At 41.1% G+C, this 488644-nt stretch overlaps 7 protein-coding genes and 1 non-coding gene across 14 annotated transcripts; 3 read left to right on the top strand and 5 right to left on the bottom strand.

Annotated features, from left to right (window-relative positions):
* The first annotated feature begins 8285 nt into the window (after positions 1 to 8285).
* Positions 8286 to 33801, top strand: slc7a10a (solute carrier family 7 member 10a). The gene is made up of 11 exons (XM_035158301.2): positions 8286 to 8529; positions 15686 to 15890; positions 18618 to 18769; positions 27505 to 27630; positions 28306 to 28459; positions 28694 to 28817; positions 29124 to 29227; positions 29371 to 29467; positions 29611 to 29760; positions 31700 to 31877; positions 31969 to 33801. Exons 1-11 carry the CDS (start codon positions 8418 to 8420, stop codon positions 32067 to 32069), a joined length of 1503 nt encoding a protein of 500 aa, XP_035014192.1. The 5' UTR covers positions 8286 to 8417; the 3' UTR covers positions 32070 to 33801.
* Positions 33802 to 33923: 122 nt separating this feature from the next.
* lrp3 (low density lipoprotein receptor-related protein 3) lies at positions 33924 to 47906 on the bottom strand. The gene is made up of 7 exons (XM_035158282.2): positions 47674 to 47906; positions 42471 to 42609; positions 42181 to 42386; positions 40338 to 40954; positions 39600 to 40072; positions 39128 to 39260; positions 33924 to 38238 (listed from the first exon to the last, which is right to left on the bottom strand). Exons 1-7 carry the CDS (start codon positions 47732 to 47734, stop codon positions 37369 to 37371), a joined length of 2499 nt encoding a protein of 832 aa, XP_035014173.2. The 5' UTR covers positions 47735 to 47906; the 3' UTR covers positions 33924 to 37368.
* Positions 47907 to 50795: 2889 nt separating this feature from the next.
* Positions 50796 to 50869, bottom strand: trnat-agu. The gene has a single exon. It is a non-coding gene; the product is annotated as a tRNA-Thr (tRNA).
* Positions 50870 to 53478: 2609 nt separating this feature from the next.
* Positions 53479 to 69496, bottom strand: dnaja2a (DnaJ heat shock protein family (Hsp40) member A2a). The gene is made up of 9 exons (XM_035158156.2): positions 69283 to 69496; positions 67393 to 67452; positions 64419 to 64645; positions 63202 to 63282; positions 62952 to 63085; positions 62662 to 62858; positions 57406 to 57550; positions 56029 to 56156; positions 53479 to 54661 (listed from the first exon to the last, which is right to left on the bottom strand). The coding sequence occupies exons 1-9, from the start codon at positions 69358 to 69360 to the stop codon at positions 54473 to 54475; spliced, it is 1239 nt and encodes a 412-aa protein (XP_035014047.1). The 5' UTR covers positions 69361 to 69496; the 3' UTR covers positions 53479 to 54472.
* Positions 69497 to 72180: 2684 nt separating this feature from the next.
* On the bottom strand, positions 72181 to 95486 carry LOC118115533 (neuropilin and tolloid-like protein 2). Its single transcript, XM_035166784.2, has 10 exons — positions 94968 to 95486; positions 89035 to 89091; positions 88629 to 88772; positions 86319 to 86567; positions 85240 to 85287; positions 84581 to 84708; positions 80457 to 80685; positions 75935 to 76048; positions 75641 to 75771; positions 72181 to 74666 (listed from the first exon to the last, which is right to left on the bottom strand). Exons 1-10 carry the CDS (start codon positions 94975 to 94977, stop codon positions 73935 to 73937), a joined length of 1842 nt encoding a protein of 613 aa, XP_035022675.1. The 5' UTR covers positions 94978 to 95486; the 3' UTR covers positions 72181 to 73934.
* On the bottom strand, positions 78814 to 257025 carry itfg1 (integrin alpha FG-GAP repeat containing 1). Of its 2 annotated transcripts, XR_007032953.1 has the most exons (19): positions 256678 to 257025; positions 256279 to 256363; positions 255919 to 256052; positions 254967 to 255021; positions 254192 to 254269; positions 253993 to 254087; positions 225153 to 225202; positions 216681 to 216762; positions 203705 to 203799; positions 190762 to 190913; positions 166012 to 166162; positions 164344 to 164452; positions 141568 to 141611; positions 139824 to 139902; positions 118616 to 118740; positions 107466 to 107548; positions 106511 to 106628; positions 97691 to 97832; positions 78814 to 78900 (listed from the first exon to the last, which is right to left on the bottom strand). XR_007032953.1 is itself a non-coding variant. In XM_035166993.2 (18 exons), exons 1-18 carry the CDS (start codon positions 256853 to 256855, stop codon positions 97773 to 97775), a joined length of 1773 nt encoding a protein of 590 aa, XP_035022884.1. In that variant the 5' UTR covers positions 256856 to 257025; the 3' UTR covers positions 96775 to 97772. The 2 variants fall into 2 exon arrangements, 1 of the variants encoding a protein (XP_035022884.1); XM_035166993.2 differs by lacking the exon at positions 78814 to 78900 and having other exon boundaries at positions 96775 to 97832.
* A 359-nt stretch (positions 257026 to 257384) lies between these two features.
* phkb (phosphorylase kinase, beta) lies at positions 257385 to 363156 on the top strand. 5 transcript variants are annotated; one of them, XM_035151478.2, is made up of 32 exons: positions 257393 to 257474; positions 258929 to 259038; positions 260301 to 260387; positions 276277 to 276415; positions 279820 to 279919; positions 284114 to 284221; positions 285490 to 285570; positions 289076 to 289191; positions 294497 to 294560; positions 298217 to 298312; positions 300494 to 300691; positions 305535 to 305592; positions 306804 to 306881; positions 309015 to 309173; positions 309642 to 309736; positions 331127 to 331182; positions 331789 to 331882; positions 342826 to 342909; positions 343838 to 343942; positions 344600 to 344682; positions 345275 to 345365; positions 349248 to 349306; positions 349661 to 349823; positions 350898 to 350979; positions 351204 to 351261; positions 351653 to 351743; positions 355635 to 355840; positions 356874 to 357008; positions 357368 to 357497; positions 358319 to 358426; positions 358752 to 358892; positions 359932 to 363156. In XM_035151478.2, exons 2-32 carry the CDS (start codon positions 258984 to 258986, stop codon positions 360112 to 360114), a joined length of 3303 nt encoding a protein of 1100 aa, XP_035007369.2. In that variant the 5' UTR covers positions 257393 to 257474; positions 258929 to 258983; the 3' UTR covers positions 360115 to 363156. The 5 variants fall into 5 exon arrangements, with proteins under 5 accessions (XP_035007385.2, XP_035007363.2, XP_035007376.2 ...); XM_035151494.2 differs by lacking the exons at positions 258929 to 259038; positions 351653 to 351743 and adding an exon at positions 354240 to 354330 and having other exon boundaries at positions 257385 to 257474; positions 359977 to 363156; XM_035151472.2 differs by lacking the exons at positions 258929 to 259038; positions 351653 to 351743 and adding an exon at positions 354240 to 354330 and having other exon boundaries at positions 257385 to 257474.
* Positions 363157 to 408914: 45758 nt separating this feature from the next.
* On the top strand, positions 408915 to 467427 carry adamts18 (ADAM metallopeptidase with thrombospondin type 1 motif, 18). 2 transcript variants are annotated; one of them, XM_035160512.2, is made up of 24 exons: positions 408915 to 409294; positions 409549 to 409630; positions 410976 to 411289; positions 424586 to 424853; positions 426082 to 426296; positions 426871 to 426954; positions 427048 to 427207; positions 428995 to 429100; positions 429961 to 430098; positions 430194 to 430347; positions 431859 to 431954; positions 433652 to 433800; positions 439973 to 440145; positions 441133 to 441263; positions 443316 to 443439; positions 443715 to 443959; positions 452302 to 452422; positions 455193 to 455319; positions 461025 to 461229; positions 463045 to 463239; positions 464698 to 464768; positions 464951 to 465116; positions 465974 to 466169; positions 466539 to 467427. In XM_035160512.2, the coding sequence occupies exons 1-24, from the start codon at positions 409193 to 409195 to the stop codon at positions 466652 to 466654; spliced, it is 3738 nt and encodes a 1245-aa protein (XP_035016403.2). In that variant the 5' UTR covers positions 408915 to 409192; the 3' UTR covers positions 466655 to 467427. The 2 variants fall into 2 exon arrangements, with proteins under 2 accessions (XP_035016403.2, XP_035016405.2); XM_035160514.2 differs by lacking the exons at positions 408915 to 409294; positions 409549 to 409630 and having other exon boundaries at positions 411150 to 411289; positions 424586 to 424857.
* Positions 467428 to 488644: the final 21217 nt, after the last annotated feature.

Genomic DNA, 488644 nt, shown 5'->3' with positions numbered 1-488644 from the left:
GTGACCTTTCTGCATATGAAGTATAGACAAAGGTTTTTAGAGCGGAAACATGTTTATTTTTAATCTCATTTGACATCTGTGTGGCTGAACAATTTCCTGTCTCCTTTTTTCTCTGGAACCTTGTTTAAAAAGATTTTCATTTAAAAAGTAATATTGGACAAGAACTAGTGTGTGTTTCATGTCAGCCCAAAGCAGGTAAACTTGAGGCATTACATTCACATATATACAAATTGTTTTAAGGGTGTAAGATCAAGTTGTAATTGACCATTCACTTTACTTGGGTGTTTCTCACAGTACAGAGCTGGAAAGAAGTTAAGACCCTGTCGAACCAGTCAAGCTGGTTATGTTGGTGAGCAGCTCACACTTAAACTTGGCATTAATCCACTTCAGGCAGCTGACACATTGTCTTTCCTGTCTTCAGTTTCAGTCTACAATGTTGTTTGGCTTAGAACAGCCAAAGAAAAGCAAGTATGTATCATCATTTGTCAGCAAAATGTTTGATAGTCAGCATCTTACCGCTTCTTGTTCAAGGTCAGAAAAGAGACTAGCAACACTTGTTTGTATGTTTTTTTTATTAATATATTTGACATATGAACCTGGCAATATCAACATGATAGTTTGAAAAATAGAAGGAAGTGGCTAAGTAATCACTAGCATCCTTGCTGCAATCATCATTACAGAGGTCTGGACTTTGGTTTCATAAAAAACATTGCAAAAGACAGTTTAAAGAGTGCAGGAGCTTCAGAATCTGTGACTATGACGCCTCTTGTGGTTGCTAATCATGCCAAGGTCCAGTAGTACAATTGTTCATTAATGGGCTGACTGAAAATGTATTGTCGACATATTTAATGGGTGATAAATAATTTACGTTGTCATAGAAATGGAGGATGGTTGTTGTAATAAATAATGTCAACCACTAGGTGGAGGTAGAGGTTAATACTGTTTCCTGTTTCTGATTGTTTTTTAAACATTTAACCATAACGCCACTGTACTCGAACCAACATTTATTAAGACATTTGTTTGATAGGTCGACTTACCTTCTAGATTATCTGTGTGGAATAAATCATCACTATATTTACAATCATCCTTTCCCTTGACAAAAAGCCAATTCCATTTCTGATTCTGATTCGTTTTTTGGACAGTTTTTAGTTTCCAATTCCAGTAATGAATGAAATAAACAATAATAACTGTCCTAACTCTGTGATGTGACTTTATGTTTGTAACATTTACAGACCCTATGTAGAGAGTATGACGCTGCCAAAGACCGGTTTTGTTGCTATGGCAGGTGCAACAGGAAACAACAAGGATGACCAAGTTTCACTCACGTGTCAGGAAACCCCCCTGAAAAATACCAGCCACACCAATGAAATAAAACAACTGCAATTGCTACAATTTGGCATTATAGATATATATAACAGCATATATTTTTATTATAAATATGGTTATTATTATTAACTTTATTTATATAGTATAACAATGTTACAAAGTTCTTGGAAAGAAGAAAAAAAGGCAGTCGACTAAAAGGACATTGGCCACATAAGAGATAAAGCAATAAAAATGAATAAAACCCAAATAAAACAAATAGAAAAGCTATCAGTGAGAAGAAGCTTTTAAGACAAGTGGACAAAATCCAATTTGTAGTAGATCATCATTTTGATAAGCAGACTTCTGTTTGGTTTATAGCTCACTCATGCACAAGTGTAGTGCTGAAAATGTGTAGTCAATACAGGTAATGTTATTTACCTTACTTAGTAAACATAAAAACTCTACGGGGTCCCAGGAAGCTATGGCCCTGTAGCAGCATGTATTCAGGATGAACGTACACCTAAATGTAATGCAGCCTCAATGAGCTGTAATTAAATTATTTTCTGCTATGACATGTCAGCTGTAAAATTATGAATAGAAGCAAATATTGATGTTCTCTCAGGTTGTGAATGTTTAAACTCAATTGAACTCACTGGATCTTGTAATGCTGTACTAACATAAGGCCTTAAAGTCTGATGAGCTTCCGAGTGCAGCCACTATCACAGCAAATGTTCCTCTTTATCGTTTTTATGACAATATGTCCAGTCAAAGACATTATGGATTGACATGTAAAGTTAATGTCTGAACTACATATGCTTTTAATGTGAGTTAACCCATCAGGTCCTGGCAGTATAAATTCTTCTTATTAAAAACACATTTCCCACTCAATGTTATAGTGTTTTGCTACTGAAAATGTACAAGTTGACTTTCTTCACCAACATGGCTGCATGGTCTACATTTTAGAGTTGAGGAGATGATTTTGCTCATGCAAACAATAAAAATTAAAAGGTAGTCAAGTTTGATATCAATGATCAGCTATCAACACCATCATTCTAAAAAAAAAATATGATTGTTGGCTTTCAGAAACAGATGTTAGTTCAATCATATACAAGTCCCTGCCTGTTACAGAGAGCAGTGAACTCAGCATACTTTGCTTTTCCGCTCATTTCTCTTCTCCTCACAACGCAACACAAAGCCGTTTGTAAGTGAACTGCTTCCCGGCTGCTTTTCTGAAGGCAGAGGGGGTATGGCGGTGAACAACAGGCACCGGCGTTCAACCCCCGACCCAACAGGAAGTGCTCTGGGGTTGCTATGCAGCTCTGCTCCACAACCGCAAGAACTCTGGGTTCCCTGTTAACAAATGATGTGTGGTGAGGGCAGTATGGCAAACCATTTGAACAGGCACTCCAGAAGCTCTACAGTAAGAATAGATCAATGCTGGGATGAAAGAGAGAATGAGAGGGAGTGATAGTTTGTCCTTGGCTGCAAAGTGGTGTTGGGTTCACGGCCTCATCTCCTTCCTTTCTCTTAGCGTCCCCTTTTCGTCATTCCAACCCCTTTGTTTCTTTCTGTCTCTCTCTACCTGCCTTTGTCCCTCATTTCCTTTCTCCTACCTTTCCTCCCTCAATGACTCTGTTTTCTTCATCCCTTGCTTGTCTTTCATCTCCTTCCCTCATTTGACCCCCTTTCCATTCCTTACAATCTCCTGTATCCCTTTCCATCATTGTTTTTTGTTGTTTTTCTTTCTCGACCTTTCTGTTCTTAAAACTTGGTACACACTAATCAGTTTATCTGCCAGCTATACACATTTTTCAGCGAATTACAAGCATCTCAGTACATGATATAACCAGGCCAGAGTACAATAGAAACTAATAAAATGTAACCTTTCTACACCGTATTACCTATCTGCAGATTTAAATATGGATTTATTTAGAATTTTATAATAGTGATTATGGACAAATACTGTTGCGTAGAGACTTAATATACTGACACAAAACAGAACAGCTCAAAGCATTTGAAGTCAAGACTGAATCCATGGATAATGACAAAGAAGGAAAATGTGTTGGAGCCTGCAGCACCATGATAATATTATCAAGGAGAATAGAGACCCAGAAACGTTTGGATACTTTGGGGTGGATGTGCAGAGCAATTTAGAAGAATCAGGGGGATGCCCTGCCCTTTAAACCAAAATGACTGAAGGTCCATCCACCTTACCTATCACAGGGGGTGACAACGGCCATCCCCTTGTTAAAGATTAACAGAGCACCTACTGGTTATAATGGTTAAAATGGTTTATATAACATAAATGCCACACTAGGGTAAATAATTGCTAATGACTTCTGATTATTATTATATTCTGTGTACTCAAATCATTAATTTGTTGACCAGTGATGGTGAGGACAGTTGAGGTTTGCCAGATGTGTCTCCCATGTGAAGCAGTCCAAGATAAATGGAGTAAATTGTCTGGTGGACAATAGGTAACCCGAATGGACAAGTTGAACATAATTAAGTATTATTTTGAACTGAGTGTCACGTTTCATAGCCTCTCAGTTATCTGTCATATTCCAGCTGCCCACCAGATGTCCCCAGACTTTCTTCCTGTTTCCATTTCCACCTGTTTACCTGTTTTCCTCTGTGTGCGTGTGTGGGTGTGTTGCCGGTGCTGCTGCCACCACCTAAACACTGACATATGCAATTATACTTAAGGATCTTACATTTAGCATAGTAACAAACATGATGTGTCTGTATTGAGAATGACTCTACTGTAGATGCTTTCTTCTGACATCATCTTAAAACGTGAGAGAGGTGTTAACAACTCCATTAAAATGATCTTATTTTACATCCTGTATTTGTATCTTCTATTTGTCTTTTGAACTGCATGACAATCTCTCAAAGTACTGGTCAGACTAAAAATGTAATCTCGTCTGCTCAACAACCTTACAGGCTCTGGGCTGGATTTGTGCCATAAGTGAGCTGAGAGTAAATTTACAGGTTCAGCATCTTGCCCAAGAACACTTAAGCGGGACGAGCGCTCTCCAAGCCACACCCCCCTCATGCTTTCAATTTGAGCCAAATGTGCACACTGTTGTATCGTGCAGGCCTGGTTCTCTGGTAGTTTCTGGTGGTTTCCTGGTTGCTGGTTAGAGCTCTGTGTTGCTTCATATGAGTTTACTCAGTTTGTATCGCGAACAGGTTAGTGTAAAATGTGCAGGATTAACCAGAAGAACGATATGCTGAGTTGCTCTTATTGTTAATATTAAACCCTACACGGTCAATGTCAGATCAAAAAAGAAGAGTGAGCAGAAAAGATCTGCACACTTTAGTTGTACGAATTGTACTTGAATAGGTTTTCCTTCACTGTTTGATAAAGTTCACCACAACTGATGGAAGTGCTAGATGCACAAGTTGTTAGCTGCATGAAGATAAGACTTAAAGGTGGTACAGATCTTATTAACTCATTATCAGTTATTGATTGTAGAAATTTAGGTGGTGTGGGTTTTCCTCAGGTGAGATCAACAATATAACTTCAATCGCCATCTTTCTCTGTCTCTGAGGCAAGACGAAGCTTCATATCAACTCACAAATCATTTTGTTAATTCCTAGCCGCAGTCTCCAAACTCCTTTTGTCATTATTCTCAACTCATTTTTTTCTGCTGCTCAGCCATCTGTTCTGCCTGCCCTCTTGGTCCTCCTCTTCCATTGCCCTCCTCACATACTCCTCTTCTTCCTTCTACCAAAGTTGTTGGATGCTGTGATGTCTTTGTTTACAACACAACTCCTCCCATTCCACCACAGTATTTTGGCTGTTCCCCTCTACATCTCCTCTTCCTCGCCCCCTCCCTTCATCACACTGAAGCCAATGTTTCAGCTTGCCTTCCTGTCGCCAACAAAGCAACTCCTCTCTTTGTTGGGGCCTCTTTTTGGACAGGGAGGCCAGCCTCCAAGTTAATTGTGCATTCGTTAGCAATCGCCTCCCGCAACTTGACACCTTAACTCTTTAAGCTGTAGATGAAGTGGTGTGGGTGTGTTTGTGTTTCTGGCTGTAGACACATTACTAGAAGAGAAACTGGAAGGAGGTGGTTTCTTTACATTCCCCACCAGGTTTTATCTGCCATTCTGCAAAATTAAAACTAGAAAGCTTTCAGTTAAATATATGGTAAACTGGTAAGACTTCATGCACCTAATTCAAACTAAGATTCTAACCCAATAGTTGTTGAGACTTTTGACGCAAAACCACAAATGTCAACCTCATGGTGGCGCGAGAGAAAAAGTCAAGGCATCCCCAAAGTCATTAAGGGCAATTTCACACCTAAAAGGGTTCATGTCTTTGTGACAATATTTACATTTGATCCAACCAACCAACTAACTTTAGGTGCAGTACTCAACATTTTTACAATTTTAATGTACCGAATGATTGTCCTCCATCGTCCAACCATTATATCGTCGGAGGCGAAGAGTGCAAGCATTCCTGTCAGTCTGACCACCTCCGTTTCTGGAGAGACCAGCAAGTCCTTCCCTCCTTTTCTTCTTTTATTGTTTAATGTTGTCTCAACCTCCTGCATTTGTTCTCAAAGTCCAAATTATTTAAAATTATCACAAAAAATCTGCATATTGTTTTTCCACACTGACCAGAACTTAAAATATCTGACCATTTTGCTGCTGTGTCTACAACAGTTTCTCCCTCACTACAATATCACGATTATTTTAAACTTTTATCTCAATTACGATTAATGAACAATTATTTTATGCCTGTTTCAATTAGTTATTTTATTATTTAAAACGGGATGATTGTTAACTGAGACTGGTCATGGGCTTGTAGTGGCAGGACCTCGATACTGCTGCTCCATCCCCGATCACTACTGCGCAGACTCTGACTCCAAATGGTTGACAATACAATACTTGTCTGAGTTTCTGTGTGTGCCTGTGTCTGTGTGTGAGCACATGTTCACTGGCATAATAAAAAAAACAGGAAGTCATCATTGAAAACAAATACACTGCAGAGTATATAATTACACCCTTGACTTATTGGTATGAGGAAGAAAGCTGAGCAAAGACCTGATAACAACCCCTGGGCTGCGCACAAAGCAAGAGACTAGACTGCTAAATTAAAAAAAGTGAAGTGCCTGAAACCTGTTTATTGTCACAATCACTAGTTTCAAATCCTGTTAGCATCATGTTTATTTTGGATGCTATGGTCCCACTTGGGGAAAAATAGACGATAAAGCATTGAATGCATTGTGGCATGGATACTGTGTGATTGACAGCAAAAACCCTCCAATGGGTTCAAGTTGCAGGTGAAGGTGGGGGAGTCGTCAGGCTCCACCCCTAACTCCTCCAAATATGGTTACTGCTGGTTTCAAAGAACAAAGATGACGCTGGACAAAATGCAAAACTCAAGTGATGGTTTAAAAGTAAATGGGTGATGTCATGGTAGGTTGCCACTTGATATTGACATTGCCACTCAAAAATTAGATTCACCGATCAACCTAATCTGGATGTGTTTGGACTGTGGGAGGAAGCCAGAGCATGGTAAATGGTAAATGGGCTCTTTCTAGATTAAAAAGTTAAAAGAAAATTGATCTTACCACAAAAAATGTAACTTTGCAATGCAATTAAAGACACCATAACAATTTTTTACGTCAAACTAACAAACCTGAATCCACATTCAGTGCTCACACTCTCGTTGTCATCAGTCTTGTCTTGGAAATGCAGTCCTTGGTTGTCCATTGTGGTATCATCAAGTGGCAGTGTAAATCTGTAAATGAATCCCCTACTCATTAGAGCCCCTAAAACCTTCGGGCAAACTGTTCCAGGTTTTAGGGAATTAGAATTTGTATTTACAAGTGCAGAGAATAGCAAGGGTTTATATATATATATAGAGAGAGAGAGAGAGAGAGAGAGAGAGAGAGAGAGAGAGAGAGAGAGAGAGAGAGAGAGAGAGAGAGCAGTTTGGTGTACAAGAAGCATATGGGTTGGAGATCCCAGCCAAAAAGATTGAAAGAAAAGGATCTCCAACCCGACAAATAAGAAAAATAATTAACAAAATGAACAAATCCCAACACCCTTAAACCATGCTGGGAGAAGAAGAATCTGAACTCAGGACAGAACTGGGAGAACAGCTCCCAGTGAAGTAGTGTATTTGGCTGTTAGGCTACTAAGCTCTCCATGCCCCTCAGCCCTCCACTTCTCTGACTGGATTTCATGATGGATTTCAGGTGCTGCTCTACTCCTGAAGAGAAACAGGTAGAAAAGAGAGTGAGGGCACCAGAGAGAGGGAGAGAGCAAAAACACATGCCCATGATCATGCACATGCTGAGTTGCATGTAACAGTTACGTACAGAGTAATCGAAAAAGAAGAAAGATCTGCCTTCTGAAAAAGGGCCATGTCCCCTCCTGCGAATTACACCCCTGCTTATTAGTACATTTTAGCATTCTGATGTATTTAGCTCAAAGCACAGCTTGGTTTCTATCTATTCCAACTAGCTCACACAGCCTATAAATCATGTATGCCACATAATCTGAGTGATAAGTAATGTAATATTATGTTCTTGGCGACTAACATCTAAAATCTACAGTACTGAATGAACTGGTCTGTGTGGAACAGTACTCTGTCGACCCCCACTTCAAAAGAATGAGCAGAGGCTCAGATTACAGCAGCACACAATGAAAACACACTCGACTGAATCCTGTCTGTACACATTTAGAACGGGAGAAGGAGGACCAATCCGTTGATTTTTAAATGTGTGTTTAAAGTTCAGCTGGTTGAGTTAAAAAAACAAAAATCATAATATTGAATATTTATATTTCAGATATATTTCTATTTGTGTAAAATATAAAAAGTGGTTGAATAAACATCTGTTGCCTAAAAGGGACAACGTTCACTGCACCTTGGTAAAATACATTACATCTACACAACTAGTGTCGAGTGAGTAGTTCATCAGTTTACCTGACGCCAGGTAGCAGCTCGAGTGGAGCGTCGTGCGCATGCGCATGTCCTCCTCCGTTCATCAGTACGATGTTGTAGGGTCGACCCAGAGAGCGGAGCCTGGTTCAGTGTACAGTATCTGGACCGGACCGAGGCGGGCAGAAGGCACATTTGCAAGGCGGAGGAGATGGAGGACAACGAGAACGAGACAGAGAAGAGGGATAAAAACTCGTCCAAGAGCGACAGAGTGACTCTGAAGAAAGAAATTGGACTTTTGAGCGCTTGCGCTATTATCATCGGTGAGTGTCTGACAGCCTTTGTGTGCAGTAGAGCTGTTGGTGCAGAGCGGGTGGATACAGTGAGGGAGAAGTTAACAGAGACGCGTGTCTGAGGGGAAAGAACTACTGTAACGTGGCGGATGTGCAGCTGTTGCTTTGTAGTTGAAGTTACAATGTATTGGCACAAAACAAGTCTTCCTCAGCGGGTTCAGGTTTAGTTCTGGTCCTGAGCTACTGTTAGGACACCGAGTGGATGTCCCTGCGGTGTCCCTGTGTAGTTTCTGAATGATACGTGGAATTATGGCACTTAATCCGCCAAAATACGCACCGAGGGTCGATTTTACGCACGGATGCTCCTCCTCTGATGTCTGGATCCAGTCCTGACTCCTGGCTGCTGTTCATATGTGGAAATGGTTGCATCATTCGGTGATATTCTGAAAATGGGCATGCTTACGTGGCTGGATCTTCCTACGTTCAGCTTGAAACGCAAAAAGCAGATCCTCCGTGTGGTTCTGTGCCAGAGCTGAGTTAACGCTCGAACTTTGTCAGGGTTAGGGGTTCGATTTCCCGAGTAGTCTCACCGGATAGAGCAAGGATAATGCTGTTCCATGCAGTGACAAGCTATGACCAGCCTATACCATAAATTTACTTTTACTGCAAAACAGTCAATGTAAAAAATGTCTGTTTGAAGCAGGAAGTTGTAAACTGTGCAAAATATCTGGAGGGAACTGGACGTATTGAACGATGCCACAACAGTATTCATTGTAAACAACTTCAGCTACAGCAGTAAATCTACCGGTTATTCTTTGTGTTATTATAATGTGATATTGATTCAGAGGCCTCCTTAAAGCAGCAGCTGATAAGCGGTCTGGGTCTGGATGCATACAATATCTAGCTTCTATTTCTGGAGGCAGGGGGAGGACACGCTACTGACTTAATGAAAGGACATGAAGGCTGTCATGAAGTTATTTTAGTCTGTTCTTGGGTTAAAATACTTTATCTCACTTCTTTGTTATTGTACAGCAGGGATTGTTAACCGCACCTTGTAGAGTAGGGTAACACTGCTGTTCAGAAATCAGCATTGTGCCCTTTAACCTTTGTTATCTTATTTACATTAATACATTGTCTGAAAATTCTCCAAAACCACAGTTAGATTAAGACCTTGATTAATTTTTGCACGATGGAAATAACCCCAAATGTTCCAACACTGCTGTCTTGAATGTGCCTGGGGGCTTTCTTCATTCTCAGGGTTTTATTGTACATCTTGAGTTAATTATACTGGCCTAACTTTCACTGCAGGCACGATTGGACAAAAATAGTCACGAGACACATGTAGTTGAAAGACAACGTATTGTATATAAAAATATACAGCTGGCCCTAACTTAAATAACAGTTGCATGATTGACACAGTAAATGGTGAATAAAAGGCACTTATATGGTGCTTTAGTCCTAACAGCCATTTAAAGCACTTTACACAATGAGTTCACCCATACATACGCATTCTATATCGCTTCTCTATCACATCCCATCCATGCACTGCCTTATATTAACTGCTCAACAGGCTGCATCTGCAGCACGTGAGTTAATTCAGTTGAAGTCCTACTGATTGTGAATGTTTGAATTGCCGTTTCGTCATTGGGGATGCATTTGGAAGACTGAATGAATGAGAGAGTGGATGAAGAGATAGCCTCGCACCCTGACATCCCTCACAATAGCTCTTAACTCTGAACTTACAACTTATCTTGAAATGTGAGCTCATGTTTTTGACTTGAGGTGGTCATTCATCAGCCTTAAAGATTGGTCACACAACAGAGCCAGCAGAGTCATAAGACTGACTTTAATTGTATGCCTTTGGTGCAAGCTTGGTATCATGAGGCATTAGGAATGTGCCACTTAAAACGTACAGTATTCCCATGACTTCAATAAGTCTCCGCTGTGCCTCTGCAGATAGCCACCGAATGATAAGATTGTAAACCAAGAGTAGGCGCACTTCTCCAAATCAAAGGGATAGCACAACAAACCAAGATAAATAGAATATGAAGCCAGATTATGGACATTATAGACTGTAGAACTGGTGGATTCCACAGTAGTTTTCTTTTTGTTTTAATGTATGAATATAAAAACAAAACAGGTTCATTATTACAAGTAACAAACACCTTACATGAGATCTCAGTAGGTACAACATAAAGCACAATCTGTTACATTCAGAGAGATTTACAAAGGAAAAGGCAACAGGGTCAATGTAACATTATCATTTTATCTTAATGCCTATTGTGCTTTGATAGAAACTGTAGATGTACAATTCTTTTGCTCCACTCTCAACGTACAGGACACCCACAGTCAGAGAGCTTCAATGGTTATGAAGTCTAGTTGGTCTATTTTATGATTGCAACAGTGAAATGAATGATCAAATCACTCAGCTTAATATTGACCACTTGCCAAGACTTCTCTGAAATGGAGTCACATGTGTTCGGCTAGTGCACACCAACAACTTGAGTGATGCAACCAGAGACGGCCTACACACAGCCTCACTCTGGTAAGGTGGAATGGTGAAGTTGAAGTGTATGATTTCAGAGGACTTGAAGCATGACAGATTCAAAACTGTTCATCCTAACTAAAGCTTGGCAAGCTGAATCACCAATGTGCAAATAGAAGTAAGGGTGAGCCACTAACAGGCAGGTAGATTAACCAGTTCAAGTGAGTATATGTAAATCCTAAATCCAAAAAACAGACTTGCAGGCAAAACAGGCAAAAAAGGTTGGAAACCTACGGCTGGAATAAACAACACACAATCTAGCAGGGAATGAGTGTAAATACAAAGAGCTGATCAGAGAATAAGGAATAGGTGAGTAGGTGGGTGGGGAAGAGTCAGGTGTCTTTTTAGGAAAGTCAGTGCTACTGAAGGGCAGTGGCAGTGTCTGAAATGGCAGGAGAGTTATTCTGTGTCTCAAATTGGTTTCTGTACACTGTGTACTCTCTGGCATAGTGTGTATATTCCAACAGCGAAGCGTTCCAAATCAATCACAGCCACTATGCACCCACCGGAAATAATGACTGTGTATATATATATATACAGAGAATAGTGGTTATTGGATAATGAGTGAATTTTCATTTTTCTTTGAACTATCCCTTTAAACCACCACCTGACCTCTTCACTCGGCTGCCATTTTCACATATTTGAAAATATGTTGGTGGTCCTTCCCTTCCACAACGTATATGGCTACTGTTGAGAATGAGAAGCATCTTTTTGAGCGTTTTGAGTCCACATCCAGGTACTTATAGTGCACTGCAATGTTGGCATACTTGTCAGTGTGAACATACTTTTGTCTAGCACATTTCACACTTTGGTTTTTAAGTTTTAAAGCCAGTCTCTGTTTTTCATCTTGCTTGTCTTGTTATATCCTTTTAGTGTTTTATCATTTTAAGTGTTTTTAGGGCAGGTGCAATATTCAACTCACTTTTATTCTGCATTATTATTCTGGGTCTTGCGTGATATGTCCTTGTGTACAGTTTGTTGTTGTTGTTGTTTGTTGTACAATGTAGTCTTCTGCAGCTGCTGTAGCACTTTGGCCCAAGACAAATTTCCCTATGGGACAATAAAGTATATTTATTTTTTTCCAAAAAATAGTGGAAGTGCATGAATGGAGAACTGGTAGATTAGGTAAAGAACAAATGAATGCGTGAATTAAGTGTGACATAATGGTAAATATATCAGATCTGTGAAGAGGAAAAAAGTTACTGCACCTATTACCATACGTTTCTGTAGTTTAGTTTTACTTTCGCACAGAGGGCTGATTGGGTGATTTTTTACCCTTCTCCATGAACATTACCTCGCCAGTGCAGGGAGGCTGAGAGGGTCAGTAGGACTCTGACTCATGCTTTCAGCTATGATGCCAAACTTTATGACATAACAAACACAACACAGGCATTATGTAACTGCTCTGCATCTCACCACGGCCTCCACAATCAAATCTGACAGTGATAAATGCACTGTTCAGACCCCCTCTCTTGCTCTGCATCATTAGAAAGCACTCAGAGCTGTTCTGACAGGGAGTGTGCCCCACTGGGTTTTAAAATCCACTTAAGCTGTTATATTGGACGGATATATATTTAATTTTTTGTTTGGCCCCTTTTGTCCTAATGTCCGGCAACGAGGGGAAAAACATGCAAGACTGTGCAAAACATTTTTTGCTTGGACAGCTGCTAATGTGTTAGTTTTTGTTTCATCTTTTTTTCCCCTCAAGATGGTGTTGAAAAATGAGAGCCAGGATGGATTAGAGTGCATGACATGGCCACTTATTAGTCTGTCTCTTAGCCAACTGAGCCATCACGGAACATCTCTTTACACCAGATTGGGGGACAGCTGAGCAGGGACCTAGTGAGTCATGTTTCCACCATGTCACAAGGCCTAATTGGCTTGACCAGCTCCATTTAAAAATATGTCTACTGTCATAACAGACCATACATAATTTATATGCGTTGTTATACAAGTAGCTTAACAAGTTCAAATGTACTGATTTCCTTCAATGATGACTGTATTTACTAAAGCCAGATTTGTGTGGCTGTGGCTAAGGAGGAGAGCGGGTCGTCCACCTTCCAGAAGGAAAGCGGTTCGATCCCTGTCTCCCCCATTCTGCGTGCTGAAGTGTCAAGTGTCGGTGGGCAAGATCCTGAACCCCAAATTGCCCCTGACGTTTGTGCTGGCAGTGTATGATAGATGTATTTAATAGAGAAAGTGCTCCACATTAATGCACTGTGTGTGTGTGTGTGTGTGTGTGTGTGTGTGTGTGTGTGTGTGTGTGTGTGTGTGTGTGTGTGTGTGTGTGTGTGTGTGTGTGTGTGTGTGTGTGTGTGTGTGTGCGTGCTTTGAATGGGTATCAACACTAGAAATACTGATATCTTTGTTACTTTTGCCATAATGAAACTTATTTTACAGAAGAAAAAATGTTTATTTACTTAATTCAAGTTCTATATTTTGGTTGTTAAGTATTATTCATATTATTATTAGTTATTCATCATAAAGTTTATGTTCAAACTATAAAATATCAAGCCCATACATTCCTGTCATAAGGGATTGAATACATTATCGAAGTAATCATTGCCATGTGTTGAGTATTTACATCATAGGTCACTTTTCACTTCTCCCCTTCCTCACTTTCTAATCAAGTATTTTTTTTTCTTTCTATTTAAATTGTTGTAAAGGCATAGTTCTCTTCAGTGAAGATTAAACGTGTAACGGAACGTTATACAAAACGTAAAACAATCAGCTAATAGCGCTCTGTACTGTCTATTTTTATTATGATTATACTGAATGTATTTTATATGAAAACAATCTGACGACAGAATGGAAATAGTTAAACAAGAAGTCCTGCAGTCGACTGTTTTGCTATAATGAAACACTGAGGGGACAGACCAGAGCTTCAGTCTACTCAGACTAGGCTGTGCATCAGATGATGTTTGACAAAACATCTTTACATTCAACCCTTTACTCCTTATGGTTGTTTAAGCCTTGTTCTTTCTATTGTTGTTCCTCTTGCACCCTATATTAGAAAAAGGAATTAAGAGAGATTGCACTTGATTTAGATATATGAAGACGTTTCATCTCTCATCAAGAGGCTTTTTCAGTTCTGACTGACCAGTGGGGAGTACCAGCTATTTAACTTCTATCAATGTCAGTGATGTCACTGTTCATCAATGCTACTGGCTGTTGCAACAACAGGTATAGTCAGTGGAGTCACCTGAGAGCAGGTGTAAACAACTGCTGTTTTGTGAGTCACAGAGGGTCAGGTTTGAATGGTTGTTAAATCTCCTGGGAAGAAGGTGTGCTTTGTAGGCGGGGGGATAGGGATAGTCTCTTTACTCCAGTTTCAAACCACCTGCCCTCTCTATGCAAGATATGTTAATGTTGTTGCAGCAGTGGCATTTTTCCTTCATGTGTAAGTAAACTTTGTCTTAACCTGAGGGCTTGACCCTCCGGTGTTGAGCCATGTATTTTTGTAATGGATGTTAAGTTTCACTGATACATAAGTGTCTGCATTCCTCACTGTCCTATGTAGACTAGATGGCTTTTCTGGGTGTGAAGTGTGTGAGGTGTGTGTTTTGCGGACAAAATGAAATCAATGGCCTTAACCACAACCCCTGAAACTTCCCACCAGTCAGTCAGAACTAAAAGACTGAGGGTGGTGCTCAAGACATCCTCAAGTTTCTACAACACAACTAAATCAAGCTGCTCTCAATTCTACTATTCTTGGATTACAATGACCTTGGTAACAGAGAGTCTTCACAAAAACCTCTTACCTTACTTACTGATGTGTATCTAAATATGTTACCTGTTCTGCTGTTACATTTAGTGTTTGTGACTGTCAGCCATATATTTAGTTTATCAAATATAATAAAACCCAAACTGTTGAAACCAGTCTCACACAACGCAGACATATATTGTTGATTTAAGGTGTTGTTTTAATGAAGTCACTAAATTAAACAAAAGCCAGCTGAAATTAATCCTTAGAGACCTATTTTAAATGGCTGGGATGTTTTAATAAGCCTTTTGGGATTTCTTGGCTGTTTTGTTTTTTCTTTGTACAACCAAGTTTTAGTTTTCATCCTTTTCATCCTCGAAATGGTCGATTGAAAAGCCTCAGATATAACAAGGGATTTTTTAACTCAGTTAGAAACATAAGTCTGAGAGAGCAAATGTTATCTAAAGGAATAGTTAATCCCAAAATGAAAATTCACTCATTATCTACTCACCCCTATGCCGATGGACGGGTGGGTGAGGTGTTTTAGTCCACAAAACACTTCTGAAGTCTCAGTGGTAAACTTTGTTAGAGCCGAATCCGATAGAATTGAAGTAAATAATGAGTCACTCCTAAGACGTAATAAAACAGAAAACCATAACATGTCTCCATACTGCTCCTGTGGTGTCATCCAAGTGTCCGCAAGCCACGACATTCATATTTGACTCGAAACAAGGTCATTTACACCATGTTTTATGCCTAAATGTCTTCGGACGAGGTGCATTTAAAGTGCATTTTCACTTTAAAACAGATACTGAGTAGATAATGAGTAAATTTCCATTTCTGGCTGAACTATACCTTTAACGTTCCAAGTGTGGTAGCATTTTGTGTAACCTCGGGCACACTTTGTAAATAATGTTAATCTTTGCTTTTCTACTCAGGGAACATCATTGGCTCTGGTATATTCATCTCACCTAAAGGAGTGTTGGAACATGCCGGCTCAGTGGGGTTGTCACTCATCGTCTGGGTTTGTGGAGGGGGGATCTGTGCCCTTGGGTCCATGTGCTATGCTGAGCTGGGTGTCACCATCCCGAAGTCTGGAGGAGACTATTCATATGTGACAGAGATCTTTGGAGGGCTTGTTGGGTAAGCACTGTTGTTTTCTTTTTCTTTAAAGGGGACATAGCATGCAAATTCCACTTTGTTAGTGCTTCTACAGGTTAATGTGGGTATCTGGCATGTCTACCAACCCAAAAACTCTGGGGAAAAAACACTCGCGCGTTTTGTTATAGTTCCTCTAAGTCAGAAACGTCATGCTTGAGCGACTCGATTGCGCTTCCTGGGTTTTGTGTCGTAACAAGGAACTGGAAGTCTCCTACATGGTCTTGCCCCCCCCCGTCCCCCCGTCCCCCCACACTCGTTACTTCCGGGTTTACACCGGAGGCAGCGAGGCTGCGAGGCAGCGCAGCGCCGTTCCCAAGCACGCAGCCGGGCTGTTCACACGGGACGAGCATTTCTCCGCTGGTCAGCCCGCGATTCACTCACATGTGGCATTTGTCTGGATCGTTGGGACTGGGAGGCTGCAGCAGCTGCTCGGGCGCGACCGCCGCTCTCCCGTGCGTGAGCTGGAATTTGTGTCAGCGCCACACAGCCAGCAGTGTGGAAGACTTCCGCAGTGTTCAGCGCTACTGTAACCCCGAACCCCAACATTCAACGGGTACAACAACAAGCGGAGAAAGCAGAATCGCGGGCTGACCTTATATATACAGTCTATGGGGCTGACCAGCGGAGAAATGCACGTCCCGTGTGAACAGCCGGCTGCGCGCTGGAGAATGGCGCTGCGCTGCTCGCAGTGGTCTTCCACACTGCCAGCTGTGTGGAAGACTTCCGCAGTGTTCAGCTCTACTGTACGCCGGGTTACAGTAGTTACGCCGGGTACACCGGACGCGAAGCGCAGCTGCGAGGCAGCGCAGTGCCGTTCTCAGCCGCGCAGCCGCCTGGCTGTTCACAGGGACGTGCATTTCTCCGCTGGTCAGCCCCATAGACTGTATATATAAGGTCAGCCCGCGATTCTGCTTTCTCCGCTTGTTGTTGTACCCGTTGAATGTCGGGGTTCGGGTAAATGATGGTCTTCATAGCCCCCCACCTCTCTTTCTCTCTCTGTCTGTCTGCTTGTGTGCTTGTAGTGGATGGGCAGAGGGGGACATTTAATTATGTGATTGGGAAAATTAAAACTCCAGGACAACAAGGGGAATACAAAGTATGGGATGCATATTTGATAATTTATATCATATAAAATATGTAATTTATATCGTTTAAAATCATGGGGGGAGAGGGGGGAGGGGGGAGCTGGCTCATTAGCATTTAAAGGAACAGGCACTCAAAACAGGTCGCTCTGTGGAGGGCTGTTTTATACAGGGTAAAAAGGGTGCTGTTTTATATGATCCTTGTGGTATTTTGACCAAAGTATGTTACAGACATTTCATTAAGACCCCAAGGAACCATATCAACTTGTGGTAAAATGGGCATGCTATGTCCCCTTTAAACGAATAAGTTTAATGTTGGCTTTTTTAAGTCTCTAGAAGTTGAGCTAACATGTTACGGACATGCTTCAACAGTCCAGGGTCCATAAATTTGAGGTTTGGTTTAATAGGACAGCAACTAATCACCTCTGAAGGTCTTGTGACTTTCATGTTGACATGTGACATGTCAGCTGATCATAGTGTTATTACAAATCTGCTAAGGTCAAGCATGTCCAGCACCATGCATGCCTGTGGAGGAGCCTCTTTGGTCCTCTGTGCCCTTGTCTAGCTCACTCATTTGCACGTGCACAATAAGGCCACCTATAAACCTGGCAAGCAACAGCCACCACAACAGATCAAAAATAACCTCACCATGTACGGAGGCTTGAGTCCCATGCAGCAACCGCAGGTTCGGTTCTTACCCAGAACGTTTGCTGCATGTCCTCCGCACTCTCTTTCCCCTGTTCAAGCTTAAATTCCTCTCTCCTATCAATAAAGGAATCAGTTTTAAATGCTCAAGTTTAATTATACCCCTAAATGTAGCAAAACAAATAAATATTTAATATTAGCTCTGGATTATCCATAACTATATTCCACAAAAGGGGCATTTCATTTTATTCCGGTTTGCTTAGTAACTGGCTAGGGACCACAGATAAAATTAGCCCATACAGCTAACATTGGCTCATTTACAGTATTTTGTCTGTTGATTAATGAGCAATATTCCAATTAAATAAATAAACAAAATGAGAAAAAGAAGAAGGCAATCTGACAAAAATCCACAGGAAAGCTCAACAGTTGCAGAGTCATTCACAGCAAGGTGAGGCATACATTCTGGTTCCTACAGTTTCCACCAGCTAAAGAGTGCCAGTGTCTCCTCATGTCACTTCTCCAATAACTAATGCAAGGATACGCTTAAGCAAGTCAGCAAGGCCTGATTGCTGCAATGCTGTACAGAAATGAAAAGCAGGAAACTGTGGTTGTAATGACAGGGCTCAGTCCAAGTGTGTGTGAAATCAGGATGTAGGGGACAGGGAGGCCTCTTTCCTTGTCACATTAACAGTCGACACACAACACCTTGTAGCTGCATCTTCTCCTTATAAATCTTTATGTATAAAATATCGCATCACCTCTGCCAAGAAGGTTATGTTTTTAATTTCCATTTGTCTGTTAATTAGCAGGATATCTCAAAAACTGCTGACCAATTTCCATGAAATTGTGTGGAGGGATAGGGCACAACCCAAGGAAGAACCCATAGAATTTTGCAGCCAATCAAGATAAATGTGCCGATCCAGGATCATTTTTTTCACTTTAACATGAGATAGGGCATTAACCTTGTCTCTTTGTCTTGCAGCTTCCTGTTGTTATGGAGTGCTGTCCTCATCATGTATCCGACCACACTGGCTGTCATCGCACTCACCTTCTCCAATTACGTCTTGCAGCCAGCCTTCCAGGACTGCCTGCCTCCATACATCGCCACCAGACTCCTCGCCACCATCTGTATCTGTGAGTCACAAACAAAACGTCTTTTAGTCCAGATGAGTTTGAGTCATAATTCATTAGTTATTTTGTTTAGTCTATGAAGTTTTGTGTTTTTATTATATTTTCCTCAGATATTCGATTGATGAAGCTCCAGTCTATGTACGTGGCACTAATTTCTTAATGTTCAGTCATTGTAACTTATACTAATCAAATAGTTATTCTGTCGATCCTAAACAAACAAACAAACTTAAAACACATGGAGTCCAATGCAGAAGAGGGTATTTCCATGGCACAGGCTAAGAAATACTGGATGCTTCTTTGCATTAAATGTTAAGTCAGATGCCACAGAGTGATTTTTCGATACAGAATTGTTTGCTCCAATTACAACAAACATTGGCAGGATTCTTTCATTGTGGGGCTATAGAAAGGTATTCAGTCATTTTGTGACATTAACATATTACCGAATGCACTTTAAATTCTATGCAACATTACATATTACATGTTAAATCTCACTTAAGTAGCATTTTCAGCCTTTCCCAAACAAAAAACTAAGTATGCACTGCAAGGCATTATTCCACTACAAAAAATAGCCCAGTCTGAACTGCTAATCTGCCTTTTACAGTCCCATACAAAATGTCTCCAAAATAAAATGTGTGCAAGAGATGTTCCATTAAAGTAAAAGGAATATATATATCTACATTAAGCTGTCCAACAACAAAATAAATGATAAACTCAGCTTAGGGGTATTCAATTAAAATTCAAAGAGGTCCAGTTAGAGAGAATTTCCTCAAGCAAAGGATCTGAAACACCATAATGTCTAACTTCAATATGATTCAGTGCCATTTATTTTAAAGTAGCCTAGTAGTTGTATCAACGTCTGTATGAAGTCAAAAACTGACTGTCAAACTAAATAAAGAAAGTACAATTCAAAATATTTCAACAATGTTTATTATTTATTTTCACTTCGAACTGGAGGGTACTGTCATAATAAAATAAGAATGAATATTTTTTTTTCTTTTCTTGTTTCAAGTAAAATAAGGTTTGCATTTAAAAACAAAATAAAGAGCTTTTGAAATAGGCATCTTAAAATAAAGTGCTTAATTTTTAGAATATATAAAGCCATTAATATTCTTAATATATAACTACATTACACATAAACAATCTCAACAAATATTAACAAACAGCTTTAACTTTCCTCTTTGTTCCCACTTTCTCTGGTTCAGTGGATGAAAGTAAACTGTACTGTGTGCTGCCAGGATTTACTAACGTGAAGACAAAAAAATGCATTTTTGTTTGCATTTGATTGAAGAAATACTTATTTAAATAAGTGCTCAGCAAACAAGCGAGACAATCCTGTTCCCAACTGGCTCTATAGATATAAATCAAAGAGAAGGGTAAATTAAACTGTACAGGACAAGTCCAGCTACTTTCTTGTCATGGCTTGAATATATTACGAGGCTGTATGCTGACGGCCGCTATTGTCATTTGAGAATTACTCAACAAACGTTGTGCTCAATTTCAGTCTCTGATCAACACCTTCCCTTGAAATGTTGGAGAACAGCATTATGTACCAAAATAGCTAATGGCAAAAGCAGTCTGTGCACGTATGTGGGCGACATGCCAGCCAGTTTGGTCTTGTTTGCTCTGGATGCATAAAGGTATGGACAGGAAAGCCTTAGCAATCTGTGCATGAGAGTGTGTGCATGTGTCAGGCTAGCTTTAGCATTAACAGAGCACACCTCCACTATTTTTAGCGACAGAATGTTACAACTGCTGCTTAGTTAGGCCAGTCGCCCCCTCTGTGAGTTTGATTGTGTTGTACCAGTTTGTGTGTGTGACTGCACACGTGTGTGCCCGTGTGTCAGTATCAGAGTCAGACTACATAATGGTGCCAGCCTTTGAGGACGCCGCTAATGAGAGGGTGTGTCTACGCCATTGTGCATTGTTTCAGAGTGGTTTTCGTGATGCTCCTGTCACTGAGCACCATGGAAACAGGATATGGGCAGGACACCTTGCAAATCAAAGATGGGGACTCCAATTGGCCAGATGACATGCTGGTTGCCTGTTTGGTATATCCCTATTGGCTGCTTGGTACCACCCCCCATCCTCCTCTCTGGACCACAGCATCACACTTCAGAGCGACAGGGACTCAGGGACATTGTAGTCAGCTGTCTGTAGTTGAATGAGCTTCTGTATGCATGTCTGAAGCTTTATCAGCAACTTGAGCATCAGAAGTGTCAGATTCTGATCAGATGGAGAGGATACTTCTGTGAGCACCACAAGAATCATGGATGATAAGAGAAATATATGTTAAAATGTCTTTCCAAACTGTTGCTCCAACATCCTAAAACATCAAAAGTTGGTGTAGGTGAGACGTGTCACTCCTCTATAAGCTGCTGGTGAAGATAATAGACTGTTAGTTAGCTCTCCATGCTATCATTGCACATGTGGGGATGATTGTTATAATCGCCACCTTCAGCAATTACTTAGAGCAGAGGATGGATTTCTATTTTCATTCAAAAGTCACACATTCTTTTAGCCTTAGGTTTACAGCTCTGGATGCAATGAGACACTTTGCATATGTGCTTATCTTAAATGCTTCAAACATAAACCATACACCATCTTCTGACAAATAGATAAGGAATAACGTATTTTATAACATACTACTTATGACTTATACTGATACAGATACACAATCAGGGAATCGCAATTAGCCTTAACTAAGAAGAGAAAGAAAATGCACATTTCTCCATTTATATACAAAAATACTGACATTCCCATAGTGTCAGTGCCGTACTGGATAACCAGCCTCTGCGAGGGAAAATCCAGTACATAGCATACACAGCCCCATTAACAGCTGACTTGCTATAACCTCTACTTTTAACAACATCAGACTGCAACTAAAAAGACATTTATATAGTTGTATAACATTCTTGAGTGTTATGTTGTTTCAGAAAGTATTATGTGCTTACTGAGATCAGTGTTACGTGACTTTAGGAAAGAAATGTCTCGGCTTTCAAGTATAAATTGTCAACACTTCTCAGCTCTGTGTTGACAGATTTTCTGAAACACTCAGGGAGATTAAGTGGATTAAATGTTAACTGCACTGCTGAGTCTTACTGAGGCCCCTGTAGAGTCAACTGAGATTTTCCCAGCTAAGGGTCTATGAATGTGAGTCAGCCTAGATCACAAACAAGACAGCACTCCACACACCAGCTATGGACACTATAATGTATAGTCTCAGTGATCCATGCATCGATTACACATCCCAACTCACTTATTCTAAGGAGAAACAACAGTATCAGCTTCTGCTGTTCATTCCAGCACAGCATGGTGCCAATTTTAGTCACCACATGTGTGTCTGCCACATCAGTTCGCTGGTGCAGCAGAGGAAGAAAGAGAAGGAATAATATGTTTCAGCCGACCAGATGTTACATTCCACAAAAACAAGCCTAAGAAATTATACCATTATTCAAATAAATATTCAAACTGCCCTTTCCATTTCATTTTAATTTGTTGAATAAAAATCCTGATGATTCAGAGCAATCATTCGAACCTAATTTGAATTTCAATCATTTGTATTCTAGTTATGGCAGAGTTGTAGAGACAGAGAGTGGCATGCAACAAAGGTCACAGCTGTTCATGAACAGGGCAGGTTGTGGTTCTTGGTTGGTACTGTAACCCTGAGACCCATGTGACCCACACTGGAAAGTATTTTCAGTTGTAATCTGGATAACAAAATATGGATCACGTCTGTGTTTACGCATCTCTTCTCTCGTGACGTCTTTCCAGCAGTTCATGCATGTTGTGATGAACGTGCATATGGACCCCTACGTCTGTATTTACACATCTCTTGTCACGTGAAGTCTTTTCAGCCAATCATGCTTCTGATGATGAATGTGCCGGTGTGAGTGGTGTCAGCAGCACTCACTCAGTCAGTAGTACAGAATTGTACTGTCTCATGTTTCAAAATTAGAGCCTTGTGCCTTGAAAAGCATAGTAAATCGCTTCGGAATCATCGGTATTGAGCCTCCCATCCCTACTCTGGTCACTAACGATAAGTTTCCCCATACTTAAATTTTTCCCATCTGGCAACACTGATTCTAATGCATTAAACATAAATGAAGGGAAAAGGTGATTATATCTCCAACATGAAAATGAATGAAAAATTAAAAAAAATACATAGCATCTTCTCTGTTGAAGACACAAAGACAATAAAATGTAAATGCAGCACAGTAACAAAAAACTGCCATCTAAAAGGAAAGAACAATGTCCCTGTGGTTTCTGACTTTAACAAAAACATGTCTACACACAACTCAGTGAGAACTACACAAGAGAAAAAGAACTCCTGTCCTGTCATCCAGGAATTCTCAAAATATTTTGGCTGTTGCAGCAAGCTGATACAAGTGTAGTTGTTGCCCCAGAGCAAAACTGTGCAAAACCACAAATGAACTCACAGGTCAACAGACAATCAAGTTCACATATTAACATGTGACACAACTATGTGTTGTCTCATATGTCAGTGGGTCTGTGCAGACCTCTTAGCTTTGGGAGTTCACATGTACAAAGATGAACAGTAATGACTTGATGCAGCTTTCCTTTTATACACTACTACTCTGCATAGCTAACTGTACTATGCCGTCATCGTCAGTATGTCTCTATGTGTATTTCACCCAAACGAAATTCTGTGTATGTAGAGTAGTCTGCAGGGATTCTGGGGTCAGATATCTTATGGTCGGCCGACAGGATTGGGAGGTTATTGCTAGTTCAGTGATTCCAGTGACCAGGAGGAGGCGTTCCTGAGGTTGAGGCCCCCTGATAAATCTGCAGAGTTTGGATCAGAATCCATTAAAAGTTAAAGCAGTAATAAGTTTAGTATTCTAGTGCTGAGGCAGCCTTCAATAGAAGTTGTGACAGCAGGACACAGATTTACCTGCGCTGTCACTTTCAAAGACAGCTGGCACCTCCTTCCTGTCAGGGTTAACACAGAGGGAAGCTGGGGGAGATGGGGGGTGTTTCACTGAAACACAGGAACGGAAATGCGTGTAACACCCCAAGGGTAATTGACTATAAAACACTGTGGTGTTGTGGGCAGGAGAAAGCTCTGCCCAGTGCCACGAAATCCTCCTGCCAAAAATTCACGTGTGTATGTGAGTGTGTCCGTGCCAGCGGAAGCAGTTTGTTCGGATTTCTGTGGTAGGAGGGCAACCTTGCCTCGTTGATGGATGACATGGTTGATAACACCCCTGCCCATATATGCCCATATACATGCGCACACACACTGCTGTGCTACTCTTGCAGGAGACTGCGCTTGTGAGTAAAACCAAACAGAAATGAGACGCCAGGAGAGAAGGTAAGAAGTACAGTTTAAATAAGATATAGAGGAGAGAAACAAGACAAAAGATCAAGATGAAGAGATCAGAGACAAGGGACGGGGCAAAGAACGACGAGAGTCTCGACAATCTTAGTGACCCACACAATTCAATCCTTATCTCTAGCTCTTGTTTTGAAGTGCCACACTATTCTGAGTTAATGTGAAACACAGGCAATGATCACTAAGTGGATAAAGGCCAAGGTAGGGGTGTTCACAAACTATATGAGCTTCATAAGGCACATTCAGCTATTTCCAGTTGATATAGTACATAATAACAGTGGGTATAGATTAATGTCCTTTTTTCATAAATACCAATCATTACCACTGAGTGGCCAAGCTAACCAAAAGGTCACTGTCTCTGGGTGATGAACTTGTAAATACCGGTGACAGTGATTACTCCGGACATATACAAGAAAAGATGTGTACTGGCTTAATAAATTAACGTTTACACTAGATTTGGTTTTGGGCAGCCTTACTTTTGTTGAGTACTGGGGGGGTGTGAAGTTTCCCATTATTTCCATAGAAAATAAAATAGACGCTGGCACCTAAATTTAATGTTAAACTGAGGCTAGATAATTAGTTTGTATACATGTACAGAGTTGGGTTGGCTGTTGGTTTTTCAAATCAAATTGAATAAACTTAATTGTCCTGTAGGGAAATTTGTCTTGGGCCAAAGTTTTGTTGGACTGGTTTGATTTTATCTTAACCGGTTTCATCGATACTCATTGTTATGACAAGGTTTGGCTAATTAAAAAGTCACCACATCAGCAGACCAATGATGTGCCAATGATGTTAAAGCTCTAAATCCAACTTGTATTATTTTCAGTGTTGTAGTGCTCAAGTCCAAGAGTTGTGACTCGACTTAAGTACAGGTGACTGGGACTTGAGCATTGACTGCTTTCAGACAGAGGTTGAAGACCAGACTTTTGTGTTAGTTTTGGACATAACACTTTGGCATAAGATATTGATCGTCATGTGAATAGTGTAATTATTCAATTTCATTCAAGGGCATGGACGTATCGATTCAGATGCACAACATCAAACGCTAAAGAGACTGGCTGAAGAGATGCCCGATTTGCGTGCCTTGCTGTCACATATTCCATCAAATTAGAGTCTTTAAGGGCCTAAATCTTTGACTCGGGAAGAAACTGGTCAGAAAGATAACAAACTGCATGTCTGAAAGGGTCTTATAATATAATTCTAATAATGTCTTTCAGACTCAAATGTGTGGTACAGTGGTTACAGAAGAATACACTTATATAATATAATAATAAAACTATGCAAAAGTTTTCAAAATTCATCTCTGTGCTGGCCCAACTCATACACATCACTGGGTTTACCTGGGAAGCCGGCTCTTGAGTTTTAGGCAGCTGGAGGACCACTTGTATCCACTCTGTTTGGTTCAATATGAATTCTGCTCTTGAACAACTATGAAATATCTTCGTGGTAAAATTATCATTTTACCATCATTATCAACAAAGCTAGTTAGCCATGCTACTTCCAGCTGCCCCATTTAGCACATGGTCTTCTTCTTCCTTTTAGTTTAACAGTTGATATATACATGTATATAACAGTTGGATTACTGCCATCTACTGGCAAGTGAGTGGTGCTTCTCCATTTGTGTATTCTGTGTGACAAAAAATGTGCAGAAAATAGAAAAAGCAGTCTCTAAAGACTGCACATTTACTGATACAAATCGCTGTACGTTTGTTTGTGGATTGTCTCTTAAGAAATACAAGTAATGTGACATTTTACGTGTCACCAAGGATCCACAGGAGATTCACAAATATATTGAGTTGTGAATAATGAAATACCTGTCGTTATAGAGGCACAGATGCAGATATATAGATACAAATCACTGCATTTATTTTTGCATTATGTTTTGTCAGTCTGAGGGAGCAATTTGGGGAGCAGGGGCATACATGATGACTTCCTACAACATACACACACTCTCTATGCAAAGAGGAAACAGAGGGTAGGAAGTGCTCAATTCCTTCTGTCTGTTTGTCAGGAAAGATGTTCTTTTTCTTCTACTTCTTTGTGCTGACAGAAGAGGAATGTAGAGGATGTGAGAAAACATAGTAACCTTAGGGTTAGGGTAAAGGCATCACATGACTGTCACAGTCCCATGTACAATACGAATGAGTTTATATACAGCAGACAATCATACTGGTATATGGAGATTGATTGGCACTTTGAGTGCATGGTCCACTTCAGTCATTACTCTCTTAATAACAGATAATTGGGCAATCCTGATACATTGTCTCTTTAGAGATTTTTAAACAAAGGATGATAATTATCTTAATATAAGGCATAGTGAAGTTTTGCGTTTGATTTACTTCCTGTTTTGCATATCAACGTGTCTGTCCATTAACCAGCCCTTGTGGACTTCTGAGGCCTTGCAGAAAAACATCTAAGTTACTATGAATTTCATTCAATGATTCTGATATTAGCTGACCACTTTTATTTTTCAGTTAAAAATCTTCATCCTTCACTGTAAATGAAATTACACAAACAAGTTAACATACTAACTTTTCTAATGACAGTACAAAGAAAGCGTACAGCAACTGACCTTAGATAAAGTCAGAGGTGCTGACACCAATCTAGTGTATTTGAGACTGCAAGTTAAATCAAAAGCCTAATCCTGCTATAATATTCGTAATTATATTTTCATCAGTGTTTATTCACATGAATTGTTGTGATTTTTTTACATACCCCCATAGTATAAATTGTTATCCAGGTGCATACGAGGGCGTACTGTGGGCATGTTCACTGGGCATCACAATTACTCTCTCCCTCTCCTACAATTTCACTGAATCTTGAAGCATTATCCTTGTGTTTCAACACGTAAAATAGCTTAGAGGGCTGCACAGACCCACAGATACATGAGACTTACATGTTAGGTTACAGAAGTTACAAGTGGTTTTCTAGTTTTTATATAATACACTTAGCAAGTATAAAACACATGCCCTCTTTGTACTGAAACTAACGTTGGTGGTTAAATAAAATCTCTTGTGTCCTGCACAAAATGTCACCAAGATTGACTTGAGTTTTTCCCACATCCCTCACTTTCTTTTCCTGTCTATACGTATGTATGTCTTACACAGTCTACATTCAGCATGTTGAGATCTTAAGATTTCCGATTTTTTTAAATCATAGCCAGTAATACACAGAGGCAGTATTGTGGGCCTGAGCTCTCCACTCGTCAGAGCAACTGATGCTATGAACACAGAACTAGTGACACTGAAGTTAGACTTCAGCTGGTGAATATCAAACTTCAACACATCCAGCTGGTGAAAAACCCTGCTGCTTTTCCCATGAGGTTCAGGTCTTATTTTATAAAAGTGTATTTATTTCTTCTCTTTGTGTATTTGTGTGTGCACAGTGTTCCTGACCTGGGTGAACTGCTCGAGTGTACGCTGGGCAACCAGGATCCAGGATGTTTTCACCGTAGCAAAACTGCTCGCGCTGGCACTCATCATAGTGGTGGGACTCGTCCAAATCTGTAGAGGTACACACACACACACACACACACACACACACACACACACACACACACACACACACACACACACACACACACACACACACACACACACACACACACACACACACTCACACACACACACACACACATTGTGGTTTTGGTTTGAATATTATTCATAGCAAGATAAAATAAATAGAACTTAGTACTTACCTTACAATTTTGGTACTCTCAATAAACCCCAAAAATCTTTAAAACAGTGATATTCTGTCAGAGTGGGTAGCCTGGATCCTGGGGATGGTGTGTTTGTTGTTGTTGTTGTTTGCTCTTTTTTTGTTTCTTGGTGATTTTATAATGTATGTGTATTTGTTGATCAATAGTGTCATAACCTTTTTTAATAATTTTGAATATTACAGCTACAGGCAGTAATAACGTGACCAGGCGCGGGTTTTACAATTCCATCAAGAAAGGGGAAAATGTGATTTGATAATTTTTCACTGTAAATGTGGATAAAGCCATGCTGTACAGCCACCTGTTGAATCAGTTAAAAAGTGGTGTTAAATATTAATACTCAATAATTGTGAAGCCAATAATCTGTGAATTATATTTTTTTACTCTTCTATTAGAAACATATGAGCCACACAAGGTCATGACATCATTACTGTTTCAACTTCTGCCTATTTTCATCTCGCCTGTCTCCAGGTCACTATGATGCCCTGCACCCCAGTGTGGCCTTTGAGTTTCGTCAGGACCCCTCAGTGGGACAGATTGCTCTGGCCTTCCTCCAGGCCTCCTTTGCCTACAGCGGCTGGAATTTCCTCAATTATGTCACAGAGGAGGTTGTGGAGCCACGCAAGTACGGCGCACACACACACACAAAGAATGTTCATATCTCTTCAGTATTTTATATAAGCTAGTATACAATAGACACCTATGTCTATACTGTGGAACATAATATATAATAGAACTATAATAGTCATTTTAATTCAATTATTTTCTTGTTTATACTTTTATATAATGTCTTGTTTAATGCCCTGTAAAGCCTACACAAAGCTTACTTACAGTATATCATTATTTTTCTCACTATCAGAAACCTGCCTCGTGCCATCTACATTTCAATCCCACTGGTGACCCTGGTGTACACTTTGACCAACATTGCCTACTTCTCCTCCATGTCCCCTGAGGAGCTGCTGGCCTCCAATGCTGTGGCAGTGGTGAGCATGTTTACGCAGAGCTTATATCAGTTTATTTACTGTTAAACAAGACTGGCAGTTGTCTGGAAATATAATCACTGAAACTGCGAAGCCTCTTGAAGCTGAAATTCATTGCATGAGACAGCGCCTCAAGCCATTTATTCAATCAGTAAATCAGCCAATACAATTATTTATTTATGTCCCAGAGGGAAATTTGGTGACACAGTCATATGAGGTGAAATGAATCATGAATCATGAATCAAATTAATAGATCAAACGATCTGTAGAATTCAATGATATAATACATTAATCACTGTGTTGTTCCAGACATTCGGGGAAAAGCTGCTGGGGATGTTTTCCTGGGTGATGCCAATCTCGGTAGCACTGTCCACCTTTGGAGGAATCAACGGATACCTGTTCACCTCCTCCAGGTAGAACACACATACACACGTTGGCTTCTTCAAATAAACTACATGCCAAATAGTTTGAATGACCTTATGTGCTCGAAATAACACCTAGAATGGCTCTCAGTAGAGCACATACCTCCTCTTAACACAAATGGGTCTATTTTTAGATTGTGCTTCTCAGGGGCAAGAGAGGGTCACCTGCCCTATCTGCTGGCCATGATCCACCTAAAGAACTGCACTCCCATCCCCGCCCTGCTGGTCTGTGTAAGTACTGTACTGCCAGGTTTGTCTATTGTTTCAAAAGCAAAAGGGAAAAGAGAGTCCCCATTAATATAGTGCTAATTTTAATGATTTTTAAATTGGTTTAATATATTCTTGATCCTTGTGCCTGTGTTCATGTCCCACAGTGCGCTGCCACAATATTCATCCTGTGTATTGGAGAGACACACAACCTGATCAACTATGTGTCCTTTATCAACTATCTGTCCTATGGGGTAACCATCGCCGGCCTCCTCTACCTTCGCAAGAAGAGACCCAACCTGGTCAGACCCATCAAGGTACACTAACCCATGACACACATAACCATGATGACACAAACAAGATGTAACTTAAGACGTTTTCAGACAAGAATCCCAGAAAAGGTTCGGGAAACTGTGTCTGGACATTTTTAAGAGATTGGGTAGAGCCATGCAGGAGGCAGGACATAATATATGAATTCCACTGCGGACATCCCATTTTTGTTTAAAGCACTCTCAAATCTCGTTGTCTTTCCAATTTGACATTTGACAAATGTCTGGAGTAATGAACTCAGACTTTTGCATTCTTACAAAAAGGCCCCTCTGGAAAATTGCAGGAAAATTTCCAGAGTTCAGTTTATTTTACCTGTAAGAAATAACACACTCTACAGTTTACTTCAAAGTAACTGAAACACCAAAACTCAGCCCAAACTAATGCTTGAATATCAACTTTTCAAATCATTGTCTGTAATTGTACGACCTGGGCCACATATTTATGCATTGATCATTACTGATAAGTGGCTGTAGTAGTTCAAAATATATTAAACAGCATGAACATTTTACAGCTGCATAAATAACGTTAAACTTACCTTCCCTTCAATTTCCTACTGACTTATTTTCTTTACTTTCAACATCAAAAGGTCTATGTGGATTGTGATTGTTGTGGCCACATCTAGAAAATCCATGAGAGTAACGTTAACATGATGGGGTTTCTGGTGTACGGGTTAACCATGTAACTAGCAGGTGAAGTAGCTGGAGCCAACAAACGTTAATTAGCTAACTAATGTATTGACATGTCCATACAAACTGTGTTTTCAGTGTCATGTTCAGTCAGGCGTTTTAAACCATTAGCCTCGATTAGAAAACAACTCATTGATATTTTGAGCTTGTGACCTCAGCTGAGCAGCGGCGTGTCCCGTCAGCGTGTGGCAACAAACTGAGTGTTATCTCAGCTGCCATAGTGGAGACTGACAGCTGTTATCACTGTGAGTTATAACATTTATGTCAGACATAGCTTTAATTTGTCATTTACTTTTGGCAAATGACAACAGTGGCGGTGGGGAATATTAGAGCGCCCCCTAATGTCTCAAAGGGAAACTACATGATTTGTTTGTGTATGGTATTCTGACAGAGGCAGAATAACACATACATTATTTTTCAAAATAATAAACATATGAAGTTATGAATGATTTTGTCCTATGTATTTATTTTTAAAGGTCCAGTGTATAAGATTTAGGTGAGAGGGATTTATTGGCAGAAATTTAATACAAAATAATCATTGTGATGTTTTTACTTGTGTATAATCATCTAAATTGTACAAATTGTTGTTTCCCTGACCCTAGAATGGACTCTTTATATTTAAATACTTTATATCAGGAGCGGTTCCTCTCTACAGAGGCCGCCATGTTTTTTAGTAGTCCAAACTGGATAAACTAAACAGCTTTTGAGTTTTTATGACATCTGAAGGCTACCACAGGTTCTCTTTCATATTTGAAAGGGAAGGGTGAGGTGAGGGGTATTCAGCTGCAACATGCAACTTCACCACTAGATGTCACTAACTTCTACACACTGAACCTTTAAAATTCTATTATATCCTGGCTCCTCATTTCTTTTCGCAGGCCAATGTGTCCTCGGGCAAGACATTAAACCCCAAATTGCCCGTGACGGCTGTGCCAGCAGTGTGTGAGTGATGTGTGATAGAGAAAGTACTGCACATAGATCCATGCACTGTGTGACTGTGTGTGGGACCAATAAAGGAATCTTGAATCTTGAATCTTGAATCTTGAATGGCAAAACTGAAACGTTAAACAATGCTCATCAAGACTAGAAAATGTATATATAAATACAGACGATTTACCAATATGAAAAAGTATGAGTTTCCAAATGTGTAATTTATATCAAATGTTTAATAATCTGGAAATGGATGGAATGAATCAGTGACTGGAGTGAAATCCTGTGTTTCTGATTTTGTTATGTGCAGGTGAACATGTTGATCCCCATCACCTACCTGATTTTCTGGGCTGTGCTGCTGGGCTTTAGTCTCTACTCTGAGCCGGTGGTGTGTGGCCTGGGCATGGTCATCATGCTGACCGGAGTCCCTGTGTACTTTGTGGGTGTTCACTGGAGGAACAAACCCAAATGGATCTACAGGGTAGTCGGTAAGTTGCTGTGACACTGTAGAGTACATATTGAGATTATATTAAGTTGCTCCGGCTTTTTAAAACACCTACTGTTGGGTTTGTTTTGCAGAAAAATTCACGTATGTGGGCCAGAAGGTGTGTTACGTGGTGTTTCCTCAGGAAGACCCTACAGAGACTGAACCCCTCACTTCCTCCAAAGCCACGGACTGAGCACCGCATTGAACCAGGAACTCCCTTTTTATTTTAGCAGCTGTACTTACAGTTTTTGCGTTACAATTTTTCATTTTGTTTGATCAGTTTTTGAATGCTGAAGGGATGGTTTTACCTATGTTCATCCATGGGTGCAGCCTTAAAGGGTCTACAATGAATCCTCCCCTATAAAAGAAGTGGATGGTTTAATTAGGACATTAGCACGTTAAGCCCCAAAGCTAGGGTGTGTGTTTTTTAATTTGTCTGTTTGGTAGTACTGTCCTTCCATTCCCCTCACCAGTACGCCAGGGTTTCTCTTTCATACAGATTATCATCTTGTCTTCTCCCTTCTACTCACTGAAGGAGCTTCCATCTGCTTCACTTCCAAGGTCTTTTACTTTTGTTACTTAAACTAAATCTAATGTGCCTTATGAAACGTGTGTGTTGGAACCCTGCGTTGGTTTGTGTGGGTATTTGGACAGCATCGTAACTTTTATGAGGTAAATATATGCAAGCAGTTTCTGCCCTTAGCAATGTTTCCATATTACTGCTGCTATCTTCAACTCTGTTACACTAATTACTCACATGATGTCTACTGCTTGTCAACTGTGGATGAGTATTTTTCTGATCTTAAACTGCCTGGCAACAATACCTGGCCATGCTTTTTCTTTAAATCTCTCTCTCCCACTTTCTTATACTATCATTCATTTCTCATGAGATATACTTTTTCACCTCTCCGTTCTTATAAGAGATGTACACAGTGACGCTCATCTTTCCCAGCCATATCTAAATGACAGGGGAGTTTGTGGCTTTAGCCTGAGGAACGGCTAACGCTCTCAGAAATGAATAAGCTGCATTGTTGCGACCCATGATGACAGACTGTTCTTCTGTCTTTTTAATCTTCAGCAGTCTCTTCTGTCTCTTGAGTCGAGCACAACAAGCCTTTGTTGAAACTTTGGTGCTTTGGAAATGTCCTCATCTCCGGGAATGCCACTGTGAAAGAAGCTTGAACTGCCAAGACAATTATTAGATTTCACATATTTCATCTGACGTGATGATACAGTACTTACCACCTACGTGTTGTTGGATCACATTAGCAGAATCAGCATTCACAGATAGGTGGAGGGCTGGCGGTGGACCCTGGCCCAGTGACTTTTTTTTAGATCAACTTACTGTGATACCATTGACATAATATGGTAGAATTAACTACAGTCCCACTGAGCTTCTTTCTGTTGTCCTGTCCCAATTTAAAAATGAAGTTCACTCCAAATGATTTGGGTCAAATTAATCTAATTTTTGAAGTTATGATACCTTTGCCTGTGGTCCTGAAGATATTAATAATCTTTCATAGCTCTTGTCTAAGGTCTTTATGTTGTTCATAGAACAGAAAATATTAAGTTTGGGCCTTTTTAACATGATGTAAACCAGCTGGTTGGTACCTGGATTAAACCTTTTTTTTCAGGACAAAGTGACTGGGATTTCCCCTCTCCATCAAACCCATGGACGCACACTTAAGAAAACATGTCTGTCTGTAATGTCCAGGTGCTGCTAGCTCAGTCGAGATCTGTAAATACTAAAGAAGGAAAAAAAACTGTTACAAATGGTCCTGGAACTCCTGACAAGATCATTCCTCAGACATGTTTTACATTTACATACTGCACAATTGATGGGTATACCTCTGTTTTGTAAAAGTGTAAAGTTGAACAAGAATAACAATGTAATTGCATATTAAAACAACAACTTCTGAGATGCATCACTGTTTTGGGGGGTAGGAGATTGGTTTGTGCAAAATTGACTACTCACTAAAAGTACTGTTAAATTACTGACAAGATAAAAATGATATCCTTGTGTATTTTGTACAAATTTTACAAATGATGACCAGCATGAACTTTATTAATTGCAGGCACAGGAAAACAATGATAAATCAACAAGAAAGCTCTCATGTATCATTACAGGGATTTGATCAGCAAATCTCACAATGTCATGGTGGTATTTTCTCTTTCAGCAGAAAATATACAAATATAGATTTAAAAATGAGAAAAATGCTTCTATACAAACACGGTATTTGTTGACTTCGGCGTTTGACGCGTAAGAAGCTTCAAAACCATACAGCAAGGAAAAGGGATGTCACTATCAGACCATCACATCCACCGATGGCCTTGATCCAGTGTATTTACCTGCATATTCATACCTGACAGATAAAACATCAACTTAGCCACAATTGCACTTATCACATAAAACTAATTAAAACAGAAAAATGTCGCAATCCACATTACTAATTATTAAACACTCCTATCAAAATCATCGAGAGTCTTGCAAATTATCACTTAAATAATCATGTAAATACACTGAGTTAAGGTCACTGGAGGAAACATTTTCGTTTCACTAAGTCTCCTCTCATAATAATCCCAGAGTCAAGATTCCTGATGCAGTATAGTGCCCTGTAGATCATCAATGTCATGTCACACACAGTCAAATCTAATCTCTTCAAACATGTAAACCACAGCTGTGATCCGTGAAATGATCATTAAAATGGCAAGGGGAAACCATTAAGGCATTTGGAACATGTCTTTACATTACAAAGCAAGGGCGGACAGCAGCTAACTATTTCAATTTAAGTCAAATATGTACTTGCAGGCTTTGAATTTAAACAATAAGGCAATGCAGAATTAAATTAAGCACAGAATGCATGAAACTAGGAATGAGTAAAGAGATTGGGATTTCTCCATAAAGTAGCTCAAAGAAAGGGAACGGAATCAGAGCAAGTCCTTAGGCAGAAGTTATGGGAATATGGGGTATGAAGACATCTCTAATGGCACATAATATGTAGCAGCCGTTCACGATAAATTTTCTATAAATGGTACGTTCAGCTCACTTGAATGAAAAACAGCAGGATAGACAAGTGTATTTAGTACCGAAACCTGACACTGCAGCTAAACATCAGCCAGTTCTCTCTTCAGTATTAATGTCCTGCAGTAAAAGAAGGAGAAACTCACTGATTTCAACAAAAACGAAACAGGACATTCTGTTAAGTCCAACAGTGATTAACAAAAAAGGTTAGCAGTGGATGGAGCGGCTTCACAAAAAGCCTCACAGGTTTAATCTAGTTCAAGTTCAAGTTCATCAAGGCAGAAAGAGTTGTATAAAGACTAGTATAGGTCTCCACTGGAGGCTGAAAAAATAGAGGTCTTTGTTTTTATGTCTTGTGAAAATTCCACAGCATTGATAAGATTTCCACTGAAATAAACCAGCATTCAAGACATGTGCAGCGTTCCAGTGTGCAGTCAGCCGTGCTGCAGACGGACCGCTGGGAAGGAAAGGACTCTACCAGTCATTATTCTGACATGGTTACTCTGTTCCTAAAATTTCCTGGATATCCACGTAAACTCGTAAATCAGAGCTCACAGGCAGATTCCCTCGAGTGATGAAAGGCTGGAGAGGAGAGAGGTTGGGTTTGATTCAAAGAGGAGGAGCTGAGCAGAGGAACAGACTCCACTGTAACTGGACTCACAATCCAGTTTACATCCAGGTTTGGCTGTTTTAAAGATGGTGTATAAAGATTGGAAATCCAAACACCACTTCCAAAAAACTTAACAAATAGAGGTTTGTTGAAAGTTAAGTGAAGAAGACAAGCAATGAAAACATACATGTTGAACAAATACTGACAAAGGTTTGGCATGGTTAAACTGCTTGTTGAATAGTTTGAAATTCTTTGAAACTATGATTATTAATTCTTGTCTCATGCTTATTTCATATCTCTACTATCCCATAAATCTCTGTCTGTCTGTCTGTCTGTCTGTCTGTCTGTCTGTATTTGGCTCACATATCTAAAGAACCATTCATATTATCAGCACCACTCATGGCATGTGTATTGTTAAGGGCCCAACAAAGTGCAGTGTCGGATTTGGTGTAATCTGGACAAGCGATATGTTGAATATTAATAGAAATTGAATTATCAACTAGAGCTCAAGTGACATTGTCGACCACGAAAAACAGCACGTTCGCGACTACTGAGTCTAAAGTTCATCATCACTGAACTCTGAATAAACAGTTGAAAAGCTCTTTGTGCAGCAGCTGTGTCGTGCCTCCGTGGTTCTGTGGACAGGTCTTAACTTGCCCGGGTTTTTGACCCTTTATCCAGTTTTTGTGCTAAGCTAACCTGAGCTAAACAATTATATGAAGCCATATATTAAAATACGCTGTATCAATTGTGTCATCTCCTCAAATGAATATTTTCCAAAATGTCAAACATTTGCTTTTGAGTGGTTGCATTTAGGTGACTAGTCTGGTGATTTTCTATATTTTTCTTCTTGTCAACAAACCCCAATGTAAACACCAAAACCAACAAAGTACTGTTTGTGTTGTGGCTAATTAGTCTGGGCCACAGAACTCCATTATCCCAAATAGTTTTGGGACAAATTCATTAAAAAAACACATCTCTGGCATCTGCTCTCATCACCATAAATGTGCACACTGTAGTTAATTTTGTCTCAGTGCTAAATTCACCACCCTGCTGCAGCAAATACACACTAGTTCACCAAATGTGCATAAATGCACAGCTGAAAATAGTCCCCAACAGACACTATTTACTCCTGTTTGGGTTATGTAACACCAAAACTTTACCGCCATGGTATTTTAGAAAGTTATTCAGCCTCAATAAAAAGATGGACACAGTAAAGTACATTCACAGGGAGGTGAATTGGAAAAGTATTGACAGATGGACAAAATCATCGTTGGTTTGGGCATTTTCACACAATTAGTTGACAATATCAAAAATATAAAATAATGCCAGCTTCATCCTTCAATGTGAAATGTCATATAATGATAATTATAACACCACCTCACACAATAAATTGGGGATAAGACAGGGTAGAGGCAATCGCTCAATTGTTTTTTATGGTTCACAGTATATAGCGGTGTATAATGGCTCTGGGTAACGACGAAAAGGCTGCTTTGGCGAACATGTAGCCAATATTGTATTGGTACTGGTGTCCAGAACTGAGTGTAATTTACTATAACAGTAAGTTAGGTTCAACAGTGAAGTCTGAATGCAGTTGCCTGCCCAATGAGATCTACAGCACAGACCAATAGCACTATCAGCACTGCATGTGGGTAGTTTCCTTTTGCTCTGTCAAATTTCAAGCATTTTAAGTGTATAATGGACATGAGTTGGTTAATTTACATTGGGTGTGATGCTATACCTCCTCCATGTGTCGGGCTAAGGTATGAGTCTGATCTCTGGATCTGGCGGGGACACATTTCAAGGACACTTTAGCAGAACAGATATTATCAACACCAGGTGGAGAGTTAACTAAACTTTTCAAGATGGCGTTGTCTTCCTCCCTGAGTCTCCTTCCTCATCACTAAGGGTCCTGCTGAACCTGCAGACACTGCTCTTGCTCTCCCTCCTCTCATCCCTGCTTCGTCTGTCCCCGATAGATACTTCCACTGTAAAGTGGCTGTCACTGTCCTCTGCTTTCACATAAGAGGACAATGGCCCAGTGGGTGAAGTCACACCTGGACCCAGTGGGTGGGATTGGGATGTTGGTGTCTGGGAGCTGCTGGGAAACACAGAGGGGGAGATGGGGGACAAAGGGCCTAGAGGGGAGTAACGTCTCAAGGAAACTCCTTTAAGGTTAACTGCGAGCTCCAGAACAAGTTTCCTAGAAGCCCTGGGACGGCAGAGGGGCACAGAGGCTTCCTGTGGGGAGGGATGATGTCTGCTGGCGGCTGAAGAGTCACTCTGAGGCTCACAATGTGGAGTCATGTCTCCTTCCCCACAGACAGGTGATGGCTCCTCGTCCTCTGGACTGTCCGCTGACTGCGAGGAGAGAGGTGAGGCAGGGCTCTCTGGTGAGAAGGGCTGCAGGTCCATGGTGGCTGAGTAGGTGGAGCCTGACATACCCACCACATCAACCTCATCCCCGAGCTGGTCCCTGGCCTGAGGCCCCTGCTCCACCACAGTTCTGTAGCTGTGGAGCCCCAGTATGATCTGTGTGGGTCCAGGGGGATCTAGCAGTAGGGCTTGGCCTCGGGATCTCCCTCCACTGTGAAACAGACGACTCCACATATGCCCGAATCGTCTTCGAGAGGAGGAGGAGGAGGAGGAGGAGGAGGAAGTGGAGCGCCGTCCTGAATGACGTCTGATCTGTCTGCGCATCGCCAAACGCAGGTTCTGTAAGATGGAGGCCTGCAGGAGGAAGAGGGTAGACAGAGGAAGACACAGAGAAACAATGAATCAGATAACCAGCAACTTAGAGCCATATGCTTGTGCTGGTGCAAAGCTACAGCTAAACACAGCACAATGTAATTCCTGTCTATTTTTGTCCTCTTGCACTCCTGGTTCCAAAGCAAGCTGAGGCTGTGTGGGCAGTTTTGAAGTTTATACAGTGAGAGCCTTTAGAGTAGTGAAGCCTGACCTCCACTAAAGCTGTTGGCACATTTTTATTTAAAGCTCAAAGTTAAATCCAAAACCATTTCCTCTGGATAACATCAATTTATTTTCTTGCTGCATAAAGAGCATGATTCTACGGCTCCATTTGGACATCTCACACTTAAAGCAGTAGTAGCTCTACAGCACATGGAAGTGTATTCATGTGACTGAGTTCAACCTCATTAATTGCCTGAAGGAATAGTTTAGATTTCTAGGAAAATTTCTCGTCATATCAATCTTCTCATTTAACTCTTGGCAAGAATGTGAGTAAGAGCATTTACCAAAATCTTAAACTCTTACTTTGAATAATAAACCTTAATTTACAATAGTAGATCTACAATATCAGATAGAGTCAATGTATCTCATATAGATAGTAGATAGATGCCATTTAACTACTATAAATAGTGGATGGATGCCATTTATCTTCCATAAATGGCACATCATATCATATCTTATAAATTACAACAGTTTTTCTGTCAGTTTAGGCCCATTGGTTATGCAGAGAGAGGAATTTGAGTGTGAGGGTCAGGCTTCCACTACAGCCGCTGGTTACCAAAACTGCAAAAATTGGTTTGTCACAGCTGGGTGCTCATATCCAGAGTCACTAGAAAACACACAAGTGTATGATTATGTATGGTTGCACCACCTGGGTGGGGTTATATACTGGGAAATCCTCCACAGGAGGGATGAGACCCTGGGCAATCAGCTGACCATAAGAGGGAGGGGCCTCTCTCTGAACAAACTCTGCCTCCATGCGAGTCATCTGAGTCTCAAAAGCTCTACAGAGGAGAGAGAGAAACAAGGAGGGCACAGCAGGTCAGTAAAAGAGCTTGGGAAGGAAACATGTCTGATAAATCAATTATCTTATTTTGAAAAACAGTAATTTCATCCCTGTAGAGTTTGCAGCATCTACACCATCAACAGCAATAAAACACAATAACAGACTGAGTGACAGTTTACCTTTGAACAGCACTTGTCATAGGAGACAAGGTTTTTTGTGTTTTACTATGATGACATATAAATTCAGGCACAAGGCAATAAATTAATCCAGAAGGAGAAAAACAAGTATGTCAACAGTAATAAAAACTGAATGAAGGACAGAGGTGTTGTGTCCTCACCTGTACTCTCTGTTCCTGAGTGAGTGGAGTTTGAGGGCACAGCCGAGGGCAATGACCAGCAGCAGGCTACACACCAGACTACCGATCAGAGCGGCAGTGATGACTTTCCTGGGTACTGCAGCCAGGCAGTCCCTCTCGTCGCTCCCGTCTAAGCAGTCCTCCTGGCCGTCACACCGCCATGTCTCAAAGATACACAGGTTAGTCCCACAGTGGAAGTTTCCGGGTTGGCAGTCGTAGCAGTTCTTCTCATCCGACCCATCGGGACACCTCTTCTGGTTGTTGCAGCGCTCCGAGGCCGGGTAGCACACTCCAGTGCCGCCCTCACAGGGAAACTCCCCATCTGGGCACGTTGGGCAGGCCTCCTCGTCGCGGCCGGACGGGCAGTGCCAGTAGCCATCGCAGCGCTGGCGTTCAGAGTAGCAGCCCTGATCGCTGCCACAGGGATGCTCGCCAGGAAAACAGTAACCTTTGACCTGGGAGTGGGGAGGAGAAATGCATCACCGTCTAGACACCAAGAAGATGAGACCACTTGACTGAGTGTTTTCTCTACATCTACAGAGCAGTTACTTTCTCTATCGGCCATTCAGATAAGTATTGATTCCTTAAGATAGTTGGAAAAAAGAGATAAAGGTTAAAAGCTTGAGCAGAAGGAGCTTCAAGGAGTTTCAAAACATTAAGTTATGAGGGATGGAGGGACATTTGTCAAAAACAGGATATAATATCACCAGATTGCTCTACCTGGTATGTGGCGTTGAAGCCGTGTCCAGGGCTGTGAGGCTGGGCCATGTACAGTACACTCATCTGACCCCGGCTCGACTCCAGCAGAGCCAGGCGCCTGTTGTTATGATACGACAACACCTGTAAGAGACGCTCCGCCTGCTGCAGCAGGCCGTCGTAAACGTGCAGTGAATCTCTGGGCCCGAGCTGCAGGTCCAGCTGCAGCACGATGGGTTTGGGGTCCTGGGTGTCCAGCAGCCAGGAGCATCTCAGCTCTGTCACGGCGCTGTGATTAGGCCGGAAAAAATCAGGGGAGGCAAAGGAGCCATAGAAGTTCCCCAGACGTTTCCCACAGGTGGTGTCGGGGCAACCAAGCTCATCAGTTCCGTCAGGGCAGTCCCGGGCTCCGTTGCAGCGCAGGGCGGCAGGCAGACACCGGGTGGACTGGACCTCGGTGCACGGTAGGGAGCCAAAGGGGCAGAGGCCAGGCTGGGCTTCAGTGGGGGGAGGGGAGCAGCTGCGTTCATCGGTGGCATCGCCGCATTCATCCTGACCGTTGCACTTCCAGGAGTGAGGAAGACACTTCCCGTTCCCACAGAGGAATTCATCTGGCTGACAGCTGCTCTGACCCAGGTGACCTACAGAGGAAAGAAATGAACAGACTGGAACCTAAAACTATCACTCAAGACAAAGAACTGACATTAACGTATGAGCCAGCATTAAACTGAGTGCAGCAACACTCTCAGATTAAATGTATTCGCCCAAACAGCACTTCATCAGATGCAAAGGGTTTAACACATCAATACAAAAAAAGCAGCCAAAGACGCATGGACAAACACAACACACTTCAAGACTCATCATTAATAATATACTGTAAGGCTTAACACTGCCTAATGAGTTTAGATTAACAGTTTTCAGTCTGGCAGCTAACACCCACTAATTTGAATGCTCTTTGTCTGGATTACTGTAAACCCTGATCCACTGTCCAGGGCCTCAAACTGTAATTTACTGAGAGACACCGAAGGTCACTATAAAATTCCTGAAAACAAGCAGCTATCATTGATGATTCGATATTAAAAAGAAATAGAAAAAAAACATGAAAAAAATTGTAATTATACAGTCAAGATCAAGATTACCCTAACCCGTATCACCCTGTGGCCTGGAGTATTTAGTTTTAGGGTGAGGGTGGGACCGGCTGACAGTGTCACACTGGTCCATGCCCCCAGTTGTAGCTGAAGGTCGACAGAGCTCCATCAGCTCATGGTGGCTCCAAACTGACGCAGATACTCTCACATTGTGACCAGAGCCAAGAGCCCAACAATGTCTAATGACAAGAAAACACATTTCTATAGGAATAAAAACACTGCTGTGGTGGGACTGAGATGGTATTATTATTTAAATAATGTGGCAAATTACTGCATGTAGACATGAAACTAAGCCAAAATACTCAAAGCTCTGTTTTTTCCCCCAAACATTACAATGTAATGTACTTTTATATTGTGAGATGTGAATTATTTTGGTGGATATTCATTTAATAGATTACCATATTATTTCCAGGTTTATGTTTGAGAATTTAGATAATTCAGTTATAAGTAATTATGATATGGTCGTGCACCTTACATGCATGTAATGTGAGTGATAATTAAGTGTAAGAGCCGTTTCAATACATGTCCTCGTTTGGTAAAATATCTTATCATGACATGTTTTATTTGTACAATAATCAATATTTTTCAAAAATGGACTATACTTAATTATGTTTCTTATTTATAATTCAGATGATTTACATTTTGTGCCTCATAAATCTAGACATTTAAATTCACTCTGGTTACAGATTCCTCAAAAGATGACATCAATATCCTCTCACCTCGGATGTAAGAGAGACGGAAGCCCTGAGCTTGCCCAGAGCTGTTGGCCTGAGAGTGGAAGTAGAGCCACACACGCCCCCTGGTGGAAATGACGGGTGGAGGTAGCATGGAGCCGCACAGCCTGGATTCCCCATGCCACATGGGAGTCACCATGAGCCAGTCTCCAGAGCAATTTCCAGACTCCGCCAAGTCAAAGTTACGGAAACTGGAGGAGAGAGTTTATCATTTCAGGTGCTCACACAGAGACAGAACTCATGTGACCGCTGTGTATTTGAGAAGTGACCTTTACCTGATGGTAATGACCTCTCCCTGACCTCCCTGGATATGCCAGCTGCAGTTGACTCCAGCGGGGTAGTTTAAAGGCCACGAGGGGCTGTAGATCACACCCCTCCGCTCCGTGTGGACCTCCGCCTGCTCACTGCAGCCTGCTGGATGACAAAGACACCGGGGGGGAGAGACGGGGATAAACAGATCAGTGAGGTCCATCTCTGCAATCCTTCTGTACATGCTTAATGCCACGGATGAAACACTGACCTGGAAGAAGTGTTATTATTTCTTCATGAATAAGTGAGATCTCACTATGCTGCTTCACATACTGGCATTCTTTTTTTATTTTCTTATTCAGCACAAATCAAAATGAGATAAAAGGCTGAATTTCAATGGCTCTACTAAAGGAGTAGATGTGATATTAGACTTTCCCAGCCTGATTGTTGCACCCAAGCTCTTTCTGTGTTAGCGCAGGAGTGAATGTATTTATATTCGGGATGGGCATAATTAATCGACGATCGATTAATTGATCATTAAGAATTTCGTCGATGACATTATTTTTTCATCGATAAAACTAATGCATGTTCTGTTGCGTAGTGTGAGTCTTGAAGGAATGCAATGGATTTCGCTATGTGGCAGCAATTAAACATTTTACCACACGGGGCAATGTTTGAAAAAAACGCCACAGGCCTACTCAGTTACCTGCGAGTTTCCGTGTATTTCAAAAGTAAACATGAAGAGGTCACGGCGAAGTGTAGCGTGGGACCATTTTGATTTAAAAAATGACTTAGTTCACTGCCAACACTGCGAAGCTGTGTATAAGTACAACTCGGCCAAGACTCAAATGATGTACCACCTGAACAACGCACATCCGACCCTGGTTCGTGGCGGTGCATCCTGCTCTCGGTCTCAACCTAGCATCAACTCGGTGTTAGCACGAAGGAGCTGCGATGCACAAGAGCAGGAAAATTACCCAACGGATCTGCAAGTTCATCGAGATGGATATGCTACCCTTAAGTATTGTTGAGGGCGAAGGTTTTCGACAACTGATAAACTTATTGAACCGGCATATCACATTCCGTCACGACGTACCATCACCAGACTGGTAGAAACGCACTACGAAGAACGGAAGCAGGAGCTGTTAAAAGAATTGAGCACAGCTGAAAGAGTTGCTCTAGTTATTGTTTAACATGATTGTTTTTTATATTATTATTATTATTATTTTATTTTGGGTCAGTTGTGTTTATGAGCACCGGCTTCTAGCTGTCGGCTCCGCTGCTTAAGAGTACAGCAGCGCATATTTGCAAGTGTAACCATTGAACGGATCCCGTTTAACTGCCACTAGAGTTGTTCATCTTGTAATAAAGATCTCAGGAAACACGCTGTGTTTTTTCTATTTTCACTGCATTTTAATATAGCCTATAAATAGTGAATTTTAATATAAAAATATTAATGATTAATCGAAAATCGATCGTTAATTCTCCCGACGATCGATTAAGACATTTTAATCGAATGCCCATCCCTAATTTATATATATATAATTTTTTTTATTTTTTAGGTAAAATAGTTGGGCTCTATGTTTTTTGGCAAACGCTACTCAAAGCAAGAGAAACTAATGACGTTGAAACTATATTCAGCTGCGGATTGACACACATTTGCTGTGCTAGTGAGTAGCATGATGTTGCATGTGTTGAAGGTAATGAAGGAATATGTCACCAAGTGCATCAGTCGGGATCAGTGATGTGTTATTAATAGTCTCTGGACAACAATGGAGCGCTGTGACTCACACAAGAATAAGATGTATCATGAGGCTGCTCAGAGAAGACTTGTTACCAGGATCAATTTAGTGATTTCGATACAAAGTGTCAGTAACAGTAACAGTCAATCACAGTCATTTTTTTACTATTGCTTGTTTCTTTTATCCTTTTCTTTTGCAGTTACTTTTACATTATGTTTTATTATTTCACCTGTTGTCTTTGATTTAAATGATAATTTCTCTGATGCTTTGTATTCTTGTCCTCCTTATTTTAGCACTTTGTAAAGGCTGTTTTGAAAAGTGCTACATAAATAAAGTTATTATTATTATTACAAATCTCATCTGTAAATCTGCAAACTTTCGCCAACAAAACTTTTTAACGTAACCACGACAAATCATTGCCATCTTGAATTTTTAAGAGGGAACAAATACAGAACCTTCACAAGAGAGCTGTGAAAGGTTCTGCATTTGTTCCTTTATTCATGATGAACTTAGAGTTATGCATGCTCAGCAGGATCCATACTGCTACTGCCAGAACGTGCACACACACACACAACTCACTCAGTCATTTTGTCTCTTTTTTTCTCTGATCGATGCCAAAACCTAAATACAATCACTACGACAAGACAAACGACCTTATTGCCTTTCAGCAGAGCTTTGTGCTGATCACACGGGAGCCAAAACCGACGCAGCAGCCGTCAAACTGGCAGCCACGGCAACAGCATCGCCTGCTGCCATCGCACCATCGCCCCAGGGTAACACACAGTGTGGGGTGGCCAAGAGGAGCAGCAGGAATAAGGCCTGTGCAGAGTGCAAGCAATGAATCCTATTGTTTTCTAGTAAGTGAGGATATCAGGATGAGGTTTGGTTTTGATAAGAGAAAGTCTTAAAGCCAGAGGAAGAACTTAAATCGTGATGTAAGCGTAACATAATTAGGAGGGATTTCATTCTCGTTCTTGTGCTGAGAGCTCATCTCATTACTGCGTAACGCCACAGTAAGAGAGACACTCTTAATTAACCAGAACCATAACGACAGGACATTAGCTGAACGGCTCCACCATGATTATCCCACACCAGCACACAGCAGCAGGCCTGCTCTCTCTTCTGCTGAGTGTGTGTTTGTTTCAGGCTTTCCTGATGAATCAGTGCAGTCAGCAGAGTGAAACAGGAGCGGAGGTGGGGTGGAGGAATCCTTAAGAACTCAGTGATGGATATCGACGACCCAGACCAAGTAAGTACAGCTGCACAATGTTGCAATCTGGTGCAATGACTCTTGGGTTTTTGATTGTGGGGGGTTGAACATCCCTTTTGACGGATTCTCGTGACAGCAGGTCTACTGCACCACATCTTTTATGATCGACAATAAATCTAAACAACAGTGTGGCTGCTAATGCTGTTTCTTCTGCCTTGACACTCACGGTCAAAATAAGCTGATGGTGGCATGAAATCTTCAGGATCTTCTAGAAAGTTTAATTCCCTGGTTTTCAGTCTCCTTTTGTGTTTGGGTTGATTAAGCTGCTGTTTTAATTTCTACCAACATTTGAACAAATTAATTTCATCATCAACAGCAACAGATGTTCAAAGAGAAATCATCTGCACCAGTTTAACCCACAGTAGTCTCAACAGACCAGAATGCACTGCAGCTACAAGATATTTTATTTTTAATCCAGACACAAATTAAAATACTTGTGTGCAAAGCTCTTTTGTAAGGTGTAATATGCCAAACTTGTTATTTTTAATGCATAATATTTTATAAGCTCTTCATGTTTTTAAGTGACATCATTAATTCAATTTAATTTAAAGCAGTTATATAAACACTGAGGGTTAAATTAAGTCTGAGCAATAAAACAATATCAATAATTATCACAGAATATCAATAGCAATTTAACATAGGTTCAATATCTATATATCGATTATTGCCCAGCCCCATAGGTTAAATATTACAATATTTCCCTCTGGAATGCAGTGGAGTCGAGGTATAAAGTAACAGAAACTCACGTAAAGTACAAGAACCTGAGACTTGCAGAGTGCAATGATACTGTTGAGGAGAGAAAACCTGCAGGAGGATTCAGGTTTATTACCGTAATAAGTGCTATAACTTTTCATTGTTGTTGTTTTCAAAAACTACATTTAATTCTGTGTGTCTGTAGTGAAATAAAGAGACACTATCATCACTATGATGAATATCAGGTTTTCTGCTCTCTCAGCGACAGAAGACTGAAAGAAAGACTAAAGATGAACTGTGTGTGTGTGTGTGTAACGAGAGAGAAGAAAAGAGACGTAAATATTCTTCATAGTCAAACAAGTCACAACATGATGTGGTGGATTTTTCAGGAAACCTTCCCTCTTCACATACACCGTTTGTACTTCAGTCTTTGTGAGGACACTCGGTGACATGATGAATTATTGCTTGACCACAACCGTACAAGCGATAATCTGACCCCATACCTAACCTTAACCTGAACCTTATACTAACCCTTACCTTAACGTAACCCTAGCCTGAACATAACCCTGAACCTAATACTAACCGCATTCTAACATAAACCTAACCCTAACCTGAACCTTATACTAAACCTAACCCTAAACATACTACCAACCTGAACCTAGTCCTAACCTAACACTACCCTGAACCTAACCCTAACCTAAACCGCATTCTAACATAAACCTAACCCTAACCTGAACCTTATACTAAACCTAACCCTAAACATACTACCAACCTGAACCTAGTCCTAACCTAACACTACCCTGAACCTAACCCAAACCTAAAGCTCATTCTAACCTGAACCCTAAAACCAAGTCTTAACCCTCAATCAGCCCTTTAAAGATGTTTCAAAAATTAAGGACTGGCCAAACTGTCCAAAAGGTCTAATTGTCAAACTGGTCTTCACAACTTGTTGCCATGAAAACTCACACAGACAGACACACACACACACACCTTTAAAAACACTTTGATAATAGAAAGAGGGGAGGGGAGGGGTGGAGGGAGAGATTGAGTGGCTGCAGAGAAGCAGTGATGTAATGCTGATAGCAGCATCACATTTGTGGAAGAGCATCCATGTTTCCACACACAGCCTGATCATTTAGCCACCACAGATCGATAGCCCCACAGGTCTGAGCAGGATGATACCCTCATCTTCTCACTCCGTCCCATCGCCACAGTGGAAACAGGGCTGTCTCACACCTCTTCATCACAGGGACACGGGACAAAGCAGCGGGCTAAAGGACAGGCTGGTATCACTGACACAGTGGACTGCTGAGACAGGCTGGTATCAGAAGCTTTGTGAAGTACGTGCTCCTCAGTGGGGATCCAGATGCGAACAAACACCAAGGGACACAACATCTGTTCAATGACTGTACCCGAAGCACCAGGAGCGAGCCCTGCTGTGTTTCCACCAGGGTACAGGGACGTGCACACATCTCCATGTCAACATCTCAGCAGAGAGGATGCATTGTTTTCTCTCTCTCTCACCTGCACAGGGCAGAGCGGAGCGGAACCACATCAGCCCGAGCAGCAGCTGCCTCACTCCCATGGTCCTGCGGGGACGGCCGCTGTTATCCGGAGCACAGGTCCAGCGGTTTGCTCCACATCTGTGTCCTCCAGCACAACATCTGTCTTCATCTCACACACACACACACACCGCACACACCGACGGTTCCTCACTGGGAAAAGCCCATTGTGTCCTTTGCAGAAGCAGCCGAGACACCGGAGTTAAGTTAGCGGAGGCATGTCACGCGACTTCCGGTTAATGTCTTCAAAATAAAAGCTACCAAACCAAGAAAGTGCATATAAGGACACTCGTTGTTAACCCGTATTCAGGTGTTATAAAGTTTATTTTCAGTTTGGAGTATTGGGTCTGTGTGATCTACCAGGACAACACACACAATAAATACTCAAAGAAGGGCTGCAGTTATATGACTTCTAAGAAGTATAGGTATATAATATTCTATTAAAGTGAATGTAATGTATATTTTTCTGACTGATCAACAAAAACACTTGGGAGCCATCAGACTGCACAAGGCCACAGCACCCACAGTCTAACACGAAAAATCCATAAGCCAAGAAACACATATTGTATATTGCAAAGAATTTGAACATTGTACTCACGCGTTTATCTTGATATTGCACATATAGAAAAGAAGCCATGTATATAGTAATTATAATACACTTTATTTAAATAGTACCTGTCATACAAGAAATGCAGCTCAAAGTGATTTACATACAATATAGATACAAATAAAAACATGTTAATGAAAAATAAAAACATGTTAAAATGTAATTAATATAAGAGAACAGATTTTAAGTAATATAAAAACACGTTAAAAGGACATTTAAAAGAAGAGAAAAAATAAATTAAAAAAATTGAATTAAAAAAAGGCATAAAAACAGAAAAGAAAGAAAGTGATACAAATTATAAAAGCGCAGGAGTGCCAGCAAGTGCAAGATCTAGTTAAAGGCTGAAGTAAAGAGAAATAGTATCTCTAGTATTGTTTAGAGTATTTCTATCCTTATTTTATTCATTCTAGATTATGTTTCTATTCATATTTTTTATTACTTACTACATTTTCCCCTTGTGCTTCTACTTCCTTGTGCTGGTATGTCAGTTTTGAATGTCTTTTGCGGTGATCAATAAAGGAACATGTTATCTCAATTTATCTTATCTAATCTTAACTATCTTATCCAATCCACTTCATTCATCTGGCCAGATACGTAATCACTATGAACATTCTTTTTGTAAGGAAACAGAGAGGAAAAGAGATTATAATTTTAAAACACAGCAGCATCAAAATAAAGCATCAAAAAACATAGGTGTATGTAAATTAAAGGTGAAAACAGACAAGAGGAAATGAAACAGAAGACTACACTGATGCAGTGTGTATTTCAAACTTTAAAAGTAGCATTATGACATATAAAATATGGTCAGAGATGACTGCAGTCAACGGATGGGTCTACACTTTAAAAGTTAAACGTCTCAAAACACTGGTGCATGGTGCAATGGTGGTGTAGTGTTCTCAGACTGAAGCTCTTATTTTGAAGAGAAAGCTGTCCAACTTCCCCTCTGCCTGTGATCTAGTCTGTGATCTCCTTGCCGCATCTCCCAGGACAGAGCTGACACATTCTTCTTTGTTTATCTGTCTGGTTCTGTCCTCACTGAAGGACTGAATGACACCAGCAGTCGTGTATACGCTGCAGACGTTGCTCTGATGTATGTTTCTCTCCACAAGCTGAGGTTACTTGTTAAAATGAAGAGTTCTTGGGAGGAAGGTTCCTCAGGATTGCCCTCATCCTCCATTGTAGGCTGACGATTTATTGTCTCAGTGCCGCCTCCGTGTGGTCAGATGGATGCACTGCAATTCTCTGACTAAGTCAATGTGCAGAGCATTTGCACAGAAGCTCCTCGGTGGAAGAGCAGGCAGGTTGTGTTTTAAAGAAGAAGAGGAGGCAGGTTGTGTTTTAAAGAAGAAGAGGAGGCAGGTTGTGTTTTAAAGAAGAGGAGGCAGGTTGTGTTTTAAAGAAGAGGAGGCAGGTTGTGTTTTAAAGAAGAGGAGGAAGGTTGTGTTTAAAGAAGAAGAGGAGGAGGCAGTTGGTGTTTTAAAGAAGAAGAGGAGGAGGCAGTTTGTGTTTTAAAGAAGAGGAGGAAGGATGTGTTTTAAAGAAGAAGAGGAGGCAGTTTGTGTTTTAAAGAAGAGGAGGCAGGTTGTGTTTTAAAGAAGAAGAAGAGGAGGCAGGTTGTGTTTTAAAGAAGAGGAAGAAGGTTGTGTTTTAAAGAAGAAGAGGAGGCAGGTTGTGTTTTAAAGAAGAGGAAGAAGGTTGTGTTTTAAAGAAGAAGAGGAGGCAGGTTGTGTTTTAAAGAAGAGGAGGTCGGTTGTGTTTTAAAGAAGAGGAGGCAGGTTGTGTATTAAAGAAGAAGAGGAGGCAGGTTGTGTTTTGAAGAAGAAGAGGAGGCAGGTTGTGTTTTAAAGAAGAGGAGATCGGTTGTGTTTTAAAGAAGAGGAGGCAGGTTGTGTTTTAAAGAAGAAGAGGAGGCAGGTTGTGTTTTGAAGAAGAGGAGGCAGGTTGTGTATTAAAGAAGAAGAGGAGGCAGGTTGTGTATTAAAGAAGAAGAGGAGGCAGGTTGTGTTTTGAAGAAGAAGAGGAGGCAGGTTGTGTTTTGAAGAAGAGGAGGCAGGTTGTGTTTTGAAGAAGAAGAGGAGGCAGGTTGTGTTTTGAAGAAGAGGAGGCAGGTTGTGTATTAAAGAAGAAGAGGAGGCAGGTTGTGTATTAAAGAAGAAGAGGAGGCAGGTTGTGTTTTGAAGAAGAAGAGGAGGCAGGTTGTGTTTTGAAGAAGAGGAGGCAGGTTGTGTTTTAAAGAAGAAGAGGAGGCAGGTTGTGTTTTAAAGAAGAAGAGGAGGCAGGTTGTGTTTTAAAGAAGAAGAGGAGGCAGGTTGTGTTTTAAAGAAGAAGAGGAGGCAGGTTGTGTTTTAAAGAAGAAGAGGACTGTTGCTTGAACTATAAAGAAAAAGAACACTCCACTGGTAACACAGCTGGCAGAACCTTTGTAACTGTATATACAGTCTGTGGGTAGAACACAGTAGAGGAGTAACAGCGGTAAAAGGCACCGCTGGGATTTGAACCCAGGATCTCCTGTTTACTAGACAGGCGCTTTAACCAACTAAGCCACGGCACCGTTGATGACGCAAGAAAAAAAATCTTTATATATTATTCAAGCACTCAATCTGTGACGTCATGATATTTTTTACTTCTTTCTTTTCTGCACAACATTCGAAGACTCACGTTTCCATGGAGAGTAAAAGTCCCGATTTAATGAGAAGCTGCAGGACTGTTAAACTAGAACAGTTTGACTCTACTGGAGGAATCATACAGGTCATTTAACAGGAGTTTACATGTTGTTGGTTCAGCCTCTTTCCGTCTCACTTTGAAAAAACACCAAAGCTGCTCATTTCTCCTGCGCTCCTATCTATTCACTTCATAAAGTGTGTGATATGGTCATGCCAAAGGTCAAAGTGCATCATAGGCTCGTTACCTCCGCCTCTGTCGAGGAAATAGTGCCACTCTTCTGAGCCATCCACAGCAGCCGCATGGCCGATCACCTCCAACTGTTGCGCGTCTCCACGTGGTGTTACGGTAAAGGTGTTGGCTACGGAGCCTCTGAAGTCCCAAAAGATGTTTTTTTATCTTGTGCTTTTGTATTTTGTCAGCACAGGATATTATGTTCAGGGTCTCCGTGGGATGAACAAGAGGGAGGTGAAAATGATTTGTCACCTCTAGAGAATTTCCTTTTTAAAAATGATTTTTAAATTTTAAAAAGAGAACGTTATGAGTGCCATAATGAAAAATCTTCTGAAACTTGACACAGAGATGTGGGGGTCACCATGAACAAGAGGGACGTCAAGATTCTTTATCACCTCATGAGAATTGTTTCTTTAAATATTTAATAAGAGCAAGTTATGAAAGCCATAATACAAATCGGGATAATTTCCCTTTTAAGTTTTTTCAAAATGTCTACAGGAAATTATCTGAAACTTGATTCACAGACACATTTTTTTTGCATATAAGACAAGATGTTGCTCTATATCAACATGATATAGGACAACCATCTGCATGATAGAAACCCACAAGATGTTGTCCTATATCACAGTTACGCTGGTTAAGGTCAGAGTGAATTGTTATGGAGAAGCTGTCTCTCAGTAGTCTGACTGATTATATAAGTTTGTCATGGTTTATTTAGTCATAATATCAGGTGCTTCAAATTACTTTTTATAAAGTAAATATGATTTAATGAAGCATCCTCCACTAACACACACACCCACACACACACACTGCTTTTGTTAGGACTGGCTCTTCTGGACAGAGGCTTCAGATGTACCTGGCGTCTGCTTCAGGGGGTTAAGGCCCCTACTGTTCATTTCACCATCCACATCTGTTCTAGTGGTTCTTCAGTCCTTGGAACGCGTTTTCCCTGGTGTTACTGTCAGCTGGTATTGCCACATCTATCTCTACTGCCATCCTCTGTTCTTTGTCCACCACCACTTTGATTGGTTGGTTAGCCAGAAGTCCCACAGGATTTTAGCTCTGTTGACCTCAGCCACCTTCATTGGTATGTTTTATTGGGACTTGGGTACCTCTAATCCATGCTTAGCACAGATGTTCCTAAACTATCCCAGCCACTTGGTTATGCCTCTCAGTGTACGCTGTCCCAGCCTGCATCTTACACCCTGCTACCATGTGCTGGACTGTTTCAGAGGCATCTTTGCACAGCCTGCACCTTTGGTCTTGGCTGCTGTGGTAGACCCTGGCCTCTATGGATCTTGTGCTTGGGGCCTGTTCTTGTGCTGCCAGGATTAGGGCCCTAAGCTGTCTGTCAGACCAGCCTTTTCCAGCCACTGGTAGGATTTCTTGATATCAGCCATATATATATATATATATCTCTACATACATATTTCATCCATGGTATATATTGGTGGTTTATCTTGTCACTTTGTCAAACATGAATACAACCAAAAGCTCAGGCTCTCCGAGCACTGAACTGTTTGCTCTGAACTCCTAAAGGCTCTGTGCTGATCTTGAGCTGCGTTTGTTTCCTAACAGTTTTAGTGCCATTGATTTCCCTCCTGGCACCGGAACTTGCCGTCTACCCATTTAAATTATTTCTTTTTTGAAGGTTTAAACTAAATGTTTGCAAATCCAACACGGAGCTGATCAGTGTACTCTTGCCCGAAAACTGTGGACATTTAAACCAAACTAGTTACCTGCATGACAGAAACCCACAAATGAACATAAGTTTTAATGCATTGTTTACATATGCATATTTACAGCATAAAAAGAAAAAACTGACTTCAACTGCCATGAGTATGTAGTTCTTACCAGAATGAGGTCTTGCATCGAGAATGAGGTGTGACCTCACTCAGGTTTATAGACAATGGATGATGGAAAACTTTTCAGGTTCTGAGACATATCTAAAATAAATATTGAGGCATTTTAAGCGAGTTGGATTTGCTTTCAGAAGTTACTGGATTACTTCACAATTAATGTTGACATCTGTGGATTACCCTCCCCCCACTAATTCACCATGTCTGGCAAGAAAAAAGTTTTTTTTTTCCATTAGTGTTTTCAGGCTACATCTGCCACAAAACCAATTCTGCTCATCCCTACTGCGCTTGAGTGATGGCAACAGTGTCAAAAGTTCATCTGCTAGATAAAACCACAAGGGGGGGACATTTTTTCATTTTAGGATTATTGATCAGAATGCAGAAATAGTATGATGCACACAAAGTACATATTTCAACAATTTATTCAACAACTTCATAGACGTTTTCTTAAGTGTGCTGCATTATCTGACTGATGTTTTGATTTGAAGTGCAGATACCAAAGCTTTTTACATGCACATGGTCTCAGCACAGATACAGGCTATAGAGGCTTTTGTCATTTCACTTGTCATTTTTAAAAATCACACAACTTTGATTACAGCAGCTGAAGAAGCTTACCAACAATTCAAGGATATACACAATAACCAATCTTTTGTTTGAATTAAAATATAATGAAAAAAAAGAAAAAAACTAAAAACCTATAAAGAAAATAAAGCTGTAAAAATCTGAAACAAATCCTACGAATGGCGCCGAGTGAAGTCCATGAATACATGAGTCCGAGGATCTGCAAGTCACATTTGCTCAGCTGCTTTGTCTGTGTATGCACATTTGTTAGTTCTTAAATTAATTATTGTAAATACTATGAAAACAAAATGCAAGTCACACACTCGGCAAACAAGAAACATTCCTTTCTTTGACTGATCTGGAGTTCGCATGTTCACAGGGGAATGGATTCAACGGGGATGAAAGAGGAATAGAAAGGTGGAGGGGTTGGGGGGGGGGTTGTTGTTGCTGCCTCTAACACCAGATCACTTTCACACACAGGGCACGGTGTTCACTGGGGCAACCACTTGTTTTGTTACATCTAGTTATTATCTGATGTTTATCTGAAGTTTAAGTTTAAAGTCTCTGCGTCTCGTTTTCAGGTGCAGTGTAATGAGTCGGTGGTTGCCCCAGTGAGTTCCTCACACACAGATCAAATAAATGCAAACACACAGTCAACAACAATAATAATCAACAATTCCAGGTGCCACGTTTCAATGTAATGTCTGATCTGTGCCTGAGGATCTGTCAAGCCTTTTTCCTCCTGGTTTACTTTGCAACTCGTACATTTTCTCCCATAGTAGAATGTGGGTCATACGTGTGTGTGTGTGTGTACGAGAGAGAGAGGGGGGGGTATGAGATTACTGGTGGGCACACTGAACCCCCGGCCCGTGGTGTCCGCCCTCTTCGTCTGAGCTATCATTGTAGGCCTCTCTGCGGTTGCCTGATGACGAGCTCTGGCTGACGTCGTAATCCTGCAGGTCGACCTCCTCTGCGTCTCCGGTGATGATGGGCGGCTCGGACCGTGAGGGCAACATATCCTCCAGCTCCTACACACGAAGAACAGTCATCATGATGCAAAAATCAACTCTACTAAGAGCACAACATCTTCAGGAAGAATAGGTAGTACAGTGTGAATAGTGTACACGCGTGTACATTGCACACAGTATTAGTGAATGCAGTTATTAAAGAGCTGTGACCACTTAGTATTGGATCTCACTCCACTGCTCTGTGTGTGTCTACGTGTCAGCGTGAGCGATAGAGGGGAAGAGAGCCGGCCGAGTCAGGAGGGGTTGAATCAAAGAATGAATGTGTGCAGCTATAAAGAAAGATTTAACTAATTTAAGAAAAGTACCGTATAGGAATTTGTGATCAGTGTTGATAATGTGGCAGAATAAGCTGAGTCTGTGTTAGCGATAGAGAGTGAGAAGTGGGCTAGCAGAGTCTGGATGACTGAATTAATACATTTATATATATATATAATTTAATGAAATATATTATATATGCCAGTTCGTAGGTTCATTTATACAGTTGAATGAGTGAGGTGACAGACCATTATATCAGAAAAACAAAATAACAAATCGCCAAAATCATTACTTTCAGTATTGTTAGATCAACATACAATTTTTTTCTCAATTGAATTATTTGGCCTAAAGAATTTCAGAAAATTGCAAAAATGGTCCTTCACACATTTAAAGAGCCAAATGTCTCATTGTGTCCTACCCAGTCAGAGGAGTCCAACACCCAACGAAATGCTGTTTGCTATCAAAGACTAAATGAAGAAAGTTGGAACCGCTGTATTGTTGTCATTTACTCAAATCAAATACATAATTAAGTATTAAAAGACTTGATTCATTTGTTGATTTAATAACTGTTGCAGTCTGTCCGTCTGTACATATGTGTGAACAGGACAAGGGCTTTAAAATGGGAGGAAGTGGAAACAGTAGGTTTCAGGCACTAAGCTCTCTTTCCCCACTTCATTCAAAGGCTGTAATTTACAGAACTAGTCTGTGTACATTCTGTCGGCCATTTCCTCTCAGAGGCTCGAAGGCTAAAGGACAATTTTCCAGACTTCAAACAGTACATTTAAATTGTGAGATGAGAGTAGCAAGTCTCACAGGATACGTGACAAACTAGTATAGTGTTAATTAGTAATTAGGAGATTTTATAGACCAAAAGAAAACTTAAACAAGGTCTTAAATCTATTTGTGGCTCTAAATTTATGTTTGATATTATTTGTACGTCCAAGCTTGTAATGTGACTTTGTAACATGACTAATATACATCACTATTAGTATACAAATACTGGTAGATGTATGAGGTTTTAGCTCTCGTCAATAGCTGTTCTGAATGTTTGCATCTTCACAATGGAAAACCAATCACCGACAGTTATCAACGAAAGGAGTAATAAGTCGTACCACAAGCTTTTCAGGGCTGATCCAGTTGTTGTCAGGGAACTGGACATCAAACTTGATATACAGATCTCCCTTCTCAAAGGGGTTTCGGTACTGGGGCATACCCTCTCCTCGCACCACCCTGACAGAGGCTGGAAAAGAAAAACATTTCATTTGATTTAATTTCATATTTTCTATAGACAATTTTAATCATGCAGGATAATGTTATATTGTTCATTTCACAACAAATCCATGATGTTTATGGTGTATAGGTATGTATTAATGCACCAAATGGACAGTAGTAGCCTCAGGGTGTAAGAGGAAGGTGTTTCGTAACTTTTCTTTCTAGAGCTCACTGAGGATGTTGCTGACCCCAGTCTCAACTCATTTATCAAGTACTGTCTTGTGTCCTTGACTTGGGCACCCACGTCCGAGTCCATTATATAAAAGCTGCCTCCTTGCTGTGTTCAGCTCTCAGTTGGAACTCTAAACACATCACATTAAGACAGTCATCTTTTTCTCTGTCCCAGCTCTCCACCCAGACTAACCCTCACCCCAAAGACCTCCACAGTGTGGAAATCTTATAACGACAGTCAGCCCAGTGAAGGTCGTGGCTGTGCGGCAGCAAAACTGAGAGCCTTCAGTGGTGCTGATGTAGCCAAATACACAACAGCTGTTGTCATTAACTTGGATTTATGTTGATTTGTCAGACGCCACAGTTACTATAAAATAGGTTTTATAACACTACAGCACAGCAGCTTGGGAATGACCGCTGGGTAACACGCCGTGTTTATAGCCCGTGTTTGAATCACTAAAAAACATTTTAGGTGACCACAGAGAGCAGGACAACATTAGACATAGGTCTTATGGGCTTAGGAGTAACCTGGTGTATGTATGTGTGTGTGTGTGTGTGTGTATATATAACCTGGGCAGGGGTTGTGTGGCAGCAGTTAAGATGACAACTTTCTGTCATCTTATTCTGTAATCACACATTTTTGACGTTGGTATTGGTATAAAAGCTTCTGTGACTCACAATCCTAAAACAGCCTGTCAGCAGTGATGACTCTGTCTTTGAGTAAAGCTTGCACTTCTAACCAATCAGAGCGGGCCATAGTCAGGGGTGGGAGGTTGCAGTGATCAATCAATACACAAACATGCCTCTCTACTCCTGTTGCAGGCTACCAGTGAGCGCAGGCTGCTGGAAAATGGTCCCTCTAGCTAACTCCAGGCTAACACCGTGTCATGGTTGAGAGTGAAAGTGTTTAAGAGCAGGGAGAGGGAGGGGTGCGGGCAGCATTGATTGACATTGATCACTTTATCTATGGTAATAAAATTTGCCCAATAAACATGTACCCATGTCACATACAAATTAAATCCTAAATAAAGTAAAAAGAGTCTTACCAGGTTCAATGACTTTGCCAGCAGGATACTTCACAACGATCTGTCTGCCGTCTAAGTGCTTCAGCATGAACTGGAAACCGCACAGCGCCTCCACCAGGCCGATCTTATGGTTCATGAACAGGTCATTGCCATCTCGCCTGTATGTCTGAGGAGGGGGGAGAGAGAGAAAAAGATGGTTTTATAACATGGTTGATGAACTTTTTAATGACTAAGTGACCAAACCTCAGTGATAAGACATTTTTCAGTCGATCACAAAAAACAGATTAACACTAAATGCAACAGACTTTACACAATCAGCATCTGCTGGTGAAAAGGCAGAATCCCAAACATTGGTGCCAGGAGGGCAGAGGCCGGGGACAAGGAGACTTTGACCCTCACTTCTGGGTTTTGTGGTATTTAAGAGGCAACGTCTAAGCCAGTTATTCGGGAGTGATGGGCACAATCATTACTTTGGAAAATACAGCATGAATGTATTTATTTAAATTTATTCTTTTTCGAACCTTATTTACATATTTAAAAGACTTAAGTGGTTATGGTCCTCAAGATTGAAAAATAAAATGGTCTGTATCACCAGGAGTCAGCAAGCTACTTTTGAGTCTGCACCCACTTGACCATAATTGTATTTCTCATTAGCCGTTTTCAGACACGACCTGTGGGTAAAATCCGGAGAATTGGCTACAGAGTTTACCCAGAGTTTGCCTTTCACATATGCACAACACAGCAGGAGGTTCTCTGCACAGACGTGTTCACAACAGCAACAAATCCTCTGCGTTATTCAGACGAGATGTGGAGCAGCCGGGTGCAGCAGACATTGGCAGGAAGTGAAGTATTAACTCTGCTGCAGAGACACCGGTGTCAGCTCTTTTCACCACAAACTCTCTTGACATCTTCGTCGGTGTCTTCTACATGTATGACACTGCTTTTTCACAGAGATAGATTTGTTTTTTGAATTTTTGCATCTCTTGCGTGTTAGACGCGTCATCCCCCGCTGGATTCACTGTGAGCAAGTGAATCCAGCGGGGGATCTCCTGCTGTGTTCTCACATCGACTTCTCCTGGATTTCTACAGGCATTATACTAGGAGGCTGGGCAGAGAAAGTCAGCAGAGATTGCAGAGCGTCTCACTCGGACATTTGTGTTCACACATGCGCCTCCTCCGGAGAAAATACGGAGGAACTGCAGACTTCAGTGCATGTCTGAACGCAGCTATGCTAGGCCTTTCGTGATCACTGGAACTATTTTTATCTGGAAAAAGATGATGATGAGAAGAGGGACTGCATTTCTTATGTTTTGATTCCACAAAAATGTGAAGCTAGGCAGAGACTAAAAGCAAGCAGGCGTGATAAGGTTGACTGGCCTATTACGTCATCCAGCTTGGGATTGGGAATTAAAAACTGACTCAAATTGAAACTTATTTTGCAAGCAAAAACATTTACTTAACTTATTCTCCTTGGTTACTGAATGCACCAAGACTAATACGACACCTGGCTGTTTTTTTACATTTATTGTATTGATTATAGGCTTGGCACAATATCATCCTGCATAATGACCCTTTAGATTCAATGCTCTCTGTATTCATGTTCCCAGCTCAGGAAACTATTTTGCCTCCAGCATCCACTAACATATGATAGTGGATCATATGTTATATATGTCATATTCTTTGGGACAAAGAAGCAGGGGCATTACTGTAGCCCAGCCTTCTGTTCCAGGTCAGCCAAAATCACTTTTGTGGGACGTAAGATTCAGCTGATACATGATAGACGCACATTAAAAATACATTATGTAACCAATATTATCAGCTCCTTGCAGTAGAAAACTCTGCCTAGAGACATCAGGTGCAACATTTTATTATTGTCCCCTTTTTCTTCTTAAATTATTAAAGACACACATGTGTTTTGTTTACTTTTTACTTCAGCCCCATTACTGTTGATAATTGGAATCTGCTTTAACCTCGCTAATGTGCTGGTTAGTGAATCAACCACTGATAAAACCCCACACTTAATGCGCTGGAAGGTTTAAGTACCAATTTCATTAAAATGTTCACAAACCAGTATGTAAAGACTGTGTTTGGAATGGGGCGTGGCACAGGTCTAAGACAAGTTAGTCAAGATGCATTGATGTTGCTGACATCAGATCAGAGGTGAACATCTTAACATCTAAGCTATTGTTTGAAACAGATGGAGAAAAAAAAGCTTGATTTCTTGTTTGTTCTAAATCAGATTTTGTTTTACGGCTAATATGTTGTTGTACATCGGTTCACTAGAGACTTTCTTTGGCGGGTGCTCAATGACTTCTGTACTGTGCAAACTTTAAGCTTCATACCAAATCATTTATGTATCAGTGAACGTCTGGTTCAACGTCAGTAACAACATAATGTTAATTCTTGGAAGTTGTTCTTTCTCACAAAACTAAATTTTGCTGCGATCTTGTAATTTCATCTTGATTCTAAAAGAATCTCTTTGACGAGTCTTGAGGATTCAGTTATACCAGATAAATACCAATGTGTAAAACTGTGTACAGACATTATGGGCTAAATAGTAAACACATGACTCTGTTATTAAACTGGAGATGAAGGATTAATGTTATCTAGCAAACCTGAAATGACTTAAAGATGACACGTCTGTTTTCTTGTAGGTCTACATGAGCAAAACTGTTGAGCAAAAATATAAAAAGTCCTCTACCACCTGCAAGGGCATCATTATTATGCATATTAGGGTTGCCGCAGTAGTCAGAGTTACTGGTGTTAAAAGGTTCAGACACACTGTGGGCATAATTTATCCACAAGCCCCTGAGCCTATTTCATTTTCACAGATAGCACCATTTGGTTTATGTTTGTGAATCAGCGGCAGGGCCAACGATTATCAAATAAAAAATATAATTTGTAAAAGCGAATGTGACACTCAAAGTCAAATGGTTGCCTCACTGCAGCAGCAGACGAGTCACATCGCAGAATAGTCTTATTAGACAAGAGCGTTGACTGACAGAGCGGAGGATTTGAATTTAGAGAGAAGAAACAAAAGCAGTTGATAACATTTCAGATTTAAACTGAATTCCCAGAGGGAACATGATAACATTGATAAAACTTGATCCAGTGACGGTGGCAGCGTCTTAAGGTAACACTATAAATCGATCTAATCCAATCAGCCATGTCAGAGACATGGCTATTCATATTTACGGCATCTGTTCAATGCACGATATTTGGCTTCTCAGTTCAGCAGAGGAGCTTCTACTGCCAGCACTATGGTTTTACATCGGGTTTGCCTTGAAAATGGCCATAAATGTTACTACTGTATTTCCTTGAATGAAAGTACTCCTATGTACTCAAATAAACACCATTACTGTGTGTGCGTGTATGTATATCACACACACACACACACACACACACACACACACACACACACACACACACACACACACACACACACACACACACACACACACACACACACACACACACACAAAGCATTTATGTTTGTGACATTCGACAGATAAATATTAAAACGCAATTTTCACTGTTTATTCTGCTGTGAATCGTGAGTAATGTTTATCTGTCGAGTATGTCAAAAATATACATCTTTGCAACACTTCCTGTACCAGTTTTAAAATAAAAGCACTCCAGCATTTCTGCTGAGTGAATCCACTAATATGTCTTAACAAGGCTTTGATTGTTATCGCAAGAGCGGAAGATGCACCTTGCATTTAGTTGAGCTCATTACCCGACTTCTATTCAAGGAAATACAGTAGATATACCAGCATGTCTGCTGCAGAACCGCAGCAGACATGCTGCCAGTGTGAACAACAGACAACTGCCAAGCATTAAGGGGATCAACAGTGAAGGCTTTCGAGATCGACCTGTTGGTTACCTCTGTTCAAGATAATCTGATCCTACAGACGAGAGCTTTGACACCACCAGCTGAACCTGACTACTCAAAATAATTGATCATGTAACTCTGTCAAACTTTAAAGCACAAATTTTTCTAACTTGCACAAGGAAAACTTGTACAAAATTATTCTACATAACACTTATTAGTAACTCCTTGCATGGCGTTAAGGACTCATTATAGCTACTTCTACAATACATCTTGCAGGAAAGAAACAAAACTAATCAATAATCCCCAATATGTTGGTATACAGCAGTGCACTGGACCATTGTACAGTTATCCATTCTCTAACTCTGCAGATAAAAGAACGATCAATTGATCCAGGGAGATATGGAATTTAGCCATTGGGCAAAAGACAAGGCAGGAAACTCAATGGGAAGTTCAGCTTTGTGCTGCATTGCTCGATGTGAGTTTCCCTGAGCTAGTCTGCATGCATGATGTGTGCAGACTGAAAACACTTGAAGCTTTTCCTCTGTCTGCTTCTCTGTGTTTAAGAATATATCCCCTTACCAGGAGAGATCTACAATTCCCCACCGAGTTTACTTTGTCTAAAAGACCAGGAGTTTTTATTTCTCTTCTAATTTTTTCTGGCAATCACACAAAATGCCCAAAACCTCCCAAAAAATACTTTCAAAACTGCTACTTTAGAATAAGTGTTAGTGATCAGGTGACTCCTCTTAGGAGAGATACCACTCATTTAAGTTTTTCTTAAGGATATTTATGACACTGCTTAATAATTCAATACACGAAGCCTGTTGAAAATGGATCAAAAGGACAACACACAGAAAAAGAAGAAGGAGAACAGAGGCTAGTGTTTGAGATCGCAAGCTGTTTGAAAGTGACTTTTACTGTGAGGAAGCTGTGGGAACTGTTGAGCTATATTCTAGATATATATATTCTAGATTCATTTTGACAAATTCTTTTGTCATATTCGGAGAAGAAAGCCTTTAAAGATAGGCAAAAAAGACCTTCAATAATCCCATTAAACTCCTATACAGCCCTTCAAAGTAGATATACAGAAGTTGTCTGATGTCAGAGGCACCAAAACTTAAAATAGATGTTTCCACATGTGGTGCATTTTATGCGTAAAGAAAACTTCACCAACACATGGAAACTGCAGCCTGCAAATCATTGTATGCTATGAAGAAAAAAAAAAGGAAAGTTGTGTCTGGGTAAGGCAAGTTTGCTTAGAACTACGGTCACCTTTATATGGGCAGAGAAGAATTCGTAACTGACAAATAAAACCATGATATCAGCAAAAATCAGCAAAATTGTGTCCCAATTAATAATATAATGACACACACAGAGAGCTCTGGTGATACAGAGGGCAGGGTAAGATGAATATGTTGACAGTATTGGGAGACCGGCCCACCTACCTCATGCTCTTTTTCCTGCAGGACAAGGACAATATCCCCGGGCTCGACGCCAGGAGCCTGGTCAGCTTCCCCTCCGAACGTTATCTTCTGGCTGTGCTTCATGCCTTTGTCCACGTGTACCTCTAGAATCTTCACCTCTTTCACAACTTTCTTGCCCTCGCATTTTTTACAGCGGTCCTTCTCACTGATAACTTCACCTGGGTTGGTTAGAGAAAACAAAAGTGAAGCAGGTCAAGACCTGATGATACATATGAGATTTTTGATTGTGGTTTGATTACTGGGCCCCTTACCTTCGCCATTACAATCAGTGCACACAGACTGCATCTGTTGGACCATCCCTGGGGCCAGCTGTCTGATCATGATGCGCATCCCACGCCCCCTACATGTTGTACATTTTTGTACAGCACCCGTCTTTCCTCCCTGCCTGCATCAACACAGAGATTAAACTGAGAAACAGTAACAGGATTAACACAGCAATAGACTATACAATGAAGCAGACATCAGTGGGGACTAGAGCACCACAATATTTATACAACTTACCCATTACAGGTGCTACACAGAACATTCTTGCTGAGTTGTAGTTTAGTTGTTTTCCCATTGTAAACGTCCTCCAGTGTCACCCTGTAGTAAAGTGCCACAAGATAGTTGAAGCACAACGTTAGCTTGTATTGAAATTAAAAGAGGTTTTAATTAATTCTGAATACAAAATATACAAGTACAAACATATCACTCAAGTAGGGCTGGGCGATATTCTATATATCACGATATAAATCAAATCAGCTGCACTGAGGCGCATTACTCAGCGCAGGTCAATAAGGGAATCTGCTCCTCTGATGTTTTCTAATCACTCACACTCTTTATAAAAACCTGCTGAAATTATATTTATGTTTCTGGATAAACAAGTCTTTGCTTCTTCTGCAACAATGAAGTAAAATCACACGCTGCGTCACAATTTGCGGGAAGAACTTCTGTCTGCAGGAGTGTGTCTGTTCGTCTCTGTCCCTTACACACAAACTGATAAGCAAATGCATTCAGTTATTAATTGATGGTGTTGGATCATGACTATGGATCTTTCCCATCACTTTAACCCTGATGTCCTGACTGTGCGTCACATTAAGTCTTGTGTTGTGTAGCAGGTTTAAACGTGTCTCATAAACTCTAAAGTGACTCAAACAAACACAAAGTAAACATCAGTCCTGTACGTGTCCTAATAACTTGTGATCAGTGATGGTGTTTATTGTTAAAGTGTAAAGTGATCGCAGGTCAGAGGGGGAGTGAGGAGGAAGCAGACTCCAACAGAGACTCTGACACAGGACTACCGGACCTTAAATGAGCGTCTGTCCTGAAGAAGCGCTGGTTACAATTATTCAGCGGTGGAAAACCACTAAAACAACAAACGTAGCGGAAAACATGAATCCATTACGTTCTGTCACTGTATCGATGCAGAGTCGTCCACCTCTCTGCAGGAGCACAAACATGAGCACGTGTGCTGCTGCTGCTCCTACACTCTGTTCGTCAACCTAACCTGATGTGGGTGTAACTCTATTCCAGCCACATGATTGGTTCAGCGCGGTGCTATTCTCATCATCATTGGCTGTTCATCTAGTCTGTCAAAACATGGTTGGGATGAGTTCTTCAACATTATATCAGCCATGTCTTATATTTCTATAGAGGAAATGTTATATCACGATAATTATCCTTATCGTTTTATGGCCCAGCCCTACACGCAAGTAGTTTGTGTCAAAGCTAAGTCTTACTTGAGTGGATGGACCATGTCCTCTCCTCTCCTCCGGCCTCCATTCCTAGAGCGATTCCCCTGACCCATGAAGCCAAAGAGTCCACCGCCAAAGATGTGGGAGAAGATGTCGTCCATTCCTGGGCCACCCCCGCCTCCTTCCCGCAAGCCTTGTTCTCCATAGCGATCATAAAGTTCCTTCTTTTCAGGGTTGGTCAACACCTCATAGGCGAAACTGATTTCTTTAAACTATGATTAGAGAGGACAGAAAACAAAATCAACAACAAAAAAAACAAGTTTCAATTTGAGAACAGTAGAACTGCAGAACAAATGAACAGCAGGTTGAGGCACCCAAAACAGCGGAACATAGAGGAACAGAAAACTCTATGATAGCTGAATGGCTTAAAAACAATTTGTCACATCACATTCACATGATAACAAGAGCCATCATCCATTTTTTGAAAAACACTGAGGACCTTAAAGCTCCTTTACACCAAAAGTAGTTGGTATTTACAGGTCTTTTAACGTGTGTCTCCAGGCATGACCTGCGGGTAAAATCTGGAGAATTGGCTACGGAGATTACCTTTATCACATGCATATTGCAGCAGTCATTCAACTCTGCTGTAAAAGCAACAAGATTCTGGGCAAAGAATGCTTTAAGTTGCTGTATGGTTACAGAAGGGTCATTAAACAACCTGCCACCCAATATCCCATATAACCCTTATAATGTCCAGTAGAAACCAATTTGACAAGCTCATAATTATTATCATTATACAGAATAAGGTTTTTGAAAACAGCACAGTACAAAGTATTATGCTGTTAAACCTGAAAATTAAAAAGTAACTTAAATAATTCAAGTGGATGCCAAAAATAAACTAGGACATTACTGCATATTTCAGTCAGCACCTCTAACATTATCTCAAGAAAAACTCAACATGAGTCCATCTCATTGATATTAAAAAGGATGAAAACACACATTATCTGCTTAAATGTGAGTGTTTTCCCTGTTACAAATAACCACCTGCAGGCTTAATGCTCTGAAGCTGCCATTTCCTGTAGCTTACACTGTGATCCCCTGCTGAGAAAACGGCGCTCTGCCATGGGGAAAAAGATGAGATGAAAGAGAGCCCTTAATGTTCAACGTTTCCACTAATATTCCACAGATACTACATTAGAAGCTAATGACAATATCGTGTAGAGCGGTGGGAGGTCCGTGATGATACTGTAGGGGGGCTCAGGAAAATCTGCTGCATGGTTAAAAACAAATTAAATAATGGCAAAATGTATTACTAGGGCATTGGCCTAGTTACAAAAGAAAACTTCAACTAAAAAGGTGAGTAATTTAAGAGCATTATCTGCATTAAAGACATTTATTAGAAAATTACATTAAAGCTGGGCTCAGACGACCAGACGTTCGATAGATTTTACACTGATTCAGCCCCCCTGAAATTCCCATAAAATCAAGAGGGCCGCCCTGACAACTATCATACATGTTTGATAATTAAGAGTTTAAATGGGGATGATTACATCAGCATGAATCCAAGCAAAACCACACCAGCCAATGAGAAAGACAGAGAGATTTGAGCAGCCGATGTTGCTGCCAAGAAACAGTTAACTTCTAGCCTTTTTCCGACATGAAGTCGGTAAAATGTCTGGATATTCTCTGGAGTCTGCCTTTCACATATGAAGAACACAGAAGGAGATTCTACAAAAGAACAAAAGAAACATTTCCAAAGCTTTCAGGTGAGGGATGGTGCAGCAGGCAGAGGCCCCCACTCGCTTGCAGTGAATCCCCTGAATAATCTGCTGCTTTATTCTCACTTTGGCTCACTCGAATAGGGGGGTGGCAGGAGAAACTCCTGAGATAGTCCGCAGCAGGTCTGAAGCAGGCCGTGTGTAGCTTCTGGGGTAAACATTTTCCTCAATGTTTGTCATTTCTATTAGGTTTTCAAACCCACTGTAGTCTGAGCTCAGCTTAAGGCTTCAAATGCACCAAATATCAGACATTTTATCTGTGGCAGCAGTTATTAATTATTGGGTTATTTATGAATAACACCAAAGTATTTTTATAAAGACTACATGGCCAACTCTTCAAATCAATATCATTAGGATTCACCCGAGGAGTAAGCTGAAGTTAAAAAATTGCCCACGATCATCTAAAGCATAGGTCACCAATTGGAGGACCGCGGACCGGACCCAGACGCCATTCTATACGACCCAGACCTTTAATTATATTTTGACGGAACGTTTCCATTTTATCCTGCGCAATTTTTCGCTCATTTACGGTAGTCATATTTTAACCAGCGCAGCTTTTCTGTCTTTACGGTAGTAAATCCTGGCAGCACATGGTAGAGTTTACTTCACTGAACAAGAGTTAAGTAGGTAACAAAGAGAAAAGGATTGTTAAAGCTGTTTAGTTAATATTTGTTGAGATTGTTCATATGTGAAATGTAGGTAAGAAACTGAAACAGAAACTAAATCTTTTTTTCCCTTCTAAAACTAAGCACTGTATTATATTTTAAGATGCCGTTTTCAAATTCTCTCTAACTGGACCTCTTTGAACTATAATTGAATACGCCTGATCTACAGTGTGGGAGTTTTTAGTCAGAGCACGGTTTTCATTTATTTTGTTGTTGGACAGATTAATGTAGATTGATATATTCCTTTTACTTGAATGGAACATTAGCAGTTCAGACTGGGCTAGTTTTTGTTGTGGAATAATAATGACGTGAAGTGCATTCTTTGTTTTTTGTCATAATTGTTTTATTCAGGAGAAGATGATTATATAAATATAAGTTATAAGTTTTTACATTTTATTTTTTTATTCATTATTAAATTAATCGAGTACAAAAAAATGATCGTTAGATTAATCAGAAAGGAAAATAAATTGATAGGTGCAGCCCTATCAGAGACACTGATTTTAGTCACTCTCAGAAAAAAAAACCTCTACACATCCACTCTCTATAAAGGTCATCAGTGAATCACTAATATCTTACCTTGTCACCAGAATTTGGGTTCTTGTCAGGGTGGTATTCTTTGGCCAGTTTCCTGTATGCCTGTAGGAGCAGCCAAGAGATGAAACTTGATTAGCTAATAGGCTGATCGTTACAGACATGTACTGTTTACTGGAATCACACATGACTCAAACACACGTGAAGGGATCTTATCTGCTCTTTACGCAATCACATGTCAATCTGACTAAACCAGATGTGGTGCTGGTGTTCCAGTTTAACAGGTGATATTTGTTCTCTTTGTTCCAGATGTTGTCTGTCGGTTGCAGATTCGTCATTTTCATAAAAAGGGCCTGTGTCTGAAGTGCGGTGATATACCAAAGGTCTTGTTGAAATAAACATCAACAAAAACACATCACAAGTTAATATAATATGTCGCTGTCAACATCACCTTCCAACAACATAACCACATGGGTAAACTCTGTCAGCTGTATAACACTTGATATTGTTTAAGGAAGCCCATGTTATCTGGGGATAGTCCGAGCACAGATTAAAAACTACATAATTCATAACTTGCCTCACAAACTGATGCTCATCGTAGACCCCAGGAGTTATGAAGAATACACACACATGGTCAGCTCAACGCAAAGTTCTACAATGATCACAGATGATCTGTCTGAACTGTGTCGAGTGTGTTGTCAACATGACACGTGTGACGATCGAAATCTGGAAACTAACTAAAGGTCTTCATTGTTGAACAACGTGTTGTGTATTTCTTCTCTTCTGTCAGAAGACTAGATGCTTTGTTGGAACTGTGTCAGTCGAAGGAGTAACTTTGACACCTCTGGCTGAGTGTATTCACTGATGGTGTATTTCATGTTAAAACGGTGTGTGGTCGTGTTGCATAGTTTGCTGTATGTGTCCCCCTGTGAGGTGCCTATGATGACTAATCTACAGCAGGTTAACTATGGCAGCTGTTTATTCGCCATCGCTTTCTGTAACGTGCGTATGCTAATTAGCATCTCTAGCTAGGATGAGACGCAGGTGACGAACAGATAAAACTGTCGAATGTGACAGGTTGGCTGAACCATCAGGTATAGTTGAGTCAGAGTAAGGTAACAGCACGTGTGAACTGAATACTGACACTACACCGTGTCACATCAGAGCCATGACTAAAGTAGATCACAACCTGCTGCTTCAATTGACACGCCGTGTGCCGCCAGCTAGCTGATGCTAGCAAAGCTTGAACTTGACATTAACAATCTCATCAACAGCTAATCTCTTAATAACAAGAGCTGGTTCGACAACTGTGGAGGTGAAAACAATCTTTAAGCTTCACTAAAGTGATACCAGTAAAACAGAGACAATGTCAAAAAGCCCACATTAGTGTTAAACCGACTTTGGGTGTCGCTGATCCAACTATCTGCGATCTGGAGATTATCTCACCTCAGCTTCCTGTGTCGTTGTTCAATAGTTACAGTGCAGATGTGTTGCTAGTTAGTTAGCTGTAACTAGTCTCTAGCTGTTTGGACACACTAGCTAACTAACTTACTACACCTGCAACCTTCGACAGGCTTAGCTAGCTCCATGACAACCACCTGGGCTAAAGCTAACATGGGGTCAACCGATGGTTTCCTACAAGTCACGTTAACTCAATTTCGGTTCCGGATGACGTTTCTCACGTAAACGGAACTGTTTAAAACTGACAGACTGGTCGAGCAGAACATTGAGAATATCACAGGTCCACTGAACCCATGGTGGTTACACGTTAGAGCCGTCACATGATCCCCCAGGCCAGCTAGCTCAGCTCTCGGCTAACGTTAGCTAGCTGCGTATAGCAACGCATTTCCTGATCGCAGCAGAGTGACAAGTCGAAACTCTGAACAGACATTGAACGATCAAACACAGTTTATTCGGCCTCTGCCATGCGTTTACCTTCTTCAGTTCATTCTCAGACGACGACGGGGACACTCCCAGAATGTCGTAGAGTTTGGTATCGACTACATTCGCCATGGTGTCGCTGTGGATGTTGCTTCAGCGGGGAGGTGATGGACAAAGAGACGGAGCCGGTGGAAAATGTTTTTGCTCGCCTCGTGTGTCGGTTTCCGGGAAGCGAGACGCTCAGTGTGTCCGCTGCTGCCTCCAGGCTGCAGGCATGTTGAACACACACACACTCACCCACCGACCCATACATTATTGAAATAACAACATATACTGATTAACTTCATAGTGCATCATATAAGTCAAGTGCACTCAATTAAATAATCTTTACACCGTTTAATGACATCAGGTAACATGTACCAGTACAGCTCATAACCTCCATATGCTTGGCTGACATTTCACTGATAGTTGTATGGCTGCAAGGTTATATTGGTTTGTTTAATGCATGCTATTATGTTTCATTATAAAAAAAAACGAGGAATATATAGGTGTGTGTGTGGTCCAGGTTTTACTCATGTTGTGGGGACCTAAATGTGTTTACACATTATGGGGCGTTATCTTCCTTTATAGGAACCAAAAGCCAGATCCCATAGCGTAAATCATTACATTTTATGTTTTAATTTTAGGTTAGGCAACTAGTAACTAAGGTTTAGGTTAATTACCAGGAAATCAATGTAAGTCAATTCAATGTCCTCTGAAAGATATATAAATAAAATGACATATATATCAAAACAAGCTGCAGAGGTGTGTGAGGAGCATTAGCTACTGACATGGATTTCAGTTTGGTAGAGTTGACAAAGGGATGTGCAACAGAGTTAAACCAGTTTTTAGAACAGGTTAGAGTCACCAGTGCCACCACAGGCCTGGGGGCCTTCTCGCTCCCCCTTCATTGAGTACTTAAAAAGTAACACAATACTGGTTGAACTGTAGTGGAGAAGTCTCAATGACCGCAGGCCTGCAGCTATAATGTCACATGTCATGAAGACCCTTGAGAGGCTGGTTCCACAGCACCTCAGGGCCATGGACTCACTGTTGGTTGAGTAGCAGAACGACATTGTTGTGGAGGATGTCATCACCTACCTGCTCTACATAGCTTACATAGACCTGAAGAAGCCTGCACAGTGAGCATAATGTGCAGCTACAGGAAAGGACAGAGCAGGCAGTTCTTACTGAGGATGTTCGGGTCCTTTAATGTGTGCACTGGGCTGCTGCAGATGTTCCACCAGTCTGCAGAGGCCGGTGTTATCTTCTTTGCTGCTGTGTGCTACAGTGGAAGCACCGGGACTTATGGATGGTGCCAACATACCTGGCGAGCTGGAGAGGAAGGCAGGCTCTGTGGCGGGATTGGAGCAGGACAGTGTGGAGACTGTGACAGAAAAGAGGATCAGCTGAAAGCTGTCACAGACAACCACTCTCATCCTCCCTACGCCGAGCTGAGGGGCTCAGGGGCACGTTCAGCCACACACTCAACCAGACACGTGCCTCAAATGTCTTGGGGAGCTCTTTCATTCCATCAGCCATCAGACTGCATAACGCCACAGCACCCAGTATCTCCTACCTGCACTCACTGAGACTTACATTGCATAGACACATCTATAAACATATACATCTATTTACTGTAACTATTATTCCTATTTTATCTTATTAATATTATTATTATTATATAAATTGACTCAGTATACATTTTAATGCGACGCTAATTAAATGTCTCATTACATTCAGACATTTTAAAATCAAGCACTACGGAGATTTGCAATAATTTACCACAGGGCTACATGGAGGCTTAATAAGAAATAATTGTAATTTTGAATTCAAGTAAAGGATTCAGTAACCTATAAGTAAAATTTAAAAGATATGACTCAACTTTAGCTGGCCGTAATTACAATTAAGTATATTTTTAAACGTCACAATATACAATACTTAAACGATACGTTTTAACATACAAAATATCAGTTGTTACAATTGAGCTATTTTTATAATCTTTTGCTGATGCTCTGTTGAAATAAAAGTGTTAAATTATATTATTTGAATCATAAAAGGTCAGATGTTATTTAAAACATTTACAAAGAAAGTTGTCTATCCTTAAAACGTGAAAGTTTATCTTCATGTGTCATTCTGACAAGTAAAAATGTATTTACAGTACAGATGTCATTAACTCAGTTGGTGTAGATCGATGCTTCCTGCACAGAAAGCTGCTCAGCCCCTCCTGTAGGTTTTTTTCATCGGCAGATAAATAGAGGAGTCTGTCTGCAGGTGGAGCTGCACTCATTTGTTTCCTCTGAATGATGTTTATATCGTTCCCTGTGATGTTGGAGCGACCCTTAAGGGATTATAGTTGTAAAAATACACAACATGGATAAGGCTTTAATTCCACCTAAATCCTTATTGTGTACTTTCCAGCTAATTCCATGAACTGTAGAATTCAACAATAAGATAGTTTTCTGTGAGCTACTTACTGAGCACAGTGTGTGATGTGTATATTCAATGATCCATTTTCAATGACAGTTATTTTTAGTAATTCCAGCAGCTCAGCGGTGTCTGTCTGTCACCACAGCATCATATATTGATAATCATCACACATCTATGACCTGAAGGCTCGTGGACCTACAGGCATCTGGCCACATCTGTGTCACAGAGGAGCATGTCACCAGAGCACAATGCATGTGGCCATGAGTATCTGACATTTCAAAAGGATGCCACGAGCATTCGACAAACAAATGCATCATGACAGCAGAGGGAAAGTGGAATCTGCGTGTGAGCAGGAGTGAGTGAATAGATGCAGAAAATGCTGCAAAGATTTACCAAACATTTTCTTAAAGAATCAAGAGGATCTGCTGTATCTGTAGGGTTTCGTTGTAGCAGATCTGATCATATCGCAACAAATGGATTCAATCACCTTGAAATCCTTTTTATTTTGACGAGGTTCACACACAAATAAATCATTACATGGCAAAAAGAAGTTAATAAAACTCAAAAACTCAAGGCAACTTACTGCACTGGATTTTTTAATTTTTAATACAACTCAAATTCCAGTTTTTTTTAGAAAAGTCTTGCCAACGATTAATTTTTTGTTCAGATAATTTATCTTTAATAAGAGGCATTGTCATCTGTCTATTCCATTCACGTGAACGTGATATCTCAAGACGGCCTGAGGGAATTTCTTTCACTTTTGACCAGTTGTCATTTCGACTAAGATTTTCAGATTAAGTGATTATGTTTCAGTAGTCAAAGGTCACAGTGACCTTATATGAAGCTAGAAAAAAAGTATGTAGAAATATGTACACAGAAACTGCACTGGTCGGCGGAGGCATACAACCGCAGTGTGGTTACTCTAGTTAGCTAAAGCACCTTGTATGAATGTTTCTTGTCAATCCACATGTCACGATATGTATCTTACCTGAACGTGACATCTCCAGCTCCTTCTTGGTTAAAATGAACAGAACAGCTCAACCCATGGGAGGTGAGTAAGCTCTTGTTTAATTCAACAGAATGAAATTATACAACCAGTGGTTAAAATAATAAATGAGTCCCACATAGGCTACATGTCTGTCTCTGGAGGGAAACAGGTTGTGCTTGTTTTAAACACCCGGTTCATGGGGAAATTGAGAAATCACATTATGTCTTGATAAGGTGGAAGAGACGGGGGTCTGAGAGTGGGATGGTTGCTATTTTCGATTCAGTCCAGGCCTCACAACCAAGCATAATTAATAAACGATTACTTATTGCCTGAATGCCCATATGCTATAAAGCTCACAGAGCAGAAATAGTCTTTTCTTCAATTCTATTTCTTACCAAAATAAGAGTCTCTTCATGTGCTCTTCCTGAGGAGAGACTGGATGGAGCGTACCTTCTGTGTATGTGTGAGGTAAGCATGAAAACTACATAATTATTATTGTAATATCACATCTTCATCGGGTTTCTGATCAGCATCAAACTCATCATCATCATCAACACCACACCATGGATTAAGTCATTTTCATTAAAAATCATCTGAGCAACATTTGAAAAAAGATTAAAGAGTTAAAAGCCAAACATCATCATGAGGCTGGATATATACTGGATCTAATAGTACATTACACTGACAAAAATAAAGACTCAAATAAATTATTAGAAGACGCACTATATATCATATATATCTGTGCATGGCAGGTGAATACATGTAAAAAGTCAGTCTCTCCATCTCTCTCTCTCCCAGTATCTGAGCGGTTTCCTGGTCTTTTAGGCGACCGAGCAGAGAGAAGTCTGGATCTGCATGCGACAACATTCTCCTGTACGTCTCTGATGGAGGGAGAGATTGAATAATTAGAAGACTAGAGAAGAAAGCAGATGTCTCCACACTTCCTGCATGTGAAATCCTTAAATTTTGTGAAGAAGTAAACAACTTGTTTCCTCAGGGTTTCTCTTCTTCTGGTGCCTCATTTCTTGTCTCTCATTCTTCTCAAATCTCCACATGTGACTGTGTGGAGAGGATCCTCCAGTGTTACCCACAGTACTGTTGAATGCAGCTTGGATAGAAATAATAGAAGAAGAACCAGGAGCGATCAGTTTAGGATTATTGTGACTCTTTTCTTTGCTATTTCATCTTGATGAGTGAAAACAAAGATCTGCCTGCGTTCTCTTCCTGCTTCTCTTCCCCCTCTCTCCATCTAGAAGTCCATGGAAATGGAGCGCTGTTGTGGATCAACTATGGTGGTGCTGTTACGAGCGCTGTTGCCACGGACACTGAGGGTTCCACAGGCTCCCGCCATCCCACCACCGATACCTCCAGCAATGCCACTTGGCCCTGCCATGCCCACTCCACCCGGCATACCCATTCCTCCAGCCATCGCCAATCCTCCTGTTATCCCCACTGGCCCTCCAATTCCTCCTCCTGCTATTCCTGATGGGCCTCCCATTGCTCCTCCACCTGCGGCTCCTCCTCCCACTCCTCCGCCACCGCGGCCGTAGATCTCACATGGGATCTCCTCAGTGACGCGGTCCTCAATGACCTGCTGGTCGCAGTCGTGAGTCTGTGAGTGCTGCTTGTAGCCGTAGCAGCTCTTCTTGTAGCTGGCCGTGGAGTTGAAAGTCTTCATGGGCGGTGGCTTGGAGAAGTCGTTGTGGTAGGACAGCTCCATAGAGCTCAGGGTGGTGCGACTGTGCTTCATACTGCCGCCACCAGTGGCCATTGAGGCTTGTGAGCCACAGTGATGCTCGTGGACACAGCGGGACATGGTGGAGGAGCGCCGCAGCTTGTGGAAGCTGTCCAGCTCCTCAGACAGGTCAGCAAGGTCTGAGGAGATCTCCTTGTCCCGTAGAGAGAAGAGCTCGTAGTGCGGAGGGTCAAACACCTCTTGGAATCCAGCTTTGTTGAAAACACCGGGTCGACGTGCTACAACCTGGAAAAGAACCATTAAATTAAGTGATTAGGAGACCACACTGATACCAAGACAACAGATGTAAGAACACTGATGACTCTCCTATGAGTAATACACGAGAACACTTTTGTTTATGAGAGATTTCTGTACTGCATTTTTGTCTATAGTGCTCATACTGGATCTAAGTCAGTTAGGCTCAGCTCAAAAAAAAAAGGTAGAATCTGTGCACTGCTCATAATTTAGCAATGATTGTATTATATTCTGATGAAGGTTTGGAGGTTGTTGCTTATGTTGCCAGATCACCGTCAATCATATCTTATTAGTTATGAATATTTTTACATTATAAAAATGACCAATGTTGTCCATACTTTAGATTTTAAAATGTTGGTGCTTCAGTTATCATATTGTAGTTTCCATCAGAATGCACCGTAACTGTGATGTTAGTTTGTAGGTCCTAAAATAATTTTCATACAGTTGCAGGGTGAGAATATTTCCACGCATCAAAACCATCTGTTCAGAGCCCAAAACCTCGAGATCCTTTAGAACATTTTGCATAATGTTTCACAGTCATAGATGGAGAAATGTTATTTCATAGGAGTCAGAGACAATAATGTATTTAAAAACAACAGATTCAATAGACCAGGTATAAAAACTCTTTCTGGTTAAGGAGTGCCATGGGGTAATTTTAGGAAATCTCAAACTGAAGTACAAATAGATGAAGCAGGTTAATAGAACGTTATTAAACTTGAAAGAAAACTGGAACCAAACAATTCCTGTGCTATGCTATGCTATTCTTTTCTTTTCTTTTCTTTTCTTTTTGTGATGGTCAGTAATGGTGTAAAATCCAAGGGATTTCTTTTTTTCTCTGTCTTCATAGCTACATGTGGCCCCATCTGGTCTGGAATCCCACAATCCCTTTCAATTAAGTACCTCTACCTTTCGGGCTTGGTATGTTTTTCTGCCAATCAACGTGTCAGTCACAAAGGACGAGTTACCTTTTTTCTTGGCTGTTTCATTTGGACCAGGATGGAGATAATGAGAAGAACCAGAACGATGCCCGACGAGACACCAATGACAGTGCCATGGGTCTTAGTGATCTGATGGAAAAGCCCCTTTGATCGCTTCTCTGCAGAGGACAAGAGAGCAAGACGAGAGAATAAGAAAACAAAATAAAGTCATGGAAAATAGAAAATGTATACGTATGAGAAGGAAAAAATAAATCCAACCTAAAATACAAATTAACCACAATAAAGTAAACAAGCGATGATTGACAGAAAGAGGATAATCACCTTTGCAGTGGTTTTCATCCCATGGGTAGACACAGTTCTGAACCCCATTGCACACCAGAGAGTTGTTAATACACATGTTGCTATGGCAAAAAAACGTATTGCCCGAACACGGGGCTGCAGGCGAAAGAGACAGAGAAAACAGCATTTGTCAAAAAACGCAGAAAAGCAACAGCTTTCAGTGCAGAGTAAAAGATGACGACACTGAGATAAGGACCAGAAGCTACTCTGATAATAACAGCAAAACAATAACACAGATAAGAGAACCATTTGGCTGCAGAAATCTGTAGTTGCGTGTAATAAAAGAGAAAACGTTCTATTATGTCCTGAAAGCTCAGGTCTAATGGAAACAGATCACACAAGGCCACACATCACCATTTCCTGCAGAAACAACATGTGACATCAGGGACTAATGAAGGCAGGAGATGGCAGCTTCACTGAGCTGCAGCCTTCACGTCAAGGGAGTTTGAGAGAGGGGGGAGAGGGGGAGAGCAGTTGGGTGTGTGGATCATTTTACAATAGGGACAGGAGGAGAGGGGCAATAAAGAAAAAGAAGACAGGGGGTTGGGGGGTAAGGTAGAAATGGCTCTGGACCATCAGGGTGTGCAGATGGTCAGGCAGGTGCCGTGAGAGACCCAACATTAAAGTGAGTGTTAGTGTATGAAGGCTGAGATGGCAGAGACAGAGATGAGCAGTAATTGAAGCTGGCTGCTGGGCTCAGGAGATCGATGCACCGCCAGTCAGAGGAGAGAGCGAGGCTGAGGGATGAGGCTGATACCTGGGTCCTGCTGTAGATTTGGAGCCACAGTAAAAGCTATGGGAAGTCTGGATTTAATGTGTGGCCACAGATGGGTGAACTGGACATTGGTTGAAAAGCAGTGGCATCATATTGTGCTGCAGGTCCAGAGGGAGTCAAACCGAGGCTTGTGTAACAGACAGGCATTCAATTTACAACTGAGCGTTTAACACGGTGTTGACGTTTTTGATATAGTGGAGGACAACCAATCTCTCACAGACCTTCCATAATTGAGCTGAGCAATCAACTAAGCACGCAGTCAGCCATATTAATTAGTTTGAACTGAACGTTAATTTACCTTCCGTACACTGCAAATTAAGAAATTATGCTTTACAACCAGGCATGTTTGTGCAACTAATTAGATTTGATGCCTGTCAACTTCCAAACCTTTATTAGACCTAAAACTATACGATGTCTAAGACAAGTGGCAAATTTAATCTGAAACCAGCCATTAGATGGAGCAACACAGTTGTATCACCACAAACTCTCTTGACATCTCCATGTATTCTATGTGTGTGTCACCACTTTTTCACAAATTTAAAATGTGCTTCTTGATCAAAAAAATGTGTGTATTTGCTAAAAGTAGTGTTAGGCAGAAGGACATTCAGTTTGCAATTTACAAAAGTGAAACATCTGACCAGTTCACATTAGAAGCTACTATTTAAAGCTAATTAAAAAATTATCTTAATGGTTTTATAAGTGAAGATGTCGACAAAAACTCCATTAACTAAGTTATTGTCCCGACTTGAATTGGAGTTCGCCTGAATTCGTCCTCATTTAATACAATTTGAGATTTATGATTTGTATTTTTCCTTTGTTTCCTCTCATCTATTGAATCAAGATGAATCAAGTGAGCTTCATTTATATACAAAACCTTTACCTGATTATAAACAAAGAACATAGATGCAGGAGGAGGTTTGAACTGAGCCTATAAACCTCGATGTTTGAGTAAAAAAGACATCGTATTCTTGATTTCTTTTCCTTTGCAGTGTTGACAAAGAGCATCAAATGCCTGTACAGTGCCCCCTTGCTTCCACCACGAGTATACCATATAGCAGAAACAGTACAGATCAATTTCACAGTAAAGGACGACCCGCCATTTACATAAAATTTAATAAAATAAAACCATGGAAATCTGAAGTGTTCCCATGTCTCAGTCCTATTATCAATTCTACCCAAATTATGTTCATATGTTCAAATCTTAACAATTTCATTGATCCATTCCTTTGCTATGGGACATCCAGGATTTGTCCAGTTGGTCAATATGAGTATTGCAGCCGTGATAAAACCAACTTTTTAAAACTGAATTTGCTGGCCAGTGTGTCAGGTTTTATTGTTTTGTCACGAAGGAGACAAAATTGTGCGTGTAATGGTGGAGCTGTCTCAATATCTCAGACATCTCACACCAGAATGAGTGAACCAAGGTACCCAGCTGACTTTTACTCTTCCAACGTTCCATTTCATGAAGTCTAATTGGGTCCAGTAATATCTGTGTATTATATCATTTTGGATACATTTCTCTCTAGCTCCTCATATGTTTCTTCTCATGTTTGCTATAATATCTGACCACATTTTACTATAAGGTACTCCTGCCTTTTTTTGTTCTTGTAACATTGAACCTATTTCTCTTATGATATATACAAGTCTACAAACTATCCTTTCCCAGCCCCCTTGACAAAAATGTTCCTTGTCTCTTCTTTAGCAGAGGCAGACACACTCTGAATCTTTATCACAACTGAAACAGATTGTGGTTTGCTCCACCAGCTTCACTCTGATATGTGGTCCACTGTGTTGAGAACTCTGAGTCCGCATGCTTCTCCTGCCTCAGGGTTAAATAACTTTGACATAGGGACATGTATGTACAGTATGTGTGTGTGTGTGTGTGTTGAAGATCTGTGTGTGTATGCGTTGTGTGAGCAACCCTTCCCATCTCCCAATCAGCCTGTAGACGAGGTCAATCCCTAGACACTGTGATCACTTCAACACTGATTATACATCTCCCGCCTTCAAAATATAGTTTCTCAGAAGGTGTCAACGACGCCTCGCCCTCTTACCCCCACACAAGCTCACAACTCACATCTGAATGTATGCGCTGTGTGTGTGTGTGTGTGTGTGTGTGTGTGTGTGTGTGTGTGTGTGTGTGTGTGTGTGTGTGTGTGTGTGTGTGTGTGTGCACGCGCAGGAGTGAGAGTGCATGTGTGGATTCAGGAAAGTCTTAATATGTCTGGTTTACATTTCAGCGGGGGCTCTGTCAGAAGATTAGAGCACATTAAGGATGATGGAGTGTGAAAGGCAAAACTCATCTTGTTCTCCGAGTGACAAAGATTAATGGTTGTCTCTGACCTCCGAGTAAACTGTGAGCTGGTGGCTGACTCTCACCAAATAAAGTTTGGGAGTCATTCACTTCAGACTTCTCTAAGATGAACTGTGTGATCAGAATTAATGAGCATCCAAATGGTCTGAAGGATTCTCAGAGTAAAAAAAACCCCCCGTCCTTGCTGAATTTAAAACGCCATTAAGTGCTGACTGAAATGGTTATGGCTTTGCTGATGAAAACAACATACGCATTCACCCAGGGTTTCAGAAGAGCGCAAGAGAATGGGGCAATTAATATCTCCCTCTTTTCAGGCATTTAATGAAAATATAATGGTGCAACAACAGACATTTCTGTCTCCTTATGTACAACCTCATTTGTTTTAAATTCCCTCCTCCTTTAAAAATTAAGCCTAATGTATAATTATTCCCAGGATATCAATTAAACCCAATTAGCTTCTCTTTCAACCAAAATAGAGAAATACTTTTTTTTGGACTATAAATATTTTATAATAAAAAAACATATTAATCTGGTACATCTAAGAATTATTTATGGGAAAAAACATGAATAATTGTTTGAGCTTCTTCCCTGAAATGACCCTTCAGTGTTTGTTAGTAGCTACTGATGCAGACAGAATGTGGAACCTCATACAACAACTGTTTTTCTGTGTGTGGGTAATGTGGTGACTGGTTTTGGGTGTTATAATGAAGTGATAATACATGCTCCTTCTGTAGTCTATGATAGAGAGCAGTGGTTATCAACTATTCAAAAAAGTAGTTAGCTAGTGGATTAATCACAAGGGCCACATTTTGTCTAATCCCTGTCAATGTGTGATAAATAGAAAGGGCGTTAAAATAATTCTCTGATTGTCGTCTCCCTCCCTCGACTCTGTTGGTGCTCCTCCTTGTTAACTTTGCTGCTGCTAGCGTTAGCACTAAGCCGGTGTAGCTTTACATGGTTATGGGTAGTGCTGGCCTGGTATTGTTGGTGAACAATAGGGCAGTCTTAAATTTTGTAACTTTTTAGTCAAGCATCTGAATCTCGTCATATGGCCATATTTCTTCTGGCTCTTACTACACGTGTGCTGATTTAGTCCCCACACTGCAGTGTTAAAGTCACACATGTCAACTGCTTGTCACTAACAGCAGCGCCCCCTGGTGCATATCTGCTGTAGATGCCCCTGCCACTGCTTAATTACTGTACCATGCTAAACCCACAGATGAACGACTCGTCTACAACTATTCACAGTGTCAACTAATGGCTTTGATAGTCGACTAGTCGAGTAGTCTGTGACACACTGCTACACAGTTATAGGAGGCAAATGAAGCTGGAACAGAGTTTTGTCTTTCACTGATACAGTTACAGTGTTTGGATAAATAAGGCAGAACTCCAGGACCAAGATGACTGGTACTCACGGTCAACAAAGGAAGTAAAGAGCATGCGGAACCGGCTGAGTCGACTCTTCTCATCGGCCCACATTCGCACGACTCCCACGCCGTTATCCAACATCACGTCATTGGCCACGGTGCTACAGAACTTGGCCTTGAGATTCTCGATGGCACTGCTGCCGTCGTACACAGCCACAAAGTTCTTCTTGCACTCATTGGAGTGTTCCATCTGGTACTCCATGAAGCGCAGGTAGATCTGCAGACAAGGTGAGAGATGGAAATCAGTGTGGAGGCTAACAAATGTGCCAACGCCACTGCGATCTTTAGTCTCACCTCACAGCTGTCTGAACATAATCAGCAGCTGTGCGCTTATGAGGGCAAATACATGAAAAATATGCTTTAATTGAATCAAGTAGAAGAGAGTCCCTGGAGTGCACTGGGATAGGAACAGGTTGCACAGTTTAGAAGATGGATAGAAGATGCTCCGACAGACAAATCAAATAACAACCAAGTAAATCGAATCTAATTTGCGATGCAAGCATGCATTATTCACATACTGATGGCTGGCTACTTAATTAAACTTTGAAAATATCTGACATGAGTACTCCTTGCTCTATCTCTCTCACCGTGTCTCTTAGCTGTGTCTCAATTCAGAGAATACCACAGGGACTGAAGAGCAGTGAACTGAACAGTGGAACGGTGAACGCCGCAGTGAAATACCAGCAGGAAATTCAGGCCTGTTTCATGATGTTGAAATGTTCACATGATACACAAAAGTTCCTTATTTCTAAGATGTGATGATAACAATCCAACCACAACTGCTTAGTAAATCAGTCTGATGGCGTGATTAGATGCTACTTTAGGGATGATGGGGATTTCTTGATGTGACGGTTTAACAGTTCACTGCAACCAATTTCTCAGTCACTGAATATATCATTTTTCTCAGCAAACATCTTAACTCGTCAGCAAGTGTAAAAAAAACACTGGCGTGACTAATAACATTAACTGGCTCATCTAAATGGAAGGCATCATTAATAATGTTAATAATTACAACACATTATGGTGGGTGATGGTGTGGCAAAAAGATGAAGAAGTGCAAGAGAGGACAGCATTTCCTTCTGTTCTCTGTTGCCATAAAAGTAGATATATCTTATAAACAAGGAGTCAAACTGTCCTGACCAACATTTACATCTTGTAAAACAACCACTGAATAAATAAAGCATTTAATGTGTCTAGTGTGTGTGCTTTAAAAAGATTATATTCATCATTATGCTTTTATAATATACAATCACCTGAAATGATAAATTGTTGTGTTTGTGTTAGATTAGAATGAGCCCTTCATATCGACACTGGGATCAGGACCTCTTCCACAGAGCCCTATACCATCATGTTTCTATACTAGCCCAGAAAACCAAGCACTGGCTCTAGAGGGGCGATTCTAGGATCAGTCTTTTAAGGGTGCTCAGCCCCTATATGAGAATGTGACATGCATATATGTGTACTCCCTTCTCCCACTGATTTCAGTAGACCTGGCTCTTTCTACCAGCTGTAACACATTGCTGTGTGAAATAAGTCGTTTTAGCAGTTTTTTGACCAAATACCCGGTAAGCAAAGCAGAACGCCACATTTTTCCGAGAGGAGTATGGCAGCCATTTAAAGCTCTGGAACCAGTTTTGTTGGAAGCTCTTTTTTGGGTACCAAACTGGTCATGCTCAAGCACCCCTAAATATGCTAAACTCATCTATGCCTGAAGGCCACTTAAATTTCTCCTTCATGCTTGTGAAAGGAGGAGTGAGGGGAGGGGTATGCAGCAGCCTTGCTTTTGTTCATATTCTAATAGATCTAAATATCTTCTGTGAAAAGCCCCAATAAATCGTGTCAGTAACTTACATGAACACCACCGTGACCTGGCTGCACCGCAGTGTCATGAGTTAGCCTCAGATGAAATGCGCACATTAAGCACACAGGCACCTGTAACCATGCAGCAGTTAAGTAGCTGCTCTCATGTTGCTGCTGGATGTGCTGCTCTGTACCTTCTGCTCCGCCGAGCTAATTTCTGGTTAGGCAACTCAGTGCTGCTGCTAAATTCAGATCCTCTTAACGGCTGCCTCACACTGCACATGTCGGACCAGTGAAATATCTGTGGGCGACGAATCTGTGTCTGTGTGGGAGGAGTGTGTATGTGTGTGTGTGCGTGTGTTAGTCATGCACTAATGTTCACATGTGTGTGCATAAAATATTACTTTGTATACAAATGTGTAATTGCTTACAGAACTGTATGTGACAGTGTATTATGTAATTTGTGAACGAATGTGTGCATCTGCTCTTTTATACTTCATTAGATGTGCGTGTGTGTGCGTGTGTGTGTTTGTGTGACTATATTATGGCCAGTGAATAGCATATCAGTGTGCTGATGACTCATTTAGTCATGAGGGAGAAACACAGCAGCTATGAATTGAGGCTAGCCCGGCTATGGTTATCATTTCAGTGGGATTTCAGATGTCCTCTCATAAACATCATAAATTATGAGAACACATCAGTAGGCTTTCACTCTGGTCTTTTTAAATCAAATTGATTTGTCTGTGTTGCTTTTCCCCCATGCTGCGCCTTTCTGTGTATTCACACTGCTCACAACCTTCATGTCTTGAATTACAATCAAAACAATAGGAGAGGATTTGTTCCCAGTGACTGGAGCGCACAATGATACTACAGTACATGCACTCACTCAAAATGGTTGAATGAGGAAAACCACTCCAGGCTTTTATAAATCTACATCCACTTGACTGATTGTTTACTTAATTAATTACCTTTGGAACAGAACAGATCTAAATGTGACTTCACATTTAATTAAACAGTTAGAAAACAATGTAAGATGATACTAATGTTGAGAAAAGAAACTTTCCCATTTATTATCGTCATTACAGTCCACACAGACAGTCAGACCTTATAGTTTCAGCTGCAGTTGTGTGTGTACCTGAACGTGGCATGTAACGTAGATCTCTATCTTCCGTGAGAAACTGTCTTTTATTCTTCGGGGCACGGCGAATGCAGGTGAATGTTGTGGGTCAAAGTTCACCAGAGATGAAATCCATATGAAGCCAGGCTGCGCATTTGCCTCGCCACAGAGAGTGAATGCTTTATTCTCTTCCTGGCTCTCACAGATTGGAAGTGCTAGTGAAGCCTTTGCCTTTCTGTTCCATTCACCACTGCTACATTCGAGCCTTCATTTCTCAGGGATGGAAGGACGTAATTGTCAGCCACATTTGAAGAAGCCTTCGAAGTGGGACAGTCTGACTGTGCTCTTTGTGTATCTGTCACTTGGAATCTGTGCACGACAGCAATGTCTGTGTGTGTGCGCGTGCATCCCTGCTGACGCCATAGATTGAACTAATTATGTGGGAAACACTGGAAAAATGTGAAGTGCAGGAACAACTTTAGTGACAGATGATGGGAACATATTGAAAGTACAGAGGGTGAGTTTAGAGTTGACTCCACAATTATTAAGAATTTCTGAGCGGTTGGTCTTCATTATATTTAGAGCATCATCCACTTGATGAGAAATTTCTAAATCATTTTCTCGCCATTTTCCTTTTTTGGATAACCTTTTATGTATCTGTTCTGAGATAGACTACAGAGTGCATGAGTCGCTAGTGAGAGATTTTGTATCACTTGTTGTGACGTTTACCCTGATAACAATAATAAGAAGACATTAGGGCTTTGACCAAACAGATTTCTGAGCTGGTTGTGAACAAAGCCATTCAGCTCTTACAAAGCACTGAGGAGGATGCACCAACTTCATGGATACTGAAATATAACTAAACATAACTGAGAACAATGGTACTGATGAGTCAAATGTAAAATAAAAAAATCCAACATTGTTCAGTCTTTCAGTGGAGCCAATGTCAGTGGCTTTAACAAATATCTCCTAGAGAGATGAATAACTGTCCTTGAGTGCTTTAACAGTGAGAAGTCATGATGTTTAGAGATTTTTTTTATCACAACTACATGTAATAAATAAAGTCCTGTATATTTTTTGTCAAAATAAAACCAAAGACCAGACCTACAGACCTTAGCTTTATTGAAATGGATTGTTGTGAACGTATATAGCAAACATGAGCCACAACATCTGTACACTGTTCTCTCATACTGACCTTGGACTGAGGGGGAGCCCTGATGGTCCAGATACAGTCCAGAGCATCACCAGGCTTCACTCGTTCTTCCTCTTCCACCTGACTGGAGCGAATAATCCCATCCCATCCGCCAATTTCAAACTGACAGTCTGGAGGAAGACAGAAGAAATGTGAAGGAGAGGAAAGAAGAAAAAGGTGTTTGACAGAGGGAGGGGTCACACAGAGGTACACGAGTTGCAAAAAAGAAGAAAGAAAAGGAGAAAACAGAGAAACAGAGTGAGGAGCAGAAAATAAAGAGGAAAAGGTGTAGGGTGAGGCGAGGAGCATGACAAACAGGGAGAGATGAAGGATTTTATTCAGAGAAGTAAAGAATTTAGGGTGGAGCTGTAGTGAGCGCAGCAGATTAGGATAAAAAGACAACAAGAAGACAGAGGAACAATGGCAGCAAGACAGGGAGAGAATCGCAGGATAAAAGAGGTGTGTGTTCTTTCATGTGTTTAAATGTGTGCACATGCGTGTTTGTGTGTCCTTTCATTTCATGTAAAATTGTGCTTGTCAAGGTACATTTGTGTATTCAGCATTCACGTCAGAGACAAAGATTGCCTCCGGTAAGCTTCCAAACACAGAGGAGCTCTTCAAAGAGGATCGAAGACAAACCAATGAAATACTGAAGAGCTTACCTGGTATGGGGTTTAGCAGTCCACCCACGTGCAGATGGAAATCAGGGTCTGAAATGATAAGATTTGGAGGCACATCACTCTCAATCCACACGGCAGAAATGCGTAAGCAGAGAACACAAGATAAGATCCTATTAAGGGAGGACAGATAAAGCTGAAAAGGGTCTGTTTGAAGCTAATGTCTGTACATGATGGGAGATGCTGATTTCTAGGTATATTGGGTTCAGACTCAAGGCGTTGAACATGTGGTTGCTGAAAAGCAAGAAAAGGGGAAGGGAAGAGGCCTAAGATGTTTGAAATATTGAAAACTGCATGGGTGATCAGTAGATGTCCAGCCTGCTGATAGTCTCTCTTTTTAATTGCCTTTCAGACCTGGTATTAACATCCGTCCTGAGTGATCCAATCATATGTGGTCAGCAAGAAGTACACGTCTGAACACACCCAAAGGCTCCTTGAATGTGTAATGAGATCTGATTTAAAATAACACATTCAGAGGTGGCCTTGGACGCATTTGGCCATCTTGTTTTCACTGAGAGAACGCAAATACATCCTGGGCCACATGTGAAGGACCGCCTCCTCAGCTTACGTCCTCTGACCTGCAACATTTTCACAGCAAACGATTCTCAGTTGATTTGTTTGTGACCATCACCACAAAATCAACACGATGATAAGACACATTTCTAAAATTAGTGACACTTTCTTCATAGCAGATCTGCACGAGATTCATGACTCCTCTCTCTCAACCTCTCTCTCTCTCTCTCACTCCTGCCAACACACGCACACAGGCAAACTGTAAACTCTGGGTAGAAAAAAAACACGATTTGGTCTTCACAAACTTTATTTATTTGCATGCCAGTGGTGGCCATAGGAGACACGTTCAGGACGCATTATAATGACAGTTGGGAACGCAAGTCTGTAACGCTGTCACTTGTGATCTGATCTCTCAGGACAGATGTTAATAGCAGGTCTGAACAGGGACTTGATAGCCAGATGCAGTTCAAAACCTTTGATATGTAAAGAAATAAGTGTAAAAAGTCACAGGGTGTAGTGGAGTTGAATTAAAACAGCTTGGGTGTAAATACCTGCAATGAAGGTGTACTTGATGCGGAAGCCAAGACCCTCCAGCTCCTCGTCACTGGTGAACTTGATCCACATGAAACGTCCCGTTGACGTGACCAGGCCTGGGTTCTTTCCACCACAAAAGCGATCAATCAGCGGTGAGAACCCAAACGGCCCATCACGGATTTCTATGTGATCAAAGCGGCACTCAAACGAGGGCTCAATGTAGTAATTCTTATCGAAAGCCAGCTGAATCCTTTGTCTAGGGAGAGCTTGGGTGAACAATGGAGAGAGGAGAAAGAAAGAATAACAGTGGGGGGGGGGGGAGATAAGGATAATATTAAATGTTGTTTTTACAGGACAAAGAAAAATCAACATGGAATTCTAAAGCAGAGAATAAATGGTAGAGTCAGATGTGAGTTCATGGTGTTGAAGTTGACCACTGTAGGTTGTTGCTGCTAACTTTGTACGTCAGTAAGTTGGCTCAGACCTCTGTGCAGGCTACTATCATATAGGCACATAAAGCCTTATTCAGCCAATGAATATGCAGCATGGCATCTAGTCAGGTCATATCTGACTCTTCCTGAATGTTAGTATTCCTTACAGCTTCATTCAAATATGAAGGGATATATTTATAGAAAGAGCCACAATGATCGAGCAACATTTATTAACACGGAGGAGAATTGTTTCATAGTAACTGTGGTAAAAACCATTATGAGCAAATTTCTAATTGCAAAAGCATGAAAGAACAAAGTCAGCTAAAATCTCACTATGATGGTCTCTTAAACATGAGCAAGAAGGTGCATATTCTCATTTGCAAGCATGCGTCACGTCATGCACAGGACACACACACACACACACACGCACAGAGGAAGTATTTGTCAAGGGCAAGTAGAGCCTTAGGAGATGAATCATACTAAATAAAGATGCTGGTGATGGGGAGGCTGTGAATCATGGTGAAGCCAAACATGCCCCATTAGAGAATAAAAAGAGCGAGTTCAAGGGTGGAACCCTAACCCCTATGTTACAGCGTGTAACTGCAGTAAAATAATACAGAAGAATCTCTTCTCTCTGTGTGACTCTGTGTCTCACTTCTTGTCTTTGAATTTGTTATCCCTCTCTGCTTGAATGAGCAGCTTGTACTCCTGCACTTCCTGCTCTGTCTATCCCTTCCCTGGTGTGTTGAGTCTCATTCTCTGTGTAACTTTCAATCTCACTCAATCTGTCACACACACACGCACACACACACACGCGCACACACGCACACGCGCACACACGCATGCACGTCACAGCTTGATAGAGAAAGCGCATCAAGTATAATCACTCGATCTATTGAGATGATGAACTGGGGGACATGACACAATCAATGATCATCACTAACCACAAATCATGATTACAAAGCATTCTGATTAGCACTTTCGCCAAACGTGAGCGTCTCTCGGTTGCTATAAGAGGCAGAGCAAAAGGCTCAGCACTGCAGCTCGGATATGAATATGACTAAGGCCATTCAAGAACGAATGATAGCAAATGATAGGTTCCATCTGTTGCCAGACCGACTGTGGCGCACCACTGCACGCACCCCACTGGGCTGACTGTGACAGTCACTCCTTATTCTTCAGAGACGGACCTGGGCTTGCTTTGTCCACAGGGGGAGCCCTTGAGCCATGTGTAAAATATATTACCCACCATGGCAATGAAGAATCCCAGGCACACATCTCATCTGCATGACAGAGAGTGCTTTACCCTCATGGACAGACAGGTCATCAGTTTATTATGAAAACAAATCAACCAATGTCCCAGACCTCTCCTCCTATAGCTGCTAATGATGCTTTTCATTATGCTTCCAGTGCAGCAGGTCACTAATTTACTGATGGATGTGATTATTGGTGATAAACGCTTAAGTGATGACAAGGATTTTTGCAATTCAGAGTATTCAAATCTAAGTCGTGTGGCAGATGTTCCATCTCTTTTTATGTTTCATTCAATAGCGGAGTCTTCTGGCACACCCTGCCAATAGAGATGAACACAGCACCAGCCCGATGAGGCCATAAGTCAGGGATAAGCACAATGCGCTACTTTCCATCATTTTCAAAAGGGCTTTAACTGTGAGGTGAAAAAAAATTCAGGATGGCTCATTCAGAAAATGTCAGGCTTGTTGCCCTCCAGAAGATAGAAGACAAAAATCAGATAGGGGCAAGGTTATATAAAACAATGTCAGTCAGACTAATGACATTCACTGAAAGAGGCATTGCGCTGAGAGGCAGGAAACCATGTCAGCTGCTCTGCTACCAAGCAGATAATGAAGTGATCAGAGGGAAAAGAGACAGTTTTACCTTCCAGGATGTAGACACACTCCTTGTTGGGTGGGTAGGTGTTGGGGTAGTTTGGCGACGTGAACACCCCGCCATTGATGTTACGCACCCACGTGCCACAGTCATTCTGGTTGGGGCTCTGGGCACCATGTTCGCTCTGGGCATCTGAAAGCAGAAAGGAGAACAGACAGACAGATTGATTATTGAGTTGGGGGATGAATGAGGTAGAGTTGAAGGAGGGTTGAAAAAAAAGGACAAAAAAACAGATACGGAATAAAGAGGCAGGAAAGAAAGGACAGAATTGAGAACGGAGCCATTTTGTCTTATTATACAAGTGAAGACGACTCCTCCTAATTTCAGACCAGTCAGAGTCAGTTTGGGTGAAACAACATTAACAGAAGACAAACGTACTCGAGCTGGAGCTTACCTTTAGCTCTCTGTGCCAGAGCGAAACCCTCTTCTATTAGGAAGAAGAGTACCCACGCTGTAAAGAAGAGATATTACACATTAGCTACAGGTGACATAAAACACACTTTAAATCTTCATGTTCAACTTATTCAGCAGCCACAGAATGTGTAACCATATGCAGTATTGATTTCAGCAGACCGTGACGAATAGTGAGCACAATATACATATCGATTCAGTTTAAAGTAAATCTCTGAGAAAGGAGGAGAGCTGTGAGAGAAAAGATAATCGTATAATGTAGTATGTAGTAGTATTGTAAATGTCATCATATCACTGCCAATAGAAATCATTCACGAATGAGCAGTAGTGAAAAACATCCTGTGTTTAGTGATGGATCATCTTGAAAAAGACAAATGAATAAGACTGAAGGTATTGAACATTGAACATTGAACATTAGGCAGTTGCAGAGGCTGAAGTTCACATTTCTAACTGTGGACCAGCGGGTTGAGAAAGTAAAACCTTGAGGTCCCTGAGAGGCAATTTGCTTTGCAGGCAATAGTCCAACACAATTACAATACATTACATTACATACACGGCACAGATCCATCAAACGGTCACTATCTCCAAGGATCACGATAGGCACAGTTCTAATTTATTTAAAAAAACATTAGCAGAAGGAACAAAGAACAGTCTGTATCTGTCAGTGCTCCCATTAGGTCCTCAGCCATGATGGGAGCTTCAACATTTAATAGATGCCATGGGTCCAAGACAATTGTCTGTGCCTTTGCCTAAGCGATGGCCCTCACTTCAAACAGATGCTAAAGATCATGAGAGACAGCACCAGAAATCTTATGGCACAGCTGGACAATTGTCACCAGTTTGTTCCTGTTTTTACAGTGAAGACTCTCAAACCAGCAAACCACAGGGAAAGAAAGGAGAGACCCAATAAAAGAAGACTAAAACATTTTCATCAATGTCAACTGTTGTCATGTAATTAAATGTATCATATGGTTCAGTGATACTAATCTAACTATTGATATTCACCAATCTTCTACTTGTTATCGACTATATGTCAACTCCCTGACACACAGCATTAATGAACTGCTCTCATCCATTGGTTACATTCTGGCTGCATTGCTCAGTTCTCAATGTACTGAACTATGGCTGCAAATGATTGTTTTCCAGACTGACTTCCAGATGAACTGATTATTGGTTTCTAAATTCTCAATAAAGAAGCTGGAACCATTGCATCTGCGAAAAAACTAACAATCCACTCATCGTCATCGTTTGTCTCAGCTTATCAGTTTTATCTTCAACATTAAAACAAAGTGATGGTCGTGTTGTTGGTTGTAAAACATCATATAAATTGTATAGAATTTAAGTGGTTTAGGGAAGAACCGTAAACGTCAGTAGCAGGGATGGTAAAGTAAAAGTATAAGAGCCTAATATAACAGTGAAATAATATATGTGCAGCCGTTGCTGGGGAATTTACACCTTCACTTGCCATAATAGGTAGGTGACGGTTAACAGGAGTCACTAGTAGGTCATTAAAGACATACAAGACTCTCACCCACTAATCTGCAGCCTCTGGGCACAATAAACATAAAGCTTGAGTATAAAAAACAGGATTACAGGCTCCGAGGATTATACAGCGCTGATGAGGAGACAGGCATTTGGGCTGAACATGACTACAGACAATAGGTGAAATATGTTGTATTACAATGATATCTGCACCAAGGGTGAGCATGTTACAGCTTCTACCACTGGCTCGCTCTGATAAGCTGCTGTAGACCTGATCCCCACTGAGTTCATAATAGGTTGGCCCACTCACAGCAAATTAGAGAGCGAGCGTGAGCCTGGCACATTGCATAATGGCACCCAGGAAGGAAGGAAGGAAGGAAGGAAGGATGGGAGGCTGAGAGGCTGAGAGAGAGGGAGAGAGAAGGAGAGTGCAAAAGAGGAGGGGGTTCTAATGAAGAAGAATGCATGGTTAACATAAGCAGTGAACACAAGGGCACCAGTGGACCGGCACATTTAAATGGACTCATTTTGAAATACACACAATCACCCCCACCCCACACCCCCCAGGATCCTCATTACTTCTGTCTCCAGTATCGTAGGTGGAAGTGTGAACCACCGCGGGAACGTTTACAGAGCAGACCTCCAAAATAACAGGTGGAAGATCTAAGTTTCCACTGAAGCTCTTGTAAAAGCCCGTCGCTAAAGCTGCAGAAAGAGGGAACTAGAGCTGGGCAATAAAAGAATATAAATAAATATATCATTTAATTTTCATCAATAGCAATATAACAAAAGTCCATGTAATGCTAATGCACAGTGAGAAGGTATAACACATACTGATCTACCTGAGATTTGTTAAAAGTTTGACTGTTTATCAAGTGTCTGTTATACTCTGCTCATAAAGAAGAGCCTTTACCCCGGAGCACAAATCATAAAAGAGATACAAATAACCTGACATTTGTCATAACAATTATCAATATCCACTGATATGAATATTTTTATCTTCATACAATATTTGGCAATATCGTCCAGCCCCAGCAGGAACACTGCAAACAAGCTATACCGCAAGCAAAATGGGATCTAATCATCTTTTCACCAGGGCCTGTGGTTGGAAATGTTAACAAATCTCAATCTGTAAAAGTTATGAACACCTGTGCTGCACTCAAAATATATCAATGATGTTCTGCTCACAGCTACAGAGCTAACAGTAAACAAGGAATGACTTAAATCTGCACCTGACTGAATCAGAAATTGTGCATGGATGTTGGACATATAATTGGCCCCTGCGTATAAACTGTGGCCCCGAGTTAGAAAAGTCCTACATCCACCACTGCACAAACTGAGGAGTTGCAACCATTGTCAGGTAAAACCAAGAGAAGATCTTGTGAACATTCATAAATGGATATAGATAACAAACAGTAACAGGCACAACACTACAAAGCATCTCAATAAACACATTCTCTCACAAACTGCATCACTCATACTCTTTATTATCTTAATCCTCACACTTTGCCAAATCCACATACTCTAGTTTAGGTTAGGTCTGCAGGACACCTCCTAAAAAAGACATCGTCTAATCCCACTTAGAGGTTTCATGTAATGCCGGCTCCTCTTAAATAAGGACAGGAACAATTACTGCGGGTAGCTAGGTCATGTCATTTGACATCTTTTCTGACGCCCGGGCCACACTGGCTGCTGTTCAGCCACCGTTCTGCAGCGGAGCTACTCCTGCCAGAGCTGCTTGTACATAGGCCATAAACAATATCATTTTTACTGTGATGTCATACGTCAACATTTGGTTTTCATCCTTGACGAGTGGTTTGACATGAAAAGGTTTTTTTTTACCTGTTGTGCGTCAGTCACGTGGTGTGTGTGAGTGTGTGAGAGAGAAGAAGACCCAGCGAGAGAGAGAGACTACTGCCCATCACCCGAAGTTCTTTACACTAACTTTTAATTAGCCTTTGTGAGGTTTCTGGTAGAACTACTGTATTTCCTTGTATAAAAGTAGTCCTGTTTACTCAAATAAATACCAGTACTAGACAGTATGCATCTTCCTCTCCAGCAAAAATTTGACAATAAAAACCTTTTAATAAATTGATCCAGTCAACAGAAATGCTGGTGTGCTTTTATTTTGAAAAGAGTAGGCTACAGTTAGTGCTGCAAACATTTATGTTCTTGACAAAGATCATTTTCTCTGGATATTCTGCTGTGAACCGCATGCAAAAACGGAAAAAATCGCGAAACCTTGAATCTCTAGAAGAGCAACGCGGCTGAAGCGCGGCTGAAGCGCGGCTGAAGCGCGGCTGAAGCGCGGCTGAAGCGCGGCTGAAGCGCGGCTGAAGCGCGGCTGAAGCGCGGCTGAAGCGCGGCTGCTCTAATCTGTTAACAAGGGCGCACGGAAATGAAAAGCAAGGCTTTCTGCAGCCGGTGTGCCCCAGCTATAGTAAACAGGCTTAATGTAAAGAGGATAAGCAGTTGACTGCAGTTAAACAAAGCCTGCACATATTTACCTGTATATAACACGGCCTACACATATTTACCTGTATATAATATCTGTATATAACACAGCCTACACATATTTACCTGTATATAATATCTGTATATAACACAGCCTACACATATTTACCTGTATATAATACCTGCATATAACACCTGTATATAACACAGACTACACATATTTACCTGTATATAATACCTGTATATAATACCTGTATATAACACAGCCTACACATATTTACCTGTTTATAATACCTGTATAAAACACAGCCTACACATATTTACCTGTATATAATACCTGTATATAACACAGCCTACATATATTTACCTGTATATAATACCTGTATATAATACAGCATACACATAATTACATGTATATAAAACCTGTATATAATATCTGTATAACGTAGCCTAGACATTTTTACCTGTATATAATATCTGTAAAGCACAGCCTACACATATTTACCTGTGTATAATACCTATATATATAACACAGCCTACACATTTTTACCTGTATATAATACCTGTATATAATACAGCCTACACATAATTACATGTATATAAAACCTGTATATAATATCTGTATAACGTAGCCTACACATTTTTACCTGTATATAATATCTGTATAACGTAGCCTACACATTTTTACCTGTATATAATATCTGTAAAGCACAGCCTACACATATTTATCTGTACATACACACAGCCTACACATATCTACCTGTATATAATACCTGTATATAACACAGCCTACACATATCTACCTGTATATAATACCTGCATATAATACCTGTATATAATACCTGTATATAATACCTGTATATAATACCTGTATATAATACCTGTATATAACACAGCCTCTACCCTACAGCTACATGAACTCTTCCATGAAAGCAGCACGAGCTGTCGCACAGCAGCTGCGGCGCGTGCCTCAGGTGTTGATGGCGCGGACACGGGCTGGAGCCGTGCGCGTGCAGCAGCGTATCGCGCGCAGCACAGCGGACACGCGCTGATTGGACAGATTCATGGAGACGTGATGGCTGCTGTGAGTAATGTGAAGTAACACGAGCTGAGTTGAGTTTTATTCACAGAATCAACTGTTTTATGTGATTTCAAATCAAAATGTGGCACCGGAAATCCTCCATATTCTTCTTCCTTCTGTCTCCACAAAGTTTTCTGTAGAGAAGGTCGGGAACACGTCTCCCTGGAGGTTTATCGGCCCATGTGTGGGTTTCAGATCATGTTTGACCTTAAGTGTCCATTAGAGCCATGAATCTCAGTTTAATGGACAGAGACGCTCAAACCTGCTGCTGCACAAACCTCTGCTTCCTCTGCTGCTGCCTTTTCACACTAGAACAGTAAATATTCACAAATCATTTCTAATTGGTCCACACATGAAACATCTATGATCAAGGGAAGTCAGTTTCAGTTTCTTTCCCCTCACAGTGACTGGATGTGGTTCAAACCCAACCGGTCTGCCTTTCTGCTCAATGAGAGGCTCAGCAGAGGCTGCCACTGAAGAGGTGCATTATAGAACACTGGTTAATGTCGATGTCAGTGGAGGCAAGAGAAAATTAAGATTTTCCATAAAAAGTCACAAGAACGCAGGTCGATGCTACAGAGAACGCAAGTAGACATTGATCAGAGGACACTTTGCATATCATTACCTGTAGATCGTCATTTCTGTCTCAGTTTAACAGAAATACATAAAAACGAGGACTTTGTTTTACCATTCACGCCTTAATGTTTGATGCGTGTTCGAATCTGAATGAGCTGCAGATGAAATATCCACCGCACAAACAGGAGGAAATGCATAAAGAACTGATGGATGAATGTATGACTCCAAGCTTTAATAAGAATAATAAATAATGAACTGTGGGCTCTTCCAGCCCAAAGCGCCGGACCCTGACGCGCACCACACGGCTCCTTCTTGTCACTCACCTCTGAGCATCTCCTCTCCCGGTGTGAATCCAACCCCAGCAGCCGCTTCTTTCTCTCTAAAAACAACCTCCTCCTCTGTCCATTTCAGGGAGCGCTTCACTAAATCCAACTTTTCTGCGCCAACAGTAAATCCATTAGGCAGAGCCACGCTCCAGAGGACAGCAGCGGCACCAGAGGCACTCCACGGTCCGCGGCTCAGTTCGCGTTGAGGCTGGAAGATAAACGCTGCTGCAGTGCCTTTTAGCCAGGCATCACCACTTCACACACAGGGACCACAGCGGAGGTGGAGACATGTGGAGACGGACTGATCCTGACGCGCTCTAGGAGAGGTAGGTATCCAGAGAACGCATATGGACGCAGGGTGGATGGAGACAGAGAGATGTGGTAGGACTACGGAGAAGAGGAGGAGGAGAGAAGGAGGAGAAAGAGGAGGAGAGCGTCTGATCTCCGTCTGTGACCAAACTCACAAACACTCCTGAACCAGCCTCATTTAAGCCGTGGGCGCTGCTGACATCAGTGAGTGGCTGTCAAGGCAGACACACTGAGGACATCCCTGTTCCGGTTCTCTCTTTCAAAATAAAACAGTACCAATGAACTCATAGCGCGTCAAATTACAATAAGTAAAACAAAGGAGGAGAAAGGAACACATGACACTAGTGGTTTTTGCTATTTGCATTGTTTGGGGATTTATTCTGGATATGTGCAGTAGCTTTGTTATGTTTTTAGACAGAGTGAACAACACATATACTTCGATCATTAAGTGCACTGCAGATTGTGTAAAATACTGTTCGTACTTTTGTCCAATGGCTCCACTTAATTACAGATATCTTGCAGATCAATAATAATGTAACCTTTCAAGTTAGCAGTAACGTATTTGTTCTCAAAGAAACTAAAGTGAAACTCTATTGACAGAAGCTGTTCTATCAGTGTATCCCCCAAACCATGAGGATGTATGTCTAATGTTATCTGGACATCAGTCTCATTCTAAATTTGCCTTAAGGGCACATTAGAAACTAGAATCCACTTAGTTATGAATAATCAAATGCACATTTTAAATCTTAGTTTTACAATTATATTTAGTTTTAATTATATTTGTATGTAATTGTTTGTAATAATTATATTTAGTTTTAAATATAATTGTAGGGTTTAGGGACACAACTCTACTGTGCATCTCAGCAGTAGTGTGGTATTTGTTTCCATGCTTTTATTTTTAGGCTATATTGCCTCGTTTCCGGTTCTGTGTGTGCCTCCTCTGTGCAGCTTAACATAAGATGTAGTGCTCCACCCCCTCATTGCTTTAAGTCTCTCTCTCTCTCTCTCTTTCCCAGCAAACTCTCACATGCACACAGCTATGACTATCAGAAGTGCATGTTAGTGTAACATGTATGATCGCCCATGATTTGCATCAGTTGTGATCTGTTTGAGAAAATCTCTCTCATTGGCCATAAAGGGAACGTCAACACCCTCCTTGTATTAATTAGCAGGGTGGCTCCTGGGATGCTGGGACCAGAGGGTTTCTCAAAGGGGGCTCCAGGGGTCTCTTAGAAAAATAAAAGGCAGTTTAATTTCTGCACGGCTTCACTCACTTCAAATTTAGTTAACGAGAGCGTGTAGAGATGATTATTTTGGGTGTAAATTCCCCTCTAGCTTCCCTGCTACAAAACAAACAATGTTCTTAGAAATGAGTTCCAGCGGGGGATTTCTTACAAGTGGTAAATTATGGGTTCGGGACCTAATGCGTCTAATGTGTTTAATACAAGAGCAACAATAAGATGTCTAATAAAGCACAAACTGAACCAACACAAAGTCGATTGAAACAGGACAAATCTTTATTATCAACCTAAGTAAGTCAACACATTTAGTAGCTTCAACATTCAGCTGCAAATAAAATCCACAAAACAAAATAAATTACAAACAGCCATTGTTAATCAGTAGTTAAAAAAGTGCAAATCACATGGAAAGGCATGAGCTCATTCTTGTAAAATAAATACAAATGTACAGCAGATTAACTTTCAGATGGACAACAAGATGAAACAAGCTGGAGGGACAGTTGTAAGAGTTGTCACTGAGCCTCAGTGCAGTAGCATTAGACATTTGCAGGATGATATACAGAAGCTTTTTGGCACTCCCATGATGCACTGTGATACAGTCAAGAGTGAGAAAGATGAATTTTCTCTCAGCAAACCTGACGGCCATTCACCATTTTTGGTGAGATTGGTGGCAGAAAAAAGCACTCGTCCGTTTTTGTTCACATTGCCCCAGTTGCTGCTGCAGTCGCGAGGCGCAGATCGATATCACAGAATTCCGTTCACTTTCATTTCCCAGGTTATAAAATGAAGGATTCCTTAACAACAGCTCAGTCAAATGGAAACAGGAGGCGAATCAACAGGACAAAGACAATAGACAGTAACACACAACTGGGTTTCAAGTAACATTGCTCATAACTCGTTGGGCAATTCAACAGAAATCTGTCATTTTGTCAAAATAGTCCAAGAAACCCCTGCTTTACACTTGTGTGTGATCTCCATTAGGATTTCTCTTGTGTTTCCATGGCCTTGTTGCAGCTTCTGTACTTCTAACACTGGAATGAATAAATTAAGTGGAGCATGTATTTTTTACATCTGACTCGAGGACTGAAAAATATCAAAAAGAAACGTTTTGGTGCAAATGAGGAACAATTTATTGGCCCTTGAAATGAGCCTGTGCGAAAATGTGTGTTTCCGTGTGTGTGTGTGTGTGTGTGTGAGAAGGAGGGTGGCAGCCGGGCGGAGGAGTGCAGGAGAGGATGTTCTCCCATGATGCACTTCACATGGCATCGAAATGGAAACGGTGGGCTTCCTGTCTCTTCTCTCGGTCATCTGCTTTCTGATCACACAAAGGGGGAGAGAGAGAAATGCATTTAGTTTATACAAGTTCAATCTCTTTTCAAAATCCTTCAACTTGGTCTGAAGAGAAACACAGGATTTTTAAAATTTCATTTATAATAAGGAGATGTAGTATGTGCTTGTATGTTTTTGCAATGATTAATATTGTCAACAATTACAATGACGTTGAACTGGAAGTTTAACATTAAACTAAAACTTCCATCTAATCAACTACAACAAATTATTCTGCACGTTTCTTTTAAACAAAAATTATTAATAACTAATAATAAATGGGAGAAAGACAAACAGAACATATTCAGACATAACCAACCATTTGTAAAGCCACACACTATAAAAGATTATCTGCCCAACAATGAATCTTCTTCAGAGGTCAATTTAGCTGCTTGACCTTTTACACATTTAATGAGCAGCATCTTGCATTGCTCCAGTAACGTCTCAGCAGATAATGTTAGTTAATATGTTCACAGAAAGTAAACAAAGGGAACAGATTTATGAGCTGAATTTATCCACAACCTCATTGAAAATGAAACGAGTGGGGCAACAAAGCACCAGGGGCAACTGATAAGAACACATTCATTAAAAGATGCTTTACCCTGCTTAACCTTAGGTGGCGTGAGGGAGCTGTAGCCAATCCCAGCTGCTAATGGCCGGAAGGCGGGCACACCCTCAGCTGCTCAACAGTCAATCACAGAGATGATGCAGGCAGACATTGCTCACATTCACACCTACACACTATGTAGTCACTAGTTCCTCTGACCGGGAACACCCAGAGGAAACCTACCCGGGTACAAGGAGAACATGGACGGTTCAAACCCAGAAACCCTTCCAAACACGAAGTACAGTTAAAATAATGACAAGTGAGCAGGAATGATAGCACGTGTGGCTCAGTTTGGGAATGACACCTGCAAATACGAACAAAGGAGACCTTTTTTAATATTTAGCCTGTTATTACTGCAGAGAAGAACCATTGACTCTTTATAAAGATGAAAAACTTGACGGTTCAAAGTGTCTCAATAACCACCTGGTGGTTGACTGCAATACAAGTCATAAATCCTGCCTCCTCCATGTTAGTGTATAGAACATGAACCAAAAGAAAAAGTCTAATTCTTAAAGAAGGTTTCTTCTCTTAACTGCAAATTTCTGGTTTCTAGTTTTAATGCTATAAGCTGCTATACAGCTGAGAGTGTCTAACGATTGGTCGAGCATGTGTATCATCGGGATCTTGCTACCGACGCTCCTCCCCCTGATCACCACTGCAAAGACTCTGGCTCAACATGAACAAGATGGCAGCTTTCGTATCCCCGACGTGTTGTCCATCTTATTTACAGTCTATGGTGGGAACCTATTGATCACTGATATTAACAGGTCATCACTGCTTTTGTCGCTAACTTTTGGGAGTTGACCCCAACACCCGTAATCGCAGGAACTATATAGATCAAAGATGGTAATAGGTGCAGAAAATAGAAATGCAAAACATGTCTTTAAAGTGTCTCTACTTTTTCATTAATTAACAATAATCAGATGACTAACATATGACTACAAGTTTTATATATTTTCAGCAGACAATACGATTATCAGATGTAAATCAGGTGTATGAGCAAGTGTGTCAACTGTACTAAAGCCCAAGCTGAGATAACAGAAAAGGTTGGGACATACAAGCTGCAATATTTCCATCAGTGCTCTTTTCAGCCACATCATTGGATTCTACAGTCACGACCTCACTGAATGTGTGCAGATTATTTAAACAGCTAAAGTGGTAAAGCCAGTTTTGTGAGGCCAGGCCTACTGTAATATCCACTGATTAAACATGGTCACACTGTTTAATTTAATGGACCCACTGGTAGATTAGTGTATTTAGGTCTCATTTGCCTGTTCAACAACAACTAAGTAATTAAAAATGAAAAAGGCACAGGGGAAAGCGAGCAAAGCATAAATGTATGGTGGAGATGGTTGCTAACCATAGCTTCAGTCATTGTTGTGTTTTTACATGACAAGAGGTCATATTATTCTGACTAATGTCAGAAAGAGACAGGAGGGGACGGGGCTAGCTGGTTAGCATGCTAACTTCAGTAGAAACAAAGAAGTGATAGAGGCAAAACAAGAGAAAACATTGGCGTTACTTTCCTCCTCTTGGTGAACAGAAGAATCAAGTTTAATTATGAACAAAAAAACTAGTCGGGACTGTCGCAAACTTTTATTTGAAATGTAAACATTTGTTCGAACGTGAAAGCATCCGACTGTCTCAAGTAGTTTGCGCTGTCCAGCAGATGGCGCTCACAGCCAGCTTGACTTATTCCATCCCCTCTTGAGTCAGTTAAGTAAGCGAGTAATATTACATGGTTTTGAAATGAAAATGGAGGATGCTAGCAAGCAAAGCCAACACCAAAGTTACGAACAAAAGCAGGGGTTGTGGACCGAGTAGAGCAACAGCAAGTGTTCAACCTCAAGTAGGGTGGGGGGTGAATATATGACCAAATTGCTTGTCAAGTTAGATGGAACTTGATCTTTGGAAAAAGTGACAAGCGACAACAAGAGAACATAAGTAACTAGTATTCAGCAAGACTTTTTTTGTTTTAAATATTTTTTCAGGCATTTTGCTTCTCTGTCTCAGCCACATCTGTCCAACAGTGATCACATGTTCCATCTTCTTTCGGTTGCCATGTTTTTTTGTGTCTTCTTTGTTCCACGGGCAGTTTGTGGTCACTGATCCTGGACCTGAACCTTCCACTTTCTATCTCTGACATCTAAAACGATTTTCTGACAATCCATAATTTGGCTTTGAGCGTCTTTTTATAGGGTTTCAAATAGGTTTCTTTACATTCTTTACAAAATGTGGTTTATGCCGATTGCTGCTGTGTTGTTGTGAGACTGGTCAGGGGACAGTTTGTTCAGCTCTGGGGTTTGGGGGCTTTGCACTGGAGGGTGTCTGTTGGGGCTTGATGTAAAATGCTTAAAATATGTGAGCGCTTTCTTTTTGAATGTTAATAATCAGTAGTTATCTGCCTATCTGCTCCACAGGCATTCGTTGGTGTATGTAGAGATTCTGTTGGGAGTTTAACCCAGCAGGTAAAGTTGTGATGACTGAGTGAATTTGTAGATAATCAAAATATTTATCTAGTTTCATTTAGAGCTCTATTAGTGTATCCACTGCTTTGTTGAAACTTCTGCTGTTACGAATACAGCAGTGTAGATGTGGCTCATACTGTGTACAAGGGACTGATTATTTTCTGACATGAGAGGCATTTGGAAAAAATAAATGAATATTTATTTCTTCATATCTTCATGATCTTTCTTTCTCTCTCTCTCTCCCTCTCTCACTCACGCATGCACACAAACACACACAGTCCTTGTAAACATGAAAAGGCCATGTCAGGATACGTGTATAAAAAGGGCTCATATATTGTATTTATAGGCAAAAGGCTGTTATCATCATGTGGGCATGGAGACGGACAGACAGGTGTGATGACTGGAGGCAGCCGTGCCCAGCTAAGCTGAGAACAAGCTGACAGACTGCAGCATAGACCGCCACACCCCCCACAACATCTCCTCCCCGAGGGTCCCGCTCACGTCACATGCTCCTAATATTCCTGCTGTGGTGAGGAAACATTTGAGACAACAGCCGCAATTTTTCATTCTTTGGGCTCTTTGAATCTTTGAAGTGACAGCCGACATTGCCCTCTATAGACTGAGAACATTTCATGAACCGAGGGCCTGCGAAAGACATTCTGTAATTTCAGAGTACAGAGTCTGTACATCCCCACAGCGCACAGATGATCTACAGTTGTTTCTGAACACAAGGAGAGAGCAGTTGTGGGGGCTGTGTGAACATTTGCAACAAAGGTACCAATAGTCACAAATAAAGGCACAGTCAGTGATTCTGATCCCATACACTGTGTGATAATCAAAGAAAGTCTAAAACCTTTTGTGATGGTCCACCAGCCGACCGATGCAATCGCCCACTAGGATTTGTCCCTGTGGTCATGGTGGCCAGTCACACAACAATGAAGAGACCTCAGACAGTTTAAAGGCATAAAGATATGGATGCTGTCATGTTTCAGATTTATAGTTCTTTTGTCATTTCGTGATTATAGCACAGAGTAATTACTTGGATTGCTGCATATCACAAAATGCTATGAATGGTAATGTTAGGTTCCATGTTAGCTGGGCTACACACCTAATGCCTAACTAACTTTCTGGACATTGTGATGTTAGTTTGATTACATTTTTATGGGGCCAATAATATAGCAATATATTTGTTTTTGTGTGTGTGTGTATGGAGAGTGGCGTAACTGTATCTCAATCTGTGTGCGTAATCAGATCTGTAAATGTGCATGCTGATATCTCCAAATGCTCACAGGAATCTACAGATTTGTCTACATATTCACAGATCTATGCACTTCTATACATTTGATTCTATATGTCATCTTCAGTTTTAGACGCACTGTTCTACAGACACATTTGACTTAGCACTCCAAAAGTATTGTGATATAAACTACATTTTTTTCAAAAGTAAACTTTCAGGAATTTCGTAAAAAATAAGCTATGTACAATTCCTCCTATACATCACTCAAGACCCACTACATGTGTAGGCCATGTATTTAGCTGTATCTATATATTTCTGTATCTTCATATTTAAGTAAGAGCCTACTCTAGAAGATCATTTTACTTTCTTTGTAGTCCTTCGTAGTTACAACTGTGAGTTAAAATATTCATCTGCAGAGTAACCTGTAACTTGTCAAGTTCCTCATCATGTACTCAAGTGCAATATTTGAGTAAAGGCATCAGTGAGTAAGTTAATACGCAAAAGATGTATTTAACATGGAACACCACTTTAAAATTTCATAATGATTTAATTCCTGAGATCATTATGGCTCAGAAAAGGACGGACATTGTTTTAATGGCGGCACAGTGTAATGAGGTTTGATGGGGCCCGGGATGAAAGGGCTGAAGCACATTATCATACTTTTTTAGAGGTCACCGTTTGACAGCACTTCAGCACTAAATTACATAAAAAAAGACTCCTCATGTATCATCTGGACTGGTGACAGTGCTGTCTACCATGTATTTACACTAGATAACTTATATGAGATTAGTGATGAATTGAGGACAGAGAGAAGCAGGTATCAGTTTAATCAATTTAACGATTCACTAAAAAACACAGTTTGGTTCAGGCCTTGTTTTTTTGTATGAGCAAAACAACCTTATTGTTTCCACACTGCTGACTTGAATGTGAGGGTCTGCAATCTCTGGTTTATTAACCATCTTCAGCTAATTAATCGGAAACTTTTAGCTTGTAGCTGTGACTGGACCAAATGGGATGTGTATTGTTAAGAACCAAATGAAGTGCATTGGCAACCAGCATCTCCCCAGGCCAAGTAAACAGCCCATTCCAAACAGGCAGGTTTACAACAGGCACTGCACTATAGTGAGTTCCTCAGTTTTATACACTTAAGTCTAAACATTAAAGTAAGATCCTGTTTTTGAATGAAAATGACTGAACCCAGTCTCAGTGCAGCTGACAGACTTTGAGATGACGGTGCCGTTTAAAGGACGGCCAATCCTTCCCTGATGTTGACTAATGTGCTGCCTGCACAAGATGGCCAGCAACAAATTTACTGCATTTTTTAACCCATCAGTTAGGTTCCAGTTACCAGCATATTATAATGATTCATGATGTTCTTTACTTTGGATAAATAATCCACTGGGCTGTGCTGTGGTTGGAGCCTGATCTAATTGACTATCCAGGGAATGCTAGAAAATTGTCATCTTGCAGCCAGATTCATCATTAAGCTGGAGAGACATTGATTTGTGTCAATCAGAAGGGTTCAATGACGCAGTGGTGCGCCTGTGTCTGGAAACAGGTGGAAAGTGAGTCATGCTGGAGTCTCAATGGGATCTAATGTCAAATCATTAAGTCTGGCCTTCATGAGGATGATACATCTCAGGTGAGGAGAATACATTCTGCATCATAACATAGTTTTGTTATTTATTTTAACCTTTCCTTTCCTGTCCCGCCACATCCGTCCCATCCCGCCATGGGAGTGGTGTAAAAGCTGCGGTTAGCTGTAGTTGTTAGGCAGGGCAGCACGTGCTTCTGCCCTCTACGCGACTTTGTTATTAAAGGAGCAAATACCAGAGGCGGCAGCGCAAACACACAGAAATGCCAAATGTCACTCAGCGGTTTGCCCTGACCTTACTGGACGCCCTGCCGTAGAAGAGGTGGGAGAAGATGAGATACGAGGGAGGACGTTAGCGACGGGTTAACAGGATTCACCCTCAATCTTGATTCTCTGGATGGTGCAGGAGGTCACACCACATTATCCTGACAGTACCGATGGATGTCTATTAAAGCAACAATACTCCAAATGTATTGCGTTAACAAAAAGTGTCAGTCTGAACACAGTCCTGTAGCATATTACCTCTGGTAATCCAAACCAGGTAGGGACAATACTGCTGGAATGTAGGGGGCAGAGAGACACTGTTGCATGGTTTTATACACAACAACCTTAGATAATGTAATTATGTTTTTAAAATCTTGAGGCACATAAAATAAAAATGAATATTGTGCTTTAGCTGGTATGCAAACTAATTCAATGTGAGTGGAAGGCCTCCATTGCTCCTTCTGTGAATTCCTGGTTTAACCACCTGGGTCAGAGGGCAGCATTGGAAAAGCTTTCTATCAGACTGAATAAAGTAGACCTTGGGCAACTTGGACACTCGGGCTCTGATGTTTGACTCATCTGTAAACTCTTATTATGTATCATTGTAAAGCTGTCTATCTGTTTAATGTGTAAATGTATATATGAATAATATACATGTATATTTATTTTTACTATTTTGGTTCTGATAGCCTCCCTCTCTGTCATTAAATAAAAGTTTACTATATTTAGTGCATTATTAGAGTGAATCTATAAATCCAACATCTAAACAAGGTTTGGGCAGGTATGAAGCTCTGCTGGTACCTATATTTCTGTTTTGCAGGAGCTGCAAACATAATAATAAAAAGCTAGAGATGACTTTGCATCTTACTTTGTAAAATCACTTTAGATAGATTCTGCATGTGAATTTAAAGAATCCGAGGCAAGTGATATGATTTGGAGGATGGAAACCTTTTGTTTTCCGTTTCCAATCACGTTGGAGCAGGCTTTGGTTGCCCGCAGGTAAACAGTCCTAGTACAGAACAAAGGAGGTGGAACACCTTGACTGAAATCTATCGGCTATCAGCTTTTTTAAATGATCTACATTCATATGTAGATAGCTGTTAATAGACATTAGCCAAAGTGCCATCTAGAGCTAAACACCATAAAACACCTTGTTTGTGTTTTTTGGGGAGAAACATTTGACTCGTGTGATAAAAGGAACTACTTGGACTGTAAAGGATGTACGGAAGACAGAGTCTTGGCCCTGATATAAATAGTCGACACTAAAAGCCTCCAAATATTGGCTGTTGCCTCCAGAGGCTAATTCGTTGTCAGATAATAGCTGATTGGCTGCTAACTAGAGTGAATTTTCGACAAATATGACAGTGGTTTTTTTCTGAATTTCAATGTAAATGTTTAAAATTTTACCCAAAAACTTAATGTCTTCAGAAATGAAATGTTGTAAATAGTTAAAATGGGTAATCTATGCACACTACAGTGATCACATGTGAACATGCCAGATTTCATCTCAAGTGAAGTCTAATGCCAGCCCATACGAGTTAACAGCTTTTTTATTTTCACTTTCCTTTTATTTCCCCTCATTACCCTCAAAAGGCTCCACACAGCCTTCAACCCCCCGCACTCTTCTCTCCTCCCATCCACCTGAGCCGACCCGTCTATATCTAGACGCTGGGTACAGGCACCAGCCATGTTCTTTTAGGTGCAGAGTTGGTTTAGATGAAGCTGATGCTCACGGTTGTTTCCCAGAAAGAGGACAATTAGAGTGCTTCTGTGTGTGTAACATGCCGTCCTGCACGTACACACACACACACACACACACACACACACACACACACACACACACACACACACACACACTAGCACAGCAGATGGCTTGGAGAAGATGGCAGTGACTTGCTGCACCACTCAGCCCAGCAGTCAGCATTACCACAGTGCAAAAAAAGACAATCCAAAGATGAAAAAAATAGTTAATGTTTCGAGAATCAGAGGTAACTAATGTTTGTGTCTCTGTGTCTTCCACCACGCTATGTCAGGGTACATTTTGCCGCGACTGCACCGTGTTACTCAAACAACAACTGGACCAGGAGAAGCCGTAGCACAGAACACGCGTGAAAACCTGTACAGGCTCCCTGTGGGGTGCATTTATGGCTGTAGTGAGCAGCAGATCTGCCATGCTGAAAGGACAGAAGCAGGCAATTACTGCTGAACGTCGTTCCCGGTTGTGGCCAGGGGAGAGTGAGACTGATAGACGGAGAAAGGAAAAGAGAGAGAGAGAAAGCATGTATGTGTGTCTCAATGGGAGGCTAGAGGAATACAGGATGGGGACAGTGAGACCCATCTGCTGCTTGTTGTTACCAATCTGCTCTCTCACTCCCACTTACACACGCACACACACATACACTCACACTCACACACACACAATCACTTCGAAGCAGTAAATCATCAGGAAGAGGCCAGCATTAACTACACCTCTCTGTGTGTGCGTATGTGTCCTAACCTTCTCTTTCCAATGCAGGATGCCAATAATGACGAGGATGAAGACGCACACTCCGATCAGTGCGATGGCCGTCATCAGCACACTGTTGCTAGGAGTCAGGTACAGTTTAGCGCTCCAACTAAAGAAAGAGAGAGTGTGAAAAAAAACAAGTTTCATCATAGTTTTTTGTGGCAGGAAAAAACAATGTATTTACCAAATGGTACGCACTAGCAGAGACAATATCCAAATTAAGATAAAATAAATGAATGAACATCTTCACTTCACAGTTAAACAAAAGCTGGGCTCCATTGCTGATTCCCGGGAACAGTGATTCCAGCAATTAAGCTACTTTGATATGTTAAATATATCATACTACAATCTGCCAAATGATAGTGTATGTAGGACGAATACCAATGTACCAGTTTTTTATTTGGTTGGATCTCATTTCACTCGTGGTGTGTATGTGGGCGCGTGTGTGTGTGTGATGGCAAGTCTGGCAAGCTTGGTGAGTACACAAGTGCTATGTGGATCTGGAAGAGGGAGCACAGGCATGTGTGTGTGTGTGTTCGTCTGTGTTGAATAGCCATCTGGAGCTCCTCCTGGGGTTTGGGCTACATGTGAACAATGATAACATGAGAATACATGGTATGTGATGAGAGAGTGTGATAGTGTGGCAGTGTGTGTGTGTGTGTGTGTGTGTGTGTGTGTGTGTGTGTGTGTGTGTGTGCGAGAGTGGATAGGGGAGAGAATTATTTTCCAGCTCACATTTGGGCAACGGTTTTGTAACGATACACAGAGAGTAAATCTGTATTGAGCTCAGGTAACATTAACTTCAATATGTGGTTAAGTGGTATCACATGAGTGGCAAAAAGCATAAATGGGTCCGCCTGGAATAAATTGACTCTGCTGTGAACAAGGAAAATGGGCACATGTATGGTTCATTTGTACTGTGTAATATCTTCGAGTGTGTGTGTACCTGCGGGGCTGGTCGTGTGGGAAGGGGATGACAATGAGCTGAGAGTTGGGAATGATGGCCGTCCACTCCTGCATCCTTAGGTCCTGGAGAGATCGAGAACATACATAAACTCAGTGTGCACATATTTTGTGATAGAATATAGTAACAATACAAGCAATCGTGTGCAGATTTCCATAAGAAACACACACACAGACACACTAACAATATGTATGTTAAGTCCTCTGGGGCGGAGTAATAGAGTCCCATGGTTTTTTCTAAGCTACCGTGAAGTGGCTATTTAAAGCTGTAGGTGTATGACACGGACAACCTGCTACTTGAAATAAATGAATGTTGCTTTGGGGAGCAGCTATGTTCCCCTGACGTGTGTGTGTGAGCTGTGGTGTGTATATCTGCATGTGTGATGAAGTATTTCTGTGGCTGCGAGTGAGAGCTCAGCGTCCTGCAGAACAAGTCGTTATCTCAGTCTTCAAATACAAACTCTGAGGTGACTCAGGGTAATTACTGTCACAACAATTTCTTTCAAGCTGTCCAGTAATGACTAACTTGATTCTCATCCATCAGAATGATATTGAGTGACATGTAATCCAGTTGATTGTATTATTTAATAAGACTGGAGGAAAAAAACTAACAAGGAACCGTTGCACAAAATCACATCTGAGGAAACAGGTGTAAATCGAGATATTCTGAGAATTGATAAAATGAAAATGAAACACAGCGACCAAGATAATAGAACTGCAGGATCTATGCTATTTGCGGAAAACTATATATGTTTGTGGCTCACATATTTCAATAACCGTTCATCTTATCATCTTTACACTTGGCATGTGTATTGTTAACGAACCAAGGAAAAGCAGTGTCGAACTTGTGATATGATTAATATTAATAAACCTTGAATACAGAGGAGACCAAACTCTGCAGCAGCAGCTAGGTAGTTTTACAGGACAACAGCCCATTCAGGGTGCTGCGTACTGAGTGGAGCTGAACTTTGAATAAACTGGTGAACAGCTCTTTGTGCAGCAGCAGTGGTGCAGCTTCAGGGTTCTGTAGACTGAGTCCAACAACCGGTCTTTACTTACTGTGCCTCAATCACTGCAGGTCACTTTTACAGTTTCACAAAGAAAATTGCAACCAGCATCACCACAGGCCAAGTAAACAGCCCATTCCAAACAGGCAGGTTTAGAATGGTCCCTGCACTATAACAAACTCATGAAACATAATACGCATGTCACATTTGCCTGCACCTACTCAACACTGTCCTAACATTGGTTTTGGTTTTTACATGGTGTCCTTTGTGTTTGTGCTCTCTGGTTTACATCCTTTGTTTACTTCACAGTCCTCTTTCTTCTGTCCACTTCTTCTTTTATTGTTATTAATTAATCAATTAGAGACAGATCCATGAAAAGGGCACAATCATTGTGGTCAAGGGAAGAATCCTCTGGACGATGTTATTGCCCCCTCTATTTACAAAGAAACAGACCTAAACTGTGAAGTTTTTGAGCGTGCACAAAAATTAGGATGTGCAGCTGGTCTGGACCCAATGTCCACCTCTGTCAATCCAGAGCTGCTTAAGGTATAATGTAATTGCACATGTTGGCTATGACTGTTGATGTTTTTTTGTAACGTTGGAGTGTGGGAAAGGCCCTGTGATTTTTCCTACAAACCTATTTCCCAACGGGAACAAATAATTAATCAATCAATCAATCAATCAACTATTATTTGTATAGCCCACATTCACAAATCACAATTTGTCTCACAGGGCTTGAGCGAGAGAGTGAGGTAAAAGTTAATCTATTCTATCTATCTATCTATCTATCTATCTATCTATCTATCTATCTAGCTATGTAAGTAATAGTGAGACTTTTACTGACTTTGAAGACTCCACCATAAGTTCACCGTCAGGACCTTAACTGCAGTAACTTGCAGCACTGTCTTTGATAACGGTTTCACTTTTCAACTTTCATTTCAGTTTTGCAGCCTTAAGGCTCAGCATCTAGTGATAACATCCAATATAAGACACAGACTCAACCTCTGCGTACAGTGCTTTGATATCTGGGAAAACCCAGCATCATCATCAGATTCTGTCGGTCTTTTTATCACGTTTTCCTGAGTCAGATTTTGACTTGAGTTTTGATGCTGCCGCTCTCTATCCAAGGCACATCAGGGGTTAAGAGTTCACAGTGGTTAAGAGATATTAATAGGGGGCGGGGGCATCATATCAGCGATTTGAAAGCTCTAATCATGCCCTTGGCTGGGAGGAATTCATTCATTTCCAGATCTACATTTGGCAGAATGTGGAAGTGCCACTGCTCTTTAATTGTGGCTCTTCGCTCTCCTTCAATTGCGAGGAACTACATCTCGCAGCTATTTTGAATAAGCGTGCAACAACAGCATTGCTTTTTACATAACGAGCACATTTTCGCCGCCAGCCATTGTCGCTTAGCTCTTGGAAAGCGCTGCCGCCGGTGCGGCAACTGGCGGGGGAGCAGAGCTGGAGACGAGTCAGACCGCACCGCTGCTGCCTGGGAGCAGATCCGATCTGGCTGTTTGGAAGAGAAAAGTGTTCCCAAGTCTTCAGAGGGAAAAAGAGAGACTCTGGTTCAAAGCCAGGGAAACTGGCACAGTGATGAGAGAGCGAGGGAGACAAACGCAGAGATGGAGGGTGAGCGAGACACAGAGAAAGAGTGAGAGTGACAAGTAGGGGACTGATTAGTGAAGTAAACCACTTTGAGTAGCAAAGGGAATCCCCAGGGTGGAAAATAAGTGAACAGGAGGAGAGGGGCTGAATAAGAGAGAGGAATGATTGGACAGAAGATGGAAGATTTACAAGTATATTTTACAAAACCTCTCCCTCTGCGAAACAGCAGGCAGGAACTCTAAGTTTGGAGGAGAAAATTGCAAAGGGCACAGTGGGGAGGAAAGTGAGAGAATGAAAGCAGGACAGAAATAAAGAGAGAGACATAAAACAAAAGCGAGAAAGAGAGATGAAGAGAGTTGACAAACCTGCCTACTGAGCAGGGTGCTGTGGCGGTCAGGATTTCGAAGCCTACCCCTATCTCCTAAAGACCTCGCCAAAGTTTCTCCTCCTCATTACAGGTAGATCTGATGGAGTTACTCCACTTCCCAAGTCCCTCTGGGTAAAAAAAAAAAACTACTCTGCATAATGGACCACATCTTTAGGAATTCATTAATTCACTTTGTAGAAGGAATGGGCGAGGAGGAGGCAAAATGAAGGGGAAGAAAAAGGATCAGATTTCTTTGCATAGAAAAACAGGAGTGTGTGGAAAGGGGACAACAAAGCAGCTTGTTTGAGATGAGTGTTCTCTGTGCACTACAGTCTCTGAGTCGTGGACCGACCTATCTGCAATTCTAATCAGCTGCTTGACGAAGACCTCGGTACCACACGGGAGGGGAAAAAAGGGCCCTGTCGTGCCTAATACACAGCGTGACAAGTGCAACGTGAGAGAGAAAGAGAGAGAAACAGAGAGAGGGGGAACATAAGAGATGAATGCTGATAGAGTGAGAGTGCTGAGCTGAGGAGAGCTGACATTTGAGGAAGTGTAGTGTAGAAATGTAGCTGACAAATAGATTAAAACCATTAAACCAATCAATTATTTACTAGATTTATATAGGCGAGCTTGTAGAATGACAAAAGGCACATACACACCGGGCCCCATCCAAACAGTCATTCATACATCCTCTATACTCACAGGCCTGTTAAATAAAGATGTGTTTGCGGAATAATATGGGAGTGTTGGTATTTCAGCTCCAGTGAGGGAGCTCACTGCACCGTTATCATTTCCCCAAGTAATGTCATCAATCACGCCATACAGTATGAACGGGACCTGAAGTTTATAAAGTGACTGCTATCACCTGACAAATACTTATCTCTACTGAGCAGGGTTTACTTAATAATAAAGTGTTGGGGATCGGGTCCAGACAAAGGAATAATGAGGCCTACATGGGCCTTTAACAGCCTGCCTCGAGTTGTTTCCTGCTGTGAGGCAGGAAACAACTCGAGGCAGGCTGTTAAAGTGAGAGTGTTTTGACGTGGAGCCTGAACACTGAACTTTCACATACACAACAACCACAACAACAAAGAGTGAGGCGGACACACCCACCAACTCCCTGCAACAACTCCACACACTGGACCAACAGTAGCTTTCCATCCACAGACCTCTCTGCCAGTACTCATGAAGAAATGTGGGTTTGTTTTAACAGCAGCTTCTCTACTGTACTCAAACATGTGTCCATCACAACAACACACACACTTCCTGATCTCTGATCTGTTTTTTTATTTTTATTTTAAGAAAAGTACAGCATGAAACACAACTCGTCGAGATTTACTTTCTGTTTCTGTTGTTGTGCTTCCTTGAATTTAAGAGTTTGAGTCCAGGACCTCCTGCTGCGTTCTTCACGTGTGAAAGACGATCGCCAGAGAAAGTCCAGTCCCAAGTCTTCTTCTCCTTCTTTATTCGGTTTATTGGCAGGTGACAACCAACGTCAAGGTGCATTACCGCCCTCTACTGTGTTTCAATATCCTACTTCCTCTTCTTCCCCATTTGGTAGCGTATCTCTTATTACCCTTGATATTTGATAGCTTCTCCTTCGTTCAGTTGAGTGGCGGGTGACAACCTCCTGTGTTGGAGTGTATATCAGAGTTATCTAGCTCATATTAAATCAGTTTGTCCAATCCTGTCTCCCTCAGCTAATGGAACATACTCCCTATTCCAAAGGTAACTACTATTTCCAAGCTTAGTTCTTCCTCTCTGCTTTGCACTTTTCCTCTTGAGCTTTTCTCGTTCTCGAACACACTTATTAAAGTGAAGCATTACATGCTCCACTGACTCTTTAAAAATATTTTGTGCGGGGGGGTTCAACACACAGTGGAAGGCGGTAATGCACCTTGACGTTGGTTGCTACCCGCCAATAAACCAAACAGAGAAGAAGAAGAGGCTCGGACATCCTCCGCAATTCATGACTGAAAGCGCCCTTAAAATAACAATGTCTTTGAACAAGAGGCCGGGCTTTCTATTAGAGTCACAATCTTTTTGTGGCTTTGATCTTCAACATTATTTGAGATCTTTAAAATTGTCTTTGGTTCTTTATCATGTCTTTGATGTGTCTATATGACTTATGGTTGGAAGAAGATACCCTTCATGTTCCATATCAAGGGCGTTTTGTACTACCTTGGTCAGCAGCGCTAAGTGGAAAGAAACAGATCAAATAGACCTAAACCCAGATATGGAGGAGACTGCAATACAGACATTCACCATGGATACATCTAATGCATTGGAGCTTCCCAGCATGACAGTTGAAACTATTCGCATGCAGATTGAGGATCTTTATACCAAGTTGACTGCGGAGCAGTGGGAACTGTTAAAATCAGAAACACCAGACAACGTCACAAGGTTTCTGTTGGCAGAACTTCTTCTGAACATGACTTTGTCTGTGTCCTCAGACCTGATCACAGCACATGGACACAACGACTTTCCCTTTACTGCAGAGAGTATCCAGTCCAGTCTGGGAGACGCTCTCCATCAGAGTTTAGCACCGGGCAGCTTAAAAAAGTCTGTGAGTTTGGATCAACTCACTGAGTTGGTTGCAGAGGAGATGACAGAGAGGGTCAATTCCCGCCGGTCTGAGTGCTCCACCAGCGGATGCTCCACCAGCGGATGCTCCACCAGCGGATGCTCCACCAGCGGATGCTCCACCAGACTGCCACAGTGTCACCAGACCACATCCAACAAACTTGAGAAAATGGTCAATTGTGTTTGCAAAGTGTTGAAGAAATCTGCCGGCAACATCGAGGGCTCGTTCAAGCCGAAACTACGCAGTCAAAAGACATTTGAGCTGATAAACGAGTTCCCTAGGGGGAAACCAACCTCTTCACGCACTGACTCTTCATCACGCAGTTCTCGCTCTGACAGACGAACATCCTCAGAATCATCAGTCCGCAGCAGTGACTATAGGACAAGTGAGGCCGTCCAGGAAATCATCGGGAAGGAGGTGAGCGACATCATCGAGCCCCTTGTGGACGAAATGTCAGAATCTGACCTGAGTGGGCTGATATCTGAATCTTCTCTGGAGTTTAAAGCTGCTGCAGATGAAATCTATCAGATAATTAGTGAAGAGGAGAGCGTCAGATCATCTGATTCGAGTAGAGGCTCCAAATCCTCAAAGAGCCACAAGAAGTTTTGGAAAGGAGTGGGGAAGAGGATCAAGAAGCTTTTGCAAAGTTTTTGGCCACAGCATCGATGCTCAAGATGGGGACACAAGTCAGGAAGAAGTTCAGTAAGGAGACCCAAGTCCCGAGCAGTGAGTCAGTCAAGTCTCTGATGGATAGTGTGGAGTCTCTGCTTCTGACAGAGACCAAGGACAGAGTTTCACCTGCAAACGCCTCGCCCTTCCCATGTCCTCTATACGTACATCACAACTGACACTTTAGTGGCGAGTCCAGCTGAAGTGACGAAAGTGTCTGTTCTTAAGTCCCACAGAAAGATGTACATGGACATAAAGGAGAGAGTGATCAATTTCCTGCCATTGATGAACTGGTGGTTCTCAAAACAGGCCGGTGACTACACCAAGAGGGTGACCTCCGCTTTAATGGAGATTGAGCCCATCGTAGGATCTCCGGTCTCAGAGATCAACAGTGCAACGGAACGGGTAGAGCCCCGCAAAAAGATGTATGTCAATCTCGTCATTGACCAGTTCATCACTCGAGTGTATGCAAAATCCAAAGTGAACTTGTGTGACGAATCAATACACCTCACTCAATACCTGTTTGAAAAAACATGGCCCAAAGTCCAAGACATTGACTTAGACATGTCCCCAGATATAATCAATGTCCTCCACAAGGCCGTGTTCAAGGACCTGTGTAAGATGTGGGACTGTCCAGAAACGCTGCTGCTTTCCATTTATCGAAAAGAACCAGAGGTCGAGAAAAGAATCGCCGCCTCTATGGAAAGCCACATGTCCAAAAAACCCGGCAGAATGTCCAGATTCTTCTCCTCTTTGAGCAGATTCTTTAAACGGTAGAAATGCTATTGCTTTAAATGAGGACGTGCATATACGTGTCTTCTACTGAAGGGGTGTGGATTCACTCTGGGAGCTCCAGTTTACCACATCCAAACAAAAAAACAAGTCTGCATGAAATGTTTTCTGTAACCATTTTCTGTCACAACTGTTAAAAAATAATAAAAAATAAGAAGATGAGTCGCAGAGGTTGTCCTCTTGGTGTGAAAGCAGCTAGTGTGTGAGGAGGACCATGCAGGAAAGAGGGGGGGAGAAGGGGGAGCACAGGGGAGTCTGCTTCATTAGAACCGAGCTTTGGTCCCATGAGCTCTTTTCACATCTCTTAGCATGAAGTCGTGTGTGTGTGTGTGTGTGTGTGTGTGTGTGTGTGTGTGTGTGTGTGTGTGTGTGTGTGTGTGTGTGTGTGTGTGTGTGTGTGTGTGTGTGTGTGTGTGTGTGTGTGTGCATGTGGCAAGCACACCCTCTGCCCAGTGGTCGTAGCTATTACCTTTTGTGGAGGTGAGGGGGCTGGGAGAGCACCCTCACCTGCTCATAGAGGATCAATCAGCGCAGGTGAGAGCTGTTAGCCGATTGGTCCTCATGCTTAAAAGGCATGAGGCAGCGTCTGCGCTGCCTCACGAAAGGAACGCGGAACTCAGAGACTCGAGGAGACTGAGACACTGGAGAGACGCCTGGACTGAGCTTATGTTTGATTTCAGTTTATGTTTGGAACCTTAATAAAAGATGCTTAAAAGCAACCCGTGTGTCTCTGGCTGTGTGTGGGAGAGCCCCGTGGCGAGGTCGATTGCCACACTGGCGCCCAACATGGGGCTCCACACAGCCACAGACATGGACCAGCAGGCGGTGTGGGAACTGGTTCCGATGATGGAGGACCTGGTGACTGCGTACCGGGAGGAGAGGGCGAGGACCAGACGGGAGATGGAGGCGCTCCTGAGGCAGGTGGAGAGGGAGGCGATGCGGACGGAGCGTCAGCTGGCCCGGTTGGGACCCGCTCCGGTTCCAGCCTGCCACACCGCGCTGAAGGAGGCGGTGAGCGTGGTCCCAATTTCGCGGCCGCGGGCGGCGACTGGCGTGCCGCCGATTCCGCGTCCCCGCACAGCTCCGGAGAAGCCGGCGTGTCGCCGATTCCGCGCCCCCGCGCAGCACTGGTGGAGGGCGCGGCTCTGGGAGGTGCGTCGGTGGTGACGTCGACGGATGCTCCGGTGTTGGGGTCGAGCCCAGGACAAAGGAGAGGCCTACAACACATTTGAGAAGCCTGACTAGAGTTCGTCTCCAACATGAGGCCAAAACCCCCAGGGTGCTTCTGGGGCGTCCATGTTTTTCTTAACCGCCGCCCGAGTTTAAACTCGGGCCTTCCATTGGCTGAGAGCCAACAGACCCCATGGCCCCCCCCTGGAGGGAGGCCGGACATTTCTCAGGTAATAAATACAGAGAACCCCCTCAATTCATTGCTTTTTCCTGTGCACTGAAGATAGGACCAGAACCTCTCCCGGTTCCTCCAGATGATCCAGACACTTAAAGGGAGCAACCAAACATTTGTATTTTTATTTGTAACTTAAGTTCATTCTCTTTTATTTTTGTGAACTTCCCTTTTTTTACCTGAGCTTTATTTTTGAAAAGACCGCGGCAAAGTCGTTTCACTCGCGGGCCGAGTTCCACAGACTTTTTCCGGATCCACAATCACAGCTGGCCCCCCCCAGCTGTTCATTCCTGCAGAAGGGCAGGTAATTTCGCCACTAAGAGCAAGTAAAATTCGCCAAAACATACGGCAAGATTCCATTCGCCACGAAAGGCAAGATTCAATTTCGCCACAAGGAGCAAGAACCATTCGCCCCAAAGAGCAAGAACAATCGCCCAGGAGAACGAGACGAATTCTCTCCTATCCGGCCCGCTCGTTTCCCGCTGCCACCGCGCGAATCAGCTACTCTAGAGGCCACAAACACAAATTCACTTGTCTTCCCGGAACGCGCCGCTCGCGCATCAACGAACCGCGGACCAGCAACAAGTAAGAGGCTTATGTCTGGGCAGAGACTAGTTTAAACATTAGCGTGTTATTATTTGAGTGTATATTTCTGTAGGACCGCCGAGTCCCTTTGTTTTGTGCCAGCGTGTCGAGTAACTCATGCGTTTCCGGCCACATCGCGGCACTGTTTACCGTTAGACCAACTTTGCGGAGATTTTAACCCATTAAAAGATCGGTACACAGCTGGACGGATCTTAGTTCGTCCGCTTGGGTACCGAGTGGTAAAGTCCCCGCAAAACTGTCTCTGGCGGTGTTTTGAGATCTCCTCTGATCACTCTTTGCATGTTTCCTTTTCTCTCTCTCTCTCTCTCTTTTCTCCTAAACCCGCCTGCACACACGTTCCGACCTGCATCCACATAAATCACGTGTTATACTTGTCCGGGGACTTAGATAGTGTGATCGCATCTCTACGCCATTCGGCGCTTTGAACCACGAGATAGACCAAAGCATGCCTTTGTTCTCCATTTCCTGTTGGTCAAACAACGCGGTTAGACCGCCATCTTGAATTCAGTAATACGACGTCATCCCCCGTGGCTTCGGATGCCATCTTGACTCCCCCTTCTCTCTCTCACACACACACACACCCACAGACCTACACATAGGTATTACATGTGTGTTATAAATCGTGTTAAGTGCTAGTGTTGTGATCTTTGATATAGTGGATTCTTGTTAGGATAATAGTCATTAATTAACATTGATGTTATTATCTTTAATAAATTCTATTGTATTTAAAGTACCGGTATTTTGTGATTATTTGTGCATATGTATGTGACTACAGCTGGAACATGATAGCCAGTGCTTGAACTTTAACCTTCACTGTTCATTTTACAATCATTAATAGTAAATATTGAGATTTTATGAGACTGATCTTTACAGATTGATTGTTGGTCCCTGATACCAGGGTGGTGCCCCGTCTTTGATAAATTATAATTACAAATTGTATTATTCTTAATTGATACAATTATTGTTTCTCATTAATTATTTCATTATTCTTAATTGATAACTTTATTGTTTTTAATTAATAATTTTATTATTTTGATAAATAATTGTATTTATTTAATAATCATATTTTATGATTATTAATAATTAGCCAACATCAAATCTACCTACTATTGCACAACAAAAGACTCTTAAAGTGAAACTTCAAATAAAATTATATCAAATTAGAGACAGTCTCCTGATGAAACCCTATTTAAATTCACTAGATCCAGATTTTAGTTTGGGTCTGAATAAAATTTGCACCAAAAACTAACAATTATAAGTCCCCTAAATATATACCAGACCTTTGTCATCAAGAGCCATGAATTATTCTCTGAGAAATTAACGGAAATTGTGAATAACGCCCTGTCTGGCAATTTAAAAGTAAGAGACAACACTCCAGATCAAACACAGATGAAAACTACAATTGTTGGCAGAGGTTATAAAATAAAATATTGTCAAAAAGAATTAGCAGGATCCATAACTATGCAATCAAACGGAAGATTTGCAATAAAAAACTGAAGAGTGAAGAACGGATTAGTATTGTGTCTTAATTTTTTAATGTTGGCAAATATAATATGATCAGTCATTTAAGTAAAAAAAAGTGGATGATTCTCAAATGCTCTTGTTATGTTCTAATCTATACTATGACAATATTTTTAACACATTATCATGGTTTAATAACTGATACAAACACCAGTTGTCACATATTCTGATGCATTAACTGATGCTGTAAATTAAAACTACTTCAACCAAGCACTATATGTTTTTGCAAGATGAGGGACACTGCCATTTCTGTTCATTTGAAAAGAGAAAAGTAGTGGAGGGAAATCACTGCTCTGCTGAGGTATGACTTCATTTGACTCCTGAGTGGCCTGATACATGTTCTAAGATATCTTTTAGGAAATAAGTATTTAGATGCAACTTGTGCCCAGTGGGTTGACAGAGTTTATTTTAGTTTGGTTGAGAGTCCGACCTTCCTTTTCTCAGTCTGTGGAAGCATGCAAACACCTCTATGAAAGAACATGCTTTAAATTTAAAGACCGTACAGCCTGTAGCAGTTCGGCAGGAGTGCTGTGAAGTGTTGGAGTGATAAAACACTCTCATATTTCCTCACCGTGTCTCCAGGCGGCCGGGGGATGCCGACAAAAAGGTGGTCCAGGAAGTTGGCGCTGCGTCCAAGGCCCAGCACAGTGTAGGGCAGCTGCAGGGAGAAGTGAGCAGACTGGCTCAACTGACCGGCTGCAAAAGCAAAAAAAACTGTGGTCATTAAAAAAGAATGTATTCTTATGACAACAACATGTAACAACATCAGGATCCTTATCTCAGAGGGGGCTTTTGCCTTATTATTATTTTAAACTGCTATTTTTTTCCATTTGACTTTTAGTCAGTGAGTTATTCCATCACTTAGTAACCTCCACCAATGAGGTGATGATGTTTTCATCCCTGCCCTTTTGTTTGTTTGTTGCTTTGTTAGTTTTTTCTATACAAGCAGGATTAGACTTTCTTTAGAATTGCAAGATAGGGCACTCTACTGAGTGCCTTAGTAGTTTCAGACTAAAATACAATGGCACTGAGTAGAGGCATAACTCCACCAAGACACAGCATTCCCCGCTGGGTCTTGGTGGAGTTATGCCTCAATCGCGCTGCACCAAATTTCACAGACAAATGTTGAAAACCTCCCTATCTCACAATGTTGGAGAAAGTGAAAAGAAATCCAATACCCTGATCTAGATCCACTTTAAAAATCAATGGGTTCTTTCATGACCCATACCTTATGCCGGCGCATCCATATAGGTGAACTAGGCAATTGCCTAAGGCGGCACTTTGGCAAGGGCGGTGAAATGTGAATTGCGGAGGAATGCTTCACTGGGCAAGAACTTTTTGTGGAGTTGTCTGCTTTGAGTAGACGTCTAGCAGCTGGAACTAAACCAAGTTCACCTGTGACATGGGATGGAATTAGTTTTTCGAAATTGAGGAGGCAGGACTTTTGCTGCGATGAAGGCCCGCCATGTACACTTCTGAAAGGTAAGCTTTATTTGCTCTCTAGTCGTTGTTTAAGTTGCTGATGAAATTTGCTTGTGCACATTTCATGCATGTGTGTTTGATGCACATGAGAAAGTGGTGTTTAGGAGAGATTTGTACTGGAATTATCTAGTTTGAGAAGCAGAAATTGAATTATTTGGAAATAGCTGTGTATATGTACTGCCATGACTCATAATATGGATCCGCAAAATTGTGTCATGCATACCTTAATACTGTTGGCACTTTGAGCACACTGGCGTTGCACTAGTGATCTAGTGCACTAGCACTAGTTGTTATTAGTCAAGTCATTTTTGCACAATACTGCTAAAAAATAAACCATCTATACACGTCTCAATCAGGATTAAAACTTTGGGGATCCCTTAACATTTCCTTTTGTGAAATCATCAGGTCAATTCTTACGTGTCCAGTACTTTAAGACCAACATAATGTAAGCATGCTAGCATACTAAACTAATATGGCTAACATGGAAACATTCTACTGGCTTCACTTCATCATGTAGGTGCATATTAATACACTTGAGCTTCATATGACACATGAATGTTTGTTTTAAATACAACACTTTGGTTCGAATTTGGTCAGAATTTTCTTCTTCTATTGGTAGTGCCGATACTTCATGCTTTTTGCTGATCTCTCAGTATTTTTAGTAACTATTTTTGGCTTTTTCTTTTCTTAAAACACAAAAGGATTCTTATACTTATGTAGATGTTTCACCCTGCTCATATGTAATCCAGGTCACTCTCTTGCAATCGTCTTTTCAATCTTTTAAATATTTAAAATCATCTTTATAATCATATGTTTTACAAAATATCTTCTGACATTTATCTCATGATTATACAGTGTTTTGCTGCTCTTTCTTAACAATTTGTGAAGAAAGCCGCCTGTGAGATTCACAGCTTTAGGCTGTAAATTTGGCCCTGATTTCCCAAAGAGACCATTCAAGTTTTACCTAATGCGATGTAATCAGCTCAAACCTAAGCCTGCCTGACCATGAGTGTCAGGGAAAAGACAATAACATTCACGTTAACACACAACAGGAGCGATGGAGCGAGAGGGATCGCGGCGTGAGACCTTGTGTTCTGACATGAAGACGCATTATAAAAGATACAAATCAGAGCGAGACACCTGAGGCCAGGCCAGCACCTCTGCCCCAGCCCCGACCAGACCCCCCCACCCCGCAGCGTCTCCCTCCTTACTGACTATTCTAATCCAAACCTTAGATTCCCGTCTCCTCCTCTCTGCTCATCTCTCTCTCCTCTCCCCTGATACATCACTTCGATTTGGCCTTACTTGTTTCGCTTCCCCTTCGTCTCCTCCCTCCTGCTCGTACCCCACCCCACCCCTTCAGCTGCTGTATCTCTCGCCCACGCCACCCAACTCTGCCAAGTGCAGCCGACATAAATCAACCTCTACGTGGTAAACAAGGAGAGGGAAAGAGAAAGAGAGAGCGAGAGAGAGGGATGGAAGAAGAAGAGAGAGAGTAAGCCTCGAGGCAGCCAGTGATCAGAACTAATGTGGATGGACTGCGAATCGCAGGCCGAGAGGAGCAGAACAGTTTTGCTTCACTTTCTCTCTCTTCCTCTCTCTCTCTCGGTCTCTCTCTCCGTTTTCCTTGATCACTGCCTAACTTTAGCTCAGTTAAAACAAAGACGTGTCCTACTCATCTGTACCTGGGTCCAGTCAGCCCAACTTAATGTTTCTCTCCTTCAATGTTCTTACGGCTGCCATTTTACCTTGGAATCATCTCATTGAGAGGGAAAGACAAGAGCAGCCAATGGTTGAAAGTGAGAAGCAAACTCAGGTAATAACCAGACGTGGCAGCTTTGGGGTGTTAGTGCACTAAAAGCCTGTCCATAACAGTGAATGGACCCATCGACCTTGCCCCCTTTTACCAGAGAAAAGCTTTTCATAAGTCATTTTTCTTTGTCTGTTGCTTGCTTTTTGCTCTATGTATTCTATTTTCCAAGCTTTTTACTGCTGGGTTATGGTGTTGTGATGAAGCAGCATAATTGCCATAATTCCACACCGCAGATAGAGAAAAAGAGAGCGGAGAGAGCGACGAAGAGCATGGTCACGGAGATGGACTAGTATATAAAGTCCCGGCTTCTAACAGACGCTGAAGATGAAACCTGGGGTGTCTGACATTTACTGAGAGGTGCATGTGCGTGTGTGAGTGGGTGTGGGCAGGAGAACTGCACCAGGGCTGTAAAGTGGAAAGCTGTGTTCTGCTGTATGAGCTATGATGTACACATGATTTAAAATCATAACCTGGTAAGTTTACTGACAAGGAGGAGGATGTAAGGTGAGAGTTACACAGTCAAGACCAGGTGTCTCATTTATAAAACAGTGCGTGGGATTCATACTAAAAGTGTACGTGCGCACAAAAGCCGGAAATGGCTTACGCAAAAGAAAATTCCGATTTATAAAACCGTGCGCACGCACACCTGAACGCAATGTTCACCTCATAAATCACAGTCCACCTGGAAACGTTCGTACGTGGATCCGCCTTCAAGTCCGCCCTCCACAAGCCCACTTTCAACCATAAATGGTCAATGCAAAGCACGTCATGAATATTAAATTATGCTGCTGACCAATGGGTTTCCACCGTGAGTCCTGACAGAGTCATGGCATCAAGCGATGAGAAGAGGAAACAAAACTTTCTGACACTGACATCGAGGTGTTTGTTAGTGAGGTTGAGGTGAAGAGCGATTTTATGGGACAGCAGTGATGTCACTAAGAAAATACACTGATACTCTGCTGCTGCTGTGGATCACAGTGAGTGAGAGTGAGTACTATAGAAAGAACGGAGCCTGAAATTAAAAAAGATCCAATTCAAAGGTGGAGGCAGAAAAAAAAACACCCTCTCAGAATTTGAGGGAACTTGTTGTATTGTCTGTTCGTATTTTAATCATCCAAAACTGCAGGATTATTAAATTCAGAGACAGCTGTGATGTCCCCTCTCTATAGAATTTAACAGCATTATTATTATATGCTCGTGTTTGTACTGGGATGGTTCGGTCCCGTCGGTCGATCTGTGTGATACTGGACTCAGTTCAGCACAAAGATCACAGATCACAGATCAATAGAATCTATATTAGCTGATCAGACATCGCTGAACCGTCGCTTCCTCCTCATCCTTCCATTCCCGTGCATCCATCACGCAGAATCACGCACCAGTGTCACAACAGTATTTATTTATTTAGAGCATTCAGACCGATTACCTCACATCAGTGGATCCTAACCTCCACTCTGGGATATTATTTGGAAAGTTTCTTCATTTCTTGTAAGTGATCTCCAGTGCGCTCCGTGTGACTGATGGCACAGTCACGTTCACTGCAGTGATTTGATGATACATTCACAGTGTTAGAAGATATTATTAAAAACTGTTAATGACTCGGCTCTGTAACTCCTCTGTTTAATGGAATCTGAACGTAATTTGCTGTAAGTTGTTATATATATTTTTCATTTAAAAGGTTCGTGTGGAACAGATACGTCGCACGAGCACAACTAAGCTGTTGGTTTTATTGTAAATGAGGAAGTGGATCAATAATCTGGCTTCAGTTCAACACCTCACATCTGCATCGTCACTTTCCTGTCTCCAAAACGTTCGTACGCACGGGTCAGAGTTTGCGTGGAAATGCGCACATTTTACCATCAAGTTTGTTTTTATAAATCCCAACGTTTGTGTGAGAAGTTGCGTACGTACGTTTCATGCCCCGTTTTGTGCGTACGCAACGGTTATAAATGAGACCCCAGGAGTATCTAGACAGTTACCCATATTGTGTTCAGAGGGGTCTGAGCTTCCGCAGTTTGAAATAAAACAATGGATAGTAGATTAAAGTACATTAAAGTATCAAATCTTAGCTTTCATTTGAATTGGTTAACAATAATATAGAAAAACGTCTGGGAGATACAGCCCCTTTAAAACATGGTGCTCAAATTTTATGGATTCCAAAGTAACTGGACAGATACACATGAAGTTAAAGAAATCCTCATATTAAGCAACACTAGGTAGTTTTATACCTTAAAATAACAGTTTCAAAATCATTTTGATGGTACATAAACTTACAATAGGGGGAATGGCATGTCTGTCATTGCAACAGTGCCCCCTGGACACTATATAACTTTGGTACATCGTGCTGAAACATTACGACCTGCTTTATGGCAAACGTCACACACCAACAACCAGAGCCGGGGCTAACAGCAAGCTATAAGAGACAACTACCTCGCTATACTCAGTGAGGCCATCATGGCAGAGCCACCAAAGAAAACGAAAGGACATTGTCAGAGGACACGAGGTCGAGTAAAAAGAGACAGGGAACAAGTAAGAAACCGAACAAGAGTGAACATTTGAGCATATTTTTCACTATGCAAGAGCTAAAAGAGGCCAAAGGATGCTGGAAAGATGACGACATGGAGTTGTTGTTATTTGACAAGCCGGTCATAAATGCTCTGCTTGACATAAGTGAAGTAGTCGACTCGATAGTTTACCGTCAGATGCTAGACTTGCTTGCTTGCTGTGTTAGCTTGTATGCTACTGTTCCACTCTGAGTGTAGTGAATGTGAAACATTTACAGCCACACCCCAAAAACCTTGTCAGATGACATGATTCTTTGGCTCCCGAGGTTGCTGGTTTCTTCTCTGTGAACTTGTCAACAATGTATGTGTTTAGAGCTTTAGCGTGCATGGGGAGGCTCAGACCGCGAATCGTATTTACAACAGTGAATTACACATCCCAACTGTGGGGGGAGCTAGAGTATAGCCGGGAGGGAAACTTGCATTATGTTGCTTGAACTATTTTGTGTCATAGAGGATCCTTCATCTTCCCTGGTGATAATTTTCCTGAGCATCGCTGCAGCTAACCTTCATTCAAAATGAAAATCAAGATGTCCTGCCTCCATACACACACACAATGCAGGCTATCTATACAGTCTAGTAGCACTCAGACAGTGATCAAACTGTCCAGAACAACAAAGTGAAAACTGTCCCTCTTAATCCATCTGTCTGAATCTGAGTTCACAGAATGCTTCTGTATGCGTCTGCATTTATTCCTGCTACTATCAGCAGTGAAATCAGTAAATGCCAGTTTTGTTGGCAGTCTTTCATGCCAGAGTCATTACAGAACCAGCACCATGTTTGACAGATGAGGTTGTGGCTTTGGGTCATGAGCGGTTCCTTTTTCGCCACACTTTCCTCTTTCCATCATTTTGATTGAGTTGAGTTTTGTTTCATCAGTCCATAGAACTTTGTTCCACACCTCTGCCGTTTTCTTTCTGTGTGATATTACTGGTTTGTATTTTGGTGGTGAATCACATGTCCAGTCCAACTACATCCTGCAGAGTATTCTTGACTTACTATGCAGTCATTAAAGGCTTTTTCTTCATGAGGCTAATTATATTCTTTCATCCACTGGATTTGTGCTCCTCAGTCTACAAGCTACTTTGACATTTTGTACCTTTTCTGCTTTTTTAGAATGAACCCATCTGCTGATTTTGGCAAACCACCTATATCTTCGCCTTAGTCCTGTCATAATCACCACTCTCAGTTAATTTATGAACCAACACTGAAACCACAAGGCACACATATGTGTTTGGAAGTCTATATCTCACACAGGCACAAAGAGACATGGCACTTTAAAGTGGCCCTCAAAGATTTTCATTTGAATAAATGTCTGTTAAATCACTGCCTATCGAGGTAACACAACTGATCCATATGGTCGACTGATGAAAGTATTGCAATACTTATACATCTGCAATATTACGATTTGGGTGCCGGTGGCTACGTTTCCAAAAACAAAAAGTTGCTGCTCATGCAAATTTAACCTTTCCTACTGCTGAACCTTCACATTAAAAAAAGCAAATCACAAATTGACTGTTATTATGAAATTGGCAAAGGGAATATGTCAGTTAGCTTCCTACTTAATCACTATGGTTCATCAAAAATTATCTACATAATAGATATAGATTTCCAGAGTAAATGTTATTTTCCTCTAAAGTACTCACATTTAAACATTTTGGAGTCTAACTATTACCTGCTGACCCTAGAGTGGGAGTAAAGATACGGATGAAAGTGTACAGTATGGCCACACCCACTAATGTTGCTTAAATTGAGATATCTCTCCATTACCAGTTTTTTTTTACTTAGCTAGCAATAAAGCATTCTCAGGATTTTCTAACAGCCACCAGTTTGAGATACTGCAGTGACACAGTGGATGAGGAGCTGCAGGTGACAGGCGGCACCTCTCCAACTTCTCAGTGAGGTTACAAGTCTTTGCACTGCTGAACCCTGTTGTTCACAGATTCAATGCTTTTGTTCAGCATAAACTAACATCACGGTTGCTCACGGAATGAATGAAAAAGATCATTTGTGGCCTGACAGTGACCCAACCCTTGCAGGGACATACGTGTGGGAACAAAGGTTGAGGGTGTGAAGGAAGAAGGAGGTGGTAAAGAAAGCTACTAGATCTGACCAATTAAACCTCACAGCCAATAACCATCTACATGAAAGCAGATTTGAATTTCCCTTTTTCATTTTAGTTTCACTCCCCATGCTGATTACACCTAATCCCTGAAACCCATTCCTGTGTTTATTATGAACCATGATGTGGTCTTTGTGGTCATGTCATTTATTTTTGTTGGCATTATTCAGGGCGCTGACCTGAGATGGATCAGGCAGAAGAAGCAGTTTTAAGCAGCTCAGTGCTCCACACTGAACCTTGTTGGGCTCAACAGGACAGGATTTTTGAGGGGATTGGACCTTCAAACCCATCTTGGTTTGATGTTTCTGACAGACTGCTGCTTTGTGGTGGATGGCTTGCACTTGGCCACTCAGCAGGGTGGAGTGGCTCTGAGTCTGTGCGCATGATGGAGGATCAAGCAGGGTTACGTTGTAGACAGGGAGCCTGGCTTAGCATCTGCTGTGTGTGTGTGTGTGTGTGTGTGTGTGTGTGTGTGTGTGTGTGTGTGTGTGTGTGTGTGTGTGTGTGTGTGTGTGTGTGTGTGTGTGTGTGTGTGTGTGTGTGTGTGTGTGTGTGTGTCTGAGCAGGCTGGCTTGGAAATGTGGCCATGGCTGGAACGAAGCCATTTCACAACATGGGAGGCTGGCAAAAGGTATTATGTAGAGCAGTGTATCGGAGTGTTTCTGTTTTGTGTGTGTGTTTGTGTGAGTGTGAGGGAGAGTGTGTTGGTGTATTTCTGTCCTATTTCCCTACAGCAAAGCCAGTGGAGCCCTTTGCAGAGAATTCTACCATGCACACACAACTGACAGCTGACAAGTCATCTCATTGGAGACAAAGCGTCGCACATGCACATGCACATGCACATGCACGCAAACTGAAACCAAACTTTAAAAACAGTCTTCAGTCTCCACCTTCAAGTTTAATCATTTTAGTTTTTTGGAAGGAAAACAAGTTTCCACATGCACACACAAACACACACACAGTCGTGTCTTCATGACTTCAGAGGGCATTACATTGACTTTAATAGATTTTTCTGGAGATTTACTCTAACATTAACCAGTTACTGCTTACCTAACCCTAAACCTTACCCTTAAAACAGCAACTTGCTTTTTGTCCCTATAAGGAAGACAAGTGCCCATAATGTGACTGTGTAAACAGTTTCCCCACCACATGACATGATACCTGGACCAAACACAAACACACACACTCACAAACACACCTGAGTTGGTAAAAACTAATTCCTAAAGGTTAGAAAAGGAGATAAGACAGCTACAATTTACCATCAGAGAAAGAGGAAAAAGAAAGATAAAATTCACAGAATGAAGTCGAAGCTGCTCTTTTAAAAATCTTGCCATAAGTGCAGGATCTGGGGACAGCTCTGGTGGCTTTCATCAATATGGGAATGGGTTCAGATTATAATTATGCTGTTGGTAAATTTACAGCATCTATCTACTAATTCCACAAATCTACACTACCGTTCAAAAGTTTGGGGTCACCCAGACAATTTCGGGTTTTCCATGAAAACTCACACTTTTATTTATCAAATGAGTTGCAAAATGAATAGAAAATATAGTCAAGACATTGACAAGGTTAGAAATAATGATTTTTATTTGAAATATTAATTTTGTTCTTCAAACTTTGCTTTCGTCAAAGAATGTTCCATTTGCAGCAATTACAGCATTGCAGACCTTTGGCATTCTAGCTGTTAATTTGTTGAGGTAATCTGTAGAGATTTCACCCCACGCTTCCTGAAGCACCTCCCACAAGTTCGATTGGCTTGATGGGCACTTCTTGCGTACCATACGGTCAAGCTGCTCCCACAACAGCTCAATGGGGTTGAGATCTGGTGACTGCGCTGGTCACTCCATTACAGACAGCATACCAGCTGCCTGCTTCTTCCTAAATAGTTCTTGCATAATTTGGAGGTGTGCTTTGGGTCATTGTCCTGTTGTAGGAGGAAATTGGCTCCAATCAAGCGCTGTCCACAGGGTATGGCATGGCGTTGCAAAATGGAGTGATAGCCTTCCTTATTTAAAATCCCTTTACCTTGTACAAATCTCCCACTTTACCAGCACCAAAGCAGCCCCAGACCATCACATTACCTCCACCATGCTTGACAGATGGCGTCAGGCACTCTTCCAGCATCTTTTCACCTGTTCTGCGTCTCACAAATGTTCTTCTGTGTGATCCAAACACCTCAAACTTTGATTCGTCTGTCCATAACACTTTTTCCAATCTTCCTCTGTCCAATGTCTGTGTTCTTTTGCCCATATCAATCTTTTCTTTTTATTGGCCAGTCTCAGATATGGCTTTTTCTTTGCCACTCTGCCTAGAAGGCCAGCATCCCGAGTCGCCTTCACTGTAGACGTTGACACTGGCGTTTGCGGGTACCATTTAAAGAAGCTGCCAGTTGAGGACCTGTGAGGCGTCTATTTCTCAAACTAGAGACTCTAATATACTTGTCTTCTTGCTGAGTTGTGCACCGGGCCTCCCACTTCTCTTTCTACTCTGGTTAGAGCCCGTTTGTGCTGTTCTCTGAAGGGAGTAGTACACACCGTTGTAGGAAATTTTCAGTTTCTTCGCAATTTCTCGCATGGAATAGCCTTCATTTCTAAGAACAGGAATAGACTGGCGAGTTTCACATGAAAGTTCTCTTTTTCTGGCCATTTTGAGAGTATAATCGAACCCACAAATGTGATGCTCCAGATACTCAACTAGCTCAAAGGAAGGCCAGTTTTATAGCTTCTCTCACCAGCAAAACAGTTTTCAGCTGTGCTAACATAATTGCACAAGGGTTTTCGAGGGTTTTCTAATCATCCATTAGTCTTCTAAGGCGATTAGCAAACACAATGTACCATTAGAACACTGGAGTGATAGTTGCTGGAAATGGTCCTCTATACATGTAGATATTTCATTAAAAACCAGACGTTTCCACCTAGAATAGTCATTTACCACATTAACAATGTATAGAGTGTATTTCTGATTAATTTAATGTTATTTTCATTGAAAAAAACAGTGCTTTTCTTTGAAAAATAAGGACATTTCTAAGTGACCCCAAACTTTTGAATGGTAGTGTATGTCTGTCTTTCTGTCTGTCTGTATGTCGAACACATATCCCAAGAACCATTCTTCTTATCAGCTTCACACATGGCATTTGTATTTTAATAGTCCGAGGAGTTGCCGAATTTGGTGTGACACGCAATATTTTCATTACTTATAAAATTTGAATACAAAGACAAATAGCACTTTGTAGTGTCTGTGGACTGAGTTAAACAAGTATTCTTCTATGTCCTCAGATAACCTACAGCAGTTGTTGACAACTGGCAGCAATAATATCTGGCCCGCCTGATTATTTTGATAATTCGATTATTTATATTTCACCATATCGGACTGACACAGACATTCACAGGTGTTGTGGGTAGTGATTACTTCCTCTTTAACAATTTATCTACAAAGTAAAAGCACAATGTTTGTTTTATTGCGCGGATATTTTCGATTAAGCAGAATTACAGAGCTTGCATTTTGAAGAGTTGTGAATTTGGGCCTGAATATTGTGTCAATTGCTAAACGGATCCTCTGAAATAGAGGTTTAAAACAGGCACCACCTAGTCTATCCAACTGGTTATATTACAAAAATGCTTGTATGTTTTGACTTGCTGGTCAATAGAATAATATAATAGTGTACAAATGTCTCCATGGCTCTCTATCCCTAAACGCCTCACAAGCACTACATTCCGCCCATCTACTCGTCAGTCTCCCCTCTAGACTCTGCACCATGATTGACAGAGCCTTGAAAAGGACAGAGCCTCGAACGTAGCCGGCTCTTAAGGTCTGGAATGCTCTCCCTCAGCGTCTGTGCCACATCTGCTGCTTCTTTTAAGACCCAATTAAAAGCTCACCTGGTAAGATCGGCCTTTCCTGGTGCTTCATGAAGCACCTTTTTATTGAAGTATGTTTCATTGTTGCTGTTTTTCCATCTTGTTTCTGTATTGTTATATTGGTATTGTTAAGCGTCCTTGCGTGTCTTAAAAGGTACTTAGAAAGAAAATGTATTCTCCTTTGTTTTATTGACTAAGATTAAATTATTTTGTTTGTTGCAATGTGGAATCTGGATTTAGGATACATCACCTGCAGTGGTTTGTTGTGTGTGTGTTGTTTTTTGCCTGGTGAAAATTTTGATAGGTTCCCATACTACTGTTTCACATTTCTCACACAGCAGAAATCCAGGTGGTGAGGACAAAATCAAGGAATTAGGGATATTAGAACTCCCATTGATATTGAGGGTAACAAACTCGTACCTCCTCATGGGCGTGATAGGCAAAACAAGTGAGAAACATCAGAGAGAAAAAGAGACACAGAGAGAGGACATGGATGCCTCTGAGGGAGCGTCAGCATCCTAGTGTGTGTGTGTGTGTGTGTGTGTGTGTGTGTGTGTGTGTGTGTGTGTGTGTGTGTGTGTGTGTGTGTGTGTGTGTGTGTGTGTGTGTGTGTGTGTGTGTGTGTGTGTGCGCGCGTGCGCGCGTCTGCTGAGGTCTTATGACACATCTTCATGTAAAATCTCGTCCTGTCGGGAGGTTTAACCACCTCTGGACAGACAAGCAGGCAGGGTGAGTGTGTGATGTGTAACATCAGCCTGAAACTGACTCAAGTGTGTTTATACATGGACACTGAAGGGCATATCATTTTTCAGACAATAGAAATATAACAAATCAAGATAAAATGAGGAATCTAAAATATTCAATATATGTAAACACAACTGTTAACAGAGACAACATCTGCAAATCCGATGAGAAATACACAAATATTATGATCCCAGGCGTTCATTAAGAAATTAAATATGGTCATAAACTTAATTGGCTTACAGTGCTGGCACACACACAAACTCACACACACGCACAAACTTACACTCACACTCACACACACACACACGCACACGCTCTCTCTCACTCCCCAGGGCTTCAATACTGAAAACAAAATAAAGACTTTTCAGAGAAATTCATAGTGCCTGTCGCCATAGAAACCATTTGCTCCCCTGATGGCGATAAAAGAAGCAAATTGCAGTGATGGAGGGTGGAGCAATGAGGGTTAGAAGTACACACACACACACACACACACACACACACACACACACACACACACACACACACACACACACACACACACACACACACACACACACACACACACACACACACACACACACACACACACACACAGAGAGGCAGTCCACCTCGCCTGGAGAGCCCCCTTTAGTGCCCACACAACGGTGTCAAGATCTGGACATTGATTTGGGAGGGAAAGTGTGTGAGTTTATTTGTGTGTGTGTGTGTGTGTGTGTGTGTGTGTGTGTGTGTGTGTGTGTGTGTGTGTGTGTGTGTGTGTGTGTGTGTGTGTGTGTGTGTGTGTGTGTGTGTGTGTTAGAACGGACTTAAAAACAGTGGTTTCAACGTATATTATTAATAAGTTCCCTTTTCAAAGATGCTAGATGTTAGTTAGTTTTGTCATATCTTCATATCTTATGGTGATGATCACATCAGATGCTTATATTTTTTGCCATGTTTTTTAAATCTTTTTAATGATTTATCTATTAGGATAATAACAAATTAAACAAAATGATTGGCTGAGATACATGTGACTGCTGCTGAGGTGTTGTTTTAGGACCTTGGAAAGCGCCATTTGTAGAGTGTAAGTTTGGCTCTGTCCATTGTACTGAAATGTCACGTCACTTAGCTTGGTTTATTTAGCTGTTTACTTTTCGTGGGTGTACAAACATTTTTTCTAATGTTTTGTCAGGACTGTGCTAGAAATGTGTTGATTTTATTCTGTAATTTTTTAGGTTTTAGTTGTAGAGTTTTACTAGATTATGTTACACAGTGTGAATAATAGGTTACACTACACCCACCATCCATCTACTTATTAATGTCTGTCTATGGAACACATATCTTGTGTTCTGCACCTTAAGGTTCCTTTTCAGGTTTGTGGTTTTTTTTGTCCCAGTGATTTTCTCTGTGATAATGTACATTAGCCACTAAGATGCATGACAAGCATTTCATTCATATGTTTAGAGACAGATCAACAGGCAGGAATGGCGGCAAATTAAAAGCTAAACAGTCCTTTGACACTGATTCTATAAACTGGTGACAGAGGAGAGATTACGGGATGAGAAATAAAAGAAAAAACCGACAGATGAAAGCGGGAGGAGGGCTGGAGGAGGGATGGGGAGGAGAAGAATGATGAGGAAAGAGAGACGGAGGAGGGAGGCTAAGGGGTGAAAAAATGGGAAGAGAAAAAGCACACTAAGACCGATCAATAGTAATTCTCCATATCTCTGCAAAAGGGTAACCTCTCTCCTCATTTTTTCCCCACTACACTTCAATATTTATTTTTCTCGCTTCCTCTCTTCTGATTTCTCTGAGCTCTTCTATGCCTGTGTTCTATCGTTCTCTTTTGTTCCACCCTCATTTCCACCCCTCTCTGCTTTCAGCTCCATCCTCTGCAATCTCTCCTCTTCTCTCGTTCCGACTCTTTTCATTCTTCTCATCCACCTACTCGCCTATCTCAGTCCCATATTGTGAATTCTCCCTGTGTGCTCCAAGCTGATATTCCATAAGCTGTGCAATAAAATGGTTTGAGGATAGGGTAACACTCACTATTGACCTGATGAGGTCTCTGAGAACAGGAGTATTCTGTGGCTGTAGATCAGGATGACATTAAGTGCAACAGGCTGGTTTTTACGACTCTGCTTGGGGCATCGGCATGACACAGCATTACCCAACATGAATGTATCCCGTGAATGTACAACTCAACACACGCAAACACACACGAACACGCACGCACACGCACGCACACGCACGCACACGCACACACAAACACACTTGAACACATCCATTTGGATTTGCATTTAACATTGTTTTGAATCTTTTAAATGTCTTAAAGGTTAAGATATGATAAATAGGTTTGTGGATGAGTAGCTGCAGGTGAACATGTGTTTTTTTAAAGGTTGTGTATGCATGTACAGCGAATGTGTGCGTGAGCCAGTGCTAATCCGCTGAACTCATTAGCCTAATTGGACGGTCTGCAAAGAGCTCCACATTGATCTTTGCCTGATATCATTCTCCTCCCTGTGAGCTCTAACTCTTTTCTCTTTCCGTCTCTCTCTGTCCACCCTCTTCCTGTCACTTCTCTTTCAAACATCCTCCTTCTCTTTCTTTATCCTTTGTATCCTCTCTGAGCACAATGAACTGGCACCATAGACACACTGGCTCTATCTGGACAGCAAACTAATTGGTGGCACTAACAGCCAAATATGTTGGGTCGAAAGAAGCTAATGTAATGACAGGCAATAGCTGGATGAAGTACATTAATGAAAGCAATGATGTGTTGAATTTTAAAGGCCCAAGTGAATGGTATATTATGACAAATCCACAAGTCTAAGCACAGTTTTATGTCACTGCACAACAACACAAATGTATGAGTTGCTTCCAATGATATGTCTGCCACAACTTCCCAGGAAAGCAGTGCATATTACTGACTGCTACTGTGATACAGAGGTCATTAGCTAATAACTCAGAAGATGTTTGTTTTCAGCAGTGTTAATGTTGTTTATGAAAAGTGACGGAAAATAATTATTGAAAAGAAAAGAAAATGACAAGTTTTTTTTTTAAAGTACCCTTTTTTTGTCAATGAATTAAAACTGAATCAACAATGTGAAAGATGGACAAACAGACATGTCTTCACGGACAGTCTTTATCAACAACCTGGTCTTTATCAACAACCCAAAATTTCCCTGGCTGCTTGAAATATCTCCTGTTGCTGTGCTATAAGTAACACCTTATCTGTCTAAATGAATCGATAATCCACTGAGAATTAGACAAGACCTGGCAAGAAAACAGCTGAGAGAAAGTATGAATACATACAAGCAGCATGATATTTATAAAAAAAATCTGAGCTCATGTAATCATCTGGGTATAAACCTAACAATGTTGGCTGCTTTCAGGAAATGTTCCATAAATCATGTCAGTGGTCCGTCTAAATCCTCCTCTTGCATTGTAGGCAGCTGCAGTGGTGCTAGGTTAGCAGGAATGAAGGGGGGTCAGTCCAAACAGCTGATGTAAGTCATAACCACAGATGCACAGAGCCCAAGGAGTTTTGAAGAACAGTGAAATGCAGTGGCTTCAATTTTAGCTAATTTTTTATTGTGATGTATAGAGTAAAGCTGCAACGTTTGACCTTTAATCTGCACGCAATAATCCACAAAGACATACAAATTCTATTTTTATAAAATTATTTAAACTGAAAAAGTGAAATCTTTCCTTTACCCTTTGCACTCCAAAATGTGTTTGGGTGCATCCAGGTTCAAAAAGTGAAGCAGTCTGGAGACTGAAATAAGATGATAATGTCTGTGGTGACACTGTATCAAACAGTAAAGTCATATATCCAAGATACTGTCTACTGATAAAAAAAATTCAAACTGTTATACTCATTTAATGTCAGTAAATATATAAAAAAAGATTCCCTGATATCTTTAGTAGATTTATTAGAGTTTATTCTTTTGATAACATCCAATAGACTCAAAGTATTTTTTCTTCTTCTGTTACTCTTTAAAGTCAGAATCATTTATTTTCTAGTCCTGTTTATCAGAAAAAAACACAATAAAGGTGACAACACACTCTGCCATCTGTTAGTCTGATGGATTCAAAGCAGTGAGACAACTTTTAGCAAATGGAAGACAACTGTTCTGGCTAAGTAGATGGCATCCTCTTCTGAGATTAAACAATTTTGTAAATGGTGTGTGTGTGAGGGGTAGGCTGAAGCAAATCTAATATTTGAGGAGGCAATAACAGTAATATATTTTTTAATGGTGATTATAAACTCACTGTTGCCACGGAGAGCCAGAAGCTACTTCTGAATACTGTTCCCTAAAGTCATGTGAGTGAGCAGGGACCCGACGGGAAAAACACACGGCTGGGTTTTTCCCCGCTCTGCATCCCCGAGAGTGGGAGAGAGAGAGAGAGTGTATGAAGAGGTTGTTAATGAATAACTTCAACTATACATCTCCACCACCCCACCTGTCTCTGCCTCTTCCTCCCTCCCTGTCTCAGCAGGAGTTAGTTGATAATGAGGCGTGGTGTTGTCAGAATCACAGTCCATGCTCATCCATCCAAGCTGCTTAGTAAGGGCCCTGGTACACCACTGTCTGGTATGTGTACACACATACACACGCAAGGTCATGAACAGACAGATGTCAGGGTGCACACAGGGGCACGCACACACGCACGCACACCACACACACACACACACACACACACACACACACACACACACACACACACACACACACACACACACACACACACACACACACACACACACACACACAGCAAAATCTTTCAGAATTGCTCTTGACTTTTACTTGTCAGAGAAGAAATGCATTATCACATGTGCCTGATACAATATGAGCTGTATGAATGTGTGGGTAGTGATATCTTCCTCAGGTATCAACCCCCAGATTAAAGATAGCTCTACCTTTCTTCTCCTCTCCACATCCAAACTATCTCTCCTTCCTCTCTTCATCCTACCAACACACTGATCTCCTTTTTTAAACCATTCATCTCTCATATCTCTCTATTCTGTGCCTCCTCAGTCCCTGTCTCTATTTCTCAGTATATTATAATCTCTCCTTTCCTCTCCGCTCTCTCCTCCTTTCAGGAGGGTGAAGGGTAAGTGAAGATCGTTGGGCCCCAGTGGAGAGGCCTGGACATTGTGTGTGTTGGAGAGTGTGTGTGTGTGTGTTTGCGTTTGCCCCATCATTGCTCATCTCTGGCAGTCTCTGTGGCAGTTCCCAAGCTACAAGCTACAGAATAAATACACTTTAAATCACCACACACAAACACAGGCATGCAGGCACAAAAACACGCACACACACACGCGCACACACACACACACACACACACACACACACACACACACACACACACACACACACACACACACACACACACACACACACACACACACACACACACACACACACACACACACACACACCGCTCCCTGGCAGCACTTTGCTGCTGTTAAATGAGGGGTCTGGGGAGTTGTGCCGGCAAAGCCTTTGGCTACTCACGCTCTCCTCCTCTCTATCTGTGCATTCAACACACTCGAACACACACTGGGAAAAATAAACCAGAGTTATGATGGGCAGACTATAGTCGCATATTATAATGTTGCCTGAACATCACTAAACCAGGAACACAAATAAACAGGAAAATTCATAGTTACATGGCATTAGCTTTTAAATCAACCACCACTGTGCATATTTATACCTCTTAGAAAGCCTGTGAGAGATGTGATTTATGATTTAATTGGATCAATATTCAGAATTGCCCACCATCACTGACATACCAGATCTTAACACCATAACAAACAGTAGGCTACACAAAAGCCATTCAAACGCTTAATTGGTAAAGGTAGATACAATTTGATTTGACAATTTTAATAAATCTAATATTCATACACAATATTAATATAGAATTTTAGTTATTTATTTTCGGCGGTTGTGATATCATACAACACATCACTTAGTTTGTGAAGACATTTCAGAGTCATGCTTTAACTAGAATTGCAGTCAGTAGAGCTCATACCTCCATGAAGGCCAACATTCCTCTTATATTCAATCAAGCTCCACCAAATTTTACACACTTACTTATCCATGTATATGGTATATCCATGCATTATACCATATTTGTAAAAATGTAAATTTTATGTAAAAGAAAGTGGAAAAACATAATTCCTGTATCTATCCCCTGATCAAGATCTGCACAAAAATGTTGTGGGTACTTCCCTGATCTTGAGGAAAGCCTGCGGATACACTTAAATGCTAGTGAGCATAATGTTATGTCCACATACTTTTAACCATGCAGTGAAATGTTTACACAAGTATCAACGAACATCCATCCATCCATTATCTATACTGCTTATCCTTTGAGGTGGCAGGGGGAGCTGGAGCCAATCCCAGCTGACATAGGCAAGTGGCTCACATTCATACAATGCATATACGGTCAACACTCTTTCTATAAGAATGGCACAGCTGTCAGGGACAATTTGGGGTTCATTATCTTGCCCGAGGACACTTCGGCATGCTTGATGGGAAAAGACTGGGTTCAATCTGCTGACCTTCTGGTTAGAGGACGACCTGCTCAGGGGTATCCACAGTGACGTGCCTATGAAAATCACTGGTTTCTTTTCAGCCTCTCACTGTTGTATGTTTTTAAACCCATCACCGCCTCCACATTCTGTTGGAGTCTTTATCACTACAAATTCTCTGCAGTGGGTGTGGGTGCAGGTGGTGATATAGCCCTCCCCTGCTCTCCCTGCTCTACACTGTTTCGCTTTCTCTCTTTGCCCATTCAACTGCATATTTGAAACCAGTGGAAAGTGTGGGAAGGAAATGAAACAGTGTCTAGCATCACGCTTTAAGTCTAAATACAGGACTGTTGTTGTTGATATTTTATCCACTCTGGACAAAAAGCACCTCAGTGAAAACTGCAGCCACTGATTTTATTGCCAGGAGCTTGAAGCTGTCTAATGGTGGTAAAATAATAATGATGTTAAACTGTGATCTATCTACTCGTTCTTTAAATATGAATGATTCTAACTGAGCCAACAGATAAATGAAAGAATGGAATCTGTTAAAGTGGGATTAGGCTGTACACAGGAATACACATGCACACACACACACAGACTATATATATCCCTGACCCCAGGCTGTCAGCGCATCTTGTCCTCATCCGGCTCTCTGTCCTTCCCACAATGTAACATCAACTAGGTTAACTGTAGCTAATACAACACAGCACTGCCGTACTCAATGTCTCCATACATCCCTCTACCTATATTTATCCTTCCTTCCTAATTAGTGTGAACCAGTCTGAGGTGGTGCAGGGGTTATGACCTCATCCTCTGGACACCCATTGATCCTACAACTCACAATATGACAAAAATACAAGTCATAATTTATGTGAGAGGATGAGTTGTGACCAGGCCTCATATGTGGTATCTACTTTCTTAAACCCAAAGGTACAGATGTTGACAGGTAACAACAAAAGAGGGAGTCGGCCTCTGAAAAGTGGAGCTGCTCTTACATATTTAAAAGGTTTGTCATGAAACCAATTGGTCTTAAAATGGCTAAAATGTTCCCTGTATCCCCACCCTCACAGCCATCCCACAAGTTGACAGGATCAGTTTCTTAGGTTTGTGACACCACAACGAATCTTTTGTTTTCAGACTAGTTTTCGTTTACTGCAGTATTAAGGTGGAGATACTCAGCCATGGTGTTGACTGCTAATTTGTCTTTTATCAGAAAAGGCACAAGGGGGACATGTTAAAACCCTCTCTGAGCCAACAAGCAACAGAAATTCACTGTCAGGGCTCTTGATCACCGTGTATCATCATCATCATCATCATCATCATCATCATCATCATCATCATCATCATCATCATCATCATCCCATTGGACATCACTGCAAAATTAAACTTTAAAACCCAAAAGTGCGTTTTAACATTGCTATAATGACACTTCTGGATAGAGATTTACCGTGGATGTAAATCAGACGACAAAATGAAAAAAACACAGATTGTTGAGTCTCACTTTGCTGTTGAAGAAACTTAAATTTCCTAATTGTGGTTGTACACCTCCACTAACCAGTCAAGTTGCAGTTTACATCTATGTATTTTCAGACTTAGGTAATATAAGTAGTGAATCCTTGAAGGAATTCTGTCCACATGGCCAACAGCTGATCAGCTGTGCTACTGAGGTAGTTTCCCCACTCCCAAAGTCCCAATTGCAACTCAAAATGTCCACGTGTCAGGTAAAGTCATCTTGAAAACAATTACATATTTTCACAGAGGTTTGTAAAATCATCTTTCCTTAGTTCTTCTTTGATCTTCAGTGGACTTATCAAAGCAAGTTGAACTCCAGAGAGAAGTTGCGCCACACAACTGCTGCTCTGAATACAATAGAATGTACTGAATGTATTTTGTCATAGTGATCATATATGGTAACGACTATGCATGACTTATGCAAACCATGCTTTGTGAGGTCACAATAACCTTGACCTTTTATTGACTGCCATTGTTGGCAGGGATACTCTTTTTGTTCCAAGTGTTTTGTAAGCTTTTACTTTATTTCTCTAGCCACTGTAGTAACTCCAGGTTTAATGTTTGATTGATGTTGATGGAAAACCTGTACTTATCTTTTATAAATGAATCCTGACAAGCAATAACATTTAGATTTATCACAGCATTTAAAAAATGCAAATGTAAGCGAGACCTGTATTCATAGAGATTCAGTAAAAACAAAGTAATCAAGCATGTAACAAGGCCTTAAAATTACTTGTAAAGTGTAGAAAGAATAAGTGTGAACTAAAAGCACGCTCTGACGCGGTACCACGGAGCTTATCAAACTGATTTATTTTCCTTTCAGTTACACAGCTCTTTGGAAAGTTCTTCTTTTTGTCTTTTCTTTAGCTGCCCTCTCTGCCTCAGCCTTTGTCTTTGAGGCATAAAGGCTATTTTCACATTAATAAAAAAAGAAAAGCTAGAAAATAAAATCAATATGTTGCCTTTTCTTCACATTCTCCCCCTTCTGAAAAGCCTGTGGTTTTCAGCCTGACTGAGGACAGCTGTCATTGTTAGGAGGTTAAGTTATTAATACGTAGATGACGTGGATGTAAAAAAAGCTCAGGCAGTGACATTTTCAGAGAAGCAAACATCGCTCTGTCATTTCCACAAGCTATGACTGAGAGACATTAGAAGAAAAGAAAGCACTCACCTGAGGCATTTTTCAGGTAACCTTTGGAGTCCATTGTGGTGTACATGACATAGGGACCTGGCTGGTTAACACCAAAGGGCTGTAAAAACACACATGCAAACACAAATGAAAAGAACTGACAAATGTTGACATTTTGGAAATGTTTTTCACATCAGCTGCCTGTCAGTGAGGAGGAGAGAGGACAGGGAAAAAAAATTAACAGCGATGGGGGACGGAGAGAAACAGGGGAAGACATGAGCAGGAGTGGGCAGAAAGACAGACACATTGTCACCACGGCGACCTTGAGCACTTTTTTACAGTTTTACTCACTAGGTGACACAACAAATGTCTGACTTAACTGCCTCAAATCTAAAGTGTAAACGAGTGTGACGGCTGTGTGTTTGTGCGCCTGCGTGGGCGGACACAGAGAGGTTGTCTTATCTCTTCATTATGAAAGGATGACAGTTAATGAAGAGATCCGCCGGGCCAGCCTTCACTTTACATGAGCTAATCATGAGACTGTTAACGCATGCAAACATGCACACTGTGACAGAGACCTGGCCCTGTAAGCTGTGACACTCGGGAGTCGGGTGAGAGAGGAATAGAAATGAGGTCAGAAAAGAAACAGAGAGAGAGAGAGAGAGAGAGAGAGAGAGAGAGAGGGAGAGGGGGGCACAGAGGAGCAGACTGGTGGGCTGAAAGGAAGACAGCGGAGGAGAGGTGTGACTAAGAAGAAGAGGAGTGGGAGGGCGAAATGAAAAGATAGACAGGGTTGATGGATGGTGAGAGGAGAGGAGTAGAAACAGCCGCGAGCTCCACTCGTCGACTGCATTCATCATAGCTTTCAGTTAGACAACAAGCGGGTGGAAGAGAAGACAGAAAAACCAAAACAACTCTAGTACCAGCAGCCTCTTGTTGGTGTCAAAGCTAATATGTTTTGCAAAGGACTTTCCACTGGTCAGAGGTTGTGGAAGGAGTTGATGCTATTGTCTGCAGTGTTTCCACCGTCCACCTACACATTGGCTCTTTAAGATAAAAAAAGGTGCTTAAAGAAATTGCCTCACAAATTAACAGCTATGTTAAACAATGAAAGAACTCATGGCATGTTTTTCATGCAAAACATTTGACCTCATTCAGACTGAGACAGTGACGTAGGTCAAACCTGCGTCAGGAGTCTATCTGAACTATGTTTACATGGCCACCAATATTCGGACTATTTGTCTTATTCAGCATTATTTTGACTGTGGTGTTTCCATTAGTTACGAATAAAATATTCCATTCACACTCCTGTTTAAATGTTACAAAGCATAGGCCCATGATGACTCATGACATTTTGTCAGATGTTATTGTTATCAAGCAGTTATTATGTATTGCAAAATATATAGCAAAATGCTGTGAGGATGTTATAATGTGATTAAGACCTAAGGTCAGAATACTTCACAAGTCTTATTCCATTATTGCTTATTTCCGAGATCAACCTCATTCAAGTTAGGATAATCAGAAAATGCTGTTTAAATGGCAACATCTTACTCAGACTATTGGCTTAATCAGGTTAATAATAATCCTCAAGAGCAAAACTAAACAGAAATAAAAATAATGAGACATTTATCATAATAATTATAGATATTGACTGATATGAACATATTTATCTTGACATAGTTTCTGGGCAGATCACCCGGCCCGCCATTTCACCACACAATACTATTTTTGTTCTGTCATTAAAGAGGTGGACAAACCGAAAGGCAGACAAAGACAGATTTCTTACCTTCACATCTTCTGGGCAGCGATTGGAGCAGAGGCCGCTGAGCACTGAAAAAGACGGAGGTGGCAGAGTTAGACATGTCGCTCAGCATGTGTTACATGACTGGCACAATAACACTCGGCTGTGGAACGATCTGTGAAACTGCCGTTTCTGTGCCCTAAGGACCACTGTATGAACACGTATCAAACATCAAGCAGTCAAACTCACACAGAGAAATAAACTTTGCGAACACAATGACTTCAATTCCACTGGGCCGAACAGCCACAACGGAAAAAAAACCAAACAATTCACACATTTTAATCATCTTTGTTGTTTGGTAGGTGGACACTGACAAGGCTGACAATCAAAGAATGGAGGGAGGGAGGGCTATAAATAAATTGCTAGCAATGAGAGACATAGAAAATAAATGTGCAAACTATTAACAGGGCACGTGCATGTGCGTACGTGCACACAAAGAGAGCATTTCACTCAGCAAGGACAAAATCCGCTGAATTGCTAATCAGTTATTAGAGAAGTGACTTTATTAGCATACTAATGGGGTCCTGGGTCTGGGTTGCCTTGATTTGCCTGATGGAATCATGCTGAAGCCCAATACTGTGTTAATAAGGTCTGAACCCAGTGTTGCAGTAAACAGAAGCCAAACTCATTGCACCCATTCAAAAGGAACATCACTGTAGGCCTGGTTCATTCGACAGTGGGCGGGTGGAAACTAAGTGCTCGATTGTTCATCACAAATATTCTGAATAAGCCATATACATGGCCAGAATTGTAACTACTTTATAAAGACTTTTGAGTTGTGTATAGGCTGTTGTAATGGGTTGTTGTACACATAGATGAATGGCACAAGTCACTGGATGGTCAAAACAACACGATCTCCGTTCTTCTTGACAATTCCCTAATTGTTTTTGTGCACATTTCACTCATCACAAAGGTTCCTCTATCCATTCTACCACAATGTTTACAGATATTTATAGAACTGTGCAGCACACCATTAAGCATTAACAAAGTATTCATAAAGGCCTAAATAAAGGGGGCAAGACAGTGTTCAATTCTTCTGCAGCTGCTGTCCCACCAAACAAATGTGTCAGTTCACACCATCTCTTACACACTAGTGAAGACACCCAGCCCACTCGGATTTAAATCTTTTCACCATTTAAAATCACACAAACCTTCTAAGTTCACCATGTTGTGCACTTTTGAATGTACAACAATCATCAGGCTTCCAGCCTCACTATGAGCTGTCAAACTTCACTCTGGGCAACTAAAGCTTGGTTTACTGCACTTCTGTCCGTCCTGAGAGAGGGATCCCTCACATGTGGCTCTCTCTGAGGTTTCTACGTTCTTTTTCCCCAGTTATTGAGGTTGTTTTTCCTTACTCTTGTTGAGGGTTAAGGGCAGATGGTGTCACCTTGTTAAGCCCTATGAGATAAATTGTGATTTGTGAATATGGGATACGCAAATAAAATTTGATTGATTGACTGAATGGATCGCTTAAAACTTATGAATTCCATTAGTAATAACTTGAGTTTTCTTTTTGTGACAACATGAGGTAAACATTGGTATTTTTGACTGATGTGTAGGGAGAACTACCAAACTGACTGCTGTGAAATTTTCTTTTTCACTCAAAATATCTCGGGTGACCCCCAAAAATCTAGGACACCAATGCCATTCCCAAAATGATGAGCTATACTGTTTTGTGTTAAATAGGAAAAAAATCGGACCAAAACCAGCGCCACCTTGAATACATGAGCAGTGCTTGTGCATTGCAGAACATCAGAATTTGTATTCCGGCGGACATGTAATCAGGTTAGCCACACTGCCAGTGTGAGACACGCATCTCAGGTGCATTGACTGTGAGTGTGCCACGCCGCTCTTCTAGAGAGTCAGGGTCCTGCCTATTGTCTCTGCGTACCACATGTGGTTCACAGCAAAATATACAGTGAAAATTCGGTTTCACTTTAGTTTCATCATCTATTTGTTGAATATGTCAAAAACATACATATTTGCACACTTCCTGTATCCGTTTCGAAGTAAAAGCACTTCAAGCATTTCTGTTGACTGAATCCAGTCATCTATTTAAACCCGATTTCTATAATCACAGGACTGGTAGATGCACGTCTTCATACTGCAGTGTCATACTGGTATTTTGTTGAGTACATAGGCTACTTTTATTGAAGGAGATACAGTAGTCATACCACAAACCTTACGTAGCAGCTCCGCTGCAGACACGCAGAAGACACGCAGCCTGTGTGAACAACAAATGTGTGTGAGATGCAGCGGATCAGTGACACAGCTCTCACACAGGCCACAAGCACCCAGCTGGCCCAGGCATAACATGGTCAACATGGATAACATTATACTTGATAAAACTAAAATCTACCACAACTCAGATGTTGAGTATATGCACAGTATCACCATGAAGCAGGTTTCACTTATGGCTCAGTAGATGTTTCATTGACACATTATTGTCCTGCAACTAACTGTAATTGGACTAATGTCAAAACAAGGTGTGACCAAGTAAAAAATATTCTTTATATAAACGCAGTAGTGAACGAGGGTTGATGACTGCATTGCACCAATTTTTTTCTGATCCCTCTACGTGGTAACCCTTCCATCATTTTGTGTGAATAAACAAGAGGATTTTTTTATCCCCAAGCTTTGATTTAAGAAGAAATGGCGTACGTGGGGCCAAAGCAAATTTGCTTCTTTGATGTTCACAAGCTTATTAAGTATATGCCTGAAATGGAATTCAGATGGAGCTCCCATCAAAGACAAACATGTGTACATTGACCCCAACTGACCACACTGCGTATCAGTCACTGCTTGTTCTGATGTCATTTAACATGGCTTTTCGAAGAATATTCTGTAATCACATACTATAGGTACTCTAAGAAACTTCCAGTAATTGTTTGCACTATAAAATGTTTTCAAGTCAAGGGCATGAGAAGAGGCCTGCAGTTACATCAGACCATTCATGTTGTTCTATAGTGACTCAGAAACGTACGTGAGAGAAATCTGGAACCTGTAAGGCGACTGCAATTAGTTTTAAAAACTAAAGGCTATTTCTGGCTCTCCTAGTACCCCATAGAAGCGGAGTTGAATGAAGACAAAAGAAACAAAAAATCATTAGGTGATTTAGCTCTGAAGAATCAAAGCCTTTAGCTTAAGTCTGACGTATTCGCAGCAGAGTGGTCAGAGACAGCCCTGCCTGTAATCATACCACTCATCAACTCTGAGCAAAAACCACATCATCACATCACAAGCCTTTGGACCAAAGTCGTCTGGGAAGGACACCGCTGATCAATAAATCATAGGGGTCGGATTATTCATCGTTTGAGGTCAGGCTGTAGGCACCAGTATCACTGACACTGTAAATCAATAACACACAGGGATTAGACTGCCATTTGTTTGAAGTCTGTCTCATTTGGGATTATCTGGAAAGAAAACACAGGACATAAGAAAAAAGACAGGAGCAGGACTCAGAGCCACCACACAAAGTGTCACTGCATATCCCCCTGATCTCCTCTGCTACAAGTTTACTTTACTATTTTTCACAATTCATTTTGCAGCACAGAGGATGTTTTCACACATTACAAAGCAACTGTTTTCACTTCAGCAGTTTTCTGTCTTAATGCGTTTGTGTGGCCATTGCAGATCATTTGAGAAAGCTGAAATGTGCAAAAAAGTACACTTCCTACAGGAGTCAGTGCATTTCTGTGGGCTACAGCACAAACTGTGAACTCGTGTCACCATCAGTGTTAGAGAAAGAGATGTCAGTTCATGAAAGGACCGACGGGAACAAACTATGTCACGCAGCTTGAACATGCACACACACAGGTTCGTGCAGCTGTCCTTATTAGGACTTCCATTCATTGCGGACAGCTTAAAGGGATAGTTCACTGAAAAATTTGAATTCCCTTATTATCTACTCACCACTATGACGATGGAGGGGAAGGTGAAGTGTTTGAGTCCACAAAACACTTTAGGAGTCTCATGGGTAAACAGTGCTGCAGCCAAATCCAATACAATTGAATTAAACAAAACGGGGCCCCTTCTTCAGACGTAAAAAAAAAACAACAGAAAAGTAAAATGCCTCCATACTGCTCGTGTGGTGTCAACCAAGTGTCTGGAAGCCCTGACATTCATATTCGACTCGAAATTCTAAATGTCCCCTGATATCCTCCTCAGGGGCACGTTCATGTTCTCACGGGCACACCAGAAAACTGCACACACTTTCGCCCAAGGGCACGCGCGGGGTGCGTGTTCCCATCGCTATGTCCGCTAGCATGTAAATGACGCTGTTTCAAATCACACACGGATGTCGGGGCTTTCTGTTTTGTGGACTCAAACACTTTACCCACCCCTTCATCGGCATAGTGGTGTGTAGATAATGAACTATCCCCTTCGGTGAACTATCCCTTAAACCAAAGCCTTATCCCTTACCTTAAGCATGACCAAATTATGCCTTACTATTATAATCTATTAAGAGGTTTGTTCATTTTTGGGTTGAGGTGTAGCATTAGGTGGAGTGCATTGTAGTTCATGGGCCCACTGGTAGAGGATGTTGGGACGTTTTGCTGGGTTTTGCTGAGTCTGCCCAGACTTAGTTACAATCCAACGAAACTACATACACCACAGGGGCTGAATTAAATGTTACCAGGTGAAAGTGAAGGAGCTAGCTGATGAGAATAGGCCTTTCATCGTGAGATACATTTTAGTTCATTTCACTAACCCTAACCTTAACCAGGACATCAAAGATAATGTTTTGCCTCATTCGTACTGAGCTTTGGTCCCCATGAGATCTGCTGGTCCTGAAAAGGTCAGTATTTATGCTGGAAAAGATCCTACAGAGGTAACAAAACTGAGAACTATCAATTTTTGGTAAAACAAGTGACAGGAGTTTTTAATGTACATTTTAATCAGCACATTTGAGAGGAATTGATTTGCATGACAATCTCTGACTTTGTGATAGAAAACAAAATACTTGTTTGACATTCTAATTACGGGTGTAGATGTCATTGAGCTAAATCTCACGTGGAGGCACTTTTAGCCAGATGTGTGACTACTCTTCAATGTGAAACATTTGTAAATTTAATTGTGAGAGGTGATGCACATGCTACATTAAGATATTGATGACATGAATTAACTGATGCACAAAAAGAAAGAGAGGAGGGGTATAGACATAAACTGCATGAACGCAGGAGTCTTTCACAACTCAATGGGCACGCCCTAGCTCCTGGAAGTAGATGAGTTTGTGTCAGGGTGGGTATTCGTGTGTGTGTGTGTGTGTGTGTGTGTTTGTAAGGCAAGGCTGTCACTACAGAGGAAACTTGAATCTAGTGTTACTTCTGTGAGGCCGCTTTGTTCTTCATACTTCAATCTCTGGTTGACATGTAACAAGTATGTTACAGCTCCTCCGTGGCTGAAACAAGATCCCTGGAATAGCTTGCACACATCCTGTGAGGTACAGATGATGTCTCTCACACACACACACACACACACACACACACACACACACACACACACACACACACACACACACACACACACACACACACACACACACACACACACACACACACACACACACACACACACACACACACACACACATCCATTAGACTGAGCTAGCCTATTTTCTAGTGTAATATTAAGACTGATGGCAGCTCCTTCGCAGGACTAACCTAATCAAGTGGAGGACGAAATGGTCTGTGTACTCTTTGTACTCTGTGTGTGTGTTTACATCACAGCGAGCAGCATTTTTATCATGAGTGTGTACTCTTTTATTGTTACAAAAAAAAATGCCTGTCTCCATGATCTAATCATTTAAATGAAGTTGTAAAACAGACAAAAATAGGGATTGCCTGTTTATGTGTACAAGAGAAAATATAAATGTGTCCATATGGTGATGCAAAAAATAAATAGATAAAATAGAAAGGACATTTTCCAGACCTCCAGAAGAATCAGGAAGCTTCTGTTTGCATTTGAGATTTAAGTTCAAATAATAACAAAAAATAAAATCAACAAGGAATAAAGTAATCCCACCCCATGCCCAGCATCCAGGTAAAGGACTACTAAAGATCATCACAGCAAAAGGTCCCAGAGGTTCACTGAGAACGTGCACCAAACCTCAACAACCCACTCTCTCATCCCATGAACCTGAGCAGTCAACAAGTGCAAGTACTCAACGTCCAGGCACAAGAAGAGAGGAAGCCCAGAGGGGCCTCCAATGTGTGGTAACCAATCCCCTCTGCAAGCCCTACCAACAGCCCAAACTTAACAAGTCACTCAGACGAGTGCAACGTGTGATAATGCAGCCCGACCCCTGAGATATGGAATTTAAAAAATATTTCCATAAATTTCTCTTAATAATATATGAATGTTAATTAAAAATATTAGATATATTTAGGATTGTTTACCCTTGGCGGAGGTATTCGCTCCGCTGAGTGTCATTCTTGTTAACATCATTGATGGGTGGAAAATGTGTAATATCCCAACAGGGACAGATTCCTTTGAGCACAGTATTTAATTACATACAATTCTTGAACATCGCTGAATTCGAAGTCAACACGCTGGTCTCCCACTGAGAAACTCACATCCCCAAAGGATGGTTTAACTGGCCTGTGAGAGATCGGCTCAACTGGTGCATCCCAATTAGAGAGTTATTTGACGAATCCAGACAGTTTTAAATAACTGTGGCCAGTCACACATTGTGAGGGAGAACACTTGTTTTCCATAAACAAACCATGATGTCTCAACATTTTGTTCTGTGGCGAGTAAACCAGATGTGATCAAAGATCGAGATTTGAAGAATAATATGATGGCTGTTTCTTTTTGTGAAAAATCTGATCTTCCAAATCATGAAGAACTATCTGGTTTAATAAAGCACAGCTCAGTGTTTGAGTTTATGGCCAGTTTAATGACCCAAACTGCTTTGCTCATCAATTTACATGTTGGGCCGTGTCTTGTTTCAGTGGCAACGTGACTGCAGCTTCCAGTTATTCATAACTCAGATTTAATAATAGAACCACACTGATGGCTTTGGATAAAAATGCATCACATTGTAATATCTGCTGTTATTGGGGATAAGAGGAGCCTCTGCGTTCCTAATCCGTCTTGCAAGTTTGTAGTAGGACACCAGAAATCAGGTCATTTCTCACCACATAGAACTCACTTATTGGTGTAGTGTGCTACCAAATGCCGGGGGGGATTGTAGAAAAGTTGCACAAAACTGGGGATGAGAATCCCCTACAAAAGTACGGAGGATTAGAAACGTTTTTCTTGTTTTCTTTACGGCAATACATTTGTGACAGCCTAACAGTTCTGAAAAGAATTTAGTGACAATTGAGGTGTTTGGTTTCAAGTGCTGACGTTTAATGTTGAACTGTAATTTTGAGCATTCATTAACAAGCACAAGCAATGATTTTATCTGGTTTTCTAATAAATATCAGACCAAAGCTCAAAATGCTGTAGAAAATAAAACCTTAATTAGGTTTGTGTTTCCATTAACTGGATTAAAGACAACAAACAAAATTGGCCTCTTGAATTGTTGTGCATATGAAGGGAAATTGGAAATAGTAACTTTAAAACTCTACCTAATGACGTATTTACTTAAAGGGGACATAGCATGCAAATTCCACTTTGTTAGTGCTTCTACAGGTTAATGTGGGTATCTGGCATGTCTACCAACCCAAAAACTCTGGGGAAAAAACACTCGCGCGTTTTGTTATGGTTCCTCTAAGTCAGAAACGTCATGCTTGAGTGACTCGATTGAGCTTCCTGGGTTTTGTGTCGTAACAAGGCACTGGAAGTCTCCTACATGGCCTTGGCCCACCCCCACCTCATCCCCCTGTCCCCCACTCGCTACGCCGGGTTTACACCGGAGGCAGCGAGGCTGCGAGGCAGCGCAGCGCCGTTCCCAAGCATGCAGCCGCCTGGCTGTTCACACGAGACGAGCATTTCTCCGCTGGTCAGCCCGTGATTCACTCACATGTGGCATTTGTCTGGATCGTTGGGACTGGGAGGCTGCAGCAGCTGCTCGGGCGCGACTGCTCGCTCTCCCGTGTGTGAGCTGGAATTTGTGTCAACGCCACACAGCCAGCAGTGTGGAAGACTTCCGCAGTGTTCAGCACTACTGTAACACTGGCACAAACACACAGAGCCCCCACTCGTTCACTGGGTTTACACCGGACTGACGCCCTGCGAGGCAGCGCAGCGCCGTTCTCAGCAGCGCGCGCCTGGCTGTTCACCTGGGACGTGCATTTCTCGCGCTGGTCAGCCCCATAGACTGTATATATAAGGTCAGCCGCGATTCTGCTTTCTCCGCTTGTTGTTGTACCCGTTGAATGTCGGGTTCGGGGTAAATGATGGTCTTCATAGCCCCCACCTCTCTTTCTCTCTCTGTCTGTCTGCTTGTGTGCTTGTAGTGGATGGGCAGAGGGGACATTTAATTATGTGATTGGGAAAATTAAAACTCCAGGACAACAGAAGGGGAATACAAAGTATGGGATGCATATTTGATAATTTATATCATATAAAATATGTAATTTATATCGTTTAAAATCATGGGGGGAGAGGGGGGAGGGGAGCTGGCTCATTAGCATTTAAAGGAACAGGCACTCAAAACAGGTCACTCTGTGGAGGGCTGTTTTATACAGGGTAAAAAGGGTGCTGTTTTAAATGATCCTTGTGGTATTTTGACCAAAGTATGTTACAGACATTTCATTAAGACCCCAAGGAACCATATCAACTTGTGGTAAAATGGGCATGCTATGTCCCCTTTAATAAAAAATAAACCCTGTTGTCTCATCTCATGTAGATTAGTCACTTTAAACAAAGTGGGAACTGTTGGCGTCACTCTAAGTCTATGTGTTAAAGGTAGATTTGGTCATTTGTTTCTGAAACACCAACTCTTATTTTTCCTGACAGCCATCAAAGAATTAACTTCTCTGAAAAAACAAAAAGCTACAAGCTTTTTGTTTTTGTTGTATTTTCTGTGGCCATTTTTTCTGTGGCCATTACAATGTTGGGACTGAGTGAAATGATTGGCCGGTGTACCTGTTTGTCCCTAACCAACCTGCCTGCCTGTGCACTACCTAAGAGGTCTCACTGCACATCAAGAGTCTTCAAAAGCTGGGGGGATATACAGTACATAGCTGAATCAGAGACGATAGTCAGAAGTCAGTGAGTGAGTGATGGAAAAGTTGACTTCCAGCAGTCGCCAGTCAGTGCACGTTCATGTGTTTTAGGGGCGTAGCATTGATGAGAGGGCCGATGGGAGGGGGTGATACATATCGGCTGCATATTTTCAACGTGTAACCTCCTCTTGTTAGCTTTTCCAGGATCTCCAACCCTTAAAGAACATTTACACTTGTTTAAGTTTCTTTTATCACTCAGTATCAGTGTATCACTCAGTATCGGTATTCTTGTGTAGCATACAACACTTTTTTTCTATTTTTGATAAAGCAAAGGTTTTATCAGATACTAAACAAACTGAATCAGAACACTGATTTGAACTCCACCTTGTAGCATGAAACACCTTCATAGTTCCCAGATATGCTCTTTCACTGCGATTTCACCCACTTGAAAAAATACACAGCAGCATGCAGTAGTCCTCACAGGGAAAAGAGGTGTAAATACATTTCTGCAACTGCACTTATAAACACACAATCCTGCATGCTTGTCTTTTGTCTTAAATATTTTTGTGTCTGTTTATATAATACTTGTCTTTATTTAGCAGGAGCCTCACCTGTAATTGCAGCCTCATTGGTCCTCTATAAAAAGAAAGTAAGGGGAGCCACGGTAACTACATGCATACGTCACAACTCAGTCTCTAGCTGTTGGGTCAGCTGACGTCACATACACACACACACGCACGCACGCACGCCATGCCGCACGCACGCACGCACGCCACGCACGCACGCACGCCACGCACACACAATAAAGCATTAACTGTGGCGAGCAGATCTTGACAGGGGGGAACATGCCATGCCGTGTCAGCACTAGTGACTACAAGAGCGAGTCAACGAGAGACGAGCAGACACACACTGTACTCGCAAACACACTGACAAACAAACACAACGATATGGCATTTGCTCAGAGATGCTAATCACATCTCATTGTCCTCAGGGTGCTTGTGCTGACCGCAGGGCTGCTTACAGACATGCACAGGCACGACACATGCCCACATCAACCCCCCCACACTCACACATAACAACACACACTGTGACTGACAGCAGGCTTACATCTTCTTTTAAAAAGCAAATCGTAACTTTGGAAATGACCACTTAGTCATTGCTAAATAATAAATGTTAAAAGGATAATCTAAACAATATTGCTACATATGGTAATGCACACATAGCATATGTGTGACAATATCAACATATTACACAGTTATAGCCTTTTCTGGCCGGTAAATAAACATTTGGATTTTATTAGAAAAGGCTGTGCAGTTAAGAGCTGTCACACAACAAACTGTCTCCCATTAAATGAATTGCCTCAAAAGTGCACAACTGAAATCTAAAATAAAATCTGCATTTGTCCCTATGAGACACACTTTACTGGCTACTGTCTGGTCAAAGTGTAAGTATGACAAGGTACTGCTGAGGGGATTCAGATCCCAGAGGGAGCTTTTTCTGCTCGCTGTTCACATTGGCTAATATTATTATCATTATCACATTTTGTTTGTTGTCCCTGAACAGCTGGCAATGGCTTCCACTGTGTTTCACTTTTAGATGAACACTAAATACATAATGTGACCATTATGGTAATTAGTCATATCAATTAGAATAACATTCAACATCCTCACTGAAGGTAAATGCCTACAGGAAACTTCATCGAAATATTAGTGAAATATTAGTGAAATATTAGCCAAATCTTTTTTTTTTCTCATTAAAAGCACAGCAAATGAAAGTAGGTGGACATCCAGGGTGTGGACAACGTTTCTGTGCTAAGAAAGATCCAAACATGCTTTATAGACACAATACCAGGTAAATGAAACACCCTATACAATGTAAAGTATATACAATTAACAAACAAAGCACTATCTTGACATTAAATGATTAAAACAATACAAACATTAGTGGTGACTGATGTTCGACAGCTTTGTAAAATAAACCCAGTACATTTACTTCTTTCCAGTACTTCACTTCACTCAAGTTGATTAACTTTCAGGTTATTTTCACTTTGACTCCAGTGCATACATCAGAAAATATTCACTTGCATCGTCTGCAGCGTTCTCTATTTATATGACTTAGTCTGTATTATTCTTTATGAATTAGGCTACCCTCTGCAAGTAATTATACTTTCAACACTCACAATATTTAAAAGCAACAACTTACTTATGTTTACTCAAATAGAAAAGCACATGTGGTACTTTTACTTGAGAACATTTTTGTCTAATTATTTGTACTTTTTGTAAAATGTTTGAGTACTTCATCCATCACTAAATAAAACTGACTGGCCTGCAACACCGCTCCATATCAGCAAATGGCAGATTCAAAAACCAGCCCACTAATGTCTCCACTGCTTGTTGTAGTCTGGCCAGACTGAGTGGGACTTTGCCTTGGTTAGCAAGTTGTCAGTGGCTGAAGAGAAAAAATAATTTGCAGCTGATTGGATTAGCTGTCAAAGCCATAAATCAAATGTGGTGCTCAAGTCTTATTCAAAATTAGGTGCTGGCTTGTTGTTTTCATCTTCCAAACCACTACCCATAATTTGCTAATTGGTCTGTCTTCCAGCCACCTCAACTCTCAGTGGATGTGGTCCACACCAATAAAACTGAACTTGATAAAACCTGAAATTGATTCAGGCTGGCTTCTCTCAGGCTATATTGCTATAGGTTCCCTGCAACTGGGAGAAAATAGGTTTAGGTAATTTACCACCCTCTTTACAAGGAAAACGATTGTGGTAAGAAAAGGGACTATCTTAATAACATACAGTTGACTTTCATTTTAGGAGAACTCCTAGCCAGTGACAAATTTTTATTGTTTTCGTTTGGATCTACAATAAAGATAAAGGGTAACAATTTTACATTGGGAGAGGAATCCCTGCTATTTGGTTTTTGGAAAGAAATTGTACTTTACTAAAGGAAAAATATAAAGCCCTGCTCCCTGCAGGTAATGAATAAAAAGGCTGTAATATGTAGTGCACGGTATTGTATTTCCTGTTTGTGGTCACATTTGCAGGCAGAGCCAATAAGTCTTCATCTGTCAACAGAAGCTGGTGCAGGATGCTATTTTGACAAACATGGCAGCAGCCACTCCCACTCAGCCTGTCTCTGTGTGCTGCAGCAGAGAAACAACATTCACACCAATCTGAATATGCAGCTTCCAGTCAGATCCTCCTCCGGACGACAGAGCAACACAGACTTCATGTATATCTCCTCGTTGTCATTTGTATGAAATGAAAAGAGGGAATAAGAGACAACTCTGACTGGCAGACTGCAGAGAGGCAGAGAGGAAGCAGGAGGACAGGAAACAAGACGTTTATAGAAAGGAAACAAGAACGGAGGCAGAGTAGAGGTGAGAGCGAGGTAGAAAACAGGCTGAGAGCATGAGAGGAGCGGAAATGAAAGAGGCTAAATGAGAAAATATGGGAGAACAAGAGGGAGAGAGAGGAAATATGGAAAGAGGGAAGAAGAGAGCTGTATTTGGTTCAGGAAGAGAAGAGATGAAAGGAGAGGTGAGGAGTGGAGAGAGGAGAAGGGGGTATGTGGGCCTGAGAAAAGCTCCCAGATGTTTCTCAATGCAGCTAATCTGCATCCTAATAAGTCAGCAGGAAACTAATCAACTCATACAGTTCTGCCTGTCAGTCTCTCTCTTCATCTTTTTTAACGCTCAAACACACACACTCCAAACACACACACACTCACACAGTCCTGTCTCCATGACTTCAGAGGTCATCTTTCCTGGAGACTTTCTCTAACCTTAACCATACCTACAACTTGTCTAACCCTACCCTTTACTCTAACATTACCCTGAACTTTAAACACTTTCAAATTTAATGATTTATGGGGGCGTCTCCTGGTAAAGTGGGTGCCCTGCATGGAGGCTTTAGGACATATTAGCATAGCACATATTGCTCTTGGTCCCAAATTCCAATATGGACCAGTGGAAAAACTCTCATCTGCAAGATAGAATTTCCGAGATCTAATTCTTACTCAAACCCTAATTGGACAGACCTGAGGATAAATAGAGCTGATTCAAAATGTGGTTGACCTGAGTGGATCCGACAAGTGAACACAAACACTGGCCGTGATTAATGAGCAGCCACGTTCAAAAAGAGTAGACGTATAATTTGATTTTCCCTGCAATTAACAATTCTTTCTAAAAAAGACAAAAAATATTTTACCCGTGATGATTAATGCAACACATGATCACAGCTTAACCTGAGTCTGTAAGAGCCCATATGAGTATTGGACCTATTAGAAATCAAAACAGCAGGAGGCTAAAATGGGATCCCTTGAAAATAAATGTAATTCAGACTTGGACTGGCTCAGGTTGTAGGAAGGGTCTGGTTTGACCATTGTCATGATGGCGTATTTGTCATTGCCCTATTGATTGGTTGCCTAACACCAGGAAAGCGTGTGTTATCAAAGCCTGTCAGAGACAGACAGTAAAGAGGCAGCGATTCACCAGCTCATGTCACTCATGTGACCTCAAGATGATGTAAACAAAATGAAGAGTGGCGTGGAGTGACAACTTTCTGTAATGTTAATAAACATAAGCAAGAGGGTAAACAAGTCTAAATAAGAAGATCTTTGGAGAGACGCGGTCAACACAAGTTATCTATACTTCCTGTGAGATTTTAACTAACACTTATATCTTTCAACAGTAGCATGTTAGCCTCAGAATGTTTACTCTATGCTCGGCAGCACTGTCAGCTGCTCCGTTCTCTCTGTCTCAGCTGTTGTAGTTCTGCTCGGAAAGTACTGATGTAATCGTCCCAATTTTGAATCCTAAATATCAAACATGTTTAATAATTGTCAGGGCGGCTCGACAGTTCAGGAGTTTTACGAATGGCTCTGTTACCCCTCACACTACCAGATAATCTGGGCCAAACATCGATACCATGGATGTTCCAGACTACATTCCTCCTCCAATTCCTAGGGCCTGAATTAGGGTTAAATTGGCCCAAAATTCCTGTCGTCTGAGCCCAGCTTAAGTAGCACTATTAAGAGGCAAGGAGAGGGAAAGCAACACCACTATGCTGGAACTTAAAAGGCATCCAAAAGATAAAAAAATAACATTTAATCTGTTTAAAGCAGACAAACGCTGGTACAGCAGTTGGCATTAATTTATAAATGAGTTCTGACAGTATCTGTTGTCCACAGCTTACTGTTAGAAAAGCTACCCCTTCAGTTGATTATATTCCCGCAGCCGTCTTAAGGCAGCTGGAGAAACTACCAGAAAGACAACCAAAACTGCAGCACTACTCACAGGAAAACTATGGTAAGCACCTGAGGGACTCTCAAGACTAAAATGAACAAGATTTTCTGGTCTGATAAAACCAGGATTGAACTGTGTGACCTCAGTTATCTGGAGAAAACCAGACTTGTCACTTTGAATTTGGTTGTCCCTCTGGAAATCTCTCTCATCTCCACTCAGGATCTCTGGAGCTGGGCCAGAGAGACCATCAGGTTCTTGGTCACCTCTCTTGCCAAGGCTCTTCTGCCTCTGATTGCTCACTTTGGCAGGGCTGTGTTCTGCCTGTTATGCAGGAAACATTGGATTACAGGAGCTCATTAATCCTGTGACTCTTCTTTCCAACTCTGTGTGCAGGTTTTTCAGTGGTTCGTGATTTATTCTTGAAATGCCTCACAATATACTGCTGCACCACATTTTAAAATGTATATCAGGATACAGAGGAGAATTACGACTTGAATAACCTTAACATTATTTTTCATTATTTCTTTATTTAACTTGCTGCTGTGTTGCACGTTCACATCATGTCACTGTGCAACATCTAGCAAACAGTATGATTTCCCAGCCAATTCTTCATTTGTTGAGCTGTCAAACTTTAGTGTGATTGGCTCAGCTGTTTTTTGGAGCTACGAGACCAGCTGTGGCTAAAACCTTCCTTTTTGACTGACTGACACATTTATTAATCCCATCTGTGTAACACCTCACACAGTCATTTTGTGCTGCTGCTGCAGAGAGTCAGAATGAACCACAGGCAGTATATGAGTCCAAAACCTGCCACCCCCCACGCAAGTTGAACTCACGGGGGTTCAATCTATGCATGTGGACTGTGTACAGCATGTTCTTGCCAAATTCAATGAGGTTGAAAGTATCTCGTCTTTTCAACTCCACAAAAATCCTTCTTTCATTAAAATGTATCGTATCTAATCTTTACTGTATTACATGTTTCAAATTCAGTTTTATGTTAATAGTGTTCTTGTTGCTTGTCATTACCATTATTCTGTTCTGTGAACTACCCTGAGCAAACATTTCAAGGTCTGCATCCTTTCTTAGCTGACAGCCGAGGAAAATGTCTTGAGTTGAACAGATATTTGAATTAAACAAAATGGAATCTGGACCAGACGGTTGTGCCCACATTAAAGGCAAGGGTATGAAAGGTGTACGTGTGGGATGCATCTCACAGCAATTCATCCAATTAGGGCTGAAACGATTCCTTGAGTAAATCGATTACTAAAAATCATCGATTCAAATTCTTTGCTTCGAAGCTTCATTTAATCCATATACTGCCGGCAAATATCTGTAGACGGGCTCTTGTACTGCTCAGTGGCCACTGTGTTCCACATTGATTACGATTACTGTTGCACAACGAGCATGTACAGAGAGCAGAGTTCCCCCATAGGTGCCGACAATTGCCTGAGAAAGTTCACAGATTACGTTGCCTTTGTTGCCCTGTGCATTACAAAGGAATCGAGACGACAGAAAGCATGGCTTATAAAGCAAATGACATTTACCCCATAAGTTTCGTTTTTCTTCAGGTGCTGTTGAAAAACTAAAATACTACGTAATACTCTTAAACAATTACTCGATTAATCGATGGAATAATCAATAGAATGCTCGATTAATAAAATAATCGATAGCTGCAGCTCTACATTCCAATAGTTGCTGAGATATTTCAATAAAAAAACAAAATGTTAACTTCACGGTGGTGCTAAAACTCAGAGGATTACTATAGTCATCAGAATATATCACCTGGGAACCACGAATCCATCAGGTAGACGTTAAGATATATTCATTCATTCATCTACTGATATAGAAATATCTATGGTAAATGGGCTGTATATACATAGCACTTTTCCAGTCGACTGCTCAAAGCGCTTAACACATTCACATTCATGCATTCATACAGCAGTTCTATAAGCAGCATTATTTCTATCACACCATTCATACACTGTAGGAACAGCTATCGGAGCAATTTGGGATTCAGAATCTTGCCCAAGGACACTTTGGAATGCAGACTGGAGGAGCTAGGGATAAAACCTTCACTGTGAACCACAAATATTAACATCATGGTGCACTTAAGGTAAAGTCAGGAGATCACCAATATCTGAAATTTTCATTTTCTGGGGACCATTAATGTCTCTATACTATGTCATGGTAATCTATTACATAATTGATGAGATATTTGAGTCTGGGCCAAAGCAGTGCACCGACAAAAATCCCTAGAGGTCATATAACTAAAATATTAGCCACTCAAACATTAAGATATGGTCAATAAATTAAATAAAACAAAATACAATATGTTAGCATTGATTCATTTCCATTACATGCAATGAATGCCTGGAACATTAAGTTAATAGCATGACTGTAAATGCAAAGTTTTTGCAGAGAAAACAGGAGGAAACTAAAGTTCAACTATCATTAAATAATGTTCAACCAACCACTGAGAAGAGCCCTTCTTGACGGAGTGTCAAAACAAAATGACTTACAGGGCTGATGTGCTTTTTCTTGGCTTTCAGGATATATATGTGTGAATGGCATCTTAGCTGCCAAGACTTCAACTTGGCTGCAGCTTCACTAAATAATATATGCTCCTATGGCAACAGAGGTAAGTACGGGTCTTGATGGAATGCACCAGTGAGTGAACTACCGCATGTTGTGCACCTGGGAGGATAAGGTGTCAGAGCGGTACAGGTTCAGGTCATCTCAGTGTGAAAAGCCCAGCAAGAGTCCAGGCCTCTGGCAGGCAGAGAGGCAAGGCTGCTGTCTGAGGCCAGCCTGTCATGGATTTATCCCAGGAAGTCTGTGTGCATCATGTGATCTTACCTTTTACTCATATACTACGCGCGCACACACACACACACACACACACACACACACACACACACACACACACACACACACACACACACACACACACACACACACACACACACACACACACACACACACACACACACACACACACACACACAGTGCGACACAAAGTCAATCCTTCAGCGGGTGTTGTTCAATAAGGCTCAGGGGAAGGATGAGGGATAGCATTTTGAGAAAACAGGATTCCTGATTACACAACAGAGGACTGGATCAGCCTGCCTGATACATGACTGGCTGATATAATGTGTAAAGTCTGAATGTGACTATCAGACATGCTATCAAACACAACTGGAAAAAAAAGGTAAATAACCAATTCACCTTCTGGGGTTTTTCTCATGAGGTGCAAGCCTATTAAGCTGGATTTGAGCTCACATTCACAAGGGAGACGAATGAAATGTCATTCGTCTCCCATTTTTTTGGATTGCTTGTTGTTTACTCACTAGTCTGCATTTGGCTGGATGTAAAAAACTCAGCACTGAACATATATAAGATATTTACAACCAAAATGTAATAAGTGAAGTCGAATGAGGAGAAGTGGGAGAGCTGAAACCGTTCGGATCGACAGGGGGAAAACAGGCAATTTGGTGTGGGTGTATCTGTGTGTGTGTGTGTGTGTGTGTGTGTGTGTGTTTGTTTAGATTTACTGCAGTGAAACTAAACATGGGTAACGAAAGAACAGTGGCGGGTAGAGCGGTTGGTACAAAAGGAATTCAAGTCACAGCAGGAGGAAGGGGGAGTCAAACTCACAGACCGACGTGTAATGCACAAAGCAGCTGTCAGAATAACTAAAAAAACACTTGAGTCAATGCACTGAATATGAAGAAAAAATCAAATTTTGATTTCTATTACCAATATTGAGACTGAGATTTAAATTGTATTATTGTCTTATATGTAAGGCTCTGCACACTTATATAATTCACCCACATTGGTGATTTAACTTTTTTTGATGAGATTGATCTTCCCGACTTGTGCCTGATGAGATTGGATGAAACCTTCATCATTTGTATTACCTCCGCCAAGGATGTTAGGTTTTTGTTACTGTAGGTTTGTTAAACAACAACTTCAGAGCCAAATTTATTGAATTGGTGGAAGGGTGGGGTATGGGTCAAGAAAGAATACATTTAATTTTGGTGGGTGGATTTGGAAGAAGGTACGGATCCAACATCTATTTTTTCACAGGATAATTCTCTCTCTTCTGAAATGTAGGGTTGGTTGGTGTTTCTGAAACTATTTTTTATCTTATTTGTTAAAATCCTCTTAATGTCCCAATAACCATCAATAAATAAAGTCATCTTAAAAAAATAACACAGGTGTCTGTGTCCCTCGTAGAACACTAATAATAAAGACCAATCATTTCATTTAGACCAACCAAAATGATTAGTTAGTGCGCATGAGTGGAGTCTTCAGCCAGGGTGACGCACACTGGCTTCTAGCAGTTGTCAGTCAGTGCACGTTCATGTGTTCTGGGGGCATAGCTTTGAAGAGGGCCGGTGGGTGGGGGTGGGATGTATCGGCTGCATTTTTTCAAAGTGCCTGCTCTTGTTAGGAATCTTCTTTTTCAGAATAACCAATCCCAGCTTTAAAGACATTGCTAATGTGTGTTAAAGCCTAATCAAAATTGTGGCTTTTGCAAAGTAAAAATGACACTCATTCAATTTGAAAATGACACATCTTTGAGGACCAGTCTGGACATGACAATATGTACAGGACACAAGCACAACAGGTAGATGATATGTTGCACACAGACTTCAATTGGACACCTGGAAACCACTGTATCCTATACTATCCAACCCACAAATTGACCATACCATAGACCCTTCTCATGGCAAACATTTTGAAATGTCAAACAGATTTTGGTTTTCAAAAAGTGACCCTAATGTCAGTCCTTGCATCAAACGTGCATCATTTAAAATAAATGATTGTGATTGGCCAGACCTGTATTAGGATGGATGGAAATCTGTCTATACGTAATGAGCTTGCTGAATTGTCTGGTTTGTGAAATGTGTCTATTTAGGTCGACTCCCTGTACACCAGCTACCATGACGTCCAGTTAGCGTCTAGTCTCTCTAATTGATCTCCTGCAGAGAAGTCTAACCTATCTTGAACCCCCAGTGCTCATGGAAGTCATTTGAACTTTCAAAAGTTCCTGGAAACAATTTTTGGACAAAAAATGGTTCTAAAGTCAATAAGACCAAACAAAGGATGTTATTGTGTCAATTTTAGAAGCTCAGTGTGATGCAACTAATCCTCATCTAACATCCTAGTCTCATCATTAAAAACATTGTAGAATCATCCATCAAAGTTCGGCACAGCTCCCACATCACTGCAAGGTTGCAGTGTGTCATTCATTTGGCTGAGAGAGAAGTTGGCTACTTTATCACATCAAAGACCTGTATCAGGCCCCCCACAAGGATTCTCACTGTTTGACTTCCTACCTTTCAAATGATACTTCATGTGTATTGGTGCTTCATCTTGAAGTGTATTGCACCATTACAGTATAGACACTAAAAAACTGTACAAAGATGCACACATACACGATTCTGGACTTGCTAAATGCTCCACATGGAAAACAGCCTAGCCCATAGCTGTTTTCTGACTGACTGGAGGCTATGTACTATACCAGTCATTTTATTAATTTAACTTTTGCTAAATACCATAGAGTTTCTGCAGGTTTCAACAAGACCCCTTTAAGACCATACTGAATCAAATTCAAGACCTATTTTAAGTGCGACAAATAATAAGAGCTCAGAGGCCCTGGAGAACCCTGAAATATGGCAGACTGAGTCAAAAGGTTCCTTTAAATCAAAGCTTAAAACGTACTTCTATCGTACCGCATTCCCTGATTTTACTTAATTCCAGTTTTTATTATTTTATTGGTAGGTCATGCTTACATTTTTGGACAGACTGGACAGATTGATCTGTTGATCAGTCAGCGTGTTTACGTTGGTTATTTCAGTGTAACGTTTCTGCCCCGCACTGTTGAAACATGAGCGGGGAACTTTTTTCCCCAACTTCATATATGAGATAAGGGAGTAATGACTGTTTACATGTTTGTTGTGATCGTGTCAATAGTGAATTAATTACATTGATTAAAATCATGGTTGTTTTGCTTTAAGTGGGGACCTGAATACACTATGGTTGAAGGGGTGTTTGAAGGGGTAGACGGCCACTACCCCTACATCACATGGAGAAATGGGACAACACTACCCCTTCACGGCCACACACAAAACGAAGGGGTAGGGCCAAGTGGTAGGGCTAAGGGTCAGGGGCAAAGACTATAGAATATAATATTCAAATATATTTAAGACTTTTTTTTAAATTTCAGATGATTCTATCTATCTTTTTAAGACCCTGCAGAAACCTTGCATGTATTGTAACCATTTGCTCCTGCTATGAACTGTTTGTTAGAGTGTAGGCTTTTAATGTTTTTGTTCTCAACATGTTTGAATTATATCAAAGAACCGAATGTTGTTGAATGAGTAAAAGTACCATATAATGTATCTCAGGCAGTTCTGTATGTATTAGACAGGTCAAATATGTGAATATGTAATACATGGCAACGAATATTCATTCTTACACACATTGTAAGTGTTTTAGTAAATGATGTGTGTACTGGTGTGCATTTACAAGGGCATGTGATGATTTATGAGTGCGTCCGTGTGTGTTTGTGTGTGATTCTGAAAACAGAGGAGCTTGAGTGGCCCATCCCTTCCCAAAAGACTAAACAACAACTGTTCGCCAACTGTGCTGAAACAGAAATGAGCTATGCTCCTTTTCTTACTAATGAGCAGTGCAGAGTGACAGATTAAACTGTGCAAAGGCCCACCCTAGAGTGGAACTATTTTTGCTTTACTCAAATGTCACTAGGTACTAACGCTGTACCAATATTTTGACTTCAAAAGAGCATGTCTTGATTTTTACTCAAACGCTCTTACAATAAAGAATAAAAGAAACATAATCTATTAACTGCGAGAGAAAAAAGACGTGTGCCAAAAATATATGGAACTATGAGAGTGTTGAGAGCAGATATTGATGCTACAGCTGCTTCTAGTCAGACATCATCTGTGACTGAAACAGCACAGATGACGTATGCCATTTCTTTCGAATTAGTTAACATTCAGTCATCTTCGTTGCACAGACAGAATAAGGTTAGGAGGGAAGGAAAGGAATAGGTTCTACTCTGGCATTTCTGACACCTTTATCAGACAATAAAAGATGGAAAGTGACACATTACATGAGGAGAGAGCGAGGAGGAAAATGTGCAATAAAGATGTCAGTGTGGCTTTGAACCCAGGATGTCGTTTTGTTCCCAACATTTGTAGGAGTGAAACTGTAAAATCATCAAAATTAAATAATTAAACACTTCCCGGAGGTATCATTGATTTATAACTATTTTCATTTTCTGTACTAAGAAAATCTGGCATGGAATCAATGGAAACACACATACACAGCAATCAAATACTAGAATTCCTGCACTGCGGTTGTATGCCTCCAACAACCAGTGAAGTTTCTGTTTACATATGGGGGGGTTAGGGCTAGGTGTCAGAGCTGACGAAGGTATCGGGCTGCTGTAAACAAAATCAGGTGATCTACGCAGTCCTAATATATCACATTCACAGGGACGTGCAGTCACTGTGACCTCGACCTTTGAATTCCAGGCACCAACATCTAATCAGTTCACCATGGAGGCCAAGTAAACGTTAATACCAAATTTGAAAACATTCCCTCAAGATGATCTTTAGATATCACGATCAAGAAAAACTAAAAACATTATTTTCAAGGCCACCATGACCTTGAACTATGACCACCAGAATCTAATCAGGTAATCCTTGAGTCCAAGTTAATATTCACACCAAATTTGAAGGAATTACCCAAAGGCTTTCTTGAGATATCGCGTTCATGAGAATGGGATAGGCGGATGGTCAACCCAAAAACATAAAAAAAAATACAGAAAATTTGGTTCTATGTAAACAGAAACAAGACCCTGTCCTAGTCAACAGCTTAAAATGACCATTTTCACTTTGTAGGCAATTACTGCTTCTTCTAGAGAATCTGGAAAGAAGTCGGAGGCAGAATTTAAAATGACCCTTTGGGAGAAGGTGCATTTCCTACAGACGTTTTGTGCTGACTGAGACTTAATTTAGGCTAAAATAGAAGAAAAATGCTCAGGCAAGATCTCCTTTTCTAAACCACCAACTGGGAAGCTCCAGGCTAAAAACAAAAATCTAATAATATGACAGATAATAGTCATCTGCTTTCAAGGACTTAAAAAGAGCTGCCCATATTCATTGATTAAAATTGGTCTAGGAGGGGCTATCATTGTGCAAAAAACACACTTAATCATTAGCTATTTAAATTCCAGTTGTGTGTGGTATATGAAAAGAACAGTTGAGACCTTTTGCTGCCGTTGGCCGTTTCAATACACTGCTATAGGAATGAGGAAAGGAAGGCGGAACAGAGCATACTGAGCAAATCAGTCACTTACCCATCACTTTAACGAAGTAGGCGTCAGCTTCAAAATTGTTCTTTAAAGCGTGGATGATCAACTCATTTCTGCCCGTTGTCTGGCTCAGAACCAGCATGTCTAATATACCCTGCAAATGAAGACAGGCATATAGATAAGGGACAATGAGAGCATGTGTGTGTGTATGTGTGTGTGTGTCTTCTGATGTACATTTTTATCCCTCTAACACCCTGGATGACTGATCCAGCATTATCTTATCATCTCTATTCTTCCTCTTTTCTCTTCTCCTCACCACATCTCTCTCTCTCCCATCCAAAACCTCTGTCTCCAGGGTGAGAGAGAGATGAAAAGAGAGAGAGAGTTGAATTCAACAGACAGACCACATAAGCAGTAATAATTAATTCTGATAAGACAAGCACATACACAGATTGCCATAAAGCTACTGCACGATATGCATTGGAATCTGGGAGCAGAGCCTGGGAAACACAAAAGGAGGGTTTTGACAACTGCATGTATGCAAATTAGTTAATTTGTGCACGGAGTGTATGCACGTCTTCTCTTCTATGTACTCTACCTCTGCAAGACTGTATTATTAGGCTTCTTTAAAGTTGCTGCGTGATGCATTTTAAAAACAAAACACATCATTGTCACCATAGATTGGAATCGAGGAAGAAATACATGAAGATAGAATCTAAGTATATAATGAAAGCTTGTACGCAGGGTGTGAAAAAACAGCAGCAGCAGAGCAGACAAAGAAGATAAATAAGTGCTTTGTCTCGTGAAAACAATTGCTGGCAAAGATGGAGCAAAGTCGGCTTACACACAATCTGCTGTGCATGCTCTTAACTGCATTACTGATCACAAACAAGCACTAAACTGAACATGACACTGTCCCGTCCTTAGTCCAAATCTGAGCATGAAAGGAAATAATTATAAACTTAAAATCACTTTTGTTATGTCAGTTGAGAAAAAAGCTTCACACATAATCCACTTTTCTGCATTAGAGGAATCAAGTCTTGTTGTATGCTCTGTGGGGTTTAATCAGCCATTTGGCATCAACGTATAACGCTGTAGAAAAAAAGAGATGCCAGTTTAGCTGCATATCTAACTGTCTGACACCACTGTCCAAGGAGAGACTGAGAGAGACGTGGAAAGAGAAAGACAGAGATAGAGAATAGTGTGATCATGTATAGGGCGGTCACTTTTTCTAAAAAACAAGTTTGAATGGATATATTTGAATATTCCTCCCCCCTCGTGCACGCAGTTACATGAGGTTGAACACTTTGAATTTGCTCAGCTCGTCAGTGGGGCTTCCTCCGCTGCTGCTAACAAGTGAGTCCACAGATTTGTTGTTGTTGAAGAGAGAGTCAGTTGCATGGTACAACGATGACAAACAGCCTTAAACATTTTGTTTTTTTCTTTGCCGTCTACGGTGAAGAAACCAAAATACTTCCAAATGCTCTTTCTCAGATGCTTTTGTGTCGTGATTGGCTGTTCAGGACATCTTCAGGAAGCAAACTACATCTGACGGTGTGACGACTATTGTATATTTTGACATTACAGGTTAAATATGAACTTTTCCCCCCCATTTTCAAATGATTGTTTGCATTGTGAATAAAAAGTGACAGCCCATGTACATTATGACCAGAGCAAACCCCAGATTATACGGAGTCATCAGAAATTACTCACATCCTCGTAGATGTCAAAGAATGTTGCCATTATGGCATTTTGGATGGCTCCCAAATCTGATTGGTCCCAGTGGATGTGAAACATTCTTCCCACACTATGGCAGCTGACGTTGTTACAGGGCACGTTCTCCAACAGGAAGGCCTGCTGAACACTGGGAGAGGGAGAGAGAGAGAAAATGCAGGTTATCATTTGCTTCTTGGATGCCAACAACAGGGTGCAGTGTTTGCTCAAATGCAGCATGTTTATATCTTCAGCAGATCAGAATGACAGTTCTCAGCAGAATCATGCCCAGTGACACAGGTATAAAGTATAAACTGGAAACTCCCTCTCTCACACTTCATTCCATTTCTGAAGCTGATCCTGGTCCCTGCAAAATAACCTCCAGCGTCCTCCTGCTCCAAGTGCACACTCTGTCTCAGCCAGACATTTCTTACTTTAGTCTGATGTAGCCGTATGGTTTTAGATCACAATGACGTGTCTCTGAACTTTAAATGTTGACCTTGTGGAATTTACTTTGGCTTTTGAATCTAAATGGCATTTGTTAGATTTTACAGCAAACAGCATGGAGCCAGAAAGTGAGCATTTGTCCTGACAATCAGCATGGGAACAACTTAGTATATCCATACCTCCACCCACCCTGTAAAGCACTGCAGCTCTACCCAAGTGTCGCCTCTCAGTGATAAAAGAAATGTCAGGTGGGTTTACTCAATTGTCAAACTGTAATCTCAACACATGCACTAAAATATGCACATATAAAATAATGCACATATAAAATAATGCACATATAAAATGACGCATGGTCTTTTTAATTTTGAGAGCAGGACTTACTAATTTCACTTTCAGATTTTTTAATGCTCTCACTGCAAACCCTGCACTCAAATGTTACATGTGTGCAAACATAAAACATCTGTGCCGGGATTGTTTTGTGCAACAAGCCAGTCAAAATTCCCCGTCAAAAAAATTACAAAATCTGAGTCTAAAATCAATAAGTCCTGCTCTTAAAGACCATGCCCTTGTAAAAAGATAGGTCAAAAAACTAATACATTTGTAGGTGTTCAGTTTGCTGTGACCACACCCTGTATTTGGCATCTTTTTTCACGACACATGGTGACTAATTTATTCAAGATAAAATAAAACCCAAGCAGTATTTTTTATCCAGCATTCTGTCTGTACTTGTGTGCTCAGTCTTTGTCACATTCTCCCTTTAAATCTGTGGGAAGATTGAATCACCCTCTTTTTTTTCTTTATGTGTCTTTCTAGCCCTGTGTACCTGTTCCTAGATCTCTGTGGGAGTGGCGACCTGAAACTAGATCGGACTAAAGAGCCGGACTAAAAATAGAATAACCGTGAAAGCCCTCCCTCTCTCAGGATTTTTAATTACCCCTCCCCCCTTACTCTGTCTTGGGAGTGGAGGTGAAGGCCCACCTCAAGCTATGAGCCTGATGGGACTTCTGCCATCCAAGATGCCTTAAGAAGTTGAAAGACTGTGTGAGGCGGTGTTGGAAAAACATTAAATCTGCCTTCCTTGCAGTAAAACCTGTCACTGGGACAGATAGAGGTGGAAGATAAGGGATAAAAAAAGAAATGTGCTCCTTGTTATAAAGGTGGATTGATTGATTACTGTCACTAATATTACGCTCTCATATACATCCTGAAACTGGGCAAAATGCACATTTGTTGAGAGTTTAAACTAAAGTATGAGCAGTGAGTTAGAGACAGAGATAGATACATGTCCCTGTATACGACGAGACGGAACAAGCTCATCTCATTATCATGTCTCCTACAAAAGGGAATACAGAGAAAAACAGAAGCTTTCAGCAGAAAAGCAGCAAATTGGGAGATGCCAATTATGACACGCACGCACGCACGCGCTCAGTGAACAGTATGGGGCAGATATCAGGGTGATAAATGCTGATGTTACACAACAGCTGGCTTCAATAAAGCAATACAAGTGGTCAAATAGGTGATTGAAAGTGCTCTATAAGCCTCTCCACTGCTCTCAGTCTGGCTTTAGGAAAATGGTTGCTAAGTGAACAAACAATAACAGAGTGCAGTTATTTTATTTTATCATAATCATTTTTCTATCATGAAGTATGTAATGGCTGCTTTGATTGCGGTTTTTCATTTTCATGGTCATTTTGGTGGCACTGTATGCTTTGACAAAAAGACCCTCAGTTCATCAACCTGTGTGGATGAGCACTGGGTTTTTCTCAATATCTTTTTTATCATGCATTGTGTGCTGCACGGAGAAGGCACATTTTGATGAAACTTTAAAAATGTACCTAAAATATTGCCCAAACATTGTACTCTAGCTTTAAAAAGGAAAACCACTTGTTTAATAAACCCAAATTAAAATAATTATATACAGTAAGACGATAGTATTGGAATGCCCTGACTAAAACTGCTGTATCTTCTTCTTCTCATGAACATTATTGCAATCTTTTTACAGTCACAGTAGCCTGGGCATTAATCCAATTTATGTTTGATTCAGGCTGCATGGTAAATAGCAATACATTTGTGTTGAATGGACTGTATTAATATTGCACTTTTCAATGTTATCAACCTGAAAGCGGTTTAGAGTTCCTTTCACCCATTCACACACACACACTTTCATACAGGATTTCTGCACACTGCACTTTTTTCCCCATCACCCAGCATTCATACACTGTCAGCAAAGCCATTAGGGGAAATTTGGGGTTTAGTATCTTGCCCAAGGACACTTCGGAATGCAGACTTGAGGTACAAATGGGGCTCAAACGGTTTGTGGACGACACGCTCTACCTCCTGAGCCACAGCCGCCCTTGGATCACCTTACTCACAACGTCTGTTTTTTTCACAGAAGATGAATCATTATCACTGCATCCAACTAAGGGAAACAAATTCACTTTTTAATTTCAAATATTCTCATAAATTTTTCCCTGACATCAGCATCAACAGCAGACCTTGATATATGAGGAGTAAGTGCAATAATCTGGTTATTGTACGGGCAGCCAGAAATCCTGAAATACTAAAGTTATTGGGTGAGGCCTCTACTTAGCTTCCAATAATTACAACATCTGTATTTAAATAGGCAACGTGCAGCAAAGTTCAGAAATTTAATTAATTTTTAAAGTGGACACATAATGCTTCAGGCGCACAGATTGAAATAGTCTCAGTTGAGATGACAGTTTTCTCTGCAGACGTGCTTGTGTTTCAGGATGTCTGCATCGTTGTGCGTGGGGGGAGAAGGCAATGAGTGAGGATGGGGCTTGTGCTGGTTTAACTTTGGCTGTGATTACACGTATATTAGCTGGGCTTTGGTTAAAGGTCATTCTGTGTAAGCCATCAATACTGTGCCTTCACTAAAGCCCCCCTCCCTACTCAAACGGCATAACTTTAACAGCGAATGTGGCCGGTTGTCACTGACGACCTGCAGGACCTCCAGCTCTTTCTCAGGGACGCTGTGTGTGTGTGTGTCTGTGCGCAAAAGGAAATCTAACATTTAAAGTTTCAGGCTGAACTTTAGACGGCATTTGATTGTTATTCACCAATGTGTGTGTGTCCTTTCTGAGATTTTGGACTTCAAAACAACATCTCCCCAGCACTGCAGGGGGTGATGGTGGAGATGAACTCGGGATTATGAGGTGGATCACACACACACACACACACACACACACACACACACACACACACACACACACACACACACACACACACACACACACACACACACACACACACACACACACACACGAGGCATTACCGATTTGTGGCTGATCAGAACAGATTATCCGACCAAATCATCCTTTAATGTGACGGACTTACAGACATATCAAACATGTTTGATATTTTCGATTCGAGATCCGATGGTGCCGTTTGAAAAGAACAGCAATTGGTTGGGTGAACAGAAAAAGAGTCAGTAACTGGATGTTATGTTCTTGTGTTTAGAGCCGAAAAATGGCTGCCTACAATGTAAATAAGACCTTTGTTTGGTGGACAGTAGACTTGAGATCACCATTCACAAATCTTTTGTTTAAATGGCAAGTGTGTGGTCCTGCGTCTTGACTGGATCGTCTAGTGTGTGCATCCGATTACATCTGTTGTTGTGTCTGTGGCCTCCCAATCTGCAGCAGGCATTAATGTCAATACAACCAATAATCATCACAGAAGTCATTAGGATCCATCCTCAGGGCACCATGAATTTATTTACTAAATTTCATCGAAAGGTCAACGAAACAACTAATGGACATTGCCATCCTTGGAGCCACAGCACTAAAAATCATGATGAAGAATGGCAGATAATCTCACTTCTCACTAAAATGTGATTTATAAAGTGCAAGGAATTACTAAATCTGAGCTAAAGCCAAAACAAGGCCTTTACAGCACTTACAGTCTAACACTAATGTCTCTGTATGCCTGGGGGCCTCCAGTATTGTATGAACCTGGTGTCAGCGCTCTGTGTGTCTGTGTGTCTGTGTGTGTGTGTGTTTGTGTGTGTGTGTGTGTGTGTGTGTGTGTGTGTGTGTGTGTGTGTGTGTGTGTGTGTGTGTGTGTGTGTGTGTGTCTGGGGGGAGTCTTCCAGTGCTGCTAGCTCTATCCGCCTCCCTTCTAATTGGCCTCCAGAGGGGCATGAGGATGGCAGGAGGCTGACCAGCTGATCACACAGATGACCCTCCTCTCCCTCACCTGAAATGCTTCGAAAGGCCACTGTTACGTGTCCACCTTTACTGTTCACTCTCCATCCATCCGTCCATCTCGCTCAAGCTGAGCTATATTAACCTGGCCACCTCCTTCTTGATATCCTTCTGTTCCTTTCTCATTTCCTCTCATCCTCTCATCTACAATTGTGCTTTCTCCCCCCTCCACCCATCCATATGCCTTTCTTCCAGACTTAATTTTTCCCCCCCCGCCAATCAAAACACCAAGGACTCTGTTAAAATGCTCACAAGTTGTGTTTTTTTCACAAAGCATTGTGTGGGAGCATTTGATAATGCCCGTTACAGTTTTGATGATGGAAGCAACACAGCGGTGCACTCCTCTCTACTTTCCTTGACATTTTTTACCTTCTATCCTTGAGTTAAAGCTCTCTGCTATCCTCCTCCACCTACCTAACCGTCTGATAATGAGAATATCTTTCAAGTTAGTGTAGTGTGAACGGAATCACGTCCCTTTCCACCGTCAGCATCCATCTGAGGGGTAAGCAGAGTTGAACTGGCCTGCAGATTTGTCATAAGACTAACAAGCCAGTCGTGACTGTAATAATAAAAATGTTTTAATAATAATAATAATAATAATAATAATAATATATATATAATATTAATACAATTTGAATAAACAGGCAAACAGCACCTTGCCGACTGTGCAGTAGTGGGGGAGGGCCAGTGAGCCTTAACAGTCAGTCTGTGGACTGAGTTGAACATGTCTTCTTCTATGACCTCCGATAACCAAGAGGAGCAGGTGTTTTCACTCCCCGTGATGATTAGCAAGCAGAATAGGATGACCTCGACACTTTGAATAAACAGGCGACTAGCGTCTGTCCAAGGGGCGACTGGGATGTTCATGACAACGACAACTGCGATTCTGCGTCTAACTTGTCAATTATAAGTTAAATTGGAATTAACTTAACATTTTCTACACTGTTTTAAGAACACACACAAACAAACACTGCAGTTGGAATGACTCGGGTTTGTGTGTCACCCAACTATTGGCAGATTGACAGAGAGTGAGAGAGAGGCTGACAGTGAGAGAAAGAGACGTGGACCAAAGGTGAGCAAAGACAAGCAGTGGGCAGGTCCACATAGATGAAGTGACAGTCAGACAGCGATATGTTGTCAAGGCCCTGAGGCGCTGTGGTTTCTCACTCTGCGAGCCACTGTGGTGATGAACACAGGCAATGACACACAATCAAAGTCAAAGTACATCCTTTGGTTGTGTCATTCCTCCACACGGTCTGCTTGCCGTCACTCACTGTTTCATCCTCAATGTCTCTCCCTGGCTGCGTCATTGTCCCACAGACGGGTTTGCTACCAAGTAACCTTTCTTTTAGTCATTCCTTATTAGATTTTTTGTTCACAGCATTATACAACAGCAACTTACAAATGAGTTTGTTTTACAACTGTGTTATACGCGACTTTCATTAGAAAAGAAAATCTGGTGTGTTGAGCAAAAAGTGCACTACATTATCATCTCTATCCCTTTCCTTACAAAGTATTAAGTATTGCTAGCAACTGCAAATTTACGTGTATTGCAGGTCATAGTAAGGTTAAGTTAGTGTTGTTAGCTTGACAGTGAACAAGCTGGGAAACAATGAAGACTTAAATAAGTGTGGGACCGGGAGAAATATCACTGGTAAAATCATTGGCAAAGCTTGGGTCTCAATTTGGGTGTAGGGCTTAATCCCCATTTGTCAGCACAATACTTTAACTCCTGTGGCAGAAACACTGGTTTAATCGATGTTTTCCCTAGAATAAACTTCCAAAATGACAGACTTAGCTTCTGATACAGTAGCAGAAAACACATAACCACACTAAACTCATGTGAATTGTATGGTCTCAATTCTGTGGAATTATTTGTTGTTTGCTTTTTGTTGGATGGACCTGATTTTAGGAATCAAACAAAGATTGCACACTGGGTCAATGAAATAAATGTTAATACACAGGGATACAAGACAGACTTTGAAATAATCGTGCTATGTGCTCATAGCGTTGTTGTTTTTAGCTACGCTAGCAGCATGGCCTCGGGGGTTGCAATGCAGTTGGACAGGTAATCAGTCGAGAATGACAACACATATTTAATGGATTTCCATAAAATGTTGTGAAAACATTCATGGTCCCCAGAGGATGAATTGCAATCTCCTGACATCATCGTGTCAAAATTTCCATTTATCAAATGTTGTTATTAATTTAAAAAAAACATCAGTTCTATTAACATTATCATGAACCTCAGCTGTACTTGGTGTTGACTACTTGTCAAAATACTTAATAAAGTAATATGGTTAAAAACGTCAAAATAATACATCAAAAATCGAATTTGTGTTATTATTATCGATATGCTAGCATGCTGACATTAGCATTTACCTCACTTCTTAACCCACCATACTAGTTAGAAAATATTTGCTGAATACATGGTAAAAGACAAGTATTTAGCAATAACTTACGGAGTTAGACCATTAAACTGCTTTTCATTCAAGTATTTTTTTTGGGGTGGGCCAGAAATAATAAAGCCATACTTAGCATAACCTCTCTGCCAACATGATGATATTACTGCTTTTAAACAATTTTGAAATGTAATCTTAGATAGTTGGTGGTTTTCTTTTAATTTAAGATTGCGAGTGGTTAATAGCACATTTTTCTGTAATGTGTATAGATATTTATTTCTGCTTTACATGGACTGTAATGAAGCCCACATACCCACCTCTGCAGATTTTAGTGTAATAGCTTGCAGCGCTGCACACTAGAACGTGGCATAATTCTTTAAAACCAATCAACACTGCATTTCATTAAACTCTAACTGAGCAGCTCCCTAGAAAGAGAATTTTCTCTGTTGGAATGTCATCTGAGGCCACACCAGCCTCTCTCTAAAAAGGTGCTTCTTGAAAAGAAAATAATGGAGAGGACTAACAAGGCAAATGCCTCACACTACTACGGCTTCCACCCTGGTATTAGCAACAAAACCGAGAGACAAACACAGCTGCCATACAGAGCTAAGATACAGAGAGAGATGGATTTTAAATAGCATTGCCTAGCAACAGCCTGCTAAGCTCTTAGCAGTTCCATGGTCGGGATGCATACTGATAGTTGGAGACAAACGCGCATATGCACTCACAGCAACACTCAAACGTAATGTGATGGAACTCATCATTGCATCAACAAGGTGAAGAGCAGTGAGCTTTACATAACCAAGAATATTAATTGTTACTCTGCTCTGATTAGGAACGGATTGTGGTGTTGTCCTGACTTAAACTTCAACTCTGAGTTTCTTACATGAAATTTGAATTCAGTAGAGAAGTCGACATTACAATACTGTCACGTTAACTGATTCCACTGCCATATTTGATGTCCATTGCAAAAGAAAGGAATTATTATTGTATCGTACATTCACCCATATACAAGACTATATATAGACTAGGAGACTAGAACAACTGAAATCGAATCATATAGACAATAATATTTAATAATAACAATAATTAGCATATTATTGTGAATATTATTGATGTTGTTTATTTGTACTGGTGTGGGGTAAAACATGATGGAATGTTACTAAGTACATTCACCTAATTACCGTATACAAATTTGAGGGACTACATTACTTGAGTGTTGCAATTTTCATGTTTCTTTATACATCTACTCCATTAGATCTCAGAGGCAAATATTTATACTTTTATCCACTATTATTTTCTATCTCACTTTAGTTGCTAGTTACTTTACAAATTAAGATTAAAACGTATTAAGAGACAACAGTAAAATCCTGCTCTTACATGAATGCATTTGTAAAAATTACACATGACAACATACACAGAGTGCATTCATTGTGAAAATGGCCAAGTTAATGTCCAGCCAGCATCATTGGAAATTAAGATGAGGCTGTGCTCTGAAGTGTCATTAAATGCTCAGGAAACAATAATGTTGAATTTGACTCAAACTTTTAAAAATCGTGTGAGTAAACCACCATAAAAAGGTCTGTGAATGCTATTTTGTATTACCCCCTACTACAGCCCTGTGTGCGACTAGTTTCTATTCGTGGTTGTTGATCCCAATAACTGGAAGTCAGAAAAGTTAAATAAATTAAGTGTTCATGAAGAAATAAAAGACAACGGCAAACCCAGTGGTAATGCAATAAGGATTCCCATCTGTATCATGAATGAATGATAATGATTGTGTTTGCCATACAATGCTACGTACAATAGGTTTTTTGAGTAAGATTTAGATTTTTTCTTTGTTTTGTTGCTACCTTTTGCTAAAGTTTTTACTCAATGCCCCATAATGACAAAGCAGAAACATAAATCACAATACATATCACATTAAGTATTGTGACCCTTTGCTATGACACTTGAAATTTAGAGTCTATCTGTGGTAAACTCAATGTATTCCCCATGGTTTAGAAAGACACAGAGCTGTCTATATATAGTCGCACAGCCGATAAGACATCAGAGCATGTATGTGACTGATATTTCATTAAATGTGAGCTAAATGTGTGAATTTTAACATAGTAGTACCTAATATAGGACCAGTGTCAACTATACACAGTATTTAAAAGTATATTTTCATCTGGTTCTTTCCATGTGATCCAATATGTTTGTTAGGCATTAGATAGATAAGTGTAGATAATTAAATCAAGGCCCAGAGAGTAATAGAGTCATCACAAGATATAAAGCAACAACAATATTGGTCAGAAAAACAGTTATTACATATTTTGCCCAAATTCCCCAAATCTGAATTCAAGAGTTAATCACAACCACATCAGATCAAAACCTGGACTGACAAATTAAGTATAACACTGTACTTGTCCCACTAACCCCAGTTCTATGTCTGTGCATTGTGATGAGTGAGGCAAAAATAAAGAACATAGAGGAGTGTCAGAAGCAGAACAGTCAGGCCAAGACTAAAATTGGTGTTCTTTCCTGCTCACACTTGCTATTCACACTGACAACTATGGGAACAAGCAGTGCACTGAGTACCCAGCTGGTGCAGTCAAAATGATTATAGGTCGAGTTCAATGTGAGACACTTCTAAATCTCAATGGTCACCATCTTGGCTATGCATAGGAAACAGGTGGGGACAATCATGTATTTCAAATTTGAGGAAATGGCAGCCAAGGAAGGACTCTTTAATGGTGGCGTAATGAAACAGGGCACACACATGAAAGTAAAACATTCTTTTTATGTGATGTGAGCAAAAAAGACGATGATGTTTTGGTGGGTAACAATCATTGTGAAATGTTGCTGTTGTCACTTCCAGAGAGTGCATGACTGTGACTGATTTTGTGGGTCTAAAGACTAAGAAATTGATTTGAGTTTAGCTGCACTCTTCTGAAAAACTCTTTCTTTTCCTTTAAAAGACATGTTGCAGCATGACTTTTCTTCAGCAATACCTTTGTTGTGATTTTGCTGGGCAACACCCTGCAAAAGAGGTTAACTACATTATTCAATTACTGTCAGACACTCACTGACCTATAGCCTGAAGACATCTACACTTAAATGTGTGCTATGTTTGTGTAGGCGCGAGTCTGTGTCACATCTCCCGAAGGCCTTTCCTGTCTTCTTGTTGATTTACACAACGTTAGAGACACACAGTGACATCTGAAAGTGCATCTTGATGGATCCAATCAGTACTATCTGTAATCACCGGTTATTATTGGGATGTGCTGTCATGTAGTGGTGTGAGATACAACAGAAATCACTTAAATTCGGCCGTCTCCATCTGTGACCTAATTTCGTATTCCAGAAATAGCTTCCTCTCACCACATACTGCTACATGCATGGCTACATGCTACATGCACACTCTTGCATACACACCCGCACACACGCATGCACGCACAGCAGCCCAGTGGAGGGTGGAGTGTGACATTTAGACCATTTCTCCTGCGATAGGGGGCTCTTATGAAGCTGGGGTGGACCATTTCAACATCAAACACTCACAGCCGGCAGGACGCTCTGTCCCCCTGAGGGCACTGGATGAATGGAGTGTGTGTGAGTGTGTGTCTTCCAGTGAATTCGGAGCCTACCTGAGTAAAGAGAGTGGCTGGGCTGGCGGCTGCTCTAAAATATGATCTAGTATATAAAAACAGTCTAACCACATCTTGCTTCAGGGAATCATTGCTTTAGTCATCGTCATCATAGCAGGGGACTCTAAAAAGCTGCAGGAGCTTTGTGCTCCATCTACGTCATTACTGACTAAATTTAATTTAGTCACTAATGTCAAGATCACACTTTGCTGTGCTGCTATGGAAATCACGCTACATGCTGGGTGCTTCGTTTACCTAGCGATTATTGTAATAGCGACAGATAAAGTGCTTCCATTTTGATTCTTTACGATGAGCATACAACTACAATCACTACTCCTCAAAAGGCATTTTAATGTCAGGTGTAAATGGGGTACACAAAGAAATGCAGACACTAATATTGGTTACAGGGGAGCAGCAGACAGCACACATCTGACCGTCTAATCCAATCTACATGACTATAAAGCAAAGATATCTTTCTCTTTGTGTATGTCTGTTTTTGCTCAGGTATGTGTCTGTCTTTCCTTCACATATTTTATTTATTCAGTTTAAAATTACAGGGACAATGCACATTAGTAAATATTTCTGTAAATGAGCCAGTTTAGCCATTTTGGCTAATTGTCAACTGTAGTCCCTAGGCAGGTGTGAAAACAACTACAGAGGCCATAATACATGACACATGCACACTTCATACGAACACATAAAATGTTTGAAAACAGGACATACATAACATATAGAACACAAAACATAAAAGCACGCTCAGGCTACTTAAATCTACAATCACACACTTAATTATCTTTCAACCATGATTTTAAGTTAATTTTAAATGAACAAAATGTACCACAGTCTCTGATGGATGCTGGCAAACTGTTCAAAGTGTGAGCTGCTCTAACTGAGAAGGCTGACTGCCCAAAGTTCATCCCCCTCATTTTATTTATTTTATTATATCTCGAGAACCGTTCTTCCTATCGACTTCTTATTTGATGGGTTCATTGCTGTGGACCCAAAGGAGGTGCAGTTGGTTCATAATTTGCTGCTATTTTGGCACGCAACACATTTACTATTAATTAACTTTGAATAATGCGCAGCTCTGCAGCAGTGGGTTGCAGCAGTGGGTTGCAGCTTCAGGGCTCTGGACTGTGTGTCATGTGGACAGCCATGATCAGATCTGTGCAGCAGCCAGTGAGAAGTTATTTCATATGCCATGCTCTATACATCAATATGAAACTGTTTTGCAAAGGACACAGTTCAATAAGGATATGTTTACGAAAACAAAACTCTGAACTGTACAGATAACCCCTGTTTTGTTTTAAACCCATCCCTTTGAATAGAGTGAATTATTTCTTATTGTTTACTTTCTCAAAATGTTGTTATGCCACTAGAGTCCAATTACTGCTTCCAGCTGACACACTGAACAAACAAAAAGCAAAACAGCTGTCCAGCAAACAGACATTTCTGATAATCTATGCACCTAAATCAATTTCTGAGTGGATATTCTGGTGCAATAATCATCAGTTTTAAAAGTTGAGAATTGAGAGTGAAATTACATCGTAAAGATTACAGTATCTACTTATTGGTGTGTATCTGAATGTATTCATTGAGCATTTGTTTGGATGAATACTCCTAGTTTGATAAAATGAAATGAAAAACAGATCCCAAACACATGCGTAATACAGAACAGAAGAGCAAAAGTAGTGCAGATAAGGTCAGTACTTGACAAAACATAAACTGTATGCTTAATGAATTGACGGACAGCCTAATATTGACAATCTGTTGTTTGGTCCAGATGTACAGACATGTCAGGTTAGCCTGTCTACAAACGTAGCATAGGTTGACACAGTCCACATAGGTGATGACAACACAGTGCACGGATGCCATACACAAATCTTTAGTCTGCTCCCTACATTGCAATGTGAAATCAAAACTAACCAGATCAAATGTAAACAATGTAACAAAGGGGGGTTAGTATCCTAAAATAAATCACAATGAAAAGTCTATTTAGTTTCAGCAGTAAAATAAAGATAATTTTTGCTTTACAGACGGAACGTAAACTTTATTTTTGGAGCAGCAAAGCTGCACTGCTCTGAGCAGCAGAGGAGGACATCAGTGGAACTTGCTCTTGTGTTTAGTGTGCATTCCTCATTCATCTGTCTGGATGAGTCAATGGCTCGCTCAGGGACACACATTATCTAATAATCCTATAATTTCTTGTTCTGTTTCCTTTTCCTCCAGTGCTAGCGTTCACTATTGTTTTACCATTCTCTTAAAAAAATGGAAAGCAGGGGAGAAAGAAAGCAATTATGTGAGGAAGAAAGCAACAAAGACCTATTATATGAACATCTGGGGATTTTGCTGACTTTTTAAGTGATTCCATAATTTATCTTCAGTGTAGACTGTGGTTGAATAAGTAGCCACTGGTGCTCTATGATGACTTGCTCCTCTAAACAGAACAGTCAGAAAACTCAGTACAATCTCAAGTTTTTGTCCATTTAGGGAGCTCTCCTCCCTTTCTCCAAGCAGCTGTCTCCAGACATTACAATATTTCACATAGCCTTGGCAACACAAACACATATTTTCTCCATCTCCCTCTCTGTGGCACAAATACTGGACATACACAGTCCCTCTCATGGTCAATCCCTCAGAGAGCCTCAAAACCTTAAAGGAGACTTAATTAAATTTAAAAGTAAATGGGTGAGCAAAGATGGGGCTGTTATCTTTATTCTCAAGGGTGGCATTGTGTGTTTCCATGGAGGAGGCATCTCAGGTGGTATTCAGGAAAACACTGATGTTGTACTAATTTATGGTGAGGGAAAGAGAGAGGGAACAGGAATGTACAAAAGCCTATGGATTTCCTGTGTGTCTGTATATGTACAATGTAAGAGCAGGTGGATGGTCAGATTGTTAGTACGTTACTTGAAGAGTCCCCCGCTATGATGAGTTTTTCTCACATTTGTCAACAGAGCCAATATTGTAAAAAAAATTACAAACGTTAAAGGGCAATTCTACACCTACCTTGGTCTGGACCTTCGGACTTTTCAGTTTGGTCTAAATAAATAAACCAAAATAACAGATGTGAAAGGCGCCTCAAACCTGTGATCTTGGTCCAGATCAAACTAAACTATGGTTTGGTTTGTTTTCAGTGTGATAACACTTCTTTGGATGGTTCAGACCTTGAACCAATTGCTGGAATTGGAGAAAGCATTAAAACAATAGTAGAAGAAAAAGAAGCGGGAGCAGCTCGCAGGATTGTTTGAAGTCTTCAGCTCAGACAATGTACCATTTGTAATGTTTGAACAAGGACGTTCATTTGGTGCATTCAAACTACTGTTGAGTTTCGCGCCTAGAGTTGTTGATGCTGGTAGTAATACCAGAATGATCAAACAGAGGCAACAAAATTGAGGAAATGAATTGGTTTATAAATTTTCTCCATTCAACAAAAAGACTACTACCCACCGAAATGACAACACCCCAACGTCACACGCACGCAGTTGTCCAAACCAATTAATATAAGATATAGGTAGATGCAGCCCACTTTAATTATGACAACAGGAGGCACGTACAGTATGTACGTCAAACAAATGTCTTTAGTGCGCTCCCTAAATTGCAATGTCAAACCAACCGTAACAAATGTAAACTATTAATCATAGGAGCCCTCAAGAGCTTTTAGTGAGGCATCTTGCACTTTTGGACCTACTTTATTACTTGGAATGTTACAAATTATATGAGATAGATACACATTATATATATCAAAAAGGCAGCACCTATATAAAAATATTTCATATAAAGGTTATGTTACGACAAAAGCTTATGTCTCAAGTTACAATTTTGCACTGATCATGCAGTGAGAAAACCACAAGAGATATCAATACAATAGCCTCATGGACAACATAGAATACATTTTTGTTCAAACCAGAAACAATTTTTTTTTAAAAATTGCATTTCCAACAACAGATAACATCTGTCTTCTATATGAGCGCATGTGTAGTAGGTGGCATTTACCTCTAAAAGCCTGGAGGCAGATTTAAAGGTCTGATCAGTATTTTTCCTCTGACATTAGCCACTCTACGAGAGCTAAGAGAGCAGAGGGAGACAGCTGTGCTGCCCACGCCTCGCACTCTTCACTTTAATTCAACCACCAAACAAAAACACTCCACACACTTCATTAGCAGAACAGTTTAACACTTCTACAACTGCAGCAGCACAGTGACTGACATAAAGCTCTCCACACCTGTATGCATACAAATGCCCTTTAAATATTGACATGAGCAAACAAAACACTGAGGATACCTGTGGACCTCACCACCTACACGGACACACACACGGACACGGACACACACACACACGGACACGGACACACGGACACACACACACACACACACACACACACTGCTTCATGTATCTTAAATGCACAAATTACACAAAATATGAGAGGTGATGGTCTAGTAACAAACTTGCTGTTGCTATTGAAAGAGCAAAATACAATCTACTTTATCTATATAGAAACCAAGATTGATATATTTTCATTTTTTATCTGAAGCAGCACTTAGGTGTACCCTAATAGTATTTAAGCATGTGGGGAAAATGTTGCTGCTGTGTTTTAAATGCTTCCTTAAGCCAGAGCCAGACGACAGGAGATACGGCATGTCCAACAACAATGTACTATGGTATTTCTGTTAAACTATATCTGACAATCAATGTGTTTCTGTTCAATACCTAGATTGCGCATTAGAGGAAAACATGTCCGGAGTAGTTTTATTCCTTGGATTATGGATATTATAGGTTAGTCACTTTAGTAACTGCAAGCAATAGCATTGGTTTATTTAAGATCTCAACAATTTTATTAGAATGACATCCCCGTCAAAACCTTTTGTCGTGTTTATTTACATCGATGACTATTGATGACATGTCGGGTTCCCGCCACAAGTACTGATGACGTAACAGTTTCTCGTGACAACTCCTGATGACTTGACAGCTTCTTGAAGTGCCATCACAATTCGTAGGGGATTTCAACCACTACCCCTCTTAACTTTCAAGGGGCAAGATAACCCTAACAATTTAGTAGCACTTAAATGGCACTTACTTATAGCACTTTGTAGTTTGGCTTTCTTGAAGAAATAGTACTTTCTTGATTCTTGTTGTTCTGGGTTTGTTCCCTCATGGTTGAATGCACTTATTGTAAGTTGCTTTGGATAAAAGCGTCAGCTAAATGAAATGTAATGAAATGTAATAACCCTCGAAAACAAGGAGCAAGGTTAGGGGTAGGGAGGGGTGAAATGGGATTACAGTGAAGCTACCACTGTAGGTTTTAAAATGACTTTGCCACATAGTTACTGTATCCACTCTAATAAACCACTGGTATGGATTGTATTAACATATTGTGATTTGTGTTAATTAATTATATTTTCATACAGTAAATTAGTTGTTACCACATGACTGTCTGTAGTAATCAGAAAATTATACAATGAAGGAGCTTGAATCACAAACATCCCACTTCCTCTAATGTCCGAAGGGGCCAAACTCAAAGAGTTACATTCCCCATCTTTGCAATCATGATGATATTTCTGGGGATATTAGAGCTACAAAATATGGAGAAGAAAACCTCCACGACAGCACGTTATACATTATTAATTAGCTTTAATTATTCAGCCCTTAAGAGACAACAAGACAGTGCTGGAAAAAAAGTAAGACAAGCATTAAATTAATGAATTATTCTTTCCACAATGGAGCACGTTGGCACAGCCTATTTCTATTGCGGATACCAGGATGACGGTAGCTGCAACAGATAAGAGGAAAATAGAGTGATTTAGAAAGAGCAGTCAATTCCAGCTGCTGAGACCTAACCACAATGTCTCCATAGAAGGGCAGGAGCTTGTCATTGCTATGCCATGTTGCCGCTCACTGACTCATACACTTTGAAAATTGTCTGTTTGAAGGTTTCTGATGATGGGAGTGACAAGACAGCGAGGGATGAAGAACTGCCTGGAGCTGGTTGCCACCAGCTTCCAAGGCAATACCCTGAGGCTAAACCAAACAAACCATATCCATATTTTAAAATAAAATCAAGGCAATTTTTGTTTTGGAATCTACCTACTAATTTCACAATCTGTCAGTATGTATCTATATATACATATCTATATGTATGTGAAATGCATATCTCCTGAACCCTTCATCTTAATGGCTTCACACAATTCTTAGTGCCCCAGGGAAGTGCATTGACGAATTTGGTGCATATTCTGTTCAATTTTTATTAAAAATCTAGTAAAAAATGTCAACCAGCACTCTGTAGCAGTCAGTGAGGGGCGGGGTAGTGTAACTTCAGTCTGGAGGCTGAGTTGAACATATCTTTTTCTACGTCCTCGAATAAACTACCGCAGCAGTTGTTAACTGGGTCAAACCGTGGGTCAAAATTGCCACCAGACCATTTTGATTATTTTTTGTTTTTAATTTAGTGAAAAATGTGGACTATAAAATCGTAATTACAGATAAGCCAGGTGACTTCACTGTGCACCATAGAGTGTTTATCAAAAGACCTGCTCAAAACGACGAGGACACAGACAATAAAAAGTAACGGTATATAGTAGAACAGGTTGAGGAGGACACACTAATGACAAGGAATAATTCTGAAGTAGCTCCGGAGCATTAACACAGGCCAAAATAATTGACCGTTTGAAAGAGGCAGGTTTAGGACAGGCAGTGTAGGTTTATTAGTAAACATAATGTAGTTTGATGAATATATCTTATTTACACTGACATTGAGTAGTCTTTCCTGAATGTGCTGCAGATGTCTGTAATGAACAGTGGTCTGTAAGCATGCTGAGTTGAAGGGTGTTAAACCATTGTGTATGGCCTGAGCGGGCAATGAGACCGCTATGGCCTATAGTAATCTGTTGGTCTCATCTGACTGGTGGTCATCTGCCAATGTTACAGGTCACTGTGAAAGATGACAGCCTTGGCTCTCTAACAGCCTCAGATCTAGGAGGGGTGCTGATCTGGCTGGAAGGGAGATCGCAGGGAAGGTGATCTAGCAGCTGTTTTTCTAACACTTGAGAAACACATGGTGATGTTCACATTTGACACAAGCATACACGTAATTATATCGAAGTCGCTCATGGCAAATCGCACATTAAAGCTGACCTATGCACCTTTTAATCAGTGTATGGATGCCACAGTGAAGTGGGGGGGAAAAAAAACGCATGATTGCAGCTGAGGATAATCCCATTCTATAAGAGCTTATGTCTGACACATACAATCCTATAGCGCGCGCGCGCACGCACGCACGCACGCACGCACGCACGCACGCACGCACGCACGCACGCACGCACGCAAGCAAACACACAGCAATGTGAGAGTTACCCGTAGTTGATGTTGTTCCAAGAAAATGCTGTTATTTACTGATGTATCTCCAAAGCACTGCAGCAGGTGCAGGTGTTAAATACTCTCTCAGGACAACTGCACATCATACTGTCCTGGTCAAAATGATTGGCACCAATGAATGTCATTTACATAAATCACATATCTCCAATTGGAATGCAAATTAACCTATTTTGTATAACCAGACTACCAGAATATTTTTATAAAATTCCCACGGTTGCTAAAGAAAAGAAAAACAAAACAACTAAATTTGCCTTATAATGACTTTATGCAAACAGAAAATGTGCCCTGGACATAATTATTGTCACCCTTCATTAATATTTGGTTGCAGAGCCTTTGGGAGCAATGATAGCCTTCAAATGTCTCTTATAATCATCTAGAAGCTTCCTGCATCTCTCTGCTTTTAGTCTCTGCATTTAAGCTCTTTTAAGTTTGCAGGAGTCCCTTTTGCAATGGCAGATTTCCGCTCTCTGAAGGTTTTCAATGGGATTTAGGTCAGGACTTATTGCTGGCCAGGTTAAAACAGTCGATCTTTCCCTTTAAACCAACCTTTTGAAAAGCCAGATGTGTACTTTGGATTGTTGTCTTGCTAAAAAAGTCCCCAGACCTTCACCTCACACCTAGTTTTCTGATAGCAAGAAACACATTTCATTCTTTAATGCCTTGTCTTCTGATTTCATCATTACTTTGATACATTCAATGCCTTCAATACCAGAGGCAGCAAACCAGCCCCACAGCACAATAGAACTATGTTTTAGCGTAGGCAGGTCAAGTTTGCTTTTATCTATCAATAGAACATTATCCCAGAAAGACTGTGACTTATCTATGAAGAGGTTCAGCAAACACAAGACTGTTTGTGTCTTCTTGTCAGTAGTGGTGTGCTCCTCGCATTTCGATCATGGAGAATGATTTGGTTTTCTGAACGGAGTACGTATGAACTGAAACCATCATAACAGATTGCGCCGCAAGTCAGCTTGAAGCTCTTTAGTCTATAGTATTTATTTTTTGTAACACGTTTTCATTTCTAACGTTGAGTTTTTGATAAGCGTTTATGATTCTCTGTCTTTTTATGCAGTAAAACCATCATTTATTAATTAATGCAGATCATGTGAATGCTGAAAATAAAGCACAGGTCTTTTTTGTTTTTATTTTGTTGAAGAAAATAACCTTTATTTATCCAAACGCTAAAAAAATTTGGAAGACCATTATGCAACTTTAGTTTTTTTGTTCAGTAACCTTGGACATTTTATTCTGGTTGTACTATATTGGTTCATTTGCATTTAAGTGGATATTTGCATTCTGTGGATATTCTGAATTATGGACATGAAATTCAGGGGTACTAATAAATCAGACCAGGACTGTAAGTCATTTTGAAGCTAAGACACCTTTCAAAGCCTCTTATCGTAATTGATAATGGTACTGTAAAAAAAGACAGTATTAAAGGTTTAGACAAAGCAGAGAAAAAATAAAGCTGTAATAGGTTTGTGGTTGTTGCATCTGGCTTCACTTTACATGCTGCTGCACTTGATTTGTCTGTGAGACACTGCTCTGCAGCAACATTTATTTTTGGCCATAATGTACTGTACTACCAACATTCAGCTTATATATATACAAAAGGGCCTTTTTTACTCACCCAGTGCAGATCAAGAAGATAAAAAAGGTCTGTTGCAGTTCTTGCAAATCTTGGAAACACGCTTATAGTCTTTAAAGGATTTTTGAGCTCACTTAAAACTATTCATTGAGACTACAACACAACAACTTTCCTTGTTTAAACAGTTTGTGATTGTCTATTATTTTAAAATTGTATTATTTGTACCACCAGGTGGATTACTCTCTTAATGATTGAAAAGGTTATTTATGTTCAATTTCATTTATGCATGGTTATATTTCAATAATCAAGCAAAGCAGTAACAATAATAATATATATTATTTACTGAACTTAATTCATAATGTTAATTGTGATGTAGCTGTTATATTTCCTGGCTAAGAAAATCAATACGTGTATACAAATAGCTTTAGTCACTGCTTCACCATTGCAGATCATTGTATAGTTGGGGATAATTATACATAATTGTATATACAGTTTACAAAAGTAATGTAGTACCTCAATAAGATTAACAAAAGGAAAAGGTGACAGTATGATGGTGACAGCAAGTAAGGATGAATGAATAACTAACATTTCAGGGAAGGAGAACTCTTGAAACTAGTACTCATGTGGTACGGTATATGCTGAACAGTACCATGCCATGCTGTCTCATCTGCACCTGAAGGATCTTCACTTTATCATCAGGCCTCCTGCTGAAAGCTTCTCTCACTGATATAAGATTTTTTTTTTAAAAGGAAAAGATACAAATCCCTCCTGTAGTTTCATACTGCCTATCTCTTCCTGGGTCTGGAGCTCCTTTTTTTTAAGCAAAAACACCTATAGGAGCTAGTTTCAGCAAGGACCGACGGCCTAATTTTCTTTGTTGTGATTTAACAATTTTTTGTGTGCCTCGTGGAACCATCTGTCCCCTGGCTTTGATTTAATGTGGACTCTGAGGGTTGTAGTAGCTGCTGATGGAAGTTACACACAACACAAATATGAAGAAAAAAAAATGTTTGGGTTATACCCATGGACAAAAGGGCACATTATATAATACTTACATATGTACTGTATAACTATATACAAATGATGAGTGTCCCTAGTCTGGACTCACCCCAGTGCTTAAAGTCTTAAAAATTGGATGGATGGTTAAAATGGCTTCAGAATATTTGGACTTGTATCCAGACCCATTACCTTTTTGCATAATTTATTGTGCTATTGATTAATTTTGAATCGGATTTGCCAACCAGTGTACACTCAATAAGCCAGAATGTTTTTCCTGTATTCTGTTGTTTGCAAAGACTTCTACTATGTATCAGCCTCTCTAGCATCAATTATAGTTTCAAGGTTTCTTGGGTAAGTCTCTACAAACTTTGCACATGTGGATTTGGGCAGTTTATCTTTATATTCTTGACAGATCCTCTCAAGTTCCACCAGTCTGGAAGGGAAGCATCTATGAACTGTCAGTCTCTCCACAGATATTCTATGCAGCTAGGCTTTGACATTTCCACTCATGGACAGACGGAGTCCCAAAGCTACTCCAGCTTGTCTTGGCTGTATGCTTTGGGTTGTTGTTTTCCAAGGTGTACTGTTGATCTCTCTGTATTTGGCTTCATTAATCTTTCCCTCACTTCTGACCAGTCCCTTCTTCCTGCCAATGGGAGGTTCCCCCATAGCATGATGCTCCGACTGCTCATACTTGAATGCAGCGATGCCTAGGATGGCCAAGTGAGGAGCAGTGCCTGCTGTTTGCCTGAAATACAGTACACTACTGTTTGGTGTTAAATTTGTTTCCTCCGCAGATCAAGGAATCTCTTTTTTATGCTCTCCTTGTCCAGCAGGTTCTCCCTTCTAATCAGGGACTTCTGAAGCTTTGTTAGAGTGACCATTGGGTTCTTATCACCTTGACTGTGACCAGGATCTTTCTGACCCAACTCAGTTTGAAAAGATGGCTATAAGTGTACAGGTGGCTCCAAACTCCTTCAATTACACACACACGGAACACAGCTTCAGAAATTACTTATTCACCTGATCTGTCTAACACCACAGAATGTTTAATATATTTTAAATATTAAATATAAAATATATATTAAAAAAATATTAGAAAAAAAGGGCAATTTCATAAATTTAGACTTAAATCTTTAACACAAAAGTGTGCATAGAATAAGGTCTGAATATTTTCTGAAACCAGAGTTTATCTTGTATCACCTGTACATACAGCCGTTCATATATGGTTTCCTATTGGTATGTTTGTACATGTGTACGTGTTTAAGGTCTTGTACAGAAAGTATTAAAATAAGTAGGGTAATCAACCAAAATGTATTAACAAGATATATAACACCCTATATGAGGCAATATAACCAAAAACACTGGTATATGTTACAGCTGTATCCAACAAACCTGAACTGTGTCAGAAAATAGTCTCTTAAATGACCTCCCAGCTCTCTATTTATTCCTTCTGCTCACTCCATCTGCTCATTGTTCCATTGATTCCACCCAATTAATCTCATCTCACACCCTCACTCCTTCCGTCTTCCTATTTTGAACACTTAAAAAGGCATTTGTTTTGCTGATGGTGACGCAGACTGGCAGGACTTTTATCTGAAATGCAGCTATAAATAACTAGTTGGAAGGACGAAGGAGAAGAGATGGAGTGGGAAGAGAGAGAAAGAAGGACAGGGATGGAGAGGGAGTTAAAATAGAGTGGAGGGCTGTGCAAATATTTAGTAAGCAGAGAGCATTTGGTTAGAAGGAAATCAAAGACAAAGCGAAGGCCGGTGCAGGACACAGTGTGGAGTGCAGCTGAATCCAAAGCAGGCAAGAGGACATTTTTAAAAATGTCTTTTGAAAAACAACAACAAGCACATCTCATCACTAAAACACGACCTCTGAAACATTGTTCCTTTGTAGATCAGAATTACTGTGACTGAATTGACTTGTGGGAGCTCTACTTAATGCCATTGCTCTTTAGATCAAAGAAGTTGCCAGTTAAACCACCGATACCGTTCGAATTCATTCGCCTTGTTCTGTTGCACGGTGGTAGAAAGATGTCTGGCTTTACTGCCTCAGGGATTCAAACCGGAAGGCATCTTGGGACAGTCCTCTAACCTTTGAAACCATTCTTCTTTCTCATCAACCTGACCTTTCCTCTCTTCATCCCTTCTCCCTCCATCTTCCTCTTTCCTCCATATGCTGATGATGTGATTTTGAATGTTTCTGTTGGAGTTCCACAATAATGACAGGGTCGAGTACAGGATTAAAATGGTCGGGCTTAAAATGAGAAGGAAATTGAGAAAGGGGAGGGAATAAAGAGTGAAGCGATAGCTTGTGTGATTAGAGGTCATTTCTAGATGAGGATGGACATAAAGAGTTAAGCCTGACCAGACTTACAATGATTATATAGAGAGTAGACAAGAAAGTAGGGTTCTAATGCATGTGTGAGTCTTTTGAAGCTCTTAGTCAACATCTTACTATTTCTGACAGAGCAAGCACTCAAACACTCTCTAAGATATGTGCACACATACACACACTCGGAACAATCAGTATGCACAGACAGCCTTGACCCTTTTGGCTATCTTATCTTCATCTCTGGGGCCAGATAATCCACATAGGTCCTTCAAAACACACACACAGACACACAGACAGACCATGTGCAAGTGTCCATGGTGGCTATGTCCTAGCACATGCTGTAATGATTTTTTTATAGGGCCACCTTATCAGTTGTCATGTCCGTAGACTGAAGAACACCCTCACCTTAGCTTTCCCTGTTGGTGCTCTAGTAAACTGGATGCAATCACTTCTTTATTATACTACAATGTCACAGATTCTGATTGCTCAGTGCAAATCATTCTAAAATATTTGTATTGTATTGTATTCTGCAGCCAAGGACAGTGTCATGAACGTCAGCGATTATACAAATGTATGTCTTATTTATTCTTTAGCTAATATGTTACGGTTTATTAATTAGAAGATTGAATCAATCTATTGCTTGAAAACTACTATAAATATATATATGTTCTGTTGTATTAAGAGTTATTTTTCAGGGGTTGTAATCTAAAATGGGTAAAGATGAATCAATCAAATTTGATTTGTATAGCCCATATTAACAACAAGGTGCGACTTCCTCATCCGTTAATCCTCAACCTTTCTACAGCGAGAAAAAGAAACATAGAAACCTGAGAGAGCCGCATGTGAGGAAACCCTCTCCCAGGACGGAAAGTGCAATAGGTGTTGCGTGTATAGATAAGAATTATTTTCTGCCCATGTGTATCAGCATTAAAATGTGCAGCCGAATGGAGAGTCAACTGCTTTGTTAAGCCTGGCAATTTATACTGAAAAGTTAAAAACACCACATCATTGGGGCAACTGCTGTTAATGAAGACATCCATGAGCATGAGAATGTGTCAACATGTACAGTAATTTCACAGTAATTTAATGAGTAAATCTGCCCTGCATGTGTCATCTCGGGGAAAACACACATTTACAGTTCTGAAAGCTAATCAGATTTGCATAAGCCATTTATGTATGCATCTTCAGTTATTAGGTTTCCAATCAATTCAATTTTGTGTTCAGCTGGAATACTATAGTTAGTATAATCTCATCAAAATGGGAATGTTACATGACAAATTCATATGCTTACAAATTAAGCGAGTGTTCATGAGAGCTGAGAGAACGTGGATTTGCATGAAATCCATGATTCTCATAACATCAGATTCCTAAAAGTAGGGTAATAACATTGCAAACGCTGTTTGCATGGAACTGTGTTCTACATATGCAGGCCCTGGGCCGGCACACACAGTGATGGCTCCTGAAGTGAGGCATGGTACTGAAAGGATTAGTTGGAGGGGGGTTCAGGGACCACTTGATAGAATTCCAAGTGAACCCCTGCCAAGTAAGGATTAGTTTAATTTCAGCAATATCTCATTCACTTAGTAGACATTACAGACTTTTAAATTAAGAACTTACACTAACTTGTTATGTGTATAAGCCAAAATTATTACGAGACACCTCACCAACAAACACGACCCCATTTGAAGACTTGTGAGAGAAAATATTAAGGAAGGCTTAGGTGAGAGTGTGTGCATTTTTTTCCCTACCTTCCACTGGTGTTGCGCAGGACCACCAGTGCATCAGGGAAGCCATCCAGGTTGTAGTCCCCAAGGTGCAGGGCCAGGGGTTGGCTGAGGCTCGCTGGCACAAAACTCCAAACTGTTTCCCTCTGCTGGAAATCTGACAGTATCGGTACCCACTGTAACAACATCAGCGAGAAAAAAATGACACTGATCAGAATTCACCTGTACAACACAATAATAGTGAGAAGGAAGGAGAAAGGTAGAGAAAAAAAACAAAAAACAGAAGATGATCCAAAATTAAGAACTTCTAGAACACTTCTAGTGAGCATAGGACAGCGAAAGCATTGTCGGCCTCCGATTGGTTAGTAAGGATAAGAACATCAGAGTAAGCCTGTCAGAGACAGAGTCCATTTTTGTCTTCCTGAAAACATGGGCCTGCATATGTAGAAACAACCATGTGCCACTACCTGAGTGCTGCTAGCCAGCAGCTCAGGTAGTGATGGTGGTTCAGCACCCTCATCTGTGGGCGCTTCGTCCCCGTCAGGGGTCAAATAATTATCTGTAGTCAAATAATAATTTGACTCAAATTCAACCTTCAATTGACTATTTAACAGCACTTACACAGTACACTGAATGCAAACTGAGACACCAATAATTATTTAAACTTTTAAAGCTTTTACTTGAGAAGTAAAAGCAAATATTATTTGCTGAAATTTACTTGTAGATCATAAAATTAGCAACTCCTCTCCTTAGTGTTTTTTCCCAGGAAAGAGCAACATATGACCAAAATATGGCGGAACAAATCAGAAATAAACAAAACATAGTTAAAGAAAGTGGTCTAATTTTTACTTACACCAATAACAAACTCCAAATTGTTAAGTTATATTATAATCATAATAGTCTTGCAAGGCTGTGTTTGAGACAGGTGCCCTGTGTGTGGTCATAGCACTGCATCAGACATAGGTCCTGAAGAATCCCTCACACTCGTTTCAACAAACAAAAATACAGCATCTTTCCCTCATCATGACAATTTAAGTGTTGAGGTAATAGGGCCCTCAAGGGGGTTCTTGTTCTAATGCTACAACTGACTGATGTTTACAGAGGGAAGTAGTCAAGGTGAGGAGGTACACGTAGTAAACTCCATAAAAACAAACAGCACGCTGGAGACAGCGCTTTAAAAGACCTCACTGAGACCATTATCACCTCTCACTTAATATGAACGCTATTTCACCAAGCAGCTGCATCATTTCTCAAACACACTAGTACAGGTTTAAGCCTTAACTCCCACCATTTATGTCAAAACACCTTTCTCTTCCACTGTGTCTTCTGCAAGGTAACAGAAAGAAGCTATTAGTTTTCATTTTGCAGGGGAAAGATTTTACTGCCCATATTTTTTTCTGTGAATTAATTTTAATAGAGTTCCAACCAGTGACGGGCATGCTAGTCCCCTTGCTTACATTAGTGCCAATTCAATGAGTTGTTATCCAACTCCTGTGAATTACATACTGAAAAATACAAGAGAGGGACGTGTTACCAGGAGAGAGACAGAGAGAGAGACCATTATCATTGCTAATTCACACAGCAACCAATCATAAGTAGCAATTCCTATAAGCGTGTCTCACCATATGGTACAGTACATTCAGTTTGGTCCATTAAATGTTTCTCAATAGTCTAACAGTCTACTTATACTCCAGCTCTTGGCACATACCAGAGTGTTGGGCTGTGTCCGAAATCAATGCCTTGTTCACTCATTCACTGCTCATCAAATAATAGCCACTCAATTGTAAACTTTATAATGAGAATTAAATTGTAATCTCAGGCGCTCAATAGTCACCATTTTACGGTTTTATTTTAGGTTTAGTAAGGCGAGCCATAGCATACAACATATGGCCTCGTGAACTTTTCAGCAAGGTTTTACTCCATTGTGGACTTGAATTGTATTGCAACTTCATCAGCCAAGTAAGTCAATTAATGTAAGTTCACTTAAACAGCGTGGGGCACAAGTCCTTCTCCCAATGGCATTCAATAAATTTATCACAGCAAAGAGATCACTGACTACTTGTTACAACAAATACCAGAAGGGGGTATTCACTGTGGATATGTGTTGGAATATTTGGTTGGGACAGTTTGACTGATAAACATACACTACCAAACTAGTCAATGTAATGTTCTCTGAAGTCAAGGAGACACAACCATGTGTGTGTGTGTGTGTGTGTGTGTCTGTGTGTGTATCTTCGAGAGTCGTTTGGCCAGATGCTGGAGATTTAATGTATTCATGAATGTTAAACAGTGAGAGCAGGTGCAGGGGAGAGTCGCCAGAGAGAACTCACCAGAACTGCCACTAATAGCTCTTAATAAGACCAGCATGTCTGAGAAAGACAACCACAGTCTATTATCAATTATTTTGACAATTATCACACAAACCGTGATGTCACACATGCAGGTTACCTCCGAACCAGCTGTGCAAACTTTATGACCACAGGCCCTGATGTAGAGATAAATGTGGCAGTTATGGTGGTGAGGCTCCAGCAAATTGCCGAACCTCAGATTCAAGAGGAGTAATGCATGTTCCATCCTGAGAGTGGTGAGGGGATCAAGGGAGTTTGACCATTCTGTCCGAATTATAAATAAATAAATAATTTGTGCAGTTAAAGAATGGCTGTGCTACGTAGGAGACCCTATAAATTGTGCAGGAGTAGAGTTGCTGCTCCTTCACATCACAAGTTTAAGTTGGTCGGGCATCTGATTAGGATGCCTCCTGGGAGCCTTATTTTGGGGGTTCTGTGGGCACTTCCAACTGGTTAGAGTCCCTGGTGTTTTTCAGAACTCTATACATCCCATCTGGTCTGGAAATGCCTCAGAAGAATGTCTGGAATTCCCTGCTAAGGTTGCTATTTCTAAGCCCCAACCTCGGAGATTCATATAATCTTTTGATGAATCAACACAACAACGATTTTTGGTCTGACTCAGCCAACAAAGAAGGTTTTACTGAGAAATTGTAATAATTACTCTAACTAATAAAAAATGATATACTTAGAATAAGAGGAAAATAATTAAAAACATGATATTCTGTACCATCAAAGGTTTCTTCAGAAATATATTAAATTATATGTATCAGATTTGTTGATTTTATACCCAAGCTATATCCAGACATTGAGCCTATTTCGCTTTTAGCATGCACAACACACTTTTCAGTTGTTATTTTAAATGGCAGTACAACTTTATATTACATTAAAATTGAAATTACATAAAACCTAAGCTCTAACCATCCTTTTTATTAATGGTCTTATAAAGATAGGGTGTAGTTAAGCTCCATAGGTTTGGAGAGGGAGTGACTTGAACTGAATGAGGTAAGTTGACAACAATGAATATGCACCTCTACATACAGATGGTGTGATATAAACAGTGGTAAACCATGACCAAGGTTGAATATGTTTTTTAAGGTTTTGAATGAACTCGGAACATGAATGCAACACTAGAGAGTCAAGCTGTCATTTAATGACTGTTGACTGATGTGGAAATGCAGTTTTAGACGAAGACTATTATATGGGCATGAAGCTATAATATAAGGATTTGATTACTCCAATCCAGAGTGGATGGGAGTTCTGGAAATGACCACTGTGCAGTGGCTGGCAGAGAGAAGTGAGGACACCCGAGTGGCTGCTGCAGGCAATTTTGTAGCCAGCAATCCCAATGCTACACATGGGCACACATAAACATTTCCATTTGCACACACTGACAAGGGAGGAACCATTATTACACAGTTAAAAAAAGGTTCCAGGGGAAAATTAGTTAATCTCAGTTATTTATAGTTCATAGTGAGGTTCCATTAACTTTATTTACTCTGAAAGTAACCTACAAGAGGAAGAGCTGGGGAAAGAAAGTAATAAATGTTATGAGATAGGAAAGAATTGGGTGAAAATTAGAGACATGCACATAGTTTGGATGATACATTACTGTAGGCCCAAGTGATGGCTCGTAATCCAAACTACATTTGGATCCAATTCAAAATCCAGTATCTCTTCAATATAATAAACTAAAGATAGGAATAAACATGACATTCAGGATGTGCTAGCTTGAAAAAACTGCAGATATATGTTGATCTCATAAATACCAACTATTCATTAGTTGTCATTTAAGCTGATATTTTCACATAGCAGGTGGCCATGTTTTTACAAAGCAGCAACATCTTCAATTTCTTTGCTCTTCAGTCCACAAGGCACATGAATTCACTGGCGAGTTAATCTTTAAACTGATGTCCTTTGGTCTGTGCTCAGTGCTGCCATGATGTTCTCTCTCAGGACAGAGTGAGGCCTTTGCTGGCCATCAGTTTTATCAACAGACCGCTGTGCTGGTGTTTACCCTGAGGCAATCAGTGTACTGTCAGTTGCCTTTTTTTCCTAATGCTGATTACAGGAGGAGAGAGTAGAAGTGTGGAGAATAACAACAGCATGTAGTGAACTGTGCAAAAATATAGACAAACACACACAGAGAGTCTATTATGCGTCAGGTTAAAGAGATGTCTGCTCTGGCACGGCAAGATAAAGATAAGATAAGATAAAGATAAGTCATCTTTAGTCTCTTAGTAAAAGTTCATCGCTGCATTGCAGCAAAGGGAAGAGCCAAGGTACAGGTAAGAAGATGATGAAATTAAGTAAAAAAAGAGAAGAAATGGCGCAAGCATGGTTGTGTTCTATTGAGCACTGCGGCCTCACAGCACTAAGGTTCCTGGTTCGGATCCTGTCTGCATGTTCTCCCTATTCTTGTGTGGGATTCTCCAGGTACTCCAGCTTCCTCCCACAGTACAAAGAAATGCAGATTGGGGTTAGGTTGTTTGGAGACTCTAAATTGGCTGTAGGTGTAAATATGAGTGTGAATGGTTGCTTCTCTCTGTATGTTGGTCCTGCGATATGCTGGCGACCTTTCAAGGATGTACCCTGTCTCTCACCCTGCAGCTCCACCCTTGACCCTCGAATGGATAAGCTGTGTAGATAATGGATGGATGGAAGAAAGAAATGACCAAGTAGATCAAAGAAACTGATACAGAAACAATGATACCCAAACTATATGTGAAGATACGCATTTGTATTCAAACATTGAGAGACGCTTCATCAGGCAGGAAAACAAGATTAAAGGAATAGTTCACCCAAATATGAGAATTCACTTAATGTCTGCTATGCCGATGGAGGGGTGTGGTTGAGTCCACAAAACACTTCTGGAGTTTCAGGGGTAAACAGTGGAGCAGCCAGGTAGCAGCTCAATCCAATACAACTGAAGATATTAGTGAGCTATCTTCAGATGTAAAAAAAAAACAGATAAAAAACACAACATGCCTCCATACCACTTCTGGTGGACTTTTAGGCTCGTGTGGTGTCATCCAAGTATCTGCAAGCCCCGAAATATATATTTGACTCGAAACGAGGTCATTTACACCCTGTTTTAAGCCTAAATGTCCACCAGAAGTGGCTAAGTTAACAGACGTTAGCATTTACGACGGTCCATGAATGCACCTCGTCGGAATATATCAACAGAGATTTAGGAGTTAAAACATGGTGTAAATGACCTCGTTTAGAGTCGAATATGAATGTCAGGGCTTGCGGACACTTCAATGACACCACAGGAGCAGTATGGAGGCATGTTGTGGTTTTTTCTGTTGCTTTTTTTATGTCTGAAGATAGCTGGATAATATTTTCACTTGTATTTGATTCGGATGCTACACTGTTTACCCCTGAGACTCCAGCAGTGTTTTGTGGACTCAAACTCTTCACCCACCCCCTCCATTGGCATAGGGGTGAGTAGATATTGAGTGAATTATCATTTTTGGATAAACTATTCCTTTAAGCTTCATACTTTAGTATTGTCTGTCTTACAGTAATTGATACATTATATTGTTTCCTGGCAAAAACGCTTGATTGTCTCTCTCAGATATTACCTCATGACAATCATAGGTGATGATCATGTTGTGCGAACATATGGCAGAACCAAAGCAGATGATTGAAGACTTAATTGTGGGTAATTAGCAGGTCACAGCAGCAAAATGGAAGTCACAAGATCCGTCTTTCTCAACCGAGCAGAGGAGGGAAGTATTCATGTACAGCATTTTTCCCTCCAGCAAAACGAGTGTGTTTACCCTGTTTTGTTGTTATTGCTCAGCATATTGTGTGGGGACTTTGGGGGTGGGGGAATTATATGGGCTTTCGTGAGGATATTAAAGGTTTCTAATCTGATCAAATCATTTTTTTATTTGTGAAGCTGCAATGAATAGCCAACCTGACACAGGAGCTCCTTAAATAAGTCATGAAGCAATGACTCCCTCCCCCATGGCTGCAGAAGATTTGACATTTAATCACTAGATATAGCAGATTATTTCAATAATGTCAAGTGTGTCTCTTTGCAGATTAATCTGTGGCCCAACGTCCTCCTCGTCAAACAGAGTGCTCCTAAGTCGAAATAATTCGATACTGACATTCGTTGGTTCAAATGTCAACATATTAACATTTTGAGAAACGAGTATGAGTGTGTGTGTTTATGTGTGTTAGTGCAGAGATCCAAAGGACCTAGTTAATGGAGATGAAGACAATGATGTGATTTGCACTTGCGAGGTAATCTGATACCTTTAATGGTTGTGAGGAGAAAGATCCTGCATACAAATGGGTTTTTATCAAACAGCAGGAAAACACAGCGTGTGTGCATGGCACGTGCTCGCATGCATATACACACACAAACCATGGAAGCCTGCATATAGAAGCACACATAAAAACCAGAAGGGGCACACACACAGACACCCTCCCAGCCCAACATAAAATCCCATTCCTGGCTTTACTGACGACTAAAGTGAAAAAGCGACGGCATGCTCAGAGACTCCCATTGATTCAACTTGCTGGAGAGAGATCGCGCTTCATTAGGCCAAGAAATTAAAATGCGGGCGGCCTGTGGTGGAGGTGGGAGGTGGGAGCTGCGTTTACGGTGCAATGTGGGCAGGTGCTGTAACATCAGCAGACAACAAGGCTGTCCAAGGCAATAAAATAAAGGCAATAAAACAGGCATGTAATGAAGCAATGGCTTTTATGATCCCAGTGATATAATGACTGTAATGCTCATCACATTAGAACTGGCACTGAAAGACAGCATGGGCCTGAACCAACGAGTGCGTGGGAAGAGCACACGACTGCTTCTCAGCAAAGCAGAGGTTCAGCTATATTCTTGCTATAAACTTGGCAACCGAATGATATTAGCTTTCATTATGGGTCTATATGTATCTAATGATAGATTTTTGGGGGATGCAGTGTCTGAAATATTTGACAGTAAATGATGGTTTGCAAGTCCAGAATTGGCTACACAGTTAGTCAGTATTTATAGTAGGAGTTGATAAGAAGATGCAAGTATCCTGAAATACCAAGGCACAGGTAACAAATATTGAAACGTAATAAAAAAACTGCAACAGGAATCACCTACTAATTCCACAAATGTCTGTATCTGGAACACATATCTTATTAATTGTTCATCTTATTGGCTCCACACTTTGCTTACTTACTTCCTTACTTACTATGTCCTCAGATAAACTACAGCAGCGGGTCAAACTGCAGGTCAAAATCGCAGCATAGCATCATATCGGACTGACACAGACTGACCCGTGACGGGTGCTGAACTCCGTCATGGAAACAGCATTCATAGATTTAGCAATTTATTTTCAAAATAAAATGTTTGGTTTTTGCTGCAATGCCTTATATTTAGGCATTGAGCTTTAATTTGGAAAAGCTGTGAATTTGGGACTGGAGATTGTGTAGCTTGCTTAACAGACCAATGTACGAAAAAAATAACAGAAGTTGAGTCAATCAGTCAAACTAATATATATCCATATTATATATGTAAACGTAAAAACCCATAAATAGTAATAAAGCAAACTTGGTTGTATTTTACGAAAAAACAAGGACTATAAAATCTTTATTGCAGATTAACCAGGTACGATGAAAACAACGTTTTCTAACTTCACTCTGCACCATAGACTGTTTATAAAAAGCTAACACAAAAACAATAAAGAAGTTACAGTATATGGAACTCACTGATGAATTGGAATAATTCTGAAGTAGCTCCAGAGCTTTAGCACAGGAGAAGCAAACAGCCTATTCCAAAGAGGCAGACTTTTCAACAGGCACAGCACTCTTTAGTTAGACAGAGAAAATATAAACTGCTCTACGTGGATGTCCTTTCAAGATAACACTGTGTTAGTTTGACACTAGCAATTCTTAAATGTAATTTTGAGAACATGAGAATGGTTACAAGGGTTTCCACCATTTTGTTAAACTGAACTAATCACTCAATGATTTCTCATCAAAATGTAACTATGCTCCTATTCCCTCACATTGTTGGACAGTTCCTTCAAATGGCACATCTGTTTCCCCAGTCCAGCTGTTTACTGTTTGTTCCTCAAATTAGATTTGTTGTAAAGCATGTGTTCAAATATTCTAAAGCACATCATTTTTTAATCAAAAAACTCAATCTCGTCTGATAAAACCCAGCTGGTTATTTAGATTCACTTCCCATCTGTATTAAATGACTCAGCATATACCAACTACCCAAACAAGGCACTGACATGTCCTTAAGCACAAAAACCAAGATACAGACTGTATTTTATTACCAGGTGGAAATAGGGCCATAGTTTGTCCATCAAAACAAAAAAATACAGTCAAGAGCCAGTGATGGAGCGAGACCATATGTCTTCCTGTCAATTGGGCAGGATGGGGACGCTGCTACCTGCTGTCAGTGTCACCTCTTTGGCCACTGACTGACCGGCTGACTGGGATGACTGGGAGGAAGCTGTCTGGCTCATACTGGCTGCCCTTGCACTGTCTGGGCAGCAACAGTAGGCATCTGGCTCAGCTTTCATAAGGGGCGGTATGTGTGTTTTGCATGGGTGCATAGTCAGGGTTTTACCAAGAACAAATATGCAAAGAAATGTGCATAAAAAAAACAACCCTAAGTGAAATTGAAAGACGCCAAGAACAGAATTGGTTAACTCAATATAATGAGTTTTGTTTGTTGAATGGAAGCATGGCACACATTATTAATGGAAACATCCTGCTTCTCCAACATATTGATAAGAACATACAGTGATATTAAGGACATTAGTTTGTGTGTAATTACTTTCCTCCTGTCTTCAGACACCACAAAATATAGTCAACATTAGCGAGTACAAAAGAACATTAACAACAAACTGAAAGCTAATCAATGCTTGCCTGTTTCTTCTTGCAACAGAGCCAGGGGATCTGGCCTGGAGCCAAACAGTGGCCATTTTGGGTCACTCACTGCTGGATGGACTGTGTGTGAGAAAGCTGCATGAAAACTGTTACCTTTCTCAAGTTGAGGTCCAAGACCTTTGCATAGTAATGTTTATTCTATAATTAAGCTATGATGGATGAAACCTCATCTGTCTTTACGTTTTCCAACAAAGCAAAAACATGCACTGACACAGTTGATGTTGAGGGGACTTTCCTGGTAGTATATGTGCATATAAGGACGGATGAAGTTCACTTGATTGGTAGTTTCTTCCTGGCACAATTTCTTAACTTGACTATGCACTTTATTTTTGGATAAAGAAATGAACTACAGCAGCAGATGTTAGTGTGCAAAGGGAATGAGACAAAACAACTACGTAGATGTGCTCCGTGTTCCAATTATTGCAACATTAAGTAAAAGTTGTGTGAGAAATTTGTCATAATTTTACTACTTATATACATAATGGTCAATAGATCCTTCAGTGTTGGGAGATATTCTATTGAGGGTCCTCTGTGTTAACTGTGGTAAGATTATATACATTATTCTATACATTACATATTTTACTTTAACCCTTTGAGTTTTGTGCCTATTGGTGTCTCCGTTTATTGAGTGGTTCAGATCAATTTCTAGAACATGTCAAAACAGTATATTATATAAATAAACAATGGATAATTATTAGGTTAGATAAGATTAGAAAAAATTAACTGGAAAAGAGCCATGAACCTGAAATATACACTCAAAGGCCACGTGCCCAGACGCATTCACCGTTTATTCTTATAGAAGTGCTCTCAGACATTCATCTTTTTTTTATATTTCTATATTACAATTTCCTTGACAGATGTAATGCCCACAGGCACATAACTACACTACTGTCTGTGGCTGTATCCAGTTGCATTGCAGAACATAAGAGCATAAAGAAGGGGGGTCCAGCGTGCAATAAATGTGATCAGTGTGCGTCTGCGACGAAACAGAATGAGGCTGAGAGGTGTTGGGAGCCCCCTGCAGTTTCCTCCATTATGGTGAACTAAAGGGCCTGGAGCTGCTGCGAGCGGAGGTACATGCAGGGCTTCAGCTGAGACTGCAGGAAGGACGGAGTGAAATGCGGTTTGGAGATGAACTATGGACACACGCTACTTTCTACTCAGCGGGACCTCCATGCATACCCAAAGGCAGCTCGCCATGTCTTTGCCTGTATACTTATCATTTGCCTTATTCACTCTCCGCTCCTCTTTTCTGCATTTCCCGCCCTCATTCCGTCTGATGGGGTACTCCTCTCAAAGTGGCCATGAAGGAAAAACAGCAAGAGATTAGATTTTTTGCCCTCTCTCAATTTCCTTCCGTCCCTAATCTGCCTTACCTCTTTCTTCCTTCCTTTCTGTCTTTCCACTCTCCTACTTTCCTTTTTTCATTCCAATTTCTCTTTCTTCTCTTCTTCTATTTTCTCTATCTCTTACACTTCTCCTCCCTCCATCTCCTCCTCCATTTTCTCTATCCATGTTGGTGGGCAGATACCTCTCGGGAAGACATCTGCTGACTCGCTGCCACATTAACATTGCTGGGGAGCCGCTGTTATGGAGCCACACATGCACGCACTCACGCACACACACACACACACAAACTGACAAATGATGTGAGATCGTGTGTAATAACGGCTCAGAGAGTGTTTACACCACAAATAACGACAAACTGATGAGATCATTACTGTGATGCAGAGAAATATACCAACTGCACGTGTGTGTTGGTTTCTGTTGAAGGCGGTTGTCATTGTGATTGTACGCACACTGTTATCACCATTTCCATAAAAGCACAGCATCTTCGAGTGAGGCTGCTTTCCTTCTCACTCCGCCCACCCTTCCCTCTCCGCCTGTCTCCCTCTTTGACAGTGATGACTGTCTTTCAAACACATAGCGGCACAGAACACAACATGTGTTCACTTTATCCATCAGTGCCTGTAAGTCCTCCTCTCTCCACCTCCCCTCCCTCCCTTTCCTTCGACACTCACTTCTTCCTTCAATCATAATTTTTTGTAGCTGACAGGAAAACAAAGGGAGGCATGTCCACAGGGAGTGTGCGTCTGTGTACCTCTGTGCGCATGTGCGCGTGTGTGTGTGCATCTTTTGTGTGCACATGTGTGTGGGGGCGGACATGCAGATAAGCCTGTAATATTTCTATTTTGGATTGAAAGAAAACTGGAAGCTAGTTCTTCGGTGGCAGAGGAAGGATAAAAAAGGACCAGGGTCTCCTGCCAACTGGTAGGATGCAACTGAAAAGAATCACACAAGATGGTTCTCTACGTAGGTGGTGGTGGTGGAGGAGAGTGTAAGGGCAACTGTGAGAGAACATGTCCACGCACATATGTGCATGTTAATCGTATGGGACTGTGTGTACATATCTATTACTTCTATCTTGCACAGCTCCGTAAACAAAATGACGCCTGCTCGATCAGCCCCCGATGTCTTTCTAAGCGAGAGACCCCTGCAGTGAGCAACATATTTAATGCCTTCCTGAAATAGACAGCCATTGTACCGGGAAACAGTGGCTCTGGCATTGCAACAGAGCCACTGGTGAGGTGGTATTCCTCAGAGGAGCTTGAAAAAGGCAACTGTGGTGGAGGTTCGAACAAACACTGCCTGAATTTAACCTGCCATTGACCACAGACGAAACAGATCAGATCTCTAATATGAGTCAGTCTCTTTGAATGATTCAATTTATGGGTTGTTGAAAGACACTGACCAACAACCTATTTGGATTCATATTTGTAAGCAGTTGTTGACCGGACTAGTACACCTGCAACAATTATTTGCAAAATCAATCTGTAGATCATTTTCTTGATCAAAAAGAAAATCTACAGATTTAGTGAGAAATTGAAATAGCTGTCAATTACACTTCTTTCAACTGACTAACTGTTGTTGTTTATAAATTAAACATATGTCAACAACTTGTTTTACTATGCTTCTACAGAAGTGCAGAACACTTATTCCACACAATTTTTTAAGAATGTAAAGAACTGAAAAAGGTATTTTGTATTATTGTACATTTTCAATACTATTCTAAATTCTTGCAGAGCTACAAATGAGGGAGCAAAACCAATTCTTAATATTTGTGAGATACAGTATAAGGACTTCTTCCATTTCTTTACAGCTGAGGTATTGAGTATACTTTAGGAAGTGCTACATGTACAAGAGTTTGCATGTTCTCCCCGAGTCTGTGTTGGTTTTCTCCAGCTTCCTCCAACAGTCCAAACACATGCAGATTGGGGTTAGGTTGATTGGAGACCCTTAATTGATTGTTATTGTAAATGTAAGAGTGAAAGGTTGTTTGTCTTTGTATGTTGGCCCTGTGATGGACAAGTGACCGGCCTCTGGCCCAATGTCCCTGTGGTCCTCGAAGGATAAGTGGTATAGATAACAGATGTAGATAAAATGAGCAATTAATGTAAATAAAGTTGAAAGCAATCAATTATATCCATAGTTTGCAGTCTACCTCTGACCATGAAGTGACAACTGAAAGAAATGAAACTGAGCCGAGCAGTGTTCAGAAGAGAGTGTTTTAAGCAGGAGGGGCAGAGAGAACAGAGGTGTTGTATAGCATGGGATAAGAATAGCTCACAGAACAGTGACAAACAAAAAAGTGGTTTACTGGATAGATAATAAACTCAGGAGAGTGACTTGTATATGTGTGTATTATTTACCTCTTGTGAGCCTGACTTGGCCAGGTAGATGGCACTGCGCTGACAGGCTCCATCCAAACACACAGGGAGGAGGTGGTCCTGATAGCCATCACCATCTGCCAGAAAAAGAACAAAGAATTTGATTTAAAATCAACAATGCTGAATTGTACCAGTGGGAAGCCGCCTCCATTGTTTTCTAAAACTGTGGTATTTTAATATTTTACTCCATCACAATACCTCAGATTTGTTCTAGAGTCGACTTTGAGCTCAGCACAAAGAAAGTTGTTCGTGTTTTTTTATTTTTTTATTTTACCATGTGTGAGATGGATCACAGGAACACCTGCTTGTTTCCTACGAGCAAACACACATCCAAGCAGCACTCATATCTTTGAAGTCTTTTAATAATGTCAGTTGACTTGAAGTATCATTTTCTTCACTGATTTTCATCGCTATTAATTATTATTATCGTAATACATGCAGGCTTCATCGTCTAATGTATGAACAGGGACAGAGGCTCCCAAATCAAAACAACAGCTCTTCAAAGAAGGTTCACAGCTTCGCCCACGCACGCACGCCCACGCACACACACACACACACACACACACACACACACACACACGTTTGTACTTCTATCTTAGTGAGGACACTCATTGGTATAATGCATTCCCAAGCCCCTTACCCTAACACTAACTATCCAAAACTAAATGCCTAACCCTAACCCTTAACCTAACTTACACCTACTCCTAACCCTAAAACCAAGTCTTAACCCCAAAACATTCCATTAAAGGTGGGTCACAAAGTGAGGACCGGCCAAAAGGTCCTCACATTCCCAAAATGTCCTCACTCCGTAGGTTGTAGGCTTAAACTGGTCCTCACAAATACAGCTGTACAAGAGCACACACACACTTAACATGTCAAGAACAATCCATAATTTAATGTTGCTGAATTCTTTCAAATTACTTTTCACCACATCTGTGCGAAGAGAGTTTGTGATCTACCTGTTGTTTTCCCATCTTCAGGTCCTCAACTTTGCGAGGTCACAAATAAATCAGCAAATGAAAACCCATGACAATACATGATAATGTTGCCGAAAGAAAATAGAGACAACTCAAACTAGTGCAAATTGCAGAGATTAGAGCCGCAACATAAATAAAATCCTTCTCTTTAGCAGTGTGTTGCTAAAGACGGTGGTTGTGGTGACAACTGAAGAGAATTTAATATATTTTATTTACTGTTGGTCGGACTAAATGGGAGAAAAATTATTTAAAGGATTTTGAACATAAAAGCCAAATAAAGATGTACGATTAAGGCAAAATATTCAGCAACTCAAGCCCCCATCAAGGGAAGGATGTCGTAGTAGCTCACCTGACAATCAAGACAAAGACCATCTTTGAGAAAAATGTATTTAACGTGTGATTTTTTGTTTTAGTTTGGTGCATGTGCCATCCACTAACATGGAGGAGGCGGAATTCATTTATTTATCTGTTTCGCAGGCAACAAAAAAGTGGTGATCAAGATGCTTTAGCTTCACTTTTGGGGAGCCACCATGTTTCCAATCTTTTTTTTTTACATTCTATGATTGTGAGCAACATGTTCTGCTTAATGTTATACTTTAGATCAAATAATCTTTTATTTATTGAAAAACTAATCTGTATAATCAATAATGAAGATGATAATCAGTCCTGATTATTATGCTAAATATATAATGCATCAGTGCATCTTGAGTGAGGTTCTTCATTTTGATTACCTAAATGTCAACCTACAATGAACCTTTGAATATCACCTTAGAGATTTGGTGAGTTCATAAATACACAACACACGCACTCAGGGGTTGGCATGTAAATTGACACCAGACATAAAGAGGTGAAACTGCTTCCAGGCCTCTCGTCACACAGCGTATCTGAATCTGTTGCAACAGTGCAAGTGCAACACTCCCAAACAGATGTTGTGCCATGTGGAAGGGGAGAGCTGAATGACACTGATGATAAATGACAGTACCAAGCAGGGGAGGAGGAGAAACTGAACGCTGGCTGTCAGGGGCAACTATGCAAGAGGCAGAGAGGGGGAGGAAAAGTGAGGGAGATAACGAGATACAGTGGGATAGATAATAAGTCAACAAGTCCTTAAATGCACTATTCCTTTTGAAAATCATACTCTTTAAAAAGTTAAAGAAAACAATCAAGGTCCAAAGGTTGATACATTTGTTTTCTGGTTTTAGCCAGTGTCTTATTCTAACTTGAATTAAAGGTTAATGGAATGTGGGATGAGGAAATTAAATCACACACACATTTTTTATTCTGTGCATTCTCAGGACAGTGTTTCATAGAATTTAAACAGATTAAATATAACAACATGTCTTGTTTAGAGCAGATTTTGTACTTGGGCTCCAATTAAGAAATATTAATCTTGTCCAACATATTTATTGGTTAATTGCTTAATTGTTTAACATATAAATGACAATGTCGGATAACGATGTGATTTTCTTAAACTCGTTTAGTGTAGTACGTTTGCACGGCGTGAAATCAGGGAAAGCAAGCAAAGAAAATTTTGGAAAACTGCCACCACTACATATTTTGTAGCTAAAGAATTTAATAACTTATAATCACCGTTGTCATTACTGAATTTTATTTCTAATGACTAACTCATGGGGTGTTGCAGCAAATTGAAACACAAATCAGTTTGCTTATGAGAGGGGTTTGCGGACAACAGATATTGAACAGTCTTTGTTACAAAGTGGAGGTGAGGAGCATTTTCAAGGCAGGGAGGGTCAAACTAAATGACAAGATATTCGGACTCTACTGCTTTGATTTTTAACATTCACTCTTTTACAAAGTCCCCTGACTTTAGTGCAAGTGCCCTACTTTGATTCTTTCCAAACTCTTTTGCTAACTCCCACTCTGCCTGCATTCTAAAGTGCACAACAGTTAACACACATCTACACAGAGGCTACAGGCCTGCTGTAAATGTCGACTGCCAAATATTCTGTACTGGCTAGAACCAAAACTGTGCTTTTTTTCTAGACAAAACATTTAGATGAGGGCAATGAGTTCAAATGAGTTGCATCACTGTGGGTGTAATGGAAAAAACCTGGGACTGAGAATGAGAGCTGTATTTTGCAGTAGATAGACACAGCGGTGTGTCGATATGAGGTACTGGAAGCAGAGGAACAAAGCAGCAGAGAGAGACAGAATTCAGAACTAAATCGGCCTAACACAGGTTATCACTCACCATTCTGTCTCCCATGCTTTACTGTCAGTTCTGTTAAACACAGTCAGGTCCCCTCCCTGTGTCCCCCCTGTCTTTTCCTCCATCACTACCTTTTTTCATTTATCTATTCATCTGTCTCTCTTTTATTCCCGCTACGCTCTCCTTCATCTCCTCCTCTTTACACTCACTTCTCTGTCACTCCCTCTGTTCCTCCCTTCTCACTGTTAATGGCTGCGTTTTTGTCTCGGTAATTTCTCCTCCTCTTTATTCGCACACCCATTTTCTGCCTCCCGTCTTTCTTCCCTCCCTACCAATTTTCCTCTCTCCCTCCTGCTGACTGTGTATGGTGTGATGGATATTGGCTAAGAGAGCCGCAGAGGGAGGGAACTGCAGGTAGGGTTGAAACGGAGAGGGCTTTGAAGAGAGGAAAGACCTGGGAGAGGACGCAGGGAAAAAAGAAGAGAAAATAGCTAAAGGCAAGATAGGAAAGAGAGAAAGAGAGGGATGAAAAGAGAATATACTGTACGAATACACACTGGAATTCAGAGTATACAGCACGGCGCCAATAACAATGCAAATTACAATATTCATGCATACGCAAAATGGTGGGATGCTGTGTCTCATTATGAACCCTATGATCTCATAGAGCAGAGCTTCATGCGGGAGCCACTGTCATGTGCACATTTTCTATAAGTGTGTGTGCTAAAGGTGTAAAAGAGAGTGAGGAATGTGTGTCGTATGACATAGATCTTGAAACTCAAGACTGAGAGAAAAGAAAAACTATTTAAATTTTATGTTTAAATCAAATTAAGCAAGTCCGCAAACTTATGAGTGAATCTTGCTTTGAGATTCTGCTCCAGGTTGACTCGATTGTATAACATCATTTCCATGGATTCATGCTGTTGATTGCATATTCTGACTCAGCAGAAATCCAGACTCATTAGAACTGGCTGCATTTTTCACTCTTCAGCTGTTCAGTGCTGCTCAGTCTGTGTCCACTGCAGGAGTGGAACCTGCGGTCTGCTGCTGTTATAGCTGATCCACTCCAGGCTTCTACATGTTGTTCTCTCTGAGATGAATTTCTGCTCATCACAGTTAAAGAGTGGTTATCTCAGTTACTGCAGCCTTTCCCCCCTCTCAACTCTCTCACCAACAAATTGATTCAGTCCACAGAACTGCTGCTCTCTGGGGGTGTTTTTATTTTCACTATTTTCATCTCTAGAAACTGTTGCGTGCAAAAATCCCAGGAGATCAGCAGCTTCAGGAAAAATGCAAACTAAAATTACTCTAGATTGGCTAATTGTATAATTGCATGAAAAACAGGTGTGCAGGTGTTGAGGACTGTTCTAAATACAATTTTGTGGCTTTGAAGCTTCAGAGAGAATTCACTGGGACTGTGTTGGTGAATGGGTCTAATCAACAGGCCCCACTACAACTCCCTGACCTTTTTCTGAAACCCAGTACGCACCTGTCCGTTTCAAAATCTCTGCCATATTATAAAAATGTATAAAGGCAACATGATAAATCCTGAATTCCTCTTTAAATACACAACACATGTACCATGCCACACTGTTACGTTTTAAAATGACTTCAAAAATAAAGTGTTAATTAGTGCGTAGATCACTGTGGGTGGATTCTTATAATTGAGAGTACTACTTATGCATAATTACTGAGCAGTAGATATTAGACTAAGAAAGAGGGAGATGTGGGTTTAACCTTTAATGAAGGACACTTTTGTGTCAGATGTGCGTTGTCGTTTGCATATTCAGATGTGCAAATGAATATCTGAATTCAGAAACGGTAAGCCTGGGAACACTGTAATTTGCATTTGGACTGGAATATTTTTAAATGCAAGAAATATCACAAAATGCTGCTTGATTAGGAGATTTTATTTTTCCCTTTGCCGCATTTAATATGGTCTGGGGGGATGCCTTTAACAAAAATGCAGATGTATGCTGTTATGTGATGCTGCTTACACAACTTGCTCGGGTCTTTACTCGTCAGGCAGCACTCCAGAACCTCTGGGTTTTTTTAACAGGTAAACCCATTTCAAGGAGTGTGACACAGAGAGAGAAAGTGATGGAGAATGTGAAACTGGAAAAGCAGAAGAGACGGGCTGAAAACTTGACAAGGCAGCCGAAAACAAAAAAAACTGTGGAAGTTATGCAGTGGTTACAAAGAGAATGAGGCAGACAGAAAAGAGGGAGAGGAGGAGAGGTTGGATGTAACACAATATAATAAGATGAGTGAAGGAAAGAATGCCTGAGGGGAGAGCAGAGAGAAAAAGGCCGTCCTGTTAACATGCTGACTTACCTGCACGCACACACGTTTGCATGCAGACGCACACACACAGCATGATGACAGCCTTTCCAATTTTAAATATCACTTCCAAACACAATCCCGTCTCGCTGTCTGAAAATTTCCCTATCTTAGCGAACTGCTGGTCACAGAGCAGCCTCCCCCCATCCTACCTGCGGTGAAGCTCGCTGACACACTTCGTTGTGGGACTTTGTTGCGCTTTACCTAATGATGAATTATGCATCGGCCGCTGTCACTTTGAAAAATGCAATTACCTCAGTGATAAGGCAGATGGGCCTGTTTTGTCTGGCATATGCTGTGCATCTATTAAGAGTTTCGAGCTGGAAACAGCGGCACAAGCACACAAAGACAAGGCATGAGGACGGGTTACAGTATGAATCCATGAACATATACATACGCATGTGCACACACTGCAGGTTTAGCCAATGTTTGCTGCCCGTGGAAGATACACAAAAACATCACTTCACAAAAATATGTAAAACAAACAAAAATAGCACTCAGATCCAAAATGATTTCTACCTGTTTGGTGTTTACAGTATTTATCATGGTGAGCACGAGTGCTCTGAGAGAAGGTCAGTCCTGCAGCTGAGACATTAGTGTCAATTTTGTTTTTTATTGTTACTCTTATTTAGTCCAATTTCAAAGCATGGTATTCAATTGATTGTGAGTGGTACTTATTAAGTGTCAAATCCCTGAATGTAAATCACCACACATTAATTTAGGGTTTAGGTTCAGCTTTAAGATTAAATTAATGAAATAAAAGATCCCTGCATTTATATCTACAAATTAGTATTTGAGAGTGAGATAAAGGTTTTTAGAATAAAAGCCAAACTTAAAAGTCACTGAGCTTGAATACAAAGTCAAGTTCTGCTGGAGTTGGTCAACGGGAAAAAAAACTTCAAAAATCCAAAATGAATGTATAAATAAATATAATGGCCCTTAGAAGAATGCACATCTGCACTAAGACCCAACAGTCCCCTAATCAAATCACATTTAAATTCACTAGATCCAGTTTATTATTTGGATCTCATAAGTAGTAATAAAAAGAAAATGTATTCTCTGGGAAATCACTGATTCTCTGAAGGAGATCTGAACGAAAATTTAAAGGATTCTTCCCTGACTCAAATTACATCTTTCCAGCAAGTTTCATGTTAATCCTTTCACTGGTTTTTGCATAATAAGTAAGGGTGAAATAATAACCTTCTTCACGGAGGTAATAAATAAAGTTATCAATGGTTTTACCAAGTAGGTACACGTACTGCAAGTAACATAAAATGCCATTCAAATATGATTTGGCAGTTAACTGTATTTGCTATGTGAAAGTAGAAAGAGAGAGAGGGCATCCATATATTATCTGTATTGCTTATCCTTTGAGGGCTGGAGTCAATCCCAGCTTACAGTGGGCGAGAGGCAGCGTAAACCCTGGACAGACAACCCAACACACTGACATTAATGAGAGAGAGCATACGTGTCCAAAAGCACATTCAAATTTGAAAATTTAGAGCCCAAAATAGACGGATTGAGACCATCAAAGATACAGTATATGAGAGTAAGATGGCACATAAGCCATTAGCTATGATGCTTCAGACACCAAACTCACAAGGTGAAAACATGCTACACATAACATTACATGCAAAGAGATGCTTAGGCAGGTAGTCTGACTGCTCCCAGCAATTCAACGACCTTCCTGCTGATGGAAATGCCAGGATATGTGTCACTACACAATCTCAACACAAACTCAATATTTATGACTAACAGAAGACAATTAGAGATTCTGAGACAGCTGTAATCATTACAAACTGAACAAAGCGAGAGGCAGGAATAACTGAACATAGCTTCATAGGGAATTAAATATATGCTGTCAATGCAATTATTACATAACTGCTTTTAAACATTTAAATACACAGTTCTTTGTGAATCCCAAAGTGCAGTTTAGTAAATGAGCTCTCCAACAGATCCTCAGTAAAGCTCAACACCACAGAAAGGAGGCAGAGGTGCAGCCTCACAGCACTGCATCTAGCCAGCAGAAATATGAACACAACACAACTGGGATGACACTCAGCAGCCACTGTTGGTAGGCATCAATTTCCTTTCTAATGTATGGTTTAGAATTATTATTGCAGCGGTTATTATTGCATATTATAATATATATTATTTCAAATCACAATATATATTTGATGAAATATAGATGACAGATACAGGGAAGATGCAGTGGGAGACAGCGAGAGAAAGGTAAAGGTAGAAGGATAGAGGGAGAATTGACACTGATGTGTGATGGAACTAATTCCGATTCTAGATCACACAGGGATGCGATGCTCCTCTCTGCACTGCCTCCTCTCCTCTCCTCTCCCTCCTCTTTTCCTTAATTCCTTCATTACCCTCCCTGCCATCTTCACCTCCCCACTTTCCAGATCATCCAACTGAGCATATACTCATATTTTTATCCTCTTTTCTATCTCGGTTCATATCTTCTTTGAAGTGTGCCGTTCCCGCTTCACTCTTTCATTTGCCTCACTTTTTCCTCTTCTCTTTCGTTCAGCCTCCCTGTGGTCATTGATTCAAGGGAAAGCCAAGATGCGCTCCTTAATTAGCCTGGAGAGAAGCTGGTCATCATAAGATGGCCACACACAGAGAGACAAACACTGACTGACAATAACACCAACAGAGTTTCACTGGGACAGGCACAGGCTGTTATAGTGGGTAGGAGGTTAAATAGGGATGGATGCAAAAAACAATAGCACCTGAGCAACCTACAAACAGTGATATACATATTACTTTAGCTACACAAGTTTAATGTAACTTCAACAGATTGGTTAGCTGGACCTAGGATAAAGGATAACTGTAGCTATAATATGGGACAACAATATAAGATTGTTTACAGCCATGCTAACAGATCTGTTAATCATTTGTGCTGCACACCCCCAATCAAATCGAGCCAAACCGACCATATTCTGTTGTTTTTACCCAGTCTGAGTTTACACATGTTCGATGACACTGTGTGTGTGTGTTGGACAGGCAGTCTGTGTGGCTGGAGAGAGAGAGAGAGAGAGAGAGAGAGAGAGAGAGAGAGAGAGAGAGAGAGAGAGAGTTAGTGTGTGTTTGTGTGCGTGGCACCAAGTGATCTTTGCCACAAGTCTGGGACTATCATAGGAAGCTACGCAATTCTTTTTACACTAATCAACTGCTCATTGTGATGAATTTGGCAGGGACAAAAAAGATGATGATCACTATAATTGGTTTCCACTGTACTAGAATTTTGACAGAAGGCGGAGGCGGCACAAAATTTGACAGAGGCAGCCGCCTCGCAATTCTCTATGCAGGACAAACCTGTAGCCCTGTCATTTGTTGGCACCTCTCATATGATTTGTATTAAGTAGGGTTTGTTTATTGTCACTATATTTTAATGTAAATTAGCTTTAGAACACATTCAAAGTAAGAGAAAAATGAACTAAAATACAAACTATTTATAGAATATTTAAAAAACAGGCTTTTCTATAAATAGATTTTATGCAAACTCTTTTAAACTCAGTCTATATACTTAACATGGCCATAGATTGGTTTGGACTTGAATACTTATACATAAAGTGAATATGTATATGTAATATACTGAGATACTGTTGTATCACTTCAGCGTTCACTTGAGCTGTGTACATGTTTGTTTTACATCTAAACCAGATTATAAAGGAAAGAACAATAGATGCTTCAGGCTGTGATACATCCACCGTGGACAAGTGGCATTTACATATTGAAAGAACTTTTACACAAGAGTTCGAGTGTTGTTTTCCAATTATGTTGTCAGAGTCAATGTCCTCTGACTCATACTGAGTCTTCCATTGAGCCCAATTTATTTGATAAGAAATCCTAACTCCACTCTCGTTAGCACAGAGTATCTCTCTGTCTTAGCCTGACAGTATGGGAGACGCAGAAACTAGAAGCACAGAGAGATGAATGTGGTTCAAATTCAAATCTGATATTATTTGATTAGGTAAATCTGATGTAATCTGGCCTCAATTGCAAACATGGATTCAATTATTGCTTATAACACCCATATTATAAAGTATTTACTATCAAATACTATTGTTCTACATGTGTTCAAACACAAATCATGACGAGGTGTGTGTGTTTTAAGCAAAGCAAAGAGAGTAAGAAGGCTCTGGTGAATATTTACTATTCTAGAGGAGAGAGGCTCTAAAAAAGGGAGGAGGTCACTCCTCCCTTTTCCAACAATGTAATTAAGTCTAAAGATCCATGTGACACCTAAAGCTGTTTAGATGAAGAAAAGAAGGAGGAATAAGTGTGAAAAGCGAGTAAGCTGTGGATAGAAAGCAAACAGCAGATCAAGAGAAATAAAGATTGATAGCGACAGGCGAGGAGGGCTTTAATAAAGCAGACAAAATGGGACCAACATTTTGTTTTTGCATCCGGCAAGACATCTCTCTCTTAGAATTTGGCAGATTATGAGAAGCGTGACCCTCAAAGGCTTCAATCCCCAGCTAACGAGGGCAACGTCTTGAAGTGACATTTCAGAGCCCAGGGAGAAAAAAAAAGAGGAAAAGATTAAAGAAATGAAAAAGTTTTTGTTGAGATAAGCTTAAGCTTTAGATTTAAACAAAAAAAGATCACCGCCCCGAGAGATGATGACTTTAATACATACATGTTTGCAAAGCAAATTGCAAAATAGGCAGGCTGTCACACAGATTCCCTCATGACACACACACACACACACACACACACACACACACACACACACACACACACACACACACACACACACACACACACACACACGTCACTTCCCCTCTGGCTCATACATTATTGGCAATTTGGGAAGGGGAAGTTTGTTCACTAAATATTTGATGGACACCCTTAGCTGCAGTGAGATTAACAGATTAATCTTGCCAATAGAGATGTGTGTATCATCGCAAAGCTCTGTGTGCATTTGTGTTGTTCATGTGCACGAGAGTCACAAAAGTTAATTATACATGCACACAACATTACACAGATAAGGACAGCACATAGCTCAAACTTACTGTTAAGGGTCTTTATGTTACAAGAAAAATAAACAACTGAAAAAGGGCAAAAACAACAGTAGCAAAGCAAAATATGCTGTAAATGTGGGTAATTACCTGATTTTCATAAAATAATTAAAGTACTAGTGTTCTCATACAAATAACCACAAGTAGTCCTGTGATCTCAGTTGATTTAGTTTCCATTGTCTTGCAGGAAGAATCCTATGTATAATTCACAAATTCACAAGAAGTGATGTATTGTGATGGATTCGGATTTGTTTGTTCAGAATCAATACAGCAGAGTCAAGCAACCTAATCCAAGGAAAAAAAGATGGAACATGAGTGGAGGCACTGCGGTCTCTCCCACTTGAGACAGTCTTTCAATAAAATGTTCATAGTTTTTGGACAAGCTAACTTTCCTCTCTTAAAAATCACTGCTATGAAAAAGAATAGGGCTCAGCTTTAAGTCCAGTAACACCAGAATTAAAAACACTGACATTTTGTGGGCAAAAATAACTACCTTCGATGGAACCATTGCCATCAGTGGCTTTGCTTGTAGGGGTGAAGAAACTCTGTCGATATCAGTTTGGGTGAACTTTGACACGAAAAGTTTCTCCTTTGACCAACAGAAAACAGTCTTGACCTTGTGTTGGTGACCTCGCTGTTTAGTTTTGAGGAAAGCTGGAAACATGAGACATGTTGCAGCTTGTTAGCTGTACTGCACACTCTGCTGTCTCACTATAAACTGCTTCACACAGAGACATGGTTAGCAGTCAGTTGCAGACAAGGGTCAGTGGTCCAAATGCAGTCTGTTGATAGGTTGCTAACTGAGAGCTAGCAGTTGTCAGCAACACTAGTTTGCCAACCAGCCAACATTTAGAAACTTCTGCAGCCATATTTTTCAAAGATGAATTTCACGGTGCAAATCTAAAGTGTCAATTAGCCTTTAGCTGGTCTGGTTCAACCCATAAACTGTTTATACAAATATGGACGACATGACAGCTCCCCAAAAGTGAAGCCAAAGCTTCTCGATCACCACCTGGTGGTCGGCTGCAGTGTAGGTCATAAACCCCTCCCCTCCATTTATTAGTGTATGGGACATGGACCAAATAAAGAAGTCAAAGTACAGGTTAAATACAAATTTCTCAAAGATGTTTTCTGTCATTTCAGATAGTTCTTATCACACTGATGAATGTTCAAGTTATCATTGTTCTGGTAAGGTTGGAATTAGTTAATTATTTGATGATATTAAAATGGGGTGAAATGTCATGAGTGACAGGTAGGAAGGAGTCATGATTGGTCGAACGTGTGTACCGATGGGACCATTCACACACAGCTCCATCCCCTAATCGGTACTGTGCAGACTCCGGCTCCAAATGCACAGGATGGTGGCCTTTGTAGCTACAATATTCCAGCTTCATTTCTTGCCAGTCAGAGGACGTGGAGACTCGTCATCTTTATATTCAGTCTCAGGTAAAACCATTAGCTTTTGATGCAACTTGCCTACTTGTGCCCATAGTAGCAGCTGTTGATGAAAAGTTACATTGTCACACTTTACAGGTAAGAATAGCTCACACCTGGCTTTAGGTTATGGAGCTCAGTATCGTGTGCTCAGAGTTTCACACTCAGAGTTATTTACATCTACAATGGGAGGTCTCCTGTCCTTGGTCACCTGACCAGCTGCTCATGGACATACAGCACATTGTCTATTTTGGCAGCAGAAGCTAAGAAAGAGAGGACTGTTACTTATTATTTTTTCTCATTCAACCCTGTACTAAATCCAGTCTGTTGTATACCATTAGGTTGTTTATCAGAGTGGGATTTACCTTGAAAAACACGAATAAGAAGGCCCCTCCTCTGGCTGAGGAGTTTGCTCATACAAGAGCGACCAGCGGCCACTTTGTGGGGCACAGGCTGCAGCCTGGAGATTACAGAGCCTGCAGAGATTTGCTGAGGATAAATGTAAAGCTGAGCAAAACAATGAATACTACTGGCCAAGATTGTTTTAGGGGATAAGATGTTCAGAAAACTGTGGCTATATGTGGGATTGAGTGTGTATATCAGAGTGTGTGTCTGTGACTGTGTGTCCATGAATAAGATTAGCCTTTCTGGTAAGGGCCGAGCATGTGTGGTGTGTGTGTGGAAAAAGAATGTTGTGTGATGAGAGAGCTGTCGGGAAAATTCCAAAACCAAAAGCTCCGCAGCTTCAAATGAGAGGTGAGCTTGGATCGGGATGGATCACCCACACATATACACTCATATATATGAAGTGTCTTACTGTAAGTGTGTTTACACAGTGACTTCTAGTATTTTGGAGATTTTACATTCTGACTGTCTGATTACAAACCAAATCCCCACAGTACAAGTCACTGATGTAGGTTTCTAGGTTCTGTGTCTCTCTTGTGACCACACAAATCAAACACACTGGGACTGTCAAAATGAAAAATCTCTGTATTGCTCACCGAAGTCGACAAAGGAGGACTGTCCGACAACGCTGGCTGGTGGCTTTGCAGGCATGATTTCAGATTTGGTGAAGTTCCCGTCCTGAGAGAATAACAATTACGTAGAGACAGAGAGAGAGGGAGAAAAGAAGAGAGTGAAGGGGATTAAGCATTGTCATAAATACTCATACATATTGGACTGTGGGCTGCTGTTTTCTTCACGTGTCATAAATAAGTCAACTTCAGTCCAATAAATATAGTGTATAATGTCACAGATCCAGTGGCTCTGGTGTGAGACATAAAGATCGAGAGCAGGTGTAAAAATTAGCATAGTGTCTCTATGCTACAGGACCAAGGTTCAGGTGCCTTCAATGAACTATTGCAAAGTAACACAAGATGGCTTTTGTGGGTCTGTCAGTGTGCAGTGTGTGCATAAACATGAGAAGTGCATACATGTGCAAAAGCATCATTGCCCAGGAGCTGTATATATGAATATATTAATCAGATGCTGGAAAACCACAGCTGCATGCTTCTAAATAACCAGCAGACTGTGTGCATGATTTTTACAGGAAGGAAACCTCCACTGAATGATGACATTTTATGACTGCATTCACCATACATCTTAAAATACTGTGGTGCATATATCCCCCCAAATACTGATTAATGTTATGACATGAGATCAGATCTGACACAGTTTCAAACATTATATTGGAGAATTAGATATGTTTAAAGAAAATATTTTGCTCAGGTAACTCACTGAATAATACAATTTGTTTCCTTTTTGTAACATGCAGCTGCAAGCAGATACACTCATTGCAGCAAGGAGTTTTAAGTAAAATGTTAAAAATATTAGCGAAGATTTTAATAATTACTTTCTGGATCAACAGTTAATCAATATAATCTTTAAAAAGTAGTAAATAATATCTTTCACAAGTCCCCAGAGGTCTTAATACCATCTATAAAATGTGTCCAACCAATACTTTTAAATCTAAATCTCACAATTGACAAACAAGAAATATTCAGACTTTTGTTTAAACATTTACTTAAACATCGAGTTTACTCATAAAACCACTTTTGATTAAATTTATTCAGCACTAACTGATCTTCTGGCTGCAACCAAGGATGTGGTTATTTTAAGAATTGATCAGATAGATGTATAATGACATGTTGTGTCACCACAGGTTACGTGCTTCTTGATGCAGCTGGTGTGTGTGGGCGCACAAAGAAACCAATGGGTGTAAGTGTTTTGACACACACTGAATGCCACTGGTGTGTGGTGCCCTTTACAGTGGGAAAGAGAGAAAAAGAAGAGAAAAGAAGAGGACATAAGCTTATTGGGGGGATATTGTGTGTGTCTGTTTGTGTGTGTTAGTTTGTGTGCGTGTGTGCATGTGTGCGTCTGTGCACATGTGAGAGGGAGAGAGATACAATAATAGGTGAGACACAACAACAACATACATTATGTAAGAATGTACACATATTTGTATGTACATATAAATGTAAATGTATAAACTGCGTAACATTTGCACGTTATATATGCATGTTAATATTCTCCAGTGATAGCATAATAAGTCAGTGTACCATGGACAAGAAAAAATATATAATGTTAGATTTTTAAACATATTAATTTTAGTAATTATTGCTCTCTACATAACATTACACAGAACACTGTTCCCATGACACTGACATTGTAAAGCAACACACTGTCACACTGATTTCAACATCTACTACTGTCTAATGGTATTGGGACGTCTTTGTTTGAACCAAGGTTTTCCCAAAGTGAACATGTGTAAAACACTTGTTGACCCTGATTAGGTGGAAAACACTATTTTATGTGAGCACAGTGAGTTCTTCCTTCAATGACAACCAAATGACATCAACTGATTAGTCCTAACTGAAAGCTACTGTCTATTTTAGCTAAGCTTTTCTCTTCTCATCATAAATCTGCTCAGCTTCTAACAACAGGCAGAGTGATGGGAATATTTATTGAGAGGAAACTTCAGAAATGCCAGAAAGTCTTGGTAAATCATGAATCATGATCAGGTATCATGATTCTTATTCCTCCAGACAGACTGTCACAGAAAGTGCAATATTGATCATCCTACTGGCAGACTACCTCGGGACATTTAGATTAGCAGACTAATGAATATTGCTGCCAATGTGATAGTCCAGTAGATTCATGATGGTGTAACCTGAATTTTAGGTTGGTTAGTACATCAATATTTTGACATCTGAAGGAGGACTTCCCCATGACTGCTCATCCTTGACAGGAATATCACACTCTGAATATATTGAATCTGGAGACATGTGTGGAAAGAACGAGAAAAAAACATGTAAAAATATTAATAATTAATCATAATACATTTCAAGAATCAATTAAATGATCAAATGAACTGTAGGAGGCCTCAATAGTTATCTTGATTATTGATAGTTATATATTTTAGTTTATATATTTCTTTGATATTAATGTTTTATATATGAGTTTTTTTATTTTGGGGGGTTTATACCTTTTGTATATGCTTTGATTAAGTGCATTTGAGTTTATACATTTTTGTATATCTGTTTATTGTTTGCATATAATTTATATATTATTTGCATAATAGTTTGGATTTAGTTTTTGACACATTTTTTGGGATATGTATTTACAAATTATTTGTGTATAAGTTTATGTGTTTAATTTTTTACATGTGAGTTAATATTTTTACAGTGAAACCACCCTAATGACTTTACAGATTTTATTCTGAATGTCACATGGATTTATTAGCTATTAATTCCAGCCTGTATGCTAATAACACTTAAATACTGACGACTGTGACAGAAACCCTTAACGTCACAGTAGATATGTAATTATGTAGTTATCCCAGTTATTATAAACAAGGATTCCAATAAATGAATGCAACACACACAGAGTGAATTCATTAAACTTTGGAATAACCTATAATTTACTAAATAACTTATATTAAGATACAACTCTCTGTCTTACATGCATGTGTGTGTTCAACTGAACCATGGACAAGAAAATGACAAACTGTGAAGCTGATCTGTTCAAAAGCAGGGAGGGTGAACACATGTCAATCAGATTAAAAGCATCCAATCACACACACACACAGGGTGTTAACTCTCTGTGTTGAGGATGAGATCTTGGTGTGATTTACTGGTGATGGTTGCTTGATTGCAATGTTGCACATGTCATGATTAAAACAGTGTGTGTGTGACAGTTTAGAAACAGATGATTGATGTGTGAAGATGAAAGGATTACACGTCTTGTTATTATCCTTCCCTTCTGTTCATATCACATCCAACACATGTAAGGCAGCCACACACACACACACACACACACACACACACACACACACACACACACACACACACACACACACACACACACACACACACACACACACACACACACACACACACACACACACACTCTAACAGTGCAGATGAATGACATTGGCATATACAGATTTGTAGAGGTGTAAGACATTTTAAAAAAAATTTACAGGAGAGGGAGTCTGGAAACTGGAAGATTTTAACATGACAAACAACAAAATCATGCAGAATTAATGACAGTACTAATGGGGAAAGTGTGTATATGTCAAGTAATGTGCACTAGAAACAATGGTATTAAAGGCTGGATCTACTCAAAGTGCCAGTGTGTGTGAGACTGCAGACACGCAGTGTATCAATATTTGATGTATGGCTATACTAGCCAGGATAAACTTCTTTTCAAATGAAAAAGATTGTAAAACAAGGTGCTGTGCCTTACTAAATAAAGCCGGTCAAATAAAACATATGATTATCCATTGAAGAAGACAGATTTTTTTTGCACTGAATATTAAACTGCAATTGTGTGTTGTATGTCATAAAATTATATAAGTATCAATAGAAAACAAGAATACACCATCTTCAATAAAAAATGTCTGAATTTAAGGATTTTCTATCCAATAGCAGGGTAATTGGTTTCTCTCTAGGTGGGAAGGCCTATGTAAGCTCTACAATTTGTGTATTATGCATTTAAACCCAGAGGGAACATCTGTAATAGTTATGACTATGCCAAATTGGCATGAAATTAGCTATTTTGTGGGTGGCCATTTCATTATTTTCCTGTGTGAAAATAACAAAATTACAACCCAGCCCCACAGATTAGTTTGTTTAAGTGCCTAATAAAGCAGGATGTTAGAGTGTTTCCGATGTAAACAGTGTTCCTCCATGTAATTGACCTTCCTAGATGTATACACTTAGCAAGACTCTGACTGACATTGTAATCCTCACTATCGATTAATCAGGATGTATCTGTTCGCCTGTCTTTGTGTCAGGGTGGTAAAAACCAGCAGACGTATATTCCTTTGTATGAAAAATTAAAATAAAGAGACATCAAAAACACTGCTGTTCAAATGCAGCTGACTGCATTATGTTCATGTGAATAAGACAACAATCACTCACTAATGAACTTAATTATTATATCTATCATTGTAGAATTGCCCTTTAAAACCCCTTGACTCTACCCGGCTGCCAATGAAAACACCTCTCTTCACTCATCTCTCCCTGGCTTGTTGTCCCACACCCCCACCCCTTCTGTGGCTGCCTTCTCCTGTGTAATCGCAGGAAAACAGAGGAACGGGAAGGGATGGAGGGAGACTTAGGGGGAAAGAAAACAGAGAAAAGTAATTAAAACAGAGTGCTGGAGAACAAGGAGTGTGCTGGCCTGTGACCGATAGATGCGGCTGCATTGAACCGAAGACCGCAGTGGGATTAACAGGGGTCTAATGCTCTGAGGATGCTGGGCAACTGCTCGGCCTTGTGTGTTTGTGTATTTATTTGCGAGTGCGCGCTTGTTCTTCCACGGCCATGTATGTCACGTGCCTTTGGATGAAGAGCATTTCTGAATGTATCCGGCGTGAGCTCTTATATTTGGGAATTTGTGGCAAGATAAGAGGAGAGCATTTGGCTTTTCCATAGATTGAAGGAGAGAATGAGACGAAGGGCTACAGCTAGACTGCAGAGAACAAGATTCTCTCCTGACAAGGTTAAAACTCATTCTGTCTGTAACTGAGTGTGTGTTCACACTTTGTCTTGCTCCCAAATCCCCTCGCTCCACCTCACCAAACAATGAAACGTTATCAGTCAATTAGCAGCTGGAACAGTGCTCACAATTACAAGACACACTGCCTGAGACACTGACCCGTCCTACAGAGAGAAGAACTATTAACAGATGAACGATAAGTCAATTATTATAAATAAATGACAGGAAGAAAAACAAAAGGACGCTTCACACAGACACTCAGGGAGACAAATGCACACATCTTCAATTGAAATATGGTCACATAAAATACAAAAACACTGATGTCAAATGGCATCCTGTTTTTACTGAGGCATATTCTACATTTTTTGTTATACTTTATGTCAGGCAAACAAAGGATTACAGATGAAACAACAAGTACCTAAAGAGTCAGTGCCAAGGTTGAACACTTTAATAATAAACATTTTTGATGTTTTTATTTTGGCTATAGATAGAAATCTGCATCAAATTACACAGTCACCAGATAAAAGATTTATACTGTTTCAAGCAAGTTCAGTAGTTTATGACAAAATAGCAAAGCACTCAATCCTGTTTGCCTAAAGTAAGGCAAACAGTCTAAAGCCAGGTTAGCAGCTGAAGCTCAATGGCACTCTGAGCTAAATGCTAATGTCAGCATGGATGCACGGAGTGATAATACTAGACAAGATGGGGGATGTCATTACCTAATGTAATGGACAAACTCAAATTTTAAGCTTAAGGAGGCACTGGATGAAAGATCAGCAGACAAAGGTTTTTTTTTGTCTTTTTACAAATCATCTTCTGGCACTCATGAACGAAAATACATGCGTATTCATTGAAAAGTTGTCGAGATACAATATTTGAATAGAATTCAAAAATTCTAGAGCACTTTGGAGTAAAAGTCAACGCAATGTCTTCCTCCATGGATTTTGAACACAAGTTTTATGGCCATTTGTGCAAAACACAATTCACATGGAATCACAAAAAACATGCTAATGTGTGGTGCTGAATTATCAGCTGGATTTATCATCTGTGCACTGTAGACTGTATATGAAAATGGACGACATGATGGCTTCCCAAAAGTGAAGCTTCCTGATCACCACCTGGTGGCTGGCTGCAGTATAAGTCATACACCCTCCTCCATGTTAGCAGACTTTTTTTTTAGGTAATTCTTATCAAACTGATGAATGTTCAACTGTTCATGTTCCTTTTAACTTCTGTTTCAATTACGTATTTGATGAAACAGGGTGAAACTTCATGATTGACAGCTGAGACTGACTGGCAATTGGCCGAGCAAAGCTGCGCAGACTCTGGCTCCAAATGACGTCTTCAGCGTAAGATGGCATCATTTATATCTGGGATATTTTGCGTTCATTTCTGGATAGTAAGAGGAAGTGGAGACCCGTTGTCTATCTTTATATAAAGTCAACCCCATGGACATCGCTACCAAGTTTGTTGGCAATTCATCACAGAGTTGACAAGATGCAGCATTTCAGTCGGGACCAAAGTGCTGTCCTGACCGACTGGCAGACCGACACTGCCATCCCTACAGCCGTGCTGCTCACATGGCTATAACCACAAATGACTTTGGGCTTTCAGCCAAATTAGTTATTTGGAAAACTCTTCGAACAGCAAACTGGAATGATCCAGAATAATCTTTGTGTTTTCCACTGGAAATTCTCTTGCTTCTTCCCCTCACCTGATCAACATTCTTGCCACCCATCACGGATCCTCCTGATCTTCGGGCATGGCAGTTTATTTGCTCTCTCTCTCTCTCTCTCTCTCTCTCTCTCTCTCTCTCTCTCTCTCTCTCTCTCTCTCTCTCTCTCTCTCTCTCTCTCTCTCTCTCTCTCTCTCTCTCTCTCTCTCTCTCTCTCTCTCTCTCTCACACATTCTGTCTCTGCCAAATCCTTCAATCTCCCTCTGTTTCTGTCTTCTTCCTCACCTCCTCCCCTTCCTTTCTCCTGTTCCCTCTCTCTGTGATAAGATAGACTACTGTTCGCCTGGTGCCTCAACCTGCTGAATTTCAAATAGGCCCCTTCGACAAAAACCCTCTCCCCTCTCTGCTCTCCCAGAATATTAACTAGTCCTGCAGCAGTGCCAACAGTCCTGCACCCCCAACCCCACTAAAGCTTTGTAGATCAGTTTGCTGCAATAAGGAAATAATGACTTGATGGTCGGTGGGTCATCACTCTCTGATCACTATGATAATACCTTTGGTGGCGTTTAACAAAAGCACACTTGACCATTTAGATGGGTGCAGTAGTTAGTGGCAATCAATGGCTGAGACCAGATAAATGTAATCTAAACAAAAATGACCATTAGCTCTGTATGTCTGCTTCATTGAAAATATAAGCTGCTTTCAGACATGCATGCAAGTCTGGACATTTTCCTGAAATCTTCTGGAGGGACTGTATGTTAGAATGCAAATGCCAGAGTCAGTTACTGCCGACATTTTCAAAAACTTTGCTTGCTTTCCCCCTCATAAAATGTCCGGAACATGTGAGAGCACAGCAGGAAAATGACTAAAATATTCACAGTGAGCGAGTGGGTGTGCTCTTCCCAGGAGCCACCCCTCTGATCTGTATTGCTGCTTTCAGACATGCACTGAACTCCGGAGATTCTCTGCACTTTCTCTGGAGGAGGTGCATGTAAACACAAATGTCTGAGTGAGAGCCCTCGGATTATCTGTGGACTTTCTCTGCCTGGCACCGTGTACAAAGTCTGCAGAAAGCGTGGAGAATCCGATGCGAGCAGGGATCCGAAGATATCTAGAGAGTTTGTGGCGATAAGAGTCGACACCGGTGTCTGTGTGTTGTCAAGAAAATCGCGGGATCTCTGCAGCAGAATTGATGTATTACTTCTCGCCTCTGCCTGCTTCACCCGGCTGTTCCACCTCTCACCTGAATAATTTGTTGCTGTTGTGAACGTATCTGTGCAGAGAACCTCCTGCTGCGCTGTTCATGTGTGAAAAGCAAACCGCGGGTAAAGGCCGGACCCAATTCTCCAGACGAGAAAAAACAGCCAGGAAATATTTTGACAATGAATTTAACATTTTTGTCATTATGGTCAATGTATAATAATATCATATATTTGCTGGTTTTAACCTCCCATTATTATCTTTTGGAGATTTTGACCACAGGTATTTCAAACGTCACTGGTGTTGTTACTACAGCTTTGTGTTTTTGGTCCTATTGAAAGTAATAACTGCAGCAATGTTTCTGTAATATTATCAACTCTATAGGAGGATTGTGATATGTTATTTCAAAGAGAGAGAATACGAGCACTAACAAAACATATATGACTTGGCTTCTACAAATGATGATGCACACAGCAATCATGCTTGACTCACTCATGGCTGCCCTGATTGAACTGAACAGGAACTTTCAAAGACAGGATTTAGAGACAAAAGAGGAAGTTGGGAAACAACAAAGTCCAAGAAGACCTCTTACCTTGCTGAGCCAGGTCTCAAATGCTGGGCCTTCAGTTGTCAGGAATAAATCTGTGATAAGACGACAGAGAGACAAAAGAGAGGGTGCAATTCATGAAGCAATACGTCGATTCGTTTGGCAATTATAATCCAACAATTGGGTCCGAACTTTATCCGAAAGTCATGTCTGAAAACGGTTCAAGTATCATTGTTACTGAGATGAGGCAAGAATTAGCATTATTAGACCCACTCCAGACAACATCAAGCATTATGTGCATGGTAACTTCTACTGCAAATATCAGGACTATTTGAACATTATCATGTGAAAAGGAAAACACAAAAGGTGGAAACGTCATACAGAAGGAGCCTGGATAACGATAAACAGCACAGACTTATACATACAGTACATATAGCTTTCAACGTAACTCTGGAACTGACAGCGATGGTTCAATATAGAGTATAGGTGGGACTCCTCAAGTTAGAGATGAATTGACTTCTTAAAGCATCAAAAGAAAAGCAGATGAAAAGAGGGAAAAAGGATAGTCAGGGATATACCAATGAAAGCAACAGGATTTCACTTTGCTTACTGGAAGCTTCACCCCCTGGTAATGCCTGTAGCTCACTCGTCTGGAATCCTATAACCTGCACGTGTACTCATATTCTTTGCTCTTGAAGCTCAGGCTGCAGGCTGCAAATCTAATGTGGTTTTCTATTTGCCTCTGTGAGGGGACGTTTACTTTCATCACTGCATTCTCCGGACTGCGGTTCTGCCCTTGTAATTGGACATAAAATAAATATTGGCATTGATCTGCCTTTGGGCCCCGCTATACTCCTACTTGTTGCCGTGCTCTGCATGGGAATATACAAATGATAATGGAAAGGGGGAATGAATGGAGGGAAGAAAGGGTGGAGCAATAATGACAGGAAGAATGATGGTTGTGTGTAATGATACTGTATATGCAGCTGTGGAAATATACATAGGCTATAACCAGACTCGTCACTAAAGGTATAATATTATATCTAAAGAAAACAGTTCACTTAGTTACAAGTGTCAAACCCGTTTTGGATGAATTATTGTTTCTTGGTGCAAATCTATTTAATTCAGCCCTTAACTCTTATGGTTGATCTATGAAATGCTATCCCATGATTCCACTGTAGTCAGGGTTAGGGGGCCTCTCCAGAACAAAAAACTCTGAGGAGGTTTCTCTTTTCTTATTTCACCAGTCAAGTGCGAAGCACCATCAACCTAGCTGTGTGAAAGCTGCTATACAGAAAATATTTGATTGACTGATTGATTGAGAGAGCTCTCCTCTCCAGGAACATCTGGTCAGCGGAAACTTTTACACCTAGCTGTTGATGAACATCTGTTTCATGCTTTGCAATTTCTATCCAAAGTCATTTGTATTTCCCACTATGCAACATCCATCTGATGATCAGGATTAGGTATAATGAACCTGGCCTCATAATCAATACCATTCAATCAACTATGAGTGCCGTCACTATTTATTCAAACTTTGAACATTCACCCAAACATGTGGGTGGGGTAATATTTGAACTTTAATGACCAGCTCAAATTAAGAATATACAGTCTAGAAGTGCATCAGACCATGTGAAGTTGTTTTTCTTTTGATTCAGCACATGACATTCACTATCAGCTTGACCTATAATGCTCCGTTGTTTTGCTGCGCTAGCAAGCAAAGCAGACAATGATCACACCAAAACATTTGAGAAGCTGCATGGGGAAGTGTTTTGTGTTCTACATCGTAAACGGCAAAGTAACCAACAATGGTAAGGCTGTTCGTCAACTTTGTACCATGCAACCATCTTACTCTTCAGTAAGAACAAATCTGCAGACACCTATCAGCTTTCCACCCAAGTGAGGGCAGCAGGGAGAGGGGGTGTTATTAGTGGGTCTGTGACTTTGTGTGTTCACAGGAAAACAATGGTGGCGATTTCAATAAACCAAACTACAGCTGCTGCAGAAAGGTTGTAATTTTCAAATTTCTGACCAACACCCCCAACCATCACCCAAAACCACAGACACACACACACACACACAAACACACAGCCATATGACATCATATTTAAGACACAATTACAAAGTCAAACCATTTTTTAAGATGCATTACAGTTCAAGCTAAACTTTTAATCTTTGTAACTTTGTGGACTTGCAGACATGTTGCCCACACAGACGTTTTACAAATGCAAATAATGTTAAAAAATGCATGCATAGATTAGGCAAATGAGCGCACACACACACACACACAGACACACACAGAGCGTATATGTGCTTGCCTGCATTACTTAGTGTGTATGGAGGCGCACCGGGTGGTGTGTTGATGAGCTTGGTTAATCAGCCAATCAGGCTTTATAGACAGAATCCAGTCGTGATTGGCTGATTAGGTGTAATGGCAGAGTGTCAGTGAGAGAGGCATGGGGCAGACAGAGGAGCTGCACGGTGACATCTTCATCTAGTAAACACTTAACATTCTCGCTGGGGGGGGAACTTCCTCTCTTCGCTGCTCATCTCCCCAATTGCCTCAATTAAATTTTTTTACCCAAGTTGACAACTGCCAAAGTCTTTTCTCAAGTAATTTCTTCTCCTTTAGTCCAACATGACACTGTTACTTTGCTGCTATGACTCTCACCACTGTTCGGCAATGTACTAATGGTGTAAACTCATGGCATTAAAGTGGAAAGTGCCTTTGAGTAGCACATTGGACTTTAACCTGCTTTCTTCTTGGACACTGTAACACACATGAACTTGCTCTCTGCGAGGCGATGCATTTTAGGAACACGTCAAGAGGAAAATATACACGTAGAAAAGCCAAATCTGTTCACTAAACTAGCAATAAGATCATTTTAATGTAATTATTTTGGCATTAGTCTGCAGTCTCTTCTGCTTTCCTCAGGGTTCCTGCCACAGAGTAGTCAACACAGTCTCATAAAGGGGTAGCTAGCAATATAACTGTTCCCACCATCACTCACTTTAACACAGTTTTACTGTTTCAGGGACTTTTACTGCTCCGCCAAGGGTCTTTAAGGGCCTCTTTCAAGTTAAAGCAATATTATACACCCCAAGCAAGGAAGAACTGAAACGAAGTGGAGGCTAAGTGAAAGTCATTTGTGTAATTAAGTAGTTTAATTTCATTGCCATGCTTTGATTTTAGTTTCAAATTAGTGTACTCACAAAGCATACTATTACACTGATATACCATTAATCTTTACAGTTCTTCTGGACACGCTCAGTCATCCAAAAATAAATGTACAAATATTCAAATATTTATGTCTGTTGTTTGTATTGAATCTCCTGGACAATTTACTGATAGTGTAGACCATGTTAATTAATTCAACTTTGAATAGATACTACTTTTTCTTTCAGTTTGGTTGCCGACTCTCACCTCTGAGTCTAATCTACCATTAATAAGGAGAAGATGCTAATTTAAAAAAGGAGGATTTGATTTGCAGAAACTGCAGAAAGATGTGTCTTTCATACTTCATCCCAGGGTTCTGCTAAACTGACCCAGCATCTAAAGGCTAACTTGCTAAAAGCTGCTGAATACCTTGTCAGGTGTCTACACACCAAAGTTTGCAGCCTGCCAACACCACAGGGAACAAAGCCCCACTTAAAGAAAACTCCTGTGACATGACACCAAAGTCTGTTTACAGGTCTTAGACAGTGCTATACTGCATACATGAAAACTGTGTATAAAACCTTTTGAGGGCCCAGAAGGAGCCATGTGACGTCGGATACACTGTCTCAAGGGATGCAGTGGTCGGTTGGGGATGAAGATTACAATTGTGAAAATGAAATAAATCTGGGAATGTGGATTCACACACAGTGATGATACCAGACATCTGGAGCCCGCCTCTTATCCCCACTTGAGGTCTAAGGTTGCAATCGCTGCTACTAACATGTCACACCTGTATCTCTGACTGAACCATCTGCGCTGTAGTTGCATGCGTGTAATGTTAGCCCCAGGTTTTGAAAGGGAGGTGAATACTTGGAAAAAAATATACTTTGTTATCTGCATCAATGTTGCAACACTAAATTGATGACATATTCTTTCAAGACTAAGCCAACCACTGGAGGCAAGGTCTTATTGTCTTAGAACACAACTGGCTGAATTGAAATACAAAGTGACAGTCCTATTGCCTTCATACCCAAACATTTCTTCAAACGTGAGGGGTAAAGTTCATATTTGAACCAAATTCAAAATATGCACTCAAGAAACGAATCAGAGCATCTGACGTAGTTTGCCTCGTGATCCAGCAGAGGGTGCTCACTATCAGCTTGACCTATCGCATGCCCTCTTGACCTATCAGCAAGGTAACGCAGCAAAGTTACATTGTTTTGCTATGGCTATGCTGGAGACGAGCAAGCAAAGCCCTCCTGAGCAGACAGTCATGAGACCTTAGCATCTGGGAAGTGGTGTGTGGAAGTGTTTTGTGTTCTACACGATAGGCAGTGTAACAAACAAAGATAAGGCTGTTTTTGATCTTTTACCATGCAACTTCCCTTCTCTTCAACAATTATTTGGGCTCACCTGTAAGCTATCCACCCAAGTGAGACAGCAGAGGTGGTATCACAAATGAGCAGAGTGTTCAACCTTGTCTAACAGCATCCATGCGTGGGGGCATTCCAAAATATTCCAACGAATTGCGTGTCACATCAAATTTGTTAAAACTTGATTTTTAGAAAGAATTACGGCATTGCTGAAGGCATCGCTGAAGATTTCTGGACTTTTTTAATGCTTCAAGAAAGCAACATGACTTACTGATGAGCTATTACATTTTCTAAGCAAAGAGAATTGAAAATGTACACAAACCATCAGTCCTACCCAGGTCATCCAGTCCAAAAGTGAATTTTAAACTCCTACTCTATGCACACACACAATCTACTGCTGAAACAAAAGGGTAAATCTGCCTACACTTTCCAATCCTGCAACACAACTACAGCACGTTAGACAATGACAGAACTGCTAGACAGACAGGATGAGTACAGAAGTGAAGGTAACACAAACAGGACTTTGATAAAAGGTGATTGTGAGGTCACAGAGTAACATCAAGCAGGCACTGTGGCTGTCCTAGTATCATAACGGGGCACCAGTAATCCTGTTAGACCTGTATGATTGCTGCCGACCAACACGACCATCAAAGCCAGCTAATCCCATAAAGCCTCGGCTCAGAAGTAAAAGACGAGCAGGAACGGAGCTGTAATGTTGTGAACTGCCAAGATGGCCTGAATCAAAGGCTTCATGAGGCCTGATTATCTCTTCCAAACTATTCCTTTGAAATCATTTAATTTGCATAATTTTAGGGCTAGATTCAAATTTGCCGTCATTCCAAAAAAGCTTTTCCCAGGCAGCTGCTACATTTTTTTCTGCAAAAGCAGTGCAATTTTAGCAAAATTTCTTTGGCCATTACAGTGCAGTGATTAGCACTGACACACTCTCAAAGCAACGAGGATCCATGGGTTTGAATACTGGTTTTCCTGGGTTCTATCTGTGTGAAATCTGCTTGTCCTTCCTGTACCTGTTTGACTTTTCGCTGCCTTCCTCCCACTGGCCAATACCATGCAAGGCAGGAGAATTGCCCTTGAATGTATTGCTACATACACTATAATATGTTTTAGCTTTCACACTAAGATAATCTCCTTCCAGATCAGCGCAGTATCAGAAGTAATCTCCATCCATAACACATCTTAAAATGCATATCACTATTGACATACACAGAGCATGCATATGCCGTGTAAACAGGAAGCTGATTGTCTACCTGCAGCTGGTTGCAGAAAATAGTATGAACTAGGAATAAAAACAGCAAAAAGCTTTGCATTCTCTGTTGGTGTAAGTCGTGAGTTGTAAGGACCAATCAGACAGAAAAAAACAAGTCCAGTACCATTTTCTCCAAAGTAGTGTGGACGCCAGGTGTAAATGTAGCGAAAGTGTTTTATTTTAAAACAAAAACACATTCATGTGGATGTAGCCTAAGTGTCAACCATGGTGTAACCTGCATCTCCAGTAGTGTCAGCTGGGATTGGCTACAGCCTCCCTGTGACCCTCAAGTGATAAGCAGCATAGCTGATGGATAGATGGTTGAATGGATTTGGATTACTTCCTTCTTACACATGAATTTCTGTGTTCAACCCTCTATTGAAACCGTAGTTTAGTGATGTGATTTCATTAGAAATCCTGTCAGAACAATGTCCTCATACAAATTAATTTTCCATTAAATACTACCACTTTTTGACATTGTTAAATGTTCTTTGTAATTGGCCTTATTCTGAACTTAATTCTTTTTTCTTAGTTTTTTTGTTCTTTAATTTAGAGTTGAGCTACTGCTCAGTATCTTTTGATGCTTTTTATACCTGTGTTTTGACAAGTCTATATTGTAAGATTATTGCTTTCAAAAATTCGGGTGGTGTTTCGACCCGTAACTACACAGAATCACAAATGATTTAAAACCACACACATCTTTGTGCAGCTATTGCAATTGTTCTGGATGCAGTGTCATACATTGGTTTTATTTATCAACAAGTACCCTCATGACAATCCAAACCTAGAACGACAGCACCGATCTGGTCTCATGAGTGCATACACACATTTTAAGTATAAGCTAATACCATAACTGTCATACTCCACCACTGGGAAAAGATGCATACATAATTGAGGTATATAAATGTGTTTGTGTGTGGGAGGGTGGGGTTGCATAACATCAACAGGGATTCAGAGCTCTAAGTGGTATGTCATGTCGCCGGGTAATTAAAGACATTCTAACTGTGAAGGCTGGAGCTGCAGCTACACAAGGCATCAAAAAACACACGGCAAAGGGAGACAGAGAGAGGAAGCAAATGATACCAGATGCTCGGGTCACCCAGTTTTCAAGGTGCAGCTGAATGTAAAACAGGCTTACAAAACTAAATCACTACAAAGCAAAAACATGCTCATCCTTTAATTGCAAGAGAGGCAATCTATAATCACTTGATTATTTCTTTTGCGTTCTTCCGCTCTGACACTCAGATTTTTCTCCTTTGTTGTATTTCCTTTTCCCTAACAAAGACAATTCAAAAAGCACACAGCCACACCCATATGAACAAGTACATGATGAGCAGCCGAGCACCATAAACACACAAACACCCACCCCCACACTGTATGGCTGATTTCTGCACATTATTCAAATATTTGTGTGCGCATCTGCATGTGAATTACTTTGTCATCGGGTTGTGATCCAGCCAATCATCTTCAATCAACCGCTCCTTTCACACTAAGACAATAATTGCAAGTGTGACTGTTGCTAATAGCAGGGTGTTAAGAGCAACAGATGCTGCAGCTCAAGTATACTGAAACGAATAGCAAAAGGTAAAGTGCAACAGAGAACTGAGATGATACTGTTGGTCTCTGTGCTGTTTCTATTTTGAACCGATACGAGCAAGGAAGGTTGTTTTAGAGAAAAAAAACACTTTATACTTCTATGTGTCAACTCACCAAAACATCTAATATCACCTCATGAATAAGTCATTGCTCATGTATCAATCCCTTCTGTGTTTATCATAAATGTGCTGTTACAGTTAAATTGGGGATACCTGACCCAAGGCACGGGCCAGGTTCCGACAAAAAAATCGAAACGATTTCTGGTTCGGACACAAGAAAAAAAAGCCTGTTGGGTTCAGGTCGGGCTCGGTTAGTATTCTTTAAGGATTAAACAAGTTGGGACAAAAAATTGCAGCCCAAGCCACACTCTGCTTGTTCCTGCCTAAATGAAGAGAAACTTCATAAAGAGTCATTGTGACAACAGCTGATCAGGAACATTTTAGTTCAATCTTGACTCTGCGCTGTAACTAATCTGTATGGTCTAACTCCCACTGCACAGGCTGCTTATTTGCGGAGAGACTTTGACACTCTTTGTACTCTGCCAACACACTATATGAACTATTTCCATTTGCACAGGAGTAAATAAACTGTTTGTCTTTCGTCTGGGTAAGGAGTGCTTCTAGAATTAAAAAGAAACATTGGCGCTCATGATTTTAAGGATTTCTCAAAAGTCCATTTCAATTAATCCTTGAGAGATTGGGGAGAGCGCATTGGTGAGCATGAGAGAAAGAGAAACCTCAAGTAATTTCAACAAGTCAGTCAGGCAGGAGTCAATTCTATGTTCTCTATTAAAATTTCTGCTGCAAGCACGTGACATGTGTTTGGGATCATCAACGTGAAATGCAAGCTGGACTTGCAAAAGATCAGTGTATTGCACTTCCTAATTAAAAAATGTAAGTAAAGTGAGTTAATCCAAGTTAATACTGAGGTTTAGACTGCTTAAGAGAAGAGAAGAGAAGAGAAGAGAAGAGAAGAGAAGAGATGAGAGCATGGGGAGATGAGTGGCCCTTGAGTTATTCATAGCCTCTCCATCAGATTTGTTAAGGGGATTGGAAGCAATTTAAAGGCCTCCGCTGACTGTTTGACTGGAGCAGCATTATGTCTCTCTATTCCATTATGTTGAGCCGCAGTGTGGGGATAAAGACCAGGCTTCCTATTAGCCTCTGTATAAACAGATAGGGTGATGCTAGGCGGGTGCTAAGACTCGGCGGAGCACGAGAACTCTGACATTGAGAAGAATAGACAGCAGCAGGAGAGAGCCTGTGCTATCTCCTTGTTTTGTCTCACTATCACTTTCCCTCTATCTTTGTCTCTCTGCACACGCTGACCCTCTTATCTGCAGCACTCTGTAGCCCAGGACAGTAGCATCATTGCTGTGGATCAAGAGTTTTGTGACTCAGGAGCTCAGACAGACAGAGAACAGTCACAGGTCTTTACCGAGGTTTGGTAAAGACCTGTGACTGTTCTCTACAGTGGTGGAACCTGATAGATAAGACTTATATAAGAAATTTTCTTTCACAACATTTGTCAGCTCAAAAGAAAGCCAGGCCTATATTTTAGAATTTGGCACTCAGAACCAGAATGAAGTCCCTAATTGATCATTAAACTTTCAAAAAGTTAAATGGGGGAACTTCAAATCCTGGTGTGATTTTAGTTCCCTGATCTACCATCCTCCATCCTGTTATATTCTTTCATATGGAATCACATTATTAAAGGGCCTATGTGCGAGTTTTTGCGATTGACAGTATTAGCAGAAAATATTGCATCTTAATTAAACTTAATTCCTCTATTAGCCAAGCCGTCTCCAGGTGGAGGAAAGCAACCCTTGTTTTGCCTCAATTTCTATCACTTTTGCGTCTAACGTTCCTGGAAATTATCTGGAAAATTTGGTCCAGTCCTTTTCCAGAGTTTGCATTTCACACAGCAGGGGATTGTCCAAGGCAGATGCATTGACAACTTGAGTAAATGTCCTGAACATTCAGGTGAGGGGTGGTGCCTGAAAAGAGCACGCAGCAGGCAGTTTTAAATTTGTTTAGATTCTGGTGCTAAAATTACTTTTTTCAGCAATAGCCAAACCAAGAGCTATTGAATCTCATGTCTTTACAAGTTGACATCTTCTTTGATGTCTTGTACGTGAACAGCATCTCTTTTTTATCCTGACATATTTTATTATTTTAGATTTTTGTCCAGTTTCATGTCACTCATGTGTTAAAATTGTCCTAAACATGCCCAATAACTCACTGTGGATTTTCCAGTAATTGTCCTGCTGTATTCTCACATGGACACACTGACATTTTTCAGACATTTTACTCAGGGGGACTGGCAGTAAAAGTTGCAGAAAATGTCTGGCGCAACCGACTTGGACAATTGTGTTCACGCACACAGCCCCTACAAAACTTTTAGGACAATGTTCAGTGCATGTCTGAAAGCCGCCTTCAATAGCACGGAGTCCAGTCTGCCATGAAGAAGCAGCGCTGCTAGGGAGCAACCCATTCCTAACATGAAACCAAGTTCAGCAGCAGAAAATGTACATATAGCACGTTTACATAGAAATTATGCTAATTGTTTAAAAGAGCAGAACAACAAGGGGAGCAGGTAAGATAATGGAGAGGGATTGTGTGTAGAGTTGTAGCTTATAGCTCTGTTCACACTAGTCCCTACTACTCCCATGCTTTCCTCTGTAGACAAGTGCAAGTTCACACACACAAACTATGCCAATGTCAACTATATTTATATAGCACATTTAAAACAACTTGGTTACTATAGCATTTGTATACCCACACTCTCCAATCCATGTGACCTTTGCCTTCAGCACTGTCGAAACTGCGGGCCTTATTGTTGTTGCAGTCATTTTATTCTGCCACACTGGGCTTCTGAGCTTCATTAGCAGCTTATTTAAAGCGCTGGTGTGGTATTATGGAAGTGCCAGGGCTTGTTTCAGCCACAGCACTCAGTCACAAGAAAAGACAGGTCAATGAGTCAAGCAAGGCCCATTCACTGTATACATAACACTACATACAGTATACTCACACTCATCATACAATATATAATTTTAATTGTTGTCAGAAAGTAGTCAGATCCCTTCACTATTTGCACACTTTATTGTGTTGTAGATTTAAAGGTTATACACATTATTCAATTAAAATATTCACTGCCACTAGCACCAGCTTCTACGACGAAAACAAAAGCATCGTCAGCCACATTTCTGTGTTGGAGAAAATGGCCCCAAAACACACAATCAGAAGAACAACTGAATAAAGTTACCCTGCATAGAGGAGAGCAAACAAAAAAATCTATCCAGCTAGCCACTGTGTAGACTGGTAAAATGGATGAGTTGCATCTTGTTTATGGGTTGGTGGTGCTCCTGTTTGACTTGCAGACATTTCTAGAACTTCTAGTCATTTTAATCTTATTAAAATGGAAGAAGTTTGGAGCCACCAGGACTCTTCCTGGTCAGGGAGGCAACCAAGAACCCAATGGATTCCCAAGGGATTGAAGAGAAGGGAAGCAACGGGATGAGCTGATTAGCTCCCCTGCATCTATGCAAACGTTGAAAACCAAATCAGCAATGTTGCTAATATCAAACATAACAATAGATGAACAAATTAACAATGCACCCCCACTGAGCAGGCCAGAACAACAGCATGCATTACTTAGATTGAGAAAGTGATCCAAAATTCAGTCAAAATATAAATTGCCTTTTGAGTTGCATAGATGGTCTGTATTTATATCGCTATTTTGTAGTCTTGATGACCACTCAAAGCGTTTTACAGTTTTGCCATCTATTCACACACATACACTGCATCTATGTGCAGCACTTTCTCTATCACACATCCTCATACACTGTCGGCACAGCACCGTCTGAAGCAATTTGGGGTTCAGCATCTGGCCCAAGGACACTTTGGCATGCAGAAGGGGGGAGACAGGGATAGTACCGCCGACCCTCTCTGCGACCTGCTCTACTTCCTGAGCTATAGCCACACGTGAACAATAACATTGTACAATGTTTTTCAGTATTTTGATGAGATAATATAATGTTGAACATAAAATTAAAGAGGCCCTGTGTTATACTGAAAACATTTGCTATAGGTGCACTCTTGGGACCAGAGGAGAGGCAGGGTATCCTCTCCTCTTTTATTTCAAATGACAAATTGATTGTTCCTGTTGTTTCTCATCACCATAGCCTCCACATTATACTGTAGCAAACCTTGTACAACTCTCCACTCTCCAAACCTCCATTTATACCATTTGCGGGAGCTTTATCCTCCTTTTCCTCTGTTGATTTTGGCTTTAATGGTTTCCCTACTCTTTGTAAATATCACAACAATACTTTTAATCAGCCTCACGGTAGAAAAGCAAGTGAATTACCTACATTCTGTGAAGTTCCGCCCCTCTCTACTCTGAATGGCTATAGTTCTATGTTTGGTTACAGTTATGGTTAAATGGTTGGAAAGCCAATCAAAGGCAGAGTGGGGAAGGATCTTTACAGAATACATGGCAGTTTCGGATGAGGAAACTGATGACGCATATTCAGTGAGTCATTACAATGTCATAAAATCCTTTTAAACTTCCCCTCTCCCTTCTCTCCTAGTTTTCCTTGCTTCTACTCCTCCTTCAAGCACTTATCCAGTCCCTGTTCATTGTTTTTTTTTGTCTAGACAGGAAAATTTGAAGTGAACAACAAGAGTAACAGTAGCATTACACCCCCATCCTTGTACCTGTAAAAGCCCTTGCAGCAGCAGTAGCGGTGGTTTATGCAGGCTGCAGTGCAGAGTAGATCTGACAGCCAGCACCATGGCTGCGGCATTAATGTCTGATCCACTGTGTGTGTTTGTGCATGTGTACTGTCACTTCACTCATCATCACCACCATCTAAGCTGGTTGGGTTCAGTGTGTGTGTGTGTTGGTAGGGCAACATTAAGTGAATTTTATGCACAAAAAAAAGGAAAAGTGCAACATAGGAGGACAAAAAAAGCAACAAAAATGAGGAAAAAGAGATGGAGACGAAGAGAAACACTGTGATAACGTGATAGAAAAAAAGAGAGCGGGACAGACAGATAGACAGGGAGGCAGAGTTGATACTCTCTTTTCTTCATGTCCCTAATGCCCCTGAGCAGGTTATTTGTTAGCCTGTTACTCAGTGAACAAGCTGTGACTCCTATCCCCCATTGGCTGTCAAAGAGACACATGTAGAAATTCACAAACACGCACACAAGCAGACGCACAGTTGTGTGCTCTATCCCCTCGGGGGCTGCTGGGGAGATGGGCTCAAGGAAGGCTGCCATGCCCACTGATCTCATTGCGCTGTTTGTGGAAGTTAGGGGACAAATGTCCACTTTGTGTGTGTACTTAAGTTGCTGTGTGTGTCAGGGCGTTTGAATGAGTCTGACCGTAACAAGGCAAAATGAGAAGGATGAAAGCACAGAAAAATCTTTGCACTTGCACTTGTATCTTCTTGTGTTTGTGTGTCTTGTGTATATTTGTCCATAATCCTGCCATAACCCATCCTGCAGCATATCAGTCAAGTCCTCTGTGTTTGTCTGTTTGCATCGATTTGCTCCCTCCGTCTGTAACCCTCCGACTGATCCATGCCTCAGCTGGACAGCGAGATGGCCTTTGGCATTCTGAGGGAATGTCACAGCCGTCACAAGTGAAACAGATACTTTGCCTCCAACAGACATCGGGGGTTGCAGCACTAACTGCAAGGCATTAGGATTAGTCAAATATGCAGACCTTCAAGTCCAATCTATTGATATCTGCTGCCTGTTCCAATAACAAAAAAACAAACTGATAAAGACGGAACTTCAGTTCTTCCAAACAAGCAAAACTACATCATTAACAATACTTCCAGTGATCACACAAGCTGATAATCCCTTTGCCAACAACTCTGTTATTCATATCACCTGTAAACAGACAAACTCCTATTCTCAAAGAGAGGAGGCCCGAGAGCACAGCTGCCACGATTAGTTGCTGTAATCAATGAAAACATCCATCCATTTGACAGTCAATTACAACAATACAATTCATAACACCGAAAGTTTTCCTTCAGTATAACTAGTTGCTGCATCATGATGTCAGTCGGTGGTAGGTAGGCTTCCAAAAGTGAAGCCAAAGCTTCTTGATTGCTTGATTGCTGGTTGGCTACAGTATAGTTCATAAAACCTGCCTCCTCCATGTAAGTCAGGGGTGTCCAAACTACGGCCCACGGGCCAACTGCAGCCCGAGGTCCATTTTTTATTGGCCCCCAGCAAATTCTAAAGATATAATGGAATATGGCCCACAGGAAGACTAAGCTAGCGGATGTTAGCATTTCCGAAGCGCCCTGAAAGTGCCTCGTCAAAATGCAGAGAATTTCATGCTGCTTAAAACATTCACGTGACAATTTATACTCGATGGTCACGATATAGTCATTTTCTCTGTTAGCTCTGAACAAGAGCAGATTGAGAACCAAAATGACCGACAGACACCTCTGTGATGTCCTTCGCATCTCAACCACCTGCCGGACATCCTTCAGTCCAAAGCGCAGCATCACTGCTCCCACTGAGTGCAATGCTGTTCCCATTATAGGTGAGTTAAAAAAATATTACACAATATTCATGTGTTAACAAGCCTGAGGCTACTGTTTTGAGAATGAACTGGCAACCCTTTTTGTAACAAAATAAATGAAAACCCATTTATGGAAATCTGTGATGTAGGCTGTTTTCCTTTCTTTAAGCATATTCAATTACCAAGCATAATTTACCAACATTTGATTGATTTTGCTAACTTTAATACACTATAGGTGGGGCGGTATATACCTCACCTCTAATGAGTGGCCCAGCCCTTCGTATATTTTTCTGTATGTTGCCCTCAGTGAAAAAAGTTTGGACACCTTTGATGTAAGTGAATGGGCCAAACTAAAAAGTAAAAATACACATAATCGCAAAAGATTGTTGATGTCAGATTAGGTGGTTCTTATTATGTATGTTAAAGAGTTTATTTTTCTGATAAGATTGGTCCTAGTTGCTTATTTGATGTTATAAAAATGGTGTGAAACTTCATGGGTGACAGTTGAGAGCTTGAGACTTCTTGTGATTGGTTGAGTGTGTGCATATGTGGGTCCTCAGTACCACTTCTACATCCTCTGATCGCTACTAGGCCAAATCTGGTTTCAAATTATGTCATTGGTGCAAGATGTCCGCATTCGTATCTAGGATATTTGGCTTCATTTTTGGATAGTGGGAGGAAGTGGAGACTTATCTATATATACAGTCTATGCTCCAGTCAGTACTTAGTCTTAGAAGGGAAGTTGCAGAAGAATCTGACACAGCTAAGTATAAAAGTTTCCGAAGACCCAAGGCTTCGCAAGTATAAAAGTATAGAAGTATAGAAGTATAAAGGTACTTGAATTATCACAAAACAAATGTGAATTGTACACTGTGCAAAATTCTGATGGCATACAACAACAGCACAAGTGGGGAAATTCTGACTTTTCGAGCCCTACTGTATCTATAAGGTGGGCAACAGGGATGCATGGAATACATAATGGTAGTGTGGTGAGGTGCAGCATATGAACAAAAGGCTGTACCATGACCTTGTATATCAGCATGACAGCGAGTAGTCCGCCCTGCAGCCTTCGGTAAAAAGAATATATATATATATATATTGCCAGCATCTCCTCCAGGTCCTTTGTACCTGCAGGCTAGAATGGCCTGTGCAGACCTCTACATAAAACTATGTTTTAAGATAAGACTTAAAATATGATACTGTATCTATGAGGCTGGGATACTCAGGAAGGTCATCCCCAAGCTGTGGAGGCCTGGAAGCAAAAGCTTGGTCACCTTTGGCCTTTCACAGTAATAGCTTGGAGGTCCAAAGACGTCAGGCTGCATGGAACAAAGACTCGCAAGGAATACACAGAGTGAAAAGTAAGAGGACACCATGTTTATACAAAGCTTACAGCTTAAGTGGGTAAAATGTAGTGCCATCTAGTGGTGAAGTGGAATATTGCAACCTCCCTTTCCAAGAGTGTAGGACAGTGGTCACCAACCCGTCGATCGCGATCTACCGGTCGATCTCTAAAACCTTCAATGTCAGTCCCCGAACTCTCCGGATTCACAGGCTGCGGTTGCGCCGCAGATCAGCTGTGTATTGGTTGTTTGTTGTTCACACACGCTGTGTCTGCTACTGCCAGCGGAGCTGCTGGTTTATCTCCTGCATTTCCTTCAATACAAGTTGGATTATGTACTAAACTAAACACCAGGACACTATGGTATATAAACATGCATCTTCCAGTCTGTTGATAACAATCAAATCAGAGAAAATTATCTTTCAGTTTTAATATTTATCTGATGAATTTATGTCACAAACTAAATGGTTGCAACAATTTCTGTTTGCGTTTCAAAATAAAAGCACTCCAGAGTTTATGTTGACGGAATTCTTTTGTTTGAAAATGGGTTTTAATTGTGAAATATTTGCAGGAGAGGAAGATGCATGGCTTCATAGTACTGGTATATATTTGAGTACACAGGACTACATACACTTTTATACAAGGACAGTCACATTTATGGCCATATTCAAGGCAAAGCCTATGTAAAAACATTGTGCTGCAGTAGCAGCTCCTCTGCAAAACATATTGTTGAACTGAGAAGCTAAATATTGTGTATTGAACAGATGTTGTAAATATGAATTGATATTAATATGAATATTGTGCATTGTAAAGATAAAGTTGCACAACTGCCGTTCTCTGTGTATATTTCTGCTTGTACATTCAATCTTTAAGAGAAATTACAAAAACTAATAAATATGACCCTCTTAAGTGGGTTTTTTGGAAGATATCAGGGTGGTAGATCTCGGCTTATGTTTGTAATTAAAAAGTGATCTTGGGCTATAAAAGGTTGGTGACCACTGGTGTAGGAGTACCTAGAGTGGCTTTCATGTAACAAATGGCTTTCTCTAGCACCAATGTTTGGTTTGTCCATTCCGGACAACTGTAGAAACATGGCGGTGCGACATTGGCGGGCTCCCTGGAAAAGGACCCACTTCCTATGTAAATGTGAAGGGTTCATTCAAAGATAACAAAACACAATGATTATTAGTTCCAGGTGATTAGACACTAATAAAAACATAATTATATATTTTATATTCATTTTCTGTCAATAAATCCTTCTAAATCCTAGACATCGGACCTTTAAAGTAATGAGTAACACCATGAAAAGACCAATAACAATATGGTTTCAATCCAATATCATCTTAATTATTGGAGCATTCTGAAGGGTCACAGTCGTTCTGCCAAGAAAGGTAAAGAGGCCATTAAAGCGGTGATAGCAATATTAAATTAACGCATTTATAATTTGTCCTGCAGAAAATTATTATTGATTATATTTTTGTAATGTTCCCTCACAAGATGTTCCTCAACATTTAAAGCGAAATGCACAATGTCAGAGTGTCCCTTTCAAAGGTGTGGGACAGAGGGAAGTGAGCAGGCTGGAGCCAAATCTTCACTGGCCACCTCTGCTGATATGTGGCCCTGTCCCTCTGCTAGCAAGGAAGCAGCCGACTGTGAAACGAGCTTTTCCAAACTTGCCCAAAGCCCACAGAGACGATTTACTATAGTGTCAAAAGACGGAGCAGAAGAAAAGCTTTAAAAATATATATTTGTACTGCTACCTTGTCGGCTGGGGGAGAACAGTCGGGATAAGACGTGCCATTACAGACACTTCACTTTTTAATGCAGTGAAATATGTCAGTCAATTTTGAACCCTCAGTTAAAATGTCTGACAAAGGCTGAGAGGTTGAGAGATTTCTTCAAACATGCTTTTCTCTTTCTTATTTTCCCCACAGGCTACAACATGGCTTGCTTAGTAACTCTGTCGTAACACTTTCAATAAAGAAGGAATGCTGTCCATCAATGTCATGGCAACCGCACTATTTTACATGAATAGACTATTTCAATACCACAGTCACACACATACACAAAGCTGCACACGTCCATTTACAAACTGATGTAAACTCAGACATGCAACTTAATCTCTCACAAACACATACAGGAAAATCATTAAACTGTAGCAAACACCCTGATGTTAGTTCTGATGTTCAAACAGTCACATTAATACATCCACAGGCCTCCCTCACATAACCAACACACATACACACATACACACTCATGCACACAAATGCTCAGATAAATGCAGAATCCAGTATAGGAACAAAGTGAAAAGCTGTACAGAATAAATCCGTCTCTGAGCCAATATGTTGGCCTACTCCACACTGAGTGACTTCCACACTGATCCATCAAAACGACTCATTCACAAACATGGCAAAATACCCCAGCAGAGAATGGAGCTATGCTATTCCCGGAAAAAATAATCTCCTAAAACCATTACAGGGAACAACGTAGGTGCAGTAGCTACGGGGAGGATTATGGCCAAACCCTCTCAAAGACACAAACACACACACATTTCATCCTATTTTGTTCAACACAACACTCTTTATGCTGCACATGTGCGTCTATGTAAATAGAAACAGTTCACAAAACTCTTGTAACAAGCAAAGAAGAGCTTATTCTATGGACTGGAACAAAGCGTGTAAGTGTACTTAAATATATATGTGTGTGTGTGTGTGTGTGTGTGTGTGTGTGTGTGTGTGTGTGTGTGTGTGTGTGTGTGTGTGTGTGTGTGTGTGTGTGTGTGTGTATTTGAATGCGCGTTTGTGTGCCAACATCAAGAGTGACATGCATTGTATTACCACTGAATACAGTGATATGTCTGTGTTTTTTTTTGTAAAGTAATTTAATTTATAGAGGACACAGTACAACATGGCATGCATGCGAAGAATCAGAACCTGTAGGTGAGAAGATGTTGGGGCCGGAAGCCTGGTTTCTGTTTCCAGTTTGACCAATCAAGTTTGAGCAGGCTTTAGGTGCTTGCAAATAAACATTCCGTGTGGAGAGCAAAAAAAGGCAGAACACATCGACTAAAATGCATCAGCTACTGGCTATTTAATTTATCCGCATTCATATGCTGTTTATAGAGATTAGCCAAAATGTTATCTGGACCTGAAACACCTACAAAATGTAAAGCTGTTTGTGTTTAATGTGGAGAAACGTGCGACTCGTGTGATACAGAAACTTGTCGGACTGTAAACACTGTATGGCATTTTGCATTTACTTTATTTTATATATTTTTTTCTATATATATCTTTTTATTTTATATTTGTTTTTTTTCATGTGTGTAGTATTTACTGTGTTTTTATGTTTTATGTTCCTTGTATGCACCTATACCAAGGCAAATTCCAGGTAGGTGTAAACCTACTTGGCAATAAATACTTCTGATTCTGATTCTGAAAAAAAAGACAGTACTTGGCCCGGATATCCGCTCTCTTAACCAGAATGCCCAAAATGTTGCCTGTTGACCACAGAGGCTAATTCATCATCAGAGGCGATGGACTCTGAGATTGCTCACAATGCAACAGGCTCATGTTTAACAGTTTAAATGTTCACCATTTTAATCATCTAAATTTAGTCTTTTGCATGCCAGAATCTACAAATGAAAATTTGATTGTGTGCTCCGAATTTGTAGCCAGTCCATCTATAGATGTTGAGATATTTTACTGGATATTTTAAAAATACTAGTGGTGACCATAATTGTCTCCAAATCAAAAGGATATATGTGTCAAATTTCATGGCAATCCATTGACAGAATATTTAACAAAAAGCAAAAAATAACAACGTCATGGTGCAGTTAAACCAGGGGATCGGTCATTGGCCTTCACCCCATGGATAATGAATGTCTGTGCAATATTTATTTCAATAGGAATCCATTGAATAGATGTTGAGATGTCATTTGTGTTTGGAAACATTTATGGTGGACTGACAAGATCATTATCCATCGAGTCAAACTGTATGCATATCTCGAATCACAGTTTTATCAAGACGTTGTAACCAAAGACTACAGTCACAGTGCTGTGAGGATCAGAGAGAAAATGCTCTGCCTCATTTATTCCTATTATTCATTTATCTGCAAAAACACTCATGCTTACCAAAATAAACACAGCGTCTCTTTTGCCTCTTTGACACTGCGCCAGCTTTCCTTGAGGCGGAGATGTTACAAACGAACCACACCTCAAAGGGCTGGCACATCGCACCAGGCGCCCCTTACATGCCTGTGAGCTCACTCCAAATCACTATAAATTGGGGGAAATTAGAACATAGGAACAGAAGCATATGCAACTGAAGTGTTAATGCAGATGTAGGCTGCATGTGGCTGTGGATGATGAGGCGTCAGCACCAGGAGATGTTCTTCTCTGCTTTGGAATGTGTACAATGAAAAGACAGTTGTTTAGATACTTGAAAACAAGCCGAAAATTAATTATGCCTTCTATCCACACAATGCCAGCTTTTCCCTCCACTGAAAACGGAGCCCTCCAAAGCCCTGGCCCAAGTGGATACATTTGTGTGGATGGGGAAACTTATCAAAAACACAATATCTGGCTTTTATAAAATGCCTCACTCTGCCATCCACATGTAAATGTAATTCCTGTTGAATCACTTCTTTTTCTTGACCACCCTTGTTAGGTGTTCTCTTCCCCAACCACCATCACTACTGCATTATTAGTCAGACAATCAACAAACCACTCTGACACAGAGCTAGTTTAATTGGATGCTGCACACAGCATTACCATACCCGTTGCCTAGCAATGGAGCCTTTTGCCAATATTCTTGTCTTTGAGCATGTTTTGCCCAAAATGGCATCTATAATTACTTTGAAATTACTACCATCTTTTTCTCAAAACAAGTTCTCATCGTGCTGGTCATAGTTTCCTGCTTAGCCGTCCTCTTTCTGAACTGACATGATGTGATGTGGCCCTTGTCAGTTACTATGATCCTGTGCAGACAGATCTAATACTGGGCTATATTCCCAATGTATATCATTCAAATAATAAGGACATCTCCTCTGGTCATTTGGCGATTTGACAATGACAAATTATCTTAGCAACTACTCACATCAGCCATCTTTTCTATAAAACGGAGCATCCTGGCTGTCCTGCAAAAAGCTAATTGGTTGTCACTGTGGAGAAAAGTAACCTGAACTGAGCAATTACATCTACAAAGCCAGTTCAATGCTTAATGATGTCTTTGCTTTTGTGGTAAAAGACCAAGACATTATGGAAATATATTGTACATAGAACTTTCTTTCATGGTAACATTGTTTCTAGGTGCCAACTAAAGATAAGCAGGGTTTTTTAAAATTCAGGTAGACCCAGTAAAAACAGATGATTGACTCGTATCCCATTGCCAGTAGAAAAGACTTCCTTTCTGGAGGTTTTCCACCGGTAATGCATGTTTGACGTCATAAATGCATCAGAAACCAAAAAGGTCAGAACTAGGAAACATAACACACAACAGAAGAAAGCCCCATGGAGACCCCTGACAATGGTGCACTCTTAGATGTTTTACTTCAGTCCCTCTTTCAAACTCAACGGTGACTGAACAATTTTGGATCACTTAGAAGTTCAATGCTTGTCATAATGTTACGCCAGAAAAGGTGCAGTGTCAGCATTGATATAGAAGAAAAAGAGTGAATGCCAATTGTATTGATTCCCACTGCAGACAAAAGCCAGAAGTTTACACTTTCCACATTCCTCTCTCCTGCCTTTCTTTATAGTCTTATGACTCCTTTCACTGAGTATATTTTTTTTAATCAAGAACAAAAGTAATTGAATGAGCACCAACAGAAATTACCTTCTGTAGAGGCCTGAAATGTGTGAGCACAGAGGCAAAAATAATAACTTGTTTTTGCAACAAAACAGCAGTAACACAAGGCTGTTATGAATGCTTTGCTGTTACAGACAGTGGCTGGAGGAGGATGATAGTAACAAAAGAGATTAGGAGCCATATGCAGTGTGCCGCTGCCAGGTTGGTTGGCTAGAGAGTCCGTAGTGGGCCAAAGAAGGCCTTGACGGCAGCCAGGAAATAATTCCAGACTTTCCTTCATTGAAAGCGATAGTGAGGTCAGCCAGTACACTATCAAAGGACTGTTTACAGCTATGACACTGGTCTGAGATTGGAGTTGGACACGGCCCTGAAACTCCTTGGACCGCACTGACGAAACACCTCACTGTATTACTTTAGTAGCAGGTGCGAGAGTGAACACTCAGCACTTCTCGACATAAAAACTATGCATAAAAATGACGTGAAGTAAGGTGCGACTGAGTTTCTCTAAGTAAGACATTTCAGACACCAGTATTTGCTGAGAATCCTCTCCCATCGCCAGGTCAGTTTTTCACTGCTGGTGATGTATATTTGATATCACGAACGTGCTAGAAACTTTCTCACCTCGCTGTCTTGCCAGTTTTGCATTTTGCAAGATTTAGCATTTTGCACTGTTGCACATTTTTCGCAAGATGCAAAAAACAAGTACACAAACGTGCATTGCTATTAACGCTCCACTGTCCTCAAGTTCAATACACGCAGAAAAAGTGTACCAGTCAGTATGCAGGCAGCCAAAATAAGGAAAAGAAGAAGAATTAGTACAATCACCTGAGTGTCATGTTTCCATCACTGCCAATCAGTGACAGAGCTGAAAAAGCCAGATGTTACTGGGTGTTAATGGGTTTTTTGGCCAGTGGAAAAGGGGGCTTATGATTCCAACTTGAATTAATCTTAAATTTACTAACTATCAGGCCACAGATTGTCTTCAAAACTTATCTTTCCCTGGATAAGCCGCACTGTGATGCTCCAGCAGGTGCCGCTTAGAGGAGCAGGTGGTCACAGCAGACAGTGAGCTGAGCTGTGCTGAAGCCTTACCAAACGCCCTGCTCACCCCGCCCCTCCCACCCTTCCTCTGCTCTTTATCTTTCCATCCATCCTTTTCTTTCAGACCATTCATCCAACCATTCATCCTCTCCACGACTCAGCTTAATTTCTCCCTCACTTCCTGCATACTCTCCTCTTCTCTCTCGCTCCAAGCCTCCATCTGCATCCTCTTACAGACAGTGGCAGCCAAGGAGTCTGACATCCACCAGATGTACAGTGGGTTGTTTTTTTTCACGGGTTTTGCTCCTCAGGCTATGTTAGTCCTGTAGCACATTAACCCACAGAAGACTGAACATATTTAATCACCACTGTTAATGACTGTATGTAAATATGGATGACATGACAGCTCCCCAATAGTGAAGCCACTTGGTCTCCCCCTGCTGGCTGGCTCCAGTATAGGTCATATACCTCTTCTCCTGCATGTTAGTGGATGGGACGTGGGCCAAACTTAAGAGTCTACAAAAGTATACATAAAATATGTTTTTCTCAAATATCGTATGATTACCTTTTTACTGCAATATAAACCAGGAAAAATGACTCAGTTGACACAGACTGACAGACTGACTCGTGATTGGAGTGTGCATTGGACTTCTGGGGTTTCATACTACTGGACTACTTGGATTAAGGCAAAGTCTATTATTTAATAAGCTTCTCTGCTAGATTACTATTTTATCTGCTGTCTTAGGTTAACTAGATTGATAGTTTGTACTGTTTGGTCTTACCTTGAATTGTATGAGCTAGGATTTTGTTTATTGATTTTGTTTATAGTTTCACTCAAGTGAGTGAGAGTTAAAAGGGAACCAGCTAAGGTTAAAGTGCTTGATTTTTATTCCAATTCTGTTAAGGACTAAGTTCTATTTTACTTTCTACCTTTTGAGGTAAAATAGACTTTGTCCATAATCAGTTTTTGGCAAATTAGGAGATTTTGTGAAACTCACCTGATCACTGATTAAAGTGACAAGTTTCTCTTGTGTTGAACTCTGCTGAGTAGCTATTAGTGGGCCATTACCACCTGGTGCCTGATTGACTCATGAGCAGGGGGTGTGGTCAGCACAGCTGTAGCCAACCATCATCACCTCTGGTTTAAAAAGCAGGAATTGTTTGAAGCGCCAGCTTCAGCGTCTGTGAAGACTCATCGTATGAAGACTCGGAGGATAAAGACAAAGGAGTCTTTCGTTGGAGTCTGAGGGGGAGGCAGAGCATAAAGCTGCTGTTTCTTTTTATTTGAATATGTGTATACTTTCCGTGCGCATTACTACTCGTAGATACTATAGGCCTTGCACTCGTTCACACCAATACCGTAACCTTTCCTCTCTTATCTATCCCACCCGTTCTACACATACCCAACATCTTGTCACAGGGGGCCTATGGAACTGCCAGTCAGCTTCCCGCAAGACAGACTTCATCTCTGGCTTTGCTACACAGCAATCGTTTGACTTCCTTGCTCTCACTGAGACTTGGATCACACCGGACAACACATCCACCCCAGCTGCTCTCTCCTCTGCCTTCTCTTTCACCCACACACCCAGACCCACTGGTAGGGGTGGTGGTACAGGTTTACTCATCTCCCGCAAATGGAGTTTTTCTCTCTACCCGCTTCCGCTTTTTACCCCAACGTCTTTTGAATTTGCTGTGACACATGCTGTGACAGTTACTCATCCGGTACAATTAACTATTGTTGTTCTCTACCGTCCACCAGGTGCTTTGGGAGATTTCTTGGAGGAATTAGACGTCCTCCTGTCAAACTTCCCAGAAAATGGGCCTCCACTTTTCCTTCTGGGTGACTTTAACATCCAGACAGAGAAGTCATCTGACCTGTTACTTTTACTGTCTTCTTTTGCTCTCTCACTCAGTCCTTCCCCTCCTACTCACAAAGCCGGTAACCACCTTGACTATATTTTCAACAGAAACTGTTCAACATCTAACCTCACTGTAACCCCACTTCATGTCTCCGACCACTTCTTTATCTCTTACTCTCTCCCACTATCTCAAACTGACAACCCTACCACATCAACAGACTCTGTACCTGTCCGTCGCAACATTCGTTCCCTCTCTCCCGCCTCTCTTGCCTCCTCTGTTTTATCAGCCCTCCCTTCCACTGACTCCTTCTCACTCATGCATCCTAACTCTGCCACAGACATTCTCCTTTCTACTTTGTCCTCCTCTCTTGACTCTCTCTGTCCTCTTACGTCACGACAGGTCCGCAAGTCCTCCCCAGCTCCGTGGTTGTCTGACTCGGTGCGTGCCGACAGAGCCACTATGCGAGCATCAGAAAGGAAATGGCGGAAATCTAAACACCCTGACGACCTGCTCACTTATCAGTCTCTTCTCTCCTCTTTCTCTGCCTCTATTTCCACAGCCAAAAGCACTTTTTACCAAACTACAATTCAATCCTCATTTTCTAACCCCAAAAAACTCTTCTCCATCTTTTCCAACTTCCTTGACCCCCCCAGTCCCCCTCCTCCTTCCTCCCTTCTACCAAGCCACTTTGTCAACTACTTTACAAAAAAGATAGATGACATGCGCTCCTCATTTTCTAATCCACCTTCTGTAACTACATTTCCATCAACTTCATCCCCTTCACTTTCCTCTTTCACCCCCGTCTCCCAATCAAGTTCTTACCTTGGTAACCTCCGCCCGCCCAACCACCTGCCCCCTTGACCCTATCCCATCTCACATTCTCCAGTCTATTGCTCCCGACCTTCTTCCTTTTCTCACCCATCTTATCAACACTTCCCTGTCAACTGGCTGTTTCCCTAACTCTCTGAAGGAGGCAAGAGTAAATCCTCTCCTGAAAAAACTCACCCTCGACCCGTCTGATGTAAATAACTACAGACATGTCTCTCTTCTTCCCTTTGTTTCCAAAACTCTCGAGCGCGCTATCTTTAATCAACTCTCCTCCTATCTTAACCACAATAACCTTCTTGACCCTCACCAGTCTGGTTTCAAGGCAGGCCACTCAACTGAGCTGGCCCTCCTTGCTGTCTCTGAGCAACTTCACACTGCTAGAGCAGACTCTCTCTCCTCTGTCCTTATCTTTCTAAACCTCTCTGCTGCATTTGACACAGTGAACCACCAGATCCTTACTTCCTCCCTTCAGGACCTGGGTGTCTCAGGCTCTGCTCTCTCCCTGCTCTCATCCTACCTCAATGACCGCACTTATCGGGTAACTTGGAGAGGATCTGTGTCGGAACCTTGTCCTCTCACTACTGGGGTCCCTCAAGGTTCCGTCCTGGGTCCCCTCCTTTTCTCTCTGTACACCAACTCTCTAGGCTCTGTCATTCACTCACATGGCTTTTCCTACCATAGCTATGCTGATGACACCCAACTAATCCTCTCTTTTCCCCAATCTGAAACACAGGTAGCAGCACGAATCTCTGCCTGTCTGACTGACATCTCTCAGTGGATGTCTGCACACCACCTGAAATTTAACCTTGACAAGACTGAACTACTTTTCCTTCCAGGGAAAGACTCTCCCACCCATGACCTGACTATTAACTTTGACAACTCCGTGTTAACCCCCACTCAGACTGCTAGGAACCTGGGTGTGACACTCGACAGCCAACTCTCCCTCACTGCCAACATTGCTGTAACAACACGTTCCTGTCGATTCATGCTGTACAACATCAGGAGAATACGCCACCTTCTCACTCAGAAGGCGGTGCAGGTTCTGGCCCAGGCCCTGGTCATCTCACGCCTAGACTATTGTAACTCCCTCCTGGCAGGTCTACCTGCTAGTGCCATCCGACCTCTGCAGCTCATTCAGAATGCAGCAGCTCGACTGGTTTTTAACCTACCTAAATTCACTCACACTACTGCGCTCCTCCGCTCCCTTCACTGGTTACCGGTGGCTGCCCGCATCCGTTTCAAAACATTAGTACTCGCGTACCGTGCTGCGAACGGATCGGGTCCAGTCTACATCCAGGACATGGTCAAACGTTACACCCCAGCCTGTTCACTCCGCTCTGCTTCGGCCAATCGGCTTGTTGCTCCCTCACTGCGAGCTAAACACTCATCAAAATCACGACTGTTTGCTGTCCTGACTCCTAAATAGTGGAATGAGCTCCCCATTGACATCCGGACATCAGAAAGTCTACACATCTTCCACCGCAAACTAAAAACACACCTCTTCCGACTATACCTTGAATAACATTTTTAAAACTAACAATTTAGTAGCACATAAAATGGCACTTACTTATAGCACTTTGTAGTTTTGCTTTTTTGAAGAAATTGTACTTTCTCTATTCTTGTTGTTCTGGGTTTGTACGCTCATGGTTGAATGCACTTATTGTAAGTCGCTTTGGATAAAAGCGTCAGCTAAATGTAATGTAATGTAATGTAATGGTCAATTGAATGCATTCTAGGGGCCTCACTATCACAGCTCCATCTCCTGATTGTTACTGCACAGACACTGGCTACAGCCAAAATGGCAATGTTCACATCTGGGATGTTTTAGCTTCATTTCTGGAAAGAGAGATTTGATTTCTGAAAGAAACATAATTCCTGCTTATTAAAATGTAATGCTGCATCTGCATTAAATGTAATATTTTTCTGCACATGCTCTAGCTCTAAATTATGTCATTGGCACAATATGGCAGCAATCGTACATTCCGGGGTATTTTGGGTTAATATCTGGGTAGTGGGATGAAGTGACACATTCTCCATCTTCATGTGCCGTCTCTGGGTGGGATTTAGTCTTTAAAATAAGCAATAACCTTCGACCATATGAATGGTCTATCCAAATAATTCATTGAGGTTGATGGATAATAATGCATTTATCCAAAACCTGACATATTGTGTATATGACTGGGAGTGGGAGGACGGGGAGATAAATAGTCCATATTTATATATAGTCATTGCTCCTTGTGTGTGTGTGTGTGTATGTGTATGTGTATGTGTATGTGTATAGGCATGGCTTAAGAAAAGGACTTCAGAGGGGATTTCTTACAGCAGACAAAAGCAAAAGAAAGAAGAAAGCTGACAAGCAGACAACAGTGACGTCCGACTAACACAATCCAATCTCTTTTCAAACAAACCCCTCAAAACAACCAAAATATTGCAACCATGTCTTTTTTTCTTCAGTCTCTCTCAAAAAGTGCAAGTTTATTGACACTCTCCTAATCCCAATACATTTTATTAAATATGAATTAAAATCTGCTCTGGTTAAACTGTGACAGCCCTGGGAATAAAACCACATGGCACAAAAAGATACCTGCAGTGAGTATGACATGACTAAATCCTCTCTGAATACCTTGAACACAAGGATTAGTTTCCAGAGGAAAGAAAAAATCCTACCATAAGTCTAAGTGACAGCGCTACACTTAGTGGGCAGGGCAGGAGCGAGATGCTGTAAAACAAGAACGGGGTGATTTCTCCATTCACTGGTTAAGAAAATGGCTCTTCCGTTCTCTCTTAGTCAACTTGAACATTTTTGGCATCGAATATATGTTTCGATCTCTGTCTGGTTCCTGGAGTTTTGCTAGAGGAGCATGAGAAACTTTGTGGAAGTCACTTCATGAAGTTTGCATATTTGCATTAGGTTAACAGCTTCATCACTTCATGTTTCCTATTGAGATCAGCATCGTTCTGGGGAAGAATTTATAAACCAGACAGCAACAGAAAATTAGGAAATCATTTCCCCGACAAATACCCAGATTTGTTAAAAGAAGCAGATCATGGATTTTTGTGTCGCACTAAGAAATAATGTTTTCAGCTGAAGGGAGACTCTCATAATGGCAATTTCCAATAAGCACGTACTTTATGCAACAGCTCAGAAAATGCTTGAGGTGATAGAAAATAAAGAGAGAAACGTGGGAAGAAATTGCAAATGAGCTGCTAATTCAAACACCATAATTATAATTTTTGGATGGGAAATTGAGCTTTACAGTCCAATTTTCACATAGTTTTACTAATTTAAATCATTTTCATAAGCTCAATAAACAAGGTTCGATGACCAATTGTTTTATTTATATAAATAACAAATGAATAGGGAGGTGTAGTCACATGCTTTTGTACAGTATATATGGAAGGATGAGCAGGGTATGTAAAACTATGCATGATATTTAAAGCAAACAGGAAACAGGTCATTAGTCAACTACATAAACTTAACAACCTGTGATGCCATTGACACAGGCTGTGATTTTGTTCTTCAGCTACAACTTCCAGACATCAGCGGCCTGGTTTCACACTACAGAGCAGAGATGAAGAATGACCTGCACCCGACCTGACCTGCCAGATGTGCACAACTCAGGAGAACTGCTCATCAGGTTGAGAGTTAAAAAATCATTTTAAGTACAAAGTCTTCCCATTATTGTGATATGACATCTGCAGGTGACATCTGTCTAAGGTGGTGTGTATCTAAGCTCACTTCATCAACTTGCCATCCCGAAAACAAACTGATTATTTTCAAAGATTTCAGGCCTAGTGGAAAATTTGGACAGAGAAATAAAGAAAAACATTTTTAATCTACTATTACACAACCTTAAGTTTGGACTCCAATTAAAAAATGTCCTTCCCACACAAACCCACAGATTTCACATGTAAGAGATTAGAAAAGAGTTTTGGCAGCTTTTTGCTAGAAATTCAAAGATTTGAAGATATTCATCCCTGAAGAATTACGCTGCAGGATCTAAAAAAAACAGCAAATTATACAAATTTTATCCTCATGAGAGGACTTTGCTTAAACATCACTGACTTACCAGCTGTGAAGTCCTTGTTGAGGTCAATGAAAGCATTAGAGTGAGGGTTTCGCATTTTGATAGGTGAAGTCAGTGCATTCTGCCACACTTGAACCCTAAAGGGCAGAAAAACCATCAGCAGGGTGTAAGAATGTTAGAAAGAACGAGAACAACAGAAATATACATACTGAATGATAAGTCAGTTTAAGGGTTATATTACCTGTTGGTGAGATAGCAGACTTCAGTAAGTGCCGAGTCGGTGACTCCAAAAATATCTGGGATCATGTCCCCATTGAAGCTGTGGGACAACACACTAAATTAGAACTTGTTTACTCAGCTAACATTTCATTAGATACTGTACAAACAATACAGTCGTGCAGAGAATACTCTTAATGTTGAGTTTTTGGTCACACAGGGAGAGAGGTATAGAGGTGTTGACCCAATGGTGGTGTTGTACTGAACTGCACTATATTGAGTAGTTTCAAATATACATCTAATAATTCCATGAATCTCTGTCTATCTTTGACTCACATATCTCAATAACGGTTCATCTTATTGACTTCACACTTGGCAGTTGTATTGTTAAGGGCCCAAGGGGGTGCAGTGTTGAAATTGGTGAGATAACAATATTAATATTTTGAATAAACAGACGATCAGTGCTCTGTAGCAGCAGCGGCTGCGACTCATCGATGTAAGTGACGTCTTCGGTCACGACAATGGTGTGGTCGCGACAATGGCAACGACAAATGATTCTCCAGTTTGTGGTTCTGTGTACTGAGTCTACCTTCACGGATCTTTGTCGTCCTCATACCTAATAAACTAGTAATTTTGTCTATTTTAATATTATCTAAAATGAAATACACAAATACAAAAAACTTACAACTGTTTTAATTTGATTGGAAACATGGATTTCTAAGAAACATAAACATAGCCATCATTTTGAGCAAAATATCTAAACTAGAGTTTATATGAACACCATTCAGAGGGATACTTACTCCATCACAAGGGGTTGATCTGTGAAGGTCTTGTTCAGTCTGAGCCAATCCATATCTGCAGAGGATGAACCCAGTGAACAGGCCATGAGTAAATCGAAGCAGGTTAAAGAGTATATTCAACAATACATCACTGTACACCTCACTTTATAGAAAAAAAATATTAAATCATGTTAAGTCATTTCACAGATGTCCTGTTCTGGGGTGAATAATAACAGGCCACACAGGCTCTGTTCTATTCAAGCCATGACATTGTAACAGGGAGCTGGCATAAACAGTCCCATTACTGAAAAAACAAATCCAGCCATCACTGAGGGCACAATTATGACAATGTAACTGTGGATTGATTCAGAAAAAAAGGCCAAAACTGTGTCAAGTACGTCCACAATTTCAAATCATGACACAGGACGACAAAATCATCAGAGCAGGTTGTGCTCATTTTACAAATCTGAAGTAGATCAATTATGTGTTCTGACTCCTCACTGTGCTTGCACAAAGGATTATATCGATATGTAAAGAACCTTTGTTACTTTGGTATTGATGAAAATTACATTGTGATATTTACTACCTCTGCCCAGGAGGTTATGTTTTCATCAGTGTTTGTTTGCTTGTTAGTTATCAGGATTAGGCTAAAATTACTAAACAAATTACCACAACATTTAGTGGGAAAATGTGGTAAAGGTCAGGGAAGAACCCATGAAATTTTGACACTGATCCAGATCAGGGGGCAGATCCTAGCATTTTTGTCACTTTCTTTAACATTATGAGATAGTGTCATTTTCGAACTGTATATTTTAGAAATATTACACATTATTACACGTTTATTGGCGTACCACTGCACATGCTTGGTCAGTTTAATGAGCTAAAGATGAATAGTAACCCTGAGATTGCAGACCCCACCCAGGGTACATATAAGTCAGAAGTGTGCAGCTTCCTCTCGCTGTCGAAGGTGTACCTAATGTCTGGTTGTTCCCCCAGAAGATGAAAACAGATGTTGCTGCTTTGGGACTGATCTGAGCTGTGAGAAGAACATCCATCTGTGAGTCTCCATCATAGTCTCCAGGAACCACGCTGGTGATGATGGTGTTCCTGCCGCAGGAGGAAAGACTGAGTGTTAGTATGAGACTAATGGTCACATGGTGCTCCTTCTGCTCCTATACAAACATTTCCCTCCTACAGAGCAAACATAACCTCCCTGTGAGGAAAGACACATTCACTGTACTGCAGGAAAGAAAATGGAAATTAAGATGTTGCATATTACAGATCAGGAGTTAATGGAATAACAATGGAAAATTGTGGAAAACATATAATTTACCTTGGCAAAGAGTTTTTAACGTTTTGGACTTTGGGCTTGAAGTAGGGTATTTTCGAGTCAGCCAGGAATATGACCAGTTCAGACTCTGAAACAGGAAGAAGTCCACAACATGTATATTAATTACTTGTTAGTAAAAACATTAAATGAGCTGAATATTAGTTCATCTCCGTCAGTCTCTCTCTCAATCGTTTGTTTAACGACACTGGAAAGAGCTTGTACACACATTAGACGTTAGACACTCAACAGACGAATTAAATCATATTTGCGTTACGAAAGTCAATGTCTGTATCATTACTGCGACACCGCTGAATAACATGTTATCTGTAAATGATGTAAATGTCGCCGAGTCTCACAGTACTCGCGGTTAGTTAGCAGTAAAGTGCTGAGGCGTTCACGTACGCTCTCTGATCATGAAGATGTCTGTCTGTTTATCCGAGTTAAAATCTCCAAACGCCGCCACCGTCCCGTAGTTCTCGACACCGAAGAGGTCCGTGGTTACATCCTGAAGAGCTGACGTGTGGTACCGTCCTACAAAAGCTAATAAAAAAGCCAAAGTGTTTAATTGTGATATCCACATCCTTCTGCTGTTTCAGCTCCTCACAACAACACCAACTGCAGTACGGCACTCTGCTTTACGACAGGCTGGAACGACAGGGTTTTTCACTTCAATGACGCATTATGTCAAATATCTATCTTTAAGTTAGACATGTGCTCTTAGGTTTTCATCTTGTCTGAAAACACCCGGAAAGAACATGCAAGATAAGGTTTAAACCATGTGATATCAGCGTTTCCTTGTTTACGTCAGTGTCGTGCTCCCGCACGTTTGACAGATGACAGCTGTATCAAGCTAGCTAGAGTTAGCTAGAGCTAACTCGGAAAAGGAGGACGTTGACTTTCAAATTAAACATCTAGTATAAATTAAACTTGAAATTTACATAATATTGAAAATATACCATATTAAAAGTCGCTTATATTAAGTTAAATGGAAGCTCAAATAGTAATCGTATGGTTTATCAAAAGGTCACGTCAAATTTTAGGCATGGCTGCGCGGGAGCAGAACTACTTGTCTTTTATTTTGAAAGACCATGCCGGAAAAGCTTAAACGTGCTAACGATTTGGACACTGTTTGAACATGGCGAGCCTGGTGGATGTCGGTTGGAAACTCCTGGAATTCAAAGCCCGATCAAAACGATCAGGTCTGACTTGTTACTTTGCATGACCCGTCCGGTCGTTGCTTGAGTGCCGTTGCTTGTGTGACACTGTGTGTTTGTGAAGCCCCTGAACGTGGCGGTGCTAAATAATATGACTCGATCTGCCCATTTAATGTGTCCACCGCAGTGACTGTGCAGGCATGAAAGGTCAGAGGAGCTATTTTAAGATCCTCTCACCAGGTCTGCTTTCACTGTCACATCTCACCCTGAGCTTACTGTGTTGTGTGTGTGTGTGTGTGTGTGTGTGTGTGTGTGTGTGTGTTTGTTTGTGTAAGCAGACTGTGCCTTTCATACACTGGTAAACACGTGAAGGAAAGTGGTGCCACTGTATTACAGTATTTAACAGTGTAGGGATACAAACATCACAGCAGCAGTTGGTTGTCACCACCTGTGTTGACACTATCATTTCTGAATAGTGACAAATCCACTAAATTAGTCTTTCCTACACTCTGATGTACCTCAAACATAATAAATCCATATCATTGTATGATTGTAAACTAATCCAGCTATTCAATCTGTACTTGTTTTCGCCCTGTTAGTAATACTTCAGTCCTAAATACACCGTCCCCATAGCGTCATTACAATTGCTTTGGATTGAAAACTCAATCTGCTAAAAGGCAGCATGAAGGTAATGGGAGGCACACAGATCCTTAATTTTCTATCAATTAAACTAACTATCATTTGCATCTGTTTTCCCACTTGACATGTGACATTAACTCAGCAGTATAATATTCTGAAACCACACCATCTTCCGGTGGATGTGATGCAGCATTATGGGTAATAATTTGTCAACTGTCCTAATTTAGTGACACAGTTATTCTATTACATTTCTTACATTGCCCTCATAATACTTCACTATTACTCTACATTTCTCAAGGGCAGTGGTGGATCTAGAATGTTCAGAAACCAGGGGCCATAAACGTGCCACAATTTACTCTGAGGGGTCAATTATATGTCCATAATCCATGTACAATTCCTGATCAAGTGAGGTGCACATTTAGGTCATTCCTTGTTTACTGTTAGCTCTATAACTTGGAGCAAAGGTACACATCAATAAATATTTATTGAAAATTATTCCTTGTTCAAGCACATTGTGTTCTTTAAAATCGTTTAGGAAAAGAAAAAAAACCTTACAAAAGTAATATTTATCGTAAGTATTGTTTGTAAGTGAGTGTAAGACAACTGATAGTACAGAGGCACTTTAGGGGCCAATCAGATTTCAGCTGGGGCCACTGCCCCCCTGACCATACTCCTGGATCCACCTCTGCTTAAGGGTTAAAACATCTTTCACTCCTAATTAAATACAATGCATTGTCATTTTTTGTGCATGTTGCTCGTGATCATGGTCATCATTATAACTCCAGGGTGTAATTCATTGTTGATTCATGCATGTCTAAAATCTAACTGTGCTACTAACTCCTTCCTGTGAGTTGCTTTAGATTTGTGATTTAGCTGAGAGAGAGGGACGATTGGCCTTAATTTCGCCTTTTGAGAATGGCTGATTCAGTGGCCGCGCCCCCCCGGCCTCATCCGGAAGTTCTCCGACTCGGTAAGTAGTGGCAGCAGATCTGAGGAAAACAATGTGGTCAGCCACGCAGAGGAGACGTAGGGAGGTGATCAGCAAAGATCATCAAAGGAAATCATTTTGTTGTCTGAACATCAGAAGCTAGCTTATTATTTCATGATCACAGGAAAACACCTTTGCCTAAATATGTTGAGAACTGGAAATACAAAAAATAGGCCTATTATTTTCAATTTATAATGGTCATTAAAGTCTTGGATAAAATGTGGATGTGCAGAATAGTCAAACATTACAAATAATTTACTATAATTTGATTGTTGAGTCTTTTATGTGGTTTTAGCTTTCAATCATCTTGTTATTCGTCTTGTAAGGATGAGAGACCCATAGATGACACCAAAAAAAATTACAGAAGTCATATACAGTATTTTACTGCATTGTTAAGGGTGTCAGGGGTCTGCATCACTCAGGTTCGTCATGTGATTGTTGAAAACTATCCGAACATGACAGCCCACATTCTACTCATCTGAAATTAAAGCTGGAATATTGGACTTCCTCTATGCTCTTTAAAAGTGTTATCTGTAAAAAGAGATGGATTGGCTTTGTCCCCTGCAACTTTTAACATGATGGAAATTATGCTAATTTCAGTCAGAATGTGAATTTTTCAGTACCTGTGGTATTGACCCAAGGTCGAACCCATTAAAATGCAAATCTCAGCAGTGAAAAGTGTCTGAAAATAGCGAAAGTCTTGGAGACGGGGGTTTCCCTCAAACTCCTGCATGCTCGCTCTCAGCTCAGAGGGAAATGTTCGAGTATCTGGTGGTGAGTCAGATTACCATTTGAATTCCTACGCTCACGGCCTGAATATTGTTTTGTATGTTGAGCTGTTTGAGATGCAGTGTGTTGCAGTGAAAAAGCTAATTTACTTATGGCATGTGTCTATTGTGTTTTGTCCTCTAGTGCTTATTTTCTTTTATATTCATTGGAAAATTGGGATGATTTAATGAAAGAAAATATGCTTAAGCTATTGCTACCTGCAAACCGTTGTTCATATGCGTATTGGAATATAATAAATAACACAATGGTCTCAAGATTGAAAAAATAGTAATAATCATGCAAATTTGACAGGAAAACTATCGATACATTGATTTGACCTGAGTCTAGTTTAGTCTTTCTTTAGGCGTAATGTTTATTAAAGCAAGGAGAAAAGGATCCATGGACAACTAAAGCGTAAAATATAGGAGAGCCACACTGGTAAAGTTAGTGTCTAAACAGATGTCTTTCTTCACCAGGTTCCATCTATGAACCTCTTAAGCTGTCCAGTCTCCATCGTGAGGATGAGCCCCTATGGGAGAAGCTGGACCGCTACTACAATGCTGGTAAGTACAGTGGCATTAGTGGCATGAACCTAAAAAGAAGGAGACATTTGAAACACTTTTTGCATTTCTATCAGTTCAAGATTATTTGGTTACACATGACATTTAGCTGTTGCAGTTGATCCCAACGCAAGGGACAGCTGCAGATCTGAGATGGTTAAAACTTGTTAGAATTACAGCAAATTTCACTTTTTAACTTTTGCGCTCTGTTTCAGTAATTACAGTAAACTGAAAGTATGTATGATTTTGTGTTATGTTTATACGTAAAACAGCCCTTCTTTGAGTTATGTGCAGATGTAGCAGATGTCGTTCAGTCTCTTTATATTTCATTATAAGTCAGGAAGGTGGAACAATATGCAGTGCAAAGTAATTTTAATTCAACATATTATTGTATAAAATTTCAATTTTTCATTTTGAAAACTAATTTGATCGTTCACATTGTTTGTTTTTGTATGGCTGCTTAGCTTAGGAACAAGCTGTTACAGCTGTGTTCTAAATAAAAAAGGTCAGGACCATATGACAAAAATGCTGCTCATGAAAAAAATGTATTTCATACATCAAACAAGTTTTCAGAAATAACTGAAACAATCTGCACTGCCCTCAACCACCAAACCAACAGTTTTACTAAGTGCATTTTGTGAGACTGAAAAGAAAAACCTGTCTTCTAGCTAGGAACTGATCATTTCTCTCTTTGAAACCACGAGGCCTGACTTCAACATGGCCACACTGTTGCTCTAATGTATGCAACTGTAATGGCTGCAGTTGTTTTGTCATTGCCAATATTCCAAAATTGCAGCCTTGGGTATCGTGATTACATCTTGCAGACGCACTATATTGTTTACAGAGAGATTGCTCTTGGCTGGGGAGAGGAAAAGTAATGCATGGGGGTTTCCTCAGTGCAAAAAAACCCCCAAAAACATTTACCCAGCATGCACTGACCTGAATTTAATTTCATGCAAAGGTGCTCTTTGTTGACTTGGCACTGCACCGAACACAGTTGGCAGTGTTTCACAGTGGGAACTGACTGAAGGATCCTGTGGGTGCTACTGCTTTAGAGGCTCTTAGATTGACTGGCCAGAGGCTCTTCAAGCAGGGGTAGGAGGGTGGAGACAGCAGGAGTCCGAGTCCTGGTTGCAACAGATACTGACTGAGAGGATGTCACATACATACACCAAGGGTTTGTGTGTATTCAATGACTTTAATATTCCTCCAAAGGACAATAAATCAATCATATTCACTGTATTGAGATTTGTACAACACTAAAATGCACAAATATTTAACCATACTAACTGCCTTTGAGCTTCTACCTGAACTAAACGACTTTGATTTCTAATATAATACAGCACCTTTCAATGGAGGTGTGAAAGAGGTGAAATGACTGTGTTTCTGAATGGTTGTTTCAAATCCCTCGATTCATGCTGTTAAGACAAACTTGAGAAGGACAGAAACTCAGCGCCCGATTTACAAATCACTGGTGCAACCCACTCCAGGTGATGCTGCTGGCATGTGTAATCAATAATGGAGACTGGAGCCTTGCTGCAGCAGAGATAAATACACATTAGTCCTGATTACTGAATTACCAGAAGCTGTGAGTGCAGCACTAGATCAGCGAGAGTAACCTTTCCAGGACACAAGAGGAACCACACCTTACTGCCTCAAAGCTGAATACACAGTACCCTTCCATTTCTCATTCAACAAAGTAAAACCAACTTTTATTACAGAAGTGAAGTATCAATAAAACATGGTGTGAAATATTGCTGTCATAAAATACTTGTGTGGCTGGCAGAGGTCAAATATGAAATTTCATATTTGGGGCTGCAATGTCAGTGTACTCACTGGAGTCATCACATCTGTAGGTTACGCGTATAGAGCAACTGCCTACCAGCTTCTTCATTGATAAGATTTTCAAGTTGTCTGTTTGCTGTTTGCTTTATGGCTACCAGTGAGTGAACATTGAAGTCTAAGGGCCTTTGCTAGTTTTAGACAAACACAGTTGTCTTTTTCCCATCCAGTGCCTATGCAGTTTAAATAGAAAATGTATTTGTGCCTATCTGAGCACCGATGGGCGTGTTGGTCTTAAAATGAGGTGTGGTCAGGTACATTTATGGTGCTTTGAAGTCTGAAGTTAGTAGCATAGTATTTCACTGTTATTTTAAGAGGGCACCTCATGTATGGAGGCTTGATTCCTCCTTGACTTACAGTTTTGTTGCTTACTTTGTGTTTACACACATAACCCTTGTGTTGTCCCTGCTTCCCCCGGCTGTTGGCCCCCTCACATAGCCCACCCCATATTAGGACGCACACGTAGGGCAATAGACAAGTGAGCAGCCCTTGCAGATGTATTTGTTACACCCGCGCCACACGGTGTGAGTTTTACAGTCCTTTTTCCTGGGGCATATCTGGCTTTTACAGCCTTCACAACCGCGGCGGACGCTTCCGTGCGGGGGATACGCTCCCTTCGTGCGATGAACGGAGTCATGAGAGCCTTTCCCAGCTGCTCTAGGAACACCTTCCGCTTGTTCCGCTTGCCCAGCATCCAGTCTGGGTTGATCTCTCTCCATATCACGAAGGCGTTGTAGGAAGAGACGTCGAGAATGTTGTGAAAGACGACCAGGGGCCAGCGCGCGGTCATCCTCCTGCAGCTGTACGTTCACCTTGTCTAGGTTGTCCACGCCACCTTTGTTGCGGTTGTAGTCCAGGACGATGACCAGTTTCCCGTCCTCGCGGTCGCTGACGTCGGCCTCGGCGTGCCGTGTGCTCAGGAGCACCACGTTCCTGTTTTTCTTTGGGATGTAGGACACCAGAGTGGCGGTGGGCGTGAATGCGAACTTGGATGAGAACACCTCTCTTTCCTTGACCGCGAGCAGCCCGGTCGGGAGCTCGGGCTTGTTCTTCCGAACCGTGCCGACCACAGTGAGCTTCCTCTTCAGGAGCTGCCGCGCGAGTTCGTAGGAGGTGAAGTAATTGTCGCACGTGACGTTACGACCGTGCAGTCCCTCCGTTACATCGAGCACTACCCGCAACCCCTGGTTCCGTTCCGGGCGTCCGCCGCTCGGCTTTCCGGTGTACACTTGCATCTTCCAAGCTTAGCTGGATTTCGCATCGCAGGCCACCCACGACTTGATCCCGTATTTCGCCGGCTTGCTGGGCATGTACTGACGGAACGGACACCGGCCTAGGGAGAAAAACACGAGGAGAAGAGATCAGAGGAGATGAAATGAGGACGAGGACTAGCAGCCGCTATCTACATAACATAACATAACATAACATAACATAATATAAAAAAAAGAAAAAAAGGCTAACCTCTAAACGGAACCAGTTGCTCGTCCATGGTCACTTCGGGCCCCGGGTTGTAGAGGCGCGGTAGCCGCGCCACCCACGCGTCCCAGACCTCTTGCACGGCCACCAATTTGTCCGTGGCCTGCCTCGCGGTCGTCGAAGCGCAGCAGTCTGGAGTATGTGTGGAAGAGTTTTAGGGGCATCGTGGCACGAAATATCGCCCGGCCGCTCTCGGCGTCCCACAGGCTGGCAGCGGCCTCGCCCCGGGACCTGTACACGCCCGCTAAAATCAGCAGCCCTACGTAGGCGCGCAGGTCGGTCTCGTCCATCCCTTTCCATTCGTCGCCGTATTTTCAAAGACCCTCCCGATTCGTCATCTCCAGGATGATGTTCTCTACCGTCGGCGTGATGAACAGGCGGAACGTCAAGGCTAGGTCACCGGTGCGGACGTCGCGTGGATCGTGGGGCCCGGGGGGACCCCGCTTTGAGCCGCAGCAGAGGAGGAGGAGGAGGAGGAGGAGCAGCGGCCCTCCTCTCGGCCGTACGCCCTCGAGGACCATGTTATTTCCCGTTTGGACGGGAAGGTCTCTCTTTCCACGAGTCCGGTGGTGGTGGTGTCGCCGTGGTCTTGTCCTTCTTCTTCTTCTTCCAAGGATGACGAATCTGCAGAAGCATCACCCACTGGGTCGTAGTCTTCGCTGCCGTCTTCGTCGTCACCGTCGTCGTCGTCGTCGTCGTCCTCTGTCTTCTTCTCGGTCTGCTTTTCTGTCTGCTTCTCGGTCTGCTTCTCCATCTCCTTGTCCGTCCGCTTCTCGGTCTGGCTCTTTCGCGTCCTCTTCGGGTTCAGAGGATGGTTGCTGGGAGAATAGCTGTTGGAGAACCTGTTCTCTGGTGAAACGCTCCTGATGTGACATCGTGCCATGGTCCGTGAGAGAGTGGCACACTGAGACTTATATGTGGGTCTAATGTACCCCCCTAGATTACAATTGGAATCAGGTGTGGGTCTAAATGACCCCACAGAGCACCACAGCGCCCTCTCTGGGGGTCTAAATGACCCCCCAGGAGAATCGAGAATGACAATCCATTGGTCTCAATTACCCCAGGAGAATTGGATAATGACAATCCTTGGGTCACCCTAACCCTAACCCTGACCGGCCAGGGCTTGTGGATGATCACACGCATGCACACACGCACACACACACACACACACACACACACACACACACACACACACACACACACACACACAGACACACACACACAGACACACACACACTCTGGGTCAATCCGACCCAGGAACAACACGAGGGTTAACAATGTGTGTGTGTGTCTCATTCTGTACTTTGGATACGCTTATTACTTGAACCTCTCAGCTAGCAATTGAATGTATAACTTTATATATATATTTATATACAGCGTGACAGCTACACAAAAGTAGCCAAGACATCTCGATTGCCCCCTGGTGGTTGGTTGTAGTATAGGTCATAAACATTATCTCCTCCTTAATTAATTATTTGATGCTAAAAAAAACATCCTCATTGAGTCAAGTTTGATCGAGCATCAGAGGGACCTGAAAAACATAGTCCCACTCCCTGATCACTACCGCACACGCTCCAAATGACATCAAAAGTGCAAGAGGGCAGCGCTTTTATACAAGTAAAAATGGGAGGAAGTGGAGGTGCGTCATCCATCTTCACACACAGTCTATGGTTCAGCCTTGATCATTTGTACTGAAAATACTTATCCCCAAAAATATATGTATATATAGAAATAGTTTATTTTGTGCTTTTGCTTTGCCTTGTGATGGCAAACTAGATTTATTCTCCTTTTTATTTCACAGTAAAAATCAATACGGGTTCGAGGCAGAGAGCAAAAGAGGGGATATGCCACACACGCACAACACTTCTAAGCAGATAGAGTTGGGTTTAGTGTGCAGAGGGTCGGATCATGCATTGCCTCTGGCTGTGTGTGGCCCTTAGATTCTGGTAATACAGCTCAGGATGCTGTCCCTGAGGATCAGGGCTGGGTTTTAGCCACTGTGGACATAAGCCAGGCTTTTGCTCAGCTGCTCTTTTTGAGGTAACAAAAATGTATGATTCAGTACAGCCCACTAATGTTGACACACTATAAGGAGGAGTTTATACATACCTTTATACTTCAATAATATTTTTATACCATCTGTCTCGCTTTTTCAAGACAAATTGATGTGTAATAATACATATTTGGTAAGCTATGTGCAGATATCCCTATATGCACTGTGCATAGTTATAGGGATACATGTAAATAGTAATTTAGCAATAAGTCATGCCTGATGCGGCTTGCCAGTGCATCTCTACCTGTGACGTTAAAGTGATTACAGACCTCTTGAACTGAGACTTACTTAAAGGTGGTACTTAAATTTGGCAGAAGTTCATCAAAAAATACCTTCAAATAGGCCACAGGGTGTCACATATCATTTTATAGTGGAGGCATCCCACCTCTCCAAAACACATAAAGAGCACCTCCGTAACAAATTACTTTTACACACTTTTAATAATATATATTATACGTAGGTGAGAACAAGCAGCAGTTATGATTCTCACAAAAAAGACCATAATGACCATCACATAATAACTAAACTGATTATAAGATGAAATGCGTCAGGTTCTCTCTGATTCAGCTCAGCAGGTGACACCACATTGATCGATCACATAAATTAGTGGTGATTATTTAGAGCCACGTGTCATGATGTTGGAGAAAAAAGAAGAAGAGAGGCAAAGGAAAAATCAAGGCAAAAGGATCAGTCAGTCACAGTCAGGTGGGAATGATAGCTGCACGACCATTTGAGCCTAGTTCTCCCGCCATGACACAATCTGTCTTTAAATGCGCTCTCTGAATGATGCGGCCCCTTTATTGAGACGCAGCTTCACCTATATATCCTCCATCATGTGGTAGTTAAAAAGTTATGTTACTTACTCCAGCTTACATTGACTGGACTGTAGTGCTGGATATTAAAGAATTATAGGCCTGACAACTCCCAAAAATCAACAGAATTCCCTATCAGGCAATCCTCTCATCAGAAGGTGGTTCAGATGAGATCGATTTGGGTTTGAGAGAGGGAGAGAGCACTAGATATAAATAAATTTAAGTATAGAAGTTATATGATTGTGTGTGTGAATGATTCATACTGCAAAGCACTCTGAATAGTTGTAAAGATTAGAAAAGCACTATATAAATACAGTCTCGCTACGCACAGGGATGCTCAGGGCTACAAAACCAGTGGAAGTGAATCACAGTTGGAAACAAGTTGCTGTCATTGCCAGATTATGGGATTGTCTAGAAAATGTCACATTTGTTTTTTTCGTCTGTATACAGTTTAGTTTCTCCCATATCAGCTTTGTTTGTACACTTTTATGCTGACGGATGTTTATGATACTTAAGACTCAGTATCCATCAATAATGCCAAACAGGTATAAAATGCCATCGCTGTGAAAAGTAGAGAAGAAAAATAACATTTATAGAGATTCAATAATACAAATCACAGCTTTGGGTCAGGATTCAACTGGATTTATTAAATAGATAGATGGAAAATTACAGCTTTGCCAGAAGTGAACTGTTATATTCTCGTGTCAAGTTGTTTCATTGTACAAATAATCAGAGTAAAAGTAAAAGTAACTTCCTCTAAACCAGGTGTGTTAGGATTGGGTCGTTGTCAATGCATCCTGACTGCAAGCTTTGGTTCTGGTCTGGATGAACCATTTCTCACATGAACGCATTGCTGGCAGATATGACACAACCCAGTGGTCTGCCCTGATGAAGACAGGGCAGCGTGTGTGTGTGGTAAATGCTATGGCTGTTTGCTTGGTGGGTATTCATTAGGCTGCATGCAAATGTGTGCTTGGAAAATAACAGAAGACAATAAACAGAGCTTAGTGTACAACAGGTGTAGCCATCAGTAGGAACTGATTTGCTGCTATCAGCGAGCGCAGCGTTGCCTCCAGCATCAGCTGCGTAGCAACTCCATAGATTTGCAGAGAAAAGCCTCCGCCAGATTGCAGTGTGTTGAAAACGCAGCGTTGAACATTGGGCTTGTTTAATTGTTGTGTTGGGTGGCGCCTGGGAGCGCTTGTCCAATTCTAGCGGGGAACAAAGCCAACATTGTTATCGTCAGCACCCAGACCTGCCTGCCAATATACCTGCTTTCTTTCAGTTTCAGGGAGGAAAAGAGGTGGAGAGGGGTGAGGCTGGGATGACAATGACAAATCAAACCAGTTAAATTTTTCCTCCTTTCTCTTTCTTTGTTGTTTTGTTGCAAAGCCGCCCCCCAGCTCAGTCGAAGGCAGTGGTATTAAGCTTATGCGGCTCTTGTGATAGGGGACTTGTTTTCTGTCATCAAGGAAACAATATACAGGGGGAAAGTTTACCCATATCTCCTCTAGTTCATCTCTCCATCATCTCCCCTCCTCGTTCCCTCCCTCACCTCTCTATGGTTTCGTATTTATGTGGCAATGTGGCCACACTCCATTGACTCACCCTGCTTGCTGATAATACTGGAGGCAGAAGGCACCATCGCTCCGCCGTCTGGCTCACAGCGATTAAGGAATGGAGAAAAGAAGAAAACTCTTTTTTTTCTTTCTATAGTTTTATTATTTATAGTTATTTTCTGCAAAAACATATGGTTGTCTGAACTCTCTTTTTTTATTTTCAATATTAGATTCTCTTTCCCTCTATCCTGCTTTTCTTCTTTTTCAACTTCTCACTCTCCCCTCACCTTTTCCAGTGTTCAGCCATTTCAGACCAGTTCAATTCTGTTATGTGGCCGTGATTTACTTCCTCAGTTCATAATCCTACGCATGAAATAGTAAAGTAGTTGTTCTCGAAGCAGATCTTTTCATTGACACTTGGATTTTAATTGCCGTTGGATTTGTTTCAGTAAAAACAACTAAATATAAAACAAAATCAGGATAATGCAATCTATGGTTAATGGTGCAAGTTATGACACTATAGTAAAAGACAGAAGCAGTTAATTGTAAAAACTTTTAATCACAGAATGGTCTTACTAATGAGATATAGCAAATGAAAATACATTTGAGAAACACATTTCAAAATGCTTAGGTCATGCACATTTACATCAATAACAAGACTAATACCAAATATGGTCAATGTGCAAAATGGAGAACATTGTTGAAAGCTGTCGTTGAACTGTAATGTGCTAATTAGCATATCCATGACATCATCGTGTCATATTTACATGACTGTACATAGCTTATTGTCATATGGCGCAGCCTTGCACAGGATTTAAGTCAAATCACCTTAACCCAACCCTAACACAGTTATAGGAATAGTGCATTTTGGGAAATAATCTAATATGATCTGAATGAGTTTGATATCAGTAACAGTCTGTACATTCAGTTGGGGCATGATGAGCTCAGCATAGTGACTGGAGGCAGGGAGAAACTGCCAGCATACCGGGATCTTTCCAAATTAATAAAAAGCCACCAGTACCTTGTTTGACGATTTACAGTTTGAGTTGTATGCTGTAAATATTTATTGATGAATAACAGCTGGGTGCAGTGTCAATATTGACCGAGGATAACACATCACTAAGCTAGTTGTTTGCCCATATAACATTTTTGATAAGCTAAACATCACCTCTTGCCTTAGCTTTCTCCAGACATGCGATGGATACTGATCTTCTCCTCTCATCCCATCATTGTAAAGAAAGCAAATTTCCCCAAATTATGAATCATTCCTTTAAATAGGTTCATTTTTCCCTCTGAAAGTTTATTTAGCTGTCAGTACTGTCAGCATAGTAGGTTTTTATGGCCAGTGTATTTTTCTTTTCACTAAACCGTAACTCCTGTTTAAGATGTTATATTGAGGGAACATAGCCTGACTAGAAGTAGACACTGGCATGAAGAATGAAAATCACATGTCTGTGTATTTCCAATTTTGGAATCCTGTAGCATCTGCTGTGGAACTGTACAAATGTCATCTTGCTCTTTCCTCTCAATTGTTTTCTCTTTTCAATCTATTTTGCAGTATTTTTTTTCTCCTTCTCATCATCTTCTCTCATTTTCTCCACCCTGTCAGTGCAGTGAAATGGCCCATTGTGAAAGAGCAGATTGTGTGCGTCTGAGACATTAGCTGCTGATTTAGTGGGACATTAGCTTGATGGATGGCACAAAACTACCAACAACAGTTGATTTGCATTCCAAGAAACTTGGGATCTGAAAATGAACACCGTTCAGCATTCTCATCATTCATGTTCTGCATGTAATGATGACTTCCACAGCACTGTGTCGCAAGATGAAACCATTACAGTGTCCAAAATCACTCACTTATCACTATATAGTGCGCTATATAGTAAGTTCGCCATTTTGTAGTGGCATCTGAATGTTTAGTGAAGTTTTTTATACCCAATATAGTGCACTGATTGTTTCCCACAATGCATCGTGAAAAGTAGTGTTCAACCGATGGTAGAAATGTAAATACAAGCAGAGCAGCACATCATCGCACAAACTGCGGGAAACAAGTTTATTTCTACTTTATTATTTCTGTCATTCAATGTGGGTTTTTTTTATTTACTGTGGGATTTTTCAAAGGCTGATGTTGTTGTACGTTGTAATCCTCTTTACCGCCACAGAGAGAATGCACGGAGTAGGAATATTTTTTTCTTTTCCCAATGAGCTCACTATATAGTGCTCTACATAGAATATATATATATATAGTGAAGTAGGGAATAGTGAGTGAGTGGGTGATTTTGGACACAGCCCATAAATCCCTTATAAGTGCACATTAAGCAGTATCAGAGCACATTAACTCTTCGTCCTGTTATCCCAAAATAATAAGTTTGTCAATATGCATCATTGATGTAGCAAAGTCAAAGTTTTGATTTTGATTTGTCCTGAGGTAGATCCAGAAAATATGAAGATTCAAGCATAGGCTTTGACTAATAATAGAATCTATAACAAAATTGTTCTATAACAAAATAAAATGTTTGTGACAGATTGGTAATTTTAGAGGAGAATATTATCAAATACTTTTTCTTAATGGAATTGTGGTTACCAATACACACAGCATACTGAAATGTGTGATAGCCAATAGATTTTATGGCCTTCTCCATACTGTCACCATAGCCACAGTAAAACTAGCCTATACCCAATGACTATTAACATATAAGTGCAAGCCAGATAAATGAAGGGTTGTGTGTGTGTGTGTGTGTGTGTGTGTGTGTGTGTGTGTGTGTGTGTGTGTGTGTGTGTGTGTGTGTGTGTGTGTGTGTGTGTGTGTGTGTGTGTGTGTGTGTGTGTGTGTGTGTGTGTGTGTGTGAGATTGTCTCTAAGCATGTGTATTTACACTTAATTTGCTCTACATTGAGACCAAGTGTCCACACAAGGGCACAAAAATCAATCCGTATATTTGTTTTTGCATGTGGGCCACTTTATATTCAGCGTTCATCTTTTCAAATGCAGTTACTTTAATAAGTCTAGCGTCAAATTCAGTGTGAGGCAGTTGAATCTCTTAAGACTAGTAATACAAATGCGTGTGTACATGTGTGCATGCACGAGTGGGCACTTCATTAGTCTGATACTTGGGTGGTGGACTACCTGAGAGGTTTATTAATAATGTGCCTTATTCACCCCCATCCACCTCTTTTATCTCACTGCCAGTGTGACTGCCACCTTCAATTGACCAATACACACACAAGCAGGCAAACCGATTGACATTCCCGCACCCTGTCTCTCTCCCAGTACCCATTACTTTGATGCTTTTTATTTACACACACACACGCACGGACAGCCGCACGCACATGCCTACAGACACACACACACACTCTCTCTTTTTTGTTTCTTTACACACACAATCTTCTCTATCTCTATTTCCCCTCTTCTCTGTCTCCTCCCATCTCTCTCTATCATTCTCCTTCTCTCTGACTCTCTTTTTCTCTGTAGCAAACAACAGTGCAGAATGGATGTCCCCTTCATTTGCACCGGCATAATATTCTGATGAAAAATGAAGTGATCCCTCTAGACAGATTAGTCATCAGTGAGGAGACCTCTGCAGGAGAGAAGGATATGAGTGTGTGTGTGTGCTTGTGTCTCTGTGTGTTTGTGAAATAGATAAATTACTTTCCCGGAGGCCTTCTGTTTGAGTATGTAATATTTCAGCATATATTATTGGAGACTATGATCTATTAGCAGTAAGAGCTTTCCTTCATTGTCCTCTGCTCAGTAACTAATGCCCAGCATGAACTTTGGTGAACTTGAACCATCTTAGTTTATCTTGGCTCGTCAGTTTAGTGCAGTCAGAAAGTCATATCCCTGGCGGAAAAAAGTCTTCCCTAATTCCACAGAAGTGACCTTATTATGCACTGGAGAGCTTTCCAGTCATTTTGATTACACCAGCAATAATGAATAGGTGTTAGTCCCTTAAAGTTGATAATGCTAGCCCTGCACAGTAGGAATTCAAACCTATTTTACCGTTCCACCCTCACCCCACTAAGTATTCATCTGATCAAGAGATGTCAAAACAACAAAATTATCTTGTGGGCTGAACATAATATTCCAGCTCTCGGTTATTATGTAACTGCTGTTTCTGGGCTCTGCAGGACCTTATTTCAATGTATTCATTTATGTAGCCTGGTTGGTTTCTTACCTAAATATGTAAATGTTCTTTTATATGGACATTATCAAACTAGTACTGGGCAGTTTCAAATGAGAAAAAAAGTCACATTATATTAGACAACTTAGTTTTTTCATACACTAGTCTATTTTGAGATTTTGGGCTATTTTGCTTCTAAAACGTGTTTTCTTCCAGACTATGAGGAAATAAAACATCCCTAATACACCTTTTGTATCAATCACAATACAAATCTTTCAAAGGCCATTTTCTGTAACACCTAACTTTCCAGATATATCCCTGTCTATATTCTGAAGGTCTGTATTGAGAGGTTTTGTTCATACATAATTCATAACCAGATTTTTTGGGGGGTAAAACATGGGGGTAATTTATTTTGTTGCTGTTGTCGCAAATCATTTTTACATTTTGAATTTTGTTTATTTTGAATTATAAAACAATTAAGCTCATAATAGTCTGAAGTGAGGACGAGAGTTAGTTAGTAAGGAGAAGAAGTGCATATATTATTAAAGACCCCCAATGGGAATAAGCTTTGTAATGTTGTTCATATGACCGTATGGTGTTATGATACAAGACATATGAGAGAAATAAGCAGTTCATGTCATGGTTGGATATTTCCATCTTGGTCACTGTAGTTTGCAAGCTATGTTTGCTAAGTCAGAGCTGGCAATCAGAACCAAGGTTTATCTGACATTAGCAACATGTCATTAGCAGTTTGATAAAGTAATGAAGATGAAGACTCATGTTATTCATAACGATTATGTTACAAACATTGTGGAGAGTGAAACATACATACATCACCATTTTGATACTTTGATTTGACGGCAACCTTGTACAATTCACTCTTCCTCACCCTTTTGAGTTGGTTTCTGGTTGCTCCCTATTTTCACCGCCACATTGTGTAGCATACAATAGCTACCAAAATATAAAACAAGCAGTGGATTGCGTGTGTGATGATGCAGAGTCGCAGCTGCAGGCGAGCGGCTGAGAGGTGGGTGGAGATAGAGGTGGAATTAATTTGCATAATTATAGATTAGCAAAAAGTTAATGAGGCAATGAGTTACCTCCAAGACATTTTATGGTTGTGATGGGATTCTTTTCAAAACAAGCTTCTAAATATATAATTTCAAGGAACAGAGAAGATTTTTAGGGAGAGAAACTGGTCTCCAGCCATGCTAGTGGCTTTAATTAGACATAGTAGCACTTTTAGCTAAATGCTAATACCAGCACATGCACTAGTATGCTCATAATGACAAGGTAGGGTCATTAGTAATATAGATATTTGGTCATAAACCTCAATGAAAATTCAGCTGGTATCATTTAAGTTATTACAATTAATCCTAAGGGAGACAAGTCTGTGCTATTTTTCATGGTAATTTTCCCAATAGTTGTCATATTTCAGTCACATTAAAATGTTTAATTCGAAAGTTGCGCAAATGTGGCACTAGAAGAAAGTCAGGGGAGCAAGTCAAGTTCCCTTACACTGATTTAATTAATTTATCAGGTTATAGTGAACTTGCTCCAGTAAACAGATTCTGTCACTATCATGTAAGCAGTAAAACCGGTGTCTGTGATGAGGTAGCATCTGGCACCAGCCAGAGCTCTCTATGGGAACACATATTTCTTGGCTATGTATACTATAACCATGTTTCTAATCGTCTAAGTACACATGACAAAGTCGACAGTAAAAGTAACCTGGAGGTGGGTGAGATAGATCATGACATGGAGTCATGTGTTCTAGCATTTACAGTTATTCCAAGAATATCTCATGAAGTCAAATACACTGGCACAATGACGAAAAGCTTCTGTGAGGAAGCTAAAATAAGAAGGCTTTCAAAATAAAGTCGAGTTTATGGGAGGAATCTAATTAATGACATGCTGCATGTTTAAGTGGATTTTTTGGGGTTTATTTACTCTCGTGACGTGAATGTCTTCACAAAATCTGTTTCCCACAGGCTTCATAGGAGTTACGTGCAGGTAATATTGACCTGTACTATTTAAGTTGTAGTTGACTGTTAGTTATAGTCTTATTTCATATTAACCAGCCATGTCGTTTTTCCTCAGGCAATTGTCAAGGAGCAAGATGTTGGGTTAAAGTTTGTTCTCGAGGTGCAAACATGCACCACGCATGTTTCCTTGGTTGATTTCTTCATTTCCACCCTGATACTAGTGCAGAAGTTGAGAAAGACCAAAGTTTATTCAATATTATATTTGTTAACTGTTTTAAACACGTGTAAGAATAGTCTCCCAGAGAGAGATCAGAGGTCAGGGTCAGCTACAGAACTCCACTGGAATGGGGTCAGCATGTTTTTCTTTTAGAAGTTGCTTCATCAGAGGAGAGGAATAATAATTATCTCACGCTACTGAGATGAGCTGTTTTGACAAATGAAAGTAACTGTTCCTGCTTACAGTCATGTGAGTCAAGTCTGGAACTGGTGCTAACATATCTGTCTTGCCAGTGTGACGCAAAACACTGACATGGACAAAACTGCCTCTTTTCAGCTTGTGCAGTCACAATATAAGTGCACTGAAGTTAAAAGATTATATTCTTCAGATAATTATAAATGTTCTTCACTGTTGCAGCCATTTACACTTATCACAGTTCACACTTTGCTCAATTTAAATAGGCATTCATCTGTTATCACACTCCATCTGTTGTCACACTTGCACAGCGCATGTTGTAAATGTCTACATAACACAAACTGAACGAGCTCCAAGTGACTTTATTACATGAACTTAGGTTTACTTTGATAAAAACAGAAAAGTTGCAACCTTTTTATGCCTGTGCACCAGCGACAGCCATTGCCGGAGGCTATATGTTTTCATGTTGTCCGTTTGTCCCACTCTCTTAAATGAAATAGCATATCACAGGAATGCCATGAGGGAATTTCTTTAAATTTGGCCCAAATGTTCCCTAGGACTGAAAGATGAAACGGTAACTCAAGAATTAATTAGCTTATTAGGACAAAATACACTTAATGCATTTTATTAAATCCCTTCAACGTCTTTACTATATGAGTCTGGTCTATAGACTGTATATAAAGAGGAACGACGTGTCTCGACTTCCTCCCGCTATCCTGAAATGTAGCCGAAGTATCCAGGATAAGATCACCGCTATCTTGTTCATTGGGAGCCAGAGTCTGCACAGTAGTGTTCGGGGAATGGAGCCGCGGTTGCGATGTCTCATTGATGCACACACTCATACAATCTTGAGTCAGTCTCAGCTGTCAATCATGATGTTTCACAACAATTTTATAGAATCAGATAACTAATTAAAACCAATTTAGTGGAAAAATTTACACTTGAGCACACATCAGTGTTATAAGAGTTACCTAAAATGACAGAAACCATCTTTGGAAAAAAAAAATTGGACGTGTACATTTACTTTTTGGCCCGTGTTCCATGCATTTAAATGGAGGAGATGGGGATCTATGACCTACACCGCAGCCAGGTGCTGACCAAGACGCTTTGTCTTCACTTTTGTGACTGTCGTCCATCTAACCAGTATATGGCCTGGACAGTGAACTGCATCTTATCTGGTGGGTGGAGGGATACAACCACAAGATGATAATTCTAGTTCTAGATTGAATTGAACCAAAAAGTATGATTTAACTACAATTATTTGAATATGCATAAAATGTACAGTAGCTGCATCTAAACACTGGATCAAAAAGAGGTTGTTTAGGTGTGATGGGAGTGATGGGAGTGATGGGAGTGATGCTCCTTCTGCGTAGCAGTAAAAACAGACAAAATAAGGTCATGTAATGTGTGTGTGGGCATGAGAGTGTGTGTGCTCTCGAAAACAGTACTGTCAGTAAAGACTGGAACTGAATAACCTACTGTCACTTTAGTTTGGTAAAGTCTGACGGAGCAGTGCTTACTGGCTTGTTGTGTTACATGTGCTTTCTTCACTGGTGTTTTAACTAATAAGGGAACCATTACTATTCATGCAAGAACTGTTGAGTCACAACTTCTGCTTTCTCTCTTCATCTAGTCAAGACAACCATTCTGAACTACCAGAGTCCCACCACAGGCCTTTTCCCTGTCAAAACATGCTCCGAGTGCAAAGAGGCCAAGGTGCGGGACTCCCTGTATTGTGCTGCTGGTGCCTGGGCCCTGGCCATGGCCTACAGGTTAGTGTATGATGTACACACACATGCACAATGAACGATAAACCCTGTCTATCAGCTTTATGGTACGCAGCCTATCTCATACAGATTTATTTTAGAGCTGAACACTGTCCATTGCAGACATACACAAAAGAAAGACTTTCATTCTTTCTGACTTTCAGCCAGCAACCAAAGATTTTTCAGACTAAAACAACAGTATATGTTAGTAGCTAATGCTAGCTAGCCTATTGTTATGCATAATATTGTGCTAAAATGCTGAGGGTAAAGCTATATACCTCAGACAAAAAGCATTTGGATTAAGACTAACCACTTTGTTTGGTGAATAATAAAATATCAATGACAAAGAATAACTTATCAAATTTAACAGGGTGATAAATGATGCAACAGACATTAGTATATTTGCCACACCATGTGTGATAGAATGATGTGTGTGGTAAGGGTGGAACGTAGTCCACCTTTCCATCATTGCTGCAAAAGTGATGTGAAAGAAACACTGAAGTGGACAAATATCACTTCTGATACATTCATCGAACATAATGTGGAAAACAGACCAAGAATCAACAGTTACATCAGTTCACAATCATTATTTCACAATATTCTCCCCCATATCCCTTTGTCTTGAACTTATGGTTTTGTTAAACTCTCAGTAAGTTTCTCACTTACTGACCCTGATCTTCAATCTGCCTCTGTGATTTGAAGGTTTTACCTTTTAAGCACACTTTCATTATTGGTTCGAGGAGAATAATTTCACTGAGAAGAATCGAGGCCCCCAAATTCCTTAAGCAACTGTCCCCACTCTTGATGCCTGCAGTGATTAGTCTCTAAGAAATTCCACAGAATGAGTATCTAATACGCCAGAGAAAGAAAGTGGAGGAGTGGATGGAAAGAAAGATACGGAGGGAGAGCAAGAGAGACTGAAGGAGAAGATATAAGGCGGACGTTGGAGGGTAAGGTGGGCAGAGGGAGGAATCAAGCGAAATGAGAGATGAGAGAGAGAGAGTGAAGAAATGAGATTGAGGGGGAAGACAGGGGTAAAAATAGAGTGTACCGCAGTGATGTGACCAGCGGCAGATCCCAGTCATCAGTCATGGCTGCCTCCTATTAGAATTGTCACTGGGATTTAATTAAGATTATTCTCATCTGACAGGCTTGGCTAGTGCCATTACTTACTTCACGCCCAGCTGCTGTGGGTATATGTTCGAGTGTGTGAGAGTCAATGACTAAACTGGCAGTAGGATTTGCCACAAACTTCTTCTCTAAGTAGCCATGATACGTTTTTATCCACTACCATGTCCATTCACATTTAATTATTTCTTTTATGACTTTTTATGCATTATAACTTTTTAATGGGGGCTGGGCTGTTTTTTAACCTGACTGACACGCGTTGTATTTTTCTGATTAATTGTAATTAAATTAAAAGAGCTGGGTATGTTCCTGCAACCCCCCGGTCACTCGAGGATCATCTCATGCATATTAGATGCTTGTACTGTGGGAACAGGACGTTGGGAGATGAAAAGCCGCCTGCTTTACCCTCTGCCTGCAATCAGTTTTGATGTGGAGGGTCACATTTAAAAGACAGCGTGATTAATGCACCGCGTAGCACTGAAATTCAAACAGGTTTCACTTCAGTGGTTTGGCTTTCCTTTGTCGATATCCAAAGTTATTATTGGGATGACCTTTGTCATGTGCATTTCAGATCCGCCAGCCCTGACAGGAATATACTGACTGCCACCGCAGCCATAATTGATTGATTTTTGAGTGATATGTTGCCAAGATTACTCTCTTAAAATCTACACCGCAAATCTAGTCCACAAGAGATTTTATTACTGTAGCTTGTCTTTTCACTCAGAAATTGTAATGATACGCCTGTTAGCATAGTATAGGTTTAAGGCTTTACAAATTGCACAATGGTTTTTTTAAGCCATTGTTGCATGCCACTGATGAGATTTTTAGGCAGTCTACCTTAGAAATATTGCTTGCAAAGTAGCAGGAAAGTAAGAGTATGGATTCTTTTGAAGGTGCTCACATAGAACGAAGATCTATTGTCAGTAGAGAGGGCCTTCCATAGTGTCGGACCCATGGCTTCAAATCACCTTTTATTTATGTATATGATCACGTGTGAAGGTGAGGAGACCTGCAGTTGGTAGCCTTGCAACACCGTTCTGGTCCTTGAACCACCAGAAGACAGTGGCATCTTACAAACCAATAAAGAGGAGTAAGCATGTACTCACATGAAATGACAGGCTACTCCACTGGATAGTAAGCACTATGTAGACAGACAGCGTCTTCAGCTTTATTTATTTATCTTTTCTGATGGACACATCTAGCCCATGAAGCAATAACTACTCTTAATAATAATTTTTTTTGAGACTGCAACTGGACCTTATATTTGAGATTCTCCTCCAGCTGTACTCCGGTCCAGTTGTTTGGTCCACACCGAAGTTAAATTGAAAGATTCCACACCAGACCAGGAAAACAAAACCAACCCAAACTCTGAAATGCACCGGACTTTGGTTGAGCACCCTAATACTACTGCTATGCTCATTGTACAAAGTCACATTTTTGTCAATATTAAATCCAACAGGTTTACTTCTTCTGCAAATGATGAATTATCTCCCAAAGTGTTCAATGCAAACAATTAAACTGTAAGACCAACTTTCTTGTTCACCACCTACATTTACTGTTACCAAGTTTACATTACTGTTACTGTTACTCTATGCAATAAACCAACCACTGTGAGATGCTGTGCAATTTTTCAGACTTGTAATCTTTCTTTTTTTTATGGCTTTTTATGGCTTTAGGTCTTGTCTATAATGTCTATTTTTGTTGTGTTAAGTTACTTTCCTTATTATATTTGCACATGGAGCTGGGAAAAACACAGTTTCTGTCTGCTGTGCATGTCTTGTTGTATGGTCTGAAAGACAATAAAGTTAATTTCTTTTTATTTAATCCAATGAAAGTAGTTTAGAAAATGTGGTTTGTTGTAGCAGCCATATTTTTTGTATTTGTCCATATTTTTTGTATTTGTTTGGGTGGGACTATATGGGCCGCTCACCTAGTGGCTGTCACATTTGGTCAGTCTGTCAATGTCAGAATGATGGCTTTGGAATTATGGAGACATTTTGGAACTGTTTTAGTTTTTTGGGGTTTAATGATTAAGTTAACATTTAAACATGCTGTAAGTGCATCTTGAAAACGTCATCTCTTGAAGGCATTACTCTCTGATGTCTTGTCTGCAGCCTGTCTGATCCTCTGACTGCTGATTGCCTTATTTACTTAGTTAAAAACATATTACCATTAGAGAGAAAAAAAAAACACTATAATAATAAGACCAGCTATTCATTGTTATCTTTTAAAAACACTGTGTCCTCCCCTCATCTGTTCTCCCTCTTTTCTCTGCTGTGCAGACGCATTGATGACAACATGGGGCGAACCCATGAGTTGGAGCATTCTGCCATCAAGTGTATGAGAGGAATCCTCTACTGCTACATGAGACAGGCTGATAAGGTGAGTTTTTTAACCAGCCTTCACTCAGCTCTTGCCTTCACACTGCGTGTTTGCAGAAAAGCACCTCGCAATTACATGCTGTATTACAGATCAAAGTCGTATTTCCAGAGCTGCTATTCATCAAAGCCACTCAGAGTTGGAGCACTGGACACATCTGGTTCCTCTTTCATATCATAACAAAATGACAATGGGAGTCGGTTGCTTTAGTCCTAAGGGCTTAATAACCAACAATCTGTTAATTGCCAAAGACTTTAGCTCTGAAGGGGAAAATTTCACGCCGCGTCTGTTGCAGACTGTGAATGAGAAATTGCGAAACTAACCATTTTATGCACCTAAAGCAGAACCAAGTATATCCATTGTATGCTGGTTTTTGATTCTTCACGAGCAACAGCTTTAAACAGAGCGACCTGCTGTGCCACTGTGTATGTGCATGTGTACAGTGTTTGCCTTTGAAAGCCTTTGTGTTTCATTTTGCTTCGACCTTGACGACCTAATTTAGGGGAGAGCTTTCCTGTGTCTTAATTACAAAGCTGCGTTTACACAGTTAATTACACAGAGCAGCTTTCGTTACAGGCCTGTCTCCAACACTTACTGAGAACATGGCATTTTTAATGGAGACGTGACACAGGGCCACTGCGGAGCAAATATCCCTGAGCAAATACAGCAGCTGGTCCCCGCTGTCATCCTATATAATGGTATAAGGAACCAAGGTAGTCTCCTTCAGACTGATTGAGTTTTAGAAAGTTTATTTTTTTTCTATTTCTTTTGATGAAGACGTAGTATGAGTAGTGACTCATACCAACTACGTGGGAGTTGGTGGAGTTAATTTTTGCTCAGGGACCCCCACTGTGCATAGAAAGTATAAAGCGATGCAGATGCTGGTACAGAAGTACAGAAGTATAAAGTCATTCCTCAGAGAGAAACCTAAGAAATAACATTAATTGAAACAACAAATATGTTTGCACAAAACATAATCGGACTGTAATTGGGTTCTCTATAAGTGTAATTATATACATATATACAATTATATGGAGACTCACAGTGAGGTTTTTGAGAGCAGGTGGACCCAAATGCAGGAGCGAGGCAGGAGGCTGGTCAAACTCATAAAAAACTGAATTTAATGAAAACATAAGATATGGGGCAGGCCCGGCAGGAACCAAAAAGGCAAACTCAAACTGTTCAGAACAAAAACAAGGCAGGATAAGAAACTTGAAGCTGACAGAGACAAAACCGGCAGTGACTAAACTGACAGCAACTAATCAGATGAGTCTGCAAAGACAGAACTGAGGACTTGACTTAAATACAAACTGAAGTGATTGCAAACTAGAGACAGGCGGCACATGACAAACAGGTGAAGCAAATCAAGGCAACAAACAAAACTGAAGTGAAAAACATAAAGGCAGGAAGTAAAACACAAACACATGAGGGAGATTAGAACTCCAAAATAAAACACAAATCTAAACACATAAACCCTGGTTAAGGTCAATAGACTAAAGAGTCCATTAAAAACAACCAAAATAGTCTTCGGGGTCAGGGCAGAATCATGAAATGATCTTGCAATATAATATCCATACGTAGTGACCTCAGCATTATAATATTTCTCTACTGTTACGTTTAGGCAATCACATATGTTTTTTTATCTAGCTTTATTTAAGAGTGTGGTTTATCAGTTTCAGAGCAGACATTTCATACGGCAGCAGCATGAGCATGAGAAGAGCTGAAGCTGGAGGGCAGGAAGTTTGAGCACAAGCAGGGTATATTTGAGTGCGAGTGCAGGGTTTTGAGGGAGAGCATTACAAAATCAACAAGTCCTGATATAAAACTGAAAGACCATGCTCTTGAATAAAGATAGGAAGTAATAACATACTTACTGCATTTGTTTCATGTTTGAGGAAGATTGTGGTCTGGTTTTATACAGAAATAGGTTTACCACAGTGTGTACATGTCTAGATAATCACAAAGCAACTCCACTGCTGTTAATAAATGTAGTCTAGGTAGATTTTCCAAGTAGTGCCTTCAATAATTTTAACCGTAGGTGTCTTCCTCTAGAGTAAAAAGCCTTATTCCTGACTCCCTTCTGTCTGAACTCCTGCAATTATCTTGGCTCTGTCCCCATTTAGTCATCATTGAATATTCAGAAATTACAAGCAGCAGCCTGGTAATTGGTTTGATGAGATTGAATAATTTTTTTGTTGGCTATAGATGCAAAATAAATGCATTAAGGCGGACTTGTACAATAACCTATTACTGTGTGGAGCAGCAGGCATTTCCTCTAATTTGAACCTTGTAATGGTGTATTGCAGCACTTGAAAGAATAAGCAACATGTGGGGCAATTCAGAATATCCTGCGAGTATAGAGCCACTTGACTCTGTGGCTCGGCTTGGACGGAAATCTGAGAGACATAGACAAAAAAGTAGGTTTTACATGAGCATAAACAACAGTACCTAGTGTAAGCTGCTGACAGAGGTAGCTCTCTATCTCCCTCTCAGTCACACACACACATTAGGCGCTGTGGGATGGCAGGAAGTGGAGCAGTTTAGGTAAAAGTGGGACAGAGGGTCTCCACTATGACCGACTTGGAGGCAAAGCGAGAGAGGGAAAGGTGGGCAGAGGGAGTGTGCCAGAGGAAAGAACAAGAGGAAAGCGTGGGAGTCTGAGAAAATGAGAGCAAGAGGGACAACAAAGACAGAAGGGTGAATAATCGAAGGTACTAGGAGAAGAGAGGTAGAAGTGAGGAGCAACGGAGGGTGGGAGGTAGAATGAAAAATGAAGTCTGCGATGGGGGACTTGACGATGGAGAGAGGTGGGGAGAAGAGAAACAAACGAGGTAAAAATGGGACAAAGGGCCAATTATTTATAACTCTGTGCGATGGGGCTGGCGGCCAAGACATGATTCAGTGTGTAGTCGAGTCCATGCGGCAAACACACACATACAGCCACCAACAAACCACTGCACACAAAAACACAACTCAACATGTTGATTGGCCCTTATCTGCTTCATAGCAGTCTGTGTTATGTTGAACAGTATATCAGCCCGGGTTATTGTTCACAGCACAGGCACATGGCTGACTGTTCCAGTTCATTTCATGTGAGAAACAACATATTATGTGTGTCACTGGTGTGGTTGTGGATTCATGCATTCCTGAATTTCAGTCTAAGGCTTCACGCTTTAAAGCTTACTTTTTTTAGGGACTAGAAGAAGCTGAGTTGGCCCCGAGTGGTAGCGGAGGGAGCAGGTGCCCTTAATATCCAATAAACACAGCAGCCATTGCAGCATAACACATTCCAGCACGAAGATGGATCATTATCAGGCATGACCTTAAAACAGAAGGTTTCCAACTGTGATTAAAGCTGCCCCTGTGGTAGACTGTAGCTGTGTCCCAATTCAGGGCCCGCCTCATTCAGAGGAAGTGTTCTACTCCTTTGTTGGTTGCGTAGTGGATAAAAAAGCTGATTCGTCATCAGCTCACACTCGCCCCCCAGCAGACATTGGCAAGGTGCAATTAAGTAGCAATGACAGAAGGTGTAGAAGTCCGAACCAACCAACACTGGACAACCAACAACAGATCTGCAGTTAGACATGATGAGAAAGTGTGATGCAATCGGTCTTAAAATTCTGCCTCCAAAAGAAGCGGCTCTCTAAGTGAGACACAGCTCGACTCTTTACAGAGGAAATTTATTGACAGTAAACGCCCTCGGTAAAATTTCGTGTTTTTTTCAAATCATCGGTTTTCTTTTTTCTTTAGTTTTTTTTTACATCTTGTGTCAGTCTGCTTCCTGTCGTCATGTGTTTCCCGGCCTTTTAACAATCCTCACCAGATCTCCGCCTGCTTACCTGCCCCTGCTGTTTTCCTCCCGTTGAACCTTTTTAAGTAATGCACTGTGGTCCCTTGTTCTCTGCCAGATTGTCTGTGTATCTGATTGTGTGTGCATTGCTCTCTGATTTCTTACTTGCCTTTTGTTTTCTGTTTGACTGTTTGACTCCATCAGACTGCTGACCTCAGTACGACCCTGGGCTGTCTGAGTTAAGATCTGGCTGTTTTGAAGTTTAGTCTTCTTTCTGTGTCTTTCTCTGCACCTGCATGTCAGTTTGTTTTTTACACTCTGTCTCTCGCTCTCTTTTATTTGCTCACTGCTTTCCCTCAACCACTCATTCGGATCCTCTGCTCTGTCTTTGCATCTCTTTATACCAGGTGGAGCAGTTTAAACAGGATCCCAGCCCCTCTAAGTGTCTGCACTCAGTGTTCGACGTAGACACCGGTGACGAGGTTCACTCCTACAGCGACTACCACCACCTGCAGGTCAGCCATTGAGCAGACATGTGGAGAAATCCTTCAACAAAAAAATTCTTTACATATATGCATGTAAACAATGTATAGTTGTGTTTTGGATATATGCATTACTATGTATATGTATATATATCCACTTCAATGAAATATCCTGATGGAGTGCTCATATGTAAGGTTGCTGGTTTCAATGAGTGAATCTCACTCAAAGACTGTATATTAAGATGGATGACATATCTCCACATCCTCACAAGACCCAGAAATGATGCTAAAATATCCTGGATTATATGAATACAGCCATTTTACGTAGCAAGGTCCCACGTACACTTGAGCAAGACTGAATAAAAAGTCAATCTTTGCTGTTGATCATGACATATATTAATGTTGTAATGATGAGAGATACCTGAAATGTTAGAAGCCATCTTTAAAAAAAATGTATTTGACATGTTCTTTCACATTGTAGTTTGCCTCATGTCCCATCCATTAACATGGAGGCGGAAGGGTTTATGACCTATACTGCAGCGAGCCACCAGGGGGTGATCGAGACATTGTGGCTTAATTATAGGGAGCAGCCATGTCATTCATCTTTATATACAGTCTGATATAACAATATTAGAAATAAGTGGACTGGCTTTGGTGAGAAAAGAAACTCAATGAGAAGTGACCCTCGCTAAAGATGAATGAACAACAGGATAAACAAATTAGACTATCGACCTCTTAGTGACAGCTTTATTTGTTGAGTGTCATGCAGGGAAAAAAAAGTGTCACTTGCTCTTCTGACCTTGGCATACATGTACATTTGTAAAAGGGACTTGACCTCAGAGGTGGATGTGCATTAAATTGGAACTAAACGACTTATTATTCTGTCAATGCAATGGACAGAGGTCAATTTGATGTGTAATGTTTGGATGGAGGGTGGCCAATAAATCAATAGAGGTAGATGGAAAATCAGAATAAAACCACAAGGTTACTTGCCTGTGACAAAGAAAAACACAGAAATCATCAAAGCTGTATTAATGTTAAGCACTTACTCTGTATCCATTTATTTCTTGGCTGTTATTTCTTTTCCAGCAACTTTGCCGTGACGTGAATTGCATTATTGATGATACCAATCCAATGCCAAAGGCCTAATAGCTAATATACTGCTCGCGCCTCAGTCGCTACAGTATGTAGGAAATCAAAAAAAGCTGTATTGGCAAATTTGGAAATATCACACAGTGTACAAATGGCAGTTTTTTCTTTTGTTGGTATCTCATCTCTCCTTTCCTCTGTTATTGCTTCAGATTGATGCTGTTTCTCTGTTTCTGCTGTACCTGGTGGAGATGATCTGCTCTGGTCTTCAGATCATTTACAACACTGATGAGGTAAACAAGACACTAAAATGGCTGCTGAGGTGATTGATTTATGGATTTACACCCTGACCTGTTGATTTTATCTGATGTTTTCTGTTCCATCTACCAGCAGCAATCAGTGTCCATCTTAGGTATAACCACTGACATCATTTTATAATAAGTATATAATAATAATAAGTTATTTAGGTAAATTATCCTAGGTCCATTGGAAGTGTTTTTAGTCTTGCTAGTACAGTATAGTGGCTCCAGCAATGTCAGTGCCAGTCAACTACATTGGTTGAAGCTGACATATCTTAACTATTGTATGCACCCTGATACCGGTAGGGTGAAACCTACGGACTGGATCATTCCTGGCTTTTATTTAGTGGCAAGAGCAGGTCAAAATCTAAATTTGTCTACCTTGTTTTTAAGCCAAGTACCTGCAAGAGAAATGGCATAACCATCAGCCTCAAGAGTTATTGGCTTGTTATTGCTAATCCCAAACACGCTAACACTAACACACCATTCTTGAATGGAGAAAGCAGTAAACATTGTATCTGCTAAATAGCAGCATGTTAGCATTTTCATTAGCATGCTGATATTAGCATTTAGTACTATTACTGTTTTGCCTCAGGAAGCTGCGAAAATGGGGAGTTTTAGTCTAAGTTATTCTTACCTGACTTCACAGTATACTGTCTGTCTTTGAGTATACTGTCAACATTTTTATAGATTGCATAATCATGGTCTGGCAGGACGGTGGTGAAGTGGTTAGCACTGTCACAAGAATGTTCTTGGTCCAACCCCATTACGAGTTTGCATGTTCTCCTTGTGTCTGCATGGGTTTTCTCTGACTTCTCTGATTTCATCCTAAAGTCCAAAGAAATGCAGAATGAGTTTAAGTTAACTGGAGAAATTTAAATAAACTCTAAAAGGTTTGAATGTGAGATTGAATGGTTTTATCTCGCCTTTTTACCATTGTCAACTGGGATTGGCTCCAGCCCCCTTGCTACCCTTAAAGATAAGTGTTACAGGTAATGGCTGGATGGATGAACATGTTCTGTAATAATATGTCCTGAAGCATCTTTAAGCTTTTCATTTAAAAATGTTATCGTGAAAATGTCTCACAGTAAAACAATGTTTACGCTAAAACAAATTTTAGACCCACTGATATTCACAAACATAAAAATTTGTGATGCCACCTCCTGAGGTTCCAACTAGCTGCTATAAAGTGAGACCTAGAGGTTTATAAAGCCAGTTAGATGTACCCTAAATCCCCCCCAGATATCCTAGAACCGACACAAATGTAGGATCAGGGGACAGTATCTCACTTTTATAGCTCGGCTCACGTTTAGATTTTTTCGGAGACGCTCAATCGACTTTCGACAGGGAAACGTTTCGATGATTTCATTGTGGGGGCTTTAATGTTCTCCTGGGAATCCAACCAGTAACGTCTTATTTGGCAGCACACCAGCTTTATTCATGACTACCACTGAAAAGCTTCTTTGAATGCTTCTTTCTTAGTTTGATGTATCTGTCTGCTGTCAGTTTTTGTCTTCTTTACGCTCGGCTCTTAATAAACCAACAAGGCGATGCAGCTGTTAAATTTACGCGCTGTGCTGTTTACTGTGTGGCCTTCAGGAGCAGTTGGAACTTCATTAATTCTGTCAAGTTTTTATAGTCATCTTATTTGCAGATTTACTAACTGCTACAGAGCGACAAAGTTTGTGCTTCTGGTAATGGAGTTCACCATTTGTTTGCTGGATTGGGCCTTATCTTAAGAAAGTGAGGACATGAGCAACATGGCACTTATAAATGGGAGCATGCTGTCTTCACTGTGTTTACACAACCACTCCTCAATAACCTCTCATTTTCCTCATTTTCTCAATCACTGATGGCAAAGAAGTTGACATATTGTATTGTTTTCTGAGGGCTGCCCTGTTTCTGCAGCAGCTGTAATTTGCATGTTTAAACAGTACTTATCAGGTTGTGTAATTCAAACTGAAGCAGTCTGACCCCCCCATCGTCCTCCGCCACCCACCCTTGTATGAGCAAACATCAAATCCACTGAGCAAAAAGGACTTGTGATTTGTGGTCCCACTGAAACGCATTCAATTTGGACTAATCGCATTATTACGGCATCATTTATTATTTTGTTGTGAGCTGCCACTGCTCGTGAGGTCCAATGGTGTTTACGTTACTGAGCTGGAAGCTGTATTGCAGTATTTCTTTTTTTTATCCATGAAGTGGTAAAGAAAGGCTGGTGCATGTTCTCTGAGAAGATGCACTATCGACCTCTTTCCAGATGCCATTTTCAGTTTCATTCAGCATGAAATGGAGCGTCTCATTAGCTTGCATGTATCTCCATCTTTGTGTTTTTTTTCAAATGATACAGGTGTATGCATTTTGTTTTTACAGTCATAAGAACATGGTTCTTGAGAATGTCTGCAAACACCCTCCAAAAGAAAGCAGCTCTGGCCGCAGGGCGACAGAGAGCCTTGTTTGGCTGGTGGGCAGTAACATTCATTAAGATACCATTAAGATACTAAAAAGTTCCCCTAGTTAATCACTCCTCTCATAAAAACCCAAATAAGAGGCAGAGCAAACACCTTTCTCTCTTTCTCTCTCTTCCCCTGCCTCGTCTGCTTAGCTCCCTCCTTGCCTGCCCTCCTTCCTTCACAATCTGGCCTATTTAAGTCCTCACACAGGTTCTATCTGCTTCTCTCCATCTTTTTCCTTCACTCTATCATCTCTCTCTTCTCTCTCCCCTGCTTTGTCATTTTAGATTAAATCTCCCATCAGTCAGGCACACACACACACACACACACACACACACACACACACACACACACACACACACACACACACACACACACACACACACTGCTACTTTCAGGTCTTTTTAATCATTAAAGGCCTTTAAGTCATCAAACATTCCATGTCTCTCTCTTTCTGTTTTTTTCTGGATGTACACATTGGTTTTGATTTGTATTTTTCAGCACAGCCCATGTGAGCAAGATGATAGATACGAGAAACTTCCCGACTTTGTTAATTATAACTTAGAAATTATGAGTCCACTGTCTTTTTTTTGAGGTGATGGAATCAAGGAAACTGCTGATGGGTTCCTGGAGTCTGTAATGAAAGGGTGATTCACTGATAATTAAAAATCTGCAATTAATGGAATGAAGTTGTGATATGTGTCCCTTTAGTCTCATGAGACAACGATGCTATAGCTTCATATGCTGCAGCCATAGCTATTTAATTACACCTCGTGTGTGGCTGCAGGGCGAGTTTGAGCGTGAGCACTGATGAGGAATCGGCTTTCATGTCTACTTTACTAACCTTTCCAATGAGAGAGAGAGTCACACACCTCAACCCAGATCAATATCAAAGGTTGCGCATTACTGTATGTGCATGTGCAGGAGACTGTGCATGTTATGTGTAGCTGCAGCAAAAGATGTGTGTGTCTAAGATGCTGTATGTTTGTATGCAGGTAATCTTTATTGCCTTCCTGTGTTTGATTTGTGTTTTCTGTGTGCAGGTTTCCTTCATCCAGAACCTGGTGTTCTGTGTGGAGAGGGCCTACAGGGTGCCTGACTACGGCATGTGGGAACGAGGCAGCAAATACAACAATGGCAGCACTGAGCTGCATTCCAGGTCTGTCAATAGCTCAGCAACACAGGCACACACACACACACAAACACACATCAATAATTGTACATATTGGAATGACTGCGAAATGCCGATATGCAGTCACTCTGAGGGAAGACTTTCCTGGCATACAGTATCTGTAACATCCACAACCCTTAACCAAGGTTGTCTATATCCCTGTTGCCAGCTGCATCAGTGTATTTACCACTCACCAGCGTGTGTTGGTGTCGATAAAAGAGAAACAATACTAGGATCACAGAGAAGCTACAGGAAGGGTCTGACCGAAATAGGTTTTTATTTTCTCCTAACTGCAGATGGGAAGCGTGCTGTAAAGAATAAATAAAACATTGACTCCCAGTGAATATACTCCCACAGCTTTATAGAACAGTGTCACGAGTCTCTGCTGTAAATTTTACAACAATTCTAGCATTTCATAGATTCTGCTGCCCATGCCCATGTAGTGTGTCTGTGTGTGGGTGGGTGTGTGTATGTGGGTTTGTTTGTGGGTATGTGGGTGTATGTGATAGCAGGAGGGTCTTCAAAAATAAACTGAAGGTTTTATTGAACTGAGACCAGAACATAAAACATGCCATATACAAGTCATTTAATATATCAGAAAGCAAAAAGTAAATGTGTTTTCAAAAGGAAAGTCATTTTAATTCTCCCTGTGAACAAGGATTACAGAACTGAAATGTGTTAATTAAAAATAAAATACTAAGCCTTTTAATCAGCTTTTGTTTGGTCTTAATTTTAACTGATGGATACCTCCAAATAAATGTTTTTTATTTTTTTAATGCTATATTTTTTGCCTGTATTAAAGCTGGTTTCTTTAAATGAGAAAGAGAAACCATTACATTTTGGGGCAGATTTGGATGAGGGCGCAGATTCTGGAATTCTTTCACTCTCTTAAACACTGTGGCATTTTGTGCGCTCAACATTTTAGCTGATTTCTCAGAAAATAATTCATGGAATATAGAGGACTGATATTTTTGAGTTTGTGCAATTTGGTGCAGATCCAAATAAAAATTTGGCCTAATGAATTTAAATGTGGTCTCATTATGAGACTGTTGGGCCTGTGCGGAGGTATGCTCTCTAAATGCCCCTCTAGTTACCTCATAAAGTTTATATGGGGAAAGCTTTAGACGCAGAGCAGCTTTAGCATTTGTAGTGGTGTTTGTGTACACCTGATGGAAGAAGACCTATATTCACCAATACTAACTCGTCTCTACCTATTCCTGAGGGAAATATCTGGCTGTTTGGCTGCTAAATGCTTCACTATCCCTATTGACTCTGGTCATTTGCAGGTTGAAATGCGATTGAAAATGACGCTGCTGAGAGCGGTGACAGAGAACTAAAAGAACTATAAGTAAAGTTTTGGGCCGTAAACCCAAAACAATCTCTTACAAATAAAACAACTACATAGTTACACTTTTCTTAACCCATATCTCATGAATGTTAGATTAATAAAAATAATAGAAATATTGACCCTCATTCTTCTCCTCCCCCCTTCATGAGGGGGAACCAGCAGGATATGCAGTAGCACACAGTACCCATTCCACATACTTGACACTTGAAAGTTTCATGGTTACCTGCCCAGTAGTTTTTGTGTAATCTTGCTAACAAACAAACCAACCAACCAAAAAATAGGGGTTCAAATATAACCTCCCAGATGGAGTTAACAATATTTTTGCAAAAGGATGCAGCAGCAAGTGCTGTATGTATGAAGAAAAAAAGAAGAGGATCACCAGGTTCATCAGACAAGTGTGTAGGGATGGTGTGTATGTACTGATGGAAAGGTCATGTCAACCCAATTCGTTAACTACATAACCTCTATCAACGAGTAACTAGCAATAGTTTGACCTATTAACTTCTATGATAATACGGATTTCTGACCACATGTTAAAACACCAGCACTGCCACTGAATTACATTGAGTTTTTGTTACGTGCTCTTAACTGATTCATCTTCCAAGGACGAACTGGCCTCCCTCTCCCCCAGTGTCATGATAAAGATCCTCAGTTTCTATCTGCTTATCTGGAGGAGGCATGTTTCAGTTATTTTTCTCCAGCAATTCAAGGCTATTGGCAGCAGCTTGCCAAGATATCCTCAAGAAAAGATAACAAATTCAATGTAATGTACAGCCACTGTGTCTTGTGCCTCTTCTGATTCCTTTCCCTCGTCGTCATGCTCTGGATTTCCACGATTAGTGAGCAAGCTTACACACGTAGTTGCATAATATGATTAAAAATGCAAATAGTGAACTGGGGCAGGGGCAGATACAGAATGGCTCCATGCAAATAGGATGTGTAAATAATCAAATTGAGCAGTGATTTCTACTCCCAGAGTGCCGGTGGGCACAAAAAGGCTCAGAGAAAACGAGAACAGGACAGGATCAGTTCGTATTGAGTGTTTGAGAGAAGTAGTTTGTCCATATCAAATCAAATCAAATCAATCATTTAAATTGCTTTTGCGTCATGTTTATCCCCACACTCGGTCAAACCGACAGACTGGCGCGGTTTTATTTAAAGTAACCTATCTTATCTCATAATCATGAGCTGTACTGAAATATCCCATGTTGTGATGAGATAAATATAATTTTATTACAATTAGTTAAACAGGACTGTGCTCATATGTTTATGAATATTTCATGATAGTGTTTTTATTTTAAATTTACAACAGCACAAATTAAAATAATCAGGGGGAATTTGCTGTAACATGATTAATGCTATTTTTGCCCTCCCTATGTTGTTGAATGTGTATCATAGCCAGATAACAATGGTTTAAATGGTTTTTGGTAATTATATTACTAACTAATAACTCATAATATTGACTTTGGACAACTTTTAACTTTAATTACATTGGGTCCTGCACTAGAAAATATTTTGGTCCTCTCTTGTTGAGGAGCATTTTATCAGGCTCTAAACCTTTCTGTTTTCTCAAGCCTATGAGCAATGTTAGTGTGAATAAGTGTGTGTGTTTGCTGGGACTGGTTGGGGCAGTGTGTGTGTTTGTGTGTCTCATTGTATAATGAGTATGTTTTCATACTGTATAATGCTTCTTTATCATCGCTAATGCTATGCCACTGTGCAGCATATGTTGGTTGTTTTTTTTATGTATTTTTCTATATAAGTATATCAAATTTATTTGTAACGAAATGTGCTTTATAAAAAAAAATTTGCCAACTCTCTCCTACCACTCTCATCAACTGATAAAACCATCTTGAAGCACCTGTTCAGCACCACACAACTGACACACAAAGTTAGTAAGCATAGCGAATAAACCCAGTAGAGCATATTTCCCTCATAAATTCAGACCATAAACACTAGAGTGAAAAATTAACTTACACTTGTCAGGTTGCTAGAAGCACTACTCCAAAGGAATGCTAATGTTGCTCTGTGTCTGTTTGATGTGTAAATGGTAAACCTTTAGTGAGCATGTTCCCCACATCGACTTAAAAAATGTGTTAATATGCCAGTGTCAATCTTAGACCTTCAGTAACTCTTCTTTAGTTTTTAAAAAAAAAAATTATTGTGGCCACTTGGGATTAGTGGAAGCAAGTTCTGAACACAAAACTGGTATATCTTCAGCTTTTTAGTTGAAATGCTGAACAACTAATATTTGCTTGTTTACACAACCAGTAGTTATGGACCAATATTTTCATTCAGCCCTGTTTGATTAATTTAAGCCAAATATTGACTCGCTTTTAGCTCAACATTTGGTCTCAACCAACACCAGAGAGAAATATCTGTCTCTTTAGTTGCTAAATGCTCAATTGTGTAAAAATCAGCTTTTTCACAGGGAGCAGCTATCTACTAAACAGCGGGAAACGATGATATGAGAGCTGTGAGTGTGAAAGAATACAATTATGTTTCGGTCCAGAGCTAAATGCAATGACTGACAAACTCAGTATGAAGTGGCGTAAAGCTGGACAGATAGTCAGGGTAATATTCTCCTTAGCTTCATGACTGCCAGAATTGTCTCAACTAGATTGTTATCTTATCTGCAAATCTTAATTACCTCTGCAAAAGAGTTTGTGTTTTCACCCCTGTATGTTTTTTTAGAATTAAGATTTCACAAAAACAACTAAATTGATTTCTACAAAGGTTGGTGGAAGTATGTGGTATTTGTCAGGGAAGAACCCATTACATTTTGTCATGGATTAGGATCAGGGGATGGACCCTGGAATATTTTTTGTATCTATTTCTTTAACACTGGGAGATAGGGCGTTTTCCATTTTCCATTTTCACAGATTTCCCAGGGATTAATTCATGGAACTTGATGAAAAAACATCACATACATTGAGCAAACTGACATGTATGAGTTGCGGCCTGATTGAATTTAATGGGACTGGAGGTATATGCTCTACTGAGGGCCATTCCAGTTATAGCTGCGTTAACATCTTGTTGTGCTGATTAAACACACAGCAAACCTGGGCAAACAGGGACCATACACAATGCCCCAGGGACAAGACATTGTGTGGTGTTTGGCAATAGGGGCCCACATAATATCCGAAATATGAAGAAGCAAATGAAGCAATCAACCCAATATGACCTCGACAGTACTGTATGTAAAGGCATTGACTGTAAGAGTAGCATCATATTGTTTTGGCAGTCTGCAGAAAAATCTACTGGACTAACAGTCTTTTTCATCATGCAAAACTTTGGCTCCTACTTTCAGCGGAAAGTGTTGAATCATGAACCTGTTTCCTAGAATCACTATTTAAAAACACCTCCTGTTTCCTGACGAAGCATCAAATGTCCTCTATCTCTGTGTGAGGTGCTGGCAGCCCCACTGGCCACTGGCCATTTTCCTGTATGTGTGTGTGTGCGTGCATGTGTGTGAACAGAGCTTTCTACAGAGCTACTTTCACAGAGATCTTTTCAGGCTGAATTTGCCAACCACCCAAAGTATTTTATGCGTCGATTCAGGCTTCACTAATGGCATTGAATCCATTTTTGATATGTCAGCAAATCTGCTGCCAGTCTTCGCCAAGTTTCCTGCAATTTTCTTTACCTCCCCCCTTTTCTTTTCAAGGGAAATTTTGGCAGGGTAGAAAGGGAAACAAAATGATAGTGAAATTGATTCACATTTAGTCTGCATCTCAATCAGAGTAGCCAGCCAGAGAAATTCAGTGTGAGGTTCTTTTTTTAAAGAGATTCATCATCTGCAGTAGACCACAATCTCAGACCCTTCAGGTTTATTGAATCTGAGCTCATAGCAACTTAGGAGCCAAGTGTCATCCTGAGTGCTTTGTATTTTGGGGGGGCTTTTTGTATATCTGAATCAGTGAAATCTGTTTATTCTCTCTGCAGCTCTGTGGGTCTGGCAAAAGCTGCTCTGGAGGCCATCAATGGATTCAACCTGTTTGGAAACCAGGTATTTGAATAATTCACCTACTCCTCGAACATTTTCTCGCCCTCGTATGTTTTCACCTGTGTCTCGTCTAGTTGTGTCTCATGACACAAGATCGCATTATAGTTAGACGGCCTAGTTTCTAATTCAAGAGAGGCCTGCAGAGGCCTCATTACAGCTCCGTACCTCAACAAGATGCTTGATGCGTGCAGCGCCCTCAGTAGGTGAATGAATGGAAAGGCATGGATGTAGACATCATAAGCATAATTAGTATGGATGCAAGATTTTGTCACCATCAGGAGATTCATTTACTTTGTGTTTGGTTCTGCAAATTGGTTGTGTTTCTGCAGACTTTGAGTGATGCCCACAGTTGATGTTTGTTCCCACTCTGCTTTACAATGTCCATTAGTGCATATGTGTATTTTTTTTTCTTGCTTCGGGGGACATTCGTTACAACTGCTAACAGGTCTGAAAAAGAAGCCTTCCACTTAACAAGCCTCCTCCTATTATCTTACCTTCTTCTTCTTCCTCTTTTTTCCAGTTGTGCTCCACTTTCTCCACCTAATGCTTCTGAACATGGTGTGGGGCTGTGAGGATGAGTGCATATTAAAGTCAGCGTTGGTGTTTCTCTTCTGATCAGCTGCAAAGTTATGGGCTTTAACCATGCCTGGAAATAGATTCTGTCATCGAGCGCAGCTTTTTGAAAGAATCCATTTGTAAATGCTGCTTTATGATCCATGATCCACACTCTCCGTGTGTGTGTGTGTGTGTGTGTGTGTGTGTGTCATCCAGTTTCTTGTCCCTCTGTGGGAATGGAAGTGCTACAAGTTATTCACATGCTTATAATTGATCACTATCATTCTTGATTTTCCAGGTAACTCTCATCCTTCCAACACCAAGTCATACCCCCCCCCCAAAACCCTTTAACTGCAACATTAAGCACATTATGAAGTCCGCTATCACATTTTACACCTGCTGTAGACTCTGGTGGGCATGTGACACATTTAGCCTTTGTACTAGATCAATGGACAGGCAGCCTTCGGTTCATGAAGTTTTGATTTTCCATGATCCTCAGGAGTCACAGAAACGGATGCAAAGATGGCAGCTTTGCGGGGTGATGAGTCGAAGTGGGTGGATAACATTCATCTCTGCGAGAGGAGGATCCTTCAACTTTAAAGCCAGTCATTAAATTCCCAGAGCTGTCTACACACACGGATGGACAATCGAATCCTAACAGGCTACGCTCTCTATCCAGGGATTGTCACCTAATTCACACAGTCAAAGAGCAGGGATGCAGTGGAGCGGGGGGACACCTGCCTCAATCCAGCGATGTCCTCTTTTTCCTTAGTTATTTATTTTCCCCCAGAATAGTTTCGTTTTCTTTGCACACATGAATCTTTGAGTTTCATTTGTGCATATCACTGCACAGAAAGCTGATACACATTGTGTCATTATATGGTCTTTGAAAGGCGTATACATATTCTACTTTCAAACTTTAATTATATACTATAATAACAGCAGTGACATTGATGCCTCTCTGGAATAGATTATGGTGGTTCATAATTGACTCATATTGTAATCACATTTTCACAAAAGAGTGGCGAGGGCTAAATCTCCGGTAGTGGTTCTGATTTCTCTACCTCTTGCTGATATTTGATCCATCTTCCTGAGCAGTATGTGTCCCCAGAGTGTCATGCAGTTCAGTTTTCAGAACCCCCCTTCCTTCCAGAGCTGTTTATAGCAATATGACCTTTTTTAATGTTGTTCAGTTTCAGAAGCGTCGCTGAGCTGAATTATGTAGGCCAAAAAATCCCAAATCCAAAAAAGCATTTTAAAATCAGCTGGACTCATTTAAGCACTGCAACTGTTGTGAACATTATTGGGGTAGGAGTGTGAGTGTTTTTTCCAGCATGAACAACGCAAATCCAGAATAAAAGGAAAATCACAAGAAGCAGATCAACTGGCCAAAAAAACATACTGCATTCTTTTAAAATGCCTTGTATGTCACTTTTACCATAAATGGACATCTCAATAGCAGCATGCAGTGTTGAGCACTGTAGCCTCACTGCAAGAAGGTTCTCGGTTAGAATCCTGGTTTTATTCAAATCCAGGTTCAAATTTCGGTTTGCTTTCTGTGTGGACTTTTCATGTTCTCCCTGTGTCTTTGTGGGTTTTCTCCGGGTACTCTGACTTCTTTCCACAGTCCAAAGACATGCATATTGGGGGTTGGTTAATTGGAGACACTACATCGACAAAAGGTGTGAATGTGAGAGGGAAAGGTTGTTTATTTGTTGGCCCTGTGATAAACTCATGACCTCTCGCCCAATGTTGAGTGGGATTAGTTCAAGCTCCCCCCTGTGACCCGCAAAGGATAAGCAGTACAGATGATGAATAGATGGACACCTCAGGTTCATATCTTAAAAACTGTGTGGTCAGCTCAAAATAAATAGAAAAATAAAGAAATACAAATATTTCTCCACTGCTCTTACTCCAGATGAAACTGTAAAGTGTTAACCAACAGAAAAGACGGTTTTTAATATTCAGTTTTAATATATAAAGAAAACGTTAACCCACTGAATGCAACCACAGCCTGAGCACACGTTCAAGGAACTACGTACTTCTTACATTGTGCTGCAGTAACAGCGAGGGTCACTTCACTGATGTGTCATGCAGCTGCCTACATCGCTGGCCAGCAATCCACTGCATTATGCAAACTACCACAAGAAAGCTTGCTGATTTGACTCAAAGTCCAGACAAGACCTGTTTTTGGAGGGACAAAAATAGACTCTGACAATATTCATACATAATGCATCTAGCATTACATTAGAAACTCCTTAGCAGGTAGCAGAAATTGACTCAGTTGGTTTTATGTGGGCAAAGCTGATGGAGGGATGAACGGGCCAGGTTTGACCACTTGCCTGACTAAGTAAAAACATGAACTGCCGCCCTCCCTCTCTCCCAGAGTTGTTTAAGTGCACTGGACACACAGGCTGACCTTTTACTAGCATCCCTTTGTTGTTGTACATGGGGACTTTTCAAGCGATGGGATGACTCTTGACTCACTCTTCTTCAAGCACTCCCACACTGTACTTCAAAAACACATGCAACCCAAAAATATCAGCCTCTTACAGTGAAAGAGTGTGTTTTGATGTGCGGAGGTGTGAGATGTGATGGTGGGCGCTTTAAAGTGGGTTTCAAAGGAGCTATTCGTAAGCTGTATGCTAATGCTACATAACCAATGTTAGCATTAACAGTTGAGGGCTAACAAATCTAGTGCAAACACTGCGTGTTCAGAATAAAATGTCATTGCTCTACTTGCTAAAGCTGTGTCCAGCAGTGGAAAGCTGCCTCTGCTGAAGTTAGTCCCGACCCTGCTGGCCCGGTTCATCACTTTCCGATACTGTAGCATCAAGTCTCTTTGCTCTGATTACGTTTTTTCTCATGTCTTTCAAACACATCATGGCAAAAACAAAAAATGTGTGTTAGCAAAGAAAATGTACAAATGACACAAAAGTTGAGCTGTATGCTCTATTTTTTTCTGATAAATAATGGAGGATTGTGCATTTCTGTGGAGAAATTTGAATTTCTATTGTTATGTAATCCATGTTGCTGTCGTCTCTGTGAAAGGTGAATAGTTCAGCCGTGTCAATGATGTCTTATGTATGTGATTTGCTCTGCAGGGCTGTTCGTGGTCAGTGATATTTGTGGACCTGGACGCCCACAACAGGAACAGGCAAACCCTCTGCTCCCTGCTGCCCAGAGAGTCTCGCTCCCATGTGAGTCCATGTGAGATTTGTAGAGATCATTTACAATGAGCAATTATATAAAATCTAGACACAATGTAAAAATGCATTTTAAATCTTAAGCCATGTTTGTACAGTGGCTTAAGGGACGACAATGTCAACCTCTCCATCACTTTGGTAAAGACTGAAATATCTTAACATCCATTATCATAAGATCATATTAGCAAGCTAATCATATCATAATTGAACTCAAACTCTGCCAACAACCTCAGGTAGAAACTGGAAGGACTGTAGAATTTTTAGTCTTGTTTTAAAAAAAAAAAATCCTTTCTTGGTTAAAAAAGACACAATGTATTCATTAATTATATCACTGTATAACATTATTTTTTATTTATTTAAATAAATTTTGGCTCAGAGCTAGTAAGCTGATCTCTGGGTGATCTTAGAAAAATGTCGTCTATTGCATGCTGTTGCAACCTCCTCCCCCCCTTCTCGCTCTCTTTGACTCTGAGGAGCAGCTGTGTGCATAATCTCTAGCAATCAAAGACTGAAATAGAAGCCTGCCACACACATGCCAAATCTTAAAAGGTTAATTTCACACATCAAACAAACCACTTACTAACGTCAGTACATCAAGTGAATATCTGTACTTGGACGGTGCATTTCCCTCATGGTGCCCTTCACGGCACTGTCCATCCCTGTGCTTTTGATGGTTCCGTGTTTGCAAGTGGTGGCAGAGCTGCAGGGAGGTAAAGTTAAAAAAGGCAGCAGAATGAACAGAGGGAAAGCAGAAGAAAAGTCATTCCCTTCTCTCCACTCCACCGCTTGCAGGCACTTAAATGATCACAACTCTCTCACTGTGAGGGCTGAATATTTCAGGCAGAATAGCCGCCATCAGCGTGTGGGGAAATTAGTGGAATTGGACGACATGGCATTGTAGCCGTAGAGATTGACGTTAAAAAGTGTAGTAAGGAGCGAGAGATGAACATACCAGATGACGTGAAGAGAACCAAAGTATCAAGACATTATCTGTAACTCTTATGCTATGGCAGAATGTTGTAAGACAATATTTAATTCTAGACCCATTCAATACCAGCACCAAATGTGTTCTGTTAGCTGCCACAGCTGTCGAGGATGTTAACATGTAGATTGGGGTTGTAACACGAAGTCGAACAATAAGAGAGAACTGGAGTAGACGGAGCAGCAGTTGGCTCCTCCGTGAACTGTAGAGATCCGCGCAAATTAAAAATAAGATTATAGTTCAAGACATAACAGTTGCATCAAACAGTTAAACACATCTCACACTGACAAACTGGTTCATGGCTGTTTGTGACACAAAGAAAACACTTCACTGCTGTTATTAGTTCTGTCAGCGCGTAGACAGCAGAGCCCACACAGAACATGGAGAGCAAGTCTAATTTATGGAAGCTCTTTTGCATTTGAATAAAGCTTAAATATTCATAGCTCTTTGCCGTGAAGCTGGTGCTTAATAGCTTTCATTTCCATTGCTTAATAGAGTAACCATACAAAAATGTAATGAGAGTATTAGATGACCAGTCATAATAGTTTGTCGGGCCTAATAACAATATTCATTCCTAACGATTGCTCCAATTGAAATTTAATTTGGCAGTCCTTGATTTTAAATATACGGCAACTGTGCTGTTCATAACCAAAGGCTTTCACTCTTAAGCAGTGAATCCAGTCTTCAAGTCCCTTCACTATTTTCCCATCTAAATAAAAGATTTTTCCACTTATCAATCTGTATTGAAAACAGAACATTAAAACATTTAGGAAATTTATTAAAAGATAAAATACATAAGTATTAAAAACCTTAGTTCAAGAACCTCTGGCAACTGTTTACCAGCTTAGCACTCCTGGATTCAGGGATCATGTATAATTCCTCTCTGCAGATCCTGAAGCTCTTTCAGGTTGGGTAGTGACCATTGGTGGGCAGCCATTTTCAGGTCTATTCAGAGATGTGTTGATTGGATTCAAGCCACGGCTCTGACTGGGGCACTTAAGGACATTCTCAGAGTTGTACCTAAACTACCCCTGCATTGTGTTGGTTGTGTGATTAAGGTCATTGTTTTAATGGAAGATGCATCTTAAACCCAATCTGAGGTCAATAATAAGCTGTACAAAAATACAAACCATTGCTTCCAAGCAGAGATTTTCCTTCCCAATACCAATTCCGATACCTTTCTCTACCTGCAGAACACAGATGCAGCCTTGCTCCCAACCATCAGCTATCCTGCCTTTGCGGTGGATGATGATGCTCTGTACAGTCAAACACTGGACAAGATAGTTCGCAAGCTGCGGGGAAAATATGGCTTCAAACGTTTCATCCGCGATGGCTACCGCACGACCAACGAAGACAAGGATCGTCGCTACTACAAACCTGCTGAAATGAAGGTGGGTGTTGTAAACCCCAAAAAACCCTGCAATGTTGAAATTGCTAGTCCACATTATCAATTTAGAGTTGAATACAAAAAAGAACTTGGCCTTGAGAAGCACCACTGGAGACAAAAGTCATGATAAAGAGAATGACCAATTCTATATCAGCAACTTTGCAGACAGGTGAATAAATATCACGGTCCACTGGAACCAAAGCGGATTTTCAGGTCATGGATATTTAAAAAGTAATAAAACACTGTGTTGACAAAACAGAAGCAATTCTTCAAGTATAATACAAAAATGTGCTTAGAGTTTATTTCAGGCAAACACCTGTTGAATCTGAGGAAAAGGAACATGTCTTTGGCTGCTAATGCATGAAACCTGAAAAAGTTTGAAAGTGTTTGAGTGTGACATTTGAAATGGATAAGCCTGGAAAGGTGTAATCCTTTTATGATGCTAAGAGGTCCTCCTGTGACTTCACCTCTCCCATTTCACTGTGTGTGTGTGCTCATGCATGTATATGGACTCTTGATGCTAAACAAATTGTTGCTTAAGCTGCATAACGAACCCCCTAGAATTAATGAGCTGGTTGAGTCAGATGGAGGAAGTCACAGAGATCTAAAGCAGCAAAGCAGCTGAAGAGACGGATGTTTACATCAGTATTTGGTGAAGATCAAAACAGATGTACTTCGGTACATTTACCAGGTGGCCAGAAACAAGAAACAACTCTGTTGCTAACTATATCTACTTTATGTTTACGACTTGTGCTGCTTCCATATGGCCAAAAATCAACAACACAGATTTAACGTACATTATAGTCTAGTGTGTGTGTGTGTATATATAAATATAGTACGCATGATGTTATTGAGGTACTTCCATCAGGTAACATTTTTCTTGAAGGATTCTCTTTTACAAAGAAAATACTGCTAAAAACTTCCAAAAGGCTTTTCTTTAAATATGTTTTTCAAATAGCTACACACATAGAATATAGTTCAGCCTTGTGGCTGGCAGTGACCTGATTTTTAATGTATTTTAGCAGGACCTGACAGATTGCTGCTCGTGGCGCTCACAGCTGTGATGTGGCTCTGAAAAATGTTTGAAACAATATCACTTTCACAAAATTAAATTGCTTTTGGCTGTTCTTTTATCTTCCGAATTGTCAGAAACTTGAGAAAGGTGGAAATGAGAGTTTGCAGGTGAAAACAAACACAAAAATATTTCCGTGGTAGGGCAGTAATAGGGCGCTATCTCTGAACCACGTGGAATACTTTGAAAATAGCTTTCTTTAATCCTGCAGCTAAACTGACACAAAGACTCTTAAGGCTAAGAACTGAGAGTTTAATGCCTTTGCTGTCAGATTTATTGTGGAAGACACTGATGCCAATTAAGTATCAGAGAGTAAACTAATGATCACTGCTGCTGCCATTTGCCTTCCATCTACCAACAGCAATATATTTCCTACAACATCAGCAAATACTGCAAGTGAAAATAATCTAATTATAAAAGAGGACACAGTGCTGCATTGTGTTATTTATTACCAAATGCAGTAGATATAACACAAGATTGCAGATTTCAGGGTTGAAAAAAAACTGTAGATCTATCCCCCTTCCAGAAATCCCAGAAGACTGTCTACCTGCCTTTCTGTGCACTTGGCATGTGTATTGATATGGGCCCAAGGAAGTGCGATGAGTTTAACATGAATATAATTTCAATAAACAGGCAAACATTGACAGGCAGTCTGCTTACCGAGTTGAACATGTCCTCTTCTACATCCTATAATAACCTACAACAGTGCTCTGGTGGCCTGCGGGTCAAAATGAAGATTTCACCACATCGAACTAACACAGATATTCAGATGTCGCGGACGCTCGTCTCCATCATGACAATAACCTTTATTTCCTTTATAAGAATTTGTCTATAAAGTAAAAGCACAACATTTGTTTCATTGCTGAAATGCTTATTAGGCTGGATGCTTATTAGGCTGGATTACAGTTTTTATTATAAACTGTCAAAACTGTTATCATTCAGACTTATATATATAGGCCACACCAGTGAACAGTAGTAAAGCACAATCTGTTTCACGTTTTTAAAAACACTGACTATAAAATCATCATTGCAGATAAACCAGATGGGATGAACACAAAGTTTTTTAACTTCACACAACATTCAGCACACAATCAATAAAAAAGTAACAGTATATTGTAGACTCACTAATGGCAAGAAATTATTTTGAAGTAGCTCAGGAGCAACACATGCCAAGCAAACAGCCATTCTAAACAGGCAGTTTTAGAACAGGCACTGCACTAGTTTTTGTAACGTTAGAAAAGTAAAAACTTTAGGTCTAACAGGATAATTACATTAAAGACAAAAAGTAAAGGTGAATTTTCCCTCCCTTGAGTGATATGCCAACGTACAGATTAATAAAATGCCAGAGGAGTGTCGAACACAGCATGAGCTCCGTATGGGGAAGAGAAGACACAGTTGGACCAGGTATCCCTGCAGAAGACATCAAGTGAACTTGTTGTTGTTGTTTAAGAGAGAATTCACATCAGGGCAGACGTCTGTGCTCCCTGTCTGTTTACCATTGACAGAGAGCAGCAGCCTGTGTGATAGACAGTTTTACCAATCAGTTGAGCTGCTCAAGCACAAAACACCAGGGATCCCTGCCTGTTTACAGCCTCAGTGGACCAAAAAGCACAGGCCTCATTGGGTGACTGCCTCAGCTCTCCCCTTCCCTCTTTCACTCTCTCCTCCTCCACTCCGGTGTCTCTTTACGCACTCCCCCAGTCTTTCATTTCTCTCCCTCTCATCTCTCTCCCACCATCTGATAGCTACTGTTGCTTCTTATCTCTGCTGAAACACAGTTTGAAGCCATGCATATACCTGCAGAATCACGTGGTGCAGACTTTAACCATTTAATGAAGCACAGTCAAGCCTATAGACAGTACTATTTGATGAATAGTGAATGCAGCTCGTGTGTGTGTGTGAGTGTGAGTGTGAGTGAGTGAGTGAGTGAGTGAGTGAGTGAGTGAGTGAGTGAGTGAGTGAGTGAGTGAGTGAGTGAGTGAGTGTGTGCCGATGATGGATTTTATAGAGGCTATTAAAATTCTGCAGCTTGTATGATCTTTTTACAAGTTGACCTTGATTAGTTGTTGTGTTTATATAGAATTAACGACTTAGTGTTATTCTGTAAAGACTGAGCTGCTAACGCTGCTGCTGTTTGTGTGTCTGTCCTCTGTAGGCGACCACAAGCTGAGATTGAATGAATTGGAATTTAATAAGATTCATTTGACTTTCCCCTCTACATGTGATGTGTAACTTAACGACTTCAGACGGCTGGTGTGTGAATATGTGTGATACTTGTGACACTGTGGTGTGCGAGCTATAATAGGATTTATGGTTTAGTAATATTTAGAGAATAATCCAACAAGTGATGATGTTCATGACGCTGTGAGCGTTTGTCCTGGAAAAATTCCTCTCCAGCTTTCAAATGCTGGCTTTTATTTATCTGTATTCAATCGACTGAAAAAAAACACGGACTCACAGTCAATCAGTTAATCATTCAGATCGATCAGTTGGTCAGTCACGGAGTCAATCACTCAGTCAATCACAGCTTGGCAAGAAGAGTCAGAGGTTTAATTAAATGAAAAACCTGATTAAATTAGTGGAGCAACGTGACAAATGCACATGCTTCCTTAGAGGGCAGTAGAGGTCAAAACGGTGCAAATCAAATGTGATCCATAGATCAACAGACTTCCATAATGATGGTCCAGCATCTCAGTCAGGGCTTTTAACACCTAACCTGTTGAATGCAGTTCAAACACACACAAATACATCTGCCCACCTTGGTTGGTTTGGTTAGGTTGGTGTTCATGCTGTCAGTCAATCTGGGGTAGAGATTAGGGTTAGGGTTAGGGTTATCAGGATTTCATGATAATAGATCAGGGATTCAGCTTTAAGTCAAACTACTGTTAAATCCAACATAAGATCATGATCTGTATATGTATCACCCCTTATTTTTAGGATCATTTGGCAACCATGGTAGCACATTTGTCAGGTACCCTAAAAAAATTACATGAAACTAAACATTGGAACTGTCCCTCCGTATGATATAAAATCCCAATTTTCCATCAGTTTGCTATTTATGATATAAAAGGTCTACTTGCAGTCTCAACTTCTACATTTGATCAGTTCTTTCTTTTGTCAGCTCTTTGTGACCCCAGAGAATATTAAGTCAGGTACATTACAGTTGCATAAACTTTTGTCAATCACTATATATTGATTTCCCCACATCATGGTCGCACGTGGCTGCAGTTTATTGCCTCCGTGCTGGTATGTTTTCATGTTGTCTGTCTGTTGTACCCACTCTGTAGAACATGATATCTCAAGAACATCTTGTTTGTACCAATTTCTTCAAATTTGGTACAAACATTCAATTGGACTCACACATTAACTGATTTGATTTGGGTGGTCAAAAGTCAAGGTCACGGTGGCCTCGCACACATGTTTTTGGCCTCTCGAACATGAAAGCTCAATTCTGCCTTTTTGGAATTTCTACAATTTTCAATGATCAACTGATTTCATAACTAACCTATCATAAACACTCAAACATCTCAGACCTTCAGTTGTCCTTGTCGCAACAAACATCACAGCTCTATATTAAGATAAAAATGACCTTGGAAGTTATTCTTTGTCAGGTTTCATTCACAATGTCATTTCTTGTGTATCTTTTCCCTGTGCCTTGCTTTTCTATATTCAGTGCTACTAAAGTTCAGCCATCTGCTTCTTTAAAGTCCCTGTGCTGCTCTCCTCTTTCTGAAGTGGCGAAGCAATAATTTCTTCCCTCTCTGTCTTTCTCCAGCTTTTTGATGGAATCGAGTGCGAGTTTCCCATATTTTTTATCTACATGATGATTGACGGTAAGCCTTGTTCTATCCATAGCTCCTTGTTGTGATGCTTTAAGTGGGTCATTGGGAAGATGGAAGACAGAAATTACATTTTAGTGTTTGCCAAGATTTGAAGTAAGAAGTATAGTTTTTCAGAGTGTTGGGCATTGGAGAGTACGAGAAACCTCTCTACAAATCTGATACCACGTCTTTCAAGTATATTAGTTTCACCAAGATTTTTTTTAAAAAACTTTCCTGGAAATCACTTCTTTTTAGCTGCTCCAAAACATAAGTTGTGCTGTACTACCACTGGCAAGTACTGTTTTTAGACAGGTGAAAAATAAGTGATTTCCGGTAGTGTAGCGCTAGCCGGAGCTAGCTAAAATGTACGCAATTTGGAAATATATCACCCTGAAAAGTGAAATGCTGACCTGCACTTTATGGCACTACTGTTGCCGATTACCACACTAGCAATAGGCCATACAACAATGATGACAGTCATCACTTCCATACAGGATAGGCAGATCCAGAGGGTTTGATTGGTGACACATTCAAAAGTACTTTAACATTAACACACAACACATAAACACAAGCTGCTATGATCAACTTTTTTTATTCTCTATTAACACTGGATGAATTTACTGCTGTATGTGTATATGAAACAGATGGTTCACAGAGATGAACCCACATATCAATTATCATCCATGATCACTCAGCTTTACTAAGCATTCAAACATCTTTCGGCTCATTGTTTGGATGTTATGGCCCATGAGTTTGCCGTTTCACCCTCACTGCTCTCAACAGCCGTGCTTGGAGGAACAGCAGGAGAAAAACACTGTAGAGCACCAAACACAGGGCGGACAGAGTTAGAGACTATAGCTTGTGAATACAAGGGAGGAATTTAGCTGCTGAAGCAAACCTGATCAAAAAGGGAATGTGAGGTCAAAATACTGGACTTATATTTGTCAACTGGCCAGAGACGTGTGTGTGAAAGAAGTAGTTAAATCAGTTGCAGTTTTAATGTTATTGATGATGACATTTTTCCACATACAGATGCATACAAACCCACTAATGGGAAAACATAGGCATGCATATATAGTGTCCCATTCCCCACATACATGTATTGCATCTAATGCGTATTTCCTTACTACAGCACACGTTATTGTATTGTTATTGATTTTTAAATCTCTTTAGACAGTATGTGTTTTTTAAAAGTTTCATCCCTGTGTGTCTGGGTGTTGCAGGAGTGTTCAGAGGAAATAAAGCTCAGGTCAAAGAATACCAGGAACTCCTTGATCCCATCATCTTCCAGTCATATGAGGGTGAGTAATTCCTGATGGATGTAAACAAATTACAAATACACAAACGCACACTCAAACTTGTATGACTTTATCTCATCAGACATCATTATGATTCACTTTGGAGCTTCGGAGTTGACTCCTGCTCCCTCCTAGCAATGAAAATCTTTCACTTATTAAATGGTGTCATCCATATTCATCCGCCGCATGCTGTGACAGAGGCTCACAGAGGCGTTACATTCGAGTGAACTCATACTCTCCTCACGAGCAGAGTGTCTGAATTCTATATGCACCAGTGCCTGTAGCTGTGGAAGGAAACAGTCAAATGATAGGGATGTCAGGAGCTTTGAGTTTCTATCGGTCCGTTCATAATAGAACAGGTAATAATAATTGGAGAGCAGAGAGGATCATGATGTGAGACAGAGCCGACTCTCCGCAGGACCTTTCTACTGGTTATGTATGAATTTACCAAACCCCTGAAGTTATTGTCTGGGTTTTAAAGGCTATTACAATTATAATTTCTTATTCTTTCTTAAATTCCAATGAAAAGTCTTAACCTGCAAATGTATTTGCTGCTTTCAAAGGCTGCCATTGTCTTTTCTGGTGCAGGTCCAACAGACCTCCCAGGAGTCATGGGCTCCCATTGTCCCCATGATGCATATACATATGTAGGCTGCAGCTCTAGGAAGCATGCTGCTGTGCTATAATGAATGGACATCTCAGTCCAGTTGTGTCAGCCTTTGAGTCAGTATTTTTCTTTGAATAAGGTTAAATTCATTCTGAAAATATATACATCCTACCTTTATGAACCTTTATCATTTGTAAAATCACTTTGACACAGATCCTTTATTGAAAGTGTAAATTTTACGGTTTTGTAGGTTTTGTCACAGGTAGTTGAGCAGACATAAAATACCCAGAAACATGAAACTCCTCCATTCCGCATGCCCAGAACTGCAAATTACATTGTGTGAATGATGTGTGAAAGAGAAAGGGCTGCATCACACACACATTCATACAATGTATGACTGTGTGTGTGAATGGGTGAAACTGTGCAGTGAGGTTCTTTAAGTGCTCGTCAAGACTAGACAAGTGCTATATAAATACAGACCATTGACCATTTACATTCAGGAAGTTATTTAGTTATATATTTGCCAAACCAATCAGTAGCAAATTACATTATCTGTCACACTTCCCATGATACAAAAGCTTTGGTAATGGTTGGTAGGAGCAGTCTATTTAACATTTCTTAACATACAGAGTCATAAAGAACTATACTCAGCGACAAGAAGAACAAGAGGTTTTGCAACATAGTTGGGTCAGTCTGGGATTATATGAAGAGACAGGTTCACAACTCTTAGTTTGTGTGTTCACACTTGACATTATAAAAGCATCTCCATGGGTCTCCTGTGACCACTTCCCTGCTCTATATGCAAATACCACACTTATATCAATTCTGCTCACAGAGACCAAATATTTTGCTGTCTGTAGCCAGCCTGAATATAAATGGACAGGCCTGTTTGTGTCAGCTCTACGGTTAATTAAGGTTTTATTCATTTGAAAAAGTAAAAAAATTAATTAATAATAAACATCTTGGCAGTCAATGTTGAGAATTTGGTGGGCCACTATCAATTTATCAATTTATGTGAAACAGTGAGAGGTGTACAAATATTTTCAGTTCATGATGAAACTGAAGCGGGTCAGCGGACATCAGCCGTGTTGGCAGTCCCTTAATGTGACACAGGACACATTTGGATTTACACTGCTGTGAGTGTGACTGTGGTGAGGATCTCAACTGTGTCCTCAATCCGTCTTGGAGGCATTCACCACTGTACTTATCTTTTGTGGCATAAGAAAATGGTGCCAATGGTAAAGAAGAGGTCTCATAATGAAAGTGTGTATATGCCAAAATGTGAAGATGTTTTTCTTAAGGAGGAAATTGGTTTAAAAATTAAAAGCACTTTTCTAGTAAGTGAACTGTTGCTACTTATTGTCACTACTGAAGTCTTACTTTAGTATGGTTTCTGTAGTATAGTAGAGGGTGGTCTCTCCACACACACACACACACACACACACACACACACACACACACACACACACACACACACACACACACACACACACACACACACTGCTCACAGTCCTTGTCCCTCCTGCTAGGTCATGCTGTGGTCCCCAAATACTACTACGTACCGGCCGATTTTGTGGAGGCGGAGCAGAACAAGCATGGGAGCCAGAAGCGTTTCCCTAGCAACTCTGGACGTGATGGGAAGGTCTTCCTGTGGGGCCAGGCCTTGTACAACATCGCCAAACTGCTGGGTATGCCAGTATGTGTGTGTGTGTGTGTTAGCATGTGTGCGTGCGTGCGTGCGTGCGTGCGTGCGTGCGTGCGCGTGCGTGCGTGCGTGCGTGTGCGTGCGTGCGTGCGTGCGTGCGTGCGTGCGTGCGTGCGTGTGATGGTGCACACACTGACAGCCATTCTGCTCTAATTTCAGTCTGTAAGTTCATTACTGATGTGACCATAAGGTTTATTATACCACATTTTGTGTTACAGAAGATAAGTTTAAATTGGCTTAACATCAATTTGTTTTTGTTATATTACTGATTATTTAATGATGTAGCGATGTAAATGTAATTCTTACTAGAGAGGATTCAGTTTGACTCATCCTTGAAATATGAAATATTTATATATATTTATATATTTTTAACACTTTCTATATCTTGTAAATGTGGGTGTGTGTTAATTGTCTTCATGTCTATGTGTGTATGTGTGCGTTCATAATCCAGTGGATGAATTGATCAGCCCTAAAGATATTGATCCCATCCACCGCTACGTGCCCCGCCAGGACCAGCGTAACGTCAGCATGCGATACTCCAATCAGGTATAAGCTTTAATGTGACTGTGATTCATTGTCGTCACTGGCTTTCATTCTCATTGTGCTGCTACATTCAAGTGCTCCATGTAAACTTGTACTAGCCCTTATGAATTAGAGTGCAAATCAAGTAGCTGTAATAGCTTTCTGCTTTAGCTACAGAGAGTGGGCTGCAAGTGAACTGCCCACTCATGATGAAAGAAAATAAAAGTTTTATATTTGTAATGTATATGATATATTTTCAAGCAGCTCTATTTAGAAGTGAATACATGGTAACACAAGAGTCAACTCTGACTGTTTGATCTTCACATAAATAGTAATTTGATATATTGCTTTGACTTTCTGAACACACATTGTCCAAGAATGGAGAAAAGCACTGTAATACACACTTTCTCTGAAGTATTTGCCAGACTTGCCGTTGAATTGCTGCATCTTACATTTGAGAGGTCGAAGGTCAAGCTCACAGTGAACTCACAAAACATGTTTTTTTTAACATGATGAATCAAGTCTGCATTAAGCAAATTCCTTCAAATGTTTGACCAGTTGTCACCGGGACAAATATATGAAGACTTAGGCATACAATCATAGTGCGTTAATTTTGGTTTTATTAATGCCCTTTAACAAAACCTTATTAGAGTTTGCTCTGGTTAATGAATTGAGAAGAACAAAGAGGCCCACAAGACAAGACTAGTAGTGCACACAGCTTAGGGAATTGCACTGTCTCCTCCAGGAGCTGAATCTGGGATAACTGCCGTATTTAGCGCAACCTGAGGCCAACTAGTGGTTAGTTTGATGACCTGCTAGTTCAGGTCGGTGCCATGACCCGTCTTCAGTGAGTTTCATTTTCATTGCTGATTGGCTTTCGCTACATCGCATCACGCAAATTTTACGCTGAAGTTATAATATAATATAACTTGACCGAGTAAAATGAGCAACACAAAATTAATGCCTGTTCGTGTCTTTGCGTTTATTTTGTATGTCAGAGTAGGGCGGGTGCTGGCAAAAGCTGTGTCCCAATTTAGGAGCTGCATCACCACATAGTTAGACCCGGTCTACGCAGCTGACATGTTATGCATCCTTCATGGGCTGCATAGACATATATACCGTTTGCTGTTTGGTTGAGTACCTATTCCAACGTTTTTGCCTTGCTTGCTGCCGCCATTACCTCTTTGAGGTTTGTCACTGAAGCGCAATGTATCATGGGATATAGGTCGGGTCTGAAAGGAGCCTCCGTTGCTCTGGGCTGGAAGGACACTTCCTAATTGGGACAGTCTAGTCGCGCCGTTCTGACGCAATCAGCCTTTAAATGCAGCCTCCGAAGGATGTGGCCCCCAAATTGAGACACACCTAGTGTGGGTGGTGTGGAAACACATGAGGACAGGAAGTGACGATCTCTAAAATGAGGTGACAACAGACATACTACAAAATAAAACAGGAATTGAATACGTGAAACAGCTAAAAACAATAGCATGACCTTCGGTCATAGCATGCGACATGACAGTTATGGTATAAACAAGAAATATGTATTTTTAAAAAGGAAATGTTTAGCAGATAGTACCAGCTACTGCATAAAAGGAAAGCTCCAACAACATATTTATAAAATACATGATAGCAGTCTTGTTATTATATTCAGTGAGTTGAGCTGTATAAAACTACACCAAGTGTAAAACCACCCATCTACAGGCATGTTTGATTTATAGGTTTTACAGTTGAGTGTCAGATAACACCCACTGATTTCACTCTCACAACACTAGATGGATTAAAATCATGTGTGATTGGTGGAAGTATCCTCTTGATCAGGCTGGATTTTGGTTCCTCATAGTGAGTGGAAGGGATTTGTACTTGACGTGGAGTGACTTTGTCTCATTACACAACCCAGTGTGTAGTTAAATATGTCATAAGCCACACGTCAGCTAAGGCATAGCTACATCAGCTATGAGCATAAGCTGTGGAGCTATGCAGTAACTCCTTAATACACAACGGGAAACCCACCATAACGCCAACAACAAACTCCACCTGCTTATATATGAAACATAAAAAAAACCCCACTGGTCTGCTACTAGTCTGCTACTACTCTGCTCCCTTTGTTGTGTAATTCATGTGTGCTAAGTTTTAATATTTTACTTCATCCATCAACACCTGGACAGTGTACTCTGTTGTTTCCTACCTCGCCAAGAGGCCATTCTTGTAGATGAGAATGAAACCGAGTTCATTTCCATGACAAACAGCGTCTCTGAACAGTGATCGTGTCTGAGATTTAATCCATATCTGAGCAGCAGCTCATTCGCTCATTCGGTTCATTCTCTTTGCTTTGCAGTGTGGATTGATGTGTCCCATTCTGCTCCTGCGCTCTGTTCAGTTCAGTTTTTTTTTGTAGCTGGGGTGATAAGATGGAGCTAGAACAAGTAGCAGCATAGGTCCACAGCGGTGGAATTTTCTTCAAATTGGTTGCAGGGGGAAAGATCAACAGAGAAAACAAAGATTAGGGGAAACATAGAGAAAGGCAGAGATGGACGAGAGCATGACAGCCAGTAGAAAACATAACAGAAACAGAGAAAGAGTTGTACATTTGCCTCTCACATGTACAAATGTGTTTTTTAAACTCTGCAGGACATATCAGTATTCATCAGCGAAGGCCCTTATAATTGTTTTGTTCACATGTTTTGGCATTTAACGCTTGGTTTTAGAGTTTCAAGCCTCTACCGGAAAAAAGGGGGAGGATTTAATTTCCACTAGAGCAAAAAGTGTCTGTCTGTGTGGGCTGATTGTTTGGGCTGTGTTGGTCAAGTGTTGGCCTACAAAAATGACTCATAACAGAAACAAACAGAATGTACAACTGCCTTCTGTTTTTGTTCCAAATGCACCATTGGTGATTGTGGCCGAAGAGCTCCATCTTGATTTCAGCTGTCCACAGCTTGTGTCTCCAAATCGACTCCTAGACGTTGCTTTGCAGACTCTGATGATGTGCACTACTCCAGTTTTATCTGAAAGTTTATTTGATCTTCCTGAACTTCTATCGTTCTTCTTCACATATCAAGGTCTGGAATTTTCATAATCTGATGATTCTTTATGTCAATTCTTCACGTGCCATAAAACGCCAGAAATATGCAATTTGTAGTGGGGCGGCCAAACTTTTTGCTTCAATTGTATTTCTAAATAAAGCAACACTATGCAACATTTTTACATTATAATAGTCACTTCAAAATTTGTTTGATGATGACAATGACTTGAAATAGGGAGATGGTTCCTCTTACTTTCCCACTGCTCACCGTGGACATCTGTTCTTGCTCTATAGAACTTTGATGAGCTGGTACGATTTCCTGATAGTTGCAGATTAAGATGTCAGAATCAGGCCCAGCAAGTTCAAGAATAATGCAAAGCTGTAGATCAGTTAAAGAGACAAACTTAAAATGGATTTTATCATTAAAAATCAAGAATTCTAAATAGAGTTTGGTTTACTTGTTGCAGCTCTTCTGGTTCGGCAGGCCGGGGATCATGGGTAATATCCACCACTTAGTTGTGTTTCAGTTAAGTGAGTGGGACTTCACAGTCAACACACTGATGGGCCATGTTTTTACGCTACATGAAAACCACTTAATCACTCTGATCAGAGCCCAACAGAATGAATCACCATGCGTGGCTGCAGATGGCGCTCTCTCGCCCTCTGAAAGCTACAGATTGTTGCTTTAACGTGTATTTGATCAGATTGATTGAGCTGCAGATATTCCCACTAGGGTACAAATACACCCCAGTTGGGAATGATTGATGAGAGAACAAACTGAGTATTTGTCAAATTTTGTGTGATTTTCTTTCCAAGCTGTCGAGACCTTCACCTGGGATCAAACAGACAGCGTTTTTCATTGTTAGTATCAAATCACATCAGCTTACAAGTGTTACGTGATGCAGAGTGATGTTTCACTGGAGGCAAACGGGATGAATACATGCAGCGGCGCAATGCCGCTATGAATCCAGCCTCCCAACTAGTGTGCAGTGTGAGCAATGCCAGACTCCCCTCAGGTAGGCTGCATATTTTGTCGAGATTATCTGAAGTTTCATCACAATACACTTTGTCAGGACTGGATGTTCAGGCAGCATGATGGCCTGCTGTGAGCACGGCCTCTAATGGCAGCAGGCAGCGCTCTGCGTGCAGCCCATCACATCTAGTTTGATGTTTTCAGCCACATGTGGTCCAAGCAAATAAATGTTCGAATGGGTAGTTTTACTTTGACTATATTTCTGGAAGAGGAAAAACGAATATTGCTGGCGTAGTGCTTTGTTGCCAGTGATGAGGCACTAGGTTTCCATTTTAAACGGAACCACACAACTTGTTAATGAGGTTATTAAAGAGCCGACAACTTGTTACTGACATTAATGCAAACCGTGAAGGCTAACTGAGTGTGCTCCATTTCATCAGTGGACAGGGTGTATCGGTGGGGAGGAGATGATGAATTCAGCCCACCCACTGGAGCGTCAAGGTGAATGTTTCAAACCGTAAATGGTTTGCTGCTGTCACATACGCTGTAGTGCAAGGCGCCAATGGATGGGGGGGCACAAAGGGAAGGGGAGAAGAAGGCTTGGTGCTCATAAGAGCCCATTAACCCTTTGAACCCTGTGGATTCCATTCTCATCTTCTCAGAGTCGGACAGTGCCTCAGTTACATCTGAAATTACAGACACATATTGCCATAATAAGTGCAAAGTACACTGTCCGAATATGGCATATTCTCTGTTGTAAACCACAGATGACCAATCCAAAAGTCAAAGGATAAAACTGGGTTCAAACTAAAACTAACTCTGTCCACACATACTAATGCACCTGAAAAAATATATCTCGTGACCACTTACATACACTAGGCATGCGTGTGCCGTCATCATCATTGTAAAGTGAATTTCACTGCACAACAGCTGTTAGCAAAGACAACAGGGTCCCCAAAACCCATGATTGACTGTCCATGTTGTGTTCTACACTGGTAGCCAAGGGTAATGCCAGTTGTTTTCTTATGGAAGGGGGTCATGTGATGGTAACATGACAAATCTGCCAATGTAGCGCTGTAAATGAAAAGACCAAATCAGGAAGCATCAGTGCGTGTCTATTACATCGTTTCCAAACATCTACATTTCTGACTGTCCAGACCAAAACTCAGCTTTCGGAGTTTTCAAACTAAAACAGGGTCGCGCAGCAGTGATTCCAAACCGCTCTGTTGTAGTGGCTCTAAAGTCAATGCTTTTTTCAAATCGAAACATAGTAGTATGGGTGTAGCCAAATCCACTTATTGTCGTCTGTTTATCTGTGGTAGCAGTGCAATCAGGAACTGCTTGTAGCAAAATATAAAGAAATAGAAGCTCAAAGTGCAGCTACAGCATGAATTTGTGTATAGGGGCGATGAAAGAACACTTGAACTTTAACTGCAAAGTTTAGTATAGCGAGGATGTGTTGGGGGGGGGGATTGGGAGAAACACTATGTGCATGCGCTGTGGTCAACGCCAATCCGTAAGATAGAGAATTTTTCTAGCTCAGTAAGAGAATTTCATTCAAAAGAGTTCACGCTATCTAGAGAGAGCTACCACTAACCAGAGGGTCGGTGGTTCAATCCCCGACTAGTCCAGTCCGCATTCCGAAGTGTCCTTGGGAAAGACACTAAACGCCAAATTACTCCTGACTTCTGAGTGTTAATGGTGTGTGATGTAGAAAGTACTTCGCATATAAGCACTTTAAGAATTTATGTGTGAATGTGAATTGTACTGCAAAGCACGTTTTTTAAAATACAGACCATCACCATTTGTTGTACATGTATTCAGTTCCTCTAATACATCCATGGGCTACGGTTAATTCGGCAACAATTTTTGTTTACTTCTCCCAAAGGCAGAGACTTTCCGTTTCAAAGCGTACCTGTACTATGCCCTCAGCCAGGCGAAATTAAATCTTGTTATTTATTTATTTGACTGGTGCTAAGCTGAGCACTTTTCATGGTCAAATGGCCCCAATTCGCTACTCCTCTATCCTCTGCTGCTTCTACCTCTTTGTTCTGCTTATAGCTTTTTACCACCTCTCCCTGATTTTTTTTATTCTTCCTATTTTTTATCTCGATTGTTATTCGTGTGATTGTCTCTCTCACACTTCTTCAGACACTTTGCATACATGTGGCGTTGGCAAAGATGTCTGAACTTGGCAGGAAAAAAAATGTGAGGACAGGAAAAGAAAAGGGGGGAAACAGGAAAGTAGGCGGAGGTAGCTGCACTATTTTAGTTTACTATTTTACGCTTTAAGGAAGACTTTGTGTGTGAGTGTGTGTGTGTATAGCAGCTGTCTTGTTGCCTCTGCATCATTGACGTCCAGTGTTTGGTCTGCAGGCAGGAAAGGCACATGGGCGTGCTGAGCTTTCACATGCAGTTAAGGCCTGATTTCTACGCTCCCTCTTTCTTCCTCTGTGTATGTGTATTATTTACTTCCCATTTTGTGTTCCCCTCAAAAATATGTGCTATGTATGAGCATGGATCTATCTTTACATATCACAATCTCAGTCTATGTATAAGACATATGCGTGTGTGCGTGTGCATATGTGTGTTCCTGGATGCTGTCATTTGCAAGCTTGTTTGTGTGTTTATGTATGCGTGTATTATTCATACCGAATGTTGTGCTACCACTTAAAGTCCCTGCATGAATTCATTCCACGGCTGGGGGAGAATGAAATGCTGCACAATATTAAACACATGAATAGACTCCAATATTGTCCTGTGTGCTTCCACATATAGACTTATATAAGGTTACCTCAGGGTTATTTGAGCTCTGGAATTCAGAATTGAAAAAAGAAATGTGCGTAGGAGCTGGCAAGGTTGTACCCACCTTATACAATAATGTCCAGATACCGCTTTAAATAGCTAATGCATCGTGTACATCCTTTGCACCAAGATATCTACAGCACCCAATTTTAAACAGTAGGATGTTACGACACTACACATAAGTAAATGAGTATCAGCTGCATAAAAATATTATTACATCTGCGGTCTTAATGTTTTTCGCCCTGAATACAAATCAGTAGCTTAATCCACTTGGTAGTTTACAACATCACAATGTAACTTTTTTTATTCACATGCTCTATTGTCACATAGTTTCAATCTCATTCCCACATAAACCCTGCTATGACTCCTACACCCGGAAATGCCCTGCAGAAGAAGTAGTGACTCCCGACGTGTTGCAGCTGACGTAGCAACACTGCCCAAGCAGGACGTCTTAAGAATGTGCAAAACACAGCATCAATTTTATATGGCAAGTCTAAATTTAATTACGATTACACAGCACATATTCCCCATATTGCACGTGTGGGAAAGTGGTCTCGGACTTGTGGACCCCCCCTGTCGGTGCAGGCGAGATGTATTAAATTTGCATCATGTGTAAATCTCAGCAGGAAGGGAACATTGGCTTTGCCTCAAACAAGCAGCACTTTGAAGGGGGGAAGTGGAGATTTAGTTGGTGAATGGGGCATTTATGCAACTTTAATGCATAGTGAAGCATGACGTACAGGAATCTTTTACAACCGTAATGAATTTCAAGCATGTTAAATATAATATGAAGCTGTAACATAAAGCTACTCAACTTAGATATCTGCAAAATCAGCTCAAATGCTTTACTACAGTGCTGCTGGCACCACTGTGTCCTAATATTAGTCACAAATGGATTTTATTTGTAGCTTGACTTTGTGGATAAGTGCAGCTTTCCATATATTTAGCTACCAAAGAGCAGTGGTTAACTGTGCTGGGGTTTTATCTGCACAAGAGACAACTCGCTTCCAGCGCTGTGAGGGTGAGTCAGATCAAACGCACCCTTGGGAGTGTGGCGTGACATCCCACTGACAAACATGCAATAATACTCAGCAGGCGTAGCAACTTGGGGGAGGGTCAGACAAGTCATGAATAGCTATAAAAAGTGAATTAGCTGGTTATGTTCCTTATGCCACACACTTGCTTTTAATGTTACACCCCTAATCCACTGAGCTGTTCTGGCATGGCAGCGGTGTCACGTTCTCTCGGTTTGTCTCGCTTTATCTTTTCCTCCATCTGCCTCGTTCAGTTTTTTTGGTGTATATTCAACAGGCCACGTACGCTCACAAACATGCACCCAAGTGCTTGCAAGAACAGCTCTTGTGTGGATTACAAACAAAGCGATGCACCACTCAACTGTGACCTTGTAAAACTCTTGAGGAACCTTTGGCTTATGTCAGATTTCCCTCATATCTATACAGTACATACATATCTGGCACCATGTGAAAATAAGGTTAATGAAAAAGTTGCCATGTGGTCCACTCTGCTGGAGCCGTCAGTCATCAATCAGAGATAAGGCGTGGGTCAAGAGAGGCCCCCGATTCGATAGAACAGCTTGGGGAACGAGCATACGTCCTTGGAGGAGAGGTGGAAAAAGAGGAAGGAAGGGGTGGGGGCGGGACAAGGAGGGGGGTTAAGAGGGTCAGAGAGAAGAGAGGGAATGAAGCTGAAACATACAGGGAAAGGGAGGGAGGCAGAAAAAGAGAGATGACCTAATTTCATTCTGTATGTTTAAAATTAATGTTTGTTGGAAACCTGGCTTTCTTCAGAGGAACCTGGGCACCACAAATACATTGCTCTATTTAAAAAAATGTTTTATCTTAGCACAAAATGTAAGAGTATCTAATGTAGATTCAACATCCCAGTGTGGCTCCGAGCAGCTTTCACCTCCAATGGAGTCCGACCACAAACTAACTTAGTTGCACATTAGATATGTGTTTTAATGTGGGAAAGGATCCTACATGAGCACACTGTTTTCTGTTTGTAGTTCGTTTGGGTTATATCACATTACAGATTAATATATTTTTTTACCCGCGTTTCTTGCCAGTGTGAAGTGGTAATGTCCCATACTTCTATCAACTAATCAAGATTCTCTTCACTTTATGGACTGTGTTGGTCAAAAATGTGTAAATTGGTAGTTGAAAGTTCCGGTTACATTCTCACCTACATACCTACAACAAATCTGTATTGCAACACCATTCTACTGTAAAGCATAAAAATCTTCATCTGTTAAAAATCTGTTTTGACATTCGGAGCTTCAGGTGTCCTCCAGCAGCCACGGGTTTGATTCCGTCCTGGCCCTTTTGCTGTGTGTCCTCCTCATTCTCTGTCCCCATTCCATGCTTGCACTTTCCTGTCACTTGAAGCAAAATGGTAGCACACAATAAATTTGTGAAGCACAGAATAACTCTGCACATATAGCTTCTGAAGAATGTCCACAATGAAATTATGCTCTGAACTACTGAAACAGTTTTACAAGTTACCGCTTTTAATGTTGTGGCTGGATGTGAATATCAGGATTAAAGTCTGAGACCGTGGTCCTCCACTCACACAAAGTTTGGGGAAACAGCGACTCTCACTCTGCCTTAATTTACTTGCAAAGCTTTGCCCAACTTCTATGTGCCTCTGAGGCATTTACTCGTGTCTTACTGTGAAAAAGTGTAAAAACAGTAAAGTTCCTTATCTCTTAGGCTAAATCGAATTCATTTAGGCTGTTTTACGTGATCTGCCTTTTATAACTAATCTAGTAACTCATGTAATATTTATTTTCTCTTCCATTCACTGAGCCTCCCCTCAAACTGTTTGGAGTTCCCCCATGGGGAGACCCGCCACCCACTTTGAAAATCTCTGATATATATAATATATATCATCCCTACAAGGGCTTATCTGAAAATAAGAGGTAAAGTAGGGACAGCAAGATTAAATGAAACACATTTAGTAATAACAATCTACTAAAACCAGAACAGCGATAAAGATAAACTGAATCCAGTGAGAATCAAGACAACGTTTCAGAAAACTAGACACGATACAGGTTTGTTGCTTAATCAACCAGGATCTATAATGAAAGTGGCAAAGTTTGCAATACATTTCCGAGTGATCACTAAGTGAATTCCAGGATTTTGCTCATTTCACAGAAAAATCTGTTTGAGCTAAAGATGTTTTGCAGAATGAAACTTCACAGTTGCCACTTCAAGCTGCTCTGGAGGTTCGGCTGCAGCTCTGCTGTCTCTTGAAGTGTTTTCAGGAAGGCTGAGGGGTCACTTTTACATTTAAACACAAACTCTGAAAACCCTAAAGCTTCTATTTAATGATGCTTCCTTATTTGCTTTTAACACAGATTTTCAAGGCCTTGATTGTAAAGAGGATGTGATTATAGTGACTAGTTGGCGTAGGGCCAGGTAGGAAAACAATAGGATTCAGTATAAGTATCCTATTATTTTACAGCCAAAATGATTAAAGAAATGTATAACTGAAGTTTCCATAAGTGGCTCCCTGTAGCCTGTTTTCAGCTAAGAAATGCTCCAATGGTTTTTGATCAGACACCCTGTGTGAAGATCAGCATATGTGTGAAAGCTTTCAGATACTATACAGATTATTATTGCAGTAGATTTCATGTGAAAAGGTGTTTTAAATATCTCTTCGGTTCATCTCTTATGCAGCATTTTGAAGACCTATGTGTGTAGATCTGTGATCCTTAGCCTAACCTTAATCTAAACCTAACCTTAACACATGTCTTCACCTTAAAATTGAATAATTTACATTATGATCACTTACTTTCTGTCCCCACAAAGAGGACAAGTCCACATATTGTGAGTGTAAACAAATGATATCTTAGTGAGGACACTCATTGGCAAAATGTATTGACTAGCCCCTTACCCTAACCTTATCAATCCAAACCAAAAGCCTAACCCTAACCTAACTCTAACGCTAACTCTAACCCTAACCCTAAAACCAAGTCTTAACCAAGTCTTAATTACAAAAATGTATTTACTCTGTAAGGTCTATGCTTAAAATGGTCCTCACAAAGGTGTAAGTACAGGACCACACACACACAGATTGAGTGTGTTCTAAACCCTGCTGTTTGCCAAATGGCCTGGTGGCGGGCAGGAAATGTCGAGCCCAGTGGTCTGTGACAGTAAGAGCCCCAGAGAGATGGCTACTGACCTTAAGCTGCAGGGATATGGATATCACTCAGACATAGTGGCACACTTTGCATGCATTAACACTTGACACACCACCTGTGCTCAAAAGCATCCACCAAGCGCCCTCGTACCATCACATGTACATTCTATTTTTATATATATACTCAGTGCGTGTGTGGCGTTTTTTTTACAGCACACCCCTGCAGACACACCTCCACGGCTTCTTCTGTGTTGCAGCCTGTACTCTGCGCCAGAGGGGAACCATTAGTGGTGTCTGATAGTTTTGGATAGTTTCTTCATCTCACTGTCAGTGTTATTGGCCAGCTCCGGTGTACAGTGTCTTCCTGTTTCTGAAGTATCGCACAGAAACAAAAGGGAGGCAGGCTGCCAGGATACACAGCCTCAGGGAGGATGGTAAAAAAAAAAAGAAAAAGACCCGAGCAGAGATCAAATATTTGAACCTGCTGTGCGCAATTTATACAAACCCTCGCCTGAACAAAAGGCTGTCACTTTCCTCGCACATTTAGGTACATCAACGCGTCCCGCTGCTGTACTCAGAGGGTTTGGTGAATATGGAGTTTGTGTTTGGAGCCAGTTGTGTTGAGAGGAGCAAACTTGGCCTCTCTTAGCTGCTGGTTGGTGGGTACTGATGAAAGTCTACAAGCACACGCTTCATCGTGAGGGGCTTGTACTCCCAACTGCACCCACCAGCTCTGCTTACACCCTAAGTATTGTTGTGGAAAACCTTTAACAACCAAAAGTTCAAGGTAGATGAAATGGCGCTGCAGTGTTAGGCTGGTCTGTTGGTTTTTAAGAAAATGATTAAAAGATTTTCCACTTTCATTTTGAGTTTTTTAATCACTAAGTCCTCAGTCTTTTTCCACCTGGCTGTAATTCCAATGACAATGTGGCACAAGACTTTAATGTGAAAAGGTCGGCATATGAGAGTAGGGTGAACATGTGTGACACCCGGAATGAGTTATAACTTCTGTCATCTGTCAAGATCTTATTATCCTAGTAAATTGATTCTTTATATGCGTTGGCATTTAGAGGATTAATACACCCAACATACTTTTTCTTCTTGCTAAAGAGATTTTTCAATCCAACGGTCATCGTTACCAATGACGGTTTCAAAATGCATTTATTATTGTTTTATCATATACAGTATTTCAGGTGGGTTGTGTCAGATTTCAGGGTCAAACTATCAATATTGTCCTTCAGGTTGGACAAGTTATCGGTTCGTCTATGTGATGCGCTAATGTCCGCTTTGTGCATGAGTAGAGTTGCGTCGGACACAAATCTCTTTTCTTGTCAATCACAGCCACAAACTATATTAAACATATATCACTAGCTTGAACTTATTAATCACTACTTTCCTCATGTCTCCAACATTATATAACACTCCTTAGTTATTGCTCAACCTTTCTTATCATTTGTTGAGTTATGTATTTATGTTATCCCAAATACTTCCAGCGATAAATCTGTGAGTTTAATACATTTTTGCAAGCTCTGCAGAGTGAGGAATGAAAAGGGAGAGAAAAAGATCATATCAAACAGTTTTTTTTCATCCTTACCTGTTGGTTTAAAGCGTTAACTGAGGACACTGAGCCTATCAGGGGTTGTGCTGATTTCCTCAATATTTTAGGGAACTAAAAGTATTGAATTTTGATTTAGTATGTGTCAGTCTGTATAAGCATACACAGAGATGGCGACCACAGATTGCTGCTGTGGCCTTGGCACTTGAGCCTTGCTGTTGACAAGTGACTGACATGTCCCTCTTCTATATATTCTCAGGGGTTCGACATCTGATTTCACACTGGATCATGTCTCTTAGTACAAACGGAAGTGTTGGGACCAATTTGTAACTGCTCCTCTGGCAGAAAGGATATAACAGTGCAGTCTGTTTGGTCTCCAAAACATTTTTTCCACAGCTTTTGTGACGGTTTGTGAATGGGAGAGAAAAAAAAGAGAGCGCATTGGAGCCATAATGCCCATCTGTCCCCAACGTTTGTAATAATGTGTGTCGTACATCTTTCTGTGCAAACATCTGAGTGTGTATGAGTGTAGCTCATCATAGGGACTGAGGACATATTTGTTACAGGGTCATTGCCAGAGCTCTCTCTCTCTCACACACACACACACACACACACACACACACACACACACACACACACACACACACACACACACACACACACACACACACACACACACACACTGACAGATTATAGAGTCATTGCGGGTCTGTCCATTTGCCGGCTTGTGTGTGTGACTTTGAAATGACTTGTCAGGGGAAGGAAAGTTAGGGCATTATCCAGAATTACATTCACACAAACACACACAAGGAAAAACATAATAACATCACCTGTCACTGCTCGGCCTTTGATTTTCATATGTTGCTTCAAATGTTCAAATCCATTTATATTTCACTGCGGTATTGAAATCATAATGTGTAATGTCAAACCCCCCCCTCCCCACCACCACCTCCTTCCACTAACACACATACTAAGTGTGTATGCTCTCTCTCCTCCCTGGGAAGCTGAGTCCAGGGAACAATGTATCGCTCTCTCAGTCAGGGCGACCTTCACAATTACACCCGCCAGTGGCATGCAATCCAATTCTTCACTTGCTTCTCCACTGCTGAGGTGATTCCAGCCTCCTCCTGCCTCCATCTGTTTCCCTCTTTCTCTACGACCGTCTCTCCATCCCTTTTTCTTCCTCCTCCTCGTCAGACTGAAAGCATTTCCCTAAATCAAACTCCCGCCTCATCACCTCAGCACATTCCCCTGACTGTGTTCAATTTAAAACGGTGACAGATTCTCGTCATGGTCTCGTCTTTATTACCACCAGATGACCTTTTGAAAAGATCTCACTTTAAACGCGTACACAAGGCATTTTCCTCTCCCACATCACGGATTGAAAAGGACTAAGCATTTCTTTCATGTTTTTTTAACCCCTCCCAATGCATCTCTCCTAAACCCATGGAACTTTGAAACATCAAAATATGAATCTCTGAGCTGCACAGAGACCAACTTCCCGAGGACGATACCGAGCCCAGAGTCATTCGTCTGTGCAGTGGCATGAAAAGAAAGGATTATATTTCATTCTAATAGTTTATCTTTGGTAGGGGATGTGGTGGATAAATTCCCTCACTTGCTTTTTAACTTCATGAAAGTCTTTGAATGTTTTATTCCTTTGTGATGTGATGCTCGCTTGAGGCTGCCTTCCTCGTGCTGCGCTTTGCCAGCCACCACACTCTGAGGGATCTGACCTTGAAATAGCATCGCAGCGTCTCACTGAGTTCAGGAGTAGTTATTTTTTTGTTGCATTCAAAAAGTTATTTTTTTTTTAATTATTAAATTCTGAACTGTAAGAGAAAATAATCCATAAAGGAATGTCAGCCCATCAATTAGTCAATCAGTTAAAAAGTCACTGTGTACTTTTGTAAACATTTGTCCGTAGGGGAGAATGTGTGTGTCTGTGTGTGTCTGTGTGTATCACTGTGTGTCTGTGTGTGCACATGTGAGTGTGTTATCTCTAAAGTAGACATTCACAGCAGCATTCAACACTGTCTCCGCAAACACTCGCAGCTGCTGGTTGCCGCCTCAGGACATGAACACACACTGCTCTCACCTGCACTTCCATATCTTCTCAGTGCTTTTCATACTTACACACAGTATGAATCATTTGTATTGTATACTCTACTTTCAGACATGCACAGCAGACAGTTAAAGTGCTGTTAAATTGCTGCACTTATGGAACCCTCTTTAAAGGTTTTGTGATTAAGAAAAATAGAGAAGCGCAAAGTTTCTGTTCAGATGTTTTGTCAGCTCCCTGATTTTCAGACTTATAGACAGGTCTGAGAGACAGTGAGACTGAGGAGAATGGAGGAGGAAGAATGAAGACAGGTAATGACAGAGAGAGATATTATGAAAAAGTAAGTGAGAGGAAAGGAAGGAAAGCAGAGAAGTAAAAGAAAGGACCAACGTACAGAAAGAAGGAAAGGAAAAGAGAGACACAGTAACAAAGAAAGAAATTTAAAGATTGAGATGGAGGGACAGTAGGACAAACAAATTGGAGGAAAATAAGAAAAAATACTGCAGGATGGAAAGAGACAGAGATTGAAGAAAGGAAAGACGAAGGACAGAAGGTAGAATGGTGGGATAAAATGGAGAAGGAAAAAAGGAAGGGTGGAAGCTCCAGCAGAAAGATGAAAAGAAAGAACGATGGAAATATTAAAAAGCAGAAAAGGCAAAGAAAAGGAGGGGGTATATGCAGAAAGGGAAGTAATGAATGATATAATGAATAAGGGGGAAAAGAACAGGTGGGTGGATCAATGGACGTAAGAAGAAAAATTCAAACAAGGGTAGGTGGAAAGGAGATGAGGAATGGGAAGACAGAAAGAATAATAAGAAATACTAATAGAAAACATGGACGAAACATAGAAGAAAAGAGAGGGTAGGATGGCAAAAAAAATGGGACTGAGAGGAGAGAGATGGAAGGACCAAAAGAGAAAAGAAAGGAAAGAAGAAAACAAAGATTGGATGGAGCAATAGGGAAATCAAGGAATAAAAGACTAAAACAAGGGAGGATGTATGGAAAACAGACGGAAAGAAAGAGGGTTCTCAGACACTTTTCTCATCTTGTTTCACAACTGACTGCTTTTAATTTTGGGAGAAAAAGTGAAATGAAGCGAAGCTGAAATTCATTTCTGTTCTGCAGGGACTCTCAGCAGAATTCTGCAGCAAATGGCTTTTCACTTTGTCAAATTTATTGTAGCCATATCTCTGAGGGCCTGACGCAGCTAGCAGGCCTGTTGTAACCTCCGGCCAGTCCAACCCAGCACTTCTCTTTCTTTTCTTTCATTTTACACCTTCTTCTCTGGGTGGATACCTTGCATTGTTAAGCTACAGGTCAAAGGACGCATTGTGCAGTTTTCTGAGATCTTTCCATGTTGTCATTTACATCATTTTTTTTCGATGCATCATGTTGTAATATCAATTACTGAGTAGAGATTGAGCCTGTTGAATCCAAGCAAACCCCTTTGATGGGTTTTACAATGACAGTAAGAGCTGTTTCTTTTCTTACTCTCACTATTATTGTGCAGAAAGGAAGAGTCGGTTTATTCAAATTAGTTTTTTGGTACAAGTATCTGCTATTTCTTTTTGTTGATGTACCTGTTTCGTAAATTTTTCACTCCTTTCCTTGTGTTTGTTTTTCCAGCCACAGACACACACTCACATTTCTTACAACAGCTTCTGTGATGGAGAAGTTCAGGTGCATTGGGAAAAACAGATGGCATCAACTCAGCGCCTACCGGCAATTATAAAATTTTGGCTCTTTGATCTAAATTAAAAACCTGAGCGAAAAATTTAATCAGCAGACAGTGACTTCCTGAGATATGAGAAGTCACTATGGCCTCCCAAGTGTATTTTTTTAACCCTTGAGGTACTTAAAGAAACCAAAAATTAATATTTCTCAATATGTTGAACGATTCCTTTAATTGTCGAGCAGGTCCATGTAATAGGTATCAGTATGAGGTCAATCTATAGGGAGAAAGTTCTAATAACTAGCCATAGATTGTATATAAACATGGAAAACTTTCTCACAATGTTCAGAAAATGAATCCTGGATACTCATGTCTTCCTTCTTTATAGACAGGAGCTCTAATGAGAGTAAATGACATTATAGTAGTCAGGTACCAGAACATGCACTAAAACAAGTTCCCTAAGAAAACTTACCTTCTTCATGGAAAATTAGTCGTCAGCACTAAGAAGGTTGGAATATGAAGGAATGTTAAAATAGGAGGCTTCGGCAGAACTGATGACTCATCACAGTATGTTTAAATCATTGTTTATTTTTATTTTTTTCATCTTTTTCTTTTATGATGAAAGGTGAAATAACATAAGCTTTATCATCTAAAAATAACTATTTGTCAGACTGGCTCAGACCAGTGTTCCTCAGCATAGGGCTGTGACTCTGGGACTGCTGAGCTGGTGTTTTCCATGTGAAGATAAATGTCCTTGTGCTGCTTCAGAAAAATGCCCTAAATGCCTTTGGCACAGACTTCTGTAATTCCTATCTGTAAATTAAGTGCCATAGTTTACCATTTAATTTTGATTAAGTACCTTTATACTTCAAGTCATTTGATTACGAGCAAGTTTTTGGTAAAATGGTATAAATGTTAGTGTGATTTTGTCGAACCAGACCAAATTCTGCAGGATGCTCTATTTAGGAACAGAAAGGACGAGTAAACCTTTTGTCATTCCATCTTGCTAAGTTTCTGTTGTTTTTATTTCCATATTTAAAGCTCTTTGCCAAACTTCAGTGTGTGTAACTGTTGTCCAGCCACGCTGCTTTCGCCACCTGCCAACTCCTGCTAAAACCACAAGCTTCACCAAACTGTTCTGCTTGTTTTCAAGCACTCCTCCTACAAGGGGTATTTCATTAATGGTGTAGCTTTATTTTCTTTAATTCATAAATGAATAAATGAATTTCATTTTACACATCAATTCAGTGGAAAAACAATAGAGGCCAAATTTTGTGGTTTTCAAATGATTTTATTGAGAGTTGTGGTTGGTACCACACTAACAATAAGAACTTTTACTTCCTCACCCCTAAATCTCAGATTAACAGATGCATGAGCTTGTTGGCAACTCGGAGGTTGCTGCTCTTGCATGCCCGACTTTTTAACGGGTTTTCCGTAAGGAACACAAAATATTGATATTATGTGTTGTGTATTTGCAAGAATAGTTCAATATCAGAATAATACCTAATTATTAATTAATCTGAAATCTAATCCAGGGAGTGGTAAAAAGGTCTTTAATTGTTAGATTTGTCCTGAGCTGTGGTGTGACTTTCAGACCTGAGCGCACCATTGGGGACATCCAGGGTCCAATATGATTGGTTAAATACCCTTTTGCAGTGTGTTGCAGAGTCCCTGTGGAGAAATGGCATATCTTTTCCACCTCACTTTCAGACTTGACACCATTCCAGTCACATTGCATTGATGTTTTTTTGGGCTCCTCTGAAAAGGTTGTTTAAAGAAACATTTGAGGCCTCATTTCATTTTCCTCCCTGTGGTTTTCTCAGTTGTCTGTCGACATAGTTCGACAGTGGTGCACGGAGAAGAGAGAGAGAGAGAGAGAGAGAGAGAGAGAGAGAGAGAGAGAGAGAGAGAGAGAGAGTACATTTCTCTTGTGTCTCCATTATGCATTTCCATATCTTGTCCTTTGCCAAATGAGTCCTTTGTCTGCTTTGTCAGCGCTAATGAGAGTTGCATTGCAGTATTTTAGGAGCCATTGCTCTGCTCTTCATCAGGAGAGATTCTTCAGCTCTGCTGGTTCTTTTCTTCTGCTCAGCCACCCCCACTCTCTCTGTTCTCTCTTTACTCTCTGATTGATCAAAATGAGCTTGTTGGTTACAAGATTGACCAAACAAAATGGCTCCCAGCTTTCTCTCTCTCTCTCTCTCTCTCTCTCTCTCTCTCTCTCTCTCTCTCTCTCTCACACTCTCTCTCACACTCTTTTGCCGGGCTGTTTGAGGGTTAAGACTGGCTGTAAGGGTTAGAATTAGGTTTGGGTAAGGGTTAGGGAATCCATTGACTGAGATAGAAGTACAAGATTGTGTGTGTGTGTGTGTTTGGAAGGACAATTTTTTCATTTTCTGACAAACCATCAATGGGCTATTTAAGGGTTTCACACTTATAATAAGGTTTAGGTTTGGGTGAGGTGTGGTGTGGTGTTAGGCATCATAGGGACTAGAGAATGCATGAAGTCAATGAGTGTCATCTCTTGTTAAGGTTTGTGTGTGCATGTGCATGCACAAACGCCTCAATGAGCATGCTTATTTCTCTGTTGTTCCTTCTCTTACAGTTCTGTCACTGGCTGAATCTAAGCATTTGTGCTCTTGTGGTTTTATGTGTAAGACTGTTTTTTTGTGTGTGTGTGTGTGTGTGTGTGTGTGTGTGTGTGTGTGTGTGTGTGTGTGTGTGTGTGTGTGTGTGTGTGTGTGTGTGTGTGTGTGTGTGTGTGTGTGTGTGTGTGTGTACGAATACCCATGATGAGAACAAGATGAAAGGCTGCTGCTCCTGTGAGTCAGAAGCTGCTGCCTGCTTCCTAAACGGCCCTGAATACACTGTTACTCAGTGCAATGAAGATGATCATATTTCTTTGCAATTTACTAACAACACACTTACACACACACATCAATAGGACTTCTACAATAACAGAGAAGATGAAAGGCATTGACGGACATACAGTACAGAGACATTTAAATGTGCACAGATGCATACAATCTTGTATGAAGAAAAATAAATGTTTGTTAACAACGCTGAACCAATCATGAATAAAAGTTAAAGGAAAAGAGTTGTAAATGTGGATTTTAGCAGAGCGAAGTAGAAAGAAATACTCACCCTCTCCTGAATCAGACTTGTAAAGACAGGACAAATTGACAGATGCACACACTCATTTCACATTTACAGGCATATAAATATAACAGGGGAACAAACAAAGAAAGAGTGATAGAAAACAGACAAATAAAGCATCTTCCGTCACTAAAGACAACACAGGTTGTGTAAAGATATTCTCCTTATTCTCCCGTCAAATTCCAAAAGCACATTGATGCAGTCTCAGCTTTGCAAAGCGAAAGCTTCAAAATTCAACTTCTCTTTCAACATTTTTGCCTGAATTTGCATGTGATTTATTATGTGTTCAGGTGCTCCGCTAAAAGACAAACAACTGCAATGTCTTGTCTGTGTTTTCCTTGATTGTCCAGAAGCCCAAATGGTCTGCGAATTGTGGAGATAAAACCACTGTAATGACGGTTCTCTCTCTTCTATCTTTGTTTTCTCTTTGTTCTGTCTCTTCTATGTTGTCTCTCACCCTGCATTGCAGGCACCATGAGTGACGTGATGCTCTACTCTGGCCATTTGTTACTGTCTGTGTGTTGTTAAAGTGTTATGATGTGTTACCTTGACTTTCTTCCTATAGGAAAGCAGAGGAAAAACAGGCTTTTGTAGTTTCAGTTGTCACTGATGTTACCTATAGTACAGTCACAAAGCCTCAAAAGCACTTTCCATACTGTATACATTAACGACCATTGTGTTGTGCGTTATCTATAAATGTATTTACTGTATTATAAAACTAGAGCTGAAGGTTTTAAATACAAAGTTGTCATAAGCGGCGGCTGTGGCTGAGGGGTAGAGCGGTCGTCCTCCAATCTGAAGGTCGGCAGTTCGATCCCCAGTCTTTCCCATCTGCATGCCGAAGTGTCCTTGGGCAAGATGCTGAACCCCGAATTGCCCCTCATAGAACAACAAAGTGCTGCTAATAGATGCACTGTATGAATGTGTGTGTGAATGGGTGAATGTAAAACTGTACTGTAAAGAGCTTTGAGTGGTCATCAAGACTAGAAAAGCGCTATATAAATACAAAACCATTTACCATAAGCAGAAACTCCACAGACCTTTTTAAACTAAATTTTTTTTGAAGCCCTCTGAAAATAACAAGATTATGTCCCTGAACTATTGAATATTTGTGGTTTACCACTTCAATGTTTTATCCAATCAGATATTGCAGAGGTGAAGAATTTGAATCTTTTGGATTGTCTCCCAATAAGACAGGACTTCATCTGACATGATGTGGGACCCCTGGATACTGTGTGAAATCTGAGTGGCTGTTTTCTGCAAATCTAATGCACATTGCTACAGTTTTGTCTGATCATTAGTTATAGACACTTCAGTATTAAAAATCAGGAGGATATGAAAAAGAGAAAATAATCAAATCCTCACTTGCAACAAGTAAATGCATTTCTCCTGAATAAAAGGCTCAAAATTATTGTGAAACATTCCATTTATTTTTGATTGGAACTCATGTTCTGGTATCTGAGTTATGCAAAGAATTACACAAAAAATTGGTGGTTTTCCTTCCTCTTTTTGTCGATACTATTATTCTACTTTGATGTAATTTCAGTTCATCTCACTATGTGGGCACAAAGTGGACAAAACATCAGTCTAACAGCCTCATGTTTCTCTCAATTTCTGCTCGTCTCTCTCACTTCCCACATCCTTCCATCCCAACCCACAGCTCGCGCAACACTCGTGAACTTTTGTTGGTTATTCAGAATGTGTGGAGCCAATCACAGCTCCATGACATTGGGCGAGAGGCAGGGTGAACCCTGGACAGGTCACTAGGGCACTTAGAGATCATTCACGCTCACATTCACACCCATGGTCAATTTAGACACATGAATTAAAGCTATGGGAGGAAACCAGCCTACGCTGAGCAATCCCACACAGACATGAGGCGAACATGTAAACCCAAGACAGAAAGTTCATTGTACCTTCATTTAAAGTAAAATGTATGTAATTAACAACATATTTAACATGTAGCAGGGACGTGGTTCACATGTTGAATTCTCTTTTCTGTCTTTTTTCACAGGGACCCATAGTGAATGATGTTGTGATTCACGTGGCCCTTATTGCTGAGAGCCAGAGGTAATATGTCTATGTGTTCATGCAGACCATGAAGCATGGCTATTTTCCACATATCTCTCCTTCAGCTCTCCCTGTGTTGTTATTGTGGTGAGCTCATAAAGCTGGAGCTCAGCTTGACCTCTACCATCATCTGTCACTTTTCCCTTTGTGCATGTGTTTGTGTAGGCATGCTAGGAAACATGTCCAAGAGAGTGGGTGTATGAGTGTTAAACAGGGTCAAAGGAATGTGAAGGCTGTTAACCTGTAGCTTTAATTATTGCTTCTGCCAAAACCCCATTATGACTCCTACAACCTCTTTCTCACAGCTGTGTTCTTATGCTACATACGATAATAATCTGTGGATCAGCTACATGATATTCATAATATTGTGAATATTTCTCTATTCATAGATAGCTGTTTTACATGATATATATATTTACAAGAACACAAGACAGGTCTTAACTCATTAAACTTTAAGGTTGTACTAGCAAGTATAGCTTTTACTATAAATAATGAAGCTGCATTTTTGGCTGCTGTAGGCCAGTGTGAGTGTTATTGTCCAGCTACAGCTACATGTTCAAATTGTCAGTTTGATATAATATTTCTTTTCTCTCTGTGCATGTACAGATTGCAGGTGTTTCTGAACACCTATGGCATTCAGACTCAGACGCCCCAGCAGGTGGAGCCGATCCAGATCTGGCCTCAGAAAGAACTGGTCAAGGTAACGCATTTACACCTTGGTACTGTTGCTACAGCAAGCATTATGCTATTGAATGGCACATATACAGATTACAGTGATACGGTTCATGATCACTTTGGGTCCTTGACTTCAGGAACAAGTAAACCTCATTCAGTTTTTACATTTCTATTGGGCAGCTGAAGATGACGGGTGTTTAGGATCACAAACTCATAATGAGAACAAAAATCCTACACAAACACAGTCTTGTCAATTGGACTGTTCATCTTCAAGTGGTGGAGCGTGTGTGTAGCAACGACTTAGCTGCAGTATCGAGCATTAACTATTTGCAACTCCATCTGCAGCAGACTTTTTACTGCCCCTAGCTTCTATCAAAATGAGAAACCTGCTGCATTGTCGCCTGTCACAAACTTAGCTGTCACTAGTTTTCCATGTGTTAAAATGTAAGTAAAGGAGCAACAATGTTTTTGTATAGAAGTTAGTTTGCCCCAGTATTATAGTACAATGTACCCAATTTAACATTGGACCAAACCACCTTAAACACACGTATCCGGCTTTTGTCTGCAGTATGAAAGGATATAATCGCCATTTATTCCTGGGTCAAATGACTCTGCACTAGTCACTGGTATTTACGATCTATTTACGACACCTGTCACCTGCCCACCACTGTGTTTTTTAACTTACAACACTGCAGCTTATTTTTATACAGTCTATGGCAGTGGATGCAAAAGCTTATGCAATTGTGCGGCAGTAGCATAACTCTGCAGAACATATTGTTGAACTGAGAAGCTAAATATTGTGCATCGAACTGATGCTGTGAATATGAATTGATATCAATGTGAATATTGTGCATTGAATAGATAAGTTATTTGTGTATATTTATGCTAGTATATTGATCCTTCAACAGAAATTGCAAAAATAATAAATATGACCCTTCTAAGTGGGTTTTTTGGAAGATATCAGGGTGGTAGATCTCGGCTTATGTTTGGGGAAAAAAAGTGAACTTGGGCTTGGTGACCACTGGTCTTTGGACTACACACAGCAAACCAAGGCTATACTAAGGATGCTAGCCATGCTAACTAGCTGCTAACCGCGATTTGGCCTAATGAAGCAGTTCACATATTGGCTCAGACAATGTAGAGGCTCCTACCCACAGATGAGATCTGACAAATTCATTTTAACAGCTTGCAAAACAGCTAGCCGATCACTGTCAGTGCGAAAAGAAAGGCAATATGTCTACAGCTAATGTGAAAACAATCAATCGCCTTTTAGAAGAAGAGATGAGAAAAGAGAGGAGTCAGGAGGGGCTGAATGAATCTCGTGCGGCAGCTGTGAATAAATATTTAAGAAAAGTGTCATTGTGTATTGGTACACTTGATATTGTGGCGGTTACCAACATATGGACACTGACAAGCAGTAAAAATGTGTTTGATTCATAGTTAAACTGTAGAGGGTCAGAGGACGTCAGCATAGAAGGCGGTCCTTCATATGTGACCCAGGATGCTTTTGCTTTCATGCAGCTTAAAGAATGTGGCCACATGTGTCCTAGACCACCTCTCACTGTGGTTTGAGTGATCAGATCTTAGGATGCATTGAGGATGCATGGGCGTGCATTCAGACCTGTACTTAGCGCTGACCTCTTATGATCACATCACTCAGGCCGGATGTTAATACCAAGTCTTAACTGTGATTTCGATATGGCAGCTAACAGTATCTGTAAAATCAGCTCGTGCTATGAATGTGTCAGCTTTCTATTGCTAACAGTCTACCTTTGAGCAGACAAACACAGTTTAATCAATTCCTTACACTTTTGCTCTTGCCTTCTTTGTTTTAAAAAGACTCCATCCTCCAAACCCTTTATTTCTGGAATACTCCTCTTACTACAGCCCCATGAACGGAAAGCTTGACAGACCAGCTGTGCCTAGTAACAGTTGCTAATTAAGCAGATGTCGTACGAGGGAGGGGTTTTAACAACCCTCAATTGAAACCTCACTGATTGCAGACATTTTGTAGTGCAGGATTAGCTGCATTGTCTTGCTGCCTGGCCTCACAGCGTAGCTTTAAGTGTAAAGGAGATTTCCAGTCATCTGTGACTGACTATTGATGGCGCCCGACCACCACCTCCTCTCTACAACTACACAAATCAATCCTACAGTCAGCTAGATTACATCTGAGCTATCCATATCCCGGCAGAACTTGGCTCGTTCAGTCCATCTTCTTGTCAGTCCAAGATTTTCTGCTCTTAAGATTTTCTTCTTGATTCTCCCATCAATCAGAGTCGAACAGTGATTGTTCATGTTGATTGATCAGAATGATGGCGGAGCAGCCACTGTTTCACTCTGGCAAATTGGAGATGCATGCACCTGAGTGGCTTTTAAATTTGTTCTCAGAAGGGTGCGTTAGATGATTGCAGAAGAGATTAAACATATATAATTTGAAGTCACTTCCGTCATTACCTCAAAAACTGTTTCACTCCTGCAGTTAAGCACTTAAAGGTCACAATGAGCAGATCAGTTGTTTAGGAGCCTGAGGCAAATATACCAGAGCTGTAGGCCGCGGGTGTTAATCCTGGGAACTTTAGAAAAATAGAATTTAGAATTGAGAGAAGCAGCTCTTTTTAGGGATCTTTTAAGGTACATGATTGTTTTTTAATAAGCCTAATAAGCATCATCCTTAGGGTTCTGTCCACATATAAACAAAAGTAAAATAAGCTTTTAAGAACTTGATTAAAACCCTTCTTTTAATGGCTCTTACAAGTGGAAGGTGATATTCTATAGTAAAATGACTCTAATCTTAATGTTTTCAGCAGTCATGCTGCTCTTACAATGTCTAACATTAAAGTTTTGTAGGAGCACAATTGAAACAGATCATTTAAAGGGGACATAGCATGCCCATTTTACCACAAGTTGATATGGTTCCTTGGGGTCTTAATGAAATGTCTGTAACATACTTTGGTCAAAATACCACAAGGATCATTTAAAACAGCACCCTTTTTACCCTGTATAAAACAGCCCTCCACAGAGTGACCTGTTTTGAGTGCCTGTTCCTTTAAATGCTAATGAGCCAGCTCCCCTCCCCTCTCCCCATGATTTTAAACGATATAAATTACATATTTTATATGATATAAATTATCAAATATGCATCCCATACTTTGTATTCCCTTCTGTTGTCCTGGAGTTTTAATTTTCCCAATCACATAATTAAATGTCCCCTCTGCCCATCCACTACAAGCACACAAGCAGACAGACAGAGAGAGAAAGAGAGGGGGGGCTATGAAGACCATCATTTACCCCCGAACCCTCCGACATTCAACGGGTACAACAACAAGCGGAGAAAGCAGAATCGCGGGCTGACCTTATATATACAGTCTATGGGGCTGACCAGCGGAGAAATGCTCGTCCCATGTGAACAGCCAGGCGGCTGCTGGCTGAAAGCGGCGCTGCGCTGCCTCGCGGCGCTTCCGCGTCCGGTGTTAACCCGGCGTAACTACTGTAACCCGGCGTTCAGTAGTGCTGAACACTGCGGAAGTCTTCCACACTGCTGGCTGTGTGGCGCTGACACAAATTCCAGCTCACGCATGGGAGAGCGAGCGGTCGCTCCCGAGCAGCTGCTGCAGCCTCCCAGTCCCAACGATCCAGACAAATGCCACATGTGAGTGAATCGCGGGCTGACCAGCGGAGAAATGCTCGTCCCGTGTGAACAGCCAGGCGGCTGCGTGCTTGGGAACGGCGCTGCGCTGCCTCGCAGCCTCGCTGCCTCCGGTGTAAACCCGGCGTAATGAGTGTGGGGGACGGGGGGATGAGGGGGGGGTGGGCCAAGACCATGTAGGGAGACTTCCAGTACCTTGTTACGACACATACCCAGGAAGCGCAATCGAGTCGCTCAAGCATGACGTTTCTGACTTGGAGGAACCATAACAAACGCGAGAGTGTTTTTCCCCAGAGTTTTTGGGTTGGTAGACATGCCAGATACCCACATTAACCTGTAGAAGCACTAACAAAGTGGAATTTGCATGCTATGTCCCCTTTAAATTCACTATCCAAAATCTATGATAGTGTCCTGAAGTCTTTTTCTTTATTTAGTAAGACAAAGTCCTCAATACCAATCTGAATCCACTAGATAAGCCGCTCATCAATTTTAAATAGAATTTAAATCAATTTTAATACACATACAATTACAATTATATACAATTTACTTTTTGATGGCATTGCATGTGTTTTAAAGATTAAACATCCTCAATAAAAAAGTAGAAAGTAAACTTACTACATATTTGAAAGGGAACAACTGTACACCTGCTCATTTATCCAATTAGCCATTCCTGTGGTAACGGTTCAATTCATAAAACGCATGAAATCATAGAAATACAGGTCAGCAGCCTCAGTCAAACTATCCATCAAAAAACAGAAAGAGAGAGGAATGCGATCCCAGTGACTTTGACTCTGGCATGATTGCAGGCTAGTATAAGTTTTGCTAGTACACCTGGGATTTTCATGCACAACAGACTCTAGAGTTTCTACTCAGAGGGCAGCCTAAAATGAAAACATCCAGTGAGCTGCATCCAGCTGCAGATGGAAACGCCTTGTTGATGAGAGAGGTCAGAGGAGGATGGCCAGACTGGTTGGAGTAGCAATGGTGTCGGGATTTTCTTTTTTGGCAAACTTTGGTACCTTGATACCAATCAGTCAATGACACAGCCTCTCTGAGTGGTAAGGTGTTCCTTTCAAAGTGTAAGTAGGAGGTTTTTATAAGTGATTTATTTCTATTTGGAAGTAGACCCACCCCTTTCAAATTAAACCCTAGTGAAAACAGAGTGAGGAAGGTAAGATGGGTAAAATAAATTACCCAACTTTGCCTGGATGCAGGTGTGTATCCAGGGGGGCACTGGCTCCAACTAAAATCTGATTGGCCCCTGAATCGCCTCTGTCCTGTCCATAAATATACAATTTGTTACGTTTTTTTGAAATACTCAATGTATTAGAACAAAGAACAATTTTCTAAATATATTCAATTACGTGTGGCTTTGCTCAGCTACTGCCTGGATGGAAGAAACGCCAATCCTGGGTTAGAAATAGCAGATAGAGTCTTTTTCTGGGTCTAAATATTCCAATGAGATAACAAAAGAGAGGATATCACATCTGGAATTATTTTCAGCACACTTTGTTGGTCTGTTGTAACTCATAGTCTGTTGTAACTTTTTGAGTAATAAATCCAACACTAGCTGCTATTTTCATCCTGTCCACTCCTCTTCTTTCATCTGCAGCAGATGACAACATTTGTACTGTCATATCTGAGACACCGAGCACAACATCCCTTGCTTCTAACGTCTCTTTTACTCCCATTGTATCCTTCACTCAAACACAGTGTCTTCTTTGTCCCTCATCTGCATCTATACTGTTTGAAGTCTTCCATCTCCCAGTCTTCTGTCTCTCCCGTCTTATCCGTCATTCAAACCCTGGCCTCCTCCCTAGCCTCTGTTCCTCACCTGTCACGTCTGGGATGGGGCATTTGTTTTCCACCCCTTGTTCTATAAACAATCTCTCGTATCATGTCATCTCACTGGGCTCGCTCCGCTCCTCTGGGCCCTTTCTACCTTCTGTCCCTCTGCTACCACAGTATACTGTGACATCGGCTTCTCTAACCCTATTCTCCCCTCTTGGCCTGCATCCTGCCCCGCCCGCATTATGTCTATTACGCCAAACAACTCACCCCTTCCAGGTCTATCATCTCCCTTTGAACTGTCATACCTGTTACTTTTCTCCCTCCTTCCCCGTGCACCTCTTTCTGCTGCGTGCTGCCTCTCAGATGGATATGCAATAGTGAGTCAGAGCGAGCCCTGTGCTGAATATTAAATCCGAAGCCGGTTCCTTCTTCCTCGACAGAATCTGTTTATCTCGGCGTCGCCACCATCTCCAGTGCTGCGAGCTGCGTTTGCTCACCTCACCTCGTCCCTCGCAGCAATTTGATTGTGTTGACAACAGCTGCCTGACGATGGGAGAGTGGCAATTACATTTTGCAATGTGTTATTCCCACCCATATACTCCAGTGCTTATCCCCTTGCAAATCACGGCTTTGCCCAAAAATAGCCTCCCTTTTAGCTGTTTCTTTTTTTTCCTTATTTTTTTGAGTGAAGGACTCAAAAGACTATAAAGGAATATTCCAGTATCTTTCCATGTGGGTTTTATTTAAATATTTTGTCAGTTATAAATATTGATCAGAATAACATTTAACAGTTACACTACTTCTGTTAAAGAGCTCATGGAAATACATGTAATGTTGAATAGGGCAACACAAGCCTGCTACAGATTTAATTTGAACTGAAACGAGAATGGCAGTCACTGCATAACTCTGCCAAGGCCCTAAATTCACAAGATCCAATTTTTTATTTGGACCAGCACCAAATTTCACACACTCGTAAATATCTGTCCCCTAAAAATGTCTCATTTTTGTCTTCAAGATCCATGAATTATTCTCTGAGAAATTAAAGTGTTTAATCTCAGAATTCCTGGATTCACCCCCTGTTCTGGAGCCGCACCAACATTTATTGAGTTCTTTCCTGATTTATACCACATCCTTTTAATAATCTAATAACCAAATCTGTACAGTAATTTTGACGTAAACATGCTTAGAAATGAACAAACCTTTTCACACAAAAACAACACAAAATGTTGTCTTATAGAAGCACTGATGGCTGTTGTAGCAAACCTTTTTTGAGTTCAAAAACTCTTCTCTGTGTAGCTGTCTCTACACCAAAGCTGACAAGGAAATGCAAGAGAAGTATATCTGAAAGACATTGTACATTTGGAAGAGATTCACTTGACGTAAATAACTGTGACTGCAGAAGCCTGACGTCACCTGAGGTTAAAAATTCAGCTGTGTCACAAACCAGAATGTCGTTGGTTCAATCCCTGGCACCTCCAGTTTGCATTCTAAATGTCATTTGGCAACGTACTGAAATCCAAATTTGTATGTTTAGTATTTAATTCTTGTGTTATAGTTAGATGATTTCATATAAGGCATTCCTGCTTTCTACCACATCCTACTCATATTTTTAACATTTCATTTATGTATTTAGTATTGATGTTGTGTAAAATAAACAAAATCTAATTTGCCCCTGGCAGCTGTGCAGACAGTGTATGAATGATACATGATTGAAAAAGCGCTGTACGTGAATTGGAACAGACTGCTTCATTTGTACGAAGGCGCAGGACTGAAGATTTTAGCCCAATTCCTGAGTCCTTTAGGAAGGGATTGCTCCACAAGAAGAACAATTATAGCAACCAACAACTCTTTCATTGTACATATGAGGATGGCTCATTTTGAGATATACATTTAAAAAATGCTATTCTCTTATTTGAACACATTGTCATGGGGCGAAACAGCAGGTAAAAAAAACTGTTACTGAAGCAGAAAGTTTGATTCCAAATTTCAAAAGACATGACAAGTATTATTTCGAGCCTTTCGGAGAGATGCTCAGCCCCTACACTTACTATAAGTCCCTCTGGATGACAACATCAACTGTAAAAATAAATCTGTGATCCACACCTTTACACTGTCTGGGGCACCAACCCAGCAATGACAGCACACATGAGCTCCTATCAAACAGGAATGTCTCTGTAGTGAATTGAAACTTTTGAAAGCAGTAGCCGGTGGTATCCTCTCACACCTTGTGGCCACTGTGGACGTTTAAAAGGCAGCCTATAAATATGTCTTTTTATGGTCCCTCCCACCTGTCAGGCGTGCTGTTTGTGCCGCGGTCAGTGGAAATGTGAGGGAATGAAAGGATTCTTTGATAGTCTGCCTGTGTGAGTTGTCATTCTTCATTGGTATTCTGCACACAGGAAGTGTTGGGTGCGAAGGTTCCTCCAGCCTCCTTCGCTTTTCTCCTCCAGGTCTCATGCTTGTCTGTTTGGCCAGTGATTTGCAGAGTCACTTTATCCTCAATTAATATTGTTCTGCTTTAAAACCTAAAGACTGTACTCTCCCTCCCATTTTTGTTTAATTTCTGTTATTTTCTCCAACACCAACTCCTGTGTTCACTGCAAGCCTTTCACAACAGTTAGCAAGTGCACAGGAGTAGCAGAGCACCACCTTTTGGCTGACATTGTGTATTGCAATTAGTGTGAGGCGGTAGAATGCAGCACCGAGGGCATGATAGGCAGATTTCCTGCAGAACCTCTCGAGTGTGTGGGTGTGCTGATGTCATTTCATGATAGGATGTTTAAATTTTGCATTTATAGGCTGTCACAAGGAGAGTAAGTGCTTTCACACCCCGACACATCAGAACACAGAAGTGTAACGAACACAGACCCACTTGTACAGTAAATGACATCTTGTGGCGAGCATGTCACACCACTGGGCTTGAAGCAAGCAGAGCAGAAAAATCAATGTCCATCTCATCTCTCTCTGCATCTTTGTATCAGCGTGGTCTGACTGCGGGCGACACAGCGTTGAGAAGCTTTTAACTGAAGCACCAAAGCAGTGCTCTGGGAAATTGAGCTTCTGTATCCTCCTTGCTGCCATCGCTGAATGCATCTCAGAGACAGTAGGACTTAGTCGTCTGTTTTGTATGACTAGTATAGGAGCCTTTTGACCTGATAATTGGGTAATTAGTGCAGCAAAACACTCAAGGATTTCTATTCTTGCTTGTACCTTTTTATTTGTCTCCACAACAAAAAACAGCATTGCTACCATTAGACTTCAGCCATAACAATGTTGTAAATTGGCGCTTGTGTTAAAAACAAGCTGAGTCAGCCCATAAATCGAACTTGTGGGTGAAACATCGTCTTTCTGACTGACAGCACAGGATTTCATTCCACCAATTAAATGTGAGCGTTGGCCTCGGCTAACCTGAGCCCGTCTTCTTCTTCAGCCAAAAACCTATTGAAGTTGAGTTTTAAATGTCAAGCTCTCCTCCAGCCTCTTTGCTCTGGACACTTCTACTCTGCTGATGGTAACATTTTCTGCTCATAAACTTTATACTCGAGATCAGACTTGACCTCTGGATTGTGATCAGGCTGCAGTCTGGAGACACAACGACTGTACCTCTACCAGATGGAGTCACAGTGTGAGAACAGATAATGCAATGAGCAGGCAGAAATCCCTCCCAGAGTCAAAATACAGGACGTCTTTCCACCTCCAGTCTATATCAATCCCGTAATCGTCTATTTATTCCACCAGCTTATTCGTTTGTAGCACAGACTTCTTGTTACAAACGTTTTTTAAAAGTTATAAAAGTGTGATGTATAACTTTTAAATGTTACATTTAAATGCTACATCCAACGTAGCTCTGACATCTGGGGTATTTGGTCAGACTTGAAAAACATCCTCCTGAGCCACAGAAGACATTTTACAAATGGTTTTCTTGGGCTGAGTAATTTTCATCATGATGATTAATTGGACCGTTACAGATAAAATTGTACAAGTTTCTATTTAAAGAAATGTGAATCAAAATTGCCATCAATCAGAAACATTAGCGATATAGATGTACTAAATACATGTGATCTATCCATTATCTATACCTCTTTCCTTTGAGGGTCTCTGGAGTCAATCCCAGCTGACATTGAGTGAGAGGTGGGTTCATCCTGGGTAGGTCACCAGTGTATAGCAGGGCCAACATACAGAGAAAGACAACCATTTACACTGTATATAGTATCTACTCGTATATAGTAGATTATATAGAGTGGTATATAGATTTCACTGTTCTCATGTATGTAGGTGTTGTGTTTTTTTGTAGAAAGAGCTTATTCACTGTGTTTAGCTTTTCTTACATAAGATGCACATGTTACCATAGCAACTTATTATCTACAGCACAGTTATTTCCCATGACACAGATCAGGAGTGTCAGGAGTTAGGGTTCTATTTCCAAAACTCACGAATTAGTCCTTGTCGTGAAACATAATTTGAAAATACATTATATATTTATATATAGGTATATATAAATCATAAACTTTACATTTTTGTTGCCTTTTTGGGTATATTTTTTGTAGAGTAAGGTGTTTGTTGTGTCTATGTGCACATTGTAGACCCTTTCACAGGTTCTCCCTCTAAAAAACAAGTCAGCTGGAAACTAAAACCAGCTGGAGACACACCTCGAAGTTAACATTTATTGGCCATCAGATTAAATCTCCTAGCAACAGTTAGCGTCTCAGTTGACAGAGTCAACAGTTGTCAGCTAGAAGTGAGAAGCCTGCTTTTGTTGACTTATGTTGGAAACTGAAGACCCACTGTTGTGAGTTTATAAATTTTTTTAAATGTTGTGTTCATAAAGTGTGTGACTCATATGGAAACCATCAAGCAACGTGCTGTCGTTTTATTCATTGTAATGAGGACTCAGCTCTTCATATGGGCGTCTGCAGCTCACAACAACACTGTTATCAGCTCCAGTGCACGTGGGTGCACTTGGGTCCACTAACCATGTCACTGATGGCAGCGTGGGGACCCGTCATTATCTCCACATCTCATAACATTACACAGAGCTAATATCGCAAGGTGGTTCAGCCATATGGAGGTGATTTCCGATTATGAGTTGCAACAACACAAATGTCTCGGTAGGACAGACGGATGACGAACTCACACTTTCATTACGTCAAGAAATGGAACTGTGCTAACATTTTGTATCAAATATCGTGTTTTTAATCTCAAAGCAATTCTGATACGATCGCAGGGAACTGCATAGATAAACAATTTAGTTTTCTCTGAAATCCAAGGGCGTATCCAGGGACAGGGCCAGGGGGGCACTGGCCCCAATTTAAGTCTGATTGGCCCCTCAAATGCCCGCTTTCTTTTTAGAAGTGTTTTTTTTTTAAAAATATACTATTTTTATTTTCTATGCTTTTTTGAAGTACACAACGTGCTTGAACAAGGAACAATTATTCAAGATATGTTCAATGGTATGTGGTTTTGCTCAATTGCTTGTATCTCTGTGTGTGTGTCTGTGTGTGTGTGTGTGTGTGTGTGTTTTCTCGTAGGCATACCGTTTCCTCGCCATTAACAAGAAGCTGGGGTTGAGTGGGCGTCCAGAGAGGCCAGTGGGCTGCATCGGGACCTGCAAGGTATGAAATTGCACAGATACTTACATGTACACACTCACTCATATGTGCAGTTCATGTTGCCCTGCCACACAGGTCATGGGTGACTGCATAACACCTCCCACATATTGATCTGCATACATTGCCTCAAGCTTAGAGGAGTCAACCACTGCTTGGAAAGTCCACACAGGCACAGAAAATATTCAGCTTCAAGAACTTTTCTCCTCCTCACACATACAGTACGCATCACTGAATGCTGAATAGATTTGGCTAAATTTTAATATGCTAAACTGCTGTGAGGCACTCTTTGTGTGTGTGTGTGTGTGTGTGTGTGTGTGTGTGTGTGTGTGTGTGTGTGTGTGTGTGTGTGTGTGTGTGTGTGTGTGTGTGTGTGTGTGTGTGTGTGTGTGTGTGTGTGTGTGTGTGTGTGTGTGTGCGCGCATACAGTAGATGTGTGCTTGGTGCTAATATCTCTTGCTGGTGTTATTCGCAGTTTCTCCCAAATGAAGGTCACAGCACGAACAAATAAGTTGAGCTGTAGCAGCTTTCTCAAACAAAGGCATCGCCAAGAAAATGAATCATGGCTCCCAACGCATGGCTGAGACAATATTATAATGGAACATTTATGGAGAAGATGGCAGACTGCCAGAGGACATTATCATCATCAGTGTGTCTTTATATAGACGCTCGTGTATGTGTGTGTGTGCGTGTCCCCTGTGTCAATCTGCATGTGTGAAACGGTGATTTGTATGTACATGGAAGTGTATGTTCTGTATGTGTGTCATCAGGAGTGGTCATGTAGCTCCTGTGTGTCCTCCTTATCTTAGGACTGATGACTTGTTTTATACGCTGCCCAGAATAATGTATACGTGGCTACTTGTGAGCCATCCATCTTCTAATGCAATACTGTGTGTGTGTGTGTGTGTGTGTATGTCTGTGTGTTTCCTTCCAGATTTATCGTATCCTGGGCAAGACAGTGGTGTGCTACCCAATAGTGTTTGATCTAAGTGACTTTTACTTGTCCCAGGATGTAATGCTGCTGATTGATGACATCACGGTAAGTCGTGGTCACAGTTGCAGAACTCTGTGGTGTCACGGTTCCACAGCCAACCACTTGTGATGTGCTCAGAACTAACACTAGAATGCCACTCGGGGAGCTCATCCCTCCGGGGCCAAGGCCCAACAGTCCCCTAATGAAACCACATTTATATTCACTAGATCCAGATTTCTTTGCATAATTCTGCTTCCTTGGTGGAGGTTAATAATAAGCCAATGATTTGTATCAAGCCTGTTCACCTATCATCGTGTTTACAGCAAGTAAAAAAACAAACAATAATATTAAATATAATCACATTCAAATTGAAGTATGTCCTCTGAATTATTTGATACTAGTTAACGATAAATTTCGTTATTTTAATCCTGGCCCTCAATGATTTCAGCATTTTTTTTAACCACACTTCTTAATTCTGTTCAAAATATAACACCTTTCAATTTTAGTTTATTTTATATTTTAAAGCTCTGCATTGTCAGATTCAAATCAAAGTTTGTTTTGCCAGGTAAGTTAAACTTTCATAATTGTGTGTGTGTGTGTGTGTGTGTGTGTGTGTGTGTGTGTGTGTGTGTGTGTGTGTGTGTGTGTGTGTGTGTGTGTGTGTGTGTGTGTGTGTGTGTGTGTGTGTGTGTGTGTGTGTGTGTTGTGTGTGTGTGTCTGCAGAACGCCCTGCAGTTCATCAAACAGTGCTGGAAGATGCAGGGACGTCCTCTCTTCCTGGTTCTCATCCGTGAGGATAACATCAAGTAATAAACACACACTCCATAATAGCTGTTTTATCTTTTTTTCTCTCTTCCTGTCCTATTATAGCTTTTTCATAGCATTCTTCGTCCTCCAATCTCTCCATATATCACCTTTATCTCTCTCTCTGTCTGATCCGGCTGAAGCTCACAACAAAACTTATTGACAGAGTCAGTGCAATTTATCAGGAAGGTGCTACTGTAGGTGCTTGCTGATTCGGTGATAATGTTTCTCATTTGTATCACTATTGCTTGGCTGGTGGGCTTATTACAGCAGTATTGACCATTACCCAAAGAACCATATGTTTAATGTGCTACAAACGCTTGTACATTCACACCGCAGCATCTGGAATGAGTCAGTGGGTTCTCACAGAAGCAACTCAATAGTCATTAGTTTGCTATTGATCGGGATGATGACCTGTAGAGACGATGACAGCGGAGCGAACAAAGCATTGAGGGTTTGGTTGAAGAGCGCTTTAATATTCACAGGTTTCAGCTGTGATTATTACATGCTAATGTTAGCTTTAACGCTGATGTTGTGATTGTGAAAGAGAAAATAAAGAAAGGGCACAAAATGTTTTGACCTGTGTGTCACCAGGGGGAGCCGCTTCAACCCAGTCTTAGACATGCTGGCATCTTTCAAGAAAGGCAACATCGGTGGGGTCAAGGTTCATGTCGACAGACTTCAGGTTTGTGGATCTAATTAATGTAATGAGCTTATTATGTATTGATGTATTTAGTCTTTCATTCTGTCATTCTTAAACACTCTGTTTAAACACTCATTCTTAAACACTCTGTGTTACTAGTCAGTCAAAGTATTTTGTTGTGTTTTTTTTGTATAACAACAGCATTGCCCATATTGTAAAAAATTAATTAGGTATTTAATCACTAGATAAACATAATTTGAATTATGATATAATACAATGGTGTGTTCAGACTCCCTTTTGTCACTATTCAGCAAATACTGAATATAACAAATGCTGGTGTATAACTTCTAAGACGGACATTTTTCTAATTATTCTTGTATCGACAAGAAGGTTTGAAACCCCACAACAGCACAAAACTGTCAGCAAGTAGAAAATAAAAATATAAAGTAGCAAATAGCAACAGCCTTCAGTCTCACTGGTTTTAAGTAAGATTCTAAACATTCTTATAGCTCAATGATCAGGGGAGTTCAGTGTGTTTAGCACTGGTGGCTCACTTTAGTATCATCCAACTGCTGAACACAAGTGCTCAGGTGTTTACTGTATTAGGGCTAATAACAAAAATTATCACAATATAATAAATAAAAGAGGTTCAATATATGTATGTATAGTTCTTTTGCATTGTGTAAGCACAATGAGGAGGTATAACACATAAATGATCAGATTTATAAATTGTATTGCTGTTTGTCATTCTCAAAACCTTCACTCGGGAGCAAAAATCTGTCTTTAAACTTGAAAGAAATAATCTTTAGACATTTATCGTGAAAATTGTCGATATAAACATTTTTATCTTGGTAAAATGTTTGGCAATATCACCCAGCCCTATCCTGTATACTCTAACTCAGTGGTGTTAAAACATTCATATCAATTCAATCAGATCAGTGTCTCTATCATTGTTTCTGCCGTGTTGATGGTTTACATATTGTGAAGGGTTTTCATAGAAGATGCTGTCAGGGGAGAACATGCCACCCGCTCTCTTCTGTTTGCTCAGTTACTGCGGATATTACAGCTGTCTCTGAAGTAAAGGTGGGCTTAATATTACAAATGTTTCAACAAATTGTTTTTCAGGGCTTCACCTCTTTCTCTGGTGAAATGTGAAAAGAAAATCCCAGCCCTTAATCTGGAGTCCCTCCTTTTCCAATTGCAATGCAAGTGTTTATCTGTGTGTTGAACTCGCTCTGTCAGATTCAATTTTTAGGGCAGTCTGTTTTGGTTTGCCTTGGAAAGGTGGAGCTTGATTCAGCCTCGTTTTTTTTTAAAGAGCGATGGGGTGAAGCTTTTTGTGAAAAACACACTGGAGCAGCAACAGAAATTTAAATGGTATATTAAAAGATTAGAAATCCATAAATGTGTCTTTTGAGGCACTGAGAGGACTGTAGGGAAATCTGAATCAAAGGCTCTGTGCTAACATGCACAAAACAATCAGTTTACATTACTGAGTTATACTATGCATGTGACATGAGGCATGAATGGAACAATAATAACTGACATAGATGCTAATGAAGGCAGCCACAGTACAACAGAGGAGTAGTCAGACAGGGTTTCAGTGTCGGTGTTTCCCTGGTGGACTTTAACATGCCCTCACAAAGGGCTAATAAATCACATCTAAAAAAGAAAGGACCACAAAAAAGCTGCAGTAAAAATCACTTTATAATCATATAGTAATGATTGTTAACTTTGTTCCCAGCTTCCTCAAGATGATTACTCAATTAGTTATTGGAAAGGGGATGAAAACACTAAACTTCTTTGAAACTGCTGTAATCAACATTGTGACATTGACAATGGATCACATGTACTGCAAAGTCATAGTGACAAAGCAGAACTATCACCTGGCTCTGCAGTTGCTCGTGTGCTCCCTGTGGAGCATTCTAACATCTTAAGCATGTTACCTACCCAGCATTAAACAATAGACACTCAACAATCCACTAACTGGTGAACATACGTAGTGGAGAATTTAGCATCTGGAGATCCAGATGTGATTCTCATGAGTTGGTGGAGACCAGAAATGGAGCTAAAAGTAGAGTGAATATGGGATGTACATTCAGCATTTGGACACAAACAAGATTCCAAATAAAAACTTCTATATATATATCTCCAGTTCTGCTGGTTGAGTGAGCAAACAAGGTCCTCATATCCAACATGTCATCTTTATCAAGAAGATGCATAGGTCCTTGCAATTCCTTTTATTCTTGTACGACTGAGTATTACGGTCACATCTGAGATTTCAAGCATCGTATTGAAAGAAAAAGTCATTATATTATGGGAAAAAAGCCTTAATAGGAAGAGAATAAAGTCGTAATTTTGTTAGTGTTACAATGTGTTAAAATGAGGAATGTGTAGCATCTTATTAAGTTATACTCTGGTAAAAGTTTCACACATAATGTACTATTTACTCTTTTGGCTCATCAGAAAATATTGCACAGTAAACTGTGTCTATTCTCAAGAAAGAACCGTGCAGACTTGTCGGAAATTGCCTCTTTAAAATCTTTAAATATTTTTTTATTAAAATGGCCATCGTATTATTGCATACTGGGGATATTGATACACTTGATTGTAGCAGTATTAGATTGTAATACTGTACTGATTCCAAAAAATACTATTCATGTTAGTTTATGTTTCAAACCTTAACCACTAGCAAAGAATGTTGTAATGTAAATTCAATATCACTAGACTCTTACGAATCCAGAGCCCTATTGCATTAATGTCCTTCCTTTTACTGGTTAATTTGCTAAATGTGGAGATGCTTCCTCTGTGCAAGTTTGACTCACAGGAATACTCACAGCAGTGTTCATGAAATTACAATGAATTGTCAACACTTTACTGTAGACAGTTTGTTTACAGTTTACTGCAGATAATTCTCAGTTGTCATGGCTGAGTTTATGGGTTTAAGCTGCAGAAAACAATCAATCTTCATGATGGCCAAGAGCAGGGACCAAGGTAGAAGTAGAATTATTTTCAAATTGGTAACTTTTAGCAAGTGCTTTGTCAAACTCATGACAGGTTTTCCAAACCGAACTTCTCTCCTGGAGTGTTTGTGGTGTTCAGCAGAGACTTCCTCATACGGTTTGGCTTTTAAGTGCTTCCTTCCATTCGCCTATTTGCTATTCACTTCACAGTTAACTCCTACACAGCTTTGAAACACTTCCCCTCTTCATCATCTCATTGTTATGGGGAGCAGGATCGCTCCTCTCCTATATTCCTCTTACTTTTGTTTTGGAGTTGACTTCAGTTGGAATGGCTAATATCACATTTTGACCACAGGAGCAAGTCATATTGAACTGTGCTCTATACTCCTACACAGAAATGCTTTTAAGATACTCAAACTTTTATCATCATATTACCATGTTAGACGCTCACTTGTTACTGCAGCCGTACACATTTGTAAATATTTTGAAACAGTGAAGTTCGTTCATACCTCACTACTCCATGTGTTATTTGTTATGAACAGCAGTTTTCAAAGAGTTGTTTGTCTGAGTTACGAAACAAAGCTCTCATCTGGGAGTTATAAAGCTTCCTGTATTTTTGAGCCCTACCGTATAATTTCCTCTTCACACATATTGACAGGTATATTACTGTTCAATCTCTTATCGGGCCGGCTGTGGCGTGGGGTTAGAGCGGTCGACCTCTAACCACAATGTTGGCGGTTCGATCCCAGTCTTCCCCATTCCGAGTGCCAAGTGTCCTTGGGCAAGATACTGAGCCCCAAATTGCCCTTTCTCAGAGAAAAAATAATGTAAAACTGTGCTGTAGAGCACTTTGAGTGGTCATCAGGACTTTATATATTTCAGCCTGTCAGTAAGGTTGTAGTATATAATCACATTGCAAATTATGAAATGTTTCTGATCATTTCTCTCATCAACCTTTTAGACCCTGATATCTGGAGCAGTGGTGGAGCAGTTGGACTTCCTGCGTGTTAATGAGGCAGAGTAAGAGCTTCCTTCAGTTTTCATGCATGATTGGTCAGAGGTCAGAACTTACTTTTTTCAGGATCAATAGAGTAGTTTAGCATAAAATAAAAAAAATATGAAAGGAACGATGCTCGCATCATTATAATTTTCTCATTACATTAAATGGGAAATATTGCAAATGGGAAAAACTAGCAGTTAAGCGGTTAACTGCATATTTGTTCTATTTTCTGCACATAAATAGCACACACATAGTAATGTGTGTGTGTGTGTGTGTGTGTGTGTGTGTGTGTGTGCTTACGTGTGTGTGTGTGTGTGTGTGTGTGTGTGTGTGTGTGTGTGTGTGTGTGCGTGTGCGTGTGTGTGCGCGCATAGGATCTCGGAGTTTAAGAGCTTTGAGGAGCTGGAGCTGCCTAAACACTCCAAGGTGAAGCGTCAGATGAGTACGCCCAACGCCTCAGACCTGGAGCAGCAGCCAGAGATCAGTGTGGAGGAGTGGCTGGACAAGCCCACCAATGAGATCATCCAGAAGTTCCATGTGAGTTGAATGGCTTCAGGGGGAAAGGGTCCACACACACACACACACACACACACACACACACACACGTTGAGATTAACATAGTTGTCATTTACTTCAGAACTGTAGTATTCGTTATTATTATACTAGTATATAAAAGTTCTGGTAATGGTAATATGAGCAGTTAGAGTTATTCTCTGTTGTTTTTAGTGGAGAAAAAAAATTGTCAAACATGTAGAAGAACAAAACAATTGTCAGTTGAGTCAGATTTTGCTTGTATTTAATGTTTGTGAACAATTAAAACAAATTAAACATACACGATATACCAGCTTTCTTTTTTCACGAGACACAATTCACAGATCCTCCTGCTTCCTCCTGTGAAACTTTTGCTTCATTATTTGTGTGAAAGATGAACTCTATTCACTCGCTGTTCCCTCCTGTCGACTCACTGTCACACAACTGTCTCGTCATGGCTCACCTGGCCACCGGTCTCCTGTCGCTCACATCATATCTTCTTATTAATACGTTTAAACATTTTTCCTCATGCCCGGGTATTGAGTACTGTCTCCCCTCCATACTCTGAACAATAATATTTTAAAGTTGTTCTTCATCATATTTTAAACATGTGCATGAGCATTTTAAAGACATTTTAACTGTAATTGTAATTTGTTGGCTCTGTGAGAAATTCAGGATAGTCACATGTGACTTTGTTAGGTTTTAAATGATTTAATTAATATAATATAATTAATTAATGTTCCCATCTGCAGCATCTTTGCATGTGCACTAATTATTTGTCATGTAAGTTTGTGTTTTACTTATTTAAGCATGTTAGCAGCCATATAGAGGCCACCAAACATAACAATGCATGAAAAAGTCGGTCTTTTTCATATTTTAGACTGTAACACAATAAAGACCAACGTATACATGTTTTATTACAAATGTTGTAACATTGCAAACAAAACATTGTATCTAAGAATTTCAGCTTGGCTTTTTAGTTTGTACTCTATTTGAGTTTGTTTATGTCTTTATTTTTTTTATTTGTGTGTCGTATCCATGACTAAGCCAAGCTTTTCATTGTAATTCTGTTTGTCACAGGACTCCAACTGCTTGGCCAGCCAGGCTCAGCTCGCAGGGATCCTTCTGAGGAGAGAAGGACCAGACTTTCTTACTAAAGATGGTGAGTATGCATTTCAATAACAAGAGGTCAAGTTCTCTCATTAAATGCAAAAGAAATTTGATCAAGTCTGAAGTGTCATCAGTTAGCAGTTTTTGCCAATATTACCCTTAACATTAACATTAACTCTCTCAGTATAGTAGCTGAGTATTACAGAGAAGGTGGGATTTGTATTTGTCTTAATAATGTTATTTAGTGTCTCAACACAAAAACCTGTGTGCTTGCAGAGAACCTGATGGATGAACTGGAGAGAATCTACAGAAGAGCTGGCAGCAGAAAGCTTTGGTCTGATATTCTCACACATACACACACACATACAACTCTTACAATGCTTTAATGATCTATGTGACATCAAAATGATTCCAGATCAGATTGTGTCCATAATCTTTTCTGATCGGACCGGATTTAAAAAGTAAAATTAAGCATCCAGATCTATCAACATAAATTCCATAGATGTACGTTATTATAAGTCATTGCTCTATAGACATAGAATTTGTAGTTTATATCAGAAAATTTAATGAGATGTTAGAATTGTGCTTCATATTTTTTTTTTGGGTCCCCTTAACCAAATGTTCTGTGTCCATTTCCTGTTCTTTCCACACTTGTCATCCATTTAAAAAAAATCTTTCTTTCCCACACGTTAAAATAACTTTGATTTAATGTGGCTGAACTGTAGGCTGGCAGTGCGCCACGCTGCTGTCATTATGAAGAAGTTTGCCAGCTCTATAGCTCCTCACATCACCACTATTCTGGTGAATGGGAAACAGGTAATGTTCAGGCGAAGAATGACGGAAGACTCTGCATGTTTGCTCCCAGTTAGCTGGCTAGCTACAGCTAGGCATACCTTGAGAGCTGTGTGAGGTTCGGCCAATCCTACTTTGAGATTCCTCATAACCAGGTTGTCGACAGAAAAACTGTTGGAGACTAATTTGATTGGACATTTGCAAAGTCTGGATTTGTGTCTCAAATATTTCAAAAAGTCCAAACCTCTCCTCCTGTTAGCTCATAATTAAATTAAAGTCAAATGCCTCATGCCAGCTCCCCAAAAGTGAAGCCAAATCATCTCAACCACCCCTGGTGGCTGGCTGCTGTATAGGTCGTGATCCCTGCCTCCTCCAGTTTAGTGGACGGGGCAGTGAACAAACGAAAACACGCATCAAATAAATATAAAAATATAAAAGGATGTTTTTTGTCATTCGAGGTAGTTCTTATCACACTGATGTTTGCTCAAGTGTTTATGTTTGGTTTAAGTTTGGTTTAAATTACGTATTTGATGCTATAAAAACAGGGTGAAATGTCACAATTGGCAGCTGAGACTGACTCGTGATTGTATTGGTGGAACCTTGATAGCATGATCACTACTGTGCAAACCCCAGGATACTTTGGCTTTATTTTTGTACAATGAGCAAGTGGAGATGTCTGGTCTATCCTTAAATATATTACTTATTATTACTATTATTTATTTGTATACAGTCTATGGTTAAGGCTGACTGTACTAAACATATCCAGGCAAATTTTTAAATACAACCAATGCTAGTCTCTCAAGTTGAATTAACTGTAATGGTGATATTTAACTTGCCAGTAGACCCCCTGGTAAAAGTGGTGTAATGCAGTAGTCGACTAGTATCTTAGCATCCAGCTAAAATATTAAGCAGCAAAAGGCACTTCTGGTTGAACCACTGAGTTGAACATGGTAGACTGGCTTCCTCTCACACAGTTATGAGTTTGAACAAGCCAGCAAGGCCAAGCTAGAAGGCTCCTGGACTCAGATGTGTACAGGAACTTTTCGTTGTTTTGCTTTCTGTCTCCATTAACCATCCCAGAGGCTGGACACTCATGCTCTAAGGCTGGCTGTATAATCCAAGATACACAAATTCATCATAACAGGAAGTAAACATAAAGTATAAGAAGTAGTGCAACTGTATGGAAGTATATTCAAAAACAGTGGGCACAAAGGACTTTGTAGAATTTAGTGGCATTTAGTGGTGAGGTTGCTTATTGCAACTAGCTGAATACTGCTCGCTTTACCCTCCTTTTCCAACTGAGGAAGAGAACAGGATGGACTTCTTGAACATTAAAAATCAAAAGCCCCTCTTTAGAGCAGGGTTTGTAACAACAAAGTGCAATGTAGATGCTTATTAAAGAAGTTAGCACATTTTTTGTGGTGTAGCAATACATTTTTTAATAAGATGTCCAGTGCCCACCGTTGAGGAAAAAAAATCTTCCTTTTTGATTTTTTACCACAAAGCTGCCAAAATGTTATTTGTGGTATATTGCTGGGCTGACTCCCAAGGAATTATCTTAGTACTTTAATGGTTGTTCCAACATGTCATGTGAGCTTTTGTCCCACTCGTCAGTCGTCAGTGTTTTCTGTGTCCATGCTCTGATTGGAATTTGTCAGGTTAATTGACATAAAAGCCTTTATTGTATGAAGTTTTACTAATTAATTAAATAAAAAATAATAGAAATTTGATTATCCCGTAGAGGGAGAAAAAAAGCCTGAAGGCTGATTCAACTTGCTGGGAAATGGCATCGATACTCAGTTCAATTTACTTTCTCATTTACCTAACATGGCGGGGAAGTGAAGCTTGAAATAGGTTCCTGCACAAAGCACCGGTGGATTGACACCACATCATGACTTCTAAACATCACAGCTTTGTTGCCTTTTTATTCATTGTGCTCAAGATGTGCTGTCGCATTTCTGCAGGTTTAAGCACTGAATAACTGCACACACACACACACACACACACACACACACACACACACACACACACACACACACACACACACACACACACACACACACACACACACACACACACACACAAATCTGAGTTGTCCTCAGCATATAATAAGAGGAGGTTGCTTTTCTGATGATTATATTAATTTCCCCATTAGTGAAATCATGTCTTTTGTCCACTGCTTCTGTGAGGATGGCTTCAACTCAATATGTGTGTGTGTCTTTAGCAACCCTGGCTGTGGGCTCCTATGTGAAGATAACCTATAGATATGTGTGTACTGCTTTTTCCTCATAGGATTCCTGCAGGCAAGAGGAGGAATTGTGAATGCTGCACAGACGCTTTAGAATAATGAATACCAAAATTTAGTGAACATTAAAATATTTTGTGAGAAGCCAGAACTTGTATTTGGGCTTCAGATAATTCAATTCAATTAATGAATTAACAACAAATGTTTAAGTCGTAGCTGTTAGTTGTTCATCTGTCATGACGTGAAAAAATTTCTTGTGTCTTTTCACCCACTAGGTCTGTTGTCCGCCTTGCTGCCAGTCTCTTAACTAAGCTAGTGGACAGCCTTGCTCCCAGTATAACTAGTGTTTTAGTGCATGGCAAGCAGGTAAGTGGACACGCAGACAGCAAGGCCTTAGTAGTATGATTTATTTGAGACAATTTGGGGGAAACAGCATGTTAGGACAACGATTTTAATGTTCACTGATTAGAAAACGGGAATTCGGAAAGATGTGATTATCAGCTCCTCATGCTGTGATCCTATGGGAATCACTCAGCTAGCTGCATGTTCATGTTCCTCATCACGGCTCACATCCAGTGTGTGTGTGTGTGTGTGTGTGTGTGTGTGTGTGTGTGTGTGTGTGTGTGTGTGTGTGTGTGTGTGTGTGTGTGTGTGTGTGTGTGTGTGTGTGTGTGTGTAACTAACTAAGCTCTACAGTCGTAGCGAGGCCAGCATGACCACCGTAGAATCATAATATGCACCGTGTCCATGTGTCTAGACACACTCCACAGGACGATTGATATATTGTGACGCAGGACTTTGTCGGATGCCACTCCCTTATCCAACTTAACACTGGATGAGTTTGGGCGCATCGTTTCCCGTCGAGTGTTATTCAGAGATTAGACTCCTCTCAAGAGTGTCGCTTATCTCGGCCCATTTTTACCCTTCTGAGCAGTTTTAGGCATTTCATTATCCTGGAGTAGCTCAAGGTGTGAATCTGCATATAGATTGCCTACCGGAGGGAACGCTCCTTTCAACATGATTGGAAATGCTGATTTAAAATTTGAGATGGCTGTGTTCCTCTGCTTACAATAACAGCTCGGTGGGAAGAAATAAGGGGCACCGCCCCACTGAAGTCAATCCTGACTTCAGTTTTGATTAAATCTCCCTTCAATTTTGAAATCCAGCTCTGTATCCCCCTCCAATTCAAAGCTAGCCATTTCCAAACTTTATTTTTTAGATACAGGCTTCCTGCTTTTTTCCTCTGCCAGAATCAGTAAGATGTAAAGATGAATAACAACACCTAAGTCTTCAAAGTGCTGGATTTCATCAGCTGAAGACGAGGATAAAAGTGTGTCCTCTCATCAGTGATATTGCTGAGGTGCAATTTTCATGAAATGCCTTTCAGAAAGAGCAAAATACAAAAGAGTAATCTTGGGATTGGTAAATTTTTTTCTCCTGCTCACTTTAATGTGACTGCGGGAGAGGAGGCCAATTTTAGCGTGATGGAACAAAGATACTTGTGAGAATTGCACCTCAGAGGTAGAACTGTGTGCACATGCAAGTCTACGCATGTACACATTTTACACTGCTGCTCACAGCTTCCTAACTGTGTGTGGTTCTGTGTATGCTCTTTTTCCCCGTGTGCGTATGTGTGTGTGCATGTGTGCGCGAATATCTGTGATTACCAGGTGACTCTCGGGCTATTCGGCCATGAGGAAGAGGTGATCTCCAACCCGCTGTCGCCGGGGGTGATCCAGGGCATCATCTACAGCAAGTGCTCCCCTCACGGTGGCGAGCGGGAGGCTGTTCTTCAGCAGGAGCTGGTCATCCATATCGGATGGATTATCTCTAACAACCCAGAGCTGTTCAGCGGCATGCTCAAGATCAGAGTCGGGTAAGGAGAAAGTCAGGTTCTGCCTCACAACTCGAGCACCTTCACTGATGCGAGGTGGACTCATAGAGGATGTGCTCTTTGCGGCTATTCTCCTTCCCTGGAGCTCAAACCACTCAACAAAACATGAAGCAGTCAATACGTCTAGCTGTCAAATATATTGTGTCCATACCAATGAGACCTTGCATTTTGTGTTGGTTCTCACTAAATGAAGCACAGTGCAGCTGCACACTGAGATTCTTCAGAGTTCCAGTCAGGCAAGAAGAATAAAAATACAAAGTGTTGTGAGGTTAAGAGCAGTGTAGCATTTTAAACTATGAATGATTCATTTTTAAACAAGAAAAAAAAAATTCCAATACAGGCTATACTCTGCTGTTTACAGCTTTTATCAAATATAATCTATAGTTATAGACTATATTTGAGGTACATACCCTAACTCTCATTTTAGGATTTTTTTAACGTTTTTTTACAGGGTACATAACCTCGATACTGATACTTTTATATCACCGATTTTCCATTCACCCAGTCACACAAACGTTCACACAGTGCATCTATGAGCAGCACTTTCTCTATCACACATCACTCACACTGCGGGCACAGTCGTCAGGGGCAATTCGAGGTTCAGTGTCTTGCCCAAGGACACTTCTGCACACGGAATGGAGGAGACCGGGATCAAACCGCCATCCTCTTGTTAGTGGACGACCCCTCTACAGCCACAGCTGACCCCAACATCAAGGGGCCCATTAAGGCATTCTGAACACATTAATCATTGCTTAAGTGGCGACTGTAGCTCAGGAAAGTGAGTCGTCCACTAAACAGATGGGCGGTGGGTCGATCCCTGGCTCTTTCAGTGTACATTTTGAAGTGTCCTTGGGCAAGACACTGAACCCCAAATTGCAGTGTGTGATATGATGAAAGTTGTACTGTAAAAAAGTCACCCTACTGCTTAAAGGAAGCCACCATGATGCCACAGGGAAATAAAGGTTAGAGCGAGTGTGTGGATATGAAGCATGTAATCATCATCCTGTATCTCCAGCTGGATCGTCCAGGCCATGAAACATGAGCTGAAGATCCGGGCAGGAGACATGCCCCCCCAGGACATCTACCAACTCTCCCCCAGCGACATCAAGCAGCTCCTGCTGGACGTGCTGCAGCCGCAGAACACCGGCAGGTGCTCTTCAAACACACCTTCACACTACAGAAAATATTTATTATCTATGCTCTCTCATCCTTCTCATCTCACAAACCTACCTCTGAAGACTCCACATCTTTATCTTAAAGCTTTACTTGTGTAATCTTTTTGGTTTCAATTATTGTATCTCCTGTGCTGTCTTGTCTACATCCGTATCTTATCGTCTGCTAATGCCACAACCCAATTTCCCCATGGGAATTATTAAACTCTTATCTTATCTCATCTGATCTATACACATCGACTCAATACACAATTCCTTCAGCACACTGGCTATCAACATTATATTTCCCCTGTCTCTAAGAACCTGTTCAACAGTTTCCCCCCCGTGTCGCCCGCAGGTCATGGCTGAACAGGCGTCAGATCGATGGCTCTCTGAACAGGACCCCTTTGGGCTTTTATGACCGTGTGTGGCAGATCCTGGAGAGGACCCCCAACGGTATTCGGGTGGCTGGGACTCACCTCCCGCAGGTACCTGCCTGTGACACTGATCAGTGTGTGCTGCTGTACAAACAGCTAGCAGTTATAGAAACCTGTATAAACATCAGTACCTCATAGACTCAGATCTGTATGTCTTCATGTCTTTTGTGTTGCTGGTTTAAGTTCTAGTGACAGTTTCTTCCACAAAACAGTTTTTTCCATATGGACCACATGCATAACACATTTAGCCTGTGCTGATATTAATGGATTTTTCTGACGAATACAAAATCTCTAAAAGTATTTATAAATGTCTCCATTAAAATGAAAAATAATTTGTTGGTGTTGATGAGATGGGGAAATGTTTTATGTTAAATCATTTTTTTATCGTCATAATTATTCATAATTGGACTCAGTGACATCATTGATGATGTTCTATCTTTTTTATTCACATATTACAGTAGGAACATCTCAGGTGTCAAGACCAAAATTGATTATGGCTGAATTCCATTTTGTTGGCTCAGTTTGAAATTACTCCACGTTTATGAATCCTTTGTCAATGTTCTTAGTTAATATCTGAGTTTGTCTGCCATAATAAGTCTAATGTTTTGCTCTGTAGGTTTAATTGGTGGTATTTGTCATTATAAGAGTGTGTAGAGGTAAACTGATACCTGTGTTCTAAAATCCATTTGGGTAAGAAAGGATGTGAGCAGAATCCTTTAAGGACAATACTTATATTTGGTTTTATTTCCCAAAAATCCAACTGAGACTACCCTCACTGAGCACTTTATTTAGAATGCAATACCAAGGGCACGGTCACACCTATTTTTTTCAAACACACTGACATGTTCTGTTTCTCCGCTCTGTTTCTGCAGCAGCCCACACTGTCTGACATGACCATGTACGAGATGAACTTCTCCCTGCTGGTGGAGGACAAGCTGAAGAAGATTGTCCTGCCTGAGTACAGACAAATCATAGTGGAGGTAAACAGACCATCACAAGTGCAGAGAATATATTCTAAATAAACAAATAATAACTTAAATCGAATTAGATGGATTCAAAGATTTTCAATCAACAAAACACTGACTTTGCTCACTTCATTCTGTCGAGGCACCGCAGCATCAAGCAGCGTCATTAACTGACTTCATTACGAGCACATTTTCACTGGCTGTCATTTATTTAAAGTTAATTTAAAGATTCCTTGTGATCACAAAGCCTGGTGTAGACCTTAAGAAAAAGTATGCACTCGACTCAATTGCTGTTTTTTTAATTCCTCACTGCTTTGTCCTGTCTCCGCTGGTTGAGTAGTTGCTGATGGTGGTGTCCATCTTGCTGGAAAGAAACCCGGAGCTGGAGTTTAGCGACCAGGTGGATCTGGACATTCTGGTGAAGGAAGCCTTCAGTGATTTCCAGAAGGATCACAGCAGCTTAGAGGGCAAAGAGAAACAGGTAAAGGTCTTCCTCCTGGCTGATTTTAATGTTTTCTCCTTTAACCACGAAATGATCTCATCACCTTTTTAAACTCAATATGCTTCCAAACTGAACTGAGCTTCTGTTCCAGCCTCACACTGATAATTCAACTGAGGAGTTAGTTTAATTAAATGGTGTTTAAATGGCCAGGACAGACATTTTCTAAGTCACTAGAGCCTTATTAGATTTGTGAGATTTAATCCTTCTCTGATGTTTTCATGTCGCTCCACCGGCGACAGACATGGCTGAAGGTATTATGTTTGTCCAGCAGTGAATTAATTAATTAAAAAGCTCAGGAACAACTTGAGGGAATTAAGTCGGATTTCTGCACAGTCGTTCATTTGAACTCAAAGATGAACTGATTAATTTTTGTCACTGGAGCCTCACAAAACATGTTTTGGCCATAACTCAATAACTCAAACGCTAATTGCAAAACATTCACACAAATATCTGATTGGGCGAAAGGTAAACTTCAGTGTGACATCATGATCACATTTTTTTGCTCATTAGTCAAAATCATAACTCAGGAAGAGAAGAGGAAATTATGACCACATTTCATTACATATGGTCAGATACTGAAGTAGTGGGGACCCACATTCTGTGTTTGTAAAGCTCCTCTGTGCTGCCAGGCTGCAGGCGTGTGGGAAGCCTGTTTTATAATTCATGGCTTCTTTGCAGCAACATCCATATTTGACAAAGTACAGTATGTGAAAACCTAAGGAATTTGACAGTTTTTTGTTTCAATCTGTAAACTCACACAATTATACAGTAGTCATAGCGAAACAAGAACTGTAGAGTTAAACATAGTCGAGACAATCAGTTTTTATAGATCCCTGACGTCCTCAGGATATACAGTGAATGAGTGTGGGCAGACGGAGATTTAAGCTGCAACTTGACTGGTTGATGCAAGTGCACAACCCAGAGGCAGTTATTTTAGTTTCTTACAGCATCAAATTCCAAAACAGCATTTGATTTTGAGCCTTTTTTTCATAATGAGCACTTTTTACAATTCTTGCAGGAATGTGATCCCTCTCCATCTTTGCCTCTCTTGCCTTTGTCCCAGGATGGTATGGAGGCCTTCTACAACACACCTCCTGTGGGAAAGAGAAGCACCTCCAGCTATCTGACCAAGGCGGTTATGATCCAGTTACTGCAGGGGGATGTCAAGCCCTGCAAGGATGACCCCTGTTCTGTTAGTTAGATTTACAATGTTAGACCCCCTTGTCCCGCCCCTATTCAGTGTAGTCATCAAATGGTCCAGTAAGGACGACTGAGTAGCCATCCCACATATTCAGAAGAGAACCTCTCTCCTACCCACTCCTCCTAAGCTACACATGTTCTGCTTCAAAAGCAACTGAAGCTCTAAGCAGCGGTTTCAACTGTAGTAGATGAGCGTGTCCGTAGATTGTGACAGGTATTATTATATATTATATATTACATCTAGAGGTCATGCTTCAACAATTTTTTTGTCAGTTATAGTGTCACCAGAGTCTTATTTCTTTTATCTCTACACATATTTGTTTTGTCAGAGTTCCGCATTCCGTCCGCCTTGCATATCAAATTAAGATTTATATTGATTAAATGCCACCTCTTACCCTTTATGGCAACTCTTGCTCCAAGGGTTTTAGCACTTTGCCCTAATGGCTAATATACTGCACATCCACCAGTTATGTATGAACTTTACTGAAGCTGCTTCCAGACACTGAACTCCTGCTCTGCACGTTTTCCTGAGATTTTCCTGCCAATCCCCCAGTAAACTGTTTGGTAAATGTCAGAGTGAGTCCATGTCAGAATACAACAGGAAATTCACAATCAAGGGAAACTTTCCCTTTTTCAGTTTCAAGCAAGTTTCTAATGCGTAACTGAAATATTTCATGATTTAAAAGAGGATCCTTACACGTAGAAGAGACTCATGAAGATGGTAATTTGGAAAGACAACGATATTCGAGGGCCTTTGACGATTGGGCCAATGTGCTGATGATGTGCTATAAAGAAATCTCCAGCAGAATTTATATGTAATGTCCTGCCTCCATCAAGCTTTATACAGACGAATGTACTGCCTGAATGTTCCGGACATTTTCCTGTTGTTGTCAAAACATCTGACCCAAACAAACTCCTGCTGCGTTCCTCATGTTTGAAAAGTAAACTTTTTCAAACGTCCTGACCCAATTTTCGAGACGTGTCCCGGAGTTCATGTCTGAAAACGGCTGCACAGAGTTCAGTCTCCCAACTGGGATGTGTTTTCAAATTGAGGTTTTAATACAAATAGGTGGCTAGCTTTTTCAGAGAGCCAGTAAGCTAACTACTGTTGGCTTACTCTTTCTCCAATGCTAAATATTTTCTTAAAAAATATATCAAAATTAAGAATAAGAATATTACATTTTGTCCAAATGTAAAAAGGGATTTGACTTAAGCTGTAACAGTACATTTATATGACTGGTATCAATCTTCTCTTCTAATTTTTTGTTAGAAAGTGAAGCAGCATCTTTCACAGAATGTGGAGCTGTTTCTTAAAATGTTTGGTGTTGCTTAGAAATCTGTTTAAAATGTTGTGCTCTGGCTATCAGGTGTACTATGAACTGTGCTACATGAACCAGACTCAGATGTAACCATTCACCAGCAATAACATAGCAATTCAATATGCAATATGCTATTCAATCAGTATCAGGTCATACTGTTTCATGAGAGATGTGGTTCTTAAATTGGCTCCAGGGGCCTTAAACTTGTGAAACTTATATGAAACAGAAAGTGGTGAATTTTGTCATATTGTTACATTTATTATGATTCCTTAAAAATAAACATATGGATCCTGATCAAAGTGCAGCTTTAAGATTCAGTGTGTAAGAGTTAGGTGAAAGGGATCTATTGGCAGAAATTGAATATAAAGTAATTCTAGTGATATTTTCACTGTGTTTCATCTAATTTGTACTACTTGTTGTTTTCTTTACCCTCGTATGGGCCCTATTATATTCAAATACTGTATGTTAACACACAATTTTTTTGTGTGTGTTTATGACAACTGAAGGCTCCCACAGGTTTTCCTTCATGTTTGCAACGGGAGGGTGAGGTGAGGGGTATTCAGCTGCAACATGCAACTTCACCACTAGATGTCACTAAATTCTACACACTGAACCTTTAACCTTGTAAACCTCAGTCACAGTATCAGCAGGTCTTTGGCATTAGATAATTTCAGAACCACAGCAGAGAATATCAAATTTCGAGTTAAACAATATATACTAAATATGAAAATACAGACATGTCAGCGTTAGGTGTGTGTTGTACTGTGTTGAGATTCTCTTAGAGGACTAACTCTGTGTGCTCTTACCTCCGTGCATGCACAGTCTGCTGCATGACAATAGGCACTGCATTAACCAGTGTGATGGTTTCTCTGAATGTTAGAGGCTGCAAAATAGAGTTTCTGAGAGGCCCCTTTCTGCACAATAGGGCTCTGCATGACAATGACTACTGCTCATCTGAAGTGGCGGGACAGAAATGCTGTTTTGTTGAATGTGGGCAACTGAAAATAATACTGTCAACCTTATGTAGAAATGATGAAAGGTTCTCTATTTTTAAAGCGTGCCTTTCTGAATATCATCACTGTGATGAACCTGCCTAACCTTGTTACTGTGTGTGTGTGTGTGTGTGTGTGTGTGTGTGTGTGTGTGTGTGTGTGTGTGTGTGTGTGTGTGTGTGTGTGTGTGTGTGCTGTTTACCCTTTTCCTTTAAAAGAAGTATTTTTGAAAATACCAGAATAAAGTCATTATGGAAACGATACAAATGTGTCACTTTACTATCAGCTGTAGAAGCTGCATTTGTGATTGCTAAATAAGTGCAGCTTGCAACCAGAACATCCCCTTTTATTCTACAGTTATGTGATTAACAAATATGGACGTGTAATTACTCCACATAAAGCGAAAAAGCTCTTGTTCCTTGGCAGAGACTGCAGCGTAAATGGAGCGTGACTGCCACAACCCTGAGGGGCGTGTTTGGCATTTGTATCAGATCCTTCCAGTTACACCCACTTATGTTGTCTGAACCCCGTATCAATCTGCATCTCGCCCCTAAAGTGTGTGTGTGTGCTGCCTGCAACTCTGACTGACTGTCAGAGAGGTGGGAGGGAGCCAGTGGAGAAGATAAACAAGCTTTGCCTCATAGATGTATTCTAATCAACTTGCACGCTGGTGAAAGGAGATCTTGCCTGTCTTGTTGAATAAATCTCTTCTTCACTAAGACAAATCCAAAAGAATATTTTTCTTTGAATACTAAGTAAGGGGTTTTAAATAGGTTTTATGTGTTATTTGTATTTCTTTTGTTGACGTTTGTATCTTCTTGAGTTTTCATGATATTTTAGACTAAGGACATTTTCTTTCTAACAATAAGGATCTCTTAAAGGGGAATTCTATCAATTTTGCAAATGAAGGTCAGGTAGTAGTCATGGAGAATACTGATTATACTATGTTATTAGGTTTTTAAGTCTGAGTCATATGATGTATATGAACACACGTCTTCACGTCCACCCACTATCCAGAAATGAAGCTTTTTTTCATTTACAATATAGGACAAGATGGTAAATATTCCATGTAAGTTTGAAGGTCTTCTGCACAATTTAGGCTACCAACTACCAGTAGATATAAGCAGGTGTTAGTGGCCACCAGGGACATAACTTCCCTTAGCACCTTAGGAGCATCAAGTGTTTTGGCTTTGTAATCAATGATACAAGCCAAACTTGAGGGTACGCTGAGGCTAAAGGTAAATCTGACTGGCTACTGGCTTGTATGGCAGCACTATGAAAGCCATGTGGACGGTCAGTAGATCAGACCTCATTACCTCTATGCCTTTTTAAACTAAACGCTACTCCAGATAAAGCTATTTTGCACATTTGGAGGGAATGGAAGGGAAACCAGGACCCGTTGATAAGTGCTTGACCCATCATGAGTTACTTTTTAGTTTTGTCCATCTCACCTCCATAATCGAGGAAGAGGCAGTATGCATGACCTATACTGCAGCCAGCCACTAGGTGGCAATGGAGATGCTTTGGCTTCACTTTTTGGGAGCCCTCACTTTGACTAAATGTATATGCAGTCAATGGTCTGAGTAAATAACCCCCACTGAGAACTTGGAGAAGGTTTGAGAACTTGTGAGAATGAGAAAATGTGTAAGAATTTATACTTGTTTACATGTTTATTTTGTCTAGTACTATTTCAAGTAAATGCCACAAAAAAGCATACTGTCATGATATTAACCTTGACGTCACATTTTTCCAGTGAAGATGCTCATCCTGACATTTTAAGAGTTTATGCTTTATCGGTCCACTAGGACGCAGCATAGATCAAGAAATGGAATTGATATGCACTCAGGTTTCTGAGACGTTTCATTTTCACATAATAAATAGTGATGATCATGAACAAACAAGTTATCTCCTAACAATTTACCGTTGCTGTTTAAAAATCAAATATCAATTTAGAAATTTGACTTGGATACATTTATAAAAAGATGACAATAGTGTGCACAGACCAATGAATCCTCATGGAAATAATTAACAATAACAGCAATGTCTCTGTGCTGCTCATGACCATCACACAGTACCTGCAGAAAACAGGTCGTCCTTCACCTTGGCCTCATGCTGATCTGAGATTTTCTGACCAGAGCACTCAGGAGGTGAGTGACCAGAATGGGGAGACAAACCAACGTAGGAGCTGTCCAGAGGCCCTGCTGTTTGTCTGATTGGAGAGGAACAAGCAGGGACATTAGTGACCGACAGGAAGCAGCACAAAGATCACAGGCCTTAGTGGCTGTATGGTATTTCATAACGTGACTGTGGGAAAGAAAATTAGAAATAGATTCACAACACTGATTAAAGACTGAGATAAAACTAAATTGGATAAACGTGTACAGAGGTAGGAGGATGGAGAGAGAATAGACTGATGATTACTCCTTGAGACTGAAGCACGTTCTGTCAGCTAAATAAGAGGTAACACTGAGTAATAATGGTGATATTTATATTAACTGCAAATGTGTGAAAGCACATCTCATCTATTCCTATCTTTCCACTCTGGTTTTCTCAATTTTTTCTGCCACTAAGGACAATTAACTTGTGTGTACAAGATAAAAAATGATCTTGTGTACAGAGGATAAAAAAATATCCCCTTTCAGGACTTTAGTGGCTCCTTAGAGATAAATGTTAGGAAGCATAACCAGGGATGGCACACTCATAAAGTATGCTGATTGTTGAACACTATACAGATTCCTCCCATGGAAGAAAGCACAGCTGCCACAGGGGGGGAAAGGCTGTATCTCTATCACACCTCCTGCTATAATACAGCAGGACATCCTCCCTTGGTGTTATCTGTGTTTGAGATGTAAGTGACTGCCAGACTGTAGATTAAACACCATAATAATGTGTTGAGTCTGCAGGTGGCCAACCACAGGGGAATTTATATGGCCCATCCACAAGTGGCCGTCATCCATGCATCATGTAAACATCAGTCAAAAGAAAACTAATTGGTAGATTGTGATCGCTGACCTTTCTGAAAAATCCTTTGTGTCTTCTAGGTTACATTTTAGCCTCGTCTGTAATAGCCATGAAATACTATGAATTTACTTATCAAGGTACCCAGAGGATGAATCCTCCTTGACTGTGAGTCTCAGCAGCTTCTGGATCAGTCCCCACTCAGGATTGTAATGACTTGACACCTTAACTCTTCATCCAACCCCATCATCAAGTCCAAATAAAAATTTTATTTTAATACTTGAAAAACATCCTCACTAACTTTATTGTATTTTACTGTATTTTCTCCTGAATGTTAACAAGCTAAACTAGATGGTAAATATTACACCCTCGACATTATGTAACTTTTACTGAGCAATAGTGCCCTCTGCAGGTACATGTGGCAATTCATTCTGTTGGGCTCCGTGGCTCTGTGTCTCAGCGTTTATAGCCTGGTGCACACTAGAGGATTTTCAACTCTTGCGAAAAACAAAAGAAAAAAAAACGTTGGATGAAATCATGGCTGAGAAGGCATTTACATTTTGCAGCACGAGCTGAAGGTGAGTTCGAAATGTATTGTTGTTTTTAGTAGCAGCTATACAAGTCGGCAACATCCGGTTGGTGGCGCTTCCCCTGTCAGCCCGTTCTCATTGGCTGCTGCTGGTTTCTGTCAGAGCCAATTATCGTAAATATGTCGAGATCGGGGGAGGCTCCGACTCAATCAGTAGCATTAAGATTATTTTGTAAACCCCTCACACTTCAGGATTATTTGGGCAAATAATCGGCACCGACTGACCCCCAGTCGGGAACGTCCCTGCAATTATAGGAAGGGGTCTAAAATGTGTCCTATTATCCTCTAGTGTGCATCAGCCTCGACTGGTTTTCAAACAAAGCCTCTCGATGTGTTGGGCGATGCTCTGACTGTGTAATCCCACTCACTTAACCGAAACACAACTGAACGGTCGATATTACCCATGATACCCGGCTTTCTGATAAAGAAGAGCTGCTGCTGTAACAAATACACCAAACTTTATTTATAGTTCTTCATGCTTTGCCCTTCCTGGTGTTGTACTGTGAACACAAAAAGTGACATCAAAATATGGTGAATCACATCTCACCTCTGCGATCCTGGCTAATTGCTGGGTTGAGTGGGTTATAAAGGTACATAAATAATTGGACATAAACCCGCCACCGCAATCCTAACAGCAGAGTGTTTTAGGGGAGTGGGGTCCCAAGCTATTCAACCATCAGCCAGGCAGTTGTGATGAAGCGTGCTGGCCTCTTTAGTGAGCTCATCATCATCCTGCTGTCACGAGAATAACAGAGGGTTAGTATGGCCTTGACCTTTGACCCCCTTCATTTTGTTGCAGTATGTTTAAATGACTCCTAATTGATTGATAACACAATCGCAGTCACCACAGCAGCTAAATGACATTGTATTAGTGTGTGTTACCTAGAGAGCAGATTGTCCTCTCAGGCACGGCAGGACAGCAGTGTATTGTGGGTCCCCTGAAACAGTCGGCTGGTGCAGCTGTGACCCAATAATTTAGTGTCAGTCATCATGAGAGCCAAGGTGACACAGATCTATCAACATCTCCGGCATCAAGCTCAGACGCACACACACAAACAAACACAAACACAGAGCTTGATAAGCCTCCTTTTCTCTGTCTTTTTTAATCTAGGCTGAACGAACACATAGATAATATAAGAGGTTCACTTTGTGCAGCTACATGTCAGAGATTCAAGTGTTCAGTCCATTAAATGAGCTGAAAATATGGCTTTGATTGTGATTATGATTGTTTTTACTCAGCCCTGTAATTTTAATCAATACTCAGACATTCAGAGAACAGATGTTATGGCAACATGATGGGATAAATAGGGAGGTATGTAATGTGATGGAAACCTGTGCTTTTGTAATTACGTCAGCTCATGCTAAACACCAAGGTTAGTGTATTATGGGGGAAGTCAAGTGTGTTTCCTTGTCGATATGTATTTCCTCTTATTTTAACCTGCACCTGCACTCTTTTCTTTCCTGATCCCAACCTTACCTATTACCCTTTCCAAGTTTTTGTCCTCACATAGCAGGAGTTGCACAGATGTACAGTAAAGTGCGATATGCGCAGCAGTTGACAAACAAGAAATGTATTGATGTTGTTACCTAGAGCATACTTTCCCAACCATTGGGCCCCAGCCAATTTGTGGGCCGTGAAATGTTTTCCATTTGATACTAGTGGGCCGCGAGGGCCAAATACGTCCTCATTTTGAGACGCCCAGTTGACAGGTGAGCTAATGCTAACTGCTAAACTGTAGTTCGTTGAGTGATGGAAAAGTTTCTAAAGCGAAAAAAACAACGAAGGTAACGCTACTAATCCACAGAAAACGTAAAATTTGTACGTAGGTAAAACGCAGATTTCATTAAATACGCTTTTGTCAACAGAGGTGACGATGGAGAGCCCAGTGTGAAGAGTCTGGCTTGATGCTTTCAAATGAGGTGCTGAAGCCTTCCAAACTAAAGCAGCATCTTGAGACCAGACACCCAACTCTTGCTGGGAAGCCAGTAGACAACTTCAAAAGAAAAAGAAATTGGACGATAAACACAGAAAAGGTCTATCATCTCATTGACTTCAAACTGAAAATGTACATTGGAAGCCAGCTACTTGGTCACGAGACGTGTGGCACAGACTAAGAAAGCCTTCACGATAGCAGGGGAATTGGTGCTACCTGCCTATGTGGATATGTTGATTGGGGAGGCAGCCGCGAAGAAGCTGAACAGTCCCACTCTGGAACGACACAGAGAGTCGGCAGTTTGAACACTGTTCCATGAACTGTTAGCCTCTTGGGTCTTACGTCATCATAAACTTCCAGTTCATATAAATATAGGATGTTGCATGTGCAGGTTTATATATGCTTTTGTATAATAAATCCCTCTGGCCAGAGAAATAGTTTTTTCTTGGCATCCGTCACACCCATATCATTTTTAAAGAACCTGTTTGTTTTTATGTATTCATTGTATTAGATTACTTTTGTCTGTAAAACAGGGAGTGACTTTGTTGTAGATATTTAATACGGTTACGATAGCACAAAGAATAGAATTGATTAGCCAAAAATAATTAGGTATATATGTGTTAATGAGCCCTGGACCACTACATGTGGGTGGGCCTTGAAGTAAATAAGGTTGAGAACCCCTGGTCAGAGAGAGTGTAAGATGACTAAATGTGAGGAGAATTGCTCTGTGGAAGCAGCACATTCAGTATAAACACTCCACAACAAACAGCTTGGCTGCGTATTTGGGCACAAATCCATGGTTTAATTGATAGAAGTGCCACTTTCAAGAGGCTGACCAAAAATAAGCTAAAACAACATCAGGCCAACAACAACTCAGCCTAATACAGCTTATTCTCTCCCATAAAGAAGCACAGAAAGCTCCCATTGGTTCTCTCCACATTTATTTCAAGCCTGACAGTCACTGTCAGCAGCTCACTAAAGAACACCAGTCTGTTATAGATATGTATTGCATGTAATATGTGATACCACCTTATCCGGGGTGTGATGATAATGATGATTATTACAGTGATGACGCACTCACCCTTTGTGCAGCTTAATACTGAACAAACAAGAGGGAGTCTGAGAGCAACACTATGTGAAAGATGATAACATATAGTCAGTGGTGGGATGTGTACATTTACTTCATTATTGTGCTGAAGTACATTTTCATGAATCTGTACTTTACTTGAGTAGATTTATTTTCAAGTACAATTTTACTCTACTACATTTATCAGCAAATATCTGTCCTTTCTACTCATTTTAACAATGCATGTGGTTTAATACATAAATAACGCAAGAATTAGTCGTCTGATCCTATTAGAGCTGGTAGGTAACATTAGACCCCGCCTCCTTCAACAAGAGCCTGTACAATTCTTGTATTATACAAAATATACAGGAGACACAGTTAATGGTGTAGTATAGTGTTGCATTGGGGTATAGGCTAAACTCAGCAAGTATACAAATATACTTACTTTTACTCAAGTATGAAAGTTAATGTAGCACTTTTACTCGAGTACGTTTTTGTCTATTAATTCACAAGGTTTGAGTACTTCCTCCTCCTCTGCACACAGTATATTCTCATTGTGCTCATATTGAATAGCTTACACACATGTACACGAGTGAAAAGTGACGACAAGATGATGTGAGCTGCTGCCCTGAAAACAAAGTGTGTTCACTCAGCTCACCGATGTGTACATGAGGAAATAGGCTTCTGTGTTGTAAATTGTTCATAGAACGAACAGTAGCCTACAAGTTTAGTTTTACTCCAGAAGCTGTAAGACTTTAGAAAAGCTGAGGTTAACGGGCAAGACCTGTTGACGTCGATCGCAGTGCGATGGAAGCCTCCCCTCTCCCATCGAGTGTGGAGTCTAACGTATTTAGATATTGTGTACTTGGAGCCATCGACAGCCCGGGTACATAGAGCGAGTCAATAATAGAGATGTGGAGTCTGATATCAGTGAAGCTTAAAGGTCCTTTAGTATGAGGAGCTGTGGCCTGGACTGAGGGTGGGGGGTGGGTTTAAGTGGGATGTTTTTTTATTTTTTCTTATTTAATTATTTATTTGTTTGTTTGGTTTTTGTTTGTTTGGTTTTTTGTGGCTGTGAGCACTGGGGTTACTTTTTCAAGAATGTTCTCATTTTTCTTTGTTTCTTTCTTTCTTTCTGCCATATGTTATGTATGTCATGTATGTGTGACCACGCGCCCAGGCAAGGCCCAGATTTCATCACAGTTTTGTAGTGTACTGATCCTTTAATACTGACTCAAACCAACTAAAGGCCCACAGATGATCTATAATGACACTTGAGAGTAAAAGATGGACTGAGACTAGGAATTCCCCCAAGATTACAACCGTTTATTCAGCAACTAGCAATTTACATACATACAGAATTTAAAACATAACATTTAATCCATACAAGAAACTTAAAGAGATAGATGATAGATAGAATACTTAACAGGGCACATCAACAATATGAAAGGGGAGTGCTAAAGGGTGATTTGGCTGTGGCCACTGTCAGTAAGAGGACAAAGTTATAATGGTGAAGGACATGCAAAGAACTACCAAACATGCGATTATGGTGGGTGCTAAGCACAGGTGAGAAACTCCGTCACCAAACCCTCCACCATCTGGATGGCCACGTTTGCCACCATTCCTATAGCACTCAAACAAACAAAGACAGGAAACACATGTTTAGTACACAATACTAGCACTGCAAGGCTGATACAAAGATCTATTCGCTTCTTTGGGGACAGCAATGGATACTACAGGGATAGCAGAGTTAACAAATTAACAACAACAAAGACCAGCTCATTAACTTAGGACCTAAATAATACGAGGAACTAAAGCAATCGCGTAGCAATGGTAGATCAACCAAAAGAAAATAAAGCAAAACTTAAACTAAACAAAACAGCAGTGGCCTTCAGCGTCTACAAAGGCAGAGATTAAATAAATTAACACTGCCAAACAAATGCATAAAATAAATAAACCTCCTGATTATAGCATTGCACGCAGCTGTCTCAACCTGTTGCACCAGGGGGCAGACGAAAAGGGACTGCATGCAAAAACTCATGGCTTATATAGGGAACCAAACAAATTAGAAACCAGGAATTAGGAGTTGCTAAGGCCTACCCATCCCTACAGTAGCCCTGGAGGGACATTTCACTACCAGCTACATTCGTTATAAAGTAAGATCAATAAAACAAATTGATCGAAAGAGAAGAACAAAAAGCTGAGGTTAAATGGCTGGTTAGCTTTTTAAATAATTTTCACAGCAGGACAGACACGGTTTCCTCTCATTAAACTCATTACTCACGCCTGTGCTTTTCTTACTGTCACATTTCAAAATGTCTGCTGTGAAAAACCCTATTTCGTGTCACCTTCCATCGCATTTTGCATTTTGCATTTGTTTGTAAGCCTGGAGTCTCTAACTGCTTTGCCCTACAGTTGCCACCCCGGACAAATTATTTTGAATTCAGCTGAAATGAATCGATCAGAGATGACAACCGGCTCCATTAGCCTGGTAAGCTACGATGAATGTGACTGTGGTTATTAGAGCAGTGCTGAATATACATGGGCTATATAAAGTAATGAAGGTGAGAACCACACTGCAGTCCGGCTGTTCTGTGTGGCTGTACTTTATATGCAAACATCATGCTAACCCGCGCTTGTGGTAGCATAGCTGAGGCTGTACTGATAATTACATTACATTACATTTCATTTAGCTGATGCTTTTATCCAAAGCGACTTACATTAAAAGCATTCAACCATGATGTTACAAACCCAGAACAACAAGAATCAAGAAAGTACAATTTTCTTCAAGAAAGCCAAACTACAAATTGCTATAGGTAAGTGCCATATAAGTGCAACTAAATCGCTATTTTTTTTATTCAATATATAGTCGGAAGAGATGTGTTTTTAGTTTGCGGCGGAAGATGTGTAGACTTTGTGCTGTCCTGATGTCATTGGGGAGCTCGTTCCACCATTTAGGAGCCAGGACAGCAAACAGTCGTGATTTTGTGTGTTTAGCTCGAAGTGAGGGAGCAGCAAGCCGATTGGAAGATGCAGAGCTGAGGGAACGGGCTGGGGTGTAACGTTTGACCAGATGTAGACTGATGTTTTGAAACGGATGCGGGCAGCCACTGGTAACCAGTGAAGGGAGCGGAGGAGCGGAGTGAACTTAGGTTAAAAACCAGTCGAGCTGCTGCATTCTGGATGAGCTGCAGAGGTCGTATGGCACTAGCAGGTAGACCTGCCAGGAGGGAGTTACAATAGTCTCGGCGTGAGATGAACAGAGCCTGGACCAGAACCTGCGCCTCCTTCTGAGTGAGAAGGAGGCGTATTCTCCTGATGTTGTGCAGCATGTATCTACATGAGTGGGTTGTTGTAGTAATGTTGGCAGTAAGGGAGAGTTGACCGAATTTCTGAATGTATGATGGTGCTAGATGAAAAATCTGAGGAACAGTTCATCCTCTGGAACACATCAATGTCAGTAGTGGTATGTTTTTCATGGCAAGTCACAATGCTATGCTAATTTAGGCTAAAAGCAGATACATGACAGCGTTTGATGCTGATGTACAGCTCAATTTGTGCTGTTATTTGTATATATAGGGTTAAATTTGTGGAATAGTTTATAGTGCAAAAAGAAATACTGTATGTCAATAACAAGTTACTTTATACAAAAGAGTTGAAGATGCCGCTGTGGGGATCAGAGTTTTTCAGGAGGACATTGGGTGCTGACAGCAAACCTGCAGGCTGAACCTATAACTGTATCTCTGCATTGTGTTTGCAGTAAAACACAACTAACTTTAAAGCCCCTTACTTTAACTGCTTATAGGGGCTTCGAATTGGATTGTTGATTATTCAGGACTTTATGGACCATGGATTAGACTCGAAGATTTCACAACAAAAGTACACTGTAAAAATGGTATATTTGTATCATAATAATATATTATGTCCAGATTTAAGGACAGACATTTTTTTAAACCAGGGAATTCATCGTGGGATCCGGAGCCAGCTTTCCCTTTAGAAATATGGTTTGACGAGAAGAAGTGCTTTAAAACCATCTTTAGATTCAACAAACCTTGCCCGGTAAAGGGGAGTATTTGAGATTAATGACAGTGTGAACACATCCTCCCATTTACACACTCCCCCGTCTGTGTCTGGAAGGGGGCAGCTGTGTGAGAGTGATATGGACATACCAGAACTGGACAATTCCCAGACAAGTGTTACCTTTCCTGTGGAAAACTGATCCTCTCCTCTGTCCACGGCTGAACCCAAGTGAGGGTTAATGCTTTCTGCACATTGACAGAAGAAGACAGGAGGAGGTGGAAGGATGATGGAGAGACCGATAGAGGAGGTCAGTGAAGAAGAGATGTACAATAAGGACGAGGAGATGGCAGACAGGCAGTATGACAGAAGGATGGTGCAGGGTGGCGGGACTTTTGAAAGAGTAGGAGGAGGAAATTGGAAAATTTAAAAAAAAAGAGGAAGGAAGATGTGGAGGACATCGATGTCCAACCTCCTGCTGTGTGTGTGCTACTCAGGAGCAGCAGCCGGTCCAGACTGAGGATGATGGAAAATCTGCACAGAGACCGGAGGGGGTACCACAGTGTGTCTGACAGAAACCTCTCCCAGCAGGAGGTTGACAAATAGAACGATTTTGTTGAGGACAGGAGTGAATTCAAGCCAGACAGAGGACTGGAAAGAAACCTGGCCTGGTGCACTCTGAGTCAGGGAGGGTATGGTTGTTAGCAGGGAACAACAATAAAATGTACGATAGAGATAAGAAAAAGACGACCTGAGACATGGAGGAGGGATATGTCTACAGCCACTTTCTGTACTGCTGAATTATGAAGAGTGCTGTCCTGTTGGGTGCAGCACTTCAAGCATAACTTCACTGACAAAGTCCAGTTACATGTACTATGCAGGTCTTCTGATAGATCTGTGCCTCAGGAGGAGTTAAGAGTTCAGTGTTCGGTAAAAGGCATTTTGAAAGTGATGGTCAGCACCATTAAAGCAACACTAAGCAGCAGTAAAAAGCATCCGCCTTCTGTGTCTCTGTTCAAACCTGCTACAGTACAAGATGTATTTTTATACTTCAGCTATTGGATTTTGCTGAATTTATAAAAGAAGAATCCTAACAGCAAATCAGATCCAACTTCTTTTTTGGCTCTACTTAATTGTGCTTTGATAGTTTCTTAGACTTCTCTTTTTACATACATACGTCGGACCATGCTAATAGTTTCAGTGTTGCTACAATGTACCAGTTACAGGTACAGTTGTGGCTGATTGGACACTGTATGAAACAGACACTAAAATGTGTTACTTGTAATAGACAGGAGACCTTTGCCCTTTCTCTTTGTATTTTAATAAACCTTTTATCAAACCATCTACACGCCCATGTGTGTTACATCACTGCTGCAGGGTCTACAGAGCAGCTGTTTGACGTGCTGTGGCAAACATCTGAAAAAAGGCAAGCTGAACTTGCACCTTTTCCAGAGGTAAAATAGCTGAGCTTGCCCTCTGACCCCTGTGGTCAAACACAGTGTTACAAATACAGTGTGCCTTTGGAGGAGAAAATAGAATCGGGTCAAAAGCCAAACCTTGTAAATTGCAAAGGCCAGAGCATGTCTTTAAATCAGTGTTATATGTTTTGTCTTTTCAATCAAAAGAAGGGAGAAATCATAAATGAACATGTTTCCACCAGTACAGATTCTAAAAAAACAAATTAAAATAAGGAAACCGTCAAATGTTAAGTTTATTAGCAATGAATGATTGCATACCTGTAGATTAAAAGAGTTTTAAAACAGCATTTTTGCAGTGTAGCGCCCTGCAGGCAGAGTCCAGCTCAGTGTGAACACAGTGGGAGTGGTGCTGAAAACATGGGACCGTGTTCCCCCCTCACCCTGACAGTAAGTCTACCCTATAAATCAGTGTCGTCCTGGGGCTGGACATGTGGTCTGTCGAGCTATCTGTCTTCCACACTGCCCACCAGGGGGGTGACAAGCTGCCTTTAAACAGCGTCACATCTGCTGGTGTCATGTCGGTGCTTGACCAACACCGTCAGCTGATTATACCTCTTTTACCTTCCCTTCCCGTTTTCCTTCACATCACCTTTATCTCTGCCTGTCAGTTCATCCATTTATCTGGGTCGGACAGTCCGTCCCTTTGCCTCCATCTGTACAGTGTATATATATATATAATCCTGGTTGAAATGAGATATGACAACATTTTACTGATCTCTGTGGGAAGCAGTGGCAAAAGTAACAGCAGGAAACATGAAGAAGGGACAGGAAGTACAAAAATAGAATACAGGTGTGATAATATACACTCATGCACAAACATTCATTGATCACATGAACACAGGTTCTGATGCTCAGGCCTTTGAAGTGTGTATTTCTGTGACCTTTCATCCTGAGTTTTAAAGTTTAAAATATGTGCTCTCCTGTTGCTCTCATTACAAATTACTCTGGATGAGACCATTCTTCAAAAGCCTGAGATCTATGATTTAATGAATCGCTCATGTGTTGTGTGTCTATTCTGCAGCTGACGTGACCTCTGACACTGCACATGGAGACCGACAGAACATCTAAAAGGTCAGTACTGCATCACATACATATACCCTCCTTACACTTAATACTGCTTTTCCTCCCAGCAGTAACAAAACAGGCCACATGATGGCGGTAGACACCAATACATTGAACAGTCAGACAGATCGCCCTTACTAGTTTGTATTCCATGCTCATATTGTAGAATAAAACAAATAGTTTTAAGACAGACTTGTATACAAAAATAAATTGTCTATATTAAAATATCAGTGGTGAAGCCGAACAAAGTATCTGTATAAAGTGTTTCAGGAGAACAATGGCCTCCCCTGTGACTACAAGGTGAAACATTACAGTCGTCACATGAATTACAATCACACCATCATAGTGCTGGCGAGGTGGTGCAGCAGCAGCACAAAATGCAAAATGGTGGTGTGGAACACAGATGGGAAGGTTTGTTGATTCACAAATGTGTCATCCAGTCACACCACTGGTCTCATGGGTCGAACACATCTGAGCCGATCACTGTGAAATAAGACAGCTCAAGAAATGAAGACATGGCTTCTGTTTTTGTTTTCTAGCAGGAAGATGGGAACACACAAAACCACAACAAATTACTTTTTTAAACTGAGCAAAGATATACAAAAATGTTTGGTGAGGCCATTTAACTGTCATCTAAAAAAAAATCAGCTAACAATTTTTTATTCTTAATTCAACACTATCAAGAATAAAACATGAACCCCTGAAATACCTGCAAACAAATTTAGAAAAGAAGAGTCATGGTGCACAGGATTAATGAGCTTCTGAAAAAATACAGCTTAACATGGTGGACTATTGTGGATACTGGATCTGCACTGTGACACTTTCCAATCAGAGGCGTGTGTGAACTGAAGAAGCTTTTCGTACAATAAAAATCAACTGTGGACAACAGATACCGTCAGAATCAAAAATCTGAAATTATAAATCAATGCAGGCTGGTTTAACCACAGGATCCCTACTTTAACCACATTAAACATCAATTCTCCGGTGCAGATTGAAATGCATCTATTGGCAGGGGAGTATTTGATGAAAAGATTTTATTTACATTTGAAGCATTATTCCATTATTACTATGTTTTTACTGAAATAATTGGATTTGCTCATGTTGATGAAATCACTAACGTGCCAGAAGAGTGAAAAACAGAAACAGACGTGCTTCTGAGATCTTAGTACTGCAACAGCAACAACTCACTTTGCATGTCTTCATCTGAATAACCCTCCCACCTGTGCAACACACATTTCAAGGTCAGGAAATGGTTGGAGGGCTGCTTGCACTTTCAGACTATGTATAATTAGTCATACAAAATGCCCTGTGTGGGTGTGTGTGTGTATTTTCGGGATGTGTGGCCATTTGGCCATGTTGCTGATGCCCAAATGGAAAGCAGTGGATTATTGGTTTAAAACTAAAACAATCACAGTCCATACCTGCATGCCTGAAAACGAATATCACATGACCACTCACGTACAGTGAAGTGGTCAAACAGGAAGCATTTGGTTGTTAGTTGCAGAAAGAGCTAAGCTACAAACTAAAAACAAGAATAGTAATAATAACAATAACTTTATTTGTATAGTACTTATCTAATGCAAAGTGCTTCACAAAATACATGGCAAAAATGAATGAATAGAAATAAAAGGTATAAGGTTCAATTCAAAAATACCTTAAAATGAATAGAGAATCCCAACAGTTCCCACAGTGAAAAATAAGAGCAGGCATTTCTTGTAAAATGTAGAATTTGACTGCACGACAAGAATGAGAAGGAATTGCTCAGGTCTGTAAATGTTTGTCAGAACACAAATGTGATGAAGTGGTGTGCTTTCGTGTTGTTTGTTGAGATGTATCTATTTGATGTGGACCTCCCGGTGTACGATGTGATTAAAAAAGTTACACTCAAACTACTTTGTTTGCTACATAACTAAATAGCCCCAACTTTGTTAATATGTCTTGTGGGGACATACAGCATCAGTCGTTTTGCTCTGATACATTAGTGTTCCAGCTGCATTTATTATTTCAGCCAGAAAAGCGGTTCTGTCTGAGTCGTCTGCTGAACGTGAGCCTGCTTTTGTCTCTTCCTGAAGTCAAGGCCTCCTTGATACTGGGAAATACTGGGAATTCCTTGTGGTACATTTTAGCTATCACTGTGACCTGGCCTGTGTGCCATTCAAGAACTGATAGCGTGAACCAGATATGTTCAACCACTAGCCTACACTGGAGCAGGAAGGGTTTGTGATAAGAGATGACAAGAGAACAGCAGAGACATCAATCCTCAGGACCCTGACAGGAACAAAGAGTTTAATGTAAAGTGAGAAATAATTAAGTAAGAGTAAGTTGAACTTGCTACGTAGTACAGGCCCCTGGTGTGGCAATGCAAACATAAGTCGTTTCCAGACATGGCCTCCGGAGGAACTCCACAGAATTGGGTCTGGACTTTCTCCTTAGTTTTCCTGTCACACTTGAACAGTGCAGCAGGAGATTCTCCACTCAGACTCATTCACAATCAGGAGGAGTAAGGTGAGGGGTGGTGCAGCAGACAGAGGCAGGATATAACATATTGATTATGCTGTGGAGATCATTTGGCACCGGTGTCGGCTCTTATGACCTGAAGCTCTGTTGACATCTTGTCCGTGTCTTTTACATGTATGGCTCCGCTTTTTTATACAGAGATATTTGTTTTCATTCTGCATCACAGCCCAACCCTCTCATTGCTCGAAGTGAATCCTGCAGAGGATCTCCTGCTGTGTCGTCTCCTCTGAGTTTCTGAGGATTTATAGGGGACCAGGCATAAGCTGCTTTCAGACATGCACTGAACTCTGCAGATCCTCCGTATTTTCCCCGGAGGAGGTGCATGTGAACACAAATGTCTAAGTGAGAGACTTTCTCCGCCTGGCCTCCTAGTAAAAAGTCCGTAGAAAGTCAGGAGAATTTGATGTGTGAACACAGCAGGAGATCCCCTGCTGGATTCATGGCAAACGATTGGGGTAGATGACACTTCTAACATGCAACAGATGCAAAAATGAAAAATATGTTCACACATACACCTCCTCCGAAGAAACTCCAGAGGTTCTCTGGAGTTCAATGCATGTTGGAAAGCAGCTATAGGGACGTGAACCTGAGTGAAGGGATCATATCATGTGGTTTGTGTTCAGCACTTATGTCCTGTTCAAAGTTTCCTTGTGTGTATTTAAATAGAAAAGTTCAAGCGAATCTGTGTGTGTGAGTGAATCAATTATTAGATTATTAGATATATGGATGGATGGATGGTCAAACTCAATACTTCATTATTTGGTGCTTTTTTTTCTTGTTAAAAATATAACATATTCAGCTCTCATTTTAATAACGAAGAACTTGTTTTACATATTGTGATATTCTCTGCCAGCAGACTTGTTGAGCTGTATGTGTAGAGCTGAGAAATGAAGTGAAGAGTGAAGCTGAACTGATGTTTCTTCTGTTTGGATGGATGACAAATAATAAAACCCTGTCTCCCCCTGCAGTCAATACAGGGACGATGAGAAAATGAGCCACATTTTAACTGCGTCAGTTCCCCGTTCCCCTTCACCCTGAGACTCGTCTGCTGCTAATTGGTTCTGTGGTGTGTATCAAAAGCCTAGCTGCTATATGTGTGCTCTAATAACAGCTTCATTATACACTGGTGCATTTCAGTGCACGTTTGTTGCCTTACAAAGCACTGTTTGCCAACAAGGGTGGCCTTGAGGCAGCAGGAATTCTATGAATAACTGATTAAATGACCATGTTTGCACTTGGGGTTTGCAGATGCCTGTGCTCTGCCAATGCTGTGCAGGTTTTGAATAACACAAAAGTAGAAAAATTCAACTTCTTGCCGCCCAGTTCTGCTTATTAGAAATCATTAAATCTAATGGGATGTTTCTTTTTAAATCTGGTTTAATTTAATGCGTGTAAAGAAATACAAGCATCATCCCATCGTTCTCTCAGATAGATTTTAGAACCGTGAACGACGTTTTGCTGCAGGTTCCCAGCCCATACACTCAGGTACAGCTGAACCTAGAAAGAGCTGCACCAGTGCTGAATGTAATCAGACCAGGAGGGTGGTGCTGGTGTGTTTCTATGCGCAGGCACATAAATGCCTAAATAAAAACTTTAACACCACTGTCGTTGGGAAGTAATGGTAGCTGTAATTGTTATAAGAGACATGCCTATTGTAGGCTGAGCCAGCTAACTGCCTGCACACACCAATGCCAAGAAAAAATGCTAATACGACTTGTCAGCTTTTAAAAACAACTTTCACAGCTGCAGAGCGTATCGATTGAGCTGATCTCCGGTGGTTTAACTTCTCACCTCTCTGCAGCGATGTAGAAACGTTGTGCAGGATGTGCCACTGCACAGGGACGTGACTGCTGGATGTGGTTACTGGTGCAACTCAACCCAGCACACCTCTGACCACATGCCAAGCAACGTCTCTCAGTGGGGCTGGACCTGGACACATGGGTCATGAATCTCTCTGACTTTATGGTTTATGTTGTGATGATTTGGAGACAAATTTTGAGAGTGTGTGTGACTTAAATTATTCTTTTTAGGCCAAAGTGCATGACATGATCTGCACTTTTAGCCACAATGTCAACATTCACACACAATCCAGAACTCTTCCTGGGGGTTGGACAAAATTACAGGCCCATATTGTCACACACGATTGGTGGCCAACATGAGGAGAGCAACCTGCTGAGAGGAAGCGCTCTGCTGGCATGAATCTAATCACATCCTCAAATGAGCTCCAGTTGGAAATTAGAAACGCTGCAGTTGAAGACCAGCTCACATAATGACTGTAGTTGAAACCATACTCTTGGCTGTTAAGTTTTGTGTCTGCTTTTTTTTTTTTTGTGACACAATGTCTACGAGTCAAAAATGAAAAATCTCTGACATTAATGTTTTGTCCCCAGCTCAGGTTTTCCATGCTTCCTTGTCAATCAGTGCACAGATAATGGTCTGTTTTTGTTGTGTTGACGTTCTGGCACTATCGTCTCTTATTTGTAATCCAAGGTGAGAATTGTGGCTTTTGGTTTGGTTTGATTTTTCTTCAAACAACTGCTTCACACTCGTTCAGGTACAGGTAACGCTTCCTGTGCAGACGTGTGTGCTTGAATGACATGTTTATGCAGACGCTTGGAGCAGATGAGGGGATTTCTCTCACACTTAAATTTGATGGTTTCTCAGATCATGTTTCTCATTCATAAAACTTCACGTTATACCATGGCACATATTTTACTTTATTAATGCTGCCTCGGAAAGAGTAATAAATCTCAGCCCCGACCACATGTGAGAAACACACCGATGATGACTGACAGAAGTTTGGTCAGTGCTGACGAATTCAAAGAGCTGCGTGAGGCTTAATTAATTAGGTGTAGGTCAGGGTTAGGGATAGGCATTAAGTTGTGGTTTTGGTTAATGTAAAGGTCTAGGGCAGAGGTCTTCAACAGGGGGTCGTGAAATTTTTGGTTGATTAGACAATTTTTTTTTTTTATTTAATAAAAAAAAAAATTTCCAACCAATTTTTTCCCCACAAATTTAAATTGTCTTTAAATACACATTAACATGAATCCAACATATTGTATCGAACGGATAAATGGAGGCAGAAGACGTTATCTTTCTGTGTATTATTTGAATAGCTTAGTATTGAACGCACAATAACAGGGTAGCTATGTTTATACATGGCACTAGGCCCAGTTTAATATAAAACACAATTTTATACAGTAAATATAGTAGGGGGTCCCTGCTCTATCTCTCCATCAGTTTGGGGGTCCTTGGCCTGAAACACATTGAAGACCCCTGGTCTAGGGAATGCATTACACCCATGAGTGTTTCCACAAAAAGAGAAGCCCAAGTGCATTTGTGTACTTTTTTGTACTTGTTTTTGGTACCTCTAACATATGACAAAAACACTGACCTTCTCAGGACCAATGGACCTCATTGGGACCTAATGAGGTAAAACATAATTTGTGTGTGCGTGTGTGTGTGTGAGAGAGTGTGTGAGTGAGAGAGAGAGAGAGAGAGAGAGAGAGAGAGATGATGAAAATTGCATGGTTTGGTTCTTGGTGTGTGGGAGGATGTGAGCGCTCATGCTTGCCAGAGCACCCTCAATCCATGTAACCTCTCACTGCTCGCTCTCCACCTTCAGCACAACTTTTACATACAAATGTCTGTTCCACGTTTCGAGGCCAAGGACTTTGCAAAGGCTCATTATCGTAGCGGTTCCTTGCTGAAGGAAATTAGTAAAAGACCCGGAGCAAGGGGTACGGGTCTGGGCGTTAACACTCCCACTGAACAGATTGATTGTAAAAAAACGCAACCACGCTGTAAAACAGAGTGTAAACAGTCATTACCCCGAGCGATGATTGAGTCATAATTTTCACAGCGATTTTAAGAGATATTAGGTGGAAGTCTGGCATATTTAAACTCAATCCCTGGTGAAAACAAATCTGTAAAAGATTGTAAACTGTGCTGCACACATACCCCCCCCCCCACACACACGCACAAACAAACACACACACACACACACACACCATCAAGACCCAGCATGCCTTCATGTATACAGTAATTTAATAAGGGTTGCTGCAGGCGGCAGCTTAGTCGAAAGGAAAAGCGCTGATTTGAAAGAAAACTCTTTGTTGTGTTAGATGTAATGTATTAGTGAGCGTTGTGACATACATGTAGAACCTGAAACTTGAGCTTATATGTTACACACACACAGGCTGCTTTGTGAACGGGTCTGAGGCTGAGCTCTGCATCTCTACCTACATTTAACACTGTGACGTTAGAGATCTAAAGTTAAGTTTATACTGCTGCATATGAACAGCGACGCAAAAGTGCTCACGTGTCTGCGCCGCACTGCAGCTACACTGCCTGGATTTCTGTACCAGTCAGTTAAGTGTCTTGAGCCCCTTTGTGTACTTTAAACAATGGCGATGGTAACAAGGGGATTGTGTTGGAGTTAAAGTAAATATGGAACAACAGTTACTTTTATTGAAATTACTACTACACAGAAAAGTCCAACTGAGGCAGAGAAAGGGTGCTTGTTCTGCCAATGAAGGACATGAATGGATGACATGAGAAGCAGCCAAGCAGACCAATCAGTTGTTTCCGTCTGTGTCACCATGACACTTTGGGAGGTGCACATCAGCCTGATGTGCACCTCCCAAATGTGCAGCATACAGTTTTGGATTTATATCCCAAAAATAATGATAATATGTGTTTCCATCCACTGACAATATTAGTACGTCAGCATGTTGATATAAATAGTTGGGTGCCATTAAGCCATTGTAGTGCAACAAAATGAACAAAATGAATGATAGAAGAATTGCATTTATGTTTTTACATTTGTTCATTTGAAAAAGCATTGCAGTCTCTTCATTGGCTCATATACAAATCTGATGTGATCTGGAACAATTTCTGTATCGCCAGTGTCATGGAAGCGTCATTAAAACAGTTAAATCAAATGCTTCAAGTATGTCATTAATCATTCTTTTGTCAATTAAGAAGCTAAGTCTTTCGTAATTTTTACATTTTGATATGAACACTTTTGCAAATATTCCTGCTTTTTTGGCATTTCCACTCTATTCCTTTTTAAAAACGTATCCATGTCTGTACATCTCTAGTGGTTTATTTATTTGTGGGTGAAACAGAAACTTTCCATGTCTTTACAATTTTTCCTCCATTTTATTGACAGATGATTTTGGACCCTGTTCACAGAGTGATCTTAGACCTGCTATCATACCGCTATCATCTCAGTCCATACCGTATGCTCCCTTGAAAAAGCACTATTTTTTATCAAAAATCCATTAAAACTGAGAAGCAACAACGTTAAATATCTAAAATATAAAGACTTTTTAAAGGCTAACAGTTCTCAGTCGTGTGCGTCCTTGGCACGTAAACAAGTATCAGGCCTGAGATGATGTCATGTCTCGAGCTGTAAGAGTGTTATTTTTCTTCCACGCTGTGAACTCAGAGAAAAAGAGAGATACACAGATTCAGCTGAGCAACAGAATGACCACTCATTCAGTCCAATCAGGGCGGAAAATCGAGGGACAAGAGACCCCTTCCCTGCTGGCTACACACACACACACACACACACACACACACACACACACACACACACAAACACACACACACACAAAACAAACACACACACTCACACAAACACAAACACACACACACACACACACACACACACACACACACACACACACACACACACACACACACACACACAAACTACTCCCCCTCCCACACAAACACACTTGTACACTGATGATGACTGGCTTCCTATGGCCCTGGCAGCGGATGAAAGCAGTCGGTGGGATCAGACGAAATGAGTTAGGCCTCTATTGTAACAGATGACTAGAAGAGCCGTGTCACCACTCTGAAGCTCCCTGCCATGCCGATGTGGGATGGGTGGGGCTTGTCGGAGGATGAGCTCATGTGCCTGCTGGTCGCTCTTGTTATCATTATTTACTCCGGTCGGTGTTTGGTTGCGCTGACATGCAGCTTCTTTGTGGACAAGAGCACAGATCAGAAACCATGAAAAGTCTGCAAAACCACCAATGTGTGTTATTACTTTGAAGATCACCCCATCTTGTAGAAGACAGGTGTTCCTGTTGTTTACAGCTTGGAGGGACATAATGCATAATGCTCCTTTACTAATGGCATTATGTTGCACTTATTGCTGCTAGCACAAAACATGAAGAACTAACTTTACTGCCCATGAGCTGAACTGATATCTAGTTTAATGGTGCTTTCACAGCAACCTTGTTTGGTCCGGACCTTCTGACTTTCCAGTTCAGTTCAAACCAAATTAACAATCCTGAAAGTGCCTCAGATCACAGTCCAGACCTACAGACCGAAAGAGGTGGTCTTGGCCCGGATCAAAGTGAACCATGGTTCAGTTCATGTTTAGTGTTAAAACACGTTTTTTGCATCGTGAAACCAATACTTACCAGATGATATGTTCACATGGACCTCGACTCAGACTTTTAGATGCTAAAATGCCCTAACTACCAGTAAACAAAACTTTAAAGTGCTACAGTGAAGTAATGTACGACCATAGTCCATATTGTTGATCTTGATGGATCAGATGCCTGAGCGAAATATGAGATTGCTCATTGTGATGAATCCACTGATAAATCCTACAGTGAGGTTCTCCTCAACAGAGATTTTACCAGCTTTTAAGCCATTGACTTGGTCTTTATCTCCTGCTGTTTTGATTCACTCTCACTTCTGTCATCAGTGTGGTTTCCAGATGCCGGCAGCTGTTCTGAGTGAAAAGTGCTGTTATAAACCCGCTGTAATCGCGAACAGAGTTGGCTTAAGGAAGAGTGATTATAGGACTGAAATTGGGCTGAGGCGGCCAGAAGCAAATTCATTCTAATGTTGCTTGATGTCTGTTCACTGTATAAATAAGAGACATTTCATTAACTTCGCCATGTATAACATCAGAAGATTATATGATGTAAATGTTATACTTGCAGATATTCGCACTGCTTCCAAGTGGCCATTTTAGGACACAAAGTAGAACACAGTTTATGTAATATTTAAAACTGTATAATGTTATCAAAGAAGCAGTGAGAGAGCCGTGAGCTGTTTGCCTACAGAATTTTGCAAACAGTAGAAGCCTATATCTTCAGGGAGGTAAAAGCAGGCGATAGAAGCCTCTGGCTGCATCGTAACTGGGTTTACACTCTTCGTATGGTGATAAAGAATATAACATTACAGTGCTCTTTTTTAAAGCTACTCGCAGCTAGATTATATCTTGCCTCTGGTCACAGGGCTCTTATAGCAACAGGAATAATGTGGCATTGTCACATTGATGGCTAGATTACCTTCATTAGTCAGCCCTATGAAAGATTATCAAAAGACCTCTGCTTTCTTTAGCTGCCTTGGCTGCAGTGTGTATGAATGAGCCTCAGTTCTCTGTCTCTTTGATACTGATATTAAATCACTTTCAGTCCAGATCACTGGAGAGATGAAACCTCCCACAATGTAGAAAATCCCTTAATCCTCAGCGTTTCTTTTCAACAACAACCAAGCAAACATCCTCTGAATTCCCCTTAAATCTGAACGAAAACGCATTTTTATGTCCACGTACTTGACGTTGACGAGGGAGGGTGTGTGGCAAAGTAACGACTAGATGAAACAGGGTCAACAGGATGATTTAAGGCAGCGTTTCAAAGTTCACGAGTCTTCTGGTGTCTCTGTGCTGGTGTTAAACGGGGAGTGAACTGGCTGTGGAGTCTTAATTGAGAACTCATCTGTTAAGTGTGCTTTTACAGCTGTCCCGGCTCAAAGCAGTGCAGTGATTTACAGATGAGAAAAGGACACATTTCTCTTGTCTTGCTCAGCAGACACACGCACAGGACCGACAATCTCTCCTCATGTAGAATTCAGTGTAATAAATACACACTCATTTTGTAGCAACAATAGTTGTTACAGATTTTTAATATCTGTTGGTAAATATTTGTACTGAGGTTGATTATCCTCATATGGCTGTGAGAAGAATGCCTGGCTTCTCTGCTCTCAGTTTAATTCTATAGTAGGATAATTAAGATTCTAAAACTCATGTTAACTCATGAAGTTTATATATATACTTCATTTTATATATAATCCATTAGGCAACATAGGGCATTGTTGAATGATGTTGCCTTGTGGTGAAATCTGATTTAACAGTTTTGTTAGACATCACTGAGTATGTTTTTGTTAGACCACTCCGTCAAGCACTGGTCTCATGAGCTCTTTTCTTTTTGATGCTTATCCTGTATCATGGGACTCTAGATATATTTGAAACCAACTATTTAGAGTGGGTTATGTCGTGATACACTGTTAGAAAATGTAAAAAATAGAGACCAGTAAGATAGGTTTTACTGCTCGTAGTAGTAATTTCACATATTAACGTGTCGTAACTGACCCAATGTCAGCTGGGATCAGCATCCCCTTGTGACCCTCAAAGGATAAGCAGTAGGGATAATGGATGGACAACACCATTTGCTACTTCAGATTATGCCCTGTCAGACTTAACTGCCAGTGTTTAGGCTGAATGATTTTATCTTTGGAAATTGTGGAATGGTTTGTTCTGGTAGTGTTACAGTGCTAGGTGTTTTTATGGCTGCACTCGATTTGGTTTACCTGGCATGGTGCATACCAGCAGGCAGTGAAACACACTGTATATCAAATCTCTATCAGGTGAGAGTGGCAGGTCACGTGGCTGAGGTTTGTGGGAACACTGCCTGTTGAACGTATAAATCAAGTACAAGTCACCCCATTAAGACGTTATATGCCACCAATGTTGAGCGGAAGTCAGCAGATGGCAAAGTCAGCACTATTAGTAATTTTTCCATTTGGATTCAGCCATGCAGAACCTAATGGAAAATATACCAGCCTACATTGTTTAAAAATGCCGTTAGTAGGCTAACAGTTGGCGCTTTGTTGTCCTTGCCACACAAGCCTTTGATTCAGGTTGGTCATTTGTGAACGGCTCGTCCTTCCTGCACAAGTCAGCACTGTACCATTGGTGCTTTGAAATCACCGCCAAGCTCGAGGATCGTACAGTCCTATCACAGAAGCTGCGTGTCACTGCATCTTCCAACTTTGTGACCTCATTAATGTCACAAGATGCTGCGGCACATAGTGACATTTGATTAATACAGGGAAAGAATTTACCGTGTTTCCTTAGAAAATATAGAATATGAGATAGAGTGGAAATTAAGTATTTATTTTAAAGCACAGACAAAAAAATCTAGTGACAAGATTCCCTGGGATGCAAAACAATGCATGGTTGTCCCATGATTGATATTGTTGGACTTTGTTATTGAAGTGGGGGAGTGACAAGCAGAGCTGAAGAACCAAGTATACCCCCTCACCTCCACCACCCATGTTGACCGAGGTGACTGGTAAAATAACTTTGAGATTTCAGCACAATTCTCTCTTTTACTTGCTACGGCCTTGTAACGCTTAGGAAAACAAGACTGTAATAAGGAAAGGGAAAATATCAACTGATCTCAAAATGTTGGAAGCGGACTTGTCTCTAGCAAGTTGTCCCCTTCTGAAGATCCCAGGACTATCGAGAGGCGTCTGCCTGCAGACCTCCACTGTGAGGTTGCTTCTGGTGCAGGTTCAGCTCTCAGGACACCTCCACTGTCAGGACAGGAAATAACAAAGGGCTGATTTACGGCACAGTCATCACTCCCTTGACAGCGGGAAGTGACTGATTTGCATTATTTGAAAAAGGTTTGAATGCACGAGGCTTCCATGGTTTAGCCTTCAAAATAGCTACCACTATCAATAAGTGTACGACTAAATCACACAAGTTACCAAATGCTACACATGTGGGGAGGCTCTTTGTTGTTTTAAAGGTAGTTAACATAACACCACTGGTGCTACTGTTAGCTACTAAAGTTTTATACTAGGCTTAGCTATTTTCTGTGGATATCGTTATATAACTGTAAAGAGTTTAAGCAATGGCGTAGGTCTGCATTTGCCTTGTAATGTTGACTACGTCGCACAGACAAGACAAGTTTATATTTTCATTATCAGCATATTTAAGGCACAAATGCACAGAACAGCATATCAGACGTGTATTTTGTCCCCAAACCATTTAGTGCTTTGTAAATCATTAGTAATACTCTGAAATCAATCCTTTCATAGGGAGCCAGGGCAAATCTCTGATAACTGGGCTGATGTGTTCCTCTTTCTTGGTTTTAGAGAGGACTAGGGCAGCAGCATTTTAAATAAGCTACAGTTTAAAAGACACAATAATTAATTCACAAAAATTAAGTCTATTAAAATAAAGGCATGGATAAATTTATCAAAGTATTTCTGAGGCATGAGCCCTTAAAGTCTAGCTAAATTAATGGTAGTTTTTATTTTAACTTGTTTTAATTTAACTTATTGTCCTATGGTTAACATTATGTAAGTGTGGATTATTTCAACAACTGCCCCTGATGGGGTCATTGCTTGTATTTTATTATTATTATTTGTATTATGATAATAAAAGTGATTATGTTCTTACTTTTGAGAAAGAGGATCAATTCTACTATAGAAAGACAACCCTTTCTCTTAATCTCTTTTCTGTATGACAGAGTGCCGTCCAGAGTAGTGCATGACTGCATCAAGTTTGTTTTTACTGCATAGAAGATATGTGGAAGATGGCGGGGGATATTTGGGATACTGTGAATGTAGAATTGACAACACTTGATGCAGGGTTCACATAGTAAAATGTCCTGGAACATTTTGTGTTCCCATCGAAAATTATTTCAGATTTATCTTATTTGCCCAGTAGCTCATTCTCAACTAAAGGAAATCTGTTCAGAGCTCCCAACAATCGATAAAATTGACATGTGAAATTATGATATGCTGTACTGAATAAAGTGCATCAAAATATTGTCAGTTTGTGTGTTTTGTTTTTTCATAAATGTCCCAAAAAATCTGTAAGGAGAGATAATGCTTCCACTGGGGTGTCAGTGCTTTCACATATAAATATAAAGATTATATTGTGAAAGTATCTGGAGGGGCTGTATGTGAGAACACAAATGGCAGAGTCAGAGGCTCTACTCTTTCTCTGGAGTTTCTCCTGCCAGCCCCCAAGTAAATCTCCAAATAAGCCCATGTAAGAAGTCAGCAAGAGATAATGCCACGGATTCCCTGCAAGTGATGATGTTTCCAACACGTCACAGATGGAAAAATTCTTTAAAAAAGTACACATACCCGAAGATAAAAAAGAGGAGCAACACACGTAGTAGACACTGATGGACGCTGGTGTTGACGTGCTGTAAACAAAAACATGTGATCTCTGCAGCAGAATTCACAAAACTATGTTCTGCATCCTGCATGCTATAGGCCGTCTCTCACCTGAACAGATGTTTCTGTTCCCAACGCGTCTGACCAGAGAATCTCCTGCTGCATTAATCATACTTGAAAGGCAGACACCATTGTGCGGACATTTTCTTGTCTGAAAGCTGCTTTTGAGATAACAGTGTAATTTGCACTTTTACTCGCCTACCAATGCTCAGGAAGAAACGACTGTTGAAATTATTTTTATTTTTTACCAAGATCTGTACATGTTTGCAATAATGTGGGAAATGTTATAAATGATCTAAAAATGCTCAAAATGGTTGAAGCTAGGTCAAACATAGCTATAGCTAGTCATCCATCAAAGAGATGTGCAAATGTCCAAGAAATGCTGTAAGTAGAGGCATCTACTGTGGTATCATTCTAATGGATTTGTTCTATTTATATCTTTTACTGACTAAGCACTGCTTGTCTTACCTGTCCTGATCTCACTGTTTTATTGACACAAACTGGAACACAGCATCTCATTGTCTCATGCACACAAAAACAAACTTGCACCAGGCACTAGTTCATGAAGTCTACTTGTCGCCTGGTGCTGCTGTGTTGCTTGATTCATTATGCCAGCTCCTGGGGCTACTTGCAGAGGAGGAAGATGGCTGTGTGCTGCAGATGTTTTGTGTCTACACATCTGTCTGCAAATTACATTATTAACATGTGCACCAGTGGGAAATTTTAGTTTACCTCAGTTTATTTGAGAAGCGGACGGAAAATAATTTGTGATGCTTTGCTTTGTAACTGACTTCAAGAGAACCTTCAGTGCTTGCCAACTCTCAAAATCCTTGAGCTTTAGCTTTTGTTAACTCAGCAGGCTTGAGACCACATAGTGAAAAGACTGCATGGTGCAGCAATATCCTGGTCCATATTGTGTAGGTTGAGGAGGGTGGGTGACAATGAAGATTGTGTGTGTGTGTGTGTGTGTGTGTGTGTGTGTGTGTGTGTGTGTGTGTGTGTGTGTGTGTGAGTGTGTGTGAGTGTGTGTGTGTGTGAGTGTGTAATCCCATTTGAAATGAGCTCACCTCTCTTCAGGTCACTTCATCATTGAGGCCCTCCATCTTTTGTCCTCTCCTCTCTCTCTTTCTCGCTGTATTTCCTTCGGTGTTTTTCTTTTCATTGAAAAAGCAAATTGGCTTACACACACACACATACACACATCACTGAGAAGAGAGGAGATAGAAAAGTCAACATCACCGGCAATAATCCAGCGCTGTCCCCTTGGAGGACAGGGTGTCAAGGGTTTGTCTTCGCCCATTGTTCAGCCGTGGAGGATAGAGCCAGGGGAGGGTTTCCACATTCTACCCCCAGACAATGGGGCCCTTGGAGGCGGACAGGACTGACAAAGTACAACATGGCTCCAAGTTCAGATAGAAGAGGACAGAGAGGTCATTGGACTTCACACCTCGACAAGTTTGATTTTTGGTCTTGACTGTCGGAAAAATAATCAATTTGAATGAAATTCAATCAGAAGTTGTTTCACCTGAAGCATGAAAGACATTAGGGATTAAAAATTGTTCTGTCAAACATGTCAGGATTAGAGATTTGGCCAATTTTAGCTTTTCACCATGCTGCAAGATATCCCCAAAATAATCTGTTACAAAGATTTTCCCCAAAAACAGAAGGTTTCAATTCTTAAGCTATGATGGTTGCACCAAAAAAAAAATAACCCTATCCCATCAATACCCATAAGTAAATGACCTCCCTGTGGTTCAAAGTTCTCTTGTGCACTCTGCTTCCCTTCTACTTTGTGGTGCATTTTACAAACAAGCAATGCCTACTTATAAATACATCAAAGATTGGCCCTTCCACCCTAAGTCCGTCAGAGAAGCCACAAATTGAGATGCATGTGCAAAAGAGGATGAGATTATCCCTGAAAAGACAGGTTCTAAATACAGCAGGCCGACGTGCCTTCCCCCCGTTGCGCCCTGGCGAACCTGCTGGTTTTTCTGCCCCTAGCTGCTTGGTGTATTTTTACAGGAGATGTTTATCCTTAAAATGCCAGTTGAGCTGTAATTTTGGGTCATCCATCTGTCTCTGTGTCTGTCTGTTGCACTCTCGGGGGAGGAAAGAGGTTGTGGCTGCTGACCACTAGCACAGACTGAGGCCGAGCTGCTCGCACAGCTTCTCCTCTGATACAATAACGATACTTGTGCAACGGGTATCACCTCTCATAAGGTTAGGACACAGGCTACTGAAAAGCTTCATACTTGAAACTGATATTCTGCTGAGTTTGTGCTTTGACGGCTTCAAGTCTGAAAATATCTATTGCAGTCCACTAACATACGGTTGTCTACTTCTTTATAACACGTGGAGCGTAAGTCATCCACTCTGTCCTTGTATCACTGCCTTTATACAGCGGCACAACGTAATCTATTAATAACTACATGGATGGATAACAGTCACTACAGATAGGAAATTCAACAAAAATCCACACTTTTTACATTTTGTTTCAGCACGTATTGATCCTTTTTGGGGTTTTGACATAAGACATGTTGACTGACTAATAGAGGTTCAGTCGTGCCAAGGGTTGATTTGTTTAAATCCCCACTGCTGCAAAACTGAAGGGCTTATACAATCAAAAATAAGAATATTTTCCCATCTCCATGCAGCCCATTTTAATTCCCACTTTCCTTTTTTTGAGCCAACAACTTTTTTGTTCCACCATGTTGTATTTGCATGTGTTTGTTTTCTGATTTAAAAAGAAATTGTTTAAGTAATCCATAATTGGTAATCAGTCCATCTATTATATAAAATCATTTTCGAATCTTCTAAACTCCTCTTCAGGGTTGTGAGGGGCTGGGGAATATCAAAGTGTGGACTGAGCAAGAGGTAGCCATAGGCACATCCTATAACTTGAGCTTTTTTTGCTTCATGAACTGAGTTTGACTTTCCACTATGAAGAACAGAGGAGATTGTTCAGGTTAAATGTGTTCACAATAGGAAAATGTCCGGAAAATGTTGACAAGGTGTGGCTTCTGGGTAGAGCATGCCAGAGGCAGGACATGATGTATAAATTCCTCTGCGATTCGTTGTCTTTCCAAATTGACATCTTCATCAGCATCTGACACATGTATGGCACCTCTTATCATTTTGTGCTCTCTTTTTTACATTTTTGTGTCCATTGCATGTTAGAAAGGTCATCCATACAGCCACTCCCTCGCTGTGAATTTTCCTGACATTTTCCTGCTGAATTCTCACTTGGGCTCACTCTGACATTTTGCTAGGGAACCGGCAGAAAAAGTTCCAGAATATGTCGGGACCTAAAGTTTCAGTGTGTAAGATGTAGGCCCATTTCCCCCCTTAGCCCTTCCACTCCGTTTTGCATGTTCACGCGTAGGGGTAGTGTGTCCTGATTTTCTTGTTGAGATGGAGGAGGAGGGCCAAGTGTTCGAGCTGTAAAGCCCTCGAAACTGAGATTTTTCAGACCCACAATTCAAACCGAGGACTATGAGAATTTCGCAGAATGCCTTGCAAATCACCGGCAAGAATTTGTTTATTTTTTGTTTATTTAGGCAAGAAGATGACAAATGTAGTATTTTCTCCATTAATAAGGATTTAAAAAATACGATAATGATTGTAATATCTCAGTTTAATATTGTTTAAATGTGTTATGGTCATTTTTTTCAAAACAACCTTAAACAAATTGCTAGCATGCTAATGTTACATCGTTATTGCATGATAATCCTGTATTTTGACATAATTTCATGTCGCATCCCCCCCTCTTTGAAGATACACGATGCACTTGATTTAACCTGTGTATAGCAGCGATGTTACTGAACTTATCTGCTCCTCTAATGACAATTAATCCTGCCAGGGTTGACTACAGACCGCTGTTAGCAGCCTGAAGCTGTGAGCTTTTGATTTATACGTGAAATAATGCCGAGCATCCAAGCTTTTCAATTTCCATTGGATGAAGGGTAAATGTCATTGTGTTGTACCATTATTATAGTATGGAGGGAAATCAGGAAAACATGTCCTGAGCATTTACCTGGTAATTTGATTCACCTGCATTAGCATAGATGTTATAACGATATATCTCGGCAATGGTATTACAATGACATCCCTGGCAAAACTTTTGTTGAGTCTGTTTACATGGACGACTACTGATGAAGTGTTGGGTTCCCGGGACGACTACTGATGATGTAACGGCATCTTGAAGGGCTGTCCCAATTCCTAGGGGAAGATTTCAACCACCACCCCGTGTGACTTCAAGGGGCAAAAAAGGGGTTGAAGGGGCAAGATAACCCTAAAAAACAAGGGGTAGGGGTTTGGGCAGGGAGAATGGCTGAAATGTGATTGGGCCTAAGGTGAAAGAGATCTATTGGCAGGATTTTATATGAAATATTCCTTGTAATTAAATAGTTGTATTCTTTACCGTACAATGTGCCCTTTACATTTACATCGGGAACGGGTCCTCTCTACCGAGGCCGCCATGTTTTTTACAGTTGTCCAACCTGGACAAACTAAACACCTTTTGAGTTACCCTTTAGACTAGTGAAGGTTACCACAGGTTATCTTTCATGTTTGGAAGGGGATGGTGAGGTGAGGGGTATTCAGATGCAATCTGCAACTTCACCACTAGATGTCACTAAATTCTACATACTGAACCTTTAAGTTTATATCTGAGAGCAGCTTTATAATGCAGAAACAAACCCATTCTACTGAACACTATACTTGACACAGTGTCCCATGGTTGCCATTCAGGTTGGGGCCCTTCTGTGTGGAGTTGACATATTTCTCCATATAAGCCTTCTAAATAATTAGTAACATTGTTCTATAAAACTTCACAGAACTCTCAAATGCACTGTTACCAAGTCAGTGATTAATTTCAGTCTCTGCAACAGATTATAGAGCACATTTGCAAAAACAGATTTCAGAAATGTTCTCCAGATACTACCAGGATAACCAATGACAGATGTGGCCTTTGTTTGTCAACATAATCTAAAAACTATGTGAAAAGAGTCAGCGTCTGAGAAATATAGCCCCAATAATTTGTGGATCATAAAAGATTTAGTCAGTGCTTATCAAAATTCACATCAGTGGTTTTCTGGGCCAAGGTCTCGGCAGCAATCATATCAATGACGTGTGGCATAAAAAAAGCCATGGTAAGCAGCAATTAGCCCATTTTACCATGGCATGACAGCACAGCTACGGACCTGCACTCTGTCACGTCCCCCCAGGAAGTGAGTGGGCCCGACTCAGCGTCAGGGGGAGGGGGGGTTTAGGGGCACACCAGGACTGAATATGGGGAATCCAAGTATGCAGGGCCAAGCCAGTGTTCCTGCACGGCGAGCCAACAGACAGTGGGCCATGACATGACTGGGATGGGTTTGGGGTAGCTGTGTTGGGGAGTGGGAGGGCAGACGGGAGGGACATTGGCAGGCGGGGCTTCGCAGATGGAGAGGGATGAGAGCTGCCAGTTGTCACGTTGTGTTTGTACCACGGTGGAAAACAGAACCGCATGTCTGAGGCTCCTGGCCGGACCTCGTTATCCCATCAGCTCTGAAGTGACTCACTGAGGCAGACTTTCTCCCTCTCACTCTGTTTTAGTATAGTTTAATTATTCTACTCTTTCTTTTTAACCCCTACAAGTAGAGCGAGAGTAAGACAAAGGACCACTTAAAATCATTTATTAAATAAAACATTTAAAAATGATAAAATTCATTGCAAACACTTGGTTGGGTAGGTGGGTCATATTTAGTTTTATGCTAACTAAAAGCTTGTTTTTCAGCACATGACACCAGCTATATGGTATGAGTCGTATCCATGTGACTGCTTTACATTTCTCAGTGTTATTCATGTGTGTTATATGTGGTCATGATTTTCCACTCTGTTCTGACATATTCAATAATTTTCAGGCTTTTTACTAGTGCACCGGCAGTTTGTACCTTAATCATTGGGACATTTTAGACATCTGTTGTCTTACCAAGTAATATAGCTAAGTGACATTCATCTTAATATAATCTGTTTTAATTACCTTGCGTCTGCTCTTGCCATGATAAATAACTGTTTATTGCCAGCTAGTTTAGCCTCCTTGAAACCTTCCATATAGTATATACCTGGTGTTGTAAAAAAGCAATTGAACATCAGTGTTTGTTGACAAGTACTGATGTACTGACAACTGCCTGTCAGTCCGAACAGCTGACAAATGTGGAATTAAAGGGAACAAGAGCGTGTCGCACACAAGTTAGCTGAGCACGCACAAGCTTACCATGCTCAAATTTGATGTAAATCCATTCAATTGGATTTGTAGCTTCTCTAATGTGAAACAAGTGCTGAGAAGAATGAAAACATGTTGAGAGACAAACAAACAAAAAACATCAATAACAACAATCCACATGATGGTGGATCATAATCGTCGTAGCAGCTGATCATAGACTATGATTTCAACAAGACTGCTTGATATACAATACGCCTCCTCAGATATTCTACCATTGCTGGCAATAACTCCTCCATTTCTATTGTTATAGCTGCTCCCTTCATTTCTATCAGATATTTTCCTATGTTTAAACACTTTACACATTGACACACACCATTCCATGTGTTCAGCTACACGCGGCATCTATTGCACTTCCATCTGTCCTGGGAGAGGGATCCCTCACATATGGCTCAATCTGAGGTTTCTATGTTTTTTTGGTAGTTTTCCCTTACTCTTGTTGAAGGTAAAGGACAGAGGATGATGCACCTTGTTAAGGCCTATGAGACAAATTGTAATTTCTAAAGTGTCCTATATTAGGGCTAATCGTTTTCTACGCTAGCAAGGTGTGCTAACATTTTGGACAAGTTTTCAGCTTCATAAAACATCCTTTTTAACTATGACTGTTCCACACATTATATTTGTTGTAGGAGCATGTTCTAATAGTAGACCCTTTTAGAATACTTGTTTTTCACATTATTATATGGTACCATCTTGTCTCTAGTCTGAAGAGAAACATCTTGAAGCTTGTGTGTGTGGCATAGGCTTTCGAGAACGTATATATAATTTGTGGTTGTAAGAGCAGCGGTTTGACATTCATCTGTCCAGACCCATCTGCTTTTTTTCTCTTTTGTACTTTCACAGCACAAGTCAAAAGGTCCTTGCCGAGTTCAGATAGCTTCAGTAATGGGTCTTACTTTAGGTTATTGCTGTTCAGCTATAAAACACCCTCTGCCTGTAGAACATATTGGAATACACAACGACAGAGATGACAGAGATTTGGCCTCTAACACATCTTACTGCAAATGATGACTCCAGTAACTGTTCACTACCTCTGTGTGCCTCCAGTGTGGCTTAGCTTCCACTCTTTTCCTTTACATGATACATATCTCATGCTACAGCTTCATCTCACATTTCAGTAATACATTTTAATGGCCTGTATCATATAATGTTTCTCTTCACTTTGAGTTGTTGCCTTTTTTTAACACGGGTAGACTTCAAAACAGCCCACTAGAGGACGTGATAAACAGTTGCCTAACAGATAGCAATCCGTTTGGAACTTTCTACACAACTCTCCAATGTCAGACCCATATTTAGAACCTTGGATTTGCCCAACGTCTGAAAAAAATCTGTGATTCTCTTTAGCCTGCTGAGTGTTAGATATTCTTCAATAGGCAATCGTGTGCATGGTTTCTGGAGTTGTTGCTATTTCGCCCACTGACATATGATCTATCATAATTTATGTGTTTGATGAAGGTAATGGCTAGCTGATGCACCCATTTTAGTGTTTCTCATTCTATAATCAGACTGCCCTTCAGCTGTCTTTTTCATTTAAGTTGTCAACCAGTGTTAGTTTTTCTTTCACTAGTACCTGTTAAAATAGTGCAGCTTCCTTGTACAAAGAAAAGCAGGAGGCTGTAGAAGTCTGTAAAACCCTACGGAATATGGTTAAGTCACCTCTCCCACATACTGTTATCCATCTGTCCATCTACTGTACAATCAGTGTTCCAAACATTTTTTTCAGAAAAAATATTAACCTTTACTTACCAAAACACACCTCATCAAGATGTTCGAAAAGTGTTGGAGCAAACATGACCGACCGATAACACACTTAAACTTGTTTTTTTAATTCTCTAACCTCGATGTTAATTTCTGCCATGTTTGCGTCCCACAATCAGATGTGTTGTAAGTGATGCTCACACTGATATGATGTTCTTCTGTAACCTGAAGGCTTCTTAACAGAAAGCAGTCTACTTCAGGGCCGGAAAAGACCTAGATATGAATGGAATAGTGCTGACGGGGAGGTTTTGCCAAACATTAGCTCTTTTTATCACCTGTCACCTGACGCCTGCAACTCTTTGTCTGTGTAAAGCCATTAAGCAGGTATCTGCAGCCGCCAGGGCGCCATGTGACACAAAACAAACGCCCTCTGTTATTCTTTACCTGCAGTTCCAGCAGGAAATGCGATGAGGTAATGCTTCTCCGCTTACATATGTGTACGCGCAATTACTCTCTTGCCCTCTCTCTTTCGTGGACACACGTGCACACAGGCACACGTGCACACACAGACACACACGTACACACAGATGTGGAAGTTCCTATTTAGTCATACAAGTACAACTACACAGACAGGTAATAAACCTTTATTGTCTGATTGATGAACTGTCAAATGTCCCATACCTTTTTCTCTCCAGAGCTGTTTCCCGAAAAATGTCTGTAAAAATTGAGTTATTTGTATTTTTTTTTTAATTTTCAGTTTTGCGTCCTGCCGCACATCATTATCATGCTCACTTGCTCGCAGAGAATCTTTCCAGACATTTTCCTGCTGGTTTAGGGGGTAGGGAAAGTTCCAGAAAATATCCAGAGCAACTGACTTGGACATGTTCCTTCTCACATACAGCCCCTCCGGAAAAACTCAGGAAAATGTCGGTAGTTTATTGCATGTATGAAAGCAGGGCAAACTCCCCCGAGTGAGTAAAAAGCTGCTGGTTCTTCCAGCCAGTCGGCCTCCTTGTATCTCCGGCTCAGGCTTGCCCTTTCCTCGAGGAATATTTAGCTATCAAAGGATTAGACCTTATAAATATTTTGGTCCGATAAGAGTTTTATAAAGGGCTTCCTATTTTCACAGGAGAGTGAGTGAGGGGAGGGGTTGAACGCTGCTTGGATTCTCTTTCATTGGCTTGGTTTAAACCTTTCAGCCTTACCATCATCCTACTCATCACTGAGAAGGATAGTTGGCCACACACACTTCTGAGTCATCTCTTGAAAGACTGTAACTGTGTGTGTGTGTGTGTTATATCAAACACATGTACAGTACTCTTGAGAGTACATGGTTTACCAATGGGCAAGTTTTTTCCAGTTTTCTCTTTATGTCATCTAAAAATAGTAAACTGTGTCTGTGTGGGCACTGAAATGATTATTTTCTGATTTTCAAGACTTTCCGTCCAAAGGAAAATAGTGAGTCAGTCCGACCTGGTTTTGTGGTTGAATAGAATCTATACTTTGTGTACTGTATTTAAAGTAGTAGTGACATCAGTTAGTTTCTGTCCTGTCTCCTAAAGACATGTTTTTAAAAAAGCCAGCAGCACTGTAGGGCTAAAATTATACCATTAATCCACTACCATACTTCTGTTACATTGCACTATTGTGTCAGTGACAGTCTGGAGATGACACGTTGCCATTTGAGACAATGAGCAAGCATCTTTAGGGGCTCACTGTGCTTGATGCAGTGTGTTATCCAACCAAATCCGGAGGAAAAGATTATGCCTGTTCTTAGGCCTTAAACGTCTGTTGAATTAACCATACAAATGGGGAAAAGGGAGGAAAGCTTCCGACAGTCTCTCCTCCAATAAATTTGGGTCATTACACACAAAAAGTGATGAACACTAAACCTGTGAAGAATAGAAAATGGAGCTTCGGAGAGAAGGTCAAATCTTGCTCTATATTCCTACCTCCACACCTGGTCATTGCAAAAGTAAGTGTCGTTAAAATTAGTTAAAATGACCCTTCGAGATTAGAATAAAATGGTATCTGTTAATAGCTGTTAATCGATTCTACCTGATCGCAGATCCCATCGTGAGCACAATCCAGCGACCTCTAGAAAACTACATTTGCAAGGTAAGAATCATGACATCAAATAGGGTCTAAAACCCCAAAAGACTTCACATCACTTTCCTTGTGCGCATGTTTGTTAAACCGATGAATCGAAGTCTCTACTATAATTCATTAATGTTAGCTTGCTAACATATTTAACCAAGATGGTGAGCATGATAAACATTATACCTGTAAACATTATTATACCTATATAACAACCACATATTATTATTACACTATATTATTATACCTATATAACAACCACACAACGATCCTGGCTTCCTGTTTGCTAAGATTTTAAAATCTTACCATTAACTTTTAAATCTCTAAACAGACTGGCACCGCCTTACTTAGCCGAACTTCTCCATACGCACACTCCAGTTAAGGAGCTGAGTGGCTGATCTCAGCTCCTCCTCGACATACCTGAGACAAGGCTCATAACCAGAGGGGATCGCGCCTTCGCAGTAGCCGCCCAAAATTTGTGGAACAACCTACCACTTTACATTAGATCTGCCCCGTCTTTAGCACACTTTAAATCACTACTAAAAACACATCTGTCCTCCTTGGCTTTCTCCTCGAGTTGAGTACATTTTTATCTCAGCTGATTTTATTTATTTTATCGTATATCTTATATTCTATTTTCTCTTATTTTAATTACTTCTATTTTATTTTTACTACTTGCATTATGATGTATTACATGTTACTGTCCTCTTGTTGCACCATTACACTTGGGAATCACTTTGGTCAACCAAGTTGTTTTAAATGTGCTATATAAATAAGATTGACATTGACACAATAGCATTGTGAGGGTGAGTACTTGTATTTAGCTGAAAGTCATTAGCATGCCTTTCAACCCAGACAATGAGCTAGAAGATGCTAAAATGCTTCATAGACCTGAGGCAAACTACACATTAAACAATTATTTAATATGAAATGACCTTTTGCAAAAGCCACTGTCCTGTTTTATTTATTGTTCATGTCATATTTATTATAAGCCCCGCTAGTCTCAGACTACAAATAAAATATATTAGTCATAAAAATGAAAATGGACCTTGTGTCTCTGAATTGAGTTAACAGTTAACAACATTGACGCACATCAAATGACTTGCCATTGATTTACTGTTCTTACTTTTATTACATCAGCCTTTACTAATCGATCACTTGTCAAAACAGTGTTACAAAGTACTTTATGAGACAATATATATAGACAGAGCCTGTTGCGAGTGACGGAAATATGTTCTCCACCAAGTTTTCTCTTTATTTGTCAATTGGAGTGGGAAAGCTTTCTAGACTGAGACACTAATTAGAACACGTGTTTACCCACATTCATTTGATTTTCTGTTAATGAAATTTCACCAGTGACCAAGTGAATCTGAAAATAGTCTCTCGTGGTGCCACATGGCTTTTGTTCTGCCTGGTAACAAAGACTGAGACACATGAAAACACATACACACACACACACACGCCCGTGCACCCTCACTGGCACGAGCCCACTTGTCGTCATCAAAGACAGAAATCCCAGGTGCTGATGGGATAGGAAATGGTCTCTCTGGCTCGCCGCTGACTGCTGGCACCTGGCTGACAACTGATGACATCTCCCTTTTCATGTAATGATCCCTTTGACTTCAAAGTGAAAGTAGGGAAATCCCACCAGACACACACACACACACACACACACAACATTTGGATATGCATATACCTAATTTTTCTTCCCAGTGGCAAGGTGTGAGATGATTATAGCTGTCATTTCCTTTTTGTAAATATTCTTTAGATGTTCCAACTCTTAAATACAGGGTTTCAAGAGAAGCATCTTTTTAAGTCATTATGGTCACATTATGTGAAACCCAAGATGTTTAACAACAGAGCAGGGTGCAAATGGATGAATGAGTTCACTGATAAAAAAGACTTAACTGGTGTAATGCATCATGTTGTAGACAATAATAGAAAAATGACTAGTTTTATGGTTTTCATTATAAGAAAACTGACAAAAAAATCCCCCCATTGGAAATAAATATATATACTCAAAACTACCAAATAGTGCCAGAAGGTCTGGCTGAAGAAGAGCCAGACAAAGATGAGGCCATTCATGACACTGACTAACACTGGAAACACACACACAGGGGCATATACTGTAGTTGCTGCATGCATTTACATTCATCATGAGTGTGGTTCTCTGGCTACATCCACACACTGAGATATTTTGAAACAATGATGTAGACACCCACAACTGCTTGCTGATTGGGTCTTTTTGGTCATGACATAGCCTTTGCTGATTCGTTATGCTCCTATCACTTGACCCCCATCGAGAAGAAAACAACCAGCATCAGCCTCGGCTACCAGTGTAGAATGCAATATGTGTTACTGACCCCGTTGTCTTTGCGAATAGCTGTTGTGCAGTTAAATTCTGTATTTTACAATGAAACAACTGTATACATGCATAGGAGAGTAGTTATTATTTGAGCAATCTGTGTACACCAGCACGTGCATGCCTTCCTGTTTACACTGACATGCACATGCCCAGTGTACGTGAGTGGTCATGTGATGTGCGTTTCAGGCATGTTGGTATGGACACGGATTAAAACTAATACAAAGCCAAAACAGTCATGTGGGGATAGATCATTTTTTTGTTTGAAAACCCCATTTTGAAACGAGAAAGTAGTAGGATGGATGTAGCCTCAATCTCAAGCAGGGCTCCATCTGTCAAAATGTTGCATTTACAATATTAAAATGGAAAATTTAAATTCTAGTCTCATTCTTAGTTTTAAGTTTAATCTCCTATTTTGATGGATCCTGCTCATACAAGCACATATGTCCTGTGTGTGGTTGGCCTGCACTCTGGGTGTCCTCATGGAAGTACTGATCACACAGGGCCGCAAAAGGACAAAACGAGAGTGACAGGCAAACAGATGCTTGCCGCTGTGGCTGACACAGCCAAAAATAATCCTGGTAATAGAAACAGAGATTTGCTCCAAAAAAGTCCCACAGATACAAGCAGGAGGGAAATTATATGGTCTGAAACGAGGACCAGATACAGGCAGAGAGGCAAGGACAGGAGAGAGGAGAGTTTTACAATCTGGAGCTCATGCTGGAAAATGCAGTGCCACATGACAGGCAAAACAAACAAACAAAAGCAAAGTTAAAAGCGGAGAAATCAGGGGAAAAGCTGACATATTGTTGAGGTAACAGCTTGCTCCTCTTAGGGCTTCACTCAAGTGTTTGACTGTTCAGTAAATAGGCCCAGCATCTAATTAGAAACAGAATGTACCCACTTTCTCCAGCACTAGACCCAACCTTGGATGAGAGGGATCTTCCATGGGTAACTCTGTGGTGCAGGGGTTTGAAGAATGTATAAGTGTTGATGAGTGATGCCACTGGGGCCCAGGCCATCCCCTGAACCAAGGATTCACTCAGGACTGTGAGTGTGGGGATAACCTGCAGCATTTGAGACAGTAAGTAGGTTAAACAAGGTTTTTCAAATGTCCCTCTCACAGGCAACTTTCTCTAGCCTCTCCTGAGGGATTCACAGGCCAGATGAGATATACTGTATTGTGTCTCCTGCATGTTCTGGGTCTACCCGGGGCCTCATACCAGTCAGACAGGCCTGGAAAACCTCCAGTGGAATGCGCCTCCAGGAGTCATCCTGATCAGATGCCTGAACCACCTCAAAATGCACGAGAAATTAGATACCTTTCATCCTTTAACGTTTTGCCAACATTTTATATTGTTCCACTGGTGGGCTGCTTGATAACACTAAGTAAATTGTGTTCCTGCACAAAACTGGATGAGACAAAAAAGGCTCCAGTTGGAACCAAGTTATAGGAGTGGAATGTCAAATTCTTACTGTCATCGTGTTTTTGTTGACATTCAGACACGACACTAGGAAAGAGGATATTGATATTTTAAGCTCGTTCTGGCACTAGAAGAAAAGTCAGGGGATCTCCTGAGTCATTTGGATTAATCGTCAGGGGACCATGAACATCTGTGCAAAATCTTGTGTCTATCCCTGCAGCAGATGTTGAGATATTTCACAGGATAAGTGAGAACATGTCAGTGGCGTGAGATGCAAAATGAGCGGCACATCAAAGTCACTGGGAGTCATCCACTGGGCACCGTGGATGTCAAGACAGAGGCTGACAGAGGCTGACAGAGGCTGACAGAGGCTGACAGAGGCTGATAAATAATCCCACTCGGAGTAGATCAAGAATTAAAAATTGTCACTTTAAATTCAATGAAGCAGCAGCAAGTTTAAAGTGAAGTATAGCACAGGGTCAAGCTGACCATATTCACCCTCATGGTAAACTGCTTTGAGAACCACCTTGTAAATAAGTGTTTTCATGCCATGCATATGTTCTTACCCATTGAGTTCAAACATATTATGTCTGAGGAGGTATATTATTGCAGTCTACGAGTTCTAAGATACCATCGACTTGTCAAAGGGTCTCTTGACTCTGGTTCCTCTCACGTGCGGTTCCCAGGACAGAAGGCGTAGGGGATAGATCTCATCTCAGTGTGGTCTCTAAATCCTACGGTCTATTTCCATCGCTGGCCGGACAACCCAACTGCTTATATTTCCAGCTGCAACTAGATCCGTTGTATTGCTTTTGTGGAAACAAACAACAGACTGGCTTGACAGGCCCTTGTAACTCAACAACACAACTGAAGGAGAGACATTGTGAGAGAGTACGCAAGAGAGGGAGATACTGCTAAGGGCTTCCGACAGTTGGTTTAGCTTGCCATAAATAAGCACATCGTCTGTCAACACTGTGGCATTGTGCGACGAGCTGTGGTGTGCCGGCATTGTAACACTGTTCCGATTTAAAAACATCTGCAGCCATCATGACAGATCAAACTCCATTTTCAGAGGGAGAGATGCTGAGAGATGCTGAGAAAAACCAATCAGCAGTGTGGGAGAAACGGCAAGAAACAAAGGACAATAACCACATCGGCCTCTGAGAACACAAGTCTTTCCACTTCTGCAATTTCAATGTTGTATGTTTCGGTTTGGCTCTGGACATGGAAACAAATAGGTGGGCCCGAAGCAGAGTAATCAGGTAGTCAGCTGGAGTGTCAAACATGGACAAGCTTACGGGACCTTCACTGTGAACTGCGGAAACGCTGTGGTTGAGTTTCTTCAGTAACTCTACATCAGAATGTGCAGATGACAGTGCAATTACCCTCCAAAGTACAGTGCAAGAAATTTCCCAGCAACCTCAAATCACTGACACTTCCACTAACACTGAGGCAGAAAACATGGCCACCAAAATTGCATCTTATATCTACATGACAAGCAGACGCTGTAATGAGGTATAAAATCATATGGACGTCTATTCCCATGAAGAGGTTTGTGCCATAATCTGACATCTTCTATCAGGAGAGAGTGAAACCATTGAAAGTATTTTTTTTCTAACATACTGCTTATCAGTGACCTAAAGAGGTAGTGCCATTTTACAGCCTGATTATTTTCAGCTTTCACTAGCTTTTTTGGACAGAGCAACAACCTACGTAGGTGTAGGGGGGAGGCCAGCTAGAGGCTGGCTCGGACCGCAATTTTCTGCCTGTACCCCCCAAGCCTGATATGAACCTGACAGGCATTCTGTTTTTTGTATCTGAACCCGACCGGAGTTTGATGTTTCCCCAATTATAGGCATGAGCAGTATAAGAAAATCTAGTAGAATGCTGAGCCAACATGACCGAACCTGACCCAAACCTGAATATCATTTAAAGATTCTTGTCTGAACCCGCCCGGCCCATGCTCAGGTCGTGTATGCACACTCCTATAAAGGGAACCTATTTGAAAGAAAACAACACAACAACACATCAATAGCCTGTGATAGAGGGTAGCGTTAACCCCCTTGTTCACTGATGCATTTATGTACATGCTAGTGACTCCTGCAACAACCACCTGGGAGCAAAGTGCAGTGCTGCAAACTTTCAAGATTACAATGTCAAAGCTTTGGGCTCTGGCTCTGCTGCTCCAAACAAATATTAAGGATGAAATGTGTGGGTGTGGAGGGTTCTTTGCTGGAACACATCTGAGTAGCAAAACAAAAATGGGTTTATGTAAATTCAATTTAGATTAAAATCTGTTGTTTAGTAAAACAATGTATCTAATTTTTAAGCGAGTAATATTAATGTTTGATTTGCAGCTCCCCCACCATACTGCTGCCTAAATGTTCAGGATGCTATGATTATGTCTCCTGCATGCTTTGGCATGCAATGTGGAATGTGCAGCCTGTTTGGGATGCTTACAGCAACAGGTTGTGTGTTACTACGATTGGCTACACAAGAAATCTCAAAAACAGACAGTGGCCCATTTGCTACATTATAAAGTAATTTCACTTGCTTTCAAGCTTGGAGTTCTGGATACTCCATGTGCTGTTGGCATGTGCTCAACCAGAATATACCCTTTAACTTCTTAACAGCCTGTGCTAAGACTGATGTCCTGCATCTTGTACCAATAAAAAGTACCAATAAATGAAGGAAGGAAGAAAATTAGAGATGATATTAAAAAGCTATACACTATATATTTTACCTCACTATACCTTTGATTATGTAGTAGAATTGTTCAAGGAGACTGAAATATAAGTCCAGTAAAACGACATGCTGTATCCTACATAGGCTGCTTTCAGACATGAACTGAACTCCAGTGAAAGGAAATCTCCGGAGAAAGTCCAGACCCAATTGTGCGGTCAGCCTAGAGTTCATGTCTGAAAACAGCCACCACTCCAACACTCCACCCTGTATATGATACTATCAGTAAGAATCCATAAAGCTGTCACAACAGTGTCCCTGTAGCGCTTCACGCATATATTGTTGTTTATTGTTATATTGTGTTTTAGATGGGTGATAAAAAAAATGGCATGATGGTTGATTTGGTAAATTTACTCTTAAAACATGATTAAGTTGTGGAGACATTTGTAGGGCCCATGAGAAGATTGCGGGGTCATTAAGGTGATGCTTTATTCCTGAGGCACTTTGTGCTCCAGCAGAAAAGCTGGCGTGAGCTGTGAGAAGCCTTATTATGCTCGGCAGAGTGTGAATATCTGTGTGGTGTGGTGAGCTGGGCCATGCTCTCTTCAGCTAAGTCTGTCAGTGCATTCCAGCAACCTATCCAGGTGTTTGCCAGGCACCGGAATGGAACAGGCGGCTGCGGGACCACCTGTTCACAACAATCAGGACAACACACAAATTCTAACAATACGAACGATAGTGCGCTTGACTCGTCACTTTAACATGTCAGATTTGTCTCAGACTCCTGAACGCTTTAGCTAGCCATTTTGGCTAGTTCAACTAATAATGAACACTGCTGCTGGTTGATTAAAGCATAGTTCTGCCTTCAAATGCTGTCAGCAATGTTAGATTTGTAATGTGAGTGAACCCCGGAAAGGGGTTGAATTCATACATACAGACAATATTTTGTTCATATGTAACTTATGAAGACCACATTTAATACAAGCCCAACTCAAAAACATCTTAAATTTTGTTTCTTCAAAGATACAGTTTGTATTTGTTCTATATCCCCTGCATATATGTTGTTGGCGTTATTCACATGCTTTGTTGTTTTCTATTTGTCCTTGCGTTTGGCACAATGTGAGGAGAACATAATGTTATTTGTACCCCGACGATATAACATTTTGCCGACAGTTCCACAGCTGCAGATGAAACGGTGCCTAAAATGATTCAAAGTACTTCAGGGACTCCTGCAAATGATCATGACATAGTGGAATAGTTAAATAATGAGCCTTAAGCAGTATTCAGGAAATCTGCAGCCTCTCTTCTTTGTGCATCTTAGCTGCCAGGTGTTTATGTGCAGCCCGCCCACAACAAATACAAAAATCTGCACCATAAAGAGGATGAAGACAATAAAATGTCCTGAGAATGAAAACTTGTGGAGATTGAGGCCGAGTTGTAGGACATTAGAAACAAAAGTTGTCATTGCACATAGACTGTGACCAAATGTGTGCATGTGACAGCCTGATGAAGACTTGTTTTGAAGTGCAAACACATTGGTTTCAGGATTCAGTAAAGACCTTTGTACTTATTCATGGTTTGCAGTGTCCCTGATTCTTCTGTCTTTCACTTCTGACAATGTTTTTTTCTGAAGAGCCTCTAGACAGCCCTTCAGTTGTATAAGACTTTTTTTACTACTGTGCAGACCCGTTTCCTCTAGTTCACTGATGCAGACAAGGAGGAACAACCATGAGATCTATAATATCAATTGCATCATAAAAATGTGTTCATTTGTAAAATGCATCTAACTAAATACTTAAATTGATTCCTTCCTAACTTTCTGTGCTTGTGCTGTAGGTTTCTGGAAATGGATTTCTTTTTTGGAAGTGTAGAACTTTCCGATAAATATTTACTGATTTGAAAGAGTACTGAAACGACAGCCACTTTGGTGTCAATCTTCTCATCACTAATCATCGTCCTTTACACTTCATACAGAATATGAGGGTGTGAAAAGAGTGTGTGATGAAATCATTAGGCTATGTGCACATGCGTTAGTGCTGTGGAATGTAAGCATCGCTGCTTTAGATTCCTGAGCTCCTGCTTCTGGTCTTCTGGGCCCAAACTCAGCATTTCTTGTTATGGCACCACCATCTGGTCAAGCAGTATATAGTGGGGGAAATTCTAAATTTTATTTAAAAGTTTTACTTCAAATCAAACTGAACATCTTTGTTGCATTTTTGAAGGAACCATTCAAACCATATTCCTAAGCAAACAGCGTTCATACAAAATTCTACAATACAAAAAAACCCAAAACGTTTACCACATGCCTCTTTAGGTTTAAAATCTTAACCCAGACTTCTCTTGAAACTGTCAAATATAGTGGAGTGAAAAGTTTATTTTGCTGCTAAATTAAGCCACTAAAAATGGAAATTATTGTGTAAAAATGCAAAAACTGTGCTTTAAGTATATTTAACATCACTGCTCGACTTGTACAGAAGCAAAAGTTACAGAAAAATGTAAATATTTTGTGTAAGAGATAGATACTTTATTGATCCTAGAGGACATTCAGGGATCCAGGAGATTCAAACACACGTACAGGACAAGAGATGCATTTAAGAATTATGGAGCTAAAGTAAAAGTAAAATGCTGTTCGAATGGTTGGCAATAAACATCAGTGATATATATAAGAAAATACTAAACTTAAGAGAGTTGAACGTGCACATGTAAAATAATGTTAGAATTCTGTATTTGTATTATGCATTTTCTGTGCATATTTTATCCTATTACACTTTTAAGGCTAAAATATAGTAGTGAAGAGGCCACTTGCGTGATGTTTCCATTTTCTGTTCTTTATCCCGGCACTAAAAACTCCCAGAACCACTTTTGACACGACTGAAGTCACAGGTTTGCTGACAGAACTTTTTAAGGTAGAAATGTACGAGCGGCACGTGAAGGCAGCATCGGTCCCGCTGCTGCCAAAAGGAGAATCTCTTTTATCTGCGCGTGGTGAATGATGCTGCGCGCTGATTGGCTGCGGGCCGCTGACTTGTGCTCCATCCCGCAAGCCGACCCTCACAGAGCCGGGGCCGGGTGCTCAGTCAGCTGCTCCCGGTCACCGACACCGCTACCTGCCGCTGCTCCGCACACACACACACACACACGCACACACACACTCATGAGTGCGCTCCGTGTCTGCGCGTACCACCGGCTGCTGCAACCTGCAGACTTCACCTGAACCAGCAGAGCAAGCAATGCGCGCACACTGCATCATGTGTTACGGCAGGTTGTTGGTACTGGTGCGCTCCTCCAGGAGGTAACGGGGGTGGAGGTGTCAGCGTGCATGCCATCATCATGGATTGCCTTTTTCTTCTGATGTGGACGTTACCCAGCCCGCTGGTCGGCTGCACCTCAGTCAAGCTCCTCTCCACCCTCCTGTCCTGGAATATCATCAAGGCATGTGGCATTTAATTATACATGCACACACTGTTACATTCAACACATGCAACTCTAGAGCGTTGGTTTGTGTAGCGCGTGATTTACAGCAAGCCGGTGCTTGTGGTGAAAAGCAAGACAGATGACTGTCATCCCAAATTAAACTCATGTTTCAACAGACGATCTCCTTTTATCACTTTTAATTTGGCCTCCACTTCTCCCAGTGCTTGCAACCTGTTGCTACCTGTCCACTTATATGTTGTTTCCTCTTCCAGACGCTGCACATTTACTGCTCACACACCTCCCACACCGTTACGGCCAGCTATTCTTCCAGCGACAGCCACGGATTAAATCATGGTGAGTGCTTGCCTTTTGACATGTGTGGATGTTTCTTCCAGCTGGCTCAGCTCCAGTGTTTGTAGAGAGAATGCGAACAACACCAGATACATGGCACTTGTTGGTTCACTTTAAAGGACCAGGGAGCGCAGACAGTCTTGAATATAGCAATTAGGAATATTACAGTGTCAAATGAGGTGACAGGTCTGAAGCTGATGTGTTAAAAATGTGATGGACCCTTGCAGAAGTTTTTTAAAACACGCCGACTCTGCTGCAGTGGCTATTGAGACAAGACCGGTGAGTGCAGGGATTCCCTCTTGGCTGCTTTGTCCTGCAGAAACCAAGGAAACAAGCTGAAGTGATTTACATACTTTGATTTACTGAGGGAAATAGGGAGATGGACTTTTTTTCTCTGGTTGAGCAGAAAGTATCTCGCTTCTCTCGCCAGCACACCAGAGAATGGTTATTGTACAGGAAGTCATATCTTTTGCCAAATTAACACAGAAAAGAGATGCGAAAGAAAACTCAAACTCTCACTGCTCTCCTGTACTGAAACATTGCAGTAATTGTAGCATTTTATTCGACTTGAACACCATGACAACTGCATGAAATCGGGACATTCTAAATTTACAACCTCACGTTTTGAAGTGTTGACCCATATCTGACATGCATGGAAGTATGATGTTGGCGCAAAAGCTTCTGTTAAAATCCATCTGTGATCCATATGACTTGCTGCACTCTGGATTACAACTGAGCAGAAAATAGACAAAGGTTTGGTTCCCTACTGAAAGTTCTTTAAGTAACCTTTAAAGATGATGTATCCATCAGATTTTCTTCATCCATCCAAAATATCAACAGAAATGTTCATGCAGCAAATGTTAGGAAAGAGTTTTTTTCATTTTAAAAGATAAATCAGTAAATCAGTGCCAATATTTTTTGTAATAATATAAGAGTACAAAGCAATCACTGGAGTGTTTAGAATAGAGGCTCCAACTAACTTTGTTATTTTCATACTGTGTAGGGTTTAGTGACATCTAGTGGTGAGGTTGCAGATTGCAACCAACTGATTCTAAGTTGAAGAAAAAACACAACGAATCTTAGTTTCAGTTGATTGTACACGAACGAAAACACATTTCGTTATACTATAAATCAATTATACCAATATATCCCCCTAGAATCTTCACACTGGACCTTTAATATGGTGTGACTGTTACTCTCCACTTGCGATCTGTCCAGGGTGAACCCTTCCACTCGCTCGATGTTAGTTTGGATTGGTTTTAACTAACAATTAATTGATCATCTCATATCAAGTATTTGTTCTTGGCATTTTTTAATGTGATGTCCTTTCCATCACTCTGCCTTTCAGACTACGTGTTTGTAACCCCTGTGGAGGTGGACTCTGAAGGGGGATACCTGACGCATGATGTGACCAGGCAGGGGCATCGCAGCAAGAGGTCCCTCTCCTCTTCTCTGCATTACCGGCTCTCTGCCTTTGGGCACAATATGCAACTGGACCTGTATCCGTCCTCTGTGGTCGGCCCGGGCTTCACCGTGCAGACGCTCGGCCCAAACGGCATCGCCACGGTGATGGGGGATGAAGGCTTTCACAACTGCCTGTATCAGGGATTTATTCGGAACCTGTCAGCCTCCTCGGCAGCCATATCAACGTGCACTGGACTGGTGAGTGTCTGCCAGTAACTTTGTGGATTTTCTTTGTTTGAAAATCTCGACAGTCATTGTATAATTGACTGTACCTGATTTGATGGTTTCTAGATTGTTTGGAAAAGTGTTCCATCCCTAAGGTTGTTGAAACATCAGATAATTTTACCTCAAAACCACTTAGGACTCATTTAGTCTTAACGTTAGATATGTTCACATATACGAAGGGAGCCGTCGGTCCATACAATTGATACTGACCAAACAGAGCACTACCACAGGAACGTCAGGGGACGGTGTAGCCAATACTTGGAGAAGAGAGTAGAGAAGAGGGTTATGCAAGTTGGTCTGAAATTTTAAACTGTCGTGTATAAAGCTGCAGACGACTGTAGACGTGAGACACATAGAGGCATGTATGTGAGCAGTGACTGTTACATCTTTTGCAATGGACATATCTATTTTTGTGCGTAATGACCCATAACAGGAATGCTGTGTTTTCAGTTCCTAAAAAGTTTATAGAATATTTTTGAAATAAAATATACTCAACACTCGACTCCTGCCTCAAGCTCCATGTCTTAATTCCCCAAAATCTTATGATCCATATGTTTTGATGAAACATGGTATGCCCAATTCACACCTAAATCCTGGGTAACATGACACCATTACCCATGAGAGTAAGCATCGGTTTCTAGTGCTGTGTCCTGCACTTCTCTGAACATTGAGAGGAGTGAAAAAGGAGAATATAATTACGAAAGGAGGAGGAGGAGGAGAGAAATGCTTCAGTACAACTGCTCATTGACACACTCAACTTATCGATCAGAAAGGACAATCACAGGAAGAGTTGATTTACTGTGTACTTCCTTTACAGTCAACCTCATGATGTAATATCTGTTGGAAATTACATTAGTTTCACTTTGGTTTCGGAAGCACCATGGTTAACGGACTAGCTGGCTCACAAGACCATCTTTCACAACAGCACTAATTAAACAACAGTCTACTAGTGCAGGACTTGTTGTGTTGCCTTGTGGAAACATGCATTCATCACATTTTCCATGTCAATGCCTTTGTTTACACATCTATGCTAATTTTGCTCACTGTTATTTCCGTTTTTCCTCAGGCACCACACCCACTGTTGCACTGTAAGAATGAATATTCAAAGGAGTAGCTCAACATTTGAGAAGTAGGCTTATTTCTCTTATAACGAGTGATAAAGAAACATTATCCTCAACCTCTATGTGATTTGGTACAGAGCTGGTGTTAGGACAGGTTTAGCCTATTGCCCGAGTAGCACGTTACTTCATGATTTCCCTTACATAGCATTCCCTTCAAAAAACCCAAGCAGGAAAATTCGTAACATTTTTTTTTTACCGTTATCCTGAAGTGGGTTGCATCGTCAAGCTCTGATCTCAGAGATCTGCTTTCAGCCTGGAGCATTAAGTGTTTCCCAGGAACAAAACTAAAGTTCCAATCCAATATTTCCGCAGACTGCGACAATGGCCAGTGCTGTAAATATTTTCCTCAAGAAAACATTTAATCTTTCCAGGGAGACAGAAGACATCTGTGGATGCCTTGATACTGATATGGATTATAAAACCTGCTGCTGGAACAAGTAACAAAATATATTTAGACTTCTCCCCTAAGGTGTGCGTATAGGAAATGCTATGTAATGTAACACTAGCTTAGCTCAAAGGCAGGAAGATGGGCCAATACGATGGCTTTTTTTGTTGTTGCTAAAAAAGCTTTAAATAAGGTTACCAGAACCTCTAAAGCAGACAAATGTACACATATATATGTGTTATCATGTAAAATGGCAGTTAAAAAGTTACAATTAAGCTGCTTTCAGCTGCTTTCAGCACAATTAAGACATTTTCCTGAAATTTTCTAGTGGGGCTGTATGTGAGAACTCAAATGTCCAAGTCAGTTGCTCCAGACAGTTTCCGGATCTTTTCCCGCCAGCTCCTAAATAAAATGTTCGGAAAACGTCAGCGTGAGTCCATGTGAAAATACAGTGGGAAAGTGCAGGAAAATTTAAATGAGGTTTCTTTTAAAGAAATTCGATCGGAGAGCTTTTGGCGATAAGAGCAAACAGGAAAAACGAATACACTCCACAGCAGAATTGATGTCATATCCTGCCTTCTGCATGCTCTACCCAGACTTGGCCCTATTATGTGAGTGCAATCTCCTCCGACATTATTACGTGAAAAGAGTTCATGTCTGAAAAAGGGCTTCAGCGTTTGGCTTACAGTTTGGCAGTAAAAATTTGTCCATGCTAACCTTAGCTGGATATATTGAGCAGGTTATTTACTGTTTGTAAAAAATAGCACCAACATGTTACTTGTCTTACTTTTTCTAGTAGCACAGAGTCAGGTCAGCTACTGTTTAACTCTGCCTTCAGTCTTTGCTCACCAAGCTACTGACTCTGTTAGCTTGATTAACTTCTTAATTCATGCTGACTTGACTTTACTCCTGAGCACATCACAGGATTCATGATGCTCACATCAGACCCACGTCATGCTGTGTTTGGGCTTTAAGTACGGTTGATATGTGTGAACTCTTCACATTCAACATACAGATATGTTTCCTTTAAGGACAAAGACTGTAATTACAAGATCATCTGTTTTCATGTGCGCTTTATGAGGTGCCGGGTCCCATTCCTCGACGCATCCCACACCAGCCTGGACCAGATGGACACACTGCACTCCATAAAAGCCATACCTCCATTCATCATCCAGTCTTCATACCTCCTCTTACCTCCTCCTTCCCTGCTTGCCCTGCTCTTTTGTCCTCTGTTTGCCCTGCTTCTTCGTCTCCTCTTGTTCTCAGCAATTAACGCCAGGGTGAAGTTTGAGCTGCCTGGCTGGCACTGCTAATCTTCACATTGTCCCTTTCATTAGGCTAGCTCCTACCCACAATAAAACACCACTGACCCGTTCTCTTAAAAGCGCTGCGAGGACACAATGTGATTGGGTCATGATTGCATTTGAATGGGCCTCGATGAACGCTTTGATCTATTTTTTACTCCTCTCCTCTTGAGCTTTTGCTTAGTTTGTTTTCCTTCTTCCTCTCCCAAGTGGGACTCCAGGGCCATTGCTGGTTGGATGTTCACTCAGCCAGTTCAAATGGACTCATGTCTTTTATATGTCTGGCAGATGAGCAACAGAAATGAAAGGTGAATGAAAAAAGTGCATCAAAAGTGAATTCTCTGACTTTCCCTCCTCTGCCTGTCTCTTTCTCTTAGTGCATCTCACTGTGTGTGTTGTTAGACTGCTGCAAGGCTTACAACAACGAAAGCAGTTAACCCCTGCTTTGCATCTGGCCCTCTGCCCAGAATATTTGAATTAAGTACAAACGAGGAAGGAGCCATTCAAGACTGCTCGATGCAGTGATGAGCTCGAGGAAGAGATTAAGGTGGGATTATAAACAATGCTGAAGAGGAAGAAGTCAGGACAAAAACACAAGGAAATCCAGGAAAACAAGAGAGAAAAGCAAAGAGGGTGAAATAATGAGCGAGAAGTGAGCGAGGCTGGGCTGGAAGAGCTTAGAAAAACTGCTGCTCAAGATTAATGTGAATTCATTGTCTTGGGTGGAAGCTCCCAGGGAGGCTGGATGGTCTCTTTATGGAGAGTTGAAGAGATGGATTCAGTTTATGTCAAAGAGCTTTGGAGGAGAAATGGGGTGAGGTCAAAAAAGAAAGATTGCTCTCTCGTTCCTCACGTCATTGTCTCCTTTCAACAGAGACAAGGGAAGAAGAGACAAGGGAAAAGCGAGTGTCTGAAATAGGGTTTTTGGACTTGACCCTGCTTGTTAATAGCGCTGAGGTGTCAGCACCGGCTTCTGGGCCAAACCGACACCAGCCTGTTTTAAACATTCACCCTGGCCCGGGCCAAGCAGATGGATGTGGGATTCAGCAGTTTAAATGAAGACAAGGCCAAGATGGTATTAAGAGCGGGGCCGGATGGATAGATGGCAATGAGGGATTTTCCACAGGAAATCCTCATTAATTGAACATGGTGTTATTTGCGGGCTTTTAATTACTCTCTCCGTGTCCTTGCACAGCACTGCAATTCATGCTTTTGAGTGAAATGAAGTTGTCTGCTTTGCTTTTGCATGAGAGATGAAAGGATGTCGTTTCAGATGTAATGCTCTCTGATTTGTAAAAGGAGGGGAGGGCAGGGGAGCAGAGGAGGGGGCTGGTGCTCTTTACTTTCTTCTTTTGAGGGTTTCTCATCTGAGGTCGCTTCGCTGGTTGACCCCAATCCTCTCTGGCGTATGGGGGGTGGGTGCATGGGAAGGTGGTTGGAGGGGGGTTCAACCTGGACCCTCGCAGGCTCTTACCACTGCATATAGAGCAAGTTCAGAGCTGCTCTCCACTCTCGTGAATGCTGAGGAGAGGGGTGATTTACTGCTCCCCTCTGTCCCCCCAGCCCCTTCCCAGGATAGGATTCTTCCCCAGGGGTGATGAGGGCAGATTTGAGTCCTGTGCTGCCACTGTACTGGTCCCTTTGAGAAAAAAAGTTACACCACCATAAGATTAATAATTTTCTTTGCTGCTCCTCATTGAATAAAAACAAAGAAGTTCTATAAATGAGCAAACAATCAAATATATTATACATAACATTGTCCAAAATGTTGTCCCGGAAGTTTTAAGTTTGGTCGCCTTTTAATAATATCTGCTTTACCTGTCTCTGCTATGTCTATACGTCTGACGACGTATAGCGAAGGAAAAACCCTCTGCTAGCCAGTTAGCATGTTAGCCAGTTGGTAATTTTTTCCTTCCACTGTTTTTATTGTCACTCATAGTGGATCACTATTATTCATTGCCGTTTGCTGCGTAACTTGAGTAAAACTTAAATACGTTACCTCATCTGTGAATGTGATTTGCACCTGAGTCACATCATGTGGATTTTCATCAGCAATGGTGGGGGCGACCACAACTCCCATGATCCCACACTGTTTCACATCGCCACCATACTGGGTGTTTTGTCACTGTTTTAGTTGAGAGACCCCTAGCAACCAAAGTTACATATATTATGTTTAATATTGTAAAATATCATTGGTTCCAACTGTTTATTTGATTATTTTGTCTATGTAATGATAATCATTTGGACAACAAAATGTCAGAACAGAAGAAGAAATACATAAAACACATTATATAAAACAAAAAAACAAGTACAAAAAGACAAAAGAAGTAGGGGCGGAACTAGCAGGTAATACCTCTTAATCAATTTTAAAATAAATCAAATAAATCTATCAGTTAACTAACAAATACATCTGTTAATAGTGTCAACCCAAAAAAACTCTATATAATTCTATATATTTTAGAATGTGGGGAGTGGCTTATGATGCAATGCCTTTTGAGGAATCTAGAGAGCACCAAATATTCTTGCTTTTATGTTTCTGCAGAAGTCAGCATCTAAAGTTTGGATTATTAATTTGTTGTTTGTTACCTTGGATTTATGGATGATGTTAGTGTTGGTTTATATCATATAGTTGATGACTTGGCAATCCTCATCACGGCTTCTTTACTTAAACATTTGAGAGGTGTGTGCACCCCGCGTCAGGCTGGCTGTTTCAGGTTGTGGCAGAGCTGACCATGACCTCTGCTTTGACCTTTCCCAGGCCCCTGCAGGCCAGGTCAGAGACAGGTTGGGCTCTGTGGAAACTGAGCACTCAGGTTCAGAGTAACCAATAGGTGCAAGTCAAAGGATCAGTTTTCCTCTACTGTAGCACTGTCCTTATGTTGCTTCACTGTGAGCTGTGTCATTTAATGACTTTTCAGTGTGTGGCGTCCAGTTGTGAGAGCCGAGGAGATAAGGTTTTTATATAAATTGAACTGAAAAGGAGCCAATGTCCTCCGTCAGAGCTGTGCGTGTCAGTGTCCGACAATTCCTGTAACTTTCCGAAACCAACAATCCAACTTTCACTGCACTCGGTTTGAACTTTTGTAGTTCTCCCTCTCCCTTTGTTGCACAACCAAGTGCCTTTCTGAAAACTACACCATTATCTCTGAATCACATCTCAACCTTCTCTATGACGGCAGGCTTTTCAGATCAGATCATTGTGATTTTGGACTTAGTTGGATAACATGTTGTACAAATCACTTGTTTGCTACTATAACTTAATTTTATGCATTTAAATCCACAGCTCCTTTATAATGAATTAGCCGATTGTCCTTCATCTAGTGACTAAATGTGATGGAACAGGATCCTCATGATAGAGCTGAGCAGTATCTTTGGCTGTTTCTGCAGACAAAAAGACAGAGAGACAAAAAAGAAAAAGAGAAATCAACGTACAGTTTTTTCCTTAGCTTCTACAGATTTCTTACAGACTTTCCATTTAGATTTAGAAATTTTTTGCACACCAACCACCAGTGCCTGTTTCATTTTTCTTCCCTACACTTTGTTTAGATTTCTGTAGTAACATATCTTAAATCCTTATTAGTTTCTAATAATGCAAACTAAAACCATGGTTTAGTTTTGGATAAGCCCAAGACAAAACTTGGATGTGTGGTGCTAGTATCACAGTTTATAGCCTAAATGTGTGTTTGCACATCCACGTGTGAGAGGACGAACACTAAAGAAAGTGTCAATACACACCTCCTTTATTCTCTCCCCCCAGCTCCCTTCATCTTGTCAGGCATCTCAGATCAAACCTGCCGTTTGATGGCTGTCGTTGACACGGTGCCGCATGTTGTGGCAGGCCCCAGTGACTGTCGTACGACAGGAGCTCAACCTACGACCTCTGTCTGTCTCCAGCAGGCACAAGGTTACATGTGGCGTGAAGAAAGCCTTTTCTCTTTTCCCGGACCCTTGTTATTGATGCTGGGCGTACTGGAGCCTCTGGAGGGCTTTATGGTTGAAGGACACATCTCAATGTGATTGTAATACAGGAGAGGTTGAGCCCCATTACTTGTTTACAAAATGGGACATCCTCTAGCAAAATTCTTTCTGGCATCAAAGAATCGAAGTCCGTTGTTTTTTTTAACTTTTTGAAAGTTTAAAATGTATTTCAGGAATAATAAAGTCAGTTCTAGTCAAAAACTGCTGTATAGGATGTTTCAATATTTAACATATGCAGATGCGATCCCATTAAACTCCTCATGGAGCTGAGACAGTATATTATTACTCATCCGTCGGGCTGGGAAGGGAGACAGCACATGATGTGTGAATGTTTGCCAGTGTGCTCCAAATCCCTTAGGTTTTTGCAGAGTAAAAAATGACACTTGAATGATCGATTCCCAAGCACCACTCAGGCTATTTGTACCTGTCCGTTTTCTGTAAAGGCCAACAAATTGGAACATCTTCCCACTACAATGTGCCTCTCTGGCTTGGCCATAATTCAGCGACTGGGCTGGGCCACAGAGGAGCTCAGAGCTTGGCGCTACAAGAGGAGAGTGGCCCAGAGCAGTTCCCTGGTGGTCTAGACACTGACAGTGATGTAGTGCCCACCGTTAGATGCCAGCAGGAGAGGGGGGTCAGGTTCTCAGCATGGGTGTGAGATGTTGTGTGTGTGTGACAGAGAAAGGAAGAGAAAAAACAGAAAGTACATGTGTGTCTGTGTGTGTGTGTGTGTTTGCGCGCGTCCTTTATGGTCTGTGCAAGGTCTTTCTCACACAAGACTAATGGATGGTGTTCAATTCTTCAAGTGGATGCTGCAACTTCTACAAACAGAGCCCATACATCAAATGTGCCCTACTATTGTCACCAGCACATTACATTCACTGATGCTGTGGTGAAACAGTCCAGGCTCACCAGTAAACTTGGCACGGATGATAAAGAGTAATAAGCGGTTTGGTAGTTTTAGATTGTTTTGAGTTTGTATGTATGTTTCAACATTTCAGGCCCCATAGTAAGGGACACAAGATCTCAACTCCAGGTTCTGGGAAGGTACAATCTGGGATTAATGGTTTTATCTGGTTTGGACCTGCTTTTTTTTAAGAGTGTCAGACTGTTGTCAAGGTGCGGATGTTTTTTCTCGTGGTAGAGTGTAGAATTAGTTTTAGAGCTTTTCACTTTTACTGGATGCTCTACCTTTAGCTCTTTAGTAAATAAGTCAGCACCTGGGCCATCTGCTAAGGGTATATCTAATTATTGTTTCAGCGGGACAAATAATGTTGTCATTGTACTTAAAGGGAGGATTGGGAAAAGTAAATCGCATGTATGGTCTTTCAGGAAAAAAGGTCTCAAAAGGCAAGTTGTACAAACAGTAGAACTTATTTAGAGCAGCTATCTTTAGATGTATGAGAGCGTCATCAAAGTGAGTCAATAACATATCTGGAAATATTTTCTGATCTAAAATGTATCTGTTTAATATGTATTAGACCTTCTATGGTTGAAGATTTGCCCTGAGCCACACTGAGCTGGAATGGTGCGGTTCAGCAATGACTACAGACACTAACCGAATTAGGAGCCTGGTGAATGTGGACAAATTGTATAATTGGTCAAGAGGTTTGTAGCTATCGCTTAGTCATACCAAAGCACATGGGTTACCACATGTTTACCCACTCAGCACCAACTGCAAACATGGGTTTCAGCTTTGGTGAGATGTACGTTTGAACCAATGCCTTCACTCGTCATGGAGGGTACATGTTTCTATCTTGTGTTAACACAGTCCGTTTTTTAGTCCTGTAATTCATGAATTGATCTTGAAATTTATGGAAAGTAAAATCAGACACTTAATTATTCCATACCTGCTGGTGTACCAGTCCGATGATGAGCTACTGTAAAAATAGACCATTCCTTTTTTTTGAAACATGGAACTTTTTGCTTCCTTACAACTCACAGTTCATTCATCTCCCCTGTGTGATAGGATGTGACTTCCCTTCTCTATCATCTCCACCTTTCCAGCCCCAGGTGTTATTACCGACCTGGTCGACCTTTGCTGGGAAAAAGTCGTGGTCACACACATCTCCAGCTCATTTATATGCATTTTTTCTTGCACAGATTTAAAGTTGATTTAATTGCACTAATTTGCATCAGAACAGCAGTGCATTTTTAAGTCAATAAAAGTGTTACAGCTGTGCTATAACCCAGTTAGAGTGCAGTTAACAACACTTGGAAGGAGGACATTTCCATGTGTATGAACTGGTGTGGGAGTTGTCCTCCTGTTTCCTGCTGTGTCTACACTGGTTAACGAGTGGGACCGTGCCCAGAGGCTCCAAATGACAAAAGACTCATCCAGTGCCATCAGTTTCTCTCTTTGTGTGCGTGCCCACCTCTGCTGTGTTCCCCAGACACATTCAGACGGTGTCAGTAGGTTGTTCAAAGACAATTAGCGTGGCCAAACAAGGACTACAAAACCCTGGGCTATTGACACATTGTGATCCTAATCAGTCGTACATGAGGAGGGTTATCTAGACATGCCATCGGCAATGGAGTGATTTGTAAATGGCTTTGCTGCAGTTCACCAATCCAGCCGTCTCTCTCTGAATGCTGCCGTGCTGTGATATACAGTCATTAGACGTTAAAGGGGGAGAAATCCAACGAATGTCATGCCCTGTCATTGCTGTTTGGCTCCTGTCTTCTTTTAATCCGAGATCCCAAATTACCATCTCTTCTCTACCCGGTTCTTACCTCGTTTTAAAGACACATCATTTCTCTTGAGCAAACTGTAATTACTCAGATTATGATTCTGTTGAATAAGTTTGATGCTTGAAGGGCCCGCTCTGCTCCTGAATGACTTTTTCCCCCCCAACACCACACACTGTGTTCACATGAGTTTCTGCTGAGCTGGAGTGCAGATGTGCTTTAGAGCGCAGTAATCACCGGCTTGGGGCTTCTCACCACTTGGCCCTCGTCTTTAACAGCATGTAAGCACTTACTCATTTGCCTTATAATATCATGGTGGGAAACCTTAAAAGGAGCTGCAGTTTATACAGAGACAAGCTAAAGATGCCGTCTCCCTTGACACGAATCAGTATGCTGCCAAAGAGACAGAACTTTTTGTCTATTGACTTTATACAAGGAAAAAGGAAAAATCACGAGTTTTATTCTCATGTTGAAAATACCACAACTGCTGGACTGGAGGTGACCTGGTTCAGCCTGTTGTCTGTCTTTGGGGATTGTGAGGGAGAGTCAGAGAAATGTGAGAGTCTTGCGTGTAAATGTAGGTGGAAAGTAAAGTGGTGTTTAGCAGAGAGCGTTCATCCCTTTAATCTAGTCAAGTCTTACAAGTGTTAATGCACAGACGTAACTATAGGTCTGCTGTATCATCACTAACTTGCCCCCTGTAGTCTGCAGACGCCCTGAAGAACCCTGTGAAACTCTATACGGCTCATCTATCTTTAATGCCTTAAATGTATAGCCTGGTTCCTGAGCGTCTTCACCAAAAGGAGAAAAAATTGGTCGACACGAGGAATAATGTTGTAAATCAATAATCTGCAAGATGCTATATATTTTAAAAATGTATGACAAAAAATCTAAATCTTTGGGGGAAACTAGTAGATTCTGAAACTAGTAGATTCTGACATCTTTAACTTGACCTTTCTCCATTGACTAATTGTCAAGTAGAAACACATTTTTGGAAAACTATTGAACTACTCATTTTACAATTGTTTCTCGAGGCTGAGTATTACATCCCATTGAGAATAAATTGACTTTTATGTGTAAAGTAGTTGGATTGAGCCTGGAACTAATGAAGTAATAAAATGCAGCATAAGTAAAGGATTATGTTGACCCCCCATTCAGACAATTATTTTAATTACAAGCAGAGAGCAGTTCTTATTTTAGGTATACATAAAAGTGAATGGTGATCACTGAGGTTCAGCCTTGCAACGAAAGACTACTGCCACTGGAACCTGGAAGCAGGGGCGGATCCAGGGGGGCACTTGCCCGAGAAGGAATCTGACAGGCCAACTAGTTTTCTCTACACACACACACACGTACGCACACACACACCATCATTGCCAACCCTGCAGATGGAATTAATTTCATGTCATTTTCATCAGCCACCTCCATCTGCTAACTGCTGGATAACAAAGTGGAGAGCTGGCAGATGATAGAGGGACAGAGAGAGAGAAAGAAGTTAATGTAATGAAGTAACGTCAGACTGTTGGGCCTTCAGTTTTAGTTTTATTGTTAGATTTTTTTGTGCTGGGGGTTACATAATTCCACATTTCTCCAATGGCAAATTAATTTTAGCATAATCTCATTTTTAAAAAGCCGTTTTCATGATAGATTAATGAGGCCAGTGTGATGGTTTCAAGGTGTTAGTTAGGGGAGGAAATTTATGAAATTATCTCCGAGTGTTGCGAGGTGAATACACGGATCACTCGACTGAAGGAGCAGTCACAAAGAAAAGATTAAAAGGATTTCATCTTTAAAGGAGGAATATTTGATGAGGTGTGTGTTTTTACAGGTCAGGGCTGTTGTAAGTGGCAGACAGAGAGACAGATGAAAAGATGAGTAAACGAGAGACGACAGCAGTGTGTGCTGACGGGAGACACCTCCTTTGACCTCCTCCAGCTCTGTTTTGAATTCCAATCTATTTTTGCGAAGCTGCAGTCACTTTTTTTGCCAAGGACCTTCTCTCTCCTTTTTATTTGATATATTTCATTCATGGCCTGGGGGGAAATTTTTCTTTCCACCCTGTGCGCACAGGTTAAAGCCTTTCTGAGCGATGATGCTGTAGCAGGTAGCCGGGAAGTGTCTTGCTTAAGGTTGTTTTGGCAGGTTTCGATGTGCTGGAGTTCAAAACATTGACGCTGCAGAACAGAACTCCCAACCGCTGGACCATGTGGATGTTACATGTAGTCAAAATAATGAAGTCTGACGGTTAACTTCCTGCAAAACGTCCAACTGCGCCACGGAGCACTGATTGAAGGAGGATATGATTTATGGACAGATGAAAGATGTGCTGGCAGCTGGATGGTTGGAGAGATAGATGGATGGATGGATGGATGGATGGATGGATGGACGGATGGATGGATGGATGGATGGATGGATGGGGCTGATGATGGCAGCTTGCCATGTATCCAGGCACTGTTTTGACAACAAGAGCCTCGCCATGGCTTCCCTTTTGTCCTGCCTCTGTTTATTTTGCCACCTGCTAGTCTGGGGGGAATGGGGTCAGTGCAACAGGAGCAGGGCCTTGTCCCTCTTGCGCTCTCTCACACACACACATGCAGGCACACATGCACACATGCATGGACACACACACTAAAGGCAGAGGTCACTGGGTCACAGGGTGTATGTTTTTGATCAAATCTTTGTGTGTGTGTGTGTGTGATTGCACAGCTATTTTGTGTACATTCAGTGGCTTGTGGAGTGAATTAGGTAGAACTCCCTGGTCAGACGGAATGTTTAAGGTTCAGTAACTCAGTCCCTCAGTTCAGAGGGCAGCTAAGGCCACTCCATTAAAACATAGCAGCAACTCCATAACAGAGCCAACGCACTGAGGTGACCTGTGACCTTGACATTATAGTGGTAAGCTGGCCAAGCTGATTCTCTACGTAATGTGTCTGGGCACAAAAACCAAAAAAACATAGGCTCAATATCCACAAATGTAGCCTTCCTCTGCAGAAGTCAAAATAGATTAGATCAGTATGATTACTGTAGTGAGGCCATGTTCTGTATGCGTGTCCATATGTTTATATCGTTTTCCAGTAAGACATTAGACGAAACATTAGTTCACTGTGTCAACCCAGTAAATAGGATTAGAAAGGGTTAGGGAATAGAATAAAGAAGTGGATTAAAGGTTTCAAAATTGAATGAAATATTGAAAAAAGAACATTTACTCATAAACTTTATTTAGAGAAACTGGACCATAAGCTGGGCAGATTTGTGTTTATATGAATATGTCAACAACAAACACCACAGTATTTTGCAGCTTTGAGTACATTTTGTTTTGAAGTAAAGCCCCTAAACTGGACTGAACTCATTCTGGTTGTGCTCATGATTTAGCTTTTTGCTATAATCAGCTAAAAACATAACTTGGCTCTCCATAAAAACTGCAATTTTACGCTTTTCTGTCTTCCAGCTAAATAAGACATCTCCTCCTCTCAACAGCTGTATGCACTGTGCACATCTGCCTAATATTAGGATGGAATGGAGGTTCTGAGTTTAGGTGGGGCTCATGTGGGTGGAACTGGGGGTGAAGTGTGTGTTAGCCCTGTGGTTATAGAGCAGAAGGGATTGCTGTCTTAACCAGAGGCTGCTTCAGCTCTGTCAAGGCCAAGTAGTGGAGACTGTGCTGTTTAAAGATTTACTAAATATACTAAATATTTAACAGTAAGTGAAGCATGAAATATTTATCTGGAAGGTTTCTGTGAGAAACCTGTACTTTTTACTCATTGTCCATTCTCTGTGTGTGTGTGTTTTTCAGTCAGGTTTGATCCGTGTGTCTCAGGAGGAGTATTTGATCGCCCCGTTACCACAACATCTGGCCACCCAGCACAACTACAGCGCCCCCAGTGGTCACCACCCACATGTCGTCTACAAACGCTCAGCGGAATACGAGGTCCACAGAAGTTCATCCACACCTGACAATCTGTACCTTCACCATCATGAACATCACGAGCAGCAGTACCATCACCATGACTACCAGCATGGGAAGCTGCAGAGGCAACACTTCTGCGGACGCCGCAAGCAATGTATGTAAGGGAACCTTATATTCCTTATATATTCCTCATGCTCTCTTGTTCACCTTCTGATAATTGTGTATTAATGTTGAGGAAGTGAAGTAGCTGTGATAATGAGATGTGAGTTTATTGCAAGCATCCTTCATACAGACTTAACATGTCACTGAGGTGACTGTGATGTGTGATATAAATCAGGCCGACTGCTGTTTCTAGCCTTTACATGAATTTGCTATTTAATCTTGTGCTTCATGATTTATTCGGGGTTATAGGGAAATTACACGTCTCTCCTCTGAAGTGCACACCATTAATCAACATTTTTGCACAGTGTTCTATGCATCACTGGCTTGCATAAGAAAACAGTACATGTGGTTAAACTGCTGATTTGAATACATCAATTTGTCAGTATTAAGTTCAACAATGCAAATACATTATTCAGTCATTGGTTTAATAATAATTTACATTTCGGGGTGAATGAAAAATGGGATAATACATTGTTAGTTAACAGTTTTCCAGTGACAGAAAAAGTAACACCAACATAGTTCTATTTATTTTGGTTTGTTTTTTTGCCAGTGTTGTTGAACAGATTCCTGAGGTGGTGGGTACATCTATTAGAAGTATAGAAATACTTAAATATATTTAAAATGTTGACTTGGACGTGGACTCCAACACCGTTGACTGGAGACTTGACACAGATACAAGGTTTAGTTACTCTACTACACTGTAAATTAGCATTTTACTACTACTACTACTACATGTATTATGGCACTGACTTAACTCCAATACAAACTTATATGACAAAGCATACCATTATTATAATATTATCATCACATCAGAACACAATGCTGTTTTATATATTTTCAGAGTTGTTCACCCTAAACCATTTCCCTCTTTTAAACTGTACATATCAATCCTGAAGAATACATTGTGTTTTATTTGTCTCTGCATTTGAGTGCACAAATGTATCTGAGGCCTTTGTAAAAGGGCGCCATCAGCTGCTCAACCCTCTGCCATGGTTGCAGTCTTATCTTTCCTTCTAGTGGTGAGAGCTAGGAAGCAGCGTGGGGAGTGAATTTCCTGTCTTGTCAACAGCCGAGCCTTTACTCTTATCACCCGGCACGAGCCAGGAAAAGTTCATTCATTTGACCCTCACTGCTGAGCTGTCTCTCTCTCCCTTTGTCTTTGTGCTTTATACTCTCTTTTTCTCTCCTCCCTTCCGTCCATCCCTTTTTGCCCATCATAGACGCTCCCAAGCCTCCCGCTGAGGACAGTTTCATCATGCCTGACGAGTTTGCGACACCCGAGGTGGAACAGCCAGGAAGGGCAAAACGATCGCCTATAAACTCCAACAGGGTGGGTGGCCTGAATGTGGAGACCCTGGTGGTGGCAGACAGGAAGATGCTGGAGAAGCACGGCCGGGACAACGTCACCACCTACGTCCTCACCGTCATGAACATGGTGAGGGTGGGAGAGGAGAGGGGAGGAGGTGGAAACGAGAAGGTGGCGTGTAAAACACCTGATGCAAGGGGGGCCATTTCTCTGTTTATCCCAGAGCTTGGTCTCATTATTCATGTAGCATCTACCAATTTGGTGGACTGCTATCTGTTAAGTGACAGATACATGATTAACATATGTTGTCCAGCTAGCACAAACCAGAGTGTGCTAGGATAGCATGTTGACTATTTTTCCAGGCAGAAATCCAAAAGGCCTCTTTTTCAGCTCTTCTAGAAAATTAGCGAAGAAATTAGAAAGCCATTGATATTGAATGAATTTTCTTAAAATGAGGCGATATAGTGTGTTCATAGTGTTACAAACGAAAAGAAAAATAAACATTAAAACCTACTCTTACTATGTAGTAAGGCCAACAGCTTATGGTGGCGTTCACAACAACAGGAAAATGTCTGGAACCTTCAGGAGAGGTCTGGGTAGAACACGCAGGAGGCAGCACATGACAAAATTAATTCTGCTGTGAAAATGTGTGTTTTTCAAATTGGCACAATATTAACAAAGACTGTTTCCTATGCTTCTGCAGGTTTCTAGCCTTTTCAAAGATGGCACCATTGGGAGCGACATCAACATTGTGGTAGTCAGCTTGTTACTGCTGGAACAAGAACCAGTGAGTAGATTTTTTTGCACTGGACACTGGTGATTGTTTAATTCACTCAGTCACTAATCCTCTTTATCTTTGTTTCCCTCCCTTCATTTCCAGCTGGGCCTGACCATAAATCACCATGCTGACCAGTCTCTCAACAGCTTCTGTCAGTGGCAGTCAGGTCTGGTGGGGAAAGGCGGTAAGCGGCATGATCATGCTGTTCTCCTCACCGGACTGGACATCTGTTCCTGGAAGAACGAGCCCTGTGACACCCTGGGTAAGACCGTGATCAGCGTCGTCTGATGAGGGTGCTGTCTGCAACTAAAAACATATATAAAGTTATACATTTTTGCTCATGTAGACTGATGCAGAGTTGATACTGTTGTAGCCACTACAGCTGGTAGAGATGGATATTTGACAGGTGCAAGCAGAAGGGATGAGTATCCCAGCCACAAATGCCTGGAAGTGACTCAAATGTAGATGCAGGCAGGAAACATGGAGGGGGGGTATGACCTGCAACAGAGGTCCCAAGCTAGAAATCTCCTTGATCAGTTGTCACTCTGGGGGAAAAGACCTCATTAAAAAGTATCCTGCCATGGTTGTCTGTCCAAGCAGCGGGAGAAACAACAAATGTAAAACACACCTGGGTCTGGATGAAAAGAAGATGTCAAATCTGCAACAAAAGCTGCTTCCAGACATGCACTGAAGTCCTGAGACTTTCCGATGGGACTGTATATGAGAACGTAAATGTCCGAGTCAGTTTCTCCAGACATTTTCTGGAACTTTTCCATGCTGGCCCGCTATTATATTGTTACAAACATGTCCGAGTGAGCCCATTTGAGAATACACCAGAACTAATACAAATATCTCAGGAGGAACAACAAGTGCCATACACGTAGAGGATGCCGATTAAGATGTCCGCTTGGAAAACAACATTTGAGAGTTTTTGATGACAAGGCCTGACAATGATGTTGATGTGCAATAAACAAAAACATTTGATTTCTGCAGCGGAATATATAGATTATGACCTGCCTCCTTCGTGCTCCATCCAGGTGCCACCCCTCACCTGAATGTTGCAGACATTGTCCTGTTGTTATGAATGCATCTGCCCTGCTTTGTTCTCCATATGTGCAACGCAAACTCCGGAAAATGTCCGGACCCTAAGTTGATGTCTGAAAACGGCTGAAGTGACGGTTTTAAACAAGAACCATGGTCCACCATGTCTGAAGTGACCGGTGTACTTGTGCATTTACTTGTTCATCCTATACATTAATGTCAAAGTAGTGCTTTCACACAACTAAATGCTAGTGATCTTTGCAGCACACAATTTCAATAGCTGCTGTGGGTACAAAAAGATCAAACATTACTTTTAAGGACAGAGATTTATCATCTTTATGTAACTTCTCTACTATAAGGCCACTGACAAAGACAACACAAAACTGTGGAGAAACAGAGGTCAAGAGGAATTGGCTTTGAGAATAATAACAGTAATGTTATGCCAGTGTTGTTTAAATTGAACATCTGGTTCCTCTAAGTCACAGGCACATTCATTAACCACATAATGACGTTCCTACTGTACTGTTCTCAGTTTTGGGTCCATCAGGAGAAACCTGCTGCAAGAAAATAGTTAAAAAACACACAGAAGCCAGAATTGAATATTTTCATCAGCTTGTCAGTTACAGTAACATCACTTCTGTTTCTCCGGGCGTTATCAGGTCCACCATCAGCAGTAGTCGTCTAAGCCTGATCATCTATCAAAGTCTTTTAATCAGTCTTAAAAGAAATAAGGGTAATAGACCAGACTTGTGAGGTAGCACATTGCAGCTGGTGTGAAATTCCCCTCCATGCATGTGAGTACGTGAATGCGTTTGTGACAGACATCTGTCGCATGCCAAGTCTTCAGGTTTCAGCAGAAAGAATGTGTTCTGTTACAGCAAAGAAAAGCAGACAAGAGGATTTTCTGTTACAGATTTTCAGGTCTGGTTTTGTTAACCTTTCCATTTCATGCAGTCAGTGTGTCGTTAATAAAATACATAATAACCAAGTATTCCTTTGTCTGTGCAGGGTTTGCCCCCATCAGCGGCATGTGCAGTAAGTACAGGAGTTGCACCATCAATGAGGACACAGGACTGGGCTTGGCTTTCACCATCGCTCACGAGTCTGGACACAAGTATGTTTATTGAGTCAATCTTAATTATTCCATAAATGTTGGACACAAAATCACTCTCTGATGCCATAGTTGAGGAGCTGCCCTCACTAAGCTGATGAAAACACTGAAAGAAATTCTACCAGTCACTTGAAACAGATGAAACTGTGTCAGATGTCTGTGACGTTTTCGAGCCGTGCACTGTACCAGTCTCTGCTCTGGCTCTGCTTGTAATGAATCTACATTAAATGAAATGAGCATGGTCTGATTTAAAGAAACAAATACTCTCTGAAATAGGAGCATTACGTTAGAGCACTACTTCATCCACTCTATGACACTCAGTGAGAGAATAATGGAAACTGCCCAAGGCACCACTACTCTGTGTTTATGTTTTTACGTTTCCAATGAGATAGAAGTCAGTTTAATTTTGATATTTGCAGATTTCATGTTGCAGTAAAAGTCTTTTGTTTTCCTGGCATGCTGGCCACACAAACTTGGAACATGTTTTTTTTTTTTTATTATAATTCGGCTAGGTGATGATATGTCTGAGTGTCTATAAGCTGCAGGGTCCAAATGGAATTAGCCAAATTAATCCAGCGCAGATCCAGAAACATGTCGACTCAAGATCCAAAACTGACAAATCAACAAAGAAGTAATTGTTAACCTTGTGAGAGTGAAGTGATGATGCAATACAACACGCTATATTTTCATTTAATTGCATAGTGTAACAGAAAAAAATGTGGGTAAACAATGACATCAGCTTGATCATCACCGTTAATCAAAAGAATCAATCAATAAAAACTGTCACTTTTACTCGAGACCTCACACTGTGTTTATATGTTTTGCTTTGTGTGAGTCACCTGCTTCTCTCCATCGTTCTCCAGTTTTGGGATGATCCACGATGGCGAGGGCAACCCATGTCGCAAGACAGAGGGCAACATCATGTCTCCCACTTTGGCTGGAAACAACGGGGTCTTCTCCTGGTCCACCTGCAGTCGACAGTACCTCAGCCGCTTCCTTGGGTATAGGCCTAACACACGTACAGGGTCGAATTTGCAACTGTTGTTTGTCTTCGCTTTCTGTCTGACTGACACGGGTGGTGTGCTGTGTTCACCAGAACAGCCCAGGCATCCTGTCTGGTGGACGAGCCCAAGCAGATTGGTCAGTACAAGTACCCCGAGCAGCTTCCTGGGCAGCTGTACGACGCAGACACGCAGTGCAAGTGGCAGTTTGGCTCCAAGGCCAAATTGTGCAGCCTTGATTTCGTCAAGGTGAGATACGTATTCACTTCATTTCAAGCTGTTATGATCCTTTATTTTAGCTGGTGGAGAGTAACTGGAGAGGAAAATAGTGATATTGGTCAGGGATATCTGTCACCTGAATCAGGTCATACTCAGAATCAGCAATAATCAAATTAAGACATATCGAGGATCTCAGATACATTATGTAGACAAACACCTCTTTATCACATTATAACATAACCTTTAACCTATCGGAGTTTCCACAACATTTTACCCTTAGTGTGATGTTATTATATTATATTCTACACTTAAGAAAGAAGAGCAAAGGAAAGATCAGTCTTTCAATAGATCATTAAATTATCCCTGGCTGGTGCATTTGCTAAACTATAGCAGTTGAGCAGATCTGGTTTTACATGGACGCCAACACATGTTAATACGTTCTTCTTCATGTGTCACAAAGTGCACCAGATGAGGCTCCAGTAATGAGGCTGAGCACTTGGATCGTATAGGGGCTGGTATTGTGTGCTTTAAGGCTCTAACCATGCAGTACTAAACTGGCTCTTTATTAATTAGCATGATCTTTGTACAACAACAACATCAACCCCCCCTCACATTTGACCCCCCATTAAAATGCATTCAATCATTTGAATGGGAACCCCCCATGTAGCCCCCACTGAATCCTTATGGTCTTGGTATAAGCCTTTATGTTCAGTGCATTCAGTGATGTTGATTCACATGTAAATGCTGTTTAAAATACCGCAGGCTTTCTTCTAGCAGGGCTGTAATTGCTGGGAAATCGACTTTGCCAAATCGTATATATATGAGGGATTAGCACCCGTGACAGGCTACGTTTCCCGAACAGAAGATCAAGCACTACATCTGCATTTCTCTCATTTCTCTTATTCGACCTGTGTGCTAGTCAGTGGGTGGTAAATTAATCTACACACTGATTAATAGTGGATTTGGGGCTGCCTTTCACACACGCCTCGTCTTTTTTCTCCCTGATGGGCTCATGTAGAAAGATTTTTATTTTATGGTGGTGTGGCTGTCAACCACCTGCTTGGTGTCAGAGAAGTGAAGACAAAGACTCAACACACATACACATACACACACACCAGAGCCCGCTCTCCTACCCTCCCTCCGTCCTGGTTTCTCTCCCGTTGCCAGTTGCAGTCGGGCGCGCTGCCAGACTCTGCCGCCTGTCTCTCGACCTCGGCTCTCCCTCTGTGCTCACTCGCTCGCTCTGTCTCTGTATTGTTGGGTCAGATGACACATGCAATTATAGCTTGTTTCATTAAAGAAGTACAGTGATTAGATTGGACATCGAGGCTTTGTGCAGAAGCTTACTCCTGGTTATCGCAGCAGTGGGGGTTTATCAACCAGCGCAATGGTGGTCCTTCCAAGGAGCAGGTGCTGTCAGGTCAGGAGGGAGGAGAGAGGGGAGGAACACGCTGCCAAAAGGTGCCAAACTAATGATCACAGAAAACCCCATTTTTGATGATTGTCTTATCCTGTATGTTTGTGCTTGTCTTGTTTGGCAGGACATCTGTAAGTCGCTGTGGTGCCACCGCACAGGACACCGGTGTGAGACCAAGTTCATGCCTGCTGCAGAAGGAACCAGCTGTGGTCCGGACATGGTGAGGAAAGACCAACTTGTTCACAGTGGCCATTCACTCACTTCAATAATTAGACACCATTATAATCAGAATGATAATATGGGTAGAGCACTTTTCAAAACTATATAGAGTGAATCATTTAGATAATCAGTTATTAATGGAAAAATATTGACCAAACAGTCTCAGTATTTGAATACATAGTATGCACAAGGCCCCGTTCAGACCTGGTATGAACATCCATCCTGAATCAGTTTGTCCAGTGACCACTTCTGATCGGATCTCACTTCCCTGCTCTCGATGCAAATAATCATGTACGTCGTTTGTGTTCACGAAGGCCAAGTGTGGGCGTGAAGTGTGTGGGCGCGCCAGAGAGAGAGAGAGAGAGAGAGAGAGAGAGAGAGAGAGAGAGAGAGAGAGAGAGAGAGAGAGAGAGAGAGAGAGAGAGAGAGAGAGAGAGCAAGTGTAGTCAGGAGGGAAAGAAAAGTGTCATTATGTGTTGGTCAGTGTTCATATTGTGGTGGTGACATAAAAAAATCAACATTGGACACTAAGAATCGTAAAAATACGTTTGATTCATTGTGAATGTGAGAAGAATCCAATGATTACACTTTGATTATAATCACGCTACAGTGCTGCCAGCTTATCTCAGCTGAGTAAAGTTCCGTGCTGGAGTCTCTGCTGTTTGCCTGGCATGCTCACTGTGACACAATTCCAGAAAGTCATCGCTTCCAGCCAAGAAGTCGTCTTAGCATCCTAAAACATCATAAAACCACAACTTAATGTCTATATACTTGTTTTTGTACAACTTGTAAATTGCATCTTATATGTTACTCCAGCTTTTGTGCTAAGCTGAGTGAACTAGCATCTGCTGCAAGCGTCATTTTTACCTCACTGGCAAGAAAGTCGTATTGATCATTTCATCTAAGTTACTGTAAAAAAGTAAGTAAGTGCTTTTTTCAAAGCCAGTCCTTTAAACAAATCGTCAGTCAGGCTGATGAAGGGCAAACTTTACCCAGATGGTCCATCAACATCTATCACAGTTTACAGACCCAACCTGTCTAAACTGCTGCCATGTTTACAACTTGTCTGAACGTCTGACTGCTCATTTCCTGTCACTTCCTCCTTTGTTATAGTGACGTCAGGAAGTTTATTGTCTCTAAGCTGTTTCAATAACTGATAGGGACTATAAATCTGCAAGATTGAGCAATCATTCTTCAAGTTAAGAAAGGAGCAAGGGCAATTCTTTGAAACCTGAAAAGGCAGAGACACCTCATACTGAATCCTTTTAAATGGAAACTTACTGGATGAAAAGAAAATTACTAATATCAATAATCTTTAAAGTATCTATCATGCTTGTACAGTCTGCACTTGCAGAAGCATTTATGCACTGTCAGTTCTCTCAGCTGGACACGTAACAACTGCACTCCTTCACATATTGACATTTGATATTTAGAAAGAGGGAGAGGTGACATTGTGGTTGTGCAGAGTTTGGCTTGGCTCGGTACGGGTGTGGTCCACAGTATGTGTGTGTTTGTGTGCGTGCGTGCGTGTGTGTGAGTTTTGGCTGTAGAGTTTGGGTGTCCAGGTGTGGTGTTGGGCATTTATCCAAACCAGGAAACTCAGGGAAGACGCCTGGGCCAATGCTCAAGTCCTGATAAGAAAGCTATTTATGTGTGTCTTGTTCTCATCTTTCATTATCTTGTCTCTCTTTTCTGCAGTGGTGTCGGCGGGGGCAGTGTGTTAAGTACGGGGAGCATGGTCCCCGGGCGATCCATGGCCAGTGGTCGGCCTGGTCCCAGTGGTCCGACTGCTCCAGAACCTGTGGAGGAGGGGTCATGTACAGGGAGCGCTCCTGCACCAGCCCAAGGTATATACATTTGCACATACTCGCATAGTCTTCTTATCGGATGCATCACCTCCCTTTTAATGCCTTTGGATGGATATACGAGCCAAGCAGATGACAAAGTGATTCATGAAGTCATGTGGCTGCTTCTACTATGTAAATCTGAGTTGCTGTTCGGGCCAGAAAGTAATTCTTGAAGGCCGTGTGTCCCAAAGTCCTTCCTTTCTGAACACCTGAAAGTGCTGCCTGCCAGGTTGCTGTCAGCATAGACATGCACACACATACTGTGTGCGCACACACACACACATGCGGCTCTCATCAGTCAGGCTGACAGTCCAGACAGACAGACAGACAGACAGGCAGACAGACAGACTATCTCTGCCTATGCTCCAGACGAGGAAAACCTCCTAATAGCTAGCGCTTTTCTCTGAAAGCTGACAATACAGTCAGCAAACGTCCCCTATTGATGCTCATTCACACAAACATAATTCTACATAATTCCACAGACCCAGATCCCACAGTGCATAGCTCTTTGTTAGCGAAGGGCTCTGTGCTCGTCATTACGCACACGTGAAAGATTCACTGTCTTATAGTTGTCTTTCATGACAGACGTACAGCCACTTGTTGGTATTCCCCAAACCACTCGGGAGGTGTATAAAATGTCTTTATGACTTTTACTGTCATACAATACAGGACAGATTTATTGTTGTTCTGTTGCTATGGTGAGATCAAATAATTGATAGTCGTAGCCTGCAGTTTGCTGGCCAGCCCCTACAACACTTATCCAATACAGCGAGCTCTCTGCAATGTGATATTTAGAGAAATGATTAATCTGCTGTTGTCCATTCATTCATTCAGTCATTTCCCTACCTTTACTGTGCAGTACGGTGTGTGTAAGCCACAGGCCAAAGTCACTCTGACAGAGATCTTGTTATAGACTCACATTAAGTTGCAATTATATGTTTGTTTTGTTGTGAGGGGTTTAAAATCTTTTAACACACAGACACATGATGGGGATGGTGGAGTCAATTAACTGTGTTTTTTTGATTTCCCCCAGTGAGAGCAATCAAGCAGAAATTTAGCTAACACAAAGTCTTATACAGCAACTCTGATGTTTCTCCTTGTTGTGTTTGTAGCCTGCTGTCAAGTGAATCTTAAACCTTATTCATATCTAATTCTAGAAATCTCTGTCTGTGGAACATCTATCTCAAGATCCCTTCATCTTATCGGCTTCACACGTCCACACAAGGAAGTGTCGTGTCAGATTTGGGCAGTTTTGTGAAAAAACAAACAAACAGAGGAAGAAGTAATTGATTGAATATCTTGTGAATCTCAAACAATTAAAGGAAACAGCATTGCCAAATAGGACTTATATTCCTGCATGAGCACACACACCCACAGGCACAGGATAACAAGACACACATTTCACAGTAAGTTTCCAGTATGATCATGGCTAATGGCTAACATCCAAGGCACCACCTTGATTTGTGGACAGATCTCAAACTTAATCACGAAGAATCTGCTGATTGGTTAGTACTGTTAATGATTGCCATCATATTGGAATTAGTCATAGCATGTTAGATCATGGGGGCATGTCACATCCAATCCTACATGCATGACCACATGCTGTGTCTCTGTGTGTTAAAGTACAGGTGAGAGGATTTCGTCATGAAAAAAATAGCAGGGACACAGTCGCTCTCATAATTACTGTTGTCCCTGCACACCGACTTTCAGCCAAGTCTGTGCACGTGACTTGAATATCAAAATTACTTTTGTCGCACACAGTCGTTCACACAACTCGTGCACCGCGCTAATATCATACCGTTTATAAGACAGCCTCAAGAAATATTAGTATAAATGAAGTAACTGTTATTTCAACTGCACACAGTCCATCCGCAATTAGTTTTCACTTCTTATTCTTTATCACAGTTCTTCTGCTTTCTATGATAACTCTTTTTAATTAACTTAAAATGAAATTACAGTAACCTCAAATTCTTACAAACCACACATCGTCACCTTTGAATTTAAAAACAAAACAAACTTCTTCAGTTCTTACAACTTCAAAAAGTTTACACAAAATACTCAAACTACTTTCAGTGTTTACACATCAGCACAGATTTCAGAGCTCGATCTTTAATTAAATCTTTAACTTGAAGGAGCCCTTTAACCTCAAATATGAATCCATTCACTTTCACTCAGGGCTTGAATTTCATTAAATTACCTCCAACAAGAAGGTTATGTTCCTGTCTGCATTTGTGTGTTGGTTTAGCAGGATTACTCAAAAACTAGTTGACCGATTTACATGAAATTTTGGGATGGGTGGGTCGTGGAAGAACATATTAAATTTGTGTTGATCTGTATCAAGGATTTTATTTCCCACTTTGTGTATTTTGCAAGATTTTTCAATATTTTCACAGATTTCTCAGAGAATAAATCACGTTCATCTTGATGAGAACAATAGGAAATGTTTAGGCGGATCTAGTGAATTTAAATGTGGTTTCATAAGGGGACTGTTGGGCCCTGGTAGGGGTATGAACTCTACTATTCAAGTTGATACCTCAGGTCAAATCAGTACTTACATTTATGCTGACTTGTTTCAACTGTATTCCAACTGCGACTTCTGCTATGACTTCAACAGTTTCAGTGTTTCAGTGACTTCAAACTTATGGCTGCAAGTTAATAACATCTTTTTCCGAAAACCTGAATTTATTTCTAGATTAAAATTATATCCACTTCATGTAGGAGTCCATTCCTATATTCATAAACTGCACAGTCCTCTTTACTCCACGAGCTTCATCACTGCTTACTTAGTCACTGGGCAGATACTGATGTGGCTGCTCTGTCCGTCACAGCCGACTTGTCTCTTAATCCCCGTTGACGGATCAAAGACGTTTTCAGAGGCAGACCGGCCCTCATATGATACACATTATACACCATGACTGGCAGACCAAAAAGGGCCACAGAGCCCTTTAAACCAGGTTAGCTGTCAGGTTCATTTATCATTCCTGTGGCACTAAAGAGCATTTTGTAGCAGCTACCGCTAAACACGTGAGTTATGGGTTCAGTGGGGCAGAGGGGGGATGCAAAGATGGTGAGGGTGGAATATTAAATCCAATAATGCCTTGTCATGATATCATGATCAAATGCATACAATGGGTCAACTAGTTGTCAGATCCCCCAAGAACTTTAACGTGAAAAATTAGGCTGGGTTTTTTCTAAATAGGACATCACAACCCTGCCACCCCAACACACACCCTCCACTGAAAGAATTCCACAAACACACTCATTCTAACTGCACTGAGTCATTTTTTAGTCCCTGACTCATGACATCCAGAATGTGTTTGCCCCCATTAATCTCTGCAATTATATTGGAACAGCCCCTCTGCTCCTAATCTGGGCAGAGCAGGAAGGATTACCCTCAATCTGACAGCTTGTCTCTAATATCATCTGCACCCTAACACTGAACTGTCTGGAAAGACTGGGGTATCCCTGGTATATCTCTGGAGAGATCATTAACATTTGCCACTTTTGAACACGTTTAGATTCTTGTCAAACTTGCAGTATTTGCACTTAATGTATATGGATAAATGACATGTATATGTACCCATATAAAATCTGAGTTGGGATGACAGACTCTTGTACATTTTCCCCTCTGCCCTACCACAAAATCTTCGCTAAGCAAGAGTAATCTTAAAGCTAGATCATTTGACTCTGCTCAAACTCTTTTATGAGAGAAGCAATTATGTTTTGCTCAGTCTTGTAAAGGGGTTCATGTGATCAGCCAATTAAAGCCCTCCAGTCAGGGAGTTGCTCCAAGACGGAAAATGCATCCTCTCCACTTCTCTCACTCCCTCCAACTCTCCTCTATTACCCCGTAGACCACCTGCCAGATCAAACACAGTCACCCTAATCCTCACCAACAAGCCTGGGAGATTAGGTTCACGATCTTGACCTGGTTTTGTAGGGAGCATATTTTGTCACACACTCGATTTAAAGAGAGCGGGGGTGTGCGATGAGGGAGCCGACGTGCTCAGATAGACCCCTGTTTGGCGCAGTCTCCTGGTTGTCTTGTAAAGGTGTTTTACAGGGGTTAGCACAGTAGCAGAATATGAATCTGTGTGTGAAGTTGTAAGAGGGGCAGGGATGGAGCAGGTGACTCAAGGAGACAAGACTAGACACGATGACCTCTGACCTACAGGAGTTCAGCTTCTGTCGCCAGGCTGATTTAACAGGCTCCCGGGACATTAAAGCATCCTAAAGGGTCCTGTATTGGAGCTGGGTGTTGAGACTGAAAGAAGAATAACCGATACACAACCCGAAAACCTGTCGTATCTGGTTTCTGTCTTGTTGCTGGAAGTAGATTTACAGTTGCACCGAGAATGTATGATCTAGGGAGAGGAGGCAAAAGGGTGCAGAAGACCGGGAGTATTGTGAAACTCAGGGCCAGATGTACATAATCCATGAATTGCATTCAACTCCCTTCTAAAGTAAACTCCATATTCTATGCTCCTCTGATCAGAAGGCCTTGACTGACGGAGTATACAGGGTAGTCCCCCACTGGTCTGCCGTAAGCACATTACCATATGGACTACGTTTGTCTGCCGCTAAGTCTTAATAGGATCAGGGCTATGAAAACCTGGGCCAAATCTCCCCCTCACCAAGGGAAGCAAGAGCAGCGCAGAGCAGATTTACACACACACACATACACACACCTTCAGTGGAGCTCCATCATTCTTGGCAGCTAAGTCACTCTGTGATTGAGTCCAGGTCCGAACGCAGGGGATGAACAGTTGGAGTCAAACGCAGGGAGGCAACACACTGCATTTTTGCTTCTGATTGTTGCTCGCATTCGGTTCACACAGACATATTCAATAGTGTCACAGGACATTCAAAAGAACCACGTGTCTGGCTGATTTGTCGTCCTTGTGTTTACAATTAGGCCCTTTTTTTCAATTCCTACACTGTAAAACTTTGTGAGTTGTTTTTATTAGACATGTTTGATCAGCATGGTTCCACAGTGTGTGTGTGTGTGTGTGTGTGTTTGTCTTTTTTTGTGGCTGCCACTTCGCTAAATAGCTAAACTCAATTTTCTCTGTTGGTGGCTGTGTTGGAATGCCTGGCATGAGTTTGGAAAAAATCTGACATGGTATCCTAATGTTTAAGACATTTCAAGACTTGTCTCTTTCTTACAAGTAGCGATGGCTTTCATCATTTTCCTGATGCACATTAAAGCTGCTTTATCTATTTATGTTCTGTACTTTCATTTATTCCTGTGTTTGAAGAGGTGTTGGTGTAGCATGGCGCACAGGATCAGCTGACATGGCATCCAGTTTTCTTTTGAAAGATACCATCACCGTCATTAGCTTTAATGTTGTTTCTTCAAAACCCTGAACTGTAATTTACACTTTGATCAGGGATAAACATAAACTAACAGATGAGATGGGGCCATTTTCATGTATGAAAGCAGCACTTCTGATGTCAACTTTAAATGCAAACTTAATGATCATTTCTTGGACACCACTGTCCACTATGGTGAACCAACACAATTATTTTGGGCGTATTGTTTGTGTCTGATGAAGCTAAAAGGAAGTTTGACATTTTTGAAATAGATGCTTTTTTTCAAGATTAAGATGAGAGGATGGAAATCCATATCATGTCTGTCTGTTAAATATGAAGCAGCAGCTGATTAGCTTATCTTAGATTAAAGACTGGAAACACTGAAACGAGCATTGTTCTGTCCAAAGGTAACAAAAACATATTCAACAGGTTATATGTTATTTGTGGAAGCTGACAAGAACTGCAAATCTGACTATTTCTTGGCCGGTTGCAGGGAAATTGTTAGGTTACCAAAGCATTCAGTGAAGACACAGAGTGGAAACTGCACCTTCATTCGGTCTGAGCTAGGCCACAATTTAAAACAGTGGCTCAAATGTCCATCCATCCATCCGTTATCTATACCGCTTTAGCTTTGAGAGTCTAGGAGGGAGCTGGAGCCAATCCTCGCTGATATTTGGCAAGAGGTGGGATATACCCTGTACAGCTCCCCAGTGTATCACAGGACCAACATATAGAGACATACAACCATTCACTCTCACATTTACACCTCTGGTAAATTTAGAGTCTCCAATTAATCAAATCCCAATCTGTAAACGTTCTTTTGTTTCTTCTCTTCTTCCCTGTCGTTTCTTCTGCTCAGACCACAGAACAATGGTAAATTTTGCTTGGGCTCCAGTCGACTCAACCAGCTGTGTAACACTCGGCCATGCCCCCTCAACGCCGTGGACTTCAGGGCCCAACAGTGTGCCGAGTACAACAGCAAGCCCTTCAGGGGCTGGTTCTACAAATGGAAGCCCTACACCAAAGTGGACGGTAAGGTGATCAGTTGATCAGACCCAAAAAGAAGAAGAGGAAGAGTTTGTCTAGTCCTTTGGTGCATTTATATTAAATGTATGATTTGCTACAAGGATGTAGTGGATGTATTCTTCTTTAAGAGCTGCAGAATATTTACAGCATATAATTTTGTGAATTAAATGACAGTACTTCTGGGGGATTACGAAGACATCCCTTGATTTACTGTATTCCTGGCACATAATGCAAAAGAAAATAAATCTCATTGTTTAAAGTACACAGCCCCACTACATAAACACAGAATTGCAGTTGCTCAGGGCAAGCGTCTTCATGTCTTAGTTCTGTAGATCTTTTATATTCTACACCCTGCTGTACTGTGCTCGTCCAAATCTCTCTTATAAAGTGTTTCTGTAATGCCAACCTCTATTTACTGCTGCAGTGATTAGGGCCAAAAAGCTCGAGGAAACTATCATTCTGTGTAATGTGCATAGGGAGACATGTAGCCACCTGCACCCTCTGACACAGTGGGGATAGATTTAAAAAGGAAGCCTGCGGGCCAGCTTTGTTACACAGAGCGAGGGAGAGAGGGAGTGAAATGAAGGAGAGCTGTGTGTTTGGCTGTCGTCCCAGGCCTGTTTAAGCTGTTGATGAATGGGAGGTGATGTAGAGAGGAACAGATTCTGAACTGCCTTCTGGGACCTTGGGCCAAGTCACCTTCACCGTCATTTATTTTAATCAAAGATGGCTGCAGAGACTTGTCTGTGATAACTGATCTGAACTACAGAATAAACCTGTTGCCCCACGTGAGTACCCCTGGGTGCAGTCATAGTCAGTTCCTGTCTTTTCCAATTCAGCCTCAGCAGGAGCTGCATATACTCTATGTAACAGGTTGCAGAACAGTAGCTACTAGAACTTCACAAGTAGCAGGCCATAGTAGAACTTGACTGAATTGTGACTTCTAATGATTCTAACTTCCTGAATGTACTATTCTGTATGTTGTGTGTGCAGATGAAGACATCTGTATGCTGTACTGCATCGCAGAGGACTTTGACTTCTTCTTTGCCATGTCCAGCAAGGTCAAAGATGGAACCACCTGCTCTGATTACAAGGGAGATGTCTGCATTGATGGAGTCTGTGAGGTACATATACTGCTGTGTGTGTGTGTGTGTGTGTGTGTGTGTGTGTGTGTGTGTGTGTGTGCAAAAGAAATTATTTTAAATTGATGAAATTGCTATTTCTGTCCATCAATCTACACTCAGCAGCCCATAATGATGATGTTGGCATGTTCACAGGAGGCCTGTCATGATAATTACTATATCTATTTATCGTTCAATATATAAACATGAGGTCAGGACCTCGATAAATTGCCCATTGTGTTTACATGCGTGTTTGTTTTTATGAGAATGTCACCAACAGCGAGTTGTGCCGCTTCTCTCCTCTGAGCCTGGGAGCGAGGCGGAGTTTACACTCACACACACAGGCCCAGGGTCAGGCCCCGCCCCTACTCACTGACACAGAGCAAAACAGACAGTGAAGCAGGGATGAGAGGAAGTGAAAACATTTTGGGTTTATGTTGGATGAGAAAGGAGAGCCCATTAACGTGAACAAGGCAGTATGTCATATTTGTTTAGGAACAGTGGCAACAAAAAGTGGGAATAAAGGGTTTCCACTACTTTCATTATTTCCGTCGCTGATTCAGGATTAGAGTTGTCGGGTTGTCCTTCCAACCCACTCCCTCGCTAGCCTGCCTACACTTACACTAACTCACAATAAACACCAACACTCATCAGAAGTTATTAGGACCTGAACAGGACTCAAGTGTACTTTCTGTTTGTTTGATTTGCTTGAGAGTTTATGGGGCACGCATTGAAACACATTGAAAAAAGTCCAACATTCAGTGGCTCTCAGTCCACCTGCTACACACAACACAAGACGCTGGCTAGACTGAAGCTACTTTAAGTGAAAGGAATAAAAGAATGCAAAGGACTGCAAGAGAATGAGGAAAAAGAAAACAGAACTCTTTTAGCAGAACCCGAAAAATATTTATCATCACCTGGCTTATTACATCTGTATAGTCCGTTGTCAATTAGTGAATCCTTTAAATTAAAATGAAAGCAGTATCTGCCAATTTCATGCTTAATCCTGCCTGCATGCTGAGGACAGTCAAAACTTTATGGTTAGCCACCAGCCCCCGACATTGGTAGGATTTCTGCGGGTGCTGCTGATGGTCAGTCTGTGAAAGACAGTTTAAAGGGGACGGCAGAATGGATAAGACCCGAGACTGGGGCGACGGTCCAACTTTCAGCACATTGGTGACCTGAAGCAAACAGCCAAGATAAAGCTGGAGTGGTTTTGGGACAAGTCTGTGACTGTCCTTGAGTGTCCCAGCCAAAGCCCAGACTTAAACCCCGTAGAACATCTGTGTACAGGCGTGACAATGGCAGTTCACAGATGCTTCCAATCTAAGGGAGCTAGAGAGTGTCTGCCAGGAAGAATGAGATAAACTGCTCAAATCCAGGTGTGCAAAGCTTGAAGAAAAGCTGTAATTGCTGCACAATGTGCTTCTACAAAGTCCTGAATCAAGTGTCATTTTTTCTTATTGAGTCAACTTCACTTTGGCTGTTAATTGTGATTTTATTTATGACACTCGCAACTGTTATATCTCTAAACCTCATTTAGGAAGATAAACAAAGGCAAATGTTAAGATGCAAGACCAAACTCCTTGTTCATCTTTGACCTACTGTATTTATTTTACAGCAGTGCAAAATATGATTACAGTGGACATTTGGGGTATGTAATCCCAATTAACTACCATCTGGAAAAAGTAAATAATTGGGTTAAAGTGGGCATTTGTTGAAAACCTGTCAAGTTGTCAAAAGCAGTCATGATGTTGGTCATACACTCTGTCCTTTAAGGAGTCATTCTTGCCAAGATGTCATCTAATTGCTTGTAGAATGCATAAGGGCCCAAGGAACAAGTCATTTTGTGAACAGAGACGTGAATTCACCTCAGCATTTTAACTGCTGCAGTGGATCGCATGTGACACACCAGATGTCAACAGAGATGGAACACATTAGTTAATTCCACTGACTACTGGCTACTTTTAGAAACAAACTGTTCTTACCTGTATATTGGAGCACTGCTGACATTGATGGTATGTGTCTGTTTTGCATGTGTTTTTGTGTGTGTAGGCAGTGGGCTGTGACCAGACTCTGGGCTCCAAGGCCTCTCTGGACGCCTGCGGGGTCTGTAAGGGAGACAACTCCACTTGCAAGTTCTCCAAGGGACAATACACCCTACAACACAGGGCTAACGGTAATCTTGGTCTTTGTCTGTACTGAGTCTGTACATTTCTTCAAGCCAAAGGGAGATTTTAAGCAGACAAACAGAAACAGACACTTCTAATGGTCTGATTCACTTCATGCATTTGGGGTAACACACATATACCAGGGGTAAAGCAAGGACAGTGTGTGTGTGTGTGTGTGATGAACTGTTCCATAAGGTTTGAAGAAATTTCAAGGACTTCAAGACAGTGATAAACAAATATCTAAGCAGGATTCAGCCTTGACTTTCCTCCCTTCTTTTTTCAGAGTATTACTCTATGGTAACAGTTCCAGCTGGGGCACGAAGCATTCGCGTTCAGGAAATGGAGGTCTCCACCAGCTACTTGGCCGTGCGCTCCCTCAAAAGGAAGTACTACCTGACCGGGGACTGGACCGTGGACTGGCCAGGAAAGTTCCACTTTGGCGGAACTGTGTTCGACTACCAGCGCTCTTTTAACAAGCCGGAGAGCCTGTATGCTGCTGGACCTACTAATGAGACGCTGGTGTTTGAAGTAAGCCGCCGCTGTCTGGTGACGTCCGTTTGTGGCAATTGACAGTGACAGGGTCCCTTTTTTTTAATGTCTGAACATGACGAGGCTTAGATGAAAAAAGAGGCTTGGGTGGTAGGGAGAACAGGGGTGTTTGTAGCTGTCTGCAATGCTTCTGTGGGGGATTAATTGTGTTGGGTGCTTGGTTACGTCAGGCATGATGTGTGGATGAGTGGGTGGTGTGGGAGGGCATTAGAAACAAACTAAAGGTTTCAAAGGTTCAAACAGCCTGTCCTGTGCAGGGCTGTCATCTTCGTGAGGGACCGAGTGAAAAGATTCACATCATATCACAGTCGTAACAGTTTACATTGTTGGTTCACACAGGGGACACAGTCAGTAGTTTTCAGGGAGTATTTATTCAGAAGAGAGTAAAATCGGTGGATTATCGAGAATTAACTGTGACTATATTTCTAAATCCACAGTAAATATTTTTTTTATAAGTCAGAATTTATTTGCCCCACCTACTCGTCAAACATTAGTTGTAGCTTGCTGAAAACCTACGTACTGTCAGTGTGTGTTCACACCATTAATCACTGGATTTAACCCAGTCATCACTTTTCATAGGGCACAATTTTTTTTGGTAGAAAGTAGTTCTGCCGTGAGCACAACAAAATCTGTGGATTATTTGATTCTAACATGTGATGGACGCAAAACTGAGAAAAAACAAAAAGAAGAAAAATAGCTCAGGATGAAAAAGCGGTGCCACACATGTAGAAGGCACAGACCAGGATGTCAAGAGAGCTTTTGATGATAGGGGCCAACTCCGGTGTCAATGTGCTTTAAAACAAACAAGTGATTTCCGCAGCAGACTTCATACATTATGTCCTGCCTCTGCCTGTGGTGCCACCCCTCACCTGACCCTCACCAGATTTCTGTGTTGTTGTGAATACGTCTCAGTGGAGAATCTCCTGCTGCGTTGTTCATGTGTGAAAGGCAAACTCCGCAGAAGGTCCAGAGCCAATTGTGTGAAAATCCTCAGGGGGTCCTGTCTGAAAATGGTTTACGTGACGGCTCAAACTCAAACTGATCTAATAACTAAACAGGACCTCCCGTCGGTCTGTTCCCTTTCTCCTCCTTTATGAATGAATTGATCACAAAGCTTAATGGCTGGAAAACAGAACACAATTTGTATTAATTCATATTTCCACTGAAAACACAAGATCTGTGATTATTCAGCTTAATTGGCTCAGTGTTTCTGCAAAGTAATCTAAAGGTTTGTAGTAATGGTGAATCGGCCACCTTCACTTCTCTTGAATTTCCCCCATGGGGGCCGATAAAGGATTTTCTTATCGTATCTCATCTCAAAACCTGTATTAATAAAACTAAAAGGCAACATGAGCAGAAAACAGTCAGGGTAAGGTAAGTGGGAAAATACAGTATGTCCATTGTAGTTTGCTTGAACTGACCCTTTAAGAATTACTATGATGTTGGTGAGAATACTCACACATTAGAGAGAGGGAGATGTGGCACAATTAGGCTAAATCAGCCTTTGTGCCACTTTCACTATTCAGATCAGTCTCACATGGCAGAAGCTTGCCCTCTCTTGGTACTGCCAGCCCCAGTGTAAACACAGTCACGTGTTTGTCCATGTACACATATTCAAAGGCAGGGCTGTGGCCCCCCTGGCCACTGACCTCAAAAGCGCTTTGTTCCAGCCATGTGATTTGAAGCTAAGAGAGCAAGTAAAATCCCTAAGTCAGCTGGCCTTCAGAGGCACGGATGGAAAGTATAAAATCAGACGGCTGCTCAGAGAGAGATGTACGCATATTATAGGTGGAGATTGATGAGCTGATTGTAGTTCGTTTGTTTTGCCCCATGTCAAAATCAGTTGTGTCTCAGAAACCAGAAAAGCTTGGAGGCTTGGACAAGTCTTAAAAACAGCAGAATTGGATTCTGGGCAGGCGTATCCTCCTGACAGCAGAACTAATAATCGACAAATGGCTGTGTCAGCGAAAGCATTTATTTTCTCCTGAACTCTGACCTGTGGCCATGGCAACAGAAGTGGAAACCAGGTGACGTTTGTTTCATCTCCCTCCATCATGGGCAAAGTGATAGTCATGTAAAAGTGAGTCCTCCCTCAGTCCCTCATGCTGCTGAAGTACTGCGGTCAGAGGAGGAATGATCGGCCCGTAGATCCAGGAGGACTGTGATATTTCCGACGTTCTTGGCTGGTCACTTTTTTGACCATCAGGAAGTGTTTTTGTAGCTATTTTAGAAAAGAGGCTTCTGTTTGTGGGCAGTTTAGCACAGAGTCTTTGCTGTAGTTGGCAGTTGAACAGTCCATTCTTACAGTATGTCCTTATGCACGATGCAGAGATGGAGACTTAACCATAATCTAATATTGTCATGCCCTGAAGAGGTTGTATGATGTCATTCTTATTATTTTTTAGCCACTTTTAAAACATTTCACAATCTTTGTTTCACAGAGCGTGATATTATTTTGAGATAATAAGAGTTAACACTTTTATTTACAGCTAGCATTTTATAGGAATGTCTGTCAGACAAGAAACAAATATCTTCTAGACGGACTAGCACAATATTTTGTACAGACATCCATGGCTCCCAGACCCGGGGTCAATAATATTGATTTATGATTAAATATCTGCAAAACTAGTGACTAGTGATCAGCTTCAGCTGTACTTTGTGTTTAGTGGCATCAATAAGTTTGCAAGATGTTCCAACATTCGTCAGGTCTTCCCTCAAGGATACGGGGTTGCCAGCTAGTGGAAAAAAACACAATGGGTCCAGTGGCAACCTTTTATATTTATTGTAGAAAAATATACATACTTATATATTACATATTAAAGAAGGAAATTCCATTACACCAGGTTTCATTTTTAAAACATGTTATTAAACATCTGGCATTAGTTTCCATGATTGGTCAATGGCAAATAGTTGAAAAGCACTGTTGGGCTGTTGAACTGTAAAATAACACTGAAGTCGGCTCAACGCTCTTTACTCCGCAGGACACAACGTCACAGCCGAGCACACGCACATTATATCGAGCCTGTGGGGGCAGGACTGATACAGACATGTTTTTTATCATTGGTTTTGAAGCCAGTGGTTTTAAAATGTAAACACAGTAAATTGCAACTTGTAAACCAAATCTGTTTTATTAGAATAAAAAAAATAATATAATGAAGTAGCCTGCTAGACTTAAACGAGTAGTGTGATTCTGTTTGGCCAGCAGCCTGCATCTATGGAAAGCTGTGCGTTAGTGTTAGCGATTAGTTCATCAGTCTCATAGAGCTGGCACGGCTACAGACTACACTCTTGTAGTTTTCTTCTTCCTCTTGTAAGTGACACCATTATTGAGAAGACAATTCCTGAAATATAGGACCATGGCAGTGTCACTGAAAAGAAGTCAGACAAGGAAAGAAACACAAGCTGTGGTTTTTCAAGTGCAATGAGGGGATTATTACCGACAATTTGGGAGCAGGCACTTGGAAGTTTTACCTCCAAATGCGGTGGCTCAATCTGTTGATAATCTAAACTATTGGCTTGTATAAAACATGCCTAATTTTTTGACCACTCTTTTTCTTGCCCCATTCCTGTTGTAGCGATGCCACTGTGTTCCAAGATCTAATCACAGTGTTTTCATAACCAGTAGAAACATTGACCCAAACCACACACATAAATCCTAAATTTTAATAGGGATGAATTATCCTTTAAAGAGAGGATTGTGCTTAACCTCCCAGTGCTCCTCGTGCTTGTCTGGGTGTCCAAGTCATACATCTGTCCAGCAGAGGACTCAGCTGTTGCATGCTGCTGATCTGCAGATGACACGGCCTATAATCTCTATAAGTATGTCCTGTAATTACAAAAAGGAGAAAGAGGTTGATAGAAAGACGGGGAGGGAGGGAGGGAGAGAGAGAGAGAGAGAGAGAGAGAGAGAGAGAGAGAGAGAGAGAGAGGGGGAGGAGAGCAAGATTAAAAGATTAAGAATTCTGCAATTGAACTCTTTGGATGTGAGAAGTTAAGGCCAGGGCAGCGGGATTTCAACTAAATGAAAAGAGGCAAATGGAGGGTTTTTTTCTTCCTTTACTTAACTGCTGATCTTCATCTGTTTCACACATTCTACTTAACTGGCGCTGTCACAGAGAGGAAGAGAGAGAGAGAGAGAGAGCACAAAAGGGGAGGGTACACGCACTGATCACTCCCAGACCCTTACTCAGCTTGAAACACTCAAAGAAAAACAAATGTTGAGGAGTGTGAGCGTAAACTGTGACACGGTGTTCACATCTGCACAGCTGCTCTGCTGGTCGGGAGGGGGCGGGGAGGGGAAGAGGAGCAGTTAACAGGAGCAGGAGGTCAGAGCAGACACATTGCTGTCTCTGGAAGTCTCAGCCGACACCAAGGAGGATTATTCCCACTGGATTGGCCTCCTTGTGAGGCGATGTCTTGCTAGTCAAGGGCAAAGCATTGTGGGTCAACATGAGTAGTTGGTGTCTGCAACATTGTAAATCCATCATCATCTCACCTGACTCGATGAGTGGTGTGTCGACTGAGTCGTGAAAACTAAGATACTCTGTGGTGTGAAGTGTATTTTAGGCGATTGAGTGGTGCAGCAGTCTTTCTTACTGCGCTCTTGTGTTTGTTTTTTTACATACAGACACAAATATTAAAAAACAGACTAGTGCGACTTTTCAGTCAAAACAGCTTAAAAGTCTGTTACATCTGCTCCTGAAGGTCGTCAGAAGCTAACCATTATTAAATATTCAAAAGATATTCAAATCAACAGCCTCACTTGAAATTGAAATCTGTTCAGTCACATTTCTATGGGGCTGGGCAGTATAACCCAAAATTATATAAAATATGTAGATTTTCACATCAGTCGATATCGGTAATTATCACAATAAATATAATATTATGATTTATTTTATAAGTTTAAAGACTGATTTTAACTCCTGATTGAAGGTTGTGGTTGTAAACTCGTCTCTATGAGCAGAGAATGACAAACACTTGATAAACACCATAACATTTTACAAATCTGAGGTCAATCAATTATGTGTGTACTACTCACTGTGCATAAGCATTATATTGACATACTGTATATATTTATATATATATTGAACTTTTAAAATATGTCTATTGATTGCACAATGATGGAATATTCCCAACTGCATAATATCCAATCACATTCAATCAGCTGTTCCTTGCTGACATTATATTCTGATGCTCCAGTCTGTTACTGTTGATTCATCGAGAGCAGAGCTTTTACTGCCAAATCTAAGTGTAACCACTTGCTATCAAAGGTCACTCCTTTGACGTTGAGTGTCTCTGACTGAACCTTTGGCTGACTACGATTGTAGCACTAACCGAAAGAGTTTTCTACGTGACCAACATTGAGGAACTATTGGAGATGTGATTGCACAATGGACAAAAACACTTCAGCACCCTCGGCCCTCTGTCCTTTTGCCACTCAAGCTCTGGCCAAGTGATATGGATTCTCAGACCATGATCGAGCCATGAAAAAAATGCTTCAGCGATAAATCCTAACTTGCAGAAAAAACAGAAGCCAGGCTTGTGTGTTTGCATGTCCAGACCAGATGTGGAGTATGATCTATTATTAAACTGCATTGAAATTTACTGTCAGAGGTCACTGTTGCACTCATTCTCCACTAACTATTTCCACTGACAGTAGTTTGTGTCGTCTTTTCAGATGAGGCTAATCTCTTTACTAGCTGTGGTGCGTAGGTCGATTTTTATGTGGTGTGAGTGTGACTAATATCAAGAAAGTTTGTTGGTGCTGTTGCTGGTTTTCTTTGACTACAGGGGAGTTATAAGGCCAGTGCAAGCTCCATAAAGTCACTGTTGATATTGTAAGTGATTGCAGGAGGTCGTGGGATTTGGGTTTGCAACATGCATAGGTTATTTTTCTTCACTCTTAGTAGTTTTGGTGCGTCTGCTGCGCTTGCAACAGACTATAGAAGTGGAGAGGAGACAGGGTTGTACACGTCCGAAATTATTGTTTGAAAGTCTGTGTCTGTCCTGGCAGATGGTGTTCACGCTGTGGTTGCTTGGGTTTATTCATCATTGTGGATGGCTTAGGTAAGAGAGCTCAGTTATTTAGAAAGCTTCAAGGCTTCGAGGGTGTGTAGGTCCTCTATTCAATAGAAAAAAGAAGCTGAATGTTGTTTTTAAAACTTCTGGTGTGCACATCACTGGATGTTGTTTGACAAAGGGAAAGGAACTTTGAGAGTTAGAGTTGGTTTTCTTGGATAAACATAAAGTCCTGGTGTGTTAGTGTTAGTGGCGGCAGTTGTTTCGTGGCAGTGGGTTTGGGTTTGGCTGAGGTGGGTGGCAGCAGAAAAGGAAGTGTGTGTGTTGAAGTGTTGCCGGATCCTGCAGTTTGGTAGTGGCCACAGTTTTGTCATTGTTGGCAAGACATTTTAAAGCTTGAAGGGGACATTGTCTGAGACACTGAACAATAAACCATGATTTGACTTGTGGCTTATTGCCAAGAGCACGTTGGTAATGTGGCGGAGATGGAGAGAGGTAGCCTGGTGGCGCTAAAATGGACAGCATGGATGTTTGAGTTTGATGTTTTATGAGTGAGCCCTTGTTTTGTTAGCGTCATGCACATGGACGCACACACAGGCAAAATTGTGTTCCACTGACACAATTGGTGGCAGTAATGTGACAAGAAATTTAGCACTATCTTAACAAAAGCACTTAAGAAGAGTGCGAGCGAGCACTCGTGGATATAAACATTTTGTAATCTCAAGCATTGGCTGGATTTTGTATGTCAACCCTGCAGGTAAGGGAATAAATAAGTGGACAGTGTGTTTACAGCACTGGCATGCACCTGTCCTTCTTTACCTCAATCATCCTCCCTCATACTTCTCACTCACGAGTCACGTCTTGCAGTTTGAAGCCCTTGTTTTACCCTCTGCTGCTAAGCATCTCTCACTTCACCTCGACTGACCATGCACATGAAACAGTTAACAAGCAGTGCAAAGTGACTGGTCCAGTCAGTAGAGGTACCCCAGGCCTGTTGTGTGTGGATTGAGCCCAGAGGTTGCTTGGCTTCCCAAAGACGGATGGTTGATGGCAGAATCCCTCGTACTGAAGGATAAACCCAAAGAAAATACACTTGTCAAAGCTCATTAATTCAGATGCTGATAGACTGGTATGCTTGTCAGGTGCTGGAATGGATGTTGACAGTTGGACTTAATATAATTTACCTAATGGCTTGAGGATTTATAACCACCCAAACTCAATTAAATTTAGGTATGATGTGAAAGAGACAGTTACTGAAGACAACCTCAGTGCAGTGTTTTGAAACGGTTTAAAATGACACACCATGAGCCGAAAATTTAAATGTGCCTTCCTCACCGAATCCTCACAGGGTTGTTGTAATGAAAGCCTGATGCTTCTCCTGTAATGGGCATGTCTGCTGTCATTCATCCGTTTGTCTCTGCTCGACTTGGATATCCAAATAAACCTCCTGCACTGAAAAGGTTACTCAGAATCACCAGCCAGTATAAAGGATGTGGTGACAAGGAGCCAGTTTGGACGAGAGATGGAACAAAGTGCTGCTTAATGTTTTTCAACTTTTCTAGTTAGTAGGTAGCAGCTCCAATGGCTCAGTAGGAGCCTAATGGTTGAATTAGGCCACCACACTGTGAATGGTCTTACCTTTCTTCTGCTCTTTTACTCACTTCTGCCTTGTACATTTGTGTTGATACATTGTGGACCTACTGTGTAGATTCATGGGGTCCATCCAATGACAGAATGACTCAGAGAGGGTATACATCCAACTGTATGTGGTCCCGACAGTGTGGCAGACTTTTTACTATCCAGAATTAGGGGTACATAAGACCTGAAAAGGTTCATCAGACTGCCCTCTAGAATATTGTGCAAGGGATGTGTCATTGTTTCCTGTAAATAATGACAATACTAGTAATAGTAAATTGTCAAACAAATGCAGAGTTATCAATGCTGATATGTGTTGCAGATAGCTGGGACAATAAGAGAGAATAAGTTCACGGACAACCACCAGTTAATTGTTTTCTAGCAAAAGCCTTGCTACGTGTTATTGTTGACCGTTGATAAGTCCTAGATAATTTATTTATTGATGTTTGAACATGCAGTTCTCTTGTATCTTTCTTCTGGTGACTTTTGGGAGGGAATATGTGACTCATTTGACTTGCTGGGGCAGCCAGGAAAAAAGTGATGACTGGACTCCCAGTTTCTGGTGAACATTTGAATATGTGATGCTTTCTCTGCATAAATGAAGGTTAAAATACGAACTGTTTTCACACATTGACACCTTTCTGACTGACTGTGTCCTTGCCTGACAGATCCTCCTGCAGGGGAAGAACCCAGGTGTGGTGTGGGAGTACACTCTGCCTCGCACAGAGAGGAAACCTGACTACAGCTGGGGTGTGGTGCGCTCTGACTGCTCTGCTCCGTGCGCTGGAGGTGAGATTGTGTTTGAATGTCGGCCGATACAAGTTTGTCTGAGTGTCTGTAAGTTTTTCGTATATCAACTGAACTTTTTCTAAACCCCTCCCTTCAGTGGTGATTGTCCAATCATAGCCAAGCAAACATAGCAAGGCATAGCAAGAGTTTTTTTTATTTTTAAAACCAGAAACAAAAGAAGGAACGGAAACGTGTTTATCTCTTTCAACTTAAGCAAGTGTGGCTAATTCCAATATCAGACAACACAACTGTAGAAGTCGTCAGATCACAGTGCAGTTCACACGGCGTAATTTGCCGCCGTGTGATCAGTAGTCTTGCAGTCGTTGAATTCATACTACACGACTGACTCGACTAGTAACCCCCCGACCAGGGTCTCTGGGCTCCAAACGTAGTTTGCATCACGATAAACCTCTGACACTCATCGGCAACTAAAAATCGTGCAGCGTGAACAGTCTTAAAAAGTTTACTACCTACAGTAGAAATATAAGTTGCTCTGTTGTGCTTCTAATTAGACTTTTATACTCAAGCAACTCCAGTCGGCGTTGCTAATAAGAGATTAGATAGTAAATGTAGTCAGATTTACCATCACAACACATCTGCTCTTCAAACAGGTTTACATTGGAATATCATCAGTGCATGTGTACAACACTGAATGTCTTCCTGGAGATGTTAAACTATTCTCTGTGACAGCAGGGTTTTCACTCTAGCTTCATTGAGACATTTAGATCAGGTATAAACACTAGATGACCAACATGGCCTTCTACCATTTCATCAGGTAAATTTACAGTCTTTTAATCTGTCTCTGTCTGAAATATAGGACCCATTGTTTCAAAAACTACAAAGTGGTTGATCTGCCACAGTAGTAAACTGTGTGTGAAAACATTAAGTGTGACAGACAGTACAACAGTAACAGTGAGTGGTCAGATACAATATAAGACAGATAGAAACGTGCATGTTCATGTGAGTGGATTCAATCTGTATGTTTGTGCGTGTATGTGTTTTGTATTGTATTGTACATGTCCCTCTGCTACTGTGTGTTCAGGAAGTGTGTGTTGAGGCTAATGAAAAGCACCTTTGTCACCTGAGAACTCCAGACTGTGTTCATCCCAAAAGACTCTCAGCAACCCCCAGTGTGTGTGTGTGTGTGTGTGTGTGTGTGTGTGTGTGTGTGTGTGTGTGTGTGTGTGTGTGTGTGTGTGTGTGTGTGTGTGTGTGTGTGTGTGTGTGTGTCTGTTCTTTTTAAACAATGTCTTCATTGAGTTTTCTTTGTACAGACGTCAGCATTATCATGTTGCAAGTTTACACACTCACATACTCATTCTCTCTTTAAATCTCCCTTACGTTTAGAGCCAAATTTTAACATAAAACACATGACAATATCAATCAATGGTACCTCTAAGAAAGTAAAGATAAACATAAACAAAAACTTACATCATTGCAGCGACTTTCCAAATCATGCCTCCACCCCCTCTGGGCTTTACCACCACTTTGGTTCTTTAAGTGGGTTTGTCCTCGGTTGTCCTCCTGGTGAAGATCTCCCTGCACCATTTATTCAATTATTAAATGTTTTCCAGATTCACTTGTAAACATCCCATTTGTTTGTCATGTTAGTTTCTCTATTGACATACTTTGCACCATATTTTTGATCCAAGCACAGTTATGTTTGGTTCCAGTTAAAAGCTTCCATTTGTTATGCCTGTTATTTACAAAAATGAAAACATTTTTGATTCATTGTTTCTTTCTTAGGTGTTGAAATATCATCTTGGAGTTTGGTTGAGCAACTGGATGTCCTCATTTTGTGTCACCCCTTTATATAATGCATTAAAGTTCCTTGGGGTTCATTACATTGAAAACATTTGTCAGAAATATTAGTTATATTATTTCAGTTTAACAGATTACATACTCTAAGTCCACATCAACCAATTATATTGAAGTAGTTTTAAATTAGTGCTGGCTGTTTGTGTCTGAGCCTCCTCACAGGCTACGTTCCAATTCTTATTTAACATGTCCCCTTTTAAATATGCCCTCCATGCTTCCAGTTTAGATACTGAGGATTAATTTAAACCTAATGTAAGCCAATGGCACTATATATTAATACAGTCATCCCCTTAGTACTGCAATCCTTGCTAATAATTTCTTCCACAGGTTTAATTGCAGGAATTAGCAGAGACTAGTTATGCAAAGAATAAATGAAACTCCTCCATTGAAGACATTATAAGACATTTTAATTTTGGGATGTTATATATGTACAGAGAGAGCGATGTCCTCAAAAGTCATTTGAACCTCTTCTTTATAAAGACATACTTTAGTGAGACCATTCTTTGTTCATAGCTGGAATCCAACATCCATTTTTCCTGCTTTAAATGAAATTAATATAAATTAAATAAATTTGACCAAATTGCTACACGGAGTTAGATGTTTTCATGTCTCCTCGCCTCATACCATGTGGGCAGTATGGATAAAAACATAATGGTATCTGAAAAAAGCATTCTTCTTTTTTCTATAGTGTCAGTGAAGACATTTCAGAGCCCTTCTATCAAGAACAGAGACAAACAAAGTCCAGGACACTTCTTATTCCATTTATGTGTTTGTGTTCTGACGAGTCACCAAATTCCACCCAAGCTTGTTTCATGACAGACAAACGGACTGAACACAGAGATTTTGATCCCTGACATTTACTAAATGTAACTGAAATATTAAAATAGACCGAATCAACAAAATCAACTCTCTCTCTCTCTCTGTGTCTCTTTATCATCCACTCTTCCATCAGGTCGTATCTCCACTAAGGCGATCTGTCTGCAGGACCAGAAAGTTCAGGTCAACTCCACCATGTGTAATCCGATCTCCAGACCAACACTGGGCTCCCACCTCTGCAACACACAGCCCTGCCCTTCATAGTAAGTGCTGCTGCTGCTGCTGCTGCTGCTGTGTGTGTGTGTGTGTGTGTGTGTGTGGGGTCAGGACATCTGTGGCGTGTATGTTTATGTTGCCAAATTTTCAGGCACTGTTTATATTATAGGCATGCGCACGTGCGAACACAGACACACACACACACACACACACACACACACACACACACACACACACACACACACACACACACACACACACACAGTGGTTTAGCAGTCTAGAGACTGCCTGTGGTCCATTTGCTGTGGCCAGCCACCACTCAGCTCTGCCTGTGTTCTACTTGCTCCTCTCTTCTTTGCTCACTCTCTAATTTCTCATCTTTCTTTCCTTTTTCCTCTTTGAGAAAACACAAGAAAGAAACTTGCAGTGTTTTCTCCAGCTCTATTTCCGTCTCAGCGTTAGTCACATGATAATAATACTGCAGTGATATAACTAAATATTTAATTCTTTTTAACTTTAGTTAGAGACATCTATTTTAAACATCATTCACTTTTTCAAAGGAATATCAACCTTGTGCTCTCAGCTCTAGATTAAGCGGAGGTCAGAAAACAATGCTCACCACTATCATTAGCATAAGTAGCATTTCATTTAGAATGACATTTAAATGACATTAGAAGTTTACATTGCACATGTTGGGGATGTGTGTTGGCATCCCTACACCCTTTATACAAGGGTGTAGGAAGCAAAGCAGCAAAAATGTGTTTAGTTGTGATTAATTGTTTGATGCAATGAAAATGGGGTGAAACGTCTTCATCGACAGCTGAGTGGGAGAGAGTGTGTATCGGTAAGACCTCGATATTGCACTTTAATCCCCCAATCACTATTGTCAATGTTCGTATCACGGATATTTTGGCTTCATTTCTGGATAGTGGGAGAAAGTGGATATGTGTCGTCCATCTTTATATGGACGTCTGTTATTGTCACAGTGAGCGTGTAAGCCTGCTGATGTTAGCATTTGGCAAAAAATGTATTTGTCTACTTTGGTTGGAGGTTATGGTCAAACATTTCTTAGATGGGTGGGGTTCTGCTTTGGAATATGGACTTTCGACCTCTATTTCTAAAATCTATGTCTCAGTGTCTCATGTCCGAGCCAAGATGATCTCTAAAGGCCTACGCCCATTACTGTGCATCACATTTTTGACTTATGCATGACAGACCAAATAGTTTTTTACATTATAGGGAGGGAAAGTGAAATTGTATTCGACAACTATGTCAAGGACAATTAGGGAAGATAACAATTTACTTTTATGTGCCTCACAAATACATTATACATTTTTCACAACTACATATTTTTGACAAATTTATCTGCAGTGGATTTAGGTCCCCTCTTGACCCAGGGCCCAGGAAACGTTGCCCTGTGTTCCCGTCACATTGACAGCCCTGCCTGTCAGAAACATTTTATTTCAGTGGAATCCCCAGACGTAAAGTTCGACAAACTGGTTGACTGTTTTTGTCATGAAGTAAATACAGGATGATGTTTCCAAGTCAGCAGTGGATTTTTCACTCAAGCGAACACTTGAGAATAAGCAAGGAGAGAGAAAAACAAAGAAAGACAAGGCTGAAGGAAACGAGGGAGACATCAAAGCCAACCCAGCGTGATTGTTGCTTTCTGTGAATATCATCCGTCTCGTATATTTTCAGCCAAACGCTGCATGACTTGTAGCGAAACCGTGTTCTAACTCAGTTGTCTAGACGTTGTACTTAATGGCATTTCTCAAGGAGACTTGAGCATTCAGGCCAGTGCAGAAAGCGAAGGAGGAAACCAGGCTGAAGTTCAGCAGAGTCACAAGTTGCAATGACACTGAATAAATGGCCCCTCTCCTATGTAGGCCTTTGGCTGAGGGAACTGGAGCTAACTTGATTTACAGCGCTGCTCCAAAGAACAGGCAGGGAACTGTGTGGGGTTCAGTCAGAGTGTACACACAGACACACACACATACATGGCAGCATGCACATTTACAGTTCATATCCACACAAGTTTTTTTTTATGCATGATGGTGACATACTCAAACCTTGAGGTAAAAATATAAAAACAAGCTGCTTATGTCTGGTGTTAATGATGTTGTCATTTTCGTCCACCATCAGCCAAGCTTCAACAAGTCCAGACCAAACTTTGTCCTGTGTTGGACAAGCCAGACAACTATCGGTTACGCCTCCAGCATAAAGCCTCTGTTTCTCACCAATTTTCCCACCACCCGAGAGGGCATTTCCTGCCCCTAATCTTGGGCATACCATTTCTCTTATCTCGCCGAAAGGTATTAAACAGCCTCATTGCATGTCCTGAAATCCCCCCCCCCCTTTTCTGAGTGAAGGAAGTGGTATAGTCCAGTCAGCTTCTTATGTGTACAAACCAATTTATGGGCTCTGCACAGGAAGACAGTTGAGTCGGCTGAGTGGCATTGAAAGCTTTAATGACAGCATTAAGACCTCCGGGATGTATGGGCACGCATGCATTCAAGAGCCCAGCAGAGAAGAGAAAAATCGACAATGAGGCGGGATGTGTGTGTGTGTGTGTGTGTGTGTGTGTGTGTGTGTGTGTGTGTGTGTGTGTGTGTGTGTGTGTGTGTGTGTGTGTGTGTGTGTGTGTGTGTGTGTGTGTGTGTGTGTGTGTGTGTGTGTGAAGGGGGAATGTGAAAATGCCTGCTTATCTCTGCAGCGTGTATCTCGGGTGCTGACAGGCCTGTCCATGTTTTATTGTGCAGAGACGGCGAGATTCCCACAGGGCCCGGCCAGTCTAGCCATGCAGAGGCAGTCAAACCCCCCTCCTTCACTCCCATCTACCCCCTCGTGCTTTAGACCCGTTTTAAACTGTCACTCAACATATTGGTGTCTGTCTGTAGTGTTGAAGCACTTCCTGAGCATAAAACAGGGATGCGAGGAGAATTTTAAGGCGTCAGTTCAATCCTCCAGCTCAGCTTGCAGTCAGAAGTCATATTTCATAGAAGTTTGTGTCCTGTCTTGCTTTGTCCACTTCCCAGCCCCCATCACCAGTTTCTACAACCTCTGTATCTTCCTCCTCTGGAGTTCCATCTCTGCTGTTTGAAGTTACTTTGCTCTTTCTCGTGGCAGCGGCCATCTGTAGACTCGCTTACCACAGGTCGGGGATTTCTCTGTGTGTCAACACGCAGCAGCATAGACGGACACTAGCGAGGCACATTGTACCTGTGCCAGAGAAGATGAGCAGAACAAAATAGAGACAAAGGATGTGTGCAGACGATGCTGACCAGAGCCTGTATTTATTTGACAGTCAAACTGAAGAATGCTCTAAACAGCCAACTTGCAAGTCAAATTTTTCTTTGCTAAAAGTGAAGAATGAGATGGATTTATAATGTGACTTCTACTCACAGCAAAGTTAAAGAGCAGCTCTTGAATGACAGCATGAAGAAAAAGATGTGGCAACGACATGGTAAACACATATGTAACTTTTGTCATTCATTTTATATTTATATTAAATATGTATATTCCCAACATAACAATTTATATTTGTGGTAAATAAACATATTATTAGGGATGAAATAACGGGGAATTTACTCGGTGGGAAACAAAGAGAAGGAAAGTGATTCTGGTAGATGGGTTCAGACACACGCTTGAGCACCACATTGGCAACAGCACAGCAGGAACTGAAGTTTGCAAATCAAATCATTGTTTGCACTGTTAAACAAAATCAATATTTAAAAAAAAAAGAGAAATAATGGCATTGTAGACAGCAACAGCTTCAACACTTTAACTACACAATTCTGAATTACACATATTTGGATGACATATTGCTGAGTATCATGTCTCAGACAGTGTTTGCTCTCCTCTGTTTCTGTTCTGCAATGTACTGGAACCGACTGAGCACAGCCCCTGAGGCCTCTCATGTGTGTTAAAAAAGATCTTAAGTTTGGTTTTACAAGTATCTGTCCCAGAAATCTAACATTTCACCTGCAGCAGTTTAATAAATACTGGCCCAGGTTTACATTCAGACAATTAACAGGCCTTTTTCAGAGCAGATGTGTCGAATTGTCACAGTAAGAAAAGGACAGGCGTGACTAATAACATTAGCGATGGCTGAAGAAGCTGGTCGAGGTAACACCTACAGTACACATGTAGAAATGTTCAACGAGCTGTACCAACATCATGGAATACCAACAATGTAATGAAGGAAGGAATATAACTGAATGACTTTACTGGAAAAGAAAAGACAGCAGGGCTGAGTATGCAAGTAAAACGAGTACAGATGGTAAAGTTCACCAAACTCCAACTCGAATTTGAAAAGGATTTGTAAAAATAATCATTTTTGGTTCTGTAAAATTACTCAAGAAAAACCTACAATCAAACTGAATATTAGTTTAAGAATAGATGTTCACTTATTGGTGGAAACCAGTCTGCAGAGCTTTCCACAGCCTCTCCTGCAGAATTCCACCCTTCCTCCTCAAAATATGTCAGTTATTGAAACATTTCAGAGATACAAATTACAGCTGGGTCAGTGGTGGTTTGCAGCGAAGCAGAGTGGCACTTCAGCCACTTTCCCCTAATGATATATTGTTATTTATACGCCTGGGCAAAAAAAAGCAAACAGTCCCCGAGCCAAAAATCCCAAACCGATGCTTTCAGGTCCCGATGGTTCACATCTTTCCCTCTTCCCAAATTGCAGTTTTGTCTGCGGCATTTGAAAGAGAATGAAAGCATTTTTTTTCCCCTGGAGCAGGTCGGGCAGGCGTGGAGGAATGGTCTTTGCGGTGGCATGTCGTCCCAGAATTGGACTGAGCCATCTGCCCATCTCTCCACGTCCCTCTTCTAAGCCTGTGGTTGTCAGACCACTCATTTGCTGTAATCTCCCCCCCAGTCAGAGCCGATGCCAAGACAGAAGCTATTTTCGAAGCAGCAGTAGGCTTTCATCAGCGGCAAAGCAGGATTTCAGAGACACGTAGGGAGAGGAGAGGTAAAAGTACACTGAACTAAAAGAATAGACATGAGGAATAAAAGCATGAACAGGTGAAGAACATAAACAAAGAGGAATGAAATCGACAGAAGAGAGAACTGAAGGATTGTTGACCACATCTGTCTGTGGCCTTATTTCATGTTGTATATTGCGGTTGGCTCTGTAGCCCTGGGACCACTGTAATGGAGAGCTGTTTATACAATATGGTTTCCGTGTTTACTTTCAGATACGAATAGTACTGAGAGAGATGGATGGATATGGGTATATATATATATTTCAGCGTCTGTATTTTCTTTGTATGTAGTTAAATACCACTTTGACCAATGACAAAGATCAATATGTGAAAATATTGTGCGTATTTAAAAAGTAGCAGGTCCAGGTTTTAATTAAGCAGAAAGGGCAGAGCTGAGAGCGCTCACTGTTTGGAGCTTTAAATGATAATAAGTGATGTTGATAGCACTCACTGGTAATTTAGGGTGAAATTGTGTTTTTGTGTGCGTGAGTTTGTTTGGACCTAAAAGAAGTGCAGCAGATTAGAGCTGGGACCTGTGGTTGGCTCGTCTGATTAGGAGCTCCGTCATGAGGCTGGTTTCCCGATGACAGAGCTCCACATGTTACATGAATAACACATGTACAATTCAGCATTTTATTCAACCACTCACACCTACCATTTTTTATATTGATACTATCTGATGCAAGCACTCCATGTTTCTTTTAGTCTCCTCACTCAACATCTCTCTCTCTCTTTCTCTCTTTGTCTCTGCACAGCTGGGCGACAGGCGACTGGGGCTCGTGCAGTCGCTCGTGCGGAGGAGGCCAGCAGACGAGGACCCTGCGCTGCCTGAGGAAGGTCACCTACCAGAGGGAGGAGGTGGTGGCTCACTCCCTCTGCCCCGTCATTTCTCCGGCCCAAGTCCAGCCCTGCCACACCCAGGCCTGTCCGCCGGAGTGGAGCACGGGATCTTGGTCACAGGTGGGTTCGCAGAAGAATTTGACAAACGGAAATTGTGAACATGGTAAAAAACATTATCTAAAAACACCAGCATTATGACATTGTTATTCAGAGCATGTTAGCGGGCTGATGTAGAGCCTCACAGTGCCTGTGCAACACTGAGGCTGCGAATCACAGACTTGGTATATTTTTCAAACTTTCAGCTTCAACTTTCAGAGCTAAATCTGGCTGCAGGCTGGCAGAGCTTAGAACAGTGTGTGAGAACACGGTGTAAATCCACAGGAGGGATCAAATGTAAATGTGCAGACTCTGAACAGCAAATACTGTCAAGCTACAGTCAGTCATGACAATTCAGCTACATACACTATCAAAATGTGATTCTGCATAGATGCAATGTGATTGACCTGTTGTTAGTAATAGTAATTTTAAGATCTCAACTGACTGAATAAAATAAAATATAATGGGACTCAGAATTGTAGGAAAAACATTAGAAAACAGGTTTTAATCAGTCTGTGTCAAAACACACACACACACACAAACACACTGAGTTTCTTTTGCACGCTATGCAAAACGTTTCACTCAAGCTAAAATAAACGCTCTGCTGCCCTCTGTTGGACACATGGGGACAATAATGACCTTCAATAAGATGTCAGAAATATTAGAAATACTCTGTGCCTTCTGCTGGTTGCTGAAAAACTCTTTGTCTTCATCCCAATCACATCCCTTTTCTTTTCCCTTATCTTTCTATTTTAAAGTTCTAGCATTTTAATTTGTGCAGTTTAATCAGAATTGATTCAAATTAATCACAAAACAGCGACACAAAGGTGATCATGGCTTGGTTTGCGTTCAACTCCTGATTTGTCAAATGTTCTTTCGCAGCATTTAAAGTGTTTCCTTTATGAAAACATGAAGCATAATCATTTTAAGTGTCATGTTTATTTTTAATTGAGCATGTCTTAAAGTTTCTGACCTTTCCCTATGCGTCGCACACTACGCAGGGCTTTTATTTCCTCACTCTCCTGGATACCATATTAACAGCTTGGCAGCAGATTACATCGTTTGTCAAAGTTTGATTAGCTGGTGTGACCTGCCCAGTCCGGACACTCAGCCGTCATTTGTTAGGGCGCTCGTGTTGTACCGCCACTCCGAGTTCAGCCGGCGGTCACTCAGAGACGAGGCCAGTCTACGCGAAAAAGGTCAATCGGACCTTTCAATGACAAAAGGACAATAGGGGATTTGTGTATCTAAATGGATATGCACAGATGTGTATGTGCCGTATGCCTAATAAATTACTGTAATGTTGTTGCATAAACTGCAGTGGTGGCGGTGGTCGTCAGCCCCAGCGGAGCAGTGTGACTCTGCCGTCCGCCTCTGAACGGTTCACGTGGAGTTTACAGCAGCCATGTCTCCTGTCGTTGGAGACTGTGATGGGCCAGGGTCACATTCATCTCCCAGTTATTGGTTTATTGTATTTGATGTTAGACCATAATGGACTGTCGTCAAACCACTGACCTTCTGTTTGCTTGTCCACCATGTGGTGAATTGCAAATGCATTGACAGTGCCAAGGATTTAACCTCTGTTAATATGGCCTGCTGCCTAAACGTGGTGAGAGCTGAAGGTTAAAACAATCATAAGTATCAGGCTGAGTGTGTGTGTGTGTGTGTGTGTGTGTGTGTGTGTGTGTGTGTGTGTGTGTGTGTGTGTGTGTGTGTGTAAAATTGATGATCATTAAACGTTTGCTTATTGAATCACTAAACTCCCGATCATGCAATCATCTTTGCCTCTGACCTTTACTCCACGCTGACTTCTTTTACTTCCTCTTCCTCCACTCACAGTGCTCCAAGACCTGTGGCCGTGGACTGAGGAAGCGCAGCGTGTTTTGCAGCAGCACCGACCCCGGGGCCAAAGCAGTGGTGGTGCCCGACAGCATGTGCAGACAGCACCACAGACCCAAATCCCAAGAGACCTGCGTCCTGCGGCGCTGCCCCAAAAACGAAAGGCTGCAGTGGATACCCACTCCCTGGGGAGAGGTAAGGAACAAAGAGACACGAAGCTCAGGGAGAAGGAGCATCACAAGTGAAATGTCTTGTTTCCAGTTGAACAATTTCAAGGCAAGCTCCGCACTAAAGCACTTGATTTGTGTTGAAAGTAAAAGGTGATGCACTTTGTGTTGAATGGAGAGGAAGACATGACATAAAAACTGTCTGGGAAGTAGAGGAGGTCGGTCAGGGGAAAAGGAATAACTGAAAGTGGATGGTAAATAAAGAACAGTATATTTGTCATATAATAATTTGTGGAATAATGATAATTAAAAATGTTTCATGCTGCACTAGTCAAATCAATTGATGACAATTTTTGTAATTCGTTATTAGGCAAACTAGGCAAAATTGTGATATGTGTGGATTTTCTTCTTTTAGCTTTCAAACAATGTAGATTTTGTGGAGGGGGCTGGGAGAGCACCCTCACCTGGTTCAGAGGATCAATCAGCGCAGGGGAGAGCTGTTAGCTGATTGGTCCTCTGGTACAGAAGGCAGCAGCAGAGCTGCCTCAGTGAGACACTCAGGGAAGAACGGAGACACAGGGACAGTCATAGGGAGACATACAAGGACTGAGACGGACATGCAGAGACACATTAAGCTGAGCTGCAAAGCCAGGGGCCAGCTGGAACTTTAAGTTTAGAGTTTGAGTTTTTGTTTGTATTAATAAAATCATGCTGAAACCTGAATGGTTTGTCTCTGGCTGCTGTGGTAAGAGCCCCGTGGCATGGTGAACTGCCACAAATTTATTGCCCATTAAATTTCAGTTTTATTTCTCTGTTATATATGACAGGATATTGATGTCACTGTGATGAACACATAAGTTTTTCCGTGTAACATTGAAAGTTACTTATTTTAACAAGATAATTTACATTATTTAAATATGTAAATTTGTTGTTAATACTCGACATTTCAAGTTTAGTGACATAACAAACTAAAACTGTTTTAACAACGAGAAAGGATTCTTGTTAAATGGACTAATTTGGTATATAATAATAAGAATTGACATGTAAAAATGTTCACCTTATATTTAAGTCAATCTGCCGTCCATTATATTTTAACAGTTTTGTTTTGTTTGTTTTCTGCTGTGATTTTGAAACGTTGGCTCGTCACTCCCTTACAGAAGGTTGGTCTCAGTATTCAGTTTCCAGCACCATGTTAGAAAGATAAAACACAGTCAAGATAGTTCCCAGAATGCTGATGTGATTTGGATGTAGAAAAGACCCCAGACACGATGACACACTCACACACGTACATACACACTGCATGCACATCAAATATAATTACTGAGAAAATACTCAGTTGAGCACTTAGTGTTTTGGCTCTTTTTCTACAGTGACCTTGTGGTGTCTGCTGCTATGATCACCCCTCTACATCACACACACACACACACACACACACTCCGAGAGTTCATTTTCTAAAACTGTCCCCCCTGCCTGTGCTGTTTTTCAGTGCTCCAGGTCTTGTGGCTCAGGCATCCAGAAGAGAGAGCTTCGCTGCGGGGAGAGAGACTCACAGGGAGGGTATGTGCCTTCAACTGCACACCGAGACATCCCTCACACTTTAATAGATCCGTGCACAAGCTCAAGACCCCACTGTGTCACCTGTGTAGTATATCCACCGAGTCAGAATTTCAGTGTCTTCAAAATTAGAAGCTCTGTCGGCGAAGTCATGTTGAACAGGCACCCTGCTCTCTCCTGCACAGGTATGCAGAGTTCCCCATACGCAGGTGCAGGAATATGGCCAAACCCTTGGTGGATCTCCAGCAGGGCTGCAACCGAGGTCCATGCCCAGAGCTCCCACGGGTCGTCCCTGGCAGAACAACCTCCAACGCTGTGGTGTTAGGCTGGTACCCTTCTCCCTGGCAGCAGGTACACTTGCTCATGCTTTGCTGCAAAAACCAAACTACATGACGGACTTTTGGTCTGATACATGGGTTCCAGTCTTCCAGTTTGAAGCTTTTGTCAAACATGTGACACACGTATGGATGTAATGGTAGCGTGTGTGTATATTTTCTTTCTCTTGAATAATCTTTACTCAAATATAACTTTGCTAATCCTCTTGCACTAACATCAATTTTTCAATCATAGCTTAATTAATTAGCTAAGGCAGACGTGAGAGGTGAAGCCACTATAACTAAGGGGGAGGAGCCTTGTGATATCCAGGTTTCTGAAATCAGGATGAGCTCTTGCTGGTTTCCAGGTTCCTCCAATGATCCATCTGTTGCTAGTACAGTATTGTAGATGTAAACCTTGACTGGCGTCGCTGTGCTGAATGGGCCTCAGTTGCCATTGAAAGCTCCGTTCTGTGACGAAGCCTTTTGGGGCAGGTTGTGCAGTTTGTATGTTACTTCATCTATGACGTAAAAAGTCTTAGGGGCCACCTCATGTAGCACAGTGTCTCATTCTGCTTGATGTGGAGCCTGTGATCGCTGTATGTTTCCACCAGAGAGAGATATGTCATGACAGCTCACTGGAGGGCAAGTACATGCTGGATGGGATGTTTGTTTTATTCAGTTCTTCTTTATCTCTGTATGGACTTTTCCTCCACCGATTCCCCTCCCTCCTCTGCTCCTTTTATGACAACTCTTTTCCCTCCATGCGCTTCAACATTTTGATCTCCTCCTCCTATTTATATCCCCACGCTCCTTCTCATTTCTCTCTCCTTCTCATCCTGCCTTCCCTTTACATTTCTGACTCTCTGCTGTTTCCTCCTGCCTCTGTCTCAGTGCTCCGTGTCCTGCGGCGGAGGGGTTCAGACTCGGTCCATCCAGTGTCTCCGGCAAGGTCATCCCGCAGCTGGCTGCCTGCCCCACCAGAGGCCTGTCACTTCTAGGGCGTGCAACACACACTTCTGCCCAGCCGCCCCCCCGGCTCCGGCACAGCGCCCCGGCTGGATGCCGGCTGCCGGACCGACACTGAAAGGTAAATTCCTCAGAGGGAAGAAACAAATTCATTCATTTTAATTTACTTGTGACCAAAGAAAAGCAACAAGTGAAACATTTTCTAGTTCCAGCTTCTTAAATGTTATTTTTAGCTTCTTTTCTTTACTTGCTTAATATCCTAATAACATGAAACTCTGATTGGCAACGCTCATTCATTGGAAAAAACAATCAAGATGTCTCTTTCGGTTGTGGGAAATTGACCCTTTCTCACTACTTCCTGACATTTTTTGCTAAACAATGAATGGCTCTCTGTACTTTAAACGATCAAATAACCAATCCAAAAATTGTATTTAAAGGTCCACAAAATTTAGTTGTTACAAAATAATTTTTCCAGTTTTTTTCTCTGCAGACGAACACTGTGTGGATCATTTCAGCTGGTGCCACCTGGTTCCGCAGCACGGCGTCTGTAACCACAGGTTCTACGGACAGCAGTGCTGCAGGTCCTGCTCCAGCAAGAGGCCGTAGAGCTCCGCTGCATCTGTGGCCGACAAGCCTCTGAAGGAAACTATACTCCAGAGGCTGTTCGGGGTGCGAAGACACAGAACTGTGGGTTTTCTTCCTGGAGTACTTGACTAATGGATTTTGGGGGAAAAATGGCAAATAAAACAGAGAATCAGTGGACTTTTCTTTAAAGAAGGCAATGTGGCTGCTGATGCTCATCTGCCAAAGCAGTGTCATTGAGTGATCACATTGAGACTGGAAAGACAAATCACAGAGGATCTGAAGACTTGTTGATGTTGTTGTTATTTTGCAGAGTGTTTTGGAAACCTCTGGATTTACAAGCCATCTAGAGAAGAGGAAAGGACAATAGCATTCTCAGCTTGCTTGTATACTTTATGTTGTATGTTTTAAAGGTGGTCTCACACGCCTTTATTTAAATTATTATGGTTCCTAATATATGATTTACAATTTGTCTGATGTACAGTGGATCTGTGACATGTTATTTCTATGTTTGGATTTACTATAGGATTGTGTCAGTTACCCTTGAATCCACGTCATGAGATTTTATGTGAGGCGTCAGTAATCGACGGTCAGAATTTGTCCTCCTCCTTCACGTTCGCTCTCCGCTCGTCTGTTCGCTGCTGCTGAATCAAAGACAGATTCTTCCCTGTGCATTCCATTCATGTAAACACCATGAAAACATACCTGTGTGTACGTAAAACATTATACTCAGTCTCGCTGTAACTGGTCGTTTTTATTTCTCCTGTATCGTTATGTTAATACAACTTGATGATCTATTTGTCTTCTCTCTTTCTTCCCTGCGCTCTCTCTATCGATTACAGCCACATTAAGGAGGTGAACAGAAGCTGTCTGCAGGCCTGGGGGAGAGGAGAGGAGGGTGGAGGGTACAGAATATATATTTGAATCAAGCTGGATGATAATGAGAAGGGGTCCACCACAGAGAATTGTCACACATCCTGCAACTCCCTTCACTTTTGAGTGTTTTGGTGTCTCTGAGCAATTCTTTTGGATTTACTGCCCATGGCCTTACTGTTTCGATTCATTACCACTGTTCTGATCTGTGTTGTCAGTTGAGAAAAGAAGAAACTACTTGTCCAGCACGGCAGACAGACAGACCGGCATATTAGGGGACTGATATTTCTGATCCAAATAAAGTTCTGGATCTAGTGAATTTAAATGTGGTTTCATAAGGGGACTGTTGGGCCTTGGCAGAGGAATGCACTGTACTGAGTGTCATTCTAGTTGATACTTGAGTTCAAATCAGTGCTTACATTTAAACTGACTTCTTTCAACTTCTTTGAGTAATTGTATTCCAGCTGCGACTTCAGCTATGACTTCATCTGTTACAGTATTTCAACTATTTAAAATGTCTCAAATGCAAATTGTTTGCTGCGAGCTCATGTTAATCTTCTTTCTCGTTTTTTTCTTCTTGATTATATCCACTCATGTAAACTTTTTCTGGAGGAAACCCTTTCCCTTATCAGTGGGTGTGAATGAAAACTTTTCCTGCTGAAAAACCAAAACAATGAGCTTAAAGACACCAGAACGTTCTGAGGGGAACTGCAGATTGATGGAGGTTTTCTGTGGATTTTACTCATTAAATCAATTTTGGTAATAAAAGATATTAACAGAGCAGGTTTAATGTTTGTATGACATTAGTGTTTTCCTTCATGCTTCAACTGTTTTGCCCTCCCCATGAACAAAGGGGACGTTTTAATGCTGGATGACCTCTGTTTGTCTGACCACTCAGTGGGGATCGGCATCACCATCGGCCTCTTTGGCAACTTCAGACACTCGATAACTTTTTGCCCCCTCAAAACTTTCATAACTTGAAGCGTGCTGAGACTTACGCTGCTTAACGGTGTTTTTCTTACGGTGATTATCCCACCCTCTCTCGCACTGCGGGGGCTGCGATTGCTCTTTAATCAACCCGTCTGCATGAATCACGGAGCCTGGAGTCCCCACATCGTCTCGGCTGCATGCTGTTTACTGGCATGCTGTGAGCCAGACACCACAAGCCGAGGCCCACGCACATTCACAGACAAATATGTCGACTCAGCTAACAAACACATATAACATGTCCATGGGGCACCGGGCTAGGTGTGAAGGTGTGCGTCTACGGTGTTAGGATCTGTGTAGGCGAGAGTATGCATGTGTAAATTGTGCGCGCATGCATGTTTATCGTGATTTGCGGATGCGTGTCTGTGTTTCCAGGTTGTTTGTCTTAAATGGAGAGGATGCTTGTTCCATACATATGCATGTCCTTAAAGCCCTGCTTATGATGCCTTCCTCTCAGTGGGGCAGCAATTTTACTGCCGAGCTGATGTGCGAATTTCTTTTTCTCCAGCTCTTCCTGCTCTCAGTTCCAGATGGGATTCCATTTCTCTCGTCCATATTGGTTCATAATAACACATTTTGATTAACTAAGCATGGGGAGCTACATCGACCCTGAGCATTACTGCAGCAGATAAATAAAGAGGCCAAGACTTGAATAAAGGTCGAGACAGAAACTGAGGGATATTTTTATTTTTTATCCTGGCTTTAATTTGGACCCCTAACCACATGTTATGAATCACAACACGTTCAGCACCAGAACAACAGTGTCTGTAGCTTTGAGGATTGAAATGTGCCCAGAAAGTCAGAATCAAACGATCATTTTTTTGTTTACTCTTTAAAGAAATCACATCTCCTCTAAAATCACAATTGTACTTCACTTTTGTAATTTCAGAGCTGCTGATGCACTCGCTGATGAAAGTGGGACGTTTGGCGTATTTATCCAAATAGATAAGGTATAGACAACTACAGTAATATAGTTTATATATTGGTAGAGACGTAATATTAATTATTGGCACTGATATGAAAATATTGACAATGCTGCAGATTTTTTGTCCTCTTTAAATTCCTGATTCATCACATGTCTTTTCAAGGACCACTGTAACAACCTTTCTCTTAAGACACCTTGTCCAAAGCGAGCTAACTGCACCCCCCCTCCAATGAGTCTGCAAAACACGCACACTGAGCCAAAGTAGATGCCCCACTCTGTCAACTCCAAAATAGGCCCGTCTCTCTTAATACCTCCCCTACCCAGGCTGATCGATGCAGGTATTTCGTTTGTGATTTCAGTATGCTCTCCAGGTCCATCTTTCCTTTTTTTTTCCAGTTGGCAAAGCAACACTCATTGTCGGTCCAGCTGTAAGTCAGGGCTCGCTGTTATTTCCAGCTTCGACATTCCTCCACTAGCCAACTGTCAGGCAGCCCGGCTAAGACGGTCGTTTGTGTGCGCTTGGCGTGCAGTGAACCTTGATAGGACCTCTCACAACTGACAGTCAGCCTAATCACATCTTAACAGAGTTCCATCTCAGTGTGTGTGTGTGTGTGTGTGTGTGTGTGTGTGGACTGCGAGAACGTGAGAGTGATCTCTCTATTTCTTGCAGGGCTTACTGCGAGGGCAGGCCTCAGAACAAGTGAGAGCTGTCATATTTCAACGCCACCTCTCTCATCAGTACCTCTGTATCAGGCAGAGTTCACTGAGCGCGTGCCCACACATACAAAAAGATAACAGACACACTCTTGCCCCTTCCTATATTTTTTTTATTTCCACCCAGTCTTTCTCTCTCTCACACACACAGACACACAGACACACAGACACACATAGACAGGGAGGCTGCCTGCACAGGGGAGCACCAGGTATTTGCTGCAGGGCGATTGCAGGTGGCTGCAGGGCTTATGAGGTGTGCGGCTGTGTGGAAGTCGCAGTGTGGGGCTCATTTGTTGCTGCCAGGCGTCTCCGCCGACGTTAAGAGATCTACCCCTCGCAGATCTCTGTGATTAACGGCTCCAGAGACGAGTGACAGCTCTGCGTCAAGCCAAGCTTTTGTGCCTGTGTCACGCTGGATGATTTAAGAGTCGGGTAAAAGACCCGTGGATATCTCACCCGCGCCCCTGCTAAGCCTCCTTGGCTCCCCTGAACCCTCGCCCTGGTCCTTAACCACCACACACTCCCAGACTGCCTGTCATCAGCCTGCTCCTCTATCCATCTCCATTTGTGTTGTTTTTTTTACACAATCCCAACCACTCCAAGCTCTCTCCTTCTCGTCCTCCTCCAACTTGATTTCTATTGCTCCTTCATCACATCTCGCTCTCACTCTCTCGCTCTTTCTCTTTCTCTCCTCTCATCTCTTTCAGGTTGTACTGTTGGAGCACCCACATCCCTTCACAACCCCACCTGCTGTGTGTTTTGTCTGCAGTGGGTGTCACCTGGGAACCAGCTGCCGTGTCTATAAATGTGTCTATACATGTTTTACAGGAGAAGCCTCTCTCTGTTGGGAGCATCGACCGTATGGTTGGGAGTCATCGGGATGATGATTTTCTACATGAAGTAAAGTAAAGAAGAAAAACGACCCTTTGCTCCTGCTTGATTAAGATTCTGTTTTCATTGATGACTGGAACATTTTGCTCACTGACGTTGGACCGTCTCACTCTGTGATGCTGCACCACGGCTCCCTGTGGTTACCTGAGCACCACTCTAACACAATCCTCCTTCTCACTTTTTGAGGATACAGGTGTAGAAACATACTAAGCAGCATTACATTACATTACCCTCCCACCTTGCATGTATGTGTCAGAACCATGACAGCCAATCATTTCTCTTCTCTTGCTCCTAATCTGATTCTGTCTCTCTCTCTGACCGAAGCAAGGTGGACACAACAGCTTTGTTTCCGAGCATCCCCGCTCAGATCCATCGGGTAAAAAGCTTTTACTTAACGTATTTTCTCCTGGAGGCTATGAATATTATTGATCTGTGTGTTTGCTGCAACTCTCTCTCATCTATCTTCCTTTGAGTGGTTGGTTTCTCATCATTTTTCCCCCACTGAGAGCTGATAAGGGTCCTCGGAGCCATGTGGGCACCAGCTGCAGCAGTGCCCACCTGCCTGTTAACCCTTCGACCTTGAGGAAGCAGTGTCCAAGTAGCTCCAGAGAGCTCCTGCTTTATACGTGTGTGTGCGTGTGTGTGTGTGTGTGTGTGTGTGTGTGTGTGTGTGTGTGTGTGTGTGTGTGTGTGTGTGATACTTGTCTTTTCCCCTTAATGTTGTATTTGTTCAGTGTCGGTATGTATGTGAATTAATCAATGTAAAGCAGAAAGCTCATCCATTTCACCTTGCATCCTCTTCCTCCTCCTCCTCCTCCCTGGGGATCCATTGCTTGGATTGACATCAATATATTCATATGGAGTCATATACAGCGTGTATACTACATGTACACACACATGTATAAATACACATGCACACAGGCAGTCTTTGAAATGTTGTATTTGACGGTGGAGAAGGCTTCAAGCTGCCGCAGGCACTGGAGGAGAACGTGGCAGCACTGATCAGTTCCTTGTCTGACCACCAGAGGGCAATGCTTACCCAATAATTCCAAAGAGGTGTCGCCCTCCTCCATCCAAATTTTAAAGCTCATTTTAAATGCAAATTACAAACAACATCAACAAAGAACAACAGCAAAAAAAGAAACATAAATCATACTCTCTTACACCTACCAGATACATGCAAATAGATTCCCCTTGATTTCTTAGTTCCCCAAACAGAAGCATTGACTCATCTGACCTCTGCTGCCGAGGAGTTAAACACGACAACTGCAGTATTCACATTCCCAAACTTGATTTTGACAGGCGTCAGTTCAGTGTTTGTAACAGTCATAATTTATTGATGAACCGTGTACTCACACTGGCCGAAGGGGAATACAATCGCACAACAGATATGTTAATTCCAGACCTATCAATTTTTCAGACTCTTTGGTCCGCCATGCCAGACGAATCTCTGAGGTGATCCTTCATTTCCGCCCCTTGCGGATAAAAAGACGAATAGCCGCAAAAACAAGCCAAGCTTGATTTTTTAGACCACCGGTGATTTCCTAAGTAAATGAAGTGCGCTCCAAGCATGTCGAGGGCAAAGCCGAATTACAAATAATCAGGGGGAAACATCATCAGACAGAAAGAAACGAGGTCAGAACTATTACTGATTAAGTATTACTTTTTTTGTGCAAGGCAAGCAACAAAAGTGTTAGGGCGGAAAGTGAAGTGTTCTCCTTCATTGTGGAAAACAGCAAGGGAGCTTGTTTGTAGGTAAGTGGCCAAGGTTAGAAACCTCAATAAATCAAAGCCACGCGAGTGTTTCAAACAAGGACACAGCAGTGGTCACACTACGGCAGATGCATTATTTTCAGATACACACTTTAGTTGCCGACATCCTCGTACCTAATGACTGTACTTCCCACATCTGGCTCACAGCGCTCCCTGTGACTTGACCTCCCGCTGCACGTTGACTTGTATCGAGTGGCCCACATGGTGGATGAAGAGCCTGAACATCAGGCCCACCTTCAACAGCACTTTTATCTTATCTAGGCCTTTATGGGGGTGAAGAGATTGCATTTTGAAAGTGAAAGGCCTCATGCTTGAACAAAACGCCTCTGAAGTGACATGCGACAGATATCCCCTGAAACTTATTTCAACTCAATGGGGGGAATTTCTGGATGTTTCGAATCGTCTCCATCACGCCAGCGTTAACTTTATCTCTGGCAGCTCAGATCAGTTTAATGGATCAGAATGGCTCGATGAAATTTTCATGTCGAGCTAAAGCGGTGTTCCGCAAACCGAGGCGAGCTCCAGTTAAATCGCTGCTGCTGCGTGTCATCCCACCTCAGCCTCACGTTGCTTTAAATACCCCAGCGCTCTGTGGGGGCTGGTGTGACTTTCATATCAAGCAAACCTACAGCATTTACAGGAAGCTTTAGAAAATTGGTGTAAAAAGGCACCGGTAGCGTCCATCTGTGTGCTGTTAATCTTAGATCTTTAAATTCTCAAAAAAAGTCAGTGATGGAGGTGTTTTGTGATGTCTCAGACAGCATGAGAAGAAGCTATTTACTGCCGTTAACATTGTGTGTGTGTGTGTATTTTGCTGTGTGTTCTTGACATGCATGACATTTATGTGTGTGCTCACGACAAAGTTGCGCAGGAATAAATCACAACTTTTCCTAAGACAATAGTGACAGTTGCGATTCGATCTCATCCCGCTGAATCGTCTGTGGCTGTCAGCAACTGCTCTGAAATGGAAAGATTTATATATATATATGCAGACGGAGGTAGAGAGAGGGGGAGAGAATGAGAGAGACAGACAGAGACGGAGTGAGAGAGAGGAGTCTGACAGATTTCTGTGACAATGTGCCTTACAGCCACTTCCTCTGTGCTTTTTACCCGGTGCCTCTGGTGAAGTACACACATGAAAGTGAAGGAGGCTTCACATGCAGCCAAATCGTCGAACGGCACCATTACAGATACAAAACATCTGTCACCTGAAGCTGGAGTCAGTCGATTTGACGGCTTGGCTCACCTCACTTTCTGCAGCGTGTTTACTGGGAACTTAAACGGTGGAAATATGACAAACACAAAACCAAAAAAGGCTCTCAACACACACACACACACACACACACACACACACACACACACACACACACACACACACACACACAATAAATAAATCACATTTTACAAATGATTCCCTTTATTAGACGGAGCACTTGTAGCAGCCAGGACTACTCTCTAAATATACCCCTTTTGTTCTCTCTGAATTTATATCAACCTCTGTCGACAGCATTCACAACAACTATGGATGCAAATCCAAATGAAGCAAATCAATCAAACCGCCTGCTCCTTCCCCCCCCCCCCGTCCTCATCCACCCACTCCCCACCAGCAGAGAAAACAGCTGCCGATAAAGTGGAGCTAAAATGAGAAGTTTGCCTCCGCTCGGGCCGGGTTTCCTTCGGAGAGCAGCAGGGAGTGAGTAGGGAGAGCGGGGAGAGGTGGGCAGGTGTGTCTGGCTGTGCTGGCGAGGTTCACGTTTCCCAGTTACCTTTGCTACACCTCGGCTAATCATCTAGCTCAGTGGTCGGTCCACGCAGCGGGAGAAGCCAATACCCCGTCCCTCCCTCCCTCCACCCTCCCCATGTTGGCCTCAATTAGTGGGGAATTAAAGTCCTGCTCCACGGATGGGATTCATGGGGGACGCTGCTCCTTAATTACAGCAGCTCTCCATGTGCTGCTGGGGACTGATTGCGAGGCAAGACATCCCCCAACCCAGCACCACCCCTGCCCTACTCGGGGGTGTATGGAATAGAGCGTTGTTCAAATCAGCAGGCAGATGCAGATTAGTTATTCAGCTGATACAATGGTGCAGAACTACAAGTGTCACTGTGACTCTCTTCATTTTATTATCCTGCTGCCTACAACACGTCCAGGGAGAGAAGAAGCTATTTTTTAATGCAGAAATAGTCAACAGCACAGCTGTGACAACGTCTCTGTTTTTCAGGCTTTTTTCTCAGTTTGAAAGTAAACTCTGACAAACTTTTGGAAAGCAAAACTTTCCTTCCACCTTCATTCGGGCTAATTGTCTGTGGGTTTTTGCAGTGTGTGTGAAATGTACTCAATGTTTCAGACCATATGCTACAAAATATTTCCTCTTTGAATTAAAGTTATGTGCTTGATATAGTTTTTATCTTCCTTACAATTATTCATGTGTTTTTCACACTTCTTCTCATGACAAAAATCTGGAGAGCTAACGTAAGTGAAATCGTTGCCTGGCTCAGTCAGTGTAGTGAGTTGAAGTCAGAATCCTCCTCATGTTCCAAATGTAGAATAGGGACTGAGAAACTACAAACAGCAGCATGAAGTGTCACAGGATCTCAGTACGATTTTTAATAAGACCGAGGTTCTTGACCTTTTTTTGGAAAGGTTTCCATAACCCGAGCTATTAAAGATTATGAGTATTAGGGTCACATAAAGGGGAAAAATCTTAATATTACAAGAATTAAGTGATAATATATTAGAATAAAGTAATAATTTTACTCTATGTTGATAATATCAGAAGATCTGCGTGTTCCTGCATCATGTGGAGCATCTTGTTTTACTTTATCCTAAATTTCTCTCCGAAGAGAGAACCACACAGACCTTGAGAAAATTGCCTCTTCAAGAATTTATTCTATTTATTCTTACATTATGATGCTGAAAAACTCCAATTAGTTTTCTTCAGTATGGTCCTAATACTCCACTGCATCAAATAGAATGCCTTTGGATATGTTTTATATTTCAATTGAGAGTTAGGACAGAACAGTTTAGCCTATAGGCTACTACAAGCACCACCATGCTACTGAAGAGTCTGAAAGCACAATATGTCGACACTGGTGGTTATTTGAACTCACTGCGTCTGAAGTCGTGGTTGTGTTGCAGCCTTCAGTGGAAAGTTTCCTCTCATCTGTCGAATCTAACTCTGCACAAGTAGAGTATGTGTGTGTGTGCAAACTGAGCCATGGGTCTAAATTTACAATCACCTTTAGGTAGCAGCCACTTTCTCCAAAGCAAAACTCCTTGTAGCAGCGGATCAGGTGACGGCTCCTTCAGCTGCAGCTGATTTAGCAGTTGAAGGTGTCAACCAAGCAGTCCGACCTTTTATGCTAAGTTACCAGCGCACTGTGCATCTCTCTTGCTTCTGTCCTTCTGTATGTGCTGAATGTGCTGAATATTAAGAGGAGATCAGAAAATGTGTCATTCTAAAGGGCACAGGCATAAAATGTGTTTTGCTTTTTATTCCTGAGGACTTGCAGTCTTTAAAGGGGCCGTGAGGTCCAAGGGAAATGTGACATAATCAAAGAAATGTAGATTTAAATGTTTGTTGTTCAGCTTATCTTCATTTTCTAGCATCTTAATGTGCTGTGACGCCACTGTGAGGTTGCAAAGGTTCATACAGGCTGCAAAAAATATGAAGACGAAATGTTTCAAATGACAATGTTTTGTGCATAATTGCTTTTTCTCTTTAAATGGATTGTAATGGATAACAGAAATGTCTGCATAAGTGTGTGTGTGTATATTTATGTACGTATGCTGTACCTACAATATTCTGTTTTACCTTTTTCTGTTTGTTGCTTTGATTAAAAAATTTGACCAAAAACAAGGAAGCAAGCAAGAAGAAAAACAAAACAAAAAACAAAAAACAAAAAAAGCAGTGTTGACTGGACCCTCGTGCACCTCGAAGCTTGGGATGTTCCGTGTTCCGAAATAATTTCACACATCTAAATGATACGTACCATAAGGGCTACGTCATAGGGGGTGCTATTGATTCATTTTGCCACACCCATGAAAAAGACCCATAAAATATGTATATGGTTCATGTGCAATGTTTCCTTCCTCCTTCAGACTCACAAAATGATCAGTTTCAACAGCAAAGTAAAACAAAAACAATTAGGAGAAGTGAATACTCACAACTATGTTTTTCATCTCATGTATGCAATGGGAAATCAATGCACATAAAAGCGTATAAATGTATATATTCCACTGACTGCTGCCACAAATGCATACTCGAGAGTATTGTATCCAGAAATAGGGCTATGAAGGGCGCTGCACTTGTGCCCCTCAAAGGGCCTGAGCTTGTGATGGTTTGATATGCATTCTTTATTTTGGAGGGCAGGAAATTACACAGCCTGTTTCCACAACCCACATCTCAGTGTGGCTTTCTGTGAAAAGGTTGGAATAATAGCTCTTTGTTTCTGCACCTGTGCGATACCAAAAAACCCAGAAAACCCTCCTTGAATTTCTATGAAAAAGGCCACGAGAGCCACTTGTGACTGGGGAGCAGCGGCGGGCTGAAGTGGCTGCAATATTCTGGAATTAGCAATGATAGCTGAATACTCAGGGGAGGCAAGTGGGTACACATCTCCTTATGTTATTTTTACATTTCATTTTGAAAAGTCAGAGGGAGAAGAGAGGGCGGGAGGCATCCATTAAATGTATCATTTGAATTCTGCTGCCACTGTGAGCGTCCACCTCACATCAAGTCTGGCGCTACGAAACAAGAAGCCAAGTATCAGCTAACTTCAATCGTTTTGTCTTTGAACAGCACATGACAACCTCCAGATTCACAGTTTTGTATTCAGAGGTAGTATTCTCCTGTCGAAGCCCGTATCCCCTTTGAATAGACTCGCCTTTGGTGAATTAACTAAACTTTTTTAAAAGAAAGGCTCAGCCATCGCCCCACAAACTACAAACATGGCCTATTTCTCATTTCCTGAGAAACCACATGCAGACTGTATCCACCTCGTGGCTCTGACAAATGTCACCGGGCCACCTTTCACATTGGATTCTTGTATCAATAGTCAGGGAGGTTTCATAAATCAGCCGAGACAAGTTTTTCCCAATCTTCTCAGGGCTTAGTTTTACAGTGGTGTCGATGGCATGACAAATGAGAACCATTGTCACTTTTGAAGAAAAAGGAGAGAGGGAAATCGAAAAATAGATGGATATAGGTTGAAAAGAGAGGAGGAAGAAAGAGGATGAAAAGAGTGCTGTGTCGTGACAATACCAGATCAATCAAGCATTTTTTAGCTTCCCTGGACCCACTGACCCCAGCTAAAAACACTTATATTCTTATTTTGATTCATGTCAGAGAAAATAGTACAGTTCTCATGTGCGTGTGCATGTAAGGGTGCATAACATCTGTGAATAACTATCATGGAGGAGTGATGGACAGGAGGGGAGAAAAACAAGAACAGCAATGCATCAACGGCAGAAATGAAAGTAATGGTTAAGTGTGTCTGTGTGTGGCTGCAGCATATTCTTAAATCAGGAAGGCATGCAAGAGAAACGTGAATGCAACATAAAATGTGGACTTAAATGAAGATGAGAATGTTAAATGAAAATGGGAGGAGATGGAGCAAACGTTTTTACTCGAAACTAGCAACACCATCTTTTGCCCAAACCTACAAAAACATTACAGAACAAGAAGATAATGTCGATGTCAATCTGAACTATCAATAAAAACATTACTGTATTATGGTAAGATTTCTTGCATTTGCAACAGAGTGAAAATGTTTAACAAGAGCATCAGAGATTATGCAAACAAGGACCAATTCATTGAAGCTTATTGGACTGAACAAATGATTTGTCCGAAATGTGAAAAGATCCTTTAGCCTACAGGAAGTGTTTCCACCCAACAGCTGAACTGAGCACCATTCAACAGAAACCCATATTTCATCAATGGAGAGTCCAACAACTTTGAGAGGTCATGGGCCCTTGTTTGACTGACAAGTGATGTCAGGGTAGAGCACTAGTGACACCACAGTGAGGTGTGCTACAGATGGTGATAAATAAACAGTATACAGATTGCATTCACCAAACATGCTGAAACAAGGCAGGGTCCTGTGTTATGTAATGCTTCAGGTTTTGGTGGAACAATGAACAATGAAATACAGCTCAGGAAGTTCCTTTTCAGCAGCAGATCTGTAAACTCGACAGCATCACACAGCTGTTAGTTTTACTCAGGTAGGAGAATGTAAAGGAAGGAAAGACGGGACTTTTTTTTTGCTGAAACAACTGCTTGCTCTGGCTTGAGAGTCTGTAAATGGTGAGAGTGAACCGTAGACTGTGTATGACGATGTGTCTCCACTTTCTGCTGTTGTTGAGCTAAGATATTCCAGGTACGGCTGCAGCCATCATTCTTTTGACAACGTCTGCACAGTAGTCATCATGGTTTTGAGCTGTGGCATCAAAGTCCCGCCGATACACGTCCTCAGCCGTCAATCATGTTTCGCACCGTTTAGCATCAAATGACTAATTAAAACTAAAGCACACAAATGAGTACTTGAATATTGCCTACATCAGTGTGGCAAGAGGTACCTCAAATTACAGAAAACATCTATGAAAAAAACTTATTTGATTTGTACTTTCACTCCATAGTTCAGTCCATGCCCCATCCACTAACATGTAGGAGTTTCTGTCCTATACTGCAACCGGCCACCAGATGGCAATAAAGATGATTTGGCTTCAAGAGAGAGCTCTTGGTGCCAACGGGGGTGTCGATGTGCTGTAAGCAAACTCATGTGATCTCCGCAGCAGAATGAATACGTTACATCCTGCCTCCATTTGCTGCTTTCCCCCCCCTCACCTTGTGATCTGTTGTGAACACATCTGAGCAGAGACCCCCCTCGCTGGGTTGTGTGAAAGGAAACCTCTGGAGAACGTCCAGGCCCAGGTCATGTCTGAAAACAGCTTCTGAATTGACCCTGCTCATATTAAATGTCTTGATGTCATCCATGATTAATATAAACATTTGGATTAATGATCCAGGTCTTCTACATTATACCAAACTTATAATATAGTAAAATACACCTTCACTTGAACCTTATATATCAGAGGTTTCTGCTGTTATGTACCAAGAGTTTTCACATATTCACTCCTGAAACTTCTTCTGACTGAGGTGAATGAGACTATTTGTGCTTCTCTAGGCTTTGAAAAAAAAAACCCCATTTGATTCAATTTCACCCCTATTTTATAGTGGTGGTGGCAGAGAGCTCGGAGCCTGATATCTCAAAACTTCAGCAGATATAAGCAAACTATCTGCATCGCTATAGGGCTTTGGGTGAAGTGAACCATTACTTCAAAATGTCAAAAATAATCCTCAGAGAATAATTGAAGCTGACGCCTTCCTCTTCTATAGAAAGTTACCCCAAGAAACAGGCAAATGAGCCACTGTTGCCCCACCATAATTAAATGCATGAGTCATGTTTGAGCGTCAGAAACAACCTGAAGGTGGCCCGTGTCGCCACAGTGTCAAGAGAGCGATGCCACTCTCAGTGGTGCCTGTTTGACACCCTCTGTTTAAATGTGAAAGCAGGGATTTTGAGGGTTTGGCAGTTCACACAAAACGGGGATGAAGGGAAGCAGCGGGTGTGTTAGCAGCGCAAAATTAAAATGTCATTATGTGTCTCTATTCTTAGCCGAGACGGCTGCGGGGATCTCCCACATCTCTGACTTTGCTCCAAGAAGTGACATGTGGTTTCACAAAAGTTCACAATTTCATGTAAAATCCCAAGAGGGACTCGAGTGACATCGTAACCTAACATCACATCCAACAGGATTCAAATATTGTGTTCACAGACTGTAGCACACATGAATGCAGAGGCACCTCCCTCTAATAATAGTTAGAGCTGTGAAAAGGATTATCCAGACGAGATAACATCGAGGTTTCGAGGTGTCACTGTCAGGTTTAATAACACAAAAGTCTCTTTTTTTTCTTGAACTCTTGCAATGTTCGGCTGACTGGAGATGGAGAGATTTTAAAAACCACACATCGAAACACAAAAGTTTCATGATCTCAGTGCTTTCGGGTCCATGCATGCATTAATCAGTTATCGAACACAAGGTTTTGCCCTATGCAGTGCAAATGATTGAGTATGGGTGGTTTGAACACAACAACATGTCTTGAATGGGAACAAGAGGGAAATCATTGCAGGGTGCAGAGGGCGAACAAACAAATTCTACTGAATATAAAGCCTGTATGTGTTTTCATAATGATATGTGCATTTCTCAGAATCAGTGCTTAGCATAATTACTGATGGCTTTGTAGGTCGACACTAATGAAAGCCTTTCTTTTAAATGTCATACAATCACTGGTTTGTTTAGGGCAGAAAAAACAGCTCTCAGGTTCTCCGCCATGACAGATTGGGTTTATATCTCCACAGAAAAATCTTATTGGGACTTTTTTGTTCATCTTATGCATGCGCACGTTAAGGATTCTTTTTTTTTTAAAGAAGTGGAACTTGGGTGATATTTATTATTATTATTTTCTTTTAAAAATGTAACATCTTAAGAAGATTTTTCAACCTTGCATATTTTTTTTCAACAACCACAGCTTATGTGGTTGCGTTTGTATGTGTTAAGCAGGATATTGTTAATCATCCTTATATAGATCAAGTTCTGAATCGAAACATACTTTTACCTTTTGATGAAATTATGTTAACACAAAGTTCATTTCCAGAGCTTTTAATTGTATCTCACAGTCTTCATCACATTCATGGGGAGCTCTATGATACCCTCTGATGAAGACTATGACATGTAATGCTAATTCTGGGAAAGGCCAATAGGTAGAACTTGTGATCAGATAATTTTGTCCAAGGTCAAGAATGAAGATTTGACCCATGCTAGAGGTCTAATGTTTAGTGGGTATAATGTTTGACGTGTTCCCCCTGCATGGCATGCTCACATTTGCTCATTAGCCCTAATCACAAAGTACAGATGAGGCTGAGGCACAAGTCACTAATTTTGGAATAATTTCCAAAAGTATTGAACATAAACAAATTTGTGATCTGTTTGAAGTGCCAGATCAAAAGTTAAGGAAGTAAAAAAATTACCAGGTTATATCCTCTGGGCACCATGAATATCTCTACCATATCGAATGACAATCCATCTAAAAGTTGTTGATGTATTTCCTAAAAACACGTTCAGTTGAATCCAACCTCTGGGAGCTTCAGGATGAGGACAGGGTAACGTGTTGCACTTTTTTTCTTTCTTTTTTTTTTATCATGTATCCTGTATTTTTTTCCTGGTCTCAAAGATTCACTCTCCGTGTGGAGCAACAGTTGCCAGCTTTCTACCGGCACCGGTGCTACTGGCAGCGGCTGTGACACTATAAGCCAGCCAATCACATGTCATGCTCTGTTCAGACTGCAGAGAGCTCACAAAACCTGCACGATTTTTTTTTGTGCTATTTTCTCTCCATTACCATTGAATCAGGCTGTCAGTTTAGGCCTTGTATTTTCAGCTCAACTCCAATCCTCCTCCTCCTCCTCCTCCCTCCCTCCCTCCATCCCCTAGGCAGTGTCATGGGCATAAAAAGCAGCCTGTTGAGCAGCCATCAGTCTGCTGGCATTTGATCAATGCCCAGGTCCCTTTGTGCTGCTAAGCGACAGATAAAAGAGGCTGTTATCAGCTCCACAACATCAGCCGCAGATAGCTTCGTGGCAGCGGCAGAGCGGGGCCGGTGCGGGGCTGAGGAAGGAGGGGAGAGGGGGGGGTTCACACTTCAGCAAAGTATCAAGGGGGAGAATTGGAGGGGGAGGAGAAGGGGGTGAGGACGGGGCAGCGCACCGTAGGTCAACGCCTTGATACAAGGTTTTACAGCTGTCACCAGCCCTCTGGAGAGAAACACGGGGTGGAGGAGATGAGGAGATGAGGGCATGGACATAAAATAAAAGGCAGTCAAAGATTACGGGCGAGAAATGTTGTAAGAGCCGACCTGAACCTGCAGGAGAGGGAATTGGACTCTGTTGTCTGGTTGAACTATGCGCTGTTGACTGTGACTGCAAAGAGCACGCTGCCAAAACACAAGGCAGCAGGCACGCACATCCACAATCTAACAGAAACACACACTCCATTTGAAACAATACACTAATATATGCTCCTGCAGTATTCATCTAGATATGTATCTATCTTACCTCCAGAGGAACATGACACAATCAAATCTCCAGTTCTGCCAATGCTCACTGTCTCCAGCCCCATAAAAACACTGCCCTCTCCGCTTTGAAGAGTCAATAAGCAGCAGTGGTTGGTACGTTTGTGACGTCTCTTCTCACAACGACTCTGTTGACAATTTTGTCAACACCTTCCTCTGTTTGAAGGAGACAAATATATTCAATTTATGGCAGCGCTTTGACTAAAGCAAACAGAAAAGTTTATACTTGTAAACAGCCTAATGGATTGAAGTGTCCAATTCTGCAAAGCGACGGATGGTACAAATGAGCGTCGCTGCAGAACAAAACGGATTCTGAAGCAGTGCGTGACAAGCAGAGTAATGACACGATGCTCACAGGGCTTTCTTTTTTGATGTGGATTACTGGGAGCGACAAAGAAAACAATGGAATGACAAAAGGCTGACAAGACTGCGGATATCAGCTGCTATTAAAGACCCCGGAGCGCAGACAGAAATAGTCTGTCTCTACCCTAATTTACTCAGGATGGGAGGTGAGGAGAAAGTTTTGAAAATTGTTTCACAAGATGTCGTCTTATTTAAAGCGAACAGGCTCAAGATCGTACCAGAAAATATCCATAGAGAAAATCAGAGTGGAATGCAAATAGTCTCAAATTAGGGAGAGACGCAAGGTGGGCAGCCGTCTGCAGCCCAGACACATTTTAGAGGCAGTTTTTAAGATCAGTGCTACACTCAGGGACAAAGACATTAAAGCTGCTTTCAGACAAGCACTGAAGTCTGGACATTTTCCTAAAAATACAAGGGGCTGTATGTGAGAATGCAAAAGCTCCAGACATATCCTGAAACATTTCCTGCTGGCTGCCTGGTCAAATTTCCAGAAAATGTCCTGGTGAGCCCACGTGGGAAAACAGCAGACAGACCCTAAACTGAAAAAAGGGTTAAACACTGAAGTATCTTATATACAATAAATTATGTTTAAAATAATTATCCATTAATAATTTAATTTCATATTACCATGTACTTCCTCTCCCCTTAAATATTGAAATATTGTACTTTCTGCTCCACTGCTCCATTACTTTTAAGAGTAATTTTGTCAGAGAAATACTTTGTGTACTGCTGAGTACTTCAATCTATTGCATATCATATAGACATGATCAAACCAACATACATATGTATGTATTTAAGATAATATTCATTTGACTTAGTGATATAAAAAGCAGGGGAACTTAGGTTTAAAAATAGGATTAGTTAAAATGGTAAACATGTAGGATCAGCCACTTCCACATGGCTGGCTTCCTCCTTTACTTTCCTCTTTCCATAAGGAAGACGCAGATCATGAAACAGTGTGGTTCCCTGTGGAATAATCATCAGTACAGAGCTACAGTTTGTGTGTGTGTGTGAGTGTGTGTGTGTGTGTGTGTGTGTGTGTGTGTGTGTGTGTGTGTGTGTGTGTCTGTGTGTGTGTTTGTGTTTGTGTGTGTCCATCCCGCTGCTCCACCCACTGATCTCAGAGGTAGGTGATCTGCAGACTCTCTGTCATGCTGAACCTCTTCATAAACACTCCATGTGTTAAACTGACGATGTTCACGTGCATGCGGCCACGTGTAAACACCTGCCGCTGTTGCGCGACACGTGTAGATCTCACCTGTAGAGATGTGAGCGTCAGTGCTTTATTATCAACAACTACTCACATTGATCCTCAGCAGGAAGCACCGTGTGCATGATACAGGTGGAGTGTGTGTGTGTGTGTGTGTGTGTGTGTGTGTGTGTGTGTGTGTGGGGGGTGGGCGGGCTGCTTGTTTTTGTTACATATTTCAGACTTTTCCACCATAAACACTGAGCTAGGCTTCATTGGGACCGAAGCTTAGTCCCGTTAAGGATCGCTGCGCAAACCTGTGTGTGTGTGTTTTCTCTACCTTTATTAGTTTTTACTAACTGCAGTTCAGTTTTTTCTTTTTAGTCTTTTATTATTATTATTATTATTATGTAGTTTCCTTTAATGCAAAGCTTGAAACTTACTTTCATCCTTCTGCATTCCTCGATTTGACCTCATTCTTCTTTTTAACAATTGTATCGTGCTTGAATTTTGTCACACATTTAGTGTTTTTATTTGTATTTATTCTGTTACACTCGTTTTTATTTGTTTTTATGTTCATTTTTATGTATTGTTACTTGTAATTTTGTTTTGAGAAGTACCAGATAACATAAAATATAATTATTATTATAGCATTGTTTCCTTACTGCGAGGTGTTGTCGAGCTTTGTTCGTGAATCCCAGGTCACAATAACACCAAATGAACATCAAGGTAACGACAAGTCTCACTTGGTATTTTCCACCCACTGGTTCATTGATAGAGGCAGAGGGAAAATGATTGTATCCATGGCAACCATCAATACAATTAGCCTAATAACTAGTCATGGAGACTAACAAAGTACGTTAACTTGCTCGATTACTCTTTATCTAATTGTAATTATACCCCTCTTCTATATGAGGGATTCGTCTGTAGCCTCCAATGTGAAAGGAAAAAGGGTTTTCCTCTGTTTACATGTATTTGTAAGTGATGCAGCTGTCATCATCAGCTCAACTCAGATTTTTTGAAATGCAAAAACAATATGATAAATCTTTGCATTAGCAGTATATTAAGTACTTGTGGTAGATGCACACTGTTAAATGTACTGTAAGGAATGCAGGACTTACAATTTTAAGTATTTCCCACCAACAATATTCCAAAGAAAATAGCAATAATTACATTCCCACCCATTTGAAACCATTATATTCACAGTTGTAATTTTAATCTTGTTTCAGCAGCATCTCCCACCTGATAGTGGGTGTCCAATATGACAGTTTGAGAGAATGTTTCCTCCTTTTTCTAAGATCTGCTGTGATTGACTCTGCATGAGTGGGAGAAGGCCTGAGGGGAGTCGGGGGGGTGAAGAGGTAGGGGGTACGGACAGGAGGGTTTGTGTGTGTGTGTGTTGATGGTACGAAGGAGGGTCTCTAAGTAGTGAAGGTCTGTTTGCTCGCCGGAGGGGAGAGGGCTCGGTATCAGAAGTTGCCCACACAGCCAAAAAAGCTTTTCACTCCTTAAAGTCTTCTCAAGGCGATGGTCGGTGAGAGAAGCAAGAAAACCCACCGTGATGCGCCGGCCTTCCCAGAGCTTGTGTTTCTGCTTTTGCCTCCCGCTCGTCTTTGTCTGCCACTTTCAGTCTCTTTGTCTCTACCTCTTATTGTCCTTGTCAGTTTTTTTTCTCCCTGAATATTAAATGGCCTCGTTTTTGTGTGTCCATGCTTGCGTGGTTCGCGATTCAAGATTGCCTTATTTGTCCCAATTACACAGACAATTAAAGTGCAGTGACCGACATTCACAGTGCGTTCACAGACTTAATGAATTAAGACTAAGTGTAGACATAAACCGCGCTCGCACTTCCCTCCCTCCTTATTCCTGCAGTTGTAAAGCCTGGCTGAATGGAGGCAGTTTGTACCTGATGGAGGCAGTTTAAACGCAGGACAGGAGGGGGCCGCAGATAATTTTTACAAGCCTGTTTAGGAAGAACTGTTTGTGTGTGTGTGTGTGTGTGTGTGTGTGTTCCCCTCTTACAGTTGGGTTGCAGATCAGTTGCTACATCCTACACCCATGAAACAAGCAGAGGATTAAATGTAGAAGGACACCGTGAACTGTGTATAGTGACATGTTACTGTCTGTACTGCTGCCTGTGAGCACAGATGGAGGAAGGTGTGATAGGGCGCGAGCAGAGAGAGGTCAAAGAGAGGGAATGAGAAAAGTGAAGGCTCACAGTTTGTTGCCTTTTATTTATGCAGAGAAGGCGGACTGAGAGAACCTGGTCACTTTTAGCGCCCTTTGACTTTACACTCGCACACATCCTGACCCTGGGTCCTGCCCACGAGTCTGCTTCTGCTGGCAGCCCCCACTGCCTCAAGGCATTTCACTGGAAGATATAATTTCACTTCCCCCATAATCTGAAAACTTTCCCCTTGAAAGGAGATTTCAAACTGAATTTAAGGTCACGAACATGAAATATAAGAGATATAAGACTGAGCAGCCATGTAGGCTTCACTAAACAACGTTACTACCTTGGTAGAAGAAGTACTCAAATATTTCACTTAAGTAAAAGTACAAATATACAGGCAAAATGTTCTCAAGTAAAAGTACCACATTAAGTAATTAGTAGCTTTTTTAATATACTTTGACCAAGTGTACTGTATTCCCTAATGCAACAGTCCACTACATCATCATGGCTGAGTCTCAATAGTAGGGTTGGGTATCTTTTTTTCTGATACAGAACCAAACGAAGGTCAGAGGTAAGAGCAGCTTTTTTTTGGAAGTTGAAATTGAACATTTAAACTGTTAACAGCATAAATCACTTAAATACAGAAATATAAATAAATGCAAAACTTCTGACAAATTTACATTTTTACACATAATATATAAAATGTAACATAACTCAACTACAATAATTAAACACTACAGAAAATGATTATCACCTGACCAATAATGGTCTCTAATGAAAAATATAGAGGATATAAAAAAAGGAGAAGATAATATATAACTTCAGGCTGTTTCTTTGGTTAAGTCAGAACCTCTGTTACACTGGTTGCTTGCTCATATTTGACACAGTAGGGATCAGCAGTGATCATGAATAAATACAGTATACCGTATCACAATTTTCAGAAATGAACTCTGGAGAAATGTCCACACAATGGGGTCCGAACTTTCTCAGGAGTTTCACACATGAACGACGCAGCAGGAGATTCTCTGGGCAGAACCGTTCATAATAACACAGAGATCTCTGAAGCGTTCAGATGGTGGTGCAGCCTGCGGGAGGTAGCACATAATGTATAAATCTGCTGCAGATATCATGTGTTTGTGTTTCCATCAGCACAGTGGTCAATAAGTGCCATACAAATGTAGATAAATGACCAGATTTGTTTGCACATAAGAAACCTCCATGCTCCAAAATTCCCTGACAAAATTCTGCCTCACACAATCACAGAGTATTCAGCATTTTGTTATTCTGCTTTATTTCCTCATTCTGCTTCCTCTCGTCGATACCGTGGGGCTCCCAGACTGTAGACTACGCTGTCCAGAGGGCTTGTTTGTAGCTGGTTGTCAGGTTAGAATGATCATTTAAGTGAAGGAAAAGAGGGTGAGGAAGTACATGCTGCACAGAAAGTGTCAGCTGTGTGTCTTTGGGGAGACAACTCTCTCAGACCTCCGAGTCTTGCACGAGGAGGCCTGCAGGCTAAGAAAAACAAGTCGGGGGTGATGCTGGGTTAAGGCAGGTTTTGGTGTGTGTGTGTATGTGTGTGTGTGTGTGTATGTCTGCTGCCTTGTTTGCAGGCCACACATCAGGCGGCAGATGGCTAGAAACACTGCAAACCAGGGAGATTGACAGGCTCTATCTTGTGTCTGCGAGCTCCCATCCACCACTTGTCCACCATGTGACATCGCCTGTCACACCACTTTGTCACGGCAGGGGGGGGGGGGTTGTAACACACGTCCATGCACAGACACACATACACACACCCTCCGTTTCAACTTTTTAGATCAGAGTGCGAGAGTGGGAGGTGCAGGGGGAGACGCAGAAAGACAGATAAAGGCAGAGGGGGAGAGAAATAGATTTCGTATTCACTGGGGAGAAAAATGAAGTGTTGTTCAAGGATCTG

Source organism: Hippoglossus stenolepis, chromosome 1, assembly GCF_022539355.2.
Source record: "Hippoglossus stenolepis isolate QCI-W04-F060 chromosome 1, HSTE1.2, whole genome shotgun sequence".
Classification (NCBI taxonomy): domain Eukaryota; kingdom Metazoa; phylum Chordata; class Actinopteri; order Pleuronectiformes; family Pleuronectidae; genus Hippoglossus; species Hippoglossus stenolepis.
The sequence above is the reverse complement of the archived record's forward strand: the minus strand, read 5'-3'. Positions and strand labels throughout refer to the sequence as shown.

Bases quoted from the DNA above. Each gene is read 5' to 3' on its own strand.
- lrp3 (XM_035158282.2), bottom strand. From the start codon at position 47,734: ATGGGAGTGAGGCAGCTGCTGCTCGGGCTGATGTGGTTCCGCTCCGCT. The intron at 42,387-42,470 runs GTAAAGGTCACT...TCTCTCCTCCAG, and splicing joins GGAGAGGTCATTACCATCAG to TTTCCGTAACTTTGACTTGG. The intron at 40,073-40,337 runs GTAGAGCAATCT...CCCCACTCCCAG, and splicing joins GCTTCAACGCCACATACCAG to GTCAAAGGTTACTGTTTTCC.
- adamts18 (XM_035160512.2), top strand. From the start codon at position 409,193: ATGGATTGCCTTTTTCTTCTGATGTGGACGTTACCCAGCCCGCTGGTC. The intron at 463,240-464,697 runs GTAAGGAACAAA...GCTGTTTTTCAG, and splicing joins TACCCACTCCCTGGGGAGAG to TGCTCCAGGTCTTGTGGCTC. The intron at 466,170-466,538 runs GTAAATTCCTCA...TTTTCTCTGCAG, and splicing joins TGCCGGACCGACACTGAAAG to ACGAACACTGTGTGGATCAT.
- phkb (XM_035151472.2), top strand. From the start codon at position 257,411: ATGGCGAGCCTGGTGGATGTCGGTTGGAAACTCCTGGAATTCAAAGCC. The intron at 276,416-279,819 runs GTTAGTGTATGA...TCTGCTGTGCAG, and splicing joins GCCCTGGCCATGGCCTACAG to ACGCATTGATGACAACATGG. The intron at 355,841-356,873 runs GTAAGGAGAAAG...CTGTATCTCCAG, and splicing joins ATGCTCAAGATCAGAGTCGG to CTGGATCGTCCAGGCCATGA.
- itfg1 (XM_035166993.2), bottom strand. From the start codon at position 256,855: ATGTGGATATCACAATTAAACACTTTGGCTTTTTTATTAGCTTTTGTA. The intron at 254,088-254,191 runs GTAATATAACCC...TCTGCCCTTTAG, and splicing joins GTCTGCTATCTCACCAACAG to GGTTCAAGTGTGGCAGAATG. The intron at 139,903-141,567 runs GTAAGAAATCTG...GTGTTTTTACAG, and splicing joins GCTGCCCAGAAGATGTGAAG to CCCTTTGGTGTTAACCAGCC.
- dnaja2a (XM_035158156.2), bottom strand. From the start codon at position 69,360: ATGGCGAATGTAGTCGATACCAAACTCTACGACATTCTGGGAGTGTCC. The intron at 57,551-62,661 runs GTAGGTGGGCCG...CCCCCTCCTCAG, and splicing joins TGCAGGAAAAAGAGCATGAG to ACATACAGGCGAGATGGCAA. The intron at 54,662-56,028 runs GTACGACTTATT...CTTCGTGTGTAG, and splicing joins TCAGCCCTGAAAAGCTTGTG to GAGCTGGAGGATATGTTGCC.
- LOC118115533 (XM_035166784.2), bottom strand. The intron at 75,772-75,934 runs GTGATTATCCTC...TGTCCTCTGCAG, and splicing joins GGATGAAAACCACTGCAAAG to AGAAGCGATCAAAGGGGCTT. The intron at 74,667-75,640 runs GTAACTCGTCCT...GTTCTTTTCCAG, and splicing joins TGAAACAGCCAAGAAAAAAG to GTTGTAGCACGTCGACCCGG.
- slc7a10a (XM_035158301.2), top strand. From the start codon at position 8,418: ATGGAGGACAACGAGAACGAGACAGAGAAGAGGGATAAAAACTCGTCC. The intron at 15,891-18,617 runs GTAAGCACTGTT...TTTGTCTTGCAG, and splicing joins ATCTTTGGAGGGCTTGTTGG to CTTCCTGTTGTTATGGAGTG. The intron at 29,761-31,699 runs GTACACTAACCC...TGTTATGTGCAG, and splicing joins ACCTGGTCAGACCCATCAAG to GTGAACATGTTGATCCCCAT.